Source organism: Oryx dammah, unplaced genomic scaffold, assembly GCF_014754425.2.
Source record: "Oryx dammah isolate SB20612 unplaced genomic scaffold, SCBI_Odam_1.1 HiC_scaffold_2, whole genome shotgun sequence".
Classification (NCBI taxonomy): domain Eukaryota; kingdom Metazoa; phylum Chordata; class Mammalia; order Artiodactyla; family Bovidae; genus Oryx; species Oryx dammah.
Window position 1 is genome coordinate 6,226,425 of NW_024070186.1, and position 506,135 is coordinate 6,732,559.

General features: G+C 45.6%; 2 protein-coding genes and 1 long non-coding RNA gene across 8 annotated transcripts; all 3 read left to right on the forward strand.

Moving 5' to 3' along the window:
- The first annotated feature begins 160,077 nt into the window (after nt 1-160,077).
- Nucleotides 160,078-243,966, forward strand: LOC120880522. Its single transcript, XR_005725049.1, has 2 exons — nt 160,078-160,325; nt 243,896-243,966. It is a non-coding gene; the product is annotated as an uncharacterized LOC120880522 (long non-coding RNA).
- LOC120880514 (histone H2A-Bbd type 1-like) lies at nt 226,390-226,851 on the forward strand. The gene has a single exon (XM_040263886.1). The coding sequence runs from the start codon at nt 226,390-226,392 to the stop codon at nt 226,744-226,746; it is 357 nt and encodes a 118-aa protein (XP_040119820.1). The 3' UTR covers nt 226,747-226,851.
- An 11,873-nt stretch (nt 243,967-255,839) lies between the features above and the next one.
- On the forward strand, nt 255,840-486,780 carry ERG (ETS transcription factor ERG). Of its 6 annotated transcripts, none has more exons than XM_040263905.1 (10): nt 255,840-255,923; nt 410,468-410,685; nt 433,436-433,587; nt 461,803-462,006; nt 462,814-462,894; nt 464,844-464,915; nt 473,921-473,989; nt 474,874-474,930; nt 475,588-475,635; nt 484,870-486,780. In XM_040263905.1, exons 1-10 carry the CDS (start codon nt 255,885-255,887, stop codon nt 485,388-485,390), a joined length of 1,461 nt encoding a protein of 486 aa, XP_040119839.1. In that variant the 5' UTR covers nt 255,840-255,884; the 3' UTR covers nt 485,391-486,780. The 6 variants fall into 6 exon arrangements, with proteins under 6 accessions (XP_040119839.1, XP_040119852.1, XP_040119847.1 ...); XM_040263913.1 differs by lacking the exon at nt 255,840-255,923 and adding an exon at nt 352,015-352,179; XM_040263935.1 differs by lacking the exon at nt 255,840-255,923 and adding an exon at nt 352,706-352,747.
- Nucleotides 486,781-506,135: the final 19,355 nt, after the last annotated feature.

Below are 506,135 nucleotides of genomic sequence, written 5' to 3' on the forward strand. Positions count from 1 at the left end.
AACCATCTCATCCTCTATTGTCCCCTTCTCCTCCTGTCTTCAATCTTTCCCAGCATCAGAGTCTTTTCAAATGTGTCGGCTCTTCACAGCAGGTTGCAGAAGTATTGGAGCTTTGGCTTCAGCATCAGTCCTTCCAATGAATATTCAGGACTTATTTCCTTTAGGATGGACTGGTTGGATCTCTTTGCAGTTCAAGGGATTCTCAAGTCTTCTCCAACACCACAGTTCAAAAGCATCGATTCTTCAGTGCTAGAAAGCTTTCTTTATGGTCCAACTCTCACATCCATACACGACCACTGCAAAAGCCATAGCCATACGAACCTTTGTGAGAAAAGTAATGTCTCTGCTGTTTATTATGCTTTCTAGGTTTGCGATAGCTTTCCTTCCAGGGAGCAAATGTCTTTTAATTTTATGGCTGCAATCACCATCTGCAGTGATTTTGGAGCCCCCCCCCCGAAATAAAGTCTCTCAGTGTTTCCATTGTTTCCCCATCTATTTGCTGTGAAGTGATGGGACCGGATGCCATGATCTTAAGTGTTTTGAATGTTGAGTTTTAAGCCAGCTTTTCCACTCTCCTCTTTCACTTAAGAGGACACTTAAATATGTCAGAAACATGATACAACAAGTACAGGAGTTAAAATGGCAAAACACTTTCCCTGGCAAAACACTCAGGGAAGACGGTCCAAGGTGGTTTCGATGGCTCAGTGATGTTGGGACTTAGGCTTAACTGTCAATAAATCCATTCCTGAGATATGTCCGTCCCCCAGGCTATTTTCCAGCTGCTCGGGGATATTCCTCAACCTCTTCTATTTCTTGCTCTCTCCAGAATCCATCTGGAACTGAAACTGTGGATTCTAGCTCTGAAATTTCCCTAACGCTCAGTCTCTTTTTCTGATTCTTACTGATCTAACAGGGAGAGGCACCATAGCGTCAGCCAGATCATTTCCAATCAGGTGCCCTCCTTCTGACACCTTCCTCTCAGTCAATACTACACCAGGCAGCCCGATGTGCTATGCTTCCTAACCTGTTGGTCTGGTTATGTTATTCCCCTGCTCTGTTCTCCCTCTCTCTCTCTTTTTTAGTATAGTTGCTTTCCAAAGTTGTTTTAGCTTCTTCTGTACAGCAAAGTGAATCAGTTGTACGTATACAATATATCCTTTCTTTTTTTGCCTTTCCTTCCCATTCAGGTCACCAGAGAGCATTGCATGGAGTCCCCTGAGCTCTAGAGTCGGTCCTCATTAGTTATCTGTTTTATACATAGGGTATACATGCCAATCTGGATCTCCCAATCCCTCCCTCCACCTGTCCCCGCCTTGGTGGTGGTGGGTTAGTTGTTAAGTCATGTCCAACTCTTGCGACCCCATGGACTGTAGCCTCCAACGCTTCTCTGCCCATGGGATTTCCTAGGCAAGAATACTGGAGTGGGTTACCCTTTCCTTCTCCAGGGGATCTTCCAGACCCAGGGATCAAACCCTCATCTTGAGCCCTCATCTCGAGCCCTCATCTCCTGCATTGCAAGCAGATTCTTTACCACTGAGTCACCAGGGTAGGTCCTACCTCCTTGAGAACCAGTGTTTGCTTTCCAAGTCTGTGTCTCTATTTCTGCTTTGCAAATAAGTTAATCTATACCATTTTCCTAGACTCCGTATAAGTGTGCTAATATATGATATGCACTGCTCTTGTTGCTGTTCAGTCGCTAAGTCGTGTCTGACTCTTTTCGACCCCGTGGATTGCAGCACACTAGCCTTGCCCGTCTTTCACCATCTCCTGGAGTTTGCTCAGACTCATGTCTGTTGAGTTGGTGATGCCATCCAGCTAGCTCATCCTCTGTCGGCCTCTTCTCCTTCTGCCCTCAATCTTTCCCAGTCTTTTCCAATGAGTCAACTCTTCACATTAGGTGGCCAAAGTATTGGAGCACTGCTCTTGAAATGAAATCTAAACAGCTTGGCATGACTTTTGTTTGCACTGCCAGCCTCCTCTCCCACTAACCCTCCTACCTACCCCATGAGCCTCAAGGTCCAGCCAAGAGTAGGGAAAAACAGAGAGGAGTAAACTGAAATGCACTGAGGGCTTTCTGAATCATCATTGCTATGGGCTGAGTGTTTGTGTGGCCCCCAGATTCATTTGCTGAAAGCCAGTCCCCCATGAGATAGTATTTGGAGGTGGGCAACTTAGGAGGTACCTGAGTAATGAGAACTCTGCTATTTTGCACACAGTCCTTATAGTAGCTTCCCTGGATCTCTGAGCCAACTCCTGGATCTTAATTCCTGGGCTGTAATGGTCAGTTTTGCCTGTTTCTCCCTAGAGACACTAAACTTCTTTATGGTCCTGGAGAGTCCCCTTCCACCAAGCCTCCTTGGGTGAAGGGAGCACCAGGATCTTTTACAGGGGTCGCAGGCAGGCACTTGCAGGCTGGAGAGGTTGAGGTTGAAATGGGCTCCACCAGTTCAGTGGGTATCGGGATCCTGGCTGGCTGGTTGCAAGATGATCTCTTCCTTCCCAGAGGTTTCCAGAAGAGGCAGCCAGGCCTGGTCTGTGGCTGTGCTTACTGAGTCATGCACTTATTAGGAAACGAAGCCACGGGTGGTCCTCAGAGGGCACATTCAGCATAACTGGAAACACACCAGGGCTGGTGAATGGGGCCTGGCCAGTGTCGCTGCACTGAACTCAGAAGGTTCTGGGTAGATTTCAGGGCCTGGATCCGTTCACACCATGTGGATCCGAACCTTCCTGCTGAGCTCTTCCAAAGGGCTCTGAGTTCTCTCCTGGGGACCTGAGCATCTTTCAGGGTCAATGGGACCCAGGCTCTCTGTGAATACCAACTCCAGGGGGCTCAGATACCCCTCGGCTCTACTGGGGAAGGAGCTGCTTTCCAGGGTCAGATTATAGAGCCCTGGGACAGAAGAAGTGATGAAAAGAAGTTTGGGCTTTGCCAATCACCATGGCATCTTAAATAGGGCCCTTCACTTCCGATGCCCAAGTTTCTCCCATAAAACAGAGATAATGCCACCTGCCTCGTCAACTACACAGATCCTGGAAGGGTTATTCCCCCTGTCTCCTGTTCATCCCCTCTTCCTCCCATCCAGAGCTGTCTGTCAGGTGCCTGCCATGTGCTAGCCCCAGTTTTAGACAACTTGGGATACATTAATGAACAAAATTGACAAGTATCTCAGCCCTCATGGAGTTTATGTAAGAGCAAGGGGATACACATATAAGAAGCACAACAAATACACAAAGAAGAAGCATAATAAGGAAGTGAAGTGTTTAGTAATTAAAATGACCTTAAGTGCAGGACTTCCCTGATGAACCACTAGTTAAGACTCTGGGCTTCCAATGCAGGGGGCGCAGGTTTGATCCCTGGTCAGAGAACTGAGATCCCACATGTGGGGTAGCCAAAAATATGTAAATAAATAAAACGACCATAAGTGCCTGATTGGTAAAGAGAAAAGAAAGGACTACAAGGCAAGGAAACCCGAATTATGAGTGACAAAAGACCATTAAGATCTAGTGCACTGGGTGTCAAATCTTATCTCAGGATACCTTTACGTTCTAAAATTTATCATTTATGTGGATCCTCTACATTTTTACCATATTAAAAATCAAAGCAGAAAAGTGTTGAAGATATTTATTTATTTAAAAATGACAATAAACCTATTATATGATCATTTGAATATAAAAGGTGACTCTATGTTCTAAAACAACAAAAACTTAGAATTCATACTGTTTGCAACTGTTTTACATTTTTGAGAATCTTCTCAATGTCTGGCTTAATGGAAGACAGTTGGACTTGCTCATCTGCTTCTGAATTCAAACCCTTACAATATCACATGTCATGAAGCCTCTGAAAAGCTCTACTAGATATTTGTGAAAGATTGAGAGTGAAATAAACAATTCTTTATGTAAATTTTTACTTCACAGATGCCAGGAAAAAGGCTCAGGGACCCATAGCCACCCTGGAACACACTTTGAGAACCACCACTCAGGTATATTCGAGTTTCCTTTCAAATGAGAAAACAGGGTGCCAATGTGAGTTTCTGAGGTCTCACAGCTGATCAGTAGCTCTTACTGAGGACCGGATGCACAACTTCTTACCTTAGCCCCAGATTCTCTCCCCAGCAGAACGTTTATTTGTTGCTTGATCATTTTGATGAAATGCAAATGCCTAGGTACTTAATCACACTCAAAATGAAGGCACAACTTTTGAAATAAATAAGGTACCAACGCAGTGGCCACCCACAGCGCAAGGTAAGCCGTACAGGCCCTCGGAGCACAGCTGTCAATGGTATGTTTACCAGTCCGTCCATCTCACTGGGCTCCGGTTTGCACAATGTCCCTTTGTGCTTTCTGAAAAGCCTGTGTATCTTAGGTGTAGCCTTGTGTACAGTAAGAGGAGTCATTACATTAACAGTAATTATTCCCTTTGATGAATGGAGCAGAAGTGGTTTAAGCCGAGTCTTGATGGAAGGAGGAGAGGTAATGAGCTGCTCTGTGTCAGCTGGTCACACTTCGAAGAGCATCTTATGTCCTGGACAGGTGTATTTGACATACCTCAACTTCAGTCCCAGGAGGCCCCAAGTCGGCTTAATCACAGCCAGCTAGTGTGAATGGATCAGCTCCTCTCATTCAGGGACTGTGGGGACATAGTTGCTAATTGTCACCATTTGATTTTGATTCCTGGAAGGACAGGCCCTTGGAGAGAGTGTGGTCTGAACAAGTAGTGCCTTCTCTGAGCTCGCCAGGTGTTGTAGGCATTAGTCATCCAGGTGATATCAAGATGTAGAAAGTCCTGACTGCGTTGGGAGTGAGTCACTGGACGACATCAAAGACCGATGACACAAACAAAGACGAAACAGAAAAGTCCATATGGTGTCCTTCACTCGATGAGCCCGCCAGGGATTGTGCAAGCAAAGACTTCACCACCTGGAGGGGAAGGTGGTGTTCCCGCAGCCTCCTGACCCCTGCACCAGCTGGCTGGGGTCCGGGGAATTGCTGCGGATCTCTAAGCTGGTGCACCAGACCTGTTATGTTCATCCACGACCTCTCTGATCTCTCGGGGTGGTCTGTCCCCATTTTAGACTGTAAAAATGTAAAATCAGCCACACGGGGACAAGGTACAGGGACTTCTGGGGATGAGGGAAGGGGACTCTGCAAGAGAAATAAATGAGTTGTTATTAGAATTAGGAAGAGCAGCTCCAGAGATTTGAAGTTTATTTTTTCAACAAACAGCTCTGACTAAAGGACCTATATTTTAAGATTTGAGTTCCTTGTTTTTCTTTGGACGTTTTTTGATATCATAAAATAATTTGGCTGATAAGGCTTTTATGGCCATCATAAATTTGAATTGTTAAATATTTACCGTGCTTACTGAGACTTTGGAGTAAGTTTAAGGCGACATTTAATGCACCGTACTCTACAAAATAACTCATTTTCACGTTTCCCTTTTTAGATTTTCAACACTTTGCTTGTAAAAGATTAAACTGAAAAAACTAAGTTCAGTCGCTCAGTCATGTCTTTGTGACCCATTGGACTGTGGCCCGCCAGGCTCCTCTGTCCATGGGATTCTCCAGGCAAGAATACTGGAGTGGGTTGTCATTTCCTCCTCCAGGGGATCTTCCCAACCCAGGGATCGAACCTGAATCTCTTGTGTCTCCTGTGACTGCAGGTGGATTCCTTATCCCACTGAGCCATCGGGGAAGCTTGCTTTTAAAGCTGTACTATAATTAAGCATAGATGGAAAAAAAAACCTGAGCCTGTAATTACTGTCTCGTGAGAGGGCTCAATATGAATGACAACTTAAAAAAAAAAAGTCATTGCTATAAAATCTAGAGAAATGACCTAGCCAAAAGTTAGGATATATACCTAATTTTACACTATGCTTAATTCTAATGTTAAATATTGGTGGTTTAAAGAACTATTGACTTACTTCTATTGAAATGGCCTTTACATACACTTATGTCTCTGCACTTGTTTTTGGCTGCCTTGGGTCTTCACTGTGGCGCTGGGCTTTCTCTAGTTGCGGCTCAAAGACTTCTCTTGCTGTGGTTCATGGGCTCCAGAGCCCATGGGTTCAACAGTTGTGACGTGTAGGTTTGGTTGCCCCGCTGCAAGTGGGATCTTAGCTCTTTGACCAGGAATTGAACAAGCACCCACTGCATTGGATGGCAGATTCTTAACCACCGGACAATCAGGGAAGTCCCCAAGAACTGGACATTCTCATAGGTGACATTCACTCATCTGTATCACTTATGACTGGGGACAGTCACTCATCTAATACCCTGACGTCAGGCTTCTGCATCGGGTCAGTATTGTGGGGATATGTAATATGAGAAGCTTTGCTTTTGTTTCTGTCTGATAAAGTTAATGCCCATCTTCCGTGTTTCCTAAGGGCTCAGACCCCATACTGAATTTAGCATTTTCACAAGAACATTCTAGATCTACCAAGTCAGATACACTATGTTTCTCCCAGTGATATAATATGGTGAATGAGACCATGTAGGCTTCTTAATGATGCTTGTTCCTGTTTCTCCCTGCATTAATTCGCCCATCCGGTGCACGTGTGCTGAATCACTGTAGTTGTTTCCGACTCTTTTCAACCCCATGGACTGCAGCCCGTCAGGCTCCTCTGTCTGTGGGATTCTCCAAGGCAAGAATATTGGAGTGAGTTACCACTTCCTTCTCCACAGCAGGTAGTAGATGGTCAATAAGCATTTACTCTGGGGGGCTTCCCAGGTGGCCCTACACAGTAAAGAATCTGCCTGCCAATGCAAGAAAAGGAAGAGACGTGGGTTCAATATCTGGTTCAGGAAGATCTGGCTCAGCAGTAAGTGGCAACCCACTCCAGTATTCTTGTCTGGAGAACCCCATGGACAGAGACGCCTGGCGGGCTGCAGTCCACTAGGCCGCAAAGAGGCAGAAAAGACTGGGCGACTGAGCTCATACATACAGACACATAAATATTTACTGAATGAATGTCAGGGACAGGTTGCAGTAGAAAAAATAATGTATTACAAAGTCATTAAACCATAAAGTTTATAACAAAATTCCCATCTTGATAAATTTTTTTTTTTTTTTCTTTAACAGTTGCTTACTGGTGGACGCGCAGGATGAGCAGGAATTTCAGGAAAAACTCTGGGAAAGTTAGGCAGAGACCATAACCCGGCTGTGCTCCCAGGCATCTGGCTTGGCCCTCACGGGAAGATAACGTGAGTCCTCCCTGGAACCTCCAAGCCCCTCGCCTGGAGGGCCAAGCTGACCAGTGATCTCTGCAGCTTCCGGAATTGTTGAAATGACACTGCTTGACCAGAAACACGGTGTCTTAAGTCAGCCACTCCCCAGTGCCAAGCCCGCACCGGGTTCTACACTCAGGCCCTAGGCTTTTATTCGTTATTATGTACAAGCCTCCTGCCTTTTGCCCCATCTTGTCATTTTCCTAATGGAGACTGTCCGCTTCACAAAGGGTTAAGTAAATTTGCTTGTATCACCTAAGTTATTTTCTTTTCCTTTTTTTTTTTCTAATTTCATAGGAGTCTAGCTGCTTTACAATGCTGTGTTAGTTTCTGCTGTACAGCAAAGTGAATCAGCTATAGGTATATACCGTATCCCCTCTTTTTCTGGATTTCCTTCCCATTTAGGTCACTGCAGAGCACTGAGTAGAGTTTCCTGAGCTACACAGTAGGTTCTCATTAGTTACCTATTTTATACATAATATCGATAAGAGTATGAGCTTCCCTGTTGTCTCAGCTGTAAAGACTTGGTTGTAGTGAGAGGCAAAGTTGACTGTTTCTGATTGGTTGTCCTTAGCTTTAGATTTCGGAACCTTGAGGCAGCTACAGGCTGAGGTTCTAGTTTACTTACGAAGCTGCCATTTCATGAAGCTGTGTCAAGCTGATGGCCTTGTTTAACTCATTAACTGAACAGGCTTAAACTGCCACATGGAGAAGGCGATGGCACCCGACTCCAGTGCTCTTGCCTGGAAAATCCCAGGGATGGAGGAGCCTGGTGGGCTGCAGTCCACGGGGGTTGCAAACAGTCGAACGTGACTGAGTGACTAACACACACACACACACACACACACACAGAGTTAATTTGCTGTGTCTCAGTGTCAGACGTACAGCTCAGTGATTCAATGATAAATATATTGATACAAACATCTATTTTTTTCAGATTCTTTGCACTTATAGGTTATTATAAAATATTAAGTATAGTTCCTTGTGCTATACAGTACGTTCTTGTTGGTTATCTGTTTTACATCTAGAAACGTGTACACATTAATCCCAAACTCCTAATTTACCCCCACCCGCTTCAACCTTCTCCTTTGGTAACTGTGTTTGTATTCTATGTCTATGAGCTTTTCTCGTTTTGTAAATAAGTTCATTTGTCTATTTTTTTTTTAATTCCACATATAAGCAATATCATATGATGTTTGTGTTTCTCTTTGATGCCAAAAACTCAGCCTCTGTGCATTGGTGCCAAATAGACTCTCAGAGACAGAGTGTTAGGTGAAGTAGAGAATAGCTTTGTTGTTTTCCCAGACAAAGGGGAACACAGCAGGCCTGTGCCCCTCTAAATCGTGCGTCCTACCTAGGAGGATTTGGTGACCAGTTTTGCAGCAATGGTTCAAGGCTGTTGATAAGATTAGAGTGTGTGCAGGACCTGCACTCCTTAATCTGGCCTGAAATAATCCCTTGATGAGTTTCTCTAGTTCCTTTACTCTGATTTCAGGTGCTCTTCTCTGGAACAAAGAATGCTACATCTTTCATCTGTTGTGGGGTTTAGATATGTAAAGACCTCAAAGATATCATTATGTGTATCCCTTGGGATAGAACCGGGACCTGCCCCAAGTCTACACTGTTGCCTCTTGGTTGCTTCTCCCTTGTTTCTCCATACCCTTCCTTCCCTGATTAGCAACTGTTGAAATCTGCCCTTCAGAACTCAGAGAAGTTCATGGAGGCTGGAATCTGTTCCCTACAAACAAGGAATGGAAGACACAGGAAGGCTTCTGTGCCCAGGAGCTCCACAGGGTCCTGCTCAGTTTCATCTGTGTGACTCACTTCACTTTGATAATCTCTAGGTCCCTTCACGTTGCTGCAAATGGTGTTATTTCATTCTTTTTTATGGCTGAGTAATATTCCCTTGCATACATGTATCACTTCTTTTTCTGTTCAAGTGCTGATGGACATTTAGGTTGCTTCCATGTCCTGGGTATTGTAAATAATGCTGCAATGAACACTGGGGTGCATGTATCTTTCCAAATTATGGTTTTCTCCAGACATATGTCCAATGATGGTAGGATCATTCCGTAACCCTACTTTTAGTGTCTTAAGGAACTTTGATACTGTTCTCTGTAGTGGCTGCACCAGTTTACAGTTTCCACCAATAGTAGGAGGGCTCCTTTATCGCCACACAGTATCCAGCACTTATCATTTGTAGACTTTTTGATGTTGGTCTTTCTTATTGAGGGAGGTGATACCTCACTGTGATTTTATGCTTTTGTAGGATCTGATGCTTTTGTAGGACTGTTTACTTCTCTAATTTGAGAACCTATCAGATTGACAGAAATTTGAAAATCTAGTAGGACATAATAAAAACGGAGAACTGAGAAGAAACCATAAGGTATTCTTTTCTGGTCTTTGTTCTGTCTTACAAAGAAATGATTTTTTAAGTGTTCAGTTTAATTGTATTAGACAATGGTGTGAATCAACCTACTGCTTTAAATGAGAGATTACAGCCCCCAGGCTATGAGTAGCCACTTGGGCACTCAGCCTGTTTCTTACTGATAAAAAGAAACTCTGAGCTTCCCTTTACTGTCCTGGGGAAGATTAATGAGACAATGTTTGCTCAGAGCCGGCTGGAGCGAATACTTTGAACAAAGCCTGTTTCATCCTTCTCGGAAGGCGTTCTTGAAGTTGTGTAAATAGAAACTATTTTGATTTAACCTGCCGCTTGGTTAGCAATGAGTGATGTTTCTGGCATGCCCAATGTAAACCACGGGGTGAAAACGAACTACAGTCCTGAAAGCCTTCCTCTCTGATAAGGACTTGATTGGGCCGATAACTTCCACAGAGAAATTCCTCTCTCTTTGTTCTGGAGAACCAAATTTGACTAATGCACACTCAAGTTAATATGCCAAGTTAATCCTTTACATTTAAAAGTTTTCTATCTGCGATTTCAGACATGAAGTGGTAGACCAGAACCCCGCAGCCATTCAGTCAGTAAAGCTGGAAATCCTGGACAAGAGTCTTCCTTTCTAGCTGGGACCCTTCCTGCAGGTCTCACTCTCAGTGTCAACTCAGAGGAAGGATCTTCCTGAGCCCAGCCAGTGTGTGTGCCAAGTCACCTCAGTCGTGTTTGACTCTTCTGCTACTGTATGGCCCGTCGCCCACCAGGCTCCTCTGTCCATGGGCTTCTCCAGGCAGGAATACTGGAGTGGGTTGCCATGCCCTCCTCCAGGGGAGCTTCCCGACCTGGGGATCAAATCTTCATCTCTTATGTCTCCTGCATTGGCAGACAGGTTCTTTGCTCCTGGTGCCAGCTGGGAAGCCACCTGACCTCAGACAAGGTTATATTCTGAGCAAAGTGACCCAGGAAGGCTTCTGGCAGTGGGTGGTGAAAGAGTTGCTCAGGGTAGCTACAACAGCAGAAAGGAACTGTCACAAATTTCAAGGTCACCTTGCTCCATCCCCATTCCTCCCCTAACCAGTGAAAGTGCCACCAGCATGTTCTGAATATTAGTTCCTCTTCCTATAGGCAGATTCTTCATCCTGGCTTTTCCTCCAGATGCATGGGCAATGCCCATTGACAGGCCACCCTCCCAGGGAGGTCTGACTTCGGTTACACTGTGACATCTTTCTTCGAGTTCCCATCATGTCAGATTTGGGGAACCAAGGAGGCAGATCTGAACCCCGGCACTTGATCCAGCGCTCCATTCCTGGCTTCAAATGATACCATCAACTGTTATGCAGAAACAGCCATGATCCTGTTAACTTTACCCTTTATGAAGCTCTTACTTTTCTTTTGAGAATTAATGCAGATTTATACACAGCGCAATGAAATTCATGTAGACTTAGCTGCTGTCTCCTAAGTAAGAGGTTCAGAGGTGGGGACTGGGCTGGAGGTGGTGGGTCAAGGCAGTGAGGTGAGCAAATTCTCATTCTAGGAACATCTTTGTGGCCACTGTGTAGAGAACAGGTAAAGAGGGGATGCCTGTTGCCATGAGGCCAGGTTAGAAGAGGGCTGTGAGGTAAGGGGACTGGAGATGCAAAGAGGCTTTGCTGAGTCCATGTTGAGAGTGAATTCTTAATTGTGAAAATCGGTGAGGAAAAAAGCCATCAATTGAGAAATAGCAGACTACATTACATGTTAGAAAAACAACGAAAGTGATGGTCAAAATAACCAAAACAGTAAACATGTGTGGAAATAAACAAAGACTGTCAAAATGAGAAAAGCAAAGACTATTTCTAGCTGGCAAGGGAGTTAGCCCCTCTTGAGTCTGTTTGTCTGACCCAACAGGTATAGAAGGACCACAAATCTGAAACCATTCCCCTCAGACTGGGACTTGAACCCACAGTGCTTGGACTGAAACCCAGCCGAAACCCACAGTCTTCCAACTGAGATCACACACTTGGTCTCAGGACTTAATGAAGCCTGGTTTCTTGATATCTCATCACAGAAAGAACTCAGTGAGAGGCAAAGTGATAGGTAAGAAGTGGATTTGTTTAGACAGAGACACTCCACAAACAGAATGTGGGCCATCTCAGAAGGCAAGTGCAGCCTTGAAATATGGCGTGATTAGCTTTCACCAGCTGAGTAACTTCACAGGCTAATGAATGGCTATGGCCTAGTCAACACTATGGCTTTTCCAGTAGTCGTGTATGGATGTGAAAGTTGGACTATAAAGAAAGCTGAGCTCCGAAGAATTGATGCTTTTAAACTGTGGTGTTGGAGAAGACTCTTGAGAGTCCCTTGGACTGCAAGGAGATCCAACCAGTCCATCCTAAAGGAAATCAGTCCTGAATATTCATTGGAAGGACTGATGCTGAAGCTGAAACAGCTCCAACACTTTGGCCACCTGATGGGAAGAACTGACTCATTTGCAAAGACCCTGATGCTGGGAAAGTTTGAGGTCAGGAAGAAATGGGGATGACAGAGGATGAAGTTGTTGGATGGTATTGCCAATGCAGTGGACATGAGTGTGAGTAAATTCTGGAAGTTGATGATGGACAGGGAGGCCTGGTGTGCTGCAGTCCATGGGGTCTCAAAGAGTTGGAGATGACTGAGCAACTGGATTGAACTGAACTGAACTGAATGAATGTGAGGATTCCTCCAGTTATATTGGGGAGGGGTCAGAGACTTCCAAGAGTTGGGCCACTGCCCACTTTTTGGTCTTTGATGGTCAGCCTTGGAAGTGTCATGGCACTTGTGGGAGTGTCATTTAGCTTGCTGATGTTCTGATGAGCATATACTGAGGTTCAAGGTCTAGTGAAAGTCGCACTTGTCCGTCATCTTGGACCCATCTGGTTCTAATCAGTTTACGTTGAGTCCTCTGGCTATGCCATTCTTTTAAATGTTGTGCCCTGATCCCTTCCCTCCTGTTTCAAAGCCATGACTATACAGATTGACCTTTTTGTCAAGCACACAGGGAATATTTACCTCAATGTACACATACTAGGCTAAAAACCTTAACCAATTTCAAATGATTGTTAAATTACAGACCACATTTTCTGACCACAGTAGAAATCAACAACAAAAAGGGAACTAAAAGCAAACCCATGTGATTGGAGTTGAAGAAACACAGTTATACACAATTTTATAGATGCCCAGAGGTGATTCAGATGGGAAAAAATCTCCCTGTGATGCCTGGAGACCTGGGTTCCATCCCTAGGTCAGAAGATCTCCTGGAGAAGGAAATGGGAACCCAGTCCAGTATTTCTGGGAAATTCCATGGATGGAGGAGCCTGGTCTACAGTCCTTGGGGTCATAAATGGGGTCATGACTGACTGACTAACAATCCTAAGATTAAAGACGGTGCTCTTATCTGCTATGGTTTTCACCACAAACTCAGTGGCTTAAACATCAAAAATTTATCCTTCCCTACACCCTTCCTTTGGATAGTTAGTTTTATCAATATACATTCTCTTTTATTTATATACATAATCTTGTGTGTCAACTTGACTGTGCAAAGGAATGCTGAGATAGCTGATAAAACATTATTTCTGAGTGGGTCTGTGAGGGTGTTTCTGGAAAAGATTAACATTGATTCAGCAGAGTGGTCGAGGTTCTCCCTCACCAGTATGGGCAGGCATCATCCAATCCACTAAAGGCCCCGATGGAACCAACAGAGGGAGGGGAAATTCTGTCTCTCTTCTTGAGCTGGCACATCCATCTTTCCTACCCTTGGACATCAGAACTTCTGGACTTCAGACCAAATTATACCATAGGCTTTTCTGGTTTGTCAACTTGCAGATGATATATTATGGGACTTCTCAGCCCATATGAATTGGGAATATAAGAATTGTGTAAGTCAATTCCCATAATAGATCTCCTCTTATAACTCATAACTATATATCCTAATGGTTTTGCTTCTCCAGAAAACCCTGACTACTACATGTATTATTTTGCTTGAGGCACCCAGAGTTGATTTTGCTACTGGCAATCCTAGAACTTCAGCTAACTTAGACTTTCACCTCTGCTCGACCACTTAATAGGCCGATGACCCCGTTGTGCCTGACTCTGAAGCCCCATGAACTGCAGCACGCCAGACTTCCCTGTCCTTCACCGTCTCCCAGAGTTTGCTCAGACTCATGTCCACTGAGTCGGTGATGCCATCCAACCATCTCATCCTCTGTTGTCCTCTTCTCGTCTTGCCCTCAATCTTTCCCAACATCAGGGTCTTTTCCAAAGTCGACTCTTCTCATTAAGTGGCCAAAGTACTGGAGCTTCAGCTTCAATATCAGTCCTTCCAATGAGTATTTAGGGTTGATAAGGACCTTAACCTTTCTGAGCTTTATGTTTCTCATAAAAAATGCAAAAATAAAAACAAAATGTAAACATGTTGAGAAAATTAAATTAGATAACACATATAAGTATATAGCAGACCCTTCCTTATGTCTTTAAAGGGAGCTGGCGTTCAATACAGCAGAGGAATAATTGTTATTATGTAGAATGAGTGCCATGATTCTAAGCTAGATTTCATGTTGAATATCAACAAAAATAGCTGACTATACTTTCCTTCAGAACTGCCAGAAAGGAGAGACGACAATTTCTCCTGGCATTAAGTTGAGGAATTCACAACTTTTCTTCCTAGAAGCTAGATCATATAACCCTCTTGTTATGACCTAATTCTCAAGAAGAACAAAGCAGTTAGGCACTGCTCCTACTTAGTCAAAATCCTGAATATATTTGAGCACATGGGGAAAAAGTCCTTATCTTCCTACGCTTGTTACCATTTCTTTTTAAACTTCCCCTATGGGCTTCAGCTTAATGCTGCCATCTTTGTTGGCTGTTCTCTTTGTATCAGTTGTCATAACTATGTTTGTTAGAACTTGATGGGAGGGGAATTCTGCTTCAGAATGTCACAGTTTATTAATAGTATGATTCTTGTTGCTAGAACAGCTTTCTATACAATTGGTGTTACTTTTCCTGTCAGTGTTGTTCCGGTGTTATTTCTAGCAGTTCCTTAGCTTTCTTAAAATAAAAAAAAAGAAACCCAAACAACAGCGATAATTTATTTTGTAATAATTTGAAGACCAGAAGTCCAACATCAAGGTGTTGGCAAGTCTGATGTTTCCTGACAACTTTTCCCAGGATAATTGTTAAGTCAGCTGTACCGTAAGATTTAATTGACCCACTTAGAATTTTGGTTCTTCTAAACATTCATTAAACTTGCAAACTCAGTTAGGAAAGAAAAAGGACATCAGCCAGATTGAATTAAGGACCACCCTACTGACCCTATTTTAAAATTTATTTTCAATCGGAGGATAATGGCTTTACAGTGTTGTGTAAAAGTTTCTGCTGTGCAACAATGTGAATCAGCCATGAGGATACATACACCACCTCCCTCTTGAACCTCCTTCCTACCTCCCCCCATCCCACCCCCTAGGTCATCTCAGAGCATGAGCTAAGTTCCCTGTGTCACACAGCGGCTTCCCACTAGCTCTCTGTTTTATTCGTGGCAGCATGTGCATTTTAGCGCCACTCTCTTTTCAGTTCGTCCCATCCTCTTCTTTCCCCCATGTTCTCAAGTCTATTTTCTGTGTCTGAGATAACAATCCTCAGCTCAGCTCAGTTCAGTTCACTCCAGTTGCTCAGTCGTGTCCAACTCTTTGCGACCCCATGAACCACAGCACGCCAGGCCTCCCTGTCCATCACAAACTCCTGGAGTTCACTCAAACCCATGGCCATTGAGTCGGTGATGCCATCCAGCCATCTCATCCTCTGTCGTCCCTTTCTCCTCCTGCCCTCAATCTTTCCCGGCATCAGGGTCTTTTCAAAAACTAATGACCCTATTTTAACCCAATTACTTCTTTAGAGAATCTACCTCCAAAATGAGGTGCTAGAGGTTAGGGTTTCAACATATGAATTTGGAGGGACACAATTCAGCCCAGATAGTTAACCAGAAATTCCTTGCCATTTCTCCCAACCAGAGGCAGTGTTTGTGTCCCTTCCAGTGAATCTGGGATGTCTCTGGGGCTGCTTTGAGCCACAGAATATGGCTGAGGTGGTACTGTGCCAGATTCCAGGTCTGACCCTTAGACTAGCAGCTTCCCCCCCTCCTGGATCATTCTTTCTAGGAACCCTGAGCCCACTTGAATTAGTCCAGACATCCCAAGAGTACTGTGTGACAGACGCCACATGTGCACACACCAGCCAACAGTCTCACCCAAGCCTACCCATCCCTCTCAAGATGCAAAACATGTGAGGGAGGCTGTCTTGGACCTTCCAGATAAGTCCATTTACCTCCCGAATATCACCAGTTACCTCAGTCAACACTTAGGGGAGCAAAAGAATCATCTAGCTGAAAGTTGCCCAGATTCATGACCCACAAACTCATGAGAGAAAATAAAATGATTGCTGTTTTAAGCTGCTCAACTTTTTCTTTTTTTCAGTGCAGCCCTAGATAACTAAATCAAAAGGTCAAAGAAGAAATCATAATGAAAGTTAGAAAATATTTACAACTGAATGATGAGGAATATACTAAATATTAAAACATTGCTGATGCAGCTAAAGCAGAACTTAGGTACACAGTCATAGCTTTAGATGCTCATATTTGTGGGGGATGGGGGAAGGCTGAAAATGAATGAATTAAATATCTATCTTAATATACAAGAGAAAAAACAGCAAAATAAACTTGGGATCCCAGTTTGAAGATTAGATCTTCAAAGAAATCAGTGGGACCCCTAACACTGAAAAATTTTGTGTGCATGTGGGAGAGAGTCCACATATCTCAACATATTTGCAAATTTTCTCTGGCTGGTCACACAGATTTTTTGACTTTACTTCAGTTCAGTTCAGTTCAGTCGCTCAGGCGTGTCTGACTCTCTGTGACCCCATGAATCACAGCACGCCAGGCCTCCCTGTCCATCACCAACTCCCGGAGTTCACTCAGATTCACGCTCGTCGAGTCAGTGATGCCATCCAGCCATCTCATCCTCTGTCGTCCCCTTCTCCTCCTGCCCCCAATCCCTCCCAGCATCAGAGTCCTTTCCAATGAGTCAACTCTTCACATGAGGTGGCCAAAGTACTGGAGTTTCAGCTTTAGCATCATTCTTTCCAAAGATATCCCAGGGCTGATCTCCTTCAGAATGGACTGGTTGGATCTCCTTGCAGTCCAAGGGACTCTCAAGAGTCTTCTCCAACACCACAGTTCAAAACCATCAATTCTTCGGCGCTCAGCCTTCTTCACAGTCCAACTCTCACATCCATACATGACTACTGCAAAAACCATAGCTTGGACTAGGTGGACCTTAGTCGGCAAAGTAATGTATGTCTCTGCTTTTGAATATGCTATCTAGTTTGGTCGTAACTTTTCTTCCAAGGAGTAAGCGTCTTTTAATTTCATGGCTGCAATCACCATCTACAGTGATTTTGGAGCCCCCCAAAATAAACTCTGACACTGTTTCCACTGTTTCCCCATCTATTTCCCATGAAGTGATGGGACCAGATGCCATGATCTTCGTTTTCTGAATGTTGAGCTTTAAGCCAACTTTTTCGCTCGCCTCTTTCACTTTCATCAAGAGGCTTTTTAGTTCCTCTTCACTTTCTGCCATAAGGGTGGTGTCATCTGCATATCTGAGGTGATTGATAGTTCTCCCGGCAATCTTGATTCCAGCTTGTGTTTCTTCCAGCCCAGTGTTTCTGATGATGTGCTCTGCATAACTTAGTTTATATGCAGACTTTACTTAGTTGCCTTAATTGCTGCAGCCACTATGGCTGTGACTATGGGGGTTACTGTTACTTTTTTTCATATTTGTCTGTGTGTTTGCACCATCATCCATGTCTCTTTTGCAGTAAGACTGTTAATGTAATCATTAAAGTAATATAGGAAGCCCGTGGTGCTGCTCATTTTTCTCAGTTCTGTTCCCCAGTATGGGTTCTTGAACCTGGCCCTTCTTGGCCACCACTATTACTCAAGTCCCTAAAGGACCCTAATGACATGTCCTGGCTACGTTGTCCTTAAAACTCATCTAACCCTGGCTACCTGGCTTTGACTACCATCCTGACATTGAGCATGCTCCAGGATCTGTTCCCCCATCCATATTTGCCCTGCTCCATTCAGGACACACCTGGGCACCTCAGAGACTTGCCAGCCTTTCCTTCCAGTCCTGTCCTGCATATGACTCATGACCTCCTCCCACGGTACTCTATCCCTTGTGTACTGATAAGAAAGAGTCTCAGGGGAGTGGAAGGGCAAGGGCCCTACACTCAGACTGATCCAAGTTTAAATTATGGCCTTACGTCTTTCTGGTGTGTGACCTTGAGCATGTGATCATACTTATTTCCAATTCTTTATATTGCTATTGTGAAGGTGAAAGGAATCATTCTTCAAACAGTTAAATAAAGAGTTACTGTATTAACTGGCAATTCCACTCCTAGGCGTTGGACCGAGAGAAATGAAAAGATACATCTACACAGAGACAGGAACGTGAACGTTTATGGCAAACTTTACTCATTGTAGTCAAAAGATGAACACAGCCCAAATGTTTGTTAACAGACGATAAACTGTGATGTATGCACACAGTGGAATACCATGCAGTCATAAAAAAGGACGAAGTGCTGCAATGTAGGTGAACCTTGGAAATATTATGTTAAGTGAAAGAACCAGTCACAAAAGATCCCATGTTGCATGACTTTATTTATATGAAATGTCCAGAACAGGCAATTGTATAGAGGCAGAATATAGACTAGTAGTTGCTTAAGACTGGGGGGACTGGAGGGATAATGAGGTGATACATAATAGGAACCAAGTTTTGCTGAGGTGATGAAAATACAGTTGACCATTGAACAGCATGGAGGTTAAGGGGGGCTGACCCCCTGTGGACTTGAAAATTCGAGTGTAATTTATAGTTGGCCTTCTGTATATGATGTTATTCATATCTGTGGTTCCCTGTTACCCACATCTCTACATCCATGGATTCAACTGACCACGGATCTGTGGCACTCTAGTATTTATGGTTGGAAAAAACCTTCTGGTATAATTGGACCCGCACAGTTCATATCCGTGTTGTTTTTATTGTAAAAGAAGAAGCCAGACACAAAAGGTCACATATTGTATGATTTCATTCCTATGGAATGTCTAGAAGTGGTGAATGCGGTGAGGAAAAGAGCAATCAGTGGTTACTGGGTGGTGTGGGGAGGGGGGAAGGGGACGTTATCATTTGATGGTATTTTTCTGGGGTGATGGAAAAGACTTGAAACTAGAGACAGGTGGTGGTAGCTCAACATTTAGTGAATGTATTCAATGCCACTGTGTTGCAGACTTTAAAATGGCTAATTTATGTTATGTGAATATCAAGTCACTTTTTTTTAAAGATGAAAGGAATCAATGGTACATGATAAGTGCCGATGAGTATTATTAATAATCACAGTTATTATTACCAGTGTCCTTATTCTGTCAGCCATACTGTTATTCCTTTCTGCCCCATAACTAGCAGACTGGTTTTTTGTTTTGTTTTATCTTTATTTGTTATTGAAGTGTAGTTGATTTTCAGGTGCACAGCAAAGTGATTCAGTTACATACACACACACATATATGTATGTATTTATATGTATATTCTTTTTCAGATTCTTTTCCATAATAGGTTATTATAAGGTATTGAATATAGTTCCTTATGCTACATAGTAGGTCCTTGTTTATCTACCAGCAGACCTGTTTTAATGGTCTCCTTCCCTTTTGAAGAAATCGCAATTGTATCACATGTATTAAAATGCACCTATTTCACATCTTAAACATTTCTTGAATGTAAAATAACTGGAGAAGAATTTTTTTAAATAACATTGCTTTCAAAATGAGTTGGCTACAAGTAGCTAATTTAATCTATTGTCATACTTAAGAATTCTGAATTCTGGTAAACTGAGAAAAATCAACCTTACAAATTGTTTTAAACATAGTGGAATTTGTACCTATTTAAATATGCAACAATTGATGAATTGAGATAGATTACAGTTTGCAGTCGTTCAACAAAGACATTTTGATTTCCTAATTTCTCAGCCAGGCTTTCAAACATTTTCACAGGCCCCTCTAAAAGTTATGGGCTAAATGTACAAGCTCCAGATGCCTAGTGGACAAATCAGTCCTAAAGCCAAGTTCCCTTATGGCTTCGGTCCTATTCTTTGCAAATAATGCGGACAGAGTCCAAGTGGTGTTTTTGATGGGTAAGGCCAAGTTTGGATGTCTACAAAGTTCTGAAGGTTTGGCAGGTATTTCAACCTAGGAGGAAGCCTGATTATGAAAGAAGGATCCAGAAATAATGGCTTAAGGTGAATATGAATGGCAAAATGAGGGTTTTTAAATAGGATACTCAAAAGAGCCTTGGAGAATAAACAATCATTGATACTACCTATTAAAGAGTTGAATAGTTTGATGTTTATTTAAATGGATTTTTCTGGGAAGCTCCGGATAAAGTTAGTAACTTTTACATTCCGGGGTACAATGGGATGGTATTGTCATGTTAGGGAGGGCAGGAAAACAGTGAAGCCATATCCTTGCAGATGGGGAACTGAGTGGGTGCGGATGTTTCAGCTCCTGGGGACAATCTGAGGCCATGCCACATGGCGCTTTAAATAATATTTGAAATTTAAAATTTTTTTAAAACTTTTTATTTTGTGTTGGGGTATAGCCAATTAACAATGTCATGACGGTTTCAGGTGCCCAACGAAGGGTCTCAGCCATACACACTCGTATACCCATTCTCCCTCACACTCCCCTCCCATCCAGGCTGCCGCATAACATTGAACAGAGCTCTGTATGTTATACAGTAGGCCCTTGTTGGTTATCCACTTTAAATACAGCAGTGTGCCCATCCCAAACTCCCTAACTGTCCCCTCCCCTGTCATTCCCCCTTCCCCCCTCCCTGGCAACCATAAGCTCATTCTCAAAGTCTGCGAGTCTCTGAAAGAATTTAAATTTTATTTGAATGAAAACGACAGGGCCAGAACTTGTACTGGAGGGTCAGCATGGTGGCAGGCTGGATGGAAACAAGTTCAAAGGCCAAGTGACTGCCGAGGTGGATGGTGAAACAGTTCAGGCGAGAGGGCATGAGAACTTCCTAGAGAATCTGTAGCCTTTACTATCTATGTGGTCATCCACCCAGAAAACCCTGGGTTTCATTTGTGCACAGGCCCTGTCCTCCACGTGGGGGTCCTTCAGGACCAGTACAGGCAAGGACCTGTATTTCTGGTGCTTACAGAGACCTCCTGAGAGGTACACGTGTAAGATAATGATGTCATACCTTCCAATTCCAAGACTCTGATTGTTTTCCAGGTTAAAGTCTCACCAGCCTCAAATTTAAAGTCCTGTGTATCCATTTTGTACAGCTAGTATAAAAAACTATCTTAAACTAAGTGACTCAAAACAACACACATCTATCCTTTCACAGTTCCAGAGGTCAGAAGGCCTAAAGTCGAGGTGTCTGCAGGGTTGCCTTCCTAGTGGAGGCTGGAGCATAGAATCTATTTCTTGGCTTTTTTTCAGCTTCTATAGGTCACCCACATTCCCTGGCTAAACATAGCATCATAGCAGAGCACCTTGAATTCTCTTTCTCTGATCTGTCTCTTGCTATGATATGTCCTTCTCTGAGTCAGAGATTCCTGCCTACCTCTTACAAAGACTTTTGTGATTGCATTTAGATTCCACCTGGTTAATCTAGCATAACCTCTGCATTTCAAGATCTTTAACTTAATCACTTTTATAAGAGTCCCTTTTGTAAGGCAACATTCATAATTTTGGGGATTAGGACTTGGACACCCTTGAAGACATTACTCTGCTGACAAAGGTCTGTATAGTCAAAGCTATGGTTTTTCCAGTCATCATGTATGGATGTGAGAGTTGGACCATAAAGAAGGCTGAGCACCAAAGAATTATGCTTGTGAACTGTGGTGCTGGAGAAGACTCTTAAGAGTTCCTTGGACTGCAAGGAGATCAAACCAGTTGATCCGAAAGGAAATCAACCCTGAATATTCAGTGGAGGGACTGATGCTGAAGCTGAAGCTCCAATATTTTGGCCCCCTGGTGTGAGGATCCAGCTTATTAGAAAAGAGCCTGATGCTGGGAAAAATTGAGAGCAGGAGGAGAAAGGGACGCCAGAGGATGAGATGGTTGGATGGCATCACCAACTCAATGGACATTAGTTTGAGCAAGCTCTGGGAGATGGTGAAGGACAGGGAAGCCTGGCATACTGCAGTCCATGGGGTCACAGAGAGTCAGACACAACTGAGCAACTGAACTACAACAACCCTTGTGGGGGCCATTGTTCTACCAACCACACCTTCCAAGACCAGATCTCATTTCTCTTTCCCTTGAGCCTCTTCCCTGCTGGTCCCCAGTACAAGTTTCCCCTCTAGCTGCGCTGGGGTTCTCACAATCTCACCCCATGCTCATCCTGGCCTCCAAATTTTCTCGTAATAGCCTTACTCTTCTTCTGACTTTTCCATGTTCTCACCATCTTTTAGGGCCTCTGGAAACCCACCTCTTGAGGGAGGGAGATTGTAGCCCATCTCTTCTTCCTTGTCAGATCCCTCTCACTCATTGTTAACATAACAATGTTGTTGTTCAGTCACTAAGTTGTGTCTGACTTTTTATGACACCATGGACTGTAGCATGCCAGGCTTCCCTGTTCTCCACTCTATCCTGGAGTTCGTTAAAATTCAAGTCCATTAAGTCAGTGATTTTATGCAACCATCTCATCCTCTGTCGTTCCCTTCGCCTCCTGCCTTCAATCTTTCCCAACATCAGGCTCTTTTCCAATGAGTCAGCTCTTCTCATCAGGTGGCCAAAGTATTGGAGCTTCAGCTTCAGCATCAGTCCTTCCAATGAATATTCAGAGTTGAAAGAGGAGAGTGAAAAACCTGCTTAAAACTCGACATTCAAGAAACTAAGATCATGGCATCGGGTCCCATCACTTCCTGGCAAACAGAAGGGGACAAAGCAGAAGCAGTGTCAGGAGGCATAATAAGACCCTGTCAGCTCTTTCATGTCTCTGTCTTATCTCCTTGAGGGCAGAGACTGGGCTTCAATCATTGGCTGGTTGGATTCAATAAATTTCAGACCAACACATTATTCTACCCAGTGAGGAAAGAGCCACGAAGCATTCATGTGATGTCAGTAAGCAAAGAAATGAAGACATACAGTGTGGAAACTGTGAGCAACAGGCTGTCCCTCATTGAACAGAATGAATGGGAACAAGGCATGACTGCTAACCGGCTTGGGTCAGTTCTTAAAAAGAACCCCCTGGTCCCCGAGTTTTGAGTCACGGGATTACTAGGGTGGGCCGTGGACGCTCAGGCTTGGCTTCCTTTAGGAACAGGTTAACAGACCGGCCCTCAAGGGTGACCAGGGTGTAGCTGTTCTTAGAATCAGGGAATGAACTGAATGACACTTTTGTTCTAGGAATTTATGTGAATTGGGTCTGGAGTAAGCACCACCTCACTCCATTCACTTCCCATTCTCTTCCTCTTCCCATGTGGGATCCTTTGGGACAGAGTTGAACCACACGCCTGATCAGGAAAAAGAATCTGAAAAAGAAGTTACTTGTAAGCACACTGCTGGGCAGCATCTGTCTATGCTTCATAGACTTCGATGCAAGCATGAGGATAATAAATGCTATTAATGAATGCTAGCTGCTGTAAGCGTCTCCAAACCTCAGTGTCTTAACATCATGAAGCTCTCTTTTCCCTCCTCCACAGTCAGATGCCACCTGGGAAGCTCTCCTGGGAGCTGTCCTCCAAGTGGGAGCCCAGGGACCCAGTCTCCTTACATCCTCTGAAACCATCATCTTCACGCATGACCTCCAGGGTCATGATGGAAAAGAAGTGTGCATCAGAGACCGTGCAGGGAGTGTTATGGCCAAGCCCACAGGTAACTAACTCCCAGACCTTCTGCCCGCCTTCTGTTGGCCAGAACCCGGTAGAATGGCCAACCCAACTTCAAGAGTGGCTGGGAAATGTGTCCTCCTGAGGACATGAACTCTGACCATCTCGCCTTGTCCACCTGCAGTACAGCACATCTGCACAGACCAGACATCACCTGTGGCCACATCTGAATGTTTGACTAATATGACAGCTCATCCTGATACTTGCAGATGGCTGGGGACAAGGGGATCAAATCTTGTCCACTTGACCAGGCCACTGACCGGTGATGGTATTGTATCAACACAGCAAAGATGTTCCTGCAACTCCCGACAACCCGTCCAGCCTGTGCACACAATCTAGAGGTAAGTTTCTGTAAATACTAATGCCTGGTCAAAGACCCAAGTAGACGTTTCTTTAAAGAAGACATACAGATAGCCAACAGACACACACACAAAAATGCCGGAGAAGGTGTGAAGAAAAGGGAAGCCTCCTATACTGCTGGTGGGAATGGCAATTGGTACAGTCTCTATGGAAAATAGAACTACGATCCAATAATCCCACTCATGTATGGATGTGAGAGTTGGACTGTGAAGAAAGCTGAGCGCCGAAGAATTGATGCTTTTGAACTGTGGTGTTGGAGAAGACTCTTGAGAGTCCCTTGGACTGCAGGGAGATCCAACCAGTCCATTCTACAGGAGATCAGTCCTGGGTGTTCTTTGGAAGGAATGATGCTAAAGCTGAAACTCCAGTACTTTGGCCACCTCATGCGAAGAGCTGACTCATTGGAAAAAACTCTGATGCTGGGAGGGGTTGGGGGCAGGAGGAAAAGGGGACGACCGAGGATGAGATGGCTGGATGGCATCACGGACTCGATGGACGTGAGTCTGAGTGAACTCTGGGAGTTGGTGATGGACAGGGAGGCCTGGCGTGCTGCGATTCATGGGGTCACAAAGAGTCGGACACGACTCAGCGACTGAACTGAACTGAACTGAACTGAACTGGGCATATACCTGAACAAGATTCACTGCAGCGCAATTTAAAATAGCCAAGGTATGAAAGCAACCTAAATGTCCATTTTCAGAGAAATGGATAAAGAAAATGCGGTGCATATGTACAGTGGAGGGTTTCCCAGGTGCTACTAATGGTAAAGAACCTGCATGTCAGTGCAGAAGACGTAAGAGACCTGAGTTCAGTCCCTGGGGCAGGAAGATCCCCTGGAGAAGGACATGGCAACCGCTCCAGCATTCCTGCCTGGATCATCCCATGGACGGAGAAATCTGGTAGGCGGCAGTCCACAGAGTCACAAAGAGTCAGACATGCATATCCTAAGTATATGTGAGTCGGGATGGATATACAATGGGATATTATAAATACAATGGAGTATCACTCAGCCATAAAAAGAATAAAATAATGCCATTTGCAGCAACATGGAGGGACCCAGAGATTATCATACTAAGTGAGGTAAGTCAGAAAGAGAAACACACCTCAGTGCAACTGAGTCACATTTGGTCTTTTTATGGCTGAGTAATATTCCACTGTATGTATGTATCACAGCTTCTTTATCCGTTCATGGGAAGGAGGCTCAAGAAGGCAAATACATGTATATATATATATATATATATATATATATATATGCACACACACACATATATATATATCAGCCACGAGACATACATATATATATATATATATATATATGTCTCATGGCTGATTCTGTTGTTGTACAGCAGACCCAGCACAACTTTGTAAAAAAAAAATCCTCTAATTAAAAATAAATTAAAACAAATATGTGATATCACTTATATGTGAAATCTAAAATATGATACAAATAAACTTGTATACAAACAAAAACAGGCTCACAGACATAGAAAGCAAACTTATGGTTACTAAAATGGAAGGAAGGGGCGATAACTTAGGAGTTTGGGACTGACATATTACACATTACTATAGATGAAATACATAACCAACAAGGACCTACTGTATAAAACAGGGAACTATATTCAATACCCTATAATAAGATGTAATGGAAAAGAATCTGACAAAGAATATCCATACCTAGGAATTGGGACTTTGTTTTGTCTTTCTTTCCTGACGGTTTAACTAAGAACCAAGTTCCAGGTCATTTGATTTCATGACAAAGGAAACAAAAGTGGGCCTTTTCTACCTTAAACCTCAGTCAGCCAGTGTGACCACACCTGTATGAGGTCAGCAAGGCTGCCAGGCCCTGAAGGCACCAACCCTCCCTCCCATGTCCACTGGCTGGGCGGGGAGGGGATTGCCAAAGATGACCTGTGGGCAGCTTTCCAGGCTGTTTCACCCCTGGCCCTCCCATCTCAGTCCTCACCCGCCTACAAAGCAGTCATAGCTTCCTTCACAAGGGGGAAGCTGCAAAGGCAACAATCTTCGCCACACACTCCTGCAAGAAAGGGAACCTGCTTTGCAGAGTCCGATAGCATTTTTTTTTTTTTTTTACCATATAAAGGGTAGTATGGTCAGAATCCACACTTTTCTCCCTCTCTAATTCCTTCAGAGTTTTAAATGCTTTACTGCATCGCTCACATTCAGCGAGGGAATGAATGCATGTGAAAATGCTTCCTAGCACCATGCCTGACACGCAAAAAATGTGAATTGCTCTATTTATAAATGACCTTTTCTGTCTGGTTTAGTTGTCTTGATAGTCTCACTGAGACTGTTCCTCTCCCCATTGAAACGGAATTCCAGTATCAGTGTCCCGACCTCGTGTTCTTGCTGTGAGAGAAGAGGCGGGTCTCTTCCTAGGAAGGACTGTGGTCCTATGGCCGCTCTGACTTCAGAATCCTGATGGCAACCTACCTTCTTCCCCACGACGTCAGCACGACTGACCCCCAAATTCCCAATGACTTATTCCCAATGCCTCCTGCCTAGTGCTCCCTGAAATAACACTCAGAGGCAGTCTGCGTCCAGGAGGCCTTTGGAATGTTCTTCAAGCAAATGAACGAATACCATGAGAATGCGTAAAAACTTACCAGGACACGGGCTATTGGATGCCTTCTTGACTGTATGCTGTTCACACATCTGTTTTGGTGGCAAAAGACAAAAGATTCTCTCTGCCATTCCTTTGCTTTCATAGCCAGTTGAAGATTCACCTACTGGGGAAAAACAGATGGAAGCCAAGATGCCTTTGAACTTAACCGTTTTATGTGTTTTCGTAACATTTTGGGCTGGGACATCTGTCTTTGCTTAAAAGCACATCTATTTATATCAACAACCGTTTACATTGAGTCCCGGGAGGCTGATTCACACAGATGTTGTATAATGTGGCTTTTTAAATACAATTCACTTTGAAAAAATGTGGCACTCATTTCTACTCCACTCCTTCCCCCACTCAAGTTGAAGCCTAGAAATCTACAAACCTTAGACTTCTGGGTAGGCAGCATACAGCATACGTCCTTTAGGCTTGTGTAACACGTGACTCAGGTTATTGCGTGATGGATGAACAGATGAATCAGCTTTGTATGAGGAGGCCTGGAGGACAGTGCTTCTGGGGGAGCTGGCTTGCTTAGAAGACTGGGAACGGGGTGACTCATTCAAACAGAGACCAGCGCGGAGGCTGGGAGCCGCACACCCAGCGATGTTTACATAGCCACTGCCCTGGCATGAAGCACGGGGCCTGGGCAGCTTGGAAGTGGGTGGGAAAGGCTGAGGCTGGCATTTTGGAGGGCAGCGATGCCAACAAGGCCGAGGCTGATGGGGATCTGGAGGAGAGACCCAGGGTGAAACCACACTCCGCTCATCTGAAAGCTGTGCTCGGGCAGTGAGATTTCTTAGGCATGGTGCATTCTTCCGGTCTCTTCTCCATAGGTCTGTGCTGGCTCCAGGTGGCGGGGGTGGGGTGGGGCTGGGGGTGGGGGGTGGAGGGGTGCTTCTGGCTTTCAGGGGCCCCAGGAGGTCTGCATTGCCTTTAGGGGAGCAGATTCACTAACAGAACCCTGTTCTGTTTGTCTATTTGATTGTCCTTCTTGCTGGCTTCTCTCTCTCTCCTTTTTTCTTTTTAAAAATATCTATTTATTTATTTATTTGGCCACACTGGGTCTTCGTTGTGGCATGCAAACTCTTTGTTGTGGCATGTGGGGGCTAGCTTCCTGACCAGGGATCGAACTAGGCCCCCTCCTGCATTAGGAGTACAGAGTCTTAGCTACTGGACTCCCAGGGAAGTCCATCACTGCCTTCTCTTTATCTTGCCCCTTATCCATCACACTCATCAGTGGCACACAGGAAATTTAATCCTATTCAACTCGTATTTGCCTTGGATTTGTACCTGTAGAGAGTTCTTACTGATGGGATAGAATTTGTGAAGCCATTTCTTCCTTATTCTGTGAAGTGACATACGTGAGCTTATATACACAGTGGTTTCTTTTATTGAAGGATATGTTCTGCTGATTCAAGGCCACTTAAAATGAACTTAGGATGATGAACATGATTTCATAAAACCAGTGGAAGAAAAGTGACAACTGAGACATCTGGACATTGAAAATAAAACCTTAGGGACTTCCCTGACAGTCCAGTGGTTAAGACTTTCCCTGCAGGGGCTTGGGTTTGATCCCTGGTCAGGGAACTAAGAATCTGCAAGCTGTGCAGTGCAGACTTTTTTAAAAAAATGATGAAAATAAATATTTTGGGTTTTTTTATTAATACATTTTAAATTTTAATTGCAATACCAGCCTTCACCACAAACTGAACGATTCTAGCAGTTCCTCAGTCATGGTCTTTCACATCAGGAAACCTGTTATTCCAGGCGAGGTTTGAAGTTTCACTTTGTCATTGACTTGCATTGTTTTTGCATGTTGTTTTCCGACGGTTATGCTGTTTGTCTGTTTATGAGCCTGATGGAGACATTAGCCCAACTTTCTGCAATTAGGCCTGGAGTTGGGTGTGGGGGGGGCTTGAGTGTCAGCTCCTTCTTTCAGTGGTGGGTCCATTAGAGAATATTTAAGAAGTTTGGTTACTTTGGCTTTACTATGCAATATTGTCATAATTTCAGAAGGAATATCCCAATAAAAAGACCCTCCCTTTGATACATATTAGTCTTTATTATGAGCAAGGCACTTCATTCCCATTAATTCGTCTGAACCTCATAATGATTCAATAAGTTAACTGTGACTGTTCCATTTTATAGATGCAAAAATCAGAGGCTCAGAGAGGTTAAGTGATGTGCCTGATGTCACACAGTAGATACCGGAGGAGCGGGGATCCATAGTCAATTGTGCCTGATTTCAACACAGCTGGCCCCAACCTCTCCACACCCTTCATCCAAGTCTACCATGCTGGGTGGCCAAACATCTAAGGGTCAAATCCACCCACCCACAGTAACCAGCCGTCATTTTTCCAAATCTCTGACCTGAATTAAAAGGAAATCTCTCAATTCAATTGAAAGGTGCAATCAGTGGTGGAAGCTGGTTTAGGCCAAACCTGAAACAAGACATCACCTTAATGCTATGGGCCTCTGTTATGAGTCACTCCAATCCTCTCACTGTCCCAGAGCATCTGTCTGAACTTCAGAGCATCAGAAACATATTCCCACAAGGAATACCAGTCCAAGGACAACAGAAACCCTGCCTGGCAGTGACTCTCTCTGTAGACCAGGTGCATTTCGTTGCTGGATTTGAGCAAATTGACATCCCAAATGGCGCTAGTGGTAAAGAACCCACCTTCCGATGCAGGAGACCGACACAGGTTCAATTCCCTGAGTTGGGAAGATCCCCTGGAGGAGGGCATGGCAAACCACTCCAGTATTTTTGCCTGGAGAATTCTACGGACAGAGGAGCCTGGTGGGCTACGGTCCCTAGGGTTGCAAAGAGTCTGACACGACTACAGCTACTTAGCTGAAGAAGGCACTGCACGATCCTCATGGTTAGGACGGTTTTCTGGTGAACTTTCCAACAGTATTTTTAAAACTTTTATTTATTTTTAATTGAAAGATAATTACTTTGCAATACTGAGTTGATTTCTACCATACATCAACATGAATCACCAGAGGTATACCTATGTCCCCTTCCTCTTGAACCTCCCTCCCACCCCCCACCCCATCCCGCGCCTCTAGGTTGTCACAGAGCCCCAGTTTAAGTTCCCTGAGTCACACAGCAAATTCCCACTGGCTCTCTATTTTACATATGGTAGTGTATATGCCCAACCCACTCCAGTGTTCTTGCCTAGAGAATCCTGTGGACGGCGGAGCCTGGTGCGCTGCCGTCTGTAGGGTCGCACAGAGTCGGACACGACTAAAGTGACTTAGCATCAGCATCAGCAGCAGGGTATATTCCAACAGTATTTTGCAAAGGTCTTTGCTGTCAACCAGCGGAACAGGCAGTCAGCAGCCCGACACTGAAGATGATTTTTACTTGTTCTTACTGTGTTCTGGAAAAGACTCTGGTGAAAATGTCAGATCCTCCGTAGATGCTGAATGTACAACGCTGACTCTGGCAGGTGGAGGGGAGCTGAGTCACCTCACCGGGTGTTTGTTTTGGTGGCCCCTGATTGGCTGCTGCGCTGGGGGGCCCCGCCCACGGGGAGTGATGCTGCGTGAGGTGATGGTTCATAGCGCGGAGATCAGGTCTCAGGACAAATCGGATCTTTGCAGGTGAGCTTTCCAAGTAGGTGAACCTAAAGGCCAGCCAGAGGAGATCTTGTGCTGGCCAAATCAGCGTTTCGTTCTTCGGTTTCCTCACTTCTAACATGTAAAAAAAAAATAAACCAAAATAGGAACACCAGGATCCTGGAAGTATTCTGAAATCAGATGAGATTTAGATGGATAAAGTTTGCGAGTGTGTTGTTAGCCGTAAAAAGCCGATTTCTAGGGAAGGGCTGATGAAGAGCGATTGCACTTTGTACACAAAGTGAATTTTTTTTTTTTAAATTTAAGATTAGTGCTTGTTTAATGATAATATCATATTGCCAAGTTTGAAGACACTGTTTTGGAAGAAGACATCTGGGCATTCAAATCCAGAGAAAATCAAAACCAGCACATTCCAACATAGCGCTTCAAGGAAACAAAGCTTCCATGAACTTGACAACTGAGAACTGAACTTCTGAGGCTGATACTAGACAGTATCCTAAATGACTCTCATTAACAACGCTCTCACCATCATAGTTACCAGAAAGGTAACTTTTGATACATTTAAGTCTGAGATACAACCACCATCCTATTGCCAACCCCCATGTAATGAACTAGATTCCAGTCCCTGTTAATCATTTGTGTAGGGTGTATATTTGGATGTGATGTATCTGCAATTAGGCTTAATTAAAACCACCCACTTCGGGCATGCTGAAAGACCAGCATTTAAAAATAGGAGCTGAATAATTAGGGTCGTTAATAGGAACTGATTATTTAGTTTATGAGAGCTTAAATGTAAATAGGGATCAGCAGCCTTCTCATTTCTGATGGACGCAGAAGGCAGACCAAAGCTGCTTGGGAAGGAATCCCTTGTGATACGCTCAGGGATCTCTCTTGTCCTGCATTTTGCTCCGCAACGTCTTCATCAGGTTGTGGAAAGTTGAAACTGCACCCTGTGAAGTTAGAGGAAAATCCCTCTTTCTGGGCTGAAGGAGGCCAGCCAGGTGGGGGCTGGAATCAGGTTCCCTTGACCCTGGATGGAGCCTTCGAGCTGGGTCTGCGCTGCACCGCCCCAGGTGGCAGCCCTCATCCCTGCAGAGGCCTGGAAGAACGAATTCTCCGGAGTCTCCGGTACTGCAGTTATGGCATGGATGTCTCCAAGGCTACTGTGAGCCTATTGATGAAACTCCTAGCTCACCCACAGTCTATTACTCCCTGCCCTAAAGTAAACAGTTTATGTACGCGATCTTGCGGCTGTCTGAGACGTGCACATTCTTTTGCCTCGCTGGTGGGCACCGGGAGCTTCAGCCAGCTTACTAAGACAATGGGGACTTGGAAAGTGGGTGTGAGGCAAGGAGATACTCAGCCTGTACCAGCACCCAGGGTGACCTCAGGAGTACAAAATCCACAGCTGAGCCTGGGTGGGGTGGGGGTGGAGTGGTGACATGTTAAACTCATGCAGGGCACCAGAGGCTCGTACCAGTTGACTGGTACCCAGGGGAAAAGGGAAGATTTCTTTTTTTCCCTTTGGTTTTGTGGGCTTTATTTACAGATATCCAAAATAAGTGGTGTGTGTGTGTGTGTATGTTGTTAAACAATCAACCACAGAAGAGGCCAAGTTTCTCTTCCTTCCCTTTACTATGGAAATAAGTTTAAACCTTGTTCTCCAGGCTTGGAGCATAGTCTCAAACTATGAGTAGGTTTATTGTGAGAGACCCAGATCAGCTTCATGAGAATCGGCCCTTCCCTCCAGTGTCTGAAGTCATGTCTGCCTTGCCTAGCAGTCCTGTTCTGTGTTTTGGGTACCACTGTTTAACCTTACTTCATAGTTTTTCAAGGGAGTATATCTCATTCATAATTTTCATTCCAGCTTTTTTGGGTGGAGGGGGAGTTCGGTAGTTGAGATTGGTTTAGATTCACAAGAAAATTACACTGTTTTTGATGTGTTTTGAAATGAACATGTTTTTGATGTGTTTATGAATTTAGTTGAGTAGGATTTTGTACCCATTATAACACAAAAGGCAATCCCTTTAGAAAAACTGTAACACAGGGCATGTCAGTCTCATCAGTTCTGACATTCTAGGCTGGGTCATTTTTCATTGTTGGCGGCTGCCGTGCAGTTTGTAGGGTATTGAACAGCATCCCTGGCCTCCCCCCGTTAATACCAGTAGTGCTGTCCCCCACCCCCACCCCAGGGCGACAATCAAAGCTGTTTCCCGGGCTCGTGGTTCAGTGGTAAAGAATCCTCCTGCCAATGTGGGAGTCACAGGTTCAATCCCTGGTTGGGGAAGATCCCACATTCCTTAGAGCAACTAAGCCCGTGCACCACAACTATTGAGCCTGAGCTCTAGAACCCAGAAGCTGCAACCGCTGAGCCCACGTGTCCTAGAGCCTGTATTCTACAACAGCCACTGCAAGAGAGGCCACTGCAGTGAAAAGCTGGCACAGCCAAACTAGAGAGTAGGCCCCCCCCCCGCCCCAACCAACCACAACTAGAGGAGAGCCAGTGCAGCAACAAAGAGCCAACCCAGCACCATCAAACTTAAATAAAAAAAAAAATTTAAGTCCTTTCTAGGCATTGCCACATGTCCCCTGGGGGAAGGGGGGCAAAATGCCCTAATTGAGAACCTAATATAATGTGATTTATCGGGTTCAGTCATGTCCAACTCTTTGCAACCCATGGACTGTAGCCTCCCAGGTCCTCCGTCCGTGGGATTTTCCAGGCAAGAGTACTGGAGCGGGCTGCTACTTCATTCTCCAGGGGATTTATCAGGGTAGGGAAAATTCATTCCTCCCTTCTCGATGTCTCAACTATCTTGAACTTTGTTTTTCTGTGGTTCTCAAGGAATTATTGAATCTCAAGATTGTTCATCTTCTTCAAGAAGATAAAGTCTTCTACTTTCTTAAAGACTTTTTTTGGGGGCCTGTGTTTTTGCAATGTACTCTCCAAGTTTTTAAGATTAAGGGATGAAATTGTACATAAACCGTCCTTGCACCATGTAAGTTAAGCCTACCTTCTACTTGACCTGAGATTTTTTTAAAAAAATGATTTCCTGTGGCTTTTCCACTCCTTTCTATATACTGACAAAATGTCTAACCATCCATAACTGTTGACCCTTTCAGGAGCATCACTGGAGACCACTTTTTCCCAGCCACGGAAGAAACGTGTCACACATACATGTGGCGGGGAGCCTTGGGGTTAACACTGGCTGGTGAATCTTTTTCCGCTTCTCCTCTTGATCGCTTTCAAATCTCTCTCCCCAGAATGTGTGATGTGCACACTCACTTGCTTCAGGTTATACCTACAGAATCTTGTGGAATATTTCCTCAAGGCCCGTCGCAAATTTATAATCACCCAGATATCTTACAGGGCTCCCCCAACCCCAATTCACAGTTTCTAAGATAAATCTCCCTTTACTTGTGTGGGAAGATGAAGATAATCTAGCAACAAGGAAAAAGGAAGTTGTTAGACGCTGTGCTTTAAAAATAAAAAGAAATTAAACAGACAGTGTAACAGCATGCCCTTATGGGCAAAGGAGATTCTTCCCCTAGGCAAACTCAACACATGTTATAAATGGTAGTTCCCAGGAAGGACAGATTTTGGGAGTGAAAATCGTGGCAAAGGCGCTTCTGTTTTGACTTTGCACACACTTGTATAAATTTCGTGTTTTGAGTCACCATGCGTTGATTTTATAAGTGAAATCAGTGAAACACTTTCTCTTTCGCTAGACAGGTGGCACTTTTGTGTTTTACTTCTGGCCTTTCTTTCCTCGGTTATGATGTTATCTTTCAGTTACCGTTTGAGCGTTCATACTCAGTCGCTCAGTCGTGTCTGACTCTTTGAGACCCTCGGGCCTGTAGCCCACCAGGCTCCTCTGTCCATGGAATTTTCCATGCAAGAATACTGGAGTAGGTTGCCATTTCGTCTTCCAGGAGATCTTCCTGATCTAAGGATCGAATCTGCATCTCCTGCATTGCGGGCGAGTTCTTTACCGCTGAGCCCCCTGGGAGGCCCTGTTTGAGTAAGGACATTGTTTGTCATCAGCCAAGGACACCAGTCAAGGATACTGTACAGCCCAGGACATCCTCAGTGAGCAGTTCCCCGGCCTTAGCTAACCCCGCCTTTGTAATGGCATGCTGGGGGTAGAATCTGCCATCATTTTCTAAATATGTGCCTTTGACACAGCAGCAGAGGCGTTGGGCTCAGCAGGTTTGGCAAGGCCTCCCCGCCACTTCCTTCTTGGCCCCCAGGACTCACGGGCTTCAGAGCTAGGATCTCTACAGTTAGAGAGCCCTGCAGAGCACAGGTGGGCAGATGCCACTGACTAAAGCAAGTGGGGGTGTTTCTGCTGATGCTGTGTGAATGCACAAACACTCCCCATCAGCTGGGCCTGAAAGCAGTTACTCTTCCCAAGACCAGTCAAAACAAGCACAAGGAAAAAGGCTGGAGACGGAACGGCAGCTAAACCCGAGCTTCACCGTTGTGACTTGGATACCATACGTATGTCCTGGTGCTGCAGTAACAAACTTCCATGGACCAGGAGGCTTAAACAACAAAAAGCTATTCCCAAAGTTTCAGAGGCCATCAGTGAGTCGGCAGGGCCATGAATGGTGCAAGTGGCTCATTCGTGTCCGACTCTTTGTTACTCCATGGACTAAACAGTCCATGGAATTCTTCAGGCCGGAATAATGGAGTGGGTAGCCATTCCCTTCTCCAAGGAACATTCCCAACCCAGGGATCGAACCCAGGTCTCCTGCACTGCAGGCAGATTCTTTACCAGCTGAGCCACCAGGGACGCCTCAGCAGGAGCCATGCTCCCTCTGAAACCTGTAGTGGAGGATCCTGCCTTGTTTCTTCAGCTTCTGATGATTTCTAGAAATCCTTGGCACTTCTTGGCTTGTACACACATCTCTTTAATCTCTGCCTCTGTCTTCACTCAGCCTTCTCCCTGCATCTCTGTCTGAGCCTCCTTTCTTTAATAGAGACAGCAGTCCTATGGGATTAGGGAGGGGTCCACCCTAATCCAGTATGATCACTCCTGAATTTAATTGTAACTGCAAATCAACAAATCAGGTCACGGTCTAGGGCCGGAGTCCCCAACCTCTGGGATCTAATGCCTAATGATCTGAGGTGGAGCTGATGCAATAATAATAATAATAGGAAAAAAATGCATGATAAATGTAATACATTTGAATCATTCTGAAACCATCCCTCAACCCCACCCCATGGCTCCATGCAGTCTGTGGGAAAATTGTCTTCCACGAAATTGGTCTCTGGTGCCAAAAAGATTGGGGACCGCTGTTCCAGGGCAGCAGGGGTTATGACTTGAACACATTCTGGGGAGACAAAATTCAACCCATAACAGAGTCCTCCACGGGCTTCATTTTTTGGACCAGGGTCATTACCACATCTTCCTGGTCAGACCTAGGTGTGGGGGCTGGGGAGGATTCTGAATTCTTTTGCAAGGTGCTTTCTGCTGGCATTTCCTTTCTGCTTTCTGCTGGCTTTCCTTTCTGCTGGCATTTCACACCCCCCTTCCTGGTCCCTGTTCAGCGCCTGAGCCATCTTCTCCCACACCTTCCTCTGTCCTGCAGAAGTGATGCTGAACCCATGACTCACCTGCCGTGCATTTGGGTTCCCACTTGGCCTCCTTGAGTTTCTCCAGAAGAAATATGAGGATGTTGGTCTAGAGAGTCTCCCACTTACTTTCCTGGATTTGTTACCAAGTGTGATTAATAGAAAAGCCTGCGATCCCTACCAATTATCTCTGGAAGCAGTTTGGCTATGAATTGCTCTAGAGAGGGCATTTCAACTGAAGGGGAACAAGAATCCGATACAACACCAGTCACATATGATTTCAATTACGTGAAACGTTCCCAACAGACAAATTTAGAGACCCAGCAAGGAGATGAACGGTTGCATAACTCAGTCACTATATTAAAAAACATACGTTAAAAGGATGCATTTTATGGTAGGTGGATCATATCTCAAAAAAAAAAATCCTGGGGGAAACAGAGACTATGTCTACTGTCAACATCTTCAGAGAGACGAGAAGATTTTCAGCTATGAATCAAGAAAAGTAAAAGTGAAACTTAAACATAGCCTGCCAGGCTCCTCTGTCTATGATATTCTCCAGGCAAGAGTACTGGAGTGGGTAGTCATTCCCTTCTCCAGGGGATCTTCCCAATCCAGGGATGGAACCCAAGTCTCCTGCATTGCAGGCAGATTCTTTACTATCTGCGATACTATAAAAAAATTTTAAAAAAGCCCACCCAACATTTAGAAAACGACAACATCCAAAAATGCTTTGGGAAAGTCACAACATAATGGCAGACATAGAAGACCCAGTGGATGGGTTGGAAAGTGTGGCTGAAAAGCTCTATCAGAAAGTAGAGCAAAATGACCAAGAGTGAAGAAGGAGAGAAAATACAAGAAGCTGGAGGCCTGGTCTAGGAGCTGCAGTATCCAGAAAGAAGGAACTCTAGGAGGAAGGAACAAAGATGTTGAGGAGTCTTTAAAACACAAATTAAGAAACTTCTCCAGGAATGAAGGATGCCAGTCTGCAAGTTGAAAAGGTCTGCTGTGGTGGGTGAAATTAGACCCACACAAAGGCCTAGTGCTGTGAAATTTCAGAACCAAGGCAAAAGAAGATCCTGCAAGATTCCATAGAGTGAAAAAAAAAGGCGGCCTATAAATAATCGAAACTCAGAATGGCTTTAGCTTTCCCAGCAGCAACTCTAGAAATGAGAGATCATAGAATGTTCTGGAGGAAAGGTGACTTTCAAGCTGAAATTCTATATCCACAGAAACTGTCATTCAAGTGCAAAGGCAGAATAAAGTTACTTTCAGAAATTGAGAGCAGCAATTACAAGTAATAAGTTAGATATTCATTCTGCCACAACGATTGAGCTTAGAAAGAGTCCTAAGGGAAAAGAGTCAGAAACATAGTGGAGTAAATAATACCGGGGCTTACAGCAAACAGTGTGCACCCCGCAGATGGCTGGCAAAGGGGGAGCCTGGGCCAGTTGCTGTGGTGTCTTCTTGAGACCCCTCTCCTTGGCCTGTGGATGGCTCTTTACTCCCTGTGTCCGGCCATGGTCTACCCTCGTGTGGATCTCTGTCCCTAAGCTCTTCTTTTAAGGACACCAGTCATCTTGAATCAGGACCCACCCTGATGGCCACATTCTAACTTTTTCACATCTTTAATATAAACCCTAGCTCCAAATAAGGTCCTGTTCTAAGATACCAGGGTTTCCGTGGTAGCTCAGATGGTAAAGAATACTCCTGCCATGCAGGAGACCCAGGTTTGATTGCTGGGTCAGGAAGATCCCCCCGTGAAGGGAATGGCAACCACTCCAGTGTTCTTGCCTGGGAAATTCCATGGACAGAGCAGTCTGGTGGGCTATAGTCCATGGGTCACAAAGATTTAGACATGACTGAACGACCAGCACACACTGAGATAGCAGGGGCTGGGACTTGAGTGCATGAATTTGGGGAGATACATTTTAGGCCATAGCAGCTGGACAGACACCTTTCAGACATACAGTTTCCCCACCTCTAACATATACAGAATAACAGGGCCAAGCTCCCAGAGGTACCGGGGAATCAGCTGGATAAAGTGTCTAAGAGGACATTGTTCAGAGTTTAAGCAACAAACACACCTCGATAATTATTTCTGCAGGTCAAGGACCCATGTTTGTGTGACATTTAATCTTAGCAAAGACAGATTGCTAGAACTGTTCCTCTCTTGTCATCAGAAACCACATTTGCAGGGTTTCATCTTAAAATGTTTTTCCCTCACGTCATCTCATGGTTTGTTGCTTTGATCTGATAGAGACCTGTCACTGGGATGGGCAGTTTCTCTCTTGTCATTGGCTGGGAACTGAGTGGGTCCAGCACAGGGTAAGAAGACGAAGTTTGTCCCTACAGGTCTTCTCATTACCCACCTAAGAGTCTTTAGCTCCAGAAACATGGGCTCTTTCTTTGGTATAAGCAGAAGCACAAATGAAGGTTTGAGGTGCAGTTTGGAAATAAGGCTCTTATTTATGTTTTTGCCAAACTTGGCATCTTACTGTGGATGGTGAAGGGGCCCCTTTCTTCTCAGAAGTGAGGCGTCTTTGCTGTCTGGCCTCCAGGGCCTCCCATGGAACACGATGTTTAATGATGAGTTATGGGAGTCAGAAGCTTTTGTGGGACTGTGTGGGTGGAAATCGCCTTCTAATGAGAATAGAGTCCAAGTTTGTTGGCATCGCTGTGGGAGCTGTTTACATGCAAACCTGAAACCCAACAAACTGACAGAGTGAAACCTTCCAGGCCCTAAAATGTCATTTTACAGCATCCAGCAAATAACAGATAAACACGAACAGCTGTGGGAAAGCCCCAGAGACTACCAGCCAGGCAGACGGAGGCTCCCAGACGGTATGTGTCATGCGTTGCAGGGAGAGTGCTCCAGAAAATTCCAAAAACTTCCAGAAATTGCTAGTGGGTCAGGTTAAATGAATGGAAAAGTCCTGAAAAGATTTTCTTTGGTTTAACAAAATTGTATCAGTCATGCCTAAGTGCTGTGTTAGGCTTCGTGGGCATTCAAACGTGAGACAGATATTGTTACTGTTGTCAAGGGGTTGCCAACACGTGTGTGTGTGTGTGTGTGTGCGTGCATGCGTGCACGTGCATGTGTGCCTGTGTGTAGCATCAAGGACAAAGCACCGTCAAGTTGGCCCTTCTGATCATAAAACAGGGCAAGATGGAATGTATAATTCTGCTAAACATAATACTTTCAACCCTTCCTCCTGGTCAGTCCTTATCGGGAAAGATTTACTTTACCCCGTTTTACTTTTTTTGCAGAGCATATGAAACATGATGTTACCGTACACATTCATTTGTTTACCGTATTGGGTGTCTCCTTCCCTCCCCAGGCTGTTAATTGCACCAGGGCATGTACCTTCCTTTATTCCTACCACTTGAAACTACGCCCAGCATATTTAGGCGCCATATATATGTGTTGAGTGAACAAATGCAAATCAGAAGGGCAAGCACAAGGTGAGAGGGAAGAAGTGACTCCCCCTGAAGTCAGGGGACACAAATTTCGAGAGTCCTATACCCACAAAAGTAGGGAACCTAAGGTTTCTAGTTCCTCTAAATGGTGGAAAGCCTGGGCTAAGAAATTGAAACTGTGTGATCTTTATGTCACCCTATAATAGATAGAACAGTGTATCATCCAAAGATTGTTTTCCAACTCTTTCTTGGGTAAGTGATACAAGCACACAAAAACGTATGTTATTGTTCATTCACTAAGTTGGGTCCAACTCACTGCAACCCATGGCCTGTAGTATGCCAGGCTTCCTTGTCTTCCACTATCTCCCAGAGTCTTCTCCAAAGAAGAAATGAAACTAGTACCTAGTTTATGAGAAATAGTCCCACTAGCAATTGAGGAAATGGAAATTTAAGGAAAAAAACCATTTTCAACCTATGAAATTCACAAGAAACACATAAAACGTCATGTGATTCCTCTGTACTACCAAGGATAGGGTAGAGGAAATATCCAAAGTTAGATAAGTCAGTGTTGGTTGCTTTCTGATGGTGGAATTATCGGGAATATTTCTCTTTGTTTAGCCTTTAAAAATTGTTTCATTTTATAGGTGCATGCACATAGTCACGCACACATACAGCTTATCACTGCCTTTCAGGAATTCTGACTTGGGCTATGGCAGGGCTGAAGGTCTGTTCCCCACACGGGGGGACATAGATGCTTTACAGGAATTATGCTGTACAGGAATTGTGCTTTACGGGCACAAAAACATCAGAAACCTTCTTGACAACTTCAATCTCCTCCAAAGAAATGTGGTTAGGGGAAGGCAATGAAAGAATAAGACAGAAGATTTCTGTGGCTTGTGGAATCTGTCATTATTTTGTGGGATCTCTTGGAACTTGTGCTTCTTAAATGTGTTCATGTACTTGTCAGAACATTCATGAAGAGAGATGTTATCACACCATGAAGAAAGACATCACGAGGGTGCTTCCTGACAGTAACCCAGGCCTTAGGGAAAGCAGCGTGATGCCTGTAAAAACAGATAAAATGGTTAAAGGAGATCAGATCATAACAACAGAGTGGCAGAAGGCAGGCAGGGGGCAGGGAGGATGGTACACAGTGCTCACGTTTCTGGACATTTGGGAAAATCCATTTTCAGACTGGTCTCCAGTTTGAAAGTAATTTTTTTTTTTTTTTTGCCAAAAGAGTGGACTCAACCACCTCCCTCCTGTTACTGACCTGTGAGAGAGATGAGGCTCAGAAGTCATCAACTGAAGGACAAGCCCTTTCTCTTACTTGCTATTGAAAAGAACAGTTTTGTGAATGGAATTGATGAAGACTTCGTCTTTGGAGTGAATTGCAAGCAATTACATCAGCACAATCTAAAAAAAAATCTATTAATAGTCAAGGTCCTAAAATAGATATGTGAGCAATGGCATGCAGAGCAGAATGTGGAAGAAACAGAGTAAAGCCAAAAAAGATAGAAATAGAGATCCCTATCACCTCGAAAAAAGCAGAATCTCACTTGGGCCAATTCTAGAACATTCTCATAATCTCACTAATGAAGAGTTCTTGTGAGTTCCTTAGAAAGCAGAGCCTGGCAGGGTCTGCTTCAATCCAACAGTACAGCTTCACAGTTTTTGTATGTACTTACCTTCAAGTTGATGAACAGGAAAATGGACATACTTCTTACTTCATAACATGGATTCTATCATTGACACATTATTTTGCCACTAAAACAAGCATGCTTGCACACACACAGGGCTTAAGTTTAAGATAGGAATTTTTATATTTTAACAGTTGGCTAGGTAATTTGGGAAAGTCACAAATTTTGGTGAAAATAATTTAAGAATTTTTCTTCCATTAACAGAGGAATGGGTAAAGAAGATATGATACATAAACACAATGGAATATTACTCAGCCATGAAAAAGAATGAAATAATGCCATTTGCAGCAGCATAGAAGAACCTAGATATTATTGCACTGAGTAAAGTAGATCAGACAGAGAAGGACAAATACCATTTGTATTGCTTGTATGTGGAATCTTAAAAAAAATGGTATAAATGAATTTAACTACGAAACAGAAATAAGAGTCAGAGATGTAGAAAACAATCTTAGGGTTGCTAGATGGGAGGAGGGATACATTGGAAGACTAGGATTGACATACATGCACTGCTGCTGCTGCTGCTGCTGCTGCTAAGTCACTTCAGTCGTGTCCGACTCTGTGTGACCTCATAGACGGCAGCCCACCAGGCTCCCCCGTCCCTGGGATTCTCCAGGCAAGAACACTGGAGCGGGTTGCCATTTCCTTCTGCAATGCATGAAAGTGAAAAGGGAAAGTGAAGTTGCTTGGTTGTGTCTGACTCTTAGCCACCCCATGGACTGCAGCCCACCAGGCTCCTCTGTCCCTGGGATTTTCCAGGCAAGAGTACTGGAGTGGAGTGCCATCGCCTTCTCATACCCACACTGCTATACATAAAATTGACAACTGATGAGGACCATCTGAATAGCACAGGGAGCTCTATTCAGTGTTCTCTAATGGTCCATGTGGAAAAGAATCTAAAAAAGAGAAGACATTTGTATATGTATAACTGATTCACTTTGCTATATAGCAGAAAGTAACACAACATCATAAATCAACTATATTCCAATTAAAACTTCTTTAAACTTTCCTAATATAGATTTCTTGGAATTTCCTAATAAATAAAAGGACTGCTGCTGTTGAGTTGCTTCAGTCGTGTTCGACTCTGTGCAACCGCATAGATGGCAGCCCACCAGGCTCCCCTGTCCCTGGGATTCTCCAGGCAAGAACACTGGAGTGGATTGCCATTTCCTTCTCGAGTGCATGAAAGTGAAAAGGGAAAGTGAAGTTACTCAGTTGTGTCTAATACATCTGAAAAAAAAATTTTTTTTTCTTGAGAGCATAAAGAAGCCAATAACTAAACAAAAACAAAAGCCAACAACTAAAAAAAAAAAAAAAAAGTAAAGACTTACCCAGTCAGGATGCAAGGGAGGACAAAATTCAAAAATGGATAGTCTGGATCTTAAGCTGCTTTTTCTTCTGATTCCTGAAAAGGCAGCAGAAAGGTGGAGAGGCTGAGCTTTATGGGGATGAAACTGAAAGTCAGGGTTTGTCAAGAAGGGAGAGGAAATATTGAAGATAAGAGCAGGAATGAATGAATCATAGCTCTATGTAACAAGCACTTAATAGAGCTAATTAACAAAGCTAAATAAAGTCAATTTCCTTAGAAAGATTCATGAAATTGATAAATCTCTAGCAAGACAGATTAAGTGGCAAGAAAAGACAGAAGACACAAATAATCAGTACTAAGAATTAGAAGCAAGATAAAATTGTAATTTCTATGGTAAGTGGATATAATGGCTACCTTTGCTCCAAAACATTTAAAGCATTAAGATAATAATTGGCAAATTCCTAGAAAAAATACAGCCTACCAAAGTAATGGACTTCCCTAGTAACTCAGATGGTAAGGCATCCATTTGCAATGCAGGAGACTAGGGTTTGATCCCTGGGTTGAGAAGATCCCCTAGAGAAAGAAATGGCAATCCATTCCAGTATTCTTGCCTGAAGAATTTCATGGACAAAAGAGCCTGACAGGCTACAGTCCATGGGGTAACAAAGAGTCAGACATGATTGAGCAACTAACACACACACACCAAAGTAATATTTAAAGGAAAAATTAGAATAGTTCTACAACTATTAAGACAATCAAATCCAGAATTTAACACTGGCTATTTAATCCTACCCCACCCCCCGCCAACCACAAACAGACAAATCCTTGGGATCAGAGGGAGCCTCACTAGCTAGGGAGCAAATCTAGCAAATATTTAAGGGAGGAATGTCACTAAAATTATACAAACTGTTCCACAGAGAAGAAAAAGAAGCCGCTTTTCAACCATTCACAAGAGCATATCTCTGATACAAAAACCTGACAAAGACATCACAGGAAAGAAAAATTACAGGCCAGTCTTATGAATGCAATATAGATGCAAAAATCTGAAACCACATCTTAACAGATGAAATCCAATAGCATAGAAAAATAGCACACAATGACCAACCAAGTTGAGTTTAATCCCAAAATACAAGATGGGAAACATTTGGGGGAAAAAAAATCATTGAAAATTTACCATATTAACAGAATGAAGGAGAAAATAATAAGGTCTTCTCTGTAGATGCAGGGAAAGCATTCTATAAAATTCAACATCCATGCATGAGAAAAAGTCTTAGCATATCAGGAATGGGTAGGAATTGGCTTGATTTGTCAACTGATATCAACAGGAAACCTATAAAGAAATAGCATCCATTACGGTACAGTGTTGAAATCAGCAAAAAGGCAAGAACATTGTTACTTCTATTTTCCACTGCCCTGGAGATCTTAGCCAGAGCAGGAAGACAAGAAAAAGAAATAAAAATAAGTGTGGTAAGGCAAGAAACAGAAACACAGATATAAGGTTTGCAAAGGAATAAATAAAATGGTCAGTATTCCCAAATGATTTAATTATGTATATAGAGGACAAAAAATGAACTAGGATTCAGGTTAATTAGTCATATTAATAAGGAAGATTAGTGAGACTCTTTGTTATGAGGCATATATACAAAACTCAAGTTACCCAATAGAAAGGATAAGACCTGAAGATTCTTGACCAGGAAGGGTATTCAAGTGACCTATAGGGAATATTCTCAACTTCATTAATAATAGAAAAAATGCAAGTGAAAAACACACAGAGATTCTACAACACATTCACCAAAGTAGCTAACATTAAAGGGAGTGTCCACAGTGAGGAGTGGTGAAGTGGGGAGCAATAGAGACTCTCCCGTACACTGCAGTGCTAATAGCTGATGGAAACAGCTTGGTGTGGGCTACTCCAGAGAATGTGTGCATGCCTTCTTTCTTTCCTAGTAGTTGAGCTCCTAGGTGGAGGCACAGAAGAAAAGCTTGTCCCTGTTTACCAAGGGGCTTCCCCAGTGGCTCAGCTGGCAAAGACTCCATCTGCAATGCAGAAGACACAGGAGATGGGGGTTCAATCCCTGGGCTGGGAAGATCTTACGGAGGAAGAAATTGGCAGCCCACTCCAGCGGTCTTGCCTGAAAAATCCTATGGACAGAGGAGCCTGGAGGGCATTTACCAAGAGACTTAACAAGAATCTTCACAGCAGCATTATTCATAGCATCTTTATACTGGAAGCAACCTACCTGTCTATCAACAATGGAATCGACATGAAAATGTTTTCATATAATAAACTGCTCTACAGCAGTAAAAATAATTGAACTCTAGTCACATGAACATGAATGGCTCTCAAATACAGTAATGAGCAAAGGAAGCCAGATACTCAAGAAAATCCATGGCAGAACTCCATTGACACAGAGTTTTTAAAAAACAGGCAGAAGTTAACGGTGTTAAAGGAGCCCTGCGTAGGAGGTAAAACTATAGGAGAGCAAGAAAATGTTTAGCAAGAGTCGGGAAAGTGGTTTCCCTGGTGGCTCAGAAGGTAAGGAATCTGCCTGCAATGTGGGAGACCCTGGTTCGATCCCTGGGTTGGGAAGATCCTCTGGAGAAGGGTATGGCTACGCACTCCAGTATTCTGGCCTGGAAAGTCCCACAGACGGAGTCTGGTGGGCTACAGTCCATGGGATCACAAAGAGTCAGACATGACTGAGTGACTGACACACACAGGAAAGTGTAACTTTTGTCTTTGGAGGTGGGAAGGGTACAATGCCAGGGGGGTACACTAGGGGGTCCCGGCTGCTCCCAATGTTCTTTTTCTTGACCCGCAGCACTGTTACACCTGTGTGTGTGTGTGTGTGTGTGTGTGAGAGAGAGAGAGAGAGAGAGATGGAATGATATTCATTGAGCTGTTCATTTCTTTCTTGCACACTTTTCTGTATGTGGAGTATATGTAACATGAAAAGTCTTAGCACAACCTTTCTACATTTGAAAAAATATAAAGTTATTTGGGATTACTATTGATGGTGTTTAGATGTCCACAGTGAGGAAAATCAGATAATCTATACCAGGGTGCTTGATGAGTCTCGCTTCCACCTGTGTGTGTTAGTAGTTACACAGCCAGGGTATGAAAGAGCACATTGGTCAGAACGGGGAGGACACTAATCCTTACGATTCTTAGCTGTGCACAGCACTTCTGGGGGTATTAAACGAGAAAGGAAGGTCAGAGATAAAATTTTTTTCAACATGCTTTGAAATTTCACCCGGTCTAAAGAAAAAGCAATGCTACTGAGAAAATAGGATGACAGCTGAGGGGGCCTGTGAGAGAATGTTTTGAGTTGTTGCCAGGGCTAACACACAAAAGACGTACATCACCTGAGTCATTGAATCCACACAGCGGGAACCCAGTATACAACCACTGTGGCGTATGGTGCGTCTAGATTCAAAGTAAATCTACGCAGGGTTTTCTTGCACATGGGGGGTCAACAGATCCCAGGAGAAAAAGTGCTCTTATTGCAGTCTTGGGGACAATAGATCACAAAGATGAAGTTGACGAAAATTGCAACCAGTGCAGTCCTCTGCCTCACAGGAGTCATGGGCCAAATGGTTCCTATGATAAGCTTTCATAAGAATAAGCCTTGTGTGTGGTGCTTTGTCGTCTACAAAAGTTGTCTGCATACATCAGTTTCATTTTCTTTTAACTCTATAGAGTAGGTAGACTCCCATCTGCCAGAGAAGGAAATCAAGACTTTGGGGAAATCACGTGAGTTTGCTCAGGGTTCCATAGCACGTAATAAGATCAAGTCTTCAGCATTTCAATTTATCACTTGTTCCCTTGCATCAGTGATTCTCTTAGGGATGGCCTCTGGAGTGACTCCTAGGAGTTCAGAAACCTGTAACAGTGATAAAATAATAACTCATACACGTATGCCATGATTATTTACATCTATGTATTTATTGTGTGTGATAAAAGACAAAATCTTTCAATGCTGTTGGTGAATTCACAGTGAGTTTTGTCATTCAGTTCAGTTCACTTCAGTCGCTCAGTTGTGTCCAACTTTTGAAACCCCATGAATCGCAGCACGCCAGCCCTCCCTGTCCATCACCATCTCCCGGAGTTCACTCAGATTCACGTCCATCGAGTCCGTGATGCCATCCAGCCATCTCATTCTCTGTCGTCCCCTTTTCCTCCTGCCCCCAATCCCTCCCAGCATCAGAGTCTTTTCCAATGAGTCAACTCTTCGCATGAGGTGGCCAAAGTACTGGAGCTTCAGCTTTAGCATCATTCCTTCCAAAGAAATCCCAGGACTGATCTCCTTCAGAATGGACTGGTTGAATCTCCTTGCAGTCCAAGGGACCCTCAAGACTCTTCTCCAACACCACAGTTCAAAAGCATCAGTTCTTCGGTGCTCAGCCTTCTTCACAGTCCAACTCTCACATCCATACATGACCACAGGAAAAACCATAGCCTTGACTAGACGGACCTTAGTCGGCAAAGTAATGTCTCTGGTCTTGAATATGCTGTCTAGGTTGGTCATAACTTTTTTTCCAAGGAGTAAGCATCTTTTAATTTCATGGCTGCAGTCACCATCTGCAGTGATTTTGGAGCCCCCCAAAATAAAGTCTAACACTGTTTCTACTGTTTCCCCATCTATTTCCCATGAAGTGATGGGACTGGATGCCATGATCTTCGTTTTCTGAATGTTGAGCTTTAAGCCAACTTTTTCACTCTCCTCTTTCACTTTCATCAAGAGGCTTTTTAGATCCTCTTCACTTTCTGCCATAAGAGTGGTGTCATCTGCATATCTGAGATTATTGATATTTCTCCCAGCAATCTTGATTCCAGCTTGTGTTTCTTCCAGCCCAGCGTTTCTCATGATGTACTCTGCATAGAAGTTAAATAAGCAGGGTGACAATATACAGCCTTGACGTATTCCTTTTCCTATTTGGAACCAGTCTGTTGTTTCCTGTCCAGTTCTAACTGTTGCTTCCTGACCTGCATACAGATTTCTCAAAAGGTAGGTTAGGTGGTCTGGTATTCCCATCTCTTTCAGAATTTTCCACAGTTTATTGTGATCCACATGTCAAAGGCTTTGGCATAGTCAATCAAGCAGAAGTAGATGTTTTTCTGGAACTCTCTTGCTTTTTCCATGATCCAGCAGAAGTTGGCAATTTGATCTCTGGTTCCTCTGCCTTTTCTACAACCAGCTTGAACATCAGGGAGTTCACGGTTCACGTATTGCTGAAGCCTGGCTTGGAGAATTTTGAGCATTACTTTAATAGCATGTGAGATGAATGCAATTGTGCAGTAGTTTGAGCATTCTTTGGCATTGCTTTTCTTTGGAATTGGAATGAAAACTGACCTTTTCCAGTCCTGTGGCCACTGCTGAGTTTTCCCATTTGGCTGGCATATTGAGTGCAGCACTTTTACAGCATCATCTTTCAGGATTTGAAACAGCTCAACTGGAATTCCATCACTTCCACTAGCTTTGTTTGTAGTGATGCTTTTGAAGGCCCAGTTGACTTCACATTCCAAGATGTCTGGCTCTAGATGAGTTTTCACATCATCATGATTATCTGGGTCATGAAGATCTATTTTGTACAGTTCTTCCGTGTATTCTTGTCACCTCTTCTTAATATCTTCTGCTTCTGTTAGGTCCATACCATTTCTGTCGTTTATCGAGCCCATCTTTGCATGAAATGTTCCCTTGGTATCTCTAATTTTCTTGAAGAGATCTCTAGTCTTTCCCATTCTGTTGTTTTCCTCTATTTCTTTGCATTGATCGCTAAAGAAGGCTTTCTTATTTCTTCTTGCTATTCTTTGGAACTCTGCATTCAGATGCTTATATCTTTCCTTTTCTCCTTGGCTTTTCAACTCTCTTCTTTTCACAGCGATTTGTAAGGCCTCCCCAGACAGCCATTTTGCTTTTTTGCATTTCTTTTCCATGGGGATGATCTTGATCCCTGTCTCCGGCACAATGTCTCGAACCTCATTCCATAGTTCATCAGGCACTCTATCTATCAGATCTAGTCCCTTAAATCTATTTCTCACTTCCACTGTATAATCATAAGGGATTTGATTTAGGTCATACCTGAATGGTCTAGTGGTTTTCCCTACTTTCTTCAATTTGAGTCTGAATTTGGTAATAAGGAGTTCATGATCTGAGCCACAGTCAGCTCCTGGTCTTGTTTTTGCTGACTGTATAGAGCTTCTCCATCTTTGGCTGCAAAGAATATAATCAATCTGATTTTGGTGTTGACCATCTGGTGATGTCCATGTGTAGAGTCTTCTCTTGTGTTGTTGGAAGAGGGTGTTTGCTATGACCAGTGCATTTTCTTGGCAAAACTCTATTAGTCTTTGCCCTGTTTCATTCTGCCTTCCAAGGCCAAATTTGCCTGTTACTCCAGGTGTTTCTTGACTTCCTACTTTGCATTCCAGTCCCCTATAATGAAAAGGACATCTGTTTTGGGTGTTAGTTCTAAAAGATCTTGTTGGTCTTCATAAAGCCGTTCAACTTCAGCTTCTTCAGCATTACTGGTTGGGGTATAGACTTGGATAACTGATATTGAATGGTTTGCCTTGGAGACGAACCGAGATCATCCTGTCGTTTTTGAGATTGCATCCAAGTATTGCATTTTGGACTCTTTTGTTGACCATGATGGCTACTCCATTTCTTCTGAGGGATTCCTGCCCACAGTAGTAGATATAATGGTCATCTGAGTTAAATTCACCCATTCCAGTCCATTTTAGTTTGCTGATTCCTAGAATGTCGAGGTTCACTCTTGCCATCTCTTGTTTGACCACTTCCAATTTGCCTTGATTTATGGACCTGACATTCCAGGTTCCTATGCAATATTGCTCTTTACAGCATCAGACCTTGCTTCTATCACCAGTCACATCCACAACTGGGTATTGTTTTTGCTTTGGCTCCATCCCTGCATTCTTTCTGGAGTTGTTTCTCCACTGATCTCCAGGAGAGCATCTACTATGTGTCAGATGCTTTTCTAGAAACCGGAGATACAGAAGTGTATAAGAGAGAAAAATTTCCTGTTTCCTTGGAGTTTATTTTCTTGTCAGGAAAGAAAGACCATGCAAGAGTCAAGGGATGGTATAGTTGAGAGAGTGTTAAGGGTTATGAAGAAAATAAAGCAGCTTAAGGGGAGAGTATGACTGTGGTAGAGGTGAGGATGGCAGCGGAGAATAACTTTCTCCATAAAGCTGAGAATACTCCAAATTACAAAGTGAAGTTGCTTAGTCATGTCCGACTGTTTGTGATCCCATGGACCACAGCTTACCAGGCTCCTCCATTCATGGAATTTTCCAGGCAAGTGTACTGGATTGCCATTTCCTTCTCCAGGGGATCTTCCCAACCCAGGGATTGAACCCAGATCTCCCACATTGCAGGCAGACACTTTATCATCTGAGCTACCAGGGAATACCCCAGCCCTCCATGAATCCTGCCCCATCAGCAAAGGATGCAGGAAGATCATTTTATAAAGTCAACATCCATTCATGAGATGTTGGACCTCTACAAGTCCTGGCCTGCAGGAGGGAGTGGTCACTAGGGAAACAATTTTGTTAAAAGAAAGCGATTTTTTAAAAAGTTACAGAAAACATTTTTTTTTCCCTTGAGGGAATTGGAACATTTTTATAGCCTGACAAGATTGGGGACAAAGAGGGGGTGTTTTATGGCATAACATCACAATGCTTTTAAATCATAGATGGATCTCAAAAAGAATTAGCTTGGATGCTGTTAACAATGACTGATTTTAGGGACAAAATGTCGTAGTTCTAAATTTAAGACTCTGTGTGTGGTTGTTTTTTGTTTTTGTTTTTTTTTTTAAACAACCTACTTAACAAAACATCAGCACTTAAAATATTTGACTTTCTTGCCCAAGAAACTCTTACTTGGCCATCATCATAATTATGTGTGTGACGCCCAACTTGGAAAGTTTCACGTGGCAGGCTAAAAGAGGAACTATCTTCCCCCAAGATATCATTGAAGCAACAGATACATTTTCATTTTATTTAAGAACAATTAAGGACAGATCATCTTGGCTTTCAGCTAAAGATTTCTCCTGGCCAGAATTTTCTCCAATTGCAAAATAAATAATGGATGTCTCATACTTCAAATTATTTCCACATTTGTTGTACAAGCTATAGCTTGCTTTCAAACGTAAAGCACATTCAGCTGTAAACTGGGAATGGAATGTTCTTAAGACTTGGAAACACTGTGTACCTTGCTTTCTTCTTTTTCTTTAAATACTATAGAGCTTGTCTAAACAAATTTAGCCCAGACTTTAACCAACCCTAGTTAGGACAGATAAGGTAGGTACAACATTAAAAAGACTTGAGAGAGAGAAAGTCAAAGGGATGAGATGATATTACATTTAAAACTTAATTTTTATTGGAGTATTTTATTGGTTTACAACGTTGTGTCAGTTTCTGTGGTACAGCAAAATGAATATTCTACATATACATTCATCCACTCTTTTTTTCTGCTTTATGGACTATGCCAAAGCCTTTGACTGTGTGGGCCACAACAAACTCTGGAAAATTCTTCAAGAGATGGGAATACCAGACCACCTGACCTCCCTCTTGAGAAACCTGTATGCAGGTCAAGAAGCAGCAGTTAGAACTGGACACGGAACAACTGACTGGTTCCAAATAGGAAAAGGAGTACGTCAAGGCTGTATATTGTCACTCTGCTTATTTAACTTCTATGCAGAGTACATCATGAGAAACGCTGGACTGGATGAAGCAAAAGCTGGAATCAACATTGCTGGGAGAAATATCAATAACCTCAGATATGCAGATGACACCACCTTTATGGCAGAAAGTGAAGAATAAAGAGCCTCGTGATGAAAGTGAAAGAGGAGAGTGGAAAAGTAGGCTTAAAACTCAACATTCAGAAAACTAAGATCATGGCATCTGGTCCCATCACTTCATGGCAAATGGATGGGGAAACAGTGGAAACAGTGATAGACTTGATGTTCTTGGGCTCCAAAATAACTGCAGATGGTGACTGCAGCCATGAAATTAAAAGATGCTTGCTTCTTGGAAGAAAGTTTAGACAGCAAATTAAAAAGCAGAGACATTATATTGCCAACAAAAGTCCGTCTAGTCAAACCTATGGTTTTTCCAGTAGTCATATATGGATGTGAGAGTTGGACTATAAAGAAAGGTGAGTGCTGAAGAATTGATGCTTTTGAACAGTGGTATTGAAGAAGATTCTTGAGAGTCCCTTGGACTGCAAGGAGATCCAACCAGTCCATCCTAAAGGAAATCAGTCCCAAATATTCATTGGAAGGACTAATGCTGAAGCTGAAACTCCAATACTTTGGCCACCTGATGTGAAGAACTGACTCATTTGAAAAGCCCCTGATGTTGGGAAAGATTGAAGGCAGGAGGAGAAGGGGATGACAGAGGATGAGACGGTTGGATGGCATCATCGACTCAATGGACATGAGTTTGAGTCAACTCCAGAAGTTGGTGATGGACAGGGAGGCCTGGCGTGCTGCAGTCCGTGGGGTCACAAAGAGTAGGACACGACTGAGCGACTGAACTGAAGTCTTTTTTGGATTCTTTTCCTCTATATAGGTCAGAGTACTGAGTAGAGTTCCCTGTGCTATACAGTAGGTTCTTATTGGAAAGTGAAAGTGAGTGAAATGAAAGTGAACGTCACTCAGACTTGTTGGACTCCTTGCGACACCAGGAACTGTAACCTGCCAGGCTCCTCTGTCCGTGGAATTTTCCAGGCCAGAACACTGGAGTAGGTAGCCATTCCCTTCTCCAGGGGATCTTCACAACCCAGGGATCAAACCCAGGCCTTCCACACTGCAGGCAGATTCTTCACCATCTGAGCCATCAGGGAAGCCACAGGAAGAATAATAGGTTCTTATTAGTGATCTATTTTATACATAGTCATGTATATATGTTAATCCCAATCTCCCAATTTATCCCTCCCCTTCTTTCTCCCTGGCAACTGTCAGTTTGTTTTCTGTATCAGTGACCCTATTTCTGTTTTGTAAAGAAGTTCATTTATGTCCACATATAAGCGATATCACGCGATACTTGTCTTTCTCTGTCTGACCGACCTCACTCAGGATGACTATCTCTCTGTCCAGCCATGTTACTGCAAGATTTCATTTTTTAGGAAAATCAACCTGATTTTTTCCCACCAGAGTTTTCAGAAACTGTCCACTGCAGCAGAGGCAGAGATGTGTAAGTCAGCATCTCCGTTTCCTGAAGGCGTGGTGTGAGCTGCCTTGCATGGCTGTGGGCCCACCTCTCACCCACTTGCTCTCCACCCTCACTAGAGCACCACTGCCAGTCTCACTGCCCATCAGCTTTTTCAAAATTAAATTATTTTCTTCCCTCCAGAGGTAGAAGCAGCAGAATAGTTGTAGGAAGCAGAGTCCCCCACGGCCCACCACATGGTGAATTTTGGCGTGGTTTCCCATTTTGCCCCTGTGGCCAGGTTGTTACTGGGGCCTCTGGGAAAGTGCTTCCTCACTGGGGAGGTGGAGGTTTGCCCAGGCCCTAATCTCATGGGTCAGCAGTGTTCTGTCCTGGGAAATCAGGCCGATCTGTCCTTTCAGTCTTACTGGGGTGACAGCGGGGACCCAGAGGAGATGGTCCTGGGAGCAGGGAGGGTCACTTGGTGGAAGGCGCTTCTCCCTGCTGGCACTGGCCGAGGGACGGGGAGGGCGTGTATCTGTGCAGCACAGGAGGAAGCCCACCTAGGCTCTGTGGTGGGGATGGGGACGGACGTGGTCTCCTGACCCCCGGGAGAGGAAGGAGATCCCCGAGAGGCTGTCGGAGTCTAAAGTCTCCGGATCACTTGCACATGTGACGTCCTTTCCCCTCCCTGTGACTCCACCAGTGGGTCCAGCAGCTGCCGTATGTTGGAAAAGGCAAGTTCCTATCCTTCTCACCTTCCCTAAACAGCCCTCTTTGGCTTGGTGGGGTCCGAAGTGGCTCGCAACGGGGCACGTTTCTCTCCGTGACATGAGAGGAAGCCGGAAATGCAAAGAACACGGCAACTTAATTCCTGCTAGGTGATCAGTGTCCAATCTGGGAGCTTTCCTCCCAACAGTCGTTTTCAAAGATGCCTGACGGGATGGAGAGATGCCTTTGTGTTCATGCGCAGGGCAGGGCTCAGTGGGGGAGCGGAGGAAGCTGGAGGAATGCCTTTCTGCTCCTGCGCAGGGCAGGGCTCAGTGGGGAGCGCGGGAAGCAGGCGCGGAGACAACCTGGGGAGGTCAGGGGCAATGTCGGCTCCCACCTGCAACACTCGGCCCTTCTCTATCCAACCCGTGGGGACTGACTTTTGTTCTGAGACGTGGTCCAGGGAGGGATGCTACGGTGTGAGACGCTCGTTCTTGGTAGAGGGAGAGTGACACGGTGTCTGATCTGCCGCTTCCCCAAGGTGAAAACTCCCTCCCCTGGCTTGTGTCTCCACAGGTGTGCGCTAGTGTCCAGACCTCCTTCACGTCTCGCTGCTGCTGCTGCTGCTGCTGCTGCTAAGCCGCTTCAGTTGTGTCCGACTCTGTGCGACCCTATGGACAGCAGCCCACCAGGCTCCTCTGTCCACGGGATTCTCTAGGCAAGAATACTGGAGTGGGCTGCCATTTCCTTCTCCTCTGGGTCTTACACTGGTTCTTTCCAGGGTCGGGGGAGGGGTGTGAAGCGAAGGCATGAGAGGACATGACCGAGTAGAACTGAGTTTGGTTAACTGGCGGGAACTTGAAAAAGTCCAACAGAGCAAAGCAAGCCCCCAGCTCCAGGGCTCCCTCGTCCGGTTCTTACCCATCTGGGCATCCCCACTCACCCTGCACTGAGTTCCTGTGCTTGTTAAGCCAGCAGATATGGAAGCTCACCATGTCCGGATTGCTCTTTTAGGCACGTGGTCTTGGACTCATTGCTCCATTGGTGGCCTCGTGGCTCCTCTGGGAGTTTGGGGGGCTGTCAGTCCTGTGTGATTCTGAGAATCTTCCTTGGGGGTCCATCCAATGTTCTGTAAACAAGAGTCCCTGTTTTCTAACCCCCTGCTGTGTGACTCACCTACAGTAGTTCCTGACCTGAGCATCCAAGCACTCCATGTTCTCAGATGGCATCTAATGTGTTCTCTTGCGTGACGGGCTGAATCAGTGCCTCCCTGCTTCCCACCCCGGCCCGCATGGTGAAGCTCTCACCTCCAGCCAAGTGTGACTGTATTCAGAGGCAAGTTCTTTAAAGAGGTACATGAGGTTGTTACAGTGGGTCTGATCCAGTCCTCATAAAAAGAAGAGATGGAACACACACACACACAGGAAAGACCACGTGAAGATACAGGAAGAAGATACCATCTAAAACCCAATGCTGTGTGTATGTTAGTCACTCAGTGTGTCCGACTGTTTGCAACCCCATGAACTATAGCCTGCCGGGCTCCTCTCTCCATGGGATTCTCCGGGCAAGGATACTGGAGTAGGTTGCCATTCCCTTCTTCAGAGGATCTTTCCAACCCAGGGATTGAACCCAGGTCTCCTGCATTGCAGGCAGGTTCTGTACTAGCTAAGCCACCACGGAAGCCCATAGAGCCTCAAAGAAACCAACTCTGATGACACCTCGATCTGGGATTTCCAGCCTCCAGAGCTGTGAGAAGATAACGTCTGCCGGGTGAGCCTCCCAGTCTGTGCTACCTGTTGAGACAGCCCCAGAGGATTAACGCAACCACCCTCACTTTGCCTCAGCTCCACTGGCATCTTCGTGGCTCCACAGGCATAGAGACAAGCTACTGCCTCAGGACCTTTGCACTGGCTGTTCTCTCTGCCTGGAATGCCCATCCCCACACTCCTCACAGCTCACCTGCTTCAGGTCCCCACTCAGAGCCCACCTTCCCTAACCTCTCGAATGAAAACTGGAAGCCCCAAACTCTCCCGATGCCTTCCCCACTAACTTCTTTCCTTAGCGCTGAGCACCCCTGAGCATGGTGCCTCTTCTGCTTCCCTGGCTTGTCATCCGTCTCCCTAAGCAGAAGGAGGCTCCTTGAAGGCAGGGTGCTGCTATGTGTATTTCTCATATAAACAGATGTGTTGCGTACTCTCCGTGTGGCACACAGTAACTCCATCCTCACAAACAGCCCCTGTGCTTAGTTGCTCAGTCTTGTCCGACTCTTGGCGACTGCATGGACCCTGCCAGGCTCCTCTGTCCCTGGGATTCTCCAGGCAAGAATACTGGAGTGGATTGCCATGCCCTCCTCCAGGGGATCTTCCCAACCCAGGGATCAAACCCAGGTCTCTGGCATTGAAGGTGGATTCTTTAGCATCTGAGCCACCAGGGAAGACCAAATAGCCCCTAGAAGTGGGCTATTTGTCATCTCCAACTGAGGGCATAAAAGTTAAGTGACGCACCTGAGGTTACATTCTGTGTTGGCATGAGAATGGGGATTTGAACCCAGGCAGCCTGGCTCAAGTGTCTTGGACCTGAAAAATTTTGGCCTTGGACCAGAGCTTAAATGCCCTGTGCAGAAGTACAGCTGGGGGCGTGGTGTGTTTGGCGGGGAGGTGGTCCCAAGCAGGGAGCTGGAAATGCAGATCCAGGGCCTGGGTGTGGGGACCAGTTTTGGATAATCTATAAATGAGTGATGTTTGAAACCCAGGTCCAGAGTGAGACAAAACCGTGTCAAGGTCTCGAGTTGTCTTTTTTTTAAAGGAGAGGAACCCTGCCTACATCAAATAATACATTTTAAAATGCAGTCAAATCTCAATTCGCATACACATGCATTTGGCTATAAAATAGTTTGAAAGTTTTTTTATACATTTATTTTTAAAAATGAGTTGTTTTATGCTTGGCTAAAATGTCTAGGCAGCCACTCTGTGTACTTAGGGAAGCTTTCAAGTCAAAAAATCAAACCTACACTTAAAAAAATACAATGTACTTTTTGAACACCAAATTTAGCTATTTTTAAAGCTGATAAATGCTGCATTGTGTGCACAGGTAATTAAGTGGATTGATTTTGAAAGAGGAGATGGAGTGGAGTCAGGGGTAGGGGATTGGAGGGAGATACTGCAAGGGAGGGGATGTAGAAGGGAGAGCTTATGATAGGGAGGATCTCTTCTGAAGATGGGCTCCAGTCCGAGGCACACTGACAAGTGAGAGTAGGGATATGAAGAGTGTAGGAGGAGTATGTTTTCATATAGCGCTGTGGTCCATTTGGGAAGAAATGAACCATTTCACGTGTATAGACATTTAACATATACAGCATTTGCACATTCCTTCAGGACCAGAAAAAGCAATCACACACTTTACAAAGTGATCTTAATCATCAACGGGGAAGATTTCAATTGTCCGATGACCTTAGAACGATTTTATCAGCAATTAAAAGTTGTCTCAATATCAGTTATAAATATATAGGGAAACAAAAAAAATGTGCAACTAATGTTTATTTCATACATTGTAATTTAAACATTTGAAGCGTGGAGAATCAGCATGTTCTCTTTGCAAAGAACTCATTGGGAGTAGTTTGAACAATGCTTGTCTTCTTCTCATCATAGAGTTTATGATATTGAGTGAGCATCGTTCCTTTGCCTTGGAAAATTGCCATGCTCCATTCTAAGTTTGGATCAGCTTCCCATATTTTAGCTTTGGTGCTTTCAATGTTGTGAAATATCTATGAGTTCCTTCAATGGCAAGATGTTTACTTCCTCTGGGACACCGTCATCCTTTATACCGCAGCCACTGAGCTCATTTTTGTCATTCAGCAGCTTTCGCTGGGTTCCTCTGGCTGCATGTTAGAAGTTTCTGGAACAGCAGCAGTGTTGACAGTCCATGATCAGCTCTTTCTTCTATAACTCCATGAACATTTGATTCAAATTTAGCTTCAACATTATCAATTTTTTCCCCCCTCTGATGTACTCTTTTGGGGCCAATTCCCTTTTCAATTGTCCATTTTTGTAAAATGTCGTGTGAGCTTATTAATGGGATACAAGGAAGCAACACAGCTTCACACTTTGCTGCCTGTGTGTGAGCTGAATCACAGGTGTGCAGTGACCAGTCAACAACAGGCTGAAAGAAGTGACAGGATTATTATTTGGGCAGGGATTCGGGCTTCCTGTTGGCTCAGAAGGTAAAGATTCTGCCTGCAATGTGGGAGACCCATGTTTGATCCCTGGGTCAGGAACATCCCTTGGAGAAGGGAACGACAACCCACTTCTGCATTCTTGCCTGGAGAATTCCATGGACAGAGGAGCCTGGTGGGCTACAGTTCACGGAATCACAAAGAATCAGACATGACTGAGCAACTTACATGTAATTGGGATGCTCCAAGCAACTAACGTAAACTTCAGAAGGAAGCCTCATGTGTTTAGGGTATGGAGACTCCAGGGTCAATATCAGGGTGTCTACCCATTTGTCGATATTTCCCTGTTCCCTGTGAGTGCTCAGTCATGTTCATCTTGAGGAGTGAAGGGCTAGCATGAAGGTTTGTACTTTATGCAATTACTTACAGTTAATGTACCCTGAAAGCCGAAATTTGAACCATGATGAGTGAAAGTTGTATGAGACCACAGGCTTTAATTTTCTAACTCCAATGACTCTGCTTTCTGAAGTGTGATTAACTGGGGTTCCCAGTGCTGTTTCCTTGCTCTGGAGATCACCTTTCTTTTCTGCTGAAGATGATCTAAGTTTCTATAGCACGCTTCTGAAGTGAGGGGTTTGTGCCCAGGCTACTTGTCGGCTGTGGCCAAACCCTCTGTGCTCTACGTCCCCTGTGGGGATGGAATTAGTAACACCTCTGTGTGTGTGTGCGTGCGCGTGCGCACGCGTGCACGCTCAGTTATGTCTGACTCTTTGCAAACCCATGGACTGTAGCCCATCATGTTCCTCTGTCCATGGGATTTTCCTGGCAAGAATACTGGAGTGGGCTGCCCTTTCCTCCTCCAGGGGATCCCCCTACCCAGGGATCAAACCTGCATCTTCTGTGCCTCCTGCATTCCACTGAGCCGCTAGGGAAGCCCTTACTAACACCTATTCACAAGGGGTCACAGAGTCAGACACAGCTGAGTAACCGAACAACAACTCACAAGGTAATTTAGAGGGTTAAAAAAGGCAATATGCATAAAACAATGGCAACAGAGCCTGGGTCATACTGTGATCATACAGCAACACAGAGCCCAGATCATACTATGAGTGTGAATTATTTTTATTCTTTAAAATAGCTAATACGGGGTCATTTCCTTAGTTCAGAGGCAATGCTAAGAAAACTACAGGTATCGCCTTCTCACATCCCCATAATAGTACAGAAAGAAGGTTCCAGAATGCCCATTTTACAGATGAGGAGACTGAGGTTTTGAGAGATAATAACATTTCCATGGCCACATTGGACTCAAACTGTCCAACTCCAGAAGCAAAACTTATAGTCACTTTGTTATATTTCTTCAGTCATCAAAATTTTGATGATATCTGGTTGATAACCTTTCTCATATACACAGTTAACAAGCACATAAATCAAGTCAATGTAATAATCTAGCTTATTTATCAGTCAGGTCATATCCATATACGTCCTTATGTTGTTATCAGGGTTGGACTCTCTGTATCCTAAAAAATAGATTTCTGCCTTCTGGCTTATTCTTCAAGTTTTACATAAATTTAGGTCCTGGAACAGATCTACTCAGCCCAAAATTTGGGGCTAACCACCTAAAATGATGGAAATAACTTAGTTTTGTAATAATTTCCGGGCAACTTCAGATTAAATTTCTTTCAATCTACTTAGAGGTGTAAATATTTCTCCTGGGAAACAATTGGTTTTGGTTTTCTAATTTGATTTTGAAAAAAAAGGAAGTGGAATCTCTCTGTTTTGCAGAGAGCAAGGCGTTTCAGTGCATTTGGGAGATGTTCAGATATCCGTGTAGGTGTTTTTAATAAGTTAGTTCACCTAATTGTATTTCCTCTCTACTAAAGAAGAAGCATCCTACCCTAATGGGTTTAATCTTCCTAAATTATTTTCTGGTTTTAATTGTGCTCTTTCCCACAAGCACCTAATTTCATTATAAGATTGTAATGCTTTGCTGTGAAAGTCTTGCTTGCACATTAGGAATGCTGGGATTCAAATGTTTACAGGGGGATAAAAATGCAGACTTATTCACTTTCTCAAGAGGGAGCAGCAAAGTGCTTGAATGCCCACCTGCCCCAGTCCTTGGGGTCTTTGGGAGGTGTGGAATGGGAGGGGCCTGACTTGCTCAGGGGCTGAGAAAGACGCCCAACCTGTCTCAAGACAAGGTGGGTCGTCACTAAAGACTCACAGTCCAAAGTCTGGGCTGATGGTCCACAGCCAGGAAGAGCTTCACATCTAAACCCATTTGTAGATTTGCCTGGTGGTCCAGTAGCCTGGACTTCACCTTCCAACTCCGGGGTGAGGGGGGCAGGCGTGTGGGTTCAACCCCTGGCTATGGAGCTAGCATCCCCATGCTTCACAGCCAAAAAGCCAAAGCATAAAACAGAAGCAATATTGTAACAAACTCAATACAGACTTTGAAGCAAAAACAAAAATCCATTTGCTTTCATTGAAATAGCAAAGTGACTACTGACCTATAACCTGGCCGGGGATTCAGAAAATACAACCCACTGAAGAGTTTGTGCCTAGAGTGACAGTGAGCAGTTATTCTGTAACATTTTTTGGAAAATGTTATGCCCCATGCCAAATAAAGGACGAAGCAGAGGAGAAGCATGTTTTTGCAGGTGGGAGAAAGCTGCATTTTTTGAGCGTGAAGTCTTCAGCTGCAGGCTTTTGGTTTTTAAGATGCTTAATTGGCCCTATACTTGCAAAATCTACGGGTCCCGTTCCCAGCTTTATCTTCCTCCAAGGACAGCAGGGTCCAGAGGGGTGTCCTTCTGCCCCAACATCCCAATTGTGAACTTGAAAGAAACTGCCTAAGTTGCTCAAAGCTCATATGAGTTCTGGAGCCAGAGACAGGCTGGGGAGCAAAGCAGGTGCTTAAGAGGATACCCGTGGTGGCCAGCAGTGGCTGGCATTCTGGACAATGCCCACCATGGGGCAAGAGGGAGAGGGCCACCCAGAGGAGACGGACACGAGGCCCCCTACTGATTCTGCCCGGGAGATTCCTACAGGTCTTGAGCCTCTGAAGCAGCAGTGTGGAGCCATATACCCAGACACCAATTCTATTTTCTGGGTAAACTAGCTGCTATGCTGGGAGAAGGGGAAGAAGGAAGGATTATTTATAAATATGGGATGTCAACTCTGCTTTAATTGGGAAATTAATGGCCTAACAGCTGAGCCAAGGACAAGGATTGAACCCCATTCTGAGTTCAAAGCTCTGGCCTTTCCCTGGACCACAGAGCCTGTTAGAAATTAAGTGATTCCCCGGCCCCTTCCTGACCCCTATGTTGAAGTCCTGACCCCAGTGTGACTGTATTCAGAGGTGGGGCCTTGAAAGCAGCAATTAAGATGAAATGAGGGCACAGGGGACCCGTGTCCTTAAAGGAAGAAGAAAAGATAAGAGGGAGCTCTCGCTCTGCACCTTCAGAAGGAAGACTCTGTAAAGAATTTGCTGGCACCTTGACCTCAGAGGTCTGGTCTCTAGAACTGTGAGTGAATAAATGCCTGTTGGTTAAGTTATTCAGTTCAATTCAGTTCAGTTCAGTAGCTCAGTCATGTCTGACTCTTCGTGATCCCATGGACTGCAGCATGCCAGGCCTCCCTGACCATCATCAACTCCCGAAGTTTTCTCAAACTCATCTCCATTGAGTCTGTGACGCCATTCAGCCATCTCATCCTCTGTTGTCCCCTTCTCTTCCTGCCTTCAATCTTTCCCAGCATCAGGGTCTTTACAATATGAGTCAACTCTTTGCATCAGGTGGCCAAAGTATTGGAGTTTCAGCTTTAGCATCAGTCCTTCCAATGAACACTCAGGACTGATCTCCTTTAGGATGGACTGGTTGGATCTCCTTGCAGTCCAAGGGACTCTCAAGAGTCTTCTCCAACACCACAGTTCAAAAGCATCAGTTCTTTGGTGCTCAGCTTTCTTCACAGTCCAACTCTCACATCTATACATGACTACTGGAAAAACCATAGCCTTGACTGGATGGACCTTTCTTGGTAAAGCAATGTCTCTGCTTTTAAATATGCTGTCTAGGTTGGTCATAACTTCCTTGCAAGGAGTAGGCATCTTTTCATTTCATGGCAGTGATTTTGGAGCCCCCCCAGAATAAAGTCAGCCACTGTTTCCCTATGTTTTTGCCATGAAGTGATGGGACCAGATGCCATGTTCTTAGTTTTTTGAATGTTGAGCTTTAAGCCAACTTTTTCACTCTCCTCTTTCACTTTCATCAGGAGGCTCTTTAGTTCTTCTTCAATTTCTGCCATAAGGGTGGTGTCATCTGCCTATGTGAGCATATTGATATTTCTCCCAGAAATCTTGATTCCAGCTTGTGCTTTATCCAGCCAGGCATTTTGCATGACTCCATATAAGTTAAATAAACAGGGTGACAATATATAGCCTTGATGTACTCCTTTTCCTATTTGGAACCAGTCTGTTGTTCCATGTCCAGTTCTAACTGTTGCTTCCTGACGTGCATACAGATTTCTCAAGAGGCAGGTCAGGTGGTCTGGTATTTCCATCTCTTTCGGAATTTTCCACATTTTAATGTGATCCACGCAGTCAAAAGCTTTGGCATAGTCAATCAAGCAGAAATAGCTGTTTTTCTGGAACTCTCTTGCTTTTTCAATGATCCAGCGGGTGTTGGCAGTTTGAGCTCTGCTTCCTCTGCCTTTTCTAAGCCACTCAGTCTGTGGTGTTTGGTTAAGGCAGCCAAGGTATAGCTGGCCTTTAGGAACCAAGGGTCAATGGGGAAAGGCCCAGGTAGGTAAGAGATGAGGGGAGGGGGCCGGGGGTGGCCACTATGCCTAGTTGCTCAGTTTGTGTCCTCCTCTTTGTAACCCCCCTGGACTATAGCCCGCCAGGCTCCTCTGTCCATGGGAGTCTCCAGCAAGCATGCTGGAGTGGGTTGCCAGGCCCTCCTCCAGGGGATCTTCCTGACCCAGGGATGAAACACATGTCTCCTTTGTCTCCTGTATTGGCAGGCAGATTCTTTACGCTGCACCACCCAGGACGCATGGCCCCTGGGGCCCCTTAAGGCTAGTCCTGGAGAGAGAAGAATGACTAGCAAGGGAGGAAGTCCAGGAACCATGCTAAGTGCCTCTTCCTTTGATTATAAAGGAAAGAAGAGTCGAAAACCCTGTAAGGAAATCCCAGGTAGATGAAAAATCATGGGTTTCTGGCCATGATCGGGAAAGGGAAGTGGAGGAAACCAGCACCACAGTCTCAAAACGATTCATCTCTTTGTGCTTCTGATTTCAAGATGAGCTGGTAAGGGTACCACAGTGGGATGTTATGAATCTTAATCAAGTTGATATCTGTAAAGAGCTTTTCAAAATGTGCGTTTCTACAAACTCATAGACACAGAGATCAAACTTGTGGTTGCCAGGGGTGGGTGAGGGAGGGACAGACTGGGAGTTTGGGTTTAGCAGATAGCAAACTGTTATATATAGAATGGATAGCTGAATCACTTTGCTGTATACCAGAAACTAACACAATGTTGTAAATCAACCATACCTCATACCTCATTGTTACATAAAAAATGTGTTTATGAAATAAAATAAGATAAAATGGAATAAAATAGATAGGAGCTAGCATTTATTGAACATTTACTAAGTGTGGGCACCATGCTAGGCATTTTAGACACCATGTCTCATTTAAGAGTGTTAGGAAACTAACATTTCAGAGTTCCTGGTACAAGCTGTGACATATTTCAATCACATGCATGAAGAAGCACAGCTACAAGGTTGTAATATTAGCTTTATTTGTTAGCTCGCCTGCTAAAGACTTCCCCCCCTAACAGCTCTAGGTAAAGGAGGTACATATTGAACAGATGTAAACACAAATCATATACATATTGATTCCACTGATAAAAGCCAATCAACACTTTTGGTTTCATAGAATTAAGAGCGATATACTGATATTGTCCATTTGGTTTTTCTAAGCAGTACAATTAGTCATCAAATCTCAAATCAGGAAAATCAAGAGGCTTTGTTTCAGTTCAATTCAGTTCAGTCACGCAGTCATGTCTGACTCTTTGTGGACTCCCCATGGACTGCAGCACACCAGGCCTCCCTGTCCATCACCAACTCCCAGAGTTTACGCAAACTCATGTCCATTGAGTCAGTGATGCCATCCAACCATCTCATCCTCTGTCGTCCCCTTCTCCTCCCGCCTTCAATTTTTCCCAGCATCAGGGTCTTTTCCAATGAGTCAGTTCTTCGCATCAGATGGCCAGAGTATTGGAGCTTCAGCTTCAGCATCAGTCTTTCCAATGAATATTCAGGACTGATTTCCTTTAGGATGGACTGGTTGGATCTCCTTGCTGTCCAAGGAGCTCTCAAGAGTCTTCTCTAGCACCACTGGGAATGCATATCTCAATTACCTATCAACATCTTCTATGGCTGTGATTTAGGAACCCCAAGGGATGCCTTCCTGGAGATGCAAAGATCTTGATGTCATGATTTTTGTGGTTTAGAGAAATGCAAAGCAAAACTATCGTGAGGTACCAGCTCACACTGGTCTGAATGGTCATGACTAAAAGGACTATAAATAACAAATTATAGGAATGGTGTGGAGAAAATGGAATCCTCCTACACTGCTGGTGGGAATGTAATTGGCACAACTGCTATGGAGCACAGTATGGAAGTTCTTAAAAAAAAAACAAAAACTAAAACTAAAAATAGAGCTACCAAATGATTCAGCAATCCCACCCCTGGACAATCATCTGTAGAAAACTAGAATTCAGAAAGGTGTACATGTGTGTGTTTAGCTGATTCATCCTGCTGTACAGTAGAAACTAACACAGTGTCGTAAAGCAACTATACTCCAAGAAAAATTAATTTTTAAAAAGATACATATACTCCAGGGTTCCTTGCTGTTGTTATCGTTGCTGTTCAGTTGCCAAGTCATGTCTGGCTCTTTACGACCCCATGGACTGCAGTACACCAGGATTCCCTGTCTGTCACTATCTCCGGGAGTTTGCTCAAACTCATGTCCCTTGAGTCGGTGATGCCAATGGTGCCAGTGCTCATAGAAGCACGATTTACAATAGTCAAAGCAGCCTAAATGAAAACAATGTAAATGTCCACTGACAGATGGATGGATAGAGAAGATGTGCTGCTTGTACGCAGTGGAATGCTACTCAACTGTTAAAAAAAATGATGAAATAATGCCATTTGCAGCAATACGGATGAACCTAGGATTATCATACTAAGTGAAATAAGTCAGAAAGAGAAAAGCAAATACCATATGATATCACTTATATGTGGAATCTAAAGAAAAAAATGAAATTACTTGCAAAATGGGAACAGACTCACAGGCATAGAACACAAACATTGTTACCAAGGGTGAAAGAGGATGGAAGAGGGATAAATTAGGAGTTTGGGATTAGCAGATACAAACTTATTACATACAAAATAGACTAACAACAGGGTATAGAACAAGGAACTATATTCAATATCCTATAATAAACCACAGTGGAAAAGAATATGAAAAAAATATTTATATACACACATATGTACGTGTGTGTTTGCAGATGCAAATTGCTGAATCACTTTGCTGTACTCCAGAAACTAACACAACTTGATTTTTCAAGATTTATTTATTTCTGCCGGGTCTTCCTTGCTTCGTGTGGGCCTTCCTCAGTTATGGGGAGCAGGGGCTACTCTCCAGCTGCAGTGCGTGGGCCTCTCCCTGCTGTGGTTTCTCTTGTGGCAGAGCGTGGGCTCTGGGTGCCTGCGCTTCAGGAGTTGTGGTACATGGGCTCAGTAGCTGCAGCTCAAGGGCTCTAGAGCACTGGCTCAGTAGCTGAGGACTTAGTAGTCCCGCAGCATGTGGCGTCCTCCTGGACCAGGAATCAAACCCATGTCCTCTGCACTGGCAGATGGATTCTTTACCACTGAGCCACCAGGGAAGCCCCACTAACACAACATTTAAAATAAATATAGTTCAAGAAAAAAGAAAAGGGCAGAAGAAAAAGAAATGCCAAAATCTTAACTGTGATGGGATTACAAATTTTTTCTCTGAATTTTATAATTCTAAAATAATTTTCAATGACGATAGCTATGCATCATTGCATGTTTGCACTGGGGAGAGAGAGAGGACATGTAACAGAAAGATAGCTGTTTTGACTGATGAAGATGATATTCTTAGTTGAAGTAAATTTTAGAACAATTTCCTAAGAGGAAAAAAAAAGCACAAGATACAAGAATGAATTCTGGGATCTTCCATAGCAGGTGAACAAACCTGGACAACATCATAGTTTTGCTATTTTTTCCCTAAAGCAGTGTTCTTGAGAACTTCCTAAAGGATCTGTTCTTTAGAACAATTGTCTTAAGACGCGTTCCTTGAAAAAAAAAAAAAAAAAAGATTCCAGGATAAGATGACTTTAGGAAGTGACCATCTCTTGGCTAATCCTCTATTTACTTATTTAACATATATTTGTTGAGATCTTACCATGTTTGAGACATTGTCCAAGACACGGAATATTTAAGAAGACTCACTCTTTGCCTTCCTGATGCTTATACTGTAGACAAAGAAGGAGAGAGGGAACCCAGGGGTAGGACCAAGGTAGCTGCTATTGACACAGACAGACACCCATTCCTGAGGTGCTAGATCAAGGACTCTGACCCATTCTGTGGTCAAGAAGTCTACTTCATTTCTCTCTGGTCCATCTTGCCAAACTCTTCTGCATAACATGGTCTGGCGTCTCTCTAAACATCCACAGTCCACACTTGGGGAAATTCTGCCCTTTAATAAACCCAACGATTCAGCTGAAGTTGACCTCCAACTTCTGTAAAACAATTACAAGGAAGCTCTTGTAATTGGACCGTTAGGGACCACAGTAGGTTTTTTTTTTTTTTTTTTTTTTTTTTTTGCATAAGTGAGGTAGGGCAGCTGGGGAAGCCATCCTATTTTCTCTTGGTCCCTCTTCCTTCCTCAAATGACTGGGATCTTGAACATTTATTGCAGAGGCCAAACCTCCTGTGCTACAGTGAAAAATAAGACATAAGGAACAAGTTGCAAATGTGACTGAGATACAAACAATGTGAAATACATTGGATATGTGAGTGGGAGATACTGGAAGTGGAGCAGAGGGCACATATTTGTCTAGGGAGGAGATGGATATGGTGGGGGGGATGCTGGGAGCCTCGGAGTTTGCAGATGAAAGTTGCACTAGACTTGCTTGCATGTGGTCGATCTTTGCACTCAGAACAAAACCCACACTAGCTGTGCATTTTCCAAGGCCATGCAGGAACTGGCCCTTCCTGTCTCGGGATGTCATCCTGTGTTCATTCCCCCTCATCTCCAGCTGCTTACATTAGAAAGCACCTTTCTAATCAAATATGCAGATGACACCACCCTTATGGCAGAAAGTGAAGAGGAGCTAAAAAGCCTCTTGATGAAAGTGAAAGAGGAGAGTGAAAAAGTTGGCTTAAAGCTCAACATTCAGAAAATGAAGATCATGGCATCCGGTCCCATCACTTCATGGGAAATAGATGGGGAAACAGTAGAAACAGTGTCAGGCTTTATTTTTTTGGGCTCCAAAATCACTGCAGATGGTGACTGCAGCCATGAAATTAACAGACGCTTACTCCTTGGAAGAAAAGTTATGACCAACCTAGACAGTATATTCAAAAGCAGAGACATTACTTTGCCGACTAAGGTCCATCTAGTCAAGGCTATGGTTTTTCCTGTGGTCATGTATGGATGTGAGAGCTGGACTGTGAAGAAGGCTGAACGCCGAAGAATTGATGGTTTTGAACTGTGGTGTTGGAGAAGACTCTTGAGAGTCCCTTGGACTGCAAGGAGATCCAACCAGTCCATTCTGAAGGAGATCAACCCTGGGATTTCTTTGGAAGGAATGATGCTAAAGCTGAAACTCCAGTACTTTGGCCACCTCATGCGAAGAGTTGACTCATTGGAAAAGACTTTGATGCTGGGAGGGATTGGGGGCAGGAGGAGAAGGGGACGACCGAGGGTGAGATGGCTGGTTGGCATCACGGACTCGATGGACGTGAGTCTGAGTGAACTCCGGGAGTTGGTGATGGATAGGGAGGCCTGGCGTGCTGCGATTCATGAGGTATCAAAGAGTCAGACACGACTGAGCGACTGAGCTGAACTGACTCTGGGCCTTAGAAACAAGGCTCCCTGTGGCCTTGACCATGTACCCTTACCCCTCAAGGTGGCTCCTTCACTCCTTCAGTCTCCTCCTTAATGTCCCCTCTCACTTCCTCTAAGAGCACTCCCCTTTTCCTTCTCAGAACCAGGAGAATATGGAGCAATCTATGAGTCTGCGTGCTCCCCTGTTTCCTATGAATTTCCTTCTTCAGAGAGTTACCTCATGGAGGGAACGTTCTGTTTTGTCCCCACTGGACACTCAAGCTTCACAGGTCCAGCCACAGAAGATTAGGCTCTGAAATATTGGTTGCATGAATGAATGGCTCATTGGCTTTCATCTGGTTGCTGGAAGGACTGGCATATAGTAGGTAGTATGAAATGTTTGGTCACGCATTCCCAATGTTGCTGTTCAGTCACTCAGTCACGTCCGACTCTTTGCAACCCCATGGACTGCAGCACGCCAGGCTTCCCTGTCCTTCACCATCTACCATCACCACTTGAGTTTGCTCAAACTCAAGTCCATTGAGTCAGTGACGCCAACCAACCATCTTGTCTTCTGTCATATCCTTCTCCTCCTGCCTTCAATTTCCCCAGCATCAGGTTTTTTTCTAATGAATTGGCTCTTCCCATCAGGTGGCCAAAGTATTGGAATTTCAGCCTCAGCATCAGTCCTTCCACTGAATAATCAGGGTTGATTTCCTTGAGGATTGACTGGTTTGATCTCCTTGCAGTCCAAGGGACTCTCAAGAATCTTCTCCAGTATCACAGTTCAAAAGCATCAATTCTTCAGCAATCAGCTTTCCTTATGGTCCAACTCTCACATCCATACATCACTACTGGAAAAGCCATAGCTTGACTAGATGGACCTTCGTCAGCAATATTCAGTTCAGTTCAGTCACTCCAACTCTTTGTGACCCCATGGACTGCAGCATGCCAGGCTTCCCTGTCCATCACCAACTCCTGGAGCTTGCTCACACTCATGTCCATTGAGCCGGTGATGCCATCCAACCATCTCATCCTCTGTCATCCCTTTCTCCTCCCACCTTCAATCTTTCTCAGCATCAGGGTCTTTTCAAATGAGTCAGTTCTTTGCACCAGGTAGCCAAAGTATTGGAGCTTCAGATTCAGCATCAGTCCTCCCGATGAATATTCAAAACCGATTTCCTTTAGGATTGACTGGTTGGATCTCCTTGCAGTCCAAGGGACTCTCAAGAGTCTTCTCCAACACCACAATTCAAAAGCATCACTTCTTCAGTGCTCAGCTTTCTTCACAGTCCAACTCTCACATCCATATATGACTACTGGAAAAACCGTAGTTTTGACTAGATGGACTTTTGCTGGCAAAGTAATGTCTTTGATTTTTAATATGCTGTCTAGGTTGGTCATAGCTTTTCTTCCAAGCTTTTTAATTCCATGGCTGTAATCACCATCTGCAGTGATTTTGGAGCCCAAGAAAATAAAGTCTGTCACTGTTTCCATTGTTTCCCCATCTATTTGCCATGAAGTGATGGGAACAGATGCCACCATCATTGTTTTTGGAATGTTGAATTTTAAGCCAGCTTTTTCATTCTCTTCTTTCACTTTCATCAGGAGGTTCTTCAGTTCCTCTTTGGTTTCTGCCATTAGGGAGATGTTACCTGCATATCTGAGGTTATTGATATTTCTCCCAGCAATCTTGATTCCAGCTTGTGCTTCATCCAGCCAGGCATTTCGCATGACTCCATAGAAGTTAAATAAGCAGGGTGACTATATGCAGCCTTGACGTACTCCTTTCCCAATTTGGAACCAGTTTGTTGTTCCATGTCTGGTTCTAACTGTTGCTTCTTGACCTGCATACAGATTTCTCATGAGGCAGGTAAGGTGGTCTGGTATTCCTATCTCTTTCAGATTTTCCACAGTTTGTTGTGATCCACATAGTCAAAAGCTTTGGCATAGGCAATAAAGCAGAAAGAAGTAGATGTTTTTCTGGAACTCTCTTGCTTTTTCAATGATCCAATGGATGTTGGCAATTTGGTTTCTGGTTCCTCTGCCTTTTTAAAATCCAGCTGGTACTTCTGGAAGTTCTCGGTTCACTGAAGGTTTAAGCCTTGCTTGGAGAATTTTGAGCATTACTTTGCTAGCTTGTGAGATGAGTGCAATTGTGCAGTAGTTTGAATATTCTTTGGCATTGCCTTTCTTTGAGATTGAAATGAAAACTGACCTTTTCCAGTCCTGTGGCCACTGCTGAGTTTTCCAAATTTGCTGGCATATTGAGTGCAGCCCTTTCACAGCATCATCTTTTAGGATTTGAAATAGCTCAGCTGGAATTCCATCACCTCCACTAGCTTTGTTTGTAGTGATGCTTCCTAAGGCCCACTTGCCTTTGGACTCCAGGATGTCTGGCTCTAGATGAGTGATCACACCATCATGGTTATCTGGGTCATTAAGATCTTTTTTGAATAGTTCTGTGTATTCTTGCCACCTCTTCTTAACATCTTCTGCTTCTGTTAGGTCCATACCATTTCTGTCTTTTATTGTGCCCACCTTTGCACGAAAAGTTCCCTTGGTATCTCTAATTTTCTTGAAGACATCTCTGTCTTTCCCATTCTATTGTTTTCTTCAGCAATATTCGGTTCTTTGATTTCTTGCCTGGGACTCTAAGGGGATACTGAAAAATCCCAAAGGAAGAGTCAGAGCTGGTGATGGCTGGTGGCTTCCAGTCCCATCCTTCAGGAGGGTAAGTTTGGCTCAAGCGTGATCAAGAAAAGCCCTGAATAGAGGCACCAAGAGTGTCCTTTAGAATATGGTGGGGTGAGAAGGAGGAAGGTCTTCCATAGAGCCCAGTAAACTCCATGGAGAAAGGCCGTTTCGCTGCCTCCTGGCATTTCACCATTCTTAGAACCACAATGTGAGAACAAGGTGGGGCCTTGGAGGGACTCTGGTTCAATCTCTCTTTTATTTCAGGTATGGAATCAGAGGCTTAAGAGGTGAAGGGTCATCCTCCTTACCACCGGAGTTCAGGACCATGAACTTCCTTGAACCCTGAGATTCCAGGTCCCAGGGACACACCAATCACTCTTTGCTTCTTGGGGTCTAGACACATCTCCTAAAAATTCTTTCTTAGACACAAATTGTGCTCAAACCTGTTGCAATATGTCAGTTTCTATGTCATATCTTAAAAAGAAAGAAAGACTTTTTCACACCTCACGACAACCACTTTTGATCTGCCAAACAGGAATATTTTAGAATTTAGGGGCCATTTCCTGAGCAGATCTCCATGTGCATACTGCTTATGGAGAGATGAAATTGTTCTCCTTTCCTATTTCCTGGTAAGACTGGGGGACAAAAGTCACCCCTCAGTTTAATTTGAAAGGCTAGAAGGAAGTCAGTTTTAAGGGTAAGAAAGCTTCTTTGATTAACGGTAATGGAATGAACTCCAATGGTTTCCTTTTAGAAATCACGATATCATGCCATTGTAGGATGGCCAGTGTAATTTGATGAAACAAACAGTAAAACAAAAACATAAACAAAAAAAGGGGGGGAAACCAGGAGGACATGGTTTTATGCCACGTTTGAGCCAATGAGGGTCCTGCTTTCAGGCCTTATGTGGTGTTTCAGTTCTCCAAAGTTCACCACTTGAATGATGCTGCCTGCTTTTTTAGTTTACTGCTGGCTCACTGATGAATCAACGAGAATCTATCATCTTTCCCAGAACCTTTCATTAGTTTTGTTGCTTGTTTCCACCTCCCAGCACCATCCAAACCCTTGTCCACCGCTTTCATCATCTACCACCACACTCTCAAGGAGAAGTCTCTATGTTCACTTCTTTGAAAGGAAGCTTTGTCCAGAGTTGACGCTGGATAGCTCAGCATATTCCTCATGTTCTGTTTCCTGAGATCCAAACATCTGTAATTCTCTTCTTAACCTCAAACTCCTGGACTGAGCAGGCATCTCAGAAGGATTGGCCAACTCTTTTCAATCTTAGAAATGTGACTGGCATAGTAGAAGATAGTCAATAAATATTTGTGAAAACGTTTGAATGTCAGTTAATGGGGTGAATGAACTTGGTCATTGTAATCTGCCACCTCCCATAATACTAGGATCTTGAATCAGCAATTCTTTTTTTAAAGCTTCTCTTAAGATAGTAAATTGAATGTACTTTTAAATGAGGAAGACATACTTCTTTTTCACTTTTATATTCAAAGTCTTTATCTTGATCCTCATGGAGGATACAAAATGAAATAAACATGGAATTTGGGGGAGGTTTATGATTCCATAATAAGTGGAAGTCAGTTTTTAGTTCCTGCTCTCTCTGTAATTCTCTTTTTCAGATCCAAGTTGCAGAAAAATATTCTAAGATATCTCCAATTCAAATATGCTTCTAAAAACACATTTCTTTTTTAATAATACAGTAGTTATGTCCTTTTTTAGAGGAGAAATTTGAATTTGTATTTCTAGAAGGTACTTTCAACAAAGATACTGGAGAGAAATAACATTTTAGAAAAATCAAAACAACTCACACAAGTTTAGTATGTTTCAGATACTATTATATTTTGGGCTGTATAAAGACCAAATCCATAATCTGTATGAAGAATGTTTTGTAAACACCATATTTTGTTAAGATTTACTTTCTGATAAAATAAAATGCTTTAAAAATGATCTTTCCCCCCTGATTTTCAAGTGATCAATTCTGAAGAAGACAGGTAACTTGATTGCTTAGAGCACTGTGGAGTCATAAGCCTGCTTTAGAATTCTGGCATCCCCATTTAGTAGGGAGGAGTGTAGCCACAAGCAGTTTTATTTATTCTGAGTCTCCCTTGCTTTTTTCCCATCTGTAAAGTGGGACCAATAGTCCATCTAAGTAAAAATTTTTTGAGAGTAAATGACTTAATATACATTAAACACTTAGAGATGTACTTTGCACAAAGTAAGTGCTCATTTAACTTTGTGAAATTTTGGCAAATCTGAAAGAAACCCAGTGGAAAAAATAAAGCCACTCATTTTCCACCACTCCCAGAACCAACTAAATAGCATTTGACTTTCAGTCCTTCCTTATCCATCTTATAACCTGTTTGAAAGTATACAATTCATGAAAATTCTCATGCTTTTGTTCCACTTAACATGTAGTATTTAAATTGTTTGTAAGCATTTTGTGTCCCTTCCATAATTTTCTTAATTATTTCCTTATTGTTGAACACTTAGGTTGTTTCCCCTAATATCAAAACACATTAAAAAAAAACCTTGAACTTAGTTTTATCCTTATTATATAGAGCTATCTCTAAACTATAGAGTTGTTTAACACTCTCTGCTAATAAAGTAACATGCATTTTTGAAAACCTTTACAAAACATGATGTATTAGACAGAGGATTATTGAGACACGGTGGAAATGAAGCCTTTTATCTCTGTGTTGGGAAATACGTGTTTCCTATGAGAAATAGTAGTAGAGTAAAATTCATTGAGAACGTTGTATGTTCTTGGCCCAGAACCTATCTCAAATGCTTTACATGTATTAACTTGAACCTTGTAAAGCCACCTTAAGAATGGTGGTTATTTCCATTTAGCAAATGAAAACACTGAGGCACTGTAAGTTTAAATCACTTGCCTATGCTGCTGCTGCTGCTGCCGCTAAGTCACTTCAGTCGTGTCCGACTCTGTGTGACCCAATAGACGGCAGCCCACCAGGCTCCTCTGTCCATGGGATTTTCCAGGCAAGAGTATTGGAGTGGAGTGCCATCACCTTCTCCACACTTGCCTGTGGGCACCACTCTAATAATTGGCAGACATGGGATTCAAACCCAGGAAATCTACCCCCAGAAATTGCATTCCCAGCCATTTAATTTTTTATGTAGGGGTTTTATTCTGGATATTTAATCAAGAACTCTGTACTGCTGTTTCCCTTCCATTATTCTTTACCAGGAAGAAAAAATAGGTCAAGGACATTTTGGTAAACTGATATTTTTTCTGAATATAGGGGCCAAAGCTTAGACAAGCTTTCACATAATGAATTATTTAGGCATTTGGTTTTCTGAGCTCTAATTTAGTACTGGATCAAAATATCAGTGGTTATTTTTATTTTAAATTGGGTTATGGTATAACTTTGAGAAAATGACTACATTGTTTTCAATAAGCATTTCTCTTTTTTTTACTGACCGTGACCTTGTATTTCACAGAAGTGTACATCTCCTGTAAGGAATGCTTACAGGTGGAAAAAACAGAGATTGGAGTGTCTTTTCTGTGCAGTCCTTATCCAATCAGCTACCCGAAAAAAACATTTGAACAGCACATTTTCCATTTTTCTGTCTCCTCCAAATTGAGCGATGAATAGCTCATAACCCAACATCTGCATACACTCTTGGGGGTTACACAAGAGTTGTTTGGGGAGAGAAACCACACTCACAGATACATTCAAAGGGTGTTTCCTGGGGGAAAGGAGTCTGGTTTTCATTCTTAGCTTTTCATGTAGGACTTGACTCCTCCCAGAACAGAGAGCCCTTGTGGGTTTGAAAATGAAACAGAAAACTAAAAAATGACACTGCAGAGGATCTTGTTCTCTTCTTTTACTGCAAATTCTTTCTTGAACTTGAGTGTTTCTGGGTGAGGTGCATGATATTCTACTCAATGTGTTTCATGATTCAGCCTCATAAAACGTGGTTCTTGCCCTGGAGGATGCTGGCTTTTCCCCATTCTTTTCATTATTCTTCCAATTGCACCATTTTGAGCCACAGGGCTCTCTCTTTGTCCTTCCCTAAATTTTCAAGGAATGGAATGAAGTTCTTAGAACTATGACTTCAATTACAGATTATTTAGAATTTACAAAGGAATCCAAATGAACATCTCTAGATAGTTTATTTTATTCTTTAAAAGGGCATATGTTTTGTTTACTGAAAAGACTAGAAAATGCTGGGACATTTCATTTTAGAAGTCTTCCCTTGAAAAAAATGTGCAGACTTAAGCTAAATGTACAGTCCTAGCTTTTAGGAGCACTTCCTTCCTCAAATTGAACTTTTTTGCCTATGTGCTCCAATTTTATTTTTTTTAGGTTTGTTTAAATAGAGACAAGAATCACCCATATTTAAGCAGCGATCTGAAGGACAGATCTTGTTACCATACTTACAAAAGGCAGTCATAATTTCGCAAGGTAATAAGACACGGGGGGCGGGGGGAGGGGGTTGGGGAACAATCACTTTGAATTCATTTGCATGTGAAAGGAGAACAAACTAACTTGACGAGTCCTCCTAGGACCTCTGAAAAGCGGAAATGGGGGTTAATGCTGAAATGCTGAATCCCAGTAAGACGCTCTAAGATTTGGTTTCGGATCCTCACTTTTATCTGCACAGCCTGGCTTAGGATGCATACCGGGCCGAAGCTGCGGGGTGCTCCCAGAGACCATGCCAAGCACCCTCTTCCTCGCACGGGAGGGCCTGGGGTTCCCGCCGCCGAGCGGCAGTGGTTTTCACACAGTTCGTTTCTGTTCGCACAGCTACACCAGGTGCTGCGCGGGGTCCAGGCTACTCCGGCGCCTCCTCTTACCCAGCAGCCAAATCTCCCTTTAGGTTCCCCAACCCCCTTTAGGTCTTTTTCTTCGGCTTTATGCAGAGCCATGTCTTATGGGCACACTTTCCAGACGCTCATCCCAATCACCCCAAAGCGATGTTTCCGACCGTCTCAAGTCCACTCTCTGACGGTCATGTTTGGAAAGCGCTTTCAGGATCAGCGCTTCCAGGCCAATTGAGAAGCAGCGTTTGCCTCGAGCGTCACCACCTGGTAGAAATGGGAATGACCGCCGCTTGTTGCTGAGGATCAAAATGGAAAATGACTGCGGTGGCATTTCTAGTTTCTGTATTCTAAATATGGGAAAAAACCCAAGATCATGGCACCTGGTCCCATCACTTCATGGCAAGTAGAAGGGGAAAATGTAGAAGCAGTGACAGATTCACTGCCGACAATGATTGCAGCCATGAAATTAAAAGACACTTGCTCCTTGGAAGGAAAGCCACGACAAACCCAGACAGCATATTAAAAAGCAGAGCCATCACTTTGCCTACAAAGGTTCGTGTAGTCAAAGCTATGGCTTTTCCAGGAGTCATGTATGGATATGAGAACTGCACCATAAAGAAGGCTGAGCACCAAAGAATTTGCTTTCAAACTTGCTAGAGAAGACTCTTGAGAGTCCCTTGGACTGCAAGAGTGTATCAGTTCATCCTAAAGGAAATCAACCCTGAATATTCATTGGAACGACTGATGCTGAAGCTGAAGCTCCAATCCTTTGGCCACTTGATGTGAGGAGCCAACTTTTTGGAAAAATACTCTGATGCTGGGAAAGATTGAGGGCAGGAGGAGAAGGGGACGACAGAGGATGAGATGGTTAGATGGCATCATTGATCCAATGGACATGAATTTGAGCAAGCTCCAGGAGATAGTGAAGGGCAGGGAAGCTTGACGTGCTGCAGTCCATGCGGTCACAAAAAGTTAGACACGACTGAGAAGCTGAACAACAACAAATTTACAAGATATTAAGAGTGAGAGTTAAGAAATGATTTACTGGAGACTTCTCTGGCGGTTCAGTGGTTAAAAGTACAGCCTTCCATTGCAGAGGGCACAGGGTTGATTGCTAGTATCTAAGATCCTGCATGCTGCATGGCATGGCCAAAAAAAGAAAGGAATGTTTTACTGATAGAAGTTTCTGATCAAAATGCATTTAAATACCTAAAAAGATTCATTAAACTTAGGGATTTTCTCAACATTACCCTAATTGGCATTGCCAGGCAACATAATAGATATCCAGGCAGTTGAAGTGGGGACAGGCCTGCAGGAATCTAGCTGGGCTCTCTCTCTGAGTGGGGGACTAGGACTGGATTAGACTCAGGGGGGAGTTCTAAACCTGTCTCTGACAGTGTCATTATGAAACCTGGGTAAATCATTTCACTTCCGGGAGATTTCTCCTTTGCTTAACAAATGTGTAAAGGGAATCAGCTAAGTGCTGGATACCAGATGGGGTAGTGTGTTGAGATAATAGGTGACAGGAGGTTGAGCTTATCTTGAGGAGTTCACAGTCAAGGCTGACTTTGAAAAATTACATGAAATTTCAAAATAAAAGTATAAGCAAATGTAAAACGAAAATATCTAAAATACCCAAAAGAAGATGAGTTATAGAGGCCTCTTAAGCTCTTGAAGACTCTGCATCTGCTTGTGGAAGTTTAGTGCCCTCTAAGCAGATGATCCTTACCAACTGAAAAAAATTAGAGTGCAGAAAGCACTAATTTGAAAAGACACACGCATCTGAATATTCATAGCAGCACTATTTTTAGCAGCCACGATGTGGAAGCAGCCTGAGTGTCCACTGACAGATGAATGGATAAAGATGTGGTGTATACACACACACACACAGAGGAATATTACTCAGCCATAAAAAAGAATGCATGTCCTTAGTCACTTAAGCCAGGTCTGACTCTTTGCGACCCTATGGACTGTGGTCCCTCAGGCTCCTCTGTCCGTGGGATTCCCTACTGAAGAGGGTTGCTGTGCCCTCCTGCATGGGACCTTCCCAACCCAGGAATCAAATCTGTATCTCTTACATCTCCTGCATGGGCAGGCATGTTCTTTACCGCTGGTGTCACCTGCTGCTGCTGCTGCTAAGTTGCTTCAGTCGTGTCCGACCCTGTGTGACCCCATAGATGGCATCCCACCAGGCTCCCCCATCCCTGGGATTCTCCAGGCAAGAACACTGGAGTGGGGAGCCCTAAAAAAAGAAGGATGACATAATGCTCGTTTCAGCACCATGGATGGACCTACAGATTATCATACTAAGTGAAGTAAGTCAGACAGAGGAAGACAAATACCACATGAAACCACTTACATGTGGAATCTAGAATGTGACACAATGAACAGACACAGACTCTCAGACATAGAAAGCAAACTTATGGTTACCAAAGGAGAAAGAGTTGGTGAAGAGAGAGAAAGTAAGAGTTAGGGATAATGGAAGTGTTGGTTGCTCACTCTTTGAGATCCCATGGATTGTAACCTACCACGCTCCCTTGTCCATGGGATTTCCTGGCAAGAATACTGGCGTGGGTAGCCATTCCCTTCTCCAGAAGTCTTCCCAACCCAGGGATTGAGCCTGGGCTTCCTGCATTGCAGACAGATTTTTCACTCTCTGAGCCATCAGGGAAGCCCAAGACACACACTGCTCTATTGTTTGCTGTTCCATCGCTGAGTCGTGTCCAGCTCTTTGCAATCCCATGGACTTCAGTGTGCCAGACTTCCCTGTCCTTCACCATCTCCTGGAGTTTGCTCAAACTCATGTCCATTGAGTTGGGGACGATATCCAACCATCTCATTCTCTGTCACCCCCTTCTCTTCCTGCCTTCAATCTTTCTCAGCATCAGGGTAATTTCACGACTGCCGTCACCAACACTACTATATATAAAACAAGCAAACAACAAGGGCCTGCTTATGCTACAGAGAACCACACTCCTTATCTGGCAACAATCTGGAAAAGAATGTGAAAAAAATAATATACATACATATGATATAAATATATATAAAACGGAATTACTTTGCTATATACTTGAAACTAACACAACATCATAAATTAACTCTACTTCAATAAAAATAAAACAGTAACACACACAGAAATGTGAGAACCTTGTATATTAGATCTGCATTATATCTGTCTTTGAATATATCTGTTTTTCCCAAAGTGGCTGGAGAAAACAAAATTAAAGATCCAAGGGCTGAATTGCCATTTTTCAAAGATCATGTTTGATATGTGTTTGGATAAAGAAACAAGAAACTCCAGTTTTAAAAGGAGGAGTAGGAACATTTTAATATGCAGCCCTGGCCTTGGAATGGGGATATAAATTCTTCTTCAAGTGACAGCTTTGACTGAACTCTGAAACCTGTATGATCCCAGCAATGTGACCTAAAGCTCTGTAGGTGACGGAAATCTTGTCTTGTTTTAGGAGAAAGGCAAAAGACAAAGACCTATGTTTTTCGTTTACCTATGACTTGCTGACAGCTGTCAAATTTACTATTATTTTTGTTCTAGATTTGAAAATAGAGGTTTCCCTTTGAACAGCTTGAGGCCAGGACATTTTATTGGTGTTGGATTTTGTCTGCAGTGAATAGCAAATTCTTCCTCGCATGGGTCATTTGGTGACTGCGTGGGTGAGGGGAATCATAATACGACCATGATTTGGAAATGTTCTGGCATTTCCAAGAGGTTCAGTTTCTGGAACCACTGAGGAGTGTTATTTGCTTTGCAAGAGAGTCTGTGGGTGGTCAAAAGTTGAAGGATGGAGGGGTAACATCCCAGGCTGGGGAATCTCTGCTTAGTGGGCATTACCTGGCTCTTAGGTCTATCTTCTGTTTTTGAGGAGATGCTGTTTGTTGTTCCTGAAATCCTCTGGAGAAGGAAGTGACAACCCACTCCAGTATTCTTGCCTGGAGGATTCCATGGACAGAGGAGCCTGGCGGACTACAGTCTATGCAGTTGCAAAGAGTCAGACACAACTGAGTAACTAACACTTTTCCTTTGGGGCAAAGCACCCAACTGAACTGGGCCCTCTTTCCTCATCTGTAAAATCTGAGTTTGGGTGCATTGGGAGGGCAGCATGATTAAGCCAAGAAACCTCTAGCAAAGGGCGTTGGGGTTTTATCTGCCCTGGTGGGAATGAATCTTAGTCAGGCCTCTTGGGATCACCATTTGGAAGTATGCCTTGTTAGCCACATCCACGCTTTCTGACCCAGCAGTCTTGCCTCTAAGAATTGATCCTAAGGAAATAGTCCAATGATGGAGACAGAGTCTCATGGACACACTCATTTACTCCCCAAATTTTAAGACAGGCTAAATGTGTAAGAGCAAGGGCATTTCTAAATAAATTAAGGCAATTTGTTTAATGGAACACTGTGTAGACATTACACATTACATTTTCAAACCAAATGTTCATTATATAATATTAGATTGAGAGTTGGGATTGATACATATATATTATGGATTCTATACAGAAAATAGATAACTAATGAGAACATACTTTATAGCACAGAGGACTCTGCCTAGTGCTCTGTGGTGATCTAAATGGGTGTGTGTGTGTGTGTGTGTACGTGTGTACTAGTCACTCTAATACTGACTGTTTGTGACTCCATAGACTGTCGCCCACCAGAGTCCTCTGCCCAGGGGATTCTCCGGGCAGGAATACTGGAGTGGGTGGCCATTTCCTTCTCTAGAGGTTCTCCTGACCCAGGGATCAAACCTGGGTCTGCTGCACTGCAGGTGGATTCTTTACTGTCTGAGCCACCAGGGAAGCCCCACGTAAATGGGAAGGAAGCCCCAAAGGGAGGGGTTTTATATATATGTATGGCTGATACATTTTGCTATATAGCAGAAACTAACACAGCATCATAAAGCAACTATCCTCCAGTAAAAAATTAACTTTAAAAAAGACTGTAAAAGGCAAAGGACAATATTGAATTGCATGATACTAATTTTGCATCAAATATTTGAGACATACATTGGCCTGAAAAGAGTCTGGGATAAAAATAACCACATGTGAACAGTGCTCTTCAGTGATCTAATAGTCTAATTTTCCCCCCTGGATTTCCAATTTTTCTTCAATATGTATCTTTTTATAATTGGAAAAAACATAAAATTCCAAACTTGAAGCAACATGGAGTTTGTGGTCTGATCACCTTTGTGACTAGTGTGACTGTGGACATTTCTGGGACTCAGAGGGAGAGCTGCAAAGGGCTGTAGACCTTAGACTTCAGAACCAGACTACTTGGGTTTGAATCCTGGCTGCTCTTCATCTTGTTTGCATGGCTGGTGATCCCCTTAGCCTCTCTGTGTCTCGGTTTCTTCAACTGTGAAGTGAGGATAGCCCTGGTACCCACCTGGAGAGAGTTACGGGTCAGCATGAATAAACCTCTGGCCCGTCTCAAGCACTCAGTGAGGGCTGGCTATTAGCATTGCGTGCATGCTCAGTGCTCATCACTTCACTCGTGTCCGACTCTTTGCAGCCCCAGGGACTGTAGCCCGCCAGGCTCCTCTGTCCGTGGGATTCTCCAGGCAGGAATACTGCAGTGGGTTGCCATGCCTTCCTCCAGGGATCTTCCCAACCCAGGGATCAAACTTGTGTCTCTTGTATCGCAGGCAGATTCGTTACCCACTGAGTCATCTGGACAGCCAGCTGTTACCATTAACATCTGCAAAATGGAAAAACTAATATTAATTCAATAACTGTTTACTGAGCGCCTACTCTGTGCCTGGCACTGTCTTAGGTGCTGGGCACGCCGCCATCCAGGAGTGATCAATGTTGGCGATGACTCTGCGCTCAAGGAGCTGTGTTTTAGCGGAAGACAGACAGCAACAAATAAACAGGGCAGTTAAAGTATTAAGAGAAAGAGAAAGAATGGGAGAAGAGTGCTTGTCAGGGAGGCGCTGGATAAAGTAACATGGAGTAGAGACATGCATGAGCATGGGGTGAACCAATCAGGTATATGGAAGAAGAGCACTGAGGCAGAGTGAAGCATCAGTGCAGAGGTCCTGAGGTGTGCTTGGATTGTTTATGGAACAGTAAGGAAATAATGGGCTTCCCAGGTTGCACTAGTGGTAAAGAATCCACCTGCCAATGCAGGAGACGTGAGAGATGTGGGCTCAATCCCAGGGTCAGGAAGATGCCCTGGAGGAGGGCATGGCAACCCACTCCAGTATTCTTGCCTGGAAAATTCAATGGCCAGAGGAGCCTGCCAAGCTACAGTCCGTGGGGTCACAAAGAGTGAGACACACCAAAGCAACTTTGCACACACAAGCACGCAGACAATGAAGCTATATAAGCAGACTCGGAGACAAGAATTCAAGTGCAAGTAAACTGCTTGGAAAGTGATCCCAGAAAGTATAGACAAGCGTGGAAGGGAGGGAAGGAAGGAAGGGACAAGAATAAGGGAGCCATCCCTGGGGCCAGCTGCCCAGGACAACAGAGTGATGTCTCATCCGAGGCATGAGGAAACAGGGGTACTGAGCCTCCAAATCCAGTGTGCTGTTAGCAGGGGGCTGTTTTCCAGGATGGCGGCTTTCTGTGAGCACAGGTCCCTTATACCAGGAAAAGTGCTGGAGCAGAGTTGCAGGTTCTTAGAGCAGGAAGTCATCACCCAGCTGAGGAGCTGTGAGCATTGAGGGATGGGTACTGCGTGCTCCCAAAATCTGCCACAAAAGCCAACCGAGTTAGAGCGGAACCAGCAAGGGTGACTGCGGCAGCGGTTCCCATTCTGAGAGGGCAGGGGCAGGGGTGCGGCTCCCTCAGGACGCTGCAGGCCATTGGAAGGAATTCCACTCCGAGTGATATGAGAGTCACCGTGAACTTGTGAGCAAGAGAAAGGCATGCTCCGACTCGTTCCAGGAGGGACTCTGGGTGCTGCGTGGAGAATGGTGTGTTGGAGGGCCGATTGAGGAGCAGGAAACATCAGTCAGCGGACAGCAGTCAAAGCCCAGGTCAGTGAGGGCTGGGACGTGGAGCTGGGTGGTCAGCATGAGATACACTTTTGGACTCTGTTAAACAGAGTCAGGTGAATCTGCTGATAAACTGGGTGAGAAGAGAAAAGAAGACAGGAATCAAGAAGATGCTAACATTTTGACCTGAGTCACTGGCAGAACATCATAGCCGTTTCTCAAGATGCTGAGGGTGCTGAGAGGTGGCAATGATGCAACGGTAAAAGCAGGAGGGAGAAGCTGGTTCCTGTTTGTTAAACTGAAGGCATCTATTCGGACTCAGGGGCCTCCTTCATAGCTCAGCTGGTAAAGAATCCACCTGCAATGCAGGAGACCCCGGCTTGATTCGTGGGTCAGGAAGATCCGTTGGAGAAGGGAAAGGCTACGCACTCCAGTATTCTTGGGCTTCAGTGGAGGCTCAGCTGGTAAAGAATCCACCTGCAATGTGGGAGACCTGGGTTCGATTCCTGGGTTGGAAAGCTCCCCTGGAGAAGGGAAAGGCTACCCACTCTAGTATTCTGGCCTGGAGAATTCCATGCACTAAGCCCATGGGGTTGCAAAGAGTCAGACATGACTGAGCGACTTTCACTTTACTTCTCTTCATTAGGACTCTTTCTCATCTTGATTTTTCTCTGGGAATTAAGAGCTATGAGCTCTCAGTATTATTTTCTCTACTCTATTCACTTGCCCAAAGCTCTTTACAGCTTACATTTTGTACAGGTGTCCTACAGTCACAATAAAGTGTCACAAACAAAAAGTCCCAGCCTCATCCCACAAACAGTGTTATTTTGCATCATGTCTGGGGATCAGACGGTCTTATCAAGGCTCACACGATTCTGGCGGGGCATGCTCACGCAGCTAGAAAGTGACTGGAGGTCAGTTGATCTGGGCTCGATTCTCTCCCTGTGACTGTCATCCTCCTGTGGGACCCGCAAGCTAGTCTAGGCTTATTTTCTTAAAAAGGCAAGTGGAACACATGAAGCCTCAGGAAGGCTGGGCTCATATCTGATACATTGTCACTTCTGTATTCATTCTGCTGACCAGAGTAGGCCATGTGGCTATCCCGGAAGCCAAGAGACAGCAAAACATATTCTGACTTAGTGTGTGCGTGTCTGTGTGTGCGTGTCTGTGTGGGTAATGCTGGTGGAAAGTGAATATCTGTGAACAATAATGTAGCTTCAGTTCAGTTCAGTTGCTCACTCATGTCCACCTCTTTGCGACCCCATGAATTGCAGCGCACCAGGGTCCCCTGGGCATCACCAAATCCCAGAGTTCACTCAAACTCACGTTCATTGAGTCGGTGATGCCATCCAACCATCTCATCCTTTGTTGTCCCCTTCTCCTCCTGCCCCCAATCCCTCCCAGTATCAGAGTCTTTTCTAATGAGTCAACTCTTCCCATGAGGTGGCCAAAGTATTGGAGTTTCAGCTTCAACATCAGTCCTTCCAAAGAAATCCCAGGACTGATCTCCTTTAGAATGGACTGGTTGGATCTCCTTGCAGTCCAAGGGACCCTCAAGAGTCTTCTCCAATACCACAGTTCAAAAACATCATTCTTTGGTGCTCAGCTTTCTTCACAGTCCAAATCTCACATCCATACATGAACACTGGAAAAACCATAGCCTTGACTAGACGGATCTTTGTTGGCAAAGTAATGTCTCTGCTTTTGAATATACTATCTAGGGTAGTCATAACTTTCCTTCCAAGTAGTAAGCGTTTTTAAATTTCATGGCTGCAGTCACCATCTGCAGTGATTTTGGAGCCCCCAAAAATAAAGTCTGACACTGTTTCCACTGTTTCCTAGTCTATTTTGTACGAAGTGATGGGACTGGATGTCATGATTTTTGTTTTCTGAATGCTGAGCTTTAAGCCAACTTTTTCACTCTCCTCTTTCACTTTCATCAAGAGGCTTTTTAGCTCCTCTTCACTTTCTGCCGTAAGGGTGGTGTCATCTGCATATCTGAGGTTATTGATATTTCTCCCAGCAATCTAGATTCCAGCTTGTGCTTCATCCAGCCCAGCGTTTCTCATGATGTATTCTGCATATAGGTTAAATAAGCAGGGTGACAATATACAGCCTTGACGAATTTCTTTTCCTATTTGGAACCAGTCTGTTGTTCCATGTCCAGTTCTAACTGTTGCTTCCTGACCTGCATACAGGTTTCTCAAGAGGCAGGTCAGGTGGTCTGGTATTCCCATCTCTTTCAGAATTTTCCACAGTTTATTGTGATCCACACAGTCAAAGGCTTTGGCATAGCCAATAAAGCAGAAATAGATATTTTTCTGGAACTCTCTTGCTTTTTCCATGATCCAGCGGATGTTGGCAATTTGATCTCTGGTTCTTCTACCTTTTCTAAAACCAGCTTGAACATCAGGGAGTTCACCATTCACGTATTGCTGAAGCCTGGCTTGGAGAATTTTGAGCATTACTTTACTAGCATTTGAGATGAGTGCAATTGTGTGGTAGTTTGAGCATTCTTTGGCATTGCTTTTCTTTGGGATTGGAATGAAAACTGACCTTTTTCCAGTCCTGTGGCCACTGCTGAGTTTTCCAAATTTTCTGGCATATTGAGTGCAGCACTTTCACAGCATCATCTTTCAGGATTTGAAATAGCTCAACTGGAATTCCATCACCTCCACTAGCTTTGTTCGTAGTGATGCTTTCTAAGGCCCACTTGACTTCACATTCCAGGATGTCTGGCTCTAGGTGAGTGATCATACCGTCGTGATTATCTGGGTCATGAAGATCTTTTTTGTACAGTTCTTCTGTGTATCCTTGCCCCCTCAATATCTTCTGCTTCTGTTAAGTCTGTACCATTTCTGTCCTTTATTGAGCCCATCTTTGCATGAAACTTTCCCTTGGCATCTCTAATTTTCTTGAAGAGATCTCTAATCTTACCCATTCTGTTGTTTTCCTCTATTTCTTTGCATTGATCGCTGAAGAAGGCTTTCTTATCTCTCCTTGCTATTCTTTGGAACTCTGCATTCAGTTGCTTATATCTTTCCTTTTCTCCTTTGCCTGTCACTTCTCTTCTTTTCACAGCTATTTGTAAGGCCTCCCCAGACAGCCATTTTGCTTTTTTGCATTTCTTTTCCATGGGGATGGTCTTGACCCCTGTCTCTTATACAATGTCACAAACCTCAGTCCATAGTTCATCAGGCACTCTATCTATCAGATCTAGTCCCTTAAATCTATTTCTCACTTCCACTGTATAATCATAAGGGATTTGATTTAGATCATACTTGAATGGTCTATTGTTTTTCCCTACTTCCTTCAATATAAGTCGGAATTTGGCAATAAGGAGTTCATGATCTAAGCCACAGTCAGCTCCTGGTCTTGTTTTTGCTGACTGTATAGAGCTTCTCCATTTTTGGCTGCAAAGAATATTATCAATCTGACTTTGGTGTTGACCATTTGGTGATGTCCATGTGTAGAGTCTTCTCTTGTGTTGTTGGAAGAGGGTGTTTGCTATGACCAATGCATTCTCTTGGCAAAACTCTATTAGCTTTTGCCCTGCTTCATTCCATATTCCAAGGCCAAATTTGCCTGTTACCCTGGGTGTTTCTTGACTTCCTACTTTGCATTCCAGTCCCCTTTAATGAAAAGGACATCTTTTTTGGGTGTTAGTTCTAAAAGGTCTTATAGGTCTTCATAGAACCATTCAACTTCAGCTTATTCAGCGTTACTGGTTGGGGCATAGACTTGGATTACTGTGATATTGAATGGTTTGCCTTGGAAATGAACAGAGATCATTCTGTTGTTTTTGAGATTGCATCCAAGTACTGCATTTCGGACTCTTTTGCTGACCATGATGGCTACTCCATTTCTTCTGAGGGATTCCTGCCCGCAGTAGTAGATATAATGGTCATCTGAGTTAAATTCACCCATTCCAGTCCATTTTAGTTCGCTGATTCCTAGAATGTTGATGTTCACTCTTGCCAGCTCCTGTTTGACCACTTCAATTTGCCTTGATTCATGGACCTGACATTCCAGGTTCCTGTGCAATATTGCTCTTTACAGCATCGGACCTTGCTTCTATCACCAGTCACATCTACAACTGTGTATTGTTTTTGCTTTGGCTCTATCCCTTCATTCTTTCTGGAGTTATTTCTCCACTGGGTGTGCTGCAATTCATGGGGTCGCAAAGAGTCGGACACGACTGAGTGACTGAACTGAACTGATCTCCAGTAGCATATTGGGCACCTACCGACCTGGGGAGTTCCCCTTTCAGTATCCTATCATTTTGCCTTTTCATACTGTTCATGGGGTCCTCAAGGCAAGAATACTGAAGTGGTTTGCCATTCCCTTCTCCAGTGGACCACATTCTGTCCGACCTCTCCATCATGACCTGCCCCTCTTGGGTGGCCCCACACGGCGTGGCTTAGTTTCATTGAGTTAGACAAGGCTGTGGTCTGTGTGATTAGATTGACTAGTTTTCTGTGATTATGGTTTCAGTGTGTCTGCCCTCTGATACCCTCTCACAATACCTACTGTCTTACTTGGGTTTCCCTTTCCTTGGACGTGAGGTATCTCATCATGGCTACTCCAGCAAAGTGAAGCCACTGCTCCTTATCTTAGACCAGGGGTATCTCCTCACAGCCGCCCCTCCTGACCTTGAACGTGGAGTAGCTCCTCTCAGCCCTCCCGTGCAGCCACTACTCCTTGGACGTGTAATCACCCTTTTGCTCATGACAATTACCCTTCAGCATGCAACATATGTAAACCCTTATTCAAAGATCCCCAAAGTTTCATCCACTCATGATCAAGACTTGAAGGTCAAGATCTTACATCAAGGTCAAGAGTTACATCAGGGTCAGATGTAACTCCTTGTTACTGAAGGCTTTAAAGAACAAGTTGATCCTTCCTCTCTACACATATACAAAATAATACAGTGAAACATGGGATTGGAGAAGGAAATGGCAATCCACTCCAGTATTCCTGCCTGGAGAATCCTTGGACAGTGGAGCCTGGCAGGCCACAGTCCACGGGGTTGCAAAAGTTGGACACAACTTGGCAACTAAACCACGAAACGACGACAGACTGGATAAGCATAGTAAATATGTCCATCTCTAAGAGGGAAGCCAACTCTTTCACTCTCCTCTTTCACTTTCATCAAGAGGCTTTTTAGCTCCTCTTCACTTTCTGCCATAAGGGTGGTGCCATCTGCATATCTGAGGTTATTGATATTTCTCCTGGCAATCTTGATTCCAGCTTGTGTTTCTTCCAGTCCAGCGTTTCTCATGATATACTCTGCATAGAAGTTAAATAAGCAGGGTGACAATATACAGCCTTGATGTACTCCTTGATGCTGGGAGGGATTGGGGGCAGGAGGAGAAGGGGACGACTGAAGATGAGATGGCTGGATGGCATCACGGACTCAATGGACGTGAGTCTGAGTGAACTCCGTGAGATGGTGATGGACAGGGAGGCCTGGTGTGCTGCAATTCATGGGGTTGCAAAGAATCGGACACGACTGAGCGACTGAACTGAACTGAACTGAAAAGAGGGAAGAATGGCAGTCATTGCAATTCTAAGATCTTGCTTGGCAAATATTTCCACGTCCTCTGCGATGGTGAATTTTCCCCATTAACACTAGGTTCAGTTCCCTGGGGGCTTCCTTGGGGGCTCAGATGGTAAGGAATCTGCCTACTGTGGTTTCTCATTCTGTTGTTCATTATAGCTCATGGCTATGTTATCTGAGCTGTCTTCTCTTTTTCTCCCCTTTTCTGCGACATTTCTGAAGAGGATTTTGGGATAATATGTTATTCTTGGTGACTCAGAAACTTTAAGCTGAAGACTGAGATGGTTAATTTTATAGGTCAACTTGGCTAGGTCTCAGTATCAGTTGCTGTTGAAGTTGCTCAGTTGTGTTTGACTCTTTGCAACTTTATGGACTGTAACCTGCCAGGCTCCTCTGTCCATGGGATTTCCCAGGCAAGAATACTGGAGTAGGTTGCCATTTCCTACTCTGGGGGATCTTCCTGACCTGGGGATCGAACCCACGTCTCCCAAGTGACAGGTGGATTCTTTATTGCTGAGCCACCTGGCAAGTCCCTCGCCATACCCAGTATTTGGTCAAACATTATTCTAGATGTTTTTATGAAGATATTCATTAGAGGAGATTAATATTTAAATAAGCAGATTTTGAGTAAAGCATATTGCCCTACATAAAGTCGATAGTATTCATCCAATTAATTCCTTAATAGAAAAAAGACATATTTCCTCCAGAGAAGAGCCTTCCAACTCTTAACTAAAACACCAGTTCTTTCCTGGGTCTCCAACTTGCTAGTTCTATCATGCAGATTTTGGACTTGCTAGCTTCCACAATCGTGTGAGCCAATTTCTCAGAATTAATCTACCCATTTCTCTCTCTATCATCTGTCAAGAGAGTCTATTGGTTCTGTTCTTTTGGAGACTGATACAACATCCCAGAGGTTTTTTTTTTTAAACAATTTCTTTTACTCTGGCTGCCAACACTTTGCCTGTGTGGCTATCTCAAAAATGTTCTGTGCCTTATATAAATTTTGTTCCAGACTACTCCATGTACCGAAACCACATGCATAGTTCATTTTGAGATATTCATCTCTCAGTGTACTTACTGGTATTATAGGCACGTCAGGCTGACCTTGCACCCCTCCCTTATGCTTCCTAAATGTCTTTTTGTCCAACGGAGAAAGTATATCAGACTTCACCTTAATTCTTACAAAATTCGTGACAACAGTCTTACAGCCATCTGCTTAATTTGGTCTTTACTCAGAGGTCAGGTCTTACTGGAGGTGTCAGGGGATTAATCATTGTTGCCAAGCTGTATGCTGATTTGAAAATGTTTTGCTACCCAGAAAGGATGGTAAATGAGAAACACTTTTATTTTCTAACTCAGCGAGTTCTGAATTCCTATGTTCCTTTCCAATTCTGCTTGTAGACTGGCCAGTTCTTTTCTGATCCCATCTCTTCACTGAAGTGACTCATCATATGTGCTAAAAGCAACCAGCTCACATTTTTGGTATTTTGCCTAAGAATCTCTTTGTCCAGGTTCACAAGTTCATCAGGTACATTTTCCATATTTTACTCCCGCCATTGGTTCAGTTCAGTCGCTCAGTTGTGTCTGACTCTTTGCGACCCCATGGACTACAGCACGCCAGGCCTCCCTGTAAATCCCCAACCCCTGGAGTTCACTCGAACTCATGTCCATTGAGTCGGTGGTGCCATCCAACCATCTCATCCTCTGGCATGCCCTTCTCTTCCCGCCTTCAGTCTTTCCCAGCATCAGGGTCTTTTCCAATGAGTCAGCTCTTCACATCAGGTGGCCAAAGTATTGGAGTTTCAGCTTCAGCATCAGTCCTTCCAATGAACACCCAGGACTGATCTCCTTTAGGATGGACTGGTTGGATCTCCTTGCAGTCCAACGGACTCTCAAGTCTTCTCCAACACCACAGTTCAAAAGCATCAATTCCTCAGCACTCAGCTTTCTTTATAGTCCAACTCTCACATCCATACATGACTATTGGAAAAATCATAGCTTTGACTAGATGACCTTTGTTGGTAAAGTAATGTCTCTGTTTTTTAAAACGCTGTCTAGGTTGGTCCTAGCTTTTCTTCCAACGAGTAAGCGTCTTTTAATTTCATGGCTGCAGTCACTATCTGCACTGATTTTGGAACCCCACAAAATAAAATCTGTCACTGTTTCCATTGTTTCCCCGTCTATTTGCTATGAACTGATGAGGCCAGATGCCATGATCTTAGTTTTCTGAATGTTGAGCTTTAAGCTAACTTTTTTCTCTCCTCTTTCACTTTCATCAAGAGGCTCTTTCATTCTTCTTTGCTTTCTGCCATAAAGGTGGTGTCATCTGCATATCTGAGGTTATGGATATTTCTCCCGGCAATCTTGATTCCAGCTTGTGCTTCATCCAGCCCAGCATTTCTCATGATGTACTCTGCATAGAAGTTAAATAAGCAGGGTGACAATATACAGCCTTGACGTACTCCTTTCCCTATTTGGAACCAGTCTGTTGTTTCGTGTCCAGTTCTAACTGTTGCTTCTTGACTTGCATACAGATTTCTCAGGAGGCAGGTAAGGTGGTCTGGTATTCCCATGTCTTGAAGAATTTTCCTCAGTTTATTGTGATCCACACAGTCAAAGGCATAGTCAATAAGGCAGAAGATGTTTTTCTGGAACACTCTTACTTTTTCAATGATTCAGTGGATGTTGGCAATTTGATCTGTGGTTCCTCTGCCTTTTCTAAAGCCAGCTTGCACATCTGGAAGTTCACGGTTCATGTACTGTTGAAGCCTGGCTTGGAGAATTTTGAGCATTACTTTGCTAGCATGTGAGATGAGTGCAATTGTGCGGTAGCTGAGCGTTCTTTGGCATTGTCTTTCTTTGGGATTGGAATGAAAACTGACCTTTTCCAGTCTTGTGGCCACTGCTGAGTTTTCCCAATTGGCTGGCATATTGAGTGCAGCACTTTTACAGCATCATCTTTCAGGATTTGAAATAGCTCAACTGGAATTCCATCACCTCCACTAGCTTTGTTTGTAGTGATGCTTTCTAAGGCCCATTTACCTTTGGACTCCAGGATGTCTGGCTCTAGATGAGTGATCACACCATCATGGTTGTCTGGGTCATTAAGATCTTTTTTTGTATGCTGCTGCTAAGTCACTTCAGTCGTGTCCGACTCTGTGTGACCCCATAGGCGGCGGCCATAGTTCTGTGTATTCTTGCCACCTCTTTTTAATATCTTCTGCTCCTGTTAGGCCCATATCATTTCTGTCCTTTATTGTGCCCATCTTTGCATGAAGTGTTCCCTTGGTAACTCTAATTTTCTTGAAGAGATCTCTCATCTTTCCCATTCTATTATTTTCCTCTATTTCTTTGCACTGATCATGAGGAAGGCTTTCTTATCTCTCCTTGCTGTTCTTTGGAACTCTGCATTAAATGGGTTTATCTTTCCTTTTCTCCTTTGCCTTTCTCGTCTTTTCTCAGCTATTTGCAAGGCCTCCTTGGACAACCATTTTGCCTTTTTGCATTTCTTTTTCTTAGGGATGGTCTTGATCACTGCCTCCTATACGATGTCACGAACCTCTGTCCATAGTTCTTTGGGCACTCTGCCAGATCTAGTCCCTTAAATCTATATCTTACTCCCACTGTATAGTCATAAGGGATTTGATTTAAGTCATACCTGAATGGTCTAGTGGTTTTCCCTACTTCCTTCAATTTAAGTCTGAATTTGGCAATAAGGAGTTCATGATCTGAGCCACAGTCAGCTCCTGGTCGTTTTTGCTGACTGTATAGAGCTTCTTCATATTTGGCTGCAAAGAATATAATCAGTCTGATTTCTGTATTGACCATCTGGATTATCACAATTTCAGCCCCTATAACTGTCTCCTCACCATTGTCTTAGCTCCTTTTAAGTTTCTCAACATCCTGCCATTCATCTCCCAAACCAATTCAACATACCTTGGGTTTCATTAGAACAGCACTCCAATCCTGGTACCAATTTTAATTCTGGTTCTGTGTGGCCAGTGATGCTGTGTAAGACATAATCACAACATCTCTGTAGCTTTCAACAGTAAGCATTTATTTAACTCATTCATCTTGGAGTCAACCGGGGGTCAGTTAATCTAGACTGGGCTTGGCCAGGCAAGTTTGATCATTTTGTCCAGATTTACTCACAGGTGGTGCTAAAGGTAAAGAACCCGCCTGTCAATGCAGGAAATGTAAGAGCTGTTCGATCCCTGAGTCTGAAAGATCCCCAGAAGCATCTCCTGGAGCAGGAAATGGCAACCTGCTCCAGTATTCTTGCCTGAAAAATTCCATGGACAGAGGAGCCTGGAGGGTTGCGGTCAGTGGGGCCGCCAAGAGTCGGACACGACTGAACGATGGAGCTCAGTCACACATCTGGGAGTCATCCTGTGATGAGCTGACCTGTGTCTGGTCCATCTGGGGGTGATTCAGTTCTGCTCCACGTGTCTCTCGTCCTCCCCCTCTGCCAATAGTCCAGCCGAGCAGTCTAGTCTCCTGCCAGTGGCAGAATTAAAGGAGGGTGAGTTGAAATACGTAAAGTCTCTTAAGGCTGAGGCTCCCGATTGTACTTATTTCTCCTGGTTCCACTGACAAAAGGCACACGAATAAACTTAAAGCCAAGGGATAGGAACTATTTTCCACCCTTTAGGGGAAAGATGGAGAGTGAATACTTCTGATCAATAATCTGACCTTCCCACTCTCCTATCCTTCCAGCGATGCTGTGTTTCTATACAATGTTTTACCAGAACCTCCAAGTTGAGTGAAACTGAGTGGATCTGAGTGACAGTGAACCAGAAAAAAAAATGAGTGTGACGTTTGAAAGGCGGTGAAGCAGTGGCCCCTCCTCTCTGAGGTCTTTGGAGCATCTGGACGTGGTGGCGGGTAGACACAGAGTCTGGGGGGTTTAGTTCATCTTCTCCTTTCTCTGCTCCCCACTGCTCTGAATCCTGACTCGGGGCTTTGTCAGGCTGCAAATCCTCAGAGGTGATAGCTACCTTCTCCTCAGATCTACCTCTGTGTTCTCATATTAGCAGCTTGCAGTGATTGACCTTCAAGTTGATGGGCTGAAGGTGATGGGCTGGGGGTCTCCAGCACTGAGCCTCTCCCGGTCCTTCTGGACATCTGCTTCCTCAGTTTCTCCCATAGCCTTGGAAGTTCTAATTCTTGCAATTCCTCTATCTTGTGACACTCACCCTGACCTTGCTGCTTGGCCTGAGCCCCACACAACTGAAACAGCCCCCAAGTTGTCCTCAACCCTATGCCCCCTTCATCCCCAGGATTCAGCCTTGGACCCCAAGTCCTTGTTCTGCCTCTTAACTGCCTCATAGCTCAATGCCTAAGTCTGAAATGCTCCCTCCTTGCCTGAAACAATTCTCCCCAGCATCCCTTTATCTTTTTTAATTAAATTAAAGAATATTTATTGAAGTATAGTGGATTTACAATATTGTATTCATTTCAGGTGTACAGCAAAGTGATTCAGTTATACATATATATATATTTCAGATTCTTTCCCCTTATACGTTATTATAAAATATTGAGTGCATTCCCCTGAGCTATACAGTGGGTTCTTATTGGTTATCTCTTTTACATATGGCCAAAGCACTGGAGCTTCAGCTTCAGCAACAGTCCTTCCACTGAATCTTCAGGGTTGATTTCCTTTAGGATGGATGGATTGGATCTCCAGTGTATGTCCATCCCAATCTTCTAATTTATCCCTGTCCCCCGACCCAAGTCCCTTTAAGTAGCCTCCTGCTCTCTACTCCCCATGGTTTACCTAGCCAAGATAATACCCAGATCCTAGTGGTTTGCAAAGTAACTGTTACCAGGTTACTTCATCATTTTAAATCAATATCTTTCAGCAGGACCTCTGGGTACAATGACAACCCAGAGCAGTGACAGCTTGAGTTTCAGGCTCTGTGAGTTACTAGGAAGCTACGGGTACCAGCTAGGACTTTGCAGGGTCCCCTCAGGACAAATGGGTCTTGGTTCCTCAGATACTGGGTTGGAGCTGAATTACACCCACTCTCTTGCTTCTTTGCCTACATAAATTTTGCTTTTCCTTTGAATAGCAGGGAAATTCCCTTGTGACCTCCTTCATCACAGAAGAGTGGGATTATATAATCCAGGCACTTCAAAAACAAATCAATGTATTAGAACTTAAATTTCTAAATACAAACAGAGCTTTTCGAAGTAGCTACCTTGCAAGCTTACATACTTACTCACAGGAAGTCTTTCAGCAGGTCTCAATATCTTTTGGTAGGCCTAGTTCAGATTCTATGAAAAATACCATCAATAATAAGAGGTAGCAACAGATTCCACCTGAAGATGAGCTCAATCTTTTGAAGCAACCAGAAGTTGGTTAGTGATCTACTTGATGAATAAAGGGAGTTGTCAAGGTAAGTGCAATTATTGTATAAAAAATTAATAAAAAGGTGGTGGTTCAGTGGTTAAACTCCATACTTCCAGTGTGGGAGGCATGGGTTGGATCCCTGGTTGGGAAACAGATCCAACATGCTGCAAGCACAGCCGGAAAAAAAAAAAAAGAATAAAAAAGGTGGCTTTGAAAAGCCACAGCAAAGAGGTTCTTGACGTCAAAGAGGTTACCCTGGTAAAAGGTCACAGTCTCCCAAAGAGACGTCTTTAAAGACGGATGATTGAATTTAGAGGTTACATCTTGGTATTTAAAATCATTCGGGTTTTCTCAAACCTAACACCTCTATTGTCTTTTTATTAGTGACTCTTGTTAATCAAACATTATTAGAAATTCCTATATATAAAACTAATACTCCTTTCACTTCTGAGCTAACACACTGCTCCTGACAGATACTGTTTCATTTCCTAGCAGAGTTTAAGCAAGGCTGATATATCCTAGAGGGAATTAAAGGATATTAGCACACAATATCGTAAACAAATTAGTACACACTGAACTGAAAATGGATGGTTTTGCCTCTTCCGACTTCAGAAGTGACTTGTATCTTTGTTGGCCCATCTCTCCAAGCAGGCAGATTTTTTTTTTTTTTTTTTTTTTGGAGATGAGCTCAATCAGTGCGTCACTGGGAGCCTCATCATCGAAACAGAAGTTTTAGAAACTGCCTTTGCAGGTACAGAATGGACCAATACTGGTGATTTAATATGGTTAACCTAACATTTCCACTAGTTTCCTGCCAATGATCCCCAGGCAAACCCAGATGGAACACAGTGGGTAGGGGAGACCAACCTGAAGGGCTGAGCAGGAAAAGGGGGCTGAGGGTCCACTTAGAGGCAGGAAGCTTGGAAGAAATGTCCAGAGCATCTAGGACAGATGAAGACCATCTGGGCTTCGACAAGAAGAGCTTCTCCTGTGCCAGGACTACAGTCTGGTCAAAGCACTCTTGCCAGTAGGTTTCATCTCTTATCCCCTCCATCTGTCTAAGTCCTGGTGGTTACAGGCACTGGAATAGCAGGTCCATTTTGACCACATGACTCGGGAGCAGAGAACTATGTGGACACAGTGGTAGGGGTGGACCTTTTGTTATCCTCACATCAGCCTGTAGAGGTTTGACATCCCAAGTATAATTTTACATATTTCTTATGTCTTACCTGTATGATCAAGGCAAGACATAAGAAATCGATTACAGAGTGTGATGTGAGGAGGTCCTATGGCTTGAATTGTGTCCACTGATTCAACCCATAGTGAAGCTCTAACCTCCACCCCACCCTCTACCTGTGAGATTTACCTGATTCAGCAACAGGGTCTTGGCAGGTGTCTTCACATTAAGATGAGGCTGTATTGGGTTGGGAGGGGTACTAGTCCAACAACTGGTGTTCCTAAAAGAAGAAGAAAATTTAAACACAGAGAGACACAGACACCCAGGAGACCATGTGAAGACGGAGGCCCAGATGTGCGTGACGTGTCTGCAAACTAAGACCATCGAGGACCGCTGGCAGGCTGCCAGGAGCTGGAAGAGGCAGGAGGGACCCTCCCCTGGATTCTTCAGAGAGAGCCCAGCCCCCGGATACCTGATGTTGGACTGCTGGCCCTCAGAACTAGGAGGGACCACAGCTCTGTTGTTTTAAGCCCCTAATCTGTAGTCATTTGTTACGGTGGCCCTGGAGGGGCGGGGGCTCGTCCAGGAGGTATGCGATCGAGGGGGCTGTCTGAGAGAGTTGATATGTGGGTAGTTCTGGGCTTGCCTATCCGTTTCCAGATTCATCCCTCTGCTCCTCTCCTCTGGGATCACCCATGTCTGAAACAGGTGCTACCAACAGAGCTTTCCATTCCAGAGTGCAGATGGCAGGCTCATCAAAAGTTTCCCATGGTGAGAAAAACTCCACAGGGAAAAAATACTTCAACCTTACACCCCAAAGAACTGAAAATTCATGGACACACACTTTCATAGCAGCGTTATTCCCAGTAGTCAAAAGGTGGAAACAACCCAGTCGTCCATCAGTAAATGAATGTGGTATATCTATGCAATGTAATATTACCTAGCCATAAAAAGGAACGGAATACGGACACATGCTTCAGTATGAATGAACCTCATTAACTTACTAAACGAGAGAATCCAGACACTAAAGGACACATACTGTATAATTCCATTTTTTAAAATGTAATATCCAGAAAAGGAATAAAACACACAAAGGTGTTTGTTCACATCTGGAGGCAAGTGAGAATGGAGGAGAAACTGATCAATGTGTAAAGAGTTTTATTTTGGAGCAATTGTTGTTGTTTAGTCACTAAGTCATGTCTTACTCTTTGGGATCCCATGGACTGCAGCACACCAGGCTTCCCTGTCCTTAATCATCTCCCGGAGTTTACTCAAACTCATGTCCATTGAGTCGGTGATGCCATCCAACCATCTCATCCTCTGTCACCCCCTTCTCCTCCTGCCCTCAACCTTTCCAAGCATCAGGGCCTTTTCCAATGAGTTGGCTCTTCACATCAGGTGGACAAAGTACTGGACCTTCAGCATCAGTCCTTCCAATGAATATTCAGTGTTGATTTCCTTTAGGATTCACTGGTTTGATCTCCTTGCTATCCAGGGGACTCTTCAGAGTCTTCTCCAGTCCACAGCCTGAAAGCATCAGTTCTTCAGCACTTAGCCTTCTTCATGGTCCAACTCTCACATCTGTACATGACTACCGGAAAAACCACAGCTTTGACTGTACAGACCTTGATAGTGGCAGTGTTTTGATATGAAATGGTGTCTGTACAATACTGTGGAGGTACTGAATGCCCCTGAATGTTCCTTTTGAAATATGCTGTGTGAATTTCATCTGAATAAATTAAAAAGAAAAGAAAAAAGCTCCACAGGGTATTTTAAAGAAAGACAAGAAAAGGAATGTTTCCTTTCCTTCTTCCTTTTATTTTTGGCTCCTGGTTGGCTTTTGAGCAAGAGCAGGAAGAGGAAAGAGTCCTTTCATTCGTCTCTCCTTCCCTCCCTTCATTTCTTCCTTCCTGCCTTTTGTAAACTCCCTCCTCTGTGTGTGCACGTGCTGTGCACAGTCGTGAGCACAGCTCTGCAACCTCATGCACGGCGGCCCGCCAGGCTCCCTGTCCATGGGATTCCCCAGGCGAGACTACTGGAGTGGGTTACCACGTCCTCCTCCAGGGGATCTTCCCGGTCCAGGCACTGAACCCACATCTTCTGCGTCTCCGGTGTTGGCAGGCGAATTCTCTACCCCTGGGCCGCCAAATTCCCCCTCTTACCTGTATGTTATTTGTCAACAGAGGTGGTTAGACAGACATTAGGAAGCAGGTTGTTCAGACTCTGGTTTGATCCTTAAACCTTTAAGGGTTTATTGTATATGTGCCTTCGGGGAGTAGGAAAACACACCGCAATCCCTTTTCCTTCCTTTTGGAATGTGTCTCTGTTACTTTATGACAGAATGTTCTAACTGGGCTGGGCTGATTTTATGCTCCTTTCAACACTGCGCAAAAAATGTGAAGAATGGATGGGAACTGAGCCCCAGCTGGTCTGAATTATTGGCTCTCCTCTTTTCTCCTGAAAGCTGCTGTTGGATATCTTTACAGAAAGCAATACTCAGGTCTTTCTGTGTATCTCTGTCTTCTACGTGTATCTCTCGAGAGCCATCCGGTTAAGTAAAGGAAAACGCACTCCAGATTAGCCAAGACTGGATGGAGTAGAAGCCGGTTGGTCTCAGCCAGCATTCCTCAGGGGGGCATTTCCGCATGTGGACTGAGACATTTCTTGCTGAAGCATCATCTCAAGTATGTTCTCAGCCAGTTAATACAGGTGAAAGTGAAAGTGTCCACCACTCAATCGTGTCCGGCTCTTTGCAACCCTATGGACTGTAGCTGGTAGCCCACCAGGCTCCTTTGTCCATGGGATTCTCCAGACAAAATACTGGAGCAGACAGCCATTTGCTTCTCCAGGGGATTTTCCTGACCCAGGGATCGAGCTCAGTTCTCCCGCATTGCAGGCAGATTCTTAACTATCTGAGCCACCAGGGAAGCCCAAATACAGATAGGCACCCCCAGTTATTGTGGCAAGCAAAATGCACAGCCTACGTGCACACTTATCCCCAAAAGTTGTTTGTCACAGACGTTGGGTGTCCTTGGATGTCATCTATGACACAGACGGCTCCTGAGTGTGAACACGTGAGACTTCCGGCCTGCAGGCTTGTTGCCAGATGACCACAGAGCACACTCAGATGTGTAGAAGAGCCAGAAACTCTGGAGTCTTCACCCTACTCATCGTGGGACTTCCGCTCAAAGACACAACAGTGAGTGCTGGAAAGGCCAATAACAAATGTCAACCACACTATCTTTTCTTCCTTCTCTTTCACTCCCTTCCCAAGCCTGCTGCATGTGGGTCAATGCAAATATGACAGAGGACGGCTGAGCAGGTCTTAGGCAATACTCAGTGAGTGCATTTATTTCACAGATTGCAAAACTGCATGCTCAGGTGCTTCAGCCTTGTCCGACTCTGTGCGACCCCATGGACTGTAGCCCGCCAGGCTCCTCTGTCCGTGGGATTTTCCAGGCAAGAATACTGAGTGGGTTGCCATCTCCTCCTCCAGGGGGTCTTCCAGACCCAGGGATCAAACCCAAGTCTCCTGTGTCTCCTGCACTGCAGATGGATTCTTGCTGAGCCACTGGGGAAGTCCCAACAAAAGCCAGGAATTGCTGTTGGCTATACATCAGCATTGTCAGAGCCTTTCTGAGATATCTGTCTCCTGATTCTAGACCCTGGGTCCTGTCCACCATAGTCCGACCTCTCCCAGACTGTAGCCTTTTGTAGCTTAGGTCAATTTTGTATTAAAATGGGTACAATTAGGATGAGAGTGGTAGTTATGTCTCTGTTAGTAATTCACATCTGTCTGTGTTTATTTGTTTGCTTTTACCCCTACCCCCAGTACACTTCTGTGGTAGGCTGCACACACAGGTAGCATGATGTAGAAGCAAATTGGAACGTGCGTTCAGCAGACCACACGAAAGATAGTCAGTGTGCCTTGCAATACTGATGTGATGGCTCATTGCGTATGACACTCAAGAAATGTGGTGGTGACGATTAATAACAAGTGACATTAACAAGAAGCATGTCTTACAACTTCAAAAACTGCAGCCCATTAGATATTCATGTGGGGATGGAGAGCCTGCTTTGGAACCCTTAGATGATCAGATTTTTTCCCCCAAGAATTAACACCAGGAAGTAGAGATCCGTTCCCTCCTTGCACCATTTATAATCTGCATGGCAAATTCACAAAGCAAAGTTTTGAGACAAAAGTTACTCCTCTCTCTGAAAGACACCAGTTAGAGTTAGAGCAGCTGTAAATCAACTCAGTGTTTTTGGGGCTTCGTTCTGCCTGGACTTCTCTCCCATCCTGAGTGTTCTCTGGAGTCTCTGCTATTTGGTTATCTCCTTTAAGTCACTCAGCGCAAGTGGAGGAGACTCAGTGGCAAAGAATCCGCCTGCAGTGCAGCAGAGCCGGGTTCGATCCCTGGGCCGAGAAGATCCCCTGGAGAAGGAAATGGCAGCCCTCTCCAATATTCTTGCCTGGGAAACCCCCTGGACAGTGGAGCCTGGTGAGCTACAGTCCCTGGGGTCACAAAGACTCGACACGGAGCAACTAACTTTCAGCCACTCATTGTGTCTCAGTCTTAATTTAGGTGAGACTTTCAGCCAACTGTTTTTCTTGAAGTGCATTCAGCGTCTTTGAAATAACCCCCAGAATCCTGGGGATGGGGATGAGAGAGTGTGGAACCGTGGTACACACACTTACGGTTGGCTGTGTGAATGCACATGGAATGTTGACAAGCAATGGCTGGAAGTCAGTCTCCCCTCCCCTTTGCAAATGACAAACACCACCATAGGCAGAGAGAGCTCGCACTCTGAGCTGGCAGAGTGAAGGTGTACAGAGATTGGCCCATTGGACCTTGGTCTGGACCTGGGGTGTTGATGTGGTGGGGAAGGCAGGTGACCCAGTAGGAAAATATGTAATTTTGACCCTATTTCCCTTCTGTTTTATTATCTTCAGGTTGGTTGAACATAAAACATATCAATACAGCAGAGTATTCTCTCTCTCTTTTTTTTTTTTTTTGTATTTACTTCTAGGCCGATTGCAGCCCAACATAGGAAGAGAGAATATGAACAAACTGCATTGTTTAATGTAACGGAACAATTACGATTGGAAGGAGAGGTCTGGGAACCTAGAAGTCTTTAGGCCTTGGAGGGCGTTTTTGTTTTGTTTTTATTTATTTTTGTCCTCTGCTGCGTCTCTGTGGCTTCACGGACTTTTCTCTAGTTGTGGTGAGTAGGGGGCTACTCTTTAGCTGCCGGGCATAAGCTTCTGCCTGTGCTGGCTTCTCGTGGTGTGGAGCCTCGGCTCAGCAGCTGTGGTGCACGGGTTTAGTCGCCCTGTGGCATGTGGAACTACCCGGATCAGGGGTCAAACCCTTGTCTCCAGCATTGGCAGGCAGATTCTTTACCTCTGAGCTACCAGGGAAGCCCCAGGCCTTAGGGTTTGAATCTTTAAAATGAAAAAGTTGATCAGGGCTGTCTCTCAGCTCTAGCATTTTAGAATTCGTTGGCAGAGTTTCCTGTGTTACCACTGTCAGAATCTTCTGCCTCAGATGATGCTAAATTGGTGGTTCGGTGGGAAAGAGTCCGCCTGCCAGTGCCGGAGACGCAAGAGGCTTGCGTTTGATCCCTGGATCGGGAAGATCCCCTGAAGGAGGAAAAAGCAACCTGTTCCCGTATTTTTGTGGACTGAAGGAGCCTGATGGGCTGGAGTTCATGGGGTTGCAAAGAGCTGAACATGACTGAGCGTCTGACCACAGATGACCAACAAATACCCTCAAGGTAGTTCACTGGGAGGTGTATAATATCATATGTGAAACAAATCGCCAGTCCAGGTCCAATGCAGGATACAGGATGCTTGGAGGCTGGTGCACTGGGATGAGCCAGAGGGATGGTACAGGGAGGTGGGAGGGGGGTTCAGGATGGGGAGCCTGTGTACACCCGTGGCGGATTCATGTTGATGTATGGCAAAACCAATATAATATTATAATTAGCCTCCAATTAAAATAAATAAATTTATATTTAAAGAAAAGAAATATAAAGGGAAAAATCGATAAAAATAAAGACATTTGCTCAACAACAACACAAAAACAAAACAAAAGCCTCAGTTCTTCAGTGCTCAGCTTTCTTTAGAGTCCAGCTCTCACATCCATACATGACCACTGGAAAAACCGTAGCCTTGACTAGGCGGATCTTTGTTGGCAAAGGAATGTCTCTGCTTTTTAGTGCGCTGTCTGGGTTGGTCATAGTTTCTCTTCCAAGGAGCGAGCGTCTTTGAATTTCATGGCTGTATCACCGTCCACGACGCATGGTAGTGTGTATATCTCAATGCTACTCTCCCGGCTGTCCCAGCCTCTCCTTCCCTAACTGTGTCGCCAAGTCCATTCCCTTTGTGTTGAGCTCCATTTTGACGCCAGGATTTCTATCCTGCATGGGTGAAGCATACACCCAGGGAGAGTCACAGCTGAAGTTCCCTGTAATTGCAAAAGAGACCAAGGAGAGACACTTGGTTTCTATCCAGATAGGGAAAGGGTGAGGGAGGCAGCTGTGAGCTGCATAGGTTATACACACTCTGAAAGCGTATTTACACAAACCCCTCCACCCACGTCTACAACATAACCAATATGCAGAAACGAACATCTATTTTTGAGCTAAATACCAAATCAATCATTGTTAAAAGAGAATAAACTACAAGTGCATTAAATTATTTAGGCCTCCATCAGAGGCTTTGGGAGAGTGTGGGAACTGAAATTATGTGTATGTACAGAAGACCTGTAGACATGTGTTTGTGTAAATGGTGGATGGAATTAATTCGAGTGGCCATATTTGCATTAATTTCATTCTCTCTGTGTACCTGGTGTGCTACAACTAAACTTTTCATTCCGGAAATTAAATTTTCCTTTACAGATAGGTGTGACTAAGAAGACTGTGGGTTAGAATTTCTTTTCTTGACCCCCAGAATTCTATTTTTTTTATTCTTGATTTTGATTGGAGTACAACTGATTTACAATGTTGTGTTAGTTTTTGCTGTATAGCAAAGTGAATCAGTGGCAATTAACACATATACACATATCCACTCTCTTTCAGTTGAATATTCTTAAATAATGTCATGGGTAAGACAAAGGTGCTTGAACTGCAAGGGACAATATAATACTATCTTACTCTATCCCATGCCCTGTGGTGACCTAAACGAGAAGAAAATCCAAAAAAGAGGGGATATTTGTATATATATAACCGATCCGCTTTGCTGTACAGCAGAAACACAACATTGTAAAGCAACTACACGCCAATAAAAATTAATCTTGAGATTCCACAAAAAAACCCCATAATATTATCTAATTTGTTGTTGTTTTTGGCTGCATGGCACATCCTGTGGGATGCTAGTTCCCTAAGCAAGGATTGAACCTGTGCCCCTAGTGAAAGCTAGGAGTCTCGACCACTAGACTGCCAGGAAAGTCCCAGTGTTATCTCACTTTTAAGAGAGATGACCGTACGTGCCAAAGTGTGAAGCAGCAGTGATGAGTCTTTACTGGTCATGAGCAATAGTTGGCAGGGTTCCTTAAAACTGAACCACACGTGAGGGAAAGCCAGCAAATTCCTTCTAAAAGTAACCAGGCACTACAAACTTACCTTCTGTGTGTCAAGTCTGCAGGCCCCAGCCGCCCCCCACCCCAGCCCCCGCCCTCTTCCTGCACGAGCTTGGGCTCCTGGACCCCACACTTGCCCTAATCAACTAGGTGGCTCCTCTCTCTCAGCAAACGCCAATGCAGAGCAAATTCAGAGACATTAGAAGCAGGTGAGGATATATTACATTTCATTATGGACTGCTGCCTGACTTTCGTTCAGCTCACTCAGATTTATTTTATACTCTGGACACTTGAGTTAATGCTTATTTTTAAGTTGTCAAGGGATACCTCCAGAAATGAAAAAAAATACGGCCTCTCTATTTACATAGACCTTTTCGTTCTCTGTTCAGTTTGAGTTCCTTTCCCCCTGTTTTTAATTTATGACTTTTTAAGTATCCTTTAAGTAGCAGATGTTTAAACACTTTTTAATCGGGGAAACTGCAAAGTGTAATCGCTGGGTTTGGCAGACAGCCGTCTGGGAGCCCCTGGCCGGCTGATAAACGTGTTCTGGACACAGCGCCATCTCCCCGCAGAAGCAAGGAGACCGTATCACAGCCTCCAGGCGTCTTTCGTCAGGGTTGGGAGGAGTTCTTCAATTAATCAGTCGAACTGGCTGAACTTGAAGGGATGTGTCAGGGAAACGTCAGCTCCCAGTGTCATAGGGGGATAAGGTGGAGGACCTGACGTGCTCCCCGAGTTAAAGACCCTCTGCTTTCTAGGGGCAGGGCGCTCAGCTGCTCAGTCGTGTCTGACTCTTTGGGACACCATGGACTGTAGCGCACCAGGCTCCTCTGGCCATGGGAATCTCTAAGCAAGAATACTGGAGTGGGTTCTCCAGGGGATCTTCCCAAGTCAGGGATCAAACCCACATCTCTTGCTTTGCAGGTGGATTCTTTACCACTGGGCCACCTGAGGGTGGCGGAGGGCAAGGGAACTAAAAGCTAAACAGGGTGTTTGTCTGTTGGGCTGATTGAAAAAGCAAAGATGGAATCAATTAAGGTGCCAAACCATGTGTCCAACAGAGAAGTGTCATATGTGTTTCTGGTTAGCCGCTCTCCCTCTGCGAGTCTGCACAGGGCAGGCCAGGGAGGCAGCGTGGAGGAAGATAAATGCCGATTCCCTACCCTTGTTGTTTCTCTGTTCCCTGCAGAGGCTAAGCGGAGAGTGGACATTTCGCGGAGAACACACGCGGGCGTTCTTCTTTCAGAACGATAATCCAAGGGGAAACGTCATGACTCCGTCTCAGGACTCCGGTCTCAGGGACTCCCTCGCTTTGATGCTTTTCTGCTCTCTGCCGTGGTCCCTAAACGTGTATGCTGGTACCTACACCTCTGTCCCTGGACGGATGTACGGCAGCATGCCTGGATGGGGTCCAGCAGGGCCTCCTTCCAGAAGGTTCCTCTGAGCAGGCGGTAAGATCCGCGGTGTCTCCATCATGGCCCACGCCTGGTCCCTGGAAAACGGCCGCGGGTGGGAGTGGCCTCACGCCCCTGTGGCCCCTCCCCTTCTCCCTGCGCTGTTGCTGCCACAGACCCACAGCCGGCAGCCTCTCATCCCTGGGTTCTGCGCACAGATGTCAGACATCAGTCCACCAGGCCTCCCAGTGTCCAGGGCACACAGAGCGCTGTCTCCAGTCCACCATACCGAAGCTGGTCTCCCAGTCTGAATCAGAGACGAAGGCACACGTACCACCCTAATGGGGGTGTCTCGTAGTTTTCTCCAAGGAAATCCTTTTCACAAACCGTCTGTCTCCCAAGCCTGACCTCCTTATAACCTTGATGTGGATGAGTTCTCGAATTAGTTCTTGACTATTTATAATATTTACATTGAGGCTGATTCCACCATTGGCTTGTAATCTGAAATCTGCTACTCGAGGTTGCCTTGGGACAACAATGTTCCATGTAATAATATTCCGTATAATATCTGTATGGGCAATACTTTGGCAGCACACTGACCACAGAGTTAAGGGTGGAGTCTGGGCCCCACGGCAGTTCCTCAGGGGAGAAAGGGTATCAGGGATCTAGAATGATGACCACAGTCAGATTCCATGACTCACTCTAATGGCTGAGATTTCAGGCTGGCCAAGCTGCCTTCCAGTCATCTAATAATTTGTCTTCTTGTCTGCCTGAGTTGGGGAGAGGGGAGAGGCTCTACTCAACCATTTGACGGTGATGTTTTTCCTTGCAATTATTAATGCATCAATATCATGCCATGCTTTCACCCAATAAACCTCTAGAAAGAGCTGGAAACCTATGTACCACAGCTTGGTAAGGGCCACACTCCCACCAAGAGGCTCCTTTTTACCTCCCAGCCCTGGCTGCGCAGCATCTGGCTTTGCAAACTTGTCGTAACGTGCTCCCTCCATTTTCTTGGGACGTCTTTCCTTCTCCTCTGCCCCAAGCAGTCCCCGCTCATCAACAGTTTTCTGCTCTCTGTCACTGGGTCATCAGTGACTCAGTGCCACAGAAGGCACTTTGTCAGACTCCACTGTTCTAGGACCACCCAGAGCTCAGACCGGGGCTTAGTCCAGACCGAGGCTTAGTTTAGGTTGGGGCTTATCAACACGTGCTGGGAAGAATCAGGTTGGGGACTTCCCTGGTGGTCAAGAATCCGCCTGCCAGTCCAGGGGACACAAGTTCGATTCCTGGTCCGGGAAGATTTCACATGTCGCAACGCAACTATGCCCAGGCGCCACAACTACGGCCACCCACGTGCCTAGAGCCCTTGCCCCGCAGCAAGAGCAGCCACCACACTGAGAAGCCCACTCGCTACCACTGCAGTGCAGACCCAGTGCAGCCAAAAATAAACGTAAATGAAGTTAAACAAACAAAAAGAATCAAGTTGGATGTTTCCAGCTGTTCTGAACATGAGAAACATCCTTGGAAGGGCAGAAGCAGTACAGAATTTGACTTTATCTGGTTTTAATTTATAAGTTAGACGGCGATTAAAAATCAGAGACATCACTTTGCTGACAGAGGCGCATAGAATCAAAGCTATGGTTTTTCCAGTAGTGATGTACTGGTGGGAGACTTGGACCATAAAGAAGACTGTGCCTGCACACTCTGTCACATCCGACTCTTTGCGACCCCATAGTCTGCAGCCCGCCCGGCTTCTCTGTCCCTGGGATTCTCCAGCCAAGAGTCCTGAAGTGGGTCACCATTCCCGTCTCCAGGGATCTTTCTGACCCAGGGATCAAACCTGAGTCTCCTGCATTGCAGGCAGATTCTTTACTGTCAGAACCACCAGGAAGCCCCAGGGACAGAATCCTCAGGTCAAGCCAGAACTGGCCAGTGCTCTCTCAGAATCCCGCCTCTTGGTGTTTCCAATCAGTGTTTTCCAAAGAAGGCTGAGCACCAAAGAACTGATGCTCTTGAACTGTGGTGCTGGAGAAGATTCTTGAGAGTCCCTTGGACTGCGAGAAGATCAAACCAGTAAATCCCCAAAGAAATCAACCCTGAATATTCATTGGAAGAACTGATGCTGAAGCTGATGCTTCCATCCTTTGGCCACCTGATGCAAAGAGCTGACTCTTTGGAAAAGACCCTGATGCTGGGAAAGATTGAGGGCAAGGGAAGGGGGTGACAGAGGATGAGATGGTTGGATGGCATCACTGACACAATGGACATGAGTTTGAGTAAACTCCAGGAGATAGTGAAGAACTGGGAGGCCTGGCTTGCTGCAGTCCATGGGGTCGCAAAGAGTCGGACATGACTGAGATACTGAACAACAACAGCTGTGTTGGGTCAGGCAAGACCTGAACACCTTCCGTGAATTCACAGTTCCCCTTTGCCAAGAAATCTAGGCAGTGGGTACTCTCATTGGGAACCCACTGAACAGATGGAGGTCTGGCGATGTTAGGATCTTTCTCAAGGTCACACAGATCAAGAGCGGTGGGGCTGAAATTGAAACTGGAAGGCCTACTCCTGAGTTCACCCTACAGTACAGATCACCGTATTGTGTCTCAGTGGCTTTGCAGCCTGAGGTCAGAATAAACCCTGTTCCTGCTACTCACTAGCTCTGTTATTTGGGACCAAGGGCTTGATGTTTTTGAGTCTCTGTTTCCAAACTGCAAACGAGCACAAGGCTCAGTTGACTGTGAAGGTGAAATGAGAGAGAAGGACCAGCTGCCGGAAGAGGCTCTACCCCACCGTCTCCCCTCCACCCCGCCACACACACCATGGTGTCCCGTTCACACTGGTCAAGGGTAAGGCAGGATGGGCTGGGATGGTGTTGGAGGTGAGGTCCCAGGTTGAGGGGGCATCGCCGTGACACGAGGCTGCATCTTCCAGAAAAGGAACGTCATCTGAAGAGACCCGTCGTGTGTGTAGCTGGGAGCTGGGAGTCCAGGGCAGATGGGTGCCTGACCTTGGCAGGCGTGCCGGGGACAGCGGCGAGGCTCCCTGCGGGGGCTCCCCACGGTCTTCCACATCCACCACATCACCTTCATCTTTCAATTGCATTCCCTCCTTTTCACTGACTGCTGTACTTTTCCCCCTTAAAAAGAGCATTGTATTGATTTTTCTTCTTTAAAAAGGGATGTAGGCTCATGAGGGAACTTTTTGAAAGCAGAAGTAAGCAAAAGTGAAAGCCTTAAAGTCACATACAGGTTCGCCTTGCATTTACCAGGACTGTTTTCCCCCAGCCACCCTCCTTGCCTGTAGCCTTACTCTCCTTGAACAAATGCCTTCTCTGCGCTGAAGCCACTGATCCTTTTAAAACACAAGTTTCTACCATAGAGCGTAGGGAACTGTATTGACTATCCTGCGACAAATCACAGTGGAAAAGAATATAAAAAAGAATGTACATATTCAATACATGTGCATAACTGAGTCATGTAGCTGTATGGCAGTAATTAACATCGCAAATCAACTATACTCCAGTAAAAATTCTAAATAAGTGAATAAAGGCAAAGCCGATTCTATCACTCTCCCACCAAAGGCCATCCAATGTGCCCCTTTGTCCTGCCTCCAGGCCTTGATCTTGGACCCACAGGTCTCTGAACTTCTGTCTCTGACCTTTGTGCTCTGCTCATTTTGCCTGGAAAACCACTCTTTGCACTCTTGCCCCTCATCTGTATGTAAGCCTCACCACCCTACAGGTCTCAGAGTACACACCACTTTCATGAGCCCCACTGTTTGATGTCAAGGGATTCTGCTCTGCACCCCAAGCCCCAGAACCCTCTACCCTCAGTATAACACAGTTCATGCACGCTCTGCCTAACGCCCAATGTCACTATGCACAGTGTCTCTGGGCTGAGTTGTGTTTTTTTTTAATTAATTTTTTAATCAGAGGAAAATTGCTTTGCAGTGTTGTTTTGATGTCTGCCCTAAGAGGGGTTCCTGGCGGCTCTTAGAGCAAGACTCAGACTCAGGGCTTCTCCTGACCTTGACCTCTAAGTGCTGAAATGCCTGGAATCCCATCTGAGGCCTCGTTTCTTCCCCATCAACACTCTTGACCCAGGTAATATCATCTTTTTTTATACCTTTAATGACATTGGGTTGACCAACTATTGTGGTTTGTTCAGGACCAAGGGGTTTCACGGAATGTGGGAGTTTGAGCGCTGAAAACCAGCAAAGTCCAAGACAAACTGGGATGAGCTGGTCGCCCTAAATCCCACCCAGTGCTGGAAACTCCACAGACTCATATCTGCAGCCCCAGTCTCTCCCCTGAGCTCCAGACATGAGGATTCTGATTCGAATTCCACCCTGACGTGTCACCGGATTCTCCAAGCTGAGGTGGCCTAGTCCAGGCTCCCTGTGGTCTAGATTCAGCCCCAGCTCCCGTCACACCTCACCCCACACCCACCCTGACTCACTGGACTCCATCCACCCTCAAACACTCTGGTCACTTCCCACCCTAGGACCTTTGCACCTGCTGTGTCTCCTGCAGGGGACGCTCTCCCCTCCTCGTCTCTGCTACCTGCTGTTCCTCTCTCCAGTTTCTCCCTAACACTTACTCCCTCCTGGAGCCCTTTCCCAATCGAGAGAAGCCCCTTCCTTATCATTTTCTGCATCGTGCCCCCTGGCTTGTCTCTCCTGACACCACAACCAGAAAGCACCTTACTCGCAGCATTGCTCCTGTTTACTGCCGTTCTCCCTCCACCTTCCTGCCTGCTCTCACTCGAACGTAAACCCTCGAAGGTGGGGAACGTGTCCTGTTCATCTACAACAGTGCAGGGCATGAGATGGGCTCAAAACTTTTGATGAATGAAAGAATTAATCAATAGGTTAGAATAAGAATGTGCTGGAGTTGGCGATGGACAGGGAGGCCTGGCGTGCTGCAGTCCATGGGGACACAAAGAGTCAGACACGACTGAGCGACTGAACTGAACTGAACTGGAGAGGCGGAACAGAATGATTTTCTTAAAATAAGTTCGACGTCAGAGGGTATTATTCACAGACAAACTGTTATCACTTTTCCATCATTTTACCTAACTGTGTGTCCTCTCTCCGCATGTTTTGATAGGGCAGTTGATGGAGCATGTTAAATCATCTCAGTCGTGTCCGATTCTTTGCAACTCTATGGACCGTAGCCTGTCAGGCTCCTCTGTCCGTGGGACTCTCCAGGCAAGAATACTGGAGTGGGCTGTCATTTCCTCCTCCAGGGGATCTTCCCGACCCAGGGACCACACCCACGTCTCTTACGTCTGCTGCATTGGCAGGCGGGCTCTTTACCACTAGTGCCACCTGGGAAGCTTGGAACACGGCATTTCCTACTGAGTGTTGATGCAGAGAGAAAACTGGGGGGAAAACCTGTCATTAGCCCTGGAAGGTATCATTTAACCTTTTACTTGATGACTTGATTCATTGATTTTTTTTAAAAGACAATTTTTGTGTTCATAGCAAAATTGAGGGGGAAGTACAGAAAGTTCCCGTACACCTCCTGCTTCCACAGATGGTCAACATTCCCCTCCTCCGCTCTGGGGAGGGGGCGTTTGTCGTGATTGATGAACCTGCATTGACACGTCGTCACCACTTATCCATAGTTTACATTAGGGCTCACTCTTGGTGCTTCACACCCCATGGGTTTGGACAAATGTGCAACGACAAGGGCCCATCATTAGGGTGTCACACAGAGGGATTTCATCGCCCACCCCAAGTTCTTGAGCTCTGCCTCGCTTCCCTTGCAGCCCCAGCAACACTGATCTTTTTACTGCTTCTGTAGTTTTGCCTTTGGAGAGTGTGTGCAGATGAAGTCATACAACCTGTAGTGTTTTCAAACTGGCTTCCTTCACTTCGCAATATGCATTTAGCTTCTTCTACATCTTCTCACACCTTGATAACTCATTCCTTTCTAGCAGTGATTGCTGGTCCATGGTCTGGGTGTACCCACCTACTCACCTACAAACTTTTCAATTCTCGCCAGCAATGAATGGGACCTCCTGCTGCCCCACGTCATTGCCAGCACTTCGTGTTGTCAGTGATCCAGATTTTGGCCATTCTAATAGGTGTTGTATGTTGCTTACCTTTTAAAATAAGAAAAGCATGAAATGCAAACGACAGAACATTTTCTATAGTTGTCTCCAGACATGGATACCATTGTTAAAGTTTAACAGTTGTTCTTCAGGATTTTTTTTTTCCTGCTAATACAGGCAGCCCTCATTTTATTGTGCCTTGCAGATACTGTGTTTTTTGTCTTTGTTTGTTTTTTACAGAAGTGAAGGTTTGTGGCAACCCTGCCTCGAGCAAGTCTGTTGGCACCATTTCATAAACGTTTGCTCTTTGCGTCTCCATGTCCCATTTCCTGACAATACTTCAGACGTTTTCATCATTCTATCTGCTATGGAGAGCTGTGATGCTCACACTGTGATCGTTTGGGGACCACCCAAGCCATGCCCGTGTAAGACACATAATCGGTAAGTGAGCTGAATCAGCAAATGTTCTGTGTGTTCTGACTGCTTCACAGACCGGCTCTTCTCAACCTCTCTCCCTCTCCCTGGGCTCCTCTATTTCCTGAGATACAACAAAACTGAAATTAAGTCACTTAATAACCCCACAGTGGCCTCTAAGTGTTCGAGTGAGTCAATGAATGCAGTAAACTTCACTATGTTTTATTTTAGATAATTGGCACGGCCACCCCAACCTTCCCCCAAAACAAGCAAGAATCTCCACCATGAAAGATGAAAATTCCTGAAGGCTCAGATGACGGGTAGCATGCAGTGTTTTTAAATTAAGGTGTGTATGTACATTGCTTTTATAGACATAATGCCTTGTATACGTAACAGGATTTAGGACAGTGTAAGCGTAACTTTCATACACACTGGGAAACCAGGTCTGCCTTATTGAGCTGATCTGGAACCAAACCTTTAATATCTCTGTAGTTATCTCCAGATATATTCTGATTTTTTTTTTTTTTACAAAACTGATGTAATAATGCTTTTTTTGGTAGTCACTTAAATTTTTCCTTGATAATACACCATGACAATATTTATACATCACTTTTAATAGCTGCATGAGATTCCATTATATACACATCTTCAATTTATATAACCAATTCCCTATTATTGGAAAATGAGATTGCTTCCAAATTTTTACTGTTACAACAAAACTGAGGCAAACATGCCAGTAAATATATCTCTGCCTAGATTTTTTTTGTTGTTAATCCCTCTGAATAAATTCCTTGAAGTGAAATTAGGGAGCTACAAAGTTTAAAAATTTTTGATATTTGTAACCAGATGGGTCTATGGAAAAATTAAATAAGGTCATATCTCCCAGACTAAGAGAGTATGCTCAAACTTCCACAATATTAATTTGGTAAGTTTCTTTTTTTTTTTTTAATCTTTGTCAATTTGAATTATACTTTAAAGTGAAAAGTAAAGTTACTCAGTCATGTCTGACTCTTTTCAACCCCATGGACTGTAGCCCACCAGTCTCCTCCACCCATGGGATTCTCCAGGCAAGAATACTGGAGTGGGTTGCCATTTCCTTCTCTAGGAGATCTTCCAGACCCAGGGATTGAACCTGGGTCTTGTGCATTGCAGGCAGATGCTTTACCATCTGAGCCACCAGGGAAGTCCAATTTTTGCTGTGTTGAGGATGGGAAACATGGCTTTTGGCATTACCTTCTGGAAGACAAAGCAGGGTTGTTGTTTTTTTTTTTTTTTTTCTGTAGACTCTCCCAAGGGTCAAGAGGGAGGCAGTATCGTGGGTGCAGGGGTGTGTGGGATGGGGCGGGTCTGAGGGGCCATCAGTGCTGAAGGTGGCCACCTAAAAGAGGTCAGGACCACTGCTCTTCAGAGATGACATCCCAGAGAAAGGTTTCTTTCATCCCAATTTTTAGCATTATCCATCACACCTTGCACAGCACTTGGCGTGGATATCCTGCCCTTGTGGCTAAGCCTTGGGGGCAGGATAGTTTCTCCGAATCCTTGAGGACTTACCACCGGCTTGAGGATCTCAAGATCCACGCCTGGAGTCGGACTGGATGGAGATCCACAGGGCCCAGTTCAGCCAGAGCTTTGCAAAAAAGATTGGTTCTTATATTGTCAACATCTCCAGCTTCAGAAGGTGGATCAGGACTTCCCACTGGTGCTTTCCTTAGGGGGTGCGCCAGGTGGGCTGAGGCTGACAGCGGTGGGGGAGCACTCTGCGGGGGAGGGCGGCAAACCTGTGAGCCTCCTCTAGGCTGAGGACCCAGAGAAGAGGGCTCTCTGCCTGCTGGCAACAGTGAACACAAACCTCCTCTATCTTACTCAGTGCTTTGGTCGCTGAGCAGCTTGCCAGAGGCCTCTGGGGTTAAATCTAAAAGATTGTAACTTGTAATATTGTAACTTGTAATACAATATTATGCCTTGTAGCTGTGCTGACTGCCATTCTGCAAGGTCCCAGGAATCTTGAGGCTCCACTGTGGTCCTCTGTAGGACACCTTGTGTGCATGCATGCTGAGTCTCTTCCGTTGTGTCTGACTCTTTGCGACCCCATTGACTCCAGCCTGCCAGGTTCCTCTGTCCATGGGATTTTCCAGCCAAGATTACTGGAGTGGGTTGCCACGCTCTTCTTCAGGGGATCTTCCCAACCCAAGGACTGAACCTGTATCTCTCATGTCCCCTGCAGAAGCAGGCTGGTGCTTTTCCACTAGCGCCACCTGGGAAGCCCATCGGACACCCAGTGCCTTTGCAAAGAGGACCAGCGTCTATTATGGTCTAGTCTTAAAAAAAAAAAAAAAAGAAAGAAAGAAAGAAAGGAGAACAATTCTGCAATTCTGTAAATGTTTTTCTTTGGAATTTTCACAAGATTCCAATGTTTTGTCTAATGTGAACTGTTCGTTGTTCTTCTTGGTTTGAAATTTTGGGAGGTGCATGGAAATGCAGTTCCATGGACTCTCTCAAAACTGGACTTTCCAAATGTTTAATGCTTAACTTGGCCAAATGGCTTGCACATTCAGAATCTATTTCCAGAGCTGTGGAGAGATTCGTCCCTCCTTCCCTGTTTATCTGAGCGTGGACACCTGGCGAGTGGTGGTGGGTGGTATTCACCCCAAGAGCAAATTTCTCAGTGAGCCAGTCACCAGTACAGCCCAGAGGAGCATTTGGGTCCCTTTATTTTTTATTGTTCATCCTCACTGATTCCTAAAATCACACGTGATAGGTATTTGGTGCTCTGAACAGAAGCAGGGGGGCCAGCAACCTTTCTGGAAAGGCGTTTTTACGCAGGTGTGCTGAATGAATGTTCAGGTAAGCAATAGCACATTTGATCTGGAGATGTCAAAGCTCTGCTTTTACTTAGATCTTCTTGTACCAACAGAGTGTTGAACTATGTGTATTTTTTATACCAGGCAGAGCACAGAAAGAGCTTCCCTTCATGCTTATCGACAACGGTTCAGTGTAAATGAATTCTAATCTTCCTGCATTTTAGACACTTCATCTCCTCAAAAGGAAGTGGGGAATCGTTGGAGGGGGTAGTGTGCTCCATAGTCACTTTTCCAGATGATTAATACTTTCATTCAGTTATTTATTCTCCAAATATTTATTTAACACCATCCATGCACAAGGCCTGGGCTTATTGTTAAGGAAAAGATGAAAAAGGCGACGTCAGATGGAAATGCCAAGGCGGGAAGATGGGCTTTTTGAAGACTTAGAAAGGCGGACGTCTTTATGGAGGAGGTGTCGCAAAGTGTTTTTATTGAAGTATAGTTGGTCTATAATGTCGTGTAAGTTTCAAGTGTATAGCAAAGTGAGTCAGATATTGAATCTAGCTCCCTGTGCTGTATGTATATAGCTGGTCCTTGCTGTTTATCTATTTTATGTACAATAGGGTGTAACTGTTAATCCCAAACTCCTAATTTATTCCTCCCTTCTGCTTTACCCTTTGGGGTAAAGCATCTGTCTACAATGCAGGAGACCCGGGTTCGATCCCTGGGTTGGGAAGATCCCCTGGAGAAGGAAATGGCAATCCACTCCAATATTATTGCCTGGAAAATCCCATGGACAGAGGAACCTGGTGGGCTACAGTCCAGGGGGTTGCAAAGAGTTGGACACAACTGAGCGACTTCACTTTCACTTTCTGCTTTACCCTTTGGGGATCATAAGTTTGTTTTCTATGACTGTGAGTCTATTTCTGTTTCGTAAATAAGTTTATTTGTGTCATTTTTAAAGATCCCACACATAAGTGATATCATATGATATTTATCTTTCTCTCTCTGAATTGCTTCACTGAATGTGATCATCTCTACACGACGTTGCTGCAGAACAGAGTGACTTTGGAACAGGGTCTTGAAGGAGGCATTGAAGTACAGCAGTACTTGAGAAAGGACTGAGGAATGCTTACTGCATTAGCATCACTCGGCTTTTAAAATATTGTCTTCAGTCCAAGTTTTGTTTGTTTGTTTGTTTGTTCTTAACTGAAGTATAGTTGATGTGGGAATTCCCAAGCGGTGCAGTGGCAAAGCGTTCTCCTCCAATGTGTGAGACCTGGGCTCATGAAAGTCTGATCCTTGGGTCGGGAAGATCCCCTGGAGAAGGAAATGGCAACCCACTCCAGTATGCTTGCCTGGGAAATCCCACAGACAGAGGAGCCTGGAGGGCTACCGTCCATGGGGTTCTCAAAGAGCTAGACGCAACTGAGTCACTCAACAGCAACAACGAAGAGTTGATGTACTTTCCTCAGTGATTTTTTTTCAATGTCTTCTTTTTAAACATAATTTTTATTGACATATTTACTTTTATTTCTGGCTGTGCTGGGTCTTTGTTGCGCACGGGCTTTTCTCCAGTTACAGCAGGGCCTGCCCTCCAGCTGCGGTGCAAGGGCTTTCTCCTTGCGGCGGCTTCTCTTGCTGCAGAGCTCTGGGTGAGTGGGCTTCAGTAGTTCTGGCTCCTGGGCTCCACTGCTCCACAGCACGTGGGATCCTTCCAGGGATCGAACTCTGGTCTCCTGCACTGGCAGGCAGATTCTTTACCACTGAATCAGGGAAGCCCTCGATGTATTCTTGACACCGTGGCTAGAGTTAACAAACTTGATCTCACTATCCTGTATTTTTTTTTTTGTCTTCCTCAGCCACGGCCTGAACCAGTGTCCCCTGAAGGAGAAATATGGAGTCCTAACCACTGGACCACCAGGGAAGTCCCCTCTCATTCAGCTTTTTGAAAAGGTTATTCCTCAAGAGAATGTTTTCAGTGTGTGCTCTCGGTGTTCTCCTTAGTGGAGAAAAGTGGATGACACAAGAAAACACAGGGCCCTTCTCATGACCCTAATCAGACAGCCAGGAAATGCTAAAATGTGTGTCCATCCCAATAGTGCTGGGAGTATCCACTCTTCGCTTTTATCCATCACCAACTGTTATTCTGTTTTTCTTTAAAGGTAATTAATATCTATTTTTTAGATAGCATATATACTGCTTTAATTTTTCTCTTGAAATGTTTCTTCGCTTTGAGTTTTTAAAGGAGGAATATTTAGCAAAGACAGTAACAGAAGTACTAGACCTTTATAAAGTCTGTGCAATGACTATGTATAGGAGACGGCAGTGGCACCCCACTCCAGTACTCTTGCCTGGCAAATCCCATGGACGGAGGAGCCTGGTAGGCTACAGTCCATGGGGTCGCTAAGGACTGAGTGACTTCACTTTTGCTTTTTACTTTCATGCATTGGAGAAGGAAATGGCAACCCACTCCAGTGTTTTTGCCTGGAGAATCCCAGGGACGGGAGAGCCTGGTGGGCTGCCGTCTATGGGGTCGCACAGAGTTGGACACGACTGAAGCGACTTAGCAGCAGCAGCAGCAGCAGCTGCACTTAAAAGGGGGGGGGGTTTAAATTTTCTAGGTACCTTGGGGCTTCCCTCTTGGCTTAGTGGTAAAGAATCCACCTGCAAATGCAGGAGACACGGGTTCGATCTCTGGGGCAGGAAGATCCCCTGGAGAAGGAAATGGCAACCCACTCCAGTATTCCTGCCTGGAGACTCCCCTACATTCCATGGGGTCACCAAGAGTTGGACACAACTGAGCAACAACGAAAGGAGATGCCAGCTCCCCTCTAGTAGGGGTCACAGAGATAAGCAGCGGGTCAGGCAATGCGAGGTATAATGGGAAGCCTCTGAGGGTTCTGATAGAAGGAGGAACTCGATTCTATTTACATCTTAAGAGGAGTGCAGAGGCCGAGATCAGGGCTCTTCCAGTGGTTTAGGAAGGGCTCACACGCAGGATGTGTTGTAAAGCTGAGGGTAGCAGGATTCGCTGGTGGAGTGTGCTACCAACCAGGGTTCTTGGCCTGCTGAATCAATAGAAATTGACTACAGGCCAGACAAGCACTTGAGCCAGGGCTTCGTTGGGGTCCCTGCTGCAGCAGTGTGCAGAGAGAACAAACAACAGATCCCCTTGCTGGCTTGCTCCCCAACAGGGGGCCAGCTTGTTCCTTATGGGGGGCAGTGAGGGTAGGAGTGTGTCCAAGGGTCAGGCCAGAGGAGTGGCTTAGGTGTTTTTCCCATCCCTTAGTTGGTGTTGTGTGCAAGGGGAAAGTACTCGCTTTTGCTCCAGGCTCTTAAAACTCAACATTCAGGAAACTAAGTTCATGGCATCTGGTGCCATCACGTCTTGGCAAATAGATGGGGAAACAGTGGAAACAGTGGCAGTATTTATTTTGAGGGGCTCCAAAATCACTGCAGATGGTGACTGCAGCCATGAAATGCTTACTCCTTGGAAAGAAAGTTATGACCAACCTAGACAGCATATTAAAAATCAGAGACATTACTTTGCCAACAAAAGTCCGTCTCGTCAAGGCTATGGTTTTTCCAGTGGTCATGTATGGATGTGAGAGTTGGACTATAAAGAAAGCTGAGCACCGAAGAACTGATGCTTTTGAACAGTGTTGGTGTTGGAGAAGACACTTGAGAGTCCCTTGGACTGCAAGGAGATCCAACCAGTCCATCCTAAAGGAGATCAGTCCTGAGTGTTCATTGGAAGGACTCATGTTGAAGCTGAAACTCCAATACTTTGGCCACCTGATGCAAAGAGCTGACTCATTTGAAAAGACCCTGATGCCAGGAAAGATGGAAGGTGGGAGGAGAAGGGGTCGGCAGAGGATGAGATGGTTGGATGGCATCACCGACTCAATGGGCATGAGTTTGAGTAAACTCCGGGAGTTGGTAATGGACAGGGAGGCCTGGCATGCTGTGGTCCAAGGGGTCACAAAGAGTCAGACACAACTGAACGACTGAACTGAACAGTTTTGGTGGATTTTTTTTTTTCAGTCCCTGATAGTTACTTCACATTCTGTTGCTCCAGGAGAGGTGTGTCCAGGTAAGCATTGCAAACACAGGAGCAAAGGGTCCCAGGTCCCAGCCTGTCTCGATTGCATCTGGAACATGAGAGGAAGAAAGGGAACAGGGACAGAGTCTAGGTCTCTTCCCTGAGCAGCGGGTCAAAGGTGTCGTTTGGGGCCGTGAGGAGGATCCAGGGGTCATAGGAAACATGAGGGAGGAGTTGGTCAGTAGCACAGCAGTTTGGGCTGTTAAGTGGGAAATGCTTTTCTTAGACTGGGGTTCCTGGAAGCAGGGCCTGAGCTGGGGATTTATGGAGGAGGAGCTCTCCAGAGAAAGTGGTGGAGGATAAGGCAGGAGAACCAGCTGGGCAAAGACGTAGTTGCAGCCGGACTCTCTTCTCAGGCTGATCCCACAATGGGACTCTGAGCTATGAAAGGTACCATGGAATTGTCTCTTTTGGATACAGGGACGCTGGGCTTCTGTGACAGCCAGTCATTGGCTAGGCTCCCTGTTTACCCCTCCTAGGGTATGATCTTCCCAACATTTCTGGGTAAGAAGTATATTTTTAAATCATCTTGAGCATCTTTGATCAGCCAAGGCAAGGCTCCAGAAAGGCGGCAGTCGGGTGCTAGTAGTAGCCAGCAGGCCCTGGGGGAGGGACGCACTGGCCTGATGAAGGTCTAGGACCGCACCTAGCAAGGCCGCCCAGGAGAAGTGCGGAGGAAGCCGCTGGGGAGGAACAGTTAGGGGACTGGCCGTGTGCACTGTGATGATTAAAGCCGTGAGACCAGCCAAGGTCAGGTCAGGAGGAAATGTGGATAAAGATGAGAAGAGCCTCAAGAACTGAGGGCCCCTCAACTTTAGGGCTTGGAAGAGGAGACGGAGGAGGAAGAAGTTAGTGAGATATGAGGACAGCCTGAGAAGCAGCGTTCTCAGAACACACTGGAAAGAGGGTGGCTGAGTAAGAGGAGGACCGAGAAAGGCCCGCATGGAGATTCCTGAATGAGAGCAGTCAGATGGGCGATGGGAACCAAAGCTGGCTCAGAGTGGGCTCCCCAGAGAACGCTTCTGAAATAGCAGAGCAGGTTGCAGGAATGGGAGATGGTTTGCTCTCGCTGGAATAAGTGGGGAAGGGGGCAGCGGTGAAAGACAGTGTTGATGGTATGCAGGCAGAGGGGCAGGGGCTAGCTCATCAAAGTCTTGTGGGTGCCATGCCAAAAAAAGCTGGGATTTTAGGCTTTGGGAAGAAAGCACTGAAGGATTTTAAGGTGAGAACAAACGTGGCAGGATTTGTATCTTCTTCTGGAAACATTTCATGCCCTTGTTTGTGCCCTAGACTGTACACCCTTTGTAAGTCTACGGGAAATCTTCACAAAGGTGTGTCTCTGTAACCGTGGTTCCATTGTATTTTCCTGCAGTTCCAAAGAGGTTTCACCTTTCAAAGTCTCCAGCCAGTTTGGATGCCCACTTTCAATTTCTTTCAACTTTTATTTATTTATTTATTTTTTGAGCTAACAATGCTAGAACATTATGCATCAATGAGAAAAATTATTAAAAAATATACCCCATGAGTTTAAAAATTTTCAACAGCATGTTCTTCCTGATGTACCCAAGGAGATTTTTCTTTGCAAAAGAGGTTAAGTATTGTTGTCACATAGCCCTGAGAGTTTGACGTGTACAATTTTACCCAGATTTGGGCTCGCTGAGTTCAAAACAAGAACCATAATTTCCTGGAAACATCTGGCTTTCTAACCACCATCTGGCATCATCTCGGTAACTCTTAACTGTTATTTTGTGCTATTTTATCGACCTTTATTTATTTTACATTATTCATTCATCTCGGAAATGAGTCCTTAATGCTTATCAGAAAACCCTTCTTTCTAGCCTCCTTCCTTGTGAAAACGGTACAGCTAACTCTTCCTTTTGTTCTAAGAAAGCAAAAAATGTGTGATACTGAAGCTTTCAGGCCATAATGACAGGACAGAGAAGAGTTTTCCTTAGTATATATGTATTGCCTGAGGGAGCATTAGACTTTTTTGTTAACCAAATCTTATTGACTTTCTGACTGCTGATGGGAATATAAATTTGTGCAACTGCTTTGGAGAGTTACTTGGCAGGACCTATTAATATTAAATCTGACAATGCACAGACCCTATAACCTAGCAATTTCATTCCTAGGTGCGTGCCAAACAGGAATGCCTACATATGTTTGCAAATAGACAAATACAAGAATATTCATGGTAGTACAACTCATAATAGCCCCCAATAGGAGCCTATCCAAATGCTCTTCAGTTGTAGAATGGATGCACTGGTATATTCATGCTGTGAAATATTACACAGCAATAAGGATGAGTAAAATACAAGCAATACAATCATATGGTGCAATATTGCTGAGTCTGTTGAGCGTGATGTTGGATAAGGTCTATACTATATAAGAGTCTTTGGCCCCCACATGTGAAGAGCTGACTCATTGGAAAAGACTTTGATACTGGGAGGGATTGGGGGCAGAAGGAGAAGGGGACGACAGAGGATGAGATGGCTGGATGGCATCACCGACTCGATGGACGTGAGTCTGAGTGAACTCCAGGAGTTGGTGGTGGACAGGGAGGCCTGGCGTGCTGCGATTCATGGGGTTGCAAAGAGTCAGACACGACTGAGCGACTGAACTGAACTGAATTGATAAGAGTCATCCATATTGTTGTTGCTGTTCAGTCACTAAGTTGTGTCCAGCTCTTTGTGATCCCACAGACTGCAGCATGCTCAGCTTCCCTGTCCTTCACTATCTCTTGAAACTTGTTCAAACTCATGTCCATTGAGTCAGTGATGCCATCCAAGCATCTTATCTTCTGTTACCCACAAAGTTCAAGAATAGGCAAAATGCATCTATGGAGTTAGAAGCTGTGATCATGATTACCTTCGGGGAGAGTTACTGGCTAGAAAGGTCCCAGAGGGGAAATTCTTAGATGGTGGTCCCATTTAGTTTCTTGATCTGAGTGCTGGTTCCTCAGATACATTCACTCGATGAAAACCCTTCAAATGTGCATTTTTTATTTGTTAATTTTTCTGTACTTAAACTTTAATGAAAGGTAAAATAAAAACAACCCAGCAAATATACAAAGAAATTTAAAAATTGTAAACATCTCACTAAAAGTAAATGAGATAAATTTAGCCATAAAAGGAAAGCACTGAAAAAACCCCAAAATACAGACAATTGTGCCTATATGTCAGACAAAGCTAGACTTTCTTACTGGCTTCATACCAATGCAAAAGATAGTAAATTTCACAACCCTGGTTGTATTCTCATCCTTGGTTTAGGTCCAAAACATAGGGCACCCTGACCCCCTTTTCCTTCTTGAAGAGACTTCTTTAAGAGACGTGTCAGAGCAATGGTCCGCAGGAGTTATCACCTTTGAACACTGGCCAGCTTGTCTCCCACGTGACGTCTTCCAGACTTCTCAGGCATCACTGGCTGCCATCTTTGTCTTGGCTCTCAGCAGACCAGGTCCCTCCTCCGGCCCATCTCCTTGCCTCCTCGCTCTGTCTTGTCCATTCCTCTTGGCTCCAGGGATTCTGTCAGCGCAGCTCCTGCCTAAGAGGGAAAACTCCTGGAGGACTAGAGTCGTTGCTCCTTCATCTGTGTGGGCATTGGCCCCACAGCCAAAGTCTTGACAGACGCTTGGTAGATGGTGTTTTGGTGGGATTCCCTAGTGGATTGTTGAATGGTGTTCCCTGAGCGGCAGTGCTGTGGATCACACTATTGAATGACCTACTGAACATCATAGCTCTTAAGAACATCTTTCTAAAACAGAATCTATGCAGCCTGAATACCGTTACTGTGATGAGCTCTGCCCATAGACATGGCAGTTGAGTTTAAAGATTGGTTTCCGAGTATTAAAAAAAAAACTTGTGTCGCTTGATTACCTGGAGACCTTCCCACTGTGGAGAACTGTGATTGCTGCTCAGACACTCAGAGCCACCCCCTTGACCGCAGTCAGAGGGATAGGATTTGAATGAGGATTCGTGCTCTTGACTACTTTACCTGCAGGGGAGGAAAGTCGTGTCAGATCCTTTTTCTTTTTAACCATCAAACTCTCAATTACTCGTGACAAAAGTGACGTATTCTCAGCTGCCACCCTAATTAGACCTCACATTATCTCATTTCCCATTTTGAGCTTCATTTTCCTCCTAGAATCCAGTTTTTTTGGAACATTAGCTTTCATAAACTCACAATATGCTACATATTCAGCATATTAATCCCATTGTCATCAAGCTTTCTGAAGACTGAATGAGACTGAACCATTTTCTGATTTAGATAAGATTTTCTTTCTTCCCCCTATAGTGCGACATAATTTGACAGACTTCCTTTTGAATGTCAGAGGGTGCAGACTTCACATTTGGCATGATTATGCTTCATCCAGGAGAAAGAATTTCCCAGATGGTTTAGAAGGCTGAAGGGCAATATTTGGAGACTAGGAAAACCTCCCAGCATAAAATTGATTGGAAATGCCTGCTCAGTCCTTTTTTTAATGAACCAATATCCTTTTTTTTTTCTTTTTTAAACTTTCACTTTTGTTCCTTTCTGTGTTTTCTGAAGCTTCTCTTCATGGGGTCTAAATCCCTGTCTCTTGGAAGCAAGTTTTAGCACTTTTTAGTAGTAGGGGGACAGTATTTCTAGGACAGTTTGAATATTAGATAGAACCATGAAACTGCCATGTTTTGGTAGGTCAAAAATCATCAAATATTAGCAATTTCAGGTGGCTTAATCTAAATATCTGTTCTTGCTATTGTATCCATTCATCAAATAATTGTTCACCACGTATCACATATGTGTCGAACACAGTGCTAGACTGGGAAGCTACACCAGGGAATAAGAGGCCTTACCTTCTGAGGCCCTGCTGGGGAGCAGCTGTACAGACAGGCAGTAACAGCAGGGGCGCCATGGCCGACGCTGAGGCTGGTGCCGGGGCAATCCTTAGAGAAAGCAGTGACCCTGTAGAATAAGCGGAAGTTGGCCGACTGAAGGAGCAACAGGAATTGTAAGAATAGCACTTCCGTTCTGGAATGTTCCTAGGGCTGGTGTGGTTTGCGGGAAACGGAACATACTGGGCTACGGTGGAGGCAGTGGAATAGGGCTTCTGGGGAGTTCTGAGGCCATGAAGATGGGTAGGGTGTGTCAACTTCGATATGGCTTTGAAAACCATTCCAGGACTAACGGGGAAGAGAGTTTTAAACTGAAGCACGGTTTATGCCTGGCTTCTCTGGTGGCTCAGATGGTAAAGAATCTGCCTGCAATGCAGGAGATCCAGGTTCGATCCCTGGGTCAGGAAGATCCCCCGGAGAAGGGAGTGGCAACCCACTCCCGTATCCTTGCCTGGAGAATCGCTTGGCAGAGGAGCCTGGAGGGCTACAGTCCCTGGGGCAGTGAAGAGGCGGACACGATTGAGTGACTAGCACTTTCCCTTTCACGGTTTAGGCCCTTCTGTATACAGGTTGAGGGCTAGAAGGAGGGATAACGGTAGTCCCAGGGAGGGCCACTGGGATGGAGCCCTGCGTGCACGTTTCCTTTGTCGTGTTGTTTGTTCTTGGTGGGGGGACGGGGAGGGTCCCCTTTATTCAATTTTTGTGTGAAGGCAGAAGAAAAGGAAATCTGATCATCTTCAGGAGAGAGTTCAGGAAGGGGAGTTGTTCTAGGGCAGTTGTGGGGGGAAAAGGCAGAAGAAATGGCCTCAGAGCTGCAAGTGACCCAATCCAGCACCTGGGGAGAGAGCCAGGCAGAGCGGGCAGGAAGGAGGACCTCAGACGGACAGCACGGTTTCTTGGAGTAGCTGCGCAGGGCAGTGGTGGGGCAGCTTGTCTAGCCACTGGCCGAGGCAGATGGTAGATGTTCTGAGCGTGGCAAGGATGGCAAGCCGTTTCCTCGAGCTTGGAAGCCACGCAAAAATACCAAGACCCACGCCAGCATCCCCAAGGCAAAGTCCCTCTTAATTATGTAAGGGAGCCATAGAAATACACAGAAATGCGAAGGGGAGAGAATTACCTGTGGGTGTAGCAGAACATCTTATACTTGAAAATTGTCCCGACCGTTTTTCTGAAGAGGCGAGGAATCGGACGCAGAGGGACCTGCTTAAACACTTAGCCTGACTGTTGCTTTCCCTTATAATTTAATATTAAAATTCGAGTCTCTAAACACATAAATTTATCTGATCCGGTATAGTGCTTTGGCTCCCTCCCCGAGCCCCCTGTTATTTTTCCAAGCTGGTCTAAATTTTCCAGGTTGTTGGAAACGCTGGTTATCCTGTGGCCTTCAAGAACATCTTACATTAAAGCCAGTCACACTGAGTTATGGTTTTTCCATCAACTAAACCTTTTCACCAAATTGCCCACGGCTGAAACTATTTTCTGATAGATAAATATTTTCAAAGTTCCACTGTCAAACCCAGTTTAAAAATGTCAAGTTTGTAATAAGTGTACCCACTGGTGTTTCTTCTTTCTTATGGTGCTTTTTTTTTTTCAGAGCAACAAATCTGGGGGAAAATTGTAGAGATCCACATATTAAAATGATATTAGTGAAGAAAGAAACAATGACTTCTTTGTGATAATTTACAGTTATTCAGAGGAGAAATAGCTTCCTACCCTTATTTTTAAAATCACGCCTACTCTTGTGCTCAGACTCAGCTCTGACATGAATGTTATGACTTGTTATGAACGACACAGGACAGTAAGAGAAACTGTTGAAACTCTGCAGGAAAGGGGAGTGTAGTCTAAAAAAATTTTGAGGACATCACTTGTGAGAATTGGAAGATATTCATCCTGTTCAGCAAAGGTTAAAGAAGGGATAAAGACAGACTTTCTATCAGAAACTGCAAGCCAGATTATTTCAGGACTGGCATAAAGCTGAGCACAAAGGAAAAGCAGTGTATTCTCGATGTGGGATGTATCACACGACATTTTCTTATTTCTTTGTGGGTTTATTTGTCTGTCCCCTGCCCAAGGGAGGTATGTCCCTGAGGGGCTGCTGCTTGCTCACTGCTGTAATCCAGCACCTGGTATGTAGAAACTTCAGCGAACAGGCATTAAAGAAACAAGCAACATGTGAATGAACGGAGAATCACAGAGGTCCAGGAAAGTGCCTTTTTCATGTGACTGTTAGGGACAAAGCAGTTGTCTCTCTCAACAGCTCACCCTCTCCTATTCTTGTGTTAAAGCTCCAGTTCCCGATGTGGCAGTGTTTGGCCTTGGCGTGATGAAGAAGGTCGTTGTTGCGTTGTCCAGCTGCCAAGTTGTTTCCGACTCTTGGCCGTCCCATGCACTCAGCACGCCAGGCCTCCTCGTCCCTCTCCATCTCCCAGAGTTTGCCCAAGTTCATGTCCTTTGAGTCGGCGATGCCATCAACCGTCTCATCCTCTGTCGCCCTCTTTTCTCTCTGCCTTCAATCTTTCCCAGCATCAGAGAAAGGTAATTAAGGTTCAGTTCAGTTCAGCTCAGTCACTCTGTCGTGTCTGACTTTGTGACCCCATGAACCACAGCACGCCAGGCCTCCCTGTCCATCACCAGCTCCTGGAGTTTACTCAAACTCATGTCCATTGAGTCGGTGATGCCATCCAACCATCTCATCCTCTGTCATCCCCTTCTTCTCCTGCCCTCAATCTTTCCCAGCATCAGGGTCTTTTCAAATGAGTCAGTTCTTCGCATCAGGTGGCTAAAGTATTGGAGTTTCAGCCTCAGCATCAGTCCTTCCAATGAACACTCAGGACTGATCTCCTATTAGGATGGACTGGTTGGATCTCCTTGCAGTCCAAGGGACTCTCAAGAATCTTCTCCAGCACCACAGTTCAAAAGCATCAATTCTTTCTGCGTTCAGCTTTCTTTATAGTCCAACTCTCACATCCATACATGGCTATTGGAAAAACCATAGCCTTGACTAGACAGACCTTTGTTAATTAAAGTTAAATGAGGTCAAAGGGTGGGCCCTGGTGCCATAGAATTAAGGTCCTTATAAGAAGAGATGCTGGAGAGCTCACTGCTTGTCTCTTTGCAAGGAAAGTCCGTGAGAAGACGCAGTAGGAAGGCCGCCGTGTGCGAGGAGGAAAAGAGCCCTCACCGGGAGCTCAGGCCTGCTGGAATCTTGATCTAGACTCTGCTGTCTCCGGACCTGTGAGACATCACACTTCCATTGTATAAGCCTCCCTGTCTACAATGTTCTGCAGCCCAAGCAGACTGCACACATCCTAGAATTCAGGTGGAATGTGGACTCTAGAACTGGCTCTCCTTGGTCTCCATCAGCTGGCTAGCTTGTCCCTGGTGAGAACTCTCCAGTTCATTTTATACATAAATGATGAGAACTTCTCTCTTATTGGCAAAGTGGACGCTCCAGGCAGAAGAGGGCTGTGGTCTCAGGGCTGGAGGCAGAAGGGCCATTGCCTTTCCCTTAGATGAAGTCAAGCTTAGGGCCAGAAAACTTCCAGGTAACTTGGGAAAACTAAAATTTCCTTTTAGTCCTTGGAATCAAAACAAAACCGTTTTGCACAGCCCTCTTGGAAGGGGGTGGGGTGGGGTGCTGCACTCCAAGTTCGCATGCTGAGGAGTTTAATATTCTGACAACAGCAACAACGAAGCTTGTTCATATTTTAAAAATTAAAGAAGTCAGAGGTGAGGATGGGTCTGCCTTGTGAAAATGATGAGAACAACGATTATATTCTCAGAATGAAACTATCGCCTCGTAAATTTGTGTTTGTTTTGCCAGTCTGTACAGTTTGTTTTTTGACAAGTCCCTCTTGGCCTGTTTCTCCGATGGAAGGGCTCTGTGACCCACGCTGACCTGCCTGGGCCCTTCGCATTTGTGGGCAGCTGATGGCAGAGACGGCCTCAGCGGCCCAGAGGACAGGGAGGTGTCAGAGTCCCACAGGTCACATCAGCTTCCTGCAGCCCCTTGGTTTCGCTCCTGTCTCTGTGGTCTGGCTCCTCGTGGTGGCCTCCCATCACGGAGCTCTGCAGAAACTCAGTGCTTCCAAGCCAGCTCAGCTTATGTCCCAGCGTGGGAAAGGGGCAGAGGAGGGACGGGCAGCCCTCAGGCGTCTGCGTGATGCTGGGCACCCTGGACACAGGGAGAACAAAGGAGCATTTCATGGTTGCATCCAGGGGATCTGGGCTGCTCTTGAACCCATGACCTAGTGGAGAAAGTTGCTATCCAATTACAAAGCCATCCAGGGAACTCGAGAGAACAAGTAGATGAAGTGTGAAGCTGCCAGCAAGTCATTCTGAGGTTTGCCTGGGACTTGTGGCCCAGAGAGGCCCCGAGGGAGCTGCAAACACCTGCCCTGGGCAGTTGCCAAATTTGGTTCCCATGCAAGGACTGTTACCATCCCGAATCACGGTATCTGCTACAATCAGCTGACCCGGGCGCCCCGAGCAAGTTCTCTAGCCCACAGCCCTTGCCCTCAAAGATTTTGCAATCTGAGATGGAGCTGAAATGATGACCTGAAATGGACACCCCAGGTCTCAGCAGAGTCAAGCAGTGTCTCCTGCCCACTGGACTTAGTACATGGGGAAAATATCCCATGGATAGGTCCTCATTTTTCAAATATGAAGAGCATATGAGTGTGATGAAAACCCAATTAACACCATGATTCAAGATGAACAAGACAGAGCAAATGTTAGCATCCAAACCAAAGTTTCTAATGCTATTTGAAAATTCCTTATCATGGGACACATCACAGATACAATCTCCTTAACAAGCGTTTCATGAGGCCTTATACTTCCTCTGAAAGGCAGTTGCCCTCTCGTGTATTTACCAGAGGTGCACTTGCTGATGAGTTAATTACTATGAGGCTGAAAAATAAGATCCCCCGTCTCTGTGTTTATAGCCTGCACATCTGAGCCACTATTCCACACCGGAGACATTTCCATAACTGTTCTCCTTCAAGCAGAGAACTGAATTTGCCTTCAGTACAAAGTAGAAGGGAACCTGTAGTTCAGGAAATGGTTCTCGCAGTAAAGAGGTAACATCACACTATGTGTTTTCAATCCCAGTTTCAGCAACATTGGCTACCCTGGTGGGTCAGACGGTAAAGCATCTGCCTATAATGTGGGAGACCCAAGTTCGATCCCTGGGTCAGGAAGATCCCCTGGAGGAGGAAATGGCAACCCATTCCAGTACTCTTGCCTGGAAAGTTCCATGGACATAGGAGCCTGGTAGGCTATGCTATAGTCCTAGGGGTCGCAAAGAGCCAGACGCAACTGAGCGACTTCATTTACACTTTCATCAACGTTCCTTGGTATCTCAGTGGTAAAGAGCACACCTGTCAGTGCAGGAGATGCAGGTTTAATCCCTGGGTCAAGAAGATTCCCTGGAGAAGGGAATGGAAACCCAATCCAGTATTCTTTCTGGAGAATCCCATGGACAGAGAAGCCTGGTGGGCTACAGTCCATGGGGTTGAAAGAGCCAGATATGACTTAGCAACAGAGCACATCTCCTCTGGCAACGTTCAAGGAAGGCTCATTGGCTACTGCCTAGAGCCCTACTAAGCCAGCAAATCAGAGACATGGCTCTGAGCCTGAAACAGCTAAAGAGAGATGCCGCCAGGGCTGCTGCTAGAAAGGCGCCGGAGGAGGTGAGGGGACAGGAGGCTGTTTAATAGGAGGTGTTGTGGTCTTCCTATCCTGGCTCCTAGCAGAGCTGTTCTTAGCTCCTCTCAAAGCAAAAAATGACCCTGTCTACAACCAGTGGCTTCAACTCTCACCACCACCCCTTAGCTGGAGCAAGGAAAAGTCCTGATCCTAAAGGAGACTGGGAAGCCAAGTCCTGAAGGCTGTCTTCTCTCACAATGCAATTGAAGCAACACTTTTCTGGAAATCAATTTGAGGAAGATACAGGGCTCTGTTTGGACAAGTAGGTCAATGCAGACCAAACATTGGAGAAGACTCTTCAGAGTCCCCTGGACTGCAAGGAGATCTAATCAGTCCATCCTAAAGGAAATCAGTGAGAATACTCAATGGAAGGACTGATGCTGAAGCTGGAGTTCCAATACTTTGGCCGCCTGATACAAAGAACTGCCTCATTGGAAAAAGCTCTGATGCTGGGCAAAGTTGAAGGCAGGAGGAGAAGGGGATGACAGAGGATGAGATGATTGGATGGCATCACCGACTCTATGAACATGTTTGAGTAAACTCTGGGAGTTGGTGATGGACAGGGAGGCCTGGAGTGCTGCAGTCCATGGGATTGCAGAGTCGGACACGACTGAGCAACTGAACTGACTGACTGATACATATACAGATAAAAAGTTGTAGAACAGAGAAAAATGTTTATTTTGTTGGAGTTTATAGGAAAATCCTTACCTACACAGACAGCTGCAATAACAAAGGATACTGATATCAAGAGGTTTGCAACCACCAAACACGGACCTTCCTCACCTTGCCTTTAAAAATACTTAACTGAAACCCTTTGGGGAGTTTGGCATTTGGGGGAGCATAAGCCACCCACTCTCACTGCATGGACCTGCAATAAGCGCCGCTCAGCTCCAAACGCCGACGTTTCGGTATCGCTTGGCCTCACTGTGCGCTGGGCACACGAACTTGCCTTTGGTAACAGGAGGAGCACCTGGTCTCTGATTATTGGTGTTTGCAGCATGCAGGTCAGGGAGCAGCACCTCTTCCAGCCTTCAGTGTTGGCTTTCCTCTCTCTGCATCTATGTGGGGGATAAACATGGTAGCAGAGAGCCTTGAGGGATTAGATGGATATTTAATGTCTGAGAAATCCTAGTATGTGTTGAAATTACAACATAACAGAGACATTCAGTTCTTACTTGGACTTTTTATCTGTAACAAATTGAGCCGTGGTCCCTCTCCTTCCCACCCCGAATTTATACAGTGAAGTCCTGACCCCAGCACCCCAGAATCTGACCTTTTTAGGAGACAGAGCCTTTACAGAGGAAACTGAGTTTGCTGTTGTTCAGTCACTAGGTCCTGTCTGACTCTGCGACCCCGTGGACTGCAGCCTGCCAGGCTCACACAGTCAAAGACTTTAGTGCAGTCAATGAAGCAGAAGTAGATGCTTTCCTGGAACTCCCTTGCTTTCTCCATGATCCAATGAGTGTTGGCAATTTGATCTCTGGTTCTTTTGCCTCTTCAAAACCTCGCTTGTGCATCTGGAAGTTTTTGGTTCATGTGCTGTTGAATCCTTGCTTAAAAGGATTTTGAGCATAACCTTACTAGCATGTGAAATGAGCACAGTTGTATGGTAGTTTGAGCATTCTTTGGCATTGCCTTTCTTTGGGACTGGAATGAAAATTGACCTTTTCTAGTCCTGTGGCCACTGCTGAGTTTTCCAAATTTGCTGGAATATTGAATACAGCATATTAATAGCATTATCTTTCAGGATTTGGAATAGCTCAGGTGGAATTCCATCACCTCCACCAGCTTTGTTTGTAGTGATGCTTCCTAAGGCCCACTTGACATCACACTCTAGGATGTCCAGCTCTAGGTGAGTGTACACCATTATGACTGTCCAGGTCATTAAGACCTTTCTTGCATAGTTCCTCTGTGTATTTTTGCCTCCTCTTCTTAATATCTTCTGCTTCTGTTAGGTCTTTACATTTTCTGTCCTTTATTGAGCCCATCTTTGCATGAAATGTTCCCTTGGTATCTCTAATTTTCTTGAAGACATCTCTAGTCTTTCCCATTCTGTTGTTTCCCTCTATTTCTTTGCTTTGTTTATTGAAGAAGGCCTTCTTATCTCTCCTTGCTATTCTCTGGAACTCTGCATTCAGCTGGGTATATCTTTCCTTTTCTCCTTTGCCTTTTGTTTCTCTTCTTCCCTCAGTTATTTGAAGGCAAAGATAATCACTTTGCCTTCTTGGATTTATTTTCTCTTGAGATGGTTTTGGTCACTGTCTCCTGTACAATGTTACAATCCTCTGTGCACAGTTCTTCAGGCACTCTGTCTACCAGATCTCACCCCTTCAATCTTTTCATCACTTCCACTATATATAAGGGATTTGATATAGGTCATACCTGAATGACCTAATGGTTTTCTCCACTTTGTTCAGTTTAAGCCTGAGTTTTATAATAAGGAATTCTTGATCTGAGCCACAGTCAGCTCCAGGTGTTATTTTTGCTGACTGTATAGGGCTTCTCTATCTTTGGCTGGAAGGAACATAATCAATCTGATTTTGGTGTTGACCATCTGGTGATGTACACGTGTCGAGTCGTCTCTTGTGTTGTTGGAAGAGGGTGTTTGCTATGAGCAGTGTGTTCTCTTGGCAAAACTCTGTTAGCCTTTGCCCTGCTTCATTTTGTACTCCAAGGCCAAACTTGCCTGTTACTCAAGGTATCTCTTGACTGCCTACTTTTGCATTCCAGTCCCCTATGATGAAAAAGACATCTTTTTTTTTTGGTGTCAGTTCTAGAAGGTATTATAGGTCTTCAAAGAACTGGTTAGCTTTAGCTTCTTCAGCATCAGTGGCTGGACATAGACTTGGATTACTATGATGTTGAATGGTTTGCCTTAGAAACGAACCAAGATCATTCTGTTGCTTTTGAGATTGCACTCAAGCACTGTATTTCGAACTCTCTTGTTGACTATGATGGCTACTCCATTTTTTCTAAGGGATTCTTACCCACAGTAGTAGATACAGTGAATTAGATTTGCCCATTCTCATCCATCTTAGTTCATCAGTTCCTAATATGTTGGTATTTAATCCTAACCTCAATCCTGCTTGGCCACGTCCAATTTACCCTGACTCATGCACCTCACATTCCTGGTTCCTGCAATACTGTCCTAGCATCAGACTTTACTTTTACCGCCTGACACATCCATATCTGAGTGCCATTTCCACGTTAGCCCACCCTCTTCATTCTTTCTGGAGTTTTTAGTATTAATAACTGTTCTCTGCTCTTTCCCAGTAGTATATGGAACACCTTCTGGCTCATCTTCCAGTGTCGTATCTTTTTGCCTTTTCATACTGCCCATAGGGTTCTCCAGGCAAGACTACTGGAGTGGGTTGCCACTTCCTCCTCCAGTGGACCACGTTTCATCTGAACTCTGCACTATGACCCATCTGTCTTGGATAGCCCTGCATGGCATGGCTCAGAGCTTCACTGAGTTATGCAAGCCCCTTCTCCACTACAAGGCTGTGACCCAGGAAGGGGACAATTATTAAGACAGAATGAGGTAATTCAGGTGGGTCCTGATCCAGTAGGGCTGGTGTCCCTCTCAGAAGAGAGATCTGGGCACAGGCGCACACAGAGGGGAGATGGTATGAAGACACAGAGAGCTCACACCACTACAAGTTCACACCTTGACCTTGGCCTTCTGACCTCTTCAATTGTGAGAAAATAAGCTTCTGCTGTTTTACACTCCCCCTGCCCCCCCATCAGTGACCTGTGGTATTTGCTATGGCAGCCCTAGCTAACGAATACACCAGCTCATTCTTTGTTAGAGTGCAATGCTCCTTTTATTATGCAAGCATCTCTTCATGAATCATCTCACGCTTCTTGTCTAATCATTCACAGATTTTGTATAAATGATGATACGTATCTGAAGTGAAGGAAATAGCACTGATAAAGGACAGATTTTCTAAAGTCATCTCAACTGGTGGCTGGAGTGTTTTGAGAAATTTACTGAGCGATAGACACTATGAAAGTTGGGCAGCTGTTTTGCTTTAAACATTAGTTTCTTCCATAGGGAGTGGAAAATTACTCCAAGAAGTGATTCTGAAATGTTGTTTCTTGTTCTTTGGCCAAGTTTTCCAAAAGAAGTTACAAAAAACATTATCTTTATCTGGGGGAATGTTCTGAACCATTGCCTCCTTGCTGGCTCAATTCTGCCCATTTATGTCTCCACCCCCACCTTATCCTGTTGGGTACTCGTTAAACAAATAACATACACACCCAGGGTTGGATTGATGATTTTTATGCCGATAGTCAAAAATAGTGCAACTGTGGGCAGAGGAATGCCCACGGGAAGTGATTCACTTCCCCTGGTCAGCTTCTCTGACACCTACCAAGACCAGAGAAGTTCAAATAGTGGAAGGATTCATGTTGGAGAGTCACGGCCCCATCTCTTGATTTCTATTTCTGCCAATGACTAACCCAATGTAGGATGTGTTTCTACTTGCCACCTGGGCTGTGTGTCTTTGAAATCTTGGATCACGCTTCATGTCCACTCCATGAACCTGATCCTTCCCTCCAACCTGTCTGTTGTGCAGTTGATAGAAACGGACTTTAACTGCAGCAGAGACACTTTCTTCTTTGCTCTTGGGGAGACAGCGGGGGCTCGTGTTGCTGGTGTGGGTTCCCATTGGTGGCCCTCAGTCTGCTTCAGTCCAGCTTCAGCAGGCCTTTCACAATGGTCCAAACCACTTTACCTGGTATTGGTCGTAGACTGCATTTGTTTCTCTTAGATGATGGTATGACTGGACGAGTATAATCATGACCATCTTGAGCCTTGTCTGGTGTTTATAGATTGTGTATTCTCCAACATGGTCTCATTAGTGTGAACCAGTTATGGAAGGTCATTGGTGATTTGATATCTGGGCGATGGACAAGGGTTCAAAGACCTTTACTAGATTTGATATCTGGGTAATGAAATGGGGTTCAAAGAGTCATGGGCTGACGGTGGCTTTATCCAGGGCATTAAAAGTATGTAAGCTGTAGATGAACTCTTACAGGATGCTTCTGGGCCCTTGGAAGCCTTCAGTTCCCCTTCTTTATTCTTATTCTCAGTAGAGGATGTCATACACTGTTGTTCTACTAAATCATTAAGCCTCGAGTGAAGAATAGTTTTGTTCTTAATTTTTTAATTGGAGGATAACTACAATACTGTGTTGGTTTCTGTTGTACATCAACGTGGATCAGCCGTAGGTCGGCATACGTCCCCTGCGTCTTCTGCCTCCCTCCCCACCTCCCCGCTCCCACCCTGTCCCACTCCTCTAGGTTGTCGCAGAGCCAGTCATGGCCAATTCCCCCTGGCTATCTATTTTATGTCTGTTAGTGTGTATGTTTCCATGCCACTCTCTGCATTTGTCTCACCTTCTCCTTCCTACTCTCCGCCCGTGTTCATAAGTCTGTTCTCTATATCTCTGTCTCCATTGCTGCCTTGCAAATATGTTTATCAAAACCGTCTTTCTAGATTGCAAATATAAGCATTAATACACAACATTCGTTTTTCTCTTTCTGACTGAAGAATAGTTTTTTGAAAGATGTAAATATAGATTTTAAAAAATCACCTGATGAAGATTTTGAAAAAGATAGTTTAAAAATAGACAAGCAGTCAAATCATAATAGTTAAAAAAAAATCCATCAAGGGTCATTAGAGGGGGGAAAACCTCTTAAATCACTGAAGGTGTTTTGGGAAAATAATTTTTAAAAGTTAAAATATTACAAGCATTGTTTTTAATCCAATATACAAAAATGATGTTTTCATCCCACATTCTGGTTACTACAGAGTTTAGGGGAGGAAGATGAAAGGGTAAAAAGGAAGAGAATTGGAGGAGGTGGTGGTGGGAGAGATACAGATTGGAAGGGTTGCGGAATGCAGAAGAACGTGGAGACAAGCTGGGGGACTGCTCCACAACAAGGCAGCAGGACCCACAGGAGAGTCAGAGAAACACAGCGTAAGGAGTGCGGCCGAACCAAAGTCCAGGAGCTTTCTGAAAGCCTTGTAAATTGTTCTTCTTGCAGGCTGCTCCTTGGCCCTGCAGAAAGCAAAGAGGAATTAAACACCCTCTTGATGAAGGAGAAAGAGGAGAGTGAAAAAACCTGGGCTTAAAACTCAACATTCAACAAATGAAGATCATGGCATCCAGTCCCATCACTTCACTTCTTACTCCACGAGAGCTGGACAATAAAAAAGGCTGAGTGCCAAAGAATTGATGCTTTTGAACTCTGGTGCTGGAAAAGACTCTTGAGAATCCCTTGGGCAGCAAGGAGATCAAACCAGACCATCCTATAGGAAATCAACCCTGAATATTCACTGGAAGGACTGATGCTGAAGCTGAAGCTCAAATACTTTGGCCGCCTAACTTGAAGAGCTAACTCATTGGGAAAGACTCCGATGCTGGGAAAGATTGAAGGTGAGAGGAGAAGGGGACGGCAGAGGATGAGATGGTTGGATGGCATCACCGACTCAATGGACATGAGTTTGAGCAAGCTCCGGGAGATGGTGAAGGACAGGGAGGCCTGGCGTGCTGCAGTCCATGCGGTCACAGAGAGTCAGACAGGACTGAGTGACTGAACAGCAACTGTGGGCCCACAGGCCTTCCCTGGCTCCATTCTTTGCCCGTGACTGCCGTTTAAAATGCAGATTGGCTGGTCACCCGACGTTTGGAAGTTTTCCTTGTGTCTTATCCACAAGCAAGCCATTTGAAACTGGCATTTGCAATGGATGGTTTCAAACATCACAGTGGGTGCAGTGGGTCAGAGCAATAAGCTTCAAGGTTTGGAAGAAGAGGGACAGAAAGACAGCTGTGCAGGTGTGCAGCTACCCGAAGGCAGTGTGAAAGGAAAATATCTCTGCCGTACCAATACACAAGAAATGTCAGAGCCCTCAGTGATTTCTGGCCTCCAAATGTGAAGGACGGCTCCCCAAACTGGGATCCAGCAGATGCTACCACCCCCTGGGGTGATTGCTGAGGAGCTGGGGGAAGGCAAGAAGCAGTCATCTGCCACTCCTTAGAGGTGAACAAGGAAACAGTATTGGCCCCAGACAGCTGAGGTGCATGTGAAAAGGAACGAATTCAGTGAGCCCAGAGGCTTGCATCTTCCCCTACTAGAACAAATTCCTCAACTTGCTATCTGATCTTTGATGTTGAGACCGCCTGCACCCTGTGTTGCAAACGTGTATATAGCCTGACTTCCCCTTCTGCCTCCCTTGGAGCAGTTTTCTCTAGCTACCGAGATGCTGTCTCCAGGGCTTGGAGTCCTAAACACTCTCCCCAAATAAAATAAGTCTCTCCTGTCAGGCTATGACTATAGTCTTTAGCTGACAGCAGCATGTTAGAGGTTGTTAAGCCGTACGAACCCCAAGACACAATCTCCCCGACGGTAAGGGTTCAGGTACTGAGTGTTTTCCCGGGAGAGGGGGCATTTTCTTCCGCAAAGGCTCACTGTGTCAGATTTCGCCCAGGGAGTGTGGGGCTGCCCAGCAATGAGACAAGGCTCCTTCCAGCAGGAAGAGAAGAAGGGAATAATCCCAAAGCAGATTCACTGCCATACCCATCATTGCTTCCAACTCTAACAGCCTCTGATTCTCACAGAATGATCAAGTCACAATAATTAAAAAAAAAAAAATCCACCAAGGGCCATTAGAGAAAAAATTCTTAAATCACCGAAGATGTTTTGGGAAAGTGATCTTTAAAAGTTAAGAAACCACAAACGTTGTTTTTAAATCCAATATACAAAAATCAGCACTTTCATCCCACATTCTGGTTCGTGAAGAGACTTAAAAATAACTCACAACCTAAAAGCTGAGTTATGTTTGACAACCTAAAAGTTGAGCTACGTCTTATTCTATGGGAAGTTTTAGGATGTCAAGCCCAGGAGGCAGCATCTCAAGTAACCCTGAAAGATCTGCTTCTTTGAGGAGGTGATGGGAAAACCTGGGTCAGATAGAAGTTTGACCACAAAGGGCGAGTAGTCAGAACATTGAAAGATGATTGTTAATCAAAGAAAACCTGATACTCCAAGTTAAGGAATTTAGTGCCTTTCTCCGCACGGGAAGATGCAAGAGTCTGGGCCCGCTAAAGCATTCCTTCCCGCTAAAGCGTTCCTTCCATACACTTCTCAGCTATCCGGGGCCAGCATCTTGGGTTTTCCACATCCTGAGCTCCCTGGGGGCTCACCTGGGGAGTGGTCTCAGTCTGATGGGTGCTAGATGCTAAATGGCAGGGATTCCTCTCCTTCCTGAGTCCCCTAGGGCACGGGACCTCACATTGGAGGGCTGCAATTGAGGATAACTGTGACATCCTTGTTTACCTGTTTACTGACAGGCAGGAAATATTCCATTTCTCAGTCTCAGTAGCTATCGTCAATGTTTTTTTTTTAATTATAAAATTCAGACGTAAAGAAAACTACCAATTCAGAAGTTGTGTAACGAATAGAGGAAAATACCATCATTAATCTCATTCCTGGATGATAATCTTAGTTCAACATTTGGGAGGTATCCATTCATCTACCCATGTTAAAAAAAATGCATAGTTAAACATATGAAAAATACCATCATAAACATAGGTGTTATCTTTTGTGTGCAACTCATTAATCTTTTATTTGCCATCTCACAGCAAATAGTGGATAACTTTTCCCTGGTGGCTCAGATGGTAAAGCGTCTGCCTACAATGTGGGAGACCCGGGTTCAATCTCTGGGTTCGGAAGATCCTCTGGAGAAGGAAATGGCAACCCACTCCAGTACTCTTGCCTGGAAAATCCCATGGACGGAGGAGCCTGGTAGGCTACAATCTATGGGGTCGCAAAGAGTTGGACACGACTGAGCGACTTCATTGACTTCACTGACTTCACCTTTCATGTCAGTACTTAACATCCATTTCATTCTCTCTCTCTTTTTTTTTTTTTGATTTGGAATTATGGCCCCTCAGGTGTCTCAGACAGTAAAGAATCTGCCTGCAATGCAGGAGACCCGGGTTCGATGCCTGGGTAGGAAAGATCCCTGGAGAAGGAAATGGCAACCCGCTCTGGTATTCTTGCCTGGAGAATCCCATGGCCAGAGGAGCCTGGCGGATTATGAGCCACAGAGTCGCAAAGAGTCGGACACGACTGAAGCAACTGAGCACACATGCATGAACGCCACTGGAATTAAAATAGCACAAGAAAAACCCTGCTTGGTCCTAAGAGTTCAGCCTTGTTCAGATTTGCTGAGCCACTGTTCAGGGTCCAGAGAGAGGGCCACTGGGTTACTTCTGGTTAAGCCCACCAGCTTCCCCCTGAGCAGCTTGGACTTCTCAGCAGACGTCCGAAAGTGCAGCCCTGGGGCTGTCTCTCAGGCTGCCGGGCTAGTGTTCTCCCAGGCACCATGTCAACTCAGCTGAGCTGACAGCCTGTTTCCGTGATGCTCTTGCCTCTCCTGCCCAAGGCCCTGAGTGATCCCATCTCTGACTCTCTTGGACGTGAAAATCTGCTTGTGGGAAAGGCCTGGAATGTCGCCTCACTCTCGCCGTGTCAGCCTGTAAATGACAACCGTGGAAACCCAAGTTCTGGCTCTTGGACAGCACACGTCTGGATGGATCACAGGGAGCGAATTTTCCATCATCATCACAAAAGCTGCTCTTGGGCAACTTCTACTGCTGTCCTGGGGTTTTACTTCTTATCACCTCTGATTTTCAGAACCCCTAGGAGGAGGGTATGATTATCTCCATTTTATGGAAAAGGAGAATCAAGCGCAGAGAGCTGAAGGAACTGGCCCCACGTTGCACAGCTTCATGGTAGGGGCAGAATTCTGTCTGGGGTTCTCCATGTGCCCTTTACACTGCACCCTGCCAACTTGGTGAAGGGGGCATTGCCCTCTGTGTGGCCTTAAGGCAGCTGTCTGGCTACAGCCAAGCTTGCCAGTGGTCACTTAGAAAGTGGAGCCCCTGGCTGGGGCAGGAGGCTGGAGGCCTGTGTTCAAGGGGTCATGACCTCCGAAACCATCCTGGATGCACTCTCTAGCCCACTGGACCTCTGGTCTTGAAATAGAAACATTTACCCATTGATGTCTTAAACACCTGGGCCCTGAGTTTGGCATCTAAGCCAGGGTTTTGGTGTCAGAATCTTCTGATAACCTGGTTTGTCTATTGAAGGTCTCACTACAAGTGTCTTTCACTGTTAACAATTTCAAACTGTCTTTAAACGTCAAAGCGAAGTTGCTCAGTCGTATCCAACTCTTTGCGACCCCATGGACTGTAGCCCACCAGGCTCCTCTGTCCACGGGATTTTCCAGGCAACAGTACTGGCATGGGTTGCCATTTCCTTCTCCAGGGGATCTTCCTGACCCAGCAATCGAACCCGGGTCTCCTGCATTGCAGGCGGGTTCTTTACCGTCTGCGCCATCAGGGAAGCCCTACTGTACAGGGGTGTCAGAAAACTGGATAGATTTCAGAAAAGAGCAAGAGTAATGTCTCTAAGGAGGGAAAGCAGGGCTCCCTGGACAAGGGGCTAAGGAAATCATTTGTCTCCTGGAGAAAAGTGGAGGGGTGATTATCAGTCTTAGCGTCCTGGTTGGTTTCTGACCACTGACTGGCAGTTCCTAACTCCACAGACAAACAGCCTCCAAGCCCTCCTAGGGGGCCGTCTGGCCAGATGTGGCTAGCACTCACTGGTGCGGGCTCCTGGCACTCTTCAGAGCCCTCTGGGTTCTCGGAATTGCTTTGTGAGGGAGGTCGAGGATGGTCTCAGCTCTGCCACTTACTCTTGTTCCGGACATGACTGAATCCCATGAACTTTCTGTGCCTCCCGTTCCATACCGGCAACATGAAGGTGTTAATTGTGTCTATCTGGTGATTAGCTGCATCCATCTATGCAGATATTCAGAACAGTGGTGGTCACATTGCAAAGATGATGCAAGTGTTGACATCAGAAACAGAGAACCAGGGGAACTCAGAGCCTTGTACAAGGCTTGGTCTAGATTTGTAGTTAAGTTCCATAGGCAGGAACCTTTGAGTTGCTAAATTTGACAGATGCAAAGGTAGCCCTGAGTGCCGCTGCACTGTATTCTGTCCTTTTTCAAGGTACTGTACTGTAAGATTAAAAATGCTTTATTGTCTATGTTTGTTTGTTTTTAATGTATTATTTGTGTTGTGTGAGGGCCTCCCAGGTGGCCCTGGTGGTAAAGAACCCGCTTGCCAATGCAGGAGGCATAAGAGATGCAGGTTTGATCCCTGGGTGGGGAAGATCCCCTGGAGGAGGGCATAGCAACCCACCCCAGTGTTCTTGCCTGGAAAATTCTATGGACAGAGGAGCGTGGTGGGCTCTGGTCCAGGGGTCCACAGAGTCAGGGACTGAAGTGACTTAGCATGCATGCTCGTGTTGTGTGAGAAGCTGTAAACCTATTACAGTGACACAGGCTGGAATCAAGATTGCCGGGAGAACTATCAATCACCTCAGATATGCAGATGACACCACCCTTATGGCAGAAAGTGAAGAGGAGGTAAAAAGCCTCTTGATGAAAGTGAAAGAGGAGAGTGAAAAAGTTGGCTTAAAGCTCAACATTCAGAAAATGAAGATCATGGCATCCGGTCCCATCACTTCATGGGAAATAGATGGGGAAACAGTGGAAACAGTGGCAGACTTTATTTTGGGGCTCCAAAATCACTGCAGATGGTGACTGCAGCCATGAAATTAAAAGACGCTTACTCCTTGGAAGAAAAGTTATGACCAACCTAGATAGTATATTCAAAAGCAGAGACATTACTTTGCTGACTAAGGTCTGTCTAGTCAAGGCTATGGTTTTTCCTGTGGTCATGTATGGATGTGAGAGTTGGACTGTGAAGAAGGCTGAGTGCCGAAGAATTGATGCTTTTGAACTGTGGTGTTGGAGAAGACTCTTGAGAGTCCCTTGGACTGCAAGGAGATCCAACCAGTCCATTCTGAAGGAGATCAGTCCTGGGATTTCTTTGGAAGGAATGATGCGAAAGCTGAAGCTCCAGTACTTTGGCCACCTCATGCGAAGAGTTGACTCATTGGAAAAGACTTTGATGCTGGGAGGGATTGGGGGCAGGAGGAGAAGGGGATGACCCAGGATGAGATGGCTGGATGGCATCATGGACTCGATGGACGTGAGTCTGAGTGAACTCCGGGAGTTGGTGATGGACAGGGAGGCCTGGCGTGCTGTGATTCATGGGGTCACAAAGAGTCGGACACGACTGAGCGACTGAACTGAACTGAACTGTAGAGCTGATTCTGTTAGCTGGGCACTAGGCTAACCGTGTTGGGCTTACGAACAAACTGGACTTAGAGACTCACTTTTGGAATGAAACTTGGTGTGTTGGGGACTTACTGTAATTTTTTTAAATCACTTTGCTACTTATTAGTGGTTAATGGAGCATGATTTGTATAGACAAAAATGAAGCTTGCATGGTGGGTGAACTTTGCCCCATTCAGCACCTGTGTGGGTACCAGCCTCACCCCTGCGTGTTTCTGGAGATGGCACCCTGTGTGGTCAACAAGAGGGGTCTGTGCTTGACCGTCCTTACTGCAGGGCGCGCGGACTCTAGGGATAGGAGGGGCTCCTCATCTTCCGTGCTCTGGTGTCACCACCACCCCCATCGCCTTGGGTCCTGGCAGGATGGCAGAGTCAGCCCCGAATCAGAGTCAGGGAGGTGTCTCTAGACTCCTCTCCTTCTGGTCCGGACTTGCCAGCTCCGCCAGCAGCCTCCGTCTTGGTGTGCCACCTGCTCCCCAAAGTCCCCGGGGAGCCTTCTGCACCATGACCCAGCCCTGGAGCCCAGAGCCCCTGGCACCTGGACCACTGCTGGGGAGGCTCCGCCCTTGCTGGCTCCCTGTCATTCTCCAAACCTGCCACACGTGATGCCCTCCTCAAATCTCTCCCTGCCACCCTCCCTGCCTTCCTTCTCTCAGCATCTGTGCAACAGTCCCTTGACCCAAGGCCCTCCCAGATACCTGCCCTGTGTGGTTTTCCTACCCTTCCTCCGCCTCACCCAGCATCTCCACACGAGTTTATCGCTCTGCGGTCTGCCTTCCCTCTGCCCGCTCTGGAAGGCATGCTCCCCAAGAGCCAAGACTTACTTTCTTCTTTGCTGGTTGCCAACGGGGAAAAGGGGGCACTCAATTAGGAATTTGGGATGGACAGATACACATTACTCTACACAAAATAACCAGCAAGGACCTGCTGCGAATCACCCTGCAGCTCACTCGGTTGTGTCGGACGCTTTGCGACCCCATGGACTGCAGCCCTCCAGGCTCCTCTGTCCGTGGGATTCTCCACGCAAGAATACGAGAGTGGGTGGCCATTTCCTCCTCCAGGAGATCTTTCCAGCCCAGGGACCGAACCTGCATCTCCTGCATGGCAGGCAGATTCTTTCATGCTGAGCCACTGGGGACGCCCACGGGGAACTGGATTCAGTATTGTGTAATCGCCTGTGGTGGAAAGGGAGTGTATGTATGTGGATAAGTGGATAACGGAATCACTTTGCTGTACACCTGAAACACTGTAAACCAGCTAGACTTCCAGTAGAAAAAACAAAGAAAGCTATGCAAACCTGAAAGTGAGGGTGTCCCCTGGGGCCTCAAGGCCAGGTGGTGACTCGCCTTGGGCATGTGACTCTCCTTGGCTATTGCTCCAAGGATTTTTAGAAGATCTTTCCTAAGGCTTGATGAGTAGCTTGGTGTTGGTAAACTTAGGTGAAAAAAAAAATAGTCTCCATTTCTGCAATGGCCTCACTGATATTTAGCATTTTGTTGACTTAACGCATGAAGTGAACTCTCCCCATGATTAGTAACGGGACTTTTGATTTTGTCAGTTCTCACATTTTCATGGCACGTTATCATTGTTGCGGATGCCTTTGGGTCTGTTTTTGGCTCAACGTGACATTGATATTATAAGTTATGAGGTGCCAACAGGTCATTTTATTTAATGAATTAATAAAGAAACATGTAGACTGCAAATTTATTTTTGTGATATTTTGTTGAAGCTGAAGCTCCAATACTTTGTCCACCTGATGCAGAGTGGACTCATTTGAAAAGACCCTGATGCTGGGAAAGATTGAAGGCGGGAGGAGAAGGGGATGACAGAGGATGAGATGGTTGGATGGCGTCACCAACTCAATAGACATGAGTTTGAGTAAACTCCGGGAGTTGGTGATGGACAGGGAGGTGTCGTGTGCTGCGATTCATGGGGTTGCAAAGAGTCGGACACAACTGAGCGACTGAACTGAACTGGACTGATATCAGTATCATTGATTTACTTTGAGATCCTATGTATTCTATTTGGTGAATTTAGAAACATTTCCTGAGAAGCAGTCTCCATGGGCTCATCAGAGAGCCCAGGCGATCCATGGCATTCAGAAGAAGAAGAGGTTCTTGTCTATGGGGTTGAGGGTCCCATTGAGGAGGAAGATGGAACCTTGGTGTGGTGAGCAGAAATCCTCCTATAGACCAGGAGCCCCAGCCCCTCCTACTCAGCCTTGGTCCAGGTAGGGCCCAGGACCTGGGCCAAGGATGACCTTGGTTTTGGCATAAGGGAGGTAAAGCGTCTCCATATCCAGGCCCCTCTGTCAGCTCTCCCATCCCTTCTTTGTAATTCTGCTTCCTTTTCAGCCCCAGCTTTTCCCACTAAAGACCATGAAAGTTCTTTTATCCTCCCAGGAGATGCTGCTGTCGTAGAGGGAGACACGTGGCCTCAGTCTTCCCTGGTTGTCAAGGTGGGGACGCCTGCGTGGAAGAGGCTGTGAAGCCAGGTGCCACTCCTGGGCCCCAAGCTCCCTAGTCTAGACAGAGCCTTCCTATTTTGGACAAACCCTTAAGTTCATAAGGACAGACGATCCAGTTTTCCTACCAGGTTCAAATAGAACTATAGCGACGAGAGTTCTGACGTGCAGAGCAAAGGTTTGCAGAGAGGATGCTGGTGGCGGGCAGGAGAAAATTGTAGAAAGAGTGAAGACAAGTTACAGATGTCGGCAGATCACGTGTCCTGTTATTGTCCTGAAACCCCTTCTTCTGTTCAGTTTCCTTCAGGAAGGCTGGAGAACATGAAGGAGGCTATAGTGAGTGACAGTCACTCAGCCGTGTCCGACTCTTTGCGACCCCATGGACTATAGCCTCCCAGGCTCTTCTGTCCGTGGAATTCTCCAGGCAAGTATAGTGGAGTGGGGTGCCATTTCCTATAGGAATTACTTTATCTCAGTCTTAACCATAAAGGCCACTGTCAGAACTTGGGCAAGTCATTAAAACGTTGCTATTTTATAAACCAGTCATTTCTCTCTCTCCGTCTGTCTCTCTCTCCTGTGTCTCCACCTGTGTCCCTCCATCTCTCTGTGTCTCTGACTGGCTTTCTTTCACGCGTGCGTGCACACACACACACACACACATGCACGCACCATTAATTAAGGATAGGGTGGGCATCCCTCCCCACCCTTTTTCATTTCTCTGCATCAAGAGATTCCATGGCATCAAGGCCTGCACGCAGCACCCTCTGCAGATTCAGCTCCTGGCTGTAGCCCCATCTCCTTCCTCAGGTCCCAGGAATATTATGTGACCAAGCGTTAATATCTGAAAAATGCTTTGAAGTTTTGGGAAAAATACACTATATTAAAGGCTTCTTAAAAAAAAAAAAATCCTTCTCCTGCCTAAAATGTAGAACCAGGCCAAGCCAGAAAGCTGTGATTGAGGGAGCAGGCCAAGCTGATGATTTAGAAGTTATCATTGTAACAACACATCAACTCAAACCATAAATTAGATCCTAAAATAAGCCTTTGGACCTCAGAGTCTTCATCTTGCTCTTGGGCAAGGCTTTATGATAGAAATGTGTCTGATTTCATCACCACGCATATAACCTACTTTCACGCCTAGATATGCTTCATAGAATGCGACCATTTGTCAAATTTAGAACACACTAAACATTTTTTTCTTTTTGGAGATCTGACACAGATCCTGATGTCCCTGAAAAAAAAAAAAAATCACATTGCAAAATGCGAGGAGTAAGATATCCCGCGTCCAGAATATATACGACTGGTTCAGCCGCCCCAGCCCAAAGCTCCATCTGAGCATCTATTTTTCCAAGCAGTTGAGAGGAGTGATGTGTACATTTTTCACGTGTAATTAGGCAGTGTAAGGCGATCCCCACCGCCGAAGGGCTGCTGCTGCCCTGGCTGTGTGAATGGCTTCCAGATTTCACCCCCATCTCTTCTGTCTAGACTCTACGTTGCTACTTTTTTTTTTTTTCCCTCTTCGCTTAAAACAGACTCCAATATAAAATGCCCAAAACAGAAGTTTTGTCCCTCTTTCTCATAAAGATGTGGGACACAGCTCTCTCTGCCAGACAAGCAGGGGCCCCAGACTTTCATAAGACACGTGTCGTCTGAAGCTGGCATTAAAGATTGTCCAGGCGTTTCAGCGGGTCAGGCAGACAGTTTTTTTTTTTTTTTTAAATATGGTTTTCATTAAAAAAGCGAGTATTTCTAGAGAGGTGTGGTTCAGTTCAGAGGCGAGGCGGGGAAGGCTGCCTCCTGCGTTTTCCAACAACGCTGTTATTGATGCCGCTTTTGAAATGTACATTGTCTTCTAAAATGGCTTTGGGGAGAGAAAAAATTATCTCATTCTATTACCAGGGGCATAGCTTGTTGAGTGTTAGAAGCTAGTCACTTAATAAAAGAAGATCGTGAAATTCTTATGACACTAATGTCATTTATTAATTGTAAGAATTTTTATATATCCTGCTCTTGTGGGGAGGTGGGCAAGAAGTCAAGTTTTAAAAACTTAGGTTAAAAAAAACCAACACTATTACTACTGAGTTTATTTAATAAGAGGAGATGCTAGGAAGATGAGACAGGTAGTTGAAGGTCCAGGTGATTTGACCAACCAGGGCTGGGGTGGATTCAGGTTCTGGCTGTTTAAAGCCACTTTGATGGTTGTCTTGTTGTTACTCAGTTACTAAGTCTTGTTACTAAGTCTTGTCTGACTCTTTGCGACCCCATGGACTACAGCATGCCAGGCTTCCCTATCCTCCACTCTCTCCTGGAATTTGCTCAAACTCATGTCCGTTGAGTTGGTGATGCTGTCTAACTATGTCATCCTCTACCACCCTCTTCTCCTCCTGCACTCAATCTTTCCCAGCATCAGGGTCTTTTCCAATGACTCAACTCTTCACATCAGGTGGCCAAAGTGTTGGAGCTTCAGCTTCAGCTGCCTTGTTTAATTCCATCCAAAACCTCTACAGTGTCTATGGAAATGAAGCTCATAGCTTGTTTACCATGTTGCTTCCACATGTGATTAATAAAGATAATAATATAGAAATTTCGTTTTTAAAGAAAAAGGAGAATAAAATAGTGCTGTTTACTGGATATCAAAAACCAAATAATATGTTCTCAGAAAGCTGAAAATGGGTTTCAATTTTCACTGAAACAAAGCAAAACAGAAGTGGGTGAACACTCAGTACAAAAATAAGCTTCAAATAAGCAAACGCTAAGAAAATTCAAACACTTCTATATATTTTATTTTTCTGTCTCCCTCTCTAGTAGCCCATTTCAAAATATAGCCTACAAGGTGGTACACATGGGGCCTGTTAACTAGAGGTGTAAAACCTGAGAACCTAGTTGCAGTTTGTATTTATCATCTCTTTAGGGGTCACGCTTAGCCTTTTACTAAAAATATGCAAAAATCATCCTTATAGAGTTGGGGTAGAATTTTCAGCTCTTCAGGACTGGTTAATTTGCTGACCAACTTTTTTGAAAAGAAAAGTAGTTTTATTTACTGATTTCTGGCTGCGCTGGGTCTCGGTTCCTGATTGTGGAGGACGGGACTCCTCTCCAGTTGCCGCGCACAGGATTCTCACTGCGTTGGCGTCTCATGTTTCGGTGTGTGGGCTCCAGAGTGCTCAGGCTTCGGTAGTCCTGGCTCCTGGGCCCCAGAGGATAGGCTCAATAGAGGTGACTCACGGTCTCAGTTGCTCCACAGCATGTTGGATCTTCCTGGATCAGGGGTTGAACCTGTGTCTCCTGCATCGGCAGGAGGATTCTTAACCCCAGGGAAGCCCTTGCTGACAATTTCAAACAGTCTACTCTATACATTGGTACTACTCTTTATCAGCTGAGTCACAAGGGAAAGCCAGGAACACTGGAGAAGGTAGCTTATCCCTTCTGCAAGGGATCTTCCCAACCCAAGAACAGAACCAGGGGGTCTCCTGCATTGCAGGCAGATTCTTTACCAACTGAGCTCTCAGGGAAGCATAGAAAATCAACTGCATCCTACTTGTTTCATAGGAGATTCAGCAACGACTGAACTGAAACAAATGATCCCACAATACTGTTAAAACTTCCTGCGTTTAAAGGCAAATCGAATTCCTGTAATTGAAATTCTCAGAGGAGTCAAGAGCTGGAAAAAGAGGGTGAATTGGCTGGATTTTGAGAAGCCCTCAACCTCAGTGAAAAGACCAGGCATCCTTAGAGCTGAGAAATGATTCATGTAGGGAGGTAATAAAACGCCGGTTGTAGGAGGCAGAAAGAGACAGGCAGTAAGAGAAGAAGGGGGTCTCTGACACCTTGAATAAGAGATGTTTTGTGGGCCAAGGTCCGGGAAGGCTCCACAACATAATTTCACTTTTGAATTTATAACTGATTTTCTTAATGGTGTTAGTCAGACCCCAGCAGTAAATGTCTCCTTAAAAACATCATAAACTCTAGGAGGCATTGCTAGCCTTTGACGGAAGATATGCAAAGTCATGCTTAGATTATAGAAGTAGGGTTGAATTCCCAAATCTTGAATCAATAAGCTCAACAAGTGTCCTAATGTGTGCCAAATACGTTGTGTCTTTTACTCGCAATTTAAAAATGTGTATGTTTGAAGTTTATCTTATTAAGATAACCATATGTCTACAAAGCAGGGTTTAACTTTAATCTATGGAATTTGTATACCAAGGTTTATCTTTGAATCCTGCTCATTCACACAGTGGTTTTATTTGTAATTTTGGGGTCAGTGGGCATCATCGGCCTTGCTGTGACTTTGCTTGGGCATCTAAACAGCTTCCTGGACCAAGATAGCTTGCATCTACTGAAAATCTCTGTATCTGTATTGCATTTGGGCTGACCTGAGTGACTCTTGTGAGCTGAGCCAGTTTTTCTCGTTACACTTATCTCAGCCCTCTGCAAAGATGAGTTTGCATACCCTTCTGAGTTCCTGGAGGGCAGAGGGCATATCATCTTTCCATTGTCAGTGCCCGGCATGATGCATACACTAGGTGCTCAATGTGTGCGCACTGAATGCGTAAATGGATGCATGCTTCTCTAGCCGGTGCCTGATCTGCTTTCAGGAGAATAAAGAAAGTACAGAGGAAACACATTCCAGCTTGAACCGCTTACAGGAAGACCACCTTGGTTTCTGGGGTCAGGAAGGATTTTGCCTGCAGCTGAACTCTGTAATGGTTCTCTGCTCACTTCGATAGCCTTCGTTTTTCATATCCTTTGCATGGATTCCTGTGTAGAGGTCATAACTTCCTCATAAGGGAGCGAGCCTGGGAAAACTGAGATCTTTAGTTCTACATGTCGGTACCTCACACGGCTCCAGGCACAGGAAAGCACGTGTTGTGGGTAAGGAGCGATACTTTCTCAGATCTCTCCTCTACGACTGTCGAGGGCATCACGAGTGGATGAGAAGCCGGTCACCTCATGAGCGCTTCTCTATGAGTGCCTAGAGAAGGGGATGACAACCCACTCCAGGACTCTTGCCTGGAGAATCCCATGGACAGAGGACCCTGGCAGGCCACAGTCCTCGGGGTCACAAAAAGAGTCGGACATGACTGAGCAACTGAACAGCAACAAGCACTGTGCTCAGGGCCCAGGGAGAAAGGAGATTCCTCTGAGATGGTTTGGGATTTCTCCGCTGTAGGTCTCGGAAGCATCCAAAGCTCTGTTCTGTCTTTACATGTCTTTGCCTGTCAGATGACTGCTACGGATTCTTCTGGAAGTGAGAGGGCATTTTGGCCAAACAGAGGCTGAGCCACCTGGCTCCTTGCTGTCGCTCAGACTCTGATGTATCCATTTAAGAGGATGAGAAACGCAACCCCAGGGAAATCTGATGATGGGTTTAACCGTAATAGAATTTAGAGATCTCCACACGGCAAAACTAGAGGTTCAGTTTGCCAAAGGGCGGGTGTGGAGCCCTTCATGGTGCCAGTCATGGAAACACTTCTTCCAAGACAGGAACAACAGCCCATGGTGCAAAGCGTGCCATCTGCATGGGCTCAAATTCTGCACGTTGGTGCATAATTTTTTTTTTTTTTCCTGTTCACATCGGAGAACACAGGGTTGGAGTTGTTTTCCAAAGACTTAGTAGCTCTCATTTAAATTATTCAAAAGTTGTGTTTGGCTGAATGTTGAGTTTCATTCCTTCTTAAACTGGGATCATTTCCAAGGATTGTTAAAAAAAAAAAAAATCCCAGTGACTTTAGCAGTGAAAGAATGTAACTACTCTGGTGATAGACCCCATAGAAACAGACAGCTAACTCAACAGACACGGTCTGGTCTGGGGAGAGGTGGCCCCGCCTTGGGACTTGGGGGCTGGCAGGCTCTGCTGGAGCTCATGAAAGGGGTTTAGTCCCTGAAGTGGCCGCAGAGGCGGTGGGAAGTGACAGGGGTTGGGGGGCGCTGGCAGCCGGGCCATGGGGGGCTTATACAGGGCAGGGGGGGTGGGGTGGATCGTAAAACGTATGTAACTTTAATCTCAATTGCCAAGAGTAAACGGGTAGCTGAAGCTGTCTATTCATTTGCAGACTGGCTCTTGTGTGTACCCAGAAACAATAGGCACAGGAAAAACCGCTCTCTAGAACTGAATGCTTTAGAGAAAAAGTTTCTATTTTCTTTTCTTTGGAACTGGATTGTGGCGCCCTGGGTTCTGAGGCTGTGCTTCCACAGTGATGACTTGAAATCATCTGTTGAGCCTCGACATCAAGGAACAGAGCTCTGAACCTGATTGATTAGTGGAGTAAACACAAGTTGGTTGGCCTCAGCTCAGACCCAATTGGAAGAGAGCGTGTGTGTGTTTCCACATAAGTGTATATTCTTTACCTATCTGTCATCTATTATCTATAACCATCTATCTTTCTATCTATCTGTTCTATAACTTATTGTATCGATCTGTTCTATCATGTGTTCTGTCTCTCATGTATTATCTATTGATCATCTGTTCTCTCTCTGTCAATCAATCACCTATTGTCTGCCTATGTATCCATGTATCTCTTATCTATTGCTCGAACAACTCACACAAATCACATTATGCTTTGTTCTTCGCTCCAGTGTATTTTAATCTAAGCCCAAGCAGATCCAATTTAATTCCTTTCAAACTGATTTAAAAAACATTTATTCAGTATCTGCCGTGTGCCAGGCTCTGAGAGTACTAAGATAAAGAGGACACAAGCAGCCATCAAGGGGTCTGCACTTTGGCGGGAGACAGGGGCAGATGGCAGCTGCGTCCTGGGCTGAGTTCCATCGTGGACGAGCCTGTGAACCAGGATGGACTCAGCGAAAGTGGGTGGGAGGAACCGCGCGAGGAACAGCCAGCACTGCCCTGGGGATGCTCTCTGATGTCCACAGAGAGCTGAGTGCCTGCATCCTCAGAGCGCAGCGGGTCTGGGAGGCCCCATGAGTTGCGATCTGTGCTGAGTGGGGCTGGCTTCTTCTGACACCACAGGCCGTGCGGTCCTGGCCACCCCTGGGCGAAGCAGGTAACACCGTGTGTGTTTTGCTCTGATTTCCCGGGATTTCTTTCTGGGCGAGGGGAGGGTTTTGCTATTTACCTTGGTGGTAGCCGTTGGCAGGGCGAGTTTCTCCTGGAGAACAGGGAGCTTGGGGCATTTTTAGACAGAGGAGAGCCATCAGCTTCTTTGCTACCAGCTGCCTTGCCAGTCCCATTGCAAGATGGCGAGTCCCCAAATTTCTCTGGGTCTATTTCTCTGCCGAGGTCTTCTTCTAGCTCATCCTGGGTTCTAGAGCCTCCTGCTGGCCATACCACCTGGGCCTTGATCCACCCCTGGACTGGGTCCACGGGTCAACTCTGCACTGCAAAGGGCTCCTTGACGATGAGAATGGTGTTCCGTACGGTTCCCATCAGAAGTAGACTTGAGACAGGGGTTTGGGTTCAAGAAGCTTAACTGGTGAGTGATCCCAGAAAGAGAGAAGGCAAGAGTGAGGAGAGAGGGATGGGGGCACCAGCCAGCAGAAAGGATGCATTCCAGAGATGGTTATGTGCCCAGGGGCAGCTGGGGCCCAGGTCCACGGACACAGTCTGGGGAGCTGTGTGAAATGTGCTTTAGAGCTGTGTCTGTGTGTCTTTGAGCTGGGACATTGGCCCAGCACCTGCCTCCCCCGGGGTTGAGGGGTAGGTCTTCCTGTCTCCTGGCAGTCCTGGGCTGCCTTGCACAAGGGCTAAGCCAGCTAAGGCGGCTTTTCCGGGCAGCCAGGGATGCTCAGACAGAAACTGGGGGCACAGGAGGAAATGGCCCGTTGCACTGTGGGTGAGCTCGAGGGGCTGGTGCGGTCCAGGGCAGGGCGTTGGCCTGCGTTGATTGGATTTAGGTACCAGGAGGTGAGTTAAGTCACAACTATGTGAGATTCAGGATGTGATGCTAAGGGTTTGTGAATCTACAGACACTTGTCAGATAGACTGTCTTTCCAATGCTGTGATTGATGCTATGAAAATGAAAATGGCAGGCTGTGTACAGTGAACACGCGTTTGAGCAAACTCCAGGAGATGGTGATGGACAGAGAAGCCTGGCGTGCTGCAGTCCATGGGGTTGCAAAGAGTCAGGCCCCGCTGAGTGACTGAACAGCAGTGTTTGGTTCAAAAAGAGAGGAGAGGAAGCTGGGTGCATTGAGAGATTCGTGTAAGAAACCCATGGGTGCTATATCAGAAAGAAACCTGGACCCAGATCGTGAGTCAATATCTGTGTAAAATATATCCCTCTGTCCAGGAGTCACAAATCTCAGTTCACACCACAATTTACATGTGCAGAGAAAGGTGATTTCTTCAGCCCTCTGAGCTTTCTCCTCTGTCCCACCTGCTGGTTGGTAGGAAAAATATTTGCTTTATGAGCTGGTCTGGCTTAGAACTTTTAGTCTGACCCAATCAATTACACAGTTTCTCTAGACAGAGTGAGGTCTCCCTGGTCTTCCCCAAATGCTGTCGAGGTGTGTGGGCTTGGGAAGGTTGCAGCATCTCTCCAACTCTCCATAGTCAAACACAAGTTTCAGCTTTATCACATTAAAAATTTTCTCAATATGTTAGTAGTGTATATTTCAGTTCAGTTCAGTTGCTCAGTCGTGTCTGACTCTTTGCGACCCCATGGACTGCAGCAAGCCAGGCCTCCCTGGCTGTCACCAACTCCCGGAGTTTACTCAAACTCATGTCCATCAAGTCGGTGATGCCACCCAACCATCTCATCCTCTGTCATCTCCTTCCCTATTTAGCAACATAAAAATAAGTTACTAGGAAAATGAAAAGAATGACATCAGATGAAATGAAAGGAAGACATCAAATCTAAGTTCAGAATTTTCTAATTAGATCGAGCAGGTGTAAAATTGCTATAGAAACTTGGAGATGCTCATAGTCAATATCTGGATATTGACTGTGATGGGCAGAAAGCTCAGGAACTGGTACCCATCCCGGGGGCCACACTTGGAGTAGAACTGTCTTCTGGAAGGGATGAGACATCCCCAGGATTTATTTTTTGGGGGGGTCCCTCATTCTCCTAATTGCCACTCACCCCACTGGCAGCCTTGAGACCAGAGCCTGCAGCTAGTGGGACCCATGGTTCAGACCCCCTCTTGGCACCTCTGAGGCTCAGCAGCCTGTGAGCCCTGAGTTTGATTTCCAGCGGTGACAGTGATCTTACCTCACTGCACGGGTTCCCGGGATCTCAGCTCAGGGTCCACAGCATGACGGGGGTGGGTGCGGCGACACATGGGTCCCACTCTGCCACCCCAGGCTCTGGGACCTGGGAGCTTCCATATCTCTCATTAGGAACTGGGGGCCAGAACCCTGTTTTCCCCATGCTTGCCCTCATCTCCCTGCATCTTTGTGCAGAAGGTGATGGGGACCCAGACTTTCTTATCTATGACTCTTCCATTTGTCTCTCATTAATCAGAGAGAGCCTCAGAAGGGAGGTAGGCTTTCCCTTATATTATGCTTTGCCCTTCTGAACCCAAGTGTGTGTTAGTTGTTCAACTGTGCCCAGCTCTTTGCAACCCCATGGACTGTATCCCACCAGGCTCCTCTGTCCATGGGATTCTCCAGACAAGAACCCACTGGAGTGGGTTGCCATTCCTTTCTCTAGGGGATCTTCCTGACCCAGGGATTGAACCCTGGTCTCCTATATTACAGGCAGATTCTTTACCACTGAGCCACTAAAGAAGCCTCCAGAACCCAAATGCCCTGTTAAGTCCTGATGACAAATAGTACTCTAACCTCTGGCGCCATGGGAGGACTCCCGAGAGGGGCACTCCAGGCCTGTCAGTGCACAAAAGTGCTGAGACTATTAGAAAAGACTTGGAGATTAGAAAAGACTTTTAAGACTTTAGAAAAGACTTAGTAGACTTAGAGGAGACTCTTGTCCTGCTCCTTAAGCTCACGTGCATGTCAGAATCTTCCGTGTTTAGTTTCTTCTGCAATAAATCCTAGTCTCCCTTCTCTCCATGCAAGTAAGTAGATATGGAGGTGGAGAGCTTACCCTTCGTCAGGTGTGTTCGTGATTTTCAAATTCTCACCTGGACCTGGTGACACCTAGAAATGCATCTGAAGTCTACCCAGTGGGCAAGTCAGGCTCCTGAAGCTTCCTGAAGCTGGCTGTGGTGTGAGGAGGAGAAGGCTCTTTGGCTAGATGGTACTCGGTATAGTGCCAGGGAATGGATCAGCAGTTAGGAGACAGCCCTAGTGGCCAGACACTATGAAACCTCAAGTGAGAGGCCTGGACCCTGGGCACAGACAAAGCCGATGTCCATGGAAGCTGTGATGACTCAGTGTGGCCCATGATGACTATTTAGCTACGGGCCAGGTGATGGGCAGGTTCAACGATCAACTCTTCTTAAGTATTTCTTACTGAGTTTCAATGTGTGAATGATGCAATTACAAGAAATTGGTGCTGTCCTGGGGTTGGGAAGAATTAGATTAGGCTCAGGTCTAGCCAAGACGAATCTAGAACGAGACTTTTGAACAAAGAATGGTGATAAGCTGGTCACAGTGTGAAAACTCCCGAGACCTGGGTTTGAGTCTTGATTCACTTTGGAGCCCTTTGAACTTGGAGTGTTTCCAGACTTGTTACTACTACCCGAGTGACTGAAAGGTACCTGTATTATAAACATGTCTGTAAGAGCTTAGTAAATGGTAAACTGCAATGAAGATGGGAAGGACAGTCCAGGAAATGGGGACAAAATGAGGAAGAAATCGCCAATGTTCCTGGCTTTGGGGGCTGAGTGAAGATTGACACTCAACACAGAGAGAGGTCAGTCTGGCCAGGCAACTGTTCTGGGGGACGAAGTTCATCTTTAAAGTGTGTTTTCTAGAATTATTTCAGTAGAGTGAGATTCTGGACTTCTTGCCTTATCCATGGAATGACTGTCATTTCAACAGCTGTCATCGTCAACCCTGGAGGTCCACACCAACAACCTGGGGTGACTCAAACATCTGTTTCAGTCCATAGATCTGCCTGTCGTCCAAGATTCTAGTCCACCTGGTCTGAGCTGCAGTCCAAAGGATGGAATTATTTTTGAAGCTGCCAGGTGAGTTTGACAGTGGAAGCAGGGTTCTGATCACTGCTGTAGAGACTTTATTTTCCTGCCAACACCAGGACTCACCATCAAGGAAACCTCTGCTCAGAGGGTGCTGTTCTCACAGCTTGGGTGCATGGGAGGGAAGCAGGAGGTGTGTGCGTAGGGCTTATTGAAGAGAGATGTGATTTCTAATAGGTGTCTTCAATCGATTAATCAGTTAGTCACAATGCTTTCAAACTGTGGTGCTAGAGAAGACTCTTGAGAGTCCCTTGGACTGCAAGGAGATCCAACCAGTCAATCCCTAAAGGAAATCAAACCTGACTGTTCTTTGGAAGGATGGATGGTGAAGCTGAAGCTCCAGTACTTTGGCCACCTGATGCAAAGAACTCACTCATCTGAAAAGACCCTGAATGCTGGGAAAGATTGAAGGCAGGAGGAGAAGGGGACGACAGAGGATGAGATGGCTGGATGGCATCATGGACTCAATAGACACGAGTTTGTTCAAATTTCGGGAGATAGGGAGAGACAGGGAAGTGCTGCAGTCCTTGGGGTCACAAAGAGCTGGACCCGACTGAGCGACTGAACAATAGCTGCACCAATGTTAAAAAGCAGGGAAATAAAAATGTATAACCCAGATTCTTCCCTCAGAGGTCCTGTGTTGAGCCTATTTGGGAAGCATTCACTCCAATAGCCTCAGTTGATAGATAAGAAAATTTGAGGCTTCAATCAAGAGACCGTGACTTGCCCAAGGTCATAAGGCTGACAAATGCTGGATTCCTGTTCTTACACATTTGTCATCAGTTGTCTGTGCATTTTATCTGAAACAGACTGTGTACCCATTTAAAGTATATCAGGTCACCCATAACCGTAAAATAATAAGTTACTATTCTGGAATACAAAGGAAAGTCATTAAGATAATGGTTTTATTTGCATCGAGGCACTGTTATGCCAAGGTCTTTGTTGTTGTTACTGTTCAGTCACTAAGTCCTGTCCGATTCTTTGCGATCCCAGGGACTGCAGCACGCCAGGCTCCCCTGTCCCCCACTATCTCCCAGAGTTTGCCCAAGTTCATGACCATTGAATCAGAGATGCCATCCAACCATCTCATCCTCTGGTGCCTTCTTCTCCTTTGGTCTTTATCAATATACAGAAAAATCGCCGAGATACAGTATGGCACATGGAACTCGGCTCAGTGTTATGTGGCGGGCTGGACGGGAGGGGAGCTTGGGGGAGAATGGATACATGTATTGGAGAAGGAGATTGCAGCCCACTCCAGTATTCTTGTCTGGGAAATCTCATGGACAGAGGAGCCTGGCGGGCTACAGGTTCCCTGGATCCTCAAAAAAAAAAAAAATCACTGAGAAGAAATTATGTCAGTTTTCTAAACATACAACGATTTTCACACCCGTGAGTCAATCACATTGATGAAAACATACAGGACAAAAGCATTCACTGATGGAGAGAGTGTCACGGCAGGTATGTGACGCTCCCAAGCAGATCAGTTTAATCATCAGAAGAGCCGCGGCAGGTCTCCTGGTGTGCTCTGTGTAACTCCATTGAAGAAACGCAAATACAGCGTCCCGATCCATCTCATATAACCTTTGTCACCAGTGTTCACTGACAGATGTACAATGTGTTTCGCATCAAGCCATCGTGTGCATTATGCAAGTTGATAGGAATTATGCATTATGCAATTTTACGGAGCAGTTTGTGGTCACCACGTGTGATTAAGAACTGCTGTGCACACTGCAGACTTAACTGCATCCGACAGCGATCGCAAAAATGCTTCAGAGGCTAACACTGTTGCCTGAGATTCGTTCGCTGGGAAGAGCCAAGGACCCGTGAAACTGACCGCTTAGCGGCTGATGGTAAAAGATCACGATGAGGATGGGCGTGCTTCTGTGGTGGGCTGAAGACTCTCTCAAGAGAATCTCCACCTCTGTCCTTCCGTGTTCACTTATGATCAACGAGGGGAGTCCGGGAACAGGATGAGGACCGTGGTGGGGAGAGGAGCCGGGGGAAGCTACGTGTAGAACCCCAACTCGAGTTCTTACCCCTGTTCTCCTCCCTGTCCTGGCTCAGACTGGCTCCAGGGAATGAGAGGAGCCTCATCCGACCCACCTCCAGGATGAACAGGAGGTCCCAGTTGATCGAGTGGAGGCTGTGGGAGAGGGGTTCAGGGCAGCCCGAGAAACACTGAAGGTGCTCAGGGCATGAACACCAGGCAGTGGCAAGGAGCTGAAGCACGCGTGCTGTGTGTTCTCCCAACGGAGGCTGTCCTTCAGAGGGGCTTCCTGCCGGGTCTAAACTCACCCAAGGCATGGAAAGTGTCAATGCGGTGGAACGTCCCTCCAGCACCTCCTTTAAAACTGAATCTGAGGCTTCCTCCCCTGTGAGTCCTTCCAGAGGAGGGGCACCCTCCCCTTTCCACATATAACACGCAGAATTGCTAAGCCATAAAGTGAGCTCAAAGACGCTCCCTGCAAAAACTACGAAAACCAGACCTACAAAATGATAACCAGGAGTTTATAACTCATAACTCCACGCACGTGATCTTGAACGGTGAAGGCTTTTTGAACTGCAACTTTTACATCCCAATCAAATAGTTCTTTCGGCTTTGAAATGTCCACAATCTGAATTTTATAGGGATTACTTTTTATTATAGGTAGAGCAATTAAATCTCCATATTGAAGGATGTAAACCTTTTAAGGCCCTTCTCCAAATATCAAAAGAAAAGGAGGCTTATATTTAACAGGTGTGACAACCCAATGCAGGACATTTCATTGACCAAGAGCTTGACGTTCTCCAGTAACAAATACTTAAATTAATCCGAAACATCTTTCAGATAAAAGGGATTTCAGAAAGAATTAAGTCGACCACAAAACTTTATACAGAAGGATCATCTCATGTATGAAATACTTAAAAATGCTAATTCTTGAGGAATGTGTCAAGGGGTGTTTTTATAAAATCTTTCCTTCTAATTATATTTTATGAACTTTAAATGATCGTGTTTCCTGTCCTTCCCACAGCAGAGATAGTGAACCTGTCTTCATTACTTGTATCCTGTTGACCTTTCAAATTAATTAATTTAACTGGTAGAAATTGCCCTTGACCGTGATTATGGTCCAGACTGAAGGGAATGCTCGGGTAGAGGGTAAGATTAGAATATATGAGAGAAAAAAATTTCCTAACTGCAACTGCAAGATACAATCAGTTGGAGGAGATGGTGTCCTAACTTTGCAAAACTCTGAGATTCTTGGCTCTGAGATTTTTCACTGTTAATAGACTCGGCTTTGAAAGTGGTCTCAGTATGAGGTTTTGTTTTTTACAAAACAATTCTCTTCCCCTTTTCCTCCCCTCTCCCCCCTCCTCTGGAAAATGTGTGAGGGGTGGGCATGTTTGTGATGCCTTTCTCTGTGGGGTGTATTTTGAGGAAGAGGAGAAAAGTATCAAAAGGGAGCCACAGATGACATTGGTTCAAATATTGTGTTTTTTCTGAACTCATGTTTTTTTTGTTCTCAACCGTGGTAACCTGAATTGCTGAAGTAATGCTCAGCTATTAAAGTACAGTTCTTTATTCATAAAGCAGGCTCCTATGTTAGCAGTATTACTAACATACTAACATCGTGTCCGACTCTTTGCGACCCCATGGACTGTAGCCTACCAGGCTCCTCTGTCCATGGGATTTTCCAGGCAATAGTACTGGAGTGGATTGCCATTTCCTTCTCCAGTGGATCTTCCTGACCCAGGGATCAAAGCCAGGTCTCCCGCATTGTAGACAGAGGCTTTACCGTCTGAGCCACCAGGGAAGTCCTATTACTAATATACTAACGGTATATTACTTCCAGTATTGTTCTATCCTATCAGAGTACTCGGTCCTAGTGATGATGTTGAAGGAACTTGCTAGGGTCATGTCGAATTACGAAGCAGAGTCATTGCTAGGGGCTCCTGATCTTAGTGGTCAGGGGGAGAAACGATTCACTTTAAAGCACTCCCCTAAATCATAAAGGTGGCCTCCCGGGTGACTCAGTAGTGAAGATCCACCAGTAATGCAGATGTGGGTTTGATCCCTGGGTCGGGAAGATCCCTTGGAGAAGGAAATGGCAATCCATCCCAGTATTCTTGGCTGGGAAACCCCATGACAGAGGAGAGTCCATGGGGTCTTGAAGAACTGGACTTGACTCAGCCACCAAACAACAAAATCCTAAAGGCTCCCTGTGGCATGTTTTGGATGTGAGTGGCTAAGAAGAAGATTTCAAAATATGGTCAGGTTTCTTGGATACGGAGCTTCTTTGGAGAATAGCTCTAAAGAAAAGAAACCAAAATATGCAATTAAGGGGGAAGGCAGGTTGGATATTTTTTAAGATCTCATGAATGGCAGTGAGACTTCTATGTTCCTACTGTTCTGTGTTACTACTACCAACCAAGCAATTCAAAGGAGTCAGCCAATTTTGCAAATGACGATTCTAGCACAGATTGTAAAAACTGATATGGTCCTATTACTAAAATGCATGTTTCAATATGCATTCTGCTTTTCGTACCAGGACCTCAGAGAGAAAAGGACTGCATGCTTCTCAGAAACGTAATCTGTTTTCAATATTTCCTTTTTATTGGTATCTTCTGCCCACCTATGGAGAGGTGGGCTTGTGTCCCATATGAGTGGTGTGTCTGTTTGTCCAAGAAATTTCCTAGGAATGCATTTGTAGCTTGTGAGGCTTGTCCGTTTAAAAGAGAAACACTTCCTCGGAGAGGGTGGAATGGTAGATTTTTGTATCAATGATCTCATTTTGGCATCTGTAGGGTTAAAGAACCTCTCAGAATCTATAGGTCTTAGAGAAGGCGGTTTCTAAACTGCTGCTTAGACTCATCCTATTTCCCCCCCAGCAAACAGGAAATAGAGCACTAAAGGGCTTTTTTTTTTTTTTCCAATTGGAAAGTGTGTAGGGAGGGGGCATACTCTTGATGCCCACTTACAACCCTGAGCCTGACCCAGACTTGGGGGTCTCCGTGTGTTTTTTCTTCCCTCTCTCTCTCTCTCTCTTTTTTTCTATTATTTTGGCAGACTTTTTGGAATGTCTGGGAGCTAAGGGCTTTGCTTCATGGAGCAGAATTCTGAAGCAAGAGAAAGAGAAAGTTATAGACTAAACCACAGAAATGTAAACACGTCTGCAGCTAAAATAACTCCACTTTCATTGAAAACACTCCTCTTTCACAATCAGACTTCTGTGTGCTATGGTCAATAAAACGGCATGTTAATAGCGACCAATTAATAGATTATGTTGCCCGGCCTTAAAAGTTGAGGGAGTTTTAATTATTATTTTTCAAATTAAAGGAGTGCTTATTTCGCTCCCTTCCCTTGGGGTTGCGGCGGGGGTGCGGGGGGGCGCGACTTAGCTTTCTTTCTGGCTGTTTGCTGAAATTCTTGGCTGTTAAAAAGTTTGGAGACAGAGAGACATGAGTAGTTTTCACTTGGTTGGAAGGGGAGAGCCTGCAAGGGAAGGGTCTGGGATGAGTTCCTAGCGATCACGCTGGACAGTCGTGACGGTGCCCGCGGGACATGGTCGAAGAGAGGCAGCACCCAGGTAAGCGCGGTTTTGAAGTCAGAATTCCCTTAAAAACGGTAACATCTGGAGGGCTGCAGGGCCGCCGGACCGGAGGAGCCAAGCCTCGCGCGCGGCTCCCCCTTTCGGAGGCGGCGTCTTGGGGACACCCTACTGCCGAGGGCTGCCGTCCCTTCGTCAGTCGGGCCCGCCCGGCGGTCTCTCGGACGGCTCGGCATCCTAGCGGCCGCGCCCCGCGCCCCCGGAGCCCCTCCACCCTGGCCTCAGGCTCTCAGGACGCGCACCGGGTAGGGACTCCAGGTGTGACCGACGCCGTCTCTTAATTTGAGGGCGACGTTTATGTCAATTCCAAGCAGCATCCGAGGTAGCCCCAGCGGTCATTTTCACCTTCTTCCGACACAACCGGTTTGAACTTTTATTATTTGTAATGTGTGTAACGGCTGAGGCGGGGAAAAAAAAAATCACTTCTAAGTTCCGAGGAGGAAACACTTCCGCGGCATGTCCCACCGCTCGGCCCTCGCCTGCCCCAGCCTGTGCTCGGCTTCTCGCTCCTCTCCGCTCCTGGACGCGCGTCTTGGTTCGCCTCCCGCCGCCGCCCGGGCCCGGACTCTGGCTCTCCGGTCCCAGGCTCCGCTCCTCCCCTTTCTCCCCCTCCTCCTCGCCGTTCTCCTCCTCTTCCTCCTCGGAGCCGCCCGCCGCGTCCCCAAAGCCCAGCAGGGTCCGGACCTGCCCGCGCCGCCGCGCTCCTCGGCCCGAGGGCGCGCCCCCCGGACACGCGCGCTGGGCTACCCACGCGCCCCCCCAGTCGCGCGCGCACAGCATCCACGAGCCCCTGGACACGCGCTCGCGCGCGCGGATACCCAGGCGCACCTGGACACGCGCGCTCGCGCTCCGCGCGCCCCCCGTCCCGCCCCGCCCCCGGCGCGCACTCCCGGATCTGGAGCCGCGCGTCGGGGCGGCAGCCCTGCTCGGCGATTGGCGGGAGCCGGGGCCTCCGGGAGGCCGGCGCCCACACCATGGGCTGAGCCCGTCGGCGCCCAGGGACTCAGTGCCGCCCGGCTCGGCGGCGGCCCCAGTCAGGCACGCGCGCCGGCACACGCGGGCGCGGACACGCGCGGACGCCCACGTGCGCAGCGCGCCCTCCCCCGACGGCGGCGCTCGCCTCTCGGTAAGTCCCGCGCCCCGCGCGCCTTGCCCGGCTCCCGCGGCGGGACGGTGGCGGCCGGGTGACCCGGCTCTTCCGACGGCGCCGGGACAGATGGGGTGTGTGACGCCTGTCCGTCGTTGCCCGTGTCCTGGGGAGGCGCGTGCGCCCCGGAGGGATGGAGAGGGGTGCAGACCTCCACTGCTCGCGAGGGCTGGGGAAGCCGGGCGCGGAGGCTTCGTCTGGGCTCGCAGTGAGCGATGATTTGTTGTTGTCTGGAGTGGAAATAAGGCTTGAATGAAAGCCCACGCTCGGCTGAGAGTCGAGACCAGGTGTGGGCTTGGCTGTCGCTGCCCGCTCAGTCCTTCCGTGGGTGGAATCGCCCTCCGACGGCGCCCTCGCCGCGCTCTCCCGGACCTCGGCTTCCTCTCTTTTTTCTTAATCTCCGTCTTTTCCCCTTCTGACACCTCGGCCTGCATGTTTATGTGCTTTCCATTTACCGCTTACTGGAGACACTTGCCATGTTTAAAAATTACACGTGTATTTCTCAGCAAGCCTTGTTGGTTTCTGTCTGAAATACGACGTCCTTGTATCACAGCTATATATTATCTAGATATTTTACAAAAGGTACCACCTAGAATTATTTGTAACATTTTAAAGGATTTAGATGCTATTGTTAACAGCGGACTACACTGCCTCATAAAATGGATAAACAGTTTTAATGCAGGTGTGAACGTAATGCAGTTCTTCGTTAGGACGATGATAGTTTCGTTATCCTTCCAAAGAAACGTATTCCTAAGTGCCACAGCTTTCCCACCATGCGTGTTTCTGGAGCTTCTGGAGGTCAGAAAACTTTCAGTGTGACTTAAGAAACAATTTTAGTCTTCCCCTAGTGACATACACGGGGCATAGAGGTTATTTATTTTTTTCAGCATTTTCAGTTCTCTGCAAATAGCTTAGAGCCCTTGACTGGCCTCAGCTACCCCTCACCTTATCACAGGGAGGACTGTCACAGTCCTGGGGTTAACCCTTGCTGTGCTGGTGGCGCCTCGCACTGGCTCTCTGAGTGGGACGAGTGGGCAATGGAAGTTACACGAAAACCCTATCCAGATGAATTAATTCATTGTGTGTCAAATTATGAATGAGCTAACCATGCCATTGAAATGGTAATTCTAGGGGAAACAGGATGAGCTGTGCAAGCCTGTGGCTACTACTGCAAAGTTTTCTAATTCTGAAGAAAGGCTTTGTGAGTGCTAGACACATCCCAGATCCTTGGATAGTACACTAAACTAGCAAACGGGTATTATGTCTCTTTGAATTATTTAAGGATGTATAGTTCCAGCTACACTTAAAGTTTTGGTTTCTCTTCTATCACTGTATAGTTGCTTTATTTTCCTGTTAAAAATGTGGGGTAGCATTGTGATATGTTGTTTTTCATGTATCTATTCTTTCTTGGTTATTTAGTCTGAAGTGCCTTCTTTAGGTAAATTTTTGAAAACTCTTGGTTGCCATTTGATTATGTAATGGGACTGCGTGTACACGTTTTTATAAGCTGTGCCCCCGGCCACTTCTTAGGTTTTGTTTTGGTATTAAAAATCTTATTGCGTTTCTAATCTCATAAGATCAGCTCTTTTATTTGTGGTAGAGGCTGAGACCCCAGTGGGGTGGTAGATATGTAAATAAGAAGTAAAGCCTGTTTGAAAGATGTCAGCCTTGATTTTGAACGTTCGTACTATTCTACAATTTTATGCATTGTGCATATATGGAATATATCATATTTTATAAGTAGGTAATAGGAGACTTTCAACTTTTTTTCTAACATTAATATCAGGTCTAGTTTTTCCTTGTTACCTATCTTTAAACAACAACAAAAATAAAAGGATTTGTTTCTTCACAAGACAGAGGAACTAATGTTCCAAAGATCTTTTCCTGCTCCTCAGTGAAAAACTGGAGCAGGCCAGTGTCAATCATATGATACGGAGGGTGGGGATATAGTGTCACGTTGAATAAATGTTGGCGCTGCCTGCTCTTTCGTAGAGCTCGGTTCAGGAGGTGTCGACAGAGAGACCCCCACCCCCGCCTTCTAAGGAGGCTGCTGGGGCCTGGGACGCGAGATGTGGTCCCTGTAACTGAGATTAGAAGGAAGTCATTACGAGCAGAGTCCTGGCCTTGTGGCGCTGAGAGGCAGGTCTGTGTTTTGGCTGGGGGCCGGTCTCTCTAAACGCAGGTCTCTTTCCACCTCCTGGCTGGGTCATCCTTTGCATCTCGGGGCCAAGCTTTTCCAGGCGAGGAGGGGAATTCCATTTTCTTTCCCCAATGGGTAAGGACACATGTGCATCCCAAGGATATATCACCCTTCAAAATACAACTTTTCTTTTATCATATGCCTGCACTTTGAATTTGAAACTCTTCAAACCTTCGGAGTTGCAAAGGTTCAAGTGTTTTGGGATATAAGAGGGATTCAAGTGTTTGGGACACGGTTGCAGCAGATGTTGAAACCTGGTGGGAGCAGTGGATGTTCGAGTTTGGTATCGGTGTATGTTAAAGACTCTGGGGGGACTTTGAACGTCCCTGAAGTAGCTGGTGACACTTAGCCACGAGGTCTCCTAGACGCCCCTGTATTGTTGACGTCATGAGGGCATCCTCCTTGGTCCTGTTTGCACCCTCACTTGGCTCAGGAGCAGTTCATTGGCTGGACGTTGTACCTGGTCCATATACATCTTCTCATGTTTATAGATTCAAGGCAGTCATTCTGTGGATAAAAACAACAGAAGTCTCCGGGGGTTGGGCTATCATCCACCCCAGTTTTTCAAAATGACCAGGGGGAAATGTTGCCCTCTTAACCTTTTACCTTTTTTACTTTCAAACATTTGAGTATTTAAAAGAGAGAGGATTTGGTGCTTTGCATTTGCAGCACTGCGGATCCAGTGAAGGTAGTGACGGGATCTAAAGGCAAGTGGTCTAAAATTACTTTGCTAAATTTAAGTGTAAGTGAGATGTCGACAGCACCAAGTAATTAAAGGGTGCATCTAAAAATGGAGTGCTGGGTCTGAGTTTTAGATTTAAAGTAACTTTTAAGTTCTTCTATTTTGACAGTGGCATGTCATCATCTGGAAGACCCTGATTGCGTATGAGAAACCGTAATTTAACAGTGAAAGTAGGGGGTTCAGTTACCTTGACTCGGTGCATGGTCAGAAGCCTGAGCAAAAGAAGTTGAGTTCTGTGCCTTTTTTTCTGTTTCAGACTGACCGTGAGTGAAGCTGGAAATATCCTTAAAGTATGTAAAATAGACCTTTTGAGTTAATTTAGCACTTCTGAAAATCGTAACCCTGGAGAAGTTGATGGGAGATCTGAGCTAGCATAAACCGTTAGCATGTCTGAGGGTTTTGGAAAACCTAGTGTTGTAGCTGCTTTCTGTTTGAGCATACCATCTAATTTTGAACTGTTTTAGTGGGAATGAGATGTTCACACGTCAGTGTCTCACATGGGATTCCTTTTTAGTGCTACTGTTATTTCAATAACTGTTCCCCCAGGAAAACCCACTCTGGGACAGAAAAGCAGCCCTCTAACCGATAGGAAGGAAAACATAAATCATAAAACAGAAAAAAAGAAAACCTAGAGAATGGTTTAAAAAAAAGGGGGGGGGGGAGGAAAAACAGGCACATTTACGGTGATTTTTCAAAACCGAGAAACCCTTACTTTTGCTTGATGAAGGGCTTGGCAGAGGTTCCCAAACCTTCATTTAAAAGTGAAGAAGGGTGTTTGCCCCGCGGTCTGAGTGCAGGGATGAACTCGCCTTGTCGTATTTCCACCGAGCGGTTCTCCGTTCCCGGTGGGGAGATTCGTTCTCTCCGTGACGGAGTGGAAATGTGGGTTATGGATTTTTTGGGAGCTTTACAAAAGTAGTCAAGTTTGGACGTAAAAGACGCTTGTGCACGTTTTCCCTGTGCTCTGGGCTGGGAGGTTTGTGTTACCACCTTTGGGGCAGGAGCAGTTTTGTGAACAGTCAGCAGCCTTGTGGAGGTGGATTTGGGTCGTGGGCTGTGCCTTTCTGTGTGAACTGAGCTGCATGTCAGGCTGTGTGTCTTCTGAACCGTAGGGGAAACCCAGGATCTTACAATGTCTGTTGACGACCTGTTGCCTTCATGGAATCAATGGATTGGATCCGGCAATGGAAAAGCGCTGTTCCCCCTTCCCTCTGTGCTGCCGATGCTTGGAGTTCTGCGCCTGCTGGAGCCAGTAGGATTCTCAGGCTTTTGAGAAGAGATTGAAAGAAGCTGAAATGAGGAGCCTGGAGGGAGGGAGGGGACCTTGGTGGTACCTTGGGACCCTGGGAGTGAACAAGGATGATTTCAGGATTCTTAAATGAAACCTACAAAGAACTAAGCTGGAAGTAAATAATATCTGAAGTCTGTGCTAGTAATGTGAAATGTTTGGAAACACAAGCCGTGCGCACTTAGCATCTCAACATAAAACCTGAAATTAAATAGTAGAAAGTTGAGATTTCTTTTATTGAGAAACAAGGTAAAAAAGCATTTTTAAAGGATACCAACGGGCAACTTAGGAACGTTTTAAGAAGACCTCCTTTGAAGAAGAATGGAGACTCATTAAAATCACATGCAACCTCACAAAGCTGATGCGAGCCCTCTGCAGGATTTACAAATTTGAGTCTATAATTGCCCCAAAGTCAAACGTGTCTTGTGCAAGGCTGGCTCTTTTTGGAGCGCAAGTTACTGCAGCAAGAAGACAGAATAAGCAAAAATGGAGGAAAAAAAAATTTGCTTCTTCAGGCTCCAAAAGTACTTCCTAGTCTGTTTGATCCGGGCAGGAAAATTTACTTCACTCCAGGGTTTTAAAGTAGAAATAATGACAATGAACATCAGACCCAGGGAATATGGTGAGTCTTTTCTGGAGAAAGGGGTGTTAGGTCTGCATATTACCTGTGTTTAAGTTTTGAAACTCCACCCCAAACCCTGCCATTCAAACAGAGAAAAGTGATTGTTGCTTGAGAGGGTTTTAACAGCTGGAATGGGATCAGGTCTGAAAGCAGTTTATAATCCTATTTCATGATAGACTTTGAGGGATTTTTGCAGCTTTGTAAGACTTGTAAATATGGGTGATTAAACAGAACACCTTTAAGAGCAGTTTCTCCTACGTAATCTATACCCAAATTGAAAATTGGAGGTAAGTCCAGAAAATCACCCTATAAACATGTAGAAGCCACAGTCAACTACCAGGAGGCAGAAAGGGGTTACGTCTGTGTAAAGGCTAAGATTGCATTTGCAAGTACGTTTTACAATTACGTTTTTCTCTGCAAACATGAAGTATTATACCATGTTGAATTTTCTTTATTACATTTAAACAAACTAGAAACACATTTCCCCATCAGAATTTATTGATTACCTATTAAATGAGAGCACAGTCCTAAAGGAGATGGGAACGTGGATCAGAGAGACTGTTAAGACACTGGACATACCTACAGATTAGAAAAACAACTGCAAATGTAATGGAAAAGCCACAACATTCCAGAGCTCGCCTGTCCGCTGACTCTGGCTGCTGGTGTCCTGCCTGGGTTATTCTTTGCTCAACTAGTTGAACGGACAACATGCAAACAAAATTGTAGCCCCTTTCGCTCCAAATACATAATGGCATTCACCCTGAATGCAGTATCCCTGGGATAGATGTCCACAGGTGGAAATTCACGCAGGAGAGTCAGGAAGTACTGAGAGGGCAGAGGCATGTTTGAGGTCAGATTTGACCTAGGCTTGGAAGGTTCAGGATTCTGGCAGAGGAGGGGCGTTCTGAGTCACGGCAAGGCCAGTGCCAGGAAGAGAGGAGGGCAGGCTGACCTTTCAGTGCAAAGCCCTGTGGGGAAGCCTCAGGTCAGGCCTTCAGGAGCTGAAATCTACGGAGGTGCACGCACTATGGAATCTAGAGGGGCGATGAAAGCTCAGGCCACGTATCTAGAAAGAGGTGGATGCACAGCCATAGAATCCAGAAAGGGGTGAACGCACAGGCCGTGGGGTCTAGAAAGGGGTGAGTGCACAGCCCGTGGAGTCTAGAAAGGGGTGAACGCACAGGCCGTGGGGTCTAAAAAGGGATGAACGCACAGGCCGTGGGGTCTAGAAAGGGATGAACGCACAGGCCGATGCAAGTGTTACACACATTCAGCAGTGCCGCCTGCTTGAACCAGACCAGTGTGACAGTGAGCCAGGGCCCTGGGCTCTGCAGTGTTGGGGGCAGTGGTCCCTAGGGGGTGCTCACGTGCTTCGTGGGCACCATGAGAGGCCACCCTCGCACCTGCTGTGGGCCAGTGTTGGGGAAGTTTGTACCTCATCCACAGGTCCTTCTCTCTCACAGCCTTTGGGGAGAGCTTTTTTTTTCATCTCAGCCTCAGGAGCAGCTTTGTGAGTTGGGTGCTGGCCAGCGTGGAGGCCTGCAGTGCCCAGCTCGGGCCTGGGTGCAGGACCCCGTGGCCTGCGTGGTGGACGTGGTGGACGGCTGAGTTCTGAGCTCCTCCTCCTGTTCTTTCCCTTCATTCCCTTTAGTCTCAGCTCTGCTGTTTATTTTGTATCTACTTCAGAATTTAAAGCGAAACAAAACAGATCCTTGTCATATCGCGTGTATCCTTGTGGATCGCTTTCAGTCCTTTTAGGGGACAGGTAGGGTATGAATAAAATAATCCACTTCATTAGAGTCAGACAATCAAAAAGTAATATCGACCATGCCAGAGGAAGATCAGAAAACACTTCCCGAAGGTTGGGCTGCACCAGGGCAGATCCTGGCTCTGGTGGGCCAAATTGGGGTGAGGGCTCCCCTGCCCCCCATCATGGCTGGCCTCCTGGGGATGGTGCTTGGGGTGTGGGACGTGCCACCTGGGAGCTGGGTGACATGGTGGGTGCTGGAACGGCCCAACCTCTGGCCTTGGAAGGACCGATATAGACACAGATGTCAGGAACCCAAGCGTGAAGTTAAAAGATAGGGAGTGGGGCTTCCCAGGTGGCCCAGTGGCTGAGCATCCGCCTGCCAGTGCAGGGGATACCAGGTTGATCCCGGGTCTGGGGAGGTTCCCACCTGCTGCTGAGGAACTCAGCCAAGAGCCTCAGCTGCTGAGCCCAAGCCCATGTGCTGTGACACCATGCGCTGTGACAACCACGCGCTGCAACCACGCACTGAAACCACGCGCCCCCCAGAGCCTGTGCTCTGCAGCCAGAGACGCCGCAGCATGAGCAGCCCACGCACTGCCGTGAAGGGTGGGCCCCGCTCACTGCATCGAGAGAACCTGTGTGCAGCAACCAGTGCAACCAAAAATAAGTAAATCTTAAAAACAACAAAGAAGGTATGGAGTAAAGGAATCCTGCCAAAGGGGAGGGAGATGTGGTGTTTGTTTGGAGCACGCTCGCTGACCTGGACTCCCGCCCTGGGGTGTCCTCCCCACGGCTCTGTGAGGGCGGGGGCTTTATTGACCCCATCTTCCAGAGGAGCAGAGTGAGGCTCCCGAGTGACCGGCGTGGCCAGAGTCACGCAGATGGTCAGAGCCAGAGCAGAGGCAGAACCCAGCTGGGGGATCGGCTCTGGACCTCCGGTGCCGCCAGGAGTTCTCTGCGTCAGAGCGGAGGGTCCACTTCCAGAAGTGACGACGGGAAGGGGGCAGGTGACATGGGGACTGGGAGGATGGGAGGTCAGAGGGTGCTGGGCGGGGGAGTAGAAGGCGAATCTCTCGTGTAGCCTGTAGCTTTCAACTTTCTAGTGGCCACGGCCACGTTACAAAAGGAGAAAGAGACAGATGAAATTCATTCTAATAATCTCTTTTATGTAACGCGGTGTGTCCAAAATATCACTTCAAGTGTCATCTGTATAAAAATGTGGGTGAACTCTTTTACCTTTTTTCCTATATTAAATCTCAAAATCCGGTGTGTCGTTTACATAGGTGTTTAGTTACATAAGTGGTTTAGTTGCTGAGTCGTATCCGACTATTTTTCGACCTCCATGGACTGTAGCCTGCCAAGCTCCTCTGTCCATGGGGATTTCTCAGGCAAGAATGTTGGGTTACCATGTCCTTCTCCAGGGGATCTTCCCAACCCAGGGATCAAACCTGCGTCTCCTGCGTCTCCTGCTTTGCGGGCTGTCTCTTTACCCACTGAGCCACCAGGGAAGCCCAGTTTACATACAGTACATCTCAGTTTTGGACTGGCTATATCTCACATACGTAATGGCCACACGATGGCAACTGTATTGGACTGTGCAGGTCGGGAATATTCAGCAGCGGAATTCAGATTTAATATAATTAGTGGCCGGGAAGTCTATTCTATAACTTGATCACAGGAATAGAATTTTTGTGATTTCATGTCCCTCTTGGCCGTGTTACCCAGGACCTCCTGCTGGAGCCAGAAATGATAGCAATTAAGAAGGGAACACTAGCCTGGTATGTACAGTGTCAGATCTGCAGTTTACAAGTTCGAGGGATCACGAATATATGATTTCTTGTCAATTCGCTTCATGCTTTTCAAAGGCAAAACCAAATATCTGCTTTCACACTAAAACTTTGTACGCCTGGTGACACATAGTTTTTGTTAGAATCGTCTTCTGACAACCTCAGGTGTAAACATCTTGAGTATTCCCTGTTTAAGGCTGATGTCGGCAGATGACAATATGTCAATTTTTGCACACGGACAGTGTGTTAAGAATAATGCAATTGGTCATTTTGAGGAATAGCATTCTTGAGGCGCTGGAGCCCCAGAGAAAGAAAGGATACCGTCAGATGGATTGCTATGGAATTAGCTCCCGAGACCACACGTTCGTTCACGGATTCCGTGAAGGCAGAGCTCATCCAACGCGGACCTTTCTGTTGTGCTGAGCACTGAGGTTCACGGCACGTCTTACAAAGTCAGTCGCCTCGCTTGCGTGCTGCTTCTGATTACCGTCGTACCTTGTGTAATGTAGTCATAGAGCAACTCAGCCCCTTTACCGTATGAATGTTTTTGTTGTTCAGCTGCTCAGTCGTGTCCAACTCTGCGACCCCATGGACTGCAGCACGCCAGCCTCTCCTGCCCTTCACTGTCTCCCAGAGTTTCCCCTGAATAAGAAGTCTGTGTTCGATTCAGGACCTGGTCTGCAGCAAAATCCTGGTCTGCGCATTCTTCTAGGTAGCTTTGTGTTCATCCCCACCCGTGCCGGAGGGAATGTCACTTCGTTGTTCTGGTTTGTTTTTCCTGATGGGCAGTGCTTACCGCAAACATAGCAAGACCGTGTTAAAAAAAATGTGCTCCTTTTCTCGACTCTCATTTGCTGCACAGGATCTTTACACCTAATTCAGGGCAACTGAACGCAGAGAGAAAGGATATTGCGATTTATTAAAAGAAAAAAAAAAAGCCAGAAAACACACAACTCCCAAACAGGGCTTTGTGTGCTGGTCTGCAGGTAACACATCTCTTATTGTCCGATGCTTCATTTTGGATTGGCCGAGGATAAGTCAGAACATGAGAACGTTTGTGGTCTGTGAGGCGTGTGGTGGGGCTTGGTGCTTTCAAAGGCGGGCAATGCGTTTAAACCTTGTAGCTCAGTCCTGATTCATTCGACCCGGAGCATCGGCTGCCAGGGGAGAGGCTGTCGGGGTACCTGCGGTTCTGTTCCGAGACCTACTGCTCGTCCACTGGATGCCCAGCGGCTAGCTCCGCACTCTTCTCCTCCACAGGAGTGCAAATTCAATTTTAAAGTCTAAATTGTATTTGAGAAGTCTGAAGCACATTAAGCCTTCTTAAATAATTCCCTCGGGGTTACGTTCAGTGAATGTGTGTAAATATGAGAACGTGTGAGGCAAGTGGTCTAAACAGAGGGAATGCGAGGCCACAGTGATGGGAGCTACGTGTGCGTAAGGCCTCCGGGGAAAAACTGTGTCATCGCGGGCACCACGCGCCTCGGTCGGACAGCGTGGCTCAGAAGGGGAGGTTGAGGTCTGGTTGCTTCTACCCGGGATCCTCAGTTTACCGCTTCTTGAGTAAGACCCTGGAGACAAACTCCTGAATGACTGATGGCTCATGGAAGCAGCTCTGGGCTGGGGCACAGAGCAGGTGATGGGGTCCCCTACCCCGGCCCCATGTGGGTCCCCCCACCGGCTTCTCCAGCTGGGCGTTTGCGGGTGTGTGATGGCTAAATTGTGCTCTTGCAAACTGCTCTGTTCAGTCAAACTTGGATTGAGCATGTCAGCTGTGGAGGTTCTTTTTCCCCTTTCCAGGCTAAACAGCTATCATAGGCTATAGGGATATGTGGGTGGGTTCAATGACAGGACCAGTCACACCCAGCAGAGTCACCTCGTAAAGGCATTGCTAAGCGTTTCCATGTCGCGGTGACCTCTGGACTCACAGATCGCCCGTCTGGGCCGCCAGAGCCCCGGTCGCTCCTGCAAGGGGTCTTATTTCCTTAAGTGCCCAGACAGCGTGGCTTTGAAGGTCAAGGTCAGCAAAGTGTCACCTGCAGTGAGCACGCACAGGGGCTAACAGAACCACGCCAGCGAGTCTAATGAAACCAGGCTGCAGAAGCGGGGCAATGTTGGAATATCCTGCCCCTGATTGCTGTCCCGTGTCTGGTTTTCATGGAAATTTGTGTCTGGGAATGAGGGGGGATCGGAATGGATTTGCTGGAGGCAGGTGCCTGCGCTGTTTGGCCATGCCCGTCAGGACTCTGCTCCAGGATCTCCGAGGAGGGGAGGGAGTCAGAGCCAGTGGAGATTCGGTGAGCACCGTGCAATCTTTTTAAGACATGGAGGGTTTTCACGGACTTCCTGATGTTTGAAAGTTACTCATAAAAGTCTGCCCCCGTCTGGGAGTTTTAGGGCAGAAAACCTCCCCCACTTACTGTTCGTCCTCCATAAATTTACCCTTTGAGGTCGTCGCGGAGTTCCTTCTGTATTCTGTGATGCTGGTGTATGTAGTCTTCGAGGTTGTGAGTAAAAAGGACTCTGTTTCTCTCTCCAGCCAGGGCACAGCCAGTTCAGGTCAGAAAATCATGCCGCATTGGGGATGGCCCTGTTAAACATATAGGATACCTCTCCAAAAGGCTGGGAATAAACTCTGACCCAACTAACCCAGGTGAAAGAAGATTCAACAAGTGGAAATGAGGATGAGAGTCTGTTACATGGCCCAGGCAAAGGAAGCCGGATTAAACGCCATTTCTCAGCTCTTGCTCCAAGCAAGTAAAAATAAGAATTGCACATCTTGTATTTGAGAAAGTTGAATGCATTCTTCCTTTTTGGAATAAGCAAGATTCTTAGTAGACTAAGGCAGGAAGACGTTGTTTGCTATATTGAATACTTAATACAGAGTGAAAAGATACTCTGGGAGATCTTTATAGTTTGTAGACAGAAATGATAGGTCATTGTTTTCAAATAAGTACAGTTATCTGCTTCATTTGCATCAGAATATTAGATCTTTGTTTCTTTCCATTTCTATATTTTGGTTTGTCTTTGGGTTTGTTTCTAGTGCTCAATACCCACCGGCTTCTAAAACGTAAGAGGAGACATCAGAGGAGACCTGTAGGTGAATTGTTGCCTACAGTGTCTCCTTTGAAAAAGACCCTGCTGCCGGGAAAGATTGCGGGCAGAAGGAGAAGGGGACGACAGAGGACGAGATGGTTGGATGGTATCACCGACTCAACGGATATGAATGTGAGCAAGCTCTGGGAGTTGGCGATGGACAGTGAGGCCTGGCGTGCTGCGGTCCATGGGGTGGAAAAGCGTCGGACACGACTGAGCGGCCGAACAACAACAGCAGTGTAGTATAACTCTTTTCAGTTTCCAATTTACAAAGAAATAATTTTGAGGACTCCTAAACAGACTGGAGTAAATGCAGACAGGATGTATTTATCACTGAAACACCTGTGCTAAATGTATCAAGAAGTAACGATATTTTGTGATGCAGTTAACCCTTTGGCTTACATTAGTCTTTTTCAACCTTTTCTGAAGAGTCTTTCCAACCTTTTCAAGAGCCTTTTCAAACAGTTTTCCCTCTAATCACTCTTCTCCCACATGAATATTTAATGCCACGGATATATAGCATATTGGTTTAGGAATTTTACATTAGACATACACAAGTATATATGCATTTGCATGTATCTGTGTTTTATATATGAAAGAGTGAGACATTTTTTCATCCTTTAAGAACAGATTTTAGCCTCTTTGGGAACACATGGCTTCACTTTGAGAGATGCTGATTGTTTAAGAGAAAAGAAGACAGATACTAGTCCACAAACTTAGAAAGGACTGAAAGACGGGAGCCACTCGGGAGAGTCAGGACGTCATTCCGGGGGATTATGTTAGCCCTTGAGTCCACAGTAGCCTAAAACTCACAGTAGTAAAGCAAAGGCAACTTTTAATTGTATTTTTTATTGAAGTATGTAGTTGATTTACAATGTTGTGTTAGTTTCAAGCAGAAGCAGTCGGCAGCTCCAAGGGCTTCATTGACCGTGTGCTGCTACTGCTGACCGTATACTCTCCGCAGGAGAACAGGTGGTGGGGTGTTTATCAGACTTCGGGTGTGTGTGATCAGTTGGTCTGCAGAAACTCCTGAGTTGCAAAAGCAATAACCCCAGGAATAGGGATCGTAAGACCTCCTAGAGGCCAGGAACCTTTTTCATGTAGCCTTTACCTCCCCATCTGGGCAGGGTCAGCCCCGCTTGGCTTCTGTAGACAGCACGTCCCCGTCGTCATGAATGTAGAAACAGAGGTCGTGCGCCCGATGGATACAGCTGGATCCCATTGGCACTAACGTTGTTTCTGCTCCAGTAAAAATGGAAATATATTAAACAACAAACAACCCCAAAAACACTCTGAGCTGAAACCAAAAATCAATCAGAAAGAGAAAAACACTTGGGTCAGTGTCAAGAGAAACAAATCCACGCCAGCACAGACTTTTATGAAAATGGTCACTGAATAGTATTTCCATGAACAGGCAGCTGACTCAGAGGTGGAGGGTGAGTGTTCTGAGCACTGTCTGAGCGGCCCGCCCACGCCTGGAGCTGACGGGACGCTTACTTGAAGGGACCGGGGATGCCGAAAATAGGAAAAACTGCACGAAGGAAAAAAAAAAAAAAACCAACAGATTCTTAGGAAGGGAGGGGTGGGTGTGCTATGAAACCAGAGGGGTTTGGGAAGAAGCTCAGAGTGTGTTTGAGTTTCCCCTCGTCACCAGCAGTCCTGACAGATCTCTGGTTCTCAAAGCCAGTACGAGTATCCAGCGTCCCTTCTCCTCTAGAAAACATCACACGATGAATACATCTCTGTGAGAGCAGAAGGCCTGAAGGTGAAGTTTTGCTTTTTCTTCTTCGGCTAAGACAGTTTGAAAGAGACCGTTCATTGTACATGTTACATTCGGCCACAACTGAGAACAGAACCGGTCCATCCAGGGCAGAGGACCCAGAGGGACCGTTCTGATGTGAGAAGGTGGCTCTCTCAAAGGGGTCGAGGCAGTCAGCCTGGCCATCGATGTTTCAGATCCAGCGAGACAGATTCTAGACGGCAGGCTTACTGTCCAGCAGTCTGTCCCCGCATCCCTGGCCTCTGGCTCCTCTCGTCTCTGCTCCTGTGGCTTCCCTGGGTGCGCAGGGCTCTGGGACCCCTCCCTGCCTCATCTTCCGTCTTCGGAGCTTCAGCCCGCCCTTTCACATCCTTCACTTTGCTCTCGAGGCGCAGAGGCATCTCAGAAGATGGTGCTAGGTCCAGGAGGAGGCGAGGTGGTTTCCAGTGCTTACCTCCAGCTCGTGGTGTTAGGAGGAGTCATGGTATTTTCTGGGAGTTTGCTTCTTCCTGGAACATCAGTGGAGCGATGTGCTTCCCCTGAGATAGGAGGTCCAGGTGGTCCTGGGCCTCTCCGACCCCGTGACGTGACGCAGAGCCTGGGTGCTCCTTCTACCCCACCTCTGATGCTGTCTGGGCTGTGCATTTGGAAAGTAGAAGGCGCGCTTCCGTGGATTCTTTCTGTCTCTGTGGTCTGCATTTTAAGAGTTGCTTCACTCCAAGCTTCCCTTCCCTAGTGGCTCAGATGGTAAAGAATCTGCCTGCAGTGCAGGAGACCCAGGTTCAATCCCTGGGTTGGAAAGATCCCCTGGAGGAGGGCATGGCAACTCACTCCAGTATTCTTGCCTGGAGAATCCCATGTTCAGAGGAGCCTGGTGGGCTGTAGTCCAAGGGGTCACAAAGAGTTGGACGTGACTGAAGTAACTTAGGGTAGCATAGCATAACTCCCAGCAAGTAGCATTTAGTTGTGGAAGCCCCTCTCCTTGGCATTCCTCCTTCTCTTCTTTACGTGGGACTTCTGTTTAAGTCCTTACAGATAAGCGTTAGTTTGAGTCAGCGGTGATCCACAGTCAGAATTTTGAAAACCAAACGTGAGAACTGACCAAATGCTACGTTGTGGTCGCGTGAAGACCAGATTTGGGAGTTGATGAATCCGTGCCCTTAAAAATCACCCAGAATGGTTCTCCAGACTGTGACTGCTTTCACAGTGCATGCTGTGAAAAAATATCATTATTTTATAATCATCATATCATAGCATATATGATATATCATTTTATAAACATCACATCAATCAAAATATCATATTATTATTGACTTTTTTTGGTAATAGGATCCGATAAGATGACATACCAGAATGTATGCCTATAAATGCTAATATTTCAAGCTCTATACCCCATCTCCCTCAGCTAGAGTTGACGCTTCATTTTGCCTTTCCTGGGGAATTTCCTTTGAACTTACCAATCGAGAGTGCTGGCTATGAAACAGTCTGTGTGTGTGTGTGCGCATGCTAAGTCACCTCAGTCGTGTCCGACTCTTTGCAACCCCATGGAATGTAGCCCTCCAGGCTCCTCTGTCCATGGGATTCTCCAGGCCAGAATACTGGAGTGGGTTGCCATGCCCGCCTCCAAGGGACCTTCCCGACCAGGGATCAAACTCACGCCTCCTGCAATGAAGGTGGATTCTTTACGGCTGAGCCACCAGGGAAGCCCACATATGTATAAAAGCTAGTATGTGGATTTTATGCATACTGTATGTGTGATCTATTGCGTGTATTACGGTGCTATGATAATTCTGTCAATATTGTGATAACCCTTCACCCAGAGCCTAGAGTCAGGATAAGCTGCCTCTTCTTAGACCACATTCAGAGAAGTCCCTGGAGGACCCCAGTCTTATTGATTCTCAGTCTGTTGCCAGTTACTCAGGTAGAAAATGATCATGTTTGGTGTGATCTCCTTCTCCAGGGGTCCCTGTGGGCCGAGAGACCTATAGCTCATGTACAGGAAGGCTGCACACCTCAACAGAAGCCTTCACGAGATCAGCGGAACCTGTGAAAGGCGCTTCTGACGTTGGAGGGTTGAATCCCCTTATGCCTAGTCGCTCATTCGTGGCCGACTCCTTCCGGCTCTGCATTGTAGCCTTCTAGGCTCCTCGGTCTGTGCAGTTGTCCAAGCAGGAATACTGCAGTGGGTTGCCATTTCTTCCCCTTGAATCTCCTTAAAGAATATACGATTTTAAAACATATATATATTTTTTTATTATTTTATTTTTATTATTTTTTTTTTGCTTCGCCGGGTCTTCGTTGCGGTATGCCGTCTTTCTCTAGTTGTGGCACGCAGGCTTAGCTGCTGTGTGGCACATGGGATCTTTTAGTTCCCTGGCCAGGGATTGGGCCTGTGTCCCCTGCATCGGAAGGCAGACTCTCAACCACTGATCGCCAAGGAAGTCCCCAAATGTAAGAGTTCTAAAAGCAAAGGTGTCTTCCCATCATGTTTGTTGTAATATGTAGAAAAATCTTTTGAAAGGAAGTATTCCGCTGAGTATAAGTAGCATTACACTGGATTGCAGGTCGGATGCCACCCTAATAAATGGAAGCCCACTTTTCCTGGAAGTAGGAAAGGCAGTCAGAGCCCTGCTCTTTCCTCCCTACTTCATGCCTTGGCCTCGATCCAGGCTGGTGATCCAGAGTGGACCCGTAGGTGCTGACCAGAGAGTGTGGCTGGAAAGACCCTTCTAGGGAGGACAGACAACTCCACTCATGTTTGCTGAGCCGATGGGACAGAAAGAGAGAAAGGTGATGGAGTGTTGTGGTCACGCAGGTGCTGGGGACCCAGCCTCTGTCAGTGGCTGGTCTCTGGGTGCTGGACTAAGTCACCCCCTACAGGGGAGGGCTTGTTACCTCCATCACCTGCCAACATTCCAGTCAAGGCTTAGGGGCGTTTCTTCTCCCGTTGACTCGAAACCCCTCTGAACCCATGGATTTACATAAGCATACAGTCATGATTCTCTGCCTTGACCCAAAATGGTACTGGGAACATTTTCAGATGATCCTGCGAGCACTGAAAACGGTTGAGTCGAATCTAGCCTTTGACCTCTTGAGTGTTGTTTTCCTGGGTTGGGCTATTTCAGGAGCATGTGTGCATGCGAAGTCGCTTCAGTGGTATTCTCTCTCTTTTAAAATTTATTTATTTTAATTGGAGGCTAATTACTTTACAATATTGTGGTGGTTTTAGGCATGCATTCACATGAATCAGCCATGGGTGTACATGTGTCCCGCATCCTGAACCCCCCGTCCACCTCCCTCCCCATCCCATCCCTCAGGGTGATCCCAGTGCACCGGCCCTGAGTGCCCTGTCTCTTGTATTGAACCTGGACTGGCGATCTGTTTCACATATGATAATATACATGTTTCAATGCCATTCTCTCAAATCATCCCTCGCCTTCTCCCACAGAGTGGTTTCCTCGTCTTTGCGACCCCGTAGACTGTAGCCCACCAGGCTCCTCAGTCCGTGGGGATTCCCCAGGATCCTGGAGTGGAGTGCCATGCCCTCCTCCAGGGAGCTTCCCCGACCCAAGGACTGAATCCGTGTCTCCTATATCTCCTGCACTGGCAGGTGGGTTCTTTATCCCTCCTGCCACCTGGGAAGCCCCATTTTTCAGGAGAGGGCTGGTCACTTTTGTTTTTGCAGAACCACCTGAGTTTCTTTGTGGTCTGAAGACCTGTTCTACCATAAGAAAGCATTTTGCCCCTTATATAAAGGGACCAGAGACTACCGTACTCAGCTCTGGGATGTGCTGGGGTTAGAAGGAGGCAGAACTGTGGCCCGGCTCTGTGTCTCCCTGCAGGCTTGCAGGTTCCGGGACTGTTAGGTGGGAGGGTCGTGGAGTACATGTGGGCTCACTAGGTATGTCCAGAACGATGTTTTTGTTTCCCCACTTGGGGTTTTAGTCCTGAGACTGCCAATTAAACCATCCCATAAATCCTCCCTTATAGGTAGTAAAACCTAATTTTAGATTTCCTGCTTGCTCTGGTGTCTTACTTGATTGCTACTCACTGGCGAAAGGCTGGCCCTGGGCGGCAGGCACTTAGTTCACACTGCACCACATGTTCAAGACTTTTTCTCACATCTTTGGGGTTGGGTCTGAACTCACTGACTGCTTCTATGTTGAGTTTCAAGACCTTCTGAGGATCATGATTTGCAGAACTCTGCAGTTTACTTGGTTCTTTTTGGTGAACAACTTTGATGCAAGAGAATGAGTGCAGGGGGCATCAAGAAGGGGGTGAACGTTGGGGTGGATCAAGTGAAGAAGGGTGAAGGCCTTTGCAGTTTTTGTTCAGAATATGAGGATCTGTCCCCTGCAGGTCGTTCATGCTCCGTGATCTGTAACTCAGACCCTTCCTACTGCTGGAAACTTCTCAGGAAGACACATGTGAATGCCTATTAGAACCCATTCTTCCTAAATCTCCCAACACCTTCCACCGATTATCCTGAATGTTACCGAGCCCAAGCTGGCACTGCCCGTCTCATGACAGGCAGGCTGTTGGGAAAAGCAATAGGGATTTTATTCGGAATGCCAGCTGACCGAGAAGTGGTGGACCAGTGTCCCAAAGAACCATCTTCCCTGAGTCAGAATCCAGACTTCTTTTACAACTAAAAAGGAACTTTCCTGATGGCTCGGTCAGTAGAGAATCTCCTGTAGTTCAGGAGACCCAGGTTCGATCCCTGGGTTTGCAAAGATCCCCTGGAGGAGGAAATGGTAACCCACTCCTGGGTTCTTGCCTGAGAACCATGGACGGAGGAGCCTGGCAGGCTACGTACGGTCCATGGGTCACAAGAGTTGGACAAGACTTGGTGACTACACCACCACCGTCACCACACACTAAAATGGGGGTGGGGTGGGGGGTGTTGTTTGTTGCAGACTTCTTGGTGCCGGGTCCTTTGTTCTTGCTGCTGTCCATGCAGGTCTGATCAGGATGTTCCTGTAAACCTCCAGCAAGACTACTGGTACCTTCTGCTCTGCAGCTTTGCCTCTGTGTGAATGGAACAGTGCTACACCTTTAGAGGTCAGAGCTCTGAGAATGGGCTCTCCTGTATATTTCAGGCTGTACGCAACATTCTTGTAGCAAAAGCAATAGAAGGCAAAGGCTAAAGTAGAAGAAGCAGATCTGATGAGTCAGATTTGTTCTTTGTTACACTGATGATTTAGGGAAGCGGAAAACTGGGAGGTTGGGAGACATGCTTGTGACTTCTCATTGTCTTTCTGAGTCACAAATCCAGTCTCTGGTTTCCTGGTATTATTACAGTAATAACAGCTCCTCTCTCATCCCTTGAGTTTATAAGTGGGTGTAAGGAGGTTAACAAGGATATTCTGGGTTTTGAGGCAGCCAAAATTTATTGCCTACGAAGGAGAGGTGAAACTCACGGGAACGTTGTTCTCTCACCCTGGAGACTTGGCAGGGAGCAGGGTGCCCCCAAAAGACTCACGTAAGAGTTTTGGTGTGTCTGTGTATATAGATTTATTGGTTCGGGCACTGGTGGGATGTGAAGTGAAATATACGTGAACAGTGTTAACATGTTCAAAACTTACAAAGGACTTGTCTAAGCATTTTTGAACTTTGGAAGGCGGTATGTGTAACAGGCAGTCTGTATACAGTACTTTCTTCCCATTGTGGAAATATTAGTACATACAGATAGACAAAATATTTAAATTTAATCTTTCACACTTATTGTCAGTTCTGGCTACTGACAGTGTTGCATTTAACTACAGAGGAGTGGCAATTTTTTTTTTAATGCACATTTTTTTTCCTGTAAGTGGGTCATCTCTCTCTCTCTCTCTCTCTCTCTCACACACACACACACACACACACACACACACGTCTATATATATTATATATTTAAAGAAGGCAGGTTTTATTTTTGTTTTGATTCTTTTTTGATGCCGACCATTTTTAAAGTCTTTATTGAATTTGTTACAATATTGCTTCTGTTTTATGTTTTGGTGTTTTGGCCACCCAGCTTGTAGGATTTTAGCTTCCCCACCAGGGATGGAACCCGCTCGCCCTGCATTGAAAAGTGAAGTCTCAACCACTGGATCACCAGGGGAGTCCCTGAATGTATTTTTAGAACCTGTGTTTTTACTTAACATTGTGTCTGTCCATGTCAGTAAATATGCTTCATGAAACATCCTTTCTTCTGTCACGTTATTTTAAGGCTGAAATGGCAACGCACTGCAGCATTCTTGCCTGGAAAATCACATGGACGGAGTAGCCTGGTGGGCAAAACCCCACGGGGCCGCAAAGAGTCAGATAGGTTCGAGCGACTAACACACACAAGGAGGACTCACTCAGGCCTCTCTGAGTGTTTAGGCTGTTTCCAGTTTTCTTTATTAAGAACCCAGAGTTCTCTGTCTTGGCTGCCTAATACGGATTCCCAGGGCCTATCACAGACCAATTAAGTCAGACTGTCTTGGGGGCAAGGCCCAGGAATCAGTATGCTGGCATCCGACATCCTCTTAGGGTTTAAGATCACTGTTGCAAACTATGCTGTCGAGTTACAGATTGGGACACATTCTTGGAAATAGAATTGTGGGGACAAAGGTGTATGTCGATTTGGACACCACGAATTTTCTGCTAAGGAAGAGGAGAATTTTCTCTTCCCTCCCATCCCCTGTTCCTCCATCCTTCCAAGGAGTTAAACTATGACATTGGTTACATTAAAGTTCACTTCTAATCTATTACTATGTAACTGTTTCTACAAGTGAGCAGTGTGGTGTGTTCAGTTCAGTTGCTCAGTCGTGTCCAACTCTTTGCGACCCCGTGGACCGCAGCACGCCAGGCCTCCCTGTCCATCACCAACTCCTGGAGTTCACCCAAACTCAGGTCCATTGAGTCGGTGATGCCATCCAGCCATCTCATCCTCTGTCGTCCCCTTCTCCTCCTGCCCTCAATCTTTCCCAGCATCAGGGTCTTTTCCACTAAGTCAACTCTTTGCATCAGGTGGCCAAACTATTGGAGTTTCAGCTTCAACATCAGTCCTTTCAATGAATATTCAAGGCTGATTTCCTTTAGGAGGGACTGGTTGGATCTCCTTGCAGTCCAAGGGACTCTCAAGAGTCTTCTCCAAACCACAGTTGTGGTGCTATGGTTGTATTGTCTTTTTATCTATTCCCACCTGGGATTTGAGTGTTTTCCCTCAGTTTTTCTACTTGCTTATCAATCAGACGCCAGTCAGCTTCCCAGCATGACTAGCGTCTCCTGCTGGGGTGAGAAGATGCGTTCGGTAACCTCTCAGGTTTTTGGAGGGAAGGAAGAGGATGCCTCGAGAGCCCCATGTTCCCAGGTTCCTGCTGAATCAGCCGCTCCCAGGCAGGGGGATCCCTTGCGCTAGGCTCCCTGTCTTTCCGTTTTGTCATCATTCTCATTCTGAGGGTAGCCCTCAGCTTGGCCATTTGGCCAGGCCTTCAGTTCTGTTTCAAAAGCATTTTCTTCACAATTTTGAACGTGATGCTTCATTGACTCTCTCGTTTTCTGTTTCTTTTTTTTTTTAATTGAAGTAAAGTTGATGTACAATGTTATATTTAAGTTACAGGTGCACAGTGCCGTGAATCTCAATTTTTAAAGGTTATATGGTTCCTGTTTATTCTCTCTGAGTGCTTCCAGATTTTTCTGCATGTTCTTGGTGCCCTGAATTTTCACAGTGATGTACCTCAGTGAGACTTTGCTTCCTTTTATTTTGTGAGGTGCTTAAGGGGACCCTTTCTGCCTAGAAATTCATGCCTTTCTGTTTTTAGGAAGTTTTCCTGTGTTACTACTTTTATAATTTTCCTTCTGTTTTAAACTTGTGTGCTTTCCTTAGAACTCTTATTAATTAGGGATTGATTCTCTTCTCTGATTTGTTATTTTGGCATCCTTTTTTTTTTTTAAATGGAGGTGGCGTGTGTTCTTATTGCTGAACATCTTAGTGATGGTTTTATAAGTTTTTTTCTGCTTCCTGTCATCTCTTTTCGCTTTGAGCTTTTTTGCTTGTTTCTGTTTGTTGGTCTCTGGCCGCTGTCTCTCACGTTGGAGGCCTTTCTCCCATCTGGTGCTGCCTGGCTGCTTGTTCTGATGAAGAGCCAGTCTCCAGGATCGTGACTGTGATCCCAGGGTGGGGGTGTTGGCTGTCCTGTGTGCCGTGGTGCCGGGGGTGGGGGTGCTGACCTTGGCCTTGGGGAACAGGTGGCTGTCTTGGAGCTTTTCCTTTAGGGCTGATGGTATCTCCAGAGAGGATCCTGCAGACTTCCTAGTCGGGGTGGGGTGGGCAGTGGAGTGAGGCCTGGGGTTGCGAGAGCCTGGCTGCAGAGTGCTGAGAGTCCGGCAGAGAGAAGGTCCTTGGAGGGGAGAGTCTCACCCTTTGCTTAGTTCTCCTCATCCCCATACTCTGAAGGCCTGGGATCCTACCCATCCCTGGAGAGGGACCTCCAATTACCTGCCAGGGTATGGATCAACACTTAATGTGGCCCCAGTTCCGTTAGTTCAGTCGCTCAGTCATGTCCGACTCTTTGCGACCCCATGGACTGCAGCACACCAGGCCTCCCTGTCCATCACCAACTCCTGGTGGTTACTCAAACTCGTGTCCATCGAGTCAGTGATGCCATCCAACCTTCTCATCCTCAGTCATCCCCTTCTCCTCCTGCCCTCAATCTTTCCCAGCATCAGGGCCTCAGGGGCTTGGAAAAGAAACCAGGAAGCGGGGGAGTCCTTGAATTGCTCCTTACGCCGAGTTTCACATACTCATACGTTTGCCCCTCCTATCCCCTTCCACCACATGTGGGGCCCTCAGATGTCTGAACCTCTCTGAGGTTCCGTGATAGGAATTGTCTTTTCCTTTCCCTGGCCTTCTCCTCCATGGGCACAGAGGTCCCCTCCATCAGCTTCCAGTTAACCATTCGCTTCTCATCTGCCTGACTTTGAGGGAATCTCCCACGGGCTCGGACCATGGCTCAGACAGTAAAGCATCTGCCTGCAGTGCGGGAGACCCGGGTCAGATCCCTGGGTCGGGAAGATCCCCTGGAGAAGGGGATGGCAACCCACTCCAGTATTCTGGCCTGGAGAATCCCGTGGACGGCGGAGCCTGGTGGGCTATAGTCCACGGGGTCACAAAGAATTGGACACTTTGAGCGACTTCACTTTCACTTTCCCATCGGCTGACGTCTCTTTGGTTTCTGCATCTGCCTGGGTTTCTACTTTTTATTGGTATTCTGAAGTCAAACTCATGGATTCCACATTCCATTTTTATTTATCTGTGTCCTGTCAGCAGGTCTTGAATGGGGCTTGAGGGGCTGCTTCTCTTTTCTTTCGTTTACTTAGGCTGTGCTGGTCCTTGCTGCTGCTCCGTCTCCGGTTGCAGGGAGAGGGGTGCTCTCCAGCTGCGGTGTGGGGTCTTCTCATCACAGGGGTGCCTCTCATTGAGTGGTGTGGGCTCTAGAGAGCAGGCTCAGCAGTCGTGGCGCTCGGGCTTGGCTGCTCCCTGGCATGTGGGATCTTCCCGAGTCAGGGGGTCGAACCTGTGTCTCTAGTGTTGGCAGGTGGACTCTTCACCGCTGAGCCGTCAGGGGAGCCCCGTGTGCCGTTTTAAAAAGGGACTTGCTACGTGTAAGGGGTGAAGTAGGCTGCAGATGTTCACAGATGACGGCTGCGTTTTATCCCGGGCTGCAGCAGCTGTGTGTGGAGAGTATTCGATCCATGGAAAAAGAACTCATGATCCTCATAAAGCCCACATTTAGAAAGCACTGATTGCGGCAGGTGTCACCAGAATGAACTCATTCTCAATCCTCACAGCCCAGTGGTGGAAGGCCTGGTCTCCCCGGCTCACAGAGGAGGACCTTGGAACTCAAAGTCTCTGGATGACTTGCCCAGGGTTCCTTGGGGAGAGGTGTCTGAGCTGGGTATCAGACCGAGGCTGCTTCATCCAGGGATTGAGGCCTGGAACACCGCACTGTCCTTCAGGAGGGAGGGTGTTTCCTGCAGCCTCTCTGAACCCTCCTCCCCACACTGGGGACAGTCTCAGATTCCACACGAGCCTCTCTCTCTGACGGGTCCCATGAGCCACAGCCCCTCCCTGGACGTGTGTGCCCTGTCCCATCCCTTGGCATTTAGACCTTGGTTTTCTCTGATCTGCCCACTCAGTATGTTCGTGGATATGGAGGTCGTGAGAATGCTCCTGGCTTTGAATTCATTCAGCTGATATTTTTTGTAGGACTGAATGTCTTGTTTTTATTACTATACAGATTCCAGGGGAAAACTCTTAAAGGGAAAATGGGAATCCTGTTGAAACACTTCCGTGTGTATATACACACAAACACACACTCACAGACACGTCAAACCCCTGAAAGGATGTAGCATAAAGCTGACAAATGACAGCACATAATAAAACAAGACAGGCAGAGAATACGACTGAGCACAAATCAGTACGATATTACATTAGGTTGATAGTACAGTGAGTTAAAAACAGTGGAGTTATTTAAGAACCTTTATTATTAGTAGTAACTTTTAACATTAAAGTCATTAATAATATTAACATAATGGTAGCTGCTACTTCTTGGGCCCCTTGTATATACTAGCTCATTGTCACGGCAGCCTTGCAAGATGGACGTTTTAATCCTTGTTCAGAACTGAGTCACTGAAGCTTGAAGATGTTAAGTCACTTCCCACAGATGTCTAATTAGTAGTGCGGGGTCTGTTCCAGTGTGTGGGTTCTTTCCACTACCCTATGGTATCCTTCAAGAAATTGAGTCCAAATAAAGACCGTTTTGAATGTTCCAAGTTGGACTGCAGTGAGAAATCCAAATGGTTGTTTCTTAAGCTCTCAGTCCAGTCTCTCCTCACTCAGTTGGATTGCATTTGCCTGCATTTGCAGGCAGGTTGCTTTCTTTCGTGCACTTCCACAGAAAGGCACATGAGTACGCAAGGACAGGCACACAGATGTGAATGCATAGACACGCACACACGCATTTCAGGAGACTGTGATATCCAGGAAGGCAAAACACTCGAGATGCTTTTCACACTGACAGCAAACACAGAGGGGCTGGATGGAGCCTGAGCAGAGGGATCTTTATCTAGACCTCTGCTTAGAAGACATCATCATGGGCAGGACCAGCTTCGGATCCCGGTTTCTACCTCCTTTTCTGTAACATTTCGCAGCACCTTTCTCCTCTGTGGCTTTATTTCCTTCCTCGTTTAAAGTCTCTTAAGACCTAAGAGGTCATGATTCTTACATGTAAACTATAATGGGTGTTTATCTTTTGCCTTTCTGATGGTTTGTCTTATTATTTAAGACATGCTTTGGAATGAACAGTGGCTTCCCTCTAAGTGGGCTTCCCAGGTGGTTCAGTGGTAAAGAACCTGCCTACCAATACAAGAGACATCCTTGGGGGATGTCTACCTACCAATGTCTCCTCCCAATACAAGGAGATCCCTGGGGTTGATCCCTGGGTCAGCAAACATCCCCTGGAGAAGGAAATGGCAACCCACTCCAGTCTTCTTGCCTGAGAAATCCCATGGACACAGGAGCCTGGCGGTCTACAGTCCATGGGGCCTCAAAGAGTTGGACTCAACTGAGCAACTGAGTACGCCTGCCCTCTTAAGTAGGGCAGACACTCAGATAATACTCACTTGTTCCTCCGTGTTTCAGGTAGAATCTTCCTCCCTTTAGGCTGTTGGAATGGGAGAGGAACTCTTTGGATAGCATCCTACAGAACTGCAGCAGTGGGCCAAGGTGGGAGATGAGATACTGGATGACTTTATAGGAGCCAAAGTACATTCTGCCTTCGATAATCCCCTTCGAAATGAAAAAAGTGGCCCCCTCGAGTTTTTATATTTCCAGCTTTCATCTGCTCCTCACCCACAGGTGCTTTGCTCCTTGGCGTAAGCAAATATCTTCAGGGAAAAGGAACCAGATGTCTCTTTTAATTTTTTTTTTTAATAGTGGAGGAGGCTTTTGTTCAAATAAAATTGTACACAAAAGCTCAGTAAGTAAAACCCACCCCAAGAGAGTGGAACTCTTTTGCTGGAAGCCAGTCCCCTCTTGCCCCTTCCAACCCTGCCATCCCCCTCAATCCACTCAGATCCTCTTCTGCTGGAGACCAGTTGTACAAAACTGCTGGCTGACCTGTTCACGTTGTCTTCTTTTTGAAAGTAAATTGTATTTATTTATTTATTTTTGCCTGTACTACATGGCATGTGGTATCTTCATTCTCCAACCAGGGATCAGATCTGTGCCCCTGCAGTGAAAGTGCAGAGTCTTAACCACTGGATCGCCAGGGAAGTCTCTCTCTCATGTGAGAAGGTAGACACCTGTCATAGTCGGTTGCCTGTTATTGCAGAACTAGTGATCAGCAAAGTGAGGTCCCTGCCCAGTGTCTTATTCCCTGCATCTCATTGCACTCGTAGTCATGCTGGGGTCAACCTCGATGGAACGTGTGTGGTCACAGCCAGAGGGGATCTCTGTTCACTCGACCCCAAACGTGTATGGCTCAGCCTTCAGGTTTTCAGCTGACCTCACCTAGACTCAGAAAGTGATTGCAAAGCTGTGTGATGTCAGTTGCATTCTATACTGAAACTGTGTACACCAAATGCTCAGTCCTATCTGCCTCTTAGTGATTCTGTGGACTGTAGCCTGCCAGGCTCCTCTGTCCATGGGGTTTCCCGGGCAAGAATACTGGAGTGGGTTGCCATTTCCTCCTCCACGGGATCCTCCTGACCCAGGGATCGAACCTGTATCTGTTTTGTCTCCTGCACTGTCAGATGGGGTCTTTACCACCAGCACCACCTTCAGGCTCCTCCACCATGTCTTTCTGTGGCTTGACAGCTCATTTCTTTTTTATTGCTGAATAACATTCCACAGCATGGATATACCATGGCTGGTTTATCCGTTCACCTATTGAAGGGCATCTTGATTGCTTCCAGGTTTTAGTAGATACCTTCTTGATTGTTTTCAAAGTTGGAATGAAATTTACAAGGAAAGGATACTACCTCTGGATGGACTGCTGTGCTATTGTAATTTACATTGAGATTTTAGTAATGAATCATCAGTACTCATCCAGGCTTCCCAGGTGGCACATTGGTAAAGAATCCGCCTGCCAAGCCAGGAGAGAGGAGACACAGGTTCCATCCCTGGATTGGGAAGATGCCCTAGAGGAGGAAATGGCAACCTGTTCCAGGATTCTTGCCTGGGAAACCCCATGGAAAGAGGAGCCTGGGCTTGCAAAGAGTCAGACAAAATGGAGCACGTGTGCACACACGCGTGTGCATGCGCACGCACACACACACACACACACACAGTATGCACCCATGCAAAGAGCCACAGTCACATTTGATAGAATACACTTTGCAAACTTAGTCCAGGTCTACGTCAGTTTAGGTCTCAGATCAGGTTGTGACCGGGAGTGAAGCTCTTCCAAGCATTCTACCCGGAGGTCCCCTTGAATGTACCTGCAGCCTCCCCACTCAGTGTGTTTTACAGCTGGACTTCACAGAGTTTCCGGTTGGAGGGGAGGGAGATTGTAAGCCTGCACTGCGTTTGTTTAGAGCCTAGTGTAGACATTTCTTCACGTTCTTAATGCCCGTATTGCCTCTGCCTGCATAGTCCCCAGGATGGGGAGCTCACTCCTTCAGCAAGCCACTTTTCCCTTTGCAGGGCCTCCCTGGCGACTCATCTGGTAAAGAATCCACCTGCAATGCAAGACACCCAGGTTCAATCCCTGGGTTGGGAAGATCCCCTGGAGAAGGGAATGGCTACCCATTCCAGTGTTCTTGCCTGGAGAATCCCATAGCAGAGGAGCCTGATGGGCTACAGTCCTTATGATCACAGAGGGTCCGACACAACTGAGTGACTGACACATTGCAAGACAGCTATTTATCAGTACATGCTTCCTCAGACTTCCCTCAGATTTTCTCCTTCATCCTGCCTACTTTTACCTTCTAGAATAGCATAATGCACTGGCTGTTTTTGCTTATGATTGGTACCATTAACACCTAGCACACTGCCTCATTCTTAAAAATCTTATAATAAATATGTACCTGATAGTCTCAAAACTAAATAAGTGAACGCCTCATCATTTGACTGACCTTCATATATTTCAAATAGCTATTTCCTTAAACTTCTCTTTTTCAAATAAAACACAAGTAATTTCTTCAACCTCTATTTCATATATTGGATTTCCCTGGGATTCTCCTGGCAAGAATACTGGAATGGGTTCCCGTTTCCTTCTCCAGGGAATCTTCCCAACCCAGGGATCGAACCTTGGTCTTCTGCATTGCAGGCAGATTGTTTTAACAACTCAGCTACAAGGGAAGTTCTTCCCTGGTAGATCAGATGGTAAAGAATCGATCTGCAGTATGGGAGACCTGGTTTTGATACCTGCGTTGGGAACATCCCTTGGAGAAGGAAATGGCAATCCACTCCAGTATTGTTGCCTGGAGAACTCCATGGACAGAGTAGCCTGGTGGGCTACAGCCCATGGGCTCACAGAGTCAGACATGACTGAGCAACTAACACATGCATTTCGTATACTACTCTTTTTAGAGCTATCATATATTGGTTTTATTTTTATGGATGTATTATTTTTAAAAATAAATGTTCTTAAAAATTCATGCCCAGAATTTTTGTTTAGTTGTTAAGTTGTATCTGACTCCTTGTGACCCCATGGACTGTAGCCTGTCAGATTCCTCTGTCCATGGGGTTTCCCACGCAAGAATACTGGAGTGGGTTGTCATTTCCTGCTCCAGGGGATCTTCCTGACGCAGGGATTGAACCTGAGTCTCCTGCATTGCAGGAGTTCAGCTGGTAAAGAATCCGCCTGCAATGCAGGAGACCCTGGTTCAATCCCTGGGTTGGGAAGATCCCCTGGAGAAGGGAATGGCTACTCACTCCAGAATTCTTGCCTGGAAAATCCCATGGGCAGAGGAGGCTAGCAGGCTACAGTCCACGGGGTCACAAAGAGTCAGCAGGACTGAGAGACTTCTGCTTTCTTACTGGCAGGGAGATTCTTTACCCGTGAGCCATGGGGGAGCTCTAGTAGTCCTGAGAACCCTGGGCCCATTTGTGATCTGGGCTTCGTGCTTCTGTGTGCGTTCATTCTTGGTCAGCCCCATCATAGTGCCTTTGAGGACAACCGCGTCTCTTTTTGATCAATTTTTGCCAAGTCCACAGTAAATAGGAAAGCCCTCAAGAAGTCTAAGCAAAGGAAATAACCCAAACTTAAAATTATATCTTTTGAAATTGAAAAACTGGCAGCTAATCTTTTCTTAAAAATTCATATTATGCTTTTTATTATCCTAATAATGAATAATTTTAAAATAGAATGTGTGAAGCTTCTAAAACAGTTGGCCTTTAGAATGCCATAAGAAATGACAAGGTGAAGAGAAGTAAGAAAACGAAACCCCAAACAAATAAAAAAGATGCCAAACCAGGCCTGAAATGACTCACATACATTGATGTAGTGTGGAACGAAATGAATGAATCTGTTGATGAAGATGGCAATCGTGACATTCAGTCTGTGCCATTCAGTGTTCTGAGCTTCACACGAGTGTACTGACTTCATCCATCCGACAGCCCTACGGGGAGGCACATTTTTAATGATAATTGTTTTGTCTGTGTGGTTAAAAAAGCACCTAGTATAAAATGTACCATTTTAACTCTTTTTAAGTCTACCGTCGGTTGTTGTTTAGTCTCTCAGTCGTGTCCGACTGTTCGTGACCTCAAGGATGGTAGTCCGCGAGGCTCTTCTGTCCATGGGATTTCCCAGGCAAGAACATCGGAGTGGGTTTCCATGTCCTTCCCCACGTGAATCTTCCCAACCCAGGGATCCAACCTGAGTCTCTTGTGTTGTCTGCAGTCTTTATCGCTGACCCCTGGGTGCTCGGCAGGGCTAGGCACGCTAGCGTTGTTTCAGAGTGCGTCGGCAGAGCTGTGTCCTCTCTCACATCTGTAGCTCTGTCCCCATCAAGCCCATTCTAACCGCCGTCCATACTGCACGCCTGGCCGCTGCGAATCCTCACATAAGGGGAATCATGCAATATTCATCCTTCTGTGACGAACTTATTTCACCAGCATAATGTCCACAAGGGCTGCCCTGAGGCTCAGCTGGTAAAGAATCTGCCCGCAATGCTGGAGACCTGGGTTCGATCCTTGGGTTGGAAAGATCCCCTGGAGAAGGGAAAGGCTACCCACTCCAGTCCTCTGGCCTGGAGAATTCCGTGGACATAGAGAGTCCCTGGGGTCGCAAAGAGTCGGACACGACTGAGTGACTTTCGCTTTCAAGGTCCACACGGTTCATCTCTGTTACAGCCTGTGGCCCAGTTCCCTCCTTTTCAAAGGCTGAATAATTTTCCACTGTGTGTGTGCAGACCACATTTTCCCTATGCATTCCTCGGTAGATGGAGACTTGGGTTGTTCCTGTTCTCTTGGCCAATGAAAAAGGCTGCTATGAACATGACTGTGCAGATAGCTCTTCGCGACTCCGAAGGGAGTCTTGTGTTCCTTTGAGTAAATAACCCAGAGGTGGAATCACTGGATCATATGGGGTTTTATTTTTATGTTTAACTTTTTCAAGAACCTCCATATGGTTTTCCAGAGCAGTTGCACTATTTAAAGCTCACACCAACAGTGTTCAAGGGTTCTACTTTCTCTATATTCTGGTCTCTATATCCTGTGTTCTTTTCTTTTCTTTTTTTTTTTTTTTTTTGTTTCATAGTAGTCATCCTGATGGGTATGCAGTCGGATCTCACTGTGGTTTTTTGATTTGCACTTTTCTGATGACTAGTATACCAAGCATCTTTTTGTGCGCTTGCTGGTCATTTGTATGTGGAGAGTTGTCTTCAGTACACGCCCATTTTTGGAATAAGAGAGTGGAGGCAATGAAAGTTTAGTCAGCTTGTTCAAAGGCATATAGATAGTAAATTATGGAATTAGAATTTGAATCTGGACAGGCAGCCAGAATCTTTAACTTTCATCCACTGTGTTATATCCCTCCCTTTGAGGGGAGAATGCGACTCTTCAAGTAATTTTTTCTAACACTCTTTCTTCTAGTGGGCTCACACCTGGACTTCGAGCAGAAGGAGGAGAGAGTCGTTCACGCCATCTCTCCCTCCGTCCTTCCCTTCCCTCCTTTCTTTGTCGGTATCGACTTGTATTCCAAAGAGTCTGCATATGCAAAGAGTCGGACACAGCTGAGCGACCTCACTGATAGCGAGCCTTGTATTCCAGCTGCATCAGCTGCCGTATGAAGGGACGCTCCTCGGAGAATGGAAAGGTTGCCAGACTCTCTCCTGTGATCAAAAAGTGACACACACATCGGAGAGATGGGTTATGTGTCCCTATAATTTTTCTTCCAAACTCAAAGTGAAAGAAGATGCAATGAATCATTATATTGACGGGCTTCCCTGGTGGCTCGGTGGTAAAGAATCCGCCCGCCAGTGCAGGAGATGCGGGTTCCATCCCTGAGGCGGGGAGATTCCACCCACCATGGGGCCACTAAGCCTGTGTGTACCACAGCTGCTGAGCCTGTGCTCTGGAGCCCGGGACCCACAACAACTGAGCCCACAGGCCGCAACTCCTGAAGTCCCCATGCCCTAGAGCCTGTGCTGGGGGCAAGGGAAGCCATCACAACGGGCAACCTGTGCCCTGCAGCAAAGAGTAGTCCTTGGTTCTGAAAACTAGAGAAAAGCCGGCGTAGCACAGAGACCCAGCACAGCCAAAGATAAACAAATAAATAAATGCAAATAAAGAACGGTTATACTGACAGGCTAAACTTGAATTGCCTTGGGCAGACAAGAATGTGTGATTCCCTTAGACATAAGACAGATTGATAAGTCATAATATGAGTTGGATCATAAATGCTCAGAATAAAAGGGAAGCCTTCTAAAAACTCAGGAGATGAATTTCTTCAGTGGTGATGGTGATGGAGCCATGATTCAAGCAGAAGCCGTGGAAGCTGGGTTTCTGCAGCCTAGCACACCCTCTGGAACTGTCTGTGGGATTTTGTGTGCCGGCCTTGGGGCTGAAGTGCTTCCTGCTTGAATAGTGGCAGGAGACAGCTAATACCAGGAGGGCTGAGGAGGGATAAGGGTTGTGGCTGCCAGCACAGGGGTATCAGGGAGCTTTTGACCTTTCCGTAGAGACAGATCTCTTCCAAAACAGGGGCTGGAAAAGGCGTGGGAATCAGGTGTGCATACAGTCACCCTGAGTTGTCCTAGTATTCTGGAGGATTTATGTGGATTTTGTCCAAAGGAAAGGAAAGTAGTGAAACAGGGTCAAAACTGGGACCGTGCCATCCCTTAAAAAGGATGAGAAGGCTATAAAATCCTTCCCAGGCTGTTAGTTATTTTGTCTCTGCTGAAAATGACATATATAGCAGCAACAGAATGTTAGGTTACCACTAAAAGCAAAATTTCTCCCAGTGTGCTTTAAAGAGATGAGACATGTAGGCGTTTCGTGTTACTGATTCTTCCTGATGCCATTTTTTTTTTCCTGAAACCAAATTCTCTATGACTCATAAGAACTCTAATTCTCTCTCTCTCTCTCAACTGTGCGAATATGTGAGACCCTGTACTTGGCCTCTGAAATGTTCAACCAGAGACAGCCTCAATGGGAAACAAAGTGTAGGGAAGGGGAGGCTGGAAGGTGCTGAGCCTCTTTCCTGGAGGGCAGGAGGCGTCAGAGTTGAGGGAGGCGGTGCCCTGGAAATGGCGCATGTGTGTTGCCCACCTGAAATGGCACGGATGTACCAGTGGGTGTTTCCTGGTCTCTGCCAAAGCTGCATTCAGCCCAGGTTATAAGAGCTTTTCTTTGAATTCAGTGATTGCAGGTGCTTGGCGTTTTACAAAATGGAGAGGGTAACCCCTTAACTTCAGCTTTTGTTTTCACTTTTCTCTTTCTCCTTTCCTCCCTCTCTGCCTGCCTTCCTTCTCTCTCTCCCTCTCCATCCCTCTTTCTTGCATTTGTTTACTTTTTTTTTGGTTTGTTTGCTTTCTTCTAATTGCTTCTCAGTCTAACCGTAGTTATTCCTTGGAGTACATGGTGAATAACAGCTTTTGGATTGCACATACTTATAAGGGTCCAGATTCCTTGTAGGTTGCCAAGTGAGCTTACTGAAGAAGGAAGTACTGTTTCTTCACAGTACTTCACAGCTGTTTCTTAAAGCTCCCCTCTTCCGTGTGTGATCCTAGGAAATCTTGAAGATTTGTAGCTTTGTGCCAAAAAACATTTACAAGGTGATTTTCAACTTGTGCAGAGATGGCTTGTGATCGGTCCTCATCCTTCCCTTCTTCCTCGGTAATAGAACTCCTGAATGTTAGCTGAGAAGATGCATGCCCAGCATGAAGGTCACATTTCCCAGCTTCCTTTGCAGCTGAGTGCAGCTATGTGACTGAGTTTTGGACAGTAGCACATGAGCAAAAGAGCTGTGTACAGCTTACAGGAAGCTGACCTTCCAGGTGGAATCCTTAAAGGGAAGGGTGTGCCCTTCTTTGCTTTCCTCACTGTAGTTGCTGGATTGCTGATGTGATGACTGGAGTTGGAGCAGCTGTCTTGTTATCAGAAGTAAGCTGTGCATTGAGGTAGTAGAACCTCAAAACAGAAGGAATTGGGTCCACGATACACATAACAGCCTTTATTTGTCAGTTTTGGTGTGATTTAAGTATGACCGTCTGAAGACTCTTTGAGAGTCCTTTGGACTGCAAGGAAATCAAACCAGTAAATCCTAAAGGAAATCAACCCTGAATATTCATTGGAAGGACTGGATGCTGAAGCTGAGGCTCCAATACTTTGGCCACTTGATGCAAAGAGCTGACTCATTGGAAAAGACCCTGATGCTGGGAAAGATTGAGGGCAGGAGGGGACGACAGAGGATGAGATGGTTGGATGGCATCACTGACTTGTTGGACATGAGTTTGAGCAAACTCTGGGAGATGGTGGACAGGGAAGCCTGGCGTTGTGCAGTCGATGGGGTTGCAAGGAGTCAGACACGACTGAGCAACTGAACAACAACAAGCCACTATTTAAAAAAAACTATGTAATGAAACCCACCATGGCCACCATTTTTAAGTGTGCAATTCAGTGGTATGAAGTACACTCACATTGTTGTGTAACCATTACCACTATGCATTTCCAGAACTTTTTGTATCATCATGAGTAGAAACTCTGTACCCATTAAACTAACTCCCTTAGCTCACGTGTGAGAATCTGTGACATCATAGGCAGTATGTCTTAAGCAATATATATCTCTTACAGTTCTGGGCTTTGGGGAGTCCAGCATCAGGGTCCCAGCATGGTCAAGTTCTGGTGATATCCCTCTTCCTGCTTCAGACAGCTGCCTTCCTGCTATGCTCTCACAGGGCAGAAGCAGAGAGAAACTTCCTCTTGTCTCTTACAAGGACGCTAACTCAGTCATTGAAGGTGACTCCTCCTGACCTCTGAAAGGCGCCATCTCCAAATACCATCACGTTGGCAGTTAGGGCTTCAACATACGAATTTTAGGTGAGCACAAACATTCAGGGCATAATACACTTCCTTCCTCTATGCCTCCAGCCCCTGGTGGCCTCTGTCCTCTTTCTTGTCTTTATGAATTTGACGACTTTAGGGGCCTTACCTAGCTGAAGATGAAAGGGTTAGTTGCTCAGTCCTGTCTGACTCTGCCATCTCTTGAACTGTAGCCTGCCAGGAATTCCTCTGTCCATGGGATTTCCCAGGCAAGAATACTGGAATGGATGCCATTCCCTCTTGCAGGGGATCTTCCCAACCAAGGAATCAAACCCAGGTCTCCTGAGTTGCAGGCAGGTTCTTTGCAGTCTGAGCCATGTGGGAAGCCCTTATGTAAGTGGAATGATACAATATTTGTCTGTTTGTGTCTGGCCTCTTTCATTTAGCCTAATGTCTTCAAGGCTCATCCATATTGCAGCATGTTGCAGAATTTACAGAATTTAATCTTTTTAAGGCTGAATAATACAGAATTTTATTTACACTTAACTTTTTGAGGAACTGCCATATACTCTTCCACAGTTCAGTTCAGTTCAGTTCAGTTGCTCAGTCGTGTCCAACTATTTGTGACCCCATGAACCACAGCACGCCAGGCCTCCCTGTCCATCACCAACTCCGGAGTCCACCCAAACCCATGTCCATTGAGTCGGTGATGCCATCCCACCATCTCATACTCTGTCGTCTCCTTCTCCTCCTGCCCTCAATCTTTCCCAGCATCAAGGTCTTTTCCAATGAGTCAACTCTTTGCATGAGGTGGCCAAAGTATTGGAGTTTCAGCTTCAACATCAGTCCTTCCAATGAACACCCAGGACTGATCTCCTTTAGGATGGACTGGTTGGATCTCCTTGCAGTCCAAGGGACTCTCAAGAGTCTTCTCCAACACCACAGTTCAAAAGCATCAGTTCTTCAGTGCTCAACTTTCTTCATAGTCCAACTCTCACATCCATACATGACCACAGGAAAAACCATAGCCTTGAGTAGATGGAACTTTGTTGGCAAAGTAATGTCTCTGCTTTTTAATATGCTGTCTAGGTTGGTCGTAACTTTCCTTCCAAGGAGTAAACATCTTTTAATTTCATGGCTGCAGTCACCATCTGCAGTGATTTTGGAGCCCGAAAAATAAAATACTTCCACAGTAGCTGCAGTATATATTTGCATCAGTAATGCCCAAGGATTCCAATTTCTTCACAATCTCACCAACTCTATTTTCTGTTATTTTGATAGGATCTGTCCATAATGGGTGTGAAGTGGTATGTTGGTGTGGTCTGGATTTACAGCTTATTAATGACTGGTGATATTGAACACCTCTTCATGAGCTTATTGACCAGTCTGCATCTCTTACTGGAGAACTGTCTGTTCAAGTCCTTCACCCATTTTTAAATTTAGTTGCTTTTTTTGGAAAAGTCACCATTTTCCTTAGTGTTATCTCTGCCGCTTACAACTGAAATGAATCCTACCTGATACACCGATCTGTTGCTCGGCTTGTGGTGAAAACGGCCTAGGAGGGGAGGTCACAGGGTCCTGATGTGCCCCTCCTGGAGGTCAGTTCCCATGGCCTCTGGCCCAGGGCTGAGAGAATGGGTGCTTTGCCTCAGGTTCCCTGTAGGGATGGGGGGACTTAGGTTTCCTTTCTTCTATTCCCAGGGTTTACATCTCACTGTCCCACTGAAGGGGCCCGCAAGCAGGCCTCTCTGAGCTGCATGTCCTTGTCCCAGGGCTGCAGGATGCTGTGAACTGTGAAGTCAGCACAGGGAAATTCACCAGTGAACAGCAAATGTTACGCTGCCTAAAAGCAGCCCATGTCTAGGCATCAGTGACGACAGCAACATGTGCTCTGATAATCAGTTGTGTCTGACTCTGCAACCCTTTGGACCCCGCCGCGCTCCTCTGTCTGTGGGATTTCCCAGGTAAGAATACTGGAGTGGGATGCCATTTCCTCCTCCAGGGCATCTTCCCAACTCAGGGACTGAACCCACTACGTCTCCTGCGTTGGCAGGCAGATTCTTTACTAGTGCCACCTGGGAAGCCCAGTAATAGTGATATAAATCACAATAATACTAATGATATTATTTAGATTTTGGTGGAACCGGGGGATACTTTGGAGGACCCTAGTTATTCATAAGTAAAATCTGTGTATTGCTGGTCTCTTTATCTCATGATAAAAGAGAAAACAGTTAATAATGCAGTTATCATAAGCAGTGATTTTTATGAGAAATTGTGTAAAACTGCTTACCTTACATTTTTCACAGAACTAGGACAAATTTCACAATTCATATGGAAGCACAAAAGACCCAGAGCAGCCAAACCAAACCAAAATTGAAAAAGACACATGCAACCCAGTGTTCATTGCTGGACTATTTACAGTAGCTAGAACATGGAAGAAACCTAGATGTCCATCAACAAATGAATAGATAAAGAAACTGTCATACATTTATACAATGGAATATTACTCAGCCATAGAAAGGAACACATTTGAGTCAGTTCTAATGAGGTGGACTAATCTACAGCCTGTTATACAGAGTGAACTAAGTCAGAAAGAGAAAGGTAAATTTCGTACACTGATGCATAGATATGGAATCTAGAAAGATAGCACTGATAGATTCATTTTCAGGGCAGCAGTGGAGAAGCAGACGTAGAGAACAGACCTATGGACACAGGGGGAGGGGGGAGAGGGGGAGATGTATGGAGAGAGTAACAGGGAAACTTTCATCAGTTCAGTTCAGTTCAGCTCAGTCGCTCAGTCGTGTCCGACTCTTTGCGACCCCATGAATCGCAGCACGCCAGGCCTCCCTGTCCATCACCAACTCCCGGAGTTCACTCAGACTCGCGTCCATCGAGTCCGTGATGCCATCCAGCCATCTCATCCTCTGTTGTCCCCTTCTTTTCCTGCCCCCAATCCCTCCCAACATCAAAGTCTTTTCCAATGAGTCAACTCTTCGCATGAGGTGGCCAAAGTACTGGAGTTTCAGCTTTAGCATCATTCCTTCCAAAGAACACCCAGGGTTGATTTCCTTCAGAATGGACTGGTTGGATCTCCTTGCAGTCCAAGGGACTCTCCAGAGTCTTCTCCAACACCACAGTTCAAAAGCATCAATTCTTCGGCGCTCAGCCTTCTTCACAGTCCAACTCTCACATCCGTACATGACCACAGGAAAAACCATAGCCTTGACTAAATGGACCTTAGTTGGCAAAGTAATGTGTCTGCTTTTGAATATACTATCTAGGTTGGTCATAACTTTTCTTCCAAGGAGTAAGCGTCTTTTAATTTCATGGCTGCAGTCACCATCTGCAGTGATTTTGGAGCCCCCCAAAATAAAGTCTGCCACTGTTTCCACTGTTTCCCCATCTATTTCCCATGAAGTGATGGGACCGGATGCCATGATCTTCGTTTTCTGAATGTTGAGCTTTAAGCCAAATTTTTCACTCTCCTCTTTCACTTTCATCAAGAGGCTTTTTAGTTACCATATGTAAATAGATAGCCAATGGGAATTTGCTGTATGACTCAGGGAACTCAAACAGGGGCCCTGTGCCCATCTATAAAGCAGTTATCCTTCAATTAAAAAATAAAGTGGCAAAAAAATGTTTGCTTTAGCCTGATTGGCTCTGAGATCTTGGAGCAGGTGGATGAAAGAGGTGGAAGGTTTGACAGGAAGGAAGGTGGGGCAGGGGAGTGGAAGTGCTGTGCCCTCAACCCTGGGAAGGAGGCCGCCAGGTAGACTGCTGAGCTGCCCAGCCGGCAGACTCAACTCTGTTCCCAGTTCTGTTGTGATGGATGTGTGGTGGAATGCACGGGCTGATATGCTTTGCCCAGTGATTGGAGGTGCGAAGTTGTGTGTTTTAATTGACTCTTTCTCAAACTTGGGCTAAGGCCATCACACCCATATTGGATGTGTTTGTGGTTCGGGTATTGTGTGGGGCCCATGAATGATTTGAAGAAGGCAGTGGCACCCCACTCCAATACTCTTGCCTGGAAAATCCCATGGACGGAGGAACCTGGAAGTCTGCAGTCCATGGGGTCGCTGAGGGTTGGGCATGACTGAGCAACTTCACTTTCACTTGTCACTTTCATGCATTGGAGAAGGAAATGGCAACCCACTCCAGTGTTCTTGCCTGGAGAATCCCAGGGACAGGGGAGCCTGGTGGGCTGCCATCTCTGGGGTCGCACAGAGGTGGACATGACTGAAGTGACTTAGTAGCAGCATGAATGATTGACAGCTCACACGATCCCTCAGATAGGAAAAGTCTTTTTAAATGGCTGAATTCATGTCAACCTCTTATGACCCTGGGGTCTTTGGTTCTTATGCCGTGAGTATAATTCAGTGTTCAGTTCAGTCGCTCAGTCGTGTCCGACTCTTTGCGACCCTATGGACTGCAGCACGCTGGGATTCCCTGTCCATCACCAACTCCTGGAGCTTATAATTCACTGTAGAAAAAGATTATAAATACTGAGAAGCAAAAAGAAGTAAAACTCCCTGTAATGTCCCTGTAGAGTTATCCACTATTGTTATTCTGTTTTAAATAGTTACAGACTCTTCTATGCATATTTGTATAAAGATACACAATACATTGTAAAAAACATTGCATCCCTTCTTTGACTAGGAATAGTGTGATATTTATGGGCTTTGCAGGTGGCTCAGTGGTAAAGAATCTACCTGCCAGTGCAGGAAATGACGAGACCTGGGTTCGATCCCTGGGTCAGAAAGATCCCCTGGGGGAGGTAATGGCCACCCCCTCCAGTATTCTTGCCTGGAGAATCCCATGGACAGAGGAGCCTGGTGGGCTACAGTCCATGGGGTCACGAAGAGTCAGACATGACTGAGCACACACACCTCTCCAAATGACTGAAATGTATTCAGCAATTCTCTGTTGATTATGGCTCTGAAACTGAATGTGTTTGGCCTACGAGGGGTCATACCAAGGTTGCATAGCTGGCTGCTGGCAGAGCTCAGATTCAAACCCAGGTTGTTACATGAAGATGGAGAGAGACAGGTGCTCTAGGAGGAGCCCTGGAAGTGCTGTTTTACCAAAACCATTTGGGGGTCAAGGATGGCAGCTCAGAAGAGCCGGTGCATATATGATGTCTCAAGGGTGGACACGAGTCAGCTGGATTGAGGAGGGAAGCAGTTTCCAGGAAGCGTGCCAAAGCACGCCTGGTGCTCCTCTGGAGACAGTCAGCAGTTCACCGAGGCTGGACCGTAGGATATATGGCAAGGAATGGCCAGAGGTAACCCAGAAGGTGGGAGTGAGAACCTTCAAGTCCCATGGTTGGCTTAGCTCAGAGCTTTGCTCTAAGTCTTCAAACATAGCCTGAAGGATGAAACAAGCTGAGGTTACTTAATAAACAGTTATACTCTTCAAAATGAAAAGCATCTCAAGAATGTTTTTATTTGATATGTGATGACTATGACTCTGAGAGCTTTAAAACTTCTGTTGTGAAAAAAATTTGCTAGGGAAGAAATGGCTCACTTGAACTGTATTTTAGCCAAGATAGAGCCCGTATGTCCTTTAAGAAATCGAAACGCTGAATGTTAGGAATTGCCTCGTTTCATTATGGAAGGTTTTGTGTGTGTCTCAGTCAAAGGGGCGCAAGTGTATCGACTCATTTCAAGTTCTTCTCCTGGACAGATGATCACCTACACCTTAGTTATAGGTTAGCTGTCAGTGCAGAAAGCAATACATGTGCCTCATTTGTGTGGGGGAGATCATATCTGAGTCTAGGGCCTTCCTTTTCTGCTGCAATGATGTACAAAAGAAGCTCACGTGTGTGAAAGCTCTGTTGCACTGTGATGCTACAAAACATGCTATTGTACAGGTGATGAAACCCCAGACACTACCTGACAGGTGAAGAGATACGTGAAATTGTATGTTGCGCATGATGAAGATTTCAGAGATAATGTATAAGGATCTTGCGGTTGTCTGGTCTTCTCTAAGTTTGAATCTAATCTGTACTGCAAGAAAGATGCCTCTGTTTTTTATTTGCTTTCTCTTTACTTCATGCAAACTCTGTGTGTGTGTGTGTGTGTGTGTGAGCTATTTGATATTGCAAGGGACCTAGGAAGCCTTTCATTCAGGAAAGGCAGAGTCTCATTCTCCTAGAGGTCATCCAGCCTTCAGTCTCCTCCCTTGATTCAGTGAATGCAAAAAGGAATGCTCTTTGGTGAGTTACATTGACTGTGGAGAATGAAAAGCCCAGGCAGATTAGAGTCAGAGTGAGAGCATATTCCAGCTTCCCTGGTATCTCAGCACGTTAAGAATCCGCCTGTAATGCAGGAGACGCTAGTTGAATCCCTGGGTCAGGAAGATCTCTTGGAGAAGGGACAGGCTACCCACTCCAATGTTCTTGGGCTTCCCAGGTGGCTCAGATGGTAAAGAATCCACCTGCAATGTGGGAGACCTGGGCTTGATCCCTGGGTTGGGAAGATCCCCTGGAGATGGGAAAGGCTACCTACTCCAGTATTCCTGCCTGGAGAATCCCCATGGATGGAGGAATCTGGCGGGCTACAGTCCATGGGGTCACTAAGAGTCAGGCATGACTGGCTGACTAGGCTCAGCACAGCATGAGAGCATGTCCAGTGCCCCTCCTGAGCAGAAGACCTGTGACACGTGTGTCCTGGTGCGGTGCATCTGGGTGGTGACAGCCGGGGGCTCCCCACCCTTCTGGCAGGTGGCCCGGCACAGCTGGCGGCTGCGCCTGAGCAGTGCATGGGACCCAGAGCTCCACAGGTCAGCCGAGTCAGGCTGCCTTCCACAGCAGTTGCTTACTTGTCTACCTGCAGATTCAAGGTGGTCTGTGACCTCTGTGCATTTGAAAGTTTGCTGCTGTGAACCGTGAATGACTCTGGGATTCTTGGCCTTCTGAGGAGAAGAATTCGATCCAGGGCCAGTGATGAGGCTTGATCGCTCAGAGCTTTTGTGTAATAAAGTTTTATTAAAGTATAAAAGAGATAGAGAAAGCTTCTGACATAGACATCAGAAGGGAGCGGAAAGAGTGCCTACCTGCTAGTCTTTAGCCGGATGTTATACATCTAATTTCATGGACTGTATAGTCCATGGGGTCACAAAGACTCAGGACTGAGCAACTTTCACTTCACTTCACTTATATACCTATCAGCAAGCTGTTAATTAGAGAAAGGAGATGTCTCAAAACTCAGAGAGTGGCACCAGGCCCCTCACCCACGCCATGCATTTTGAGATAACATGGGCACCAGGTGAGTCATCCCGGGCCATGAAACAATTGACATGAATCTTGGAAGTAAGGCAGATTTTCAAGCAAATACACAGTCTCATTAACATAGCTTAAGAGAACATGTCCAGAGTAAAACATACTGGTTTGTTGAGCCATTATCGGTTCTGAGTCTTAGGCGGAAACGACTTGAAGAAAGACAGAGTCTAAGGTAAATACATAGTTCATTAACATAGCTTAAGAAAAACATTTCCATAAGAAAAAAACACATTTAGCTCAAGATTTGAGAAAAGTTCAGGTGGAACCAGGTGTCATCATGACAACACAGAATTTTAAAAGAAAAGAAAGAGAAGTTGCTTCGGTTGTGTCTGACTCTTTTGAGACTCCATGGACTGTAGCCTACCAGGCTCCTCCATCCATGGGATTCTCCAGGCAAGAATACTGGAGTGGGTTGCCATTTCCTTCTCCAGGGGATCTTTCCGACCCAGAGATCAAACCCAGGTCTCCCGCATGCCAGGCAGATTCTGAGCCACCTCCTTTTAATTTTGTATAGAGAAGGGGAAAAAAAAAGTCTGACACTTGTGGTTTGTTTCCTCCTGCTGATTAAGAGAGAAAAAAGTCTGATACTTGCAGCCTATTTTGTCTGCTTGGGGACCCCTCGCCTTCCTGCCTGTTACCCTCTCATTCCCCTCTTTGATTTTAGGAGAGTTATGTTGCCTGGGCCTTCCCTGGTGGCTCAGAGGTTAAAGCATCTGCCTGGAATGCAGGAGACCCGGGTTTGATCCCTGGGTCGGGAAGATCCCCTGGAGAAGGAAATGGCAACCCACTCCAGTACTCTTGCCTGGAGAATCCCATGAAGGGAGGAGCCTGGTAGGCTACAGTCCATGGGGTCACAAAGAGTCGGACACGACTGAGTGACTTCACTTTCACTTTCATGCTGCCTAGGGAAACGGGCGTCGTTCTCCTCCTCTAACTGCTTCTGCTGGTAAGGGGTGTCGTCCCTAAGTTGGTGAGGCAGCGTATTCTCCTAAGGCTGTTCTACCTGTCACCCTCTCGCATTCACCAGTCTTTTGTACTCAGTGAGCAGACTGGATGTCAGCCCACCAAAGGCCCTGGTTGTCTTATGTTCATCGTCGTACGTAAGCAACTCTGCTGGCTCATAAATCTTGTAACTGTTTGTTGAACTGGGCTGCCACAGTGACTCATGTCAGAATCTGTCTTCAGGGCAAGTTTTCCCTTCCCGGGAGAGGCACCGGTGGGGAGTGGGCGGAAATAACCCACAGGCGGAAATAACCCATGGGAAGTCTGGACGTTCCGATGGTACACGTGGACCATTTCATCGTCTGCCCTCATGCTGGCCTTGCATGGCTCCCTGGAACATTCTCAGGTTTGGGGGCCTTTGAGGCAGACTGATGCTTGCGGTGCTAGTGAAGACTCTTAAGAGTCCCTTGGACTGCACGGAGATCAAACCAGTCTATGCTGAATATTCATTAGAAGGCTTGACACTGAAGGTGAAGCTCCAGTGCTTCAACCACCTGATGTGACGAGATGACTCATTGGAAAAGACCCTGATGCTGGGAAAGATTGGAGCAAAAGGAGAAGACGGAAGCAGAGGGTGAGATGGTTGGATGGCATCACCAACTCAATGGACATGAATTTGAGCACACTCTGGGAGATTATGGAGGACGGTGTGGCCTGGCATACTGTAGCCCACGGGGTTGCAAAGAGTCAGGCATAGCTTCGTAACTAAACCTACTTTGGGGGAAGTATTTACTGGGGGGTGATTAGTTTCATTTATGTATCAGTTAGCTTTTGCAGGAGACCTGGGTTCGATCCCTGGGTCGGGAAGATCCTCCTGGAGAAGGATATGGCAACCCACTCCAGTATTCTTGCCTGGAGAATCCCATGGACAGAGGAGCCTGGTAGGCTACAGTCCATGGGGTTGCAAAGAGTCGGACACGACTGAGTGACTTCACTTTCACTAACTCTCAATGGCTTCTCACAACAGACCATTATTTCCGACTCAGAAGACTTCAGGTCAGACATGGCTCTACTGGGCTCTGTTTTGGGTCCCAGATGGAAGGGGCAGAAGCTGATGGTGGAGCCAGATCCTGTGATTCCTCTCAGAGTTGCCCCATGGAACGGGCACCCTTTCACTTTTGCCCACGTTTATTGGTCGAAGCAAAATTCACGGGCAAGACCAAAGTGAAGGGGGAGCTGAGTGTCCTGTGCCCACACACAGGCCAGGGCAGGTCACAGACAAGAGTGTGGGGCTGCATTATCCTGTTACAGGACGGACGGAAGATGAGTTGGGAAAGTCATCGACAGTAATCTCCTGTAGTTCCTTTATCACAGGCACCATCAGTCTCCCTGAGTGGCCTCATCTTGTCCCTCTGGACTTCCAGCAGCCCTCGTGGGCCAGTGACTGCCAAACATCCCCATGCCTGTTGGCTCCCCCTTACACTCAAATTCCTGTATCCAACTGTTGGCTTGACATCTTACTCACATACCCAGTGGACGTCTTTAAAATTGTTCCTCCAGTAGACTGTGCTCTTCTCTTTTTTTTTAGAAAATATTTTTGTTTTCTCTTTTCTAACAGTGATTTTGTTTGTTTGTGTATGGCTGGGATGGGTCTTCATGCTGCGCAGGCTTTTCTCTAGCTGTGCTGAGGGGGGCCACTCTCTCGTTGTGGTGCAGGGAATTCTCATTGCAGGGCCTTCTCTTGTCGTGGAGCGTGGGCCCTAGGGTGTGTGGACTTCGTAGCTGCAGCACGCGGGCTCTAGAGCACAGGCTCAGAAATTGAGGCTGATGGGCTTAGATGCTCTGCAGCACGTGGGATCTTCCTGGGCCAGGGATCGAGCCTGTGTCTCCCACACTGGCAGGTGGATTCTTGACCACTGAGCCACCTGGGAAGCCCTGTGCTCTTTTATTAAATGGTGAAAACCCTTGGTGTTAACCTCAGCTCTCTCTCCGGAGGCCAGGGGTAAAGTATGTTAGAGCGTATTTAAGGTTCCTTCCTTGCTTTTGAACTGTGGTGCTGGAGAAGACTCTGGAGAATCCGTTGGACTGCAAGGAGATCCAACCAGTCCATCCTACAGGAGATTAGTCTTGGGTGTTCATTGGAAGAACTGATGCTGAAGCTGAAACTCCCAACACTTTGGCCACCTGATGTGAAGAGCTGAGTCCTTTGAAAAGACCCTGATGCTGGGAAAGATTGAGGGCAGGAGGAGAAGGAGGCTACAGGATGAGATGGTTGGATGGCATCACCGACTCAATGGGTGTGGGTTTGGGTGGACTCGTGGAGTTGGTGATGGACAGGGAGGGCTGGTGTGCTGCTGTTCCTGGGGTCACAGAGTTGGACACAACTGAGCGACTGAACTGAACTGAGCTGAAGATCCTTCCACCTGGACAAGTCTGTGTGTTGGTGAGTGTGTGGGGATGGTTCTAGGGGGTTCTACTTTCTGAGCTCCACAGACCAAATGCACCAGCCTGCTGCTGCCCACCCCCCGCGCACCCCCTTACTGAGCCACGTCTATAGTGGGGAACTCCATTTAGCTCTGGACTAGGGGGCAGGTAAAGTCCTGTCCTTGGATAAAAGTTAATGGTGGCACTCATGTTTGAGTCCACATTTTTCTGTCTCCTGAATCCATGCTTTTTTCCAGTACACAGATGTCGTTGAGAAAGTCTGCTGCTGTGGCATTCTTAAATTCTTAGTGATGGGAACATTTTCATGGCTCGGAATCTCTTTATTTTCTAATTTTTTGAAAAAACGTCTGTTCCTTACCCATGAAACAATGTAACCTGTGTTTGAAAAATAAATAAAACCAGTGTTCTCTTTCGTGGGTCATTTTCAAATTCCGGTATTGTTCCTCCCTAAGCCGACAAGCTGGCTGCAGGGCTGCAGAAGGCACTGGGGATTTTGTGGCCAGAAGTCAGAGGTTCGTTTGGCTGTTCCACACGGCCAGGAGAGTCCACTTGGCATGGCTCTTAGTCCTTGGAGTAATGATCGGGAACAAAAGAACAGGTCATAGCTTTTCAGCTGCACAGCCTCTCCAACCCACAAACCAAACCAAACCCACAACCGACCACATAAAACCCGACCAGCCCAAACAGCCGAATAACAGACGATCCTTGCTGAAGACACCAGATCATGTAGAAGGAATATAATCCTGATTTATGGAGTCTCTTTATCTAACACTTAAAATGCTGATTTGCAGAGGGAACCCGGCCCAGATACCTCAGCAGAATGAGGCTCTACTGCTTGGCGGGTGTTCTGCGGGTTGTCAATGGTCTCTTCACCACGTATTTTCCCATTCAAGTGTAAAGCTTTTTGAGTTGAAATAACACTAAGCACATTCAGAAAATCATGCACAGACTGCAAACTTTTATCAAGCGTCTCCTTTCCTTTTGGGATTGATTCAGGCAATTAGACCGTAACCTACATATTTTCCTTCCTCTTGTGTTTATGTTGGTCTTCTCATAATAGCTGAGATGAATTACATCCCGGGGTAAAATTAATGCTCACAGTACTGGGAGGCAGTGGCGATGATGCTACGCAAAGGCAGCGTCCTGTAAGTTCCCGGCCTCAACAGAGCGCTGAGAGGGGGCGATGGCTTGACTTGCTAATTTATGAAGCCGTGAGGCTGGTGATAAATTCTGGCCCCATAGACTGTGTAGATTGAAGTATAATAGACTGACCTGGCGTGTCGTGTGGGGGCCTCCCGCGCTGTCCCCGTGAGTTGGAATCTCAGAGAGGTGATGCTCTGAGGTTTGCTCGGAGAGCTCGTGTGCCGTTTTGTCCCTTTGCATGGAAGACTGAGGACCACGGTGGTAATGAACTGTGAGGCGGTAGGCTGGGATTGCAGGGCGGCTGCGTGACAGAGGGAGAGAGACGAGGGGAAAAAGGAGAAAGGGGAGGTGGAGAAGGAGGACGTATCACGTCTCGGGGGAGACACGGAGATGAGCCCGAGGCTTCTCGCTGGTTCTCTGGATCCCAGGTCTTGGCCACAGTTCCAGACCCCATTGGCTTATGAAGCTGGCGTCCTTGAGATACTGTCAGCTCAGTGTCCCGACTGGCTTGGGTTTGAGGAAGAGAGAGGGTCTATCGCCAGAGTCAGTCACTGGTGCTGTCCTGGTTAATTCAGCGGATGGACGGCAGTGGCGCCCAGTGGGTCTGGTTGGATTGGAGACGGCAGTGGCGCCCAGTGGGCCTGGTTGGGTTGGGGACGGCAGCATTGCCCAGTGGGCCTGCTTGGGTTGGAGACGGCGGCGGCGCCCAGTGGGCCTGCTTGGGTTGGAGACGGCAGCGGCGCCCAGTGGGTCTGGTTGGGCTGGAGAGGCCTGGTGGACACAATCGCCTTCCCGGGTGACCAGTTTCACACGACCCTTTTCCATGACATCTCCTTAATGTTTCAGGCTCCTCTTCAGTTCGTTCCTTAGTCACTGGCTTTGATGTATTAAGTAAAATTTTGGCAGAGCCACTCATTTCGTGGTCCCCACAGCCCAGGGGGCTTGGGATACCTTTATTATCCTCCCATCTGCTGGTGAAACGGGCGCAGAGCAATGAGCTGATCAGTGCCATGCTGCTAGGGAGTGCTGGAGGGGGCTGGGGACACCCCTTGGCGGTGCCGTCCCCCATCGCAGGGGCACAGGCACTGCTCTTTCAGGACAGGAGGCTCTGCGGACTGGTCCCGAATGTCCCCGTGTGGTGGGGGAGATGGAGCTGTTACTGGGTTCTGGTGACAGAGGAATTGTGCCACCAGCAGGCGTGGTCTTTGTCCAGAAGAGTCTTCTGAAGGGCTCAGGATGACCTGTTTTTATTAGAATGATGATGTTTTAATGTTTAAAAACATTTTTATTTCTTTCCTCCCCGCCTCCCCCGGCCCCGTCCTGCCCCCAAGGAAGGTAATTTGATCATTTGTGCTAACCTTATAGTTATGGCAATTTAAAACATTGCCAACCAGGCTTCTTGCTTTTGGGGCCAAAGAATGTCTTTGAGGTTCAACCTGATCTTAGTTAGTTTATGATGATCGTTCTGTGTTACCTTTTCCTTGCCAACTGTGATTTCTAAGGGCACTGTATACAAATGTCTACAATTTATGTATCCTGGTGTTTGCTCTTTCCACTCCTGTCACTTCCTGCATGAGTCTGTTTATTCTAAGCTGCCCTTTCAGCCCTGGGTTTGCACAGGTTCCAAGGCCACTTTCCCTCTTGAAAGTATCTTATATGATGGAGCCTTACCCCAGCATGGCTTCCGACTTCTGCGGGGCTGGGAGCTGGGTTGCTGCGGCTGGTTCTGCCAGTTTCCCACCGGTGGCTTTGCCCTGATTGTCTGTGTCCTGTTGCTTTCTGATCTGACTGCTGATGCTCTGGGAGCCCCCATCCCCTGCCCGCCCCCACCCCAACCTCCCGTAAGATGAGCAGAGGTTGTGCCTGGCACATGTGGCCTCATCCCACGCCTCCTCCATCCCTTCAACCACTGCTGCGGCCTGTCCCCCCTCCCCTTGCAGCTGCTGCCGGCTGACCCAGGGCCACCACGTGGTCCCCTCTGTGCCTGCTGTCCCCTGTGAGAGCATCTCTACCAGGTACAGAGGGTCTTCCTCGCCTCTCTGCTCTGAAGACGGATTCCTCCTGGGGCTTTGTCAGCAGCAGAGTCTCAGCAAGCCATTTGGAAAACAAAGGACACTCAGTTTCAGTCGGAACGTGTCACATCAAATGTTTATGGTGAAATGGAAATTATACAGAAACTGAAGGAAGTCTCCATACCACCTCCATGAAAACAGAAACATTGTGATACAGTGAGTCGCCGTATGGAACAGAAATGAGCTGGAACAGAAATGAGCTCGGAACGTAACACCGTCTCCCCTGGTCACTGAATACTGACATGAGCCGAAGAGGTCAGGAAGGAGCTGAAGCAGACAGCATGCCCCTCTGTACTTATTTCTTCCTTAAAAACTCTGTCAAGGCCATTTAAAACAAAGCCAGAGGGATATCTTGCAAGACAGCTCTAAATCTGTTCAATAAAGTGTTCTCGTAAATGTCAGTGGGGGCCGATGGTCTTTGGAGAGTTCACTGCCTTGGGCAGGTGATCCACCTGCCCTTTCCGATTGGCTTGGAGGTGGGGAGAGGCTGAATGTGGGGCTGTTTGCAGGTCTGCTGTGGCTGGAAGAAGGGGCTGGAAGGGCACAGGTGCTCCATGCCTGAGGTGTGTTCCCGAGTTTCCCCATGAACAGCTCAAGTTTTCATTAAATCTCTCTGTTTAAGACATATTTACAGTTAACACTCTTAGAATTGGAAGATCCTTGAAGCCATCTCTGCCAGAATCCAGGAGGGGAAAAGACAACATTTACCCAGCACGCAGCAGTGTTATTAAATGCGACTCTCTTATCCCCAGGCGCAGTCAATTTGGAAGCTGGGGTTGTGTAAGCAGAATGTGATGGGACCCCTTAGGCCTCTTTGCTAGAAATCCAGGCAGGTAATTTGATGATATGCTGTCTCTCTTCAGTATATTCTGATGGATGGATCAGCCTTGGGTCTATCCATATCTCCTTGTTTCCTATGGGACTCTCCTGGAAATGTCTTGGTTTTCTGAATCTTTTGGCTCCAAGAACATTTCAGAAATCGATATCTATGTTGATAACGAATGTAGATGGGCAGAGGGGGTGGGAAAGTGGTATCCTTCCTCAGTGTGGCCCAGAGCTAACTGTGGACAGCAACCCAAGATCCTAAACAGCTCCCTTCCCTGATCTCATAGTCATCAAAACATTTTTTTTCCCCTTGAGTCCCAGTTCAGATTTATGCCAAATGATTAAGAGGTGGAAAATACCAGAGGGCCTGAATGTTGGTGAGCTTCCCAGGTGGCTCAGTGGTAGAGAATCTGCCTGCCCGTGCACGATACCCAGGAGGCACAGATTTAATCCCTGGGTTGGGAAGAGCTCCTGGAGGGAGGGCATGGCAACCCACTCCAGTATTCTTGCCTGGAAGATTCCATGAACAGAGGAACCTGGCGGGCTACAGTCCATGGGGCCATCAAGAGTCAGGCATGACTGAGCGCGAGCACACAGGAAATGATAATAGCCAACTATCGGTCGATTCACTTATCGTCACTTAGTGCCCACATGCCAGGTGCTCTGCCTCACACTCGGGGACCCACAGTGAGCACGGGCGTCACTCTGGGGCTGGACCAGTGGCAAGCTGATGCTGGCCGGCTCTGATGATCCTGAGAGCTAACCGTGTGCTTATCTTTCCGAGTTTGCTCACCGACGTCACGGTGGTAGCTGGAAGTTGGCCCCAGTGGGAGTATTTGCACCGTGGGAATTGGTAATGGCTACCAATTGGGGCTTTTGTTCCTTAAGAAACAAACAACACTTTGACTAGTGCATCCCTGCCCCGAACTTCAGTTCAGTTCAGTTCAGTTCAGTCGCTCAGTTGTGTCCAACTCTTTGAGACCCCATGAATTGCAGCACACTAGGCTTCCCTGTTCATCACCATCTCCCGGAGTTCACTCAGACTCACGTCCATCGAGTCCGTGATGCCATCCAGCCATCTCATCCTCTGTCGTCCCTTTCTCCTCCTGCCCCCAATCCCTCCCAGCATCAGAGTCTTTTCCAGTGAGTCAACTCTTCGCATGAGGTGGCCAAAGTACTGGAGTTTCAGCTTCAGCATCATTCCTTCCAAAGAAATCCCAGGGTTGCTCTCCTCCAGAATGGATTGGTTGGATCTCCTTGCAGTCCAAGGGACTCTCAAGAGTCTTCGCCAATACCATAGTTCAAAAGCATTAATTCTTCGGCGCTCAGCCTTCTTCACAGTCCAACTCTCACATCCATACATGACCACTGGAAAAACCATAGCCTTGACTAGACGGACCTTAGTCAGCAAAGTAATGTCTCTGCTTTTGAATATGCTGTCTAGGTTGCTCATAACTTTTCTTCCAAGGAGTAAGCATCTTTTAATTTCATGGCTGCAGTCACCATCTGCAGTGATTTTGGAGCCCCAAAAAATAAAGTCTGACACTGTTTCCACTGTTTCCCCATCTATTTCCCATGAAGTGATGGGACCAGATGCCATGATCTTCGTTTTCTGAATGTTGAGCTTTAAGCCAACTTTTCGCTCTCCTCTTTCACTTTCATCAAGAGGCTTTTTAGCTCCTCTTCACTTTCTGCCATAAGGGTGGTGTCATCTGCATATCTGAGATTATTGATATTTCTCCTGGCAATCTTGATTCCAGCTTGTGTTTCTTCCAGTCCAGTGTTTCTCACGATGTACTCTGCATAGAAGTTAAATAAGCAGGGTGACAATATACAGCCTTGACGTATTCCTTTTCCTGTTTGGAACCAGTCTGTTGTTCCATGTCCAGTTCTAACTGTTGCTTCCTGACCTGCATACAGATTTCTCAAGAGGCTGGTTAGGTGGTCTGGTATTCCCATCTCTTGAAGAATGTTCCACAGTTTATTGTGATCCACATAGTCAAAGGCTTTGGCATAGTCAATCAAGCAGAAATAGATGTTTTTCTGGAACTCTCTTGCTTTCTCCATGATCCAGTGGATGTTGGCAATTTGATCTCTGGTTCCTCTGCCTTTTCTAAAACCAGCTTGAACATCAGGGAGTTCACGGTTCACGTATTGCTGAAGCCTGGCTTGGAGAATTTTGAGCATTACTTTACTAGCATGTGAGATGAGTGCAATTGTGCAGTAGTTTGAGCATTCTTTGGCATTGCCTTTCTTTGGGATTGGAATAAAAACTGATCTTTTTCAGTCCTGTGGCCACTGCTGAGTTTTCCAAATTTGCTGGCATAATGAGTGCAGCACTTTTATAGCATCATCTTTCAGGATTTGAAACAGCTCAACTGGAATTCCATCACCCCCACTAGCTTTGTAGTGATGCTTTCTAAGGCCCACTTGACTTCACATTCCAAGATGTCTGGCTCTAGGTGAGTGATCACATCATCATGATTATCTGAGTCATGAATATCTTTTTTGTACAGTTCTTCTGTATATTCTTGCCACCTCTTCTTAATATCTTCTGCTTCTGTTAGGTCCATACCATTTCTGTCCTTTATCAAGCCCATCTTTGCATGAAATGTTCCCTTGGTATCTCTAATTTTCTTGAAGAGATCTCTAGTCTTTCCCATTCTGTTGTTTTCCTCTATTTCTTTGCATTGATCGCTGAGGAAGGCTTTCTTATCTCTTCTTGCTATTCTTTGGAACTCTGCATTCAGATGCTTATATCTTTCCTTTTCTCCTTTGCTTTTTGCCTCTCTTCTTTTCACAGCTATTTGTAAGGCCTCCCCAGACAGCCATTTTGCTTTTTTGCATTTCTTTTCCATGGGGATGGTCTTGATCCCTGTCTCCTGTACAATGTCACAAACCTCATTCCATAGTTCATCAGGCACTCTATCTATCAGATCCCTGAACTTGCACCCTGATAATCAACCATCATGTGTTATGAGTATTATTACAGACAGACCTCATTTTATTGCACTTCATTATTTATTATTTTTTTCCTCTGTTCTTTGCACATATTGGTTTTTTTTTTTTTTTTTTTTTTTGGGAAATTTAACATTTGTGGCAACCCCGTGTTGACCAAGTCTGTCGGGGTAATTTTTTTCAACAGCGTTTGTTCACTTCATGTCTCGGTCATGTTTTGGTAGTTCTCACAGCATTACAGATGTTTTTAGTTGTGATATTTGTCGTGGTGATCTGTGATCAGTGATCTTTGATGTTCCCATTGAAATTGCTTAAGAGCCACGCAAACTGCTCATATAAGACGGCGAACTTAGTAAAGGAGGTGTGTGTTCTGACTGCTCCATGGATCTGCTGTTCTCTCTCCCACGCCCCCAGCCTCCTTGTTCCTTGAGGCACAATAATATAACAATACTGAAAGGAAGCCACTCCAGTGGCACTGATGGTAAAGACCCTGCCCGCCAGTGCAGGAGACATGAGACACGGGTTCGATCCCTGTTCGATTGGAAAGATCCCCTGGAGGAAGAAACGGCAACGCACTCCAGTATTCTTGGCTGGAAAATCCCATGGACAGAGGAGCCTGGCGGGTTACAGTCCATGGGGTCACAAAGAGTCAGACATGACTTAGCACACACAGTAACCCACAATGGCCAAATGTTCAAGTGAAAGGAAGAAACTGTGAGATCAGCTCAAGTGATCTGTCAGCAGCCACAAACACTGAGGCAAGACCCTCTACCAGCAAGCATTTACGACTCGCTGAATACTAAAATGTAGCATTTTTAGCAACAAATATTTCTAAATTAAGGTTTTTTAGGTATTATGCTATTGCACACTTAAAAGACCAGAGTCTCATGTAAACATAACTTTTATATGCGGGGAGTGACCCCAACATTTGTGTAACCCACTTTATTGTGGCGTCTGGAACCAAACTCACAGTCTCTCTGAAGTGTGGCTGTATTTAATACCATTATGTACATATATAAGCCATTTATTTACCTGGTTTTCTGCATGCCAGATGCTTCATTGGCCTTGTCTCAGTATCTTTACAGCTACCTGTGAGATGGTTTGTGTTGATTAGAAAACTGAGGCTTGGGAATATTAGGAGTGTAACTGTGTGTGCACATGCGTGTGCTCATTTGAGTCTGACTCTTGGTGACCCCATGGACTGTAGCCTGCCAGGCTCCTCTGTCCATGGCATTTTCCAGGCAAGAATACTGGAGTGGGTGGCCTCAGGTCCCACCAATACAGTCAGGCCCCTGCATAGAAATGAGTTCTATCCCAAGAGCATGTTCTTAAGTTCAGTTTTTTCATAAGTCCAACACAGTTAGCCTAGGTACCCAGCTAATACATTGGGCTATGTAGTACTATACTGTAATACGTTGATAATATTCACACAAATAGTATGTAAAAAACAATAAAACATTTTTAATCTTACAGTACAGTACCTTGAAAAGTACAGTAGATGCTTCAAAAGCAACAGCTGATGCTTCTTAGCAATGCCCCCTGTATCCCTGCTGCTTTTTTTTTTTTTGCTTGCTTCCGGGTGTCCTGGGCTTGAAATAAAGATGCGTGCTACAGTGCTCTCTGCAGTCCTGAAGTGCACAGAAGCACAGCCACTTGTAGAAGATGCATGAATGGGACAGTATACACCAGACATGTGAACTAACTTCTGTGATTGGACACGTGGACATGTGTGTGCATCTTTGGAGGTCCACAACTTGAAGGTTTGTATGTTGGGGACTTACTGTAGCAAACCTCAGACCCAGAATCAGAATTGAACTTGACCTCAAAGCCCCCAACTGTGCTCTGCTGCCTCCTTCCAGGAGACCTTTCCAAAGAACCGCACGGGGGTGTTAACAGGTGCTGTCCTCACGCACGGTGTCTCCACCTTGGCAGAGCAACAGGGGGATTTCTAGCCTTCACGTCAACTCCATTTGGACATTCTCTTCAGATAATCGTTTTACTCAGCCAGATGGGGGACTTCCCTCAAAGCTCAGTTGGTAAAGAATCCACCTGCAATGCAGGAGACCCTGGTTCAATTCCTGAGTTGGGAAGATCCGCTGGCAAAGGGATAGCTACCTGCTCCAGTATGTTGGCCTGGAGAACTCCATGGACTGTGTAGTCCATGGGGTCGCAAAGGGTCAGACATGACTGGGCAACTTTCCCTTTCAGTTTTCAGCCAGATGTTTCAGCGCTTCTCAAGTTTAATTTGTATCATCGAGCTCATCTGCTGGTGAGCTAGTGGCGGGTTCTGTGAGTAACACTGCTATTTCCCATTAAATTCTGCAGGCAGGTTGCTTGCTTTAGTAAAATGCAGAATTAACCAGGAATCCCGGATTTCATGGCGCCTCTCTGCTTCCTAATGGGAAGGAATGGAGCGTCACCCTCGCTGTTTGTCTGCACGATAGTCTGCCTGCTGGAGAGGGAGTTGGTGGGAACGGATTGAAGGAGAAAGAGGAAAGGGAAGAGGCGCTGCGCCTTGCTCGTCCCCGCGGGGGACAGTGAAGAGCCCTGTCTGCAGGTGTGTTGGCTGCTGCTGCTTGCCTACGGCAGCGCTTTGGGGACGGTGTGTGTGGGGGAGCATTCTTCTGTTCTCGTGATGATGATGGGCCGTCCACTGCTACGGGGAGCAGAGGGAAGCGGTGTTCTCCGTGAGGACCGTGCTTCATCTTCATTGGAAGGTGGTCGTGTGCTTTAGTGACTTGACTTCATGAATCCACCCAGCAACTCTGATGAGAGTGCGATCATCAGATTTTATAGTTTGGTCACTTCTTAGAGAACACACATCAGCAACAGACTAGAAGGTAGCTGCTGCTTGTGCTAGTTTTGATTTTGGAAACTGAGTCTGACTAGGGGCTTCCCTGGTGGCTCAGCTGGTAAAGAATCCGCCTGCAATGCAGGAGACCTGGGTTCAATCCTTGGGTTGGGACAATCCCCTGGAGAAGGGAAAGGCTACCCACTCCAGTACTCTGGCCTGGAGAGTTCCATGGACAGAGGAGTCTTGCAGACTACAGCCCATGGGGTTGCAAAGAGTCAGACATGACTGAGCAACTAACATTTTTCGCTTTCACTTTTCATGGGAAGTTTCCGTTCCTGGTGGCTCAGGTGGTAAAGAATCCGCCTGCAATGCGGGAGACCTGGGTTCGATTCCTGGGTTGGGAGGTTCCCCTGGAGAAGGGATAGGCTACCTGCTCCAGTGTTCTGGCTTAGAGAGTTCCATGGACAGAGAATCCTGGCAGGCTACAGTCCCTGGGGCCCAACGAGTCGGACACGACTGAACGACTTCACAAGTCTGACCAGAGGCTGGGGATGTTTAAACTCACGGCAGTTTACATCTGTAAACTCATTTGTCAGTTTACTAAATAGTCTTAAATAAGATGACCCACGTGTCCCTGGCTGCCCTGAGTGGACACTTTCAGAGTCCCTGCTACACCAGTTCCTGTTGTGTGCTTGAAATAAAGTTGACAAGGGGAATATTTTGTGCACGCTGATAAGAACCAGTGAGGAAACTCAGATAAACTGGGAATTTGAGGGTTCTCCTTGTTCAGAGTTATACATCTTTTACAGAGAGTTGACATGGTTTGTAAGTAGTCTGCTGCTCATTTTTTAACAGGTTTTTTTGATGTGGATCATTTTTAATGTCTGCATTGTTTCAGTATTGCTTCCGTTTCATGCTTCGGCTTTTTGGCCATGAGGCATGTGGGATCCTAGCTCCCTGGTGCGGGATCACACCCATACCTCTTGCCTTGGAAGGTGAATTCTTAGCCACTGGACCACCAGGGAAGTCCCCAATCTGTTGCTTAGAAATGTCAAACAAATAACTATAATGGTACCTAGTGACTGTGTTTTATTTCTTCATCTTTTTATTCATGAGGATCTAAATAATTCTCTGGTTGAAATGGAAGGTGGAGGAAGGCAAGGGAAGATTTCTTAAAGAAATGTACAGGATTTAATATGTGTAGATGCTCTTGATATAAAAGGCATCTATTGATGACACTTGGTTTTAGCCTTATGAAAAATAAACATACTATAGTGAAGGCACCATGTATAGTGATAGAAAACGGAAAACATTTTATAACCAAATAAAATATCAACGTTTTACTAACATGCTTTAACCAAAATGCTACTCCTGTTTTGTTATTTCTAAGAAAAGGAGACGAAAAGAGAAATTAATTCCAGTCAATCACATTTTCAAGAAACTATTTTTGAGCAAAATCTTAAGGTCCCACTTAAATAATGTTTTCAGCTTTTCTAAACATTTTATGACTCTGATTTTGTAAAGTGGAGTTCTTCAATGTAGGACTCTCAGGATGATTTATATGTTTTTTATTCGCTGCGTTTGTTGCAGTCTTGGGAACGTCACCCACATTCTTCCTGTTCATAAGCGGGAGTACATATAACTGACTTGACAAAATGGATTTAAAATGTCTCTGACTAAATTTAATTTATGTGAAACTCAAAGGCATTAACATTTTGACTCAGGAAAGAAGGATTACACAGAACGCCTTTTTTTTTTTCTGCTTCACATGAATTTCATAAACTAGAAAATAGGAGCCTGCTCTCCCCTCCTCTATTATTTTTAACAGACTCTCTGTATAATTCAGTTCCCAGATATTTGTTGCTCATGACCTATATGCCAGGCCCTATTCTAGGTGCTGAGGACATAGCCCAGACTATAGCTGCCTTAGGGAGTATTAATTCTTCCCCTGGGGAGACAGTAAGAAAAATAGAGGTAAACAGCAAAATTCCTGATTGGGTAGAAATTAATGCTAAGGAAGAAAAGCAGGGACAAGGGAATACATAATGTAGAGGGTTAGGATTTTTTTGAATTATTTTGTTTTTAATTGGAGGGTAATTATGATATTGATGGTTGGGCTTTGCTGGTGACTCATTGGTAAAGAATCTGCCTGCAATACAGGAGACATGTGTTCCATCCCTGGGTCGGGAAGATCTCCTGGAGGAGGAAATGGCAACCCACTCCCGTATTCTTGCCTGGAGAATGCCATGGATAGAGGAGCCTGGTGGGCTACAGTCCACGGGGTGGCAGAGTCACGCACAGCTGAGTGACTGAGCAACAACAATATTATGAGGGTTTCTGCCTTGGTCACCATGAATCAGCCATATATACGTGTCAGTCACTTCAGTCGTGTCCGACTCTGTGACTGCACCGACTGTAGCCCGCCAGGCTCCTCCATCCATGGGATTTCCCAGCCAAGAATACTGGAGTGGGTACCCATTGCCTTCTCCAGGGGATCTTCCTGACCCAGGGATTGAACCTGGGTCTCCCACATTGCAGGCGGATTCTTTACCATCTGAGCCACCAGGAATCAGTCAGAGGTACACCCATGCCCCCTCCCTGCCACCTCGCGCCCCATCCCACTCCTGTAGGCTGTCAAGGAGCACAGGCTTTGGTTCCCCGCATCACACGACGAGTTCCCACCGGCTCTCTGTTGAATGCATGGTGACGTGTGTTTCAGTGCAGTGACCAGTGATGGAAGAAGTGATGTTTGAGTGACTGGCCTGCAGAAGGGGTGCGGGGGTCAGCGTCAACCACCCAGCAACGAATCTTCCAGGTGAAGGGAGGAACTGGTGCCTTGTGAGTCTAAGGAGCAGTGAGGAGACCAGTGTGGGGGGAACGGAAGGCTGGGGAGGAGTGGAGGTGAGGTCAGAGACGCTAGGAGGACGGCCTCGGATGCAGGACGCTGACCGGCCGCCGTAAGGACGTGAGTCTTCGCTTTTCTCATCTGTGTGAGATGGGAGCCCCGCCTGGAGGGTTTTGAGCAACGGGAGGGACATAGTATCGTGTGTTTTTACGAGGTCATGCTGGTTGCTCTGTGGACAGTAGGCTTGAAGCGGGAAACACAGGAAGCTCTGGGAATAATCCAGATGAGAAATGATAGTGCTTAGGCACTCGTGGTTTCCCTGGGAGTGGGGTGGGGGCGGGTGGGTCACTTTGGGGTTGTGGTTTGGGTGCAAGAGGAAGTGGGGATGAAGCTGATGTTTTGGGGGTCTCAGCCGCTGGCGGGGAGGGGGTTCACGTCTGTGCCCCATCTTCTGCTGTCTTGGTGGTTCTTGGGCAAGAGGAGGTTTTGGTGGCAGTGCAGTGGGGTACGGGGCATGCTTGCGTGCTGAGTTTCTTCGGTCGTGTCTGACTGTGTGACCCCGTGGACTGTAGCCGGCCAGGCTTCTCCATCCACGGGGAGCAGTGCGAGGAGCTTTTTCTTTGGGCCTCTTAACACTGAAGCTTCTCTCCCTCTTGTGAGGTGCTTCCTTCCTTCTTCAGCCTCTCCGTGGAGCTCCCCCTGCTCGTCCCGCTTTGTGCTCAGGACCAACTGATGGCCCAGGAGAGGCTGCCCGGATGCGCCTTGCTTGCTGTGTGGTCACGGGAAGGCGGGTGTCATTCCTGAGGTTTCCTTTCTGACACCGCAGAGCAGAGTGATTGCTCGGATCAGAAGTTCACTGTCGTGAAGCGCCAGTACAATTGCAATTCAATATCTCCCGCCTTAGTCTGCATGCTGTGTTTTCATGGAAACTTCTAGGAATCCAGCCCCCTCCCGCTGGCGCTCACACTGACCGTGGGGATTGGGTTTAACACAGCGATGGGGAAGGTGGAAGGTGGAGGTGCAGGTCAAGCTGGTGCAGAAGGGAGTCCCCCAAGCACGGACTGGCTGTTTTTGAGTTGTGACCTTTGTCTGGTCAAAGAAGGAGGCCTGGCCGGAGCTGCCAGCAGCTTTAAAGCTGTATCCGTCACCCCGCCAGGGTCTGAACGTGGAGCCCATTTATCAAAACTTTTTGGTTCTCATTCCTTCCCCAGAAGCTTTGCTTTTGTGGCTGAGGGAATAACTGGTTGGGGAACTAAGATCCCATGTGCCTCATGCTGCTGCTGCTAAGTCACTTGAGTCGTGTCCGACTCTGTCCCACAGACGGCAGCCCACCAGGCTCCCCCGTCCCTGGGATTCTCCAGGCAAGAACACTGGAGTGGGTTGCCATTTCCTTCTCCAATGCATGAAAATAAAAAGTGAAAGTGAAGTTGCTCAGTCGTGTCCGACCCTTAGTGACTCCATGGACTGCAGCCTACCAGGCTCTTCCATCCATGGGCTTTTCCAGGCAAGAGTACTGGAGCGGGGTGCCATTACGTGCCTCATGGCATGTAGCTTAAAAAAAAGAAAAAAGATAATTCTGTAGGAATGTTAAAAAGAAATTAAAAAATTTTACATTGTCTCAATTATACCATTCGTATGCAGCTGTTTTCCTTTTGCATTTTATATCAAATTTATGTATTATCTTCCTTTTGTTGTTGTTGTTTAGTCACTAACTCATGTCTGACCCTTTGCAAACCCAGCACGCCAGGCCTCCCTGTCCATCACCAACTCCCGGAGTTTACCCAAATTCATGTCCACTGAGTCGGTGATGCCGTCCAACCATCTCCTCTCTGTAGGCCCCTCCTCCTCCTGCCTTCAATCTTTCCCAGCACCAAGGTCTTATCCAATGAGTTTCAGCTCTTCACATCAGGTTGTAGTCATTCTGTATATGGTAGTAATGTTTTGTGTTTTCTTCCGTTTATTTTGTGATAGATGTTCTCAGGTATCTGATTAAATTCTCATAATGTTGCAGACATTTTAGAGTGGAAACTTGCAATTAAGACATGGGACTAGTAAAATAAAAAAAGAAAGGGAACCAGGGTTTCCAATTTGTTTGTTTTTTGTCAAGTAAGGAAGCAAAAAACAGGAAGGAAAAAAAACAAGAAAAAAAATCCTGTTGTGCAGTTGCACAGCATTTCTAAAGGACATTTTAACACCGAGGGATAAAAGGATATTATCTCAAAGGAAAGTGCCTTCAGTTCCTTTAGCTTAGCTTCGTGAATAAAATTTCTCTTCTTCCAGTTTCCCTCCTGTTTCTCCAAAGATGCTTGAAAACCTCATGAGGGGACTTCCTGATCCAAAAACAGGGTCAAAGATTCCCTGGACCTGGTTAGTGACTAGAGGATCTTACCAATGTCTGTGTTTGTGACTGTGCTTGCAAAATAGCTGACTGATTCAGTGAAAACCAGTGAGAAAGCTGGGTGTTTCAAGTGGCTGACGCCAAATCCATTGCTTTTCACACAGGTGAAAGTGAAAGTCAATGCTAAATCGTGTCGGACCCTTTTGTAACCCCATGGTTTATCACCCGCCAGGCTCCTCCGTCCGTGGGATTCTCCTGGCAAGAATCCTAGAGCGGGTTGCCATTCCCCTCTCCAGAGGATCTTCCCCACTCAGGGATCGAACCCAGGTCTCCTGCATAGCAGGCAGATTCTTTACCATCTGAGCCACGAGGGAAGAAGCCACACAGGTGGAGCCTCTCAAAAGTCCCAGAACAGAGAGCCCCCAAAGATGGCTCTGATATTTGTCTACGTTAGTGCAATCTTGCCTGAAAATCTTGGAAACTGTTCAGTTAAGAGAACATTGACATTGGAGATCCTGACATTTTTATGTGCATTTTTGGTGAAGGAAGATCTGATCTGGACACGTTTCAGATCTCTTCCCGTGGCAGAGGTACCCTCTCAAAGAAAAGCTTTTTAGGTAATTCACATATAAATTAAAAGTGTAACGCTAGACCCTGATGCCAGGAAAGATTGAAGGCAGGAGGAGAAGGGGATGACAGAAGATGAGATGGTTGGATGGCATCACCAACTCGATGGCCGTGAGTTTGAGCAAGCTCCGGAAGTTGGTGATGGACAGCGAGGCCTGGCGTGCTGCAGTCCATGGGGTCACAGAGAGTTGGACACGACTGAACTGAACTGAACTGAACGCTGTTGAACTGGCTCAGTTTGACACGAGTGCGTGTTCCTGGTATCCTGGGCTGGACAGGTTTTCAGTGTCACCAAGCCTGTGCTCCTTCCTGAAATAAGGCCGAGTCCCCTGCCTCCTTGGCTCAGTTGGGCTCCTGCCCTGGCCCTGGCCAAGCTCACCCGTTCTTAGCAGAGACAGAAAGCGCTTCAGTACCTTTTTTTTTTTTTTTTTGATGTGGTTTATCTTTCACTTCTCAGGAGGAAATTCCTTCCAACTGGATCATAATTTTCTGAGGACTTTCACCAGATCTTAGAGTTTGAGGAATGAAAGGCTCTTGTGTTTTATTCAGGAAACTTCCAGTTGCTGAAAGGGCTTGAATGTGGAGTATCAGATCCCTGTGAGGTGTGCAAAGATACTCTTCAAAAGGGCTTGAGAGAAAAAGGACAAAGCCCACACACATCAATGTCTTATTAAGCATTATTTTCAGTGCTGTTGCTCCGTGCCACTAGTGACTGAATGCAAAAAGATTTTTGACCATAATTTTGTATAATATATGATAATCTAATGAAACACTCTAATGATAAGGGTGGATTTAAATTACTATAAATATATGGGTTGCTGCCTTTTCAGTCCCCACCACTTCTACCCCCTGTTTAAAGTCAATATTTATCAAAAATTGTTTGATTTTCAAATGTCTGATGTTTGCACAGCTGTTTTGCTTTCCTTTTTTTTTTTTCAAAGTTCCTACATTTGCAGTAAAAGTGTCAAAAGTTAAAGGCTGAAATTAAATCAAGAAGTAGGAGGTTTATGCCCAGCGCAAATAACAGGATGCGGTACAATCAGAAAAGACAATGGGAATGGCTCTGAAGACCTTCAAAGTCTTCCCAAGTTCAAAACACTCTTCATGAAATAGCTTCCTTTTTCAGAAGTGCTCGTGAAGCTTTGACTTCTGCTTATTTTGATTTTTTTATGCCTATGAATTTATTTAAACGTCTTCTCTTATTATTCTAGGAGAAGACTGTTACCATCTCTCCTTAAGGTAGTGACTGGAAGTGCTCACAGAAATAAGAGGATCAGTGAAAATAGGAACAGGAGTCCAATGCTCATGGCAGCAAGCCAAGGGGCTGAGAAACCTGGGCAGTCAGGCCATCTGAGAACAGAAGCAGGAGGAGTTCCTCTGCTAGGTATGGGGCCAGTGTTTAGTCATTATTCTAATCTCCCCCCAACTCCTGTAACCGTCCCAAGTTTTCTGGTTAGCCTTTGGCAGTTTAAACAGAAAATGATATCGATATCTAACTGTCTAGCATTTGTGTCTGTCTGTCTCTTTCTGTGTCTTTCTTCCTACTATGTATTTACTAATCATCCATCTACCTTTCTATTACCTCTCTTTCCATCTCTCTATCTGTCTGTCTCTCTGATTTTCTCTTCTGACGCATGACTAGTACAATCATTCCACGAACTAACTTAGAGATTTGCTTTGATTTCCTTTAGGCTTCGCCAGGTTTCGTAGATCTTTCGGGACCACGCTACCTTCACAACTGAGCCTTCCCTTCACTTGCGTTCTTTAAATGTTAGTTTGGGTTCCCGCCTCATACGGCGCCTGTGTTTTAGGCTCTGTCATCTGAATCACTGGCAGTGGGGCATGAGGGCTGGGAATCCCGGGACCAGTTATGGAATCCAGTGATGCTCTGAATCATGTGACATCCGTCAGTTTCAGTAACACAAGCTGGAGAACCCTGTGTCCTTTGGGTAGGGATGATGCTTCTGGTTGTCTGTTCTTCCCCTGTAGACATGATTGTCTTGTAGCCAGAAATGGGGGGAAAATAAGAGCGACAATGTGGGCATCTCAGAGCCAAAGATTTCCAGGTGGGGCTAGACGCATGGACCTGCTGGAATTGGAGAGCTGCCTTTCCATTTTCCATGAGCTCTTTCAGAATTTAAAGATTGCCTGAGGTCTCAAGCTGTTATCCTGTGGCTCACCTATAGAAGATACTCAATGTTAGCTATTGGTTGTCTGGAAAAACTAAAACATAAACCAAGAAACAAAACCAAAACCTCTTGGCATATTTCAACAGGAAATGTCTCTTAATTGTTTAATTCTGGTTTTGACTAGTAGTGTGATTTTATGCTTATTAAGATTTTCTTATTATTGTGTTTCTTGGTCAAGTCAGATGGAACTTCTCGTCCCTGCCCTTCACTCCTCTCAAGAGCAGGCAGGGGTGGCTGGTAGGATTGATGAAGTCCTAGAGACAGGCTGCCACCTGGGGTGGGGTCACTCCAGTGCCCGCTCTGGGCCCTGCATTGCCTGCTTCTGCGCTGCCTTCTATGGAGCAGGGGTGAGGGGCTCTCTGTGACACTGCCCTGGAGCTGTTCTGAGTCCTGTCTTTAGGGGACACTTTCTTTCTCACCCACCCTTCCCTGTGGGGACGTGCAAACCCAACTGTGAACTTTATGGTTTTTACTTTTTACTTAATTAATTTTTGTGTTTGGAAGTTTTCTCCTTTTTTTAATTGAAGTATAAAAAGTGAAATCCCTTATGATTATACAGCAGAAGTGACAAATAGATTCAAGGGATTCGATCTGATAAGAGTAAGTGAAGAACTGCAGACGGATGTTCCTAACATTGTACCGGAGGCAGTGACCAAAACCATTTCTAAGAGAAAGAAATGCAAAAAGGAGAAATGGCTGTCTGAGGAGGGCTTACAAATAGCTGAGAAAAGAAAGAAGCGAAAGGCAAAAGAGAAAAGGAAAGATATATCCATCTGAATGCAGAGTTCCAGAACATAGCAAGCAGAGAGAAGAAAGCCTTTTTAGGTGAACAATGCAAAGAATAGAGGAAAACAATAGAGCAGGAAAGACTAGAGATCTCTTCAAGAAGGTTAGAGATACCAAGGGAACATTTCATGCAAAGATGGGCTCAATAAAGGACAGAAACAGTGTGGACCTAACAGAAGCAGAAGATATTAAGAAGAAGTGGCAAGAATACACAGAAGAACTGTACAAAAAAGATCTTCACGACCCAGATAATCACGATGGTGTGACCACTCACCAAGCCAGACATCATGAAGTGTGAAGTCAAGTGGGCCTTGGGAAGCATCATTAGAAAAAGCTAGTGGAGGTGACGGAATTCCAGCTGCTGTTGATGTTTGTTTAGTTGCTCAGTCGTGTCTGACTCTTTGTGACCCGTGGACTGCAGCACCCCAGGATGCCCTGTCCTTCACTGTCTCCCAGAGATTGCTGAAACTCATGTCCATCAAGTTGGTGATGCCATCCAAACGTCTCGTTCTCTGTCGTCCCCTTCTCTTCCTACCTTCAGTCTTTCCCAGCATCAGTCTTTTCTAATGAATCCACTCTTTAAATCAAGTGGCCAGAGTCTTGGAGCTTCAGCTTCAGCATCAGTTCTTTCAGCGAATATTCAGGGTTGATTTCCTTTAGGATTGACTGGTTTGATCTCCTTGCTGTCCAAGGGACTCTCAAGAGTCTTCTCCAACACCACAGTTCAAAAGCATCAATTTTTTGGTGCTCAGACTTCTTTATGGTCCAACTGTCACATCCATACATGACCACTGGAAAAACCATAGCCTTGACTAGATGGACCTTTGCTGGCAAAATAATGTCTTTGCTTGTTAATATGCTGTCTAGGTTTGTCATAGCTTTTCTTCCAAGGAACAAGTGTCTTTTAATTTCATGGCTGCAGTCACCATCTGTAGTGATTTTGGAGCCCAAGAAAATAAAGTCTGTCACTGTTTCCACTGTTTCCCCATCTATTTGCCATGAAGTGATGGAACAGGATGCCATGATCTTTGTTTTTTGAATGTTGAGTTTTAAGCCAGCTTTTTCACTCTCCTCTTTCACCTTCATAAAGAGGCTCTTTAGTTCCTCTTTGCTTTCTGCCATAAGGGTGGTGTCATCTGCATATCTGAGGTTATTGATATTTCTCCCGGCAGTCTTGATTCCAGCTTGTGCTTCATCCAGCCCATGGTTTCTCATGATGTACTCTGCATATAAGTTAAATAAGCAGGGTGACAATATACAGCCTCAATGTACTCCTTTCCCAATTTGAAACCAGTACATTGTTACATGTGGGGCCTAACTGTTGCTTCTTGACCTGTGTACAGGTTTCACAGGAGGCAGGTAAGGTGGTCTGATATTCCCATCTCTTTCAGAATTTTCCACAGTTTGTTGTGATCCACAGAGTTAAAGGCTTTAGTGTAGTCAATGAAGCAGAAGTAGATACCTTTCTGGAACTCTCTTGCTTTTTCGACGATCCGACGGGTGTTGGCAATTTAGTCTCTGGTTCCTCTGCCTTTTCTAAATCCACCTTGAACATCTGAAAGTTCTCGGTTTGTGTACTCTTGAAGCCTAGCTTGGAGAATTTTGAGCATTACTTTGCTAGCACGTGAGATAAATGCAATTGTGTGGTAGTTTGAACATTCTTTGGCATTGCCTTTCTTTGGGATTGGAATGAAAACTGACCTGAATTTCCAGTCTTATGGCCACTGCTAAGTTTTCCAAATTTGCTGGCATATTGAGTGCAGCACTTTCACAGCATCATCTTTTAGGATTTGAAATAGCTAAGCTGGAATTCCATCACCTCTGCTAGCTTTGTTCATAGTGGTGCTTCCTAAAGCTGGCTTGACTTCACACTCCAAGATGTCTGGCTCTAGATGAGTGATCACACCATCATGGTTATCTGTGTTATTAAGATATTTTTTGTATAGTTCTTCTGTGTATTCTTGCCACCTGTTCTTAATATCTCCTGTTAGGTCCAGTTGAACTACTTCAAATCCTACTTGAAACATTACAAATCAAATCAAGTATACAACAAAGTGATGCACACATATATTTTCTTTTTCATATTCTTTCCATTGTTTGTTATTGTTGTTCAATGACTAAATCCTGTTCAGCCCCTTGCAACCTAATGAACTGCAGTATGCCATGCTTCCCTGTCTTTTACTGTCTCCTGGAGTTTGCTCAGATTAATGTCTGTTGAGTCAGTATGCTATCTAATGATCTCACCCTCTATCGCCCCCTTTGCCTGCAATTTTTCCCAACATCAGGATCTTTTCCACTGAGCCAGCAGCTCTTTACATCAGGTGGCCAAAGTATTGGAGTTTCAGCTTCAGCATTAGTCCTTCTAATGAATATTCAGGGCTGATCTCCTTTAGGATGGACTGGTTGGATCTCCTTGCTGTCCAAGGGACTCTCAAGAGTCTTCTCCAACACCACAGTTCAAAAACATCAATTCTTGGGCGCTCAGCCTTCTTTATGGTCAATCCCATTACAGGTTATTACAAGATGCTGATTGTAGTTCCCTGCGCTATTCAGTAGGGCCTTGATTATCTATTGTATACACAGCAGTATATATCCCATATTCCCTGTTTATCCTCCCACACCATTTTCCCTTTGGTGACCCTAAGTTTGTTTTCTGCGCCTGTGAGTCTATTTCTGTTTTGTAAAAAACTTCATTTGTGGACCCGGTATCTGCCAGGGGCGGGTGGCGTGAGGGGCGTGCGGCGCGAGAGGCGGGCACCGAGCGCGTGAGTCACTCTGCTCCCCGGGGCTCGGAGCGGGACTTCGCCTCCCGCCTGGGGTCTAATTTCATCACCAGCTTCGGCGACTAAACCTTGAATACCTGCCCCTCCTGAGAGGGGACCAGCGTTCTTCCGTCTAGGTGACGGCCAGGCCAGTCCTGATCCAGGGCCCAGTGGCCACTGATGACATCACAAAGCCTGAGCTGTCACAAAGGCAGCTCCCTGAGCAATAAGAGACCTGAGCAAGGGGACACAGCCGGCAGAGAGAGACTGGCACCTCAGGAGGCCCCAGCCAGCGGGATCATCAGTCTGGGCTGATAGAGGCAGCATCCAGCCGACACCATGTCTCGGAGAAGACACCTCCAGAACTGCCGTCGCAGTAAGAGACACTCCCTCTCCCGTTCCACCAGGGCCGAGCTGTGGTTCCCCGTGAGCCGCGTGGCCCGCTTCCTGAGAGAGGGTCAGGGCGCCCACCGCCTGAGCTCAGCGACACCCGTGTTCCTGACCGCAGTCCTTGAGTACCTGACGGCCAACATCCTGGGCCTGGCGGGGCAAGAGGCCGGCGCCAACCACAGGGTACGCATCAGCCCGGAGCACGTGCAGAGGGTGCTGACCAACAATGAGAACCTCCGCCGCCTCTTCCAGCCCAGTGCCTTCTCTCAGCCTGCAGCTTCACCACCTGCTCCCAAGAAGAAGTAGGGTTGCCCAGGCCCCTGAGTCCAGCCACATCTCATCAGCAGCTTCATCTCACCCCAAACTGCCCACAGATTAGGGAGGCCTGGTCTTCTGCCCTTAGCACTGCTATTAAAGCGTTTATGACTGTGCTTGTAAAAAAAAGAAAAAAACTTCATTTGTGGCATTTTTAGGCTCTGCGTCCAAGTGATATCACATGGTATTTGTCTTTCTCTAAACCTCAGGGTGGGAGTAGCGGGATGTCTCTTCCAGCCCCTGTTCTGTAACAGGCAGGTGCTTCTGATTGTGCTGTGATCAGAACTTTAATGCTCAGCTGTTCTTTGAGTCAGATGTTTCCACTCATTGCTGTGTAGTCCCAGGTGAACCAAAGCTGGGGGTGGGTGGTGGGGATGATGGGTCTGTTATCAGCCTGAGCCTCTCTAGACCCTTCTGCCTCTTGGTGTTTATCCAGGGGTCCATGTCGTTTTCGTCTCTGTGCCCAAGCTCGGTCCCCACTGCTCCCTGATTCTGTGTCTGTCTCCCCATTTCTTGCACAGTCCAGGTGGACTGTTGCTCACTCTTGCCTCACGTGCCTACTCCCACCTGGTTTGGTTCAAGGCTTTCCTCCTGTGGCCTCAGCCACACCTGTGAGAAGCTGGGCACCTGTGCGTCACAGGTGCTGGGCTGAGTGGAAGGCATTGCAGGATCAAGTTTATTTCCCCCAAGTACATGGTTCAAGTCTGTGTGTCTCATCCTCACCCCAGTCTCTTTCCCCAGCGCTTCTAGGGACTCAGGGGCAGTCTAATTTTCAAGCACCGAGAAGCCCAGATTAGTCTAATCAGTGCAAGCCTGTCTTTCAGTCCATGTAAAGATCCTTTGCACATTCAGCCTGTCTCAGAATCAGCAAGTCCAGGGCCCATGGGCGGTCCCTGTCCCAGCCCTGCTGTTCCTCTCCTCCTCCACCCTCTGCCTCCGCCCTTCAGGACTGCAGCAGGAGTGGAGGGTGGCCAGGGGCTGCTGGAAGCCCCTCTCCCCAGGGCACTGTGCTTTGTAAGGCTCTCAGCACTGGCAACAAGGAGATCCAGCCAGTCCATCCTAAAGGAGATCAGTCCTGGGTGTTCATTGGAAGGACTGATGCTGAAACTGAAACTCCAATACTTTGGTCACCTCATGCGAAGAGCTGACTCATTGGAAAAGACCCTGATGCTGGGAAAGATTGAGGGCAGGAGAAGGGGACGACAGAGGATGAGATGGTTGGGTGGCATCACTGACTCAATGGACATGAGTTTGAGTGAACTCCGGGAGTTGGTGATGGACAGCGAGGCCTGGCGTGCTGCAGTCCATGGGGTTGCAAAGAATCGGACATGACTGAACTGAACTGAAGTGAAGCACTGGATGTCTTCCATGGGGCAAGTTGAAAGGTTCTCAGGGCTTTAAAGGGACCACAGCCCTCCGTGGTTTGGTGATGCCTCCAGGCTTATCTGCTTCCGAGCCCCTCCTCCTGGTTTCTCTGCCCCTGGGATACCTGCAGCTGCCTTCTCTCAGGTGCGGCTTGGTCCTGAAGGCCAGCACCCAACCTTGCAGAGGATGCTCAGGCCGTTGCCAGCAGCTCTCCATGCTCCCACCAGGCCTCCCCGGCCTGTCTGCTCTTGGGTGGCTGCAGGCTGCCCCTCTGAGGGATTATTCTCTGGAAGTCAGTCCCTAGACCCTGGCCACTTGGAACCTGGGGGGCCCTGTGAGGCTTCCCAAATGGTTCTTCTGAAACTTCACTCACCTCTTTTGAGCAGTGTGTGTGCTTGTGCATGTAAGTGATATAATTTCATATTTATCTTTGTCTGTCTGACCTGTTTCACTCTGTAAGATAAGAATCTCTAGGTCTGATGTTCCAGTCTTGATTCTGGAATTTGCAGGGCAGGCTGGCAGGTGGGACACTCAGATAGGGTTTCTGTGTTATATTTAGAGGCAGAATCCTCTCCTCCTCCTAAACCTAGTCCCCCCTCCCACCCCTGCTTATGACCAACTGATTGGGTGAGGCCCACCCACATTAGGGAGGGTAATTTGCTCTATGTCAAGTCAACTGATTGTAGATGTTGACCACATCCGCACAATTCCATCACAATATAGCCTAGACTGGTGTTTGATCAAACAGCTGGGTACCAGAGCTTAGCCAAGGCTTAACCATACAGCATGGGTTACAGGCCTGGCCCCTTGCCCTTGCCCCCCCACCTCTGAAGGGCCAGATCAGCAGCAGAGCACCCCCAAGGGTGGCCTGAGGCTTTTCTTAGGGCTTCCTCACAGCTCATCTTTCCTCCCTGCCCAGGCCTGCTTCGTCACCCTGCATCCACAAGAGCTGATTTCAAAAGCACACGCCATCAAATGCCCTAGACCATTCTCTCTGACTCAAGTTCTGCTTCCCTGAGAACCCATCCTGCAGAACCACTTGGTTGGCAAAGCTGAGGTCAGGAGTGCACACCCTGCCTTTACTACCCTGGGTGCATAATCCACGCTCACTGAAAGCACTCACCTTTAATTGACCTCTATGCAGTGTGCTAAGTTGCTCAGTCATGTCCGACTCTTTGTGACCCTACACACTGCAGCCTGCCAGGCTCTTCTGTCCACGGGATTCTCCAAGCAAGAATACTGGAGTGTGTTGCTGTGCCCTCCTCCAGGGGATCTTCCCAACCGAGGGATTGAACCCACGTCTCTTATGTCTCCTGCATTGGCAGGTGGGTTCTTTACCACTGGTGCTACCTGGGAAGCCCAGCTGACCTCCAAGAGGTGATTATTAGGGTGACTCCAGTGGATCGAATATTTAAAATTCACAAGTAATCCCCCCAAACTTCTTGGAACTTCTCCATAAACCGTTTTATACAACGAATCCAATAGTTCACGCTTACTGAGCACTTGCTATATTCCAAGAACTCTTAGAGTTCTTTAAATATCTTAGCGCCTTTAATTCTCTCAACAGACTTATGTTGTTGTTTAGTCGCTAAGTCGTGTCTGATTTTTTTGCGACCCCCATGAACTTCAGCACACCAGGCTCGTCTGTCCATGGGATTTCCCAGGCAAGAATACTGGAGTGTTTCCATTTCCTTCTCCAGGAGATCTTCCTGACCCAGAGAACTGACCTGTGTCTCCCACTTGGCAGGTAGGTTCTTTATCACTGAGCCTCCACTGGGGAGCCCACAGACTTTTAGGTAGATGTTACTGTTGTAACCGTTTTATAGATGTGCCTGGAGGAGGGGCTAAGTCACTTGCCCAGGGTCACACAGCTTGTCGTTCGCTCACTCATGAAGCTGTAAATGTAAAGCAGGGGTAGATGGAAAGGCGTGGTGGGGTTGTCCTGCGTTCACTCATCCTGCTCAGCACCTGGTACAGCCGAAGTGTTTTCTGGGCCCCGTGTAGACCAAGAGCAGTAGATTGGAGAGTGACCAGACCCCCTTCCTCTGCTTTGAAGAAAAGTTCTGTGGAGCAGGGAGCAGGCTGGTGATCACAGGGAGAAAAAGATGATGATGTTAGTGAGAGAAGCTGTGCTCTCCTCCCTGGCCTGATCAATAGGTGTCTTCTCAGCTTTCCTCCTAAAGGAAATCAGTCCTGAATGTTCATTGGAAGGACTGATGTTGAAGCTGAAACTCTGATACTTTGGCCACCTGATGTGAGGAGCTGACTTATTGGAAAAGACCCTGATGCTGGGAAAGATTGAAGGCTGGGGGAGAAGGGGATGACAGAGGATGAGATGGTTGGATGGCATCATCGACTTGATGGGTATGAGTTTGAGCAAACTCTGGGAGTTGGTGATGGACAGGGAGGCCTGGCGTTCTGCAGCCCATGGGGTTGCAGAGTCAGACACGACTGAGCAACTGAACTGAACTGAACAGCTTTCCTCTGTGAGGGACTCAAGGCATTTTTGACTGGCTGCCTTGCGTTTTTGGTAAACGTGGATGGACACAATGGGGTGAGAGTGGGTAGTGTGATGTCTGGGCCCACGCAACGTCTGAAGCACCGGTGAGGGACACTTCCTTGTGGGAGGGTCCACACGACCTGACCCCACCTGACATGACACTCTTGAGTCTTCCCATGAAGGCCACAGTGGCCGGCTGAGATTTGAGGATGTTGATTCGGACAACGGATTGCCAGAACTTAGCATTTCGGAGACATCTGGTAAACTAAGGGACTCTTCAGAGAAGGCTGGGAGGGCATTAAGGCACAGATTGGCTTGCCTGTGTCCGTTCGAGTGGATTTTTGTCTTTGGAGTATGAGTTGGTTCTGAGCAATCAGCGTAACGGCATTCAGCTCTTTAAAGCAGGGATCCCCAACCTCTAGGCCACAGACCGGTTATCTGTCTGTGGTCTGTTAGAAATTGGGCCACACAGCAGGAGGTGAGCAGTAGATGAAGAAAACATAACCACTCCCCTCCCGCTGCCTATCCATGGAGAAATTGTCTTCCTTGAAGCCAGCCCCTGGTGCCAAAAAGGTTGCTCACCACCCCCCTAAGGGGCATCTGTGCACTCATCCTCTTGGTGTTTGGCTGCTCAGTCGTGTTTGACTCTTTGTGACCCCATGGACTGCGGCACACCAGGCCTCCCTGTCTTCCACCATCTCCTGGAGCTTGCTCAAACTCAGGTCCATTGAGTCGGTGATGCCATCCAACCATCTCATCCTCTGTCATCCCCTTCTCCTCCTGCCCTCAATCTTTCCCAGCATCAGGGTCTTTTCCAATGAGTCGGCTCTTCATGTCAGGTGGGCAAAGTATCGGAGCTTCAGCTTCAGCATCAGTCTTTCCAATGAATATTCAGGACTGATCTCCTTTAGGATGGACTGGTTGGATCTCCTTGCAGTCCAAGGGACTCTCAAGAGTCTCCTCCAACACCACAGTTCAAAAGCATCCATTCTTCAGTGCTCAGCCTTCTCTATGGTCCAACTCTCACATCCATAGCTGACTACTGGAAAAACCATAGCCTTGGCTAGACGGACCTTTGTTGGCCAAGTGGTGTCTCTGCTTTTTCATACTCGTCTTGGGCTTTAACGGAAAGAGGATCGTGGCTGTCAGAAGGGGGCCCTGCGGTGGAGATGACACAGAAAGGGTTTGGGGAAGCTCACCTCCCATTTGTCTTCTCTGCTGTTGAACCAGCAAGTGAGTTTTCTTCCACAGGAAAGAGGGCAAGGTTCACAAAATAGACGGAGCTTTGGTTTGAATCCTGAGTTCCAATCCCTGCTCGTCCACTTAGCAGATCTGTGACCTTCCCAGGCCTCCGCTTCTTTATCAGAGAAATAAAGAGCGTGATAGTCACCTCCCAGGCGCTCAGTGAGCCAGCCTGTGATCAGCGCCACTGCAGGCTACACAGCTTGGATGGTGCCTGAGGCCGTGCCCACCACGCAGGGAAACTGCAGCAGCCTTGCCGGGTTAACTGGCTTCTGGTGCATTTCTTTGTTTTTAATTTGAAGACTAAGATTCTTTGTCTGCCACAAAACCAGAGGGAGAAGGGACCCATCCTCTTTTTAGACTGACAGAGCCTGCCAAGAAGAAATGTTTCCCTGTTTCCAAACCTGGTCACATTTCAGAAAGTTAGGCTGGCAAAGAGAAATCCAGGTATCTGATGGCTCTTTTGCCCAGCGAGAGGAAGCAGAGTGCTGAGGGAACGTTCAGTTCAGTTCAGTTCAGTCGCTCAGTTGTGTCCGACTCTTTGTGACCCCATGAATTGCAGCACACCAGGCCTCCCTGTCCATCACCAGCTCCTGGAGTTTACTCAAATTCACGTCCATCGAGTCGGTGATGCCATCCAGCCATCTCATCCTCTGTCGTCCCCTTCTCCTCCTGCCCCCAATCCCTCCCAGCATCAGAGTCTTTTCCAGTGAGTCAACTCTTTGCATGAGGTGGCCAGAATATTGGAGTTTCAGCTTCAGTATCAGTCCTTCCAATGAATACCCAGGACTGATCTCCTTTAGGATGGACTGGTTGGATCTCCTTGCAGTCCAAGGGACTCTCAAGAGTCTTCTCCAATACCACAGTTCAAAAGAATCAATTCTTCGGTGCTCAGCTTTCTTCACAGTCCAACTCTCACATCCATACATGACCACTGGAAAAACCATAGCCTTGACTAGATGGACCTTTGTTGGCAAAGTAATGTCTCTGCTTTTGAATATACTATCTAGGTTGGTCATAACTTTCCTTCTAAGGAGCAAGCATCTTTTAATTTCATGGCTGCAGTCACCATCTACAGTGATTTTGGAGCCCAAAAAATAAAGTCTGCCACTGTTTCCACTGTTTCCCCATCTATTTCCCATGAAGTGATGGGACCAGATGCCATGATCTTAGTTTTCTGAATGCTGAGCTTTAAGCCAACTTTTTCACTCTCCTCTTTCACTTTCATCAAGAGGCTTTTTAGTTCCTCTTCACTTTCTGCCATAAAGGGTGGTGTCATCTGCATATCTGAGGTTATTGATATTTCTCCCGGCAATCTTGATTCCAGCTTGTACTTCTTCCAACCCAGCGTTTCGCATTAGCCTTGTATAAAACTCAGCAGAGATCTCAGTTGCTGACACCCTGAACAGAGCAGAGCGTGAGTTCAGCAGGAGGGAGCATGGGGAGAGAGGGTCAGGCTCTGCTCCCCAGGAGGGCATGGAGACCCTTCCCTGCAGCCCCTCTCTTGGCTCCCATCTTGGCCCCTGCTCCATGGAGCTCTCTGCAGCACTCTGGGGCTCCGAGAAGCTATAGATCAAGCCCCAGAGCTCCGGTCCAGCATGCCCAGGTCCACCGCTCGGGGCCTGAGGATGCTGTTGGTCGTCCCTGGACTGGATCAGGGCGCCCCATCTTCCCCTAGAGCCCCCCTCCTTGCATGCCATCCCCTCTTCTCTCTCCCGAGGGCCCCCCAGTTTTGGCGCGTCCTCTGCCCTCCGCCCTGCTCCTGGCTCTTCGGCTGCCTTGCCTTCACCCCCAGCTGGACCATTTCAGCAGCTCGCTCTCTGCCGTCAGCCGCCTCGGGGATCTTCCCTGAAACCTGTATGGAACGCTCCCCTCTGCAGAGGCGCAAGCACCCCCCAGTTGCTGTTTGCAGCGCAAGGGTCACACTTTGCAGCTTGTCCTTCTGGGCCCTCCCTCTGGCTCCGTCTGGCTGTCTGCCATCCACACAAGCCTTCCTGCCGGGTCCAGCCAGGTGCCCACCGTCCCGCCGCGGCTTCTGTTAATTCTCCACTTTACTAGCACGTCTGAGGAACTGAGCCAGCTTCTCTCCACAAGCCTCTGTCTGGGCCCCTTGTTCTGCCTTGAAAGTCCTCCTTGACAGCCGCGGGGGAGGGCAAAGGTGATGTAGATGTCGTCAGGCTGCTGGCAGCTTCTCTGCTGCCCAGTCAGTAGAGAGTCCGCTTGCAACACAGGAGACCGGGGTTCAATCCCCTGGTTGGGAAGATCCACTTTAGAAGGAAACGGCAACCCCCTCCAGTATTCTTGCCTGGAGAATCCAATGGTCAGAGGAGCCCGGGGGGCTGCAGTCCATAGGGTGGCAGGAGTTGCACACGACTGAGTGACTAAGCCACCAGCACTGTGCTGTTGGCAGAGGCTTTGACTCACACGCAGCAGTGACTGTGCTGAGTCCCCTTTGGAGACGTGTCTTCTGCGGTTGAGTCCCACGTGATGGCCTGTGTCACTTATTTGAGCTGCCTGGACTGTCCTCCTCCTCCAGATCTATAGAAGTTCTTCCTGATTTTCATCATCTAATTTAAATCCTTCTACCCGAACCTGAAGCTCTCTCTTCCTCATCCCTGAGCTGGCCCACTGCTTCTTATCTTACTTGCTATGTTGCCCTTTGGGCTTCCCTAGTGGCTCTGCCTGCAATGCGGGAGACCCGGGTTCGATCCCTGGGTCAGGAAGATCCCCTGGAAAAAGGAATGAGAAGCAACTCCACTATTCTTGCCTGGAGTATTTGATGGACAGAGGACCCTGGTGGGCTCCTTCCTTCAGTCCATGGGGTCAACAAAGAGCCGAACAGGACTGAGCAACTAATGTCGCCCTTTATTCTATATCATAAAATATTAGGCCGCAAGGTAAGCAACTCTCCCTCAAGGCATGAGAGACATAGTGTGGAAATTCTGTGTCTGGGTGCTGTCCTCAGTTAGCACTTACTGAAGAATTGATGCTTTTGTACTGTGGTGTTGGAGAAGACTCTGGAGAGTCCCTTGGACTGCAAGGAGATCCAACCAGTCCATCCTAGAGAAAATCAGTCCTGGGTGTTCATTGGAAAGACTGATGTTGAAGCTGAAACTCCAGTACTTTGGCCACCTGATGTGAAGCGCTGACTCATTTGGAAAGACCCTGATGCTGGGAAAGATTGAAGGCCGGAGGAGGAGGGGACAACAGAGGATGAGATGGCTGGATGGCATCACCGACTCGATGGACATGAGTTTGAGTAAACTCCTGGAGCTGGTGATAGACAGGGAGGCCTGGCATGCTGCAGTCCGTGGGGTTGCAAAGAGTCGGACAGGACTGAGCGACTGGACTGAACTGAACAGCAGGGCTCCTTGATGGTGGATTTCATGAAGGGTTCTGTGCGGAGGGAGTGCACAGCTGTGCAGCCAGAGGTGCGTTATAAACCTCACGTCCGGAGTGTCAGCGAAGGGCGTTTGTGTTGAGGCTCACAATTTCTGTTTAAATACATAAGAAGTTTTAACGATCTTTCTTTCCAAAGTGTGTCCAGTACCTAGGAGGCAATTTGAATGCAGTTCTCTTAAACGAGTCAAAAGTCAAGCAGAAACGGAAAAGCTGGCTTCCATGCTCCTGGTGGTGAAAATGCCATCACCAGGGAGCCAGGGTGTCTTAGCCAAGCCGGCGGGCATAGACCGACCTTCAGGACGAGTTCAGGGTTCTTTGAATTTTCTCCCTCTTACAGAGCACAAGGAAAGCTTTCCCGCTTGATACTCTCTAAGTGTTTAGCGATGTTTGCTTTTTAATGGGGGAACAGTAAAGACAGATAATGTAATGAATTATCTGCATTATTAGAAAGTCTCAGTGTTTTTTTTCTTTCTGCCTTTATCAAGTTGATTTTTCTTAGGAAAACTTCTGACTCTCCTGATCTGTCTCTTCAAACTCTATTCAAAATAAAGATATCTGAGGAAGCTGATAGAAGGAATTTCATCTGAAAATTTTGCTCTGTAATATCCCTACATGTAATCTCTCTGTTAATGTAAATTTCTTTCCTTTTGCTCTGTTACAAATCCTCTTCCTACTCAGGAAGTTCACATTTCTCATGTATGATACTGAGATGGTAATTACAATAGCAATTAACTTGGCAATTAGTTATTTTATATGCTACCTCTAAAGTAATTATGCTTTGTTATTATTTAGCTGCTATAAGTAGTATCCGACTTTTTGTGACCCCATGGACTATAGCCTGCCAGACTTCTCTGTCCATGGGATTTCCCAGTCAAGAATACTAGAGTTGGAAAAAAAAAAAAAACCAAAAACTCGGGAGTGGATTGCCACTTCTTTCTCCAGGGGATCTTCCTGACTCAGGGATCAAACCCACGTCTCCTACACTGACAAGCAGATTCTTTGCCACTGAGCCACCAGGGAAGCCCAATTATACATTTATAATGTTTTAATTTTTTTTCTGCCTAGTGTCGTTAGTTTAAAAATATGACACAAAGAAATAATGAAATAAAAATGTGAAACAGACCTCATTGTTCACAAAGATGGCTATCGATACACTTAACTCTCTCTTAAGATGTGACCTTGTGATTACATCAAGACAAAATTCATTCTGAAGGCCAAGATTTGCTTCTAAAACAGACTTTGGGATTCTGTTCCCAAAGATATATTTTGTTTGATGGACTTTCTTAGAAATACATCATGTTCCTTTAATCTGTGGCTTGCTTGTCAGTTGTCTGCTGTTATGAAATGACTAAATATTTATGTTTTTCCAGTTGAGCTTAGGGGGGAAAAAAAAAAACCCGACTCTGTTAAATGTGTTTCCTATAACAGAAGGCTCAGTGTAAAACAGGAGAGAAGTAGTATTTATAGTTGTTTTCCCTTTTCTAGATGTCACCAGCCTTTCAAATCTAGCCTGTTTTCCTTCAGATGTCTCATTTTTCCTGGGGACCTTGAGGCCGATCATGGCCCCCAGCCCGAGGGGCGGTGGAGCTGTTTGGGGGCTGGTGGGAGGGGCGCCCACTGCGCCCTCTGTGCAGTCAGCTCGATCAGCTTTCACATGCACATGACCAGGCCTGGGGGAGAGAAGGGCCCAGTGTTGACTCCTCCTAGAATATCACGGGCTCCAAAGGAATATTACAGTCTACATTCATTTTGTTCTCTTCTCAGGAATAATAATTTTAAAAAAACCAAGAAGAGGCGGGTAGGGGATGGATTGGGAGATTGGGATTGACATATATATATATATATATATATATATATATAATACATATATATACACTACAGGCTTCCCTGGTGGCTCAGACAGTAAAGAACTTGCCTGCAACGAGGGACACCCGAGTTTGATCCCTGGGTTGGGAAGATGCCCTGGAGAAGGGAACAGCAACCCACTCCAGCATTCTTGCCTGGAGAAGTCCATGGACAGAAGAGCCTGGTGGGCTGCAGGCCATGGGGTCACACAGAGCTGGACACAGCTGAGCAACAACAGCAAGCGATTTGGATGGCGGGCAGATTCAGGAAGCAGCAGAGCTGATGCAGGCGCCGTTTCAGAGCGCTGAGGCGGTTGCTCGCTCTGCAGCCCCACGTCCCGAGTGTCTGCCCTGCCCACAGGGACAGGTCACCGGGGCTCAGCTGCTGGCAGAGCAGCTGTCTGGCTGATCTTCACAGATTTCCTCGCTGTCACCTCGTGACTTTCCAATAGCGTCAGGGCCCTCGGTCTCTGCTGGGTTTCTGGTCCGCCAAGGCTGGTGCCAGCAGACTTGCTGGAAAGATCGCCTGTATCTCTGTTCAGCTCTGCACCTGGGGATTCTGTTAGTTTTTTGAAATTGCCCGCGATAGGAATAGATAACTTCATGTGTGTGCTCCTGGGCTTCCCTAGTGGCTCAGACAGTAAAGCGTCTGCCTGCAGTGCGGGAGACCTGGGTTCGATCCCTGGGTCAGGAAGATCCCCTGGAAAAGGGAATGGCAACCCACTCCAGTACTCTTGCCTGGGAAATCCCATGGATGGAGGCGCCTGGTAGGCTACAGTCCATGGCAAAGAATCGGACACGACTGAGCAACTTCACTGGTTCACTGGTGTGTGTATGCTCAGTTGCTAAGTGTGTCTGACCCTTTTGTGACCCCATGGACTGTAGCCTACCAGGCTTCTCCATCCATGGAATTTTCCAGGCAAGAATACTGGAGTGAGTTGCCATTTTCTTCTCCAGGAGATCTTCCCGACCCAGAGATCAAACCCTTGTCTCCTGCATTGCAGGCAGATTCTTTACCTGTGAGCCACTAGGGAAACCTAGTTATCCCCAGGAATTGCCAAACGCCTCCCATCAGGGGATTACCCCTGTGGAGCGAGTTGCTAAACACACGGTAACACATCATTTCTGAGACGCGGGGATCCCTCCCTCCTGCTAGAGCTGATGTTATGCCCTGGCCTTTCCTCTAAGAGGCAGAGGAAAGGCCTCTGTCTTCCTCTTCCTCTGTCTCTAGAATCTGTCTCTGCTTTTATGCCTTTCTCTCTATCCTACCTGTAAATACACCCCCTTTTCTCATCCTTAACAAACCAGCCAGATAAACGAGATAAACCTTCTTCTAATTAGATTGTAATCTAATCGAGGGCATGACTGAGTCTTGTGCACTCTAGCTGTTGGCCGTTTATTTTCTTTCCTCTTTATTATTTTATTTATTGTATTTTTTGGCCATGATGTATGGCATGAAGGATCTCAGTTCACCAACCAGGGACTGAACCTTCTCCCTCCTGTAGTGGAAGCTCGGCGTCTGAACCATGGAGCCAACCCTGGCTGCTGGCAATTTCTCACACACAGTAGGCATGCAACAAATGTTGAATTGGTGAACACCCTAGTGCTTCTTCCCTTGAACACTCTTCCCCTTGTCTCCCTGTCCATCAGCATCTTTTGTGAATAGCCTATGTTGACCTTCACACATCCTCCCAACCTTCCTCTAGTGAACCTTTGGAAACTGGCCACGTCGTTGGAGGTCACCCAGAGGTTGTTGACTTGCCACGTCTAGTACCATTTATTCAACATTTGTGGTTGGTTGATTGACTTGCTCATTTTTATTCAGCTTTATGCAGATCGATGCTGTGAACTGTTCCTGCCTTATTGGGGGTCCTCCTTGGCATCCAGGGCTGGGTCCTTTTCTGACACTCTCCTCATTTTCTGACTGCTTCTGCCCCTGTGCTTGGCCGCCCACTTTTCCTCTGTCAGTTTCTTAAGTAGTTCAGATGCTGTGCTCAGTTGGATCTGCCTAACTCCCTTGGAGAAGGACATGGCAACCCACTCCAGTGTTCATGCCTGGAGAATCCCAGGGACGGCGGAGCCTGGTGGGCTGCCATCTATGGGGTTGCACAGAGTCAGACACAACTGAAGCGACTTAGCAGCAGCAGCAGCAGCAGCAACTCCCTTGTTGCTGGGGGGTCAAACCAGGTGTTGGGGGTGTTGGTATTTGTGATTATGCCTTTACAACCTTGTGCTTCCCATTCGACCCTGAAGTCGTGGCAAAGCCCACCTCTAGGCAGGGCTTAGTTCAGTGATTGAACTTGGAGGAAACTGACTTAGTGCATGTTCGTAAGTGGAGGAATGGAAGATGCGTAATGGATGGAGGGTGAGTGGATGGGTGGATGGAGGAACACTTGAATGAATGGATGGATTTGAAGGGCAGGTTGAGCTTAGATTGTGGAAAGAGACATACACCGATGTAATTTCTTAATTATAGGGGTAAGTCACTCAACATCTCTGAACTGTTCTCATAGCCAAAGAGCCTCTCCAGTGTGCCTCCCTTTCACGGTCATGCCTTTGCTCATCTGTCCTCCTCTGCCTTGCTCCGCTACTGTACTTTCGGTCTCCTCTTGTGTACTTTCCTTCCCATTCTGCCTGTGGAGTACCAAGTGCCCATGATATATCACCCCTTTGAAGAGCCATTGCCACTCCATGATGCTGTGTGCCTAGCAGAGACGTTTGAACACAGACACAAGGTGCCGATGCTTTCTGCCTTCAGGACTGACTAATCCTGTTTTCTGCATCCTGAGCAGAATCTCGAGGTTGCCTTCGCCTTTTCCCAGAGAGTATGGTTTTATCCCCAGTCCCCTTCCTCTCTTGGTCCTGAGATGGCTCAAGGGTCATACAGACAGGACAGTAGGAGATGACTTTTCTTTGTTGTCCGGGAGACTTTCTCCAGAAGTCTTCCGGTCACTTCACCTGGGGTTGAATTGGCTAAAATGATACCACATGCTCCCTTTTAAGTCACCCGGGGCAAGAGGAACAGGTGCCCAATGATAGGAGTTCCCCCTGAAGCTGGGGCAGGGTCAGCCCTCCCCAGGGTGTTTTGGGGGTTGGGCTCCACACCCAAGTGGCATTGGGTTTCCTCTATTAGGAGAAGTGGGCGCCGTTGTGTCTGCTGCTTTTGCCATTTACGCGGAGAGTGAAAGTGTTAGTCGCTTAAGTCGTGTCCAACTCTTTGCAACCCATGGACTATAGCCCACCAGGCTCTTCTATTCCTGGGATTCTCCAGGCAAGGATACTGGAGCGGGTTGCCATTCCCTTCTCCAAGGGATCTCCCCCAACCCAGGGATTGAACCTGGGTCTCCCACGTTGCAGGCAGATTCTTTCCCATCTGAGCCACGTGGGAACCCCGCCGATGGGGACGGGGCTGTAATTGGATGAATGGGGTCCTCGGTGACAGTTCACTGTGTCTGTCCCTGGTGTTGCTGGCGGGCGTGGCGCCTTTTCGCCAATGACGGCTGTTGTTCAGTCAAAGTCCAGGGCTTTTTCTGGTGAGAAGGCAGCTCTCTGGGACAGCTGGTTGTCCATCTTCCCAGAGGTTAAGCTGATGATGCGTTCACTGTTACTGACACAGGTGGCCAGGAAAACCTCTGTGTGAGAGGCGACCTCTGGTCCAGCACGTTTGGGGAACGCAAAGGTTGCACTTCTCTGAGCACGAGACGCTTGTGTCTGTCTGCATGGCACGGCCACAAACAATTGTCCATTGCAGTTGAGCAGTCTTCTGGCTGCTGGTGGTCAGTACCAACCTGGCTCCAAGCCCAGGTCTCTCTGTGCACCACGGCTGCTTTGCAAATTAAACTCTGCCCTTGAGATGCTCAACCGTGTCTGGCTTTGACCATTTCTGAGGGGAATTTTCCACCGATCACGATCACATGTGTTCCTCTACCTGTCATTGTGCAGAACCCTGGGCTCACCCCGTCTGGGAGGTACTGGGGTTCCTACCACTTGCCCTTGACAGGGTTGGGCGCTGTGTTCCTTGTCATCTACCCTTTGTGGTACCAGGGACTCTGTTCAGCTGGCTTGAACAGCTTGCTCTCATAGCAAAGTTCTCAAATGGCTATGTTTTTTGAGTTCCTAAGTCTGGTTTGCATAATTGTCTGACATTTCTGCTTTGATTGGGCCGGCTGTTAACCTCACGCGGCTGGTAGCGTGCCTTTCTCTGGCAAAGCTTCTCTCTCCCCAGACTTCGTGACATCTCTTTGGATCCTTTGAGGCCGCTCAGCTGGCTTATGGGTAATTTACCTTGTCAGATAAAGTGCCCTCTGGGTAGATGAGATTTTAACAACATTATCATGCTAATTGAAAAATACCCGTTGCACATATTTAATAGAATCGTCTCTGGCCTTAGCTCTTGTCTTTTAAATCGAGCCCACCAATATTTCATTGGAAATCAAGTGTTTCTTTTGGCAGAGAAGAGGTTTGGGCACAGAAGTGTATTATAGGATGACAGTATAGGAATTTGAGCCCAGGCTTTTAAAACTCATGTTGCCTTTGCAGCGATTGGAAACTAAATACTATTTTAACCCCTTGTCTGAGGAAAGCATTCAACCAAGAAATAATCAATATTGGATTTTGGGTTTAAAAAGGAGAAAATTTGGAGACACCTTAATTAACTCAAGATCTGTGCTGCCGAGCAAAGCATGGCCTAATTCAGGCTGACCCCTGCCCCCTTCCTGCAGAGCGGCTTGTCACCAAGGAGGGAGGTCCTGTGGCTCCATGGGGTAGATGGCTCTCCCATCATCACTGTGAAGACAGCGAGTTGCAGATGTGCTTAGGATTATACACTGATCATTATGCAGCTCTTCTGTGATTATCAAGATGAGTATTCTTGATTCTGAAATTTGGAAAATAGCCTTGATTAGAAGGAAGAAAGTAAGACTCCTTGTAGTTCATGTTGGAAAGCTAAGGACCACTTCCGGCTGTGATCTCAAGCTCTGGGAGCTGGTGATGGACAGGGAGGCCTGGCGTGCTGCCGTCCACAGAGTCGCAGAGAATCAGACACGACTGAGTGACTGAACTGAACTGAACCGAACCTCCTTAGAGCCTTCTTCCTCCTTCTCTTTCTTCCCTCTTGGTTTTTTTTTTTTTTTGGAGTATAGTTGATTTACAGTGTTAGTTTCTGCTGTACAGCAAACTGAATCAGTTATACATTTACATATATCCACTATTTTTTTTTTTAGATTATTTTCCTATATAGGTCATTGCAGAGTATTGAGTAGAGTTCACTGTGCTAGGCAGCAGGTTCTTACTAGCTGTCTACTTTATATAGTAGACGTATGTATATATGTCAGTCCCAATCTCCCAGTGTATCCCTCCCCCACTCCTCAGCCCCTGTAACCCTAAGTTCGTTTTCTACATCTGTGACTCTACCTCTGTTTTGTAATCTCCTTCCCCCTCGTGTTTTTCATTCATTTTATTTTCTTTTTATATAATATTGGAGTTCAGTTCAGTTCAATTTCTCAGTGGTGTCCGACTCTTTGCAACCCCATGAATCGCCAGCACACCAGGCCTCCCTGTCCATCAGCAACTCCCAGAGATTGCTCACACTCATGTCCATTGAGTCAGTGATGTCACTCAACCAGCTCATCCTCTGTCGTCCCCTTCTCCTCCTGCCCCCAATCTTTCCCAGCATCAGGGTCTTTTCAAATGAGTCAGTCCTTTGCATCAGGTGGCCAAAGTATTGAAGTTTCAGCTTCAACATCAGTCCTTACAGTGAACACCCAGGACTGATCTCCTTTAGGATGGACTGGTTGGATCTCCTTGCTCTCCAAGGGACTCTCAAGAGTCTTCTCCAACACTAATATAATATTGGAATCAGACTATACATATGATTTTGTATCATAATTTTCCCAATTTTCCCCTAAGAATTTGGATTTTCCATGTCCTACCAACCCCTTTGCCCCACCAGTTGGGCCATTTACATTCAGGGCCTCTGGGGTGGAGTGGGAGGCTTGGCTGGCCTGTGAAACCATCTATAAATAATATCGCCCATTGCAAATATTGATTTTGATGCCCTACTCAAGGCATTTTCTAATTTGAAAATATTTTCAGCTGAAAAAGCTGTCATTTGCAATTCGTCATGTTATGAGGATCCTGTACTAAATATTTTGGGATTGGTTATTTGACTTGGAAAGTTGCAGAAGCACAGAAATTCCTGTATCTCCAAAAAATAAGAGAATGGATTTTAGAGCCACTCTGACAGGCATATACTAAGAAAGGCTTTTTTTTTTTAGTATTGCTCTCATCTTAATAGTGCTCTATGCTTGCAAAAAATATGGATCCTTGTGGCATCTACACATTATAAAGACTGTTTCTTTCATGTGACTGAAAAAGTTGTCTAATTACGGTTCTCAGGATGTTGAATAAATCCCATCACTCTTTGGAGCAGAAAGCAGTGCTGAAATACTGATCTGGGGAAACCATTATTACTAAACCTGGGAGCTGGGAGGAAAGGACAAGATTTTCAAAATATTTTCTTTGCAAAAGTATACGTGGACCTCAGTACGTCCGTTACAGCTTGGCCTTTATCTCATTCCTAATTTTTGCTATATGATGCTGAACTTTTATTTGAAGAAGTGCTGCCCCAACTCTGCCCCCTTACGTTTTTTAAGAAGGAAGAATTTTTAGTTCATCCCTCTTTAAAGTAATATTTTAGCAGTAGGTTTGTCGGTAAATATACAGTTGATCCTTGGTTTTAATATTTGGGAAAAAACCCAAAGTTTACTATATTGAAATTCTCTTTCAGGTTTTTCCAAGGTCTTTGAAGATCCAAGAAGAAGCCGTGTTGACCAAAAGCAAGACAAATGACTTACAGAGTAAAAGGATGGGGGAGCCAAGGGCGATTCAAGGTAAAACAAAAAGCCCCAGAAAAGTCCTGCCTTTGAAGAGTTTTTAGAAAAATGTGAATGTAAAGATTTTGTATCTTCAGTATTTGGTATTTGGGGGACCCAAACCTCCAAAGACCTTTCCTGGTGTCCTTTAATGTACTTCGAGGAGCCTAGGTTGGTTCCCTAGATTCTCCTCCCCGCCACACAAAATGCCCTTGACCCAGTACCACCTGTCCTGCCTTCAGCACTGTGGGGCTTTAAAATCGCCACTTTGTAAGTTCTGTAGTCATCAAAACTCCTCCTTTCTCCACTGCTTTCTGCTTTCTCCTGCTCCATCCAGAAGAGACAAAGCCAAGAACAATGTCTACTGAGCCGTGCTTTTTTTTTTTTTTTTGCTTGCCATCTCTCTTTATTCAAGCTATTTTTTGACATGGAAATTGTTGGTTCATGAGGATCCCTTCATGGCAAAGTACACAGTGAAAATAAGCGGCAATTCTTGCACTGAACGAGGAGGTAGAAGCGTTCTGTCTTGGGCTGATAATTTAGATAATTTATGTGATTCTCTGCTCAGTTCCTATTTTCTGAATAATTATGTAAAACTTTATTTTAGGATTATCCATCCATATACCTAGGAGACTCTGTGTTTCTGAGTTTCCAGCGGCATCAGTGTAATAAGCAAAAATGAGAAATCTATTTTTTAATTTATTTTTCATTAAAGGATAATTGCAGTATTGATTTGAGAAATCTATTTTTAAAGGAGCAGGATACTTTGGAAGAAAAAGTTCATCAAGAGTAGAAAAATTTCCCAATAAAGTGATATTGCAACTGTGTTGGTTTTTATTTGCTAAGCTGTACCCGACTCTTTGCAACTTCATGGACTATAGCCCACCAGGCTCCTCTGTCCATGGGATTCTCCAGGCACGAATACTGGAGTGGGCTGCCGTGCCCTCCTCCAGGGCATTTTCCCGACCCAGGGACTGAGCCCGAGCCTCTTCCGCCTCCTGCCTTGGCAGGCGGGTTCTTTACCACTGCACCACCTGAGAAGCCCGTTGCAGTTCTAGAAGAATGTATTATAAACATGTATTCTACTGTACCATTTTATTCAGTAGATCGTTTTAATATTGAATATATTTCCAAGATTCTTACGTACTATTTTAACAGGTGGTATTATATAGTATTGGAGAAGGCAGTGGCACCCCACTCCACTACTCTTGCCTGGAGAATCCCATGGATGGAGGAGCCTGGTGGGCTGCAGTCCATGGGGTTGCTGAGGGTTGGACATGACTGAGCGATTTCACTTTCACTTTTCACTTTCATGCATTGGAGAAGGAAATGGCAACTCACTCCAGTGTTCTTGCCTGGAGAATCCCAGGGACAGGGGAGCCTGGTGGGCTGCTGTCTGTGGGGTCGCACATAGTCGGACACAACTGAAATGACTTAGCAGCAGCAGCAGCAGCAGCATTATATAGTATAAATTTATAGGAAATAATGCTGTTGAAGAATTGTGGTAAGAACAGAAACTAAGTGATAAAACACTGTATCTGTTACTGAAGGGACGCAAATCAGTGTGATACCTTCTTGAATGTGCTTTTATGATAGCTGTATTTTTCTCTCCTATTACCAGGTTTGGTTAGTAGTTATTTTACCTGAATTTAATTTCAACCTCATTTTGAGAGGCCCACACAGGGATTGGGTCTTTGCCTTCATTAGCTATGCAAAAATATAAAAATAAACATGGAGAATCTCAGCACTTTATCTAAAATATATGCCCCTTATTTCTTCAGGACTGTCAGGCTTTTCTCAAAAAAAAAAAAAAAAAAAAAAAGCATTCCAGCGGTCGAAGAGATTATGGTGGGGCTGGTGTAACACTGACTTATGCCTTGAAGTTAAGAGTCTCTCCTCCCCTGACGTTAAGGCGGGAGTGATGCGTAGGTGGTTCAGCAGTGCACCGTGCCCAGGATGAGCTTGGAGCAGAGTTTGTGTCCAGTAAGAAACTGTGCAGTTATATTGGACCTGGTTCCTGAGGCCACACCCCCATCACGGCCTGTACTCTTCATCAGTTAAAAGGTGGAAGATAAAGAAGTGTCCATTTGCAGGGATGCTGGGACAGAGTACCACAGACTTGGTGGGGCTTAGACAGTGGAAATTTGTTCTCGCCCAGCTCTGGAGTTCAGGGTGAGGACAGGGCCGGTTCCTCCTGTCTGTGCATCTCTGTGGCTTATAGATGGTCATCTTCTCCCTCTATCTTCACACTATCTTCTCCTTATGCAAACCTGTTTGTAAATTTCCCCCTTTTGTATTTTAACTAAGGACACCAGTCATATTGGGTTAGGGCCTACCCTAATGACCCCACTTTAGCTTCATTACCTGCAGAAAGACTCTCCCCTAATAAGGTCACGTTCTCAGATGCTGGGGGTTTGGGCACTGAAGAATTGATGCTTTTGAACTGTGGTGCTGGAGAAGATGCTGGAGAAGACTCTTGAGAGTCCCTTGGACAGCAGCAAGCTCAAACCTGTCCATCCTAAAGGAAATCAGTCCTGAATATTCATTGGAAAGACAGATGCTGAAGCTGACGTTCCAGTTCTCTGGCCACCTGATGCAAAGAGCCGATGGAAAAGACCCTAGAAAAGACCCTGATGCTGGAAAAGGTTGAAGGCGGGAGGAGAAGGGGACGACAGAGGCTGAGATGGTTAGATGGCATCACTGACTCCTTGCACATGAGTCTGAGTGAACTCCAGGAGTTGGTGATGGACAGGGAGGCCTGGCGTGCTGCGGTCCATGGGGTCGCAAAGAGTCAGACGTGACCAAGCAACTGAGCAACGATACCATGAAGGGTTGTGTGAGGGAAACAATCCAACCTACTGCAGTAGTTATTTATATCTGTTGGAAAGATAAAGCCTTATTGTACTGAAGGAGTTCAGTTTCTTATCTTTAGATGAACTTAGAGGTACATTTGGTTTCTTGTATTTCCACCTCCCACTGATCTTTGCTTACTTTAGGGAGAGCAGGCACCCGGCTGGGGCCAGGTTGAGCCGAGGGAGGTACCAGTTTCAAGGAGATGCTCCCTCTCGGGTGCTGATTCTGTACCTGCAGGAGCTGAGAGGGGGTGCCTCCTGAAATCTGTGGGCCCCAGGTGGATGTCTTGCTGACCTCCCGCTCCATTTAGGAGACCACTTCCCTGGGGGAGAGTCAGACCTGTGCAGTTCTTAGGGTACGTTTTGCTATTAATAGTAAGAAAGTGACCTACCTAATGTTCACTCAACTGGAATCAGTGAATCTGATGACCGGCTCTTTCAGTGAACGGATCCGTTATGATGAGTTTGCTCAGAGCCATTTTACCTAATGGGTCAGCACTTAATGACTAGTTAGCCTAAACTTAAAAATTCCATTTTAAAATTAAAGACAAAGGACCCTTATGAAAAGTGAGCAGCTTATTTCTTGGGAATTATTTTTCACAAAGTTACAGAATTTTATACAGTATCGGCCTGCTTGCTTTCTTCCCAGTATTCAGTTCAGTTCAGTTCAGTCTCTCAGTCGTGTCTGACTCTGTGTGGACCCGTGTATTTCCAGGATTCATGGCCACTTATCAAGTGCTTGAAGGAAAAATGAAAGTGTTCGTCACTCGGTGAGTAGTCTGACTCTGTGACGCCATGAAGCCTGTCAGGCTCCTCTGTCCATGGAATTCTCCAGGCAAGAAGACTGCTGTGGGTTGCCTTTCCCTTCTCCAGGGGATCTTCCTGACCCAGGGGTCGAACCTGAGTCTCCCAAATTGCGGGTAGATCTTTACTGTCTGAGCCACCAGGGAAGCCCTATGAAGTGCTTACTCTGTGCCTAGCCCTGTGAGGGGTTTCAGGAGCATGATTCAATCTAAGATGCCCAAAGGCCTTTGGTCGCAGGTAGCGGGGATTCACCAAACAGTGCTTCTACTGGGGGACTAACCAGTTAGAATAGACACCAGCAAATTTTATGTCACAGCTGTGTGGAATTCAGTTCAGTTCTGTTCAGTCACTCAGTCGTGTCTCACTGTTTATGACGCCATGGATGGCCCGGCTTCCCTGTCCATCACCAACTCCTGGAGCTTACTCAAACTCATGTCCATTGAGTTGGTGATGCCATCCAACCATCTCATCCTCTGTCGTCCCCTTCTTCTCCTGCCTTCAATCTTTCCCAGCATCAGGGTCTTTTCCAATGAGTCAGTTCTTCCCATCAGGTGGCCAAAGTATTGGAGTTTCAGCTTTAGCAATCAGTCTTTCCAATGAATATTCAGGACTGATTTCCTTTTGGATGGACTGGTTTGATCTCTAGGCAGTCCAAGGGACTCTTAAGAGTCTTCTCCAACACCGCAATTCAAAAGCATCAATTCTTCAGCGCTCAGCTTTCTTTACAGTCCAACTCTCACTTCCATACATGACGACTGGAAAAACCATAGCTTTGACTAGACGGACCTTTGTTGGCAAAGTAATGTCTCTGCTTTTTAATATGTTGTCTAGGTTGGTCATAGCTTTTCTTCCAAGGTGCAAGTGTTTTTCACTTTCATATGTGAATTGCAGAGCATCAGTTTGGAGGTGGTAATTGAGGGTCTTTTTTCCTCCTGACATCAAATAGGTGTCATCTTTCCCAGTTCCATCACCCAGTTCTCCAGCTCTCTAATACCAACTGAGCATCCTACAATGTGATTTAATCCTGAGACCTCCCAGAGTTAGTGCCAGACACCAGAGGATGAAGGCGCAGTCCCGCAAGACTGTCCCTCACCATATTGTGATGGTTTTTGCCACACATCAACATGAATCAGCCACAGGTATACACATGTCCCCTCCCTCTTGAACCCCGTCCCACTGCCCGCCCCATCCCACCCCTCTGGGTTGTCATAGAGTACAACCCTGCAATCCCACTACTGGGCATATATGCTGAGGACCAGAACTGAAAAAGACACATGTAGCCCAAAGTTCACTGCAGCGCTATTTACAGTCGCAGCAACCTAGATATCCATCAACAGAAAAAGGGACAAGGAAAGTATGGTACATATACACAGTGGAATATTACTCAGCCACAAAAGGAGCACAGTTAACTCATTTCTAACGAGGCGGATGAACCTAGAGCCTATTATACGAGTGAAGTAAGTCAGAAAGAGAAAGACAAATGTTGAATATTAACGCATATATATGGAATCTAGAGAAACAGCATTGATGAACCGATTCGCAGGGCAGCAAAGGAGACCCGGGTGGCTTCGCTGGTGAGTCAGCTGGTAAAGAGTCTGCCTGCAGTGCGGGAGACCCGGGTTCATTCCCTGGGTGGGGGAAGATCCCCTGGAGAAGGAAATGGCAGCCCACTCCAGTATTCTTGCCTGGGGTCACAAAGAGTTAGACACGACCGAGTGACTAACACTTTCACTTTCAAAGGAGACACAGACCTAGAGAGCAGACTTATGGGCACAGTGGGGGTGGACGAGGGTGGGATGATTTGAGAGAAGAGCCTTGAAACGTATACGTTACATATGTGAAATCGATAGCCAGGGGAGTTTGCTTTATGACTCAGGATTCAGTGATTCGATAGAAGGAACCACAGAAGTCAGGACAGTGCTGTACTTCCTGTGACAGGTTTTTACAAAGGACACAGGGGAACAGATGGACGGGAGTTTGTAGGTTGGAGGTCCAGCAGGGCCCCGAGCAGAGGGACCTCTTCTCCAAGGAGCGGGGACGTGGGGATTGCTCACCAACTAGGAAACTCTCTGAATCCTGTTGTTTAGGGGTTTTCTGAACATTTCATCACGTAGGCAGGATCGGTTACAGGTTCAGTCTCCAGCTCTTCCTCTCTCTCCAGAGAGAAGGGGTGGGGCTGAACGTTCCAGGTCTCCATCAAGGCTCAGAGCTTCTGAGAGCAGCCTGAAGCCATCAAGGGGTCCATCACAGGTCCCTTCATGAGAACAAAACATGGTCCTAGGACTCCTGGTGGTTCAGTGGATGGGGCCCCTGCTCCCAATATGGAGGGCTGGGGTTCCCTGGTAGGGAAACCTGATTCATTGGGGAAAACCCTGATGCTGGGAAAGACTGAAGGCAGGAGGAGAAGGGGACGACAGAGGATGAGATGGTTGGATGGCATCAGCAACTCAATGGACATGAGTTTGGGTAAACTCTGGGAGTTGGTGATGGACAGGGAGGCCTGGAGTGCTGCGGCTCATGGGCTCACAGAGAGTCGGACACGACTGAGCAACTGAACTGAACTGAACTGAGGCGGAAAACTGGATGTGGCTTCCATCCTGCATCTGACTCTGCACCTCTGCTCAGATGCACTACCATTCGCAGGAGCCCTGCCTCCAGGCCTTCTCGGGCCTTCTCTTGCCCATCCCCCAATCCACACCACGCTTGAAGTGCCTGGGAGCCCAGAGCTCCTGCCCAAACTGTCCCGACATCTTTGGGGCTGACACAGGCTCCTTCCTTGAAAACCATCCCCTTGGCAGGTCCTATGTGTTTTTTTCTAGACCTGACAGACGGCCATCAGGGCCGTGTAGACTGGAATGTCCCCATGATTGGGTGGGGGGCCAGAACCGGGTTGGGAAGAGAAGCAGGGAAGGAGTGTCCTTTTTCTGTTCTGGCCTCAGCCCTGCAGATATCCAGGTCTTCTCTTAACCATTTGACCGCAGTGCCTCCCTAATTACACAACGCTTATTTTTCCTTTTGGCCCTGTGTGCCAGTCCACACTTGATGCAGTTTTATCTAAAGCAACCCAAATCAAATATTTGTTTCTGTGTAGTAAGCATTGGCGTTTTCAAAACAGGGATGAAGAAGGGATCGTTTCAGTTTTCAAGATACCCAATAATAAAAGAACACTGGGTCGTGAAATCCAAAGTCATAAACATATACATTACCCAAGGAATTTATTGCGAGAAGTATGTAGTTGAGAAAGGCTTTTTAGACAACACAGATCCAAGTTTTGCAAGGGTTCAAGGGCAAGTAAAGGAGAAAATAAAAGGTTCCTACAGGGATATCAGTGCATCAGGTCGTTCATCAACGACTAAATATTTGAGAAATGCTCATTGGAAACACAAAAGTGAATTAGAAGAGCTTTTAAAAAATCCATAAACCCTCTCAAATGGCAGGAAGAACAAACACTAAATGACAGCAAAGACAGTTGAGGGTGTTTGTGAAGGGAAGAGACAGTGGGGAAGGTGATAGAGCTGTCACCTCCTGGGCTTTGGGGCTGTTGCTTCTTAGCTGATCTGGTTTGGAGGATGACAGCACCATTCACGTGGCCGTTGTTTAGTTGCTAAGTTGTGTCTGACTCTGCAACCCCATGGACTTCAGCACACCAGGCTTCTCTATCCTCCACTGTCTCCCTGAGTTTGCTCAAATTTGTGTCCGTTGAGTTGGTGATGTTATCCAACCATCTCATCCTCTGCTGCCCACTTCTCCTCCTGCCCCCCACCCCCCGCTGATCTTTGCCAGCAAAAGTGTCTTTTCCAGTGAGTCAGCTCTTCTCATCAGGTAGCCAAAATATTGGAGCTTCAGCTCCATCAGTTCTTCCAATGACTATTCCTTTAGGATGGACTGGTTGGATCTCCTTGCAGCCCAAGGGGCTCTCAAGGGTCTTCTCCAACACCACAGTTCAAAAGCATCAGTTCTTTGGCATTCATTGACATTGACTGGTTCATAAGTTGCTTGAGTTGATGATGATCCTGGTGGTGGTGGTGGTGGTTAGGATCATATACCCTGGCTCCCCTAAGGTGGGGGGGATGGGAGGAGCATTTCCCTGCCTTCCCGTTTCCCTGCCTTCCTGCCAGTCCGCATGCCTCTTGCTCTTCAAGGTGTCGTGGTGGCACCTCTGTGGCTCTCTCCCTCCTCTGGGTACTCTCCATGTCCCTCACCAGGCAATGTCCCTGGCTGCCTGCTGTCATGACTGAACTCTGAGTATCTGTATCAGTTGTTTCCCCTTCTCCATCCCTTGAAGGGCGTGGCTGTATTGCATCTGGAATCTATATATCCCCTTCCCCACAGCTTTATCCTTATGCCTTGAAAGTACCCCAGACTTCCTCATAAAAGACATGAGACATAAACAGTCGTTATTAAGTTTATGTCTTACTGGGTTACAGATCGAATGGCCTTTGTGACTTCTGTGATGCATCTGTGGTCTTGGATATCCAGAATGTTGATCCTGTTTCACTGTAGTTAGAAACCCCAGCAGGCTGGCAGAGTCCCATCATGGGAAGTGAGGATTCAGCTCGGAGGGAAGGGCTCCGAGAATCCCAGTCTTCTGGTTGAAGTTTCTCGGTTCCGAGGGTGGGTCAGGGTTTGAGATCATGTCTGGTAGCTCTGACAGACCGTAAAGAATCTGCCTGTGATGCAGGAGACCTGGATTCGATCCCTGGGTTGGGAAGATCCCCTGGAGAAGGGAATGGCAACCCACTCCAGTATTCTTGCCTGGAGAATTCCCTGGATAGAAGAGCCTGGCAGGCTACAGTCCATGGGGTCATAAAGAGTCAGACATGGCTGAGTGACTAACACTTTCGTTCTTAGGTGTTCTTTTAACCCACCGTAGCACGACGGGAGAGTGAGCCTGCGAGTCCCCGCCTTCTCTGTGTATCTCCAGCACACGCAGGGCACTTTGGTTTCCTATGTGGGCCGTGAGCCAGTCCCACGCTGAGCAGCCTCAAACAACAGCCCACTTGCTGTTTCCCGTAACCCCGTACTGGGCTGGACAATTCTCCTCTCCCGATGTTGCTGGGGGCTGTGGTCATCTGAGGCATGACCATGCTGGAGCGTCCAGGGTGGCTCCTCTGTGGGCCTGGCACGTGGGCCGGGTGTCAGCCATGTACCCGTCTCAGGCCCCCGCCAGGTTGCTGTGCCACCCTGGGGCTTGGGGACTGGGTTCCCACAGGCGGGAAGGGAGAGCTGCACTCAGAGCCCCCCAGAGCCTCCTTCTGCAGCATTTCCAGACCAGAGGCGGTTGCTAAGCGTCCTGGGCTTTGGGGGTAGGGGGCAGGCTTGTGGTGTGTGTGTGCAGGGGGGAGGGGTGGTGTGGGGTGAGCTTCCTAGGGCAGATGCTGAAGCCTACAGAAAGGGCCCTTGTTCCTAAGCATGGGGTCCTACAGCGGTTGGGTGGGTGGGGGCTTCCTATTGTCCAGAAGCCCTGAGGAGGCTGTCCTGGGGGAGTCGAAGGAATCCCCCCCCCCCACCAGGGGAGCCAGTTCCGAGAGACCTCTGGCCAGGCCCCGTCCTCTGTCCTCCCCCATCCTCTGTCCTCCCCCTAGTTTGCCAAGAATGTGGGTTACCTTCAACTGTTCTCCAAGTCAATTTCAAGACAGTGCTTCATTCCTTTTGCATATTTAGCAACTATTATCCCCCGAGGACTTACTTTTGACTTGAAGGGGGAATTGCATATTTCCCAGGATGAAGAAATTTGGCTTTAGGAAAAAATAATGTCTGAGGTTCCAAGTTTGTCATCTTCTTGAACAACCAAGCTCCCCCTGTTCTTGGGACTTGCAGCCACCTGGGGGATAGACTCCACCCCACCCCACACCCATCCCCAAGCATTAGAGCTTCCCCCAGTGGCTCAGAGTTAAAGACTCCACCTACCAATCTATTGAGACCCCGGAGACACGGGTGTCATCCCTGGGTCTGGAAGATCCCCTGAAGAAGGAAATGGCAGCCCATTCCAGTATTCTTGCCTGGGAAATCCCATGGACAGAAGAGCCTGGCTGGCTGCAGTCCATGGGGTCACAAAGAGTCAGACACACCCCCAAGCATGCAGACCTGAAGATGAAGGCATCCCATGAGAGGCCGGGCTGTGTCGAAAGTCGATGTGTTTGTACCTCGAGAGGGTTAGAAAGCCTGGATTACAGATGTACTCCCCAGAGAGCCCCAGCATACCCCCCGGAGTGGTGTGTTTCCAGGCAAGCTTGGAAGTCCGCTTTTCTGTCTGTCTTCCTGTCATCAAGCTGTTATTTTCATTCCAAAGTTTACTACTGCTCAGAGTCAGATGCCTGATTTACGGAAAAACACACAACAGTAACTATTAAACAAAAAGTGATGCCACCTAAAGACATAAATTAGAAAAAGTTGCTTTCAGTGCCAGAAAGCAGCCGATGGCTAAGATCTACAGAGAGCCCAGGGCTGATTGGGGCAGTGGTGCCTGGAGCCCTGGGGAAGGGTCCCAAGGATGAGAGAGGTTCCCCTTAGGATCAGCTTCAGCTGGACTGTGGCCAGGAATGGAGGGGCCCTCCACTGGGGTGGTGGGTAGCTGCAGGGAAGAAGTATGACTGCCCTTCTCTCCTCCCGCCCCCTGAGCTCCAGATGGTGTCCCATTGGCCAGACTTGATTGGGCCCAGAAGGCAAGGGTGCCCAACTGAGGTCATCTGTAAGGGTCAACCCTCGGGGGTACCAGCAGGCTGTGTGGCAGGCGGTGGTTGGGGGGATGTGGAGAATGGTTCTGGTGTGGGAGGGCAGAAAAGAACCGCCGCACGCTGGTTTGTAATCTGAAGAAAGGAGTATCCTGGGTGAAGTCTTTATCCCTAGAACATTGGTATCTTAACATTTAATTCATGTGGGTTTAAATTGTCAGTACATTAAATTATCTTCACAATACAGGGTGAAACCTGTTCATTATGTGAAACCGAAGATCCTTTTGGGTTTTGGTGTCAGGCCAGTCTGACCTGAATCCTGGCATTGTTTCTTATTAAGCATGTGATCTTGGGGAAGTTAGTGACTTCCCTGGGTGTCCACAGGCTTCCCTGGTGGCTCAGTGGTAACGAATCTGCCTGCCAGTGTAGGAGACGCAAGAGACAAGGGGTTCTATCCCTGGGTTGGGAAGATCCCCTGGAGGAGAGCATGGAAATCCACTCTGGTATTCCTCCCTGGAGAATCGCGTGGGCCACAGCCTGTCCACAGAGTTTCGGAGAGTCAGCCATGGCTGAGCACTTAATCACAAAGCTTGCAGACCTGTGTTGGTGTTCAGTTGCTCAGTCACATCTGACTCTTTGTGACCCCATGGACTGCAGCACGCCAGGCTTCCTTGTCCTTCACCATCTTCCGGAGCTTGCTTAAACTCCATCTCATCCTCTGTCACCCCCTTCTCCTCCGGTCTTCAATCTTTCCCAACATCAGGGTCTTATCCAGTGAGTTGACTCTTTGCATAATGTGGCCCAAGTCCAGATGTACAGATGATATTAGTTTGGGTAGAAATGTCAGAGTCCAGTTCTGTCAATATAATAGTAAATATCATTTTGGGGGTCTCATTTCTTCCTTTGAATGATTGCTCATAGATGCTGCTCTTGGAAAATGATGTGTACCAACTGAATTTGACTTGGATTTTGGGGAGCTTGACATCTTAGGGGTTTGGGGATTAAAACTAAATGTTACTCCCAACATAAGGGAAGTCAGGTTTCTAGTCACTTCATTCACTGTCCGTATCTAAACTGTCACAACATTGTGAATCATCATATGTGCTAGGTCGCATCTGACTCTGCGAGCCTGTGGACCGTAGCCCGCCAGGCTCCTCTATGGGAATATTCCGGCAAGAATACTGGAGTGGGAAGCCATGTCCTCCTCCAGGGACCTTTCTGACCCAGGGATCGAACTCATGTCTTCTGCGTCTGCAGATCCTTTACCACCTGGGAAGCCCCGTTAATTGGCTGTTGCTGTTGTTCTTCAGTTGCTCAATCGTGTCTGACTCTTTGCGACCCCGTGGACTGCAGCGCACGAGGCTTCCCTGTCCTTCCTCATTGGCTATACTCCAATTCAAAATAAATTTTAATTTTTTTTAAATAAAGGCAAACGTTTAATGCAGGGCTGGGATTTCTTTAGGGTTGTGTGTGTGCTGTGTTCAGTCTTCATGGACTGTTTGTGACACCCCTTTGTGTCTCCTAGCTGCCTGGGATGCTGAGTGAATGGTAGCCGCGCTCGCCTCCTGAAGGTCATGATTCAGACTGTCCCAGATCCAGCAGCTCATATCAAGGTAGGTTCCATCCTGGCCACGAAACTGCCCTGACTTTCTCCTTGACTGGATTTTCACAGACCTCTGCCCACCTCTCAGTGAGTGCCAGGGTCAGCCGTCCACAGCTGTGGGCCAAACCCAGTCCACTGTCTGTTTTTCCACAGCTCAGGAGCTAAGAAAACGCCTTTCAAATTTTTAAATGGTTGAAAAAAAATCAAAAGAATATTTCACAGTGCATGTAAATGACAGAAATTTAGATTCCATTGTGCAGAAGGAGTGTTCTCCTGGGCTCTAGCCACGCTCATTTCCATGCCGTCGGGGGCTGCTTCCACGTTGTTATGGCAGAGTTGAGCCCTTCCATCTTGGGAGACCATATGGGCTGCAAAGCTGACAGTATTTACTATCTGGTTCTTTGCAGGGAAGGAGAGCTGACCCCTGAGTTAACATCGAAAACCACATCCAAATTCTCTGACTTCTGTTCTAATTCCATCTCTTTGACGCTTCCCGGGGTTACCTAGGGAGAGATGGGAGGGGCGGGGGCCCGGGTTTCCAGCGCTCAGCCGCCGTGTTATCGGGGCGCCCCGACACTTCAGCAGCTCGTCACCCACGCCTGCCCCCCTCTTCTGCCCACTGACAGCTCTTCCACGGGCTCTGGAGGTGAGAGAACCGGGGGGCTGAGACTCGAGCCAAGGCAAGTCCCTGCGAGGAAGCCGGCCCATTCCTTTCAGGGCTCCGCGTCCACGTGGTTGCAGCCACCGGGAGGAAATGAAGTGATGGTTTTCATATACTTGACCCAAATAAAAGTTACAGAAAATGTTGGGGCTTGAGCTACATCAGCCAGACAGGCTGTCTGCACCTGCGCTGGTTGGTTCAGCTGTCTGCGTTGGCCCAGCTCGCTCACTGCCTTGCCAGTTCTTGACTTTCCCCATATAAATTCATTTCCCCAAGTGGCCTGGTTGGGTTTTTTTTTTGTTTGTTTGTTTTTGTTTTTTTACTAATTTTTACTCTTTACCTGAAACATTTATTGAAAATTGAAAATGGCTTATAAAGGAGAAAGTTTATGGTATTGAACGATTTTACCATTTTGAGCGGGGGGGGCACTAAAACATAAAACGCCCTCCGAAATGCCATGTACACACATGCGTTTACATACATGCGTGCATTTTAAAAGCAGTATATCTGGGAAATTGTTGTGTACCGTGTGCGACTCACGTTCACACACATTTGATTTCTTTGAGAATGGAATTAGAAGTAATGAGTTTTAAGGTTTTTTTTTATAGCTTTGTGGGTGTTCTTGCAAGTGTGAGAAATAACGGGGAGTCCGAAGGGTGTGGAGGATGCTAGATTTTTTCCAGGGACTGAGAGGAGAGGACCTTCTGGCAGACACTATCGTTTGATTTCTGTGTGATGGTTTATTGGGGTATGGCTGCTATGTCTACGGAAACACAAGTGGGAAAACTCTTGTGGCTGAGATAAGGTTTCTTCAGAAATATCTGGAATGTGTTTGGTGAGTGTGTTCGTGCTACACCCAGATGGGGGAGGGGACCTTTTTTCTTTTAGTCTCTGTTAATCGTGAAGCCACAGGTTGCAAAGAGAAGCTCTCGGAGAAGGAAGGTGATACGAGAAATATCTTCTGAAGCTCAGAGTATGAGCAGCAACAACTGAAATTCATTTTGACTGGCGTTTTATTCGTAACCAACCAGAAGGAAAAGATGAGGTCAGCAAGAAATTATTGCAGATTTTTAAAGTTAATTTATCCAGTCCAAACAGACAACTCTGAGAAACACGATCCCTGTAAATGTGTTCAGGAGAAACATTCTGTATTTGATCTCAGAAATAAGCTATGTTTTCAGCTCTGATTTATCTTATTATCTTCATATTGCTTAATGTAAATATAAATGAAATAATTTTGAGAAATGGTAACCTTGAGAGTTTCTTAGAAGCAAATTTCAACGCAAATTGCTTCTGTGTCTTTGAAGATGAACTGGCAATTTAGAGCAGCAGATAGTAATAGCCGATGTTGGCTCTGGGGTAAAGAGAATTCTATTAAAGCCATTTGCTTCTCTTGTAAATCTATCAAATTCCACCTACTGAAATTTTAATAATTATTCCTGGACTTCTTTTTTTTTTCTGTATATGGAATTGGTGTCCTTGACAACAGTTAGGAAAATAAGACTGCTTTCTACTGTTTCCTTAAAATACCCAGTTTGGGGAGTTTACTCAGTAAAATTTTCTGTGCTGAGATGTTTCTGGTTCTGGACTAAGGGACACAGCTCTTATTTCTTGGAGAGGAAGTTCTTATAAATGACACATGACAGGGTTCATTTGATATGTTAATGCAGAGAGTGGAAGAGTTTGTTTTTGGCTCACTGCTCTAGAAATGTTTTCCTCATCTGAAAAGTACTTGAATTCTCCTCAGAATTGACCTCACATGGCAGTCGTGCCGGGAGACAGCCATAAAGACTTTATGCATCCTTCGTACCCCTGCATAGGCTGATCTGGAGGAGAGAAATGATCCTTTTGTATTTAGGAAATGTATCCCACATAGCTTCCTATAGTTCTTTCCTGCCAGAGCAAATTACTCTTATCCTGTCTACACTGAAAGAGCTGGAAATTATTTTACAAAGGAAGGATGGTAAATAATTATGAAATGTTAGTCTTAACTTACATAATGGGACGGTTGTGGCAGTTGGTTTACAAGGACAGTGAACTGAACTTTAAATGTATTTTTAGCCTATTCTTCATTGGTGAGAATAGTAAGTTTTTAAGCAGATTTTATTTGTCTTTCTTTTCTGGCCCTTCCAAGCACTTTTTTGGAGAAGGAGATGGCAACCTACTCCAGTATTCTTGCCTAGAGAATCCCGTGGACAGCGGAGCCTGGTGGGCTGCCGTCTGTGGGGTCGCACAGAGTCGGACACGTCTGAATCGACTTAGCAGCAGCAGCCAAGCACTTTTTATTGCTTATTTAAGTCTGCGTTGGGTCTTCGGTGCCGCAAGCAGGCTTTCTCTGGTCGCACAGTCTTCACCGCAGTGCGGTGGTCTCTCCTTGCTGTGGTTTTCGTTGTTGTTGCCGAGCACAGGCCCTAGAGCTCTGACTCCGTGGTTGCGGCTCGTGTGCTTGGGCTTAGCTGTCCCTCAGCACGTGGGATCTTTTCGGACCAGGGATGGAGCCTGTGTTCCCTGCATTGGCAGGTCGATTCTTAACCACTGGACCACCAGGGCAGGGTCAAGCACTTTTTTTGTGATAAAAATCATGGTGTCACAACAGTATGCACTTAGCTGGTTAGGTCATGTGACCATTCGGCTGCTCTGCTAACGGGTAGCACCTTTTACCACCAAAGACGGATCCAGACTCTTTCCTGTTACCGCAGCCAAACTCGGACTGGTTGCTGCATGACAGGCTAATAAATTCAGAGATAAGTTGTGAGTTGTTGGAGTAAAAGTGCTTTAATTCAGAAAGTCAGCAGACGGAGAAGATGGTAGACTAGTGTCCTGAAGAACTCAGGCCTCTTTTTTACTAAAAAAAAAAAAAAAAAAAAAAGGAGGGAGGTGGTGAGGCTCATTGTTGTAAACTTCTTGGTGCAGGAATCCTTTGTTCTTGCAGCTGTCTGTGTAGGTCTTGTCACAATATTCCTATAAACTTCCAATGAGACAGCTGTTGCTTTCTGCTCTGCAACTTTTTATCTCCACGAATGGAAAAGTTCTATACCTTTAAAGGTTAGAGGCTTGAGAGTGGGCTATTCTGTATATTTCAGGCTATAGGCAACATTTTTACAAAGGTGCTGGGCCAGCATGACTAACACAGGCCACAAAGTCTCCAATGTGGAGTTGAGCTTCCTATTTCCTATTACACCCTCAGCAGGGAAAAAAAGACTAGAAAATCCATTTTATTAGGATTTGGCAAAGATTTTGGTGATGAATTCTCATCCTGATAAAGGAGTTCCCCGTTTGTGTCGTTGCATTCCCCCCTAAGAGCTCTGTTTTAATATTTCCTTTTACTAACATTGGGTGAAGAGGATGGCAGAGTAGTGAAGTCTATGACTTTAAAGAGATGTCCGATCGGTGCCTTTTGTAATCGTTTCCTTTGCCATCCACCAGCTACCCACTTGGAATACTATACATTTTTGAACTGGCCAGAGGATGGGACTGAGAGGGGAAGGGTCTGAATTTTAGTTCTACCCCGTGGATCTCAGGCTGTGTGACCTCGTGATGCTGGTTCCTGAAGCTCCCTGAGCCGCGCGTTCTTGGCAAAGTTCATGACATGGGTCCTGGCCTCCTAGGACCTGATTCATTTCCCGCTCTGTCATTGGGAACTTGGTGATGTTGTACGACTTTTTTAATCTCTCTGCCTTGGTTTCCTCTTTTTTTGAAGTGGAGGTGCCTACTTTAGGGATTAGTGTGAGGATTTAGTGATCTGTTATTACAGGTGGTCCGTAAAATGAGGGTACCATCTCCATATTGAAGAATTCACAGTGTCATCATGTCTGATTTACATAGAGCCACGTAGATACCTCTTAGAAAATACTGAGTGAAAAAAAAAAATCTGAAACAAGATGTGCTCAGTGGCACAGTACTGTTTCCATAGAGGGAAGCACACACACTTCCCAAACAACCTCATGTACTTTTCATGGATGTGTATGGACCTGAAACATACCATGACCACATCCAAGGGAATGAGTGCATGTATGGGACACATTGGCTAGTTGGCTAATAACTAGTTGGCTAGTTAACTCTGAGAGGTGGTTGAGGGATAAGGAATATGATAGTAATGATATACATATAATGTCAATTACTGGCATAGAGGTTTAGAAGTAGTACAGAAAGTCCTTCCCTCCACAGGGTGCCAAGCTGGTATAATACCAACTGTACTTTGTTACTAGTTTGGTGTTGCTTACTTAAGCTAATCATGCTCCAGCAGGTCTGCCCTAGTATATACCCTAGGGATGTACAGGTGGCCAGGAAACACGCATAAGCAAACAACTAGAACCACCCAAATGCCCACCAGAAGAAAGGATAAATAAATTATAGTCTGCCCTCATTGGAATACTACACAGCGGTGAAGAATAAACTACAAGCATCTACCTGTGTCTGTGTATCCGAGTGCGTGATTATCAAGGTTGGGTGAAAAAAAAAGTCACAGCAGAATGAATAGAGTATGATTCTGCATATGAAGATCAAAAAGGAGGAAAAACTACAAAACATGTTGCTCAGAGACACACACATATGTGGCAAAAAGAAGAACAAAGGCACAATATGCATATAATAATTCAGGACAGAAAAACATGCCTTGCAGGGAGGGGAAGGCTTGGAGGAGGGCCTCGGGTCGGGGGCAGTTCTGAGGCCGTGGTGTTGCCTGTGTCGGCTGAGTCCAGGTGAGAATGTTTGCTCCGCGTTCTTCAAGTTGCACGGTGTCACGTATCCTGTTTGTGTAAGAGTGATATTTACAGTAAAGAAGGTAAGATGCTGAAAGAGGAGTACAGGAAGACGGAGGTGGGCTGCTCAGGATGGCATCACATTTGGGAAGACACTTTCTAAGTGTAAACCCTTGATGATCGCCATGGAAGATAGAGACCTCTTGGTCCATTGCTGGTCTAGCTGCTGAGGAAGGCAGGAGCCAGCTCTGGTTACGTGACGTCTGGGCAGGGGACCGTGGTGATGGGCTGTGCCTGCCCTGAACCTGAGCGCGGGCTCTCCAGGCTCTTTGCTCTGCTCTTTTGTTTTTAAATCAGACGATAGTTGATTTGCAGGGTTATGTTAATGTCTGCTATACGGCAGCGTGATTCAGTTATACACATACATACAAATTCTTTTCTCGCTTCTTTTCGAGCATTGTGTATCACTGGTCCTTGAATAGAGTTCCCTGTGCTATACAGCGGGACTTCTTAGTTTACCCATTCTCTGTATAACAGTTTGCGTCGGCTAACCCCAGACTCCCAATGCACACCTCCTTCAGCCGCACCCCCCTCCCCCCGGCAGCCACACGTCTGTTCAGTCTATTGGCCATTTCCAAGTTGAGTGAGTCCACCCGTCTTTAGCTCTTTGAGTGACTTCATTGCATCCTTTTGCAACAAGGAATCTCTCTCTGATTCACTTGTCCATTCATTCAAACATTTTTTATCAAAGTCTTCCATGTACTTGAAATGGGTTGGGGGTATAGGTACTGGTGGCTCAGTCATGTCTGACTCTTTGTGACCCCATGACTGTAACCCACCAGGCTCCTCTGCCCGTGGGATTCTCCACGCAAGAGTACTGGAGTGGGTTGCCATGCCCTTCTCCAGGGGATCTTCCCAACCCAGGGGTTGCACCCGGGTGTCCTGCATTGCAGGCAGATTCTTTATCATCTGAGCGAGCAGGGAAGCCTGGACGTGGGAATAAGAGACCATAAAGATACAGCATCTGCAGTCCAGGGCAGAGGACAAGTGTTCCCCAAACACATGTTCTGGAACACGGCGCAGGGCAGAGGCTGGACCTCCCCACCCCACCTTGCCCGTCCCAGCTGGTCCTGAGACAAGCCCTGTGCTGGGCCAGCGTGGCTTCTACCTGGGGACAGATAGCCTGGCATCTTCCTGGGGGTCCCACTGTGTTGGTCCAGGTGGAGTGTCGGGGGCTTCAGACTGTGCCCCACCTGATGGCTCCCAGGTCGGGCCCACAAGCTGCCTCGTCTAGAAATGCCTGGAGCCTGTCGCTGCTCTGTGGTCCAGAGGAGCACACCAGGCTCAGGCCTGGGGTCCACAGCCAGCGAACCTCCAGCTCCTACTCCCAGGGTTTCGTGTGAGGATCAGTCGCAGACAGTTGACTACAGGGTAAACAGTTTCTCTGCTCTGCTTTCTAGTTGCTTCCACATGTGGAGAAGGATTGAAAAATCGACTTTCTCAGGATTTGTTTCTAATTATGATTTTTTCCCCCTTTCCTGTTCCTTTACCCTTTAACGTTTATATATTTTTTGGCCCATTTTTTAGAAGTGGGTTGGGACCAGATGGTCTAGGTTTGAAGCCTGGCACTATTACTTACCCTAAAGAAGGCTGCGTGCTGAAGAATTTTGAATTGTGGTGTTGGAGAAGACTCTTGAGAGTCCCCTGGACAGCAAGGAGATCTAACCAGTCCATCCTAAAGGAAATCAGTCCTGAATGTTCATTGGAAGGACTGATGCTGAAGCTGAAGCTCTGATATTTTGGCCACCTGATGGGAAGAGCTGACTCATTTGAAAAGACCCTGATGCTGGGAAAGATTGAAGGCAGGAAGAGAAGGGGATGGCAGAGGATGAGATGGTTGGATGGCATCACCGACTTGATGGACGTGAGTTTGAGCAAGCTCTGGGAGATGGTGAAGGACAGGGAAGCCTGGTGTGCTGCAGTCCATCGGGTTGCAAAGAGTCAGACACAACTTAGCAACTGAACAACAGCCAGCACTTCTTATCCGTTGCTGCAGTTGTAACTTGGGGATACATAGTGCACCTGCCTCATAGGACCATGAGGATTAAATTAGGTAATGTTGATGCTTTTCAAGCACTCAGAACAGTGCTTGGCTCCCATTAAACACTTATTATAACATCACACAGGCTTCCCTTGTAGCCCAGCTAGTAAAGAATCTGCCTGCAGTGTGGGAGGCCTGGGTTCAGTCCCTGGGTTGGGAAGATTCCCCTGGAGAAGGGAAAGGCTACCCACTCCAGTATTCTGGCCTGGAGAGTTCCAAGGACTATATAGTCCATGGGGTGGCAAAGAGTCAGACACGACTGATTAACTTTCACTTCTATAACATCACACATTATTATCAATATATTGTAATATCATTAATGTCCTTAATTATATAATGTATTATTAATATATGATGCAGTATATTATATATTGTTGAGTTTTATAGTAATTACATAATATAGTTTTATATTGTTTATATATATTACTGATAAGCTTGATAATATATTATTAACACTTTATTACCCAGGTGGCACAGTGATAAAGAATCTGCCTGTAACGCAGAAGATACAAAAGACATGGGTTTGATCTCTGGGTTGGGAAGATCCCCTGGAGAAGGAAATGGCAACCTACTCCAGTATTCTTGCCTGGGAAATCCTGTGGACAGAGGAACCTGGTGGGCTACAGTACATGGGGTTGGAAAGAGTTGAACACAATTGAGCAACTGAGCACACACATATATAATTCATATGTTATTAATGTATTATACATTAATATATTAACTGTCGCCAATGATATCACAGTATATTATTATTAAAAACTAAACAGTTGTATATTATTATATTATTAATGTATAATATTATAAATATATTAGCATACACTTACAGAGTGATAGTAGCAGGGGAGAATGAAAAAGAGGGAATATTCTGGAAATAGCTGTAAAGATAACAGGGTCAGTAGTTACCAGGAAGTCCACTGCTGGACTGCCTTCTTTCCCAGATGAGTCCATGGCTGCCTCTCTGGAAGCAATGCTAACTATTTCTGACCATAAAAGATGCTAAACTTAAACCCTGTTTGCATTTCATAGAAGGAAGGGTCTGAAAGAGATTTAAGAAGTAGCCAGCCTTAAGCACAAGGTCACTGGGAGGCCTGAGAACCCAGCCGATGAGCAGGATGCTTTTAAAGTAACACGAAGCAGATGCAGAAAGTGCCTCGGTCTGCAACTGAGTTAGAGACTGGATGCCTTCTGTGACTTGTCCTGTCACCCTGGAGAAGAGACAAGGGCTCCCAGCTGGGAGCACCCTACCCAGCTCCTACCTGACCCATGGAGGACCCCCTGAACCGTGAGCCTTTTGCACTTCTTTGCAAATCTGATTCACAGTGACTTTGCTTCCCAGGAGGGTGGACTGCTTATCTGTTCGATGACATGCTCAACAGAGGCCCAGAGCTTTCCTCCCTGAATCTGTGTCCTGGGAAGATGATGCAAGACTGCGACATGCTGCCTGTGTTTTCCTCAGTAAATGAGCTTTGATCACATGCTGATGGGGTTATTTAGCACATCCCTCGACAAACCTGGCGACTCTGGCTGTTTATCGCTGCGAGGTCATTTTGGTGCGGTTTCATTTTTCTGTGGGATGGTGGCACTTAATGAAACACAGAAAAGCAAATCTGAATATTCCCACAATGAATGGAGATGATTTGTGTAACCAGAAGGTAACACTGTTTAAAAATATCAAGATATTCGATATGGCAAAACTGTAGAGACTTAACATCCAAAGTCTTACCTGCACGTATTCTGGGTGAAGTTTGCAGGAGCAGGGCTGACTTTGTCTCTAGCTACTGACTTCCTGCTCCTCTTTGGGGCTAAGCTCCATCTCTTGGTGGGAGCTGGGCTCAGGGGAAGTGCTAGGGGGCTTAATGGTGTGCTGTCCCCCAAACTGGCAACTTCTCATTAAGCTTCAATGACACTGACTTTCAGGGAGGGCTCCAGCTTTACCAGGGTTATAAACGGGGGTTGGAGGACATTCAGATCATTTGCCTGCAGAACGATTCGTGCATTGTTCATGCTACATTTCTTGCAGAAGTGATTCTCAGAAGATAGCCCGGAGATCTGATCAAAATGCAGATTCCTGGGCTCTCTGAGAAAGCTCCATCTCCATTGTTTGGGCTGGACTTAGAGATCTGCATTTTAACAAGCACCTGAGGTGTTTCTGTGGACCTTGCTTAGATAATGAATAATTATTAATGATTAACCTAGTCTTACCGGTCTGTGCTAATGGCTCAGACAGTAGAGAATCTGCCTGCAATGCAGGAGACCTGGTGTCAAGATTAGGAAGTTTCCCTGGAGAAGAGAATGGCACTTTATTATCCTTACCTGGAGAATCCCATGGATGGAGGACCCTGGTGGGCCACCTTCATGGGGTCGAAAAGAGTCAAACACAGCTGAGAGACTAACACTCATTTTCCAGTCTAGTATGATGGTAAGCATTTATCAAAGCAGCTGAGTTTTTTTCTTTTTCTGTCTACACTGGTGGCTTCATTGTTTTGCACCACTGCTCTGAATGTCCTAGTCACGTGTATAAGGGTTTCAGTTCTGTTCAGTTGCTCAGTTGTGTCTGACTCTATGACCCCGTGGTTTGCAGCACACCAGGCTTCCCTGTCCATCAGTAACTTCTGGAGTTTACTCAAACTCATGTCCACTGTGTCACTGATGCCATCCAACCATCTCATCTTCTGTTGTCCCCTTCTCCTCCTGCCCTCAATCTGTCCCAGCATCAGGGTCTTTTCCAGTGAGTCAGTTCTTCGCATCAGGTGGCCAAAGTATTGGAGTTTCAGCTTCAGCATCAGTCGTTCCACTGAATGTTCAGGACTGGTATCCTTCAGAATGGACCAGTTGAATCTCCTTGCAGTCCAGGGAACTCTCAAGTGTCTTCTCTAACACCACAGTTCAAAAGCATCAACTCTTTGGCGCTATAAAAAGCTTTCTTTATAATCCAACTCTCACATCCATACATGACTACTGGGAAAACCATACCCTTGACTAGATGGACCTTTGTTGGCAAAGTAATGTCTCTGCTTTTCAATATGCTATCTAGGTTGGTCATCACTTTCCTTCCAAGGAGTAAGTGTCTTTTAATTTCATGGCTGCAGTCACCATCTGCAGTGATTTTGGAGCCCCAAAAAATAAAGTCAGCCAGTTTCCCCATGTATTTGCCATGAAGTGATGGGACCAGATACCAAGATCTTAGTTTCCTGAATGTTGAACGTTAAGCCAACTTTTTCACTCTCCTCTTTCACTTTCATCAAGAGGCTTTTTAGTTCCTCTCCACTTTCTGCCATAAGGGTGGTGTCATCTGCATATCTGAGGTTATTGATATTTCTCCCAGCAATCTTGATTCCAGCTTGTGCTTCCCCCAGCCCGTGGTTTCTCATGATGGACTCTGCGTATAAGTTAAATAAGCAGGGTGACAATACACAGCCTCGACGGACTCCTTTTCCTATTTGGAACCAGTCTGTTGTTCCATGTCCAGTTCTAACTGTTGCTTCCTGACCTGCATATGGGTTTCTCAAGAGGCAGGTCAGGTGGTCTGGTATTCCCATCTCTTTTAGAATCTTCCATGGTTTATTGTGATCCACACAGTGAAAGTGCTTTGGCACAGTCAATAAATCAGAAATAGATGTTTTTTTTTCTGGAACTCTCTTGCTTTTTTGATGATCCAGGGGATGTTGACAGTTTGATTTCTGGTTCCTCTGCCTTTTCTAAGCTTGAACATCTTTAAGTTCACGGTTCACGTATTGCTGAAGCCTGGCTTGGAGAATTTTGAGCGTTACTTTTCTAGTGTGCGGTAGTGTGAGCATTCTTTGGCACTCCCTTTGTTTGGGATTGGAATGAAAACTGACCTTTTCCAGTCCTGTGGCCGCTGCTGAGTTTTCCAAATTTGCTGGCATATTGAGTGCAGCACTTTGACAGCACCGTCTCCGTGGTTTACTTCCACCCTTTCTTTTGCCTCTTACACCTTCTTTCCCTTCTGGTCTCAAAGTCTCATGACTTCAGTTGTCACCCTCATACAGCGGACTCTGTCATCTCTGGCTGGTTTCCCTCCCGAGTACCAGTCTCACACTTTTTTTTGATGTGGACACCTTGCCTGGATGTGGGGACATGTACCTTGAGCAGCCAATCAGAGGAGCCGTACCTCTGCTGAACGGTGGCTTCGCGTCTCGGGAGCACCTTCATGCATTCTGGTTTGTCGCATGCCGAGCTTAGGGCACAGAGAGTCCAGCCTTCTCTGAGCCAGATCCATCACCATGCAGCAGCGTGGCGTTTCTGGTGAACCACCCGCCTTCGTCCTGTTTCTGTACTGTACCGGTTATTACGTTTGCCTCGTATGCGAAAGGTCCCCGGTTTGAAACCAGTTGGAAACAGATTTCCTGGCTTGCCCTGGTGGCTCAGACGGTAAAAGCATTTGCTTGCAATGCGGGACACCTGGGTTCGATCCCTGGGTTGGGAAGATCCCCTGGAGAAGGAAATGGCACCCCACTGCAGTACTCTTGCCTGGAAAATCCCATGGATGGAGGAGCCTGGTAGGCTGCAGTCCGTGGGGTCGAGAAGAGTCAGACACGACTGAGCGACTTCACTTTCACTTTTCACTTTCATGCATTGGAAAAGGAAATGGCAAACCACTCCAGTGTTCCTACCTGGAGAATCCCAGGGACAGGGGAGCCTCATGGGCTGCCGTCTATGGGGTTGCGTAGAGTCGGATATGAGTGAAGCGACTTAGCAGCAGCATTCAGTACTCTGCCTGGAAAATTCCATGGATTGAGGAACCTCATAGGTTGCTATCCATGGGGTTGCAAAGAGTTGGGCACAACTGAGCGACTTCACTTTACTTATTTACATCTCCCTTTGGGACAAGGAGGTTCCAGAGTAATGGCTGAGCAAACAGGCTGGGAAGCCAGACTTCTTCCTTTATGATCCCTGGCATGGCATTTGCTGTTTGACTTTGGACAAAGCCCTCTCTGGACCTCAGTTCTTTTATCAGTAAAATGAGGAGAGTGGTGTCTACTGCCTAGTGTTGCAGGGAGATCAGATGGGTGATTCATGTGAAGGTCTTAAAATAGTGACTGGTAAGTAGGAATGCTTATCCATCATCAGCGTCATCACCAGCAGCCCTGCCATCATTTAAAAATTTTTGTTAATCCCCCTTTTCTTTTTTCCATCATGGCCCCTTCTCCCAGTGACCCGACTTAAAACTCAGGGCTTGTCTCTAACACTTTTCTCTCCTTCGCTTTCCACTTTGTGTCACATTCGTAGCTGAGCTGCCCTGTCTCTTGTCTCTAACTGTTCATCTGCTTGCTGCTTTTCCCGCCCAGCCTTCCTTACATGCTTTTTATCTCGAGCTGCCTACAAGATCACATTCCTACAAGATCACTTTCTTCAGTACCTCTCTGATCAGAAAAGTGAAAGCGAAATGTGAAAGCGAAAGTTGCTCAGTTGTGTCAGACTCTTCACAATCCTATGGAGTACATGGATTCTCCAGGCCAGAATACTGGAGTGGGTAGCTTTTCCCTTCTCCTGAGGATCTTCCCAACCCAGGAATTGAACCCAGGTCTCCTGCATTGCAGGTGGATTCTTTACCAGCTGAGCCACAAAGAAAGCCCAAGAATACTGGAGTGGGCAGCTTATCCCTTCTCCAGCGGATCTTCCTGACCCAGGAATCGAACCAGGGTCTCCTGCATTGCAGGAAGGTTCTTTACCAACTGAACTATCAGGGAAGGCCCTCCCTGATCAGAAACCTTGATTAATTCAAGGACTACCAACATTTTTGAGGCTTTGGATAACAATATTTACCCACCCAATTCTGCCTTTTTGTACTTCTCCAAGGAGTATCTGAAAATGCCATTTTATTGCCTTTGTTGTGATTTTTAGCCTATGCTGATTTGATGAGTGGAAAGTGGAGTTTTCATCAATGTTATTTTATTTGAAAGCTTGTGCTAGTGACTATCTCCTCATTTACTTATCAGCAAGTTGCACTTTCTATTTTGTAATTTTTGGGATTCATTTCCACAAAACCATTCAACATTGATGGGGATATACCATGAACCAAACAGGTAAGATCCCTGCTTGCATGAAGCTTACATTCTAGGGCTGAGATAGATTAAGCAGAAATACATATAGTATATTGCCAGTGTTACAGCACATATGTATGTACAGATATCAATATATATATTTTAATGCTGGTTGGTGGTGTTTAAAATTAAAGTAAGGTAATCAAGAGACTGAGCTGAACTGAATCAAGAGGTCATCAGGAGAGTGATGGAGCAAAAGGTGCTGTTTTGCCCAGGAGATTAGGGAAGGATTTTGGGAACAGCTGAAGTGGTAAAGAATCTACCAGGAGACTAAGGAGACCCAGGTTCAGTCCCTGGGTCAGGAAGATCCCCTGGAAGAGGGCATGGCCACCCACTCCAGCATTCTTGCCTGGAGAATCCCATGGACAGAGGACAGACCACACAGGCCATGGTGTCACAGAGAGTTGGACGTGACTCAGAGACGGAGCATGCACGCACCACGTTCAGAGAGGGACCTGAAGGAAGTGATGTTCCGATGCAGGAATTGTGTCTGGAGAAGAGAGGACAGCACGGGCAAAGGCCGTTAGGCTGGAGCCTGCTTGGCTTGTTCAAGGAACAGCAGGTGATGGGGGATGCTGTGGAGTAAGGCTGAGGCCGTATGTGAAGTTTTGATCTGCCAAGACTGGGACTTGAACATTTTATTCTGCATGTCAGGGGCAAGGGGCTACTGGGGGCTTAAGCAGAATGGGTGACATGATCTAATCAAAGCTTTTTGATTTTTGTCAACAGCTTCATAATGTATATTGGATGGGTTATTTACATGGTGAGTCAATGGCCTGCATTTGAGGCTGGGTGACTGATGAACTCACCCGGGAACCAAGGTACAGAAGAGCCTTAGGTCTGAGCTTTGAGTCCCTCCAACACGCAGAGTTTGGGAAGAGGAGAAGGAGCCCACAGAGGCCCTCCAGAGCCCTCCAGAGCCCTCCAGAGCGAGACAGGGAGAGCTGGCGGGGCCAAGAAGCCAGAGGGAGTGCCAGACCCATGGAGGGGAAGACACTCAGTTCAGTCAGTCAGTTGCTTCTGACTCTCTGCAATCCCATGGACTGCAGCACGCCAGGCCTCCCTGTCCATCACCAACTCCCAGAGTTTACTCAAACTAATGTCCATTGAGTCAGTGATGCCATCCAGCCATCTAATCCTCTGTCATCCCCTTCTCCTCCTGCCTTCAATCTTTCCCAGCATCAAGGTCTTTTCCAATGAGTCAGCTCTTCCCATCAGGTGGCCAAAGTATTGGAGCTTCAGCTTCAGCATCAGCCCAATAAATATTCAGGACTGATCTCCTTTTTAGGATGGACTCGTTGGATCTCCTTGCAGTCCAAGGGACTCTCAAGAGTCTTCTCCAACACCACAGCTCAAAAGCATCTATATGTAGTTTTTGGTATGCTTTTAGGTTAAAACGTTTGCCTGCAAGGCGGGAGACCTGGGTTCAATCCCTAGGTCGGGAAGATCCCCTGGAGAAGGAAATGGCAACCCACTCCAGTATTCTTGCCTGGAGAATCCCATGGACGGAGGAGCCTGGTGGGTTACAGTCCATGGGGTCGCAAAGAGTCGGACACGACTGAGCGACTTCACTTTCACTTTCACTTTATGTATATAGTTTTATTTATGTTTTTTGAAAATGGTTTTAGGTTCACAGTAAAATTGATCAAAAGAGAGATGCTTCACATATACTGTCTCCCCACACACCCACAGCCTCTCCCTCTATCAACATCTCCAGATATCGTGGCATATTTGTGGACAATTGGTGAACCTGCCTTGACATGTCTCCATCACCCCAAGCCCACAATTTACATTCGGGTTCACTCTGGGCCCTGTGTATTTTGTGGCCTTGGACCAACATGTTTCTGTGACTCTGTGCTCTGCCTGTTCATTCCTTCTCTGCTTCTTCATCCCCTCTGCGCCCCTGGCTACCACTGAGCTTATTACTCTCTCCATAGTCTTGTGGATTCCAGACTATCACAGAGTTGGAAGCATATCGCATATAGCCTTTTCAGATTGGCTTTTTTTCACTTAGTGATAGGCGTTTACGTTTCCTTTGGGTCTTTTCATAGCCTGATAGCCCACCTTGACTTTTCTAAGTCTTGGAACTCATAAATTTTTCTGTTTTTGGTTGCACCATATGGCATGTGGGATGTTAGTTGCCGGACCAGGGATTGGACCCCCGCCCCCTGCAGCAGAAATGTGGTGTCTTAACCGCCGGACCACCAGGGAAGGGCCCAAATCTTAGAACTCTTTAAGCATTTGGTAAATGCTATGTATTCCTCCATTTCCCTACCACCCAGAATAAATACACATGTACACACATGTACACACTCTTATATGCTCACAGATCTGTTGCAACCAATTCAGCACCCCCACCCCCTGCCACTGGGAGGCCCTGGGATCCCAGGTTAGGAGCCCTGTGCTTTAATGGAAGCCCTGTGGGGTGCAGTTGATAAAAGCGGAAAGTAAATTTTTATTTGCACCTAACTCTGCTGCCAGAAAGACGTGTTGCCTTGTGAAGTCAGTGGAATGACAGAGCTCCTTTGAACAACGCTGGTTTCAAGGCACGTTCTTTGTCTAAATTCAGTTCAGATGACAGATCCTCTTCTGCAGTCTCCTGTTCTAGAGCTGCTGCTGCTGCTGCTAAGTCGCTTCAGTCGTGCCCGACTCCTAGCGACCCCATGGACTGCAGCCCACTCTTCTGTCCATGGGATTTTCCAGTCAAGAGTACTGGAGTGGGCTGCCATTGCCTTCTCCGGTGTTGTGGAGCAAAGCTGCTCAAACGTGAACGTACACACGTGTCACCTGGAGACTAGTGTGGACGGGCCTCGGGGTTCCGCCCTTCAGACAAGGCCCCTGCTGGCGCTGCTGGCCCAAGGACCGGTCTTTTTCACAGCATGGGCTGGAAGCCTGGTTTTCAAACTACAGGTCACGACCCATTTGTGGACGTGAGTCAAAGCTGGTATTGACAAAAGGATATGGAATGAAATGAAAAAGGGTGGAAATGTTCAGGGTGCATCGCATATAGCAAGGAAAAGTACTCTTTTGAAGAGATTTTAGTTATACACGTGTAGGTGTGTACACCGGCTTCTGTTACATAACATGATTTCCTACCCTGGATCCATTTGGAAAACAGTCCTCAAAATTTCTGTGGAGTAAGAAATGAGGAAAAAGCACCTCCCCAGTCGTTTTACCCGAAAAAATAGTGGGTTTGCAGGCATAAAATTACACATGTGTCTCTGTGGATTTTGCTGCTGACTCTGGTATCCAGATGTTGGGATTTTTCCCAAAGCAGGAACTGTAAATAGCAGAGAAAGCTTTTTTTTTTTTTTTTTTTAATTTTAAAGATCAAATTCCAGGGTTAACAGAAAATCCTGCTTGTGTTTGCCTTAATTGAGAGAATACATGTTACTTCTGCAAATGTGCTTTAAAAAAGTAAACAAACTGAACCAAAGCATGGCTGCTAATTTTTTAGTGATTCTTTGTGGATTTTCTGAAAAGTACCGTTCATTCGCATTCTGCATGAACTGCTAATAGGCTGCTATTATCAGTATCCAAAAATAAACAATAATACCGATTTATATGGACCTCCAGATTAGCCCCATAAAAGTTTACAATAATGGTATTATTGCGCCAACTGAGTTTGAGGCTGACGGAAATATAGAACTCTAAGCATATGATTCTCATATCCTTTGTTTTAAAATCCAAGTTTAATCTGTCTTTATGTTGAAGTTTATCATCACAGATTAAAAGGGTATGCCTAAAGTAACAGTCAGAAATCAAATTTTTTGTGACTTAATCATTGTTTGAAAAGTCTGCAATTTTTTACTTTCCATTATTATTTGAAAAAAAAAAGTTTATATAAATTTATGTATTTTGTTACACATTGCAAAAGGGATCTAGAACCTGCCAGTGAGACAAGAGGTGGTAGGTGGGTTTCCTATTCGGCTTTCAGAGGAGGGTTGTCCTAGAAGAATTAGACGGAAAATAGGCGATGGACATGAGTTTGAGTGAACTCCGGGAGTTGGTGATGGACAAGGAGGCCTGGTCACAGAGTCGGACACAACTGAGCGATGGAACTGAACTAAAAGGCAATATTAGCCATGAACAAAAGCACCAAGAAAGAAAACAGACCCAAAGAGAGAGGATATTTTTCTCTTTTGAATAATTTAAACAATATGCTGTTGTTCTTATCCCTTAGTCTTTAGGAATGGAAAATTCACACGTATTCAGTAAAAGGACTTAAAAGTCCCTTTAGTTTATTCCTCAAAAGTGAAATTAGAAAAAAAATAAAAAACAACAAAGATTTGCTGTATAGCAGAGGGAGCTATATTCAATATTTTATAATAAGCTAAACTAACATTCTTGTAAATCAACTGCACCTCAATTTGTTTTTTTTAAAAAAGTAGAGCAGTTCTCTGCTGCTACTTAGTTTATCAAGCTCACAGTCATTTTTTAAAAAGCTTATAGTCATTTTTGCAATTTTTAAAAAATTTTAGTCAGGGCTGTTGAAATAAAATGCACTGATAATTAATAAAAACAAGACAAAACAAAACAAAAAACCTTAGGTGACATAAGGCATGCCTGGTGAGGAGATGTGGCTGTGAATAAGAAAAAAATGACACAACTTTCTTTGTGTGTTGGTTTTTCTCCCCAGCTTTATTGAGGTAAGGTTGGGATGCACCATTGTTTAAGGTTATAAGGTGAGGATTTGTTCCGTGTATGTTGTTAAGTGATTGCTATAGTAGGGTTAGTTAATGTCTCTATCACCTCACATAATTATCTTTCTTTTTTTTTCCTTTGGGATGAGAACATTTCAGATCTTAGGAACCTTCCAGTATACAATGCAAGATAGTTAACTATAGTCATGCTGTCCATTCGATCCCAAAATTTATTCATCTTGTGACTGGAAATTCATGCTCTTTGACCAATATCTTCCCATTTCCCTTACCCTGAGCCCCTGGGTTACCACCACTTCACTCTCAATTTCTATGAGTTGGCTTTCTTTAGATTCCACGTTTAAGTGAAATCGTAGAGTATTTGTCTTTCTCTGTCTGCTTGATTTCACTTCGCATAATAGCCTGCCAGGTTCTTTTCTAAAACACGCTCATTAAAATGTATATGTCTTAGAAAACCTTTTGATTGATACAATATAAATCACTTGAATGATTTATTAAATCTCTGCTGTTATTTTTGCATCACATAAAATTATTTAGCTTTGCCCCAAAATATAAATAGTATCGTGTTCTATACAGCCCTGATTATTTTGTGTCATGATGATGATGATGATAAAGGCATTTCAATCCTCGGTTCCCTCATTGACAGTTAAAGTTTAGATGCTTGTTTATTCCCTTTGATGTGGCTCGATAACGTGGTTAATTGGAATTGCATGAAACAGCTTTTGGTGTGAAATGATTTTTAAAATCAGCATATAGTTGATTTACAGCTGTATCTTAATTTCTGCTGTCCAGCAAAGTGATTCACTTGTATCTACATTTTTTTTCCATATTCTTTTCCATTATCGTTTATCCCAAGAGACTGGACATAGTCCCCTGCGCTATACAGAAGAACTTTGTTGTTTATCCATTCTATGTGCAATATCTAGTTTGCCACATGACATTTTAACTTCTGGAACCTTGATCTTCAGACTGGGGTGTGGAAAGTCACTTTGCGCTAGCACAGCATCGGTTTTTAGAGAACTGTGTTAGTTGGGCTCCCTGGGAAGCAGATGTTGGAGCAGAATTAGGAATGCAAGAGGATTATTTGCGGGGGAGGGGCCCTCCCGTGAAGGATAGGACTGCAGGGATAGCCGCAGCCAGATGCGGATGGGATCCTCCAACGGACCAGCGACCAGCGGGGAGCCCTGGAGCAGCGGTGCCTCTGGAGTGGTCCAGTGATGGCAGAAGTGGCCAGGCGCTTGCGCCCTGCTGGGTTCTGTTATGAGTCTGAGACGAGGCGGAGGGGCTGTGAGCATCTGGAGGCTCAGTTCAGGTGAACACTGGGCTGTCTCCTGAAGGGAGACCTGAGGGGCCCGCGTCTGGGGCTGTCAGGGGCGTCTGCAGAAACAAGAACAGCAAGTAGCCACCTCCTGGGAACAGCCCGACAGGGCCATCGTTTGCTGGACATTGTTACTCCGTCCTTTATTAAGAGGGAGTTGCAAATTTACCATCTGTAGGACTGTCTTCTGCTGAATAGCAAGTGCCCTTGCTGACTGAGTGAGTGAGTGAAGTTGCTTAGTTGTGTCCGACTCTTTGCAACCCCGTGGACTCTATGTAGCCCGCCAGGCTCCTCTGTCCATGGGATTTTCCAGGCAAGAGTCCTGGAGCGGGTTGCCGTTCCCTTCTCCAGGGGATCTTCCCAAACCAAGGATTGAAACCGGTTTTCCTGTTTTATCTTCCTTTAGTTTTGCTTCTTTTTGGTCTTTACCCTCCCGGGGTCTCTGGGAACTGTGCGAATGGGTAACAGCATCTGCCGTATCTCTTCGTTTTTGCTTAGGCTGGATTTGGAGAGCCAGAACAGAAAAACACTTAAGGAGACCTGAGAGTCTCACAGAGAAGTAAATCAGAGCTGCTGTTTCTTTTAGCTTTGCTTTCCTGTTCTTTATTATTTATTTTTTTTAATGTAATCTCTCCTTTTATCAACCTTAGTCATTTCGTACTGTAAGAAAGTGAAATCACTAAAGGCAGATAACCTTATTAATCTGCTGAGTGTGAAGAGAGAAAAGGCCATGGTATAGATGAATGGATTAGGAGAGAGACACCTGACTCTAGGGGTTTGCTGCTGCTGCTGCTAAGTCACTTCAGTTGTGTCCAACTCTGTGTGACCCCATAGACGGCAGCCCACCAGGCTCCCCCGTCCCTGGGATTCTCCAGGCAAGAACACTGGAGTTGGTTGCCATTTCTGTCTCCAGTGCATGAAAGTGAAAAGTGAATGGGAAGTCGCTTAGTTGTGTCCGACTCTTAGCGACCTCATGGACTGCAGCCTACCAGGTTCCTCTGTCCATGGGATTTTCCAGGCAAGAGTACTGGAGTGGGGTGCCATCGCCTTCTCCGAACTCTAGGGGTTTACAGTTGCTAAAAAAAAAAAAACCTTAGGCTTTGTTGTACAATAAGTATCATGTGTTGCTCATGATGGGTACTGATTGCTTGCAGTGACACAAGCAAATCAAGGATAAATGTAACAAGAAAAAGAGCAATATGGAAAAATTCAGAAATGTTCCACGATTGCTATTTCTTGGGTGAAACTCTACTGATTAGTAGTTGGGCTCCCCAGCAAAATGTGAGAACAAGAGAATTTTAGAAAGCAGCAATTTTAAAGAAATGAAAGCTATGCAAAATGCATTGCAGTCCTTCATTGTATAGTTCATAAGAATGAACAAAAGAATTCTAGGCTGTTAATTAATTCATAATTCTGGAAAATGTTTTTCCATGCAATGAATGTGTAACGGTAACCGTTACACAGTCTCTCTCCCTGGCTCTCTTTATGAGAGACCCTTATCACTGAAGTCTTCCCTGGAGAGGCTCTGAGCCACCATTTGCCTCCAGTTGCTTCACAAGCCACTCTTAACCCACCCCTGGAGACTATGTATGAAATCATTTAATGTGTGCTAATGATATGAGCATTTACACATCTATCCAGTATAGATTTAACCAAGATAGTCCTTTAAACCATGATCATATGAGAAATTAACATTATATCAATTCTACAGACAACTGTTTTTCCCATGAACTACAATTTTCCCAACAGGGTTAGCCTCTTGTCCTTACTACTTAGATTGGGGCCCTTTACTGTTGAGAATTTCCACTGTTTATCCAGTACCACTGTTATGGAAAATCAGAATCCTTAAAAAAAAAAAAAAAAAAGATGATTAAAAAAAATCCTTTTAGATTGTTGATGCTACTGTTTGGATGTTTCTTGGTTTTAGACCTCTGGATATACAATTTTTTTTTTCTCTATTTGTTACATTATCTGCCTCCTGTTACAATTCAGAATTCACAGTAAAGTTCTCTTAGGGCTTTTGGTTAAGGCTTTATTGGTTCCTCAGATTTCAAGCCTAAACACCTAAATCATGTTGGTCATTCTGTCAACACGTGCCCCCCCGTGCCCAGCATTTACGTCCAGTAGTGGGGCTTTATGCGAATGCTGCCTTGGGCCTGGATTGCCCAACTGTGACCTTTAGTGCTTGAAATTACATGAGATTCAAGGAGAGGGAATTGATTACCTATCAGCTATGGTGCTAGAAAGCAGAAAGGCCCCCTCATGTGTGTAGAGAAGGGAGCCCTTCTACACCATTGGTGGGAATGTAAATTGGTGCAGCCACTATGGAGAACATTATGGAGGTTCCTTAAAAAACGAACACTAGAGTTACCATATGATCAAGCAACCCCAGTCCCACTCCTGGGTACGTCTCCGGAGAAAACTGTGGTGCATGAAGGTGTATGCAGCCCTGCGTTCATAGCAGCACTGTCTACAAAAAGTAAGACATGGAAAGGAGCTAAATGTCCATCACAGATAAACGGATAAAGACGGTAGGAGATACATATATTGGGATATTACTCAGCTATAAAAAAGATTAAAATAATGACATTTGCAGAACATGGATGGACCTAGAGATTAGCATAGTAGGTGAAGTAAATCAGAAAGAGAAGGACAAATATCATATGATGTCACTTACATGTGAAATAAAAAAAAAAGATACAAATGAATTTATTTACAAAATAGAAAGACTCACAGATATCAAAAACAAATTTATGGTTATCAAGGGGGAAAGAGGGGAGGGATAAATTAAGAATTTGGGATTAATATATATAAAAATACATATACTGCTATATATAAAATGGGCTTTCCAGGTGGCTTAGTGGTAAAGAATCTGCCTGCCAAGGTGGGGACATGGGTTTGACCCCTGGATGGGGAACATCCCCTGGAGGAGAAAATGGCAACCCACTCCAGTATTATTGCTGGGGAGATCCCATGGACAGAAGAGCCTGGTGGGCTGCAGTCCATGGGATTGCAAAGAGTGGGACACGGCTGAGCGACTGAGCATATCACACACATATAAAGTAGATAACCAACAAAGACCTACTGTAAAGCACAGGGAATTTTACTCAACAAGTTGGAATAACCTATAAGGGACACACACACACTACATATATATATCAGTTCAGTTCAGTTCAGTCGCTCAGTCGTGTCTGACTCTGTGACCTCATGAATCGCAGCACGCCAGGCCTCCCTGTCCATCACCAACTCCCGGAGTTCACTCAGACTCACGTCCGTCGAATCAGTGATGCCATCCAAACCATCTCATCCTCTGTCGTCCCCTTCTCCTCCTGCCCCCAATCCCTCCCAGCATCAGAGTCTTTTCCAATGAGTCCACTCTTCTCGTGAGGTGGCCAAAGTACTGGAGTTTCATATATATAGTTAAGTCATTGTGCTGTATACATGAAATTAACATGATATTGTGACTCAGCTATTCTTCAATCAGGAAGAAAAGAAAGCTCGTCTCTCATGTGGGTCGCCAGGAGGCAGCCCCACCCATGCTTCAGCCATGCTTCTGCTTCAGCGTTCTGCTTCTACCAGATTGGGGAATTTTTGGACTGGAAAACATTGAGGGGGGTACTCTTATGGGTTTCCTGTTCTACTCAGGATATGTCCACTCCAGGCTCCTTCTAGGCTTCCTCAAGCGGGGTCTGTGGCTTCAATGCTGGGCAAAGCTTTCTCTCCATTGCGGGGCTCATTAGACAGCCTTCCTCCATGCAACACTTCTTCAGTCTGTCCCGTGTCCCCAGAGGAGACTGCATCTTGATTTCGCTTGTCTTTCTTGACTCTCGGATATTATTGTCTGTACATTATGATTATCTGGTCAGTGGCTTCCTTTGGCACTATTTCACATGTTCCCTTCCGTGGTGATGAACGCCCTCGTCCATTTCACACCTTTCCCTGTATTGATGGTTCAGGCGTTTACAAATACTGCCATCATGACCTCATTTCTTTTTAAATGTGTCTTCATGTTTTTAGTTTATTCCTTGGAGCTGTTTATTTCCCCCTTCATCTTGCAGTGCAATTTTTGTCACCTCTGTGTGTGGTAAGTATACCCGGAAGGTTTCTTCATGTCTTCCTTTTCAGTGACTTAAAGCCACTTTCTTTATTGATGCAGGATGGAAAGAAAGCTCCCAAAGAAGAGCTATTCCAGGCTGTGGAATGTGGGGGCGACATTAAACACCACTTGTATTTCCATGCCATCACTATTTACCGTTTGAGGATCCGGAGAGGGATGGAAAATGATGTCTTGTTTGAAACACACTTGCTGTAATCTTTTCCTTTGGACGAGAAGTTTTTAACGCATTTAGAAAAATAGAATGCCTCATGGGACCCGATAGGATTATGATTTACTCTTTCTGGAAGACTGAAATTTCAAACTGGTACCAACATGAGTTTTACAAAGTTGTCCTCATTTCATGGACTGCCAGCATACATGTATGTAACCATTTTACTGAATGAGCTGGACTCAGTAAAGTGCACATAAAACCTTACTTTCCTCATGACTTCTTCACACCCGCTTAAGGCTGAATGTCTCCTTCATCTCTCAAACAGTATCTCAGATCCATCGAGAGTTTTTTATGGTCTCTTATAATTGTTAACATACAGTTTTATTTTCATGTGCTCAGAAACCCAGTTAATTGTTTTCTTTTAAAAGCTGTTTGTTTACTTACATTTGATTGCACTGGGTCTTCGTTGCAGCGCGAGGGCTTTCTCTAGTTGCGGCGAGCGGGGGCTGCTCTCTGGTCGGGATGTGGGGGCTTCTCTTTGTGGAGCATGAGCTCCGGGGTGCTCACGCTTCCATAGCTGCAGCACACAGACTCAGGAGTTGTGGCTCCCGGGCTCTGGAGCAGAGGCTCAATAGTTGTGGGACATGGGCTTAATTGCTCCAAGGCACGTGGGATCTTCCCAGGTCAGGGATCAAACCCATGACCCCTGCATTGGCAGGTGGGTTCTTAACCACTGGACCACCGGGGAAGTCTTCAATCGCCTGCAGTTTTCGGTTTATTACCCCCCACCATTCTGGCCTGTTTCAGGGTGAGAAACTTCAGAGTGGGAGAGTGGTGTGGTTAGCTCCCTCTTGTCACATCTAACTTGCCCATTTTCCCCATTGTCTCCTTCCTTCTCCTGTGCCCTTGAAATCAGTGTTGGGCAGAGTTCGCCAGACCATCTTTAGGGCAACTCTTAAACATGTCCTTCCTCAGTAGTCTAGTCCCTGCCTTTAGAATGAGGACCCCTGCTGAAAGCTTGAGCCCAAAGGTCTTAAGTTCTGCCAGGAACTTAAGGTTATGTTCCAGTTAAGAGAAAAAGTGGTAAAATTAAATATAAAATGCCAGTTGCCAACAGCATATGTTAAACAATAAAATACTTCCAAGTCAGAGAGGATTTTTAAAAATTTCATTCAGTTGCTGACAGATAAGGAAAACCTCATACGTCTCCCCAATTTCAGTTATTTCTGTATCTTTACGCGCAGAGAACAAAGGTAAATATGCAGATGGTGCGGAGGTGTGCGTCCTTACGGAACAGTCACTCTAAAGACATAATTTAGAACATTCTGAGAATCCTCTGAGGAAACAAGGGAAATTGTCCACAACACATGCTGCTTTCCCTGTGTAGTTAGGCTTTAATCTGCACCTTGAAGAGACGTGAAAAAGCTCTATTCACTCTGTTGGTCTGGTTAGTTGAAGCCCCAAGACTTCTAAGGTGTTCAAGATTTAACCCATCTTAGCTTCTTCTTAAGATAATAAATCTTTGCTCTTTGATGTTCATAGATCCTTAAAACCCCCAGAGCAGCCCTAGAAATCTGGGAGATGTCTCTTACTAGCACATGGCACAAAGTCTTGCTTAATCCACTTATAACTTGGATCCTGGAGGCCCACATCACAGTGAAAAACAGTGAGGGTTATATAACTTTGCAGCTCTTTATGTACCGGATCTTTTAATTTTATTCTCAAACAGCATATTGCACTATTGAAATTCAATGTGGAAATATTTCTTTTGGTTTTAAATAAAGTTTTCAGAAATACATATGTTAGCAACTAAAAATAAAGTCCTAAATTTCTCGTTTTTTTCATAGTTAGCGGAGAGAGTTAACACTTTTCTTGGCACTCTAAGGAATGTCATCCATGATATCATGGGTACCAGCTCACAGCAACAGAACTTTCTTTTTATGAGCACCTGTAGCTTTAAGTGGCTGAATACAAGTGCTTGTGAGTGTCTTAAGTGCAGAGTCTCATGAAGTATGGGATGGGGTCCTGGGGCAGATACAGGAAGATCCCATAATTCCAAGTTGCTCTAAGTGGGCTGCTCTGCTAGGGTACTGGGTAGGAGTGAGGGACTACTTCACAGTTAATCAGGGAAGACTAAAATCTCTTTGTTGTTTAGTCGTTTAAGTCACATCCAGCTCTTTTGCAACCCCGTGGACTGTAGCTGGCCTGGCTCTTCTGTCCATGGGGATTTCCTGGGCAAGAATGCTGGAGTAGGTTGCCATTCCCTTCTTCAGGGAATCTTGCCGACACAGGGATCCAACCCGTGTCTTCTGCACCAGCAGATGGTGGATTCTTTACCACATGGGAAGCCCACTAATAGCTTTGACGAACCACCTAATTTCAGGGGTCCAACAAAGGAAGTTTATTTCTCACTCAGTTCAAGGCAGGGGTTCCTGGTGTGATGGTTCTTCTGGCGTCTTTCTTGTAAGCAGTGACTCAGGATGGAGAAGGCAGTGGCACCCCACTCCAGTACTCTTGCCTGGAAAATCCCATGGACGGAGGAGCCTGGTAGGCTGCAGTCCATGGGGTCGCTAAGAGTCAGACACGACTGAGCAACTTCACTTTGACTTTTCACTTTCATGCTTTGGAGAAGGAAATGACAACCCACTCCAGTGTTCTTGCCTAGAGAATCCCTAGGAGAATCCCTAGGAAAACCTGGTGGGCTGCCATCTATGTGGTCGCACAGAGTCAGACACTACTGAAGCAACTTAGCAGTAGCAGCAGCAGTGACTCAGGAATCCAGTCTCCTTCCCGCCCAGCCTCTGCCTAGACTTTGATATTCTCTGTGTCCTCAGAAGCCTTTCCATTCTCAGCCACTGAGCGGGGAAGAGAATGGGTAATTGGAGTATACAAGTGTTTCATAGACCATCCTGGCTTCCACCCACTTCCCATTGGCTAGAACTGAGTCACATGACCACACTGACGACAAAGGGTGCTGGGAAATGTAGTCTCCTGGGTACCTAGGAGGAAAAAGAACATTATCAAAGACTTACTTAGCCAGTTCTCCTGTGCCCACAGATGCTGTGGAAACCTGAGTCACAGAGGAGCTGCAGGTCCGTCATTTCACATTCCTCTCCCTGTCTGTGACTTTTCTCCCTCTGTCTCCTTCTGTGACTACAAGATAAAAGTCTTTTTGTTCTTTTCTCTAATGACAAAGCTCTATATGTCATTGTGAACAGCTGAACAAAAATTAAAATCATTACGTAAAACCTCACTGACTCAGATAACCACAATCGATGTTTTGATGGGCATCGTTCCAGTCTATGCTTTCATGAACAAAATGACATGTAACTATTTTTGCCAAAAAGGGGCATTTAATAAACATTTTTGGAACTGCCCTTGTATCATCGATAAATATTACATTGATGTTTTCCCATCTCCTGAACACTGTTTAGTGGCCTCATGGAATTGCATCCTATATGTATTCCATAAACTTTGAACTAAATATTTATTGATGCATTTTTCAGTTCAGTTCAGCCACTCAGTTGTGTCCGACTCTTTGCGACCCCATGAGCTGCAGCACGCCAGGCCTCCCTGTCCAACACCAACTCCTGGAGCCCAACTAAACTCATGTCCATTGAGTCGGTGATGCCATCCACCCATCTCATCCTCTGTCATCCCCTTCTCCTCCTGCCCTCAATCTTACCCAGCATTTTTAGATTACTTCAAATATTGGCTGTAATGTGTACTGTGTTGAATAATCTTTTCTTCGACCTATGGCAACTTTTAAAAGTTATAATCATAGAAGTGGAATTGCTAAGTCAAAAAATAGGCAAAATTCTAATATTTTACGTGAATTTCCAAGTTTCCATTTGAAGACTTGTACCAACTCAAGCATGCATCAGTATATGGGTACTTTTTTTCCCCAGTGCTTGCCAATATTTATTGTCATATGTTTCTGACTGGACAGTGTAAATGGCAAAAAGTCGATATGTCATTTTATTTGCACTTCATTGAATATTAATTTTTCTAAAAAGTTTATTAGCTATTCATACTTTTTTCATATTCTTTCATATTCTTTGCCCATTTTTCCATGTAGTCTTGAATATGTTTTATGCAGTGTCTCAAAAATGTCTTGCCAGTGTGAGACACAGTACTTACTATGCTATAGCCAGCCAATGAACATTTATTAAAGAAACAGAGGGAAGTGGGAAGGTTTTTTATTTTATGTTAAGGATGTTAAAATTCTGTTCAAAGGTAAGTCAAATGTTTTCTCCAGATGGTTGAAATTTTTTCTTTTTACAAAGAATATATATTTTTTTGTCATTGAGAATGAACAAACTATTTGCTTTTTAATGTTGCTTAGATTCTTTTTTTAACATATAGAGCATCTTAATTATGTTAAACGTAGCTTAGTCTATCAGTATTTTCCTTTATGGACTTAGTTCACCATGACAGAGGCTGTACCGTGCTAAATTATAGAAACATATATCTTTGAAAGTTTTCTTTCTTTATGGCTTAGTTTTTAATATTTACACCTCTTATCGATTTGGATTTTTTAGATATATAAGATAGCTTTTTTAAAACATAAATGCTCTGTATTGAACAACTCATTTTAACATAGCTTGTATGAAAATGTGCCCTTTCATCCTGAATTACGTATACAGAGGTATGTCTCGAGATTGTCTGGCCTGCTTCATCAAACTGTTAGTTTTCTGTTGCTCCTGGCTGGCTGCCTTCGCTGATGCGTCTGCCTCCTATTTCTTGTGCCACAGACCTTGTGCGAGATTGAGCCCCCCTTCCACTGGCCAGTCTGTGGCCAGCGTTAGGTGCGGTCTCTTTTTCTCAGTTCTGGGAGTCTCCGCTCAGCGCAAGCAGCGGAGCAGAGTTTGAGTGTGAGGACCTCCGTGGCCTCCCGATCCCCTCTTTCCCAGACCCTCGGCTCCTCGCCCGCCTCTGCTGCCAAGTCCCCGACCGGCTCCTCCGGCTTCCCCTGCCCGGGCCGGCCGATCCCCTGCCCCACACGTCCCAGCCTTCCTGCCTGTGGCCACCAACCCAGCAGGAGGGCTTGCGGATTCTCTTGCTACGTCTGCCCTTGGATGAGGCCCCCAGCATCGGCCTTAGCACCTGACTCTGGGAGCGGTCACCTCTGGGGCCTGACGACATCACCAAGGGTGCAGGGTGAATTCTGATCAGTGACCCAGAAGACTCAGGAATAACACGGGCAGCTGAGGTCCCTCTTCTCCCTGCTCCGTGGGCTGCAGTGAGGCGAGGTGTCTGCAGCCTTCTGAGGGCCTCTGTGGGCCTCTGTAGAGGGCCGCCTCTCCATCTGTGGCTTGTCCGGGAGCGGCCGCCCGCGGGCTTGCTCCCCAGGCCTCCCCCCCCCTCACTCTCACCGCCCTGGGTTTGCATCTCTCAAACGAAGAAACGGCTCTTGGGCTTAGCATCCGGATACGCCTTCTAAGAAACCCAGGCCTGAGACACCCAGTATGAGCAAAGGTTATTGCTGGCCTGTTGTGTCTCAATTCTTTCTTTTTTCCACACAAATAAATACATGCATACAAACTAGCCTTTGTTTTGCCAATGTCATCTCCCATGACATGGTCCAGTTATGCAACGAAAGTCGTGAGTATGAAACAATTCCCAGCAGGCACTCCACTGTGCTTTACTGTGTGTGTGTGTGTGTGTGAGAGAGAGAGAGAGACAGTTTTTTTACATTTTATTTATTTATTTTTGGCTGGGCTGGGTCTTCGTTGCCCCGTGACCTTTTCTCTGGCTGCGGTGAGTGAGGCCACCCACTCGGCACGGTGCTCAGGCTTCTCATCGCTGTGGCTTCCCTTGTTGTGGAGCGCGGCCTGTGAGCTCAGTACTTGTGACTCCCGGGGTCTGGAGCACAGGCTCGGTAGTTGTGGCCCGCGGGCTTGGCTGCTCTGCGGCAGGTGAGACCTTCCCAGACCAGGGATGGAACCCACATCTCTTGCACTGGCAGAAGGAGTCCTTACCACTGAGTCACCAGGGAAACCCCGAGGCAGACACCTTCTTGTCAAATCACAGAAAAGCATGTTGAACACCTAGGCTCGGGGAGCCTGAGCTTTCCTAGATAGACACTTCCGGTTGTAGATTTTTGTGGAGTGGCTAAACTAGCTGCTTGGATACGTCCCTGTGTTGTCTGCACAGCTGGGTGGTGTCAGGCTGTGCAACAGAGCGTCATCTTAATTGAGAGCTCCTCTAATCCTCTGGACTTCCCTGGTGGCTTAGATGGTAAAGTGTCTGCCTACAACGCGGGAGACCTGTGTTCGATCCCTGAGTTGGGAAGATTCTCTGCAGAAGGAAATGGCAACCCACTGGAGTCCTCTTGCCTGGAAAACCCCATGGATGGTGGAGCGTGGTAGGTTACAGTCTATGTAACCTACCATGACTCACAAAGAGTGGGACACCACTGAGTGACATCACTTTACTAATCCTCTAATTAGCTAGCACGTGCTTTTAACACATTGGTTGACAACCTGGGATACCTACGAATCATCCAGGGAGCATTAAAAAATGCCTGTGTCTTCTCCTCACCCCCAGAAATTCTAATTTAATTGATAACAGATTGGCTTGTGTATCGGTTAAAAAAATGCCTCCAGGTGATTCTAATGTACTTCCAGGAGTTTACACACAACTGTTGTAAACAATAACAAAAAGTACTACCCGAAAGTCAGAGTACGTAGAGTTTTTAAAAATTATCACTTCAGTTCAGTTCAGTCACTCAGTCGTGTCCGACTCTGCGACCCCATGAATCGCAGCACGCCAGGACTCCCTGTCCAACACTAACTCCCGCAGTTTACCCAAACCCATGTCCATTGAGTTGGTGATGCCATCCAACCATCTCATCCTCTGTCGTCCCCTTCTCCTCCTGCCCCCAATCCCTCCGAGCATCAGAGTCTTTTCCAATGAGTCAGCTCTTCACATCAGGTGGCCAAAGTATTGGAGTTTCAGCTTCAACATCAGGGACACCAATGAACACCCAGGACTGATTTCCTTTAGGATGGATTGGTTGGATCTCCTTGCAGTCCAGGGGACTCTCAAGAGTCTTCTCCAACACCACAGTTCAAAAGCATCAATTCTTCAGCGCTCAGCCTTCTTCACAGTCCAACTCTCACATCCATACTTGACTACTGGAAAAACCACAGCCTTGAGTAGACGGACCTTTGTTGGCAAAGTAGTGTCTCTGCTTTTCAATATGCTATCTAGGTTGCTCTTAACTTTCCTTCCAAGGAGTAAGCATCTCTTAATTTCATGGCTTCAATCACCATCTGCAGTGATTTTGGAGCCCCAGAAAATAAAGTCAGCCACTGTTTCCACTGTTTCCCCATCTATTTCCCGAAAATTATCACTTAGTCTCCCTTTAAAAAAATCATTCGAAAGTGGTTCCTGTTCGTGGTGCATGTTCAGTCATGTCTGACTCTTTGTAACACTTTGGACCTTAGCTGGCCAGGCTCTGCTGTCCATGGGATTCTCTAGGTAAGAACAGTGGAGTGGGGGTAGCCATTCCCTTCTCTGGGGGATCTTCCCTACCCAGGGATCGAACCTGGATCTTCTACATTGTAGGTGGATTCTTTTCTGTCTGAGCCACCAGAGGATGGCCCCTGTTCAAGGGAAGCATATTTAGGATCTCAAAATGGTTGCCTGTATTGGTTTAAGAGGCCTTATTTTTTTTAACATAATTTTAAAAATTAAATGGATAATGAATAACTATCAACTTAGGTATGGTGCCACAATTTTTATTTTTTAAGATATTTTTGATGTGGACCATTTTTAGTCTTGTAGCTCAGTTGGTAAAGAAACTGCCTGCAATGCAGGAAACCTGTGTTCGATTCCTGGGTTGGGAAGATCCCCTGGAGAAGGAAATGGCAACCTACTCCAGTATTCCTGCCTGGAGAATTCCATAGTCCGTGGGGTCGCAAGAGTTGGACACGACTGAGCGAATAAACCACCACCACCACCACCACTTTTAGTCTTTACTGAATTTGTTAGAATCTTGTTTCTATCTTATTATTTTTTTTTTGGCTTTGAGGCATGTGGGATCTTCACTTCCCAATGAGGGATTGAACCCATACCACCCCACATTGGAAGGTGAAATCTTAACTGCTGGGCCACCAGTGAAGTCTTCACCATTTTTAAAATATGCAGTCTTAGGTCTCTTTGTTGCTTGAGTCCAAAGCCTGGTTCTCGGTGTGGGCTCTGATCCTGACTCAGATAATCAGAGGTTGCGGAGGGAGACAGGAGGGGCATCTTTTGCTAGTTTTTGCTTTCGCTGAGTTGCTAAGAGGTGCGATTTGTGTCTCTGTGGCTCTGTGTCATCATACATCTCACCAAAGTCTTTCTGATGCAAAACAGCAATGATTGTGTAATTTTCGGTATCTTAGCTTCGGTTTCTTACTTTCCTGCTTAGCATCTATGTGTTAAATTACACAGGGAGGAAAGGATTATGTTATGTTTTATGCATTTTGTACTTTTTATTGCATGTGATTATACCTTAAAATTTAAATACTGCCTCAAATTAAATAATGATGGTGCAGTCTTACAGGAGATGCTGGCTGGGGCAGCTAAGGTTCTGGTGTTGGACTGTTCTTGGCCTGTTAGATTCATGGAAATATTAATATTTCAGGGGCAAAGAGTATACCCAAATGGGCCGAGGATGCTGTCTTATCTTACTTTTGTAGATGTAGGTGGAGATGTTGCTGTGTACTTAGTTGCTCAGTCGTGTCCGACTCTTGACCCTCTGGACCATAGCCTGCCAGGCTCCTCTGTCCATGGAATTCTCCAGTCAGTAATACTGGAGTGGGTTGCCATTCCCTTCCCCAGGGGATCTTTCTGACCCAGAAATCAAACCTGAGTCTCCTGCATTGCAAGCAATTCCTTACTGTCTGAGACACCAGCTTTTACCTGTGGAAGGCAAATCAGTTTCCACAGAATAAATAAAACAAACAAAGCAAAACAAAAAGCATTCATGAGCCAACATCATCTGAGTGGCAGTTTGGTCCTAAGAGCAGGTGTCGTTGAGGGCCTGGCTGCTGCCTTTTCAGAGTTAAGTGCTCACTGCTCACCTTGTCTTCTTTCTTGTGTGCTCTTAGGAGAATGACTTCCAGAGGCCCTCTTTTTTTTTTTTTTTTTTAAGTTTCATAACCTCTTCATTTTAATGCATTGATAGTGGGGTCTGTAAACGTCACTTGCAAACATGTACCCATGGTCAGCAAGGCTGGTCCTGATGTGGGTGCAGAATATACCCTCTTCCGTCACTGACTCAATTCCAAATATTTTAGCGAGAATAAACCCGTGGTCACCTACAACGGAAGCTGGACATTAATTCCAAATCAGGACATTTAGGGTCAAGAAGATGGCAGAAAATCCACCTCTCTTCACTTAACTGTGTGAACTGGCTCTCGGGTTATCCAGCACAGACTCAGTCAAGCAGAAGGGAAATGCCCTGGGTCTCTGTTAGGTTCTTCCTTCTCACATCCTAGTTCTCAGGGTCCCAGCTCAATGGAAATTATGAAAAACAGTTCTCCAGACAGGCAGACCCTGTGCAGACAGGTACAGTCACCTTCGAGGCTTAGGAGAGGAGTACTATTCCTAATGCTTGTCATCTGGGTTAAGAACCACTTCATGTGGCCACACAAACAAGAAATAAATGATCATTGGTTCATTTTGCTTGGCACTTAGACGTGTTTGGATTGGTCTGGACAGTTTTTTTTTTCTTTTTAATTCTTTTTGGCTGCACTGCCTGGTGAGTAGGACCTTAGTTCCCTGACCAAAGGGGCTTCCCTGGGGGCTCAAATGGTGAAGAATCTGTCTGCTAATCAGGAGACCTAGGTTGCATCCCCAGGTTGGGAAAATCCACTGGCGAAGGGAATGGCGAACCACTCTAGTATTCTTGCCAGGGAAATCTCATGGACAGAGGAGCCTGGTGGGCTACAGTCCATGGGGTCACACAGAGTCGGATACGACTGAGTGCTTCCTCCTCCTCCCCACTGACCAGGGATCAAACCTATGCCCCCTTGCAGTGGAAGCATGGAGTCTTAAACGCTGGACTGCTGGAGAAGTCCCTAACCTAAACACCTCTCTTATTCTGAAGAAATGTCCAGCTGAGGGAAGGAGCTTGACAAGGAGACATAACCAAGGTCAGCAGGTAAATTGACCTTGGCATTCTGCACTGTCCACTCTGAAGTTTCCCCAGAAGACGTGCAGTGGTTTCTGGAAGTCGAGGCCAGGGATGAACATCTTCTCAGCGTCTCTCTGGTGGCTGTGGGCTGTGGGCTGGACCAGGCTGTGTCTTAGTGCCACCCACCTCTAGCTTCCTGGTCACTGAGTTTCTTTTGATGAGGACACATAGATTAGGAAGAAAAAGGCCTTGGCCCCAGAGTAGAGCTTGGCCACTGTTTAACACAAAGAAGGAAACGTGTTCTCTTGGGGGCACGTGTGCCCAACGCCTTAAAATGAGCTGGTCTCACACTATTGTGATGGTGACAAAGATGGGCTGCATAGTAAGCAGTGGCTGAGATGGTATCACACGGGCCCACCTGAGTAAGGAAGGACATGTAGAACCAGGACTGGAGGGAGCCTTGGACAGCCCCTGTGCTCGTGGATATGTGGTAGGTGGGGAAAGGAACCAGAACAGGGCGCCTGTGATTAGAGCACTTCTGCGTGAGTAAAGGAAGGCGAAACATAGCATCTCTCTCTCTCTTTAGTCGCTAAGTCGTGTCCGACTCTCGCGACCCATGGACTGTAGCCCGCCAGGCTCCTCTGTCCGTGGGATTCTCCAGGCAAGAATACTGGAGTGGGTTGCCATCTCCTTCTCCAGGGGATCTTCCTGACCCAGGGATCAAACCCGGGTCTCCAGAACTGCAGGCAGATTCTTTACTGACTGAGCTACAGGGAAGCTAGTTCTAATCTGCGTGGATGGGGTAACAGGAAAAAATTAAAACTTCTATGGGATTTTAAGCAGGACGGTTGCCACTCACATCTGGGGTGGAAAAAGGCTTTGGTGATAAAGAAACACGATGTGGGCATGGAGGATAGACTTGGGTATTGGCGATGAGGTGTTCCCTCCACAGCTTGTTGTTGTTACTTAGTTGCGGAGTCATGCCCAACTCTTCTGCAATGCCATGGACTGAAGCCCACCAGGCTCCTCTGTCCATGGGATTCTCCAGGCAATACTGGGGTGGGTTACCGTTTCCTTCTCCAGGGGAATCTTCCCGGGTCTCCTTCATTTCAGGCAGATTGTTTACTGTCTGAACCACCAGGGAAGTGAAGGGAGGAGTTAAAGATGACTGAAGGCTGGACCTAGAGGCCCAGGAGACAGGGAGGCCATTTCTAGGAATGGGAAGGTTCATGAGGAAAGAAAAATGGAGTTGGATGGAAGAGAGGGGGGAGGAGAACTTTGGAGAATTTGGTTTCTGACCTTTGGCTTGCAAGGGTTGTAGGAGCTCTTGCACAGGAAGTGGATTGGAGCTAATGAGACAGCTTGGAGCTGGAGGATTTTGAACATAGATGAGGAGGGAGAGTCCCACCCTTGGGAATGGGTTTGGTTACCCCATGGAAGCTCTCTTGGTGGAGTTCACTCACAGCCGTCTTACAAGTAATTACAGAGAAAGCGGGCAGAGCGGCAAGGAGTGCTGACTCTTCTTTCTTTTGAGAAATACAGGAGCGAAGGCCAGAATCCTGTCGTGTTTGTCTTTGTGTCTGAGAATCATAGCGCCTTCCTGGCTTAATTAGCTTTTGTTGAAACAAGGGAAAGTGAGATATTGAATGTTGGCTCAAGTGGAATCAAGAGATGTTTTGGATTATTTGTTTTAGGATAGAAGAAATTTCTGTTGCACAGAGAAAATACCCATTGCAGAAAGAAGAATAGAAGATACAAAAAGGAATAGACGGTCGATAAGACTGCAATCTAACAAACCTTGGCAGGTCTGTTTCAAGGGCACAGAAGGAGGCGTTGAATTGGGAAAGGCACAAGGGAGATTATTTTTCTCTGAGTCAGGAAAAAAGAGGGAGAAGATGGGTGAAGCTCCTGAGAAGCCTTGAGAGTGAGAGGCTCTTACTATAAGCACTTACTTTATGCGGCTTCATTCATCTCAACAAAGTAAAAAAGCAAGATCTCATCTCTGAGTGAGCTGAGGGCAGGGTAGGGTTAGCGAAGTGAAAGTCTGTCAGTTGTGTCTGACTCTTTGCGACGCCATGGACTATTCAGTCCATGGAATTCTCCAGGCCAGGATGCTGGAGTGGGTAGCCTTTCCCTTTTCCAGGGGATCTTCCCAAATCAGGAATGAAACCCAGGTCTCCTGCATTGCGGGAAGATTCTTTACCAGCTGAACCACCAGGGAAGCCCAAGAATACTGGGGCGGGTACCTTATCCCTTCTCCAGGGGATCCTCCTGACCCAGGAATCGAACCAGGGTCTCCTGCATTGCAGGCGGATTCTTCACCAGCTGAGCTAGCAGGGAAGCCCCTAGGTTTGGGTTAAGAGACAGAAAAATAGAGGGCTTCCCTGCTGGCTCAGTGGGTAAAATATCCACCTGCAGTGCAGGAGACACAGGACATGCAGATTCGATCCCTGGGTTGGGAGGACCCCCTGGAGAAGAGAACGGCAGCCCACTTCAGTACTGCTGCCTGGAGAATCCCAGGGACAGAGGAGCCTGGCCGGCTACAGTCCACAGGGTTGCAAAGAGATGGACATGGCTGAGCAGCTAAGAACAATGCAGACAAACAGAAGGCTTCCAATAGCTGTGTGGGGTATGACGTAGGAGGGGAATTAGAAATGAAAAAAAAAAAATGTTAAGGAGCAGTAGTAAATTCCAAATGAACTTTAAAAAGTTACAGAATTTGTGGTCGACCCGTCCAGTAGAGTTGCATGGTTTCTCCAGCAATGCTTAGTGTCTGGAATCGGGGTGAAGAAGGAAGCAGGGGCACCCAGCCTCTTGGTTAGTAAGGAGATGAGAGGTTTCCAGGGACCAGGAGGATAATCATGAGCTGACCTCGAGGAAATTAAGTGAAGCCGGAAGCTGATAAGGGATCTGGGAAAGCAGAGACCAGACCCAGGAGGGGAAACTTATCGAGGGGCGTTTCAGAAAGAGGGAGGGCGGAGGAAGGGCGCAAAGAGCGGAGACTGTGGTTCCTAGGAGGACTTTGCTTACAGATGCTCGTGCCCTCGTCAGGGCAGACCCCACGTGGGCTGTGTGCCTCGTGTAATCATTCTCATCACTCTGGCTGGCTCGCCTGTAGGGTTTCAGTGTCTGTGAGAATCGGATACTCTGGGAAAGGAAACGTGAACTTGCCCCTCTCTCCTGCCACAGTGAGACCGCGTTTGGAGTGTGGGCTTTACTTCCAGCACTCCTTTTTAACTGTGTCTGCGCCACGAATCCTGCCGTCGGAACCCTGGGAAGCCAGGACAGGACTGCTTCTCTGTTGCTGTCCTTGGGGTTTGGGTCATCCTGTGCCTGGACCATGACTTGCCTCCTTCCCGGTCAGTCTCCTCTGCTGCCCTGACCTCCCCTGGGTCTGTCCTCCAGGCAGCTAAAGTGACCTGTTGAAACACACCATGGACCAGGTCACTCCATGGCTGCAGACCTGGCGTCTGCCTGGGGGTAAAGGCCCCCGTCTTCACGCAGGTCCATGAGCCGCTGCACGCTCTGACCTCGTCTACTAGGGCCTGACCTTTGGTTCCCTCCACTCCAGCCACACAGGCTTCCCAGGTGTTTCTTGAGCCTCCCAGGCATGCGCCTACCCCAGGGCCTTTGCAGATGCGGCTCCTTCAGTCTGCAAGGTTCTGCCCCCATGGAGTGGCTTGTCCCCTCACTTCCTTTAGCGTTAGTCACTCAGTTCAGTTCAGTCCAGTCGTTCAGTCATGTCCGACTGTCCGACTCTTTGTGACCCCAGGCCTTCCTGTCCATCACCAGCTCCCGGAGTCCACTCAAACTCATGTCCATTGAGTCAGTGATGCCATCTAACCATCTCATCCTCTGTTGTGTCCCCTTCTCCTTCTGCCCTCAATCTTTCCCAACATCAGGGTCTTTTCCAGTGAGTCAGCTCTTCACATCAGGTGGCCAAAGTACAGGAGTTTCAGCTTCAACATCAGTCCTTCCAATGAACACCCAGGACTGATTTCCTTTAGGATGGACTGGTTGGATCTCCTTGCAGTCCAAGGGACTCTCATGAGTCTTCTCCAGCACCACAGTTCAAAAGCATCAATTCTTCTGCGCTCAGCTTTCTTTATAGTCAAACTCTCATATCCATACATGACTACTGGAAAAACCATAGCCTTGACTAGATGGACCTTTGTTGGCAAAGTAATGTCTCTGCTTTTTAATATGCTGTCTAGATTGGTCATAACTTTCCTTCCAAGGAGTAAGTGTCTTTTAATTTCATGGCTACAGTCACCATCTGCAGTGACTTTGGAGCCCCCCCCAAAGAAAGTCAGCTACTGTCTCCACTGTTTCCTGATCTATTTGCCATGAAGTCGTGTCCAACTCTTTGTGACTCCTTGGAGTGCAACCCATGTTACCATTCCCTTCTCCAGGGGACCTTCCCAGCCCAGGGATTGAACCTGGGTTTCCTGCACTGCGGGCAGATTCGTTACCATCTGAGCCACCAGGGAAGCCTTCACTTCCTTTAGGTCTTTATCAGCGTCCTTCAGGGAAGAAGGGTCTTCCGTGCCCATCCTCTCACTTCACCCCTACCGTCCTCAATTTTATGTCACCTTCGAACATGCAGGTAATTTTACTCTTTTTTTTTTTTTGAACTGCATGTCTCCTTCAGTGAGAAGTAAGTTCACAATGGCAGAGGTTTTCATTTAACCTGTTTCTGACAGTATCCTCACTTCAAGGGACAGTTCCTGGCGCATGATGGGTGCCCAGTAATGATCACTGAATGAATGAGTATTGAATTTGTTGGTTGCAGAAATCGCATGTGCCCTTGGTAGAAGGTTGAGAAAATACAGAAAAGCATAAAGAAGAAAATAAAAATAGCCCATAATTTTGTATAGAAATAATCTCCACTCATACTTTGGTGTAATCTCTCTTTTTAAAATCTATTCATATGTAGTTGATATATTAATAGAGATGTTGGTAAATAGAATGTAATGGCAGGAATCTGACCAGGAGGATGAAGATCTGAAATCAAATCATCTGAAGGATGGTGAGGGATTGAGAGATGTTTGGTCTGGAGATTATAGAAGGCCTTGGGGAATAGGAATGCTTTAGATATTATGATGCCTAAGACCAATTATACTTATTCTGTATAGAGCTAGAATGAGCAGAACCTGCTTTCGTGGTGAAAACTACAGAAAGGGTGATTTCAGCTCCATAGAAAGATCAATTCTGTCTAATTTGATCATACACCCGTGGGACTAAATTCTGAAAGATAAACCTTTCCATCACTGGAAGTTCAGATAGAAAGTCTGTGACCACAGGCTTGCTGTGTTCTACTTGAGGGCTTTCATCTGAAGAATCCTAGGTAGCTGCAAAACAAATTTAAAAAGCTTAGTTTTAAACTGGTAACAGTAAATTTGCATGCAGTAATAGGACATTTCTTATACTTCTATGAATATTTTTCCCTTTCTATAAAATATCCTAGTTATTTCTTATAAAGTAATGACTTGCATGCAATGCCTACTTAATGTTTATTTACTTATTTTTCTGTAATAGACCCCTCTGTATTCACAGTTTAAATGTCACATTATCTGTGATGAATAGGAATTAGTTCTTTATGAGGTAGACTAATTGATTTTCTTTTGACAAGACTCTCTCTTGATTTTTAGAAATCTATTATTCCAGAAACATCAGGAACACATTAAGCTGCATAACAACTGCGATTTTAAAGCCATGTTTTGAAGACCCTCTAAACCAATTGGTATAAACACGGTTAAGCTTGTCATGGTGATGATGTCATTTGTCCTGTAAACATCTTTTAGCCTTCAGGAATCATAGCAAACCAATCAGTAGAATTCATAAACAAACCAAAATATATACAAAGAAAAGTCAGTAATTTGAGTAATTTAATTGGGAAACTCACAGGGCATCGTGATGGATTTATAAATGAGGTGGTAGAACTCACAGTATATGGTATTTTTCCTTTGAGGCTGTTGATATTTTCAGATTATCTATTTTTGAGAACGATGATAAGATTTCTACTTGAGTCACTCTGGTTAGTACATTGCAGATTTTGTATGTTTTATTCAATATAGATTTTAAGTCTGTTTGAAATAAAACTTTTTTGTAGTAAAATTGATGGCATTTTCATCTCAGTTCAGTTCAGTTCAGTCGCTCAGTTGTGTCCGGTTCTTTGCGATCCCATGAATCGCAGCACGCCAGGCCTCCCTGTCCATCACCAACTCCTGGAGTTCACTCAGACTCACGTCCATCGAGTCAGTGATACCATCCAGCCATCTCATCCTCTGTCGTCCCCTTCTCCTCCTGCCCCCAATCCCTCCCAACATCAGAATCTTTTCCAATGAGTCAACTCTTTGCATGAGGTGGCCAAAGTACTGGAGCTTCAGCTTTAGCATCATTCCTTCCAAAGAAATCCTAGGGTTGATCTCCTTCAGAATGGACTGGTTGGATCTCCTTGCATTCCAAGGGACTCTCAAGAGTCTTCTCCAACACCACAGTTCAAAAGGATCCATTCTTCGGCACTCAGCCTTCTTCACAGTCCAACTCTCACATCCATACATGACTACAGGAAAAACCATAGCCTTGACTAGACGGACCTTAGTCGGCAAAATGATGTCTCTGCTTTTGAATATACTGTCTAAGTTGGTCATAACTTTTCTTCCAAGGAGTAAGCGTCTTTTAATTTCATGGCTGCAGTCACCATCTGCAGTGATTTTGGAGCCCCAAAAAATAAAGTCTGCCACTGTTTCCACTGTTTCCCCATCTATTTCCCATGAAGTGATGGGACCAGATGCCATGATCTTAGTTTTCTGAATGTTGAGCTTTAGGCCAACTTTTTCACTCTCCTCTTTCACTTTCATCAAGAGGCTTTTTAGTTCCTCTTCACTTTCTGCCATAAGGGTGGTGTCATCTGCATATCTGAGGTTATTGATATTTCTCCTGTTTTATCTCAGTCATTCACAAAATAAGTTTCAGCTAGTTTGATTCTGTTAAAGCTTGAATATTGCCTTAAAAATGCATACCATGGTTGCATTTTTCAGTAATGTTAGTGATAGATCAGCTGTGTAAGGCTTGTGTACTGCTACAGCAAACAATCTATGGTGTAAAATAAGTCCTTCCCATTATTATAAATAAAGTGTAATTAAGTGTGTTACAATAATGCGAAGTGAAATGGGAGACCAAGCTTTTTTTTTTTTTTTTTTTTTTAAGCTGGAGCTATCCAGAGCAACCCACCTTCATGCTCTGAATTTATTTGGATTACCAGGATGATTGAGGGGATTTTTACTCGGGTCTTTGTGGCTAGGTAATCTGGACTTTTCTTCATATTTCATTTGAATGAAGAGCCCTAAACAGAAACATCTGGACACGTAAAAGCTAGCATCAGAATGCTTACAAGGCAATAAAAAGAGGAATAAGAATTTCTAATTGGATGACATCTTTCATCCAGATGGGTTCGACAGCGTTTTTAAAACCCTCGTTCGGAAAGGCAGGATAGATACACGGTGGTGTGCTCAGCACTTGCAGTTGTGGTCCAGCTCAGCGGACCTTGGAGGGTACACATGCTCCATCCTGGCCCCAGGCCTCTTAGAAGCACTGCAGTGCTGAAGAGACTGCTAAAGAAAGGGCCTCCAGCCCGGGGGTCGTGGCTGCCAGCCCTTCCTTTGTGAATTCTGGAGCGGGAGACGGGTCCAGACATGGTCTCCATCGTCCTTCCCAGTGTGTTCTCCACCCCTGTCGTCACCAGGAGTCTTCTCCCTTAGGTCTTGGAGGTTGGCTCGTCAGCTGGCACGTGGCAGATATTTTAATGGGGGCCGACTGAGACATTTCAATGCCCAGGAGAGCCTGATTCCTTGAAGGATTAGGTGGAGAGGACAGGGTATGTTGAGAAGCTCCCCAAGGCAAAGTCTGAGGCTTGCCTGTATGTCGATGAGTCATGGGGTCCCAGGGACCTGACCCCTGGCTGGACCTTGCTCCGTGGAGGGGGTTTCATTCCCCTGAAGTTGAGGGGATGGAGATACTTGTTCTTGGCCGAGTCTTCCATTGTGTTCTAGGCGACTTACACCAGGTCAGGATGTTGAGAGATGATTCACTCACCATGGGCTTGCGGTTTATTGATTATCTAAGTAAAATTGTTAGCTCCCTGTGCTTAAGGGCAGATTCAGTTGCTTAAGGGCAAATCAGTTTGTGCTCAAAACAGTAGAGCTGGAGGGAGGAAACGGGGAGCAGGTGTCCTTTGGGGGTGATGGAGATGCTTTGGAACCAGATGGAATTGCTGGCGCCACATGTTGTGAACATGTTTGATGCCTCGGAGTTATTTAAAATGGTTAATTTCATGGTATATGAATATCGCTTCAATTTAAAAAATGACAAGAGAAAACAAAGAATTTTTTTCTAAGGTAAACCATACATTTATTTTTTTGTTTATTTTTGGCTGTGCTCAGGCTTTCTCCTTAGTTGCTGTGAGCAGGGGCTACTCTGTAGTTGAGGCATGAGGGCTTCTCACTGCTTTTCTTATTGCGGAGCGTGGACTTGAAGGCACAGGGGTGTCACTGGTTGTTGCCTGTGGGCTCAGGAGTTGTGACGCCTGGGCCTAAGTTGCCCCACGGCACATGGGATCTTCCTGGACCAGGGATTGAACCCGTGTCCCCCTCACTGGCAGGTGGACTCTTAACCCCTGGATTACCAGGGAAGTCCAAGAAAACAAGAACAGTTCTGAATGATGCTAAAAAATCAGGTGAATCGGGCACTGGTTTTGCACATCAGACCTGGAGTCAAAGAAGAACTGGTCAAGTGCTGCTGCCTGTGATACCCACTGGGATTGGAGCTGTGCCTGAGTTCCTGGGCGAGCATGCTTACTGCACGCAGGGCAGGTCCTAGGATTGTTCTTGCTTGAGTCAGTGTGCACATGAGTGGGACTCATTAGCAAAAAGGAAGCTGGGGAGGGGGGAAGTCAGGCAGTTAGTGGTCAGGAGTAAGCTCTAAAATTACTGCTTCAAAAAATATAGTCGTGATTGCTAAATGTCTCTGATTTTTAACCCCTTGGTTTTATTCATTGACTTCTGTGCTCTCATGTTTAAAAATAACTCAAAAGGTATATTTATCAGTCTGAAAAAGTGAAAGTGAAGTCGCTCAGTCGTGTCCGACTCTTTGTGACCCCATGGACTGTAGCCTACCAGGCTCCTCCATCCATAGGACTTTCCAGGCAAGAATTCTGGGGTGGGTTGCCATTTCCTTCTCCAGAGGATCTTCCCAACCCAGGGACTGAACCTGGGTCTCCCGCATTGGAGGCAGATGCTTTACCGTCTGAGCCACCAGAGAAGGTATTTATCAGTCTAGAGCAGTGCTTTCCAGCAGAAATAAGAATGTGAGCCTTGTATGTAATTTTCCATTTGCCAGTAGCCAAAATAATAATACATAATAAAAGGAGAAGTAAAAAGAAACAGGTGAAGTGAATTTTAATCACATATTCTCTTTAAATACTTTCCTTCAATACTGTGTCAATATCTGCCTTGAGGGAGTTTGCAGGTGGCTCAGTGGTAAAGAATTTGCCTGCGAATGTAGAAGACTTGGATTCAGTCCCTGGGTCGGGAAGATTCCCTGGAGGAGGAAATGGCGACCCGGTCCAGTACTCTTGCCCGGAGAATCCCATGGACAGAGGAGCCTGGCGGGCTGCAGTCCATGGGGTCGCAAAGAGTCGGACACGCCTGAGCAACTTCACTTTATACTTACAGTGCGTCTTAGTCTGGACTATCTACCTTCAAGTGCTGCAAAGCCATGCCTCGTGGCCGCTGTAGGGGGCACAGATTTAGAAGTTGCTATTTTTGTTGGGCTCCAGAGATGCTCGGCAGGTGAAGATGACCATCACTCTGCACGTTAGAGCTTCAGCATCATTATCATTCAAATGCCTTTATGGATAGGGCAGCTTCTAACCTCACGTTTTTGTGAGGGAGGTGAAAAAAGCACTATTCTTTTTATATGTAAGTGAGAAACCTGGGAATCTGATGTCTTAAGGAAGCCCGTTTACTCCTTCCTAGGAAGACTGAACTGCTGTTCTGGCTTCCTAGCAGTCCTGGATAGACTCCAGGAAGTCTCTGTTCCTGGGGGAAAGGAGTTATGCCACTGCGAAAGACACCCATTTAGAGAGTGAATCTCGGAGCAGTAGAGGAGCTGTCCTGGTGGTCAGAGGAGAGTCCACAGTGGTCCTTGAACAAGAACCACATGGAGAGTTCCTTGGACTTGCAGGTTACACCCAGGAAACTGGGGCACTTCCTGTCCCTGACTCCTGGTCAGTACCACTCACGCTTGACCATGCGGCTGAAAGCAAAGGGCCTTGGTACATTGTGAAATGGCCCCACTCCGCTGAAACCGTGGAAACCGGCAGAATACCTCACCAACTTAGCTGCTTAGCCCTAGGACAAGCACTGGCCAGACACCGGTTCCAGGAATCTGGAATTGCCCCCAGCCAGTTGGGGGTAGTACAGGTGGGTAGTAATGTGGTTAGTGCCTGGACGGGAGCCCAGTTCTCATTAGATCCCTGCCTCGTGTTGGATGTATTTCTGTCTCTGTGGTCCAAGAGCTGTGAAGGAAGGAGGACTTACTGGGCCCAGGAACACTCAAGGACACATTTAATTCTGTTTCTCTTCCATAGCGCTAACTCTTGAGATTTGATTGGCTCCAAAAAAAAAGTGCGTCTGTTAAATGTATCAAGAAAGAACTTTTCTTAAGGCGGGGGTGTGGGGGGGTTGGTTAAGCTAAGACTTCCCTTGCAAAAAGAAATTTGGGGGTTGAAATACTTTCAGGCAGCTGAGATTGGCATTTCTAAGTACAGATGGATCATGGCTAATTGAACAGCTTTCAGCTAGTGTGTTGAACTGTGAGTACTGATGCTCTTCCTTTGTGTGTTCAAGCATCCTTTTATCCACACGCGTAGAGTCTCAGGCTCTGTGTTGGGCTCTGGACATTCAAATGTGTGGTCTGTTGCCTGCAAATGTAGTAGTGGCCACAGCTGTACAAACAGAAGCTTTGACAGAGGACGTACAAAGCACTTGCCTGGAGGATCCCTTGGATCAAGGAGCCTGGCAGGCTGCAATCCGTGGGGTCACTAGGAGTGGGACGTGAGTGAGCACAGCACAAAACAAAAGCACAGAGTGCTGGGGACACCGAAAAGGGGCAACGTTTCAGGAGAGGCTTCACTTAGGAGGAAAGGCTCGATCGGGTACGGAAGGACGGCGAGGAGGTCTCACGGTAGATTAAAAAGAAGAAAGAGAGTTTTAGACCTGGGAGTGAATGCCTGCTCTGTTGTTCAGTCACTAAATGATGTCCAACTCTTTGCGACCCCATGGACTACAGCACGCCAAGCTTCCCTGTCCTTCACCATCTCCCAGAGTTTGCTCAGACTCGTGTCCATTGAGTCGGTGATGCCATCTAACCATCTCATCCTCTGCCACCCCCTTCTCCTTTTACCTTCAGTCTTTCCCAGCATCAGGGTCTTTTCCAGTGAGTCGGTTCTTCGGCCTCAGGTAGCCGAAGGACTGAAGCTTCAGCTTCCGCTTCAGTCCTAGAAACCACAGTTATTTGGTGTGGGCTACTTCTCCCTGTGGCTCACCCTTGGCATTGCCCGGCCAGCTTTCCAGCTTGTGCCCTGGATAGAGGCGTTACTACAGCTCTGGGGGCTCCCAGAGCCCTGTGTATAGGTTGGTTTCGGTGGGAGATGACCTCAGTGTCTACCTGGAGAGTTCAATTTCCAGGCTAAGTTACCAACAAGATATTTAACTTTAACCCTGGTCTGATGGAGGTCCTCACGTAAGCTCCATTCCTAGGGGGCAGAGGAACTGATGGCTGCTCCCCTGATGGCTCTTGGTCCCTGTAAGCTTGTGATCAGGCATGCTGCTGCTGCTGCTAAGTCGCTTCAGTCGTGTCCGACTCTGTGCGATCCCATAGACGGCAGCCCACCAGGCTCCCCCGTCCCTGGGATTCTCCAGGCAAGAACACTGGAGTGGGTTGCCATCTCCCTCTCCAGTGCAGGAAAGAGAAAAGTGAAAGTGAAGTCGTTCAGTCATGTCTGACCCTTAGCGACTCCATGGACTGCAGCCTACCAGGCTCCTCCGTCCATGGGATTTTCTAACCAAGAATACTGGAGTGGGGTGCCAGTTCCCACTCCAGGGGATCTTACTGAGCCAGGGATGGAACCTGTGTCTCCTGATTGGCAGGCAGATTCTTTACCACTGAGCCACCAGGGAAGCCCATTGATTAAAAGAACCCAAAACAATTGTGTGTGTGTTTCCTAATGGTTGAAAACATGGATTTAACAGGAAGTTCCTTCTACCCCTGGAATCCTTTAGCATTTTATCTGTATCCTTCCAATGAAAAGGGAAGTTGTGTCAAAATCGAGTACATTAATTTGTAAACAGTAGTGAACTTATGGGGCCAGCATGGCAGAATATATGAAATTGTTACCAGATTGAAAAAAAATCTAGGAAACACAGCAGCGTTCAGTACTGAACTCATTCTAACTTGTATTTATGTCCCTGTAGTATCTTGAAATGTAGGCCACACTCCTGATTCATCTTTGGGTCTCTCAGGTTGAATAGCTGATAGGTGTACATATTGTGAGTTATCTAATACCAGATAGGCGCAGGAAGGAATGAGTGTCTGGGGAGAGGTGCCCTGAAAATCATGAAATGGTTATCAGTGTTAGAAATCAAATGGTTTTTGTCCACAGGAGGTGCTGAAGAATCTTTTTTACTTTCAATTTTAGTAAAATATGCATAGCAAGATTTACCATCTTAAGCATTTTTAATTGTACAGTTTAGCAATATAAAGAATATTCATATGGGTATTCAGTTCAGTTCAGTCGCTCAGTCATGTCTGACTCTTTGTGACCCCATGGACCACAGCACACCAGGCCTCCCTGTCCATCACCAACTCCTGGAGTTTACCCAAACTCATGTCCATTGAGTCGGTGATGCCATCCAACCATCTCATCCTCTGCCGTCCCCTTCTTCTCCCGCCTTCAATCTTTCCCAGCATCAGGGTCTTTTTTGTGCAGCTGATCTTTAGAACTTGTCATCTGATAAAACTGAAACTCTGTGCCCATTAACAGCAACTTCCCATTTGCTACTCTCTTGAGCCCCTGGCAACTGCCAATTCTGCATTCTGCTCCCATGAATTTGATTATTCTAGCCCAATAGACTAGCTCATATTAACAGTATCTGCCTTTTTGTGCCCGATTCATTTCACTGAGCATAATGTCTTCAGAATCCATCCATGTTGCAATAGGTGTCAGAATTTGCTTCTTTTTTAAGGCTGAGTAATATTCCACTATATGGATAAGCCACATTTGTTTATTCATCTGTTGATGTTCCTTCTAGCTTTTAGCTGTTGTGAATGAGGATGCAGTGAACATTCACGTACAAATATCTCTTGAAGATCTCGCTTCTGTTCTTTTGGGTATGTATCCTGAAGTGGATTGCTGTATCATAGGGTAATTCTATTTTTAACTTTTGGAGGACCTGCCATACTGTTTTCCATGGCAGCTGTACCATTTTACACTCCCATGTACAGTGCCCCGAGGGTTCCAATTCCTCCACATCCTTGCCAGTGCTTGCTATTTTTCACTTTTGTTTTTGTTTTCATAGTAGCCATCCTTATGGGTGTGAGGTGCAAAACTCTTTTTTTAAGATTAATAAATGAAGCTATTGAATGCCACCTGCTTGCCTTCCATCAGTCAGTGCCTTTGAAGAAATTATTCTTCAAAGAAGATGATGTTTTGAAGTTGTAGGCTTCCTACGTGTGACTTCTGGGAACTGCTTGAGTCAAGTGTTGTTTTGGCAGTGGCAACTTAGATGAAACATTCAAAATAACCTCTTCTCTCCAACCTTTAAGAATAGTAGAGGTTGTTTTTGAAAAATCTCAACTTAGTCTTCTGTCAACAGTGATTTTCAGGTCCCTCCAAAGCTTACAGGCTTCCCACGTGGCGCTAGCGGTAAAGAACCCGTTACCAGTGCAGGTAGGCACAAGAGACACAGGTTCGATCCCTGGGTCGGGAAGATCCGCCGAAGGATGGCATGGCAACCCACTCCAGTATTCTTGCCTGGAGAATCCCATGGACAGAGAAGAGCCTGGCGGGCTGCAGTCCATGGGGCTGCACAGAGTCAGGCACGGCTGAAGCAACTTAGCACGCACATCAACGCTTCTGATTAGTAGGTAAGTCATTCCAGGATTGAACTTGGAGGATGGAGATCAGAGTGGATCCTCTGGTGTTGTCTGTCTTGGGAAATGCGTGGGTGAAGGAGCTGTCCAGCAGGAGAGAGGCAAGTTACAAAGGTTTTATTTGCACAGAATGTACTACAACTTTTTGTTGCACTGCGGGTAGAAGTGAAATGTTTGGATGTGTTCTTGTGTGCGCTCCCGTGTGTGTGTGTGTGGCCAGGGGAGAGGGAGTGTTTATTGTGTAGGGAAAAAAATAGCTCTGTTTACTCCTTAACCTCCCCTTGCTTACTATATGAGAAAAAAATATATACTTGCCTAAGGCAGGCGGTTTTAAGAGCATGAATCCCGTGACATCATCCGGCAGAGTGAAATATCAGTGGAGCGGCTGGTGTAAGAGCAGTTGGCTATGAGTTACGAGGCTCTGAAACTTTCCGAGTGCATTTACGTGCGCTCTCTGTGGCGCGATATGAAGACTTTCGTTTGGCTGAAGTGTTTGTTTTAATGAGGTATTGCCATGTAGCACGCACAGATGAAAACCACATGATGTACCCCGGGCAAGAGCGAAGCAATAACTCTACAGATTTTTGAAGAAGACTAGTCATACCACAGGCTACCATTATAACAGAAAAAATAACAAGAATTTTAATATAGTTGTCTGGCCAAATATATTAATTTAAACTGAATGCCTTTTAAAAAATATTATAGCTGTGAGGCAGGACGTTCCATTGGCAAGCATCTTCAAAACCTTCATTTCAGAGGATTCATTGAAAATTATTGAAGGGGGGCAGCCCTTGCCCGTCTGCATATTTGGAGGAACCACTGAAAAGTCTTTGATCATTTATATGAGGCTTCTTTGAGTTTGACACAAACACGCTCAAGTAAGAAGAGACGCGTTTTTAAGCGGATTGACGTCTTTGCATTTACGTGGGGGCATGGGCAGTATACTGACAGCAGCAGCGATGGAGAATTCTGTTGTAAGAACATGGCCTTGTGCTTTGCAGGTCCTGTTTCATTGCCCGGACCACGTGCAGCCCGAGTTCACATTCGGTCATTTGTCAAATTTCCATGTTTGGAAATTTAGAAAAGATTAGTAGAGCACTTTTCGAAAAAAGGTGTTCTGATAACCTTGCCTGGGTATTATTCCTGGGTTCTAATAATCCTTGTCTGAAAAAAAAAAAAGTTCTTTTTATATATCCTTTAATTTAGAAATCTGAAATCTCAAAGTGCTCTATTACATTTTCATCCCAAAAGCGTTTTGTTGACTTTCAGATTCGGGAAACACATTCAAAAAAGAAATAGCGCCCTGGGGTAGCTCTGTAGCTTACTAAGCAGTTAGTTTTTTACCAGAAGTCTCTGAAGTCAGCTGATGACTGCTACAGCACTGGAAGTTGTTGGGTCAGAAGATGTAATTCTCTTATTTGATCTCTTTACATTCCTTTGGCGTCTGTCGTTGTTTAGTCACTAAGTCGTGTCCGACTCTTTTTCGACCTGTCCATGGAATTTTCCAGTCAAGAATACTGGAGTGGTTTGCCATTTCTCTCTCCTGACCCAGAGATTGAACAGGAGTCTCTTGCATCTCCGGCATTGGTAGGCAGATGTTTTACCATTGTGCCACCTGGGAATCCCTAACACAAAAGCACCATTGAGAATGTCCAGGTGATCATGCCTTCTATATACATGTGCTAAGTTGCTTTAGTTGTGTCTGACTCTTTGTGACCCTGTGAACTACAGCCCGCCAGGCTCCTCTGTCCATGGGATTCTCCAGGCCGTGCCCTCCTCCAGGGGGTCTCCCGACGTAGAGATCGCACCCGTGTCTCTTTTCTCTCCTGCACTGGCAGGTGGGTTCTTTACTGCTGGCATCACCTGGAATCCTGGGTTCGAGGTGTTGGTGGGGTGTAGCCGAGAGTGTGTATTGAAGACGATGCCATTGAAGCTTCCTTTTTGTCACGATAATCTGAGGTGACAAATGGTCTGTTCTCATCTTGAACACACCCTAACGTCAGAACTAACTTCAGAAATCTTTGCTTTCAGCTGTTTTCCTCACTTCAATCCCTGAAGCTCCTCTTAATCCTCATAGCCTTTTCCATGAAACTCCTCTACAAAGAGTCACCTTTGCTGAACTAGAATCGCTCCAGATGAAGGGAGAACACAGGTGTGGAGGCTGCTTTCAGTTCTGTGAAATAACCTTTAGAAGTGACTTCAGGAACTTTGTTGCATCAGTTGGAACGGAAGCCCACAGACCTGTTTCCCTCATACATACTCTCCTCATCATCTCCAGCTACTGGATCACTGTTGTGAAAAAAAAAAGTCAATGTTTGTTTGTTTGTTTTTTCCCCCACAGCTCAAAAGAAGCTAGAAATAAACACCTTTGACTCACCCATTAACAGTTCCATCTTGTCAAAACTTTGCTGTGTACAGTTATCGTCTGCCTGTGTCTGTGATTAATGGAAGGACCCCTCCCCCCCTGCAATTTGTTAGCTTGCCTGGGCAATGCTTGAGCTTTCTCATGCTTCTCTTTGCTCCTTACTATTGTTTTAAAAACACCCAAGAAAATACAAAATATTAGTTCTTATACTGATGTGCCTAGGCTGTCTTTGTATTGAGAGGAGAAAGAGACAAATCATATGATAATATTTTTCTTTTCTTTTTTTTTTTACGTGTTTTTCTCTTTAATGAACCGAAGTGTCTATGTGGTTGTTTCAAATGAAAGAGTGACTCTGGGAATCTTTCTCTGGATCAGGTTCTGCTTAACACCCCGCACGTTGGTTCTGTCTGACCATGTGTAATTGGAAACATGCAGACTCACAGCGGCCTTCGCTCTGAAGACTGGGGACGGACATTTTCCCCAGCTTTGTTCGTTCGCATTTTGTCCCTGTGCCATGATTTTTTTTTAATTGAATTCAAATTTGCAGCTTTTAAAAGCAAACCACAAGAACATGGTTTGTAATCCCTGGAGATTTGTTTGCCCCCGTTCTACATATAAAATAGCAATTGTCTTAATATAGCCATGCCAGACTTCTAGAACAATTAAAAATGGCATCTCTTTATTCATTTACATTTTTTTTTAATCTTTTACCGAATGAAAGCAGAGGCTTTCCCTCCGGCCCGTCCCAGGAGCGAGGGTAGCTTTTCACACGGATCCTTCTTCAAAAGTGTCAAGGAGGGGTCAATCCTTGCTTTAAGTAGTAATTTTAGCCGGCCGCCAGATTCCAGCCTTGGGAGGGGGGACGTCCTGGAAAAACCGTATGGCCACATGTCGAGTGATGTCACCGGGCGGGGGAGGGTACCCAGAGAAGATGGAGAATCTTATGGCTTATTTTATCTGTGAACTGTTTCTGATTATCCCAACTGGCTTCGGGGTGGTGGCAGTGGGGGAGTCACTTTGACTAATGACACCTTGACATCCCTTCCCCTGGGGAGTCCACACCACTGGGCACCAGATGTGTTAGGGCAGATGCTTCAGACTTTCAGACCTATCCTGTTCAGATAGAACTCTTCATTTACCTCTGTTGAAGGAAAGTAAAAGCTGAAAACCTCTCTCCTGCGCAGTTAAAGAAAGTTCTGGTTTATGATGGTTTGTTAATATAATAAATATTTATTAATATTCATATTCATATCTCAGGCTCAGTCATTGTTCTGTGCACATGACTGTAGCTCAGTGGCTGCCCACATGTGACTTTCTAGGTCCTGTTTTGTGTGTGTGTGTGCTTAGTAGCTCAGTTATGTCTGACTCTTGCAGCCCCATGGACTGCAGCCCACCTAGCTCCTCTGCCTGTGGGATTTTCCAGACAAGAATACTGGAGTGGTTTGTCATGTCCTATTCCAGGACATCTTCCTGACCCAAGGATCTGACCCGTGTCTCCTGCATTGGCAGGTGGGTTCCTTACTGCTGAGCCACTTAGGAAGCAAGGTCTTGTTGAACCAAGCACTGACTACTGTGAGCATTTTCTGATGGAGAGATTTTTGTTTGGTGCGTGCATGTGTGCGTACTCAGTCACTTCAGTCGTGTCTGGCTCTTTGCAACCCGATGGGCTATAGCCCGCCAGGCTCCCCCGTCCATGGAATTTTCCCAGCGAGAATACTGGAGTGGGCCTCCACTTTCTTCACCAGGAGGTCTTGCTGACCCTTGCAGGGACTGAACCTGAGTCTCCTGCGTTGGCAAGCAGATTCTTTACTGCTGAGCCATCAGGATAGCCTTTGTGTTTAGATGCAACAAACTCCTAGATTGTAAACTTTGAAGATCACTGTTCTTGCAGATCTTTACACGTTGAACTTTTCTATTAGGATCTTGGAAACTATGAATTGATGTCCACTGAAGTCAGATTCACTACCTAGAAAAAGCTTGCTTTATAGCCTCTGTCATTGTCGTTGGGAAAAGCCACGTGCTACTTGAATATGTAACTGTCCCTGTGTGTGAAATGCAGGGAAATGAAGATGTCTCCTCTTTTCCAAGAAACCTGATGCTGTGGATCCTGGATTGAGAGAAATTTAGATCTGTACCTGCCCATCCCTCACCCAGCAGGTGCAGGAATCTCCCCTGCAGAATCCTGAAAAGTGGTTTGCCGCCTTTTCTTCCCTCTTGGGAAAGTTCATCCCTTGTTCCGACATACCCTCTATAACTACTCAAACAGAAACAGTAAGTGAATCCCTTTTCCAAATGCAACCTTTCAAATATTTGAGGACAACACACTTATGTCTTCCTCTGAGCCTTATTTTTTTTTTCTTTTCCAACACAGTTCCACTGGTTTCCTCCTCTATTCTCTCCTACATGTGTTTTTCTTTTTTCTTTTTTTTTAATATGTATTTATTTGACCGGAATGGGTCTTAGTTACAGCACACGAGATCCTTTGTTGCCACGTGGACTCTCTAGTTGTGGCACGTGGACTTAGTTGCGGCTTGGCATGTAGGATCGTAGTTCCCCAACCAGGAATTGAACTCATCTTCCCTGTGTGACAGCACGGCTTCTTAAATGCTGGACCACGAGATTAGTCCCTCTCCCATGGATATTATTTCCTGTATCATCCTGGCTGTTCTCCCGTGTTTCCTATACTAGCATCACCTTATAAAATTCACTTTTTTCTGTGCTGGTCAGACTACAACTAAAAAGTAAAATCTCCAAGTAAATGAGATAGTTCCAATTTGAGCCAAGTAGCAGAGTTTCTTAAACTGTGGCGTGCTCTCTCTGAGTGATCTGCAGTGTGTTGCGAGAGTCTCTTGCTTCCTATCAAAGTTAAGGTGTTACTTGCGCAGTCAAGGCTGACTCTTTGTGACTCCAGGGACTGTAGTCCGCCAAATTCCTCTGTCCATGAAATTCTCCAGGTAAGAATACTGGAGTGGGTTGCTATTCCTTTCTCCAGGGGATCTTCCCAACCCAGGGATCGAACTCGGGTCTCCTGCATTGCAGGCAGATTCTTTACTGTCTGAGCCACCAGGGAGTTCTTGCTCCTTATTCTGATTTTATAATCTTTGTTCTCCATTTGAGAACAACTTTATTGGAAAGCTTCATTACGCTTGTATTGTGAAGTTATATAAATAATTATCTGCTCATTAAAAAAAGTGCAAATAATTCACAAAGTTGAAAAGCACAGCCTAGAATCCCATCTTCCTGAAATAACAATGATAGGATATGCCATTCAAAATGAAAACAACATGTAGGGTTATGGGATGCATATATGTGAAATTATACATAAGTATATCTTTATGTTTCAAGAGAGGTATGAAAGGTTGGGCACCAAAATGTGGATGATGATTTGATGACTGTGGTAAAGAACCCACCTGCCAATGCAGGAGACATAAGAGACACGGGTTCCATCCCTGGGTGGGGAAGATCCCCTGGCAGAGGGCATGGCAACCCACTCCAGTATTCTTGCCTGGGAAATCTCATGGACAGAGGAGCCTGGAGGGCTATGGTCCATAGGGTTGCAAAGAGTCAGACACAGCTGAAGCGACTTAGCACAGCTCACATAGCATCAGTTCAGTTCAGTTCAGTTCAGTCGCTCAGTTGTGTCCGACTCTTTGCAGCCCCATGGACTGCAACACGCCAGGCCTCCCTGCCCATCACCACCTCCCGGAGTTCACTCAAACTCATGTCCATCGAGTCGGTGATGCCATCCAACCATCTCATCCTGTGTCATCCCCTTCTCCTCCTGCCTTCAGTCTTTCCCAGCATCAGGGTCTTTTCAAATGAGTCAGCTCTTCCCATCAGGTGGCCAAAGTATTGGAGCTTCAGCTTCAGCATAAGTCTTTCCAATGAATATTCAGGACTGATTTCCCTTAGGATGGGCTGGTTGGATCTGCTTACAGTCCAAGGGACTCTCAAGAGTCTTCTCCAACACCACAGTTCAAAAGCATAGCATAGCACAGGTGTATCTGTATATCTAAATCAGCTGACCTAAAAAGACCAAGTACTTAGCGTGGTGATGTGTGTATTGACAGAGGAGATAAAGATGCCTACCAGGACCTTGGGCTTCCCTTGTGGCTCAGATGGTAAAGAATCTGCCCTGGGTTGGGAAGATCCCTTGGAGGAGGGAATGGCGACCCACTCCAGTATTCTTGCCTGGAAAAGCTCATGGACAGAGGACCTTGGTAGGCTACAGCCATGGGGTCACAACAGAGAGGGACGTGACTTAGCAACTAAACGACAACAACCCAATGGCTTAACCTGACAAACCTCCACACCTCAGGCTGATGGAAGTTTCACCATCTTATGACTTAGTCATATCAACACATGGCTTCCAAGGCCATCATAGCAGGGAAAAGAAACACTTAGAACTTACAACAGTTCTGTGTGATCCCTGGAGCACTGCTGACATTCTTCACTTGGTTTTACATTCCAGTGGCCTGAGTCTCTCAGGTAGTCCCAATAACTACAAGGGCTGGGAGTCTGCCAGATTGTCCTGGAAATTACTATGAAATTCATTAAGCTACTAAAGGACTTTTAGAAAAGCTAGTAGCCAGAAATATGAAGATGGCTGAGCTGAACGATAACAGAAGAAAGGTAATTTGTTTGTAATATCATATTACCAAAGATGAATCATCTCTGTACAGTTTTAGGAAACACACCCACATAAATGCTGGAGGATGAGATTGATGAGGTCCCATCTATAAAGCAGGGAAAATCTAGTTTGGACTCAAACTGTAAATTTTGGGTATCCTTGGTTCTAGCAACTCCAGTGCACTGGCATCATTTTGACAAAGTAGTTTGGATAAATTTACAATTTATATGTAAACCATGTTTAATGCATAGAATATATATAGTTAGTATATAGACCCCCTCCAAATGATGTGCATATTAATTTGCTTATCAGTACACCTGAAAGTTCAGTTCAGTTCAGTCGCTCAGTCGTGTCCGACTCTTTGCGACCCCATGAATTGCAGCACGCCAGGCCTCCCTGTCCATCACCAACTCCCGGAGTTCACTCAGACTCATGTCCATCGAGTCAGTGATGCCATCCAGCCATCTCATCCTCTGTCGTCTCTTTCTCCTCCTGCCCCCAATCCTTCCCAGCATCAGTCTTTTCCAGTGAGTCAACTCTTCTCATGAGGTGGCCAAAGTACTGGAGTTTCAGCTTTAGCATCATTCCTTCCAAAGAAATCCCAGGGCTGATCTCCTTCAGAATGGATTGATTGGATCTCCTTGCAATCCGGGGGACTCTCAAGAGTCTTCTCCAACACCACAATTGAAAAGCATCAATTCTTTGGCACTCAGCTTTCTTCACAGTCCAACTCTCACATCCATACATGACCACTGGAAAAACATCTCTGCTTTTGAATATGCTATCTAGGTTGGTCATAACCTTTCTTCCAAGGAGTAAGCGTCTTTTAATTTCATGGCTGCAGTCACCATCTGCAGTGATTTTGGAGCAAAAAGGATGTGCACAAAATTTCATTAATAGTAGATACCATAGACAGAGGGCTTCCCTGGTGGCTCAGATGGTAAAAATTTGCCTGAAATGCTGTGAGACCTGGGTTTGATCTCTGGGTTGGGAAGATCCCCTGCAGAAGGAGATGGCAACCCACTCCAGTATTCTGACCTGGAGAATTCCATGAACAGAGGAGCCTGGCAGGCTACAGTCCATGGGGTTGCACAGAGTCGGACACAACTGAGTGACTTCAACTTTCATTTTCCACCATAGACAGAGGTGGCATAATTAGAAGAGGAGAAAAGGCATATAAAAAGTAAATATTATGTCAATCAAATCTCCCAATTCATCCTACCTGCCCCCCTCCCCTCCTTTATACTCCCCTGGTCCATACATTTGTTCTCTGCATCTGTGGATCTCTTTCTGCTTTGCAGACATGTTCCGTCTGTGCCATTTTTCTAGATTCCATATATATGCATTATTATATGATACTTGTTTTTCTCTTTTTGACTTACTTGCCTCTGTATGACAGCCTCTAGGTCCATCCATGTCTCTGTAAATGACATTCTTTCATTTGTTTTATGGCTGAGTAATATTCCATTGTATGTATGTCCAATCTTCTTTAGCCATTCCTCAGCCGATAGACATTTAGGGTATTTCCATGTTTGGCTGTTGTAAATAGAGCTGCAGAGAACACTGGAGTCCACGCATCCTTTCAAATCATCGTTTTCTCCAGATTTATGCCCAGGAGTGGGATTGCTGGGTCATATGGTAGCTCTTGTTTTAGTTTTTTTAAGGAAACTCTGTACTGTTCTCCACTTTACTTTCCTACCAACAGTGTAGGAGGGTCCCCTTTTGTCTACAACCCTTTCCAGCATTTACTGTTTGTAGGTTTTTTGATGATGGCCATTCTGACCAGTATGAGGTGATACCTCAGTGTAGTTTTTTTTTTTTTAATTTATTTTTTATTTTACTTTACAATTCTGTATTGGTTTTACCATACATTGACATGAATCCACCACAGGTGTACATGTGTTCCCAAACATGAACCCCCCTCCCATGTATTTGTTGGTCATCTGTTATGTCTTCTTTGAAGAAATGCCTCTGCATTTTTGGATTGGGTTGTTTGGTTTTTATTTTTTATTTATGTTGAGCTGCATGAGCTGTTTGTGTATTTGAGAGATTAATCCCTTGTTTCATTTGGAAGTCCTAGCCTTTATATTTTCTCCCAGCCTGAGGCCTGTCTTTTCGTTTTGTTTATGGTTTCCTTTTCTGTGCAAAAGCTTTTAAGTTTAATTAGGTCTTGTTCATTTGTTTCTATTTTCTTTATGCTAGGCAGTTGGTCAAAACATGACGTTACTGAGATTTATGTCAAAGAATGTTTTGCATATATTTTCCTCTCAGAGTTTTATAGTACCCAGCCTTACCTTTAGGTCTTTAATTCATTTTGAGTTCATTTTTGTGTGTGGTATTAGAAAGTGTTCTAATTTATTTATTTATTTTCTGTCACATGTAACTGTTCAGTTTTCCCAGCACTACTCATTGAAGAGACTGTCTTTCCTCAGTTGTATATTCTTGCCTCCTTTGTGATAGATCAGGTGGCCCTAGGTGGGTGGGCTTATCTCTGGACTTTTGTGTTCCATTTATCTATATTTCTGTTTCTGTTCTTCTAGCACCATACTGTTCTGGTTACTGTAGCTTTGTAGCATGGCCTGAAGTCAGGGAGCCAGTCTGGCTCTGTTCTTTCTCAATATTGCTTTTGCTACTTGAGGTCTTTTGTGTTTCCATACAAAGTGTAAATTTTTTTCGTTCTAGTTCTGTGAAAAATGCCCTTGGTAATTTGATAGGGATTGTGTTGAATCTGTAGATTGCTTTGCATAGTATAATCATTTGCACAATACTGATTCTTCCAATCCGTGAACATGGTATTTCTCTTTATCTTTTTGTGTCATCTTGGATTTCCTTCATCAGTATCTTATAGTTTTCTGAATACAGGTCTTTTGCCTCATTAGATAGGTTTATTCCTAGGTATTTTATTCTTTCTGATGCAGTTGTCAGTAGGATTGTTTCCTTAATCTCTCTTTGTTTTGCATTGTTAGTGTATAGGAATGCAAGGGATTTCTGTGTATTAATTTTGTATCCTGCAACTTTACCAACTTCTTTGATGAGCTCTAGTGGTTTTCTGGTATCATCTTTAGAATTTCCTATGTATAGCATCATGTCACCTGCAAACGGTGACAGTTTTAGTTCTTCTTTTCCAATTTAGACTCCTTTTATTTCTTTTTCTTCTCTGATAGCTGTGGCTAGGACTTCCAAAACTATGCTGAATAAAAGTGGTGAGCTTGGACATCATTGTCTTGTTCCTGATTTTAAAGGAAATGTTTTCAGCTTTTCAGTGTTGAGTATAATATTAGCAGTAGGTTTGTGCTATATGGCCTTTATTATGTTGAGGCAGGTTCCCTCTAAGCCCACTTTATGGAGAATTTTTGTCATAAATGGATGTTGAACTTTGAATAGATATCTAGCTTTTAGACATCTATTTTCTTCATCTATTGATATGATTGATTGCATCTTTTTCTGCATCTGTTGATATGATCATATTCTTCAGTTTGTGGTATATCATGTTGATTTGTATACAGTGAAGAATTTTGGCATCCTTGGGATAAATCCCACTTGATCAGGGTGTATGATTCTTTTAATGTGTTATTGGATTTGGTTTGCTAGTGTTTTGTTGAGGATTTTTGTGTCTATGTTCATCGGTGATATTGGCTTGTAATTTTCTTTTGTTGTGATATCTTTGTCCCTTTTGGTATCAGGGTGATGTTATCCTTGTAGATTGAGCTTGAGAGTGTTCCATTCTTTGCAACTTTTTGGAAGAGCAATCCTTTATAAAGAGATAATAGTAAATAAATAAATAATAGTAAATAAATGAATGGTAAAAAAAAGATTACTGAAGAAATTCATTAAGCTTAAAACTTTAATAAAAGACAGTAGTAAAAAATAAAATAAATAATAAAAAAGATTACTAAGAAATTTGCTAAGCTTAAAATGTTTTTTTTAAATAAAATGAGTGGTATTAAAGGTGATTAAAAAGTTAATTAAAATTTTAGTAACTTCCTACAAGTAGCTTATTTCTTAAACAAACACTTGAATGACTGAAGGTTTTAGTGCTAATCCCTGAATTTAGATCTGAGTGCTAGCCAAAGACAGACTAGGTCACAATTAGAATCCTGTGTTATGGAGCCTTTGTTCATCCATGGCTTCCCTGGGGGCTCAGACAGTAAAGCGTCTGTCTACAAAGTGGGAGACCTGGGTTCGAGCCCTGGGTTGGGAAGATCCCCTGGAGAAGGGAATGGCAATCCACTCCAGGACTATTGCCTGGAAAATCCCATGGACAGAGGATCCTGGTAGGCTATACAGACCATGGGGTCGCAAAGAGTTGGACACGACACAAGATTCTAATTGTGACCTAGTCTTGCCTCTGTTTACATGATGTATGATTAATTGTATTAAGCTCGACAAAGATTCCTTGAAAAAAAATTTTTTTCAATTCATAACTTCTAAAGTATGTAACTTGTGTTGGCCCCAAATATTGTAAAAAGGTTTAAATCCTTGGACATCATCCCCATAGGGAGGATCGAATCCATGTTATTATAATAAAAATGTTTGCTTCTGGAAACTGATTGTCAGGTCCATTCCTCTGTTGTATTAAAACTCAACATCTGATTTCTTGTCAGTGCATCTCAGGTAACAGTGTCTCAGTGACGTGTCTAACCTCAAGAAGGGATAGATTTATAGGATGAATTATTCTTTCATTAACTACTGTTATATTATAGGGGTGATTTAAACGTGGTCATGTGTCTGATGATAATTTATAAATTGTAAGCTTGGTAGTACAATGTCAGGCAAGCATTTGACACCATTATAGAAATTTTCTAAATGTCTGTATCTTTGACTGAATCTCTAGGATTTTTTCATGAGTGAATGAAGTTTTAAAAATAATTTTGTTCTTAACATTGAAATGTTGGAAGCGACCTAATTTTCTACTACTAAGTAAGTGGTTCAGTCATTCAGTGGTTTTTCTTTAAGTCTGTGCTATATGCTGAGCACTGTTCTTAACCAAACCCAAAGGATGAAATCACTCTTCTCTGAGAAGAAGAAGGACTTCTGGTGGGGAAGACATTTTATAAGGTAGTTAAGTAAAATAGGTAGCAGGGGATAAGTAAGTTGGATAAAAAACAGATGAAGAAGAACAGGAGGTCTTGGGAAAAGGGAAGTGGACGGAGCTTAAGAGTCTAAGGAGTGCAGTAGGGAGTCACTCCTTGGTGGTCATGTAGTGCCAACCCTTTGTCAGCGAGCAGGAAGTTGTCTATTACACGGGTTTTCAAACTGGAGGATGTGTTAAAACGATTTCCTGGCCGACCTCAAAAATGCTGACTTGGGAATATGCTGGAGGCCTCCTGCCTTTCTTTTCCTTCCAGCCCCAAGTGACGCTGATGGTCTGGAGACCATGTTGGGAGCCCCTCTGGTCTCCCAGGATGGGACCTTGTTCTTGTCCATGGTCCAAGGGGAGTTTTCTTCTCACAACCTCACTTGAATCTTATGCCCTTGAATTTTACCAAGACCCAGTGTGGGGCAGACCATGCTTGTGGTGTCTGTGGCCATTTCAGAGAAGTCCTCTCAAGGGTTTTGCTCATTTTGTATCTGGAAGTCCCTCATGGGAAATTACCCTCAAGTCTGAGAGTGCAGCTAAATCAACTGTCTGTTTATAAACTGGTGGACTTCTTAGTAGATGGCAAAATTAAGAGTTTGGGGTTAAAATATACACATTCACCTCAGTTCAGTCGCTCAGTTGTGTCTGACTCTTTGCGACCCCATGCACTACAGCACACCAGGCCTCCCTGTCCATCACCAACTCCTGGAGTCCACCCAAACTCATGTCCATTGAGTTGGTGATGCCATTCAACCATCTCATCCTCTGTCACTCCCTTCTCCTCCTGCCCTCAATCTTTCCCAGCATCAGGGTCTTTTCAAATGAGTCAGCTCTTCATATCAGGTGGCCAAAGTATTGGAGTTTCAGCTTCAACATAAGTCCTTCCAATGAACACCCAGGACTGATCTCCTTTAGGATGGACTGGTTGGATCTCCTTACAGTCCAAGGGACTCCCAAGAGTCTTCTCCAACACCACAGTTCAAAAGCATTAATTCTTTGGTGCTCAGCTTTCTTTATAGTCCAACTCTCACATCCATTCATGACCACTGAAAAAACCATAGCCTAGAATAGATGGACCTTTGTTGAAAGTAATGTCTCTGCATTTTAATATGCTGTCTAGGTTGGTCATAACTTTCCTTCTAAGGAGTCTTTTAATTTCATGGCTGCAGTCACCATCTACAATGATTTTGGAGGCCCCCAAAATAAAGTCAGCCACTGTTTCCACTGTTTCCCCATCTATTTCCCATGAAGTGATGGGACCGGATGTCATGATCTTCGTTTTCTGAATGTTGAGCTTTAAGCCAACTTTTTCACTCTCCTCTTTCACTTTCATCAAGAGGCCCTTTAGTTCTTCTTCACTTTCTGCCATAAGGGTGGTGTCATCTGCATATATGAGGTTATTGATATTTCTCCCAGCAATCTTGATTCCAGCTTGTGCTTCATCCATCCCAGCATTTCTCATGATGTACTCTGCATAGAAGTTAAATAAGCAGGGTGACAATATACAGCCTTGATGTATTCCTTTTCCTATTTGGAACCAGTCTGTTGTTCCATGTCCAGTTCGAACTGTTGCTTCCTGACCTGCATACAGGTTTCTTAAGAGGTAGATCAGATGGTCTGGTATTCCCATGTCTTTCTGAATTTTCCACAGTTTATTTTGATCCATACAGTGAAAGGCTTTGGCATAGTCAATAAAGCAGAAATAGATGTTTTTCTGGAACTCTCTTGCTTTTTCCATGATCCAGTGGATGTTGGCAATTTGATCTCTGGTTCCTCTGCCTTTTCTAAAACCAGCTTGAACATTTGGAAGTTTCACAGTTGATATATTGCTGAAGCCTGGCTTGGAGAATTTTGAGCATTACTTTACTAGCGTGTGACATGAGTGCAATTGTGTGGCAGTTTGAGCATTCTTTGGCATTGCCTTTCTTTGGGATTGGAATGAAAACTGACCTTTTTCAGTCCTGTGGCCACTGCTGAGTTTTTTAAATTGGCTGGCATATTGAGTGCAGTGCTTTCACAGCATCATCTTTCAGAATTTGAAATAGCTCAACTGAAATTCCAGTTGCTTTGTTCGTAGTGATGCTTCCTAAGGCCCACTTGACTTCACATTCCAGGATGTCTGGCTCTAGATGAGTGATCACACCATCATGATAATATACACACTACTAAATATAAAATAGTTAACCAGTAAGGACCTACTATATAGCATGGGGAACTATACTCAATATGCTGTTATAATGGAAATGAATTGAAAAAATATACACAGACACACACATGTATGTATGAATGTATAATGAATCACTTAGCTGTTCACCTGAAACTACCAGTCCATCCTAAAGGAAATCAGTCCTGAATATTCATTGGAAGGACTGATGCTGAACCTGAAACTCCAATCCTTTGGCCACCTGATACGAAGAACTGACTCATTGGAAAATACCCCGATGCTGGGAAAGATTGAAGGCGGGAGGAGAAGGGGATGACAGAGGATGAGATGGTTTGATGGTATCACCAACTCAGTGGACACGAGTTTGAGTAAACTCTGGGAGTTGGTGATGGACAGGGAGGCCTGGTGTGCTGCAGTCCATGGGTTGCGAAGGGTCGGACACGACAGTGACTGAACTGAACTGAAACTAACACAAGATTGTAAATCAACTATATTTCAATTTAAAAAATTCTGTAAGTCATCTGTTTCTCTCATTACTTTGTCTTATTAGATGCTCAGAAATATGATTTTTCTCAATTGCTGCAGCTTCACTCAGACAGAATTCCTAATGTAATTTTCCAATTCTTACGATAATTTTTTGCACTGCATAATTTTGCTCTGTCATATATCCTAATAATATTTGTATAACTGTCCCTCTTTTTTTGAAAAAGTAACATTTTTGTTACAAAGTTAATAATAGTAGATAGTTTAGTAAGTACAGTTAGTGAAAAGAGAAATAAAACTTTCCCAGCCCCATTACTCAGAAATAGTATCTATTCTTTTTCAGTAATAGTCTTCTGCTGCTGCTGCTGCTGCTAAGTCGCTTCAGTTGTGTCCCACTCTGTGCGACCCCATAGACGGCAGCCCACCAGGCTCCCCCGTCCCTGGGATTCTCCAGGCAAGAACACTGGAGTGTGTTGCCATTTCCTTCTCCAATGCATGAAACTGAAAAGGGAAAGTGAAGTCGCTCAGTCGTGTCTGACTCTTTGCGAGCTCATGGACTGCAGCCCACCAGGCTCCTCCGTCCATGGCGTTTTCCAGGCAAGAGTACTGGAGTGGGGTGCCATCGCTTTCTCCAATAGTCTTCTAGTTAATAGATAAAAGCATTTTAATTAAATTATATGCCTTTATGTAAGAATATAACATGTTTATTTTTAAAAATAAAATCCAATGCTTTAAATTATTGCAATTAAAAATATTTAACTGAAGAGTTTTATTAATTGCTCTCCCAGGCGGTGCTTAGTGGTAAAGATCCCGCCTGGCTATGCAGGAGACATAAGAGACGAGGATCCAGTCCCTGGGTCGGCAGAGCCCCTGGAGGAGGAAATGGCAGCTCACTCCAGTATTCTTGCCTGGAGAATCCACGGACAGACAAGTTTAGTGGGCTGCAGTCCACAGGATCACAAAGAGTCGGACACCACTGAGGTGACTTAGCAGGCACTGTTTATCAGTAAAATCATAAGTATCAGTTTCTGTGGTGATGTAGTCTCCTGTGACATAGTAAAGTGTTTAAAAGTGTTAGTTGCTCAGTCATGTCCAATTCTTTTCTAACCCCGTGGACTGTCCATGGGATTCTCCAGGCAAGAATACTGGAGTGGGTGAGCCATTCCCTTCTGCAGGGGATCTTCCCGACCCACGGATCACACCCAGGTCTCCTGCACTGCAGGCAGATTCGAAGCCACGGTTCTTAGAGCCCAGCTTTGCCTCTTTTCGGTAATTTCTGGGTTTTCCCTATCACAGACAAAACTGTGGTTAATATTATGATGAAAAGTGAAAATGTTAGTCTCTCAATTGTGTCCAGCTCTTTGTGACCCCATGGACTGTAGCCCACTGCCAGGCTTCTCCGTCCATGGGATTCTCCAGGCAAGAATACTGGCGTCAGTTGCCATTTCCTCCTCTAGGGGATCTTCCTGACCCAAGGATCAAACCCTGGTCTCCCACATTGCAGGCTGATTCTTTATCGTCTGAGCCTTAACATTACAGTTGCTGCTGCTGCTGCTAAGTCGCTTCAGTCGTGTCTCTGTGCAGCCCCATAGACGACAGCCCAGTCCCTGGGATTCTCCAGGCAAGAACACTGGTGCGGGTTGCCATTTCCTCCTCCAGTGCATGAAAGTGAAAGTTGAAAGTGAAGTCGCTCAGTCGTGTTGGACTCTTAGCGACCCCATGGACTGCAGCCCACCAGGCTCCTCCATCCATGGGATTTTCCAGGCAAGAGTACTGGAGTGGGGTGCCATTACAGTAATTACATCTAATTCATTCAGTATAAGATTCTAGAAGTGGATTAATTTGATGGGAGGGTGAGAAGGCAAGAAAGCAAGAAAAGAAAGAAGGACAGAGACACAGAGATAGAGACTGGGAGATGTAGAGCAGAGCTCACATTTTTTTCCTACTCATCTCTGGCTCTGGCTTCCTGCTTCCAGGGAGTTTGCTCCATTCATGGATTAGTTTATTTTCCTTGACACTTAATCCCTGTCCTCCAGCCCTGCCCCGGAGGAGACAGTTCCTTAAGTTCCTTTCCTAGAGTTTCCCCAGCATCTCTCTCATGCACAGCATCCCTGTGTTTACCAGACCACATCCTCTCTTTAAGACTCCTTTATACAATTCCACCCTTCTTTAAATTCACACCTCCCCACCCTAGAGTTACCGTTCCCCCACAGTAATCGAAACAGCATTCTATTTTTTTTTTAAATGGGGTCCTTGGGTATCCCTGTTAATGTTCTTGCCTTCCAGGAAAAATAAGCTTGAGGTTTTGTTCAGCCGCTCATCGACTCACTTGGCTTCCAGTTGACTTTTCGAAACCCACACACCCCTGTCTCAACTGAAAGTGTGGTTGCTCCAGACAGGTGAAGACGACGATTTCCGGTTTGCTTTCTCCCTGCCTTCTGCCGGTTCTGGGCTCTGACGGGAGGTGTGCAGGGATCCGTTTTCCCACTGATGTAAATATCCCTCTTCTCCCCCCATAAGAAGCTGTCCCAGCTGAAGTCAGGTAAATAGCAGCACATAGGAGATACAGTCAGTGGGATCTTGGGGGTGGATTGAATGGTGCAGAAGACGCAGCGTGGTGGCTCTCCAGTGGCTCCTGTATCTTGGCTTGGGGGACCAGGAGGGAGGAGGAAGGTTGGAGGGGGAGCACCGAGGAGACCCCTGCGCTCAGTGGGGATCCAGTTTCATTGAAGGGCTCATGTTCATCCGGGGAAGGCTCTGGCAAGCCTGTGGATGTTCAGATCCTCATCAAGAGCGGGGCAGAGCTTGGGTAGCTGCAAAGAAGTCGGTCTAAGAGGAGGGTGTGGACGTGGCCTTTCACAGAGGACGTGGGCAGGGTCCTGGTGGAGGACCAATGCCCAGCGGAGGCGGTGGAACAGGAGCCAGAAAGGAGACGTGAGTGGTGTCACCTCCTCCGCCCTAGTCCTCACATCACACCGGCAGAGGTGGGTCTTGGGACTCCTCTCAAGTTGTCTCGACTCGTTTTCTTGGAATATCCAGAATACATCCCCCTTTTACTTTTCAGGTTCATTTGCTGATCTGCTTCTATGATTACGAATACTGTGGATTCCTGCGTGGGTCTCCACCCCTTCCAGCAATGCTTTCGGGTGGAAAGCAGTGCACGTAGCTTCTATGATGGATCGATCCTTGGCTTATGACCGTTGGTCTCATTGTTTGGAATTTGCCTGGGCTTTGTGTTTGGTATTAATTCTGTACTTTCTTTGGAAAGAATTTTAAATAGAGGAGTCTTGCAGGAGCAATTTCAGAAGTGCTCAGGTTGAGCCGGGCGATCACTCTTTAGATTTTTGAATGTTTCCCAAGTAGAGGATGCAAATTTCTGGTTCTGGAATTTCTTGCTTTGGGGACTTACACAGAGAAGCGGTTCCTATCTTCTCCACTTCACTAAAGAAAGCCTAAACTCTTTTCACCTCCTCTGTATTTTGGAGTTTCTCATAACAGAATATTCTGTTATCAAGGACCCTTTTGTGCATTATATTTTAAATGTGCAATGATGTTTCTAAAACTGGGCTGAAAGAGAGCAGGAAGAGTCATTGGCAGCTTTGTCCAGGCTCTGCCAGTGTGAGTGGCTGAGGCTGAGGGATTTCAGGGCTGTACCTTGTGTAGTTTTGCATGGCTCTGTTGATTAGTCACTTGAAATGATCACCCAGCAGTCATGTATATGAAGACACTGACTCTGTTTCCAGCCAGCAGTGGTTGCATAAGTCTTCCTGCTCCAGTGATGACCGAGTTGCTGCCACTTTGTGACATATTGAAATTTATTCTTTGTTTATGGAAACCCAAGCCAGAAAGACTCACAGTTTTGGCCGTTGATGAAAGCCATTTAAGGTAGATTTTCGACACTATAATTAAATCTGAGCACAAGTCAAATAATGCTGCCATATTCCTGACAGTTGGGGAGGGCCCCGGAGTTGGCAGAGGGTCCCTGTCTAGGTTGGGTTAGGTCTCCCGGATTCCAAAGAAAGCTTTGATTTGTAAACGGTTGGGCTGAACAGGGGGCCTTCCAAAATATATCTTTTAGAGGTATGAACTAAGAAAATAAATGAAAGAAAATTGGATTAATTTTAATAATTCTGCTGCTTTGATTCCAAATCCTTGAACACCTACAAAAACAGAATGCCCCTTAAAAGCACAGCTTTGCCTTTGGAGAATGTGTCTCTGTGTTTCTGTTTATGAGCGGGCGGAGCCAGACATGTATTTTTAGATGGACGGAGACATCCAAAGGGGAGTGAAGGTAGCTAAGAAGCCCTTCCAGGGTGCTGCTCAGAGCTCACTGGGCTCCTTGGAGCTTTCAGAGTGAATTCCTTTCAAATTATGTTTTTGAAACCGGATCCAGATCCTTTCTGTTATTGATTGTTTTCGTATGAAATAACATTGAAATCTAGTAGCAAATTGGGCTAGATGTGGATGAGTATTCCACGTGGGTAACGGGGATGTTATTGAGAATGACGATAATGAATGGAGTGAGACTTGGACGCAGAACATTAGCTGGGATGGCAAGCCCAGAGGAGCAGGTCAGGACGACCACCAGTTCCGTGGTCAGAGAGTTCTTTGTTGCAGTTCTGATCCTGCCTTTTACTTTATGAACCTTGGAGAAAGGACTTAACCCTGTCTAAGCCTTCATTTCTTCACCTGTGAAACGGGACGAATGGCATCTCATTCATAGGACTACAGTTAAGAATTAGTGACTTATGATTAATGTATGTAAAGCGTTTATAGGGGCTCATGGCATGTGATAAATTAGTGTTTGTCATTTTTTTTTAAATAACCAATACCACTGTTTAGATGAAATAGGAAAGAGATGTTTATCCTAGAATTTTTTTCCATTTTTGGGGAGATGTCAGTGACAGGTACTCGTTAGAATGTTTGTTATAAGTACAGACTTGGTGTTACATAAGGTATGGCAACAATGGCAGTACTATGACTTCTATGAAAAGGAACAGGGAAAAGGTAATGGGCTGTGTGTCTGCAGTAGATGACCATGGATAGGATATAAGCTTTAACCCACATTATTTTTCCCCTGCCCGCTCTGCCACCTGTGAGTGTTTCTTAAGAACTCTAAGCCCTATTTCAGGAGGGAAACTGGAAGCCTGGGATCCAGTGGCGTTTTTTGAAATGGTTTTGAGTGGACAACTCGGCTCCCCCGAACACAAAGCCTCCTTTGATAAAACCATTTTGCGAAGCCAAAGTTGCTCCCACGTAAGAAATAAGGGCCCTGGCTCATGGAACAACTCATTTCTTCCCTAAACACATTTTACATCCAAGAAAAATAGTCTAATAGAGCTTATACCTTTTTTTTTTTTTTACTTTATTTCCATCATATCGTATCTAAACAGATGGTCAAAGCAAGATTGCCCAGATTTTTACTGGAAACTCTCGTGAGAATAACAGCTCTTGTCTTTGGGATTGGCTTGGAAAATACCGAAACAAACAAGAATTTGCTTATTCCTTTTGTCTAGTCTGAAATTGATTTATGAGACAGGACTGCTATTGAATTTTGATAAATACCGTGGAAATACCTGATTGAACTTTCACAGTGTAGAATGAAGCCACATATAGATAATTGCTTGATTAAAATGAAATATTTTGACATGTTTGATCTGCACTATACACTGATAATTAAAGCAGTTGGGGTGTTTTTGAACATTGCTGTTAGAATACTTATGGCCAAATCCACTTTATAACATTCAAGTGGCGTTTATTGATTGTGACTTTACACGCTCGTTTGTCATATTGCAAATAAGAGAATACAGTTCATGTATAGAGTTTTAATTTATGATATCCTCTCCTTGTGATGCCAGTATAATCCATCTTTTCAAATGTTAGTAAGTCAAGACAAAACCTTTTATTAGTAAATTTATAGATACTAAGAAAAAGGAAACCAAAAGTGCATATTTTATAAAGCCCATTACTTAAGAAGTAAATCTTTCAGTTGAGAAAAAGTCCATACCTTATTTTACATCTTTTAACTTAATTAACTATATTTTAACAAAACTTATATATGAAGCAGGCCATACTTATACCATTTCCTAAAAGCAAACCTTCCCCACCACCACCACTGCTTATCCTTAGGGAGGGAACCACATATTATGAAAAATTATTAATGCTACTCTAGGTTTATATTTAAGCAATTCTTTCCATAATAGTAAACTCTCCATTTTCATATGGTAATACTTGTAGTTGTATATAAAACACGAATTATAACCCTTCGTACTGAGAACTTTTACCCAGAGATAATTGAATTTCATTCACATTATACTTTTAATATTCAAGTCACAAATTGCAAATATCTGATCAAAAGTATCAGCAAATAAGGGAGGCTGCGTCTGAAAATGTACCCCCAGGGTACCTGTAATACTTGTCTGATCATAATTGCCAGGTTGAGTCCATTTATTCATAGCTCCAGGTATTCTTACTCAGCTCGAAAGAGGTTTGTCATCATTTACTCACTTTGAGCTGCAAAGGCCTAAAACCTTGCTTAAGTGGCTCCCCATTTTATCTCAGCTTCCAAAATTCAAACCCTGAATTAGGGCTTCTTGCAAACAAATTCAGTGAACTTCACTCACATCATTTTCTTCTCTCATTTTATCCATCACACTGTGATGAACCATATTGCATTTCTGTGGAGGAATGCCTTTCCCAAGAGCCCTGAATATTGTTCTTTTTTTATTTTTAAATACTGTGGTTTTTCTTTTTTTCTTTCTTTCTATCTGTGTGCAGGCTTTCTCTAGTTGCCTCAAACGGGCTCTACTCTAGTCCGCGGTACGCAGGTGTGACAGGCACATTCCTTAACGTCTCTCTCTGGCTCTCTGCACCTTCATCTGTAAAATTCAGCTAAGAACGGACACGCCCTAGTAAGGTTCTGTGATGCCTGGCTCCAGCTTGGCCCCTTTCATTCACTCGGAGCTGCTGAGCGTTGCCTGAGAAGACGCACAGTACCGTGCTGGCAGCTCTCACTCAGCATTTGTGACCACAAATCTCCGACGGGCACTCGAGGCTGCATGGAAACGCTCATGCACCGCGTGAGTCATAGGCTGGCTCTATTTTTCTCTGCTAAGCATCTAAGTGATGGACAGTCCCAAGGCTCGGCTTTAATCCCTTTGTCTATACTTACCTCCCTATGAAAAATATGGTCCCCATTAAAAATGTAAAGCTCACATGGTTCGACTTCCCTCCCCGACCACTAATTTCAGTGATTCCCAATCTTACCTCCCTGTTTATAAGCGTCTCTTAATTGCTATCTCAACATGCATATCCATATAGAACTTTGACTTTTTAAGTACAAATCCTGATCTATCTTCCCCAGATCTTGTATTCCCCCAGTCCCCACAGCTCTGTAAAGTAGAAACCCTGTCCTTCCGGTTGCTAAGGCCACACAAGGTAAACAAAACAACATCCAAAAACCGCAAATCATCTCCGATTCTTTTCTTTCCTCTCTGCCTCCCGTGTATCAGCCAGCCCTGTCAACGCTTCCTCCAGGAGCTCCTGCTCCATCGTCCTTCACCCGGGCTCTCCCAGCTTCCCTTCCTGCATGTTGACAGTCCTTTATTTAGGATCAAGAGCTGCTTTAGAGCGTGTGCGTCAGATCATCCCATGTCTGTTTCATCTCCAGCCCCAGGGGCTTCCTGCCACGTTGGGAATACGGCCACCCTCCTCAGTATGAATTGGATCTCGCCCACTTTGCAGATGCCGGATGCAGTTACTTGGCCTGGCTCATGGTGCTCCAGCATTCTCTCTGTTTCTCTAATTTGCCAAACAGCCTGACTCGGGAACCTGGAAGTGGCTCTCTCTCACCTGGACGCTGCATCTCTGCGTCTGTTCAGTTCCGTGCAGTCGCTCAGTCGTCTCCGACTCCTTGCGACCCCATGGACCGCAGCACGCCAGGCCTCCCTGTCCATCACCAACTCCCAGAGCTTACTCAAACTCATGTCCATTGAGTCGGTGATGCCATCCAACCATCTCATCCTCTGTCCTCCCCTTCTCCTCCTGCCTTCAATCTTTCCCAGCATCAGGGGCTTTTCAAATGCTGCTTCTGTAAATGGCTCCTATCTGTTGTGTCAACTTTAACTTAATGCCACCTGTTACATGAGGGCTCCTGTCTCCCTGGGGGCCAGTCCCTCTCACCAGAGCGTGTCCCCGCCATGGAGGAGTTTCAAGGGCCAGGAGAAGCGTTCAGGATGCTTCACATTACTGACCTCCACTTCCTTGCACCTGGACAAGAAGAATCGGCACGTTACTGCAGGTCGCGGTCATCCGTTTTCACTGCTGATTCCCGTATGTCATCGGGCTGCCATAAAAGCGTTACCTACGTGACAACTTTTGATGTGACGACCTCAGAAGAGGTAGCCCTGGAGGTGTCTCCCTCTGTCCCTTCCTCCTTTCTTTTTTTTTTCTTTTTTCTTGAAGGGGGATTATGCAGAAAGTCTTTGAAATAAATGGTTTTCTGTGACCTGCCTGAGCTACCCTTATGAGTGAGTTCCATGCACTCAGTCATGTCTGACTGCTGCGACACCGTCGACTGTAACCTGCCAGGCTCCTCCGTCCATGGGATTTCCCAGTCAAGAACAATGGAGTGGGCTGCATTTTCTTCTCCAGGGGATCTTCCTGACCCAGGGATCGAACCCACATCTCCTGTGTCTCCTGCATTGCAGGCAGATTCTGTACCTGCTGAGCCATCCGGGAAGCCCTTCTCTTTTTTGGAAGCTAATTGGGTGGCAAGGTGCTTCTCAGTTGTTCCTTTCTCCCAGCTCAGGGTCTCTGCCCTCATTTACATCTTAGCCTTGTATGGATAGCTGTTATAAGTCCAGGCTTGTACTACTCACCACAGACAGGCCAAGAACAATTTGTTGGGGCAAGAAACAGCAACTTTATTCAGAAAGACAGCAGACTGAGAGATTGGCGGACTAGTGTCCCAAAGATTTCATCTTCCCCAAGTTAGAATTCAGGCTTCTTTTACACTAAAGGAGAGTAGGTGAAGTCTAGCCAGACTCCAGAGGTATTCATTTCTTAGTGCCTGCAGCCATTCACAGGTGGGCCTGATCAGCTTGTTTCCTGTGAGTTAAACAAAGGTATTTTATTTTAATTCTTTTCACACTTATGTTTTATTGGGTTTGTTTTATACAGTTTCAACTTTTTATTTTATATTGAAATATAGCGAATTAACAACGTTATGATAGTTTCAGGTGGACGGCAAATGGACTCAGCCATACATATCAGGGCATTCCTGGTGGCTCAGCTGGTAAAGAATCTTCCTGCAATGCGGGAGACCCGGGCTCGATCCCTGGGTTGGGAAGACCCCCTGGAGAAGGCAATAGCTACCCACTCCAGTATTCTTGCCTGGAGAATTCCACGGACAGAGGAGCTGGTGGGCTACAGTCCATGGGGTTGCAGAGAGTCAGACATGACTGGGCCACTTTCATACATATACATGGATCCATTCTCCCCTAAACCCCGCTCCCATCCAGGCTGCCACATAACCTAGAGCAGAGTTCCTTGTGCTGTGCAGTCGGACCTTGTTGGCTATCCATTTTAAATATAGCAGTGTGTATAAAACAAAGGTATTTTAGCTTAATGCTCATTACCGGGGAGGCAGAATTCCCAGAGATGGGCCATTATTGTACACTTTTAAGTTTATCGGCAACATCCCTTTAGTGATTAACTTGTTTAATAGAATACAAGTGTTCTTCCTTATTACATAGCCAAGTACAGTGTTTGAAAGAGCCAGGGAATGCATTCCTAACATCTAATATTTCATGATTACACACACCTTTTTATTACTTTTTTATAAAGAATTTGAAGCATAACACATAGAGAAAAGTACCTGAAAGGTAAAATGTGCCCTATGATTAATTGTAAGAGCAGAAACAGCCTCTTCATGCCTGCTACCATGAGCATGAGGATTGGATTGCCTTACCCTTCCTCCTGGACCGCAGGATCATCCTCTAGTTTTTACTCGGTTCTGCCTTTGTCTTTGAACATTTCTTCATTCAGTTCAGTTCATTCGCTTAGTTGTGTCCGACTCTTTGTGACCCCATGAACTGCAGCACACCAGGCCTCCCTGTCCATCATCAACTCCCGGAGCCCACCCAAACTCATGTCCATCGAGTTGGTGATGCCATCCAACCATCTCATCCTCCGTCGTCCCCATCTCTTCCTGCCCCCAATCCCTCCCAGCATCAGGGTCTTTTCAAATGAGTCAGCTCTTCATATCAGGTGGCCAAAGTATTGGAGTTTCAGGTTCAGCATCATTCCTTCCAAAGAAATCCCAGGGCTGATCTCCTTCAGAATGGACTGGTTGGATCTCCTTGCAGTCCAAGGGACTCTCAAGAGTCTTCTCCAACACCACAGTTCAAAAGCATCAATTCTTCGGTGCTCAGCTTTCTTTATAGTCCAACTCTCACATCCATACATGACCACAGGAAAAATCATAGTCTTGACTAGACAGACCTTTGTTGGCAAAGTAATGTCTCTGCTTTTGAATATGCTGTCTAGGTTGGTCATAACCTTCCTTCCAAGGAGTAAGCATCTTTTAATTTCATGGCTGCAGTCACCATCTGCAGTGATTTTGGAGCCCAGAAATAAAGTGAGCCACTGTTTCCCCATCTATTTCCCATGAAGTGATGGGACCAGATGCCATATTCGTTTTCTGAATGTTGAGCTTTAAGCCAAATTTTTCACTCTCCTCTTTCACTTTCATCAAAAGGCTCTTTAGTTCCTCTTCATTTTCTGCCATAAGGGTGGTGTCATCTGCATATCTGAGGTTATTGATATTTCTCTCAGCAATCTTGATTCCAGCTTGTGCTTCCTCCAGCCCAGGGTTTCTCATGATGTACTCTGCATATAAGCTAAATCAGCAGGGTGACAATATACAGCCTTGACATACTCCTTTTCCTATTTGGACTCTGTTGTTCCATGTCCAGTTCTAACTATTGCTTCCTGACCTGCATAGAGGTTTCTCAAGAGGCAGGTCAGGTGGTCTGGAATTCCCGTCTCTTGAAGAATCTTTCACAGTTTATTGTGATCCACACAGTCAAAGTGCTTTGGCACAGTCAATCAAGCAGAAATAGATGTTTTTCTGGAACTCTCTTGCTTTTTTCATGATCCAGGGAATGTTGACAGTTTGATTTCTGGTTCCTCTGCCTTCTCTAAAACCAGCTTGAGCATCTGAAAGTTCACGGTTCATGTATTGCTGAAGCCTGGCTTGGAGAATTTTGAGCACTACTTTACTAGTTTGTGAGATGAGTGCAATTGTGCAGTAGTTTGAGCATTCTTTGGCATTGCCTTTCTTAGGGATTGGAATGAAAACTGACCTTTTCCAGTCCTGTGGTCACTGCTGAGTTTTCCAAATTTGCTGGTATAATGAGTGCAGCACTTTCACAGCATCATCTTTCAGGATTTGAAATAGCTCAACTGGAATTCCATCACCTCCACTAGCTTTGTTCATAGTGATGCTTCCTAAGGCCCACTTGACTTCACATTCCAAGATGTCTGGCTCTAGGTGAGTGATCACACCATCATGATTATCTGAGTCATGAAGATCTTTTTTGTATAGTTCTTCTGTGTATTCTTGCCACCTCTTCTTAATATCTTCTGCTTCTGTTATATCCATACCGTTTCTGTCCCTTATCGAGCCCATCTTTGCATGAAATGTTCCCTTGGTATCTCTAATTTTCTTGAAGAGATCTCTAGTCTTTCCCATTCTATTGTTTACCTCTATTTTTTTGCTCTGATCACCGAGGAAGCCTTTCTTATCTCTCCTTGCTATTCTTTGGAACTCTGCACTCAAATGGATATATCTTTCCTTTTCTCCTTTGCTTTTCGCTTCTCTTCTTTTCACAGCTATTTGTAAGGCCTCGTCAGACAGCCATTTTGCTATTTTGCATTTCTTTTTCTTGGAGATGGTCTTGATCCCTGTCTCCTGTACAATGTCATGAACCTCTGTCCATAATTTCTTCATTAAACCCTCTTTAGTTATAACTCTTTGAATATGCTGTTTCCTATAGGAATTCTTGACTCATAAATATAGTTTCCAAACTCCAGCTGTGTGTGAGGGTTCTTGTTGCTCCACATCTTGGCCCAAAATGTTGTCACTTTTCTTCATTCTCGACATCCTGATGTGTATCTTGTGTTATCTCAGTGTAGCTTTCATTAGCATTTCCTAGGTTACTAATTAAATAGAAGAGTTTTTCCTATATTCTGTGGACATTTGATAGCCTCTTTTATGAATGCCTGTTCAACTTCTTTGTTTTTTTACATTGGGTTTCATGTCTTCTTATTGATTTATAGGGGTTCTTTACATATTCTGGATATGAATAATAGGTTAGGTATGTTAAAAATATTCTCATCTACTCCATGACTTGGCTTTTTAATTCTTTTAATAGTATCTTTTGATGAAAAAACAGTCTTAAAATTTTCTTAATTTTCATATAGTCTACTTATCAGTCTATCATTTTACATTTGATGTTTTTGTGGCTTATTTACAACATCTCCCCCATCACAAAGTTATGAAGATACTGTGTGTTTCAGAATTTTTACTGTTTTGCGTCTCACATTTATATCTACAGTTCACCTGGGATTGATTTTTGTAATGGTGTGAGTTAGTTAGTTTTCTTTTCCCTGTATGCATACTACCTTTCATTAGCACCATTTTCTTCTCTCTTCTTCACTGCTCTGCACCGCACCCTTTAAAAAGATCAAGTGTGTCCATATATGCGTGAATCAGTTTGTGGGCTTTCTTTTCTTTTCCGTTGTTTTGTTTGTTTATACCTGCATGAATATCACTCTGAAGCAAATTGTCTTACCTCATCTTATCTGATTCTTTTTTTTTTTGATTGTGCTACTTGTTATGTGGGGTCTTAATTTCCCCCACCAGGGATCGAACCCCCACCCTCTGCATTGCGATTGTGGAGTCTTCACCTCTAGACCATCGAGGAAGTCCCCTTACCTCATTCTTCTTTAAGAGTGTCTTGTCTGTTTTTGACCTTTGCATGTTCATATACATTTTAGAATACATTTGTCAAGCTCTACAGAAGTCTTATTGCAATTTTTATTGGATCTACATTGAATCTGTTAATTAGTTTGAAGAGAATGGACATCTTGTTAAGTCTTTCAGTCCATGAATGTGGCATAGCTATCCATTTATCTAGGTCTTCTTTCAATAATACTTCGTATATTTCTGTGTAAAGATCCTGCACAGCTTATATGAGGTTATTCCCATATTTTTAAGATTTTTTGATGCTATTGAAAAAGTATCATTTAAAATTTTTAGTTTCTGTTGATGGTGACACATAGAAATAAAACTGAGTTTTCCATATTGATGTAACTAGCAAAGTTCCCAAACTTATTAATTCTAGTGATTCATTTCTAAATTCTCTTGAATGTTCTATGTAAAAAATGATTATCATCTGCAAATAGTTAAAGTTTTGTCTATTTTCTCCCAATTCCTTGGCATTTTATTTCATTTTCTTGCTTATGTACTGACTAGGACCCCAAACACAGTTTATGACATGTTGTGATAGTAAGCCTCTTCATCTTTTTTCCCAGCTTAAATAAATGAGATTTCAGTGTTTCACCATTAAAGTATGAAGCTTACTGTAGGTTTGACAGATGCCCTTTTTGATTGGCAATGTTCCTTTTTATTTCTAATTTGTTAAGAATTTTTATCATGAATAGATACTGAATCTCATCAAATGCCTTTTCTGCTTTTATTTGAGATTATCATATTTTATTCTTTACAATGTAAATTTGATCATTGATAATGGTTGAAATAACCTTTCATTCTTAGGATAAACTCAGCTTGATCATAGTATGTACTATTCTGTTTTATATACTGTTGATTTGGTTTTCTGGGATTTTTTTTTCAACTTTTTTGCATATGCATTTATGTGTGAGATGAGTCTATAATTTTCCTTTCTTATAATGTCCTAGACACATTGAAATCAAGTTTTCCTCTTTTTTTTATTATCTGGACAAGTTTGTATAAGACTGACATAGCGGACTTTTGGACTCAGTGGGAGAGGGAGAGGGTGAGATGATTTGGGAGAATGACATTGAAACATGTATAATATCATGTAAGAATCGAATTGCCAGTCTATGTCCGATGCAGGATATGGCACACTTGGGGCTGGTACGCGGGGATGACCCAGAGAGATGTTGTGGGGAGGGGGGTGGGAGGGGGGGGTTCATGTTTGGGAACGCATGTACACCCGTGGTGGATTCATGTCAATGTATGCCAAAACCAATACAGAATTGTAAAGTAAAAAAAATAAATTATATATTAAAAAAAAAACTTTATTACACATACACACACAAAAAAAATCCTGTTTAGTCTGAATGTGCTGATAAATCAATCTGGGCTAGGAAGTTTTCTTCATTTTTCTGAAGATTTCTTTTAAGAAGGTTTTAATCAATGTCTTTAATCACTACAGGAGTTCACATTTGTATTTCTTTGGAAATTTTGATAAATTACATTTTTAAGAATTTTATCAATTTCAGCTAAACTTTCACATTTATTGATAGGAAATTGCAATGTGCTGTTATAATTTTCCTAATGTCCATAGGATCTATAGTAATGTCCCCCTTTTCATTCCTAACTTTATTTCAATCTTTCCTCTTTTCTCCTTATTTATCCTTATCAAGGATTTATGAATAATCTTACCAAAGAACTAGACTGGGTTTTAATTTTCTCAACTGTTTGGTCATTTTCTATTTTATAAATTTTGTCCTTATCACTTTTATTTTTCTCCTTTTTTCCTTTGTTTTTTTTTTTTTTTCTAACTTCTTAAGATTAGTTGCTGTTAAGTTGCTTCAGTCGTGTCCCGACTCTGTGCGACCCCATAGATGGCAGCCCACCAGGCTCCTCCATCCCTGGGTCCAGGCAGGAACATTGGAGTGGGTTGCCATTTCCTTCTCCAGTGCGTGAAAGTGAAAAGTGAAAGTGAAGTTGCTCAGTTGTGTCTGACTAGTAGCAGCCCCATGGAGGGCAGCCTACCAAGCTCCTCCATCCATGAGATTTTCCAGGCAAGAGTACTGGAGTGGCTTGCCATTGCCTTTTCTGCTTAAGATTAGTAACTTTACCCATTTCCCATGAGTGATTAACCGCAGAACAGTAACGTTTTTGTCGAATCCATTTCACATTTACTCTTCTTTATTTACAGAACCCAACCTACCTCAAGTTAGAGTTAGGGTATAATCACTACAGCCGTCACTTCATACCAAGTTTTAAAATTTGTTTTAATTAGAAGTATTTTATGTCACATGTCCTTTAAATTATTCTTGTCAATTCTTGTTGCCCAAATGAGTCAGTAACAACTGTCTGTAGCTGCCAAAATATTTCCTTATTTTGATACATTTCTTAGAAGTACCTTACCTGCCCATTCTTTGTTCCTTTCATGTTGAATCAACTCCTTTACCAGAGTTTTGAAATTTCTTTTTTTATTTAAACATTTTGACATTTCTCCCCTATAATCTGAACACATTCTAATCCTGTGGGACTCAGCCAAAATTTCATTTTCCCCAAGAGTCTTGTATTAATGAGTCTCACATGATTCTACCAACATTAATTTAATAAACTAGATGCTCAAATATTTCTGGGATAAGTGAATAAACTTGTACTTTTTTGTATCTATATGACTGTGTACTATTTATGTTGTTTATGTATTTTATGAAGTGTAATCTGTAGCCTATTATGTTTTTACTAGTATACTTATTAATACACCTAAATTTTGTGACATTTTAATATTTCTGTGCCAGAATATGCTTTGAATTTTTTTCTGATTACATAATTTTTTTCTGATTACAGCTCATGTTATAGCTCAACTTTGCCCAAATATTTGACTTAAAAAGTGGGAGTTATCCTGCATCCCAGCTGCTATACTGAGTTTTATACCTCAGGATGTTTTCTCTGCGTTTACTAAAATAGATCTGGTAATTTTTAAAACTTATGATACCTTGAGCAATTTCTATACAGTGAATTTAAATCTCATTCTTCTTATCAGTCTATAGTCTATTTAGTCTCTGATAGAATTCAACTTATTCTCATTTTTTATGATTAATAAAAGATCATTCTTGCACCTGTCTTTGTTGTGAATATCTCTAAAAGGTGGATTTGTCAGATACAGATTGCTGAGTCAAAGGAAAAATTACTTTCTGATATGGTATTAATCTGTATTCTTAATAAATGAGAATGGGAGTGCTCTTTCTTCCACATTCTTGCCAGTGTTGCAAAAATTAAAGGTTTTTTCACTTTTGTAAATATTAAATATGGATAGGCCCAAAGTACTGTGCTTTTGATTTTCTTTAATTTTTTCCTCATTTTGATTTTCTTTAATTTAGTATAAATAGTGAAATATTGTGATAGAAACTCACCTCATTCATGTTATTTAACTTTATTAATTTAAAAATCTTTATTGCCTATATGTATACAATTGACATAGAACAATGTATTATAACAATTATATAATTGACAATCTATATAATTGACATATAACAGTGTGTTAGTCTCAGATGTACAACATAATGATTCGATGTATATATATACTAATTATGAAATAGTCACCACAGTAAGTCTAGTTAACATCCGTCACCACACCGTTTTTCTTGTCATGAGAACTTTTAAAATTCACTCTCTTGCTGCTGCTGCTGCTGCTGCTGCGTTGCTCCAGTTGTGTCTGACTCTGTGCGACCCCACAGACGGCAGGCAGCCCACCAGGCTCCCCCGTCCCTGGGATTCTCCAGGCAAGAGTACTGGAGTGGGTTGCCATGTCCTTCTCCAGTGCATGAAAGTGAAGAGTGAAAGTGAAGTTGCTCAATCATGTCCGACTCTTAGGAGACCCCATGGACTGCAGCCTACCAGGCTCCTTCGTCCGTGGGATTTTCCAGGCAAGAGTACTGGAGTGGGCTGCCATTGCCTTCTCTGATACACTCTCTTAGCAACTCTCAAATATACAACATTGTACTGTTACTATAGTCATCAGGTTGGACATTGCCTTCTCACCCACCCGCCTCCTCCTGCCTCTGGCAATCAACAACCTGTTCTCGGTGTTCATGAATTTCCTCTTCTTGTTACTATTATTCCACATTTGAGATCATGCAGTATTTGTCTTTCTCTGTATCACTTACTTTACTTAGCATAATGCACTCAAGGTCCATCCGTGCTGTTGAAAATGGCATAATTTTCTTCTTCTTTATAAACAGTATTCTTCTTTATAGCCAGTATATGTGAACCACACTTTTCTTATCCATTCATCCATTGATGGGCACTTCCCTTGCCTCCTTGTCTTGACTGTTGTTATTGATAATAATGCTGCAGTGGACACAAGGATGCAGATATCTTTTTGAGATAGCGATTTCATTTCCTTGGGATAAATATCCGTAAGTGGAATTGTTGGTTCATACGAGTTGGACACGACTGAAGCAACTTAGCAGCAGCAGCAGCATGGTAATTATATTTTTATTTTCTGAGGAACTTCCATACTGTTTTCCATAGTGCCTGCACCAATTAACATTCCTACCAACAGTGTGGAAATGTTCCTTTTTCTCCACATCCTCGTCAACACTTGCTATTCTCCTTTTTGTTTTTGATGATAGCAGTTCTAACAGGTATGAGGTGACATTGCATTATGGTTTTAATTTGCGTTTCCCAACCAGTCCATTCTGAAGGAGATCGGTCCTGGGTGTTCTTTGGAAGGAATGATGCTAAAGCTGAAACTGCAGTACTTTGGCCACCTCATGCAAAGAGTTGACTCATTGAAAAAGACTCTGATGCTGGGAGGGATTGGGGGCAGGAGGAGAAGGGACGACAGAGGATGAGATGGCTGGATGGCATCACTGACTCGATGGACGTGAGTCTGAGTGAACTCCGGGAGCTGGTGATGGACAGGGAAGCCTGGCGTGCTGCGATTCATGGGGTCGCAAAGAGTTGGACACGACTGAGGGACTGAACTGAATTGATTGGTGATCCTGAGCTCTTCTCAAAGCTGTTTACCTCCCATTGGTTTGGCTGGCCAGCAGGCACTTTTATCCATGCAGCAACTGTTTGCTTATGTAATGCTTTTTAGGTCAGTGCATCTCATCTAACAATATACTACAGTTGACTTTCCCGTTTGCCATTTATACATACACTAAATTATACTGTGAAGCTGATCAAACTGAATTGGTCGGTCCCAGTGTTTTCCAGCTGGGGTGATTTTGACTCCACTCTCAGGGATATTTGGCGGTGTCTGAAGATGGTTTAGGTTGTCATACTGGAAGCTAAGGAAGATGCTACTAGCATCTAGTGGGTGGAGACCACGCATACTAACATCCTACAGTGCCCAGGGCAGCCTCCCAATGACAAAAAGTTACCCAGCCGCAAAGTACTGTTAGTGCAAAGGTTGAGAAACCCTACAGCCTGTTCCGAATAACAATTTAGTGCGTTCATGATTTTTTCTTCTGTCAGTATACCACATTACATCTGTGCTAAGGCACTTACTGGTTTTCAGAAGTCGGGATGTGTCTACAATTGATGGATAAGGAAGTATTGTGGCTAGTTTTGTTGGGCCAGATGATTCTTTTCTTTCCTAGTGATGTGTTAAGTCATGGGATGCTTTCCACTTTACCATCCACAGTCTTACGTTGATGAAATATGATTATGACTCTGTCTTATCCTTTATTTTTTGTATACATATGCATCATTCTAATTTCAGCATAGGACTAGAAGTCCTACGCAGCATGACAATGTAATTGCCATAGTTACAGACATTAAAAATCAACCTATGTCTAGCCTTGTATCTCTAGTCATTCCACTCCGTGCCTGCTTTAAGGTAAAAAGCAATATTCAATATCTGAAACAATTTTATATTTGATTTTGTATTAAAATAGCTCCTCTTGGATTTAGTAAATAGACAATAGAATGCTCAAATTTGGTTCAGATGATGGATTTCTCCATTTGGGAGGTTCTGAATCATTCCACCTTCTATTGATTTTTCTCCTCCACTTATATTCATTACTCTTAAAATTCAAGCAAATGATTGGGAATTCAAATGATTTCCACGTTAGGCGGGAACATTTTAGATTGCTAGATTTTTCACCTTAAACCTCTCTGTTTTCTTAAATTTACAAGCACTTTGGCTTATTCAAGGAACTCCATGCCTAATGAGTGTTGGGAAAAGGTAACAACAGAAATATCTCGTTTTCAGGATAAATTCTTTCAGATCATGTTTTGTGAAAGGTGTTGATCCCTAAATTGGAACCTAGTCAGATGACAGCTGCGCAGCTTAGGGGAACGAGCTTTTATTCTGGGCTCTTACTGAAGGAAATCTGTATGTGTTCAGAGGGAAATGGATTTTAATGTGTCCTGTCAATTCTTTTTTGCATTTATAAGTGAGGGGAAAAAAAAACTAAGATAGTTAAAGGGTGGCAGTTTTGAGTTATTAAGAATGATTTGGATTAGCCTCAACTTCTCTGGGTCAGTACAAGGTAGCCACTGACATTTCACATCTGGTTTTGGTTTGCAGTAACTAACAAAGAAGCCCAAGGTATGTGTAGCCCCATTGTTAGGGGTCTCTGCGCTCTTTTAAAGACAACGGGCTTCCCGCTCCAAAGGTCCTGAAATACTTTTAACTCCAATTTACAGATTAGGTGAACCTCTTAGGTTAAGGGTCATTTAAGGCAGTTGAACAATTTCTTTGTGAACTTCCCAGTTTTCTGGCTGTTAAAAGAAAATAATAAAAGAAAAAGAGCTCCCCCAGCCCAAGAATTCCATAAAACGGAGAGAGACGTGTGAGACACAGTAATGGTTTCCATTCCCGATGAAAAGCTCGCAACAGCTTTAAGTAATATGGAATCAAATATCTCAAACCCCAGCTCAGTCTGGGAGGTGAGGTTTGGGTGCTCCAGCTGTCCAGGAGGGGAACAGTGATCCTTCATCTACAAGAAGCATTTGGGGGTTTAAAAGCAGAATAGCTGACCTTTGAAAAATGAAATCTCAGACCTTCAGGGAGAATTCCACTCAAGACTGCACTTTTTTCCTGTTCACTTTTGGGGATGAGCGCACGCGACTATGGGTTTTTGGAAACAGAGACCTACTGTGTGTCTCCTTGCTCACCCTAAAGCTCTCATCTGGTGCGTGGCCAGAATCCACCATTGCCTTCTTCCAGATGGCTCTCATTACAGTCAAAACTTGACCGATGGCAGCCCCCAAGGCGTGCTGGAAATCTTCGAGACAGCCATAAGGACACAGAGCTCCTGATTTCTGGGAGCTAATGTTTCAGGAAAAATAATAACAACACCTTCTAAACACTAGGCCTTTTCTTTTTCGTAACTCGTGGTAATGAATCCTCTCCTTCTGCTTCTCATCTCTCACCCCCCTTTTCTGTGAAGTTACAGAGGGGGAAATTAAAGTTTTCCCACGTCTCCGTGGGAGAGTCATCTGGGGTTGATGGGCAGAGAAGTTTCTAGAAAACGGAAGCGGGGGCACCGGCAGTATGAAGCCTGGGGAGCCGCTGGCATTGGGTATGGACTGAGGGTGAAGGTCAGGAGTGGAGCCTCAGGGGTTCCACCTAGGTGGGGTCCAGGGACCCCAAGGCACTTACGCGTTTAACGAGCAGAGGGCGGGAGGGCGCAGAGACGAGCTCTTAAATTCACATCTTCTGTCCTTTCTCTTGTCGAGATACTGTTGTGATTTTGCCATCTTTCTCTCTCCAGCTAATATGAGGGTCTTTTGGTTCGTTTGTTTGGCTGAGGACCGCTTGTCTTCTTTTCTGCATTTTCAGTGGCTGACACAAAGCCGAGCATATAATGGGTGCCAGCAAAGGTCTGATGAGTGGATAAATAATCACGTAGGAAAAAGGTTGTTCTGCTGTAACGATGAGGCAAAAAGTAAAAGGTCTTCTGATGGCATCCCCCTTTATCACTGCGGCTGACTTAGTGGCTTCAAATCATAATGATCATCTGACCACGGATCACGGCAATCACTTGGTCATTGTGATCTGATATTACTACTCCTCATTGGTTCCAGGCTGGGAGGGGAAGTTTTCTCTCGGGGTCTCTCAGGGGGTTGCAGTCAGCAGGCATCTGGGGCTGGGGTCATCTTGAACGTTGCCTCACTTGCACTGCTGAATTGTTGGTGCTACCTGCGGGCCAGGTTGATCGCCTACAAACGACCTCTCTGTGTGTCTCGGGCTTCCTCTCAGTGTGGTGGTTGAGACGTAAGGGGGGCTGCTCCCCAGAAAACCTGGGGGAAGCTGTTATCACCTTCACAGGTCACCTTGGAAGTCGTGTAGCTGAACTTACCCTGCAGAAACCAGCCCACCAGCTTGGGTGGGACCAGGGTCAGCGTCACCTTGTAAAATGGGCTCATGTGACACGATGTCTGACTGGAGCATCTTGGGAAATACGATTGTCATGGGTGAGACCGAAAATACCTGGAAATGCAGTGAATCTGTCCTTCAGTGCCCGTGAAGCCGACCCGGTTGCTGAGATAGTTTAGCTGGAAATAATTTGCATCACAGTTCCCTTTGGAAAATGACCAGGGTCGTGGGGTATGGGAATGACAGCCTTCATTTTATTTTGTGACTCAGGTAAGTCTGCTGTAAATATAGCATGATGCAGGCACAGTAAAGGGCATGTACCGTTCACTCGTTCAGTCTTTTATTTTTCCCCCTTGTTCAGTCATTCTGTGTTTATTTATGATTGACTCTCCATTCCCTGCCAGGTTCTGTGGGTGTTATTGAGATGGGAATCCCATTAACGCACAGAGCAGAAGATCTCTTAGGGACCACTTGCCTCCTTCACTTCTCAGCACCTTGATCTGGAGGGGGACTTGCTCAAAATAGTCACCTCTGAAGTTTCCCTGGGCAGGTGGCCTGGATGCTTGGGAGAGGGGTTGGCAAGCATCCCCCTGGATGCTGGGGGAGCAGGCATCATGGTAGGGTGGGGGCAGAGAGCCAGTCCCTTTATTCTTCTCTTACAGCACAGTGTGCTGTCGTCTGCCTGCCATCTGTCTTCAGCATTATCATCGTCGTGTGTGTGTGTGTGTGTGATAAGGAGAAAGGGGAGGGAAGTGGGAAGGAGAAGTGGGAAGGTCGTGGATGGCTCACAACTTAAGCAGCAGCTTTCATCTTCATTTCAAGCGAAAATCTTGGGACTCGTCCATCAAGCCGTTGAAAACCAGCTGAACAGCACAGATGCTGGGCACGGTCCCTTCAGACTTGAGGGAAAAGATGGTGGTCTGGCCACCGCTCTTCCTGGCTTCCCTCATAGCTCAGAGGCTTGCCTCATAGCTCAGTCGGTAAAGAATCTGCCTGCAGTGCAGGAGACCCAAGTTCGATCCCTGGGCTGGGAAGATCCCCTGGAGAAGGGAAAGGCTACCCACTCCAGTATTCTGGCCTGGAGAATCCCAGGGATGGGAGCCTGACGGACGACAGTGCCTGGGGTCACAAAGAGTCGGGCAGGGCTTCGGGACTAAACCACCATGCCCCCGCCCTTCAGGGGCGCCACCATGGCTGGACCCGTCACAAGGCTGTCACTCTCACCACCCATCCCCGCAGAGTCTCGATTTCACGTTGAACTGTGGTCCCCTAGAGGCTGCCCACTGGCACAGCGCACGCTGCCCTTCCCAGGGCTTCTGGGCCCTTTTGTTCATTCATTCACTCACTCATTCATTCCTTCAGCCTTTGCTGACTGAGCACCAGCCCTGTGACGGAGCCCTGGGGGCCCCTAGGGACCGCTCTTCTCAGGCTCCAGGGTGTGGGAAGGGTGGCCCAGAGCAGCGTGCGTAATACCTGCTGATTCCTCCTTTGAACAGGCCTGCAGACATACTAATGGAAGGGTAGGTGGAAGTCTGCCCAGGTGAGTTAGATGACTCGTTCAGTCCCCAAGCAGATGAGGACAAGGCCAGGCTGAGACTCCGCTGCCCTGAGCCAAGGCCCCTGAGATCAGGGTGCTGCCATGGACTTGGGCCCCCTTGGGGTGCCCCGGGCTCCCCCTGCAGCCAGAACATGTTGATTTCACCTGTGGACCTAGACAGTCGGCTTGCACTCACAGCCTCAGTTTCCCACTGAACTAGCTTAGAATAGGCAGTCGGGGTTGTGGGTGGGCTTCCCTGCTGGCTCAGCTGATAAGGAATCTGCCTGCAACGTGGGAGACTGGGGTTCCATCCCTGGATCGGGAAGATCCCCTGGAGAAGGGAAAGGCTGGAGCATCCTTGCCTGGAGAATCCCATGAACAGGGGAGCCTGGTGGGCTGTCTTCCCTGGAGCTGCAGAATTGGACACAACTGAGTGACTAGCACATACACACAGGGATGTGGGTGCCTGCCGGTTGGGCTCTTTTGCGGACAATGTCCTTTATCTAGAGCCGGATCAGGGCGAAGCTGGGCAAGGAGTCCCCTGCTCTTAATGGTCTCCAACGCCTCATGCCGCTCCTCTGTGCCATTTACGTGCCCAAGTCAAGCTTGTTTCCCTTTAGAAATCACAGATGGACAGAAGAAATACTGCCTTAATTTTCCTTCTGTAGAATATGCTGCACATGAACCTCTGCTCCATTGGCAGACCGAGGGGAAAAAAATCTGCCGTCAATCGCAGTTACCAGGGGGCCCTTCAGATGTTGGTGGGAGCCCCCCCTCCGCAGCCAGAAGCACAAACAGCCCTCACCCACTGACCTCACTCTTCTTGGTACACGAACCGAAGTGAAAGGAAAACAGTGAAATACACAGATATGTTCAAGTACAAGTGAAGACAAACAGAGAAAAGTTGTAAAATCAGTTAACTTTTTCTGTTTTGCAAATATTTCCAAGGCACTGAATTTTGCTTTGAGTGTGTAGCCTGTTGATGACCTTCAAAGTCCGTGTAATTGCATAATAGGATTATTCTCAAGAAAACTCCTGTATTTATAAGGCTCATGTTATTCAACTCTATTTATGTGTACCTCCATATTACGTATCATTTTGATGTGTTGCATTATAAGCAATTGAGAGACTACAGGAAGAGAGCACAAAGTCTCTTTCACATTTTACAGTATAATCCATATCCCACAGTCCTCAAGTCTGGAAAGAATATCTGACTTTAGGCAAGGTGCTAGCCCTGAAAACAGAAAATAAATGCATTCAAAATTTACCATTATTTGATGGAACTTGCCCTGGGGGCTTACTGAACCCTTTAGAATTATCGTGAAATAGAATATTTTTCAGGGTTTGAAATTATTCACAGTGATGTAGAACAGTTATACAATTTTCACGGTCAGATCTCACCCAGAAGAATGAATTAGTCTTATGTGCAGATCTGTTTATTTTTTATTATTTGTATTTCTTTATGTCCCATGATACTGAAAAAAATTTAATTTTCAAAAAAAATCCTACATTTGAATATTTGACTTTGATTTTAATGGATTAAAATGAGATAATTTCATATTGTTATAATACCAATTCAAGAAATGTAGAAGGCAAGAATTGGGCATACTCATCTCCCCTCTAAAGATCCTTTAGAGGGACACTTAGCGCCCTCTAGTGACCACAGTCCAAGCTGTTCAAAAGGAAATTCCCTGCAAAACTTCTGGTTTCCAGCTAGCAAACAAAGCAGTGTCGTTTGTAGTTCTTTGGACAATAGGCAGTTGCTTACCAAAATTCTCGAGGCAAGATTCTTTCTGTAGCTGTTATAAAGGGTAAAATAGTATCCACTAGGCAAACCCGGCTTCTCTGGCTGCTCACTGACAATACATTCAGAAGGAACATTTCTACTTGTCCCCGGTGGATACTGTGGCTTTCCCAGATGATGTGCTGATGTGTGCACAGCACAGATCGGAAGCAAACTGAATTCATCCACCTCCTAGTTTCCAGTCAGCTCAATGCATTTCAGTAGAATTAAGCAAGTTTTCTTTTCCTGAGGATGAAGTAGAAAAAAAAAATTGGCCTGTGCTCTGCACCTTCCAAAAGAGAAAGTTTCCTTCTCTTTGCAGAGGGAGAGGGTGTGGTCCGGAGAGGGTGCCCTGCAGAGGAGGGGCACGATGCAGAGAGGGGCAGCATAGGGAGAAGACAGCCTGACGGGGCTGCCAGAGGGGGGCAGACCCTGTTTGCCTCCCCTGCCTTCAAGTGCAGGCCTAGGACTCAGTTAAGTCAGCAGGTTGCCTGATTACACCCATGCAAATCTAAATACACTATTCATGGCACAGCGCATGGTTCTGTGGCTTCCTTTCTGATTCCATTTGCAATAGGAATAAATCAGTGAAAGCATAAACAAATTGTTGTTTTTCATTTGCCAAGTCGTATCCGGCTCTTTGCGACCCCATGGACTGCAGCACGCCAGGCTCCCCTGTCCTTCATTATCTCCCAGAGGTTGCTCAGACTCCTGGCCTTTGAATTGGTGATGCTATCTAACCATCTTGAGCTCTGTCTCCCCCCTTCTCCTTTTACCCTCAGTCTTTCCGAGCATCAGAGTCTTTTCCAATGAGTTGGCTCTTCGCATTAAGTGGCTGAAGTGTTAGAGCTTCAGCATCAGTCCTTCCAGTGAATAGTCAGGGTTGATTGCCTTTAGGATGGACTGGTTTGATCTCTGTACAGTCTGAGGAACTCTCAAGAGTCTCCTCTAGCACCAGTTTGAAAGCATCAATTCTTTGGCACTCAGCCTTCTTTATGGTCCAGCTCTCACATCAAATTGAGTGACGTGGAAAGAAAAGTCGTCTCAGTCTGAGACTAAAACAGCCTTTATAAGCAAGGGGAGCAGTTGTGGACAGCAGGCTTCTCTGTAAATTTCCATTAACTGAGTGACATTATGGTGCAATGTGCATGATCTTTCTTTGAGCAATAGTGTATCATTTCTTTAAGGGATAATTTATAAAATCATTATTAATTAAGACAAACGCTGATGTTCAGTATCTTATAACTGAGACTGACACATTTTTTAAAAAAATTTAGAAGTATAGCAAGTGTTCAAAATCTAAGTTAATTTTAACAGCTCCAGATAACTTCTTAGGGTGGCTGGGGGGAAGGACTGAAGACAGTGACTCGGACACAGAACCCTAGATCTGAGGAGCAGGTGGCAGGTCAGGACAGCCTTACGGTGGACGGTACCTTTTTGAGCCCTCTAGTTATGTGGTATGGATGCTGGACTGTCTGTGGTGACCAGTGGCAGTCTGATGACTGTAACATTGATACTTGTTTATGCCCCAGTTACATGAATGAAGACCTTGAAATGTGCTTAATGGTTCATAAATTGTATATAGAAGCGTGATCTTTTAAACAGGAAATTTGAATGCTCCTTTAAATGATTGTGTCAAAATAATTGTTCTTGTTTCTTTTGTTTTTGCTTTTTTATTAAAAAAAATGTTGTGTCATTTCTTGTTAGGTTCCGCATATAGGGGGTCTCGTACAGACTGCTGTGCAGCACAGGAAGCTCTGCTCCATGTCACGCGGCAGCCTGGATGGGGGGCGGGTCTGGGGGAGATTGAATGCACGTCTGTGTATGGCTGAGTCGCTCTGCTCTGCACCTGAGCTATCACAGCATTGTCAATCGGCAATACAAATACACCAATACAAAATAAAAAGTAAAAAAAAAAAAAAAGTTTTTCAGCCTTAAGTATTAAATTGACATATTTAGGGTTCCTGATACGGGTTTTAATACTCTGGCATTTTTAGAACCATTGGGTAAGAGGCAAAGTTGGCAAAACGCGAGGATACAGGTGATGCTTGTGAAATCGTGTCCACTGAAATCATTGCTCCATCTGGGCCTAAAGAACTGAACTTAACACATGCTTCAGAATGAAGGAAATTGCAGCCTGGTGTTGAGACGTTGAGGATTTACTGTGTGATAACAATTTCCTCGGTTTAGATTAGTTCAAATCCACCAAGACGCTAAAGAATGCATTAACCACTTAGAGAACCCTGTTGAAACATTAGTTATTTAAATGGAAATTGAATTCTTTCTTCATGTGTGGCTGGAGGGCATGCCACATACCGTCTTACCTAATGAAACTGTACTCCTGAGGTCTGCTTCGAGTAGAACAGTGGTCCTTACCGAGTAGACGATGACTGACCTTGGGGCTAAGAGTACCTTATGCTGCCTGTGTTCTCAGGCAAATCCTCCAATTGATAGAGAAGGAAAACTTCCACTGAGTGATGTAGTTTTCCATTGTGGGGGCTGCTCCAGAGGCCTGATCCTTATCTACAATCTCAGGCATGTCCCTGCCAAAAATCCATGGGACATCCTTCTTGCTGGGCTCTCTTGAATAATCCAAATATTATACATTTTAAGGTTCATGTGTCATCCTAGGAACAATAAATATTCGGCACTTTGGTCCTATTGTTTTGTTCATAAAGAGTCTGTTTTATGGACTGATCCCAAGCTCTGTATGTGAGGAATTTGAGTCTCTGAACAGAGGCTTCCTGAACGCTGAGAACCCAGGCAATAGACCGAGTCCTGTCATCTCTGTTCCTTAGTGCCCACCGACGCGCCAGCCATGGACAAGGCACTCGTTGACTGGAGGGAGTAACGCTGGAGAGATGACCGTCACAAAGCACACAAGTGTCTGCTTGGGTTTCCTTACTGAAGTGAATCAGAAAGCTACTTTATACTTGCTATTTTTCAGTCGCTAAGTCTTGTCTGATTCTTTTGCGACCCCATGGACTGTAGCCTCTGTCCCTGGGATTTCCCAGACAAGAATACTAGAGTGGGTAGCCTTTCCCTTACTCCAGGAAATCTTCCCAACCCAGGGATCGAACCCAGATCTCCCAACTTGCAGGCGAATTCTTTACCAGCTGATCCGTGTAGCAGTTAGTCGCTCAGTCGTGTCCGACTCTTTGAGACCCCATGGACTGTAGCCCACCAGGCTCTTCTGGCTGTGAGGATTTTCCAGATGAGGATGCTGGAGTGGGTTGCCATTTCCTTCTCCTGGGGCTTTTCCGGACCCAGGGATTGAACCCAGGTCTCCTGCATTGCAGAAGGATTCTTTACCATCTGAGCTACCTGGGAAGCCCTACCCTATTTTTGTGGAAGTTTATAAAATAATTTTGGTCCACACACATATAGAGTTTGATAAATGAATATCCTGTGCTGCATGTTATACAGATATTTACAAAAGAAATTGAACATTGCATGTTGCTTATGTAGCTTTCATATTACAGTGTAACATGTTTATTGTAACTTTTTTAAAGAAAGAAATCTATTAGAACTTTTTATTTAACACTATATTATAAAAATTTTATAACTCAAAGAATAGAGCAAATAGTACAGTGAACACTCATAAGTTATGATTGAGGTTTGGCGATTGTGTAATTTTGTCATATTCACATTGTTATTTTTCATGAATTATTTTAAATAAATTGCATAAGTTATTGACTTTTCATCTTCAGTACTTCAGAATGCAGCTGTAAATAGTAAGGCAGTTTTTCTACAAAGCATTATTAAAGCTTTTAATGTAAATAGTTTAAAAATTCTGTAATATGATGCAACAATCATTGTATATTCGAATTTCTCTGGCAGCTCCAGAAAAGTTTTCGATGTCAAAGTTGTTGATACCAATATCTAATTGTAGACCAGAATTTAGATTTGGGCTTTGGGCTTCTTAAGTTCCATTTAATCTAGAACTTTTCTCTCCTGCTCCACACCTGTTTTTTTTTTTTTTTTTTCATGGTATTGACTTGCTAAACATACAAAGCAATATATTCTGCATTTTTATAGAATAGTTGAGCAACCTTCCTTCTGTTTTATTATTTACTTGTTTATCTATTTATTTTTTTTGAAATTATTATAACTGTTTTGAAAATATAGGTGAACCAAAAGGGAAAGGAGGAAAAACAAACAAAAAAAAAAACAAAGATCCTCTATTACCCTTGTAGTACGTGGCCTACTGATGTTTCTACTTTGCCTTTTTATTTTTAACAAAATGAGTCTGTGATATAATTCTCCATTATAACCTGACTTTTAACTTACCAGACAGCGTACTATAATTTTCCATATCACTAAGTATTCATCTTCTGCATTGTTTGTTTTCCTGCGGTATTTCCAGTGACAATAAGTCTGTCATGGTATGGATGTCGAACGCGGGGATCAAGCTGTCAGTCATGAGTGCTCTTCTGTTACGTCTCCAGCTAAGATTCTGGCTCACCATCTCCTTGCTATGCTCATACATCATTTTTCAGATCTGTGTTGCCCTCACTCCAAGTGTTCTCAACCCTTGACCTTCCCGTGTAGATCCCACGCAGAGAAGTGTGTAGGAGAACAAGGATGGGAATTTGATGACTTTTTAGAAAATGGGAAGATGTGGTTTTAGCATAATAAATGACAGTGTTCCTTTTATAGTTACAGTAATTGTAGGTTCTCTTTTGCACTCTTCCCTTTTCCATTTGGAGTAGGATATGAATGGGCTCCCCAGGTGGCAAGGTGGTAAAGAACCCGCCTGCCAGGGTAGGAGGAGATGCAGGAAGCGTGGGTTTGATCCCTGAGTTGGGAAGATTCCCTGGAGGAGGAGGTCGCAGCACACTCTAGTGTTCTTGCCTAGAGCATCCCGTGGAGAGAGGAGCCTGGTGGGCTACAGTCCCTGTGGTTGCAAAGAGTCTGGACACGCAGGATACGAACAGGCTGATGAAGGGTTGTGGTAACTTGATGGTCAGTGGGTCCGTGATGGATAAATCCAGAGTGGAAGTGTGCAGTTTTTTCACACGGATGCTGGGGGAGCCACAGCGTGCCTCCTCGGTGCTTACTGTGAACCAAGCAGGCAGAAGATGACCCTGGCTTGAGAGGTTCGGGGAAGGATGACTAAGATTAGCCTCCCACGCGGAGGCTCCCTAAGATCGTCCCTGAAACGGGCCTGCACGGTGACCGCGGGGTGGCTTTCTCGAAGAAGCGGTGGTGTTGCCCTGGAAGGCAGCTCAGTCCTTAGGCTGCCGAGTGATCTCGAGCTGAGTCCGTTTGGTGGCAGAGGCTTGGGTGGGCGTGATGGGAGCACCAACTGATATGTCTGTCTTTAGATGACTTCCGCCTAGAATAGTGTTTGGGAAATGGTTTCTGTATTACTGTATTCTAATTAATAGATATGCCTTATGCTGTCAAAAGTCAATTGAAGTTCCCTTTTTTTTTTCCCTAAGAATTTTGCATTAAATAGAGAATCCTGGGCTGGGATGCTATTATGCTGTTCTAGACATCCAGAATAATTCTCTTGGAAGATAACAGAAATCAGTCAACTTTTGTCCTTAGAAATGAGGAAGATCTGCTGTTTTAATTTGGTAACTGAATTTATAGCTCATTATCTCAAAATGGAATTTTTGTTTCATCATTTTCTATAGCATATTCATTTTAAAAATAAGACAAAAGGAAACTTACGGGTGGAATCTTCAGGAAATAGATCAAAGAGTATCATTGGGTTTTCTTGTGTAAGTTCCAAGCAAATACATTCGTCTAATAAAATTTTATTAAGTAATAAAATTTGTATATACATATGCAAGAGAGGGAGAGAGCAAAGCAGATGTAAATCACTAAAGCTGGAGGAGCTGGTAAAAAGGATATTAGAAGCTCTTTAAGTTATCTTGTAGCTTTTCTCTAAGTTTGACATTATTTCTTTTTCTTAAAATGTCATGGGTGTGAAGTTGATTTACGATGTTGTGTTCATTTCTGCTGTCCAGCAAAGTGGCTTGGTTATACATAGATAGATTCTTTTTCATATTATTTTCCATGATGGTTTATCACAGCGCAGTGAGTATAGTTCCCGGTGCTGTACGGTAGGACCTTGCTGTTTATCCATTTTTATATATAATAGTTTGCAAGGTTGCATTTGCTAACTCCAAACACCCAGCCATCCCTCTCCCACCCCTACCCACCCCCTCGGCAACCACAGATCTCTTCTGTGTGCCTGTAGGTCTGTTTCTGTTTCCTCCAGAGCTTCATTTGTGTCATATTTTATTTTATTTCTTTTTTAAAAATTAATGTGAGCATTAAAAAAAAAATATGGGTGTGTCATATTTTATGTTCCTCACATACGTGACATCCTATGGCATTTGAAGTTTGACATTAGTCCTGAATGAAGAGTTAGACATTTTCCCTGTTCACTCTTTGATTGAGTTAGACAAGAACCAAGGAGTTCAGGGCAAGACCCCTCAAGGAAGAATTAGATCTCCATAAAAATGCTGCTGCTTTCCTGCTGCGGGGAACAAGGGCTGGGCTAGAACTGGGGCTGCAGTGGTGCAGAGGTGACGTGGGGCCAGGCAGAACTTTCTTCCCTGGCTTTTTTGTTTTTTTTTAAGCACAGTGGTCACCCTACTTAAGGCTGCGCTTTGGAAAATCCATAATAGAATTCTGCTGATCAGGGTGCCACCATTCACATTTAAAAAATGGATGCTTCTTAGCAGAGTAAAAAACAAGGAATCTCAGTGGAGCCGAAAGAGCGTTTCCCACCGTCTCCCCCACCCCCACACCCCCACCCCCAGCACTCCTGAATCCTTGTGGAAGCTGCCCAGATAAAACAACTCAGTACTTTGAAATTTTAGGGGAAACACAATTTTAATCAGCCTGCCATCTCATTTATTGTTTGGAGATGAAAAGAGCGGAAATCAGCGTCCCCTCGAAATACAGATGCTGAGCACTGGTCAGGGGCTGATTTTCACACTGAATGAAACTTCTTACACGTTCTCTTTGCGGCTTCTTTCTTTCTTCTCCTTCGTGCTTTCTTGCTTCCCCGTCTCTCCTTTTCTTTCTTTTCCTTCATTCTTTCTTCCTTCCCCTCCTTCTCCTCATCCCTCCCTTTTCCTTTCTTTCTTTCTCCCTCCTCTTCTTCCTCCTCCCATCCCTCCTCCTCCTTGGGCTTCCTTCTCCTGCTTTTCTAAGCCAAGGGGGAAATCGTGGGATCAGTAAAATCTGTAGGCACGCGGATTCATTTCTGGAGCTCTAATACAGGCAGGCCTGAAGTCTGTGTGAAGTCAGCTCAGTGACCATCCGCCTCTGAGACCGAGCACTGCGGGATGACTCAGGGTTGGGTCTATTGTGTTCTGTGGGTCCCCTCTGGAGACCACACCTCTTTACTGGCCCAGCTTTCGTGTGGCTCCATTCAAAGCAAAATGTTGTTTCTTCCAGAGAACAAGTAATTTCCTGCAAGTGAGTAATTAAAAGGCCTGAAACCCTCTAAGGAATGTTCAGGCCTCCGTTAGCTGCACTTCCTCCGAGTGGAAAACAGACGTGTGGCCCTGAACTTGCAGCTCGGATTTTAAAACACTTAATGACGATATGGCATCCTTCTATAGCCTGGAGTTCTCTCAGGGTCTGCTGTCTGCAGCCTGGACACTTGTCAGAGTGGGGTCAGTTTGATGTTTTCAGCTAGAAAATGTGTGTTATTTAAGTTCTTTGGGTTTTAAGTAAACATTTGAAAATGACCATTTGACGGGTTTATTTTCTTCTTTATTTCTCTTAGTCACTCTTATCCTAGAGGCTTTGCGCTTTCAACCAATTTCTTGTGCTCAGTCGTGTCCGACTCTTTGTGACCCCGTGGACTGTAGCCCACCAGGCTTCTCCGTCCATGGGATTCTCCAGGCAAGAATACTGGAGTGGGTTGCCATGCCCTCCTCCAGGGGGATCTTCCCGACCCAGGGATTGAACCTGCCATTTCCTACATCTCCAGCATTGGCAGGCGGGTTCTTGACTGCTGAGCCACCAGGGAAGCCTGGTTTATTATGGAGCCAATAGCAATTCTGTGTGTTTGGAAGGAGAAAACGAAACTACTCTGGAACATTCACTCTGAGATGCTGAACCAACGAAGCTTAAAAATCAGCAGGCGAAAGAATGACTGTTATTAAGCATCCTATGGTTAAACATCCTCTCCTATTAGCAAGAAATAAGCACCACCTGCAGAGTTGCCTCTGGGGAGGATGGAGCAGGGAGCCGCAGGGAGGTCCCGTGTCGGGCATGCGGTGGATCCCAGGAGACGTGGGCCCAGGAGGCCTGCCCCCCGGCTGCAGGGCGCCCTCCACGCCCAGGAGCCCTGGGTGCTTGCCGCCCACGTGAAGGCACGCGGAGTCCCGCCACATCTGCATCCTGCCCTCCCTGAGCGGCGTGTCACACGGCGGCACACCGGGTCACACCTGCTCTGGCCATCCCAGGCCCAGGCAATTGATGTCTTTTTTTTTTTTTTTTTAATTAAAAAAAAAAAAATCTCCTGGCTGCATATCATCAAGAAAAACAACATTGTTTTCAGGGTCTCTTATCTCTCCACTCCCAAATATCCTGTTTCTTCGGGCTGGGCAGCCAGGACCAATAGAAACCTCTTCCTGCCATTGGCTGACTTCATTTCCCAGACTTAGCACAATCTCATCCGCTCTAAACAACCTCATCAAAACTACTTTCTGGTCAGAGAGAAGCAATAATTATTATTAACATTTATTAACGATCAATAAACTTGATTGCATTATGGCCAGCACTATTAAGGTAAGGAGAGGGGTCCTTTTCGTTTGACCAAATCTTGTGCTTGTTACTTTTTTCTTTGGTTTCCTTTATCAAGGCAGATAAGTTAGCATTGGGCAACACCCCCACTGCCACAATAGAGGACAACAAGATTTCCTTTGCACTGCCTAGTAAATTTCCTTTTTCCTACTCCAACCATCCGCAAGGCTTAAAAACTTCAAACTCAGAAAAAAGTTGGGGTTTCTAAATTCACGGTTGAGGGCTGTGGATGACTTTTGCAAAAGCTTTTCAGCACGCGTCCGAATTTTCCTATTCTTTTAACTGTCTCTAGCGGTGCCTGGAGGTGCCTCCGCTGGAAGGCAATGGACTTGGCGAGGTTGGAGGGCAGGGTCGGAGGAAAAGATGGGCTTGGAAATGTTGAACTTTCGGATGTTCTCGAAGGCCTCCATAGCATCAGGGATGCCAGCCGGTCCCTGTGGAAGTGAAGCAAGTGGCTGTCTGTCGGTCATGGGACCTGCCAATGTTGCCTTGATTTTGTGGAACCTTCAGGCTGAGCACGGGGCGTTCTCATAACTCGCACGGTGGTAATTCGGTGTGTTCGGTTATGTATTTATCTTTAATAAAGTACCTACTTCTCGGAGCACTGTGAGTAGGCTTTCTTCCCCGCGATGGTTGCCTTGAGGGAACTGCCTGTCTGTTCTCTGTGCACTGGGGCGTGTGGTCTGATGTGTTGTTTTTCTTGCAGACATTTCTGGTAAGTAGCATAGAGAGATGAAGGTGGAGGTGAATCTGTGGAGGTGAAAATACAAATGTGGCCTCATTCTTGGTAGTGAAGCCAATTGGACGCTTAATCGGCAGCATAAGAGTCTACAGAGTGGCCTGTTAACAGTATTTTCAAGGCCAGACTGGTGACATTTGTAGAAATGAGAAAAAATTAGCACCAAAATCAGATATTGAAAAGAGAAAAAAGAAAGTTTTTTTGGTCTCGTGTCTTTAGTTTTACTGCATGAAGGTGAAAAGCATTCGGCTGTGTTTTCATCAAGGGTTATAGTTAATTGGAAACCTCATGAATATGGAAGCTGCTCAGAACTGGACCATGACGATGTTTAAAAATCCTTCTTGATTTGGAATTTGAAATGTTTGTGTGAGAGGATTTAATTAATACTTACTGTATACACTGTGTTTCAGAAGTGCTATTCAGTCTTTATTTCTCAAGATATGTTTTGTTTTTCAAGGTATGGTCAATAATATATAAAAACATAATCATCAAAGTATGATTCAAAGACTTTAATCGTACAGAGATTTTTCTTTCTTTGGCTATAAGGATTGAAAGTCTCCTGAAATATAATGATGTGGAAAGAAATCTTAAGATCTAGGGTTTGACATGCTCTACTTTCAGCAATATGAGCAGAAATTGTTGGATTTTATAACCCAAAAGCTGCCTTTTTAATTCTTATTTTCACCCTTTTTCATGCCCATATTTCATAGCAGCGGAGTCTAATGTTCTTTGTAAATTTGGAATAGGTCGGGTACAGTTATGTGTGTGTGTTTCAGAAAAATCAGTGTATCAAAGGACATTGAAGTAACAGGCCATCTTTTAGAGTGTGGGGTGTGTTTTGCATACAATACAAATGTGTGATCATTTAAAGTATACATTTCTAAGAGATGAAGATATTTTCAAAGCTTCAATGTCTTGTGATTTTTCATAATGAATTATGGCAACAGTTACACTTATCCAGGACATTCTGCTTATTTTAACATTTGATTACACTGCATTCTCTGTATTGTCTATAGCTTAAGTAAACTTTCAAAATGACTTCGAGTGGACCCTTTTTAATCCTCTGTTAAAATAAAATAGACCCTCTTTATAGGTAACTTCCTTTAAGACATGTTCTGCTAGGCTTCCTGGGTAAAGTAATGAGATGATTTTACAGACTTGTTTATAGAGTGGAAAAAAGGCGGCCCGAGTCTGTTGACTACAGTTTTAATTATGTTAGTGCAAAGCTCAAATTAGCATAGGGAACATTACGGCCGTGGCTGTCTGTTGGAATTAGGAAACAGTTTGTCATATGGGCAATTGCCAGTCCTAAATGCTCTCTGCTTTTTGTTGTTTCAGTAAATAAAATCAATTAGTTGATCAGGTATCAGATACACAGAATTGAAGTTGTTCCTCTGTGTCTGAGTGGATTTCTTTTTTTTTTGGCTTGAATAAGAGGCACTTTGAAAAGTTCAGTGTTTCTAGCCTGTCTTTATGATCCTCACCCTCACTTTCCCTTCATATTTTGGAAATGGGAACAAAGTGTTTCCATGAGAATTTTCAAAGAATTTGGGGAGCTTATGTGAATGTGTCCCTTTCTCCTTCAAGGTCCGGGAATTTTAAGATCAGATTAAGAGCTCTAATGGAAGCGTATAGAAGCATCAAAATTCCTGAGTCAGTTTTGGTGCTTCAAGGGCTTCTGAGCCATCTGACAATACTGGAGGGGCCTTAACATCCCCTTCCTGCCTTCTCTACAAAACAGCACTGCCTTTGCTTACTGACTCCAAGGAGCTAGTTGTTAGCCTTGGAACTTGATTTTGCTTCAGTTAGGCTTTTTTAATCCAGTCTCCCAAAGACTTTGCTGATCCTTTGTTATGCCTTGGGCCACTGGGGAGTCCAATGAAGCCTGCAGTCGCTTCTCAAAATAATGCTTTTAAGTGCAGGAAAGGCCATACACAAAGTGACAGGGGAAGCTAACCCTATTGTAATCCACTTCTGTCCTTGGGTGGTCCAGGGAGTCACAGGTTACAGCCTCTGATCCTACAGTGTGAAGGTCATTAGTCTTTCACGCAGAGTTGTGGGGATTTTCCTTTATCGCCGATGTGGCCACTAGAGGCCCAGTTGCAGCTGTGAGTGGAGGGAGAGTGTCTTAGAACCAGACAGGAGGTGGAAAGTTCTAGCAAGGCTTGTGGAGGGAGAATGCGACTCCTGTCCCTCTGCGTGGTTTCTAGAAGTTCCTTTCTTTGATTTGACAGAGGTTGGCGGTTTGGATGATCACTGTGGTATCACTTGCATGCGGACTCTAAAGAATGCAGCAAAGTAGTGAAGGTGATGACAGGAACAAGCAAAAAGGCAAACTCAAGGATGGAGAGAACAAACTAATGGCTCCCAGTGGGGAGGGGAGGGGGGCTGACAGAGGTGAGTGGTGAAGAGGATAAGCTGTTCCATATAAAACAAACTACAAGGCCATGCTGTGCACCCTAGGGTTATAGCCAGTGTTTTCTAATAACTGGAAATGGAGTTGGTGTTTAGTTGCTCAGCCAAGTCTGGTTTCTTTTGCGATCCCATGGACTGTAGCCCACCAGGCTCTCTGCCCATGGGATTCTCCAGGCAAAGATCCTGGAGCGGGCTGTTACTCCCTTCTCCAGGGGATCTCCCCAACCCAGGGACATTGGCAGGCAGATTCTTGACCACTGAGCCACCTGGGAAGCCCTGGAAATGGAGTGGAACCTTTAAAAATTGGGAATCACTATATTGTACTCTAGTAACTTACAATAGTGTCCATCAACTACACTTCAGTTAAAAAAAGAAAAAAGAAAGTTTAAAAGCATAAAACTTCTGTGTGTTTCGTGCCTTGCGCATAGCAGGCATTTGCTGAGTGTTTGCTATCAGGTGTGAAGCAAACTTGTGTAAAACCTCGGGGTTATATGAAGGAAGCTCATCTCCTTCATACATAGTATTTTGAGGGATATGATGAATGAGTCGAACAGCCCTGGGGCATATGAGTTTTCAGCAGTTCAGTGGCTTAAGTGAAATTAGAATTGTTTCATCTCTTGCTACTTTAGGAGTCAGTAACAATGGAAGGATTAGAAAGTAAAATACTGCTGCCCCACTAACTCAAGGTTGTATTCCCAGAGCACTGGCCTGGAAGTAGAATTACCGGCCATGATCTGAAAAAAGAGCTGGTTGGATGGCATCACCAACTCAATGGACCTGAGTTTGAACAAACTCCAGGAGGTGGTAGAGGATGGGGAAGCCTGGCGTGCTGCAGTCCATGGGGTCGCAAAGCATCAGACATGACTTAATGACTGAACAATCTTAAAATGACTCGTGCTCGTGTCCGTGGGTAGCTCTGGACACAGTTTACCCTCCTGGGCGTGCTGCCTCAGTGGCCATGGGAAATGGAATGGGAAAGGATAGAATAGAATTTGGGGGTCATTTTTCTCATGATCCCCTTTATGAGGGACTGCAGTGCTCTCAGAGAATATTCTGGAAGTCTGCACTGTTTCTCTGTTCTTGTTCAGTCTCTTGAATCATTTCTTAATTATCCATCTTTTCTTTAAAGTGATTATTTCATTTTTTTTTTTTTACAAAACAGATCTTTGTTTAAACCACCACCCCCCCAACACTCATACATACACTTGTTTATATCTCTTAAAAAACCACGTGTGTGCGTTAGTTGCTCAGTCGTGTCTGACTCTTTGTGACCCCGTGGACTGTAGCCCCACCAGGCTTCTTTATCCATAGGGATTCTCCGGGCAAGAATACTGGAATGGGTAGCCATTCCCTTCTCCAGGGGATCTTCCCAACCCCAGGAATGAACCGGGGTCTCCTACATTGCAGGTAGGTTCTTTACCGTCTGAGCCACCAGGGAAGTTGAAAAACTGTTCGTACAAATATGCATAAAATAAATAAGTGAAACAGCCATCCCTGATGCTTTCAGGAAAAGATGACTTCTGTGTTTAGACCTCCAGAATAAGGCTCCCTATGTGGGAAGGGGAGACCCAAAGCTGTGCGTCCCAGACCCCTTGGCACCCCAGTAACTTGGCAGATAGATTGCTCTAACAGCTGGCACGGAAGAGCATCACGGTGCAGGAGGCTGTGGGAAAGCCAGGATGAGAGCTTCTCTGAGTGTAAGACCTTCCGAGAAGAGGGCCTGACTGAGACTGTCTCCAGGCCTTCCCAGTGGTGGGGGCACGTCCACTCTGGCGGGATCCTTTCTTGGGCTAAGGGACGGCCTCAGATGCATCAGGGGACCCCAAAGCATGCGGGACAACTCTTCTCTTCGCTGGGGACTCTGTCAGATCGCCCCTGAGGTTTCTGATGCTTTGTGGCCACAGACACCCCTGCCTTTGAGTCCTTTCCAGGCCCGTGACCCTGGGCTGGGGCCCTGAGCTCTGCTTCCTCCACTGTAAGGTGGGATTGTAAAGTGGGACCTTAATGCCTGTTCTGACGTGAGACCAGGACAGCAGAGCTCCGTAACTGCTCAGGCAGATGCCATGAGGCGATCTATGTCTCAGCTTTGCTGGTGAACTTGCCTTGTCTTTCTGGCACTGCTCTGAAGTCTGTGTGCCCCATTGCCTGGCTCCAGTTATGAACTCCAGAGGCCTACCGAGACAAGGAGAAGGGCGGGTCGCTTCCACAGGTCACTGTTCCAGCCTTCCAGGCAGGGAAGGGCACACGGGAGCCGGGAGGGGACAGGCCAGGGGAGCTCTAGGAGTCCCTGGATATAAGGGTGCAACCAGGCAGGTTCCAAACACCCAGGCAGGCAGAATGTCCGGGGGTGCCTCACGGTCCGGCTGTTCAGAGGCTTGGTTTAGTCCTGCTCTGAGGCTGGAGGCTGTTTGCTCCGTGGCTGATGGAGGGCAGAGGCCTGTAGAGCCTCTCGCTCCTGACCATTGCATCCTTCCACTGTTGTTTCCTTTAAATTATTTTCATTTATTTTGAAAAATGCATGTCTTGTTTTGTGCAGATTACGGTCATAAAACCTTCAGGGGATCTCCCCAGCCCAGGGATCGAACCCAGGTCTCCTGCTTTGCAAGTGGATTCTTTTCTGTCTGAGCCACCAGGGAAGCCCGAGAATACTGGAGTAGGTAGCCCATTCCTTCTCCAAGGGAATTTCCTGACCCATCCTATTGTAGGAAATAATATTGCTTTCAGTTTTTCACTAATTACATTGCAATACACCCTCTATATAATTTTTTTAATTTATTTTATTAGTATTAGTGCTTAGAAAAGGACTTATTGGACCAAGTGGTATGTGTGTGTATGTATATATATACGTGTGTGTGTGTGTGTATATATATATATTTAAAGTCTCTGCCACAGTTTTTAAAAAATGACCACTTCATTCTCTAAAAGGGTTGTGCCAGTTCTGACTTATGGTCATATATGAGACTCTTTCCACTGCACTCATAACAACTCTGAATATTTCGCTCTTCAAAAGCTTCAAAGCTTTGCCATTTTAATTTCAGTAATTAGGGTGTTTCATTACACTTTTTTTGCTGTGAACCCGTTTCAAGCAGTGGCCACTGTGACCTCTGGATCTTTTTCTTGTTCACACTTCCCTTCCCTGTTTGCTCACACTTATTTCCCTGTCGCACGTGGCTGAGGCGTGTTGTATAAAGCCTAAGATCATTCCTCGTTCTGTCTCCTCTCTCCTGCCTCGTTTTCTCTCTTGCCAGTGTGCCTCCCAGCTCTGCTTGTGTTTGGGAGTGTGACTCTGTGTCTACCTATGTAAACCACAGAACCTGTTTTTTTGTGATCGGTCTGCCCATCTCTTTTTCTGTAGGGGTTCAGTCAATGTTTGTTGAAAAAATAAATGTTGATTAAAATCCTTTAAGGTCATAAAGAGAAAGTTAAGGTATCAGGAAGATAATCATTGTTGCAGATTTTAAATAGATGTATTGCTATAGAGATATTTCTCCTAGTTTAAATACAAATTAAATAGAACTGCTGTTGAAAAAAGCATAGAAAAGACACTTAAATTATGCTTATCAGGGGAGAAGAATAGGGGAAGGGATTGTTAGGGAGTGTGGGGTGGATATGTACCCACTTCTATATTTCGGATAGCCAACAAGGATCTACTGTGTAGCACAGGGAACTCTGTTCAGTGTTATGTGGCAGCCTGGATGGGAGCGGGGTTTGGGGGAGAATGGATACATGTGTATGTATGGCTGAGTCCCTCCACTGTCCTTCTGAAACTACCACAACATTCTTAATCAGCTATACTCTGATATACAATAAAAAGTTAAAAAAGAGTTTTTCAAAGGTAGGTGTTGTATCTGGAATTCGTAATCCAGATTAATATCATCCTCGTGACAGCTGTGCTGGATGCTCACATTATCTCATGAGATGCTCACTGCAGCCTGCATCCTGGTGCTTTTTGTCCAGATAAGGATGGAGGTTTGGAGAGAGGCTGAGAAACGTGCTCCAGGCACACAAATCTGTTTCCCCTCTATTTATCACCATATGACCTCCCCCCCAACCCTCCCCACCCCCCGGTATTTGCCTTAGCTCTTAATGTTAAATTACTATGCAGGAAAAAAAAAAAACACAATATATGAAAGGATATAGTGATATGTCTCCTGTAAATATATGACACTTGGATAAAATTTAAAAATAAGAAAGAGAAAAAAAGGATATATGTTAAATAATGAAAATTACCATAATTGGCTCATTTATGTTACCACTCTTGAGTGAGAAAACCCCTTAGGCAACAGTTATTATGCTCTTGTTGGCTGATTAAGATAAAGGACTAGAAAATTCAAGAGCTAAACTCTAACACCCAATTCTGTGCTTGGTGACAAGAATTCTTTCCATATTTGGTGACATCCAAGGGGCCGTGGTTCCAGATTCCAGATCGTTTCCTCACCCCAAGTATCAACTTCCTCGCCCTCGTCTCCTGAGTTTTCCATCAGACCTTACCAAGTCTTTCCGTAGGGGTGTTCATGGAATTGGACTCTGGGAAGAAAAAACGTAATCTGCTGTTCAGCACAGATAAGTGCTGAGACATTTAGAAAAGAAATGCCAAGGCCAAGTGAAATTATTTATTTTTAAAGCTACATCATAATCCAATCATAACATGAACATCAGGGCTGTTACTTCAAGTGACTTTGTTCAAGACAATGCATGTCAGTTTCTGGAGTGTAAAACAAAGAGCGTTTCTAGTACATCCTGCAAAGAATTTGCACTCCTGAATCTTAACACAATGGCCTTTAAATCATTCAACCTTGAAGATTTAACATTTCTCCTCCTGTTATAAAATTATAGGATAGCACATCGATTTTTTTTTTTTCCGTTTAACAAGTACAGAAATACAGTCCAACACCAAAGAGTTTTCCCTCCCAAGCACCTCCCTCCACAGGCTCCCAAGTTCATTAATTCAAATCCTCGGCCAGTAGCAGCTTCACCGTCCTAGTCTTTCTGAACCCCATTGGACCCTGTTGAGTTTTATTTTTTCAAGTTAACTGGAGGTGGCGATGCTCACCTTTGAGGAAGAGGAAGCTGTTGAAACAACACTTGAGAATTTGTCAACATAATTAGTTTGTGTCTCAACGTGAGGTAGATTTCCCAAGACGTTACTCCAAGTTAAAAAAAAATAAATTATATATATATTATTACTATGTGGTTTTATGTTGCGAAGTCCCCCGGGATCTGTGTTGTCTGGACGTGTCACCTTCCGTTCACAGGAGCGTCAGCGTGAAGGTGAATGGAGCCGGCCCGTGCTTATCTTATGCCCAGGGAGGCCCCTGACACTCTCATTTCTTCATTCTTAAAATAGACTCTGTGGGGAAAGGATTGGTCTTATCGCACGGACAAGGAAAGGGAGGCGTCGCTATGAAGGCTGGCGAGGGAAGTGGAGAGAGGCCGGCCCGGGGGGCGGTGGCCGGGCCTTCGGTCGGCAGCGCTGCGGGGCCTCCGCGGGGAAGGCGCCTCGCCCGGAGTCCGCTCCTTCTTCTCGGGAGCACAGGAGTGGGCTCCGGCTGTTTCTCCCTGGACAGGTCCCTCCCCTCACCTCCTCTGGGTGTCTCCTCCATCAGAGGGAGCCGCCAGGCTTTCCACTTCACAGGGCTGGGGGGAGATGAGCCGAGCTGGAATGGTCCTTGAGGCCCGTACTGCTTGTTAGCTAATTTTATTCTTCACTAAAGTCACATCAGTTTTCCTTCTAGGACCAAACTCAGGAAATCCATAAAGATTTTTTTTTTCCAATTTATAACAGGTAGTGAATTTTTTTTCTTAAGGTGGCCAGTTTTCCTCTGATGCACGTGTTCTTCTCATTTGATTAAGAAATAAAGACTCTTCCAGGGCAGTGAGCGCTCAGTAATTCCCAGTACTTTTCGTCAGAGCAGGACCTAAAACGATGCCAGCAGGCGCTTGCTGTGGAGGCAGCCGGAGCCTCTCTGTGGCTAGCTGGCCCTGGAGACCCCTGCTCGGGGGTCTTGCTGCCCTCTGCTTCTCTCAGTCCATCTCACACTCAATGCTCCTTCCGTCCTCTTTCTTCCTCTCCGCTCTCGTTAACAACCTAACAGGAGCTTTTTAAAACATAAAGCAGTAACCATGGAGAGGACCTCCCCCCCAAACATCTCCAGTGCTCAGGGGTTCTCCCTGGACCTGGTTCCATTTACCCAGTCACGTCTGTCATCCCAGGAAGCCTGGGACAGTGCAGGCTCTCAAGCTTTTCATCTGGGGTAAAGAAATAGAGACAAGGTTGACCAGGTAATCAAAAGCCGCAGCCATGTGTCCACATTTGAGTTCTGTCTTTAACTTCTTATGTGACCTCCTAGCGCGAGAAGCATATTCATATCCACATATAAAATAAGAGGGCTTCCCAGGTGGCACTAGTGGTAAAGAACCTGCCTACCTCGGCAGGAGACAGGAGACGCGGATTTGATCGCTGTGTTGGGAAGATACCCTGCAGGAGGAAATGGTAACCCTGTCCAGTTTTCTTGTCTGGAGAATCCCATGGACAGAGGAGCCTGGTGGGCTACAGTCCGAGGGGCTGCAGAGTCGGACACGACTGAAGCAACTTAGCATGCATATAAAATAAGAATGTGGCCCAAGATCAAATACAAGTGACGTATTAATTTTTGAAGATGTTATGTCTGTCATTCTGTTTCTATTGGTGCATAATTGCTTGACAATGTTGTGTTAGCTTCTGTATACAGCAAAGTGAATCAGCTATGAAAGTGTTAGTAAAAGTGTTAATCGCTCAGTCGTGTCTGACTCTTTGCAACCCCATGGACTGTAGCCCGCCAGGCCCCTCTGTCCATGGAACTCTCCAGACAGGAATCAGCTATATATTTACATATCCTCTCTTCTCTTGAGCCTCCCTCCCACCTCACCCCCTGTTCAACACCTCTAGGTCATCAGAGAGCCCCGAACTCAGCTCCCTGTGCTATAAAGCAGAGTTCTCACTAGTTATCTGTTTTACACATGACTTTATGAGGTATCCATGCTGCCAGTTTGAATTAACATCGAAAGTCTTGTTGATTTTACCTGTTCAGCCAAAGACCCTGACTCTCTTCAGCCTGTGTTAAGCCTGGAAGAAGAGAAATAAAATCGACTTTCCTAGAGTAGCATCTCAGGGAAGAAAACCAGGCTGTGTTTTGGGGGCCTCCCTGAGAGTGAAGATTCTGTTCTACCCCCAAGGCTGTTCCCACCGACTCCCTGCCTCTTGGGAACACAGTCTTATTGTTGGTGGTTTTGATAAGAAGCTGGTTATGAAATAAGCACACACACACACACATATATATATTTTTAAGCCTTGTTCTTTGGAGATGGAAAACATCTTTTTTTAGATCGCATGTTTACTGGTTTAGTAAACAGTAAAATGCTGCTGTGGCAATTACCTTGAGGATAAAGGGTTTGTAGACAGATACTTCCTGCGTCCACTTCCTACACAGATAGCCAGCCCAACCAGAGACTCAGCGACGCAGAAAGAGCTCCGGATGGAAACTTCCTCTGCGAAGGCGTGGTTTGTTGTGCATTCTCTCTCCTCCATGGTGGGGTGAGCCTCTTTGCTACAGATTTATTGGCAGAATCCACTGTTGTGAACTGGGCGAAAATGTGATGTTTCCAAGGTGATGGCTTTAGGCCCTTGTTCTCATCCTTGGTCTTGTCTGTTGCTTGGATTTTACAAAGAGGAGTGTAGCTAGATTAGACATTTCTATGAGTAGGACTCCTGTTCTGTGGGGTCTGGGTCCCCTTGAAATTATGGATTATGATGCATGAGTCTTTTTTTTTTGGTAAACCTTTTATTTTGTATTGGAGTACAGCCAATTAACAATGTTATGATAACTTCAGGTGAATATCAAGGGACTCAGTCATGAGTCCTTTGATAGAACGTGTATCCATTCTCCCCCCAGATTCCCGTCCCATCCAGGCTGCCACATAACACTGAGCAGAGTTCCCTGTGTATACAGTAGGTCCTGGTTGGTTATCCATTTTAAAAAGAGCAGTGTGTACATGTCCATCCCAAACCCTCTAACGATCCCTACCCCCCAGCAACTGTAAGCTTCTCCTCTCAGTCTATGAGTCCATGAGTCTGTTTTTGTATTTGTTGACAAATAAGCCTCTTTGCGATTCAGTTGGAGGTTTTCTTTCGGGTGGATATTTAGGTGTAAACGTCATTTTAGATTTCGCTTTCTTCAGTCAAGCAGAGATCACCCGATTTGGGTATAGAAATCTCAGCGCACAGATTGTTCTCTGTGCTGAATTGACACCAGTTATTCAATTCCAGTGAATGCATTGTTTAGGTCCTTTGAACCAAAGCAAATAAAACCATAACACACAAACACTGAACAATAGGGACTCATCAATTTTCCACCTACAGGATATGTCCTTACCCACTGGCCCCTTTGCGGGGGGAAAAATATATCAAGTCAACAAACAGTAACACTGAACAATAAACTAAACAAAGTAAACAGCATCTGAAAGCCACTCAACTCGAGCCTTGGCAAACCCCCAGAGAGTGCTGTTTACATACTCAAAGCTTGGAAACCCACAGCCCCACCCTGATCTCCTGCAGGTCTCTGAAGTAATCAGAAAAGTGAGCCGCTGTTAACTGTTGGGTCCCTTCGTGCTGCAGTGCCTCCTTGGATGATCAGAAGGTGCCTGTGAGCTCTGAGGTGAAATGGACAAGAGGACAGTGTCCGCTAGGGTCTGTGTCCAGTGTGTATCCCGTAGATGTTTGTGTCTGTCCAGGGAGAGGCAGAGACTTTGTCTGATGACTTCGAGAAGCTGCCAGACCTGGTTACATGTAGTCCAGTTTCATGAAGATGCCAGTAAAGGAACATCAGTTCAGTTCAGTTCAGTCACTCAGTCGTGTCCAACTCTTTGCGACCCCACAGACTGCAGCACGCCAGGCCTCCCTGTCCATCACCAACTCCTGGAGTTTACTCAGACTCACGTCCATTGAGTTGATGATACCATCCAACCACCTCATCCTCTATCATCCTCTTCTCCTCCTGCCTTCAATCTTTCCCAGCATCAGGGTCTTTTCCAATGAGTCAGTTCTTCGCATAAGGTGACCAAAGTACTGGAGTTTCAGCTTTAACATCAGTCCTTCCAATGAACATTCAGGACTGATTTCCTTTAGGATGGACCGGTTGGATCTCCTTGCAGTCCAAGGGACTCTCCAGAGTCTTCTCCAACACCACAGTTCAAAAGCATCAATTCTTTGGTGCTCAGCATACTCCAGTGATTTTATTCACACAGTCACTCAACACTCATATTTTGGTGGGATTGACGTGAAGTTGCCCCCAGTGATATTTTTCTTTTCGAGACCCGCTTGTCTGTGTGCCTTGGCTCATCTTGTTGGAAGACGTGGTCACTATCTCAGGAACCTCCTATTTGAATGAAGATCTTTCTTTCTCTGCATTTGTTCCCCGTCCACCCTGACTGTGAAGTTCTGTTGCCTTTTAGTGAAACTCCGAGACGCGTCTCCCAACGAGTTTCCTTCCAGCTGCTGCCTCCCTGCCACTTCTGCTTATTTTTTACAAAACGACTTCCCGAGCTCCCGCGTCTGTGTTGGTTCCGGCGCCGTGGGGATCGTGGCTGTGTGGTGCTGGTGCAGAGCCGGTAGACTCATCTTTGACCTCCCCTCTGGCAGTCACCACTGCCTGCCTGACAGCGGCGGTTGGTTCTGTTTTGTTTTCTTCAGCCTGAATACAGGTGTCATAGACCCACTGGATAACATATCTTTTAAACAACACAATAATGATAAAAACTTCGTTCTTTTCCCCCCATTTCCAAAGCAATCACTGGAGGAGTTTAGAAAATAATTTAGAAAAGGAAGTTAAACCCATCGCATCAGTCGTGTCCAACTCTGTGTGACCCCATGGACTGTAGCCCGCCAGGCTCCTCTGTCCGTGGGCTTCTCCAGGCAAGAATACTGGAGTGGGCTGCCATTTCTTCCTCCAGAGGAATCTTCCTGACCCAGGGATCGAACTTGGGTTTCCCCCATTGCAGGCAGATTCTTTACTGTCTGAGTCACCAGGGAAGACCCGATATTACGCATCAGGGGTCTTTTGAAGATTTTTTTCCTTTTTTGTCTTCTTTTGTCTTTTTTTCCATGCACACAGACATATTCTTTAAAACTAATAATGAATTGGAGAAACTAAAATCATTTAACTAGTCCTTTTTGCCCTCCCTCTTTTCTCCAGGTTAGTGAAGAAAAGAGGACTAGCAGCTGAATGTTTATGATCCCCTCCTAGAGATTAAAGCCCCATATCCCTTCCCGAGGACCCAGTGTCTTATTACAAAGCAGAACCAGACGGCCGGGGTAGACCCTGTTCCAGGATGCCATAGCAAGGGCACACCTCTTTTCTGTGCCTCAGTTTCCTTATCTGTAGAGTGGATTCAGCAATGCCGAAAACACCCTTCCTGGTGCTGGTGGAAGGATCCAACAGCTTAATACAGTCGTGCTTTCCAGGTGGCGCTAGTGGTCAAGAACCCGCCTGCCAATCCTGGAGACTAAGAGACGTGGGTTCGATCCCTGGGTCAGGAAGATTCCCTGGAGGAGGGCATGGCAACTCACTCCCGTATTCTTGCCTGGAGAATCCCCATGGACAGAGGGGCCTGGTGGGCTACAGTCCATGGGGTCGCAAAGAGTCAGACACAACGACAGTGGCTTAGCTTGTGTTTGAACAGTAGTGTGTTTTTGTGTGCAAATCGGTGGGAGCTCTTTGTGGCTGTTAATCCTAGTCTCGTTCTTCTTATTTCGTGTACTGCCACATCTTGCTTGCTTCGTTTGAAGTAATCAGTTCTTGATTGTGTTTGTGCTGTTCATCTTTGAATATTTGTAGCTTCTTCTGAAGAGGTGAAAGCACTTCCCTCCCTGTTATCGGTTTCTCTCTCATACCCTTCCTTTGAGGACAGTGGAATAAATATAATAGAGTCAGTGTTGTCAGTCCGTTTAGGAGTTCAAGCAAAATACTCACCAATCTTTCAGCAGCTGAACTCAGAAGCTCAGGACTTTTGAGGATCCAAAGAGAAAGCCGCGCTGCAGGGCGATCAGATGCTACTGCCTCCCCACTCCCCTTCCCTCTGGCCTGTGCCTGTCAACGAAAGGTTGGATGAATGAATGGGTGTCTGCAGTGAGGGGCCACAGCTGGTCCCTGGAGTGGGCCTAATGTGAAAAGAGTCCAGTGCTTGTTCAAAACTGATTGCTTCGGCTGACACATTCTTTAGAGGAAAGTAGACACTGAATTGCCAGTTGGTGTTCATGATTAGGAATCTATGGAACCTCATTGAAGAACAGAAACTCTCAAACTCTGCTTGTTGAAGTTCGGCCCTCTATACCCTAAGTCACATGGCTGGTGCCGTGTAATCTTTTATCTGTGCGGACCGTGCCTGGTAATAATGTCTGTTGAATAAGTAAATGAATATCTGCCTGGATGATAAATGCATGAATGAGTGCATTAATTAGTGAGGTGATAACGCCATAGAGGATTAATTCATTTAGTTCAATGAGCAGTTACTGGCTTCCCTGGTGGCTCAGTTGTAAAGAGTCAGCTGGCAACGCAGGAGATGTAGGAGATGAGGGTTTGATTCCTGGGTCGAGAAGATCCCCTGAAGAAGGAAATGGCAACCCACTGCAGTGCTCTTGCCTAGGAAACCCCATGAACAGAGGAACCTAGCAGGCTACAGTCCATAGGGTCCCAAAGAGTCTGACCCAAATACAAAGCATTGTGTTAATTGCCTCCTAGAGGTTAGGAAGCAAGTTGGACCTCTTGATCAGAAGACAAAATTATTACTTATTCTTGGGACCAATGTCTTGCATGCTCCTGTGTCCGTTTGAATGCCTGATGTTAGACAATAAGCGTGTATTATCTTAAGGAACCTTCTTGGGCTTGGGAAGGTGGGATGATCATGTGGGTTGCCCAGAACATAGTGGGATTTTGAACATTTGTGAGCACATGTCCTTTAAATGCATGTGTCTGTTCTGGGGCATGGTTGGAGGTGCTTCCGAGTGAAAACTGGAAGCAGAAATACAGTTCCCAGATCCTGCATTTTGTTACATGACACTGGTCTGGTTAAGGCAAAACCAAGTGGCAATTTCACTTTTGCTGAGTGGCAGCACCTACCGGTGTTTCTCCAAGGTTTGCACCGGCTCATCTAAATGTTCAGTTCTTACAGTCTACTGGGCAAATACCCCTCCTGGGCACAGTCATAAAAAGTTGTGTTTAATGGATTAAGATGGGCACCATTTGTTTTTCTTCTTTTGTTAACTGCAGTTATTCTTCAGAGATTTCGTTGAAGCTGTAACTTGATTCCTTAAACGGGTGTGCTGATATTCTATGTACGGTTCATACTAAATGTGTTAGTCGCTCAGTCGTGCCTAACTCTTTTTGACCCCATGGACTGCCGCCCACCAGGCTTCTGTGTCCATGAGATTTTCCAAGCAAGAATACTGGAGTGAGTTGCCATTTCTTTCTCCAGGGGATCTTCCCTGACCCAGGGATCGAACCGGGGTCTCCTGCACTGCAGGCAGATTCTTAACCAACTGAGCTATGACGGTTCATAGTAAGGGTTTCCGTATTCACTGATGAGTCTGATAGCCCTTCCAGTACTGTAATTATTATATAGTTGACCTGTGCAATGGATATGATGTCGGGAACATTTTCATAAATAGCTAATAAGATCTTTGTATTCAATTGCAAGATAATCTGCTTTACAAGAAAGATTAACTTTAATACCAATTAACAATCAGTTTATCTAAGCCAGGTAATAAAGTTGGATTCCATACTGAAATTTCAAGTTTAGCTAATGTATTCTTAATGTAATGAGCTTTACTGGTTCAAGTATTATATGTAGCCGAGGAAAATGTGATCTTTCCTAAAACCTACAGAATTTGGTTATCTTGGTAAGATTTTTAAAATGAACTTCCAACCTCGTAGTTTTTCCATCTTAAGAATTTGGCTCACTGCTGTTTCTCGACTGTCTAGTACATAAAATACTGACATAAGAATAAATGACCAAGGGGGGTACTAAAATCTTTCCCTGAGGGCAGCATGTCTTTGGCAGTTTACATGATTAGAAGAGGTCTGACTTGGTCTCTGTCCTAGCAAACACTACAGTCTAGTTTTTAAGGAGTTGAAGAGAAGGAAACAGCTTTTATTTTGAAGTTCAAAATGCTGGAAGAAACTTGATTGACCATTGAGGAGTCCAGTGTTTCTCAACCCAGTTATGCATTGGGTCAGGAAATTCCTCATTGTCTTTAGGATAATTAAAAGGAATTGCCAAGAGAACTAGGATTTTGTTTGTGAAAGAGTATATATGAATTGGCTTCCCAGGTGGCTCAGTGGTAAAGAATCTGCCTGCCAGGGCAGGAGGCACAGGAGGCGCAGGCATCTTCCCAACCCATCTTCCCTGGGCGCTGGAGTAGGAAATGACAACCCACTCCAGTGTTCTTGCCGGGAGAATCCCACGGACAAAGAAGCCTGGCGGGCTGCGGTCTGTGGGTCACAAAGGGTCGCACGTGACTGAGCAACTAAGCACGGCACACCACAGATAAAATAGGTAAAACAACAAAGATAAACAGCAAAGATCTGCTCTATTGCTTGGGGAACTATATTCAATATCTTGTAATGGAAAAGAATCTGAAAAGGAATAGGTGTATGTCTCTGTGTATAACTGAATCACTCTGCTGTGCCTCTGACACTAACATAACATTGTAAATCACTCTGCTTCTATCATAACTCGACAAATTTGCCCATAAATGTTGGCTGGAAAAACATACTAGAGAAATTGGGTTTCAATTTACCTAATTAAATTAAGATTTTTCTGTTTTTTGTTTCTTCAACTTGTAACTTTCTTTTCAAACAAATGTTGAGAGATTTAAAGATGTTTGTTAAAACACGCCCCACCCCCCACATCATCAAGACCTGAATGATATGTAAATGTAAAAAATGTAAATCAGACATTTTTCCCCCAAGTGGTACAAGAGACACATTTTCCCAAGCATAAAAATCAGGGCATGGTCAGACAAAGGGCTTTATATGGAAAATTTTGCAAAATTAATTTTGTCCTGAAAAATTTAAGCTGTCTGGTTGCTGAAAGCTGGGAGTTAACCTTCAAGCCCTTTTGGAAGCTGTCCTAACCCTATAAGGCAATTAATGGGCCATGTAACACCTTGAAATGCCAAAAAGTTTGTTAAAAACAGTATCTACACGTAGTCTGTTAGTGTTCTAGGGTTTCCATGAAAATAACCACAAACTAAGGGTTTAAAATACAGAAATGTATTGTCTTGGAGTTTAGGAGACCTAAGTCCAAAATCAAGATGTCCCAGGGCTGGTTCTGAGAGCTCTGTGAAAGAATATCCATTCCACGCCTCAGATTCAGCTCTGGGTGGTCGTCCACAATCCTTACCTTCCTGGAACTATAGCTGCGTCATGTTCACCTCTGCCTCTGTCTTGACACCACCTTATTTTAGTCTCTGTCTGTCCTTCTTGGTCTCTTAAAAAGATGCTATCCTTGGATTTAGGGTCTTTGCTAATCTAGTCCAGTCTCATCTGTATCCTTAATTACATCTGGAAAGATCCTATTTCCAAATAAGATCACATTATGAAGTTCCAGGTGGGTTTGGGGGCCACTCTTTAGGTAGGAAGGTGACAAATTAGATTTCAATGTGGATCTTCTCTTCTGCATGTTGCCTGCCCACTAGGAGAGGTTTACTTAGTGGTAAAGCCTACAACTGAAGTGCTGGGATTCTTACATTCATGCTTAGGTAGAAATCAGTCAAGTGTCCATACCAATTTGGAATGGGTAAATGCAATTTGTCTCACTGAAAAAAATACATGACTTCACAGCATGGATGTCAACCGCCCAGTGGTTCAATCAAGTATGATGATCAAAACAAAAATCACTGTCAGGCAAAGTGTTTACTGTTTCAGTTTCACAAGATACGGGGTTTGAAGTTGTGGTTTCCCTGATCTCATCGTTTTACTTGGTAAATGTCAAGAAATGTGCCAAGGTTGGGGCAGCCCACGCCAGCCATCAGAGTCACGTGGGCACTGAGTTAGCCAGTCGCCCTCATCCTGCCTACCCAGTCTAGACTAATGGATGAGTGTGCTGTTTGCATCTTATAAAAAAACGATTCCTGTGGCTTTTGTCATATGTCCTTGAGTTGAACCTGCCCTCCTCTAAGACATAAAGTGGCCTCATAAACTGACTCTCAGGCGCTATGGTTTCTTCTCTGTCTTCTGTCTGTCTGCTGAGGTTGTATACATAAAGGATTTGGAACCAGAAGCAAGATCTACCCCCTGAATATCCTGCTGTTACATCATATGAAACGGATCTGACCTTAAGTGAAATTGAGCTTCATCTTATCACCGACATTGAAGGCTCTTGCAAGATTTTCTTGGGAAAGAAATGAGAATTTAAATCAAGACCAATTGGGAGACTTAGGTCATGCTGTTAGTGTGTGACCTGGTCTACTTCAAGTACACAGAGTGCTCACTCTGGGCTGAAAAGCTGACCAGCTCAAGTGACTATAGCTGTAGCCCATCTCCGCCTTGCCTAAAAGCTCCCAGGGTGACTGGGAGAATTGGACCATGGGATCCCTTGCTGGCATCAACTTGGCTGCAAATACAGAGAAGGTCTGTGTCCCTGTGATGCAGGAGCTGGTCTGCTTGCTTTCCTCACTCCTCCTGCCCTGTGATCCTACCCACTCATGGCAGGAGGAGGCAGTGTGTGAAGCAAGTAAGTGCAAAGCCTGAAGGCAAGACCCCAAGGCCAGGACGTTTTGTCTTCTTTGCAGTGACTTCCCTGCATGACGTGTACCATCTACCATGTCGCTCTCTCATGCTGTTACTAGAGACCAGTGTGAGCGAGATACACCCTAAAGATACAGCCTTGCTGGGTACATGCAGACCCAACCCTGAGGCCTGGTGCTTGTGACTTACCTTCTGGAAAAAGAGAAACTTGGTTCAAAGGAGAGGTAGGATGCCCTGTTAGGGGGAGCTATTCTGAGAGCTATCTTTGGTCATCATGAAGACTGTATGAAAATCTTGAGGGAGATAAGCTTGCTTAGAACATGCTAAGTGAATCTTTTCCTTTTTTCCTTTTCTTTTTCACTTTAAAAAAATCTGAGTTATAGTCACACTAGTGGAGAGTTTGGGCTTCCCAGTTGGCACTACTGGTAAAGAACCCACCTGGCAGTGTAGGAGATGTAAGAGACTTGGGTTCGATCTCTGGGTCGGGAAGATCCCCTGGAGAAGGGCATGGGAACCCACTCCAGTATCCTTGCCTGGAGCATCGCATGGACAGAGGAGCCTGGTGGGCTTCAGTCGAAAGGGAGGGAGCAGCTGCAAGGGCTTTGCATCTTTGCGTCAGCGTAAGGGGTCCGACGGTCCCCACTGTTTCTGAGCACTTGGCTCAGAAAGGTCGAAAAGAGACATGACTGAAATAACTTAGCCCAGTGGAGAAGTTAGTTACATAGAGCATCTGTCCCTCCTATCACTTAATATATGCACTTACATATTTTCCTTCTTTAAATGCCATATGTGGGGTATATGAGGCGTCCACGTTGGTTTGTCATCAGTTCTAAGATTTAGAGGACTTCTCCTTTATCTGTTCATAGTTATTATCTTGGATATAGGTAACCCAATGGCTCTGTATAAGCTGATGCAAAAGAGGGCTATGGGCTGAGCAATAAGTTAAATGACCTCAGAGTGTGTCTTGAAAGTGTCGTGAAAGTTATTTTCAGTTGTAGGTGGTTAATGTTCTGAATTGAAGTGAATGGGTTCGTTGTTCAGTTGTGTCCAACTCTTTGTGAGCCCGTGGACTATAGCCCGCCAAGCTCCTCTGTCCTTGGGATTCTCCAGGCAAGAATACTGGAGTGGGTAGCCTTTCCCTTCTCCATGGGATCTTCCCAAGACAGGGATTGAAACCAGGCCTCCTGCGTTGGTAGGTGGATTTTTTAACCATCTGAGCCACCTTAACCACTCATGAATTTACGTGGGGCGGCTTGGTTAACTCAGTCGGTTACAGCATTTGCTGATAAAGGCAAGATCACAGGTTTGCTCCACATGAAAGCTAATAACTTCTTAGAGATAAAAAGACAAATCTCCTTTCAGTGACCACAAGCTGCCTCTCTCATGCAAATACCCGCCGTGGTTGGAAGGGAGGAACTGAGTGCAAGACAGTGGCCAGCTCTGTGCTCCTATCCCTCTTGTTGGATACAAGAAATAGAAAAGGAGACAAGAAAACACTCAAGTTGTGTTTCTACTAGCAGCGTGTGTGTTCCTGCCTGAAATCAACTCTCTCCAACTTCCCTGAGCTAGTAATTTTATTGAAAATTGTCCCAAATGATGTTTCACGCTAATAACCTCCATTTGAGCAAACCAAGGCCAAAGTTAACTACCTGAATTATCGGCCCAGCCGTGACCCACCTGCCCCCCACCCCCACCCCCGACTTCGTCATCACCACACATCTGCAGAAAAGAGGCCGTTTAGGTGGAATTCAAATCTGGTTGTTTAGTCTACGAGGAGGGGGGAAGGACTCTGTCTCTTTCATGTTTATAACGGTTGGCCAGAGCTTGCCGGGTGAAGGTTAATAGCTCTCCAGTTGAAGCAGTTGTGTGCCCAGATGGGTTATCAGGGCTGAACACTCGTTACAAGATTAATCTCATTTCCGACAAGACTTCCCTTTCCTTCAACTGATTTTTGCCCAGCCATTGGAGCTGTCATCGGCCGTTAAAAGAAGGGTGGATTGCCCTGGGATATTCGTGCTGGTATGCACTGAAACAATGCAGAGTGGTGTCCTATCTCAGGGAACATCTTTAGGAGAACGCGTTTCAGGGGTGTTACGAAGGCCAGGCGCTCAGAAACAGTGGGGACCGTCGGACCCCTTACGCTGACGCAAAGGCGCAAAGCCCTTGCAGCTGCTCCTTCCCGGCAGGCCCTTGGTCCTAAGATGCCCAGTGACACTTAGGGCTTTGTTCACTGCCAAAGATGTAAAAAACAACGGTACGGTGATCACATCAGCATGTTCAGCCCCCACCTAAGCGATGAGGAGTTCTGTTTGCTGCGTCCACGCTGAATTCTCTGGCCCTGGACACTTTAATTCCTGTGCACATTTCAAGCTTCTGTTTAATTTCCGAGAGTCCACAGGTACCGTCCTCACGTATGTGCCTAAAAGCAGTAGGCAGGCTTTTGTTTTATTATGACAAGTAGCTTCAGGACCATTTGGTTTGTCCAGAGAGATTCCACCAAGAGCATGGCAAGAGGACATGGTCTTATCCCTTTGGGTTTGGCTCATGGGAATCAACTCTTCCGTGACCCTGATGCGCCACTGAGCTGTGGACTGTGGATGCCTGGGGTGCAGGAGGCAGGACGGGCAGGCTCACGTGGAGTTCTCCGTCCAGTGGGGCTGGGGGGGTGGTCTGGCAAGTAGGGCACCGCAGGACAGTGATGGTGCAGCTGCAGAGGGGAGGGCGGGACAAACAGGGAAGAGTGCGCGTGCTGGCGGGGCTGGGGGGCTCCGGTCTGGACGAGATGTTGGGGGAGGCTGTCGGGCAGAGATCCGAAGGCAGTGCGAGGATAAGGCTGGCTGTCCCAGGGAAGTGTCGTGGGCTGAGTGTGGGCGAAGACCCTGGGGCAGAGCCAGCCTTGGCGCTCTGAAGGTCGTGACCCTACTTGTGCAGCGGGGCAGAGAGCCTCGTACCCACAGTGGCTGGTGCTCCCTGGGGTGAGCCGTGGAAAGGCTGGCTCTTTTCTTGTGATTTCTCAGAGGAAGAGGAGCATTCTACCTAAAGGAGAGGTCTAGCTGCTTCAGCTGAGGTCAGGTTCAGTCTTGTCCCAGGTCCCTCTGTGTTAGGTGTGAAGAGATGGGAATGCCTTGGCCGTGGTGTGAAAGTCGCTCAGTTGTGTCCGACTCTTGGAGACCCCATGGACTATATACAGTCTGTGCCATTCTCCAGGCCAGAATCCTAGAGTGGGTAGCCTTTCCCTTCTCCAGGGGATCTTCCCAACCCGGGGATCGAACCCAGGTCTCCTGCATTTCAGGCAGATTCTTAACCCCCTGAGCCACGGGGGAAGCCCGCCTTGGCTGTGGGGTACCAGTGAAGTGGGTACGACACCCTTTTCAGGAGTCCAGAGTTACAGGTATGGAGGGAAACCTTCCCTTCTTACATTGCATCTCTGATACATTGGCTCTTTTCACGGCCTGGGTTGGTTTTTAATACTCCTTCATTGCCTGCATTTCAAGATGCCTTTGGAGCTACTTCAGTTCTAGGCTGTTGTGTTCAGTGGTCAAACCCATGCCCTTTGGATCTGGCTGCTGGGTTAGAATTCTGGTGTTTACTGGCAATGGGCTCTAGGCAGCTTATTTCCTTAGCTGAGCCTCAGTGTCTACATCTTTGAAGTAGGATTGTGATAGCTCCTGCCTAAAAGCGTGACATGCAGGTCAGATGCATGAATTCACACAGGCACCTGTTGTAAGTGATAACCACCTTCTGATCTTGCCATTCAGGTTGTTGAGATCCTACATTGCCTATTTGTTGTTCAGTTGCTCAGTCACGTCCGCCTCTTTGCGACCCCCATGGACTGCAGCACGTCAGGCTTCCCTGTCCTTCACCATCCCCTGGGGCTTGCTCAATAGTATTTACCAATACATTGCCGGTAGTATTTACCTTACTTAAAGCCATTCATTTCACTGAGAAAAGAGAGCATAAATTATCATTGTCTACAGATATTTTTGTTGGTTGGAGACTTCGTGTCACAAAGTTTTCTCCAGAAAACAAAACAAAACAAAACAAAAACTGTCGAGCTAAGTTTTTCACTTCATCCAGTTTTAATTTTTATTCTGAAAATAAGGGCTGTACACTTACCACCTTCCCCACAGGCAAGAATCCCGTTGTTTTTCAGTGGTCCTTCAAGGGTAACTGCTTTATCTGCCCCACAAACTGCCACGTGGCTTAAAGAGATTTTTCAACCCACAAGAAGCACATGGTTTTAGGGTGAAAAGCTGAGGCAGGGAAGAGATGGAAGTTTTGAGTTGTTGGTGCGGTGTCTCTTTAGGGCCCCTGCAGGGCAGGGGCCAGACCCACCAGGGACGCAGCAGGCTCTGATGCTGAAGGTCCCCTGATGCAAACAGAAGATACAGGATCCAGAGATGCTTGGCCGACAGCCTGCCCTCTCTGAACACCCATGACGGTCGCACTGGAGTGGAATTCAAGTTTGTGTGTCCTGTCCTATTTCTTGGCCTTTCTTCCTGAGAAATTCTTCATTTTCCCTTCGAGACTTCTTCTCAGGAATACACAGGGTTTCCCTGGTAGCTCAGCGGATAAAGAATCTGCCTGCAATGTAGGAGACCCCGGTTCGATTCCTGGGTCGGACACCCAGTTCAGTTCCTGTGTCGAAAACTCAAGCAGTGAGTGCCTTGAGGGAGGTGGGGTTGAGCAGACCGACAGGAAATTCTCAGGCATGACCATTTTTGTGAGTGAATTCCAGGACCAAAAATGGGGCTTAGCTCTTACAGTTAATCCATGGATGACTCATACGTGGGCAAGAATTGCCCCTCCCAGGATTCTTTGCTGTTTATCGGAAGGAAATACTCCTTAAAAGATAGATTTGCTCATGAGTAAACTTTTAGCTATTTTTCTTTAGCTCCACACTCATTTCAGTCTGAGAAAAAACAATCACTGGGCTTATTTTTTCCAACTTATTTCTTCCGTTGATGTCCTATGTATATATGAGTATTTGTTGTTGTTTAGTTGCTAAGTCATGCCCAACTCTTTGCGACCCCATGGACTTCAGCCTGCCAGGCTCCTCTGTCCATGGGATTCCCAGGCAAGAATACTGGAGTGGGTTGCCATTTCCTCCCAGAGAGGATCTTCCCGACCCCGGGATCAATCACGCATCTCCTGCATTGATGGGCGGATTCTCTATAGTCTGAGCCACCAGGGAAGCCTGTATATATATGAGTATGTTGTTGTTCAGTCCCTTGGGCATGTCTGGCTCTTTGCAACCCCATGGACTGCAACACCTGTCCTTTACCAACTCCCGGAGCTAGCTCAAACTCATGTTCACCCAGTCGGTGATGCCATCCAACCATCTCATCCTCTGTCATCCCCTTCTCCTCCTGCCTTCAGTTTTTCCCAGCATCAGGGTCTTTTCTACATATGAGTATAAATAAACATAAGTAAAATATTTGTACCTGTTTAGATCCAAACTCATTCACTTTACATACGTGGAATGTAAGTGAATTTTAAAATAGTATCTGTACCATACATTTAAATATGTCGTTTCAGAAAGTAATAATATTCCCAAACCACATCTCCCTCACCTACCCTATTTTCTCTCACCCACAAAGTGAGAGATATTTCCTCCTTGGCATTTATAAATGCTCCTGAATTTTTGGCACTCCCAAACTTGAGTCAAATACCCATATGTCAAGATAGGATTAAGTTTCAATCATTACAATTTCACTCCTTTCTGGTATCTAATATAACTTTTTTTCTTGTTTAAAATACTCTCTGAAAAAAGAGAACAATTTATATATGTAGAATTAAGTGTAGTAGGATCATGTTAAAATTAAAAAAAAAAAAATGGGCTCAGTGTCCCAAAGGACAGTGAGTGAGATGAACCAAGGGCTATACTAAAGAAAAATGACCTCACTCAACCTTCTACCTTCCTGGACAGTTGAGTAATACCAAGATGGGGCTGAACTGATTGGAAGACAGATTCGGGAAGTTGCTCAAGTAGGGCCACGGCTGGTCCTCCTGGTTCACGGGCGTGGCGGGCACCCTTCAGTGGACCCACCTGCCCTTTTGGTGTCATCTTTCTGAAACACAGACTCGGGGACTCACCTGCAGGAGGCCCTTCCCAGCTCCCCATCGCATGCGGCAGAGGCCATGCTGCTGACGGTGGCAGAGGGCCCATTCCAGCCTCAGCCCAGGGCCCCCTGTGTCCCGCCACCCACTACCCTGGGGCCGTGGTTAGAATGCTCCAACATGGTGGGGACTTCTTCCAGGCTTTGCTCATGTGTGATGACGAAGACCTCCACCTCCTCCAAGGCCATCCTCCAAGGTCGTTTCGCTGTGAGGTCGCTTGCTTTATTTGTAACAGACCTGCCTAAGACTGTGACTATAGGATGGTTTTAACGCCACTATCACAGAAGGAGCAGCGCCCAGTGGTATGAACTCCAGTCCTGTTGTCGTATTCATATACTGTGGCAAAGCACTTCTCATCTTTATTAGGAGGGATTTGGAGTGGAAGATGGGGAACTTGTTCAGTTTGTTATTCTGGGTTCTTGAAAGTAGCACTATGACCCAGGTTTCAGTGGGATCTGTCCAGCCATTAAATTTTTTTAAAAAATTGTTTTTGTTGAATTATAATGTGTTAATTTCTGCAGTACAGCAAAGTAATTCAGTTATATATACACCTTCTTTTTCATATTCTTTTCCATTATGGTTTATCCCAAGATATTAAATATAGATCCCAGTGCTGTATAGAAGGACCTTGCTGCGTATCCATCCTAGATATAACAGTTTGCATCTTCTAATCCCAAACTCCCAATCCTTCCCTCTTCCCAACTCCCTCCAACCCAGCTTGGCTACCACAAGTCTGCTTTCTCTGTCTGTGAGTCTCTTTCTGTTTTGTAGATAGATTCATGCCATATTTTATACTCCACATATAAGTGGTATCACATAGTGTTTGTCTTTGTCCTTCTGACTTACTTTACTTAGTATGAATATTTCTAGGTCCATCCATGTTGCGGCAAATGTCATTATTTTGTTCCCCAGGGCCCAGTTTTATATGAGAGTTTCATTAGAATATTTGTTGTTCAGTTGCTAAGTTGTGTCTCACTCTTCACGGACTGTAGTCCGTCAGGCTCCTCGGTCCATGAGATTTTTGAGGCAGGAATACTAGAGTGAGTTCAGTTCTCCAGGGTATCTTCCAGACACAAGGATCAAACCTGTGTCTCCTGCATTGGCAAGCACGTTCTTTACCTCTGAGGCACCAGGAAAGCCCTAAGCACAGGTTAAAAGAAGTGATATTATTCAAATATAACCATGACCATTTGCTGCTGTGTTGTCTTAGACCAGTTCTGCACTTCAGAGGCAAGTGTAAGTAGTTCGAAGTTGAACACATGGCCTACAAAGAGAAAACTTTTACTATTTGCTTCTTTATAGAAAAAAATTACCACCTCCTGCTTTTAAATAAACAACACACTTTATTCATGTTCTACCAATTTTCCATGGACTGCAGCATACCAGACCACCCTGTCCTTCACCAACTTCCGGGGCCTGCTCAAACTCATGTCCATTGCATCAGTGATGCCATCCAACCAGCTCATCCTCTGTCATCCCCTTCTCCTCCTGCCTTCAGTCTTTCCCAGCATCAGGGTCTTTTCCTATGACTCAGGTCTCCACATCGGATGGTCAAAGTACTGGGGCTTCAGCTTCAGCATCAGTCCTTGCAATGAAGGTTCAGGGTAGATATCCTTTAGGACTGACTGGCTTTATCTCTTTTCAGTCCAAGGGACTCTCAAGAGTCTTCTCCAACACTGAAGTTTGAAAGCATCAATTATTCAGTGTTCAGCCTTCTTTATGGTCTAACTCTCACATCCGTACATGACTCCTAGAAAAACCATAGAGGTTTTTTTGCACAATGTCTCTCATTGAAGGCTTGTCATGCCAAGGCAGGGGTTTAGATTCTTAAAAAATGCTGCAGAGATGATGCACCCATCTCATGGCATCATGGCATGGCATTGCTGTGTCTTCCTGCTGGTGGTGTTGACCTAGATCCCTTGATGAAGGTGATGTCTGCCAGTTTTCATCTCTACAAAGACACTGCTTTCCCCTCCTCTATGCTTTACTTCTTAGAACCAAGTAACTAAGGATAAATCAAATCCCTTACAATTATACAGTGGAAGTAAAAAACAAATTCCAGGGATTAGATCTGACAGACAGAGTGCCTGAAGAACTATGGACAGAGGTTCATGACATTGTACAGGAGGCAGTGATCAAGACCATCCCCAAGAAAAAGAGATGCAAAAAGGCAAAATGGTTGCCTGAGGAGGCCTTACAAATAGCTGAGGAAAGAAGAGAGGCTAAAGGTAAAGAAGAAAAGGAAAGGTATACACGTTTGAATGCAGAATTCCAAAAAATAGCACAGAGAGATAAGAAAGCCTCCCTTAGCAATCAATGCAAAGAAATAGAGGAAAACAATAGAAATAGGGAAGACTAGAGATCTCTTCAAGAAAATTAGAGATACCAAGGAAACATTTCATGCAAAGACGGGCACATAAAGGACAGAAATGGTATGGACCTAACAGAAGCAGAAGGTATTAAGAGGTTGCAAGAATACACAGAAGAACTGTACAAAAAAGATCTTCGTGACCCAGATAATCACGATGGCCTGATCACTCATCTAGAGCCAGACATCCTGGAATATGAAGTCAGTAGGCCTTAGGAAGCATCACTATGAACAAAGCTAGTGGAGGTGATGGAATTCCAGCTGAGCTACTTCAAGTCTAAAAAATGATGCTGTTAAAGTGATGCACCCAAAATGCCAGCAATTTGGAAAGGTCAGCAGGGGTCACGGGACTAGAAAAGGTCAGTTTTCATGCCAGTCCTAAAGAAAGGCAATGCCAAAGAATGTTCAAACTACTGTATGATTGCACTCAGCTCACATGCTAGCAAAGTAATGCTCAAAATTCTCCAAGCCAGGCTTCAACAATATGTGAACCAAGAACTTACAGATGTTCAAACTGGATTAGAAAAGGCAGAGGAGCCAGAGATCAAATTGCCAACATATGTTGGATTATCAAAAAAGCAAGAGATTTCCAGAAAAAAACATCTACTTCTGCTTTATTGACTACATCAAAGCTTTTGACTGTGTTGATAACAACAGACTGTGGAAAATTCTTCAAGAGATACGAATACCAGACCACCTTACCTGCCTCCTGAGAAATCTGTATGCAGGTTAAGAAGCAACAGTTAGAACTGGACATGGAACAACAGATTGATTTCAAATCAGGAAAGGAATACATCAAGGTTGTATATTGTCACCCTGATTATTTAACTTATATGCAGAGTATATCATGTGAAACGCTGGGCTGGAAGAAGCACAAGCTGGAATCAAGATTGCTGGGAGAAATATCAATAACCTCAGATATGCAGATGACACCACCCTTATGGCAGAAAGTGAAGAAGAATTAAAGAGCCTCTTGATGAAAGTGAAAGAGGAGAGTGAAAAGGTTGTCTTAAAACTCAACATTCAGAAAACTAAGATCATGGCATCTGGTCCCATCATTTCATGGCAAATAGATGGGAGACAATGGAAACAGTGAGAGACTTTATTTTGGGGGGCCCTGGTGGCTCAGATGGTAAAGCGTCTGTTTATAATGTGGGAGACCTGGGTTCGATCCCTGGGTTGGGAAGATCCCCTGGAGAAGGAAATGGCAATCCACTCCAGGACTATTGCCTGAAAATCCCATGGACACAGGAGCCTGGTAGGCTACAGCCCATGGGGTCGCAAAGAGTAGGACACGACTGAGCAACTTCACTTTCACTTTCAACGTCACTGCAGATGGTGACTGCAGCCATGAAATTAAAAGACACTTGCTCGTTGGAAGAAAAGCTATGACCAACCTAGACAGAGACAATACTTTGCCAACAAAGGTCCATCTAGTCAAGGCTATGGTTTTTCCAGTGGTCATGTATGGATGTGAGAGTTGGATCATAAAGAAAGCTGAGCGCTGAAGAATTGATGCTTTCGAACTGCGTTATTAGAGAAGACTCTCAAGACTCCCTTGGACTGCGAGGAGATCCAGCCAGTCCATCCTAAATCAGTTCTGAATATTCATTGGAAGAACTGACACTGAAGCTGAAGCTCCAATACTTTGGCCACATGATTGGAAGAACTGACTCATTGGAAAAGACCCTGATGCTTCAAAAGATTGAAGGCAAGAGGAAAAGGGGACGACAGAGGATGAGATGATTGGACGGCATCACTGACTCAATGGACATGAGTTTGAGGAAGCTCCGGGAGTTGGTGAAAGACAGGGAAGCCTGGCATGCTGCAGTCTGTGGGGTCACAAAGAGTCAGACACGACTGAGCGACTGAACTGAACTGAACTAAGTTCAGGCCACACTCAAGGGGAAGGGAATTAAGCTCCATCTCCTGGAAGGTGTAGTACCAAAGTTTTTGTGACCATAAGAACAATTACTAATAAGTTATTTTGAAGGAGATACTTTGAGGGCATTTGAATATCCTGTTTCACCTTAAAGTGGTTGTTGTTGTTCAGTCGTCAAGTCGTGTCTGATTCTTTGCAACCTCATGGACTGCAGCACACCAGGCTCCCCTGTCCTCCACTATCTCCTGGAATTTGCTCAAACTCATGTCCATTATATACAGAGTATATCAAGAGAAACGCTAGGCCGGAGGAAGCACAAGCTGGAATAAAGATTGCCAGAAGAAACATCAATAACCTCAGATATGCAGATGATACCACCCTTATGGCAGAAAGTGAAGAAGAACTAAAGAGCCTCTTGATGAAAGTAAAAGAGGAGAGTGAAAAAAGTTGGCTTAAAGCTCAACATTCAGAAAAATAAGATCATGGCATCCGGTCCAATCACTTCATGGCAAATAGATGGAGAAACAGTGGAAACAGTGGCTGACTTTATTTTTCTGGGCTCCAAAATCACTGCAGATGGTGATTGCAGCCATGAAATTAAAAGACGCTTGCTCCTTAGAAGGAAAGTTATGACCAACCTAGACAGCATATTAAAAAGCAGAGACATCACTTTGTCAATAAAGGTCTGTCTAGTCAAGGCTATGGATTTTCCAGTGGTCATGTATGGATGTGAGAGTTGGACTATAAAGAAAGCTGAGCCCCAAAGAATTGATGCTTTTGAACTGTGGTGTTGGAGAAGACTCTGGAGAGTCCCTTGGACTGCAAGGAGATCCAACCAGTCCCTCCTAAAGGAGATCAGTCCTGGGTGTTCATTGGTAGGACTGATGTTGAAGCTGATGCTCCAGTACTTTGGCCACCTGATGAGAAGAGCTGACTCATTGGAAAAGACCCTGATGCTGGGAAAGATTGAGGACAGGAGGAGAAGGGGACAACAGAGATGAGATGGTTGGATGGCATCACCGACTCAATGGACACGGGTTTGGCTGGACTCCGAGTGTTGGTGATAGACAGGGAGGCCTGGCATGTTGTGGTTCATGGGGTTGCAAAGAGTCAGATACAACTCAGCAACTGAACTGAACTGAACGTGTCCCTTAAGTTGGTGCTGCCATCCAACCATCTCATTCTCTGTCATCCCCTTCTTCTTAAAGTATGGCCCACTAGTTAGAGCGCCATTAGTTTGTCTTGCCCATAGAAATTAAGAGTATGGGATTCTGAGGGTGAGTTTCTGTTTCACTCACTCCTTCTACATTTAGTATTTGGGATTCTTCTGTGAAGAGAAGCTGTCTGTTTTTGCCCATATATTCGCTTATTTCCATCCCTTATTTATATCAGTATAGTCATTTGATATTTGTCAGATGCTTTGGCGTATAAACCACCACTCTCAATCTATCTTTTGTTGCTGAATTTGTCCAAGCTTTGGCCTTTGGAAACCTAATCCCCTCCTTCCCTCTGTCTCTCTTTCTCTTAATTGTGGGCTCGTTAGTTCCTCTGTCGTTCTGACGCATCTTGGTCTCTTTCTTTTTACTTGGCTGAGGAATTCCTTTATTTCACTTGGCAGTCAATTTTGTAGACTGTCCTGTGTTCTGGAAACACACAGCACTTCAGGGTCCCACCTCGGGAAGGAGGAGACAGGTGTGCAGGTGCTGGGCAAGCCCCTCTTCTGTGGCCGCTGCCTGCCGCACGCTGGGCCTGCAGGTAGGGAGCTGAGCATCAACACGAGGAGCCAAGTGCGAGGGTGAAGATGCAGCCGCAGAGCATTTCCTTTGAGCTCCAGTGAACACGAACGTGAAAGGCACTGAGTCATGTCCGACTCATTGCGACCCCATGGACTATCCTGTCCATGGGATTCTCCAGGCCAGAATATTGGAGTGGGTAGCCTTTCCCTTCTCCAGGGTATCTTCCCAACCCAGGGGTGGAACCCAGGCCTCTCGTATTGCAGGCAGCTTCTTCACCAGCTGAACGACAAGGGAAGCCCTAGAATACTCAAGTGGGTAGCCTGTCCCGTCTCCAGTGGATCGAGCTTTAGGGAGCTCTTCAAACTGGAAGCCCAGTCAACACCAAGACCCAGCAGAGAAACTTACACCATATTGCGGGTCAGACTTTAAAACTGGCCTATGGTCAGTCATTTCCTTTTCCATGAAAAAGAGAATTGAACTTAGGATCTGTGACTTATTTCCTCCCCCTCCCGCTGTGATTTAGGAATGCCTTTTTGCAGATAGACGTTTTCTTTCTTTTCCCTACTGAGTCTCGGAGCTCCATCTCCTGTCACTTAGGACTCCTGTTCTCTGAGGAACCCTGCCCAATCTGCTTATCTCGGTGTAGGTACCAGATGGCAGCATCTTCTGTGGGTGCCTGACCAAACTCACGTGTTACACGAGCTCCTGAGGGTGGCCTGTGACAGCACCTCGTGCCGTTCATTCCTTCATTCTACAAGTATTCAGTGCCTGGCTTTTGCTGAGAGTTACTCAGATTCTGGGAAAACCAGTCTCTGCTGTCCTGGAGTTTACCTTCTTGTGTGCCTGGTGTTTCAGATAAAATCAAATGCATACGTGTACATTATACACTAATCGTGCGTGCTGTGCAGTCAAAGAAGGCGGGCAAAAGAGACAGATGGGGAGAAGCGTGGTTTTGGAAGAAGAATCGAGTGATCTGTTCTGAACTCGTTAGCTACTTTTTCTTTTCTTTTTTTCTGTTTTGTCTTTTTTAAATTGAAGTATAGTTGATCGACAGTGTTGTGTTAGTTGCAGTTGTCCTCACAGTGGTTCTTTTTCAAATTATTTTCCCTTTTAAGTTTTCATAAAATGTTGAATATAGTTCCCTGTGCTTTACCGTAGAGCACAGGAATGAAACTAATTTAAAAAGATGCATGCACCTCAATGTTCATAGCAGCTGTATTTGCAATAGCCAAGTCATGGAAGCAACCTAAAGTCCATCAACAGATGCCTGCATAAAGAAGGTGTGACACACACACACACACACAGTGACACACACACAGTGACCCACACACAGTGACACACACACACAATGACACACACACACACACACAGTGAAATATTACTGAGCCATGGAAAAGAATGAAGTAATGCCATTTGCGGCAACATGGATGGGCCTAGAGATGACCATGCTGAGTGAAGGAAGCCAGACAGAGAAAGACAAATATCATATGATCCTGCTTTTATGAGGTGCTTTTTAGACATTCAAAAGAAGTAGTCCAATCCCTCTTTTCCATAATAGGTGTATTGAATACTGCGGTTTTCAAGGGTTATCAGAAAAGGAATTACTTTTCTTCATTAGCAGATAGATGGGACTCTGAATTATGTTCACTCTTTTAGGCAAATGAATTCTCAGATTTTTTTACTCTTTAACATTTCAAATTCAAGAAAGGGAGGACTTAAATATACAATGAGCTGAACTCTTTTTTTAACTTGTAGAATAGTTACAGTTTAGCAATTTTATCAACAGCTTAGGATCTTTAATTAGGGTTAATGCTCATGATGAATGTGTGGCCAGTTTACTTAAAGGATTACAAGTGCGATAACCATAAATGCTTAAGTGATTGGTTATATCCAGAAAGAATGAGACTTTGGTCTCTAACGGTTCCAGAAATTTGTCATCCTTTGATGAGCTCTGCCGGTCTTGCCCTTCTTGACAGGGGCAAGAGGCACCTTTGGAATTTGGGGCCAGTAGTAGTTTTCCTGGTGGCTCAGACAGTTAAGTGTCTGCCTGCAATGTGGGAGACCTGGGTTCAATCCCCGGGTCAGGAAGATCCCCTGGAGAAGGAAATGGCACCCCCCTGCAGTACTCTTGGCTGGAGAATCCCATGGATGGAGGAGCCTGGTAAGCTACAGTCCATGGGGTTGCAAAGGGTCGGACACGACTGAGCGCCTTCAGTTAGTCTTCTCTGATTATGTAGAATTAAACCGTATTGTGAAGATGTCCTTGACTCTGCCCACTGACGGCCAGATGCTCCCTCCCTGTCCTGCCAGCCCCGAAGGGCCCACGTAATCCCAAACACCCTCCTGCTTGGGTGTCAAGAGCCATTTGCCTTTAGTTGAAAAACCAAGATGCAAACATTTCTGTACGAGCTTTCTTTGCTTTTCCTTATTCTAATATTTAACTCATGTGACAGAACTGTGCACCCACTTTCATCACTGAATTTCAAAATCTAATTTTAGTCTTTGTACAGATTAACATTTTTGAAAGTCTCTAATTTTTATGTATCATTCACTGGCATCCACCATGGTGAACTAAGCTACAATGTACAAAGCAGAATATACAAACTGATTATAAGTTTATAATATATACCCTGAATACATAAAGCAGAGAGCTGATGCCACGTAGACTGCCTGGAGGACACAGAAGCAGTGTCGGCTTCTGCAGGGCTGTCGAGAGCATCCCCTTGGCCCTTCCTTCCGTAGCTTACCGTCCGGTCTTATGGAAAAGGTTGCAAAGTGTTTTCCCTGTTGGCTCCTTGTGTTAGTACTTGGTGTACACTCAACAAGCACAACGATTACTCAGTTGTCTGCTATCGCTGTGGGGGACTTTCATAGACTCTTAGAAAAAGAAATAGAATTTGGTGGTGCCAAAGTTGATTATAAGTTTCGTTTTCCTTTTTCATGTTCTGAAGGCTGAGTTTATTTCATTTGGTTCCTGGTACAAGGTTTTGCTTACGAAGCTGTTGGACATATGTACTTATGAGATATAAACACCACTGCAGAGTGAGGCCAGGTTTTACTATCCCTGGATCCCCTCAGCCACCCGGTATACCCAGTGTGTATTGAGTAAGTGTGAAAGTGAAAGTTGCTCAGTCGTGCTCTGATTCTTTGTGACCCTATGGACTGTACAGTCCATGGAATTCTCCAGGCCAGAATACTGGAGTAGATAGCCTTTCCCTTCTCCAGCTGATCTTCCCAACCCAGGGATCGATCCCAGGTCACCCACATTGCAGGCAGATTCTTTACCAGCTGAGCCACAAGGGAAGCCCAAGAATACTGGAGAGGGTAGCCTATCCCTTCTCCAGTGGATCTTCCTGGCCCATGAATTGAACCAGGGTCTCCTGCATTGCGGACGAATTCTTTACCAACTGAGCCACTAGGGAAGCCCTGTGTATTGAGTAAAGTCATTGGAATTAAGACAGGAAAAAAAATACAGATAATCCTTACGAGTAAATTTTTTTTTACTATACAAGTAGAGATAATTTTGAAAAAAAAAAAAATCCTACAGCTTTGTCTGGGAAAATTACAAATTACTGGGGAAATCTTTGTGACAAATATTTCAAGTGTTAACACTCACAATGTATAAAGGTTATATTGGATCCAAATGAGATTGTGTATGTATTCATACTCTGCATAGCAGGAGGGAATATGAGGAGTTATAAGCCTTATTAATAAAAACATAAGGGTTTCCGAGGTGGCTCAGTGGTAAAGAATCTGCCTGCAATGCAGGAGACCCAGGTTCAATCCCTGGGTCAGGAAGATCCTCTGGATAAGGAAATGGCAACCCACTCCAGTATTCTTGCCTGGGAAATCCCATGGACAGTGGAGCCTGGTTGAGTACAGTCCATGGGGTTGCAAAGAGTCAGACACGACTAAGCGACTAAAAAAAACAAAAATAAATAAAACATAAGCCTATACACTGATTTTTTTTTCCTTTGTAAAAGCAAAACACACAGGCTGCCTATAAATTCAGTTTTTCACTCAGTTTATTTGAAAGTAAAGATGAAAAACAATTTGTCATAGGATGTGTCTGTTACAAATTAACATTACCTAAAAGAAAACAAAAGGAAGCATTTCCAGTATATCCTAAGAAGAAAGATAATAGCTCAAGGCAATAAAATGAAATTATTCTAGGGAGAGGATGCAATTAATTGTATCCATATGATTCATTCATTTTTCTAAGAAGCAATATCTTCCAAAGCAATAGAGCCTGGCTCACGGAGGTGATGTGTATCAGCCTTTATGGCTGATTTTTTAATAAGATATGAGAGAACCATCCGATCTTCTCATAAGAGATGTTGAAATCGTATCACAGTGCATGGCACATTGTAATGAGTCAGTATATGTTTAACGAGTGACTCAATGAGTTCATGATTGATGAGTGTGATATAAAAACAAGTATGTCCAAAGTCTGAAGAAGTTAAACTTCAGCACCGATTTCTCAGTTTCTCTGAATGAAACTGTTCTTCGTAGAAATGCTTCTATAATGGAAACTTTAGTCCCTATGGGCTTCCCTGATAGCTCAGTTGGTAAAGAATCCGCCTGCAATGCGGGAGACCTGGGTTCGATCCCTGGGTTGGGAAGATCCCCTAGAGAAGGGAAAGGCTACCCACTCCAGTATTCTGGCCTGGAGAATTGCATGGACTGTATAATCCATGGGGCCTCAAAGAGCTGAGTGACTCTCACTTTCACTTTTATTTCCTATGGGGGGGGTGCTCAGGAGCTACCATCTAATTGGACGAGGCTGGGGGCGTGGTCTTTAGGTCACATTTTCTTTGTGAGGACACATTTGTCCAGATCGCTGGTTTACTTGGGGTGGGTGCATGTGGTGTAGAGTGAACTCTGCAAGGCTCCCTTTGAGTTGCAGTTGCCAAAGGGGAATTTAGAACTTCATATTCGAGCCTTTGCTGTGGCGTATGTTTTAGCATCATTAACTGTGCTGAGTAAGGCAGCCAGAATTTCAGTTATTCCATGATTCTTGTAAAAAAAAAATCTTTAGGAACTGAGGCCAGTGCTATAGGAGCTTTGCAAACCTTTGCTTGTCTCAAGTTTAAAGTTTGCTTTTTGTTGCTGTTCAGTCACTAAGGCGCGTCTGACTCTTTGCGACCCCATGGACTGCAGCACGCCAGACTTCCTTGTCCTTCACCTCTCCTGAAGTTTTCTGAAACTCATGTCCCTTGAGTCGGTGATGCCATCCAACCATCTCATCCTCTGTCACCCCCTTCTCCTCCCGCCCTCAGTCTTTCCCAGCATCAGGGTCTTTTCCAATGAGTCAGCTCTTCGCATCAGGTGGCCAAATTAGAGCTTCAGCTTCAGCATCCATCCTTTCAGTGAACATTCAGGGTTGATTTCCTTTAGGACGGACTGGTTGGATCTCCTTGCAGTCCAAGGGGCTCTCAAGAGTCTTCTTCAGCAACACAATGTTTGCTTTTAGGAAACAAGTTCACTGTATCCTTGCCATATTAACCCCAATATCTGCCTCCCTCCATATCCATGGAAGCAGGTGGACCATCCCAGCTAGGACAGAAGCACTGTTGATGAACTGACTTCTGCGGGATAAGGGAGGTCCAGATCCCTGTAAAGCACAAATCTCATCCACACACAGGCTTTCCCTGACTCTCCGCCACAAACCTTTCCCCCAGAGCACTAATAAACCCTGATGTGGACAGAGAGGAATTTCACCTCCTCCCTTTCTGCAGCCAGCTGCAGATCATTGGCTGATGGCCAGTGAGATCTTTGAAGATGGCAGGAAGCTGGAGGGAGGAAGACAAAGGTTCCAGTACCTCCCAGAGTGGGTGACAGGCCACGGCCTGACTGACCCCTGTTGAGTGTGCATGTGGCCCAGGGTTACGGATCTCACAGACACACACACACACAGACACACACACAGACACACACACACACACAGCAAGTGTACTTGACGCTTTGTTAACCACACACACACACACACACACACACACACACACACACTGCAAGTGTACTTGCCGCTTTGTTAACCAGGCTGAATCGACATGATGTGCCAGGAAAGCAAACTGTTTTTTGGTATGCAGATTTCACTTGAAATTGACCAGTTGATCTTGTGAGTCGCATATGTATTGCTCTTCCTGTCTTTTGAACCCTGAGGTGTAACTACTGAATAATTCTTGGAAGCCCCAATGTCAAGGTGCAAATTCGTGTATTTCTGTCTGACCTCAGATCCAGACCCTTTGAAGCTGGCGATTTGATGAGAGCACATTGACAGTTACAAAACCCGTTCTCTGTGTGTCTGTTGGTGTTACTCCTCCTTATTTTCATGCCTCGAATCCCAACACACTTCCTCCTGATCTCCTTTCTCTCCTGCCCCTCCAACCACACAGACACACCTGCCCCCGCTGTACCTAACTTGTTATAATACACTTGTCCTTTGATATAATACAATTGTCCTTTGAAAATGTGTGTTTCTGATTTCACACTTTCATGTTAAGCTGCTTTTCAGGAAATTATATCATGACTTGGGTTCAATCCCTCGGTGAGGAAGATCCCCTGGAGAAGGAAATGGTAACCCACTCCAGTAGCCTTGCCTGGGAAATGCCATGGACAGAGGAGCCTGGCTGGCTACAGTCCACAGGATCACAAAGAGTTGGACACTACTGAGCAGCTAAACAACAGCAGCAGCATCTGTTGAAGATCTGGGGCCAGAAGGGAGGAGAGAGGGTTGTTTGGGAACACAGAGCAAGAACTCCATTCAGTCCCTGTACATGCCGGGAGTGTCCTTATTTCCTTGGAAACACTTGCAGCACAAGAATTTTACAGTGATGTGTTATTGCTCATGAACTTGAACCATGAACTTGATTCTGCTTTCATTTGTTGAGTCTTTCTCTGAACGGTTAATACAAAGTGCGTACTCATCTACATAGAGAACAAGGTCCTTAACTTGGTGACTTGAATCCCAACATTGGATCCTGAATCTCAGTGGCCCATCCAAATAGTCCTTGAATTAGTAGAGTAGGAGGATGTTCCCGCAAAGTCAAAATGATGGAGGTCATAACTCACCAGGTTAACCTGCCTCTTCTGGTGGATTGGAAGTTATCTTCACTGTTTAGGTCACTAACAAGTGGCTGCATGAATAGTTAACAAGAATAACAAGCTCTAGAACCCACTTTGTATGATTTATGGGTTTCTAGGGGCTGGAACATGTTGGGAAATTGGATTCTACTGTAGGGTAAGAGAGTGACATGATAGGATTTTCATTTCCATGGAGAAAAGAAGAGTATCCTTCTCTCTCTTTCTTCCTCCCTCTTTCCTTCCTTCTTCCTTCCTTCTTCCTTCCTTCTTCCCCTCTTCTGTTCTTCCCATCCTCCCTCCATCCTCTAAGCAGTAGACAGACTCGGCACTTCACAAAGCACCTGCATACTAGAAGCTCGTGCAGCAGATACTCCCTGAGTGTGCGTCACGTGAGGACACTGCTCCAGACTCTAAAGACATCGCTGAAGAAGACACCCCTGCCCCCACGGAGCCTCTGTCCCACCTGCCCCGCCACCAGGTGCTGAGGAATCTTCCCCTCTTTTTCCCCAATGTTTTCTCCTTCTGTTAAAGTGATAACAGTTGGTCTAGAATAATAGACTTCGGGGACAATTCATCTTTATATCCAGAGAAGGCAATGGCACCCCACTCCGGTACTCTTGCCTGGAAAATCCCATGGACGGAGGAGCCTGGTGGGCTGCAGTCCATGGGGTCGCTAAGAGTCAGACACGACTGAGCGACCTCACTTTCCCTTTTCACTTTCATGCATTAGAGAAGGAAATGACAACCCACTCCAGTGTTCTTGCCTGGAGAATCCCAGGGACTGGGAAGCCTGGTGGGCTGCCGTCTATGGGGTCACAGAGTCGGACACGACTGGAGTGACTTAGCAGCATCAGCAGCATCTTTATATTGTTGCTACCAGTGTGCCCACTCTGGTTACTTTGCACATGGTCAGGGTCAAGTGCTTGTCATTTGAATCAGATACCTTTGAGAATCGGTTTTAAAATGAGACACCTACATATCATCCCTAGCAGGGATATTAAAGAAAGAGGATATTCCAAGTGTAAGAGACAGATTTAAAAATGAAAACCATCTGGTCATTTAAAAAAAGAGGAAGAGATGTTTTTAGCATTCATTGGAGCTAGTGGTAAAGGATCTGCCTGCCAATTTAGGCGATGCAAGAATGAAGGCATAATCCCTGGGTTAAGAAATCCCCTGGAGGAGGGCATGGCAACCCACTCTAGTATTCTTGCCTGGAGAATCCCATGGGCAGAGGAGCCTGGTGGGCTACAGTGCGTGGGGTTGCAAAGAGTCAGACAGCACTGAGAGTCTGAGCGCACAGCAAATGGCCTTAACTGGAGTGCCACGTGCCCATTCAGAGATGCATGGAGTGACCCAGAATGGACGTGTGGAGTATGAGCAGGGAGTCTGTGCCTGGGCCTTGCAGCCTCTCGGCCCCGGACCAGTTTCTCAAGAGGGCTCAGACCCAGGGCACACCCAGCTAAGCAGCGAGTAGGCGGTCTGTAGCCTCTGAACGTTTCCTGCTGGTCTGGGCTCCCCCACGGACCTCCTCTTATTTTGCCAAAAGACAGACGGCTTTCAAGAAGGCTCAGCTGGAGTAAGAGGCCTGTAGGTAGTTTGTGGCTAGCAGGGGCTGGAGGAGTAGTCTGGGGGCCAGCAATCAGCTGAGCAGCTGGCGTGCAAACAGTGCCTGTCCACCTGACTCTTCTGTTTTAAGTTCTTATGTTTCAAATTGAACACATCACTTAGTGCTATCTTGGGAGACTTCAGATTACCTTTTATTTATTTATTCTTTTTTTTTTAAGGTTTTTAAAATAACATTTATTTCTTAAAAGTTAACACGTACATAATAGGAAACCAAAAAGCACAAGAAGCAAAAAACTAAGTCATTCATAATCACAAGCAGTTTACCGTTTGACATGTCCTTCTAGGTCTCATTTGTGTATTTTCACAACTAAGCATTCATTTTTATGTAATTAAGACCGTACAGTTATGTATCATGCTGTTTCACACATCATGAATATTTACCATTTCAAAGTCCCAAAGCTATGAGTATTTTGATAACCAAGAATACACTACACCAACTCAATCTGGAAGGAAAAAAATGTAATCTTGCCTTTCTTGGCAACAAAAATTTCAAAGACAAAAATGGCAACAGGCCTCTAGATAAACATATTGGCAGAGCTATGATTAAAATACTACATTCCCTTAATGTTCAATTAAAATGAGACATAAAGCAACAGAGTACACAAAGTATAATAGTTCTAAGAGGATTCATCATCTGATCTAAACTATTAAGGTATTAGCAAGGAGGTATGTTTCTGCTGAATTATTAAACAATGCATTCCTATAGTACAGCCAGGAGATGCACACACATCAATGGTTATCATCAAAATATAAACGTGAACGCATCCACATACAGCCCTCAGTCTATACTTCCTTCCTCCCCTCAGCTGCCAACCTAAATGAGCAAGTCCTGATGTACATTTCTCAGAGAAGGTATAATTCCAGGTCCAAGATGCTGCCTTTTTAAAAAAATCAATTCTAACATAACAAAGATATTTACAAATCAGTTAACTCCCTAGTTCTACTTTATATCATACCTTGTCACCTCAGGACATCTAAGAAGCCTAGATGCTGCAAAGTAATGACGCCTGTCCACAATAATGAGAACCCTCTGTTGTCAGCCTAAGGGGATGACCAACAAACTTGCTTTTTTGTGGCACTTAGCCGCTAAAAATATGTTCTTCGTGAAACGTCTTATCACCTTTAGACTGTGGGTTACTTCAGAGAAGGCAGGCCAGGTCCTACACGTTTACATCCCTAAGCAGTAGTCCTCAGTCTTGGGGTCTCAGGACCCCGACATCCCTAAAAATGCCTGAGGTCACTAAAGGGAGTGGTGAATATGGGTTATATCTGTTGATGTTTCCTGAATGAGAAATCAAAGTTGAGACATTCTTGGAACACTGATTTATGATTTCATTTAAAAAAAAAAAAAAACCATTATAGGACCTTCCCAGGTGGCCCTAGTGATCAAGAATCCACCTGCCAATGCAGGAGACACAAGAGATGTGGGTTCGATCCCTGGGTTGGGAAGATCACTTAGAGGAGGGCATGGCAACCCACTCCAGTGTTCTTGCCTTGGACAGAGGAGCCTGGTGGGTTACAGTCCACGGGGTCGCAAAAGAGTCAGACACCACTGAGCACAGCACAGGTACTTAAAAGTACTCTGGGTGTTGCTTTTGGGGGCTGGAGTGGAGTCACAGCCGGCAGCTGGGTTCTCAGCTGCCTCTGTAGTCAGCCCGTTCTGCTCTCACACGTCCTGTGGCCTTTGGAAAAACCTTACTGTACACCCGTCAGAAGATGAGTGGGTACGATGCAAATAATGTCCTTGTGTGTCATGAAAACTGAAGGGTCTTGGAACCCCAGGGGGTTCTTGGAACACACTTTGAGAACCACTGGCCTATAGTTCTTATTCTGGTGCCTGACATGGCACTAGGCAGTGAATTAAACAGACACACTTTCTTGGGATTCCCTGGAGGCCCAGTGGTTAGGATTTGGCATTTTTACTGGCTGGAGCCCTGGGATTCAATCCCTGGGTGGGCAACAAAGATCTTGCAAACCCCTTCCCCACCCACAAATGAACACATTCTCTGTTCTCTTATGAGTTGAATTGTGTCCCTATAAATTCATCTGTTGGAGTCCCAACCCCCAGAACATCAGCCTCTGATCCTATTGGGATCAAGTCTTTACAAAGGTCATCAAGTTAAGATGAGGACATCAGTTTGCTGACAAAGGTCCATAGAGTCAAAGCTGTGGTTTTTCTGGTAGTCCTGTAAGCCCGTGAGAGCTGGACCATAAAGAAGGCTTGAAGTCGCTCAGTCGTGTCCAACTCTTACCAGGCTCCTCTGTCCATGGGATTTTTCCAGGGAATAGTAGTGGAGTGGATTGCCATTTCCTTCTCCAGGGCATCTTCCCAACCCAGGGCTCGAACCCGGGTCTCCCACATTGTAGACAGACGCTTTACTGTTAAAGAAGGCCTAGTGCCAAAGAATTGGTATTTTTACATTGTGGTGCTGGAGAAGACTCTTGAGAGTCCGTTGGACTGCAAGGAGATCAAACCAGTCAGTTCTAAAGAAAATCAGTCCTAAAGATTCATTGGAAGGACTGATGCTGAAGCTGAAGCTCCAATACTCTGGCCACCTGATGCGAAGAGTTGACTCACTGGAAAAGACCCTGATGCTGAGAAAAACTGCAGGCAGGAGGAGAAGGGGGCAACAGAGGATGCTATGGTTAGATAGTATCACTGACTCAATAGACAGGAGTTTGAGCAAACTCTGGGAGATGGTGAGGGACAGGGAAGCCTGGCAGCTGGGTTCTCTGGGCAGTCCATGGGGTTGCAGAGTCAGACACGACTTAATAGCAACTGAACAACAACATAAGGTGGAGCCTGAATCCCAAATGGCTGTGTTCTTTAAAAAAGGGAACTTGGATGTAGACACAGACATGCATAGAGGGAAGACCTTCTTACGGCCCTGGAAGATGACAGCTGTCTACAAGCCAGGGAGAGGGGCCTGGGGCAGCTCACGGCCTTCAGGAGGAACCAGCTCTGCCCGTGCTTTGATTTTGGGTTTCTGGCCTCTGGAACTTTGAAAGAAGGAGCTTCTGCTGGTTAAGCCCCCTGATCTGCGGTACTTGGTTTCTCAGCCGTAGGAAACCAATGGTGGTGGTTTTGTCACCTCCATTGTGTCCGACTCTTGCAATGCTGTGGACTGTAGCCCACCAGGCTTCTCCATCCATGGGAGTCTCCAGGCAAGCATACTGGAGTGGATTGCCATTTCCTTCTCCAGGGGATCTTCCCAACCCAGGAATTGAACCCGGGTCTCCCACATTGCAGGCAGATTCTTTACCAACTGAGCTATGAGGAAACCAATATGCAGACTCCACACTGAATGTTAACACTGGGTTCAGAGGTAGCCACAAGGCCCGTGTTGACGATGTATGGACAGTTCAGCGGCAGAAGGGGACCCGCCCTTAATGAACGAGGAGGCGCATTCCACCAGCTAGAGCTGGGAGAATTAGGGTCCTCCACCCCCAAGTACAATACCCACTGCTTCTGAATGCCTCCTCGAGGCCAAGCTTATCCTTGTGTTTAAAGAGGAAATGGCTGGTCATCTGCATCCTGCTCCAGCCCTGAAACTTTCAGTCCTGCCTGAGGCAGACAGCATGATGTTCTGGCCTGTCATCTGCCAGAGCTCCCAGAACCTGCGAGCCCCATGCCAGCTGATTTGGGGGTGGGGATCACTTGGGTGCCATGTTTCCTCTTGATTTCAGAGGTAGGTCTCCCCAAGGCTGCCCCTTCGAGCGGAGCCTCAGTGCCGTGTTCCCTATATGTGCAAAAGCCTTTCAGCAGTGGTCGTGCCCATTGACAGGCTCTCTGAATAAAAAGCACCTCTTCTGAATCCCTACAGTTTTCTGTGCACAATTACGAATAGGAGTTCCCATTGTTCTGGGGACAAATGGCTGTAACGTCTTGTGAGGCGTGGCTTTCGGTGTTAGCGTGCTGTGTGTAATACATTCATGTAGGTCACGCTGAGCTTTGAAAGTGATCAAACTAAACAGAAAGTATTTTCTTTGCAGAGCCCTTCGGAGGTGGAAAATGTTGGTGTGTCTTGGGAAAGAAGATACTCCCTGGGCTTTGAGCCAAGATGTCTAGAGAGGTCCCCATCTCACTCCCAGTACCACCCAGGTCCGGCCACGGCCCCCAGCCTCACGTGGCCCACCTCCTCACCCGGGGCTGGTACTTCCTGTCCCTCCTCTCCTGAGATAACACTTCCTCCCCGGCTGCTGCTGATCGCTGTGCCCCACCCGCAAACCCCGGTGCCCACCTCTGGCCTTGTTCTGCTATTGCCTCAGCCTCCTTTAAGTTCTTGGGCTGCCCAGGTGGCTTAGTGGTAAAGAATCTTCCTGCCAGTGCAGGAGACGGGGCTTAAATCCCTGGGTTGGGAAGATTCCCCTGGAGAAAAACGGGAATGGTAACCCACTCCAGTATTCTTGCTTGGAAAATCCCACTGACAGAGGGGTTGGTGGGCTATGGTCCATAGGGTCGCAAAGAGTTGGACATGACTTAGCAACTAAGCAACAACCTTGAAGTTTGCTGAGGCCTCGTCTCCTCCATGCAGACCTCCCTGATCACTCTTAATTAAACACAGCAGTCTGCCCTGTCCTCCTCCCACTCCTAACCCAGCCCCACCTCTTCTTTCTTTGGGAGAACTTACCACTTTCTCACGCAGTTCTCAGCACAACGTGCCTGCCTGCCCCCGTGTGAATCTTGTTAAGTCAGGCTCTGATTCAGTCGCTCTGGGTTGGGGCCTGGGGTTCTGTGTATCTGACAAAGTCCCAGGGGATGCTGCGGCTGCTGCGGGTCCAAGGGTCAGACTTTGAAAAGGAAGGTTCTAATTCACAGGTCTTTATAGACTTTTATCTTAGTTTTAAAATTACTTTATAAAGTGTCCCTCTGCTTACACATAGTGATCGGTGCAAGTCTACCAGACTGGAAGACAGGGAGGCAAGTCATCTTTCGTACTAAGTCAGTTGCCCTTATGGGCTTCCCAGATGGCTTAGTGGTAAAGAATCTGCCTGCCAATGAAGGAGATGAGGGTTCGATCCCTGGGTTGTGAAGATCCCCTGGAGGAGGAAATGGCATCCCACTTCAGTTTTCTTGTCTGGAGAACCCCATGGACAGAGGAGCCTGGTGGGCTACAGTCCACAGAGTCACAAGGAGTCAGGACACAGCTGAGCGACTAAATAGCAACAACAAGTTGCCTTTTTAGGTAGACTTGGCTGCATGTGACCCCACCCCCCAAGGCTCCTTATGCAGATTAAATGGGTGGCTGACTCCACCCTCCTGGAAAAGAGTTATCTGTGCACAGACCTCTCTTTGTGCCTGTGTGGTGTGCACAAAAGTGCACACAATTCTGAGCCCTGGAAACTTCCTTGCTCTCCTGGAACGTGTGGGAAGACATAGACATCCCTGGCTCTGCTTCTTCCATGGGGATTCAGCATAATAAGAGTCCCAAGTAAGGAGGCAATCTAAAAAGCAACACTGAGCTCCTTGGATAGACATCCTGAAGATTTTTAGGCCACTAAACTATTCTGCAGGTTAGAGTGATTTTGGTAAGAACGGCTCTACAGATTTTTAAAGAGACTGGTTTACAGAAGGGCTCAGGAGAGCCTCGTTGGGTATGATCTAGTATGCGCGGTTTGAAATCGTTGGACAAGTTCACAATGAATAATTCAAATGCGTTAGGTTTTGAGATCAACACTCTTAGAGGCGTAAAAATCAAGTCTCGCTGGCAACCGGCTTGTTGGTGCATGGACAGTGTTCCGTTGATGGGGTCCTCCCTGGTGCTGTGAGCTAGATCACGGGCGGCGAATGAGCTCAGTGTGGAGCAGGAACAAAGGTCATGATACCCTGGCTCCTTGGTCTCCTTCCTGTGCAGATTTATGCACTGGAAAATCTGGTGCAAAGCACAGGCTTGGCCTCCCGGCCCTGGGGACGGACGGAGGCGTCATCACTCCCAGAGCCTAAGCGAGAGCTTGGCCATGACGGGCCCTCACCGTGGGGGGGCCCTTGGCTGTTCCCACAATGGGAGCTGGCGCCTATGAAAAAGAAAATGAGTTTGTGTTTATGTCTGCTGTATCCGTTGTGCTGTGTGGCCCTTGACAATAGTTAACTGGGAATGAGCATGGAAAGGAAAGGGAGGAATTCCCTGGAACAACTTGGGAAAAGTGGGGCTTGCTACCTACGCCCCCTTTCTGCAACACCCTCCCCCTGCCGCCCTACCCCACCTCAGGAGAGCCTCAGTCTCTGTAAGATTTTCTGTTAGCAGAACCATATTTTACTATTACCGGTGTGTGATGTGTTTTATGGAGAATGCCAGAGTTCCCGTCCAGGAGCTTCGGTCCTAACTGTGCTTGGAGACTTGGAATGAGCTCTCAGAGTCTGGACTCCTTTCCCACCATGAGCACAGAAGAAGTTATCCCATTGTTGCTCGGTTACTCAGTCGTGTCTGACTCTTTCCGACCCCATGGACCGCAGCACGCCAGGCTTCCCTGTCCTTCACTAGCTCCCAGAATTTGCTCAGATTCATGTTCCTTGAGTCAGTGATGCTATCTGACTGTCTCATCCTCTGTCGCCCCCTTCTCCTCCTGCCTTCAGTCTTTCCCAGCATCAGGGTCTTTCCCAGTGAGTCGGCTCTGCACATCAGGTGGCCTGTGCGTTGGAGCTTCAGTATCAGTTCTTCCAATGAATCGTCAGAGGACTCGGCAGATTAAAACCCAGGGCAGCCTGGGAAGCACCCACAGTTCTCTTTGAACTTGAACTTGCAGGAGCGTCTGGCAGCTCCCCAGAGGACGGATGTCCCCTGCTCCCCCCCCACCCGCCACCCCAGGCACATATCTGCTCAAAGATGGAGAAATTGGGGCCTGCAGTTTGGCCCTGGCAGGAAGACAATGTCAGTAGTTAAATACAATAGATTTCATTTTAGAGTGTGGAGGGACCTCAGGAAACTTCAGGATGCCACAGCCTGGTTGAACAGATGAGGAGGCCGTGGCCCCAAGGCATGCGGCTGCTTCTCACACTATAGTCACTCCCTGTTTCTGCCGCTCCTTTTAAATTCCCATGTGTCCATCTGGACACTTGCAGAGAACATCTGGAGTGATGCAACCATTAAGGGAATGGCATTGCTTATTAAGATTAAGGGTGTTATGTGCCCCCCTTTTATGGGAAAGTTGGGGTTGGAATTTTGCAGGGGTGGGGTAGGTACCTGATGGAAAGGTGCTGAAGGGTGTATGTGTGTGCGTGTGCGTGTGTAGGCCAGGACATCTGCGGCCCCTCACGCTTGCCAGCATTTCCCATTGTGCCAGAATTTTCTCATGAATAAAATTCTTGGAATTTTCTTGAAAACAATGAATCCATGTGTCAGAGATTCATGGATGAGACACATTCCAGATGTGCGCTGTGCTGTGTTTTTAACATCTGGGTGTGTGTTTGGAAAAAGCCAAGCCTAGAGCTGCCTGTTTGCATGGAGCTTCTGGGGAGGAAAGGATAAGATGCCTCCCTTGGGACTCAAAGAAGGGGTGCTCCAACAGAGGAGAGCTCCGACACCCCTGTGGGCATGGGGTGCCCTTCTCAGGGGCCACTGTGCCTAATCGATGCAGCCTCACGTGCGTGAGTGTGGCTTCAGAAATCAGAAGGGTAGAAGAGTCCCATGAGCCTCTTAGCAAGACTGCTGTAGAATCACTTCCTTGTCCGAGTATGTTAGGAACTCCATGAGGTTTTAGGGAAAGTTAGGATGAGGAGCATCATGAATCCCACATCCTGGAAGAGAAGAGTTTTGCAGGGAAGTTTGAGGAACATTAGCTGGGCTTCCCTGGTGGCTTAGATGGTAAAGAATCTGCCTCCAGTGCAGGAGACCCAAGTTCAACACCTGGGTCGGGAAGATGCCCTGGAGGATGGCATGGCAACCCATTCCAGTATTCTTGCCTGGAAAATCCCACGGACAGAGGAGCCTGGCAGGCTACAGTCCATGGGGTCGCAAAAGAGTCAGACATGACTGAAGCGATTCAGCAAGCAAGCACATGCAGTTCTAGGGAGATTAATGGAAATTATGAGAATGTGGCGTATTCCTGATTCATTCGTCTGCTCGTCCACACATCCACTCCTTGCACAGAGAACTACAGTAGTATGCCAGGGACTGTCCCAGTTGTTGCGTGCGTGCTTGCCAAGTCAGCTTTTTGCAGCCCCATGAACTGTAGCCCCTCGGGCTCCTCCGTCTGTGGGATTTTCCAGGCAAGAATCCTGGAGTGGATTGCCATTTCCTCCTCCAGGGAATCTTCCTGACCCAGGGGTCGAACCCACGTCTTCCACGTCTCCTGGAGCGGCAGGTGGGTTTTGTTTTTGTTTTTAACCACCAGTGCCACCTGGGAAGCCCCAACCGGTTGTTGAGGCTACAGTTGCCAACAGGAAATCTGGATTCCACAGAAAACTTATAATCGGCATTCAACAAACCAATGTAGAATTGCAACCGAAAACCCACGTAAGAACTGGACCAAGGACCATCAAGGCTGAATCACATAGGACTGAATGCTCCTGACGTAAGAAATGCCAGCTCATCCTTCTCCCCATGTTAGATAAAGATTCCTGACTTTTAAAGTTGGTCCATAACAGAGAAGGAGTGACTCATGGCAGAGATGATGCCCTTTTCTTGGTTCCTGATGAATATGACTTGAGACGGATATTCCAGATTCTTGTCTTGAATCACGAGAATTTCGGTCAGTCACATCAACTTTTTCTGGATCATAGTTGAGATGCAGTATTAAGGTTTATTAAAGTTGTCAAGTACGCTAATTCACCTGGCCCATTGGGAGCCCTGGTTGGGAGCGGGATCGCTGTTATCAACATCAGCTTTATAGTTGAAGAAATTGAGACTCACACAAGGATAAGGCGTTGCTTCAGTTGTGTCCAATTCTTTGTGACCCTGTGTACTGTGTAGCCCGCCAGGCTCCTCCGTCCATGGGATTTTCCAGGCAGGAATACCAGAATGGGTTGCTATTTCCTCCTCCAGGGGATCTTCCCCGCCCAGGGATTAAACCTGGGTCTCTTATGATGCCTGCATTGGCAGGTGGGGTCTTTACCATTAGTGCCACCTGGGAGGCCCAAAGGATGAGGCAGTAGGACTTACAGGTGAATAAGCAGTATCCAGGTTCACCTGGGGATGATGTTACAAAGTGGATTCTGCTTCGGGAGGGCTGGGGACAACGCAGCCTCCGGATCTGCAGTGATCCCGCAGCAGCTCACTGTGGGACTAAACTTGGAGCAGGACAGGGTTGAGGAAGTTCCCGGGGTGACCCAGGGATAAAGGGAGCCTGCGGCTCTTAGCATCACCAACCCCCTGCCACCATGCTGCCTAAAATATTCTGGAGCACCTCCGTCATGCAGCCTAAATGTGGTGGTCAAAAGTGAAACACAGACCGTCTTTTCATCCCGAATGAATTATTTCAAATCGGACGAAAGTAAGATGTAGGCTTTTGATGAATGGTCTCTGAGTGTCACGTGATAACAGTGCTTAGAGAAACACGCGCGCACGTATGCAAAGTCAGAAGCCGAATTCACCCCACGCCGAACCAAGAGGGCGCGGAAGGCTCCGAAAGGGTCCGGGCCACATTCTTGCACTCATTCCGATGCAGACCCCACAAACAGGATGTTTCCACACATGTTTTTATACTTTTTGTTCATCTCTAAAGAAGGAAAGAAGCCTATGGGGTGAAAAAATGTGTTTCCTTGTAGGAAAACAAAGGAGCCATTAACATCACTTAAACACACTGTTGCCTTCGTTTTTTAAAAGCCGGCTTTACCGAGGCCTGATGGATTTACTGAAACCTGCAAGGTATTTAATGTTTACAACTTACTGCGTTTGGAGATAAGCAGCCATAAACATATCCATCACTTCCCAAAGAAAGTTTCCTCCTTCCCTCTTACTTATTTTTATGTTTTGTGATAAGAACACTTAGCATAAGATCTCCCCTCTGAGCCGAGTTTGTGCCTGGAGGACACATGGTTTGTTAACCACGGGGCGATGCTGTGCGGTAGAACCCTGGACCATGACTCCCCCTGCACACCTGAGCCCTCGTGCCCTCGGATGGCCAGGCTAAGTTTGCCCATCTCATCCTCCTTTCTCCACTGTCTCACACAGCATCTGCACAGAACTGAGGAAGTACACAGGAGAGTTGTTTTACAATTATGTTTGTGGGGTTTCGACTGTTTTGAGTCTCATTTAAATCTAGTTCTCATTAGGTGGAACCAAACTCTTCTCTGCTTGACATTTTTCTCCACTGTGCCAGTCTTGTAGGATTTCAGCTGCCCCATCAACTGCTTCTCTTCTTGCTTTGCTAATCTTCATCTTCTAGTAAGTCTTCCTGATTTCATGGTCTACCTCCATAGACTCTCTAGTGTAAGCCTACGTAGATTTCAGTCAAAAACCCTGCAAGTCTTGTGCTCTAGGATCACGTGACTGAGGGTGTAGTGTCCATGGCAGTTCGTTTCCAAACTCCTAGCCCCTGACTGCACAGTCAGGCTCACAAGTGTATATTCCCTTCTGTTGATGTGAAAAAAAGGTTTCGGACCTACAGATTTATCATGGGGCTTTCGTAGAATTTCATGACTTAGTTCTATGATTAATAGAAGTATCAAAAGACGTGTGATGCTATGAAGCTATTTGATCGCTAGGAACACACACACACACGCAAACCCACACAATCCTGCCCTGAAAATGCCTGGATCTTAATAAAGGCAGCAGTTGGAGAATGTGTGAGCAAACAGAATCGCCAGGGCTGGCTAGGCAGCTCACAGCCAAGGAGAACTCTGGTAAGTTTAGAGCGGGGATATTCATCGGAAGGTCATGGGGAGACTGGTTTCCAGCTCTTCTCTAAAGGGCTTTGCTTAGGGGAGAGAAAATACCTTTGAGTTTGAGAAAGAAACAAAGTTTCAAGGTTAAAGGGGAGAAATCTGGTTCTTTATCCTTTAGGCAATAGTTGCCCCAAAGGGACACCCCAATAAGGACGGTGGCCAGGTTCTCTACAGTGCTCGATGAGCAAAGATAGTAAGGATGAGAGATAGATGGGGGTGTGTGTGTGTGTGTGTGTGAGGTGCATGTGTATGGAAACATGTATGCGTGTGTGCATTAACATGCACGTGTGAGTGAACATACATTTGTGTGTATGCATGTGCATGCATTGTGCACCTGTGTTACGTGAGATGTGTGTATATTTATGTATTTTTGTGTAAATGTGTGTATATGAATATGGATGTGTTTAAGTATGAATATATTGCATTGGGCAAAAAAGTTTGTTCAGTTAGTGAATAAACTGTTTGATAAAGTTCGTCAAGAAAAATCAAAATGTCTTATTTTGACTTAAAACCAAAGAAACTTTTTGGCAGGCCCAATATTTATGTGTTTGTGTATGGATATGGAAGTGCTTGTGTGTGTGCATGTGAACATGTATATGTATGAATGTCTATGTGTACGCATATGAATGTGGAGGTATGGATATGTACGTGCGTGGACATATGTGTGTGTGAATATGCACTGTGTGAATGCATGTATGTGAATGTGTGTATACGAATATATTTGCCTGCACGTTTCTCCTCACAGCCCTGGGTCTCATTCTTTGAGCACCAGGCTGGTATTGCAGTTGTAAACGTGTTTGATACGAAGCGATACCACATTGGAGAAATACGCTCTTAAATTGACCTCATTTGCTTACATACATCTTTCCTTTGAGGTTTATCCAAGATTTTTATATTTGGGGGGGGGACTAAAATAGCAATGTGTTAAATGAGAAAAACATGAGCTCAAAGCTAGATGCTGCCTTTAATATATGATTTTAATGTTTCCCCTGCTGAAGAATTAAGGAAAGAAAATAATATCAAGAAGGGGTAAAATGATTCCCACTCACACTGACGAGACAACTTGAACTCACAGTGTTTGGCTTTTTGGTCGTAGTTAAAAGTGCTGTAGTTAAACGGCACTGGTCAGGTGAGGTTTCTCGTCTCATGAGGTGCTGGCAATAAATGAATGCAAAACCGCACATGCTGAGAATAAAATTACCGAAGGCCTGGCCTGTTGGGCAGACGGAGTGGAGGCCTTTCCTAGGCGCCTTGTCTATTTTTGTGTTGCTTTTTTTCTCCTCTAAATGAGATAAGAGTAGGCTTTCCAGAAGCACCTACCGCATGCACGCTGCCCTGAAGAGAAGTTACGAACATCTGGGCTTGAGACAACCCAATAAATCACCCTCCAGTGTGGCTAGGTCTGCCTCCGTGTGGCTCTCGCGGTAGCATATTGGTAGCTGTTCCTACCTGCCCAGTTCTTCCTGTGCAATCCTGTGTACAGATTGCATCCACCTGCAGCGAACGCATCCTGATGGATGGCCATCAGTTTGGGTCTGAATTATCTGATTAACCAATGAAAAGAACAGGTTTGTTGATTCAAACTATTAAGTTGTTGTTCAGTCACTCAGTCATGACTGCAGCACGCCAGGCTTCCCTGTCCATCACCATCTCCTAGAGCTTATTCAGACTCATGTCCATTGAGTAAGGGATGCCATCCAGCCATCGCATCCTCTGTGTCCCCTTCTCCTTTTCCAGCATCAGGGTCTTTTCCAGTGAGTCAGCTCTTTGCATCAGGTGGCCAAGGTATTGGAGCTTCAGCTTCAGCATTAATCCTTCCAATGAATATTCAGGGTTGATTTCCTTTAGGAAAACTAGTGAGAAAAGCTAATTAAGTGTACCTGGGACCCATTGCTGCATAACTTCTAGGACCATAGGAGAGCTTGTTGTACTGAATACTTACAAGATTCCTTCCTAGTCTCCAGCAGGCTTATCTACTTGCTTTCCTGACCCCTTACTTGCAACCTCAGTGCTGAGACTCTGGGTATGTATCCCCTCACCCTTGTCCCGGGCCTCCTCCCCACCAGCCTCTTTCTAGGTGGTTCCATCTCTTGTCTGTGCTGTCAGGGCTGCCCTTTGCTCAGCTGCGATGAGGCCCTGGGGAAACACTGTGTGCCTGGCCAGTCTCTTCTTTCTGCTTGCCACATCCAGAGTGGCGAGTGTCCATCCATGGACCCCACTGCTGCCTATCCTCATGCTGACGTCACTTTTCTTCCCAGCCCCTCCCAGTTCTCATCTGTGGACAGGAACGATTCCTGACGTTACCATGCCATCATCAGGACTGAATGACCAGCGTCATCTCCTTCCTCACGCTTGCGTGTCAGTCCTGTCTGACTTTGCAACCCCAAGGACTGTAGCCCAAGTAGCCTCTTTGTCCATGGGATTCTCCAGGCAAAAATACTGGAGTGGATTGCTATTTCCTCCTCCAGGGGTTCTTCCCCCCCAAGGATCAAACCCATGTCTCTTGTGGCAAATGCATTGGCAGGCAGATTCTTTTACCACTTGAGCCACGTGGGAAGTCTTGGAATGGGATACAAGTTGAGCACCTAACTCTGACTCTTTGTGACCCCATGGACTGTAGACCACCAGGTTCCTCTGTCCATGGAATTCTCCAGGCCAGAATCCTGGAGTGGGTGGCCATTTCCTCCTCCAGGGGATCTTCCCAACCCAGGGATTGAACCCACGTCTCCTGCATTGCAGATAAATTCTTTACCGTCTGAGCCACTAGGGATGACCATAGTTCATAAAATGTAAGATGTCATTGATTATAAAATGAATCATAATTTTGCCAGCCATAAAAGGAGAAGAAATGCTGTCAGCAACCCATGATATGCCATCAATGGTGAGATGCATCCAGATTTCAGAGCTGGTAAAATGTGGAAAATGGCATATCCTAAAGAAAAACAAAACAAAACAGTGAAATAGGATTTAAAGGGATGCTCCATATGAGTTGCTTACCAGTGTAAACTGGTTTATTAAGTGATGGATCAGCTGTTTATGAATCAAGCAAACGTATTGATGTAGTAAAGGTGTTGGCTCAAAGATGTTGTTTTTGTTGCAATGAAAGCAGTTACGTGATGTACCAGATACTGGTTGGCTATGCCTGGGCGAAAAGGCAGACTGTGGATTTTGGATGACCCTGGCTTCCTAAAGTGGATATTGTATTGTGATAGCAAGGGCTTCTATAAATTTTTTTTTTTCTGAAGTGTGACCATAATCTTAACATGCTTATTCCACTTGGTTTTCCATTTGTTTTTCATAACTGTCTGAGGCACATAAGACTTGGGGAAGCTGAGGGTCGCCTTGGGAATCCTGTCCTCTGGACATCTAGTTCTGGCCGTTTTCTGGGTTTTTGAAAACCACATAAGGACCATTTCCCTCTGTATGTTCTCCTGGCTCCAGCTGTGAAAGAGAGCCGATCATTCTTTAAGACTTTGTTAGTTTCAACACTTTACCACACCCAGATCTTCATGAAAATTTAAGTATGTTGTGTTCTCTGTATTGACATTTCAGTGTTTTTATGAACCATGGGGATCAAAAGTTAGAAGCCAAATTGAGTCCAGACCCTTCTTTTATAATTCTTCTGCTGGAACCATAGGAGCCTCTCAAAATATTCATCTGTTACAGAAAAAAAAATTCATTTGCTACAAGACCTCTGAAATCTTTTGCTGAAAATGTCAGTATGCCTAAATGTGCATTCAGCTTTTTTTTTTTTAATATAAGCATTGTGGATCCTTTGTTGTACCCAAATCTAGTTAACAGAATAATATTTTAGTCTTATGTTTGAAATATAATCTAGTTGAGTTGTCTTCACTTTCTGGAACTATTGGTCAACTGCTATGACCAAAGTCCAAAGGAATGGTCCTCATATGTTGTTGGTATATTCAGTATTTAAATAATAATAAACACTGTGTAGTAACACAGCGGTCCCATTTGTTTGGGGGGCCATTTGCTTAGAATTTATGCGTTTCTCCTAAGTTCATAAAAATGGCATTTGTTGCCTGCCACCGGCCACATCAGAATATTCCAGCTTTCTCGAGCTACAGAAAAACACACCCACACACCAGCACACACCAATCTAAAGTTCATGTCTTTTTATAGTAACATAGAGGCAGGCATATTAAATTATTATGCCACGTTTCTGCCAGGTTTGGACTTTTTTAAAAAAAATTCTCTATTATAAAGCAACCAAAACAGTTCCTGAGTCCCCAAGGCTGGCCAAAGGTTCTGAGGGCATAAGCCATACATGTTAATTAAGGCATCTGCCCACATCTTTGGCAGGTGGGCAGGTAGGTAGGTGAGATGGCTGCGGACAAGGAGGGAAGCCAGGTGTCAGGGGAGCACGGAGAGCACCCGTCGAGGCCAGGAACAGTCAGTTGCAGAGCTGGAGACAAGGGCCTCCCCTGTCCTGGTTACCAGCCGCTGTGTAGCGGTCCGTTCTGGTTTTAATCCCACTGGGCTCGCTCCTTTCCCAGCTTTGAAGTCCCAGGGCCGCTGGGGTGGGAGAATCCTATGCCTCAGCCTTTGTCATTCATCCTGGGGCCAAAGGGATGATGAAACCTGCCCGTAATAGACAAAGTCAAGCGGGTGAACAAAGGCATGCTGTTGGGGTATGGCGTTCCTTTTCTTCTAAAGAACGGCAGTTAACTTTAGGGAGCCTCCTTGTTTGAAGCAGGTCTCTGAAAGCCACCCTTCAGCTTCTTTTTACCCCTTCATTGTTCTGATGTGCTGAGTTGGCGTGTGTGTGAGTGTGTGTATGTGATTCCATTAATTATTTATTTTTCCTCACTTGTACTCAGTCCTAGATATTTGGCTGCTTCGGCTTACTTAGCATCACTCCAGGGCACGCTCTCTTGTCTTTCCAGAATATGGACCGCATGTCACCCCTTTTGAAACGAAACGTTTCATCCTAAAGCTGTCTCATTTTTAGACGACTCCTCCTCTAGCGAAGGAAAGCAACTTTTGCTGTTCCGAAGGCTATGGCCATCCTCATGAAGGATTCACGCAGAAGAGTGTTTTCAGATATGTAGGAAAGCTGTGTGCCCCCCGTATCTCTAGCTTTTGTCAATTTCTTTCCCTAAATCGATCTCTGTTAACTTTGATTTCTTTCTTTAGAAGACCATGTGGTGAAATAATGCTATGCCAGATGTGAGGATAGGTTCCTCCCACCCCAAACACACACTGAAGCGTTGTTTGGGTTCTCCTAAGCTGGTCCAGTGTCTAAATCCTATGCTGCCTTTATGTCTTTGATCATTGGGTGTGTTTGCCAGAATATCCTGCTTTATCTAGGGGATACACTCCTATTTTAACATCGTTACTCTCTGTGCTGTGAAAGCCTTCTTCTTACTCATTTGTGATGTGAAGCCTGTCCCTCGCATTTAACCCGTCTGTGCCAGTTTATTCGTGTTTCCCTTAAGTCAGTGAGCCAATGCTAACATTACACAGTATGTTATTCCCCTCCGAGGCTTGGTGGGGTCTGCAGGACCAGGCAGGAGAGCCTTGTTTTTTTTTTTTTTTGTTGTTGTTGTTGTTCTGAGTGTGTAAAAAGCATTCTCTCCAGTGCTGCTATGGGAAGGCAGACTCTGTTTTGCAAACTTTATTGAAGAAGCTCTAATTTTGCCTTTGTCGATTAGCAGGACTGCACTGAGTCCACGGTGCCGATCTGGCTTTTAACCCAGCATCTGTGAGTTGAGCCTCCTTACATCTGCTTGCTCCATTGGTGACCAGTCCAGAGAGCCGCTAGATGCAGGTTCCCCCCTCAACCTCCCCCCCCCGCTCCCCATCTGCCACGCCCGTTTCTCAGACTGCTTCTGTTTGCTGGCGCGCTTGCTTTTGCCGGGTAGGGAAGAGGCCTGCTTGGTTTTCTTCTTGTCTTTCCTGTGCCTGCTTCGGGCTCTCCAGTGGGTCCAGCACCCCGTTGGAGAGTTTGTGTTACCGTTTAAATCCTCAGCTCTGTTTCCCCGGCCATCCCACGGCTCTGGTTCTAAGGGATTTTAGCCATGTCAGTGGGGGGCGGGGGCTGTTCCCTCTGCACAGACACCTGGCTACCACTCGGATCCAGAGCACGGAGTTTGCTCCTTGCGATTCTCCCTGCTCACTGACTCACAGTACAGTGTGCCTGGCTGGCTGTGAAGTTCATGCACTTGGAGAGTGATGAAGAAGTTGGTCCCTGGGTAGGTGGAGGGGGGGAGGTAGAATGGGAGGGGGTACACACTGGATTGGGGGGTGCTTTATGAAACTGCGTGTGTTCCCTAAAGATTCAGATACTTCTTCGTATCTGTAGGGAGGGGGGTTTCTCTCAGAAAGGCTGCTTTGAAGAGCTTTATTATTAATACTAACAACTGGGGTGGAGAGGAGCATCCTGACTTGAGTATCAATTCAAACAATAAAGGAGGGATAATGCAGACCCACATCCCAAACCGAGAAATGTTTAAGAAGGTCATAGGCTCTGGGGGCAGGACGGAGCCGATGATAAAACACTTGTTGATGTCCTCATGAATTCCATGCTTGATCTTGGGCTGCTCACTTCCAGGTGAGGTCTGGACCTTTCCGGATCTCAGATTTTCCCCTCTGGGGGATGGAAGTCCGGACCAGAAGGTTGCCATAGTTTTCCATTTAAAAAAAAATGTGTGATGTAAATAGCATTTGCTTCTCAAAAGCTAATAGCAGTGCCAAGGGTGTTCAGGAAATGAAATAAGCATGAATTCCCATACGGACTTGTTCTTTAACTATAGCAAGCAAAATTGGATTGTGTTGTAGTTATTCTGTGTAGCTGCTGCGTGAGGTATCATTCAAGCAGCTGAGATTTCCCAGTCATATTTGCCTTTGTGGATTTGGCTGTAGAATGTCAGCCTGGCCAACAAGGCTAACCACTTGTTTCACTTAAAGCCTCAGAAGAATGGTCCAACAATGGCACATTGCTGTTTCTTTTCAACAAATCATGCAAAATGAGCAAAGATAGAAACAGAAATCAAGGGTGAAAAGAGCTATTCAGTGGTATAGGTATTTTAAACATCCGAGAGGCCTCTGGTTAATTCACAGCTTTTTTTTTTTTTTTGGTTCATTTATCATCCAGATGTTCACCATCATGGAAGCGCCACTTGAAACTCCATCTCAGCTAATAACTTAGAAATGGAAAAATTTGTATCTTTGTCTGTCTGTCCTTTGGAGCCCCATTTCCCCCACACTCTTCTAAGTAGCTCTTCTTTGAAATCTCCTGGGAATGTGGCAGTCTTGCCAGATGCTTAGGTGTTAGTGGTCACATGTCTGCTTTTTAATCTCCGTGACCATGCTGTACCCTGTCTGGTTGAATTATAGATTGCATTTGTCAAATAATGACACATGCGATTGGATGTCTTCTAAGACCTTTGAAATTCAACTTCCTTGAGTTGAGATTAAAGTGGATATTATCTGCAGGGCTGCAGTCAGGCCTGGGATGTTTGGGGACCTGCAGAAAAGTTTTTCTGGGTCTGCCAGTTCCAACTCTTACCTTCTCAGGGAAAGAAAGCCAGCTCCTTTTTTCTTCTGAAAGATAGAAACGGACACCAGAAAAGGTACCTAAACAGTGGGGTCCCAGTTAGAGATGACTCTGACGTTAGCGACTTTCTGCAGCACGGCTGTTCCTTGGCATGTCCTGAAGGTGTGTCTCTCTGGGCGTTTAGGAAGCGTTATCGGTCGTGAGTGAGGACCAGTCACTGTTTGAGTGCGCCTACGGCACGCCGCACCTGCCCAAGACGGACATGACCGCGTCCTCCTCCGGCGACTATGGACAGACATCCAAGATGAGCCCTCGCGTCCCTCAGCAGGACTGGCTGTCTCAACCCCCAGCCAGGGTCACCATCAAGATGGAATGTAACCCTAACCAGGTGAACGGCTCAAGGTAAGGAGACCGCGGGCTCTCATCCTCCCGGTCGCCTGGGGCCCCGTCCCCTGAAAAGGCCGAGTGGAAATGGTCAGCATTGCCCCCAAGACATTGCACAGGAACCCTGGGTGAGGCTGCAAAAATGTGTTCGCCAGTGGTTTGCGTGGAGGAGAGTTGTGAAAAACCGGTAGTATATTTACCGAGAACTAGCTTGGAAGAGGCGGAGAAGGCAATGGCACCCCACTCCAGTACTCTTGCCTGGAAAATCCTATGGGCGGAGGAGCCTGGTAGGCTGCAGTCAGTCCATGGGGTCGCTAAGAGTCGGACACGACTGAGCGATTTCACTTTCACTTTTCACTTTCATGCATTGGAGAAGGAAATGGCAACCCACTCCAGTGTTCTTGCCTGGAGAATCCCAGGGACGGGGGAGCCTGGTGGGCTGCCGTCTCTGGGGTCGCAGAGTCGGACACGGCTGATGCGACTTAGCAGCAGTAGCTTTGAAGAGGAGATGTGCAGTTCTAATTTCCCAGGCATGAGGGCAGCGTGGGAAGGGGGGGCCTTACCCACATACGGCAGAACTCATCTCGGAGGGTTTTCCTGCCTGGAAAGTAAAACTGGCTTCGGTTTTCACGGCAGGAGAGTGTCAGCCGTGGGCAGGCAGCACCGCGCACGTCGCACCACGTGATGCTGCGGATGGATCCGCTGCCTGTGCCCACCTCCGCCTCCCCCTCCCCCGTCACCGTCTCTGAACGCTTGCTTTCCCCGCTCCTCTTTACTTACACTGAAAACCAAGCGCCAGCGTCACTCCTAAGTGTTAACTCTTCTGAGTGTGTCATGGCGCTGTCACCTAAATGCCGCGAATTAGCGATCGTGTTATCCCAGGCACTCAAAAGCATTTCATCAGATGCTGTTTTGAAAAGTAAAACTGATTTCAGTTATGATATAATGGGTGCATGCATGCTAAGTCGCTTCAGCCGTGTCCAACTCTTTGCAATCCTATGGACTCTAGCCTGCCAGGCTCCTCTGACCATGGGATTCTCCAGGCACGAATGCTGGAGTGGGTTGCCCTGCCTTTCTCCAGGGGATCTTCCCAATCCAGGGGTCGAACCTGAGGATCTTCAGTCTCCTGCATTCACAGGCCAGGTTCTTTACCATTAGCGCCACCTAGGAAGCCCTGTGATAGAATATCCCATATATATTCAGGAAGAATCGTTTAAAATCCCAGGACAAAGAGAGAATTTCATTTAAATTTGCATAATCTACCTAGAGTCACAAGAACAGCTGACCTTTTCTGGTGCTTTACTTCATAGAAAGCCCTTTTGTATGCAGCCAATGGCCTATCAGTCTTCTAAGCAGCCCCCAGAGGAATGCTTGTCCCCATTTGATGGAGGAGGAAACTGAGACTCAGGCATTTTCTGGCTAACCCAAAGCATCGCTTCAAGCAACTTGGAAATTGGATCCAAACCAAGGGTGTTTGATTCCACACCCAGTGCACTTTTCCACTCTGTTGCAGCTGCAGGGGACCCTTTTTGCTACTTACATATTTTAATGCTCAATGTGTTTTTAAATAAGTGCTGTGTTTTATACATGCTGGAGACCATCGAGGCAACTTCTAGTGTGGTGTCAGTGAAGGTGCCAAGTACGAGTCCCCGGAGGGAATGTCACCTGTGAGGCTGGAGGTGCCAGACACAGAGATGGGAGGTGCTAGGGTTTACCCGGGCTCCAGGGAGTCGTTCACTCCCGTGCATCGCGTTTCTTCTCGGAAGCGGGATGCTGCCTTTCTGCTGTGACGCTGGTCCCTGAAGTGGATTCTAGCCCAGGTGGGCTCATCCTGGACCTCATCGAGGGAAAACTCCTAGACTTCTGAAAGGACCTGGGTGGGAATGCAGCCATAGAGTCCAGCAGGTTCCTCATTACATATAATACGTATCAATACGTCACAGGTGAATCCTGTCCATCTAATGGGATGTTTCCACCGACTGTTCACTGCATTTGTTCCTGAGACTTGCTCTGTTCTGAAGAATGTAGCAGTGTTTATATAGTAGGGTCATTGTGCTGCCAGCCCTTTAAACAGTAATGGATTCTATTTTTTTGTTGTTGTTTGTTTTAATTTTTTTTAACTTTACTTTGTATCAGGGTACAGCCAATTAACAAACAATGTTGTGATAGTTTGGGGTCAACAGCATAGGGACTCAGCCATCCATCTAGATGGATCCACTCTCTTCCCAAACTCTCCTCCCATCCAGGCTGCCATGTAGCACTGAGCAGAGTGGTGGATTCTGTTTCGGGTGGTATCACCTGATCCCATACACGCCAAGATAGTCACGATGGGGTGGGGTGTGTTTTTAAAGAGGTCTTCTTCCAAGGCTCATTTCTACTTGTGGGAAATACATCAGCATGGGAGTTGCTTGCATGTGTGTGTGTGTGCGTGTACGTGTGTGTAAGAGAGACAGAGACAGAGAAAGATGGAGATGGAGAGGGAGAAGGAGAAAGAATCAGAGAAAGCACTGCAGGGAAAGGGCACCAAGGAGGCTTCCAGCTGGCAGTTAGCAGGGGGATCTGTGCCCTGGCCCTTTTTGCCAAGCCTGGCCTCAGGCCAGCTCTCAGAGTGCCAGTCTGGATTTTAGCAAGGCTCAGAAAGGAGCCTGAGCCAGGAGGTGAGACCGATGTTGCAGGAGTAAAACTTTCCTTCTGGCTAGATTTAAATGAATGAACAGATAAGCAAACAGGAATAGATAAACAAGGAAGACGCGTGAATACCGTTTCCTCTGATATAGGTCTGTGCTTTTCCTCAGGAGCCCACGTCCACTTGCCCTCCTGGCTGGAATGTGGGGGCCACCTTCCCAGCCCAAGGTTGGTCACCCCAGGAATTTGGGATGGGGTAGGGTGGGGGGGGGTCATTGCTCAAGGCAACCTTGAACTTGGCCTTGAAGCGTCAAGTCCCTAAGAAAGACATGACCCCTGGGAAGCTAATCCTGTGTTCCCGGCTAACTGGGGAAATTGCCTTGGCCATTGCAAAGCGGTGGACTCAGGCAAGGGTCTCTTTCCTGGGAAATGAAACCGTGTGTGGAGGAACTGGACCGTTTTCTTGTAGGGGAGCAACGGAAGCATCAGTCGTTTCTTCTCGCAGTCTCTACGTGGAGCCCTGCGATGCTCAGAGGTGTCCCATCAGAGGCTCGGTAAAGGCAATTCCACCTTTGGGAGAAAACTGGGAAGTGCTTTGGTGGTGGCTTCCGAGGGAGGCCACCTTGTCAGCATCTCCGTCTTCTTCCTGGATGTGTGGTGGTGCCTGCCCAGTGGGCACTGCCTGGGACGAGCTCATGGCTGACCCACGTGCCCGTGAGCCAGAGCTGAGCGCGTCCTGGACGGGAAATGGTGAAGCTGGTGTGGGCCGCTGAAGGGGAGGAAGCTCAGCTCGGTGGATCTGAGCTATGACACAGATGTCAACCAGTCCCCCAGTGCCATTCCCTTGCATCTGGAATGTTCTGGAAACACAGGAGGGTGGCATGTGTTGATCCTAGCTGGAGAAGAGGCTTTTGCCCGTTCTTCCTGAGCTCAGCATCCACACGAATCCAGCGTGGTGGGGCCTGGCTTTGACGTGTCAGTCAGGTTCTCCAGAGACAGGACCAGTGGGGTACCTGCTGAAGAGATTTGGTGTAAGACATTGGCTCATGCAGTTGCAGAGGCTGTCAAATCTGACATCTGTTGGGCGTGCACTGGCAGGCTGGACACTCAAGCAGGTGTGGATGCTGCCGTCTTGAGGCAGAATCCCTTCCTTTTCAGGGAAAGCTCAGGTTTTGCTTCTGGCCTTCAGCTGATGAGACGAGGCCCACCAGCATTATCCAGGATTATCACCTCTCTTTAAAATCAAAGGATGATAGATGTTAACCACACCTTTGAAATACCTTCAGACCAGTGCCTCGATTGGCATTGGATTTAAGTCACTGAGTGCAGTGGCTTGGCCAGGAAGACTCAGAAAACTGACCACCCCCGGGACTCCTAGCTGCTTGGCTGGTCAGTGGTCAGTGAGGCTGTTCCTTTCTGATTTCCAGACCAGCGTTTGCTGGTGTGGCCAGTTCCCTGTTCCTGAAGGACTCAGCCTGGCTGAGTGGGAAGTGTTGGAAGGAGGTTCATACAGCAAATCAATGTCACCAGGCCACACCAGGACCAGCCTTCAGCTGTGACTGGTGCAATATTGCAAGGTGGACATGAGGCGTAATCTGCTCTTCAGAATATAAGGGGCTTCCCCTGAAGGGGCATGAAAATAAAAGTGTTAATCACTCAGTCGTGTCCAACTCTTTGCAACCTCAAGGCCTGCAGCCCTCTAGGCTCCTCTGAATGGGATTTCCCAGACAAGAATTCTGAAGTGGGTTGCAATGCCCTCCTCCAGGGGATCTTCCCAACCCAGGGATCGAACCCAGGTCTTCGACATCGAAGGCAGATTTTTTTGCCATCTGAGCCACCAGGGGAAGCCATGGAGGAAGGGAAAACTCAAAAATCCATCAGTGGAGCTAAGGTCCATTTCCTCTAGAGGATTCGAAGAGGCAGCAGGCAGACAGAGGGACCTCCCAGGATCAGATCCACAGATGCTGCTGACTCGCTGCGTGATCTTTACACGGGTCAGCTCCGGCTCCATAGACGGGAGTGTGGATGTGTGTTGACTCTGCCTTCATTATGGAAACCTCCAGTGAACACCTGGCTGTTACAGCTCTGCCCCGGAGTGTCAGGGGGCAGAGACTGAGCTCGTGGAGACGGGGATCCTCTCGGGAGGGGCTTGTGGCAGGGACACCGTGGAGGAGGTATGGTTTTGCTTCATCTGAGCACCAGGGCCCAGGACGCAGCCCCTGAACATGCCTCCTCCCTGCGTCTTTCTGGAGAGGGTGGATGCATCACCCACCACCTGGAAGCCCCAGGCCAGGGGTGCCTGGGAGTTAGGGGCTGCAGCCAGAAATGAAGTGCGTCTCCAGCTCCTTCTTGCTGTCCTTGCTCTGAGCTCTGGTGCAGTGCACTTCTTTGCAGCACATTTGCCTTTGGAAGTCAAGTTGAGGGGGAATCTACGTTAAGTCACAAATTGGACTTGGGCCAGAATGTGTGGGTTGTTACTTTTGTGGCCCCTCCTTGCTCTTTTATAAACATCCTGCCAGAGGACGAGACCCCTCTGTAGGCTGGGTGATGCCAGAACACCACCCCACTCCTACTGTTTTAGGATTCAGTCCCTGAGAATGGAGTCTGCTTCCCAAGTGGCTCAGTGGTAAGATATCCATCTGCAATATGGAAGACTCAGGAGACGCAGGTTCGATCCCTGCATCAGGAAGATCCCCTGGAGGAGGAAATGGCCACTCCAGTATTACCACCTGGAAAATCCCATGGACAGAAAACCCAGGTGGGCTCCAGTCCCCGGCATCACAAAAGAGTCGAACACAACTGAGCATGCACGCAGCACACACATGTGGGCCCTGGGAATGGTCCGCTCGGTTCCTATCCATCCGTCACCCTCAGAGGGAAAGGCTAAGGCTGGAGAAGGGAGGGACTGAGTTTCCCAGGCAAGTGATGAAATTCTACAAAACCTCGGCCCCCATGCACCCAGAGGCTCCTGAAATGAAATACAAGTGGTGAAGTGAGATCTGCTTCCATTCTAATGGAGCCCTGTAAAAAATAATAAAAGGAAAATGGGAGAGAAAGGCACCTTGAGCCAACAGGGATGTAATTGTGGGTTTAGCTTGGCAGCTGCAGCAGCGGATCACACAGTTCTTGCAGACACGAGCCTCACTGTGCACCGTGTAGACACAGGACAGCGTTTCTCAGCTTCAGTGGTCCCTGGCCACCGTGCCTTTCCCCTTTCTTCACTCCAGCCTCACATAGGAGAAACCCTCAGATGGTCGCACAGTGGAGACATGTGAATACAGCCCACCTAGGACAGCTGGTGCACACAGAGACCCCTGCTGGGGCTTCAGGGCCGCCTGGCCTCCGGGCAAGCCCCCAGCTGATGGCCTTAACTCTGTGTGTGGTTCCTAAGGCACATGCCACTGTAGAACCCAGGACAGGCCAAGAAAGACACACACACCAGCACACACGGTCCACAGGGGGATCGCGTTCCGTTACAGGCGGGCAGGATCGTGTGCAAAGCAGGCTGCTTGACTCTGGCTCAGCACCCCTGTCTTGGACACCCTGCCGGTTGCACGTCCAGGTTGCACTGAGCAGCCTTCATCCTTCCGCAGGCAAGGGTGCCTCCTCCATGCTGCCCACCTGGAGGCTCAGTGCAGCTGGAGCGGAAGAACTCTGTGTGCCGCCCTGGGAGTCCAGCTCCCAGCCCAGAGCGCAGGCCGCCTGGAGCCACTAACTTACTGTTGAGTCTGTTGGGCGAATGGGGACAGGAGGGATGTCCCCTGCTGTCCTGGTTCTCAAAGCGGGTGCCCTGAGAGCTGCAGCACCACCTGGGAGCTTGTTAGTGATGTGGCTCCTCGGCCCCGCCCGACCGGCTGAAGCAGAAACTCTGGGGGCGGGGCCTCACCCTCCAGGTTTCAGCAAGTACCCCTCCTCACCAGGGATTCTGATGCTCACTGGTCTAGCCCTGTTGCAGGGTCTGGGGAGATGAAAAAAGAGAATCCCTGGAGCTGAATAGAAGTGGTCTATAGAGTGGAGAGTCGGGAGAAAGGATGTGCAGAGGAAGGTTTGCGCCCAGGAAGTCTGCCTGGATGGAAGGGGAACCCCCCGCCACCAACCTCCCACTGCAGTAGCTTTAGTCTGCCTGAGTCTTTGTGCTGTGGGACTGAGCTTTGCCTTTCTCTGTGGTCTGGGAGACAGATTCACTGTGTGTTGTGAAGAACTCTAGCTTAGGGTCAGATGGCAGGATGCTTTTGATGTGGTATTTAAAAAGCATGGTGTAGGAGTGTGATTAAGGTGACAGAAAATGGGGCTTCCTAATGGTCAATCTTGGTCCTAGACATCCCCTGGTGGGCAGTTGTTCCTTTACCCACCAAGTATTTATTGAGCACCTACTGTGTGCAGTCACTGTTATAGGTACTTGCCATGCAGTCATGAAACATACACAAAAATATTGCCTCTCTAAGTTCACTTTCTAATGGGAAAGACAGCCATTGAGCTGGATAGCTTACTAAAGGCTAGCAGGTTAGATCATGGTAAATACTAAGAAAAAAAAAGGTGGGCCAGAAGTGGTAGTTCTACAAAGGATAGCCTGAAAACATCACCTCTAAGAACATGACAATTGAGTAAAGTCCCAAAGTCAGTGAAGGGGGAGGTCTTACGGTTAACCAGCAGAAGAACTTTCCAAGTAAAAGGAGTGGTAAGTGCAAAGGCCCTGAGGTCAGTCTGAAGTATTGGGGGACAACTGAGGCTGATGTTTAGTGACTAAGGGGAAGAGTAATAGGGGTGAGATGGAGTGATTATGGGGCCAGTGAGGGACTTTGATCTTCACTCTGAGTGAGCTAAGAGACTCCTGGGGGCTGTTAGCAAAGGAGGGACACGATGTCTCTCAAATTAAGCAGGATGTACTTGGCCCCTGTGTTAAAGCCGAAACCCACTAGGAGGCCCTTGCAGGAATTCAGGTAAGAGATGGTGAGAACTGCATGAGGGTGGTAGCAATGCAGGGGTGGGAGAAGTGGTTACTCTAGACATATTCCGAAGGTAGAGCTGATGTGTTTTGCTGGTGGGTGAGAAGGACTTCCCTGATGGCTCAGTGGATAAAGAATCCACCTGGAATGCAGGAGACACAGGAAATGTAGGTTCGATCCCTGGGTTGAGAAGATCCTCTGGGGAAGGAAATGGCAACCCACTCTGGTATTCTTACCTGGAGAGTTCCGTGGAGAGAAGGAGCCTGGTGGGCTGCAGTCCATGGGGTCACAGAGAGTCAGACGCAACTGAGCGACTAAGCACGCATGCATGGAGGGAGGAGGAAGGAACTGAGGCTGAGCCCCAGGTTTGGGGACTGCACCCCCGAACCTGGGGTGGACAAGCCAAAGCTGGAAATGCTCCTGAGAATTGAGCCTCGGCCTCTCTGAGTATCAGCCCAGACACTGGGAAGTGAAAGGTGAATGTGTCAGTCACTCGGTCATGTCTGACTCTTTGCAACCCCACAGACCATAGCACAACAGGCTTCCCTATCCTTCACTGTCTCCCGGCGTTTGCTCAAACTCTTGTCCATTGAGTTGGTGATGCCATCCAGCCATCTCATCCTCTGCCGTCCCCTTCTCTCCCTGCCTTCAATCTTTCCCAGGATGAGAGTCTTCCCCAGTGACCTGGCTCTTTGCATCAGGTGGCCAAAGTTTTGGAGCTTCCACTTCAGCATCAGTCCTTCCAATGAATATTCAGGGTTGATATCCTCTAGGATTGATTGGTTTGATCTCCTTGCTGTCCAAGGAACTCTCAAAAGTCTTCTCCAGCACCACAGTTCAAAAAGCATCGCTTCTTCGGCACTCTGCCTTCCTTCGGGTACCTTCATGAGGTGATTCCAAACAGAACCACACTTTAAAAAATTAGCACGATGAGACCTGCTGTCTGAGCCTGGCAGTGTCTTTTAGTAAATACTCAGTAGGCTAAAATTAAAAATAAAAAACTCTCAGCTTTACAATGGTGACTGTTCAAATTCCCTACATGTCATTGTGTGGGAAGAGGTGCTTTGCCCAGCCCCTGCCTACAGAACAAGATCTTGGCTAAAGGTCTTTTAACATCAGGTTTTCTCATTTTATGTGAAACATTCAATATTTGACCTTTGAAAGTGGCTCCCTGGGACTGATTTCTCTCACATCTTTCTGCTTTGACGCATGGAGATTTGACGCCATGTATGTCTTCTGACATTTTCTCGAAGATTTTATGTCCTCTTTTAGGATAGTGAAATTTGCAGCTCTGATGACGTTGATTGCTCTCTGCCTCGGGGTTCTGAATCCGATTGGCATGAAAGATGTCTCCTAGTTAAGCTCGACCGCCTTGCAAACCTTCCAAGCCGTGGGCGGCTCAGTGTTGGAGACTGGAAAACGAGTGCTTTTCCCAACTGTGCTAGTGAAGTTGGGTAGGAATAGCTTGTCCTATTTACGAGGGACCTTGGGTCTTCACAGACGTCAGTTCGCTGGGCTGTGGTGCTGAGGCATGGATTGAAAGGGCCTCCTTTGGGGAAAAGTTAGTGAGGGAGACACGTTCTCAGGGGCTCCCGCTGCGTTCCTCATCTCTCCTCTTGGTGTCACTCATGACCGTCTTTGCCATCTCTTGGGATGTTGGACAGATGGGCGCCATTTTATGGAAGAGCCGTACTCTTCCCTGTGATGTAAACGAGTCCCATCGGGTCTCTGTGGATGCTGCCATCAGGGACAAGGGGAAGTGCTTGGCATTTTCTCTCCTGTAAAGGAAAATCATCTTGGCTAACCAGGATTTACATAGCCTGTTAAGAAAATAAAACCCTGAAGCACCATCACGGCTATCTGGCTTCATTCTTTCCTCTCTGGAAAAGGAAAAGTGTCTAAAGAAAAAAGAAACTCAGAAGATCGGAAGGATGCCACATCTTCGTCAGGTAAACTCTCTGCAGAGATCTCATTCTACAGAATATCGTACTTCCAAAGGATGAATTCGTCAAGGCTGCGTTTCCTCCCCAGTTGTCAAGATCCGAGTATGACGGCGTCTTGCCGATCCCCGTTTTCAGCTGCTGAAAGAAACACACCCTGAAATCATGAAACCTTCTCAGGGAAACGTCAACCCCCTTTTGGGGACAAAGAGCTAACTGTTGGTGGTGACTCTTTAATTAATTTTGTCTTCAACTGCTTCGGAGAAGTGGGGAGGGGAACGGGCCTGGTGGGAAGAGGCTGACGTTCCAGGTGTAAGAGAATATTTAGTAAGAGTAAAAATAACACCCAGCTGTGAAGACAAACATCTCCAGTTTCAGTCTGAGCCCGGAGCGCTCCATGAATCACTGCTGAGCTCCACCCGCCGCTCGGCCGCGGGCTCTCTGAAGCAGCTTTTCCACTGCCTCTGAGTCAGAAATAAAACAGACCCATAAATTACCCCGGAGCGCTCCAGACAATCTCCTCCTTGTCTGAGGTCCTAAAAATACCTTTTGTGGTGACTACCTCCATTCATGGCGCGTAACCCGATTAGGAGCTTGTTGGGTCGATCAGGACTGAGTCTGTGCTTTTCGAATTCTTAGGAGGAGAACCGCCAGAGGAGGGGGTTGGTTCCGACTCGGGTTTGCGGCCGCCTGGGATGAACGCCCCGGCCAGCGTCGCTGGGCCCTCTCGTGGGACTGGCCTCTTCGGACTCCTGGAGTGGCCCGAGGAGACCTGTGGTGTCTCCCGGTCAGTTCCCTGATCCACTTCTTAACGTGAAATCACCTCGTGAACTGAGAAGGACATCCGGGAAGAGAGCGCCCTTCGGATGAACTGTGGAATGGGCTGAAGACTGCTTTGCCAGTAAACACTGGCCTGCTCACCCACAGAAGGGTCGGAGGTGGAGCGGACCGTGGGCTTCAGGGGCAGAGTATGGGGGGCTGGGAAGAGGGGCTTCACCCCCTCAAATGCGGGCACCATGGAAACGGGCACAGCTGTATCCCCAACACCTGGGACAGTGCCTGGTGTAGAGACTTGCTCTATAAATGTTTGTTAAACGGATGAAGGGATAAAGAATATACATGTATATATATATATACATACATACACACATATATTATATGTATACACATACATACAAACAATGGAATGTTCTTGTTGTTGTTCAGTCATTAAGTCTTGTCCAACTCTCTGCGACCCCATGGATGGCAGCACACCAGCCTTCCATGTCCTTCACTATTTCTGGGAGTTTGCTCAAACTCATGTCCGTTGAGTTGGTGATGCTATCTAGCCATCTCATCCTCAGCTGCTACCATCTCCTTTTGCCTTCAATTTTCCCCAGCATCGAGATCCTTTCCAGTAAGTCAGCTCTTTGCATCAGCTGGCCAAATGATTGGAGCTTCAGCATCAGTCCTTCCAATGAATATTCAGGGCTGACTTCCTGTAGGGTTGGCTGGTTTAATCTCCTGGCTGTCCAAGGGACTCTCAAGAGTCTTCTCCGGCACCACAGTTTGAAAGCATCAATTCTTTGGCGCTCAGCCTTCTTTATGGTCCAACTCTCACAACCATACATGACTATTGGCAAAACCGTAGCTTTGACAATACAGACCTTTGTTGGCAAAGTGAATGCCGTGGTTTATAATACACTGTCTAGGTTTGTTATAGCTTTTCTTTCAAAGAGTGAGTGTCTTTTAATTTCATGGCTGCAGTCACCATCTATAGTGATTTTGGAACCCAAGAAAATAAAATCTGTCACTGTTTCCACTTTTTCCCCATCTACTATATATAAAATAGGTAACTAACAAGGACCTACTGTATAGTACAAAAAGCTTTACTCAGTACTCTGTAGTAACCAATGTGGGAAGAGTATCTAGAAGAGAGTGGTTGTATGTGTCTGTATAACTGATTCCCTTTTCTGTACTCCTGAAATTAACACAGTATATTGTACATCAACTATACTCCAATAAAAGATTTTTTAAAATATGCGTTTCAGATGGGAATAAAAGTATTCTACCAGGATGTGATGGAGAGCAAGCAAGGCAGGGAACAGCCGTCTCCAAGTGCAAGACAAACTCCAGAACAGGAAGCAGGGTGGGCCCTGAAAAACAGGTAGATTTTGAGAAGGTTGACGGGTTTGCCTCCACCCACTGGAATAAGTTATATCCATTGCCCAACTTCAATTTCAACCTACCACAGGGGCTTTCTCAAGGGTGAGGTGCCTCCACTCAGCACTGTGACGTGGGTGGATCCCAGTTTTAACGTGGCTGGTGAGCTTGAGGCTGTGGCTTGGGGCTGCATTCAGGGACCTTCTTGCATAAATGAGGTCCCTTCACACTCAGCAAGGGCACAGCGCATTCTTTTCAACCAAAGAACCGCATCTGTGCAGTTTCACTGAGGGCTCTTTCCGTGATGGACTCTGTCCCACTGTAGGTAGGTTCTGATTCAAGAAAACCAATGTCAGATGCCAAGTTGTATTTTGTGTCTCAAAAAAGCAAAGCTCTTAATTTTAATTTCTCGGTGCATTCTTATAAGCATGATATGCGTGTGTGCTAAGTCACTCAGTTGTGTCCTATTCTTTGTGACCCCATGAGCTGTAGCCCACCAGCCTCCTCTCTCCATGAGGGTCTCCTGGCAAGAATACTGGAGTGGGTTGCCGTGCCTTCCTCCAGGGGATCTTCTCAACCCAGGGATCAAACTTGTGTCTCTTACGTTTCCTGCCTTGAGAGGCGGGTCCTTTACCACTAGCACCACCTGGGAAGACATCCTTTTCAAAAAGAAGAGGTTATGTATGGAAACAGCTAAAAAAAAGTTTTTTCTTGAACTGGGCTCCTTTTCATCTTTTTTAGAAAATATTATTTTATTTATTTATTTATTTGGCTGCATGGGGGAGTCTTCGTTTTAACATGTGGGATCTTTAATTGCAGCGTGCAAACTCTTCGTTGAAGCATATGGGCTCTAGTTTCCTGGCTTGGGATGGAACCTGGGGCCCCTGCATTGGTAATGTGGAGTCCTAGCCACTGGATCCAGAGAAGTCCCTTCCCTGTCCACTTCATCTTAAACAGCGACGTTGCCTACTTCCCTAATGCTTCAGTTTCTGCCCTGGTCCTCAGGTCTGTCTGCTTCCCTAATGCTCCAGTTTCTGCCCTGGTCCTCAGGTCTGTCTGCTAAGACCCACGATGTGGGTCACAGTCCTTCCTGCTCTGCTTTCTGAGCCCAGAAACTTCTTACCTGACTTCCTCACACTCAGGAATGTTCACCCTCCATCTCTGCAGAGCTTGCACCTGGCTGAGCGCCTCTAGGAAGTTTGGGGGAGGAACAAATGACATTCCACTATAAATCGAGGACGTCAACTTTTTTTTTATGAACCAGATATCACATTTCCTATCTCTGTCCAAATAAACCTTGCCACATTTAATGTCTCCCAGGAGGCTCTGCCTTCATCTGCACAGGGCTGCCCCTGTTCAGCTCTCATCGCCTTCTCCTTGACTGGCTTCAGGATATTCTTCAGAAAATACCCACCAGTGATGAAGCTGAGTCTTCTGAGGGTCCATCCTATAATGTGTTATGTCTGGGAAAGAGACCACTCATGTGGAGTTACCAGGGGAGGTCCTATAGTGTGATGCTCAAGTCTTGGACTCAGGACCCTGACTGTCTAAGTTCAAATCCCAGCCCCTCCACTGATGGTAACATGACCTTAGACACAACCTGTACCCCAAATCTCTGCACATCACCTGTATCATTGTTGCTGCTTATTGGTATTTGGCCTTGTGGATGAGATAAATAGCAACAGCTAACACATAACATTTGTCGTGTGTTAGGTGCCATTTTGCATGTTTCACCCCTCTATTTACTATAATAGGAATACATAAGAGTTTGGAGCCATCTTTAGCATGAGTAAGCAGTCCAATACGGGATAGATGAACCAGATAAGATCTGTAAATGTTTGTTCGCCCACCATGCATCAGATCAATTTCCCAGAGGCAAATTTGGATTTAAAGCATATAAGTTAGGACTTCCCTGGTAGTCCAGTGGTTAAGAATCTGCCTGCCGATGCAGGTGACATGGGTTTGATCCCTAGTCTGGGGAGATCCCGCATGCTGCTGGGCAACTAAGCCCATGCACCGCAAAGGCAGAAGCGCACACTCCAGAGCTTGTGCTCTGTGAGAAGAGAAGCAGCGCGGGGAGAAGCCTGCACGCCACATCCGGGGAGCAGCTTCCGCTTGAAACAAAGACCCAGTGCAGCCATAAATAAATAATGAAAAAACTTAAAACATAGAAATCAGAAGATTGTGGAAACTGGAATATATGTATATAGCATTCCATCTTCCAAGATCTTTTCATTGTTTAATCATCCATTTCTTATATTTTTGCACTCATTTTTCTGATTCTTTCCAAAACAATGTCAATAGGTTCATCTGTACCATTTTTCTAGATTCCACATATGTGCACTTTTATACAATATCTGTTTTTCTATTTCTGACTTAAACTTCACCCTGTCTGACAGTCTCTAGGTCCCTCCACGTCTGCAAATGGCACAGTGCTGTTCCCTATTAATGCCTGAGCAATAGTCCATTGTGTATATATACACGTGCACCGCGTCTTCTTTATCTGTTCTTCTGTTGGCAGACGTTTAGGCTGCTTCCACGTGCTGGCTGTTGTAAATAGTTCTACAGTGAATGTAGGAGTGCCACTGCTGCTGCTGAGTCACGTCAGTCGTGTCCGACTCTGTGCGACCCCATAGATGGCAGCCCACCAGGCTCCCGTCCCTGGGATTCTCCAGGCAAGAACACTGGAGTGGGTTGCCATTTCCTTCTCCAGTGCATGAAAGTGAAAAGTGAAAGTGAAGTCGCTCAGTCCTGTCCAGCTCTTTGCGACCCCATGGACTGCAGCCCACCAGGCTCCTCCGTCCATGGGATTTTCCAGGCAAGAGTACTGGAGTGGGGTGCTGTTGCCTTCTCCGAACGTAGGAGTGGGTGTGTCTAACTATTACTCCAATAAAAAGGACATAAGCAAATTACAACAAAAGCAATGGCAAGAGACAGGAAGTGTGGAGCACTGGCTGAGGACACAGTCCTGGGATTCCTGCACCTGCAGCGGCTGAGAGCTGAGTGCTCCGAGCACCTGCTGTGCAGGAGGAGTGTTCTCAGGTCTATTAGCAGGTGGTGGGAAGGATTCTGCCTGCTGCGCCACCCAGGTCTCTGAAGGAGAAGCCACAAGAGAAACTGCTCTCAAGGTTCATCTCAGGAAAAGCTTCTTATGCTGAATAACTTGGTTCATGTGTATTTTTTTTTTTTTGACATCTTGAATGGTCACAGGATATACTTCCTTTTTTGCTTTGGCAAGTAGAAAATTCAGAGATAAATTGATGTGCTACCTTGAGCAACTATAAATAGGAAGCTTGCTCAATGCACTGAATTTATTTCTTGATTAATTGCTTTTCTGCCCTTATATAACACTCACTTCCATTCCTTTGATCATTTATGTTATTTTTGTCTTGTACGCATTTTTGCAATCTATCTCAAATGGCACATAGTGAGGAAGAGCAGGAAAATAAAATATTGAGAGGCACTGCACATACACATAAATATCACTCTGGAGTTGCAGACGAAAATAATGGCATCTTCTCCTTAGAAAACTGTTAATAGAAGCTAAACGCTTGTTCTTCCAAGTAGCTTCTGAAGAGTCCCTCTTGACTACTCATCAGAACCATATTGTTATTGTTCAGTCGCTAAGTCGTGTCCAACTCTTTGCAACTCCATGGACTGTAGCACGCCAGGCCTCCCTGTCCATCACCAACTCCCAGAGCTTACCCAAACTCATGTCCATTGAGTTGGTGATGCCATCCAACCATCTGATCCTGTTGCCCACTTCTTCTCTTGCCCTCAATCTTTCCCAACATCAGGGTCTTTTCCAGTGAGTCAGCTCTTTGCATCAAGTGGCCAAAGTATTGGAGCTTTGAGAACACAATCTGGTTTTTCAGCGTGTCTGAGTTTCAGCTTAATTTAAATTGAGTAAACTTTCCAATTTATTTGATATTCTTTGCTAAGCTCTTTCACCATTAATTCCTAATACCAGCGTGTTTTGAGAAGTCAGTGCTCATGATCTCAACTCACCTTAACTGAGACTCAGGCCATGTTAGCCAGCCATGTGTTCCTAGTTATCAGAGGAAGGGCACCAACATTCCATCTTATTCATCATGAAGGTTGAAGGATCTTTCTACATTTTTTCTGTATTTCCTAGAGTGAGCTTCCCTGGTAGCTCAGATGGTAAGGAATCTGCCTGCAATGCAGGAGACCTGGGTTTGATTCCTAGGTCAGGAATATCCCCTGGAGAAGGGAATGGCAACCCACTCCAGTATTCTTGCCTGGAGAATCCCATGGACGGAGTCCATGGGGTTGCAAAGAGTCGGACATGACGGGGTCACTACTACTTTGACTTGCATAGTGGCCACAGTTCTGTGCAAGTGACATGGAAGTCTGTGAGACTGCTGTAGAGATTAAACTCCTAACATTGTCTGGCCCTAGGGATGTTTTCAGGGACTTGGGGGAGTGATACACCCAACTTTTTGCCCCACCCCCCAGGTGTTGTCCAGTGCCTTCCTGGAACTCTTCAGTCTGAACCTGCCTCCCCCATCTGGATGACCCCAAGCCAATGTGGAATTTCTCCTGCTGCAAGTGGGGGCAACCAGCTGTCTTCCTGCCTTGTGTCTCCTATCCCTGCTGCTGCGTATTGCATGGGGTTGTGGTTATAAATAGAACCCAGACCTGAAAATGTGAACTCGAGAAAATGATTAAGACTCAATAATTTTTTAATGTATTTTATTGTGGTAAGAATACTTAACATGAGATCCGGCTTTTAAACAAAATTTTTTTAAAACATTTTTTAATGTGGCCAATTTTTAAGCCTGCCTTTAGTCTGTTACAATGCTGGTTCTGTTTTCTGTTTTGGTTTTTTGACCACAAAACATGTGGGATCTTCGTTCCCTGACCAGAGATTGGACCCTGTATGGGAAGGTGAAGTCTTAACCACTGGATTGCCAGGGATGTCTGTAAACAAATTCTTAAGTGTCCATTACTGTTGAGCAGAGGTACAAGGTTGTACAGCAGGTATCCAGAGCTTTCTCATTCTACTTGACTGCAACATTATGCTTATTGATTAATAACTCCCTATTTTTTTCCCTCCTCCGGCTGCTGGCAGCCAACCCTTCACTCTTTTTCTGAATCTGACTTTTAAACATAGCTTATATAGGGGGAATCATGCAGTATTTGTCTTTCTGTGACTGACTTTTTCGACTTGGTAGTAATATAATGTCCTCAAGATGTATCCGTGCTGTAATGTATTTCTGATTTCTTTATTCTTAAGGAGAATAGTATTCTGTTGTATGCATGTACCCCGTTTTCTTTATCTATTCATCCATCCATGGACATTTAGGTCTGCATCCTGACTATTGTGAAGAGGACACAGTGAACATGGAAATTTTCACATCTCTTGGAGATCCTGATTTGAATTCTTTTAATTCTTTTGGATAGATATGCCTAAGTGGGATTGTTGGCTCATATGGTTGTTCTTTTTAAAAAGTGTTGCAAGGGATCGCCACACTATGTTCCAGTGCAGCTGTATCCTTTTGCGTTCCCACCGAGAGTATGCAAGGGTTGCAGTTTCTCCACATCCTCTCCAGCACTTGTTAAGTTTTGCTTTTTGTCTTTATCATAGCCATCTTGACAAGTGTGAGGTGATACCTCATTGTGGTTTGACTTGCATAATAGCTTTTCCATGCCCTTGAAAGATAGAGTCTTTGAGAGAAATATCTTGAACCATGTTTATTTGCAGTTAAGAAATTCACGCCTCAAATAATAAGACAGAAATTTCATATTCACCAGTTGATTACCCATTTAGAAAGCATCTAAAAAATGCCTTAAAACTTTCATAGGGACTGTTAAAGAGCACATAGGTGAATATTAAGAATATCGTATTTAAAGGAATGCTCTTTGCTTTGTGCGTCTCAAAGCAAGAATGCCCAAATCCTTACCATGTTAGAATAGAAAACTTGGGACTCTCTGTTTTAGGCTCAGTGCAGATGGAATACTAAGCTGTTTGTGGGAAGTTTCTTCCTGCGTCTTCTAAGAATGCACGCTGAAAGGTGGAGCTAAACAGCACAGTAAGTGTGGACAGGTTTCCATGTGGATCTTTTTTAATCACAGCTGGGCAAAGACTGAAAATGCATTTATTGGGAGAATTTTCAGTATACACTTTTCAATTTTCTGAACCACATTAAGATTTATTTTTCTTAATAAAAAATAATAATAACATGTCCCTGAAATGAAATCTTTGGGAATTCTGTCTCTCCTTTTTAAAAAAATTATTTAGTTCTTACTTATTTCATCTTTGGCTGTGCTGGTCTTCACTGCTGCGCAGGCTTTTCTCACTGTGGCCAGTGGGGACTGTGCTTCCTTGAGGTTCTCGGGCGTCTTTCTTATTGTGATGCCTTCTCTGTTGCAGAGCAAGACTCCAGCACTTGTGGCTCCTAGGGTATAGGGCGCAGGCTTAGTAGTTGTGGCACACGGGTTTAGTTGTTCCGCAGCATATGGGATCTTCCCGGCCCAGGGATCAAACCCGTGTCCCCCACGTTGGCAGGCAGATTCTCATGCCCTGCACCGCCGGGGAAGCTCCCCTCCCTTTCTAACTTCCGTCTGTTTAGACATGTTCTGGATGCGTCACGCAGCTGCTGTGCTGGGAATGAAGAGAAGGGGTCAAGGATGGTGGTCTAGACCGGACACTGTCCGTATATTGCAGCACAGAGCTTAAACCAGAGTAACGTAGGGGCTGGGCCTTCTTGATGCCTTTCTGAAATGAAGATCTGTTTCACTGCTTGAGAGGCTGCCATCCCAGTCATCTTACTTTTACCGAGGGGGGACATCTGGAAGCGTAGACAGTGAGTAGAAGCTGCCCAGCTTCAAGCCTCAGTTCTGCCTCCTCCCGACTCAGACCCGGAGCAAGCCCCTTCTCTTTTGTATTCTCAGTTGCACCTCTGAGAAATGGAGCAGATGCCAGGCTGTCATGAGGACTGATAACAGTTAAGCTCTCAGAACATGATGACGTGTAGGTGTGCTGCTGCTGCAGCTAAGTTTGCTTCAGTCGTGTCCGACTCTGTGTGACCCCATAGACGGCAGCCCACCAGGCTCCCCCGACCCTGGGATTCTCCAGGCAAGAACACTGGAGTGGGTTGCCATTTCCTTCTCCAATGCATGAAAGTGAAAGTGAAGTCCCTCAGTCCTGTCCGACTCTTCACAACCCCATGGACTGCAGCCTACCAGGCTCCTCCGTCCATGGGATTTTCCAGGCAAGAGTACTGGAGTGGGGTGCCATTGCCTTCTCTACTTTGCTATTAACATTTCCAAGAGAATAGTTAAGGGGAAAAGGTTGAACAATGAGACTAGAACAGCTGAGGCCCCTTCAATCAGTGTTAACTTGAACACCTGGCTTGAGTTCTGTATGTCAGTGGCCCTATTGGGGTGACCCTCTTCCCACACTGAGGTTGGAGTTCCCTTAGAGTTATTACAAAAACTATTTGAAATGAACATAAACATGGTCCCCTTCTGTCTTCCTCTGAAGCTAAAACAAAATACAGTGGGAAAAAAAATATTTTAAAAAATGCCCTGAATGTACAGCTTTTGAAAATAGCATTTCATGTTGCTTTTTTTTTTTTTCCCCTAATGCTGAAAGCTGGCTGGAAAAGCTTAATAAAGTGAATTGTGTCTTCTGGTTATAAGATGAAGACATAAACTAACCTTGTTGAAGATTACGCCTGTTTTAAATATGTACACATGTTTTTGTAAAATTCCAGTAAAATGCAATTTATTTTTATTTTTTAATGATTTTTATTGTGATAAAAATCACATAATGTAAAGCATACTCTTTTAACCGCTTCTAACTGGATAGTTCGGAGAAGGCAATGGCAACCCACTCCAGTGTCCTTGCCTGGAGAATCCCAGGGACCGAGGAGCCTGGTAGGCTGCAGTCTATGTGGTCACACAGAGCTGGACACGACTGAAGCGACTTAGCAGCAGCAGCAGCAGAAACTGGATAGTTCAATGGCACTGAGTACAGTCACACTGCTGTCCATCTCTCACTGTCATCTGTCTCCCAATTGTTCACTTTCCTAAACTGGAACTCTGTCCCCACTAAACACTAACTCTCCTTTCCCCCTCACCCTGCACCCCTGGGGCATCTATCATTGTACTTTCTGGCTCTATGGACTTGACTATTTCCGGTGTCTCATATAAGTGGAGCCAAACAGTATTTGTCTGCCCTAATGTGTATTGCTTGGAGAAGGAAATGGCAACCCACTCCAGTGTTCTTGCCTGGGGAATCCCAGGGACATGGGAGCCTGGTGGGCTGCCGTGTATGGGGTCACACAGAGTCGGACACGACTGAAGCGACTTAGCAGCAGCAGCAGCAGCAGCAATGTGTATTGGAATACACAGAAGGCAGTTTAATAGCTCATCGTATCTCCGGATTTGATGAGGTATCTGTTTTAATGCCATGGGAAAGCTGACGTGATCTGTTCCTAGAGCTTAGTCCTCAGAGATGGAAATTGAACAGTAGGGTTGTAAGAAAATGACAGAGCTCGTCTGAAGGGTCCATAATCCCCAGTGACCCTTCTTCCTGTAATTATGTACATCTCCTTGGCCTTTCACTTGTTAAATGGCTAACTGCCTTGCTGGAGAAGAAAGAATTTTGTAGTGCCTGGTATATAGCAAGTACTCAATTAAAAAATGCTTTAAATGAGGAGTGAATGACTGAATCCAAACAGCGCTCATCCTAGAGTAATACTCATCACCTATGTAGCATCTAAAGTCTTTTTTCCTAAAGAACTAAACTTTAACTCTCTTCCCTAGTAACTTCTCTCCTTGAGACAAATAGACCAAAACACACACACTCTACTCAATGGATGGAATTTTCCAAGGGGATAGGAAACTTAAGTCTCAAGTGAAGACATTCAGTGTTTTGATATTAGGATGGGTCTTTTAGAGATAAATGTTGGAAGCCAGGAAAAATAGCATCAAGAGGAAATAATGCATGTGTAGGCAGCATCGGAAATATAGAGGGTTCACACCATGGGAACTCTGACCACTATTATTTTTGAATTTCCTTCATGTTAGTACAGCTGTGCAGATGCCATGAAGCAGGGTTATGTATTTCCCGGCCCACGGTATGGGCTACCATAGTCCAGGTGACCCCAGCTATGACCTCCATTCACAGACATACCTGCTCCATCCTCATCGTTAGCCCTGAGCTCCCTCCATCAGCACCTGTGCAAAGGATGCTGAGAATGAATCTGTAGTTTCAAAGTTCCCAGATGCTGAATGAACTCTTTCCAGGGCCTATGGTCCATCCTTCCTGTCCACTCCCCTGCCACCACTCTTGGATCCAGAATGACTTTCTCCATCCCATCTCCGTCCTGCCCCACCCAGAGAGTGCCCTTCTGCTCTGATACCTCCTCAGGCTTGAAGGCCGCATCCATGCCAGGCCTCTAGTTCCAAGATTTGGCAGACTGGCTACAGAGTTCTAGCTGACATGGTGTGGAGAAGACAAAGGAAGACCCACTGGGGTGGAGCCCACAACCATCAGGGCCTCAGACATTGGGATAGAAGTCTAAAATCCAGTAGATTACATAGATTGCCAAGAGTACAAAAAACCCTGTGTTGGGTAATGCTTAGGAGGACATTTTCAGAAATCTGCCTTAGATGATGTAACTCAGCTCTCAGGATCCTTCAGCTACAGGGATCTTATGTTAGTGATCTCTGGTTTAACCATCTAAGAAGGCATTGACACGTTCTTCTGTTCCCTGGTTAAACCAGAGTTTTCTGTTTGGAGTTTACCTGCTATGTATGGGAATGATTGAAGGCAGAAGGAGAAGAGGGTGACAGAGGATAAAATAGTTGGATGGCATCACCAATTCAGTGGATGCAAACTTGGGCAAACTCCAGGAGGGATAGGGAAGCCTGGCATTCTGCAGTCCATAGGGTCGCAGAGAGTTGGACATGACTTGGCAACTGAACAACAGCGATCTCATCACATCCAGTCACTTTTAGATCTTACCTTAAAAAACATGTATTCTTTTTTTCTTCTCTTTCTCCAGAAAGGTAAGTGTGTCTTTATCCAAGTGTCCATAGCTGCCTTAACTAACAGCAACCCTCTGAGCTGTTCCCCAAGGCCCAGCAGCTGACCCCTGGCACACAGCTGGTTTCACTCCCCGATCCCAGTCCTCCAGGGCTGCTGGGGTCCCCTGTCCTGCTGCTTCCTGTGGGGCCAGTCCTGCTCCCCTTTCTGCCCTTCCTGCCCACACCTAAGCCAGGAGCACTGGGACCCTTCAAATTCCATGTCTAACAAGCGGCTGCAGGGATTTGAAAGTGAACACAAAGGTATCCTTCTGAGGTCTTGAAGAGGCATGTCACTCTAGAATAAACCTGGCAGAGTGTCGCCTCTCACCATCTGTGTGCATGGCCTGTTTGCAGTCATACGGGGAGGGCAAGTGCCCGTCCAGTGTTTCCTGTGCGTGTTTCCAACCAGCTGTCACAGATGGGGCTTTGACAGGACAGCTGCAGAAGGAGCTGTCTGGAGGAATAGGAAGCAGGTGGCAGCGCTGGTCCCCATATGCCTGTGCTCTGCTTCCAGCGAACATGGGCACGGTCTTAGTCTCACAGGGCTCCTGTCACAAAATGCCATGGGCCAGGGGTCTGAAACAACAGGACTTTTTTTCTCATGGGTCTTGAGACTGAAGTCCAAGAGCAAGGTGCTGGGGAGGGGGGTGGTAGGTGTCTGGTGAGACCTCTGTCCTTGGCTGGAGGATGGCTACCTTCTCACTGTAAACTCAGTGGCAGAGAGAGAGAAAGAGAGGAGTCTGATCTCTTCCTCTTCTTACAAGGGCACTAATCCCATCATCAGGGCCTCAGCCTCATGACCTCATGTAAACTTCACTCTCTCCCAAAGGCCCCACCTCCACATGCCGTCACGCTGGGACTGGGGCTTCAGGATGTGAATCTGGAGGAGGCACGGTCATTCAGCACATCATAGATGACTGTATTCGTCTTGTCTGTCTCCTCCCTCCTTCCCCTCCACCTTGCCCATCCTGGCTTCTCTCTGTGCACCGTGGAAAGGCAGGGAGGCAGGCTCCGGGGGGCCGCAGTAATGGAAGGCTATGTCTTCTTCTCCTCCAGGAACTCCCCTGATGAGTGCAGCATGGCCAAAGGTGGGAAGATGGTGGGCAGCCCGGACACCGTCGGGATGAACTACAGCAGCTACATGGAGGAGAAGCATATGCCACCCCCAAACATGACCACCAACGAGCGCCGTGTCATCGTCCCCGCAGGTCAGAGGCTCGGTCAGCGGCCCGGGCCTTCCTTGGCCTCCGCTCAGCTCTCTCTTCCTGCCCTTGGCATTGGTCATCCTCAGCTGCCTGCAGTAATGGTTGCGGATGGACCAGCAGATACTGGTCCACCGTGGTGAAGTGTTCACCACTATGTGTGTGCACGCACATGTGTGTGTGTGTGTGAGAGACAGAGAATCCATGTAGTGACCTTTCCAAGGAGGACTTGCTTTTCTCTGAGCTTACTTGGTGTTAAATATCCTTCCTTTTATGAAGTGCTACTTAGAATAGAAGGTAGACTTAACATTTTTGTCTTACTTGGCATAATTAAAAATTGGGAGCCCTGTATTGTTGGTTGTCAAAACTTGAAATTCCAGCCCTCACTGGCTTGTAAAAGAGACTCTGAGAGCCTGAGTCATTCTTTTCCAGAAGTAATTCTAAACATAATCCAAAACAATAACTCTGGATTTGAGAACTATGCCAGGGATTTATTTATTTAGCAAAACTAAAGGTAGTCGGAAGGATGCCTTAAAACTTCTCAGAGGAAATGTGCTATATAAAACCAAAAATACCCACCACAACAATAGCAATGGTGACCACCGGCAGGTCCTGACTGGGGTATTCAGTGAGCAGTGCGCATACACTGAATTTTTGGTGTCATGAGCTGTCAAGCAATACGTAGCGTGGTTTGTCATGAGTGCCCTGATGAGGACAGTGACACTCAGAGAGGTGGGCCTACAGTTAGTAAGAGGCGAGTGAGAACTTCCGAGGTGGCACACTCGTAAAGAACCCCATCTGCCAGTGCAGGAGATGTGAGTTCAGTCCCTGGGGTGGGAAGATCCCCTGGGGAAGGAAATGGCAGCCCACTCCAGTGTTCTTGCCTGGGAATTCCCCTGGACAGAAGAGCCTGGCGGGCTCCACGGGGTGGCACAGAGTTGGATACTCTTAGCAGCTAAGCGTGAGTTAGAACTCAGACAAGCCCGCCCCCCACTCTTTCATTCTCAAGCCCCTTTCTGTAGCCCCTGGGGGCTCCCTCCATCACTCCCTGCAGCCATCTGGGCCCCTCGCCTTCTGCCTCTGGGACTGAACTTGCTGTCGCTTTAGCCTGAAACCCTTGGTTCCAGGGAGTTCTGTTGTTCATTGGGGCTCTCTAGCCACCCCATCCAGAGGCGCCCCTCCACCACTCCACCCAGTGACCCTCAACCCCTGCCTGCCTTACTTTCTTTTATTGCTTTTATTCCCCTCTGTCACTGCAGTGGGATTTTATGTGAAAGTCCTCTTCTCACCTGCCTCCCTCGTGTAAGACCTACAAAGGCCTTGCCTCCATGGCCAAGCCCAGTGCCTGGTGACCCCTAGGTTCTCCGTGAAAGTTAACTGAGGGGAGAATGGATGAAAGGGTGCCTGACACCCGGGTGATCCTGCCCAGGCTGCTGCTTATGGCTGGAGTCGTAAGAGATGAGCATGGGTGAAACCGGTGCAGACTTGATTCTCCCTTGCCCCGGAGGTGGTGTGTGCGTGCTCAGTCACTTTAGTCGAGTCTGACTCTCTGTGACCCTGTGGACTGTAGCCCACCAGGCTCCTCTGTCCATGGGGTTCTCCAGGCAGGAATAACTGGAGTGGGTTTTCATGCCCTCCTCCAGGGGATCTTGCCCACCCAGGGATTGAACCAAGTCTCCTGTGTCCCCTGCATTGCAGGTGGGTTGTTTACCGCTGGTTTCCCAGGGAGGGTAACCTGAATCTCGACATCTATAAGATATTAGTCCTTCCGTGATCTTGTATTTACTGGGTTGCTTCAGCTTTCCATCATTCTGGACCACTCAGTGGGAAGTACTAACAGGGCCCCAGGGAACCCCTTGTGCTACAAGCATCATTCTCCCGCTCCATATAGTGCAGCGGTTATACAGTTTCCGTCCAGAATTAAGACCAGTCCTTCTAGCTGATAATTCTCCTCTGGCAGCTGGGTCAGGGGCCAGAAGAGGTCAAGGGGACCGTCTCCACTGCCAGTTTGAAAGTGAAAGTGTTAGTCACCTCTTTGTGACCCCCAAGGATTGTAGCCTGCCAGGCTCTTATGTCCATGGGATTTCTCTAGGCAAGAACACTGGAGTGGGTTGCCATTTCCTTCTCCAGCGGATCTTCCTGACCCAGGGATTGAACCCACATCTCCTATGTCTTCTGCCTTGGCAGGTGGGTTCTTTACCACTAACGCCACCTGGGAGTTCACCTCTGTGAGCTTTGATGACAAATGAGATCAAATTCCCTCCATGGCACGATTCCCATCCCCAGCCCTTAGTCTGCACCAGACCACCTCCAGTGGACTCCTGTTTCCACCACCTTCCAAGCAAGAAAGCTCAGAGTGCAAAACACCCGATTTGAGCTCACAGACTGGGTTTCTCTTCAGGATGGTCACTGTGTAGCTTTCAGGAAACTTTATGAAGCTAGTTGGAAGCAGTGAAGTATGAAAGGGCTCATCCATCCCTGATCCTGAAGTGCACATAAGGCTTTTATAGGGGACAGTGGAGTGAGTCTCGCGTGTGCCTCATGGGAAAGACAAAGCTGCTTCTGATGTTTCTAGAAAGGAAGTGGATATTTATGCCGAAGGCATGCATTTGGTTTGGTCATGGCAACTAAGCTACACTCCTGAGAACCATCACTTATTTTTGTGACTTAGAACTGGAGGCATTTCCGGTTGAGTGGGAAAAAAGTATGGAAAGGCGAATGTCCAAGGGGCCCATCCTAGACGCGTGGTACCTAAAGGGGTTGGGAGCACATATGTTCCTGGGGAGGGTGGGTCGGGCAGGGGTGCTGTTGGCTTGGACACTGGCTGGGGCAGAACGAGATGAGGTGAAACCCAGAGGATGTCTGCCCAAGCCCATCTCACCCTTTGCCTTTTTCCTTGAGAATGTGATTTCCTCAGTTTACATGAAACAAAGCCTTCAGTTCTCTAAGATGAGAGACTCGCTCTGAGGAAGGGCTTACATTGAAGGTACTTATCTGAGATCCACATGGAATCACAGACCCAGGAGCTAAGCCTGCTGCTGTGACATCCTTTCATCTGACGGGGTCCTATTTCTGTCATCGCAGCAGCAGGCTTTGATGTTGTCGACATCATTGCTAGGAGGGCCAGACTTGCTTCCTATGTTAAATAAACTGTTTAGAAAACAAGAGAGCCATTTTCATGGGAAAGAGGCAAGAAGCAATTTAATCAAGTCAGGACATCCACCCTTTGTGATTTGTGCAGTTGTTGTTGAGTTGCTAAGTCATGTCCAACTCCCTGCGACCACGCTTTGTGATTTGTGCAGTTGTTCAGTTGCTAAGTTATGTATGTCCAGCTCTTTGAAACCCTGTAGACCATGGCCTGCCAGGCTTCCCTGTCCTTCACCATCTCCTAGAGTTTGCTCATATTTATATTCATTGAGTCAGTGATTCTATCTAACTATCTCATCCTCTGTCACCCCCTTCTCCTCCTGCCTTCAATATTTCCCAGAATCAGGGTCTTTTCCAATGAGTTGGCTGTTTCCATCAGGTGGCCAGAGTATTGGAGCTTCAGCTTCAGCATCAGTCCTTCCAATGAATATTCAGAGTTGATTTCCTTTAGGATGGACTGGTTTGTTCTCCTTGCAGTCCAAGGGACTCTCAAGAGTCTTCTCCAGCACCACAGTTCGAAACCATCAATCATTCGGTGCTCAGCCTTCTTTATGGTCCAGCTCTCACATCCATACCTGACTACTGGAAAAACCATAGCCTTGACTGGACAGACCTTCGTTGGCCAAGTGCTGTCTCTGTGCAGTAGGTGTTCATTAACTGCCAGCCAGTCGGCTGGAAGCCTGGTTGCACAGATTGGCTCATTTCAAGCTTTTGTGTAAAGGCTGTTTCATCCCCTGAAGGAAGCCCTCTTTCAGCTGTCCCCTCCTTCGGTTGCTTCATGCCGAGGCAAGGGCAGTTATTCAGTTAATCGGGTTTGTAAGAGAGCTCATTGTGGCTGCTTTTGCAAGTTGTGAGTCTTGCAGTTATTGGTCAAGCCTCAGGTATGTGTGCTCACACGTAGACACACAGATGAACACACAGACACACTGCTGTATTGCACAATGCAGAAAATCCCTCAGTGTAAAGACAGCAGGACCTGGGCGCAGCTGTATCAGCTGCCCCCTCCATGCCTTTGGCCCCAGCTCTGCAATCCAGGCCCCTCACTAGGACACCTTTTGGGTGTAGAGAGCTCTGCATACTTAGATAGAATTCTCCAAACCTGGTTATGACTGGTTCATGTAGTTCCTACTATTTAAGTACATTGATTGGCACTTCTAAATGCAAATCAGAAAGATAGCCCCACCCCCCAAATCCATTATTTATTCCTAAGCACTTGCAGTATCAATCAACTACGTACTGACATTCATGTCCTAGACCTGAAAATGGTCCTGAGAAACACTGACCAAGAAGATTGGTGTGTAGATAGGAGAAGACACAGAAAAAGACATGATCTTTTGGACTCCTGGCCTGGATTCCTCACTTCTAGATGTCCCTGGTTTTGAGACTCACTGTCTCTAACTCAGGCTTCCCAGCTGGCACTGGTGGTGAAGAACCCACCTGCCCAATGCAGGTTAGACATAAGAGACCTGGGCTCAATCCCTGGGTCGGGAAGATCCCTTGGAGGAGGGCATGGCAATCCACTCTAGTATTCCTGTCTGGAGAATCCCAAGGATAGAGTAGCCTGGCAGGCTGCATCTATAAGGTTGCACAGAGTCGGACACGAGTGAAGCATCTCAGCACACATGTGCGTGCGTGCACGCACACACACACACACACGTAACTCAGGAGCTTTATAAAAACTCGTCAGATATCCCTAAAGAATAAAAATACTCTCACTGAATATATTTACACTGTTTCCTTCTTTCAGAATGAATTTAAGAAAGATCACACAAATATAAATAAAAGAAAAAGAGAATTCGTTTTCAAAGTAAATGGAGAGAGAACATGGGCTAAAGTAAGAACTTAACAGGCAGTGAAACCAGGGGTGAGGTTTGTATGTTGATGTATATATTTGGAGAAGGAACTAGCAACCCACTCCAGTATTCTTGCCTGGAGAATCCCATGGGCAGAGGAGCCTGGGGGGCTTAAGTGCATGGGGTTGCAAAGAGTCGGACACGATTGAAGCGACTTAGCACATATGTATATATTAACACAAACTTTATATCCTGCAGAGTTGCAAACAGTGGGTGTTATTTGGGTCCAAGGTGTCAGCAGGCTGTGTGAAGGCGATGCCTTCATCAATACATGTCTCAATGTCCCTAGGATTAAAAGAAAACATGTGGGGAAGATGGTCCAGCTCTTAATTTTGAGTCTAGAGAAAAATGTGTCCCTTGGTTTGTCATTGGAAGGTAACAGGGAAGTCACATGAAAGCATGCAGCCAGTAAGACCAGCAGACACCGTTGGAAGCCCTGACTCCCACCTGGTGTCCTGGAAACGCCACTGGCTATGCCTCTCCTTCTCAAGGTGTAGAGATTAGACAATACATCACATGTGCTCATCCTGTCTACCATCTGTATATACCTGTCACTTGTATCATCTATCTTTCCATCTGTCTGTCCATAAATCTGTTGTCTATCTACTTCTCATTTATCATCTATCTGTCTATCATCTCTATCTATCTTTCCAGCTCCCTATTTATCTATCTACCTGCCTCTCATTTATCCATCATCTATCGCTCTGTCATTGGTATCTATCTGTCTTTCAATCTGTCTATTTATCCATCATCTGTCTACCTATTTTCTGTCTTATGTGGTGTGAATAGCTGTATATCTAGGTCTGCATATCACAGGGTTGGGCTGTTTCTTGTGTTCATGGTTGCAGATCAAAGTATCATTCAGTGATGTAACTCTTAATAAGATGAGCACCAGACAAGGGACCCAGTTCAATGGCCCTTGTTGACAAAGCTTAATTTGGAGGTGGACTGGGAGATGTTTCTCCAAGTATGATCAGAACCACCTGCATCAGGGTCACCTGGGAGACTTAGGATGTAAAAGTGCCCACCTCAAAATTTTCTGAATCCAGGTATGGAGTGGAGGATTCTACTTTGTTAGCACATTTTTGGCGGTGATTTTCATGCATTATAGGGTTTGAGGAGCTCTAGACTAGATAGAAGATACTAAATAAATTTTGAGCTTCCCAGGTGGTGTAGTGGTAAAGAATCCACCTGCCAATGCAAGAGACACAGGGTTCAATCCCTGGTTTGGGGAGATCCCCTGGAATATGAAATGGCAGTCTACTCCAGTACTCTTCCCTGGAGAGTTCCATGGACAGAGGAGCCTGGTGGGCTATAGTCCCTGGGGTCACAAAGAGTTGGATATGACTGAGTGAGTGAGCATGCATACACACAAATAATCTTGCTTTAATACACTTTCATGTTTTTGAAATAAAGACATCATTTGGGAAACGGAGTTGGCAAAATAAAGAATTGTCCTAAAGCTTTTCCCTTCAGATGTGTTTTGGGAGCTGTGGTTGGCACGTGTCATTGGTTGACACGATAAATTCTGTAAAGGTCTTGTGTCAAGGTGTTCACTGGGAAATCCAGGGCCACTCAAGGCACAAAGTACAGTGTGAGAGCTGAGGAAGAAGCCCCGCAGCCCTCTGTTCATTGGTGACAGCCCTGAGCTCCATTCAGACCAATCAGATCAAATGCGGTACTTGGCTGTGTTTTACTGTGTTCCTATCAACCGCATAGACAGCTCGGGGACAGCCCGGGAATCTGACTCCTGGGTGTTTCCAGTTCTGCTGCACCGAGGCTGTGACCACAGATGGATGTTCAGAAGCAATGAGTCCTTCTCGCACAGTGGAACTAGTATGTTCTGGGAACAGGTTTTGTGCTGTCTGATGAAGGCTCAGCATCAGGGATACTGTCTTTCCATCTGCCGGGTGGCCTCCCGCAGTCACGGTTTAGGTCTTGACGGTGTCCTTGGCAACGTGCCAAGCAAGAGAGCTGGCAAAGAGGAAGGCATGGTCTTTACCCACTTTTCTTCAAAGTTGCAAAATGCAACAGAACCTTTGGTTTCAGCAGCTTACATCATTTTGAGATTTCTTCCTTTTTTTTTTTGTTTTTTTGTTTTTAGTCTCCAAAATGGGTGCTGAAGAATGGGGCTTTTCAAACACTTCTGTTTTCATTGTCTAAATATTCTCCTTGAGCACAAATGCTCATGGGGGTCAGAAGTCTCAGAGAGAAATAGTTGCCACATTCGTCTTTGTTTCCCGTTTGCTTTTTAAATTTCATTTTTAACTGGAGTATAATTGCGTAACATTATTGTGTCAGCTTCTGCTCTACAACAGTATGAATCAGCTGTATGTATACATATATTCCCCTCCCTCCTGAGCCTCCCCACCACCCCATCCCACCCCATCCCACACCTGTAGGTCATCACAGAGCACTGAGCTGAGTTATTCACCTTTTAACAAAGTTCACTCTCTGTATCCATTCATTTGTTCATTCACTGAGCACTTGGAATATTCCAGTCACCAAGAATAAAAGCTTCCAGGAGATTTAAAGCCACCAGTCCTTGGTCCCCAGACACACGTGGCCGGAGCTTCTCCTATCACATTGCGCTCAGGCCCTCCTTGCCGGGTGACTTCCACTCGGCATGTAAGGTATCCACCGAGTACTTGTTACTCTCGTACTAGTCACAGAGGAAATGACCGAAGCCTGTGAGAAGCAGATAAGACCCGGCCGCATGAGGTTAAGTCATTCGTGGTGGGGAGAGCATGATTAAGAGCTCAGATGAGTGATTCAGACACGTGTTTCCAAATAGCTGGGGAACACGATGACCGTAAGCATGACCGTGAGGAACAGCTTCCTTTGTCCCCTCGTGATGCGCTTTCTGAAGCCCCGCCACCTCCACCGTTTCCCTCCGCCCTGGCCTCTCCCCCAGTCGTGTCTTTCTACTCCTGCGCTGCGTTGTCGTCTCTGTCCTCTCCCAGGCGGTTCCCTCCGATGGAATGTCCTTCTGCTCCCCTGCTAACGAGCCCTTCTTGTTTTTCAAGGCACCTTTGAAATCCACCCTCTCTAAGAAACCACCCTGGATCTTCAGGCACCTTCGTTGCTTCTCTGACGACGTCTTAGCAATCCCTTCATCACACTTTATGTGGTCTCGTATTATAGTCTGTAGTGCATATGTATACTAGATACAGTGTTTAATTCCATGAAGGATTTGAGATGCCTTGTAGACTAAACTACTGATCATCACGTGAGCCAAACCACTGATCAGTTAGAAATTGGGCATTGATCCTAAGGCAGTTGGGCTTCTCAGGTGGCTCAGTTTGGTAGAGAATCCACCTGCCGGTGCAGAAGACTTGGGTTCAGTCCTTGGGTCGGGAAGATCTCCTGGAGGAGGAAGAAAATGGTGACCCACTCCAGTATTTTGGCCTGGAGAATCCCATGACAGAGGAGCCTGGCAGGCTACAGTCCATGGAGTTGCAAAAGAGCTGGGCACAACTTTGCAACTCAACAGCTATGACTAAGGCAATTATGAATATTAATGGAAAACCAAGGTTACATGAAGGAACAGTGCAGCCCTTTTGGCCACAGCTTGGCCAAGATGCTGTGGCTTAGTTTCTAGAATAGCATTGAGCTTCCTGGTGGCCAACATAAAAAGATCCATAGGGGAAATAATGTCTTTTTTCAGAAATAAATTTCACAGGGAAGGGAATGTTTTTCCTGGTGCAGAATCCTAAAAGCAGAATCTCTGGACATTATACTTGGGCTTAACTCAGACGTGAGCACCTTCCTTGTGACATCCTCTGTGGACAGAGGGAGTTATATTAGCAAACAGCTTGGTGCAGACAGAAGGCATATGCCCAGTGTGAGTCTTTGCTGCTCTGATTTCTTAGAAAGTCAGGATTTTGATTTCTCAAAGTGGCAGAAAGTTCCTATGGCTTGCACAGGACCTTTTCTAAAGATGACATCTCCAAGCTCAGGTTGAAAGTAGATGAATAACAAGCAATGGGAGAAAATACTCTCCAAGTCCAAATGACCAACGTTTTATTACAGTGTACTTAGCCATGAAATTAAAAGATGCTTTCTCCTTGGAAGAAAACCTATGACAAACTTAGGCAGTGTATTAAAAAGCAGAGACATCACTTTGCCAACAAAGTCTGTATAGTCAAAGCTATGGTTTTTCTAGTAGTCGTGTACAGGTGTGAGAGCTGGACCATAAAGAAGGCTAAGTGCTGAAGAATTGATTCTTTCAAAATGTAGTGTGGGAGGAGACTCTTGAGAGTCCCTTGGACTGCAAGGAGATCACACCAGTCAATCCTAAAAGAAATCAAGCCTGAATAGTCATTGAAAGGACTGATGCTGAAGCTGAAGCTCCAATACTTTGGCCACCTGATGCAAAGAGCCGATTCATTGGAAAACACCCTGATGTTGGGAAAGATTGAAGGCAGGAGGGGAAGGGGACGACAGAAGACAAGATGCTTGGATGGCAACACTGACTCAATGGGCACGAGTTTGAACGAACTTCGGGAAATACTGAAGGACAGGGAAGCCTGGTGTGCTACAGTCCATGGGGTCAGACACAACTTAGCAACTGAACAACAACAACAATCTTTTTAAAGGTGGTTATTTATAACCCTGTGTGTTCTATCAGATTGAGAGCATCGTGAGTTGGTGATAATGTCTTTTGCATTCTTTACCACCAGACAAAGCAGCAAACTCGTGGCCCCTGTGCAGAAGTCAGTAAGCATGCATCAGTCAAGTTAGTGGGAATCCACCTTTAGTTAGTTGGAATCAGAGGATCACGGGGGATGCATTTGCAAGATTCTTGCTGATCTTCATTCAGCTCTTTATTAGTCAGGGTTCTTCAAAGAAGCAGAACCAGTCTCTCTCTCTTTCTCTCTCTTACCCTATCCCAGTCTTTACTCAATCTCACAGTTCAAAGGCCGGGATCTTTTGGAAGCACCCTTGCAGATTAGCCCAGAAATAATGTTTAATGAAATATCTAGACATCCCCTAATCCAGTCAAGTGAACACATACTCTTAACTATCATTGAAAGTGAAAGTTGCTCAGTTGTGTCCGTCTCTTTGTGACCCGGTGGACTATACAGTCCATATAAGTCTCCAGGCCAGAATACAGGAGTGGGTAGCCTTTCCCTTCTCCAGGGGGTCTTCCCAACTCAGGGATCGAACTCAGGTCTCCTGCATTGTGGGCAGATTCTTTACCAGCTGAGCCACCAGGGAAGCCCAAGAATACTGAGTCGGGTAGCCTATCCCTTCTCCAGCGGATTTTCCCGACCCAGGAATCAAACCAGGGTCTCCTGCATTCCAGGTGGATTCTTTACCAGCTGAGCCACAAGGGAAGCCCTATCCTTAAAGTCTTTTAAAATGTATGTATGTATCTGTTTTTGGCTGTGCCGGGTCTTCGGTGTGGCCTGTTGGCTTTCTCCAGTTGCTGCAAGCAGGGGCTATTTACAGTTCAGTGTGTGGGCTTCCCATCGGAGTGGCTTCTCTTGCCGCAGCGCGCAGGCTCTAGGCACATGTGTCTCAGGAGTTGTGGCCCTCGGGCTCAGTCACTGTGGCGCACGGGCTTCGCTGTTCTGCGGCAAGTGGACTATTCCAAGACCAGGGGTCACACCTGTCTCCTGCACTGGCAGGCGGATTCTTTAGCCCTGAGCCGTGAAGGAAGTCCCATAAAACTCTTAAACGTGAGAAAATTGGGCCCTGGGGAAGTGAAATAACTTTCCCGAGGGTACATGTACAGATGGATGAGACCAGAGCCAATCTTCAGGCCTGTATTCAGTGATTAAGTATCTGTTGATGAAGCAGTTCTTTTTTAAAATTAAAGTATTATGGGGGCCTCCCTGGTGGCTCAGACAGTGAAGAATCTGCCCTTCAATGCGGGAGATCCAGGTTCAATCCCAGAGTCGGGCAGATTATCTGGAAAAGGAAATGGCAACCCGCTCCAGCATTCTTGCCTGGGAAATCCTATGGACAGACGAGCCTGGTGGGCTACAGCCCATGGGGTTGCAAAGAGTCAAACATGACTGAGTGACTAATACTTTGATTTTTTCCTTGTCAGTTTACAATACTGTGTTAGTTCAGGCATACAGCATAGTGGCACAGTATTTTTACAGGTTGTGCTCCATGATTAGATTATTATAAGATAATGAGTATTATTCCCTATGCTATACAGTATATCCTTGTTGCTTATCTACTTATATATACTAGTTTGTATGTGCTAATCCCACAGCACTAATTTGTCCCCCCTTCCCTCTCCCATTTGGTAACCACACATTTGTTTTCAATAAACTACACGTTTCTCTGTTTTATTTTGTCATGCCTCCAAACACTCCCAGAGATCTCTCCCATTATGTCTGCATTATGGAATGTGTTTCTATAAGCTTCTGGTTACAATTTTTTATGCTAAGTCAAGCAACTGAACAACCCAACCAACTAAAACTTAAATCCTAAGGTCCCAGTTAATATACGTTTAAACTGTGAGCTGAATTGAGGCAACTGTCATTGAGTTCTATGTGGCTGAAATAATAAAAACAGAAATGGTGACCGTCTGCTAAGGGCAAACTGTTGTCAGCCGCTTGGCCGTGTTCTTTGTTGAAATTTTATTATTTCATTTAATGGTGAAGATGACAGGAAAGATGGTAAAGGACAGGGAAGCTTGACGTGCTGCAGTCCACGGGGTTGCTAAAAGTCGGACATGACTGAGCAACTGAACAGCAACAATCTCATCTAAATTCCACAAAAAATCCTATGGTGTAGAAACTGTTTATTATTCTCACTTTATAGATAAAGAAACTAATACTAGGGAAGTAAGATGGTTGCCCAAGATGTCCCAGCCGATGATGTGGAAAGCCAGAATTCTGACCCAGTTCTGTCTGAATCCAGAGTCTGAGCTCTTATTCGTACGCTATTAGTACATGATCAAAAATATCTAGGAAGAACACAAGAAAGTAGAATGATGGAATAAATTTTTTAAATTGTTGTAGATTGTGAAATGGCCTTTTCAAAGATGTAAGTAGTAAGTCATGGAGTAAAGTTGATGTTCAAGATTGTCTGTGATGTTGCTCAGTTCTTAACCATTACATTTCCATAATGATAATGATTTATCTGTTTTTTTGTTTTTTAACCAAGAGAAGAATCTAATTAAAAATAGCTTTGATTTAGCAAAAATAGCTGGGTGGATGTTTTTAAATGTAGAAAAAAATTTAAGATAGATAATGCTCCTTTGGGCTTCCCAGGTGGTGCTAGTGGTAAAGAATCTGCCTGCCAATGCTGGAGACGTGGGTTCGATCCCTAGGTTGGGAAGATCCCCAGAAGAAGGAAATGGCAACCCATTCCAGGTTTCTTGCCTGGAAAATCCCATGGACAGAGGAGCCTGGAGGGCCATAGTCCATGGGGTTGCAAAGAGTTGGACTCGACTGAGCAACTGAGCATGCACATATGGTGTTCACTTGATTCATCCTGTACTTAAGATACCCATGGGATACCTACAAGGCAGTTCAGTGTGTCCTGTAGAGCATAGCGTTAAAGTCCTTTATCAAGGATCATACATTTCATACATTTGAGTTCTAAATTATGCCTTGTCTAGCTCTGAAAAGCCATTTAATCTTGCTGAGCCTTAGTTTCTGTGCCATCAAAATAAAGATGGTAGTATGGATTAAATAAGATGCATGTGTGAAGTGTATAAACAGTGCTTGGGATATGGTAATGCTTCCAAAAATTGCAGCTCTTCTTTTCATATTTCTTCAGGCATTTGGGAGACAGCCCTACACTCAAAAGATAAGCATTTATTATGGGTTGAATTGTCCCCCTACCAAAAAAAAAAAAAAAAGATACATTGACATCCTAACTTCCAGTGCCTTGGAACGTGACCTGATTTGGAAATAGAGTATTTTCAGATTTGATCAAGTTAGGATGAGGTCACAAGCGTGGGCCTGATAGAATGACTGGTGCCCTTATCTGAAGAGGGCGGCTGGACCCAGACATACACAGAGGGAAAGTGATGTGCGGATGCAGGGAGAAGCCCATGTAAGGATGGGAGTAAAGAGTAGAAGGGTGCAGCTGTAAGGAACTCTGAGAAATGCCACCCACCCCCAGAAGATGGGGCGGGAAATTAAGGATTCTGTTCAGAGTCCCAGAGCGAGCTTAGCCCTCCTGACAGCTAGATTTCAGACTTCTAGCCCCCAGAACTATGAGGAAACACATTCCTATTGTTTTAAGCCAGTTGGTGTGTGGTTCTCTTTGCGGTACCCCTTGGAAACCAATACAGCATGCACGCTGTAGTTGGAACATGAGAGTCTAGACGGCCAAGGGATATCTATGGAGTGAGGAGAGTGGAGGACAAAACTCCGGGGATACCAATATTTAAAGAGGAGCAAAGAGAGACAGCCCAAGCAGGGAGAGACTTTTAAATGGAACAGGTCACTCCGTTTCTAAAACATGATGAGCTTATGCAGTGTTGTTGTGGAGTACTAACTAAGAGGAGGAAACGGAAAAAAAAAGAAAAACAAAATCTCCAAGCTAGATAACCCACTTAGGAAGAGTTGAGAATGACTATCCCAGTGAAATATTTTGGCATGTCTGAATGTCAAAGATATCTTTAGAGCCCAACAAAAATAATGTAGTCATGTATTTTTTAAATAAAATGTATGATGGAATTGTTGATTCTCAGTGAGTTGAAAGTGGGCACACCTTTTTATTTTTTAACAGTTCCTTGTGCTCTTCCCTAGGGTATTGAACAATCCATATGTTAATTTTTGACAATTGATTATTTCCACAAATGAAGTGGAGCATAGTGTGAGCTAGGTTGATGGCTGCAGTGAAAAGGGAAAAGTTTGAAGGTAGATGGATAAAATTTATGCAGAGAAGACTGCACCGTTGAACTTAAAAGGGCCTCTCGCAGAGTCCCTGGAAATAATGCATAAAATCTAACAGCCTTTTGAACGTACAGCTGAACTGGGAAGAAAGTCAGCAAGTTCCTTATGGACTAAAGACAAGGCAGAAACAGAACAGGGCAGCCTATTCGTCCCATTTGTCTCATGTTATCTTAGGTGCTGTGGATGGGGGTGGGGTTCTGATGTCTATAATACAGATATTTGGGTTTTAAAGATTAATTAGGGACAGGAGATGACATCTTGAACTTGCAAAAGCAGGGATTGGACCTCCTAACTCATGCATACAACTGTGTGTTCCAACAGTCCCCAGCCCCAAAGTGGTTATGGGATAGAAATAAAGACAAAATCTTGCTGGAGAAGCTCGCCTTCAATTCAAGCTTGACAGAATTCCTACAGATAAAGACCTACAGAAGATGATGCTGCAAACCCAAATTATGAAAATGGGAAGAATCTCTTGAGACCAAGATTCAGCAGAAAGAACAGACAACATGATTAAACCCTCAGTAATGTTAAGTAATTAAAGTATGAAATAGAGAATATAAAGTAAGTAGATTTAAAACAAGACTAGATACCTAAAGAGATTCACTGGTAGCTCAGAGGTAGAGAAACTGCCTGCCAATGCAAGAGATGCAAGAGACAAGGATTCAACCCCCAGGTTGGGAAGATTCCTCTGGAGAAGGAAATGGCAGCCTGCTCTAGTATTCTTGCCTGGGGAATCCCATAAACAGAGGAGCCTGGCAGGCTGCAGACCATGAAGTCACATGAGTTGGACACGGCTTAATTTCTAAACAACAGATACATAAAAGAAGGAATAAGCAAAGAGAGGAAAAAATTATGGAAAAGAATGGATAATATTGAAGAAGGAAAAATAGAATTCCTAGAAACACAGGAGAGTATTCAAAATTCAGATCAAAAAATATCAAAAACTCAGTAGATGGATTAAACAGTTGATATGGAAAGACTGAGAAGTGAATTAAAGATTGTTTTCAGAGTGTCACACAGTGACAAAAATGGGAAGTTTAAGAAAAAAAGTCAACAGTTGGGAAGGACTCAGGGTAGACCTGTTAGAAGTTATGGAAAGAGGGAATAAAGAGAATGGATGAGAGGCAATACTTGAAGAGATAAACAGCTAAGAGTTTCCCAAAATCTATGAGTAAAACCATTCTCCAAATACAGGAAACACTGTCTAGAGAAGGATAAAGAAGAATTCATCTTCTCTAATCACGTTACCATGAGACTGCAGAACACCAGAGACAAAGGGCTTTAGAGGCGGGGACTTCCGCGGTGGGCCAGTGGTTAGGACTCTGCTCTGAGATTCTGGGTTCCATCCCTGGTCAAGGACCTGAGATGCCACAAGCCACTGGATGTGGCCAAAGGAAAAAAAAAAAAAGACCACTTAGCAAACTCACTAATTACCCCCCTATAAAAAGAAAGAAGACAGACTATCAGAAAATAATGACAGTTATAAGGACAGCAAACCTCTCAATAGCCAAACAGGGCACAGAGGACAATAGAAGGAAATTTCAAGGAACTGGGAGAAACTGACAAAACTCTCGTAGGTCTATTCTGGTCTCTTAACATCCTTTTATGTTTTATGAAGACCTACAAGACCTTTTAGAACTAACACCCAAAAAAGATGTCCTTTTCATTATAGGGGACTGGAATGCAAAAGTAGGAAGTCAGGAAACACCTGGAGTAACAAGCAAATTTGGCCTTGGAATGCGGAATGAAGCAGGGCAAAGACTAATAGAGTTTTGCCAAGAAAACGCACTGGTCATAGCAAACACCCTCTTCCAACAACACAAGAGAAGACTCTACACATGGACATCACCAGATGGTCAACACTGAAACCTGATTGATTATATTCTTTGCAGCCAAAGATGGAGAAGCTCTATACAGTCAACAAAAACAAGACCAGGAGCTGACTGTGGCTCAGATCATGAACTCTTTATTACCAAATTCAGACTCAAATTGAAGAAAGTAGGGAAAACCACTAGACCATTCAGGTATGACCTAAATCAAATCCCTTATGATTATACAGTGGAAGTGAGAAATAGATTTAAGTGTCTAGATCTGATAGATAGAGTGCCTGATGAACTATGGACTGAGGTTCTTGACATTGTACAGGAGACAGGGATCAAGACCATCCCCATGGAAAAGAAATGCAAAAAAGCAAAATGGCTATCTGGGGAGGCCTTACAAATAGCTGTGAAAAGAAGAGAGGCAAAAAGCAAAGGAGAAAAGGAAAGATATAAGCATCTGAATGCAGAGTTCCAAAGAATAGCAAGAAGAGATAAGAAAGCCTTCCTCAGCGATCAATGCAAAGAAATAGAGGAAAAGAACAGAATGGGAAAGACTAGAGATCTCTTCAAGAAAATTAGAGATACCAAGGGAATATTTCATGCAAGGATGGGCTCGATAAAGGACAGAAATGGTATGGACCTAACAGAAGCAGAAGATATTAAGAAGAGGTGGCAAGAATACACGGAAGAACTGTACAAAAAAGATCTTCACGACCCAGATAATCATGATGTTGTGATCACTCACCTAGAGCCAGACATTTTGGAATGTGAAGTCAAGTGGGCCTTGGAAAGCATCACTATGAACAAAGCTAATGGAGGTGATGGAATTCCAGTTGAGCTGTGTCAAATCCTGAAAGATGATGCTGTGAAAGTGCTGCACTCATTATGCCAGCAAATTTGGAAAACTCAGCAGTGGCCACAGGACTGGAAAAGGTCAGTTTTCATTCCAATCCCAAAAAAGGCAATGCCAAAGAATGCTCAAACTACCGCACAATTGCACTCATCTCACATACTAGTAAAGTAATGCTCAAAATTCTCCAAGCCAGGCTTCAGCAATACGTGAACCGTGAACTCCCTGATGTTCAAGCTTGTTTTAGAGAAGGCAGAGGAACCAGAGATCAAATTGCCAACATCCGCTGGATCATGGAAAAAGCAAGAGAGTTCCAGAAAAACATCTATTTCTGCTTTCTTGACTATGCCAAAGCCTTTGACTGTGTGGATCACAATAAACTGGAAAATTCTGAAAGAGATAGGAATACCAGACCACCTGACCTGCCTCTTGAGAAATCTGTATGCAGGTCAGGAAGCAACATTTAGAACTGGACATGGAACAACAGACTGGTTCCAAATAGGAAAAGGAGTACGTCAAGGCTGTATATTGTCACCCTGCTTATTTAACTTCTCTGCAGAGTACATCATGAGAAATGCTGGACTGGAAGAAACACCAGCTGGAATCAAGATTGCTGAGAAAAATATCAATAACCTCAGATATGCAGATGACACCACCCTTATGGCAGAAAGTGAAGAGGAGCTAAAAAGCCTTTTGATGAAAGTGAAAGAGGAGAGTGAAAAAATTGGCTTAAAGCTCAACATTCAGGAAACGAAGATCATGGCATCTGGTCCCATCACTTCATGGGAAATAGATGGGGAAACAGTAGAAACAGTGTCAGACTTTATTTTTTTAGGCTCCAAAATCACTGCAGATGGTGACTGCAGCCATGAAATTAAAAGACGCTTACTCCTTGGAAGAAAAGTTATGACCAACCTAGATAGTATATTCAAAAGCAGAGACATTACTTTGCCAACAACGGTCCGTCTAGTCAAGGCTATGGTTTTTCCTGTGGTCATGTATGGATGTGAGAGTTGGACGGTGAAGAAGGCTGAGCGCCGAAGAATTGATGCTTTTGAACTGTGGTGTTGGAGAAGACTCTTGAGAGTCCCTTGGACTGCAGGGAAATCCAACCAGTCCATTCTGAAGGAGATCAACCGTGGGATTTCTTTGGAAGGAATGATGCTAAAGCTGAAGCTCCAGTACTTTGGCCACCTCATGCGAAGAGTTGACTCATTGGAAAAGACTCTGATGCTGGGAGGGATTGGGGGCAGGAGGAGAAGGGGACGACTGCCATGGTCCAGCCCCGGTGGATCCAGGGAATTCGAAGGTGGGGACGGTGTCGGCGCCTTTGGAAAAATACATATTTAATTACAGATATAGAGAGAGATTAGAAATGGATAGTGTAGTAGGAGATAGTGTAGTGGAGAAAAGGAGGCTGAATCCAGATGGGAATTCAGCCAGAGAAATAGGAGCAAGAAAGAAGCGACATGGGGGAATCAGTCTTTCCGGAAACTGATCCGATTCCTTTATTTTTGGGTTTGCTTATATACCTTTTGTTACACATAGGGATGAATACAGAGTCACACGGGGGTCAGCAGTCCTGACCTTTATCAAAATCAGGTGCTTCACATAAATGTATTAAAAAAAGGTCTTAGGGATATTACATCATCTTCTGGCCATGAGTGAGACCTGCTGACATTTTATGATCCTTTCTTTCTGATAACCAAAAAACTTATTTTTTCCAAGGGTGTTTTTTCTTAAACCAGGCACCACCCTCCAAATAAAGTTACATTCCTATAGGATGAGGGCATAGTGAGTTACAATCAAGAAAGGAATTTATTTAACCCAAGGTTAACATGATTAATCTTAAAGGTTAATACTTATTTCTCCTATATGTTAGTTATATTCGTTATAAGGGCAGGGAACATGGAGATTTAGCAGCAAACATCAGCCCAACAAGTGAAGATCCTTTCACCAATGCTCCCCTTAAGATCTATCTAGTCTTAAGATAGTGATAAAGTTACATTTTTACATGACAAGGACACAGGGATTTATAACAAAGTACAGTGATCTATTACAAAAGAGAAAATCCATTAACTCAAAAAGTCTAGTATTGCTAACATCAAAAACTACTATATTTCCTTTTTTATATTCCAAATACATTGATTAATATATTCCCAGGTGCCTAAGGATATGGAGGCCTGGCAGCAATCATTGACTCAACAAGAAGAAAAGCCCTATGCTAATTAAGACTTTCAAAATACTCCAAAACTCTCTGTGCTGTTTATGGTTGAGAGGTAGTGAACATCCTTTTTCCTGCCACAGACTCTAATAATGTTGAATAAAAATATTGACTGACATTATTATATAAGCATAGCGATGAATGACTAGTGTTAAAGGTTCCTAAATACCTTACGTTCTCTGGGCAAAGGACATTTGGGGATTAAACTTTTATTTTGTATAAAGATTAAGAAGTGAAGAAATTGGAATAGAACGTTAAACACCCAACCAGTAGAGAAACAAACAAACAAAAAGGAGCAAAGAAAAATAGATGAACTCAATGAGATATTTGAAAAGAGAAACAAAGAACAGATACGGGCAATCACAGAAAGAGTGAAGTGTTAGAAATCAGAGACACCAGTAACAATAAATTTACGTAGATCGAACTTTAAAGACAGAGAATGATAAAATGGATTTTTAAAAAGTACTCCAGAGTTAGTTATGTACTATTTACAGAAACATCCGACACAGACAAGGAATGCCAGTAGAGATGGGAAAAGATACACTAGCCAAATCGCAGCCAAAATAAAGCTGACAAGATGGAAACAGAAAGCATTACTGGAGAAAACTGATAGTTACCACATAATAAAAAGTATTTACATTTATGAAGAATGTATGATGATAAAGCTGAATGTACCTAATAACATAGCCTCAAAATACATAAAGAACTACACAGAGAAATAGACCAGTTCACTTTAGTAAGAGATTTTAATTTGCCTTTCTCAGCTTTTGATAGATCAATGACATGGAAATTATGTGTGAATTACTAATTTTGATCTAGTAGTTATTTATAGAAACCTGTACTCAACAATTAGAAGCCTTCTTTTTAAGCACTCAAAGGGCATTTGCAGAAACTGAGCATGCCATAGGAATAACAACCATTATTCAAAAAATTAATATCATATAGACCTCATTCACTGACAAAAGTACAATAAAACTAGAAATCAGTAATTATTAAAACAGTGACTGAACCGCATTCATCGTTTGGAAATGAAAAGATTCAGAAGTAACCTTGACTGTAGGCTCTTTACTTAAGCTCAAATTTCAATTTCTTGAAGCTCAAATTTGAGCCAATTCTCTTTTTCAGGCTTCTTTATAAATGTAAAATTTGCTCTGATGAGGCGGCAAAATACTAAATCTTATTTTTGCAGGCTTCTGAGTGTCTAGAACAGCAGACTGGCAGCCTCGCCAGGGTCTGGTTTTATAAACAAAGACCTCATAGGCTTGTGATATGACTTAGAAGTGCTATTTATTTTTGTTGGTATTTTTTCATGACCATGAGTGATTTTTCTTTCTGGAAGCCAGTATTTTACATTGATACTGTTCAAGAAAAATGACACTCAGGACTTATCACCAAATTTGGTTCATTTTCGGGTGGGGCAAACGTCTCAGAAACAGGATGCTTGCCTATATGAGGTATTTTGTTTCAAGAAGGCACGATATGTCTTCAGCAATGCAGTATCCTTTTGCTTAATTTAAATATCTACTTAATATTTTCCTGGCAGCAGTAGAATTCTACTAAGTCAGAATCCACTTCAGGGAAATGTAAAAAAAATTTCAACCCTAATCCTACCCACTGCTTGTCATCCCCTCACCTCTCACCACTCCCGCCTAAACAGTGCAAATCTGCTTTGCTTTTATTTATTGTTTTAATCTCCGTTTACTGAAATAACATTTGTAAAACTTTTGGATATTAACTGTGTCATCTAAAATACAAATAAGAGGCTGCAGAGAGAGAGATGACTTTCTTTTTTAACCCTATACCATGGGAATTTACCATTTTGATGTCCATGCGTTGTGGAGACTAGACATAGATGTTTTCAAAACAATTGAACTGGAGGGCTGAAAACAAAACAACTTATCTCTCACGGCTTGTGATTCCTCTGCCAGAAGCACCTCCGAAAGTTTCTTAAAATGAAGTGATAAATCAGACTTTTGTGTTGAAAGGAAGAGGCTTCCCCTGTGATAATAGACTGTTTATTTCAATTTAGCAGTTTGCAATGCAAAATCCAGTGCGTGGATGCGTTATTGCTCTGTAATGTGTTATTGTTGGCAAAGTGCTTCCGCATACATTATCTCATTGACTTTTCTCTTCCCCTAACATTTCACTTAATTACCCACAGAAAAAAAGATAATTCTAGAGAGTTTGACTTTCGCATCTAAGGAATGGTTGAATCAGAACCCAAATATGAGTGTTCTGGCTCCTGATAAAACCTTTTATTTGATCACCAGATTTGCTATACTGGATGTGAATTAAGACATTCATTGATTCTTCAGAGATTTTCAATGACTCTGAAATTCCTAAATCATAAAGTCCAACCTTCTTAGCAAGATCTTCAAGGTTCTCTTTGAAAGAAAGAGAAAGTGAAGTGTCTCAGCTGTGTCCAACTCTTTGCAACCGCATGGACTGTAGCCCACCAAGCTCCTCTGCCCTTGGGATTTTCTAGGCAAGAATACTGGAGTGGGTTGCCATGCCCTTTTCCATCTGTCATCGTACTGCGGTCAAAATCCTTTTTGTTCATGCAGGCTCAAGCTAAACCCTTCTGGTGAAACTCCACCCCCGCCTTTTTTTTGGTCCCCTGATTGGGATGAATTGCTGCTTCTCTGTACTTCCATATCCTCCTTGGATAACACAGATTTCATTCCATTTTGTGGGTCATCTTCATGGCTCCCTCCCTCGGTAGATTGTCAGCATCTTTGTCTTGGCCACCTCTGAATCCCTGCAGTACTTGTGTATATCGTAAATGCTTAGTTAAATTCAGCTTAGTCTAAGGACTAAGACTGTTGGTCTTAAGACTAAAGTCCTATTGGTCTGTGGAATGTACACATTGTTTTATAAATGTCTACCAACAGTTGCATAGTAGTAAAGAAGGGTAAAGAAGATGTGGTACATAGATGCAATGGAAAACTACTCAGCCATGAACAGGGCAAAATAATGCCAACAGGAATTCAACTAGAGAATTATTATACTAAGTGAAGTAAGAAGGATAAACATCTTATCATATCACTTATATATGGAATCTGAGATATGACGCAAGTGAACCGATCTAGGAAACAGAATCAGGGACATAGAGGACAGACTGGCGGTGCCATGGGGAGGAGGACAGGTTAGGGATGGACTGGGGGTTTGGGATTAGCAGATGCAAACTGGTACATACAGAGTGGGCAAGCAACAAGCTCCTACTCTAAGCATAGGGAACTATAGTCAATATCCTGTGATAAACCATAATGGAAAAGAATATTTGTATGTATAACTGAATCAGTGTGCTATGCAACAGAAATTAACACAACCTTGTAAGTCAACCACACTCCAATTAAGAAAATAATGCCATTAAAAAAAGAAAAGAAACCCCAGGCTCAGTCACGAGGTTAGGAGACAGGTTCTGAGCTGCACCACTCCCTAGGGGGCAGAGGGTGTGCGATCCACCCCTGAACAGAGGCAGAGATGACCCTGGGTTGGGGCTCATCCTGTGACCCCTCCCCTTTGTCCTTCATACGCATAGTAGGGGATCAGGGAAAGAGGGAAGACCTGTTGAATCTTGTGGGACCTTGTGAGCTCCCTTCTGTGATGGCAGGGTGGGGCGGAAATAAGAAAACTTGGCTGATCCATCATGGGCCACGGAGGAGAGCTGGAAGCCTCTCTCCTGGGTGCTCTATGGAGCTGAAGGGTGAGCTGAGACCCCACACACTTGACTTGAACCCTAAAAAGATACCCTTTTACAAAAGCGGCATTCATGCCTGGCCCAGGGAGCTTGGGGAAGCCCAGGGTGGGCCCTGCTACTGGGCCAGGGACAGTGCCTCCTGTCTTGTCCTCACTTCCCTGCCCGGGGAGTCACTGTCAGCTCCTAAACCTGAAGAGTGTGGAGGACAGATACCCAAAGGCAGCGGTGAGTGTAGGCGAGGGTGCAGGAAAGGAGAGTCTTCAGCCTGCGGGTGGTGTGTGGGCACAGCCGGAGTGCGGGTTCAGGGCACGGCCGCTGGGTGTGTGGGGGTGGACGGTCTGGGTGGAGGAAAAGCTGGGAATGATGCTTAGGAAAACCATGGGGGCCGGGAGCCTGGGGCCACGTGCTTCAGACTGAAGAGTTCGGACTTGACCCTTGCAAACCGCTCCCTGCAGAACACCCGTAGAGGCGGTCTAGAATAACGGCGCCCCAGAGACAGACTGGAAAGGAGCGTCCCCATTCACTCTGTCAAGCAGCCATATTTTCATATCCTGTTTTTAATATTCTTTGTTTCTAAATGTATAGGGCAGAGGAGTGGAGATCAAATTCCAAAAGGATACAGGAGTAACCTGACTTGGTGAAGTTCTGTTCTTTTCTGATGAAACAACTCCCATGCATGAACTGGATAAAAAAAGTAGTATTAAAATGTTATGAAAATGTCATAAAAACATTTTAGCAAATGTAAATGTGTAGTCCTTTGTAGGACCTTGTTTTGATTTTGAAACACAGAGAATATATATACATATATATACATATTTTATAAATAACTGTTTAACCAAAGTATCACATGTTCGTTGTAGAAAAAAGATAAAGTTGAGTGAAAAGAAAAAAAATTTAAATCTCCATTGCCTTTTGCTCAGACACAATAATTGCCATACCAATGCCTATCTCTTGAAAATTCTTTCCAAGGATATATTTGTATTTCTTTGAAGAATATATTTATACGACCATAATGTTTTCAAAAATTTTAATCTAATTTAAACAGTTTTTATATCAGTAACGACATTCAGCAGTGTAATTTTTTGTCTATAAATATCACAAGAATGTTCCTAAATGTACAGCAAATTAACTAGTTCTTTTTTTTGTGGGACATTTAGGGTGTTTCCAATGTTTGGCTATTATAAACAACACTACAAAGAACATCCTTGAAAATAAATCATTGCACACTTCCTCTATGATTTCCTAAGGGTAAATTTCTAAAAGTGGAATTTTTAGTTCAGAGAATACACACAGTTTTTAAAAGGCATCTGAAAAGTATTGCCTGATTGGTGATTGGGAAGGTTGTAGGGATTTATGCTCATGCCAGCAGGACAAAAGAAGGGCCATTTGACCAATCTGGAGCAAGAATTTAGTGGTAATAGTACAGATCAAAGAGAAACTGGCCTCTGGGTCTTGCATGAGATTCCCTTAAAGGAAAATTGAAAGAGCCATTGAAACCTTGAGCTTAGCAAGGGAAACCAATTAACAGGCACACCAAGGGATTCTGGAGAGAAATTGGCCTTCTTCTGGCTGTCTTCCTAAGGTGTCACTTGGCCATGGTAACGTGAGGCCAGCAACTTGCAGGAAGATATTTATGTATCATTTTCAGAATATGTTTCCACCATTAAGAGAAGAAAATGCCTTCCCAGAATGAACTGATTTCTAGGAAGTAGTGACACCAAAGCGTAGTCCTTCCATGGGTTCTATACCCAGTGGTGGAATTTACAGGAAATGACTTGGGGACCCTGTGGAAGGGAGGACCTTCTTTCTAAGAGGGCTATTTCACTGTCCTCTGCATAGAACTAAGGAAAGAGGACTTGAATTCAGGGCATCCTGAGACCAATATATGATTTGTTCCTATATGATGAGGAGTCATGACATACCATGAGAAAAAGGGAGGGGAAGAAAAATAACTTTCTATGGAAACAGTCTGAAGTTTTGAACATTTTGTCCATGAAAGCAGAATTCTGACCTCATGGCAGAGAGCCATCTGAACTTCAATGACTTGGATGGAGTTAACATTCAGTTTTCACAGGCTAACAAAATGTTTCCATGTGGTTGGATTACAAAGGCGTAGGCGTACCTTTCTGTCAATGCTGCCATTTGAGCTTTTGTAGATATTCTATGCTTTGTAGCAGAACCAGAGATCTTAGTTAGGCATGGGTCCTTTGACCATGGATTCTGCATGGAGGTACTCACCTGGGCCAGCACTTCCACAGGCTTCGTGTGGACACGAGTCAGCTGAGAATGCTATGAAAATACAGACTCGGATTCAGCAGGCCTGCATGGCACCTGGGGATTCTGCATTTCTAATTAGGTCCCAGGGAATGCAGAGGCTTCCAGGTCCTGTGATCACACTCTTAAGGAGTGAAACCCAGGAGTAGATGGTCTGAACCACATTAGAATTACCTGGATAGCTTTTAACAACTGATACCCAGGTTGCCCTCCTGCAGATTTCATTCAGCATCTCTGTGAGTGAGAGCAGGCATCTGTAGTATTTTTTTTTTTTCAGTCTCCTCATGACTCATGTGGAGCTCAGGCTATGGACCAATGCAGATTCCTTCACATGTGGGTGGGGAGGGGGATGCAGGGGTCTTCACTGATAAGTAAATTGGGTATATTCATGGAGAGGGGGTGTGCAAGAGCTGCTTAAATGATGAACTGTACCTCCATGGATGGACTTGAACACATCCTGAAAATACAGTGCTGAGGGCCAAAAGCAAATTAGATGTCATTTATATTAAGTTGAAAGGCACACAACAATATGTATAGTGGGACATTTACTCCCAGCAAGAGTATTCAGATTTGTACAGGGGCAATGCATGTAACATTTCAGGATAGTGGTTTCTCCTGGGGTGTCCAGGAGGGCAATGGGCCGAGGATGAATTCTATTGAAGTCAAGATGATTCTTTTCTACTAAGAAAGATATGAAACCATAGGGAAGAAACAAAAGAAGGGAGGGAGGGGGAGACAGAAGGAGAGTGAGAATGAAAAGGAAAGAAGGAGGGAAGGCGGAAGGGAGGAAGGAGAATTCTGGCAGCACGTGACTGGCTGGCTGTTTCTCACCGTTACTCTGTTGTTTCTGGAACACAGAGTGTATTCCAACAGCACATCGGATACCCATGCTTCAGTTCAGTTCAGTCGTTCAGTCGTGTCCGACTCTTTGCCACCCCATGAATCTCAGCACGCCAGGCCTCCCTGTCCATCACCAACTCCCGGAGTTCACTCAGACTCACGTCCATCGAGTCCGTGATGCCATCCAGCCATCTCATTCTCTGTCGTTCCCTTCTCATCCTGCCTCCAATCCCTCCCAGCATCAGAGTCTTTTCCAATGAGTCAACTCTTCGCATGAGGTGGCCAAAGTACTGGGGTTTCAGCTTCAGCATCATTCCTTCCAAAGAAATCCCAGGGTTGATCTCCTTCAGAATGGACTGGTTGGATCTCCTTGCAGTCCAAGAGACTCTCAAGAGTCTTCTCCAACACTACAGTTCAAAAGCATCAATTCTTCGGCGCTCAGCTTTCTTAGTCCAACTCTCACATCCATACATGACCACTGGAAAAACCATAGCCTTGACTAGACGGGCCTTTGTTGGCAAAGTAATGTCTCTGCTTTTGAATATGCTATCTAGGTTGGTCATAACTTTTCTTGCAAGGAGTAAGCGTCTTTTAATTTCATGGATGTAATCACCATCTGCAGTGATTTTGGAGCCCCCCAAAATAAAGCCTGACACTGTTTCCACTGTTTCCCCATCTATTTCCCATGAAGCAAATGGGATTCCAGAACTATTAAGCTAGAAAGCGATAAAAGGGTGGTCTCTTCCCACAGCAGATGTTTCCACTCATGATGGTCTGAGCCTCGTGGCATGCCTGCCCTCTCCCAGCCTGTCCAGAGACCCCCAGACCTAGGTTTTCATTCCACATGAGAAACAGAGTCAGAGGAGAGAAGCAGTCTCTGGGGGTCATGGCATGGAGAGACGCAGGGATTAGAAGAACTCTGGCCTTTTGTTCTTGGTCCCGATGTCTCCTGGTGCTCAGGGACCTCAGGGAGGAGTCGCATCTCCCAGTGAGGCACACTTGGTACCTTCCACCCAGGCTGTTTGCATGGGGTGCTTTCAACTTATGTTTCCATTGAGGGGGTCGCCTGCCCCTTCTCCCCAGGGCCCTGCCCTCCTAAGTCCTATGGGGGTCACCTTCCGTACACGGCGGCCAAGCATGATGACATTACCTGTATCCTTTGGGTGTTTGTGCCTCGGTTGTGGAATGTGAACACCCCCAGCCAGCTTGCCTCTGCAGGTGTGAGTGAGTTGCCAGACCAGCTTCTCTGCAGGAAAAGCATGTGACTGATGCCTTTTGTCTAGAAACACTTGCTTCCTGGGAGGTGCTAGGGCTCAGGTTGACCTACATGTCATTTCCAATTCTGTGGTCAACATTTTCCAGCATTTCATACAAATATTGTATGTTTTTTTGTTAATATGTAATTAACATCTTTCTGATATATGTTGTTCTTTTTCTCGTATAAAGACACCAGTATTTTTTTAAGGAAAGTTTTCATTGATTCTTATTCATTTTTTCTCATTGTTTTTTAAATTTTATTTTTTCTAAATTTTATTTATTTTATGGCTGTGCCATGCAGCATGTGGGATCAGGTATCAAACCCAGGCTCCCTGCATTAGAAGCGGAGAGTCTTAACCACTGGACTGCCAGGGAGTCCCTCCCATTTTATTTTTAAATTTGGTTGATTTTCAGTGTTAGGTTAGTTTCAGTGTAGAGCAGAGTGATTCAGATATTCTTTATTCAGATGAATAGATGAATAAATAAAATAAAAAGAAATGAATAAGAAGAAAACCTTATCCCTCCAGGAAACTTTAGGTTAATTGAGCAACAAAGAAGCAAGTGATATGACGAATCCTACACTTCCAGGATAATTCCCTTTAAACTTTTTCAATACCTGGTCTTAGCCTTGACATCAGTGTTGTTTTTGATTGACCAGCATGCATTCCATCCTTTTGGAGCAACTCCTTGATGTTTCCTGGAGCCCCCTCACTCTGTCGTCAGTCCACATGGCTCAGTGTGACTTAATCTTAGGCTTCCTGGGTGGACGTGTAATTCAGACCTGATGAATCAGCACAGCCCACCTCCTTGACCATAGTGATTGGTTCAGGAATGGCCTTGTGGTTCAAGTTGGTCCAGTGATTCTCAACCCTAAAGAGTTTTAGTGAACTGTGGAGAAGAGGCTCAGAAGCTCTTTACGGAAGTTGTTTAGCTCTTTAGGGTGGAAAACTTAAACCAGCAGGGCCCAGCATATCAAAGGAACCAGTCAGAGAATGAAGCCAGTACAGAGGAAAGAGAGGCAAATGATGGAGAGACTTGAGTCTCGTGACAGTGTTTGTGCTCCTGGACCAAACCGTGCCTGAAGCTAGTATATCCCCTGGACTTTTCAGTTATGTGAATCAATGAATACCCTTATTTGCTTAAACAAAAACAAAACAAAACAAAAAAACTTACTTTAAAAATAGTAGTCTCTGAGCATAAGTCAGTTGTTCTTCTTCGGACATTCTCCTTGGACTGGTCCCTGAGCCTGGCTTGAAAATTCTGGAAGAGTGACAGGTGATGCTCTGGAAAGCTGTGGCTGGTGGGAGATCCCACCTGGAATATGGCTTTGCCCCAGGAGTTTGTCTTCAGGCGTTGATTAAATATTCTTCCGTCCCCTTTCAGATCCCACGCTATGGAGTACAGACCATGTCCGGCAGTGGCTGGAGTGGGCAGTCAAAGAATACGGGCTTCCGGACGTTGACATCTTATTATTCCAGAATATCGACGGGAAGGAGCTGTGCAAGATGACCAAAGATGATTTCCAGAGGCTCACCCCGAGCTACAACGCTGACATCCTTCTGTCGCACCTCCACTACCTCAGAGAGAGTAAGGCGGTCCCCACTCCCCACAAAGAGCACTGTCTGAGGTCCTTCTTAACCTCAGATGCAGAGGATTCAGCCCCAACCCCCATTAGGATCTGAGAGAATGCTCAGCAGTGATGACTTAGCCAGATGCGGAGTGAAAGTGGCTCTTTTATAAGAAGCAGCAAAGTCACCTCTAGTGTTCAGTTGCTCCTCCAGGGTTCCCCTGGCCGAGAGGATCACATATCAGAGGGAAGCAGAGCTTTACCCGGTCACACGTTATTTCATCTCCGTGAGGTCCGAACAGGAGAAACTTTACCGTAGGGCTCCTACTTGATGGGAAGTATGGTGTTTATCTTCCCGAGAGCCAAACCAAACTCCCTTGCATACTGGAACACAAAATGAGGAGCATTTTCGCTTGGTATCTTGAGATGTGGCTTAGCCTGCCAGAATGGGAATGGCATCTTGGCAATGAGAGGCATGAATCTACAGAGTCTGCTGCACACTTTAATATTTCAAAGTCAAGCATAATCAGGAGCTAGTCGAGATAGTGCAACAGTGGGTGGTGTGAACTCTTTGGTGTAAATGCTTTGCCTGGCATCCCTGGATTCAATAGAGGCCCCCATCTAGGTTTTAACCTGGTAACTGGTAGCAGAGCCATGGAGAGATTTCCAAGCAGCCCATGATATTTAGGGTGGGGAATGTTGGGGGTGGGGGGAGGGGCAGATATTTTCTTTCTTCTTCTTCTTTTTTTTTTTTTTTTAATTTTTCAAGGAAGGTAATTCTCTCTCTTTTTTTCATTTGGATGTTGCCTTTTTGTTTTGTTTTGTAGCACCTCTTCCACATTTGACTTCAGATGATGTTGATAAAGCCTTACAAAACTCTCCACGGTTAATGCATGCTAGAAACACAGGTAATGCTGGCCCTGCCCCTTGCCCCCAGGACAAGCGTAGGCTTTTGTTTACAGGTCACATGCTTTCCAGGTGGAACAGAGACAGCCAGTGCATCAGGAAGGCAGATGGCAGAGGTGGATGGTGGAGGGGTCCTTGGTAGATCAGGGCTCTGTGTTGGCGCTACTGTAGCCTCTTTGCTCTCTGAGTACTCCCCTGCTTTCCTTGCTAGTCAGAGGACTTCTTTCAGCCAGGAGATGTGCAGGATTAGCTTCTAGCTGTAGCCTCAGCTCACTTTGCTGGGTTACTGTCTGCTGTTCTGAGTGCTCCAATGTGCCCTGTGCTGACTGTAGAAACTAAAAGCATGTCCTGTATAAAGGGGCCCTTCGCATCCTCCTTTTTCTCCTTTGAAAATTAAAGGCTGAGATCTCAACACTTTAATTTTTTTTTAATTCTTAAATGAATATTTACTAGGACAAGCAGGGATTATACTTTTCCCTTTTCGGTAAAGTTTTAGGCCATTTGACTTGACTTGTATCTTCTTGCACAGACCTTGTACGTTTGCAAAAGGCAGTAGGAGGGAAGAATGTTGGTTGCCTCTGGGGAGCTTTTGTTGCAAGGGAGGCTACGTTATGATTTTGGAAGATTTGAAATTAGTGACTAACCAAATAACTGCTATTCCATATCTTAACTATTGATTCTACATCTTATTAATACTTATTTCTCTTTTTTTGGCCTGAGCCTCTTAGAGTTTAACATGATGCTTCTTCCTGACTAACCCTTCTCCCCGCCCTCCCAGTAAAGGCTGAGAATAGAGGCTGGGCTTTCTGTGGATGAATGTGGTCCTGGTGGCATCCCTTTTCTCCATTGTGATGGAGACACTGTGTAAGCCTGACCACAGGCTGCTAACCCCACTGTATCATTTTCCGGGATCCTCTGCCACCCCCAGGCTAGGGAGAAAGCCATTGAGTGTTGGAAGGACCAAGTAACCCCTCATAAGCAAGCCAGCCAATTCACGGTCAGCCCACACAGAGAAATGCAGCCGTTTCCCAAATATTTGCCGTGTTATTTTTAAACCTATAATATGAGTGAGTCCAAGCTTGAGTATAGCAGGGATTGCTAGCTGATCTCTTGAGCTGGCCCTCAATGTTCAGAACATTATGTTTTTATTCTGAAGTTTAAAAATTGCTTTGAATTGATCATATACTTTTCTGATGTAGGTTACACAATAAGCTTTTTAATAGCCTCGTGGCCAGAAATAGCAAGCACCTTAGACAAAGTAATTCCCCTCCCTTAGGAAATGCTTTGAAAAGACACACACTTTCAGATAACTTCATAGTCATTTAAAAATTCTTTTTAGCAGGGAATGAAAGTGTCAAGGAAGCTCTGATTTCATTATTTTTGTCCTCGCTAAACATAGAAGCAATCGAAAAGCAGAGTAGCACATTCCAAATGGACTGAGCTGGAAAAAAGGGAATTTTGTCCGTGAACAAGTTGAGCATTGATTGAAAGAGAGAAAGGGAATACAGGCATGTGAACAGAGATGTGAATTCATTTTTAATTAGATCCATATATTCTTTGGTAAAATAGTTATAATTCTTTGATACTACTTTCCAAGGGCTCTGTAAAAATGTTTTATGGATTTTTATACAATTTGAAAAATGAAAACTCCCAGCAAAGAGTTGTTCTAATAAAGCTAGCTTGTGGGAGGATGGAGAAACACAGGAAGGGGCTTCAGGAGGAAGCTGAATAATCCAAACCCAAGACCCTGTATGCCAAGTGGAGCATCCCTTTCAGCTTCAGCAAAGGTTTCTGACCCGCGTCCTGTCCCTGCTCCCCAGATCAGGTGTGGCTGCTTCCAGGAGGCCGCCTGCCTTGGTTGTCAGGGGAAAAGTAGCCTAGGCACCGTCGCTGAGACGGACAACCACGGCAGCAAGACCTTCACGTGTTCTGTCTTTCCTTTTGTCTGCAGGGGGTGCAGCTTTTATTTTCCCAAATACTTCAGTATATCCCGAAGCTACGCAAAGAATTACAACTAGGCCAGGTACGAAAACACCCCTGTGTCATCTGTTTTTTTTTTGTTTTTTTTTTTTGAGACATCCCAGGATGTCCCGTGAGATGTGTGACCTATGTCACGGAGCCCTAAACAGTCTGCCTCTGCCTCTGGGGATCTGGAGCCTAGAATCAGTCAGACCTTTCCTCTCAGAGATCACAGGGACAGTCCCTCCCTGAACTGCAGGCTGAAAGGCAGGTCAGCCCGTTTACCGGCTGCTCTCAGACACAGACGGGCCGAGAAGTCGTTCCCAACGCCTATCCGATTTCGAGTTTACAGAAAGATGTAGTATCATCCATCCATCCTAACTGCATCACCCGGAACCAGTGGCGTCCCCCTAACACAAGTGGCCAGTTCCCAGCTGTCCCGAGAGCCAGCCTTTCAGAGCAGAAGCATGTAGTCGATCGTATTTACACCTGAATCTTTACGTCTTTCCCAGTGACTTAATTAGCTTATTAATTTATGTGTCATTCATGACAAAAAAAAATCAGTAGTTATCAAGGGCCAGTTCATGCCAAGTGCGATGTTAGATCAGCCAGACTTCAGAGAGCCCCCCGTCTTCAGAAAGCTGACCTGACCATTGCCCAGGTGCCCACCCACCCTCCTGAGTGCCAGCCATGGGGTGCAGTGGGGAACAAGCCCATGGCACACAGCGTAAAGCTCTAGATGTTTCGGTAAAGCCACCTAGAGCCAGAACAGACTCACACGTATAATATTTAACCTTACAAGTGAAGTGCCTGGAGCTGGACAGGCAAAAATGGATGTTTAAAGCACTGATCTCGCAGTAGAAGCACCGCCTCTGACAACGGCGGCTGTGGGAGCAGGAAGGGAGAAGAATTCCTCCCTAAATTCCTCACTCCAGGAAAGGGATGGACCATGTGCGCTGCAGTGGAAGGCCACGTACCAGAGGAGGAGGAGTGTTGGCAGGTAGAGAAGTGCAAGGGGGTGGCCTTGGGCAAGCATGGTCCCATCACCTAAGCCCTCACTGGGTTGTACAACCCCACCAGCTGGATGACATAGGCCAGCCTCATAGCTGAGGAATCGTGACTCAGGGCTGTGGGATGGTTTCTGCCTGTTCACACGTGGATGCAGAACTCCCATCTTCTTTCCTAGACCCAAGCTGTCACTCTTCAGCTTCTGGCATCTGTCCAGGCGGCCCAAGTCCCAGTGTGACCTGGTCCCAGGCACCAAGCTTGGGGTTGTTGTTTCTCCCCATTGGAAAAGATGGGGACCAGTGAGCTGACTAGCACAGGGAAAGATGCTTCTCCGGGTGAGGACCGCTCTGGTACTGTGACTGAGCCGGCGATTTTCTGTCCTCTGACCTCATAAAGTTTTCTCCCCTGTCCCTCCTGAAAAGCACAGCAGAAAAGCTCAGCCAACGTGCTTTGTTATCTCTGATGCAGACCACGTAATCGTGGACAAGACTCAGGGTCTGCAGTGATCTAGACTAGCTCCAAAGGAACCCACTGCCTGTACTGCAAAAGGAGCATCAGAGTGCATGTTTCAGGCAAGGTCTAGACATGCCTGAGCTGACTGCCAGTAAATGCACCTTTGGGAGGTCATGGGAAGTATAGGAAAATCATACTGATTTTGGAAGTGTTTTAAAGAAGTTCCCACACATACTCACAGAAGCAGAAGCTGCCTGTAAACCTTTGGCCAAGGGTTGCTCATTTGTTTGTCTGAAGAGATTTCATGGATGTGTCTGAGTCTCAAAAGCTGGGGATTTTGAGCTGGTGTTGGGATCATGGGGGCATGTGAGTTGGCTTAGTGTGATGGTCAGGGCTACATGTTGCTTCATAGACAGAACAGTAGGTCTTTTGACTTCCCTGGGGGTCTGGTGGTCAGACTCTGCGCTTCCAGTGCAGGGGGCAAGGGTCTGATTTCTGACTCGGGAGCCAAGACCCCACATGCCACTTGACTCAAAAAGAAAAACAGTGGGCCCTAGAGTTTCTTTTTACCCTATTTGAGGATGTAGCAGATTTGGAAGAGGTCCTTTTCTTAATATTATAAAGTTTTATTCATCTTTTTATATCCTCGTTTTAAATTTGTTTTTAATTGGAGGATAATAGCTTTGCACTAATGCGTCGGTTTCTGCCATGCATCAGCATGAATCAGCCACGGGTGTACATGCGTCCCCTCCCTCTTGAAGCTCCGTCCCCCCGCCCAGCCCATCCTGCCCTTCTAGGTTGTCGCAGAGCCTGGGTTCTGACGGCCTGCGTCATGCAGCGAATCCCCACCGGCTGCCTGGGTTACACATGGTGATGCGTCTGCTTCAGCGCTGCTGTCTCAGTCTGTCCAACCCTCTCCTTCCCCCATCTGTGCCCACATGTCTCTTCTCCGTGTCTGAATCTCCACTGCTGCCCTGCGTGCAGGCTCATCAGCACCCTGGAGCATCCAGGTGTGAGAGAGGAGAGTGGCAGGGAGTTCCATGCTGGGAGGACCACGGCAGGACACCCCAGGGAGACGCAAGAGTGGCCAACACTCATTCACCTGCCGAAACCCTGATCACACACTTTCCTTCCATCTGTCATCCAAGTGTGACTCGGAAGAGACTCAGATTTGTACCAAAATACCTGTTTGGAGGATTGCTGCTGTGATTCTGAAAGGAGATGTAAATATTGGTGTCTGAGATAGCTACGAGGAATTCAAATCAGAGCGAATGAGCCAGAGAGCTGTTTGCTGTCAGGCAGACTGAGAGATTTGAACCTGGGGAGAGTAGACTTGTTTGTACACTTGGGGTGGACCCGTGGTCAGCCTTGCAGGGATGACTTTGAAGTGGTGCAGTGGAGAAGTTCTTGATGGCTTGGGAGGGGGCGGGGAGGGGCCAGTGGGTGGTGCAGGGGTCCCTGGGAGAGGGGGTCCCTGGGAATCTGACCGTGTGCCTATGGTCAGTGGGTTTCTTTCAGAAGAGGTGATTGCTGCCTTTCCTGGGGAGAGGTCCTTGGAGATAGAGGCCTGAGTTCCCGTTGCCCTGCGCCCTTGGTTTGCAGCGTCCATCCGAGTCTCTGATCTCACACCCACGGAGACAGAGGACTCCTTCCTCCCATCCATCTGTCCTGCCGCGTCCAATGCTCTGGTGCTCCCTCCCACCTGCTTCCTTTCCTTCCTTCTCCAGCATCCAGCCCTGGGCGGCCTGCCCCACCCTCCCTTTCCTCTTGTCACGGTCCGTCTCCCCGAATCGATCCTGTATTCCAGGCTTCCTTTGCGGCCTGCCCTGTCCAGTGGCCGCATCCTTTCAGTCCCCGCCACAATCAGCCGGGACCGCCCGGTGACCTTACAAGATAACGCACGATGGACAACATACTCCTTTGTTCATGCCTCAGCCCCCTCCCTTCCCGTGCTCATTCCTATTTATTTGTTTCCAAACTGTCCTGATTCAGAATGCACCCTCTTGCATGATCCCTTTGTTGAATTAGCATGTAGATGAGTCTGTCCACTCCTCTTAGAAAATGCTAGCACATGGGCAGATCCGTTTACATTCTTTTTTTGTGATCGCATTTCGTGGTATCACATGCCTTTCTCCGAGAGTCAGTTATTATTACCAGAAGTCCTTTCCCCATCTTCCCCAGAGGCACCCTCCTCCTTTTTTGCTGAGTGCATGCTTTTGGAGACGATGGCCCCTTGAGGCCTCAAGGGGCATAGAGACAAGTCTGACTTGGGGAAACTTGCAGGCTGGTTTTTGACCTCGCGAAGTAAGCCCTGCCTGATGTCTTTGGAGCAATGTATGGGAAAGCTCTGGTGTAAGCCCAGGAGGATCTGTAACCCTGCCCTCTCCTCCGTCACCATGGCAGCCCGTACACCGTGATACACATCTAGGATGCTGTTGAAAGAGACTGGAGTCGGGTCTGCAAGTGCAGCCTTGACTGTGGCTTTTCAGCTGGTGCTTTTCAAGCGTTTCTTGGAATCTGCAATGGTTCCTCCTTCAGGGTTTGCAGCGCAGTGCCAGGCAGCATCTCCAGTCACAGCAAGACCACACAGCTAATGCCCTGTCTCCTCAGAGAAGCCTGCATCACAGCACGTGGCTGAAAATGCATTCTTGCCTTTGCCCTGACTCTGCTATAACCACAGACCTGCAAACCTGGTTGAGAAGGGAAGGCGAAACGCACCCCCGCCAGCAGATCTCCATGCCTTTGCAGAAGAGTTTAGAAGACTGTAGGGAGAGCTGAAGGAGAATGGGAGAGGGTCATTTCATCACAGTAGTAGGCTTTACTCTAAAAACCCCATGCATTAAGTGGGAGTTTAGAGATTGGCTTTGGGCCATAGCTCTTGGTCTTGGTGTCTTTGCCGTAAGCATCCAAGCTCATTGAGAACTGGCAGAATCCATCCTTTCACATCCAGCACAGCCAGGGACCTCCAGAGTTGCTTCATACATGTGGCATGGGTCCTGCAGAGGGAGGGTAAGCCCTCTCACGATCCAAGTTCTGGTCCTTTAAAGTGGCAGGTGGACTTGAAGAGGGCTAGCAGGGCTGTTCAGTGATCCTGATGAAAAGAGAGCATAAAACTTGGTGAACCTAATCTTGCAAGGACAGCAAGGATGCTGTCTTACATCATTGATGTCTAGAGGAGGGAGCAATGGTGGGGAGGAGTCTCATTCAGAATCAGAAACTGATCTTGTTGCTGTTCAGTCGCTAAGTCATGTCTGACTCTGCAACCCCATGGACTGCCGCACACCAGGCTCCTCTGTCCTCCACTATCTCCCGGAGTTTGCTCAAATACGTGTCCATTGAATCAATGATGCTGTCCAACCATCTCATCCTCTGCTGCCCCCTTCTTCTTTGGCCTTCAATCTTTCCCAGCATCAGGGTCTTTTCCAATGAGTCAGCTCTTTGCATCAGGTGGCTAAAGTATTGGGGCTTCAGCTTCAGCTTCATCATCAGTGCTTCCAATGAATGTTCAGGGTTGATGTCCTTTAGCATTGACTGGTTTGATCTCCTTGCAGTCCAAGGGACTCTGAAGAGTTTGCTCCAGCACCACAGTTATCTTATCTCCCAGGACATAAGCAAAGGTGCTGGGGTGAAGGAGCCAGCAATAGTCACACCCTTCTTTGTAGTTTTGTGGGTTTTAGTCTAAATCATGGCAGAGAACATACTTCTTTGGTACCTTCAGCTGCCTCTGGAATGGTTCTTATAAAGCTCAATTTTAAAACACAGTCTGTTAAAGAAATAAAAAGAGCAGAACCCATGCCAGAAAGCAGCCTTCCCTGGCACAGACCTGCTGCCAAGTTTATGAGTTAATGGCCTTGAAGATCAAAATGGAAGAGAAATGAAGGGTGGGTTGAATTGACCACCAAAAGTGACGTGTAAACTGTGTTCTTACTCGAAGTCTTATGATCTACTAATCCATCAGGGGCAAATAGCAAATGTACACAGTGTCATAATTTTTCAAGCAGCCAAGGAGCAAAACTGCTCAAAACTGGCTCTGCTTCGAGGTGGTGTAGCTGCTGGTGAGGTCACTGAAATGGTCGTCTCTCGTCTCAGTGAGGCTTGGTTCAACATTCCCCAATGCCACATCCCACAGGAGAGGGCTCGGGGCCCCCACGGCACATGATCGGTAGCTGATAAGACAGCCCCGGAGCAGAATTTCATGAACAAAAACAAAACTCCACTTATCTTCCATGGCAATATGCTCATGAGCACATTAATCATTCTTCATGTAAACATCTCAAGTTCTTGGCTAAGAATCAGGCTTGGAGTTGTTAGGTCCTGACTGATTTTCGAGGCAGGATGGGACACGGTTGTGCACTCTAAGAAGGACTTCATGAAGACAGAGTTTCAAAATATTTTTCTATTCATGGCTTGGTGCTTAATTTCTTCCAGGTACATTTCATGGGCAGTCTTATGTTTAAGATAGCAGCAGACTCACCAACTGACGCTGGCTACTAATTCCATTCGCGTTCTCATATTTCAGGCAAAAGCATTCAATCTAGAACTTGGTCCTCTCGTTTATTGGCATTCGCAGACTCGGATAGCATTTCTGAAATAATTATCTGTAGGAACACAGGTTTGTAGAAAAGAAAAAAAGAAATTGTCTAGAACAGGCTTTCTCAAACTTCCGCATACAGCCAAGTCAAGTGAGATCTTGTTTTGAAATTGAAGTATAGTAGATTTAGAATGTCATGATATTTTCTGTTTTACAGAAAAAAGTGATTCAGTTATATATATATATGTGTGTGTGTGTATATATACATATATATACCTACACAGGAGAAGGAAATGGCAACCCACTCCGGTGTTCTTGCCTGGAGAATCCCAGGGACGGAGGAGCCTGGTGGGCTGCCGTTTATGGGGTCACACAGAGTTGGACACAACTGAAGCGACTTAGCAGCATACCTACACATATATTCTTTTTCTGATTCTTTCCTCCTGTAGGTTTTTGCGAAATATTGAGTATAGTTCCCTGTGCTATACAGTCGGTCCTTGTTGGTTCTCTGTTTTATTTTTAGTAGTGTGTATATGTTAATCTCCTAATTTATTCCTCCCCCACCTTAGGAAACCATAAGCTTGTTTTCTATGTCTGTGGGTCTATTTCTATTTTGTATATAAGCTCCTTTGTATCATTTTTTTTTAAGATTCCACATGTAAGTGATGTCATATATTTGTCTTTCTCCGTCTGCTGCTAAGACGCTTCAGTCGTGTCCAACTCTGTGCAACCCCACAGACGGCAGCCCACCAGGCTCCTCTGTCCCTGGGATTCTCTGTCTGGCTTATTTCAATCGAGTGATAATCCCTAGGTCCATCTATGTTACGGAAATGGCATAATTTAATTCTTCTTTACGGCTGAGTAATATTCCATTGTGTGGTTTCCCTGGTGGCTCAGGTGGACAGAATCCACCTGCCAAGGCAGGAGACCCAGGTTCGATCCCTGGGTCAGGAAGATCCCCTGGAGAAGAAAATGGAACCCCACTCCAGTATTCTTGCCTGGGAAATCCCATGGACAGAGGAGCCTGGCGGGCTATGGTCCGCAGGGCTGCAAAAGAGTCAGACACGACTTAGCAACTAAACAGCATCAATATTCCGTGGCACACGTGTACCACATCTTCTTTATCCGTTTGTCAGTCAGTGGACATTTAGGCTGCTTCCGTGTCTTGGCTATTGTGAGTAGTGCTGCTATGAACAGTGGGGTGCACGTATCTTTTTAAATTATGGTTTTCTCCCGACATATCCCCAGGAGTGGGATTGCAGGGTCATATCTGGTAAAATGCAGATTCTAATTCAGTAGATCTAGAGTGAGATTCTGCATTTATAACAAGCTCCCAGAGGTTACCAGTACTGCTGGTCTGTGGAGAAAACGAGGACTTGGAACATATTTCTGGATTCTCTTGCTTTTTCACTCTGTAGATAGAAGCCCTGTTGTCGGTGTGACTGTCTGCTCCCGTAGTGGGCTAAGATACTGTTACAATTGCCTTCCTAGATTTTTATTTCTGAGACAGTTCTCAAATTGAAACTCTGGCTGACCATTTTCTAGACCAAATGCAACTCGATGAGAATCCGTGTGCAAATGCCCCCAGCGACGTAAGTTGAAATTTAGTGGTAAATTGATAGCAGCTGCAGATTTAACTCCCCTGTGTAATCCCAACATCAGAAAAATGAGAATCCAAGGGACTGGGTGGGAAACTCTTCCAATCCCAAAATACAAAAATGCCAGTGGAGAGGGAGTGGTGCGGCGCAGCAGCAGAGAAAGTGATCAAACTCAACCAAAGCTCTGGAGAGTAGTATTTCACAGACCACACCAGTCGAGATGGTCGTAGCCAAACAGACCAAATAAATTAGGGCAATTCTGTGTTGGATTTCACGTTGCATTTCATTGCTTGTCTCTCTGGGATAGGAAAATGGAAAGAGACATGTCTTTTGCAACATAGTCAAGCTTTTTGAAAACGGACCCACCAAATGGCCAATTTTGAACCAAGTTTAAAATCTCTCCACGTGAGAGTTGATAGCCACCTCCAGGTGTCTCGCAGCATGACACCTGTTCCAGGACCTCGGTATGGCTTTCAGCTGGCCCAGTGACGCCCGGCATTGAACGGAGACCTCCCAATCCAAGAAGACATAGATGTGAAATGGCTCTGTCATAGCTTTGCATGGGCACAGTCAGTAAGAGCATGCATAATAACATTTCTGGAATATATTTTAAAGGAAACTTGAAACGACTCGGAGTCATAATCATAACAGAGCTTGCACTGAGGGTGCTGAAATATAATTATTCAATTTGCGTATGCAAAGTGTGATGAAGGTTTATGGGACAAGTGACAATACATTATAAATACAAAAAAAAATCATTGGCATATACTTCAGTTCTATGACCACTGCTAATATGTTGTGGGGGCAATTCTGTTTCAGTCTTACCGATGACTTCATGCGATTCCTTTTAGGGAAATCCTAAATTCATTTGGAGCAGGAGAAAAAGTAGACATTTGCACAGAAAAAGAGCTAGTCCCTTAAGACTGATTTAATAAAAGTGGATGAGGGGGAATGAGGGGTGGCTGAGAGAGGCAGGTGGCAAATAAAGAAGGCCGTACTCTTTTCCAAGGAAGAAGAGGAAGGAACACGAATGCTATTTGTTGGATTTAGGGTCAGGCCTTGAGCAGGTATCAGTTCATTCATCCATACCGCAGGCTGTGTTTCAGACAGGTCGTGCACGTAATGACGGGGTAATGGACTTCAGTCAGCTCAAGCTGGAAGCAAAACAAATAGATGGTAGGAAACTCGATACGGTCTTGACTATGATTGTAGTGAATTATCTTAGGGGAGTCCACCAGCTCCAAGAGAATCTGTCCATGGGAGTTTTCAGATTAATGGGTGAAAATGGGTTAGATCGATAAAAGATAGAGTTATCTTTTGTAAATAAAACATAAATCTCATGAAACCCAGGTTGAATGTTTCTTTGGATCACTGGGTCTTCTCACTTATTCTAATAAACACAAACTTTAAAAAAGCATACAAAATAGTTACTATCAAGCCACGTCATTGATCTTTTAGTCATTTTATTTGTCTTTACAGATTTACCTTACGAACCACCAAGGAGATCTGCCTGGACCAGCCACGGCCACCCCGCCCCCCAGTCGAAAGGTACGGTGTTGGGTTCCTGCTGCCTTGAACCCTCTTATCACCAGGCAGTGGGTAACTCTTGATGGAGTAAATGATCATTTCTTTAGCCAGTTTGTGCTTTTTCAGCATACAACATGTGTGTCCCTTTGGCCCCAAAGTGCAACTGATCTTTAAATGCAATGATTCATGCTCTTTGAGGGTTAGACATATTTCTCAACAGAAAGAAGTGAACAATGTGATGGATTTCCACATGAACAAATACATGTCTCACGGGATGCTTTGAGTATGGATTAAACACCAGGTCATTTCCCAATGTTGGCCATGTTTATAGTATTCCTTGCTTTATTTTATCTTCCTAGTAATTTCCCTTTATCCATTTATTTTAGAGGGCGATTCTTTTTCATTTGTTTCATAAACCATCTCCAATTTTCTTTTTAGTTTTGGAAAAATGGGGCACAAATAAATTTTTTAATATAAATGTATTTATTTTAACTGGAGGTTAATTACTTTACAGTATTGTATTGGTTTTGCCATACATCAACATGAATCCACCACAGGTATACACGTGTTCCCCATCCTGAACCCCGCTCCCTCCTCCCTCCCCGTACCATCCCTCTGGGTCGTCTCAGTGCACCATCCCCAAGCATCCAATATCATCCATCAAGCCTGGACTGACCAAATAAATTTTTTAAATGAGTTAGAGGGCCTTTGTTTTGCTACTATGTTTGCATTTGATTTTGTTAAAAAGGAAAAAATTTCCCTTACCCTAAGATGCTTCTTATCATAAGAGCAGGACTCTTGTGTTCATAATTAAGATAATTGGTGGAATGATGGACAGAAGCACCAAAATCTAGTAGTCAGACACAAGTTATGGCTAATTGTCTCTTTCATTTTTGGATTTTCAGCTGCTCAGCCATCTCCTTCCACAGTGCCCAAAACTGAAGACCAGCGTCCTCAGCTAGGTATGTTTCAGGGAGCCTCTTGATGGTCATGAAAGAAGAAAGGGGTCTGGCAGCATCTTTCTAAACTGTGTCACCTTCTAAATGAAATTAACATTCCTTTGTCTTCTTTAGGACTGTTCCATATGTAAAACGGGCACCAAACTACCAGTGTACTCAATTGGAAATGATTGAGTTTTTGCTAAACCATTTACAAAATCTATGCAGTAAATATGGAAAATACATTCCATCTGCACCCAGCTTCTTTGTGTCCTGGGAATTATTTGACTTTTACCTTCCAGGCCACACACAACAACATCAGCCCAGAAATGCAGTGGAATGTTTCTGCTGCCAGCATGCTGAGCGACACAGCCAATATTGTCCTGGGGACCGTGGGGGACTGAGGACATTTGCCCTGTTTATGTTCTGGGATGGAGAGAGGCCTGGACTGGATGTCAGGAATCCCAGACCAAATCTGAGCTCAGGCACCAGCTAGGAGATCTTTACCTCGAAGCCTGTCTCAGATCCATGTGACATTGTCTGTCATACAGGAAGTCGTGCTGGGGAACTTTGGTGTGAGAGGCATTGTCAGCTCTAAAAGCTGAAAACACCAGCAGGTCAGCACCATTCTTGCAGTTACATCCCACCTGCTCCCAATCATGTCTTTTCTTTTTGCTGCAGATCCTTACCAGATTCTTGGACCCACAAGTAGCCGCCTTGCGAATCCAGGTGAGACACTGCTGATGGTTTTGCTCTTATAAAGTTATCTTTTGGGCAGGAGTGATTTTGAACGTTGAACCTGTATAGGCAAAGAAATCCCTTCCACCGAACAAATTTAAGTTGTAGGTTTCACTGGATTACTTGCCTAAATGGCAAATAAAAGGGTTGGATTATAAACTTTAAGATTTAGCTTCAGCAAAGAGCTCCTTACCTAATCCAAGTTGTTTCAGCTTCCTAGGGCTGCTCTGACGAAGTACAAGCTGGGGGCTTAGACATCAGACATTTATTGTTTCCTGGTTCTAGAGGCATACGTGCGTGCTAAGTCCCTTTAGTTGTGTCTGACTCTGCGACCCACAGGCTCTTCTGTTCGTGGGGATTCTCCAAGCAAGAATACTGGGGTGGGTTGCCATGCCCTCCTCCAGGGGATCTTCTCAACCCAGGGATCGAACCCAAGTCTTGTACGTCTCCGCATTGGCAGGGCAGGTTCTTTACCACTAGCGCCACCTGGGAAGTACTAGAGGCTTGAAGTCCAAAATCAAGTTGTCAGGGTTCTTTCCCTCTATGGGCCATGGAGAAGACCTCTCCTTGGCTTGCAGATGGCCGTCTTTGCCTGCATCTCCTTACTTCTGTATGTTATCTCTGTGCCCAAACTCCCATTTCTACCAGTACACTGGTCAAACTGATTAGAGCCCATGCAAATGACATTACTTTAATGTGATTACCCCTCTAAAGATCCTGTTCCCAATAATGTCACATTCCAAGCTACTGAGCAAACCTTACATATGAATTAGCGGGGAGGAGGACCACACTTCAGCCCATCACACAGCAGATAAAATAATACCTTTTTTAAAAAAAGAACCTAATGACAACCGTAAGACTTCAAACTTAGGCTCGTGGTCAGTGAATGGCCTGTGTCTGAACTCAGGTGCCAGAAGAAAGCACAGATCCTTCATTGCCCATCTGTAGCCTGTCCCTTGCCCAAGGACTGTCACCTGGCACCACGCCTCGGTGCCAGCCAGGTTGTTTGATTTGTTTGTGTTTGGGTCAGAACCAGCTGTGCTGGCTTCCACTTCAGAAATGCACAGCATATGCTGCATATTCTCAACAGCAGCTTCAGATGCCAAGATGTCACAGGCATGTTGGAAATCCCAGCTGGAATGTGTATTTCCTAAACGTTGAGGCCAAAATGGGGTTAGAAACAGGAAAATGTAGATTCTGTATAAATCCCCACAAGGGAATCTATACTTTGGAGAACGTAAAATATCATTATTGGGAGTTCTGTGTCTTTGGTGCTGAAGTTTAGTTAATGGTAACTAGTGCAGTAAATATTTTTTAAACAGCAGAGAATTGAACAGGTCTGTTTTGTTTATTGCATTAAATCCAGGCATAGACCAGGTGCTCAAAAATTATTTGCCAAATAAGTGAATGCAAGGAGTAACAAGATGCTCTCCTTGACTCGCAAGGAGCTTCCATGAACACGGGCTTCCTCGGCGCCCACCTGGCGGCTGCATCTCCTGAGGCTGCTCTTACGCCTGTGCTCAGCTTCCATTTGCAGCTGCCTCCATTGCTGTTCAGTCGCTCAGTCCTGTCTGACTCTGCGACCCTGTGGACTGCAGCACACCAGGCTTCCTTGTTCTTCACTGTCTCCCAGAGTTCACTCAAATTCATGTCCATTGAGCTGATGATGCCATCCAACCATCTCATCCTCTGTCATCCCCTTCTCCTCCTACCTTCAATCTTTCTCAGCATCAGGGTCTTTTCCAGTGAGTTAGCTCTTTGCATCAGGTGGCCAAAGGATTGGAGCTTCAGCTTCAGCATCAGTCCTTTCAATGGGTATTCAGGATTGATTTCCTTTAGGATGGACTGGTTGGATCTCCTTGAAGTCTTCTCCAACACCACAGTTCAAAAGCATCACTTCTTCGGCACTCAGCCTTCTTTATGGTCCAACTCTCACATCCGTACTTGACTACTGGAAAAACTGTAGCTTTGACTACATGAACCTTTGTCAGCAGAATGATGTCCCTGCTTTTTAATACGCTGTCTAGGTTTATCATATCTTTTCTTCCAAGAAGAAAGCATCTTTTAATTTCATAGCTTCAGTCACCATCTGCAGTGATTTTGGAGCCCAAGAAAAGAAAGTCCAGTTTCCATTTTTTCCCCATCTGTTTGCCATGAAGTGATGGGACTAGATGCCATGGTCTTAGCTTTTTGAGTGTTGTGTTTTAAGCCAGTATTTCACTCTCCTCTTCTACCTTCATCCATAACCAGTCACATAAAAACCATTACTGTGTTTTGAGATGATGATTATCAGTCAGGCTTCAGGAAGACTAATCTGGCAGGAGCGTTCAGGAGAGATTAGAAAGGGGGAAAGGGCGGGAGCTGGAATGCTTTGGGAATGTTCACACAATAATGTGAAATAACAATCCAATAGCTCCCTTTCCCCCCCAGCCATATCATGCCTGGGCAAATGCTTGTCTCGGAACACCACGATCTTCCTCCTGCAGAAGGGGAATCGGAGGTCCTGATGAATGAGCTAACTTCTCCTGGGTCACGCAGCCCACCAGAAGAGAGGCCAGATTTGGACCCCAACTCTCTGCCTCCAAAACCTGCTTTAATATTTTCCGGCCCCTCCACTGCCACTGAGTGAGCATGGAAGAGGGAGCTCTAGGAGAATGAGGACCCAGAGAATAGAAAGGAAGGATTGTCATTCAAACGGCTGCTTCGATGCTTGGGATGGGGCTGCAGTCAAGGATGGAGGGCAGGAACCTGTCCAGCAGCATTAAGCAAAACCAGACTGGCCCTTTCACCCACCCAGATGGGTTAAGTGAAATATATATAGGTCTGTGCCCATGGTGTCACAGATAAAGGTGGCGCTTGGTTGGTGACTTGGGGCCAAAGAGAGCTGTGGCCCCTTAACAGAGGGCTTAGTGCCTGGGGATGCCCACAGTGGGTAGAGGGACTTGCAGGCAGAGCAAGGAGCACTCACTGGCCTGGGAAAATGGAAGATGTCTTGGTACCTAATAGCAGCGCTGGCATTGTGAGCCAAGGCTGCACTTTATTCCACCAAGACTGTGTCCGCTGGGTCCAGGGAAAGTGGCAACATCCATCTTTTTTTTAAGATTTTTCTTTTAATGTGGGCCATTGTAAAGTCTTTTTTGAATTTGTTACAGTACTGCTTCTGTTTTATGTTTTGGGGTGTTTTTTCTTGGCCTCAAGGCATGTGGAGTCTTAGCTCCCTGGCCAGGAATTGAACCTGCAGTCTCCCTACATTAGAAGGCGAAATCTTAACCACCAGACTGCTAGGGAAATCCCAACATCCAACTTCTGACTTGAAGATAAAGACTTCTCTCACTTAGTTTATAATGAATTGGGCTTCCCTGGTGGCTCAGATGATAAGGAGTCAGCCTGCAATGCAGGTGACTGCAGGAAACCCAAGTTTGATCCCTGGGTGGGAAAGATCCCATGGAGAAGGGAATGGCAACCCACTCCAATATTCTTGCCTAGGAAATCCCATGGGCAGAGGAGCCTGGCGGGCTTCAGTCCATGGGGTCGCAAACAGTCGCACAGGAATGAGCGACTAACACTTTCACTTTCTCCGTCTCTCCTTAGGCTGTGTGTCAGTTACATTCATGGGGCCTCCCCCTCCTAAAACAAGCATGTCTTTTATCCTGCTGTTAATGAGAATGTTTCTTCCTGTTTGGTTCTGGTTGCCCGGTCTCTGATAAATAAATCCTTCACCACTTGAGACTGCTGCCTCTGCTCTTCACACAATGCAAACTTTAAAAACCATTTTTAAATGAAAAGATGACCTCACGTGATGCGAATGCCCAAAATGGTAACAGCATCTCCGCATCTCCCTCCCAAATACGCAGTCGGTGTGCAGCGTGGACCACATTTCTCCTGCTGAGACGAGTGTGTCCTTGCACTATGACGTCCTGGATCAGATATTAGCGACACTGCCCCTTTACATCCCATCAGAGTGGCTGCGTGTTTACCGTGGCTCCTGTGATGAACAGAAATTACCTGTCCGGGAAAGTGCTTCCTTGGGAACAGTTCACTGGCTCCCTTGGGGCTCACGGGGGAGTCTTTAATGGTGAGCGTGAAAGTGGAACCTGCTCCAGGCAGGGCCAGAGACCAGTGTTAGGGATGTTTCAGCATTGGATAGGAGGTGGGAGTGTCCACTCTTCTATGAGACTTACCAACCGCAGGTCCAGGGAGGGGCCAAAGGACCCGAAGGGGTTGTGGAGGTGTGTGTGGAACCCAGGCCTGAAAGCAAGACTGGAGTCCAGGTTCCGACCCTTGCTGACCTCCAGCAAGGTCAGTCACTCTGCCTCTTGGGCTCTGATTCCTCACCCCTGCCGTGGGCTGTCACATAGTTCCGGGAATCGAGGGATTAAATGAACACATGGACAGTCTTCAGAATGATGCCTGGTACTAGTCAGCTTCCAGTGACACTGGCCAGCCCTGAGAACACCACCATCCCCAGCTTCTGTCCTGCCAGCCTGCGATTTTTTGGGAGGAAGGAGGGTGGTTGATTTCCTTTGGTGTCTCTTTGTAGGCAAGGGAGGTACCTTTCATTAGACCCTTGTTTCCAGCTCAGACAGATGATCCGAGCACTCATGCACTGAGTTTATCTTCATGTTGATCCTGCAAGGTGGCATTATAATACTACCATGTTGATAGCATTGTATCACCCCATTCTGCAGACAGGGACACTGAGGCACAGACAGCCGGGCGAGCCACCCCAAGTCCCGTTAAGAGGCAGAGCCAGGATTCAGCTGAGACGGTGCCGATTCCAAAGGGGTGCTTCCAGCCCCCATGCTTCCCTGTCCCCCCACCTGCCCCCCACCAGTCCTGTCTGAGCCACCCTGAGCCCTGATAAGGCCTTCCATCTGGGCCACACGCCTGCCGCCACGATCTTGACCTGGTGTGGGGGGTCCAGGCTGTGCCCTTGGGTTTTTCTGCAGCACCTCTAGCTACTGCAGAAAGTCCGAAGGTCGGCCCCCGCGGTGCCTGCTGGGCCCCCCTCTGCTTTATTTATGGCTCTCTCCCTCCATCAGCTGGGGGCTGAGGGTCCTCCTTGGGACCCCCCCTCCTGCTTGCCCCATGGCTGCTGAGTCACTCCCAGCTGTGCTTTTCTCTGTGGTTTATAAACCGTTTAGATGTTTTGCCCTTTTCTGTTGCCCAGTTTGTACTTCTGTGCTACGGTGTTTCTCTTCTTTTCTTTTTAATTTTTTTTTTTAATTGAAGGATAGCTGCTTTGCAGAATTTTGTTGTTTTCTGCCAAACCTCAACATGAGTCAGCCGTAGGTATACATATATCTCCTCCCTCTTAAACCTCCGTCTTCTGTCTTCTTTTCTTTGAATCGGAGATGACAGTCCTCTCCCAGAATTAAAGGCTTGCCTTTTGTCTTCTTCGAAGCCACGCCCCAGGCCCCTTCATCCCACTGGGCCTTCCCATAAGTGGGCAGCTAACAGGCTTGGATTACCTCTTTCCCCAATCTTGCCTTTTAGTTAATTACCCTGGACAAACCTAGGACAAAAGTAGCTACTCTTTACTGATGTTTCAAAGGAGGTTGTCAGGACAGAGGAGAAAAGAGATGTAAAGAGGTTTTTCTTTTCCACAGAAGGTGATTCTTGAGGTACAGGTGATGAGGCTGTTGGATGGACAATTGGTCTTAAAAGAGCTTCTGCTTTTACTTGTTGGTTTGCCTGGTGAGATACCCACTTTTAGACTACCTAAATCTTAGGTATTCGTGTTTCGGGGATCTCTATTCTATCTTCTAATACACACCTTTGGCACACAGTGTTACTGTTTTGACAGTAAAAGAAGAATTTAATAAATGGCTTTTGAAATTCTATAGCCATGAATAACTTGTTTAATTTACCATCGACTGTAACTCCTCAGCAAATATTGTGCCCCCTTGAGAATTCAAGCAGAGCAAGAAGATCTGCTATAGACTGTGAAGGCAGTGGGTGTTGTTCTAGCACATTGAACAGTTAATGAGCTTGACATAATGTTGCATTTGATAATGTCTCCTTAAACAATGGGGCTTCCTGGTTGCTCAGTGGTAAAGAACTCACCTGCCAATTGGGGAGACAGGGATTCCATCCCTGGTGCAGGAAGATCCCTGGAGAAGGGAATGGCAACCCACTCCGGTATTCTTGCCTGGGAAATCTCTTGGATAGAGGAGCCTGGAGGGCTGCAGTCCATGAGGTCGCACAAAGCCAGACATGACTTAGTGACTAAACAACAGCAGCTTAAACATGAATCGATTTACATTTATGGCTGATATTTTTTGGTGAGGGAGCAGATGAATTTTGTTTTGCAGATGTCTTATTCCCATATGTCCTTGAAAGGCTCAGACGTCAAGCCCCTGTGTCTTAAGGGCTGACGGTAAAATAGTCAAAGGAGATATTCCTCGTCCATCCTTTGACCCTTCAGTTTCCGGCCGTGAACTTAGGCCCCTGACTTACTAGTTCTTTAGAAACAGGAGCGATGAGAAAACACTTCTCTCTGCCGTTTTTCTCTTGCACACGTTTATAAAAAATGTGAGTGAGCGACAGATTCCCAAGAGACAACGCCAAGGTTTGAAGAGATGACAAGTATAATTTTGGCTGTTTAGGAAAATCTCTGTATTTTATACAAAATCTGTGGGATTGCTCTCTCTATGGGAGGAGGTTGACAGTGAATATCTATTTTCAAACAACTCTGTGTGTTTATATTGAAACATATGTTAGATTGTTTAAATCAAAAATCCATGTTTTTCCCTATTCCCAAGTCATATATGAAATCTTTTTTTTCAAGTAGTGATCCTTTAGTTACAATATATATACTAAAACCATATGGTTTTCTCAAACAGCTCTTTGTATTTTTAAAAATGCATATTAATGAAATGTTGGGGGCAGCAAAAGTTGATTGAGAACAGTTTGAATATGTGGCCCCCAAAAAGCGAAGACTTCACATTGTGATGAACTACAAGCTGTTAATACATTTCAAATGTGTTGCTAGAGTGAAAAAATGCTAATTTTCCAGAACGTATTCAGAAAAGGCTGACCTTTCTCACGATGCTATCGTGTGGATAGATTCACAAACATATCCACTGCATACAGCCAATGTGGAAACAAAGATTTATGAGCTGGGCCATTTATCTGGGGAGCTTGTGGACAGGATTTAGAGAAAGCAAATGTATAATTGATTTTTACGTTTCATCAATTCCCTGAAGAGTTGGCAGAGTTCCTTTAATCATTTTATCCTATCTGTTGGTATTTACTCATAGTGTAACAAAAGGTCATCTCTTTGGTAACAAGCCCAAGGTGGTATCTGGGAACTGGGGAGGGAAGACCTGCCTCTTACCTGTTTTCAAAACTTCTAGAACCTGCTTGAAGCATCTCAGCTTCTCCTGGTCACAGTCTGACTGTTGGTATCTGTATGCTTCTCTCTCTAAGGGAGCCATCAATCATCCTGAAGGATTGTAGTGTAGAGGTTAGAATGCTGTGCCTGGATGTTTCTCTGAATTTAATAAAGCCTAAAAGCTGCATCGCTAGACCCCCAGTGGGCTCAAGAGAGCTGTGTGGACACCCAGTCAAATGAGATCTTATTGACTCAGTTGAAGCCTCATTCCACTCCCAAGAGGTCTTGCAATCACTCATGGTTGCAGTGTTTTCATCTGAAAACTCTGCTTAACCCAACTGGCGTTGCAACGCGGGGGCAACACATGGATTTCCGTTATGATGCATTTGCCTAAATACTGGAAATGGGTGATCTGGTTTGAGACATAGCCAACTTTTTTTTCTAAACTTCCTCATTTTGAGTGGGTTAATTCTGTTCTAGGAAAAGTTTTGACAGAATGGCTTTCTGCGTGCCAGCCCCATGTTATGTTAGAAATAACGGTGTTTACTTCCATTCTCTACTTTTTCCATAAACTTTTCGATGTTCATTTCCTAAATCTGACTTTTATTATTCGACTTGACCTAGCCAACATAAATGGTACTAAGTCATTATTGCCAGCCACATAATGGCGCTTTCTGTCTCACAAAGAGGAAAATTAAGTCTTCCCAGCCCCCAAACACAAAGTTGACCTGGCTGCTCTTCTAAGGAAGTCAGAAATGAAGGAAACTGACTTGAACTCTGCCCCCTGGGAATTCTTTACATTCCCGAAAGGACTTGGATCAGCCTCTAGATCTGCCTGGTCATCACCAAGGGTCATCATCTTTGACCAGGTTCCTTAGATGCAGAGCTTGGGCTGAGCATACTTGGGCAAGCAATTCACGAAGGGTACATTCTCGAGGGAGAGGATGCCGGAGATGTCAGGGGAGAGATTAAGGAAGCTTGTGGCCTTAGCTGGGCTTCCCAGGTGGCACCAGTGGTAAAGAGCCCACCTGCCAATGGAGGAGACATAAGAGACGTGGGTTTGATCCCCAGATCGGGAAGATCCCCTGGAGGAGAGCATGGCAACCCACTCCAGTATTCTCGCCTGGAGAATCCCCTGGACAGAGGAGCCTGGCGGGCTGCAGTCTGTGGGGTCGCAGAGAGTCAGACATGACTGAGCCACTGAGTGTGCATGCATGTGACGTTAGCTGGAAGCTTGCTTCAGTCTGACCCCATCCATGCTAAGTCCCGGGCATGACCAGCATTACAGAATTGGTCCCTCTTTGAGGCCAGGGGGCTGACCTCTGGATTTCTTTGTCAGTCCATCAGATCTTGGGCTACCTGGGGCGGGGGGAGGCCAGCTCCCAGGGGCAGCTCCAGTTCGGCCAAGGGCAGTTCTCTCGAGAAAGGGGGCTGGTGCTGGGGGACCAGAGCAGCCAATGCCCCCAGGCCAGAGGGATGGGTGCACAGCCTGCTAAAGGAACTCTGCGTGGGGTTTTCCAGGTGGCGCTAGTGGTAAGGAATCCACCAGCCAGTGCAGGAGACACAAGGGATGCTAGTTCGATCCCTGGGTAGGGAAGATTCCCTGGAGAAGAGATGACTACCCACTGCAGTATTCTTGGGCTTTCCCGGTGGCTCAGACGGTCTAAAGAATCCGCCTGCAATGTGGGAGACCTAGGTTCAGAACTCTGGGTTGGGAAGATGCCCTGGAGGAGGAGGGCACGGCAACCCCACTCTAGTGTTCTTGCCTGGAGACCCCCGTGGACAGAGGGGCCCCGGCGGGCTGCAGTCCCCGGGGCCGCAAATGGTGGGGCACGGCTTTGCACACCGGTGTTCTCACAGATGTTCCGCTTCCTTTCCCCACCTGCTAGGGAGTGGGCAGATCCAGCTTTGGCAGTTCCTGCTGGAGCTTCTGTCTGACAGCTCGAACTCCAACTGTATCACTTGGGAAGGTACCAACGGGGAGTTCAAGATGACCGACCCGGATGAAGTGGCGCGGCGCTGGGGAGAGCGGAAGAGCAAGCCCAACATGAACTATGACAAGCTCAGCCGGGCCCTCCGCTACTACTACGACAAGAACATCATGACCAAAGTCCACGGGAAGCGCTACGCCTACAAGTTCGACTTCCACGGGATCGCCCAGGCCCTGCAGCCCCACCCCCCGGAGTCCTCTCTGTACAAGTACCCTTCGGACCTCCCCTACATGGGCTCCTATCACGCCCACCCGCAGAAGATGAACTTTGTGGCCCCCCACCCTCCGGCCCTCCCCGTGACATCATCCAGCTTTTTCGCAGCCCCGAACCCGTACTGGAATTCACCCACGGGGGGGATCTACCCCAGCGCTAGGCTCCCAGCCAGCCATATGCCTTCGCATCTGGGCACTTACTACTAAAGCCCCCGGGGAGAGGCCTTTCCCAGCACCTGTGTAGACGCCCATCCATTGCTACAAACTCTTATCCGAGACCACGAATCAGAAGTGCCTCAAGGGAAATGCGAAAGCTCGACTGGGGCAGGGGAAGAGATCCAGAGACTCTTGAGTGGGAGGGACTTACTAAACCATGACTACAGAGATAAAGAGGATGCTACCGGTGTAGGCGGACAGGTAATCTGTGGACCGACCTTGTAAAAGACGTTGCAAGTAGAAGGGTGACGTCATAAGGACAAAGTGCCAAAGAAAACGTTCTGAAGACGTGTATAAACCTTTAGAGTAGTCTTTGGGAATCCTGCTAGTGCATTAAGCGGGGATTAAACTCAAGCAATAGATACCACACAGTCTGGACCTAACATGCCATTTCTAACATCATTGGAAGGAAAACTACCTGTATTTAAAAAGAGAAACATATCAAACACAGAAAAAAGAGGAGAGGGAGACTGTGGTGGCCCATCGATAGACACTGTTAACGGAACTCATCGGCATCTGCTGTCTTGGGTGAATCCAGATTCTTGCCATTGGATGTGAAGAACAACCCGAGGCTTCCAACTCCTAGACGCTAAAACAGGAACTCTGTGTCACAGGGTGGGACTGAGCATGTGTGTGCAGAGAGGGCACGTGGGTGTGGATGGAGGAGGTGGGAGAGGAAGAAACGGGAAGGAGGAGGGAAGGACTGGGAAGGGAGCTTCTCAAGCCGTGAAGACTGGACTTGGGACGGTGTCGGTTCTTCGGAGAGCTGAGTCGTGGAGATGTCAGGCTTCGTGCGGTCAGTGTTGTACCAAATCCAGTGTTAGGAGGACGGACGCAGCATGATGGGGGCGGGGCACGGGGCAGTTGGAGAACGCAGAAACAAAATCACGCATCTCTTTTTGTCTTGTTTTGTTTGTTTGTTTATCAAAAGAAAAACCGTAACTGGAATTGTCTGATATTTAAAAAGAAACATTCAGGACCTCATCCTTAGGCGGGGGGCTCTGCTCTCCACGGGGTCAGGTAAGCACTAGCCTTCTTGGCTACCCCAGTCTGAGATCGCCTGGGTGTCGGGGCGAGGCAGCCTCCAGTTTTCCTTTTGAGTCGCGAACGCTGTGCGTTTGTCAGAATGAAGTATGCAAGTCAGTGGTTTGTTTTTTTGTTTTTTCCTTTTTATATAATAATTATATAACTTATGCATTTATACACTACGAGTTGATCTCGGCCAGCCAAAGATACATGACACAAGAGACAATCAATGATCTAATGTGGCCTTGAACTTTAACTCTGTATGCTTAATGTTTACAATATGAAGTTACTAGTTCTTAGAATGCAGAATGTATGTAATAAAATAAGCTTGGCCTAGCATGGCAAATCAGATTTACACAGGAGTCTGCCTTTGCACTTTTTTATTTTAAAGTGACTTAGGTTGTTTAATGGAAACTTGTGCTGCGTGGGGGTGGGTTTGGTGTTAGAGGTTTTCTTTGTCCCGGAACTCGTGCGAGGGAGTGCCAAGGCCTTAGCACATTTGGCACCTGAATAGTGTGGCCCTCTCTGGGACCTTCTTGCCAGCTCACCCCGTCTAGGGCAGGAGGACCCAAGGTTTAGCCTGGGAGTCTCCAGACTCAGGCCCAGAGTGGAAAGAGGCCTCTGAAGCTGGGGAGGTCATTGATAGATTCCAGATCCCCATTCAGTCACAAATCACCCTTCCTTCCTGCATTAAAGCATCTATTGCATGGTGAACACACGCTTGTTCCCGGCGCAAACTGGTATTGTTGGTAAATAAAGCATCACAGACAGCGGCTGTGTCTCCCTTGAATGAGACCAGGGACGGCTTCTGAATTCACCATCTGGCTTCTCCGTCAGAAGCTCTCACTGGGTAGCCTGTGGCCTTGACCTTCCCACACCAGGATAATCTGGGTACCCTGTCTGGGATTTTTACCAGTCCTGAGCCTGACGTGTGATCAGATACTGTTTATGTCTCTGATCTGAAGTCCATCACCCTTGACGTCTTTTCTCTTCTGAGGATGGAGCCTCAGCCAGGGTGAAGGTGGTTGGGTGAAGGTGGTTAGGTGAAGCCTTAGCCAAGGTGAAGGAGAGCTGGGATGCAGGGCCATGTGAGAGGGAGCAAGCCTCAGCAACTCCCCATCCTGAGTCGGTTTCTGAATTGGCCCATCTCCGAGCTGTCTGGGGGCTTATTTTGCACTCTGTAATCCTTTTGCGATGATTAAATGACGTTGCCAAACCTCTGTGCTCTGAATATTTTGGCAGTGGTCTCTAAAGCTGGTGGGATCCGATTACCAAAGCTGCAGACACTCGGCATTACTTGAATTAAAAGAAATCCAACTATCCATCAATTACGGCAGCTTGGGAAAGGCCTGCAAAGTGCCTGTGCCTCCTTGGGGAAGATAAATAAGTAAAAGCATAAAAGCTGGCAGCCGGGGGTGACCCACACTGTTTTAATGGAAAAGATCACTCATTTTTATTTTGGAATGCAAAGTCGAAGCACACCTACGTTCTGCATATAAATAGCCATTTACTCCAATAATCACTCAGTTCCCCTCTTTCAGGATTGTGTCATGAGCAAAATAATAAAAACAAGGCAGGCTTCTCATATTCAATTTTAACAGATGTTCTCAGTTATGGTTCCCCCACCTCCCTCTCCCACACCCCCCATCCAAATTATTAGCAAACTTTATGACCAGCATGAGCAACAGGGATCATTTTAGATAACATGATAATGCTGAGTTCTCCCAAATAATTCCTCAGTGATATCCTAAAATAACATTCACTCTCTGCTCCTGTAGAACTGAAATCCAAAGCAGTCTCCAGTTGGTACTCATGATGACATCAAGAGCGTTTTCCCTCTGCTGCCCCCATCTCTCTATTTGCTCTGAGGTACACGCATGATTCCTGCAGAATTTCCCTTCTGTTGGCAAGAGATGGGACCCTTGCTCCCTGTTTGAAATGTCAGTCTTTGGAGATTTGTATATGATGGAATCTCTGCGGATTCCCAAATCTCAGTCAGGACTTCATTTTTGCTCCCAGTTGGATGTCCTTGCTGTGTGTCAGAAGGGTTCGTGATGAAGCGATTTGTCGGGACTGGTACAGGTAGAGCGCCTTCTGCTCCCTCAGAGCTCCTCAGCACAGCAGCAGCTTCTGCCACCTGGGTCCAAGGGTCTGGAGCGGCGTCCCATGGCTGGACAACGCTGCAGGGACTGACACCTGGGACGTGGGCGGTGACTGCAGTAGGGAAAGCATGGAGGTCCCCCAGGCTGCTGCCTTGACCTTTAACCTGCGTTTAAAGGAAGCAGAGTCATTTTCCCCTGCCTTCCACCATGCCACCCAAATACAGGTTCTGAGATGACTACTTGGAGAGTGAAAAGGGCTTTGAATTACTCAAAGGTATATCATATTTCCATTCTTCCTTTTCATCTTAACCTGGGTTTGAAAAATATTGCTGAAATCTTTTCATGTCAAATGGGGAAATGGTTGGCTATACAAATCAAGTATTAAAAATAACTAGAAGGTCTTCATCTTAGCGTAGAGCAGCGGTACTCTAAGTGGGGTCCCCGGGGCTGCAGGAGCCTCACCTGGAACTTGTTAAAAAAAGCAAATTTTCAGGTCCCACTTCAGACAAGCTGGATAGGAAACTCTGGTGGTGAGGCTCAGCCATCAGGTCTAACACACCTTACAGGTGATTTGGAAACATGTTGAAGTTTGGGAGTCACTGCAACAGAAAAAGATAATCTGTGTCTTTGTGTGGGATGGTCAGTGTGAAATCTCAATGCCATAAATGGTTTGTTGTTTTTTTTTCCCCCTGTGGCCACATGAAAAGCAGCCATCAGGGAAACCAGTTTACTCTGAAAGTGTTATCCAGAGTTATGCTCCCTCTGAACAACTCTACTCCCTACTGTTAACTCGCCCATGTGTATTGGTTATCTCCTGCTGAGTAACAAATTATCACAAACTCAGCAGTTGGAAACAATACACATCAAAAATCTTCACAGTTTCTGTGGGTCAGGCATGCATAGCCTAGCTGAGTCTTCCACTCAGGGTCTCAACAGGTTGAAATCAAGGAGTCAGCCAGGACTGTGATCTTCTCTGGGGATGGGGTCCTTTTCCAAGCTCACTGATTGCTAGCAGAATTTGGTTCCTTGAGGTTGTAAGACTGAAGTCCCGTTTCCCTATTGGCCATCACCAGGGACCACACTTAAGTTTTAGAGACCACTTGAGGTCCTTGTCACATGGCCCTCTCCGCAAGGCAGTTGCTTCTTCAAGGCCAGCAGGGAACCTCTCTCATTTCAAAGCTCTCTGGCTTTTAAGTGCTCATCTTGACTAGATCAGGCCCACCCAGGAGAATCTCCTTTTTTATTAACTTGATGTCTACTGATTAGGGGTCTTAGTTATATGTGCAAAACTCCTTTTGCCATAGATGTAACCTAATCAAGGGAGTGATAACTGATCATGTTCACAGGTCCTGGTCACAGAGTAGATTCTACAAGGCATGTATACCAGGAGTTGGGAATCTTAGGAGCTGTCTTAGAATTCTGCTTAAAACCATAGATATTCTGCCTATCTTCTAGCATTTTCTAAAATTCTTTGGCCAATCACACCTCTCAAAAATACACATTGCTCAAAAGGCCAGCCCTGTCTCAGCAACATTACATGCCTGAAGCCACGGGTACTCTGGCAGTTTCTCCCACTGGCAATACAGACTTCTTAGAATAAGTCTGTAGATCTTAACCTGGCCAGTCTGAAAATACTTATGTTGAAAATGTAGGGGCATATGCTAACTTTTTCATAGTATTTACATATTCTTTTGAAAAAGCAGCCCAATACCATCCTGTATGGAAATCACTGTGCAAACTCTCCTAACTTATAATTTTTATCTTAATTTTATAAAATGAAATGGCTTCATCTGTTTTCTTATAAAAGATTTTAACAAATATTACGTTTTTTAAAGCAGGTCCTAATAGTAATTGATTATCATTTGTGTCAGATCTTGTTGAATTAAAAGACTTACATGCAGGAAGCATGTTAAATGTAAGAACTTTATGGAAAAAAAGATAGGAGTTTTTCATGACTCATGGATAGATACACATAGCATGTTGCCTGAAGAAAATACTACAAAAATGGTAGCTAGGATTTCATTAGGAGAGGACTTCATAAAACGGCTTTGAGGTTTATACAAGGTCATGACTGGTTGAGCACAGTCAAAGAGTACTGATTAAAAGATCAATACCCATCTGGAGGATAGATCATGGGGACAGGCTCCAGGCCTCTGCCCTTGACCGTATTCATACCTTACTAAGGTGAAGATACAGGAGATACACCAAGGGCAACTCCAAATGCCATGGGCCCAAAGGAAAATAGGTCGCATGACAATTTCAGGATCCAAAGAGCTGACTGAAGGGATCGGCCAAGTTCAACAGATTTCATGTGCGTGTATATTGGATCATGTCCAACTCTTAGCGACCCCATGAACTGTGGCCCACCAGGCTCCTCTGTCCATGGGATTTGCCAGGCAAGAATACTGGAGCAGGTTGCCATTTCCTCCTCCAGGGGATCTTCCTGACCCAGGGATTAAGCCCACGTCTCCTGCATTGGCAGGCAGATTCTTTACCACTGGACCACCAGGGAAGCCCTTAATAGACTTACTGGAGCTTAGTGATATTAGCAGCTGCATCATTCAAAACACCTGAGAGTTGGACTGAACAAAAGCACATGTGAAAAACGTTCAGGTTTTGAAGATGATGAAAATGATGTGTGGAATATACAATATTTAATGAGCTAAGCGGCAGGGGCAAACACTGCACTGAGCACTTTAAAATCATTGTCTCATTACCCCTTCCGGTTGTCCTCATGATAACAATTAAAAATAAAAAATCCTGACACTTAGATGAAGCAATGTATCCAGCTTATGCAAGGTAAGAGCGTGAGCTGATGCTTGTCCCAGCACTGACTCCAAAAACGTCTATTAATGATAAGATATGTTGTCCATATTGATAGGACATGGGAAAGATAGTTGACTGTCCAAATGTAAGTTGCTTTTTTCAGAAAGATTGTGATAGGTAACTTATTTATACTGTTCTGAACTGATTTCAACATCAATTCTGCATATAATCTTGCAGAGGTACATAGGCCAGCTAGAGCTAGCCTAATAGAGGTGAGGGGGACGAGGGAACCCAAGATTATGGCATGGAAGAATAGCTGAAGGGCCTGCCCAGTGTTTCTGCTGGAAGTAGGATCTCATTCACTGTCAGTCCACAATCCAGCATGGTGAATGCAGCACTCAGCCCTCAGGAAGTGTCCTCAGCTGTGAGGATGAATGTGTGCCTGCCCGTTAAGTCACTTCTGTCGTGTCCGACTCTTTAGGACCCCATGGACTGTAGCCCGCCAGGCTCCTCTGTCCATGGAATTCTCTCATCAAAAATACTGCAGTGGGCTGCCATTTCCTTCTCCAGGCAATCTTCCCAACCTGGGAATTGAACCCATGTTCCCTGGGGCTCCTGAATTGGCAAGCAGATTCCTTACCCCTGAGCCACCGAGGAAACCTGTGAATAGGAATGAACATTCAAAAAGATAACTGTTTGGACTACAAGTGGACTCAGTATGATGCCCATTGGCCAGACTCAGTGAAGAACTCTTCAGCAGAGGCACTCTGTATGGAATGGCCAATCCTTTGCTGAGCAGTTGCTGGATGTTGGGTGCTCAGGTATAGACCATGTGATTATTCACCAGCTATTTAGCAGCAGTCAGTAGGTGGACTACTTAGCTATGTAGGTCTTTTTCCAGTTCTTTGCAATCTAGGTTTTGCAAAATGATGAAATGTCATACAGATGTACCTAGAAGATCAGGCAAAAGGATCTGAAATGCACAGATGGCTTAAAAGCTTCACTTTTGATCAGTATCACTCAGTCCCAAGGGTAGGAGCTCATTTTGGGGTTAAATATGTAGATGCTAGAATCCCCCCAAATTTGCTTGTCCTGTGTCTTTGATATCCAGATTGACTTGAGCCCACTTTGCTTGGAGGTTAAAATGTATCATGCCTGTTCTACACTGCTGGGTTCTGGGGACTGGGAAGAGGCAGCTGGCTGGGGGGGGACCACTGAAGTTCCCTCCACATTTTCTCACTTGAGAGGAAGACCACCCCACTACAACACTCTTCCATAAAGGCATGCATCGTGGAGGTAGTTGGTCACAGCCTGCTCAGCATTAGTCATGGCTCAGCTGAAAGAGTATAGGGAAGCCCCAGTGAGCCTCACCCCTACCCAGCTCTTGACTGAAACCATTTGCACCTCCAAGCAGGCGTCAGAGGCTGGCAGAAGGCTGGCTTTCCACTTCAGATGCTAAGGAGGGATGGGAGCAGAGGTTAAACACGCAAGAAAGGTACAAGGAGATTGAGGGTATGAGGAAAAGAGGGCAGCAGAGGATGAGATGGTTGGATGGCATCATCGACTCAATGGATGTGAGTCTGAGCAAGCTCCGGGAGATGGTGAAGGACGGAAGCCTGCCATGCTGCAGTCCATGGGGTCACAGAATCAGACTCAACTGAACAGCAACCACAATGTAACAAAGAGTTTGGGCTGGAAGTTATGAAGCCATTTGGTAAGGTCTCTTGTTTAGAAGGCCAGGATATTCCAACAAGTTGGCAGAAAGTGAGCAGAGAACAAAGCAACCTGCCTTCTTCACAAAAGGTGATACCCAGGGAAAGAACCATCTGAATCATTTTCCAGCAGGGTAAGCCCCACCTCTTCTTGTGGGAGAGACTGGAAGGGGTGGGGAGAGAGCAAAACTAACTTTTGGGAACGCCCTCACATGGAAACGTGTAGAGGGGAATAATGGTTCCTCCCTAACAATGGGACTTGTCTCAAATTGGTCAGTATGACACCTCTCCTTACAAGAACTCCTTGCTCTCATCATATTTCTTAATCTGAGATTTTGCATCCAACTATGTTCCTTCTAGTCACAATTATATGGCATAATTTGAAATGGGATTCTGCAAAGGTCATTGGGTTTCAAACCCACACTGTCTGGTCCATGCTCAGTATAGCAGCCTTATTCCAATTAAGAAGGAAACACTAACAGACGTTCTGTATCATTCATTCAATGAAGCCTGGACACTTGTTAAGGTCATTTTATCCAAGTTCACATTGCTGTTTAAGTGGCAGGGACAGGATTTGAATCAGAGTCGAACTCCAAAGTTTCTGTGTCTAGCCACTATGCTGTTCTACCTCTTGGAGAAAGCTGAATTAAGAGTAAGACCATAGGATGGGTAAGTAAATTATTACTCATATGATGGCAGGAATATGGGTGAGGCAGGAAGAAACTAGTAGGAGGGGAAGACAGTTGGAAAAACGCTGAACTGTATGTTAGCGTGTGACACCCAGTTCTGTGTGTAGGGGGGTGGTCAGCAAGAGACTGGACTACAGTGATTACTGGAGGCAAACACGTATGAGTCATTTGTTTAAAAATCTTCATTTATAGGCCAATTAGGCAAATCTCTGTCTCTAATACGGGAGACCTGGGTTCGATCTCTGGGTCGGGAAGATGCCCTGGAGAAGGAAATGGCAACCCACTCCAGTATTCTTGCCTGGAGAATCCCATGGACGGAGGAGCCTGGTGGGCTATAGTCCATGGGGTCTCAAAGAGTCGGACATCACTGAGCGACTTAACTAGGCAAATCTCAGCACATTTAAAGGATTACAATGACACAGTCCCTTCTCTGACCCAATGCAATGCTAGAACTCAAAAGCAAAGCAAAAAAAATGTATTCAAGAAACATACTAGCATTTTCAAATAAAGAAATTATGATTGAAGCTACAACATGTCTGCAAGGAAATCAAACCAGTCAATCCTGAAGGAAAGCAGTCCTGAATATTCATTGGAAGGACTGATGCTAAAGCTGAAATTCCAATCCTTTGGCCACCTGATGTGAAGAACTGACTCATTGGAAAAGACCCTGATGCTGGGAAAGATTGAAGGCAGGAGGAAAAGGGGATGACAGAGGATGAGATGGTTGGATGGTATCACCAACTTGATGGACGTGAGTTTGAACAAGCTCCAGGAGTTGGTGATGGACAGGGAAGCCTGAAGTGCTACAGTCCATGGGCTTGCAAAAAGTTGGACACAACTGAGTGACTGAATGAACTGACTGGCAACATATTTATGAGTCAGCAAAATAAGGAGCCTGGCAAGCTACAGTCCAAAGGGTTGCAAAGAGTCAGACAAGACTGAGCGACTGATCACACACACACAGGAAATAATAATACATACCAATATCTGTGACATGTAGTTAGAACAGAGAGCAAAGTTTATGGTCTTAAATGTTTATATTGAAATAGAAAAATGAATAGAAGTTAGTGAAGTAAGTGTTATTTTTAAAAAATTGTACAAGAACAGCAAAACAAAGATGCAAAGGTGAAAGTGGGACGTTATGAACATGAAAGCAGAAATTAATGAGTTGAAAAGTAGATTTAAAATATAAAGAATTAACAATAGAAGTTGGTTCTTTGAAAAGATTAATAAGATTGACAAATCTCTAGTAAAATTGGTAATAAGGAGAGAGGAGCCACAAAAATAATATTAAGAATGAAAACAGGGATGAATATGGTTGTAGAGAATTTTTTTAAAATTAGAAGTTATTGCAAACCAACTTATGCTGATTCATTTGAAAATTAGATTAAGTTGACAAATACTTGTGCAATATAAAACTGATCACATATGACTCAAGAAGAAGTAGAAAACTCAAATAGTCTACAATCATTAAAGAACTTGAATAAGTAGTAAAAAAAAATCTTCCCACAAAGTCAGATGGCTTCCACTACAAGTCAGATGGCTTCATTAGTGAAAGTGAAAGTTGCTCAGTCCTGTCCGACTCTTTGTGACCCCAGGGACTATAGTCCATGGAATTCTCCAGACCAGAATCCTGGAGCGGGTAGCCTTTCCCTTCTCCAGGGGCTCTTCCCAACCCAGGGATCGAACCCAGGTCTCTCGCATTGCAGGCGGATTCTTTCCCAGGTGAGCCACAAGGGAAGCCCAACCAACTTTGTCGGTGAGGTCAACCAGATATTCAAGATACGAACAGTCCCACAGTTACCCAAAGTACTGTGGAGAATGGGCTTCCCAGGTGGCGCAAGTGGTAAAGAACCCACCTGCCAACTCAGGAGACATAGAGACGTGGGCTGGATTGCTGGGTTGGGAAGATCCCCTGGAGGAGGGAATGACAACCCACTCCAGTATTCTTGCCTGGGGAATCCCACGGTCAGCAGAGCCTGGCAGACTACAGTCCATGGGTTCGCAAAGAGCTGGACAGAACTGAGGCGACTTAGCACTCACACAAGCACTGTGGAGAATATAAAAAGAAGAAACGGTCCCCAATACGATCGGTAATGGTAACATAACAAATTGCACGAAATAGCAAAAGCTAACAAAGGTAGTGCCAAAAGGGCAATTACACTCATGAATGTGGGATGCAAATATATTAAACAGGATATTAGCTAATGGAATTTAGCCATGTACAAGAAAGCACTTTTATTATAACCAGGTTGGACTTATCAAAATAATGCAAAGTTGGGTTAATATTGGAAAATCAATTAGTGTAACTCCCACATGAGCATACTATAGAAGCAAAACATGATCATCTGATAGACACAAAATTTATTTAATGCAATAAAATAGGTATATATTATTAAGTATTAGCAAATTAAGAATAGAAAGCATATCTATTAAAGTCTATCTGTAAAAACATACAGCAAATGTCAGACTGAAAGGTTTAAAGTTGAAAACCTTTTCTTGATGTCAAAAATAAGATAAAGATGCCTACAATTACCATTTATATTCAACATAATTTTGGGTTCTCACCGGAACACTAAGGCAAGAAAAAAAGAAATAAAAATTATAATATTGGAAAGAAAAAAAACAAGTATTTCATTCATCACAAAAAATATGGCTGTTTTATGTAGAAAATCCAAATTAATTCTGAAGGTTAATTGTTTGACTTTATGAAAGTCTTAGCAAAAGTGTTGAAATAAAAGTCCATGGCATTCTACATACTAACAATTACACTTAGAAAAATAAACCTTAAAATATTATTTACAATAACATGAAATATGTAGTATCTTAAGAATAAATTTACTAAATATATGCAAAATCTCTATAGGAAAGTAATAATGCTTCATTCAGTTCAGTTCAGTCGCTCAGTCATGTCTGACTCTTTGCCACCAATGCTTCATTGAGAGGTATCAAAGATCTAAATAAATAAAAAGATGAATAATATTCATGGAGTTGATTCAGTATTATAAAGATGACTGTTAATTTGTAAAATCTGGAAATTCACTGCACTCCCTATCAAAAACTCCCAAGTTTTTTTCCTCTTAATTGTACAAGCTGATTTATGTAGAAGGCCCAATTAACCAAGATACTCTTAGAAAAACAGTCCAGTTCTGTAGTTTTCATCCTTCCAGATACTAAATCTTATGAAGTATAGTAATTAAAAACCACAGTGTAAGATGGCTCAAAAAGAGACAAATAGATCAATGGAATAGAAGTCTATGAACAAATTCAACCTATATGAATATCTGATATAATCATAAATGATACTGAAGATCAGTGAAGAATAGACTTTTTAACAAATGAAGCTAAAACAATTAGAAATCTATATTTGGAAAAATATGATAGTGTTATATAATATCACACAAAAATCAATGAAATGTGGTTAAGGACTAAGATTTAAAATGCAAAAGTACAAAGATTTTCAGAGATCCTCCAGAAAAATATCTTCATGATCTTGAGGTACAAAACAATTTTTAAATGCAACAACAACAACAACAAAAACTACAAGAGCTAAAGAAATATTGATAAAGTTTGTTGTATTAAGAACTTTTCGTAACAGGCATCATTAAAGAAAGTGAAAAGACAAACTACACTCTGGAAGAAGACATCTGTAAGCCACATTACCTGCAAATTATTAGTATCTAGATTGTATAACAATTGTAAATCAATAAGAAAAAAGCAATAGAATAGGCTTCCCTGGTGGCTCAGATGGTAAAAGCAATAGAAGAATATGTAAAAAGATTGAATAGCTCACTTCTTAAGGGTGGAAATTTGATAAACAATAAATGTATGGACAGTGATCAAGTGCATGGTAATCAAGGACATGCCAGTTAAAACCAAAATGATACCCATCTTATACCCACCATATTGGCCAACATTAAAAAGTCCAATCAAGAACATGATGGTTATGACATAAAACAAAGGGAGCTCTCATACACTACTGGTAGGAGCAGAGATTGGTACAAGTTCATTGGAAAACAGTTTGGCATTCTTTGGCATTCACAGTAGAACAGATAAAGTGTATACCCAAAACCCTGCTAGGGAAATTCCAAAGGAAACCGGGAGCCCTCCACAAGTCCCCTGGGATACATGAACCACAGTGTCCCTACAAATATGCTTGTAATAATAACAACTGGAAACAACCCAGGAATCTATCCACGTTAGAGCAGATAAGCCAATTTTAGTACATCCGCATCATGGAAATACAGGCAACCATGAATGAAACTCATAAATTTAATATTGAGCCAAAGAAATAAATATCAGGGAAACATATACAATGTGATTTCATTTATTTAGATTTCAAAAGCAGGCAAGGACAAACAATATATTGTTCGGAGGTCATGCAAAAGTCTTCCAAAGTAGGAACAAAAGCAAGGGGCTGATTATTTCAGAGCCAAGAGAGTGATTACCTCTCAATGGGGAGAAGAGAGATGGGGTCAAGGAGGGATGCTCAGGTGGTTTAAGGACATGCTTTTTTCCATCGTGGGAGCTAGTTCTTTTCCTGCTCTGTATGTTCATGTCACACACTCTTCTGTACCTATGGTGTACCTTCCAATGCAAATGTCTTTTAAGGGCTACGGATAAACACATAGGAAGCCACGATTCCCCGCCCGCCAGCAGCATTGCAAAACGCGCTGCCCTCCGACTGCTCCCTGAAGAGGATGCCCTGTTTCCTCTTGCGGGGGTGCTGAAGGTTCACTTTTGGTACAGCGGGCTTCGGTATTCCCCGGGTTTGACTTCCTCTGCCAAAGGCTCTCTGTTGGTTAGTTATTGTTGAATGTCTCTGCATTCTTCTGCCTGCCACTCACACAAGTCTCCTGTGGGCCCTCTCCTTTCAAGAAATAGCGTTTAGTTCCCCACCCTCTGAGTGTAGGCTGAACTCAGTGAATCAATAGAAAGTTGTAGAGGTGACAGTGTGTGATCTCTGAGATTAGGTGGTAAAAGGCCTGGTAACCTTATCCTTGTCTTCTCCCTGGAATAACTCAATCCAGGGAAAGCCAACTGTGTGCCAGGTAGACACTCAGATGACCCAATGGTACGGCCGTGGGGTGAGGAATTGAGAATTCCCACCCATAGCCAATCCTCCAGCCTCAATCAAGCCATCGGATGAGCTCATTCTCAGTCAACATTTTGCCTCAAATCTCACGAGAGACCCTGTCTCAGAACCACCCAGCTAAGCCCCTTCTGAATTTCTGACCCCCAGAAACTGTGCAGTAAAAAATGTGTGTTGTCCTAAGCCACTATGTTTCAGGGAAATTGATTATATTGCAATAGATAATGAATACAACTTGTGGCTCAGATAGTAAAGAGCCTGCCTGCAATGCAGGAGACCTGGATTCGATCTCTGTGTCAGGAAGATCCCCTGGAGAAGGGCATGGCAACCCACTCCAGCATTCTTGCCTGGAGAATCCCATGGACAGAGGATCCTGGTGGGCTATAGTCCATGGGGTTGCAAAGAGTCAGATATGACTGAGCGACTAACACTTTGACTTTCTCAACATTGCTGCCTATGGGTTCTGTCTGACCTACCATATTGCCTTAGACTGTGAGAATGGCTGAGCTGATTTAGTCCAAGCTGACCTCAGATCTAGTGACCCCTCTGCTTCTGAAATATCTTTGGCTGATTCTTCTGTCATTATGTTGACGAATTATGGGTCCCCTTGTAGGCTTTCTGGATTAAATAATATCACTTAAAGAAATACTTTCCCCACAGATATAAAAGGGGTTGTTCAGTCGCTCAGTCATGTCCGACTCTTTGTGACCCCATGGATGGCAGCACGCCAGACTCCCCTGTCCTTCACTATCTCCCTGAGTTTGCTCAAACTTCTGTCCATTGAGTTGGTGATGCCATCCAACCATCTCATCCTCTGTCGCTCCTTTCTCCTTTATCCTTCTTTTATATGGCCCAACTCTCCCATCTGTGCATTACTACTGGAAAAACCATAGCTTAGCACCTAGAAACTTAAAAGTTTGGGTTTTGCAGGTTGTAGTTGAAATAGTGTGGGTTTACTGGGCATACAGTGAGTCCTACCGTTTTCTGGCTATTTGAACTTGATTATAGAATTTAGTGTCTCAGAAGTTGTTTTTCCTTCTCTGTTGGTTAAATAAAAGTCACTTATAATTAAGTTTGACTATAGGAGAAGAAAAACAATGGTTTAACCAAAGGAGAAGTTTGTGTCTCTTCCATGTCAAACACCGAAGGTGGGAAGATAGTCCGGGGCTGGTGTGGCGTCCGTGGTATCAGGAAATTCAGCATCCTTGTCTCATGTTGTTCCACTATGTGTGTTTATTCTGGTCAAAGGGAAATGCTCTAACTCCAGAATGTTCACTGAAAAGCAACATTGGACTTGGGCTATGAATTAGTCAGGATTCTGCCAGAAAACAGAATTAGAATGTACTAATGGCCCTTGAGCCAAAGCAAGTCACACGTTCAAGTGCAATGTCAACAGGGTGGGGGACTTTAGTCTGCAAGGGGGAGGCAAGTAAGGCCAGAAAGGAAACTCCCAGGACAGTAAAGGGACAGTAACACAATCTACCATCTCTCTAAACCCATCTCCCTATTTCTAGTCTCCCCAGTTCAGTTCAGTCACTCAGTTGTGTCCGACTCTTTGTGACCCTATGAAATGCAGCACGCCAGGCCTCCCTGTCCATCACCAACTCCCAGAGTCCACCCAAATTCATGTCCATTGAGTCGGTGATGCCATCCAGCCATCTCATCCTCTGTCATCCCCTTCTCCTCCTGCCCCCAATCCCTCTCAGCATCAGAGTCTTTTCTAATGAGTCAACTCTTCACATGAGGTGGCCAAAGTACTGGAGCTTCAGCTTTAGCATCATTCCTTCAAAAGAACATCCAGGGCTGATCTCCTTTAGGATGGACTGGTTAGCTCTCCTTGCAGTCCAAGGGACTCTCAAGAGTCTTCTCCAACACCACAGTTCAAAAGCACAATTTTCGGCGCTCAGCTTTCTTCACAGTCCAACTCTCACATCCATACATGACTACTGGAAAAACCATAGCCTTGACTAGATGGACCTTTGTTGGCAAAGTAATGTCCCTGCTTTTGAGTATGCTATCTAGGTTGGTCATAACTTTCCTTCCAAGGAGTAAGCTTCTTTTAATTTCATGGCTGCAGTCACCATCTGCAGTGATTTGGGAGCCCAAGAAAATAAAGTCAGCCACTGTTTCCACTGTTTCCCCATCTATTTCCCATGAAGTGATGGGACCGGATGCCATGATCTTCGTTTACTGAATGTTGAGCTTTAAGCCAACTTTTTCATACTCTCCTCTTTCACTTTCATCAAGAGGCTTTCTGGTTCCTCTTCACTTTCTGCCATAAGGGTGGTGTCATCTGCATATCTGAGGTTATTGATATTTCTCCTGGCAATCTTGATTCCAGCTTGTGCTTCTTCCAGCCTCTCTGCAATTCCAATCTTATCTCAGTGGCTAGAAATTCCTTTTAAAACCTTCATCCAATCACATCGCTCTTCTGTTCAAATCTCCCAATGCTGCCTGGTCCTCTTGGAGTAACAGTGAAAACCAGCCTCCTCATAGTGACCTGCAAGGCCCTGGAGAACCTGACCACCAGCCTCTGATCGCTTCTGAGACTTCCTCACCCACCACCCCCTCAGTCACGCCACTCCAGAGAAACTGACCACCCTGCGGATCTTCAGAACCTACCCTCGCCTCAGGGCCTTTGAACATGCTGTTCTCTCTACCTGAATATCTTCAAAGCTCCAGTCCCTCGCTTCCTCAGGGCTCTCCTCAAATACCAACCCCTTCAGGTGCATCCTGCTAAAACCTGCACCCACCCCCACCCCTGACCCCTGACCCCACAACTTGCTTCGCTGCTCTGTCCATCACACACGTCACCTCACCTTCACTGCGTTTACTTGTTTGCATGTTCACCGTGCCTCCCTCACCCCAAGGGAAGCGCATCCAGGGAAGAGACCCTCCTGCTTGCAATTCCCATCTGATGGGAGGCCCAGAGCAAGTTTTAGGCGTTTCCCCCTCCCTTGATTTCTTCTCTTGTTTAATTCATTTTATCTCAACTTTTGCATTAGTAATACAATCTCATGTTTGGCATTTGAAAATACCAAATCGCACACAATATTTCTCACTCTGGTCTCCTCCTTCCCAGCCTCCCCTCAACATACAATGACTATTGTTCAATTGTGTATCTTTCTACAGTTTTAAAAATGCATATATAAGACAACATGAATAGAAACACCTACCTTCTTCCCTTTCGATGGGAATGACGGCAGGGTATGTTCCCTGAACACTGTTGTGTACCTTGCCTTTTTTCCACTTAAAAATGCACCCCGGAGACTTTCCACATCCTTTCAGAGAAAACTTCCTTGTTCATTTCTCATAGCTGCATGGTGGTTTCTGTTGTTTGGATGTGCCATTTATATTTGACTTGTTCTCTGTTGAAGGAATTATGGCTGTTTTCAACCTGTTTTCATGCAAATAAACAGTGAGTGAGCAATCACAGACACATAGAGGAGAATTGACAGAAGCCAGAGGTGGTCAATGGACTCATTTAAAAGGAATAGCTTTAAAAATACCTAGAAGAGCAAGTTCTACCCTCGATGCAAATGAAATCAACTCAGAGCATCTAAAAATGAGTTATCACGAGACCTAACTTCCAGAAATTCAGATTGCACTCATCTGATATGGGGATCAGGGGTTGGTCCTTTAAAAAGGTTTTTCCTTTGTAATTTTATTGAAGTATAGTTACTTTACAATGTTGTGTTAATTTCTGATGTATAGCAAAAGGACTCAGTTATAAATACATATGTTGGAATATACATGTGTGCATATATTCTATAAGAATATAAAAAGGTTTTTTTAGGTGCATCTAATGGGCATGAGAAGAGTTGACTCATTGGAAAAGACTCATGCTGGGAGGGATTGGGGGCAGGAGGAGAAGGGGATGACCCAGGATGAGATGGCTGGATGGCAACACGGACTCGATGGACGTGAGTCTGAGTGAACTCCAGGAGATGGTGATGGTCAGGGAGGCCTGGCGTGCTGCAATTCATGGGGTCATAAAGAATCAGACACGACTGAATGACTGAACTGAACTGAACTGAACGGGCAGCCAGGGGTGGGAACCATGAGTGTGAGTGGGGAGTGCTTAGAAAGGGCAATAATATTTTTGGAGGCATTTTTTGGGAACAGAAGCGAGGCTGAAGAGAGAGGAGGAGTTTGGGACAGCTGCCCACCACCCAGGGCTTCATCAAGGTAAGTGAGTAAAGCTTGGTCGCTTGGTTTGTTTTAGTAATTTCAGCTGTGTTGTGCTTTCTGTGGCTCTGCCTCGCCACCTCCCTTCTAATGACAATCAGTAAAGACCCACACGTGAATTTTCAAAGAACGTGGATTCAACTCCAGGTCTTTTAGATTGATCACCATGAAGGACCACTCTAAAAGGAGAAGCCATTCTTCTTCAAGTAAACAGCTACTGTTGACCCATCGGGTCTCCATCCCAAGGCTCCCGCTGTCAGAATCTTCACTTTGTGGTTGAGGAAGCTGTGGCTCCGAGAGGTTAAGTGGTTCTGCCCGAGGTCACACAGCTCAGAAGCCCCGAGATTCACACCCCGGGCTGGAGAGCCAAGGTTTCCTGCCAGGAGGGAGCCCGGTTTCCTCCCCTGCAGCTGCCAGGACTCACAGACTTTTGGCTCTTTCTGCCTGTTTGTTTGTTTTCCTTCCTCATCTCTAAATCCTTTTTCCCTGGCAGCTTGGAACTTTGCACTCGCTCCCGCAGGGCAGCCCATGTGTCTCCTGGAGCACAGCTCATCACTAACTTTCTCTTTTTCTCCCCAGGGAAGGTGCTGGGAGCCTCTGGGTTGTGTTATCAGTTCCTGATTCACCAACCCTCCCCAGGAAAATCTCCACCACCTGGTGGGCCCACAGCCCCAGACAGAGGGCGGGTGGTGGGTGACCCGAGCCCCGGGCCGTCGGTCACCCAGCAATCAGGGTGTGTAGAGGGTAAACCATCACTGCCTCGCCCCCACCCCAGGATTCCTGGCTTGTTCCATTGTTCCCTGGGAGGCCCAGACCTGCATTCTTATCTGGGCTCGGCAGAAAGTGAGACTTAAAAACACACACAACAGGGGCAGGACCTTGATTAGGCAGCTTTGGCCACCAGGGGTCACGGGGTTGGATGGTGCCTCCTCGCACTGAGATGGAGCGGGATCCGAGGAGGCAGTGTGCCGCAGGCGGGCGGGGCTGCTGAGACGTGGGGCCCTGAGGCTGTGGGCACGCGCTCCTTTTGAACGCCCATGCCTGTACATGTCCCTGTGTGTGACCCTGTATTTGTGTGACTGTGTGTGTAGGCGTGTGTGTCCCTGTGTGTATGTCTGTGGATACAGACATACACACGTGTCTCTGTGTGTGTTTTTCCAGGTGTATGTCTGCGTGTCTCTTTGTGTGTCTGTGTATATTTGTGTGTCCCTGTGTGTATGTGTCTGTGTGTCTGCATGTGTCTCTTTGTGTATCTGTGTGTATGTCTGTGTGTATTTGTGTGTTTCTTTGTGTATCCCTACACGGAAGAACTGTACAAAAAAGATTTTCACGACCCAGATAATCATGATGGTGTGATCACTCACCTAGAGCCAGACATCTTGGAATGTGAAGTCAAGTGGGCCTTAGAAAGCCTCACTACGAACAAAGCTAGTGGAGGTGATGGACTTCCAGTTGAGCTGTTTCAAATCCTGAAAGATGATGCTGTGAAAGTGCTGCACTCAATATGCCAGCAAATTTGGAAAACTCAGCAGTGGCCATAGGACTGGAAAAGGTCAGTTTTCATTCCAATCCCTAAGAAAGGCAATGCCAAAGAATGCTCAAACTACCACACAATTGCACTCATCTCACATGCTAGTAAAGTAATGCTCAAAATTCTCCAAGCCAGGCTTCAGCAAAATGTGAACCGTGAACTCCCTGATGGTCAAGCTGGTTTTAGAAAAGGCAGAGGAACCAGAGATCAAATTGCCAACATCTGCTGGATCATGGAAAAAGCAAGAGAGTTCCAGAAAAACATCTATTTCTGCTTTATTGACTATGCCAAAGCCTTTGACTGTGTGGATTACAATAAACTGTGGAACATTCTTCAAGAGATGGGAATACCAGACCACCTGACCTGCCTCTTGAGAAATCTGTATGCAGGTCAGGAAGCAACAGTTAGAACTGGACAGGGAACAACAGATTGGTTCCAAATAGGAAAAGGAGTACGTCAAGGCTGTATATTGTCACCCTGCTTATTTAACTTCTATGCAGAGTACATCATGAGAAACGCTGGACTGGAAGAAACCCAAGCTGGAATCAAGATTGCCGGGAGAAATATCAATATGCAGATGACACCACCCTTATGGCAGAAAGTGAAGAGGAGGTAAAAAGCCTCTTGATGAAAGTGAAAGAGGAGAGCGAAAAAGTTGGCTTAAAGCTCAACATTCAGAAAACGAAGATCACGGCATATGGTCCCATCACTGCATGGGAAATAGATGCGGAAACAGTAGAAACAGTGTCAGACTTTATTTTTGGGGGCTCCAAAATCACTGCAGATGGTGACTGCAGCCATGAAATTAAGAGACGCTTACTCCTTGGAAGAAAAGTTATGAGCAACCTAGAGAGTATATTCAAAAGCAGAGACATTACTTTGCCGACTAAGGTCCGTCTAGTCAAGGCTGTGGTATTTCCTGTGGTCATGTATGGATGTGAGAGTTGGACTGTGAAGAAAGCTGAGCACCAAAGAATTGATGCTTTTGAACTGTGGTGTTGGAGAAGACTCTGGAGAGTCCCTTGGACTGCAAGGATATCCAACCAGTCCATTCTGAAGGAGATCAGCCCTGGGATTTCTTTGGAAGAAATGATGCTAAAGCTGAGACTCCAGTATTTTGGCCACCTCATGCGAAGAGTTGACTCACTGGAAAAGACTCTGATGCTGGGAGGGATTGGGGGCAGGAGGAGAAGGGGACGACCCAGGATGAGATGGCTGGATGCGATCACGGACTCGATGGACATGAGTCTGAGTGAACTCCGGGAGATGGTGATGGACAGGGAGGCCTGGCGTGCTGCGATTCATGGGGTCGCAAAGAGTCAGACACGACTGAGCGACTGGACTGAACTGAGCTGAACTGTGTGATTGTGTCCCCATGTGTCCCTGTGTGTCTCCATGTGTTTCCCTGTGTGTATGTCTCTGTATGTGTGTGTCCTCGTGTCTGTGTGTCTGTGTGTTTGCTTGTGTCTCTGTGTGTGTCCCCTGTGTGTGTTCTGCGTGTGTGTCTGTGTGTATATCTGTATGTATTTGTGTATCTCTGTGTGTGTCTATGTGTCTGCATGTGTCTCTACTTGTGTCCCTGTCTGTCTGTGTCTCTCTGTGTGTCCTTGTGTGTGTCCCTGTCTCTGTG

What these genes read in the sequence shown, in the direction of transcription:
- LOC120880514 (XM_040263886.1), top strand. Translation starts at nt 226,390, where the DNA reads ATGTCTCGGAGAAGACACCTCCAGAACTGCCGTCGCAGTAAGAGACAC.
- ERG (XM_040263905.1), top strand. Translation starts at nt 255,885, where the DNA reads ATGATTCAGACTGTCCCAGATCCAGCAGCTCATATCAAG. An exon ending in AATGCATGCTAGAAACACAG is followed by an intron (nt 462,895 to 464,843) that starts GTAATGCTGGCC and finishes TTTTGTCTGCAG; the next exon opens with GGGGTGCAGCTTTTATTTTC. An exon ending in AGACCAGCGTCCTCAGCTAG is followed by an intron (nt 474,931 to 475,587) that starts GTATGTTTCAGG and finishes TTTTTGCTGCAG; the next exon opens with ATCCTTACCAGATTCTTGGA.